General features: G+C 40.0%; 4 protein-coding genes across 11 annotated transcripts; 3 read left to right on the top strand and 1 right to left on the bottom strand.

The window, feature by feature from the left end:
* Positions 1–69,856: 69,856 nt before the first annotated feature.
* Dnajb9 (DnaJ heat shock protein family (Hsp40) member B9) lies at positions 69,857–74,254 on the bottom strand. 3 transcript variants are annotated; one of them, XM_071613535.1, is made up of 4 exons: positions 73,922–74,168; positions 72,540–72,636; positions 72,117–72,343; positions 69,857–71,400 (listed from the first exon to the last, which is right to left on the bottom strand). In XM_071613535.1, the coding sequence occupies exons 3-4, from the start codon at positions 72,331–72,333 to the stop codon at positions 70,949–70,951; spliced, it is 669 nt and encodes a 222-aa protein (XP_071469636.1). In that variant the 5' UTR covers positions 72,334–72,343; positions 72,540–72,636; positions 73,922–74,168; the 3' UTR covers positions 69,857–70,948. The 3 variants fall into 3 exon arrangements, with proteins under 3 accessions (XP_071469636.1, XP_071469640.1, XP_027788459.1); XM_071613539.1 differs by lacking the exons at positions 72,540–72,636; positions 73,922–74,168 and adding an exon at positions 74,211–74,254; XM_027932658.3 differs by lacking the exon at positions 72,540–72,636 and having other exon boundaries at positions 73,922–74,167.
* Positions 74,255–74,349: 95 nt separating this feature from the next.
* Positions 74,350–81,880, top strand: Thap5 (THAP domain containing 5). Its single transcript, XM_027932684.2, has 3 exons — positions 74,350–74,549; positions 77,793–77,985; positions 78,456–81,880. The coding sequence occupies exons 1-3, from the start codon at positions 74,470–74,472 to the stop codon at positions 79,362–79,364; spliced, it is 1,182 nt and encodes a 393-aa protein (XP_027788485.1). The 5' UTR covers positions 74,350–74,469; the 3' UTR covers positions 79,365–81,880.
* Positions 81,881–136,784: 54,904 nt separating this feature from the next.
* Pnpla8 (patatin like domain 8, phospholipase A2) lies at positions 136,785–176,509 on the top strand. Of its 2 annotated transcripts, XM_027932724.3 has the most exons (10): positions 136,785–136,925; positions 142,097–143,241; positions 143,390–143,539; positions 148,288–148,439; positions 149,948–150,042; positions 151,761–151,932; positions 156,968–157,025; positions 159,389–159,583; positions 166,943–167,138; positions 174,223–176,509. In XM_027932724.3, exons 2-10 carry the CDS (start codon positions 142,186–142,188, stop codon positions 174,495–174,497), a joined length of 2,349 nt encoding a protein of 782 aa, XP_027788525.1. In that variant the 5' UTR covers positions 136,785–136,925; positions 142,097–142,185; the 3' UTR covers positions 174,498–176,509. The 2 variants fall into 2 exon arrangements, with proteins under 2 accessions (XP_027788525.1, XP_027788526.1); XM_027932725.3 differs by lacking the exon at positions 136,785–136,925 and having other exon boundaries at positions 142,230–143,241.
* A 17,840-nt stretch (positions 176,510–194,349) lies between these two features.
* Positions 194,350–471,793, top strand: Nrcam (neuronal cell adhesion molecule). Of its 5 annotated transcripts, XM_071613520.1 has the most exons (30): positions 194,350–194,400; positions 260,006–260,149; positions 337,262–337,346; positions 400,362–400,563; positions 405,914–406,019; positions 408,070–408,266; positions 409,963–410,085; positions 413,966–414,136; positions 414,615–414,671; positions 416,413–416,524; positions 419,844–420,028; positions 421,632–421,763; positions 429,980–430,123; positions 431,704–431,815; positions 433,163–433,329; positions 433,422–433,569; positions 435,191–435,315; positions 437,217–437,318; positions 443,217–443,414; positions 443,511–443,581; positions 444,575–444,800; positions 445,328–445,443; positions 446,773–446,977; positions 449,307–449,429; positions 450,083–450,259; positions 451,259–451,294; positions 456,367–456,519; positions 462,236–462,367; positions 463,258–463,336; positions 469,451–470,011. In XM_071613520.1, exons 4-30 carry the CDS (start codon positions 400,458–400,460, stop codon positions 469,686–469,688), a joined length of 3,741 nt encoding a protein of 1,246 aa, XP_071469621.1. In that variant the 5' UTR covers positions 194,350–194,400; positions 260,006–260,149; positions 337,262–337,346; positions 400,362–400,457; the 3' UTR covers positions 469,689–470,011. The 5 variants fall into 5 exon arrangements, with proteins under 5 accessions (XP_071469621.1, XP_071469615.1, XP_071469613.1 ...); XM_071613514.1 differs by lacking the exons at positions 451,259–451,294; positions 456,367–456,519 and having other exon boundaries at positions 469,451–469,605; positions 469,919–471,793; XM_071613512.1 differs by lacking the exons at positions 451,259–451,294; positions 456,367–456,519.
* Positions 471,794–576,716: the final 104,923 nt, after the last annotated feature.

The raw sequence follows: 576,716 nt of genomic DNA, 5'->3' as shown, positions 1-576,716 counted from the left end.
CCAATGATTCTAACATTAGTATATTAGGTATTACCTCAACCATTCACACCACAACATCTCATGTCCTGGAGCTCTTGGAATCTACAGTCATCAGCAAAAATCCTCTGTATCCTTAATGTCCTCAACTTGACCAGAATCTCCCAAAAATATAAGGTTTCCTTTCATCTCTTCAGACTGTCCATATGCTGCTGCTCCATTTTGTAATTACGTACACACCTGTGTCCTTTCCTCATTCCTTGAAGAATTGAGCGCCTGCCTGGTTCATAGTCACTCTGAGCCCTCTACTTATCAACAGTCTTGGTAACTTCAACATCCACCTGGACCGTCCTTCCAATACACTGGAGCTCCTCTCCTTTAATGGTGGTAAGTTCCACCTAACACAGCCATCGTTAACATCATATTCCCCATGTGCTGAATGTCAAGTATCTCACTCTCCCACCACCACCACCTCTTGTCTTTCCCACTCTTTTTCTCTCTATTCCATTCTCAACCAGGACCTATGACTTTTTCCCATATCCTAGTCAGATATTTATTGCCTTCCTTATCTAGTTTAAAATACAACACTAGTTTAAAATACATATCTAGTTTAAAATCCCACTCCCTTAGCCTCTTATATCTTGGTTCTAACTTGGCAAAACTTAAACATGGTTAAAGCTAACTCTCCATTTACTCTATCCTAGTACTCATGAAGCTAAAAGTAAATAGAGAAAAACAGTCCGGCTATATCTTTAAATTACAATCCATAATTTCAAGGGTCTTTATTACTTACCAGAGAATGGATTGTATTTCTCTACTTAGTTTTCTCATTTTCCTAAAAGACTCTTTCTTTCATATCTCTTCTTTCACCTCAAAACTTGAGTACCTCACCTTCACTCTCAGCTAATAACTTTGCATCCTTTATCTCTTAAAAAAAAAAAAGTTATTTCTAGAAACTACCACCACCACCTCTAACCATACAGCTTCACAGATTCCACCTTCTTCTTAAATTATCACAGGTAAATTTTCCATGCTCAGCTCCTCTATCAAACAAATTCTGTTGCTCCAAAAATTCTTTTATCTCTTTCTTGAATTGTTGAAATCTCTACAAAATCAACCTGCCAAGCATACAATTGCCAATTAGTCAAAGCTTCTATTTGACAAGGTCATCTCCAGGTTGCTAACTCTGATCTCAATGTTCCACCTACATGACGAGATAGCAGTTTTTGACGTGGTTGATCACAACCTCCTCCTTGAAAGACTCTTCACTTGAGTTCCAGGACCCCATATTCTTCTTTTCTCCCAGGCATGAGCCACTCTTCAGTTTCCTTTTCTGGGTCTTCCTCCCCTTTATGACAACTTCACAGTGGAGGGCCCCAGGGTTCATTCTCTGGATCTCTCATCACCTACACTCATTTCCTTGATGATCCATCAACCTACAGGCCCTTGACTCTCAGATTTATATTTTTAGCTCTGACCTCTCCCATAAACCCCAGTCTCAAATATCTAACTGCCTTAGTCATGCTTCTGCTTTAATAACACAGTGTAACAAACAACTCACAAGCTCAGTGGCTTACAATAACTAATAATTATTTCTTGATGATTTGTCTGCAGGCTTGCCAGGCATCTCTGCTTCAGGCTCCAGGTGCAGCTCAGGTCTGCTCCACATATCTTTCATGCAGGTACTAGCAGCTCCTCAAGGACATGCTCCTTCTCGGGCAGAGGGTAAAATCTTCAAAGGGGTTGCAGTGTATTTTTCTCATTTTCCTAAAAGACTCTTTCTTTCATATCTCTTCTTTCACCCCTACTCTCTAGGGCTTCAATGAAGTTGTCACACTATCTCTTCTACCCACATTTAACTGGCTAAAGTGAGTAGCACAACTAAGCCCATCACCAATGAAACAGAGAAGCACATTCCACCCAAGAGAAGCTAAAGGATTGGGGAGGGGAAGAAAGAATTGTAAACAAATAATATGATCTGCCACACCAACTCCCTATTCAATTAGACTTAGATATCCAATAAAAATCTTAAAACTTGCCATAAGAAAAAATGATTTTACCCCAAACCTACTTCCTCTTCAATCTTTTCCATATCTGCAAAAGACAATTCCATCATTCCGGTTGTTCCAAAAGAGCTGGAGTCATGGTTGACTTTCTTTCTTTCACATACTTACTAATTCTATTGACTTGACCTTCAAAATATGTCCAGAATCTAAGCCTTTTTCTTCACCTCCATTGTGACCGACTTGCTTGAAGTCAGTCACCATCATCTCTTTTTTTTATTTGTTTGGGAGTTTTTTTGTTGGGGGGGGGGGAGTATCAGGGATTGAACTCAGGGGCACTCAACCACTGAGCCACATCCCTAGCCCTATTTTGTATCTTTTATTTAGAGACAGGATCTCACTGTATAATAGCACTCTCCATGCTTCCACTCTCAGCCCAAAGTGTATTCTCAATAAGACAACCAGGATGATCCTTTGCAGAGAAGTTTGATCAGGTCACTCTTCTGCTTAACCTACCATCAATACCCTCTAGAACTCCAAGCTCATCATCTCCCACTGTGTTCCCTCTCATGCCATTCCTGCCACTCTAGGTTGCTTGCTGACCATTGAACAAAACAGGGACATTCTCGTCTAACACTTCTTTGCTTGCTTTTATCTGCCTAGAATATCCTTCCCCAGATATCTGGATGGTTCTCTCCCTTGCCTTTTTCAAGATTTAATTTCAATGTCACCCTCTCAGTGAAGCCTCCCTGAACACCCTAATTGCAGAGTGTGAAGCTAAATGCTTCATTGTGAAGTAAGCAGACACAGCTGTGGGAACCCATTCCAGAACATGAATCAATGTATTCAAGTCCCCATACAGCAGGAAGGTGCCAGTGAAGAGCAGTGGATCTTTCGTCTTGCCACGTACCATCCTGAAATTCATTACCAAAACGTATGTGGTCTTTGTCCTGGTTCTGTGAAAGGTGTGTACTTCTCTGATCCATCAATGTTGGGCTAAGTCATGTGACTTTCTTTGGCCAATGGATCATGTGAAGGAGCTTTATCCAAGTAGAACCCTTAAATGTGCTGTTCAGCTTGACCACTTATGCTTCTGTCATTCACCCTGAAAAGGGTATGAGCCTGGATTGCCTCTGGCCACTGAAAGATAGTCAGGTGGACCGTAGTGAATCGACTTGCAGATCAACATCACCCAAGCCCAGCAGAGTTCAAGTCAAATCTGATCCACAAGCCTGTTTGAAAATAATTGTTTTTGAATTCCACTAGGTTGTGAGCTGGTTTCTTATGCAGCATTATTTTAGCAAAACCTGAAGTATCCTCATATGTCATTGATATCTCATTTTTTCACCATATCCCATAAAATCTTTCATCCTTTCTCGGTTACTCAGCCACCACCATCACTCTTCTTCAGTGATAACCTCTTGAATTGATAATCTACACATATTTGTCTCCTTTTCCTCATTTCCCAACTTACTTCAACCCCTTAAAGAGACATCATAAAAACAATTTTCTCATATGTCAGTCATTCCTGTACTAAAGGGTAAATACAGACAAATATGACACAGAGATAGGCCAGTAGCAGTCATCAGAGTTGAGTTCATCAATAAGCAACAAGTAAGCCGGGCATGGATCCTAAGGCAAGAAGATCCTTTGGGTTCAGGAAGTTGAGGCCAGCCTGGGCAACAGAGAGAGAACCAATCCAAAAAAGTAATCAATTAATTAAGTGACAAGCTGGGTCATGTTGAGATGGAAAATGTAAAGCAGTGAGAGAAGCATTTTTTGCTCAAGCTTTTGAGGTTTTTTCCTACCTATCTCTTTTCATTTTGCATATTAAAATAATGCATCCCATGTATTAGGGGATCAGTCTCAATATTCTCAAAAACTAATCGGGTAATTTTATGCAACAACACTTAACTTCTCTGAACCCTGGCATTTTCATTTAAAAACTGAGAAAGTTAAACCCTGAGTGAGTTTTGGGCAGGAACTTCTGGGAATTTCTTAGAATTCACACAGCTCAGGAACTCCATGCTCCTCCATCCAATTCCCATATAACCCCTTAGAGCAGAGTGGGTGTTAGCAGTCTGACAATGTTCATGCTTCCTTACACATCTCCTGCCACACGTGCACACTGGCCTTTCGGGGCCCCTGAGGTGGATGTTCTCTGATATCCCCTTAAATACTTAGCATGTGTATTTATCACCTATAGATTGTGGTCTGAGCTCATTAACTGAAATAATACCTTATATTTCTAGTACAATCTGTCTATGTCACATGATGAATATAGGTGTTCCCTTTTATATTCTCCATTAAGGCAGTAAATGCTAATAAACACTTTTTTATATTTATTTGCCTTCCCACATCTCCCAAATACCATGTATGCACAGACCCTTATGCCAAGCCAGCAACTTTGTAGTGGCATATATTAATTTCTTCATATAATGCATAGTATAGCAACTAAGAAGGAATTTGAGAGCCCATGTGAGTTTGGGAGTTGTGTATTTTAGACATAAATTTTACATACCACATCAACATTTGAGAGAGCTACAATGGCATTTTTTCTCTTCTAAAAAAAAGTTAGATATTTTATATTTGAGTTTTAAGGGTACAGATGCCCTGACTTTCTCTGTACTACTCTTAGGCCATTTTAATATGAATTCACTTACACACATACACCCAATGTCTTCAGATCTAATATCCCTGCTGCATGACAGACACTGAGCAGTTTCCAAGGGAACATTGTTCAAGACAATGGTCCTATTAAAAAGACTCTTGTAAGAACAAATGTCCACTCCCTTCACTTTCATTCAGAAGCATTAAATTAGAGCCACTCTTCTTGAAATAAAGAGAACACCCCACACTTAACCATCACAGGGTAACAGAGAATAGTCCCCTTAAAAGCATAATTATTCTACAGGATAGCCGTACTGATATGGACCATTAGCTCTGACAGTGAAAAGTTTCCAGTTCCTCTACAATTGAAAAGTTGCTTGAGTTGGCAAGAGATCTACAAATCACCATTATCTTAAAATCAGAAAATTAGGCCATGTAGTCGAATGCCCCCCCTGGAGGGACAGATGCTCAATTCCACTGGCGTAGGCAGGCTGAAGAGCCAGAAATCAAACTTGTTGAGTAGTCTTTAAGGAATGATGTTTGCTTACTGTTAGCCACTGGAGCACAAGAACACCCCTGAAAAATGGTTATTTTTAGCATTTTTCTCATTTAAAAAAGTAACATTTAGAAAAACATGCAGATATGAAAACTCAACCATACCCCTACCTCCCAAAGAACAACTATTAATATTTTTCAGGTTAGTTCTAAACTTACCCTTAAATTTTATATTTACTTTTTTAAAAAGTCCAAGTGATCCACAGTATATACATTATTTCATAATGAACTTTTTCACAGAATACTTTGTTGTATTTTCTCTATGTTTCTATATATTCTAATAAAATTTTTATGATTACAGTGAATTCCAGTTTACCATTTAACAAATATCCATTTTGATACTTACTTTGTTTCATTCATAGGACTAATAAGATACCAGACATCCTCATCAATAGATCTTTGTGGGCATCTGATTTATTTCAACAGCACAAATTCCTAGAAGAAAACTGATGGATCATAAAATATAAGAATTTTGATGCACTTTATAGAAGTATTGCACAGAATAGTAATAACAACTGAAAGTCCACCATCAATGCATTAGAATGAACATTGAAAATGGGATTGTAATCATCAGGCAAGATATACCCAGGACAGTGAAATGTGTACACAGCAACAAAAAGAGGGAACCTGTCACTTCTTCCAGGGCAAAAATTGAAAACTGTTAGATTTACACTAAAGACAAAAAACTAAGTGATGTGCAAATCATGGTAATTTATAAAGATTTCTAGGCACATGTACATATTCCACAGGAGATCCTGGCAGCAAGAGCTAGTGTCTCCTCAAGAATGAGAAAACAGCAGGAGCTAAAGGAGTGGTCACTCTTTGGTATGGTCTGAATGCTGCTACCTGGCCAAACAGAACCTGCTATTGGTGCTCAGCATCACTCTTTACCTGGACACCTGTGGATGGTATCAAATGACCCTTACTACAAATACTTGATTATCAGAGAGCATAAACTTAATCAGCTGCAAAGCCCAGAAAGGTATATAAGGTTATAAACCTTAGCAATTTCAAAACATTAGGAGATAGTGAAGCCTATAGCTAATTAGGATCCATCCTGGGAATCAAGCAAAGCACATTAAGGGGCAAATTTCACCCATGGACCTCAAGATTACAACTCTATTTTTCTACTTGAGATTATTCTCAGCATCTAATTAATGATGGTTAAAGTGCGGAATGAGAAAGAGTTATTGAAGTGTTTCTATGAATGTTTGCTACAATGCGCTCTTTAAAAATGAGTATTCAGATGAAAGCTGTGACACTTATTAGATCTGAAATGGAGATTTCTTTCTTAACATGATCCTCTCCCCTGTGCTGTCCATGCTCTGCCTCACTGTAGCAATAAGTGTTCTTCATACCCTGGTGAGTCAACGCTGCTAGATTTATGTTTTAATAATGATAGCATTAGTCAGAACTTACTGAACCCTTAGAACTTAGGTCTGCTGACTCCATCTTATCAGAAAGGCCTCTCCCAGCTATCCAGCTACCCATCTCCCCCCAGCAGCTCTGGAGATGTTTTTTAACCATTTCACCCACAAACACACACAGGGCCACACAAGAACAAGGTCACAGCCAAGAGGTTAATGAATCACCCAAAGTTAAATGGCACTTAGGAAATTGCAGCAGACTACAGTCACCAATTACAGAAATAAAATTGTTACAAGCCTACAAAGTATACAAAGGAGTCTACTGAGTCACAAGTTCTCCCAAAACAAGAAAGAGCATAGGCAAGGAAGGAAAGGTAATGCCACCAGAAGCCCTTGTAAAGTTTGATTTTAAATTGGTGAGGCCAAAATCCCAAAAGAGTAGAACTCTATTTAAACCTAACGTTCAGGGGTGGTGAATTTATTGAACTCCTAGGCTGAAATAATCTCAAGAGAGCTGTTTATTCAGAGGAGGCATATTAATGCATTAAGCTAATGCTTTAACATAAAAAGCCAGACTCATTACATTAGCTTCAGTGACCCAAGTGATTTGACCCATTTGAATAAAATAACCTTTGATGGAAGCAATATAAAAAGGGTAAATAAATAAGCACCAAATTCCAGTTATTGTGTGTGTGTGTTCCATCTGTTAAGTTACACTCCTAGTCTAGGCTTTTACATTATTCTGAAAAATCACAAAATCTTGCATAGTCTGAAATATGCATCTGATCTGAAAAAGAAATTGCAAACCAAAGGACTGCACTCACCATGATAGAATGAACATTTTATGAATGCATTTGAAGAAAAAATACTGCATAATGAAAAAGATAAATCATGACAGGTTGAGGCTCCAAAATAATAATGAAATGAAAATCTATCTTAATTATAATTAGAAAGTTATGGAGAGTACTGAAATATTAGTACACCATTTCCAGTTTCAACAAAGTTTGCACCTTAAATAGGTTTAAAAATAATTTTCACTAAGTCCTAATAAATCATTTATGGCAGATGTTAAGTGTATCAGTATAACAGGATCATGCAAAGAAGTTAGTAAATTCCATCCTAGTAATAGCATAAGGCAAAACAAATGTGCGTGATTAACAGTGACAGTTGGAGAGAACAGCTCTAAGCAATTTAGAGACCCGGGAACTAAAAGGATCAAAAGAAACAAGTTACTTTCACTGGGTGAATAGAAGTTAACTTTAAAATTGGGATTGTTATAAGATGCTACTTAAAATGAGCTACAGAAAAGGAATGAAAAAAGACCTATTTTATTCTCAAAAAGCCTACTCTGTCAAGGTTGTTGGAGAACCAATTATTCTTAGGACTTTGTCAAATAAATGCCTCACGGCCTGTCTCAAGCTAAAAAATTACATACAAGCATTTAGCATGTATTAGTTTGACCTTGTGAGCTGACCTCATTCATGAGATTTCAACAGAACTGTTGAAAAATACTTCAACATACAGGCACACCTTAATTGAACATGGCACATATTATAGCAAAGGGTATAATGTGGGAAATTGCATGAAAACAAGAGTGAAAAAGAAATTAATTTATTGTTGTTCTATATCACCATGCCATTCCAGAATTTAACAAGGAACACAAACCATATAACCACTAAATTCTGGTTGCATTGATCCCAATCTCTTCCAAGACATCCAACCAATCTACTCATCTAGTTTTAAATATTTATGAACACATCTTTTATCTGGAACAATTATCAATTGCTAATTGTTATATTAATAATAGAAAATTAAAATTCAACACTGAAACAGATGGTCTCTCCTCTACTCCACTCCAGTCTCTTTATCTTACTGAAAACTCCCATAAAAGCCAAAACCATTCATCAGTTGGATGGGTTTTACAATATGTTTGTTATCACTCAAGATGGGGTGTCAATGAAAGCTTTTCTTACTGAGAAGCAATTATTTTAAACTGGAAAAAAAATTACAACATGTTTGATAATCAACATTTGCCTAAATATAAATATTTTTCCTTTTTCCATTAAAAATGGAAACTCGTACCTTTTAATCTTTCATTCTTTGATGTTTTATTAATGTGAATCTGGTGAACATTTATTCAATACTCAGTTAAAATGGAGATCATCCTTTTACATAAATTTACATAAAGGAAGAACATCTCCTCAGTGTGGCTGAGATTTGGATCTATATGACGATTGCCATCTCTTTCCATTCAGTGAACCCCTTCCAGTCTCCCATGCCTCCTGACAAAATAGATCCTGTGATCTCATTTGGAGATTGGTTAAGCCAGGTAGAAACATTAAGATCAAATCTTTTATTTTTTAATTTTTTTTCATTGTGGATGGACACAATACCTTCAGTTCCTCTCACTTGCTAGGCAAGTGCTCTGCCACTGAGCCACAACCCCAGCCCCAAGACCAAATCTTAAAACACTCTTTCAATTACTCTGGCTCAGTATTCTCATTCTTAAGGAGTATCTAGAATTTGCTGCCAAAATCTCACTAGGGTATGTCCAAAGAAGCTTAGCAGTATTTATAAATTAACATTATTAGTAAATATTACTTGGGTTTTACTTTTTATTATAACTCTAACATTTCTCAATTTCTGGCCTTTGAAGAGGTGACAGAATCTCTCTTGTTGGTACATGGGTTTAGCTGACATGCAAGGACAGTGCCATTTCCCATCCATTTTCCTACACTGATGACAAACATGTAATTGTTATAACCTTTAAGTACATTGCTTTAACAAAGTGTATCAAAAGTCCTAATATACCTATATTCTATGATACAACGATCCTCCTTCTAGTAATTTGCTCTAAGGAAATTATCAGAGACGTGCATGTATGGGGATGTGTAGCACCCTATTAGTTATAAGAGTAAAAAAACATAAGGACTACCCAAAGCTTAGCAAGCAACCTGAAAGTGTTAAACTCCATTCAAATGGGAACATTGAATCTCCAGATCTTACTTGTTCTTTATCTCTTCTAAGCACCCCCAATCCAGATCTTAATCTTATCTTCATGCTGCTCATGTCTTTCACACTTGGTCCAGTCCTGCTCTTCTCCATACCACTCTGCACTCTAAATCTTTCCTATCAGTTCTTCATCCAGGCTTCACAATTATGTTCTCTTTTAGGTGATAGTTTGTATGAAACTCAAGTGCATAATAATATAGAAAAGTCCAAACCAGTTGTATGTTCCCTATTCTTTAATGAACCCTGTGTCCTGAGTTTCTTATATTCACAAAGGAATAATTCCAAGGATGGAAATTTCAAACAAAGTAGAAGAGAGGAATACTGTTACTTAAGTCAGGTAAATATTCTAAAAAATGGGGCTTTGTGATGCTCCCCATTTGGCCATTTATTCTATCCTATAGATAGATTCATCCCAGTGTGTGATATATTCAAGGAATGCTTACATACAGCTCTCCAGAGAGTTAAACTAAATCACTGTTACCAACAAATATTTCTCTTAAAAAAGATTACTATTATCCATGAAGTAGAAAAAAGTAATTTAAAAAGGATGTTTACTGAGCATTTTAGTACAACTAATATTTCTCTTCTTTTAACAGTTAATGACTATCATACTACCATTGGTGCCTAGAATTGAAAAGATAAGAAATTTAGCTTTAGATAGTTAATAAACTGTAAGATGAATGTGCAAAACTTTATAGAGTATATTGACCTAAATGTTGCCCTCCCCGAACTTTACTAAGCCCCTAGGGGAACTGTAGCCAGTTCACAGAGGTGCCTCCAGATTCTTAATTTTAGGGAAACAAAGTGATATCTGTCAGATGCCACATAAAGGACTGGCTCCAGTGTAATTCGGTGTCTGCATTAGAACTACTGACATTCCTCCCAATGACATCTTATCATTGTAGAACTGTTGCTATGATAAAAATCATGTCCCAAAAGCAAGTCAACATGGAACAAGGAATAAGCATTAGAGTGTTCATCTATTTCCAAGGTTTGAAAGCGTTTACAGTGGCCAACAGGCATACACATACCATTAGTAAATAACTAGTCATTTCAGGATGAAATATTATTTTCTTTCTTTTTATATGTATTATTTTTCTAAACAGTTTCTGTGTTTTCAGGACATAAACATTTAAGTTGTTTGGGTTTAACTACTCAATAAATAGATATGTTAGATATTTCTTTTGCCTACTTTTTCAAAAATTATTGGACATTAAGAATGGCATGATGGGAGAAAGTTCAGGAACCTCTACCTAAATACTATGAAACTAGACATAAACTATACATAATTGTTATATAGTGGCTCTTTCACAAAATTTAAGTGAAAAATTTTATAAAAATTAACTCAACTATTACAAAAAGAATTTAACTTCTAAAGACATTCTTGATATTTATTTTTTGTAGAACTAAATATTGTTAGCCATTGTGTAGGATTTTATGAAGATAACCACTAAATCCTTAGTTTTGAAAGAATTAGTTTTTCATTGAAACTTTTGTTTAATGTGTCTTCAATTTAAGGAGGTACAAATTTTGAGGCAAAGTGCCCAGTAATTAGTTGCTGAACAATTTATTTGTATGGGAATTTTCTCTTTAACATTTTTTCACTGACACATAAATATAGTAAGGAAACTTTGACCTCATTGATATAAGAAGAAACACCTGAAGCAGAGCCAACCAAGCCAAAATCTTTTACAAATTGCGGGTATGCATTTTTTTTTTCAGTATCCAAAGAAAGACCAATTATTCAAATTAGCTTACTTTATGTAAATTAGTCCTTTCAAAGCACTTTCTTAATCCAGGCAGTTATTAAGTGAAATGGGATTTACCTTGACTAATGTCTGCACAAAGAAGGAAAAGTACACAAGGGGGATCCTATTATAGCTTTGAAGCACTGGACTCTCCAGTGTTTATTTATAAGCCCTCCTCTGGCAGGAACAACCTACAGGGTGTAATGATGATCTTGACTATGGTTTTTACAGTTCTAATTTGACCCTGCATTTTTGAGAAGAGAAGAGGCATAAGATGGCAGAGCCCTTTTGTCTCTGCGAGTCTGGTTCATGATAAAGAAAATAGAACAACAATTTTACCTTTGATTTCAAAAAGGACATATTTAAGGATATCTGAATTCTTGTGAAATACAGAAAGCTTGGAAAATATAGTAGACTGATTTTTCAACTAGCCCGTTTCACTGGTCAAAATAAAAAATCATTTTGATTAGAAAAAGACTTTCAGGATGGATCATTTTTGCCCCATTATACAACACTGTGCACATGCACAGACACACACACACACACATACACACACACACACACACACTCACCTCAGAGCTCTTATCGTTTACAATCTTGGGACACATCCAGCACTGGTTTTACAGTATCAACCTGAAGATTAACCAGGAGATACAGGTGAGCAAGTCACTTTTATAAATATAATAATAATAATAATAATAATAATAATAATAATAATAATTCTCAGTGCTACTCATCATAATTAAAGACCAGCCTCAGAGAAAAGAAAACAATGAAGATCTGGAACTAAATCTACAGCCATTAGTAACAGACTCACATTCTTTTGTTTATGTTCAGACATTGCACTTGTTAATTTAATACTGGCAAACAAAAGCCTTGTCACCTGGAAGACTGGGAAAATGAGTTCTTCTCACAGTGTCCCTTTGAAGGGAGTAGTTCACATCCCATACTCAATAGAAAGTGACACTTAATTTGGCAGACCTAGGTTTTAGGAACCCAAGAGAATGAAACTGTCCTGGTAACATAAGATACACAATTAAGGTCAAGTCAGGGTGGAATTCACTCAAAGTGTCATAAGCAACCTAAGTCAGGGGCAGGGCTGGGGTTGATACAAGGGCATTTTGAGAGAAATTAAGGGATTTATGTTTTATTAATTTGCTATTTTTCTTTCTCTAAAACTTCCATATTGTCAGGTGGTGCTTTGCATGACTTTTAACACATCAGACACTTTCATTTCAGATCCTAAGTAAAAATAAATAAACCTTAAACGCATATGAATTGTCACACATATATGCAAGGTTATTGTTACAGTCCCAGTCTCAGATGAACCCTGTTAAAAAGCAAAGGCAAGAAGATATTTTGCCTCTTTTTTCTATTCTTTTCTTTGTTGTTGTTGTTGTTGTTGTTGTTGTTGTTTTTTTTTTTTTGTAATTACTGTATAATAAACTTAAAAGCCTGAATAAGAATCACAAAAATTGTAAACAAAATTGGGAAAGAAAATCATCCTCTGAGATTGAAGTTTGTATTAATTTACATAAAAATGGGTGTGATTAGCCTTCTGTGAAATGACCCAAGAGAGGTACTTTGAAGTGAACTGTGCAGGCCACTAGAGTGTTTCTAAATTTTATCAGGGAGCTGTATCACTGTAGCTTAAGCTTTGTCTCTGGATAACTTGGGACACTATTTTTTGTTGAAAATGCAAGCAAAATAAGGTGTTAATCTGCATGAAGTTCCGAAAAAGAGAACTGAAGAATAACTATTTGTTTACACTGATACAGGAAGACCTAGGATCTAGATGTTTCAAGTCACTAGAAATAGGTACTCTGTGGGAAATCAGGTGTAATTCTCTACTTTCTGCAACTACCAAAAAACAAAATAGCCTTCAAAACTACTCACTTTCCTTTACCATGATCTCTATATGTTCTTATTACCTCACAGCTTCATGGTTAGCAACCTGGATTCCAAGGAAGCTTGATGATGAGAAGGACTATCTTAGATAAGGGTTTTCTAGTGACAAGAAAGTCAAATCCTACTGAATGCTGATGTTAGCACTTGTTTATAAATAAACCCAGGTGAAGTCAGTTTTCAGAAGTTCATCCCTCCTAACTGAATTGATAGCATCAAGTTTCTTGAAACTGGATTTTAAGCCCATAGAGATTTAACTAACTGGGTGGCAGCTGCAGGCAGGTAGGCTGTGGCTTCCGGAGAGGGAATGCCTTTGAGGATTTGATTTTATCCCTGGTGAATTTTAGCCTTTTTTCTGCTTCCTAGTGGCCAGTACTGAGCTGCTTTCCACTACCACACCCTTCTGCCATGACATTCTGCCTCATCTTAGGCCCAAAGCAACGGAGTCAGCCATCTATGGACCGAACCTCTAAAACCATGAGCCCCAAATTAGCAATTCCTCCTCTAAAAAAACATTAAGGCCTAGGCCTGGGTACAGTGGCACACACCTGTAATCCCAGCAGCTTGGGAGGTTGAGGTAGGAGGATGGCGAGTTCAGAGCCAGCCTCAGTAAAACCAAGGCACTAAGCAACACAATGAGACCCTATCTCAAGTAAAATACAAAATAGGGATGGGGATATGGTCCAGTGGCTGAGTGGCCCTGAATTCAATCCCTGGTACCCCAAGAAAAAAGAAAAAAAAGACTAAGGTCTTGACTTAATTCTCTTTCCACCACTCTGGTGGGGATGTTGGAAGTGGGGTATCTGTGCTGTGAGGAGACAGATGGTATATGGCAACTCTTCATGCTTTTCGTTCAATCCTACTGTGAACACAAGCTGCTGTAAAAAAATAAAATCTATTTTTTTACAAGAAGAAGAAAACATAAATCATGCAACCAGGGGTTCAAAGCATACATTTTGGAGTCAAAGAGACCATGGTTAAAATCCTGATATGCTCCTCATGGACATATTATCCTCTGAGTCTCAGCTTCTTTATCTGTAAAATAGAAGCAATAAGCATGTATCTTCAGTATTGTGAGGCCTAAATGAAATGACAGATATAAAATATGTAGCATAATACCTATCATGTAGGAAGATTTAATCATTGTCACACTCTGCCCAAAGCAAATCCTATAAGGTTGGACCTCATTTAAAATACATTCTTCTTGCCAAAATGTATAAACACTACTCTGAATACTCAGAGGGCCTAAAGAACATGGAGATAAGAACAAGAGATGGCAAGCTGCAAGACCAGGATCCTGGAAAACAAAAGCATTCTTAGGTAACAAGCTAAGATATAAAATTTTGCAAAGTACATGGGCAGTATCAAGCTTTCTTATGAATACAATTGATGTAAATTTAAGTATCTTAAGTCTGAACTTAAATCATTTCATTGGCCAAAAGGCTGAGTTTTTCCTGCAATTGATGATGTATGTTGTAATATAAGTGATTGTTGCGATGAATACCAAGGGAAGACACAAAGCAACAATGTAATATAAAAAAGAGGATGGAACAGAATCAGGATGATGAAAGAAAAACTTGAAAAAGGTAACACCTATCACCAAGTCTGGCTAAGGTGTTTGCCAATTCATTAGTGAAGAGATGATGGAAATTTGCATCAGCTTACATCAAACCCTTGCAGGAAACAGCACAAAGAAGTGAAATGTTTCCTAACTGTAACAAGTTGTAATGACATCAGTCATTAGAGCAAAAAGTGTCCTATTGACACAGCATCAGGAATAGTAGTTTTCCTAGACAACCCGGTTTTGTGTGCCTTAAGAATCCTATAATGGTTGTATTTTCTTCTTCTTGATGGTTGTTACAGAAAACTTTGGGCCTGTCTCTTGCAAGGGTATAGGATTTAATGACTAGCATTTATATACCCATGGATTCCTCTTCTATGACTCATATTCCCTTTGTCAGTTATTGTTAATTTATTCCAACATGATGTAGTATATGCATCTTTGCAAACTGGCATGTTGTAACATGAGGTAAAAACAAATTTTTAAAATTTAATCGGCTTATAAGACATGGTCCAAAAATGAGAGAGTGCTATGTGGATGGATGGATGGGTTTCTTAATGCAGTTTTCAAAATTGCTGAGGTTTTTTTCTTCTTCTTTCTGATGCAGGCCTGCTGCCCTACCGTATGTGCACCAGCATGCAGGACAAACAGCAGAGTGTTACATGACATGGCTTCTGGCTTTGCTAAAGGGAGGGAAAAGCAGGAGCAGCAGGAAGAGAAGCCTGGGTGCCCCCTTTCTTCTGTTATATCACAAGGATGCATGCGGAGCCAGGGCTCTGCTAGCTGCATAGTATGAGTTTGCATCTCCATGCAGGACCTTGAAGCATGGCAAACTGCATTCTTCACTAGGGCAACAAGACAAAGCAGCCTGGGCGGTATGGAAGTACAAGGGCTGCTTGCCCCATACAGTCTGTTTGGGGCAAGTGCAGCCTTTTAGAGGACTTGTCTGGAAACACCAGCTGCCCTGCTTCTGGAGACATTTGGGACACATGAGATGTTGTCATGCAGTGCTAGAGAGAGGAAGTCTACATTCCCATAGGAAGCAGGGTTTGGCTCAGTCCCACTCCCACCCAAAACTGGGAAAAGGGCTCCTCCAGGTCTTATCGGGGCCATACTAAGTGAGCCGAAGGTTCTCATGCTATCACTTCTAGGAAGGGAGAGTGTCTTGAGTATTGCCTAATTTTATTTTTAATTTTTAAGTCTTTTAACTGATACATAAAACATTTAAAAATTGTGCATGTTAATGGTGTATCATGTACTATTTCAATACATGTATACATTGTGTGATGTTTAAATCAAGTTAAACATATCTTCCTGAAATGTTTAGCATTTCTTTATGGTGAAAACTTTCAAAACCCTTTTTTCTAGCTGTTTGAAAAATGCAGTATATTATTATAATCTGTAGTTCCTACTGCTCAATAGCTCAACAGAACTTCCTGCTGCTGACTGTAATTTAGTATCCATTGATCAAGCTTCCCCCATCTCTCACCCCACTACACACACTCTCCCCAGCTTCTAGCAAACATTATTCTACTCTCTTTCTCAGATTCTATGAGATCAACTTTTTTAAGCTCCCCATGAATGAGATCATGCAATACTTGTCTTTCTGTCGCTGGTTTATCTCAATATAGTTCTATCTAGTAGCATTCTTTTTATGGCTGAATATTATTACATTGTGTGCATATATCACATATTCTTTTTTTTTTCAGGGGATGCCAGGGATAAACTCAGGGGCACTCAACCACTGATCCACATCCCTAGCCCTATTTTGTATTTTATTTAGAGAGGGGGTCTCACTGACTTACTTAGCACCTTATTTTTGCTGAGGCTGGCTTTGAACGTGCAATCCTCCTGCCTTAGCCTTCTGAGTTTCTGGGTTTACAGGTGTTTGCCATCATGCCTGGCTTCACATGTTCTGTATCCATTCATCTGTCAATGGAGTTGTAGATTGTTCCCGTTTCTTGACTATTTTGAATAGTGTTTTAGTGAATCTGGTAGTGCAGATGTCTCTTCCACAGGCTGGCTTCATTACCTTTAGATATATACCCAGTAGTGGAATTGCTGGGCTACACAGCAGTTCTTTTAAAATTCTTTGTCCAAATTTACATTTCCATGAACAGTGTGCAAGGATTCCCTTTTCTTCACATTCTTGCCAATGCTTGTTATCTTTAGTCCTTTTGATAAGGGTCATTTTTCCTGGGGTGAGCTGATATCTCACATGACTTTGATTTGCATTTGCCCCTTGAGAAAAGTTGAACATTTTTTGCATGTACTTGTTGGCCATTTTTATGTCTCCCCGCCTCCAACTCCATTGGCCCTGGGAAAACCCAGGGCCTTGTACATGCTAAGAATATGCTCCACCTCTGAGCTAAATCCCCAGCCCATGCATGTCTTCTTTTGAGAAAAATGTCTATTTAGATCTATTGCACACTTTTATTTGAGTTATTTGGTTTTGTTTTGTTGTTATTGTTGTTGTTTGTTTGTTTGCTATTGAGTTTTTTGGTTCTGCAGGTTGTCTCTACTCTTGATTGATTCTTTTGCTGAGCAGAAGCTTTTTAGTTAGATGCAATAATCCCATTTGTCTATTTTTGCTTTTGTATCCTGTGCTTTTGGGATCCTGTCCAAAAAAATCTTTGCCCATTCTAACATTCTGAAGCATCTCCCTTATGTTTACTTTTGGTAGTTTTATATAAAAGTTTCAGGTTTTACATGTAAGCCTTTAATCCCACTTTTAGTTGATTTTTGTATCTTGTAAGAGAGGGGTCTAGTTTCATTCTTTTGCATCTGGATATCCAATTTTCCCAACCAAACAAAACAAAACAAGTCTGTCCTTTCTTCAGTGCATATTTTTAGCACCTTGTGTAAAATCTGCTGGCTGTGGATGTAGGTTTTATTTCTAGACATTCTATTCTGCTCCATTTGCCTATGTGTGTATTTTTATAACACTATTATACTGTTTTGATTACTAAAGCTTTTTAGTATGTTTTGAAGCCAGGTGGTGTAATGTCTGTTTTGTTCTTTTTGCTCAAGATACCTTTGGCTATTCAGGATAAATAAAATTCATAAGGAATTTTATGAACTTTAGAATTGTCTCTTTCTAGTACTGTGAAGAATATCATTGGTATTTTGATAAGAATCTCATTGAATCTGTGGATCACTTTGGATGGATGTTTTAACAATATTGATTCTTCTAATTCCTAAGTATGGGATTTATCTCCACTTTTTTGTGTCCTCTTCAATTTTTTTCATCAATGTTTTATAATTTTTACTATAGAGATATTTCATCTCTTTGGTTAAATTTATTCCTAGAGTTGTTTTATTGTTGCCATTGTTGTTGCTGTTGCTATTGTAAATGGGATTGCATTCTTGAATTCTATTTCAGATAATTAGCTATTAGCATATAGCAATGCTTCTGATTTTTGTATGTTAATTTTGGATCTTAAAACTTTGCTGAATTCATTTATCAGTCCTAGTAGTTTTGGGTGAAACTTTTGGAGTTTTTTTTTTTTATATGTAAGTTCATGTCATCCGCAAACAGTGACAATTTGCCTTATTTTCCAGTTTGGATGCCCTTTATTTCTTTTTCTCACCTAATTGCTGTGGCTAAGACTTCTAGCACTGTGTTGAATAAAAGCAATGAAAATGGACATCTTTGTATTTTACCAGATCTTATATATAAAGTTTTCAGCATTTCCCCATTGAGTGCAATGTGAGCTTTTGCTTTATTATAAATGGCCTTTATTATGTTGAAGTACATTTCTTATATATGCAATTGGTTCAGCATTTTTATCATAAACATATGTTGGATTTTATCAAATGCCTTTTGTGCATAACATGGTTTTTGTCCTTCATTCTGTTATTGTGGAATATCACACTTATTGATTTGCTCATGTTGAACCATTCTTGCAACACACTTGATCATGTGAACAATCATTTTAATGTGCTATTGGATTTACAAATATTGATAATATTTTGTTGATGGTTTTTGTACCTATGTTCATCAAGGATATTGGCCCTTAGTTTTTCTTTTTGTTGTTGTGGTTGTGTCCTGGCTTTGGTAGCAGGGTAATGCTAGCCTTGTGGAATATATTTGGAAGAATTCCTTCCATTTTCATCTTTGGAATATTTAAGAAGAATTGTTATTCACTTGTGTTCTTTGAGGTAAAGTAAGTTTCTTATAAGCAACATGTAATTGGGTCTTGTTTTTTAATTCATTCAGCCATTCTGTTTTAAATTGGAGAATTCAGGATGTTTATTAATAGGTAAGGTCTTACTCCAGCCATTATGCAAGTCTTTTCTCCTTTTGCTGTGCTTCCTTTCTTCCTCCCTCTCTTATAATTTTCCTTTGTGGCTAAGTGATTTACTCCAGCAGTGTATTTTAATTCCTTGCTCCTTATTTTTGGTTTTCTATTATAGATTTTTGCTTTGTGATTACCATGAGGATTACAAAAAAAAAAAAAAATCTTCAGATCATAAAAAGCTATTTTGAATGATAGCAACTTAACATGATCATAAAGAACAAAGCAAACAAAAGAACATTCTAATAAGATGGTAACCCCTATTGGGTCCCATCTTGCCTTGTGGGAGATCTGACTCTTTTCTTCTCACTTGAATAAATCCTACTATTTATTGCTAAACGAAAAAACAGAAAATATACTGAAAAGAAAACTCTACATTTGCACTCCTTTCTCCCTATATTTTGATTATTTACATCTAATTTAGGCAGGTGACTGCCTTTTCCATCTCTCCTCCAATTCAGGTGTCAAAGAAAGAAGCAGAGGGCTGGGGATGTGGCTCAAGCGGTAGCGCGCTCGCCTGGCATGCGTGCTGCCCAGGTTCGATCCTCAGCACCACATACAAAGAAAGATGTTGTGTCTGCCAAAAAATTAAAAAATTATCTCTCACTCTCTCTTTAAAAGAAAGAAAGAAAGAAGCAGGGCATGAAAGGTAGTACAGTTTTGTATTTCTATTTTGTCTATCTTTACCCATATTAATATAGTTATAAATATATTGCCTGTAAATATAGTAAATGTTTTTATTCTGCATACCAAAGACATGAATATTTTACACACTTGGCTTAAAATATTAGAACATTTTGAATTTGTATAATTACTCTTCTCAGTGAGTTTTATACCTTCCCATTTTTTGGTGGTGGGGAGGGTTGGTACTAGGGATTGAACTCTGGGGCACTCTACTACTGAGCCACATCCCCAAACCTATTTTGTATTTTTAGTTAGAGACAGGATCTCACTGAGTTGCTTAGCACTTTGCTGTTGCTGAGGCTGGCTTTGAAATTGAGATCCTCTTGCCTCAGCCTCCATAGCCACTGGGATTACAGGCATTTGCCACCACACCTAGCCCTCCCCATGTTTTCTTCTTCCTCATTAACATCTCTTACTTTATGAATCCACATTCACACAACCAATTTTTTCAAATGCACCAAGAACATACAGTGGAGAAAATGGTGCTGGAATTGAATATACATATGAAGAAGAATGAAACTAGATCCCTTCCTCTCACCATACACAAAAATCAACTCGAAATGGATCAAAGACCCAAATGTAAAACCGGAAACTGAGAAATTACTACAAGAAAACATGGGAGAAACATCTTCAGACACTGGCATAGGTAGCGGTTTTTTTATATAGGACTCCAAAGGTACAAGCAACAAAGCTAAAAAGAGACAGATGGCATTATAGCAAACTAAGAATCTTCTGCAAAGCAAAGGAAATAATCAACAGAACTACTAGACAACATACAAGATTGGAGAATATATGTGCAAACCATCAAGCAAGAGATTAATATCTAGAATATGTAAGGAACCCAACAAGTTGAATGACAATAACAAAACCCAAATAATCAAATTGTAAAATAGACTTAAGAGCTAAATAGACAGTTTTTAAAAGAAGACACAGAAATAGCTAACAAGTATATGGAAAAAAAATGTTCAATATCCCTAATCATCAGAAAAATACAAATCAAAACCATGATGAGATATCATTTTATTCTAGTTAAAATGGTTATCATCAAAAAGATAAGTTCCATTAAGTTCCAGAACAAAGTCTTTACTTAGTACCCTGCTCTACCTCCAGCAAATGGGGCACACTTTGCTGACCACGCCTGGCAGTATTGGTTAACCAGTGTCTTGGCCATCCAAACTGACACTAAATTGGGTTGTGCTTGAGTCTCACAGCCACAAGGACCTAGACAGTCTCAGGAAGAGAGCAATGTGCCCCAGGCCCACTCCAAGACTGGAACAGATGTGGACTGAAACTTGAATCCATCTCACAGGTGCATAGATCTCCACCTGATGCTAGGACATGTCTAGAGTATTCATCTATGATCTCTGGCAAATGTACAAGGACTTCAGTTTCTACCAGGTGCTGGGTCTCACTTTGGTGGGCCTGGGACTGGACTCCAAGACAAAAATCTGTGCTACCTTTCATGCCCTGTTCCTTTCTTTGCCACCTGAATTGGAGGAGAGATGGCAAAGGCAGTCACCTGCCTAAAGCATTTGCAGTGACTAGGTCTACAGGTATTGGACTGACATTAGGGTTAGCCCAACACTGGGTTTTACCAAAGGGGACCTGGTACTGGGTCTCAAGGCTAAAGTCTGGCCTTAATTCTCTCTCTCTCTCCCAATGGGAAGCATCTCTCTCTAGACTGGGCTGCTTAAGGTTGGGAAGGGGTTCAAACTCATTCCATCCTGCCTACTTCAATACATATTTTCATTTTATTATCCTGAAAGTAGGCACTATGGTCTCTCACCTTGTTTCCTTAGCTCTTGTGAAGGTAGTTTGGTACATGAATAGCTGTTCAACTTAATGTGTCTCACAAAAGATTACTGGAAGACCTCGGCAGCCATCTTGCTCTACCTCTTAACTTTTTCCCCCAGTACTAGGGAATGAACCCAGAGGTGCTATATCACCAAATTACATCCCCAGCCCTTTCCAATTTTGATTTTGAAAGAGTCTCCCCAAGTATCCCAGGCTGGCCTTAAACTCACAATCTTCCTGACTCAGCCTCCCAAGTAGCTGGGATTATAGGTGTGCACCACTGCACCCAGCTCCTCTTAACTTTTAGTAATGATTGTGCTTAATAATAGGCTCACAATTAAGGATTCTGTTTGACAAGCCTATAGGAGACTGTTCCAGCACTTGACTTTCTGGGTTTTTGTTATCTTATTTTAAAAACATTCTAGAGGTATAATTGATATACAATACACAACACATATTTAATGTATATGTTTTTATGAGTTTGGACATATGCATGCACCTGGGATGCCATGACCACTATCTAAAATTTTCTTGTGTTCTTGTGTGTATGTGTATGTGCTTTTTAACATGACACCTATCCTCAACATATTTTAAAATGCACAATACCATATTGTTAACTATAAGTACCATGTTTTGCAGCAGATCTCTAGAACTTAATCATCTTGCATAACTGAAACTCGCCACACCTTCCAAGCTTCACTAAAAGTCCATTGATTTCTCAGTGCTGCTTGACAATTTTTTTAATCTTCCTTTTTGTCTTTTATAAAAATTCAGGAACAGAAGGATGGCATAAATGCCAGGTTCAGACTGCCCCTTATTGTCCATAGCATATGTTTTAGTCAGCTTTTTCACTGCTGTGACTACAAGGACCCGACCAGAACAATTTTAGGGGAGGAAAAGTTTATTTGAGAGCTCACAGTTTCAGAGGTCTTAGTCCATAGAAGGCCAGTTTCATTCCTCGAGGCTCCAGGTGAGGCAGAACATCATGGTGGAAGAGTGTGGCAGAGGAAAGCAGCTCATATGGTGATTAGGAAGCAGAGAGAGGCAAACTCCAGTCCAAATATAAAATATATACCCCACAGGCACATCAGCAATGAGCCACTTCCTCCAGCCACACCCCACCTGCCTCCAGTCACCACTCAGTTAATCCCATCAGGGATTAATTCACTGATTAGGTTAAGGCTATAATCTATCATTTTCTCTCCAAACCTTCTTGCATTGTCTCACACGTGAGCTTTTGGGGGACATCTCACATCCAAATCATAACAGCATATAGCTCAGAAAGACTGGGAGAGTCCCACAAATTTTAGCATGATATGAAGGAAATATGAGGTGATCTTATAATCTTTATGAGCATATGTGTATGTGTATATATATAATTTTTGAAAGCATGACAATACAGAGAAGTCAAATAAAAGTGACTATCCTATCTTTTTTATTCCCTACTCTTCTTTTTATCATCTAATACAGATTTCAATATTTGTTCATTAGATCTGCGGTTTAAAAATAAGAAGTGATGTTTAGAAACCTCATAGTCCAGCAAGCAGCCCTCAGAGATTTATAATAAAAAGCCACTGAATAAGTGCTTTTGATGAAGTTACTAATGTTGGATTGGGGCAGTTTCCTAAATAAAAACAACTAATATTTAAATAGAATGTTGTAATTTACATATATTCCTTTTATTACTCCTCCCTGGAACCCAGAGAAAGGACCCTTATTTTCAACTGTATTTTGTCTATCAGGAGTTAGAGGTTCAAAAGACAGCATCTACCGTGACTTACCCATGACCATGTATTTCAGTCAGTAGAGAAGCCAGGTCTCTTCTCCTACCTTCCTCTATTCTTTCCTTCTTCCAAAAAAAAAAAAAAAAAAATTTTAAAAAAAGGGTAGTGTATTAGTCTGCTAAGGTGACCATAACAAAATACCACAGATCAGGTGGCTTAAGCAACAGAAACACAGTTCTGGAGGCCAGAAGTTGAATCAGTAGTCGTTTCTGGCAAGGCCTCTCTGTCTGGCTTGTAAACAGCTACCTTCTCATTTCATCCTCACATGACCTTTTGCACCCTTCATCTCTCTCTCTTCTTATGAGAGCACTAGTTCTTTAGGATGAGAGTCCTACACTTAAGACCCATTTGACCTTAATTACCTCCTTTATGAGGGTTACAGCTTCAATAGGTAAATTTTGTGGCAATGCAATTCAGTCCAAAACATGTAACTATTACATGATAGATTCTAAACTAGGACTAGAATTTGGTGAAAGAAAGAAAGAAAGAAAGAAAGAAAGAAAGAAAGAAAGAAAGAAAGAAAGAAAGAAAGAAAGAAAGAAAGAAAGACAGACCTGACCCTTATATTCTGGATGTACTCAGGAGAAAAGACATTGAGACATTGAATGCATTTGTGTTTTCTCACACAAAATACTCCTTATAGAAGGCTTTCCCAGGCTTTCTGTGCTATATGCTCTAGACAATAAGGGGTAGTCTAAATTGTCTCACTCTGTAGTTTAAATGTCCACCCAAATCATCTGCATACCATGGTATGTAAATATATATATATGAATATACTTATTTATATGTTTAGAAATGATAAAACTTCAGACTACCTTGTGTCTGACTCATCTGTCTTTGAATTTAGGAAGACAGAGCTAACACTATTTGCTTGGAGGTCCCCTCAGAGGCAGGGTAGGTGGGGTGTCCTTTGAAGGCAGAAGGCTTGTCAACAACAATGCTTTGAGGTGGTAGTGAAGGGCAAGGAGTGGTGTCAATTCTGCAGAGATGGATACTGTATCTCTTCTTCTCACTGAGACTAGCGGGCAGCAGAAAAGCTTTCTTTTTTCACAAGTACCCCAAATCAAGAGCTATTATATTTAAGCAGTCTCTGCTGTTAAGCTGAAGCAAATTCACAAGTGTTTCAGTTTTTATTTTTATTTTTTTTAACGGACAAAAAGAACTGGACTCCACAGCATCCAGCCCTTGGAGTCTGTGATTCTGTATCACCTTCCTACAGTGCAAATGGAGGTTTAAAAAAAAATGTGAGAGAAGAGAAAAAACATTCTGAGACCTTTTGTTTAATGATATGCAAATGAAACAGTTACTAGGTCGCCAAGCACCATGGATGCTAATTCTGCAGTGTTTCTTGACTCCATTCTCTGCTTCCCAGCTGGAGGAAGCTTTATACTGAATTAGATATAATATCAGCTCTGAGTCAGACAAATGTAACTTCTGCTTCTGACTCTAGTGCTTACTAGTTTTATGAGCTTGAGCAAAATACCTAGTCTCTCTGAGCCATGGTTTTCTCACCTATAAAATTATAATAATGCTCTGCTAGGCTTTCTCAGGTTCAAGAGAGATGGCCCAATTATCTTGGGATATTATAAAGATATTCTATAGTATATTAGGAGGATAAACAGGAAGAAAGGAAACTGTCTCAGTCACTTCCAGATAACCAGGACATTTCTTATGATGACTCACAGCAATGCAGGTACTGCTCTCACAGATGCCCGGTCAGGACCCAAACCCACCCAGTTCCAAGATGAGAGGCCACTGCTCCTTGCACTAGTAACTCTGTGGAAACAGAGACAGTCTTTTTCTTTCTCTGTTTCCTTTTCTCCTCCTGCTTCTTCCTGTTCTACACCAATTGCCCCCATATTCTCCGTGCTATGAGTTCTGCCAACTTCCTACTTTTACTGCCCTCTTTCTATGGCCTTTTCTATGCATATTTCTCTGCTTCTGCTTCAGTTTCCCACTACACTCATTTTTGTATCTTTCATCATCAAGCTGCATAAGAGACAGGTCTGATGGAATCACTGGCCAAACAGACCTCTGTCTTAGGGACAGAACCTAATGCCCATCCCTCAGAGTCCACAGGCCAGTCTGTGGATGGCTTCATTAGAGACAGGCTCCTCCTCCAGATGCTGAAGTCTGGCTAATGTGGTCAGGTTACAGGACAAAGCATGGCTACATCTGCATGGAGAACTTTAAAAAGAGAACATTGACAAATGCTCTGAGTTTTCTCAGAAAGGAGTGTTAACTAGACACTCACTCACATGATCTGCCCAAGGCAGGGGTAAGGTAAGATGTATAGCCACTTGTCTGGTGCCTGGCATATAAACAGATGCCCAATAAATCTATGCCACCCTCTTTTCTCTACATTGCTAGTACTCTAGTATAAACCTAAGTTCTCTCTCAAAACTATAATGAGTTCCCACATTTCCTTCCCTCCCATATTTCCTTATCTTCTCTCAAATTCATCTCTCACTCTTCTCCACAGATGTGTAAAGCCCAACTGGAATTATCCACTTATTTAACATACTTAACATAAATTGAGTCCATGCTATGTGCTAGACACTTGCTTGGAAACACAGAAATCAATAAAGTAACCACTCTACCCTTAAGAGACACAAAGAAGAATGGAGAAAAACTAATCACCATAAATATATACTATAAAAAATTCATCAGAGGAAAAAACAGAACAGCAAATTCTTCCCTGGTCTGCAAACAAAGAGGAAATACAGGTGAGTTCTGAGGAATGTAGCAATTCAGAAAATGCTGAAGAAGTTTATTGCATAGAGGACCAGGTCACAAAGGGTTTAAAACACTCATCATGCAAGGTATTGGTGCATTGTTAAGTCAAAGAGAACTAACACTACTTTCACAGGATGTAAATAGAGGTTAATGAAAAACAAAACAAAAAATAATTCCATAACCCACTGATACAGGAAATGCTGGGTTGATAAAGTAAATAATGATCAACAGGTTTCTTTATGGTTGGATTGCTTAGAGCTTTTAATACTCATATGAGTATTATAACTCTCCAAGAATTTGACAATGGAAAATTTGATGAAGTGTGTTTTAGTCAGCTTTTCATCACTATATCAAACTTCTTGACACAGTCTGCTTATGAAGAAAAAGAGGTTTATGAAGCTCAAAGTTTGGAGGTTGAAGGGCATGAAGCCTGAATTGACCCAATTCTGGCAAGGAACTCATAGCAAATGGCAGATGGTACAGTGCATTTGAGAGCAAGCAAGAGATACATCTTGCTTAAAACAGGAGCAAAGTATACGGGAGAGGCCAGATTTCATACTTTTATAATAACCTTCTTTCAAAAACTCAAGGATCTCATGAGAACTACCTTTCAAGATCATGCCTCCAACCACCTAGGAACATCTTAGTAGGTCCCACCCCATAATGTTTCCACTACCTCCAAGTTCCCAACTTAAGAATCAAGTCTTTAATAACAATAGACTCTTGAGGGACACTCAAACCACATCCAAATCCTAGCACAAGGCTAGAATTTCCAACTTTATATGAATTGAAACCTCTTTTCTCATGGAACATCTGGAAATGTTATTAGACCCACTAAGAATGTGAAGTTATTGTCTAAGAGGAGTCATGAAGGAATTTCAACAGGAAAGTGGGGTAAACAAAATCTACTCATGGTTGCCAATACCCTCAGTAACACAGGGCCAGTTCTCTGTCCTGCCTTCCGGGGCTGGCTGCATCCTACCTTTTCAGCCCCACCCTAGCTCTGCACAATTGGGACATTTCACTTTTCCCTATGCATGCTTTATAGTCATTGACTTCTGAGCTCTTGAACAACCTGCTTTTGAACTTGTTATTCATCACCTACTCATCTTTCACAGTACATCTCAAAGACCACTTATTCAATAAAATCTTTCATGATTCCCAAAAGAAAGTTAATAATAGCTTTTCTGCATGCCCTTTGTGCACTGCTTATATTTCCAGCTGGCCTTTTTTCATTCTATTTCCTCTAGGAGACCAGAGTATCCCTGTGGACTGGGAGCAAGTTGGAGGTGGGAAACACTGCTCACAACTTGCCAAAACCACCAAGGTTCAAGTTCCAAACTTTTCCTTCTGTGCAAGGACTTCCTCCTTGAGTACTAAGATGAACCCTTCCCCCACTCTCCCTCTTATAAACACACACACACACAGCAGAGGTTTCCAAAGTTTCTCTCACTCCACACAAATGTGCAGAAAAAAAAATTCAGCTTCTTTATTTCGTCTGTAACAATTTAATCTTGCTCATTAGCACCCACCTGCTGAGTGGTAATAAAAACTGAATTTATTCTCCTCTTGCAAATTAATCTAATTCTCTCCAGGGAACTGTCTTTTTTGGATAAATGTCCAGTCTTTCAGATGCGCTCTTCTTTTCTCTTCCCCAAGAGGACAACTAGGCATATGAAGGGTGTTTCCTGTGTCCTCCAGATGGTAGGGAGAAGGGGGTCTGGGATTTACATTCTCCATCTTTTATGTTTGCTCTGAACTGGCCATCATAGAAGTGTCATTGGGCCTATTCAGGGGCATTCTGTTGGCACCTTCTGTTAAATTTGCTATATGGTGGGATTCATGGTTTGACTCCTCTCACTTAAGAGAGGCTCTTCTCCCTCATTAAGGCAGTTCATCCTGGTTCAGGTGGTTTATTCAACCACTCTTGGCTACAGAGCCACCCCTTCTCTGCTGCAGCAACCCTCGCTTTGCCAGAATCTCAGCTGACTTCCTCTTCCTCCCTCCTCTTAAGAGCAGGCAAAAAAACTGGGACTACATCCAAGGAGTACTGGAATGAAAAACCACCTGGAAGAACTAAAGTATATATGAGGCAAAAGCTATTGCTTAATAAAAATTTGAATGGAGGGCTCTAAGAAAAAAATTAATAATTTCTATAAATTTTAATTTTACCAGTGCCTGTAAGACAGTTTTCAAGAACCTTCACCATAAATGATAGGATAAACTCTACCCAAGGATTTTCATGTTTCTTGTGGCCACTTTAACATAAACAGTTGATTTCTTCCTATTTTTGCTTTTTATCATCACTATCCAAGAATATAATGTTAGCAAGATCAAGTCTTCTACTTTCAAATTTAGGAAAAATAATCATGGCATAGATGCATAAACAAGGAACAAGCAGACAAGATTCCTTGAAGCAAATATTGTTTTAAATTGAAAAAACAAACTGAGGACACCACAGTCAAATCAGAGAGAGGGCTGGTAAAAAGAATCTGCAGGTGAGGTGGTGAAAACAAAGGCAGGAGAGAGGCAATAGAATTGGAACGTAGAATTGAAGCAATGTAGGATCAGGAAAAAATCTTCTCATTAGTTATTTTCCATCAAGGTAACAATAGTGTCATTCAAATGTAAGTAAACATGTCTGAAGATGACCTTAAACTCTTCAAAAATGAAACTATCTAAGTAGATTTCAAATTGATAGCATATTTTAAATAATTTTATAAAACCATAAGCTCAAAATAAAGAAAACTAAACCTTTTAAATATGTTGATGGCATCTGTCTGTATTGCTCACTGGTCAGAGATTGGCTCCCAGCTTCCTGTTAATTGTGACATTAGCCGAATGTGACACTGGCTATTTGAGGGAAGAGAAAAAGAAATCTGGACAGCTTTTATCTTATGAGTAACTAATCATTTAACAGGCAGTGGTGGAAATTGGTTGAGGGGAGATGTAGACTAGTAACCACTAAGGAGTATGTTAAAGGAAGGTATAAATGTTAGATGCCATTTAGATATTATTTACCTTCCTGGGAATCCCAGAAGCCTTGATATTATTTTTATTGGTTCTTTTTAGTTATACATAACAGTGGAATCAATTTTGATAAAATTATATGAGCATGGAATATATCTTATTCTAATTAGGACCCCATTCTTGTTCTACACTGAGTTTTCATCTCACTCCAGTCAGAATGGAAGTCTTGATTTAAAAAAAAAAAAAAAGGAATATTTTACATCTAATACAGAGTCAGGAGTTCATCGCTTTATTTCTTTTTATTTCTATTTTTAAGAAGATTGCTGCACCACGTAAGTATGAAGCCAAGCATTGACTACTCCATCACGCCAAATACCATCTCTTTTTCTTTGCAAGGTGCTGAAAGGTTCATTTAATCCAATGACTCAATTGGAACCTTTTATAATGCATTTTATATGACACACAATTTATCTAGGTTTTAAAAATGCATTGGAAGAATACCTTTGTACATTCCAATGACCCCGAGAGAGCCCCACTGACTTTAGATTACAGGAATATTGTGCTACAACCTGCCTGCTTAACTATAAACTTTTATCTCCAATTAACTTCTGCTTATGATCTTTTTAAATGCACCGAGAAGGTAGCAGAGATAGGAGTCAAAGAGAGGCAAAGGCTTCCTCCTGGAGTAAGGCAGCTCTCAGTCAGATTGTAGATATCAAAGGACAAGGAGGCCAACAAAAGCCACACAGAGGCAGGGGACCTCGCTTTCGTTCAGCCTCCTCTGAGCCTGGGTGGGCTTGAGCTGGCAGGTTGAGCTGAAAAATAGAAACATTCCAGGTGGGCAAAGCAACAAAGAGAGGAGAATGGATGATGCTCCCCAGAGGCAGCAACACTGGCTCCATGTACCCACCAGGAGTCAGGATGAGAAGATCCAAACCATAAAGGGACATTCATTAGCACAAATGAGGACAGAGGCAGAAATAAAATCCTAGGGCCTTTACAAATGTATGCATGTCAGTTGGAGGAAACCAGGAACAAAAAGACAATGAACAGTTGATACAATAGTAAAAGACCCAAGGTCAGCTACAAGGGAAGCCAAAGAAACAGTAGGAGACAAGATGTCACCTCCCAGAGAGTCGCCCTACAGTGCTTGTAGATCAGCCTTATCCTTCTATGAAAATGGAGAACTTCTGTTAGTATGCCTACCAAGAAGTGGTCCTCTCTTTCTTGAGGAGACTACATCCTCCTGATGATGTGAACATTCCTAACATGTTAAACTCTACAAGAATTTAATTGGCACCTACATCCATGAATTACCCTCCCAAAAAGGTGTCTGACTTTGCTGAGTGCTTGTTCTGGGTTGGCTAATACCACTTCAAAATATGGTAGAATGGTCTGCTGCCCTCCTCTAAGTTATGTCATTCATTCCCCTTCATGGTGCCATGGTCCTCTGTGTTATGGGCTGCTTCTTAAAATAGATATGAGGGTATCCAGCAATTTCAGGTCATAGCCCTTCATTGGGAGTTAATGATCTGGTTCAGGCTGAAGCCTCTAACTGCACATTGGAATCACCTGGGAACTTCTACAAAACAATCAGTCTAGGACACAATCTGGATGGGGATACTTTTTAGATGTCCCCAGAAGAGTATAACGTGCAGCCAGGGTTGTGAATAACAAAGAGATTACACAGAAACAGCAAGCAAATGTAAGGTAAAATATAATAAGCACAGTGTACGAGAGATTGACACCATTGCCGATGCAAGCCAAATCACAACACAGCATGCACAGAATCCTCGGGTTCTTCATATAACAAAACTGAAAATATAATTGAAAGTCAAAAATAAACTTCTTTTTCCATGGACAGTGTGTTAAGTCCATCAGCTATGTCCTGACTCCAGCACCTATGATTGGCATTGCTTAGAAACTGCCAATCACCTCCTTGGTGTAGGCTACTTTATGCTGTAGCAACAAACCCAGGATTCTTCAGCAACTTTAAGCAACAAACACTTAATTCTCACTAATGTCTTGAATCTATTACAGGTAGACTAGGGACTTTCTTCTTCTTTGTCCTTAGTTCAGGACCCATTTCCCAGGAATATTTTAGATAATTATAAGAGAAAGACAGCATAGTCCACCATGTACTCATTTTGGAAACTTCCACTGGGATGTTGCACTTATCATTTCACCTTTTTCATTAACCAAAGCAAATCACATGGTCACCCTAACATCAATCCTACCATGTACCTAAACAAGGAACCAAAAATATTTGGTAAACATCAAAATTCATTGCTTTAGGGAGATGTCTATCTGTCACTGTGAGCTATCTGTCACTGTGACATAATACTTGAAATAAACAATTTAATAATAAAAAATGTTTATTTTGGCTCATTGTTTCAGAGGTTTCAGTCCATGGTCTCTTGGCCCTGTTGTTTTGGGCCTCTGGTGGCAAAGTGCATCATAATAGGAGCACGTGGTAGAAGAGTCCTGATCACCTCAAAGGTGTTGGTAAGCAAAGAATCAAAGAGAAGAGGGCAAGGATCTTAATTCTCTTCCAGGTGCATGCCACCTTGGAAATAATTTCTTCCACTAAGCCTACTTCCTAAAGATCCCAGTAGTACCACAGGCTGGGAGCTAAGCCTATGTCAGGAGGTTTAGACAAAACATATTAGACATGTAGAAAAACCCTTTCCTAGTGGTATTTCCTAATAATGACTAAACTTAATCAAGCATTTATTTTGTGCAAGGGGCTTCAATGATGACAGGTATCATTTAATATTTGTGATAACCATGTAGTAGGTGTTCTTACCATGAGTAAACTGAGGTTAAAAAGAAGTGAAGTGATTTTCCCAAAGTTGTAGAACTTGGAACAAACTGTTGAATTGGGATTCCATAGCTCCAGAGCCAGTCTTCGGATACAGCAGCCAACTGTCCGGTTTGATCCAGGACTCAGGACTAAGGAGTCTTCTGGGACAGGAACTTTCTGTGCTAAATCTAAGACATTCCTGAGCAAACCTATGTGTAACAGTTTCATTACTCTCTTACTAATCAGGCTTAAATCAGGGAGTAGCTCTGAAACCTGCTAATCACTCTGCATAAGAGCAAAATAGTACAATTCCCTCTAGAAAAATAATTCCAAGTTTTGTTTTTTAATATTTTCACTTTGTTCTTGACTCTTTGTTTTGAGTGGTTATTGTGGAGGTGGTGGTATGCATGTTCCCATCATGGACATGCCTAAGAATCTCCCAACTCAGTGGCATGATTTCCCTAACCCAGTCTTCCATGGAGCACATGGACTTGCAGACAGACACTACCCTGGTCTTGGGGACACTCACAATGCAATTGATGATACCCAGATTTCCTCACCCTGTCCTTTGCTTCACTGGAAGTCCGGGGTGGTTCACATTAATTTTCACTTTTCTACAGCCATAGACATTGTTGTCAGTTCTATGAGCTCTCAGTATTGAAGGCTAAGGAGATATTTCTGCTTAATGGCCACCCCTCCACATCAAGCAGATGTGGGCCTTTACATTCTGGCAGTCCCTACCCTCAGGCTGGTTACTTTCACACAGGAGTTCTTCCCACCACCCCGCAGACCTAGTGATTGCCCGTTTTCTTGACTAACAACCCCCCCCAAAAAAAACACCATGACAGTGGGAGGATTTTTTTCAGCCATCATTTTATCCCTAAGGAGGCCTCTTTATCCCTTTTGTGAAAAACAGGATACTCTTAGAGGCAGTCCATCTGAAAGAAATCCAAGACGCAATCTGACATAGCCCTAGATTGCCTGATTTCAAACCTTGTCTCTGCCACCTACTACCTATGGCAACTTCGACAAGGTTTCCTAATCTCTCTATGCAAGTATTTCCTCATCTGAAAAGTAGGCATAATAACAGCTCCCACCTCACAGGGGTGTCATGAGGATTAAATGGGTTACAAAATATAAAGTGTTAGAGAAGAACCTGGCATCAAAGGCCAATCATCCAGGTTTGCACAGACTTAGGGACTCCCAGGAAACAAGACTACCAGTGCTAAAACCAGGAAGTCCCAGGCAGAGAAGGAGTTGTTAGTTTTCCCACTTGGAACAGTATATCCATGTTAGTTCTGTTTAATTGGCATATACTACAAAGAGGATGACCTCTTTTGGACCATAGCTAAATTGTTGCATATCTCCCATTTCTATTACCTTTCAAAATCAAGTCACCTGAGCAAGAAGGATGCATAACTACCTAAACAAGGACTCATGTTTACAGGCTCTTTGGTCTGAAGTAAAGGCCCAAATCATCTCTGGTCTTCCCTCCCCATGTTTTTCACTGGAATCATAGGTTGTTTTATTTACTCTTAAATTCTGCTTGTTGGAAATGGAGCTTTCTTCCTACTGGCTCGTTGGCTTGATCTTGTTTAATGAGGCAAATTTTGTAACACTAGGAGGTAAAACATTATTACTGTCAATGGAGCCCAGTATTGTTGAGTTTTCCTATCACAATGCTTGCTCCACACAAATAAGTGACATTCATTTGCCTTTTCTCAAAACTACATAATCGCTAACAAAACATTAAAAATATCCCTGATACACCGGTTCAAGCTTACATAGGTATGACATGTACAGTATATTTTAAAAGTAGTGTGTTTGAATTGTCACAAATACAACAGGACTTGTTATTCCAAAGTCGCATTGTTACCTTAGAAGGATAAGTATTTTTTGCCAGATAAATCCCAATTTTTCACTAGTTCTAAGGGATCTTAAATTGTTTAAACATTGTGATTCTGTTTCCTGGTTTGGATAATGGAGATAATACCTGCTTTATAGGACTTTGGGGAAGATCAAATGAGAGTGATGCTTATTAATCCAGTTCATTCCTTCCCAATTACAACCCGAAGTTGTCCTGGATTGGAAAAGGAAGTATATAACCATTCAAGAGAGCACAGCACAGCACAAAATATTTTGGAATCTTTTGCACCACATCTGTTTTAGTCAGCTATTTCACTGCTATGACTAAAAGATCTGATCAGAACAATTGTAGAGGAGAAAAAGTTTATTTAAGGGCTCACCGTTTATCTATAGAAGACCTGCTCCATTATTTGGGGCTTGCAGTGAGGCTGAATATCATGGCAGCAGAGTGTGGTGGAGGGAAACAGCTTACATGGTGATCAAGAAGGAGAGATAGAGGTCTCCATTTGCCAGATACAAATATATACCCCAAAGCCACACCCCCAATTTCCACCTCCTCCAGCCAGACCCTACCCACCTTCAGTTACCACTCAGTTAATCCCATAAAGGGATTCATTTACTGTTTGGGTTAAGACTCTCATAACCCAATCATTTCCTCTAAACCATCTTTCATTGTGTCACACATGAGCTTTTGGGCGACACCTCACATCCAAACCATAAAAACATTCTTATAAATTTCTAAACAAAAAATCACCAGAGACAATTTTGATAATAAAGTGCCCTGCCAAGGCAACAACACCAGTAACAAAAGTGCAATTACAATGTAATAGAGATACAAGTCCAAAACCAACTCTGAGGCAATCCTAACAGAGGCCTTTAAAAGCATTTGGGGAGTGGGTTGGTAATCCTGGGGGTTGAATCCAGGGGCATGCTACCACTGAGCCATAGTACCAGCACTTTATATTTTGAGACAGATTCCAACAAAGTTGCTAAGGCTGGCCTCAAACTTGTGATTCTCCTGCCTTAGCCTCCCAAATCGCTGGGATTGCAGGTGAGAACCACCAGACCAGGCAAAAGCATTTTGACAAAGGTAGGATTTTTCATATCAATCCATAGCTTCCCAAGGCAACTTCTGAAAATAGTAACGCTATCCTGAATGATTGTGTCTACTTCATTTTTTAAAGTCACATTTATTTTCATTTCTCTTCTGTGTTTAAAATTAAATCTGATTTCAGACATCAACTTAGATACTTCACTGTTTCTGCTTGAAAGCACTCTGATATTCCATAAACCAAAGCTGCAAATTATTTCCTGTTATGTAAATTCTTTAGGGTGTGTATAACAAGGAATAAGGTTGTGTGTGTTACACTATATGATACTCTTGCAAATGGCCACATGGAGGGCAGATTTCCACAGCCAGAATGAAAAAGAAATTTGTATTTCTCATTCTGACAGGATAAAACACCCACATAATTTGATTTTAAAAAAAAATCTTTTGGTTTCAGTATGATTGAATAATAAGCTTGCATTCATTTCTATTCACTTTGCTATGAACTCTTGGCCCCAGTGTGCATGATCAGAAACAATGTGTCATGGGCTTCAGTTCTCTTATTTCTCAAAGAAGTCTTCCTACTAGTACTGACTGCCATAACTGTCTCAAAGAAAAAAAGATGGCCTGGGCCACAAAGTTAAATTATAGAATTTAAAAAAAAAAAAAAAGTTAGAAGTTAGGTTTACTGATTTAAGAGGCACTTGGTGAGCTTTCAGACCTCAATTAAGGCTGTGATTTGAGAAAAAGAAAATGAATTTTCCAAGCAATTAGGTGGTAATAGATCTAATGGCTTTGGGGGAAGAAATGGGTGTATTTAACTTTGACAAGTGGCTGCCATGCATGTGTTATATAACCTCTTTTGATAAGTATTTTTGCTCCGCAGACCAAAATACCTTTTTTAATTATCTGAAAATGTCTTTTGCAGGGAATTATAAAGAGGAACAACCACAAAGGAGAAAGGCATTCTGCCCTACTGAGTCAATAGCATTCACTTTTCTAAAAACATCTCACGTTAATTTCATAATAGTCATTTTAAAAGGTCCAGAAATATGTGCTTAACGATAAACCATATGGTCTCAGAAGGATATTTTACAAGAAAATGTGTCAGCTTTCATAAACTTCCACAGGGGACCCTTTTCCTTTTGAAAGAAAAAAACCTGACATTGAAAACACAGTGGAATTTGAACATGAAAAGACTTTTTTAGCAGCATGAGAATGCAATAGAATCCAACAGAATCTGTGTGTTTCATATTAAAGTAAGGCCCTATCTTCAGCTCATTCATGGGACAAAAGGACAAACCACTGGTTACAGGAATGTAGTACAGGTATTCAAAATTAATGGAGATTAAGGATCATTTATTTATTGTTAAAGGACCAGCAAAGATTGAGTTCTTTGCAAACTGAGCTTCTTTGCTATGCCTTATTCCATAGGTAAAACCCTTTTTAAGCTTTTTTGTTCATAGTGTACAATTTTCTTGATTATTTAACTCCCTATTTTCCCCACCAGTTCTTCAAAGTGAAAACATGTGTCCTACAAATCTTGCAAGCAAGGAAATCCTCCATCTGCCTCTTCTGCATTGAGCAGGAAATAAATTTTCAGAATTTTGTCACCTTTTTTTTCCCTTGGGCCCCAAAGGCCTGACCTCTAACCTAGAGGAAAACAAAAATAATTGGTTTGGGGGTGACAGTAAATATTTCAAGCTAATAACCAAATGAGGACTACTCAACAAAGGCATACAAAGTTGAGCAAGTAATGGCTCAACCTAAAACTTGGCTAGAAACAAAAGAAGCTAAATACCCACGTTGCTGGCATTAGAATAATTATCCATGGAAAGGGGACTCTAGTTCCACATCTTCAATTAATCAATGAATAATGAGTAGAATAATAGCTAAGGCTAAGTGAATCATGGGTAAAACCATCAGGTCATGTCCACTGCTGACTTGACCCCTTAGGTAGTGAAATCCAAAGAGTATCCAAAGAGCATTTGCTGTTGTCTGACTGAAGTGCAAAAATGTCAGTGCTAAAGAAGCAGGGGCTGGGGTTGTGGCTCAGAGGTAGAGCGCTCACCTAGCATGCATGAGGCTCTGGGTTCGATCCTCAGCACCACATAAAAATAAAGATATTGGGTCCACGAAAACTAAATATATATATACACATATATATACATATATAATATATATATATATATTATATATACATATATAATATATATATACATATATAATATATATATATATATTATATATACATATATAATATATATATTATATATACATATATATAATATATGTATATTTCTTCATATATATATGAAGCAGGAGCTCTCCTGACCACAGGAACCTCAGAGGTAGGTATCAAAGGCTGTAAGAGAAGAGGTGAGGGGCACCCAACTGTAGGAGCACTGGAACAAGACACCAGTGCCACAGAAACAAGCAGGAGAAATCATCAGCACCAGGTCATGGAGTCAAAGTCACATAAGGACGAGCTAAAGACAAAACTGAAACAACAGCCGGCCTGTAATTGAGCATTAGTATTTGTCAGGATTTGTACTGATCTCTGTATGTCTTAACAACTCTCTTTGAGATAGATTCTGTCCTCATTTTAGGGAAAAGGAAACTTGAGACTCAAAGAACAACTTGATAGGAATTAAACCCAGGCAATGTGACTTCAGAACTTCTAGGGAATACTGTCGAGAAGTGAGGAAATCACCAAAATGAGAAGGAAACTGAAATGAATGAGGCTGCAGCCAGGGGGCGATAAATGGAGTCAGAGGAATAAAATTCAAGGACAGATCTCCGTAGCCAGGATGGACAGGTGGGTGTGTGGTACCACTTCCCAAGCCTGTGTTCAGACTCATTCAGCGGCCATGACCTGTTTGTAAACATCAGCATGTATAAGCCACCATCAGGCAACTAGAAATGGCCATTTTGGTAAATATGGATAGTTCGAAAGCAAATTCTGCAGGGTAAATAGAATTCTTTCATTTCTCCTCACTTTTAAAAAAATACACATTATTTTTTAATCTATTTGAAAAATCTCACTTGAGAAGAGTGTACCAACATGTACAACATCTCTTTTATCTAAGGAGCTCAAAACATTTCATAAACACTCTAACTATGGCTTTTGTGAAAGAACCCTTATTATTTGGTGCCCTGAAGCTAGGGTTGGAGTATTAGAGAAAAATCCAGTGTCTTCTTAGGCCCTGCAGGGTATTCTGCACTTTCTTATAGGGTAGAGTGAAGAGAATCGTGATTTAGAAGTGGGAACTTCACAGATTGTTTTGTAGAGATTACACACACTGCAGAATCTCTGGAGGGTGAGTGTGTTGCTTTTTGTTAATCAGGGAATCAGTGGTAGAGTCTATGGGGTCTACCAGTTTGTTTGCCTGAATTAATTCATTAAGCAATTAGAACATGTGCCATATAAAGTCTTTTAACACCCATTTTGTCACACTAGTAAAGAGCCAGTGTTGATCTTCAGTGTCTTGAAATTGTTGCCATTGCTTTATATTACCCTCAATGGATCCCTGCATTTCTGCATACACTTCTTATATTTTTAATACAGTGGTTTTTAAAGGAATATATATGAGGAGTATGATCTAACACATGAAAACAGCTTGTCTTTAATAAACACTATCTACAGTACTGTGTGTTTGCAGGAAATTTTTTGGTCACAGAGGGTTGTCTTACTCACTATATCTGTTTAGATGAGCTTGACTATTTTAATCTTCCTCCTGAGGGTTAAAGCAGATCACACTGCTACCATTTACCCACTAATCTAGTGACCAAAACAGTTAGAAGTCAGATTCCCATACCAGTTGTCCTGTACTTTCTTTCACTGAAGCAGAATATAAAGGAATGTGGACAATAAATCAATTTCCATTTAACCGATGATGATAGATACATAGAGTGATGGTTAATTTTATACATCCATGTGACTGAGCCATGGAGTACCCAGATATTTGGTTAGACATTATTCTGGGTGTGAGCAATAATGTAATGAATGAGTATGTTTGGGGATGAAATTAACATTTAAATAAGTGGACTGAGTAAACCATATTGCCCTCTGTAAAGCATGTGGCTCTCATCTTATCACTTCAAGTCCTAACTCCTCCTGCCTGAAGCTTGAACTAAATCATCCATCTTTTCCCACATTTTCACTCAACCTGACACATAAGCCTTCCTGGGATCTTAAACTTGGAGGCTGGACTAGAACTTACATTAGCTATCTTCAGGATCTCCAGCAAGCTGACTTCTATAGTTTGAATGGGCTAGGTGAACTCCTTCCCAAATCCTCTCTTTACATCAGCATTATTATGTTTGGCATGAATTACTTACTGATAGCCTGTTCACTGGAAGATGACTGTATCTCTGGTAATTGAGAATGGTGTGCACAGCTCAATGGGGGAGTCAGGACCTGTGCAGGAATAAAAGCTGCAGGCCCACCTATTACAGTGTGGTTAGAAAAAATACAACACAGACACATAAAATGTCCTGAGAAACCAGTGTGCTCAACAGTGAGAGACAATAGTCATATTCTAATAACTGCAGAGATAAGAAAATATTCTGAGCCCCCGTCAACAGCCACTAGTTTCAAGTAATGTTGAAACTAGAGTTTGAGAGTTCTCCTAAACTGCAGGACTCAGAATCTGAGAAAGTCCTTTCAGAGTTAATATCTAATCACAGCAGGGGATGCATCCCTGTGTTGCTTGGAGGAGACAAGCAGCAAAGCCTGATTCAAGTGGAGTGGTTCAGCTCTTTGTGTTGCAGCTCCAAATGGCAGGCTATGCCCTCCAGTGTTGCAACAGAATCCAGCAGTTTACCGCCAACGTTTTTTTCCAGTTCTTGTCTTGCAAATCCAAAGAATGCAATTCAGGAGATAATGGAAGGCAAGAGTGAAAGGAGTAGGATTCATTTAGGTGTGAAGAAAAGAAAATCACTGATCTCACTGGAACAAGAGATGACCCCCAAAACAAGGGCTGCTGGAGCAGTCCAGCCTAGGAGGTCATACAGCACTTGGGTCAATGCTGTTGGTCCAAATTTATGCAATTAGGGTTTGGAAAAGTACCAATTCTATTGTCTAGCCCTGCAATCCCATTCCAGACTGTTCCACTAAGTTGTCTAGAAATAGGAACATGAGGTCCTCCCATCCTGGATGTTCCGGTTGGCTGTGTTGTCATATGGAGTAGACATCCACCCTGACGGAGCATCCACCCTTACCTCAGCCCTGGGTGTCTAAGGTCCTCTCTGGCATGGCAGGCTTGCCTGCACGCCAGCCTCCGTGCTCCATGGCTACTTCTCAGAGGGCATCTATGGGCTGGCTATGTGAGTTGGAGGCTGGGGACCCCTATCAATATTAACCAAATCAAACTCCAGTAAAACAAACAAGGAATATTTAGAGTTTTCTATTATAGTAGTGAATAGCATACATGGTAACATGGTTCTCAAAATGTGTTCCAAGATGGGCAGATCCATGTCACCTGGGAGCTTGCCAGATAGTACATATCTTAAGCCCCTGCTCCAGACTTAGGAAACTAAATCTCTGGGGAGGGGTCCTAATCATCTGTTTTCACAACTTCTCCAGGGGATTCCAGTACACAGAAAAGGAGAGGCATCTGCTTCAGGGACAATGAGATTAAGACTGTTTCCTGAAGAGGAGAGCATTGAGTCAGACTTGACAAGAAATGGAAGATGTGCTGGACTTTCTCTCTTGATAAAAGGCTCAATAAGCAAGACCAAAAGCACAGATGGAAAATTTACCATTTCAAATACTTTTAGGCTCTCTTTAAATGCTAAAGCATAGCTTATCATTACTTGAGCCAGTCTATTTTCCACTGATACTTCAGCCTCAAAAATATATACTCCATAGATAGCCAGACAGTCACATGAAAAAAAAAATGACAATCAACCCCGAATATTTAAGGTTTCACATGTTATTCAAAATGAGATGTGTGGTATTTCCCTTTACTGGTGATTTTTACTCCTGTTCTTTCATTTTGTAATCTATGTATTTAGTTCAAAGGTAAAATTTGTAGGAAATCTTACCAACTATAAAGAAACTGACATTAATCTGACACAAGGCCACAATAATTACTAAATTTTAGTTGGCATTTTTTATAATTTTTAGAGTACAGTTCTTCTTAACATAAATATATGTGTTACATATTTTCACTGGGAGACAATTCATTACACTTATAGTGTTCTACTTCCCCCTTGTGGTGAGTATTAGAATTTCACTATTTCTGACCCTGAACTCCAAGGCTTTATACATCTGTTGACAGATTTAAATAACATACCTGGTTATTTATTTCTCTATATCATCCTAATTCAGGTATTTTTTAAATGCCTGATGATTGGTAGAATTTGTTCCTTTTCAGCCAGATATATGACACTATCCAGATACAGACAAAAACAACCACTAGGAATAACCAATTTTTTTCCAAACTTTAAACTGTTTTAGGATGCCTAAAAATAGAAATTAAATACAGCGAGATAATTCAATCATTACTGTTAACTATAAAGTTGTAAATAACTACATGGAAGAATTTACAGCATCCTATTTACCATTTATTTTCTAAATATTGAGTTAGTCCACAGAATAAATATCACTAGAGAAAAAGCCTGTTTTAATCAAAATTTCATTAGAAAACCTAAAACTTACAGCTCTAAATTGACTTCTCTCTGGGGCCAGATGATGTGTCACCACAGCAATAAATTTTTGTCATTCATCAAGATGTACTTTGGGTTGAATTACTGGTGTTATTACAAATGTGGTGCCAAGACCAAAAACGTAAAAAATATAAAACTCTCAAAGAGGAAAAAATAGGAGAGATAACAATTTCAACAACTAATTGGGCCTTCACAGTATGTCAAGTTCTCACTCCTTTGCACTGTCTGTATGATCACCTCAGTAGCCTTGATTATTTATATGGGTCAAATGATGCCAGGCTAGAACCATGCAGGGCTCTGAGCAATCCAGGCAGAAATCGGGGGGAAACAACAATTGACTTAACCTTCAAGGAATTCTATTTTCCTCTATCTTGGAGATTATTAGGCAATGACATTTATTAAATGTTTGCTATATTCAGGATGCTAAGCTAATGAGATACTGAGAAACTGTCTTGTCCTTCAAGGCCAAGCTCAAATGCCGGAGTGTCTTTAAAGCCAGACAGAATTAATCCCCTCCCCCCCACTCAAAGATAGGGTAATCTTTTATTCCTAGAACTAGGAATGTACATCACACATTATTTTATAATTATTGTGTGACCATCTTTCTTCCCTCTAGGTTCTGCCTTTTGTAAGAAAGGAACTATATCTTAATCATTTATAATTTCCAACATCTAGCACAGTACCTGATACTCAAGAAATGTTTGCCAAATTAGTTAAACAAATTAGGGTGAACGGTATGATATAAAGAAAATGAGAGCATAATTGCTGCTTTTGATTGGTTTATAGATTATCTGCAAATGCTTCTAGGTGAGTTTCTTTTCCTTCTTCTTAAACTCTAAGGGTATATTGACTGGTTTAGCTCTTTGTAGAATTTTAAGAAGGATAAAAATGTGCTCAAGATTTCTCCAGGGTTAGGGAAAGAGGAAAGAGGGTGATCTATTAGCTAATGCCCTTTGGGTCAGCTTTCCCATGACTCTTTCCACAAGCCCCTCCCACTCAAGCTGCTGTCCAGCCAAATGAAGCTGGGCTCCTTTCCTTGCTTGACATAATTTGACTCTCTCCACAGTAGCTTAGAGATGCCCAAGAGAAGGCTGTACATGGGCAGAATCAAGAGTGGAAAATATGCCGGGTTTTTAGACTATGAAGAGGAACTCTGTGGTCCACGAGTATTTCCCCCACAACTATGGTAATAAAAATCATATCAGAAGGCTTGGGAATTCAGTATATGAATTTTAGGGAAACAATCTAGCACATTACAGTAAAATAATGTCAGTCAAGAAATTGAGAAAATGATAATAGGAAAGATGATGAGACTAAAAGGTGGCCATACAGTTACGAAAACTGGGTCACGACTCATTGCTGCCAATGCCTAGAGGAGGGCTTCATCATTTACAAGAGACTCATGTGCATTTCACTTGGATTTGTATAATGCTCTTCCAAAGGCAGTGTGCTTTTGTTGTTTAATAAAAGTAGTGACTTCAATAGTGAAAATCTTGAGCCAGGGAGGAAAAAAAGCACTGTGGTGGTGCGGTGAGACATGTATTGTGTAGTCATGATCTTATGGATTCCTTCAAAACATAGTAATAGTGCAGCCATCTGTGATTCAAGATTCTGGGAAGACAAACCATTTCTGGTATCCTCTAGATAAAACAATATTTTTTAAATAGCACACATGTTTGCACAGAGTAATTTTCAAAAATTACTGCAATTATTTTAAACAGCTTCCTAAAATTAGCTACAAATCTAATTCTCAACTAAAGGACAAAAATCATCAGGGATCCTTAGATCTCTCTGGGCTCTTCACAGTCTTCAGCACATCCATGTCTCTCAAAGACCATTGCAGCTCAATGGGCCAAAAATGACAAATGTCCAGGGTCTGGAGCCACCAAATATAACCTGGATCTCAGTGCTGTGAGCTACATAGTTTAACTTGGCAGAGGACTGGATCAAGGAAACAGACTTACACAGGGATGAGCAGTGGTGGCATCAGCCCCTTCACTCTCAAAGATCAAGTTTATCTGCCAAACTGCCAGGAAATGCCTAGTTAGACTCCTCCTGCCTGCAGACAGGAAGTTTTAAGTAGTGCTGAAAGGGCATGAGCCCTGAATTGGTCTGCCCTGGCTGGAATCCCACCCAGAATGGCTATTTATTCAAGGTGTGACCTTGGGAAGTTCATTGAGCTTTCCTCCTCTGTTTAGAATGGACATAATTGCACCTATTCAGAGGGTTTGTTTTAAGGATTTAATAATTCAGATATGTAAGGTGCTTACAACAGTGCCTGACACATAGTAAGTGCTATTATCATCATTGGTTCCTCGAGATCTGAAAAGTATACTTTAGTGTAGACAAGTTTCTGTAACATTGTTTGACTAGAAATGAGAGTTGGAGTTAGAACAGGGTCACCCACATGCACACGTTCACACATACCTCAAAATGTGCTCTGTAGGGCAAACAAGATTCATTTACTTCGATAGGATGATAGGATACATAATGAGGATTTCATTCTGTTTGTAAAGAGGGACAGGAATTCCTTTGTCAGTGCTTCATAATGATGCAGCTCTGCATTGAAAACCCCAAAAGGGAATTCTCACCTATCTGAGCTGTTGTAATACCTTGCAATTCAGATAGAATTTACTATCTGCTTTCACTCCTGATCCAGGCTTTACACATTTTTTTTTTCTCCAATTGGGTATCTTTTTTTAAGATTATTTTCCCCAGATGTGTTTGTGTTCATTTTCCTCAGTTGAATCTTGTTTTGTTAATTTGTCTTTATGCTCAAATCTCTGAGCTCCCATAAGTCTTTGTAAAACTCTCTCAGTCTGGTGGTCTCAGTCTGATGGGGGCTCATCACTATCATTTAGTGCTATGCTATAAGCCTTGCTGGCACATCTCCTGCCAGATCATTTGGAATGCTTTTAACATTTATATCCAAGGCTTCTTTGAATCTTTTTCTTGCATCCCACATGCCTTTCACTAGAAAATGTCACTGGCTGGTCCTCTCCCTTTTTTGACTTTCATATTCACTCTCTCTCCTCCTCTCCTCCTCCTCCTCCTCCTCCTCCTCCTCCTCCTCCTCCTCCTCCTCCTCCTCCTCCTCTCTCTCTCTCTCTCTCTCTCTCTCTCTCTCTCTCTCTCTCTCAATCTCTCTCTCTCAATCTCTGTCTCTCAATATATCTCTCTTTGTCTTTCTTTTTTCTCTCTCACTCTCTCTCTCTCTCTGTTAAGAATGGAGGGAGCTGGGCACAGTGGCACATGCCTGTAATCCCAGCAGCTCTGGAGGCTGAGACAGGAGGATTGTAAATTCAAAGCCAGCCTCACTGAGCAACTCAATGAGACCCTGTCTCTAAATAAAATACAAAATAGGGCTGGGGATTGGCTCAAAAAAAAAGGAAGAATAAAGGGAATCCACAACCTGCGGGGTAAGGAGGCAAAAATCAGAAGTTCATTGGAGTCAACAAAGGGAAATGAAGGGAAGGGAGGAGGGCTGAGAACAGGAAAAACAGTAGAATGAATCAGACATAACTTTCCTATGATTGAAGCCAGATTTAAAGTTAGGTAGTCAGTATAGTTCGATAAATCGGGTCTAATACCAAGTGAAATCTAAAATGGAGGCCATGCTGAGAATGATTCCAGGAAACGCAGGACAACTCATGGAATGTTAATGAAGTCCTGAAAAGGCCCTAGGCCAAAGTCCATCCCAAAGAAGTGTTAATGAAGTCCTTCCTGCTCAGACTACTTCTTTGGCCCACCTGTGTCCCACCCCTCGGGCCTTCCCACCTACCTACATTCCATCACTGAAAGAAACTATAAAATGGAGAGACAACCGCACTTCCACGGATTCCACCTCTTGGGTCCCCTTCTTCCTCCAGGAGAAGTCCTACTCTGACCTTGCCTCGGCGTGCTTCTTTGGTGTTATTCTTCAACATTGGGGAAGCAAGGACTCGTCACCGGTCAACAGCGGTAACATGATCATATATGAATATCTGACCAATGTAACTCCACATCATGTACAACCATGAAAATCGGATCAAATTTAGAATAAGTTATACTCCGTGTATGTATAATATGTCAAAGTACATTCTACTGTCATGTATTTCTAAAAAGAATAAAAAAGAATGAAGGGAAACTTTGTTACCCAAATAAGATATTATTCCAAGATAGCTTTTCTAAGTGTGTTCAATGCAGATACATAATTACTACAGAACATATTTGAAGGAGATAATTTGTTTTATAAATTATAGCCATAGGCTCATTTGTTTTTATGTACTTTTTCTTCTCCTCTTTTTTATCTAAGGTAGTCAGATTTACAGTGCTGCTTATATTGACTCCCTGTTGTTCTTGTGATGTGTGACATCTGTTATTTTACAGTACTTAAGTCATGTGCACTGGCAGCCAGACATCTTCAGGAAATAACAATTAAGAGCATAAATAACACACATCTGCATGAGTTCTGGCACTCACCCTCTTATTAGCACCGCTCACCACCTTACAGATTGGCTCTATTTGGCATTCTGATAACCATTTTGATTTTGAAGAGTTTAATTCCCATTCCTGTGGTGACTTTGACAGATATTTTATCTAATTGTCTGTTTGGTGGGATGTGTGAGTGGTTGTGCATTTTGCGCTCTTCCATAATTGAGCATTCAGGAAAGGTTGTCGCTCCCCATCGTATTTTCTTATTGCAGCACTAGCCTTCCTACCTGAATAGTTTTTACAACAACATCAAGCATGACTCATTGGCAATCCCTGCTGATATAAAATTCATATGCCTGTGAGCTTCCTTCTGAAGGCAGCGATTTGCATTTCTGTAGAGGTTTGAAAGAACAGGAGAGGATTATTATCTGTTATTATTTGCTGACTACCCATAGCACTCACAATGGGGTAGAGAGAGAGGGAGGAAAGGTCAGCTCTTTAAAATGTATATGTAACTCACTGGGAGTTGCAGGAAGCATCTTGGTGGCACTTTAATTAGCAGTTTCCAGGGTCAAAGGACTCTAGAAAGCTTCCCAACATGTACCCTGAGCCCATGGAAACTGTCACTTCACAGACTCATGAGATGAGAGGGATAGCAGAGAACAGCTGTGAATTCTCTCTGTTTCACTGTGAAACAAGATGGCTAGTTCCACCTCTCCCCTGCTCTGTTAGAGCTTGAGGCTAGGATGCTCCTCGGATATAACTGGCATCTGCCTAAGTTTAAAATGTTTATTTTTCCTCAAGAAAACAGCAATGAACAAGAAATGACCTGAACTCAGTGAGGAATGAACTCAATGACCTGAACTAATTTGGATGGCACCGAAATGATATGACCAGACAGATCCAGTGGGACAGAATGGAGCTGGAACAGAACCTGAGCACGGGACTCCTGCAGTGATCAAGTCAGACTGGAACCCTAAACCCACACTAATAAACTACATTCAAGAGAATAAAGAGTCTTTTTTTTTTTTCTTTTTTACAAAACAAAACATAGCTTGTAGCACTGACAGTACTCTCATTTGGAATATTTTACATTTTTTTTTCTAGAAACCTTTCAAATATTTCTAAACAGTACAGCACAGGGTCACAGCGTTATCTATTTGTTTACTTTTGGAGGATGATAGACAAAAGAGCAGGTTGAAATAGGTCATGTATAAACTATAATTTCCAAACAATACCCAGTATTTTAGCATAAGAGATGAGACCAAAGCTTTCAACACTAAGATTTATGACAATATGAAAATATTACAACAAAATTCTGTTTATCTAAATGTCCAATGATAGGGAAATGGTTTAGTTGTTGTATATCTGTATGGTAGAGTTATTAGATGGCCATAGAATTATGCTTTTAAGTCATTTTAATGATCTAGAGAAATGCTCTCCATATAATGTTAAATGAGAGACGTGTGATACTAAAAGCACCTGAGATATGATTTCATTTATAAGTGTTTTTCACAGACGTCTATACATACACTCTCACAGTAGAAAGAAATGTCAAACTGTCAATAACTTCTCTCCTAATGGGAGTATTAGTGATGATTTCAACTTTCTTCTTTCTGTATTTTTCAACCATTTCATCATGAATGTGTTTTACTACTAAAACCGAAAAACAAATAAATATTTTTTAAATGCCTGGCCTGCTATGAAGAGATAATTCAATTCCTCATCAATAGAATGGACATTCACTTAGATGAAAGAAATTTGAGAAGATTTTGTTAAAGTCCATCTTACCCCAAAATCTCTTTCAGTATCCTACAGGTACCCAAAATTCCCATAATTACCGATTAGCTCCACTGAACAAGCAGTATAGATTGTATAATCCTCTTTTTGTTTTTTAAATGAGCACACTTTTTAATATCTACTTATTTCTTTTTTATTCATGTTATGTACATGTACTAGGAATTGACCCAAGTCAATCTACTCAGAATCATGAGATTCTTTTTGATAGAGAGTTGCAACCTCTAAAGATTAGAAGCAGGGGACATTATAGCCTCTTCTACTGCAACTGATCATGAGGGGATACAGCAAAAGCAAGCCTCAGATGGACATTAGCTGAGGAGACAAAGATTTATTAACAGGGAGGCATAAACACAGTCATGATCTCTTCTTTTAGTTCCAGGAAGTATCAGTTCTCTGTTCCTTTAGGCACTGCAAATGACCTCATATTAAAAGTGCCACCAGAATGCAGATGAGACAATAGTCTACCTGCAGCGTGCAGTACACCTAGTTGGCGATAAATGATAAAGTTTTCCCTTATAACTGCACACAGAACACAGTGGGATCCTAGACTTCCATGCTGTGCAAAAGGATAGTTTGGAACCTAACCAGATTCTTGATCCCTATTCAGCAGTTAGGGCAAGAATGCCGTCATACCACTCATAGACAATTCATATATCTTGAGCACTGATAGTTTTACTAAAGAAAAAAAATTTTTCTACTAAGTTAGATAGATAGCTAGATAGAAAGCTGGCCACAGTTTTAGAATGTGACCTTCTGATTAATCTTTCAGTGGTGACTAGCCATCCCTGGAATGTTTCTCTTGACTAGAGCCTGCCAAAGCTAACTTATCAGCCCTAAGGTATTGATTAAAGATAAAACATACACAGTTAAGCATTTATAATAAATCATAAGCCACATACTGATATGCATTTCTAGTCTAAAAGAATAGCCTTATTATTAATAGTAATAGTATATTATTAATAGTAATCTCTGAAAGAATAGAATTAAGAAAAGGGACATTTTTCTTCACACTCTTCTATTTTAAGAGTTTACAAGGGCACATATTACTTTTATGGTATCTATTTATACTAATAAAACTTTGAAAAGGATAATATAACAAATGTCAATTTCTTTGTTGAAGGAAAGATTTACTTCTACCCACCTTTAGAAGTTCACAGCAATGTACAGGGGTGTTGCAAAATACAGGATGAAAATGTCTTATCTTTCCAGAGAGTAAATTTTGCTGGAAATTTTGAAAGGGCTAAAGCATTTAGTAACTAGAGCAGTAGGCAATTTAAAACAGATTTAAGCACTTTCCCTCAGGCCTTCTTTCCACCAGCTCTGCTTCCCTCCCTTCCACCCTCTATCTCCTCCTGTCTCACTTTTTTCTCTTGCTAGAGGATTTTAACCAAAATGTTCTTGGAGTTATGCAGTATGCTACTATTGCACATTAATGGTTGCTATGAATTCATCTATCACATTATCAGGAAATCATTATGAAATGTTTACCCACAAGCACCAATGAATAACAGAGTAAAGGGTAACTGGTAGCAGCTGACGTTTGGAGGTGTTGAGGAGGAAATGTGAGGAGAGGAAGAATAGATTGAATCTCAGAAAGGGAAACCAAGAAGAGCTACCCTGAACCCTGGGGACAATCCATCTGGGGACTGGAGTTCTGAAAAGTTGTGTTGAGTGATAAATGGGGAGAGTAGAGAGATCAGAGAGCATTAACAACAATTTATTACATTTCATAATTGTATCACTTTCCAGAAAAAAATAGATATATATTCAGCATCAGAAAGGGCCATGTCAGTCATAAGGTTTGCTGCCAATGATATACATCTGTCAGCTGATTTGCATCAAGCAAAAGAGCTGAAACCACAATTTGTATTCATGATAAATGGAGATTTGGAAGACATTTGCTTTATCCTGTCTTTTGCTTACTTAGGCATCATGCAGATACAAAAGACACTGCCAGAATTTGCTTAGATGACACTGAACAAGGAGGTAGGAGTGAGAGGGAAGGGAAAAAAACACTATGAAATATTGCCACTTCCATTGCAATCCTGGAGGCATCATTTTAAATTGTGAAATGCTTGCTGCTGCATACAAGGAACAGGAGATTTTCCTGATTTGAAGGCATTGGCAGGAGGCTTCATTTGTCAGGGAAGAAAAATGCATAATTCAAAACGAAAGTCACCTGGCCCTGATAACATGAAACAAATGAAGCAAAACTTCATTCTTTGGTTCAGCTCCAGGAAACCACTTCTGCCCCTCCAGGCGAGTCCCCCCAGCACCAACCATGCTTCCTATTAAAGGCTCTAAGCACTCTAAGCATCTAATGAAGGAAGAGTTAGATGAGGGTGGACACAGGACACAATCAGCCTGGCACTATTTGTTTGCTTTTTATGTATTTGACTTCAGTAGTTTTAGGAAAAGTAGTATTCTAATCTCCCTCACTCCTGTTCTCTCCCACTCTAGTTCTACAAAAGGAAACAGTTAATTCTGTACCCTGGTGTCTAATGACTACAAACCATGCTACAATGTCTGCTTGTTTCCCTCTCCTAACATTCCTTGCCCTCTCTCCTTCATTACAATTTCTGTCGCAACCCCCATTCCTTAACCCAAAGTTTAATTCAGGCAGCTAGTGCACGATCGAGTACCCATTCGTCCATCCCCTATCTTTTGGACAAATATTTATTTGCAGCTCTTTACGGATGACATATTTGAGAAGGGAGAAAGACACTTGCTGCCCCCTTCTGCAGTTCATACTCCTAAGAGATTTTGGAAATTCCATCCCTAAAGCAACTGTAAACAGTTTGAAGCTGTTATCTATATAGACTTATAAGGAGAAGGTATTACATAAAAATTACAAATCTGTTCTAACAGTGCTCAGCCACTCCTGGCTGAATGCTCCCCTCCTCCTTCAGCTGCTAAGTAAAATGAACCAGCCAAGCAAACAGAATCTGGTGCCCATGGCAACATGCTTCATTGCTTTGAACTTGTCAATCCGCCACAAGGAAATCACATTAATGGGATGTTTTTCTGCTACAAATAGCTTTTGTTTTCACATTTTAATTACAGGGCTAGATGTTTCTTGATTTCTAAATTTTTCAAAGACCTAAGCAGAAAAGGTGGTGGTGTGGCGAGAGTAATTTTGTTTCCAAAATGCCCTTGAAATTTCCAGCAGCCTTTCAGTTTGGGGAAGGAAGAGTAGAAAAGGAGAGACAATGTATTTATTCCCATTGTACCCACTATAGGACTGTGACAAGCCAAAGGCTTAGATAGACACACTTTTATTGCATTTGCTTCTTAATTTTTAACATAGTTTCCTTATCTGTAAAAAAAAAAAAAAAAAAAAAAAAAAAACAGAGAGAACACAGCATCTGCCTCACAAGAGTATTAAGTTTAATGTTTGCAAAGTGCTAAGGATAACTGCCAAGGATTATCAGTTACCATTGCTTGTTAATGTCAGGTAGGGGAGCCTCAGTTTCCCCTTAGGGAGCTGCTTCATTCAGTCATTATCAACCAGAAAAAAAATGTTCATCTGGGCTCTCTTTAATTGCTTAAATGTGGACCATGGCTGTAGAGGTTTATGAACATGTTTTATGAACAAATGAGTAAGTTCATTAAAAAGAGCTAAATTAGAATCAATTTCCTCTACTGAGAAAGCTGAGGTAATAAGAGATGGACTCTATGTGTTACTGTCCATTCTCCAAAGAAGGAAATTTTGGTCAATGAGCAGGAAAGAAATCATGAACATTTCTTTGAATTGCAGATCTTGGTACTCTTCATTCTGACCTCAAAACTCAATAGAAGAGGAGGGACCCGGAAAACCACTCTGGTAGAAAAAAGGACTTGATAAACTCAGAGTTGTGAGAGTATCTCTGTAATTCTTTTAAATCTTATAATCTTGCTTGCTTGTTTTTAAAACAGTTTTATTGATGTACAACTGATACACAGAGAATTGCATCTGTGTAACAACTTGGAACACATTTGAACACAGATGACTCCATCAACACAGTCAAGGTGATACATGTGTCCATCACTTCCCAGAGGTTTTCTCCAGGGTGCTGTTGACCAAGGAAATCAGACTAGCCTCAGCCACTTCCTAGCAGCCACTGCCACCTGAATAGGGTCTCCCAATAGAGCCAATTACTGGACTAACAGACCTCACAGGGTGGAGAATGCAAACAGAAGGGTAAGCCCCTCCTCCCCTCAGCTCTTCAAGTGGCTCTCAGCTTGCTCTCTCGAGCTCTTGAAGGAAATCCTGACAGGTCCCATCTATTTTCAAGTCAGTCTCAGGTCATAAAAAGTCCTCTGAGCATTCAAGGCAATCAAATATCTGACCAAATAAAACACTAAAACTTCAGTTTTTATTCAGTTTTATTCCCCTTCCTCCTTCAGGCCAGAAACCTGCAGTGGGCAATCACAGGACATAGTCTTTTCACTTCCTTGTTCTACTTGCTAAGACTCTCTGAGGCCCAAAGTTGGGCCTGCATGAAAGGACAAAGAGGGGCAGAAAAGACATGAAATCCCATATGCCTGGGAAAACTCATCATCTTGTTTTGGGCCCAGTGGGTGAGTAGATGGCCAAAGAGAGCTGTTATGGAAAACTCTGGGAGGCCCTGCAGAGAACATGCCCCAGGAGAAACACTATCAGAGGACCCTTCTCTGCACCTGTTGTTCTACCTCCTGTTCAGTCTCCTGCCCCACCCGTCTGTTTGCTCTTAAGATGAGATTGCTTTGACTTTGGGGGCAGTCTTGTAGGATGGGAACCTTCTTAAGACAACCCTTTCCAGTTGCCTTCCACAGTGTTCATTTCTAGCCAAATGGCAATGTACCCCAGCTCCAGGACTCTGGAAGAGGCAGTCATTCCCAGCACAACCCAGTGTTTCCTCACAGCTGGAGAAGCTCTAGCCATAGTCTCAAGACCTTCTAATGTGTCAGATTTCAGTCCTAGTGATTCTCACACTCTAGGAGGCACAAGTCAAGCCATCCTAGCAGTTTTTCCTAAAGTACGGCTCGGTGAGAGCGGGTAGGGGAAGGCAGAACTGGAGTAAGTAATACTGAAACTCAGAAAGGCCAGCTGAGAAGCAGATCCAGAGCCCTACCATCTGGAGATGGCATTGAAATGATAATTGCTGTGGAACCAAATTTCATGTTTTCCTATGTCTGGCTCTTTGCTTTAGAATGTAAGAGTACTTAGCATGCCTGCAATCCCAGTGACCCAGGAGGCTGAGGCAGGAAGATTGCAAGTTGGAGGCCAGTCTCAACAATTTAGCAAGATTCTGCCTCAAAATTTAAAAAAATAATAATAAAAAGAACTGGGAATGTGGTTCAGTGGTTAACCCCCCTGGGTTCAATGCCTAGTTAAAAAAAAAAAAAAACCAAGAGAAAGGAAAAGAGCCAGTGCTGGACTCAGCATCCAGTCAGGTAATCCAAGAGGGGTAGTGATGTTAGGTCTTATCTGAGGCTGACTGTAGCATATCTCAAGGCAGAGAGCTGCAAAGATCCTGGTCTTTGGAGAATTGGGAAATTCACAGCTTCATTTCCTCCAAGTCTAACAGCCCCATTGTGAAACGGAACATTTGATTTACTGAAACATTGTTGTTTATTAATCTCTCACACAATTAAGCCTGTAGATACATATGTGTTAATATCATGGATATTAACAGTAAATCCAGCTACAGATTTGAAACAACCTGAAAATGAAAGTCACAACCCATAATAGTCCAGGAATTGATAAAGGAGAAGTAATGCCATTCATTAAATCTAATAAATAACTAGAAGGTACTGACCTCTTAAAACACATGCAATCAAAATGACACACTACAGATGCCATAGTTGGTTGCTTCCACTCTACCTCCTGCCAGGAAAGTTAACTTCATCTTCTGTCCTGGAGATTTCACAGGCTCCTAATCCCTCTCTTCCTCAGAAGTCATGCAGAGATGCTGGCTAGAGCTAGGGATATTCTATGTTGCATTTTTAATAGAAACAGCTGGTCTTTTCAAAAGAATTGTTCTATATCAAGATCTTCAGACACATAAGAAAGGGTTTTGAATCTTAACACAGCAGAAATATCATTGATGGGTAAAGGGGTAAGGACTTCCCACAATCAGAATCACTGTTACAGAATTAGGGAAATCCAATGATGTCACTTCATACTCTAAGATTATTTGACCACAATACTGAAATACTGTGGAAATGTTGACAGTAATCCAGTTTGGAATACATTTTTAGTAGATTAACTTCCCAGAACAGCTAACTGCCAGCCAGCTATGATATGGATCATAACCTCTGTCTCAGAATTGTGAGAATGAGAGGGTTGTTATAGAAGTGCCTAGCCCTCTGCTTAATCAAAAAAGCTGTTTCATGAGTACAGTATTGGTTGATGCCAAATAGGAATGCAAATCTTTATGCAGAAATGTACATTGTGAAGGTATATTTGGATACATATCAGGAATATGCAAGAAAGAAAGACTTCTGGCAGCCATGTACAGTCTTGAATCAAAGAGCAGGGCAGGAGCTACTAACCAGGAATTTGAGGAACTAAAGTAAAACCTCCACCTCCCTCACCATAGAGTCTGTGCTAGTAGCAGTTCACCCTCTGGTTTCTCCATCCCTCCCTCCTTCAGATTTGATCTGGCCTTATTTTTATGGCCCACTACAAAAGAGCCAAAGCATACATGAGGTAACAATAGAAGCGGAGCAATGGAATACAGAAGGAAAGGGAAAAATCAATAGAAGCTTATTCGTTTTACACCACACTGCAGGCTATACTAGATCTAAAGCAAAGCAAGGCTTCCATCTAGTGGGGAAATGGAGGTGTCCAACACTGGTATTTGCAAATGTTGTGAAACCTCCTCCACCCTCCATATTAAATTTGGCAGCTGTTCCAAAGCTATACGCCAACTAAATCATGCTTGACAATCATATTTGTTTTTGGCTACTTAATTCACTCATTTAGTCCAGTAATAGATATTAACAACATTATATTCCCTACAGCAATGCAAACAATTACAGACATTTGTAATGTTCCAGCTTCTGCTGTGTCACAAATGCTAATGCATCAGTGAAACTAAATGAAAAAATTTTGTCCCTCAGGCAGTCAGCTAAAAAGAATAAGGGTGATTTTATCTTCTTTCTTAATAATAGCAGAAAAGTGAAGAATATGACCATTTCAAAAAAACATTTTAGCCCTAAGGCATCTGATTCATCTGATTAAAACAAATGCTACATTAGAACTTCAATTCAACCAATATATGACATGTGATTTTTATGAAAAATAATAGCACACTGAAAGCTGCAAAGTTACTCTTTTTGTTGTGGTTTATTATGGAAAATACTTTAAGATATGTGAAAAATTGCATTTGACCATTCACTCACAGTCAACAAGTAAAACTGCAAGTTTAAACTACAGTTTCCCAGGACAACTCAGAGCAGCCAGATATAGAAAAGTGAGTGGCAAAAATGTGACTAGGTACCACTAATATGAGAACATTTTAGTCCAATTAGTGGTGTGCTTCCATTTGAAAGGAAAATGAATTTAATGTTTCTGCATTTTCATTATATGATGAACCCATATCACTGATATAAATCAACTTCTAATTAAAAGTTTTGGCAGTTGATCGACAAATGGTCATTATTTTTAATAATGCTTAGAGTTTAGTGGAAAAAAAGAAGAGAGTAAGGTATTGATCTGAGAATGGAATAAAAAAAAGTCTTTGACAAACTGCAAACAACAGGGCTTCGATAGAAAGAAGACTAGTAAGAAACTTAGTGTATGATAACTTAATAATCATTTAGATGATTTGTATCTTTAATCAGCAGGACCACAGGATGTCCTCAGAAATGAGGATGGAAGGACAAATAAGGAGGGCTTGGGCCTCCTGTTGATCACTGAGGTAGAAGAAGTAGTCAAGAATAGGAGAAGAGATAAGCTTTGTAGTTGATGGGTACTGCTCAAAGTGTGTGCAAGTTCAAGAACATATTACAAATGTTTAGAGACAATTGCCAACAAAAATAAAGTAGTGCTTATTACCGATGAGGATAACATTAAGCAGAGGGCTAGGCACTTCTATAAGAGTAGAATTCTACTAGGTAAAGAACAGACATAGTTCAAGAAGTTACCATTGTTCCAAAAAGTGATTTCAAAAGACTATAAGTGAACAAAGTTCAAAATTGATATTACATAATTGACAAGGAAAATTATTGAATATAAGCTTGCTCCATGATATTCTGGTAATTTCCCAAATGAAATTAAATCTGGTTTGGGGCTGGAGATTACTGAGTGGTAAACCACTTACCTAGCATGTACAAAGCCCTGGATTCAATCCCCAGTACTACAAATATAAATATGTGTGTATACAGATATATATATATATATATATATATATATATATATATATATATATATATATAGAGAGAGAGAGAGAGAGAGAGAGAGAGAGAGAGAGTTTGTATTTTCCTGCTGCTTGCTGATGAGATAGTCAACATCATCATTATTGGTGCACACGCCATCCCTCTGAGAAATGCACAGGAATTCTTGGACTGACATGGTGACAACAGAAGTGAGAGGCCTGGCCCTGACTTTCACTTGTCATTGTCATTTTTGATCCTCCTTCTGCTACTGACTTTTGCTATCAAGCACTGAACTTGTGCCCTCCATGAGCATTGTATTTATTTCCTATTGCGGCTGTTACAAATCACCACAATCTCAACAGCCTAAAAACACAGCTTATGACATTACAATTTGAGAGATTCAGAGTCCAAAATGGGCCTCACTAGTTTAAAACCTTCTTTCTAGAGGCCACAGGAGAGAATTCATTTTCTTTTTTCAGCTTTTCCAGAAACTGCCTATAGCTCTTAGTTGGTGGCACCTTCTTCCATCTTCAAAGCCAACAAAGGTAGGTCCAGTGTTCTGCCAAGTCCCAGGTTCTGACTCTTCTGCCTCCCTGTCCCCATTTATAGATCCTGGGATTACACTGTGCCCACCTGGATAATCCATGATGCTCTCAAATCAGCTGATTAGCAACCTCAATTTCCCCTTGCCATAGCTGAACATATTCATAGTTTCTGGGGATTAGGAAGTGAACATCTTTGAGGATGGAAGACTAACATACTACAGGCTGTGTGACAGAAGCTCCACAGGTCAATCCTCTCCTAAGAATTCTTCCCAACCTCTTTTTTAATATCCGGAAACACAACAAAAATGGAAATACTTTTCTAGTATATACTGGGCAACTGGATTCCATGTTATGCCACAGGACATTTGGGAAACCCTGTAGCCTGCACTGACCATGGGATTGGTCACAGGGATTCACACCGCTGGATCTTAAGACCAAGGCACTTAAGGAACAAATCACAAACATTCATGCATTACCTCCATGGGGTCTCCAGGCAGCTGTGTGGGAGAAAAAGTTCTGCCATTCATTAATCAGCCATTCCTACTTCTTCCCAGTTCCCTCAGAGGAGGACTCTCTTTCCCCAGCCCAGCACATTTCCATCTTCTTATATAGATACTAGCTTCCTTTGGACTCCTGTTTTTTCCTTCTGTGGAGCAATTCAGTATAACTCCTCCTAGTTGCTCTTGACACTTGATAAAGAGTCCATCCACTTGAGTAACAACCGATAGAATTCAATTCAGACTGGCTTAAGCAAAGAGAAGGACTGGTTTCAGGAATAGCTGGATCCAGGGCTAAATGGCTCTAAAATTCTTTGTGAAAGCTCTTTGTCAAGTCCCACAAAGTAGCCCTCAGAGGATTTAATCTTTCATAGGTCTTTAAAAGATAAACTCATGCACAGCCCCACTCAGGAAATGGTGTCTATATAAAAGAGTTAACACTTTATTTTAACTACTTTCATTCAAAGTTTTAAGTTCCCCTATAATCTTTTTTGATAATTAAAGGGCTATATCTAAGTTTTCTAAATATCTGAAGATCCACCAGTATTGCTATATAAGCTGATTTTGTCTCCTTTCAACCATATGTCTTAAAAGATAGTATCTCTGACAATTTAGACAATAACATTTAAATGGGAAATTATTTTCTCACATTAAAATACCCAAAAGAAAAATAATGATAGAATGACAGAAAAAAAAGGAGATGTTAGTAGGGATTTTAAAAACATTTTATGCATGACTAAATCAGTATATCAATATCTTCATGAATAGATGTCATTTGGTATAATCAAAATGTCCCAATTCAGATTAGCCTATTATATCCTATAAATGAAGGAATTTGTAACACTTCAGAAAACCAAATTATGAGATAAGTACATCTTATGATTTGGTTCATTCGATCTAGTTCGAATGATCTAGTTCATTCGATCACTACATAGTAATAAGAATCCACTCTGTGACAGTCCCAGATCTAGATACTTAAGGTATGACAGTGAACAAAACAAAGATCTTTATCCTCAAGTAGCTTACATTCCATCAGGAAGAAACAGATAATACCATAATAACAATAAAATAAGTGCTATGCAAAAAAAGAAAAACAGAGTGAAAGTGAGGGATATGGTATATGGGGGAAGAGGGACACAGTGTGGTATTAAGCAAGTTGGTCAAGAAACACATGGAAAAAGTGTCACATGAGCAGAGGTTGAAGAAGTTGAAGGGACTGACCGTATGATAGGAGAATAGTTCAGATGCCTCCAGTCCAAAGGCCCTGAAAGGAAGCATACCAGGCATGTTCCTAGTAAGAACAGAGTAAACCTTTCAGCAAGAATAAACAAGGAGAAAAGTACAATATGATAAAATTAGTTGAGGGGGAGGATGGGCTGATTGCATAGGACTTTGTAGATCATTTTAAATTATGTAGCTTTTACTGTGAATGAGAAAGAAGCAGATGGAAGTCCTTAGGCAGAGAACAATCAAGTTTTGGTTTACCTTTTAAAGGAATAATTCTAAGTGTTTCTTGATAACAGAATATATGGGGTAAAGCATGGAAATTTACCTAATAATCCATATGAAAGATGATGGTGGTGTTAGCGTTGGAGAGGATAAAATGTTGTAAGATTCCAGAAATGTGCTGAAGGCATATCCAATGGGATTCACTACAGGTGCAAATGCAAGAGCTTTACAGAAATTAAAAATCGCTCCAAGATTTAAACTTGAGCAACTGGAAGGATTAATTTGCAAGCAGCTGAGATCCAACAGGTTTGAGGTGGGAGGTTAAGGTATAATTTAGGCTGTTGAATATATGAATCTTGAGTTTTGAATGAATGAATCTTGGTTAGACAGAAATTTGGAACTGCAGGCATATTGATATTAAAACTATGAAGTCACTTAGGAAATGAGTATAATCAGAAATAGAAAAGAACTGAGGGATAAAAGAGAAAGGGAATGAGGAAGGCAAGGGAGGGGAGAAGATGAGGACAGAAGGACCACTTTACCTATAAAGTGCTTCCCTAAAATAAATATTACTAACATTTACCATTTTCTCACTCTACTACAGTCCCTTCTTCCAGATCCCTTCTCTTAAATGCCACCATAAGACCACAGTTGGCCAGTAAAATGAAGTACATATGTCATGACTGGGCAACTCAGACCTTCCTAGTGTTCAAAACAACATAATAGTATGCACACGTACTTTGCATCTTTTAGGTTATGACTCTTCAAATTGCTTTTCTAGTAAATGTTCACAGAGCTCATAATAGCTCTGTGGGGAACATTAATGTAGCAATTGTTCATGACAAACTTTTATAGTAAAGCTTAAGTTTGCCTTTCCACAAAAGTTTTTTCTTTAATTAGATTTAAAGGTATATCTAGTCCACAGTTTTCAAAGAGCACCACACGGAATTCTTCTTTTATTTAATTGGCCCAGAGAGATATTTCTTGAAAAAATATGTTTCTTAAGCTAGATTTTACAAATGCTCAATATTCTTGCCAGGAACAGTGGTCCCTGCCTCTAATTCAAGTGACTAAAGAAGCTGAGGCAGGAAGATCACAAGTTTAAGGCCAATTTTAGCAACTTAGTGAGACGTTAAGCAACTTAATGAGACAGTCTCAAAATAAAACATTAAAAGGGCTGGGGATGGAGTTCAGTGTCAAAATTCCCCTGGATTCAATTCCCAGCGCCAAAACACACACACACACACAAAAAGCATACCTGCTTCTTGGAGATGTCCAGTGAAAATTAGCATATTAAAGACTCTGAGAATTCTCTGGATAATAAGGAAACTTTTGTGAATAAGAAATAAACTTTGCTGGGCAGAGTGGTGCATACCTGTAATCCCAGCAACTTGGGAGGCTGAGATAGGAAGAAAACAAGTTGAAACGTAGTGAGATCCTCAGCAATTTAGCAAGTCCTTGTCTCAAAATAAAACATAAAAAGGACTCGGGATGTAGTTCAATGATAAAGCATCCATAGGTTCAATCTCTAGTACCAAAAAAAAAGGGGGATGTGGGCTTGGGTTTAGTAGGGCAGTGTTATAGCACCCCAGGGTACTATCAAAAAGTAAAAAGAAAGACAGGAAGGAAGGAAAAGAAAAAAAGAAACTTTTGTAGTGTTAAGTCACTAAGGTTTGGGGTTGTCATTATAGCATCGACTAGCCTATGTTAATTAAAATATTTCTCTGCCTACACAGAAAAGGGAACAGAGATGAATGGATCATAACCATCCCCAAAAGGCAAAAAAAAAAAAAAAAAATGTTTTTCTTCATATCTTATATCCAGATATATGTGCCTATATTAGTGATCTGGGTCAGGGAATCAGTATTACTTAAGTGACAAAAGTGAATATAGACAACCAAATACCATTCGTGATCAAACAATTGTCCCTTCTGATTATGAACTGTATAACCCATCTTACAGTAACCATTTGGAAAATGCTATGGTAAAATTAATTTAAAGGAAGAAAATGATGTAGCACATTTAAATAATTACCTATTAATATATTTAAGTTCTAACTAAAAGTTAACTAAAAGTAAATTGTGAAATGTCAGCAGAGAATTTTAATGACTTTTCCCTAATACATGTAATGAGTCATATAACACTTCTTCAAGTGATTATGTGAAATTATATTTAAATAATAGGAAATTAAGTTTAAAAATTTGAATAGTATAAATTTTTTGAAAGATTTATTAAAATTCTAATTAATGAGGGGCTGGGGTTGTGGCCCAGGGGTAGAGTGCTCACCTAGCACATGTGAAGCGCTGGTTTCGATCCTCAGCACCACATAAGTAAATAAATAAATAAATAAAATAAAGGTATTGTGTCCAACTTACAACTAAAAAAAAAAATTAAAATAAAACTTCTAATTAATGAGTGGCAATTGCATGATGTATCATAACTCAAAAAAATTCTATCATGAGGCATTCTTAGGACCTAAGCAGCATAAATTGGTGAGGAAAGAGTGAAAACAAGAACTCTGCTGGGCCAAGGTTAAGGGAAATAATCCAGTATAGATTTGACTCCCTAAAAGCCAGTAGTTTAAAATTCAAAGCCAGTATTCAAATAAATGAGGAAAATGTAGGTTTGACTCTGGCAGGAAAGGAGAGGACAGCAAAACAACCAACTCGAGGAAAAAAAAGAATAGCCTGGACCTCGAGGAAATAGACTCAGGTCTTAGATACAGTGAATACCATTTGGCAAAACATTTCCCCCTTAAAATGCCTGCATAGGTGCTGGGGTTGTGGCTCAATAGTAGAGTGCTCACCCAGTACGGGTGAGGCACTGGGTTCAATCCTCAGCATCACATAAAAATAAATAAATAAAAATAAAGACAATGTGTGTGTCCACCTACACTAAAAAAAAAAAAAAAAAATTAAAAAATGCCTACATAATCTTTACCCTAAAATAAAGATTATTTACAAACCACCCAAGATATTTTGATATGTAGTTAGGCTCACTACCTGAATTAATAGACTACCAAGACATGCAGTTCAATTTTGGACTTCAGAAAATTCATAAGTTATTATTATGGAACTTTGAGATCTGTCCCAAGTACTTTAAAACCATAAATGTTAAATCTACTAATGCCAACATTCTACAGTGTTTAAGGTAAGGTTGGTCCCTGAGTAAAACAAAAACTCAGCAATCATTCCAGAATACAAAAAGAGGTACCCAATGTCCTTTAAAGACATCTAAATAATTAAATGGTAAAGAAGAAATCACAAAGTAGAAAAGTTCAAGACCACTGAGGTCTTTTAATATTCAACTGGTTAAGAGTATATGCACACCTTTCCCTTCCATCCTTGTAGAACAGCTTTTTGCCAGGTGTCCATCCTTTTCTTTTTTAGAGACTAGACTAGAGCCACTAGGCTGAGTCTTGACTGACCTAAATGAATCATGGTGGTCATATTACCCTTTTGTAGTGATTGGTTTGGGCATGGACATGTCACAGCAGGTAACATTTCTGGCCAGGAAGATGGGAAATATTTTCAAGGCATTCTAAAAGGTTTCATTGCTCATAATAGTCCTTTTATTATCAGTCTGAGAATGAAGCCAACACACAGAGAGATCAGAGCCAAAAAGACTTCAAAGAAGCAAAACAGATTCCAAGCATGCCACTCCTAGAGCTGCCCAACCTCTGGACTTGTTGATAGAGAATAAGCCTTTTATTGCTTCAGGAAATTTAATTTACAATTTTCTGTTACCTGAACCTGCAAGCCTCTATACTAGTATAAACAAAATGCATTCACAAACAAAAATTCAAACATTACAAATTGAAGTAAAAAGCAAAAGAAGTCTTCCCCAGCCTTCCAGTCCCACTCCTTAAAAGTTGTATTACTGGTATCTGTTGTCAGAGCTTTTCTGATGGTTGTCATTAAAATTTCAAATATCCTTAAATCACTAGTATTGGTTTATAACTTTAGACAGATGATTACCTACCATGAGAAATGGTAGAATTAATAACCTAACCTTTTCTTCTCATTTCCTTCCCATATGTTAGGCACAGTTTACATAATTACCTATAAATGTAATTGAATATTTTATGCTTTGTATATATATTAGAAAACATCTGTAATATAATAAACAAATTCACTATAAATTAAATAATTAAATCTATGAAAGAAAACTTTTTCAAGAAATTTCCAAATGACAAATTATAATGTTTGCTCTCAATTTGTTTTTAGCTTTCTTAATGCCTATGTGAGAATACAAATTCAGTTCTCTGTCTCATTTCCCAGGTTGTACCAGATGGTTTTTTGTTGTTATTGTTGTTTGTTTGTTTGTTTGTTTTTTGGTCTCATCCTTGATTAATAATTGATCTTTTTGTTTCTAGGCTTAAAACTATTTTCCTGCCAGGTATAGTGGCATATGCCTGTAATCCCATTGGCTCAGGAGGCTGAGGCAGGAGAATCGCCAGTTCAAAGCCAGCCTCAGCATAGGTGCTGAGCAACTCAATGAGACCCTGTCTCTAAATGAAATACAAAAAAGGGTTGGGGTTGTGGCTCAGTGGTGGAGTGCACCTGAGTTCCATCTCTAGTACCAGAAAAGAAAAAAAAAAAAAAAAAACCTTTTCAGAACTTCAAAGTTATTGCTCATTCATCTTAGAACCTGATATTACTTTTAATAAATCTGTTTAATTAAAACTTTGTAGAGAAACTTCTGTTGACCACATTCCCCCACCAAATACTACATGTTACTCTGCAACTCCCCCGCTCCTGCCTCCAGGCCCCAAAACTTAATACATTGCTTATCTAGACTTGGTGCCTTCTGTTCTTCTCCTCCCATCTCACCCTCTCTCCCTTTTCATCCTTTTGATTTTAACCTAATAGTCACAGTTTGATTTATTTTTTTATGTGGTTGGGGGTTGGAAGAGAAAAGAATCCTTTGTTTTCTTCTACAGCAGATAGCACCTCACCAGCATTTAAGAGAAACTTTGTTATACAAATTTACATCAGGAATGACATAAGACCAATAATTTTTACTTCATATATACAAAGTAAAAAATTGAATAATTCCAGAAAGACTGATTACATATGTTAATATTTTGACCAATTTATATTAATACCATTATTTTGCAGTCACAAAGGATATTTCACACAAAAAAATACATACATATGTATATAATGTATGTGTGTGAATGACTGTTTATTTTATCACTGAAGAGAAATACCTCAGTTTACTATTCAACTCTCAGAACCTGTTTGACACCATCAAATGCTAATACTGGTCCAATTAGTAAAAGAATTACTATCTTATTTTTAAAATACAATTTAGTAATCATGATTTCTATTTACTTGGGAAAATAAAGGAATTTGTATTTAAATTATAATCACATAATTTGCTTGATGTCATTATTGATGAAAAATAATCCTGAAGAAAAAATACTATGAACATTATTCAAGTAGTTAGAACAGTAATCAAAAGAAAGGCACGTTGATAAAATGCAGTCTAAAGAAAACCATAATGGGCTCTGATGGGATAACCTTTTTCAATCAGAGCTAATCCATAGCTAATGGGAGCACAAGTATCAGCCTAATATATGCCATGATCCTATACATTAAGTATTATTTGGTATGTGTTTATGTGTGTGTTCAAAATATTTGTTATAATTTCAATGTTTAATCTAGTATTCACCAAGCTTTTATTGTAGCACACTTGGATATGGTTAAAGGTATTTGGTAAAAATGGTTCCATGGCCTGCTAAGTATGGCAAATAACACTGGGTATTTTCTACCAAAGATTCAAGATAAAGACTGAAAGCTCTAAGAAGCACATTGTCTTCGTCTGTTCGAACTGTTATAACAAAATACTGTTTAGTCGGTGGCTTATAAAAAACAAATTTATTTCTCAATCTGAAGGCTAGGAGGTCTAAGATGAAGGTACCTGCAGATTTGCTGTCTGGTGAGAGCTTTCTTCCTGGTTCAGAAACAGCTGTCCTCATACTGTAACCTCCCATGGCAGAAAGGACCAGTGGTCTCTCTGGCTCTTTTACAAGGGCACTAATCCTACTCAGGAGGGCTCTGCCCCTATGACCTAATCACGTCCCACAGGCCCCAACTCCTAATACCATGCCTGGCAAGTAAAGATTCAACACATGAACTTTGGAGGGACATAATTATTCAGACCACAGTATCCACCTATAAAGAAATATAATATATACAACAAGGTTTAAATATTAATACAGATTTCACAAACTTATTTGAACATGATTGTTTTTTCACAGAATACTTATTAAAATTCTGTAGCAAACCATTCTGAAGAACAAGTTGTTGCTCACTGAAGGAATCATAACTAAAACTCTACTAAAATGCCTGTGTTGAAAATTTTGTCCAGAAATGCCTCCACCGATAATTATTTTATCCAAATAACTTTCATTAAGAGCACTTAATTTTACTGCCATTCTGTTTTAAACCTTCTGCAGTCAGGCACACACCCTCACCACTTGGTAAGAATTTGTTTTGTCAAGGTCATTTTTGACATCTGTATTCTAAATAAAACAATGGTCAGTTCAAGTCAGCATCTTCCCAGATTAGCAGCAGCATTTTACAAGGCTGACCCCCTCTTACTACTTGATACATTTACTTTCCTCCAAGTCACAAAACTCCATGACTCTCTAGCTGCTGCTTCTCAGATGCCTTTGTAGGTACCTGACGGCTCAGTTCTTCAATTGCTTCTTTTTAATATCTACAACCATTCCCTTAGTGATTCCATCCAATCTCAAAGTTCTAAATATCACCCGTATTTTGACAATTCCAATATGAACATTTCCAGGTCAGCTTTCTTCCCCAAACTCCAAAAACATCTTTATCTCAAATTTAGTATATCCAAACTCAACTTCTGATTTTCCCTCTTTAATGTCTTCTTCCTGTAGCTTTCTCCAGCTTAGTTAAAGGTAACTTTGTCCTCATAGTTACTTAGAATATAAGGCTCAGAATCATCCTTTTCCTCCTGTCTTTCACATCTATATTCAAAATTCATAAGCAAATATTTGAAGTTCTACTTTCAGAGTTCATCTGAATCTTACCATTTCATCTCAATTCCACTAACACCTTGGTGCAGTGCACATACTGCAAGGATTTCTCAGTCTAAAACACTGAAATATCCTAACTGGTCTTCCTATTCCACCACAGAAATAACCCCTCTATGGTTTATTCTCAACATAGCAGCTACAGTGATCCTTTCAAAATGTTTAAAAGATCAAGACATTTATTTACTTAAAACATCACATTCCAAAGCCAAACCTTTACAAAGGCTGCAAAATCTTACATGAACTATAGGGCCACCTCCAAACTCTTATTACGTTTATGAACTCGTCTCTTTTTTTTTTTTTTTAAGAGAGAGAGAATTTTTAATATTTATTTATTTATTTTTTTAGTTTTGGGCGGACACAACATCTTTGTATGTGGTGCTGAGGATCGAACCCGGGCCGCACGTATGCCAGGCGAGCGCGCTACTGCTTGAGCCACATCCCCAGCCCCATGAACTCATCTCTTGCTACTCTCATTTGCTCACTAGCCTCCAGCTACTACACTGGCTTCTGTGCTATTACTAGAGCTTCTCACACATGTAAATAATTCCCTTCAAGTCTCTGTGCAAATTCACCTTCTCAGTGTGGCCTACACTGACCATCCTGTTGAAAATTACAACACATTCTCAAATTTCCTGCCTTACCAAATTTTCTCTCCTGTGCTATTTTCTTTATCCTCAGTTTATCACCTTATTTGGTATTTTTTAATTGGTTCTTCGGAAGTTATACTTGAAAGTAGAATCAATTTTGATAAAATTATACAAGTATATATATCTTATTGTAATTATGGGTGAACACAATGGTGGGATTCACTTAGGTATTTTCATGAGTACATAGGAAAATTATGTTAGATTTATTCTACTGTCTTTCCTATTTCTATCCCCCCTCCCTTCCCTTCATTCCCTTTGTCTAATCTATGGAACTTCTCTTCTTCCCCTCCCCCACTTTATTGTGGTTTAACTTCCACTATCAGTGAAAACATTTGCTCTTTGGTTTTTTGGGATTGGCTTATCATGGTGTCTCCTTCTACAAGAATGTAAGTACCCCCTCACCTTTTATGATGTATTATATCACCTTTTATGATGAAAAATTATTGTATTATACCAATAAATGGAACTGTGCTAACAAATTTTCTAGGTAGTTCCACCTGGGGAGAACATTTGAGTAGCAAAGTTACAAGGAAGAATCTGAATTTTGTAAGACAAGGTAAACCTGCATAATAAACAAATGAACTGCACATTCCCCCAACCCCCACCCCTGCTGACTTTTGTTGTCATGTAAACTACATATGGATTAACACTGCTTCATCTATTTTGCCTGATGCCATCATTATATGGAAGGAACCCCTGGAATAAGCAAGTTAGACAAGAACTTGTGCCTGACTTATCAAAAATCTGATACTACTGAATTTTTTTAAGATATTCTAGTCCCTGAATTATATTTCTTTATGTCAGGGTTTGTTGTTGGGGCTTCTCTTCCCAGCTGTTAGTTTTCGTTAATGTCTGATAGTGCTTGGAAATCCGTATTTAGGAAACTTCATGAAGTTGCCAATGGCTGACAAAGTTTCCTCGGTGTGTCTGCTTCAGATCTCCTCTTTGCACAGGAGTTAGGGTTCTGGGGAAGTATGTGGTTGACAAATCAGAAGTTATTGTTCTCTACAAAGGGCAAAGTAAAAAGGCCTTACTATGGAACTGAAGTGCTGCTTTTTTCACTTCTCCACCCACTCACTCAGCCTTCCTATCACAACCCCATACCTTCCCTAGGAGCTCTCCAGGAACAATCCTTTTCTTCAAGAGTGGTTCTTAGTCCTCAGCCTGAAGAAAAGTTACTTCTGTCAACTATTTACCTGGGAAGAGAAAAGAGCAGGGGTTCCCAGTGCAATTCTTCTATGAATTAACATGATTAAACTATGGCAAATTCCTTCCCCCATTATAAGCCTCAAAGCTTCTGCAGGATATCTTGGCTATGGTTTTTCTCTTAACTTCTCAGTCCAATCTCTTCCACTTGATACCCTGCTGGAATGTCTCAAAACTGCTGGCTTTTGTTTTCTAGCACTTTCATGTTTTCATTCTTATTTTCTATCATTTCCTTGGGATTAAGAAAGAAGAAAACAATCATAACTTTACTATATTCAATCTATCTGAATTTAAAATGTCAACATTAACAGAAAGAATATAAAAACTTTAGAGACCTACTCTATAGTAAGAAACTGATATTTGTTTATTTTGTTTGGCAATGATATAATTTTCCCTAGTGTTTGTTTTGTTGGTACCAGGAATTAAATCCAGGGATGCACAACCACTAAGCCATATCCCTAGCCCCTTTCATTTTTAGACATGGTCTTGCTAAGTTGCTTAGGGCCTCACTAAATTACAGAAGCTGACTTTGCGTTTTGAGATCCTCCCACCTCTGCCTCCCAAGCCGCTGGGACTACAGACCATGTACCACAGAACATGCCTAGTGTATTCCTTCAATTGCTCAACAAAACTCTATTTCAAAACAATAACCCCAAGAATGTATAATTTGGTCAGGGGGTGCTGGGGATTCAACCCAGGGCCTTAACCGATGAGCCACAGGACCAGCTCATTTTTTATATTTTATTTAGAGACAGGGTTTTGCCAAGTTGCTTAGGGCCTTGCAAAATTGCTGAGACTGGCTTTGAACTCAATCCTCCTACCTCAGCCTCCTGAGTTCCTGAGATTACAGACATGCACCATCATGCCTGGCACAAACTCTTAATTGAATTTGAGAGATCTGAATTTGTATGAACTTAATATCATCTATGTCTATCATATTCCTATAGCATTCAAGACACTTGAATGTTTAAGGAAAAGATAAAAGTCATATGAAAATTACTATTTTACTCAGGGTAGGGACTTTGATAAGACTTCATTTGTGAAGGAAGTATACATTACACTACTCTATTGTCATTTCCTCATAGTTTTCCATTTTCTATTTGTACATTCAATCTGTACAAACCAGAAAACCATTTATTCAAGAAATTTATGATTATTAGTCTAATTTCCAATTGCTTATATACCAAACTACACACACACACACATACACACACACACAATTACCCAAGTATCTTTCTTGATATTTTATCTAAAGTTTCTATGATTCAGGGTCAATTTTTCCTTGGAAAAAAGTTATGCCAAACAGTCAAAAGTCAAGTCATAAATACTCAGAATGAAGAAAAGAACGAAAATCAGAAAATCAGGCCTTGGAGAAAAAAAGGGACACATACTAACAATACAAAAATAATACATCCTTAAAGTTAATACTGATTTGAAAATCAGACCTCCGTCAAATGTTTCCTCTGATATGTGAAAGCTAACCCACAATAAGGGGGTGGGGATAGAAGTTCAGTAGATTTGACAATGGGGAATATGAAGGGAAGGAAAGGGGGGTAGGAAAAAGAAAGACAGTGGAATGAATTGTTCGTATGTATATATATAAAACATGACAGTGAATCCCACCATTGTATACATCCACAATGGGATGCTTTATTCTATCAAAACGGATTCTATTGTCATTGTAAAAAAAAATTAAATTTTTAAATTTTAAAAAAAAAAATTGAAAATGAGACCTCCACCCTTTTCTGCAGCATTCATTCTGTTTTATAGGCTATTTATGAGCCTCAACCCCAAATTCAAGATATGGCTATTTTTTTATTATCAAACAAAACTAGGGATTGGCTCAGTGATACAGTGCTTGCCTAGCATGTTTGACACACTGGGTTTGATCCTCAGCACCACATAAAAATAAATAAATAAAGGTATTGTGTCCATCTACAACTAAAAAAAAATTTTAAAAAACCCAAAATACTAGGTATAACATTCAAGAAAAAAGTAAGGAACACAAACATAATAAATTAATTTTCTTAACAATTCTCAAAATTAAGGGCTGGGGATATAGCTCAGTGTTAAAGCACCTGCCTAGCATGCCCTGAGTTCAACCCCCCACACTGTGAAATGGAAAAAGAAAAAGAAAAAAAATTTCTCAAATTAAAGGTAATTAACAATTACAGTTTTTTGCAGTCTCTGCTTTTTCCCAACCAGGCCTAAAGAAGAAAAAATTGGTGGCAGAACACTTGTTGGGAAAGCAAATAGGCCAAAACTATTGTAAATAAAATTTTCAAGCCACCAAAATTTGGGAGAGAAGGAAAAGAAAACAGCAAATTATCAAATGACAATAAAACAAGATCCTATCAGAGTTTTCGGGTTAGACAAAAGTAACTTCATGGGGAATACACCCTACAATCTGCATATGTCCCATTGCTTATATACATCCTTTATACCTCCAGAAGTACATAATAAACTTTGAACAATAAAATGACAACAGAGAATATTGGGTTGTAAATATTTATATTTCTTGTACTCACACAAAATGCTGTATGAGACATTACTAGTTTTAATAAGTATCCATAGGATTAATACTCATATGGAGTATAATGTGAAAAAGTGCAGAACTAAAGAAATAAATCTATCTGAAAACAAAAGCACACATTTCTTAGGATTTAAAAATATTGCACATAATAAGGTTGCACAGAAATTACTGGCTGGGTTTACAAACAGAATGAGGTATTAGTCAATCTCTAGATAAAAGTAAATGCAAAGAGGAAGAACTACACACACACACAAAAAATACACATAAATTCATATTAAGACCTAGAGTACCAACAACTAAGAAAGAAATGTAAAAACATGTATAAGTAGCTATGATTTCAACCCTACAAAATCATTAGCTAGGGACTAAACACATAACAGTCTCTTGGCAATGTTTCATAAGTTTTCAATTTTTTTTCCAGCTTAACTAAGAGCAGTATAATAATTTCTCTTACCTCAATTCTATAATAGAAAGACACAGTTCTGTGGTAAATATCAAACCATCCCTTTCTAAAGCTTTCAGTGGCAATTAACCAAGATACTGCTCTCCTTTGCTGAATAAATTAGTTCACATACATTTAGCAACCCAATTCAGATGCTACAGAGCATGCAATTTTAAATTAGCAAAGGCTTCACTGCAAAAATCATTCAACTTCACACAATTATAACTTTTAAAGTTTAATCCTGATGTATCAAGCAAACTCAATCTTTTTTTTTGGTGGGGGAAGGGGATGATAAAACTGGCCACGTTACTGAACCCAAGGGCAGGTAGAAAGGAAAAAATAATAATAATAATAAAACCCAGGCAGATTTATATCTCACTTTAAAGAACCTTTCCTAGTCAGAAAAATTAATAATTAGATTTTTGTCTACTAGCTGAATGTTGCTGAATTCTTCAAAAACAATTTAAATATATGTAATAGCTATGTCAAATTGTTTAAAGTAAGTGAAATCATGCACTTGTCAAAATAGTTCACAGAAAACTGTTTTACATCAAAGATACTGATGAAGAGTCAACTAGGTGGGTTTAGTGAGAAAAGAAAAAGAACCAACTATTGTCCTGAACAATCAGTGTACGTAGTAACCATATTTCCTCTTCGTTGAGTGACAGTCCTGCAGTGCTTGCTAGAGCCATGAAATCTATTTTCAGTCTGTACTGTATGTCGATTGCTGGTATCAAAGCCACTAAAAGAAAACATTTTCTCCATATCTTCAAACATGTCATCAAACAATCCACCTCCAAAAGAAAATTCCTGAAAATGATGCCTTTGTCGACTAGAACCATCCTGGCGTGTCTGGAAATGATTTTCAAAATGCTTCTTAGACCGAGTGTTTTGGTTTTGACCAAAAAAACTAAAGTCTTTAAACAAATCATCAAAATTGAAGTTAAACGACTGCTCAAAAGGACTTCCACTGCTTCTTTGTCCTTTACCATTAGTAAAAGCACTGTGTCCAAGGGTATCATACTCTTTCCGTCTACTAGCATCTGAGAGTGTTTCATATGCTGAAAGAGATAAATTACATATATTCAAACTTCTTCAAATGTGATTTCAACTCTATATTTTAGGGAAGGAGGTCATATCACAAGTAAAAGCAAAGCCCTACAAACATTAAATGAATAACCAATATCAGTTAAATGAATGCTACCATTACCAAAAAGAAATTTGTTGACAACAATTACAAAGTTCTAAGAAATTTGATTTTTCACTTCCTTACTACTTAATGAAAAAGTTTAATTCCAACTCCCTAATCAGTTACCATCAACTCTTGAATATCCACAAAGTGCAATTTATTTTAGAACTAGTCTTAAGTTAAAATGTTTTTCATACTTTTCCTTTAAAGACAAATGGGTTTTGAAATACAGATTAAATGAAGAAAATGTCAGAGACTATATTAGGTTTTTTATACTTAATCTACATACTTAATATTCTGTTTCATAAATCAGTTGCAAGAATTCCTTTTTATGTAGAAACAGCAGTGATTTTACAAATAATAATAAAATAATATTTTCAATATTTTAAGATCTGAATGTCTATTCATTCATTCATGAACCAAAGTATTATCTGTTATGAAAAAAAGTCTCACAATCTCACTATATTTATATGTAAATTCCTCACTTGTGTGTCCTCCCATCTCCATGAAACCTTCAAATACCTAGACTTCTTAGCATTCTCTTTACTGGTTAATACCCATAAGACATAAGGAAAATCATTTATTTACCTTCTGCAATCTCTCTGAATTTTGCTTCAGCATCAGGACTCTTATTTTTGTCAGGATGGTACTTCATGGCCAATTTGTGAAAAGCCTTCTTGATTTGACGCTCTGATGCTGACTTTGGCACACCTAAGATATCATAGTAGCTTTTTGAGGCCAAAATTAACTCCGTTATCATTAAAATGCAGATTGCAAAGATGAAAACTGACTGGGGAGTAGCCATTTCTAATATCCTAAAAGAGAAAGGGGGAAAAAAATTTACCCATGGAACTAATCTTAACACTTTTTTAAAAAGAAACCCAATGAACTTTTATATATGAAGTACACAATGCAGCACAAAAATGTTCAGCAAATACTATCTTGTACATTCTATTGTATTGGTAGTGTTAGTATTTGTGACACTGCATCTCTATTTCCAGTCTGGCTTACCTGCTGAAGTGAATGCTGACTGTTGCTTTCTTAGGGAAGGAAGAATTCTACTATTTAGATATCCTGGGCTATTTACACTGGTAATGCACTGTTCCCCCTGTGAAGTTAAATACATTATTTTCTTTTCAGAATACAAATTCTTGAAAGGAAGACAGGGATCTTTTAAATTATTTTTGCATTTTTTTCTTTAATTTTTGTTATGCTTGTATATATGATGGGTCTTCAATAATATCTAGTAAAAATCAGTGATTAAAAGTTTTGTGTATCCTCTGTGTTTGACTCAAGTATGAGTGGAATGGCAAAACCAAGAAAGATGTTTCTCAATTTGGTTGACTTCTACTTGTTCTTTAAAAGGTCAACACAATTTGTAAGTTATAAAACCTGTACAAATGCAAGATCCCAAATGTTCAACAAAGAAATATGGACAAATAAGTTCTGTTTAAATTTACTCCTATTTAAGAATTCTATTAAGGCTGTCAGAAAATATGAAGTGATTTGATGGGTACTTTAAAGCAGATTCTTATTTTCAAACTTCTAAGTAAATTAAAATATTTATCTTAACTTTAAATTACAACTTAAGAATTCCTGATAATATATACTTAATGATTTGAGATTCAAAACGAAGTGATCCTTTTTTTTTAATGCTGTACCATAGAAATCCTTAATAACCTATGATGACCTAACAAGGCTGACGAAAAGGCATTATGGTTTGTTGAAACTGCCTGCCTGCCTTCCTCTCCTGTGGCCTTTCCTGGGAATAGTCAGCAGGTGTATTACTTTTTTTTTTCCCCAGAGCGTTACTCATAGTCACGGGTACCAAGGATCAAGTACAAATCCTGGTGTAAAGAACACAAAGAGAACATGTCCAGTGGACACCGCATCCAAGGCGGGCTGCTCCAGATTCCAAGGGCGGGTCTAACCACTGACAGGCACCTCGATGGCTAATAAACGTTACTCCAAGGTTTCAAGTTGAACATCTGATAATTTTTTAGTAAACTAACTTTTCCATTAAGCTGATTTCTCATTCGGACCCGCTGGACAGCGGCCTGGGCCTTACTTCCCAGTGCCAGCGGTTGGACCATCCAACCCTCATCACAAGGCAACCAGCCCTGTCCGTCCAAACCCCACCATCAGGGCTCCCTGAGGCTCGGGGCCCAGTCCAGCGAGAAGCTGTCTGGAAAGCCAACGACACAACCCAACACACAGAACACTCTGTTTTGTGGTTTGGTCATCTCTTGATGTTTCCTTCGCCAAGAACCCGCAGCCCGAAACCCTTGCGGCGACCCGACAGACATGGAGGCCAATATTGCCCCAAACAAGAAGCCACTGTTCCGGGAACGCTCCAAATCCCACTCCCAGCGACTCCCGGCCTCGTCCCTCACCCGCACTCTCCAGTTACGGCTCCTCCTCCACAGAGCAGAGGCGCCGGTGACGCTCACGAACCGCTCCGTTCGGTTGCTGGGGCTCGGCCCCTCACCCCAGCTTCCGCGGCCTCCTGGAGCCGGCGCGTGCCCCACTGCCTCCGGCACAATCACCTCTCGCTCCCCGCACCGCCTAAGCCACTGCGTCCCCTCTCAGCCCGCTCCCAACTGGCGGGCGACTGCTGCTGGAGACACCGCCTCAGGAGAAGACCTACACGAAACGCTTCCCCATTGGCTCCCACCTACCCACCTGATCCTGGCGCCCTACGCGCACGTGGAAAACTGTTGTTGCCGCTCAGCCTGTGCGTCACTTCCTGCCCCACCCCTTCGAAGGGCCGTACTGAAGCATGAGGAGGCGGAAGTGAGTCGACATTTCCTACGTCTTTCCCCGGGGCGAACCTCTGCGCAGGCGCGGTGGCTTAGGCTGCTGGACCAGCAGCCCCGCCTCAGGAAGAAGGGCCCGCCTGCGCCCCTCGCTGGTCCCGGTCTTCCGGGACCTTACCCGAGTGATGCCCCGCTATTGCGCAGCGATTTGCTGTAAAAACCGCCGAGGACCGAACAATAAAGACCGGAAGCTGAGCTTTTACCCGTGAGTAGTCCCTTGGGCAGAAGCGTTAGCGTTAGCGTTAGGCCGTGGTCCTGTAGCCTTTGGAGCCAGGACCTGGGTATCTCCTATGAGTTCTTCAGCTGCTTGAGCGTAGTGGTCATCGCGCAAGAGGAGTGTTCAGTGTATATCTTGAGGGGCCTGTTGGTGCTCAACAAAGGAGTTAAAACAGTGAATCTTGAGAGATGCTCGATGATTTTTCAGAACTTTTACTCCACTTTACCTGACCTCATTTCCTGAAATACATTTACCACCTTTTAGGGTACATCAAACCTGCTAGGTGGGAAGGTGCGCCCAAAGTTAATTTGCACTCCCTGTGAGGTCGCACAGGTGTAATTTAAATCCATTTTTTTTTTCCTCCTGAGAAACTTGATCAGGAAAGACGACCTTGAAAGTTTGGTGTCAAAGTTGGAGTTATGACCTGTGTCCTTTTCAGAGATGTGTATGCAGTTCATGAATAGAACAGGATAAACGTTACTCTGAATGACTAGGACCCCGAATTATTTCCGTGAAATTATAGAGTACTGATTTCCATGCAGAACAGGGAAGCAGTGTTGTGTAAAGAGTCCCAGGCTCCAAAGCCGTATTTTTACTAAATTAAAAAATCCTGGTTCCTTTACTTGTAGCTGAATGACAAGTAATTTAGACTGTCAGTGCTCAGCTCTCTCATTTGTAAAATGGAGAAATTAGTGGAACTTACTCACGCTTACTTTGCAGGAGGTACCTGCTCTATTTCCTTTTTTCTTGTATTTAAAAATAATTTTTTAGAGCTGATCTCGTTGTCTCTTATTTTCACCAGATGTATTGTGAATCCCATTTTCCTTTAGACCAAAAGCTATCATTCACTAATGGTTCAGCTGCTTTCCATCATCTGAAGTATTGAGGGGAAAAAAATTGATAACTTTAAGTCATTCATACTACATGACAATATATCCAGTATTATCTCCTTGGATCCCTTCCACAGAGGTAGTTATTTTGGAAGTAAAAAATCTAATCCATTGTCAGTTGAAAAGCAGATGCTACTATATTAATGGTTCTGAGATTTGTAGTAAAAGATCATGTTAAACTAATATTTCCCAGGTTTATTTGGCCTTTGATTTGGGAGGCATAATCCTGCACTAATCAATTGTTTAACCTATATGGATCTCAAAGTTACTATATTTAAGGAGGAAAAACTAATTCCAAATGAATTATAAAGATCGTTTGTAAAGACTTTTTACTCAAAATGTGAATCAAAAGTGAGATTTTTAAAAATTGGGGTTTTTTATAAGTTACCTGTGTAATCCACACACACAAAAAAAATTCAGTTTTATTCCATAATAGCACCAAACTACCAAACTTGAAGACTTGAATTTCCTCATCCTCACATTATAGCAAGCTGTAGTATATAAGTTTATATGAACGGTAATTCAGTAAATAGAGGCATACAATGTCCAATTTATACTGTGATTTTTATATGTACTGGGGGGATTACATAAAATAAACAAAATTACCAGACAAATTAAACAAGTATGAAGCTACTCAGTTATTCAGGAAACATGTCCTAAGAGATTTCTTAAAGATTTATTTGTTGAGGAATTACTGCATTGCAGTTAGTAATTAGAATAGTCACAAAATGTTATTTTTTTAATGGTTTGCTAACTTACCCTATAGATACAATGGAAATAATTTGGAAACAGCATCCTTACATAAGAATTATATGAGAAAGCATTATTTTAAAAGGCTTCTTCTCATTTTAGACATACCAAAAGGTTGAACTTATTCTTTTTACCTTTAAATGCTTTTTCTGGTTATGCCTATCATATTTCTAAATCTAAGTGTCATATGCAAGCTTAGAATATTTTAAAACATATGAATATTGTTTTTATGGTAGTATCTTCCAAAGATCATTTAATTTTTTTTTCCACATAGGATATCAGAATTAAAAATTATTTCCTACAAAATACCCAGACTCTCTTCCCCTAGGATCTTATAAACTTAGCAGAATTTAGGAAGGAGAAAAAAATTCTGTTTACTATAAAGCATAAACTAAGTAGTTGGGATGAGAGGGCACGTAGGATAGCTACATTTTGTATGAGAAACCCATATTGTTACTATTTTTTTAAATAGGAAACTATCATTTAGAACATGCCTAGGAAAATCATTAAATGAGATATATGTCACTGTAAACTTCTGTTTAGAACACTTTAACGCAAACATTTAAACTGGTTGGAAGTTTGTTTGTTTGTTTAAAGAGAGAGAGAGTCTTTTTTGTAGATGGACACAACACAATGTCTTTATTTTTATGTGGTGCTGAGAATCAAACCGCGTTGCTAGGCGAGCTCTCTACCACTGAGCCACAATCCCAGCCCTAGTTGGAAATTTTTTCCTACCAAATTCTGCCATTGTCCAGTTTTGCCTTTAAAACAAACTTTAATATGTTAAAGCCAACTCTAAACCCAGGTTATTGTCAATAAAGGAACAAAATGTATGGAGAACTATCTTGCCTTTCTCTCTTTTATATCTTATTTCTTTCAAATAAAATATCCAAGTTTGTCTTTATTAACATGTTTAGTTCTTTTTTAGCTTCAGAGTTCCTTTTTTAGAACTTGAATTTTAGAGTTCCCAGTAAGTAGGTTACAGAAATTAAGTAATATCACATGGGTAGAATTGAAGCTGATGTCAGTAAAGAGAATGGAATATTAGTAGTTTTATGCAAGTATTCATTTTATTCTCCTAAATCATTTGTTTGAATTAATGTTGCCTTATTTTAAAAATAATCAAAGTCTAAAGCTAATGCTGCCTAAAATTATAGGCAAGAAACTATGTGACTTGTATTAATATGAAGTACTTTTGAGAGGAAATTTGTAATTTATGCAATGCTCTTTCCTACTTCTAGTCAAACTGTACAATAAAATAAAGGTGCAACATAATCCACAGAAAATATGAGTGGATTTTATCCTTTGCAGGAATACCTGTTTTACTTGAAGGACTCTGAATTCTGTTTTACAAGCTATTCTCAGGCAAAAAACTTTGGCTTCTATTATATCGTGTCTTAATACTCTTACTGTAGAGAGATAATATGGTAGTTGTCATGAAGATGCTCTTGTTTAGTGGGGATGGGTATCTTGCTTTTGCAGCACTTGACAAATAGTGCTAGATATATATGTCTAGAATCTAGCAAAATGTAAAAATACAGCAAATTTTCTTTTTCTGTTTTTTTTTTTTTTTTTTTTTTTATAATTTCAGGTTTCCTCTACATGACAAAGAAAGACTTGAAAAGTGGTTAAAGAATATGAAACGTGATTCTTGGGTTCCTAGTAAATACCAGTTCCTATGTAGTGACCATTTTACTCCTGACTCTCTTGACATCAGATGGGGTATTCGTTATTTAAAACAAACTGCAATTCCAACAATATTTTCTTTGCCTGAAGACTATCAGGTATTGGAGTGGGGGCGGTAATGCTGAGCATGGTGACACATCATAGGGTGGCAGGTGATGGGTACAGAGAGTAAGAGGGAAAGATAACTTTTGGGAAAATGAATACTTGAGGAAAAGGGACACTATTTTGCACTTTTACTAAAAGTAATGTAGTTTTTAAAAATTTAAATTGTGAAGTGTAGTTTAAGAAACAGAAGATAATGTATACAATCTTAAGTTATTAACATAAATTAATAATAAGTTAAGCTTTTTTGTTGGGTGTTTTAATGGTTTGAAATGTTTTATATATTGAATGTGCTTAATGCTTTTCAAAAAACATTTTAAGATATATTTAAATCATATGTTTAGAGTATTTTTTTTAACTAAACAAATGTGCTTGCCCAGCATAGTGCCTAAAGTTACAATTAAGTAGTCATGACTAATTAATAAGAGAATAAGTCTTTTTAGAATTTGAAAATATTATTTTCTAGGGAAAAGACCTCTCCAAAAAAAAATCTCAGAAGAAAAAATTGGAAGAGAAAGAAGTGTGCCTAAAAGCCAGGTCAGAAGAATCATTTACATCAAATGAGGCAAAGAATATTACAGTTAACACAGATGTACTTCCTGAACATGCAGAATTGCTTGATTCATCTGCCTTGGTGAAGCCAACAGCTCCAAAGCCAGGAAGCTTACAAAATAAAGTATTAACTCTTAATCTAGTTAAGCAAGACACTGAAAAACTGAAATCTACCCTGGAAAAATCAGTTAACCAAGATTTAGGTTTAAGAGGATTTCATACATCTTTTGAGAATCAAAATTCTACAACTATTACTTTGACAACTTCAAATTCAGAAGTTAGTCACCAGTCTTTGGAAAGCCAAGAAGTACTTGAAATAACAACCAATCATCTTGCTAATCCAAACTTTACAAATAATTCCATGGAAATTAAATCACAGGAAAATCCATTCTTATTCAGCACAGTTAATCAAACAGTTGAAGATATAAACACAAATAAACAATCTGTTATTGCCATTTTTGTGCCCACAGAAAATTCTAAACCTGTAGTTAATTCCTTTATACCTGCCCCCAAAGAAACCATGGAAATGGAAGACATAGACACTGAAGACTCCTTATATAAGAATGTAGATCATGGGGCAGAAGTTTTACAAATTGAACATTCTTATTGTAGACAAGACATAAATAAGGAACATCTTTGGCAAAAAGTCTCTAAACTACATTCAAAGATAACCCTTCTAGAGCTACAAGAGCAACAAACTCTAGGAAGATTAAAGTCTTTGGAAGCTCTTATAAGCCAGCTAAAACAGGAAAACTGGTTATCAGAAGAAAATGTCAAGATTATAGAAAACCATTTCACAACATATGAAGTCACTATGATATAAAGAAGTTTCAAAGCTAAACCAAATTTTTTTTTTCCAGCTAAACCAAATTTCCTGTAAAGTGAACTTTTTCCTATATAATGTTCTCATCTTGATGAAGTTACAAAAGTGCTCTAATATCATGAACTGCATCCTATTCTTAAAATGCTCATTAATAAGAAAAATAGTTGTTGTGAAGAAGAGAAAAATAGTTATATTATTGGGTAGTTTCCCAAATTAAAATATAGTAAATAGATAATAAGTCAGTAATAGGAGACCAATGATATGGTCAAAACACCCCAAAATAGATGAGGTTGGTTCTACCACTGACACATGACATGACCAAAGTACTTATCAAGATTGTAAAATAATCCCTAATTTGTAAAATAAGGGCCCTTACTAGAACTCAGTCGGTTTCTTTGTAGTCCCTTCCCTTTGTATTTATTGATACTTTTATTAAAACAGTTTTTCTATAAGATTATATGTACTTATATAATAGAAATTGGGGAGAATTTGATATTCACTATTATTGCATTCTCTGACCTTTTAGCTATAGTTAGGTATCTTACATAAAGGAAAATATGGCTATTCTAATTTTTATTCAGTTGAACTCAGCTTTTAGGAGAGGTACCTTAAACTTGAAAGAATATATATTTCAGTACCTTATATATAGCAGACCGTGTTTAAGTCATTTAAGTTTTTTAACATCCTTATTTATAAAATTATATTTATAAACCAAAAATATAGGTTAATTTTAAATATATATGTATATTTTAGAAATTATAGTCTGTATCTATTTCTTAATAGGTATAGCTTTTAAAGTATATGCTTGTATCATTTTTTAAATCCAAAATAATAGAGTAATACTTTATTATATATTCCCACGTATGTATATTTTATTAAAATTTATAAGCAAATTATAGATAAGTGATGATGTCCTTAGGAAAACAAAGTTTTTCTCTTGGGAAAGAGAAGTGTTGGTGATATAAATAAAAATAAAGTTTATATCTGCATGAGCTAAGAAATATAAATGTAAAAGCAAAGTCGTTTTGGTAACAACCCAAATGTGAACAAGAGACAATATGTTCTTTAATATCTGTTAAAAATAAAAAATACTGCTATCTAAAAGGATGGTTTTGAGAATTCTATGAGGTAACACATAATTTTTGGACCTGGAAAATAGGAGGTGCTCAATAATTATTAGTTAATTGAATAGCTGATCATTTTGTTAATGAATGGTAATTATTTTTATTATATTTCAGTTAAGTTTTACGCTAATAAAATTAATTGGTATTTGATAATGTGTTTGCTAATTATAAAAAAATCAGAACTATCTTATTAAATGACCATGGTGGGGAAAACTTAAGTATTCCCATATTGCATATTTCTGATACTTAAAGTGAATAGTACAGATAAAAATAACAAGTCACAAAATATTATTTTAACTTAGTTTAAACTTAATAAAGTATAAGTATTTATTTTCATGGCTTTCATATATACATATACACACATATACATACATACATACATATATATGCACATACTTGAATCACTAATACTGGAGGACTTGCGCTTTGTGCATGCTAGGCAAGTGCTCTACTGCGAAATTCACAACCCTTGCCTTTTTATAAATAATTGAAGATACTCTCAACCTAACCCAGCTAACCTCTAAATTAATATTTTCAGATTCTGGCCTACATTATTTCCTATTTGGACTATTACAGAAGCCTCTTAGCTAATCTTGCCTATGTTTTCAGTCTTCTATTTCCATATTATCTTGGATTCTGCTGTTATTTTTTTAACCTAAATTATAAATCTATCACCCACCCACCCCATAACTTCTAGCTCAGACATCTCACATTACTCACTAATACCTATAAGATAAAGCCAAAGTTATTACTGTTATATCTGATTCTCTGTAACTCTGTTTATCCTGTGATCTACCTACACTGAATTTCTTAGCATTTTGCAAGGATGCCAGACATGCATCTGTCCCTGTGTCTGCTTGCTTTATTCCCTCAACCAGTCTGTCAAAATTATATTTCAACATTGGTGGACTTTTTTCCTACCTGCTTATCTTCCAACCTGAGGATTTCATCACAAGCTTCATTGAGAAAATCAAAACAATCATAAAACACCCCTGATAGGGACTGAATTGTGGCCTCGTATACATATTTTGAAGCGCATCTATATTTGGTCATAGGGCATTTAAGGAATTAAAGTTAAATGAGGGGATATGGGTGGGGTCTTGATTCAAAGGGTTAGTGTGCTTACAGGAAGAAATACCAGGAAACTATTCTCCCTATATTGGGACACAGCTACAATACAGCAGTCTGCAAGCCCTCGTGAGAACCTGACCGTGCTTGGCAACCTGACTTCAGACTCCCAGGCTCCAGATTGGTGAGAAATTTTTGTTGAAAAAAGCCACCCATTGTATGGTATTTGGGCAGCCCAAGCTAAAATGCCTTTATAATCCAAAACAATGAGCTGTATTTGTTACAATGAATAAACCAGATCCGATGTATCAACATAAACCCAAACAGTATTCCAAAAAGAGTAAGTTGCAAAAGATTTGAAAACTGTGTACTGCTTATTTATAATTAAATACACAAAATAGTAATATAGATTGTGTTACTATATACATACTATATTGCATATGTAGCAAAAATAAAAGTACTGTTCAGTGGGGAGGCAAGAAGAGATGATGGGAGATTTTGTTTCATTTATTTTAAAAAGCTGAATAAAAATATCAAAATGTTAATATTTAAACAATGATAGATACACATCTGCTTTATTACTCCATGTTTTAAATGTCTCAAAGTTAAAAAAAAAATTACATACTTTAGTTAAAATGACAAAAGGGTGTGTTACCCTTTTTATGAAATTAAAGATTTAAGGCTTCATTCTATTTTGCTATTGTTACTCTCTGGTTTAAGACCAGACATGTGGATGGAGGGAGAATACATAGTGAAAGAATTGATTTGAAATCAATAAACATGTATTTGTTAGAGTAATGATGTCCCCCTCCAAAGATGTAACATGTGGATGTTATCTCACATGGTAAAAGGTACTCTACAGATGCAATTAAGGTTACAGACCTTGAGATGGGAAGCTTATCCTGTATTATCTAACTGGATATAGTCTGATCATGAGTCCTTTAAAGGTGAGAACCTTTACGCATGAAGTCAAAGAAATGCACATGAAACCCAACTCATCTAACTAGCTTTGAAAATGGAAGAATAGACTGCAAGCCAAGGAACATGGCAATATCTAGAAGTTGGAAACAGCTCTCATTTTATAGCCAATAAGAAAATGATAACTTAAGTCCTACAACCAAAGGGAACCAAATTATGCCAACAATTCAAATAAACAAGACAGTTTCTCTCCTAGAGACTTTAGAAAGGAACACACTCTGCCAACACCTTGATTTTAGTCTAGTGAGACCCATACCTGGTATCTAACCTATAGAACTATAAGGAATTTATGTTGTTTCAAGCCACTAAGGTGAGGTGATTGTTAACTCAGCAATAGTAAAATAATATGGTCACAATCTGAGATTCAACTTTATTTACTTAGTTTACTGAGGACTCAGCTTTTTTACTGAAATACAAGTAGTGCTTTATTCAGAGGTTGTATTTAATAACATCGCATATGCAAATATGATTTGTAAACTAAAAAGCTATAGAAATGCCAGCTAGTAACATTGTTGTTTGATTACTCTTTGTAATGGTCTTAGATTAAAAACCAAAAAATATATTTGTATTCTTGTGTTTATACATACAGACTTTATTACTGTTCTCCTCTGAGAATGAAAAAAAAAATTGTAGTCATTCCTCAATATTTTGCTACTGTGGAAACTCACAGTCATGATCCAGATATGAGAACTGGCTAGAGAAATTCAACTCTTGTCACTAAGGCAAAAAAAAAAAAAGTCACAGATTTGCTACTAAAACATGCATTCTAAAACCAAGATTTCCTAAATTATAGAATTAGAAAGTTTCAAACTCTGTGAGCCTCCTAAAAATTATCAGAGTATTTTTCAGAATTTGTATGGAAGGAAGTAGGGAAGATAAGATGAATGGATGGCTGAAAGAGAGGAAGACTCCATAAAAGGAAGGAAAGGAGAAGGGAGGGAGGAAGGAAAGCAGATGGACATATAAATGTATTTGGTTTGACAACTGTGCTTTCCTAGGAAATAGCTCAAGACTGTGAAGGAGAAATCAGGTGAAGATTCTTCCTCAATCCCCTCAATCTGCAGGAGCAGAAGAGGAAATCATCTTTGTGAATTGAGAGTCTGGATTTCTAACCCTCATTTTAAAATGTAAGACTTTCATTACTAATGGATCTTCATCAGTTACAAGATGTCAAGAAACAATTAGTGTTTGAACATGCTCGTTGCCAAATCCAGATTTGTGGCAATACAAAAGATACTATTATAGAGCTTTCTCCCCAAATTTAGAGCATGTTTTTGCCAGCAAATGAATTCATTCCCACCATTGCCATGGCACATGTGTGAGATTTCAGCCAATGATCAAAGCAAGTCTAATCATGCTAAAGATTTGAATTAGGGTTCTTTCTGCTGTCAGAAAGTCCAGTTCAGGAAGGGGCATAAGGAAGACTAAATAATCTTAACAAGAATGGCCCAAGAATCCAGAGATAGTAGTTGTAGCTCAGCTGTGCCTCATGATAATTGCCACTGAGAAACATCTAAAAGAGCAAGCAGTTCCTTCATGGCAACTACCTCCTAAAGGGCATTTGTTCCCCATCCCCGCTCCCAGCCAAATCTTATAATCTGAATTCATAAACAGGGTCCCTGGGTTTGACTACCTTGTGTACTTTAGCTTTTTGAATTCCAATATTAATTAGTTCAGTCATTCTGTTTTTCAATTCCAAATTCCCAACAGAATGATCCACTTGACCCACTGTACATTTTTAAATGGGTGAAACTCTAGTAAACCTATGAATTGGCATCACTTGAGTCAAGTCTTATAGGTTGCAGTTGCATCCAGTAAATAGGGTGGGGAAGGGTCACATGGAACAAAAGAGACCATGCTACCTCACTAAAACTTTGAGTAGTAATTTACCTTGGAGGTAAATTACTACTCAAAGGTAAATTATTCAAAGGAGGCTGTTGGATGGCAACCAGCTAACTTCTTTGGTTCTGTGCAGCAATAAAATATGAACTACATATGATGATGTTTGTATAAATTACCTTTCCCCTGATAGCAAGTTCCTCTAGCTTCATCCTTCCCTGAGCTTGTAACAGTCCACTAAAACACTTCTCTATTCTCACAGAAGAACCGGGCAATACCAAAGTAGTTTTAAAGCTAATAAAAACTAATAAACTAAATAGTTCTAATATAAAAGCTACTATCCTCCCCAAGTTTGAAATAAATAACCTGAAAATGTTAATAGAAAAATATATATATTTGATATTTCAACAAAACTAGCTCTAAATATTGATCTCATTTTATTTACAATTTATTTCATAGAAACCTTAAGGACAATCTGTTACCAGTGATTTTGTTCCAAGTTTCTAAAGTTTAGCTTTTTGATAGTGTCTCTGTAGCATATAACACAAATAGTATACAATGTCTAATATGGTAACCCATTGTTCTCCTGCATCATTAGTAAATTTGTCTTCTTTCCATGAATTCTATATCTTCTGGTGTTAGTAGAGAAACATTTTCTTATATTTTCATATTACAGAGAATTCATTTTCTAAAATAGATATTTCTGGATCCTACACCTTTGGCTATAATATTGCCTCTATCTCATATATCTGTGGTGTGAAATTAACTTGTTAAAGTTCTAACTTTTCCATGTATGATTGTATTTCTCTATTCAATTCCTTCTTTAGGTATTATAGTACAGAACCATATTTTTGTCAGCATTGCATACATTCAAAAAAATCTATCTGATTGCATACACTCAAGTAATGAAAACAAATGAGTATTTCACTTTAGAAACAAACTGACCAATTCTAAAGTATATGAAAATTTAAGTGTTCTTATAAATATATTCTAAACATCTATGTATATTTTAACTTGGACAATATTTAACAAAATGTATAAATTATGTTGTGTGAACTCTCAACATATTATTTCCCATACTTAATCTATTTTGGTGGGGGGTGCTGGAATATTGAGCCCAAGAGTGCTCTACCATCCCAGGTTTTTTTTTTTCTTTTTCTTTCTTTTTTTTTTTTTTTTTTTTGATGTATTGAGACAAAGTCTCACTAAGCTGTTGAGGGGCTCACTAAATTGTTGAGGCTGACCTTGAACTTGCACTTCTCCTGTTCTAGCCTCCAGAGTCACTGGGATTACAGATGTGCACCACCACACCTAGCTTCATTTCTTTTTAATACCATATCACATTACCTAAGAAGATTAAAAAAAAACTATTTTTATTGCCTAAGAACTATACAGAGATTGCATTGTTTAATATTCAGGGGAAAATACATGACTTTTAAAAATTGGAAGTTAAGCACAGTGACACATACCTGTAATCTGAGCAGCTTGGGAAGATGAGGCAGGAGATCACAATTCAAAGCCAGCCTCAACAACTTAGTGAGGACTTCATCAACTTAGTGACACCCTCCTTCTAAATAAAATATAAAAAAGGGCTGATGAAGTGGCTCAGGGTTAAGGGCCTCTGGGTTTAATCCCTGATACAAAAAAAAAAAAAAAATGGAAAAAGTACCTTAAACTATAAATTGTCCTTAAAAAGGTAGGAAATTTTAATTGATTGATAAAGTGGACTTTTAAAGATATCTTGGATTGAAAACATGGTTTTTGTCCTTAAAGGGGTGCATGTATGCCCTTTAAAATGATTTAAATATTATTTTCACTTTAGGAATTAAAACCTAGGCTGTTCTTTTTTTTCTATTGAAAGATGTTAAATTTTTATTGTTTTAAGTAATCAATAAATTTGACCATTTTTTTTAGAGAGAGAGAGAGAGAGAGAGAATTTCAATATTTATTTTTCAGTTTTTGGCGGACACAACATCTTTGTTTGTATGTGGTGCTGAGGATCGAACCCAGGCCGCACGCATGCCAGGTAAGCGCGCTACAGCTTGAGCCAAATCCCCAGCCCCAAGTTTGACCATTTTTAATGGCAACTAAGGAGCACAATTGCACTCTGGTAGACAGGCTTTAAAAATGTGAAGTCCAGCATTTTACATTTCAGCCATCTAATAAGATTCTTCAAGTGAAAACTTTTAATGATAAATGACTATGGATGTGTAGTAGAGGCAAAAATAAAGCCTAAAAAGAAATACGAATGGTCAGCAGATACATGAAAAAATATTCCACATCTCTAGCAATTAGAGAAATGGAAATTAAAACTACACTGAGATTCCATCTCACTCCAGTCAGAATGACAATTGTCAAGAATACAAATAACAATAAATCTTGGCAAGGATTTGGGGTAAAAGTTTCACTCATACTTTAAGGGTGGATAGCAAATTGGTGCAACCACTCTGGAAAGCAGTAGAGCGATTCCTCAGAAAACTTGGAATGGAACTATCATTTGACCCAGTTATCCCACTCCTCTGTATATAGCCAAAGGATTTAAAATTAGCATACTACAGTGATGCAGCCACATCAATGTTTATAGTAGCTCAGTTCACAATAGCTAAACCATGGAACCAGTCTAGGTGTCCTTCAACAGATGAATGGGTAAAGAAAATGTGGTATCTATACACAATGGAATATTACTCAGCCATAATAAAGAATGAAATTTATGGAATTTGCTCGTAAATGGGTAGAACTGGAGACTATAATGCCAAGGGAAACAAGCCAGTCCCCAAAAAACCAAAGGCCAAACAGTTTCTCTGATATGTGGAAACTATCACACAATATAAGAGGGGAGAGGGAGAGGATAAAAGTTCATTGATTAAACAAAATGGAATGAAAGGACATGGGGGAGGGATGGGAATAAGATAGTGGAATGAATCGGTCATAATTTTCCTATGTTCATACATGAATATACCATAAAACTACATATCATGTACAACTGCAAGAATGGGATCCTAATAAGAAAAAGTTATATTCCATGTATGGATGTCAAAATATACTCTGTCATGTATCGTGTATATCTAAAAATAAATAAAATAGAATCAAATTTACATATTATTTTCCCATGATCCAAAAGGACACTTCATTAGTTTATTTTCTTACATATAGTAATTTGAATATTAGAATTTATTTCCCAAAAAATTGTGAAATAGCATTGTTTTGTAAGAATTCTGTATGGAATTTATCCAAGCTGCTTTGTATATGTGTCAATTTTTCTTTTAGTCACTGTAAAAGAAATTGTGCTAGGCAACTCATAAAACACTTATACTTTGGAGTATGAAAATCACATAGCTGAACTGGAATTTTTTTTACTTAGTTGTAGATGGACGCAATACCTTTATTTATTTTTATGTGGAGCTGAGGATTGAACCCAGTGTCTTACACATGCTAGGTACGCACTCTACCACTAAGTCACAATCCCAGCCCCTGAACTGGAATTTGTGTATTCAAATCTAGAATAATAGCTTTGCCATTTCTGCATTTTAGGATTTTAAAGAATATGTAAAGAGCTTTATACTTTTGTAAAACTGACAAAGATCAAATGTAAGGTATTATTGCCCTGAGCAGTGGTGTTCAAATTTGGGGGTGTCATTTATCTCTTTCCTAATTTAAGAGAAAAATTAAATTTTTCCTAATTTAATAGGAAATTTTCATAATTTTTACAGGAACAAATGCCTATCCCACAAAACTTCGTATTAAATTTTAGGGGATCCAATGACCTTCCTGGAGGCCTCTGATAGTATAGATCTCAAGTTACAAAACCCTAGTCTGGAAGCAATGGTATTTTATCTTTAGTAGAGCCTGGTTATAACATGCTAGGAGAGATTTAAGTAGCATTATTAGTGCTGTAGTTCAAGTTACTTTTTAAATACAGTCTGTGTGAATTATGAGTCAATAATACAGTCATGAGGCTGCAAATTGGTTAATTTATATACTCACTGTCTCACTGTGGAGCTAGAATTAGACCCAGCAAAATAGTTTCTGAACTATTGGTTTAGTAGGTGCTATTGTTCACTTCACAAATATTCATGGAACTCTGACACTGTAAAAGAAATTGTGCTAGGCAACTCATAAAACACTTATACTTTGGGGTATGAAAATGTATGCTGGAGGTATGAAAACAAAGAAGGAATAATAATAGATAGCGGGTAACAGGAATATAACAGAATTAAGTAAAGGGAAATGATAGACTAAATAAGAAGGATATTTTGAAGGGAAAATGAAGACTTTCTACATAAAATGATGAGTATAAGAGATGAAGAATGAATAAAACTGATTCCACAGATTTTACACATACACTTTAAGAATGTGGTTAGTGCAATGAACTTTCCTTTTAGAACCACCTCCATTGTGTTCCAGAGACTTTAATATGTTATGTTGCTCTTCTCATGTACTCAAAGTATTTTTTATTTCATCCCTGGTTTCTTCTGCTATCTATTGGTCATTCAATAGTGTATTATTTAGTCTCCAGGTGTTAGAGTAGCTTCTATTATTTATTTTATCATTGATTTCTAACTTCATTCCATATTATCTGATAGAGTGCAAGTCACTATCTCAATTTTTTTATATCTGCTAAGAGTTGCTTTGTGGCCTAAGATGTGGTCTATTTTAGACAAGTACATATGTGCTGCTGAGAATAAAGTGTATTTAGTCATTGATGGATGAAATATTATGTATAAATGTCTGTTAAGTCTAATTTATTAATTTTATTTTTTAGTTCTATAGCTTCTTTATTTAGTTTCTATTTGAAAGATCTATCCAGTGATAAGATAGGCATGTTAAAGTCATTGAGTATTATTGTGTTGTGGTCTATTTGATTCTTGAAATTGAGAAGGGTTTGTTTGATGTACATAGATGCTCCATTGTTTGGGGCTTAAATATTTATGATTGTTATGTCTTGTTGATGTATAATTCCCTTAAGCAGTATGAAATGCCCTTCTTTGTCCCTTTTTATTAATTTTAGCTTGAAGTCTACTTTATATGATACGAGGATAGAACCTAGTGCTTGTTTATGAGACCCATGTGAATTCTATGTTCTTTCTGATCCTTTTATCTGCAGCCTGTGGATGTCTTTGCCTATGAGGTGAATCTCTTAGAGACATCGTATTGCTGCATCATGTTTTTAATCCAATCTGCTAATGTATGTCTTTTGATTGATGAGTTTAGACAATTGACATTCAGTGTTATTATTGAGAAATAATTCTTATTCCCTGTCATTTTGATTTATGTCTGGTTTTTAATTTGAATTAGTTAATCCTTTGACTATTCTTCTAGTGTAGTTCCTCCTTTTCCTGGTTTTCAGTTTTATTTTTCATTTCTTCTTCATGAAATATTTTATTGAATATGATTTGTAGTGCAGACTTTCTAGTTGTGAATTCTTTTAACTTTTATCATAGAATTTTTTTTTTCATCATCAATTCTGAAGCTTAATTTTGCTGAGTATAGTATTCTTGGCTGGCATCCATTTTCTTTCAGAGCTTGGTATATATTATTCTAAGACCTCCTAGTTTCAGGATCTGCATTGAGAAATCAGCTGAGATCTGGATTTTTTTTTCCTTTAAATGTTACCTCTCACTTTTTTTCTGAAAGCCTTTAAAATTCTATTCTTATTCTGTATGTTAGGCATTTTCATAATCACATGCCTTGATGTGGGCTTATTGTGATTTTCTACATTTGGAGTCCTGTAAGCCTCCTATATTTGATTTTCCATTTCATTCTTAAGGTTTGGGAAATTTTCTGATATTATTTTATTGAAAAGATTGCATATTCCTTTGGTCTGCATCTCTGAACCTACATCCTGACAAATCTTGTATTTGGCCTTTTCATTTTATCCCACATCTCTTGAAAGTTTTTTTCATGGTCTCTTAACATTTTTTCTCCATGGTCAACTTTATTTTCAAGATTATATATTTTGTCTTCACTGCCTAAAACTTTTTCTTCCAAGTGGTCTAGTCGACTGTTGATGATTTCCACTGACTTTTTAATCTGGTATCCCTAGTCTTTCACTTCAAGGATTTCTGCTTGAATTTTTTTTTCAGAATCTTCATCTATTTATATAAATCTTTCACTGCCTGCATTTTCTCTATGATTTCATCCTTACATCATCCTTTACCTCACAGATCAGTTTAACTATGAACATTCTAAACTCCTTCTTTGACATTTCTTCCAGTGTAGTTTTGATGGATTCTGTTATTAGAGTATCTTGGTTTGTTTGGGGTGATTTGTTCCCTTGCTTCTTCTTGTCATTTGTGTGTCTACCCATTTAACAGTATGGAGCTGAGTTTCTACCCTATGGACTGATAGTATCCCTGAAGGTTTTCAATAATTAACAGTTTAGGGGGTGATGAATAATAACAACAATGAGTGCAGACAATATACAGCATTAAACCAAATAGTTCCCGGTATAATATCTACAATATCAGTTGTCACAATAAACAGAAATGATGTGATCAGTTATTGCCCACAGTAAAAACAGAATGCAAAAGGTTTACAATTTTGAATGGTGAAGAGGGTGAGAACAGAGGAGAGATAATAGAAGTAAAAAAAATTAAAGGAAGAGTAAAAGAGAGAATAAAACAGATTGGCTGTTAGCAGAAGAAAAGAGAAAAAGAGAATCAAGAGAAACAAATAAGTGGGAGAAAAAAATACAAAACCAAACCAAATTATAGTAATCAAACATCCTAGTCTTCAAAATACTGATCCATGAAAAAAACTGCCTTCAAAAATTTCTAAAAATGAGAAAAAAGAAATATGAAGCCAGGTATGATGGCACATGCCAGTAATCCCAGCAACTTGAGAGGCTGAGGCAGGAGGATTACAAATTCAAAGCCAGCCTCAGCAATTTAGTGAAGCCATATGCAACTTAGTAAGGCCCTGTCTCAAAATAAAACATAAAAAGGGCTGGGGATGTGGCTCAGTGATAAAGTGTCCCTGTGTTAAATCCCCAGTGCCAAAAGAAAAAAGAAAAAAAAAAAAAAAAAAAGATGACTATAAGTGTCCATGAACCATTTAGGTCACAATTGAACAGAGAAAATAATATAGAAAAAAAAGTAAATTTAAAAAATAAAAATTAAAAAAAAAATCTTGATAAAATGTTAAAGAAACTTTTCTGTTAGAGTTCAAAAGATTCTCAGCAGTGTTAGGTGGATTTCTAGAGTATGAGAGGAAATCCCGTAGGCAGAGCTTGTAGAAGCAGGGTTTAGGCTTAGGGTAGGCTCCAGGTTATTTGTTGAATGGCAATTGGTCTGAAGATTTTAAATCAGCACACCTCCAAGGCCCAGCAATTGCCAGCCCATGCTGGAAGACTACACCCCAGGCATCTTCCCTCTATCACTCATGGACCCTGTGTTTCCTGGTCTCTCAGGTTCAGTCTCCAAACTCAGTCAGTCCCAGCCTCTGCCCTTTCCAAATCCCTGGCCAGGAGCAGGCACTTCTTTCCCAGCCAGACCTGAGAGCCACCAGACTCAAGGAGGAGGGGTGACTTCGATTTACCCTGTGTAAACCCCTCCATGTTTAATTTTCTCCTGGTCATTTAGGCACACTCTGTGTTGACCAGAGTGGGTTTGCCAGGCCTGTATTTCAGGCCAAGCTCGAGTTTTCCAGGAATTGGCTCCCCAAGCTGCTGGCTGCTGTGCTGTGACTGCAAAATGGCTCCTTTCTCTGTCCTCTGTGGACAAGTGGGAGAGATGTGGCATCTTTCCAAACAAGCATATTGTGCAGCACACCTTTTAGGTTAGTCCAGCAATGTCTTTGATCTCTGACCTCTCTGTACCCAGACAAGCCACAAGCCTCCTAAAAATGTGGGTACCTTTAATTCCTTTATCCCTCCACTTTTTTTTTTGGGGGGGGGGGGACTGCTTTGGCAGGTGCCATCAGTGGCGGCAGCAGCTGTGGTGCTGGGAATTTCTTCTTTCTTTTATTATATCCAACCTCCTGAGTCTCTGATCTGCTTTGAATGTCCAAAATTAATTCCCAGTACAGTCCTTTATTTTTTCACCCACCTTGCTAAGAAGCTGCCTGTCTACTTTCTTGATTTCATGCCACTGAGCAGCCAGGAATCTGCCATCTTGAAACCTCCATCACAAGTTTGATTCTTGTTTCTTGGTTTCTGAAACATAATTTTAAAAAAGCAATGAAGCAGAAGCCAATTTCAGAGAGAGCCTAATCTTAAGTGTTTTGTTTTGTTTTGGCTTAGTGCATGGTTCAGGTTTTCCATTAATAAAAATGTGTGGTGTTTAAATACACACAATGAACTAGAATATCATAAATGTGAAATGAGGTTAATTTTATTGAGCTTGCAACCTTGGTTAGTCTAGATGAAAATGAATTTACTGGCATTAGACTAGAATGTACCTGAACCATGAAGACGTCAATCAATTCACTGGTGTGGTATTAAAATGTGAAAACGTGCTTTTGAGAAGTGAGGAATGACAGGCAAAGGACAATTTTTAGATTATTCAAATAATCCTAGGAAAGTCTTTCAGTAATAAATGTCTATCATTCTTTGGAACATTAAGTAATATGTTAAATAAATATTTATTTTGCCTTGTTAAAATGTGCTTAGCCAGGCGTGGTGCCACATACCTATAATCCAAGCAGCTCTGAAGGCTAAAGCAAGAGGATTACAAGTTCAAGGTCATCCTTAGCAAATTAGCAAGACCCTGTCTCAAAAATAAAACTTACAAAAAGAGCTGAAAATGTTATTTGGTAGTTAAGGACCCCTGTGTTCAATCCCTGGTACCAAGAAATTTTTTAAAAATCAAGTAAGATGACGTTGAGGGTCTGAAACAACATTCAGCACATCCACTTCCAGGCCATCAATTTTGTTTCCTGAATTTGGGAAATAATAAAATGCAAAGGAACCAATGTTATATGACATAGGAGGGAAATAGATCTGGTACTCAGAAAACTCAAGAATCCAGCTTGTGGGGGGCCGGGGTTGTGGCTCAGTGGTAGAGCACTCGCCTCGCCACATATGCAAGACCCTGGGTTCGATTCTCAGCACCACCTACAAAAATAAACAAATGAAATAAAGGTGTTGTGTCCAACTACAACTAAAAATTTTTTTTAAAAATCCTGCTTGCTTTGGTAATATAATTTAGTCTCTTCTGTGGGTATGTAGAAGTACATTACTGTGCACATTTCTAACAGCATAGAAATTCATTTTTAAAGAAGAGTTCTGTAAACAAAACCATTTTAATAAGATAAAGAGAACACCAAAGTCAGCTCATGTCATACAAAGCAATATTCATTTCTTAGCAATAGCACTATACGAAGTAAAGAGACACCCTATTAAAAATAGAGACTAGGGGCTAGGATTGTGGCTCAGTGGTAAAGCGCTCGTCTAGCACTTATGAGGCTCTGGGTTTGATCCTCAGCACCATATAAAAATAACATAAAGTTCATTGCGTATACCTACAACTAAAATAAATATTTTTTTTAAAAAAATACAGAGAATAGAGATCACTCTGGTTTTAAAACTACTGCATGGCATAGGAGAATTTGCTTCCAAACCCCAATAAAATAGTTCCACACAGCTCCTCTTTCATCCTCCTCTTACTCTTCCTCCTTTAATCTGTGACAAAACTGAAATCAGAACTTTGGGGGTTTGGGTGTGGGTAAGGGTTCTGCTTATCACAAACCAGTTCAAATATCATCTCTTCCATGTGGTAATTCCCCACTATTTTATACTCACCATGAGGGAAATGTAGAAGGGATTAGGCAACCAGGGCAAGATCATGAGTGAGGAAGTAGTTGGGGGCAGAACAAAGTAGCATGTGGATACAAGCGAGGGACCCAATCAGACAGACACCTCTGTACTCATGTTCCTAAGCAGGGGATCCAATAGAAAAACTAAAACAGATGCATGGAGGGGCACCAATCAATAATAGTGAGGAGTATGTGGACACAGGAGGATATAAGGAAAGGAGGAAATTCCAGAGACCATAAAAAGAACAGGACAAAACTCACTGGATTCCCATGTAGCTCTGGGACCCCTTCTCTTTGGAGAGGACTCTCTCTCTCTCACTTTTGCAATAAACCTGCTACTTGCTCACTAAATCTGTATTCTGTTTAATTCTTTGCTGAATGTAGACAACAAACCAAGACAGTAACATCTAGTTGGTTGTTCATGCCTCTATCTTCACATACTCTATTGATATAATTGTTTTAAAATTATATCAATTATCATTATTCTAAATCATATTTTATTGTAATTGCCCTTTTATGTGTACCTCTGTGATTATACTGCAAGCTCCTAAAAGGTAGAAGCCAGAACTTGCTTATCTTTGGTACCTAAAAGGGCTTCAATTGTTTGTGGGAAAACACCAGAATAATCTGCTATTTCTTGTGGTTATATTTGATTGATAGAGGTTGATAATGTGAATTGTGTTATGCTCAGATCTAGTTAGTTTAAATACTGTAAACACTATAATCCTCAATCTGTACTGGTTTTCTGACCCTAATATTATCTCAATAGTACCTAACAGCAAGTAGAGAAGAGGCTATAAAAATTAGGACTTCAAAAGATGTAAGAACTTTAGAAAAATAAAGAGAAAAGCAGGCTTCAGGTTCAGGGTTTAAAAGCCTTGAGACCCAACTCAGAAAGTCATGAAATATTTACTTCAGGACTCCTGTTTGCAATATGTAGAATGACTTAAAAAAAATAGAACTTAAAAAAAATTAAAGCAGTAAGCAGTACTAAGTGATTTATTGCCTGTTCCTAAATCTTCCCTGTATTTGATTTATCTAATTTCTAAGTTGAATTTTTTAAGTCAAGTCTTTGATATTTTTTCTAAATGGATATTTTTCTAAACAATTATTTTCACCTAGTATGCTTTATCTCTTGATTTGGATTTTATTCTGTGAAGCTTAAACTCTACCAAAATTTATTGTTCATCTCCACAGAGTTAAAAATGTTTTTAAAAAATGCTAATAAATATTTCAGTTAAGATTTTCACAATTGAACCCAAAGCAAATGAAGTGTAATTTGAGGCTTACAGAGAACGTGCCATTCTATCTTACTGCCGTGGACAAATTGTTGCTAACTCCCTAGAAGTGACATGTATTCTTTTTTATAATTGTTCTAGAGACTATACTCATCTATTTAGACACTTTCATGACACTTTAACACAGTGTAGACTTTTTAAATGCTACATCTTCATGAATAATGCTATGCTTCATTTACTGGTCTTCCTAAATCTTGTATCAATTCATTTTATGGAATAATTCAGCTGTTTTTGTCATTCTTAGTAGTGTGTGTCTTTGTTTAAATGTAGCCACAAGTTCCACATAATTTATGGTAATCTATATTTCTCTAAGTAGGACAAAAATGAAACTTAATATAATTTGGTGTTGTTTTTTCAGCTGAGTCATGTTTTCAGTCAGGTTGTTTGATTGTGCTGTCTTTCTAAATTTGTTTTACTGCACTTCAAATGTGAGTTTTAAAGAGAATCTGTGGAAAGTTTGTTTTACATGAATTTTTTTTACCTCTTTCTTTTTTTTAAACCTGTTTTATGTAAATGTCCTGCTAAAGAAGATTCTTGGTAGTTTGGACCTTGGATAATCTCAATTTTCTTAACTATTTTGTAGATTTCACCAGCAAAATCATTTGAGCCCAAAGTTTTCATTGTGGAGAGGTTTTTAAATACAAATTCTATTCTTTTAAATAGAAATAAGACTATTCAGATTTTCTTTTTGATCTTGCATTTGTATTGATAAATTGTATTTTTTTAAAATCGGTTTCATGTAAGTTGTCAAATTTATTGGCATATGGTTGTACATAATAGTCTTAGACATCTTTTTGATCTCTGTAGGATCTGTAATGATATCCATTCCCCCTTTTATTCTTATTAATGATTATTCCCTGAGCTAAGTATCATCTTTAATCTCCTTCATATGCTGGCAAGCCTCAATGCTGAATTATATAACTTGCTGGCTCAAAATGTTAAGGTTTGATGTTAACTTGTGATGTGCAATGCATTGTGTTTTCCCATGTACATCTTTACCTCAAGTATCATACAAAATTTTATTTGACACATGGGCAAAACCCTCATGGGATGAAAAATAGTACCAAGGAAAATCTAGGTCACATAGGTCTCCAATACCCTTATCTAGAACAATTTAGTAAAGCAATTAAAAAAATACAGGAAATATTTCAAACATAAATGTAAAAAATTGTAGGTCATATCTGCTAAAAATTGCAGTATTTTAAAGATAACTTTTCTTTTGGAAAGTAATCATTTGGTAATAGACTGCTTTATACCAGTCCCCAGTCATCATGATGATAGATGCCACCATCAATTTCTTTCCCTGGGAAAGCATGCCATACTCCATCAAGAAGCAGAGGGCAGAACCTCCTCTCAAATATGGATTGGCCTCAGTGACATGCTTGACATTCTGAGACTTCCAGAGCTAGATCATAAAAAGCTTTACAGCTTCTGCCAAGGTCTCTTGGAAAATTCTTTCATGTAAGAAGTCAGACTACCTAGTGCTCACCATGCTCTAGAAGTCACATGACAATGCTGTAGTCAAGAATTATGAGCCAATATTTCTAGCCATTCCATCAAAACACCAGACATGTATGTGAAGCCATCTTGACCTCTCTAGATCAGGCTGTCTGCTCGCTGTTTGCCACTAAGTGACTTTGGTCAATTTCATATGAATAGAAGAAACCAATCCATGCATAAATTCTTAACCAATGGAATCATGAAATATAATAAAGCAAACAAGTTTTTAAACCACTAAGTTTTGGTTACATAGAAAAAGATAAACCAGAACAAATGGAAGCAAACATTCCTACCATCTGGCCTTATAATGACAGCTGTGATATTCCAAATTAATTGGAAAAGAACCTGGAAAATTTCACCCAAATTTACCATGCTAAGTAATGTGTATTAAACCATTTTAATTCTTTTTAGAGTATATCTAGGAGAGGTATACAGTTTCTAAAAATTGAAGAAGTTCCTGCCAACATTGCTATCTCAATTTAGGATAATTAATTATATTTTTTCTGATCTTCAGCTGATTCAGACTTATTTTTAATGTTCAAAATGCTGTAATGAATAGGACTACCAGATTATTGGATGTCCTTTTGAATAGAGAATGAAAACATCTTCATGAATAAGGAAATATTTGAGTTGGAACCTAAGGGTTGAGCTAGGATGTTTGGGCTGTTAAGGATACTGGGATAGCTAATAATTCAGAATTCATTGAAACAAATTTCTATAATTAAATGAATCTGCAATTTGTTTCTTGAGAAAATTCTCTCTTATTAGTGTTAAAAAGACTTTATACTAGATGCTGATGGAGTTCCACATAACTTAAAAGTTACTCTGAACTTTGCAGCTGATTTAACCAAAGAATTATAAGTAATATCCCAAAGGTATACATATAAATAAAACCGTGAAATTTAATCAGATCTTTCAAGCGTTTTAAACAACGTCCTTGTTCATAAATAGTTTTGGTAAAAGCCTAATAACTAATTTGGTTTATGAGAACTTAATTAATTAGAAATTGTAAATGAAGCAATTGAATATCTATTATGAATTTTTAATCTTCCTTTTTATTTTTAATGTAGAATAATTGTTTATAATAAATAAAGTCAATATATAAAGCCCTTGATTCCTTTTTTGTCCAAGGAAGCCTCATTCTTATTGAATGATACCTCCAAAAAAATTATCTCATTGGGGCATATTAAAAATCATTAGAAGACTCCTATGGATGTCAGGCTTCTGTATAGCTAGCTCTTTTTATTTTGGCTTTAAAGTAGTGAAAGAACATATAAGCAGCCCCCACCCCCATCAAGTCCCAATTCTCAGAAGTTTCTCTTTGCTAGGCAAGTTAATAATAATGAGCATTTTAGGAAAAAATGTTTCCTCATTTCTCAGGACACAGAAAGGCCTCTGAGTAGTAGAGTTGCTTGTATTCGGTAACCATGGTTGGGAAATGAGTAGAAAAGTTATCTAATTACTTGAGACTAGTAAAATATAGAAATAAAACAGTAAAAACACAGAAATTTATTTTACCCATTGAGCAGATCATATTGGTTTGTGGCTTACAATTGCATTGTGATATTATAAAAGCTGTAATAAAATGCTGGTTTTGGTTGAGGTTCTTTGTTTTGTTTTGTTGTTGTTGTTAATGAATCACAGGAGATAAGATTATGAATTAAACATAACATATAAATGATAGCAGAATCAATAATCTCTCTCTCTAGAGAGGGAGAGAGAGAGAGAGAGAAAGAGAGAGAGAGAGAGAAAGAGAGAGAGAAAGATGTTACTGGAGTTATGGAGGCTTTCTGAAGTCAGTGAGCCTTAAGAATGCCTCAAGGGACTGGCAGGATTGAGATAAGTGGAAAGGAGAAAATATATCCACTTGAGAGAGCAACTACATGGGCAGTGTTCAGGGCTGCAAAACACAGTTCTGTAACCATAGTAACAACCACAGCAAAACAGTGGAATTTCCACACAATCATCTCAAACCTTGTTTAGGAAATGATGCTGAACTCCTGCCAATGTCATTTGGAGAAGTCTTCTACAAGGCCACCTACTTAAATCAAGGTTCCTGCTGTGAGTGAGGATAATGGAAATTTGTTCTAGAATGCTGATTGCCCTCAATTCATATCCTAGATTGATTTATGACAGCAACATTTCCTTGCTCCTTTTTTTTTTTTTCCTTTCTTTTTTTAGTACCGGATATTTAACTGGAGAGCAACTAAACACTAAGCAACATCCTCAACTCTTTTAATTTTTTAGTTAGAGACAAGGTCTCATTAAGTTGCTTAGGGCCTTGCTAAGTTGCTGAGGCTGGCTTTGAACTTGTGATCCCTCTGCCTCAGCCTCTTGAGTCACTGGGATTACAATTATATGCCACTGTGCCTGGCTCCATGCTTCTTATAATGAACTTGATGTTCATTCTCAGCTCTGAGGGCATTTGTCTACCATATCTTAGAGACAGTAACTCAGGGCTGAAGGTTTGTCACCATAGTTACAGCTGCCAGGTGATGGCCATGTATCCTCAGCTACCCATAATTCATGTTGTTATTTCTGCTTTCTCCTCTATTCAAACCATCACTTCCCCATCACTCCAGTTCCTTTCAACCCTGGAAATGCTAAAATGTTCCATCACAGTGTACCAGATTCATGTGCCTCTGTGGCTATTGTTTCTGATAATTCAACTAGAGTTCTTTTTTTTTTTAATTTATTGGTTGTTCAAAACATTACAAAGCTCTTGACATATCATATTTCATACATTTGATTCAAGTGGGTTATGAACTCCCATTTTTACCCCGTATACAGATTGCAGCATCACATCGGTTACACATCCACTGATTTACATATTGCTATACTAGTGTCTGTTGTATTCTGCTGCCTTTCCTATCCTCTACTATCCCCCATCCCCTCCCCTCCCATCTTCTCTCTCTACCCCATCTACTGTAATTCATTTCTCCCCCTTGTTTATTTTTTCCCCTTTCCCCTCACTTCCTCTTGTATGTAATTTTGCATAACCATGAGGATCTCCTTCCATTTCCATGCAATTTCCCTTCACTTTCCTTTTCCCTCCCACCTCTCACCCCTGTTTAATGTTAATCTTCTTCTCATGCTCTTCCTCCCAACTCTGTTCTTAGTTACTCTCCTTATATCAAAGAAAACATTTGGCATTTGTGTTTTAGGGATTGGCTAGCTTCACTTAGCATAATCTGTTCTAATGCCATCCATTTCCCTGCAAATTCCATGATTTTGTCATTTTTTAGTGCTGCGTAATACTCCATGGTGTATAAATACCACATTTTTTTAATCCATTCGTCTATTAAAGGGCAGCTGGGTTGGTTCCACAGTCTAGCTATTGTGAATTGTGCTGCTATGAACATCGATGTGGCAGTATCCCTGTAGTACGCTCTTTTAAGGTCTTCAGGGAATAGTCCGAGAAGGGCGATAGCTGGGTCAAATGGTGGTTCCATTCCCAGCTTTCCCAGGAATCTCCATATTGCTTTCCAAATTGGCCGCACCAATTTGCAGTCCCACCAGCAATGTACAAGTGTACCCTTTTCCCCACATCCTCGCCAGCACTTGTTGTTGTTTGACTTCATAATGGCTGCCAATCTTACTGGAGTGAGATGGTATCTTAGGGTGGTTTCGATTTGCATTTCTCTGACTGCTAGAGATGGTGAGCATTTTTTCATGTACTTGTTGATTGATTGTATGTCCTCCTCTGAGAAGTGTCTGTTCAGGTCCTTGGCCCATTTGTTTTGGGTTATTTGTTATCTTATTGTCTAATTTTTTGAGTTCTTTGTATACTCTGGATATTAGGGATCTATCTGAAGTGTGAGGAGTAAAAATTTGTTCCCATGATGTAGGCTCCCTATTTACCTCTCTTATTGTTTCTCTTGTTGAGAAAAAACTTTTTAGTTTGAGTAAGTCCCATTTGTTGATTCTTGTTTTTAACTCTTGTGCTATGGGTGTCCTATTAAGGAATTTGGAGCCCGACCCCACAATATGTAGATCGGAGCCAACTTTTTCTTCTATCTGACGCAAAGTCTCTGATTTGATATCAAGCTCCTTGATCCATTTTGAATTAACTTTTGTGCATGGTGAGAGAAAGAGATTCAGTTTCATTTTGTTGCATATGGATTTCCAGTTTTCCCAACACCATTTGTTGAAGATGCTATCCTTCCTCCATTGCATGCTTTTAGCCCCTTTATCGAATATAAGATAGTTGTAATTTTGTGGATTGGTTTCTGTGTCCTCTATTCTATACCATTGGTCCACCTGCCTATTTTGGTACCAGTACCATGCTGTTTTTGTAACTATTGCTTTGTAGTACAGTTTGAAATCTGGTATCGCTATACCTCCTGAATCACACTTCCTGCTTAGAATTGCTTTTGCTATTCTAGGTCTTTTATTCTTCCATATGAATTTCATGATTGATTTATTTATTTCTAAAAGAAATGCCATTGGTATTTTGATTGGCATTGCATTGAACCTATAGAGAACTTTTGGTAATATCGCCATTTTGATGATTTTAGTTCTGCCTATCCATGAACAGGGTATATTTTTCCATCTTCTAAGATCTTCTTCTATCTCTCTCTTTAGGGTTCTGTAGTTTTCATTGTATAAATCTTTCACCTCTTTTGTTAGGTTGATTCCCAAGTATTTTATTTATTTATTTTTTTTGGATATTGTGAATGGGGTGGTTTTCCTCATTTCCATTTCAGAAGATTTGTCGCTGATATACAGGAATGCCTTTGATTTATGCGTGTTGATTTTATATCCTGCCACTTTGCTGAATTCATTTATTAGCTCTAGTAGTTTCTTTGTAGACCTTTTTGTGTCTTCTAGGTATAGGATCATATCATCCGCAAATAGTGATAATTTAAGTTCTTCTTTTCCTATCTTAATGCCTTTAATTTCTTTTGTCTGTCTAATTGCTCTGGCCAGTATTTCGAGAACTATATTGAATAGAAGTGGTGAGAGAGGGCATCCCTGTCTTGTTCCAGATTTTAGAGGGAATGCCTTCAGTTTTTCTCCATTTAGAATGATGCTAGCCTGAGGCTTAGCATAGATAGCTTTTACAATGTTGAGGTAAGTTCCTGTTATCCCTAGTTTTTCTAGTGTTTTGAACATAAAGGGATGCTGTACTTTGTCGAATGCTTTTTCTGCGTCTATCGAGATGATCATATGGTTCTTATCTTTAAGTCTATTGATGTGGTGAATAGCGTTTATTGATTTCCGTATATTGAACCAGCCTTGCATCCCAGGGATGAATCCTACTTGATCATGGTGCACGATCTTTTTGATATATTTTTGTATCTGATTTGCCAGAATTTTATTGAGGATTTTTGCATCTAAATTCATTAGGGATATTGGTCTGTAGTTTTCTTTCTTTGAGGTGTCTTTATCTGGTTTGGGAATCAGGGTGATATTGGCCTCATAGAATGGATTTGGAAGTTCTCCCTCTTTTTCTATCTCCTGAAATAGATTGTGGAGTATTGGTATTAGTTCTTCTTTAAAGTTCTTGTAAAACTCTGCTGTATATCCATCCGGTCCTGGGCTTTTCTTGGTTGGTAGTCTTTTGATGGCTTCTTCTATTTCCTCATTTGATATTGGTCTATTTAGGTTGTTTATATCTTCCTGACTCAATCTGGGTAGTTCATATGTCTTAAGGAATTTATCAATGCCTTCACTATCTTCTATTTTATTAGAGTATAGGGTTTCAAAATAATTTCTAATTATCTTCTGTATTTCTGAATTGTCTGTTGTGATGTTGCCATTTTCATCCCGTAAGCTAGTAATTTGGGTTCTCTCTCTTCTTCTCTTTGTTAGCGTGGCTAGTGGTCTATCAATCTTATTTATTTTTTCAAAGAACCAGCTTTTAGTTTTGTCAATTTTTTTGATTGTTTCTTTTGTTTCGATTTCATTGATTTCAGCTCTAATTTTAATTATTTCTTGCCTTCTACTGTATTTGCTGCTGATTTGTTCTTCTTTTTCTAAGGCTTCAAGGTATAGTGTGAGGTCATTTATTTGTTGGCTTTTCCTTCTTTTAAGGAATGAACTCCATGAAATGAATTTTTCTCTTAGTACTGCTTTCATAGTGTCCCAGAGATTTCAGTATGTTGTGTCTGAGTTTTCATTTACCTCTAAGAATTTTTTTTATCTCCTCCTTTATGTCTTCTGTAACCATTTGTTCATTTAGTAGCATATTGTTTAATCTCCATGTGATGTAGGATTTGTCCTTTCTCATTTTATTATTGATTTCCAATTTCATTCCATTATGATCAGACAAAATGCATGGTAGTATCTCAACTCCTTTGTAGTTGCTAAGATTTTCCCTGTGACATAATATATGGTCTATTTTTGAGAAGGATCTATGTGCTGCTGAGAAGAAAGTGTATCTGCTTGATGTTGGGTGGTATATTCTGTATATATCAATTAAGTTTAAATTATTAATTGCATTATTGAGCTCTATGATTTCTTTATTCAACTTTTGTTTAGAAGATCTGTCCAGTGGTGAGAGAGGTGTGTTAAAATCTCCCATGATTATTGTGTTGTGGTCTATTTGACTCTTGAACTTGAGAAGAGTTTGTTTGATGAACGTAGCTGCACCATTGTTTGGGGCATATATATTAATGATCGTCAAGTCTTGTTGGTGTATGGTTCCCTTGAGCAGTATGTAGTGTCCTTGTTTATCCCTTTTGATTAACTTTGGCTTGAAGTCTATTTTATTTGATACAAGTATGGACACCCCTGCCTGCTTCCGTGGTCCGTATGCATGATATGATTTTTCCCAACCTTTCACCTTCAGTCTGTGTATGTCTTTTCCTATCAGATGAGTCTCCTGTAGGCAGCATATTGTTGGATCTTTTTTTTTAATCCATTCTACTAGCCTATGTCTTTTGATTGGTGCATTTAAGCCATTAAAATTTAGGGTTACTATTGAGATATGGTTTGTATTTCCAGCCATATTTGATTATGTAAGTTGTTTAACATGATTTGTTTTTCCTCTATGCTTAGTTTTTCCTTTACTGTACTACCTCCCGCTGTTGGTTTTCTTTGTTATTTTTCATTTCCTCTTCCTGTAATGTTTTGCCAAGGATGTTTTGAAGAGCTGGTTTTCTAGCTGCAAATTCTTTTAACTTTTGTTTATTGTGGAAGATTTTTATTTCATCTTCAATCCTGAAGCTTAATTTCGCTGGATACATGATTCTTGGTTGGAACCCATTTTCTTTCAGCGTTTGAAATATGTTGTTCCAGGATCTTCTAGCTTTCAGAGTCTGTGTTGAAATATCAGCAGTTATCCTGATTGGTTTACCCCTAAATGTAATCTGCTTCCTCTCTCTTGTGGCTTTTAAGATTCTCTCCTTATTCTGTATGTTGGGCATCTTCATTATTATGTGTCTTGGTGTGGATCTCTTATGATTTTGTACATTCGGTGTCCTGTAGGCTTCTGGTATTTGGATTTCTTTTTCATTCTTTAAGTCTGGGAAGTTTTCTAGTATTATTTCATTGAATAGATTGCTCATTCCCTTGGTTTGGACCTCTATACCCTCTTGTATCCCAATAACTCTTAGGTTTGGTTTCTTGATGTTATCCCATAATTCTTGGATGTTCTCCTCATGATTTCTTAACATTCTCGCTGAGCTGTCTATGTTCTTTTCAAGTTGAAAAACTTTGTCTTCGTTGTCTTAAGTTCTATCTTCTAAGTGTTCTACTCTGCTGGTAATACTCTCGTTTGAGTTTTTAATTTGGTTTATTGTTTCCTGCATTTCCAGGATTTCTGTTTGTTTTTTATATCCTCTATCTCCCTATAGAGTTGATCTTTTGCTTCTTGGATTTGTTTATGTAGTTCATTGTCAAAGTGATTTTTCATTGTCTGAATTTGCTGTATAATGTCTTCCTTGAAACTCCAGATCATCTGAAGCATGTATTTTCTGAACTCTTTGTCTGACATTCCATCTGCTGCAGATATTACCTCGTCTATTGTTGAATTGGCCTGTATTGTTTGTGGTCCTTTCTTTCCTTGTCTTTTCATACTGCTCATGATTCTTTCTAGTTTTGTGAAACTGTTGTGTTAATGTTTTTCCCCTTATATATTTGTATTGTTCTTGTATAGCTCCAAAATCCCTCTTTTGCGGAGAAAGACAATATTAACAGTTCCCAATATCAACAGCACATTATCTAAGCACAAATTTTCATTCTTAATACATTTATAGTTAGATTCTAAGGCTATAGATATTGGTTTTAATTATTACTTAAGAATATATTCATTAGTTTCATAGAAGGCGTACCATATCTGGTGGCATATAGAAAACTTAATTTCAGACGAAGGATGTTATACTTAGAGGGAAAGGAGTGAGGGTATGAGGTTAAACTAACTTAGCATCTTTGGAGAATTCTAACCAATAGACTGGTAATTTATGGAAGAATTTATAGATTCAATCTCCTATCTGTATTTAGATAGTTACCCTACGTATAGATAGCAAAAGTTAGGAGATTGAAAGTGGGATAGAGAGAATATGAAAGAGAAAGAAGAGAAAAAAAAATAACAAGGAAGAAAAGAGAAATAAGAGAAGGAAAAGGAAAGTAAGATAGAAATAAAGAAAAAAAAAGGGGGGGAAGGTGGGGTATATGCATTTCCTCTATATCATATTACTTGGTAATTTGGTTGTTCATGCACAGTTCTTGGTTTCACATATGTTGAAGTTGTGGAAGAGAGAGAAGAAAAGAGAGAAAGAAAGATGAAAAAAAAAAAAAAAAAGAAAAAAGAAAAAAAAGTCTCTCAGAACTCTGTTTTCCTTGCTTCCAGTAGATGACGTTGTCTATTCCTAGATTGAGCCTCTGTATTCCGGGTGGTGGGTATAGCCAGTGTGAAAGGAAATGAGCTTCCACCTGTATCTTCCCTACTCTAGTCTCTGAGGTAGAAACCAGGTGCCTGTACAGCTGTTGTTTTGCATTGATAGCTACAACCCCCAAAAGCTTGTGGGAAATATTTTGAGTTATCGCAGCTAAGGGTGGGGGAGTTGGAAACCCGGTACCTGGATCAGCCGCAGAACTGTGTTGGAAGCCACACCCCCTTTGATGGGCTTTAAGGGTTGATGGGCTTCCTCCAGACCAGCACACGGGGGGGGGGGGGGCAGACTTCCTCCTCCTGTCTGGCTTGGCGCCAGGCGTCTTCCTTGTCGGGGCTGGCTTGGCGCGCGGCGGGAGCCTTCCTCCTCAACTAGAGTTCTTATCTTAAGCAGTTTCTTCAAGAGTCTGAACTCACGCCTTTTATAAAGTTATATTTGAATTCTGTTTTCTTCTAACTCCTACATTCAAAGTTCTGATGAGGGTAGGTAATAAGAGGAAAAGTACAGAAAAAAACTATTTTATGATTCTTAAAAGAGGTTTTTTTGGATTTAATTTGATAATTTATGTTTGGATAGGATTATATGAAGTTTCTAAATAACTCCCTTCGAAACATTTGTTACAAAGAGACAAAGAAGATCTTCACAGTGGAAAAATTTGGCAGATTTCACCTTAATCAAGTCACCACAGTGAACATCATCAGTAATAAGACAAGTCAAAATCAAGTACTACTCATGTAATGAGAAAACAATATCACTTCTGTGGTATTGTTTCCAAAGATACATAATCCGAATCTATTCATGAACCAAAATTAAACAGAAAGACAAACTTGTTTGTGTCAAGTCTATGGAAGACAAAGAAAGACTGAAGAACTTTAGTTCTTTAGTGGAAACTAAAGAAACATGACAATTAAATGGGACCGAAGGGTCAGATGGTAGTCACAAAACAACGTTAATTTCCTGAGTTCAATGGTTATATTATGGGTATATACAGTTAGTTTATAGAAAATTCATGCTAAAATAGTAGAAGGCATACAGCATCAGATACACTAACTTACACTCAAATGGAGTAAAAAAAATAAGTATTTTCTATTTTTTGTTAGCTTGAGATTATTTTAAAATGAAACAACAATGTTCTCACATTACTCATTCAAATTCATAATCCTCATGAACACTTCTCTTTTCTAGTCACCTAATAGATGCCAGATATTCACCCATTGGTGAAGAAAGGATTAAAAAATCTTAACTTGCTCTCCCCTACACCTTGTTTCATTTTGTTTTGTTTATTTTTTATTAATATAGTTTTCAGTAATCATAAATCATATACCATAGGAAATGGTCAGAGAAATATATCATCACTTGATCCAAAAGTCAGAAAAAACTTTATGAGAACTTTATGCAGAAGCTAGAGAGGAAAAAATAAAGAGGTGGAGTGGGAAGTGGGATTTGGAGATGAGATCAGTAGAGTGAGTAGAGGAGAGGGACAGGGGAGGAGGGAAGGGAAAGGGAACATACTGCGGAATGATTTGGACAAATTATATTGCTGCGCCCCTCCCCTGACTCAGGCAATGGCAAGGCCCTACTGAGGTGGATGGCGCAAGGCATCCATCCTCTGGAGGAGCGCAGTATGTTTCTGGGAATGGGCTGATTTGTTTTTGTATTCCTTTAATAAGTATAGTTGTGACTTCTCATATGACCATTAAGTATGAAGGAAAAAACATGACTTTCCCAATTAATGCAACTACTTCTAAAGAATAGATCTGTTTGCTCTAAATGCAATGATTCAGCTGTGGAGTGTAAATTGTTAATGTCTAATGAAAAACTCCCTGTATTCCTGTCAAGGAAGTTTTTGAGATATTAAATTAAAATCTAGAGAAGAAAAATTAATGTTAAGAAGACAGATAAGTGCTTAGTACTGGGCAACTTGTTCTTGTTCCTGTGCACAATGGTTTGTGCTCTTACTCTTGTTTGATTAAAATTAATAACAAGTTAACCACTTGCCGTAACCATGGCACCAGTTCCAGTCAGTAAGTCAAGAAAGAATAGTCAAGGTATAGGCCAATAGTTTGGGACATTTCTAACTATTATTAAAAGTTAACTAAGCAGAAACAGCTCAAAGCAAAACGCGAACTGAAAGTACAAATGCTTGCTTATGCATAAGCCAAGATACATTCTTCTATTCTAATTGTAGCTACGTAATATTTTGTTTCTATGAATAATGATTCCTGTTTTGTAACCACAAAGTACTGTGAGCCTGCCAAAATGAAAAGTATATATGATCAACTTCACAAGTAAAGATTGGGATCAACACCTTCACTTTGGTGTCTGTGTTGTTTCTCCACCCCCCTTTCGCCGACTCCTCACCATCTGTTGTCTCCTGAGACCCCCTGTTAGAGCTGGTCTCCGACATTATATTGTTATATTGTGTGCATGTATAAATGTGGAACAATAAATCCCACTATTATGTACAGTTAGGATACACCAGTAAAAATATGCAAAAAAAAAATTATGAGAGCTAATCAAAGGCAGAGGAAGACCTAGTAAAGTAACTCCTTTTTCTCAGATACACTCCAGCCTTTCCAGGATTTCAAAATTAGGGAAATTTCCTGAGTCCCTGTTTTAAAAGAATTCAAACGTTGTGTTATTTAAAAAGTATTACAAACAAACAAAAATAGGCCACCTAAACCTCAGTCCTCAACAAAACAATTGTGTACTTAAAAAATTATTTTGCAAGCATCAACTTAATTTGAGTTCAAAGTTTAATCACAGGGACTGGGGATATAGCTCAATGGTTCTCCTGCCTCAACCTTCAGATCCAGTTGGATTACATGCAGGCTGATCTATGCTCAGTCAAGCAGATGTGTTTTCTGTTAACATTCTCTCACAGCTTTGGCAATTTCCTGGATTTGGATTCTAGAAGCAGTGACTTGGTATTACTACTAAACAAAACCTATTATAACCTACATTCTCCAGGCTTGACCGATCTGACTATAAAGTCATTTTTCTTCATTTTTTTATTATTTATTAACAAATAGTAAGTATTTAGTAAACAGCACAGTTACAAACTTTAGATATGCATCAGTGAATAAAGCAATCTGAAATCCCTGACTCTGTCTGTTAATACAGGCTCTCTATACCCCTGAAAAGCTCTTCAGCAGACCCTTGAAGAATTTTGGGATTCCGCAATTGGATTCTGGTGTGTGCTCTACTCCATGGCTTGTAGCAAAACAGTGGTCCGTGGGCATTTATTTATTTGCCTTGCATGTTCTGTGTAGTAATGCCATTTGCACTTCCAGGAAATTACAAAGTTTAATGGAAGAGTTTTTGCACGTTTTGATAGGCTTCTCTCTCAAGACAGATCAGAAAACTATCAGTCTTTATTCAGTGGGAGAAGAAAGGTTTCTAAGCTTTCAGCTTTGTTACAGCATCAAATTCATAGTACCTGGTTCCTTTGCTTTGGTTGCATTGATTGTCTCCCAGGAAGACTTCAGCCCAGTTGCAAATGGATTTCCCTCAGTCTACACATTTCACACCTTATCAGACATTCTGGGCACAAACAGAGTCCTCACACTAAGTTTCCTCAACCCCAAAACATGTATTCTTCCGAGGGACTTGCCGCTCTCCTTTAAAAAGTATGTCCCTAAGTACCCAAATCCCCAACAGTGGTCTCTAAATCCAAACCAGGATATTCCAAGAAAGGATCCATTAGCTTTGCCAGATTTCCAAAGGAGTCCATAAACCCAAAAGGTTTTGAATCACTTGTTGGATCACATGGTGTCACGAAAATATAATTCCATAGCATCACCATAGACATACCAAATTACAATTTCTAGGATCAGGATCTGAAGATTTTTGGAAGGCTACACATGATTCTTTGCAGCTAACAAACATGAACTAAAGGATACTATATCACTTATAATCTGTATTTCAAAAATACTACTGCTCTTGCTTTGTACTACTATTCTTAAATTGACTTAACTCTTGTTATTTTTCCTTTATAATCTATGTTAACTTAAAATTTCAAAGATTTTGTAGAAACTCAGTAATACTTAGTCATTTCCTTCTGATAACCCTGTTTTTTTTTTTTGTTTCATACAACCACAAAATATTAAAATAACTAGCTCAGCATAAAAAGTCTCAATTTGCTATAAGTAATTCATAATAGAACACAGATGTGTTCTAGAAAAAAAATAAAAACAGTAAAAAAAAGATAAAAAATTAAGAGATAAAATATATAGTCTCTTTCTTTGGTTTGATTTACTAGGTGTATAAAAATGGAGAAATTATTTAAATTCTTTAGATCTCATCAAAATATTTAAATAAAGAATTTAGACTAGGTGACTTTTAAGAACACTATTGAGTCTAAATGATGATATCCTTTTTAGGCAACAGAAAATATCCTTTTTTGGCAACAGAAAATGAGATTTAAGAAGTTACAAACTCATAATAATTATATTTAAATTTAGCAAAAAACAAACTATGCAAAAGAGTACAGTCAATTGTTAAATTCAAAATGAGGTAAATATAGGCACAGGATCTAATTATCTTAGTCTTTACTAAAAGCTATAATTATGCTATTATTATTTAGGAAAACTTTAAGTTCCATAGTGTTAGAAAATATAACACATCTGTTTTAGAATTTCCAGTTCTTTCTTTTTTTTTTTTTTAGTGTTGGGGATTTTTTATTTTGAGGCAGAGTCTCACCAAGTTGCTTTGGCTCTCGGTCACTAAATTGCTGAGGTTTGTTTCCAATTTACAATTTTTCTGCTTCAGTTCCCAAATTGCTAGGATTACAAGCATGTGCCACTGCGCCAGGCTTTCTTTCATTCTTTTATTGCTAGTATGTATGCATTTTATAAGTAGAAAGTTAGGGGTTGGGGTTGTGGTTCAGTGCTAGAGCGCTCGCCTGGCATGTGCGAGGCCCTGGGTTCCATCCTCAGCACTACATATAAATAAAGGTATTGTGTGCAACTACAACTAAAAAATAAATAAATATTCTTAAAAAAAAGAAAGTTAAATTTCCCCAATTGAGACTGACTTCCAATTCTAAGGAGAACAATGATAACTGTCACTTCCTAAGGCTGGAGTTAACAAAACATACATCATACAGAAGATTAATTATTGCCAGGGTTGGTGGTGCAAACTTGTAATCCCAGCAACTCTGAAAGATGAAGCACAAGGATCAAGTTCAAGTTCAAGGCCAGCCTCAGAAAATTAGGGAGGCCCTAAGCAATTCAGTGAGACCCTGACTCAAAATAAAAAATAAAAAAAGGCTGGGATGTGGCCCAGTGGTTAAGTACCCCCGGGTTCAATCCCCAGTACCAAAAAAAAAAAAAAAAGAAGAAGTAATAATTAAATAGAAGCTTTCCTAGAAGTAACTACTTTTTATTATGATTCACAAATACTTCATTAGCGAAAATAAAGAGCCTTTCTTGGGCTGGGGATGTGGCTAAAGCCGCGTGCTCACCTGGCATGTTCAATCCTCAGCACCACATACAAAGATGTTGTGTCTGCCGAAAAACTAAAAAATAAATATTAAAAAATTCTCTCTCTCTCTTTCTCTCACTCTCTCTTAAAAATAAATAAATAAATAAATAAATAAATAAATAAAAAGAGCCTTTCTTCATACCCTCAGGAGGATTTAAGAAAAAAGTCCATGCATATGAATGGCCTGTACTTTGGGGATTAGAATCTACAAGGAAAACATGTTGAAATAAACAAAGGTAAAGATGTAATGAGGAAGTACAGGTGAATGATATTGGCCAAAGAATCTTGTTATATTGCATATATGTACAACTGTTCAACTATAATGCACAATTTAAATGCACACAATAATGTACAAATTAAAAATGTAGAAAAAATTAAAATTAAATTTTTTTAAAAAAATGAGCAAACAGGCAAATGAGATATAGTTTAGAAAAAAAGAGACACTTCCCTAAGAATGCAATAGAGAGAAAGGAGGGAGGCAGGAGAGTATTAATTAATGGAAAAGTATATTTATGGTAAGAATATTTCATTAAAAAAATTGAGACTAGTGACAACTAAGCAAATAAACACATACGCAAGTTAATGTTTCAATTTAAGTTCAAAACACCCCAAAATACATAGTTTCAGAAATATACTAGTTAATAAAATCAACTAAGTCATGAAATTTAAGACACAGTCGTATTTGAACTGTAAGCATGAAGAAATCATCAAATGTTGTCAAGACAAACATTGAAACACACACACACACACACACACACACACACACACACACACAAAAACTTTGAGGAGTTTCTTGTTAAAAAGCCCTTTCTGGGCTGGGGATGTGGCTCAAGTGGTAGCGCGCCCGCCTGGCATGTGTGCAGCCCAGGTTCGATCCTCAGCACCACATACAAACAAAGATGTTGTGTCCGCCGAAAACTAAAAAAATAAATAAATATTAAAATTCTCTCTCTCTCTCTCTCTCTTAAAAAAAAAAAAAAAGCCCTTTCTTAGCCAGGTGCAGTGGCACATGCCTGTAATCCCAGCATCTTGGGAAGCTGAGTCAGGAGGGTTATGAGTTCAAAGCCAGCCTCAGCAAAAGGAAAATGCTAAGCAACTCATTGAGACCCTGTCTCTAAATAAAATAAAATAGGGCTAGGGATGTGACTCAGTAGTCAAGTGTCCCTGAGTTCAATCCCAGTTACAAAAAAAAAAAAGTTCTTTCCTACTATTTCCATTTTTTTGTGTGTGTGAACATTCTCCCCCAGCCACTTTGTTATAGCAGCCCCTCTTTTCTACATGCTTTGATTTTTTCTAATTAAAAAGATATCCTAGACAGCAGATATTAATAAAAAGTCACCTACCTCCCAATGTAAACAAACATATGGACATGCTAGCAAATCAAATATCATATGAATCTGGTTGAGTAAATCAATTTCCCAAAAGTTTAATCATACCTAGAAAACTATAAAAGTGGTTTCTGAATGCAATTATCCTTCAGAATCTCTAGGGAATTGGTTCCAGGACCCCCATCAGATACCAAAAGCCATGCATGCTCAAGTCCCTTATATAAAGTGGTATACTATTTGCACATAACCTATGCACCATATACTGAAATCGTCTCTAACTTAGTTATAATACCTAGTGCAATGAAAATGTTATGTAAATAGTTGTCACACTGTATTGTTTAGTGAATAACAACATGGAAAAAGAATGTATGTGTTTAGTACAGACACCATTTTTTAAAAGTTTTTTAAAAAAATATTTTCAGCCCATAGTTGGTTAAATTAATATAAGAAGAATCTGAGCACATGGACCGCCCACTGAAATATATTTAGACTATACATACAATACTCTGAAGCCACTTGCCAATCTATGTATCATAATACTATTAGTTGGAGGAGGTGTAGAGGCTACCAGGTTTTACATACAGTTGCACAAAGGGGGCTGCCTTGGAATTAATAGGAAATTGTGGCATTTATACAAAATCACAATCTACCCAAACTTTATTTGAGTCAATCATTATAACTAAACCAAAAAATTAGATCTAAATCTGATTGGTCATTGAAAATGATTCAGTTGTATCATATTTACTTATGAGTAATACAAATTATTTAACTATGGTGCTTAAAACAAGATTTCAGTCTACCTGTATATCATAAAGCTAACTAAATTACTCCAAAGTTTTTTGAATTTTTAAAATTTAATATGTTATGCATTATATGTTCACCTCAATTTTCTATGGAGCATAAAGTAAAACCAAAAATTTTTAGTGAATGTAAAAACTATATATATATATATATATATATATATATATACACACACACACACACACACACACATATATATATACTCTGTGTATACTACACAGTCACACCCATATGGTGCTACTAATCTTTTCTCTTTTTTATTTAGAAAAACTGTTTCTTTAAAATACTGAAAATAGTATAAAATGTATCTTTTTCAACTTTTAAAATATTTAAAGTTTGAACATTTTTAAATAGTAATTTTCAAGGGATAGGAGTCAGGTTTACTTGTTTATTTCTCTTGGTATTTGGACAGCAAATGAATCAAGAAATTAGAATTACTTCTGCAATGTCAAAAGAAGAAGAAGAGAACACCATTACCTTTACATGGTTTCCTCATAGTAATTAGTATTATGAAACATTAATTAATTAATGTTATAGAACATTATTGAGATAGCATGCTCTGACTTTTCCCTCACCTCACATCACATTCTTGGGACCATTTTACCTCAGGGATTCTTTTTTTCTTATAGTTTAATATACTTGAAACCATCATTGAAGCTACGGCAGTAGCTAGCAAATACTTCCTTCTTCCATGCTGCAAATTTCTGTCATTGTACCTGTTTGGCCCAATAATTAGGAAAGTTTTCCTACTTGGGCATCCTTGATGAGATAAGATACTTTCCTGACTAATACATTATGATTCTCTGAAACTGTTTCACTTCCTGTTTTTTAGAGATTCGGAAGGTACATTATAGTTTCGGAACTTTTTTTTTTTTTTTTTGCTTATGGGCTTGCTTCACCTACTCTAAAGTCTATGATTCACATGCCTAGACATTAACTCATTTTCCTAGAAAGTACTAATTTCCTGTTCCTTTAAGACAGGACTTTTTATCTTGTTATTTTGTCTGTTTTTAATCTGAAGTCACTACTAGCTTCCTTCAGTGTCCCATTTTTCTCCAATAAATCACTTCTTCAGAGCACTCCTACCTGGCTACTTCCATGTTACTTTCTCCTCTTATAGCCATGTAATATCTGTAATTTAAATATTCAAAATGCAATGAAATATAAATCATTTTCACCTGATTTATATCCCAGTGTAAGTCTTCATCAAAAGGATCAAATTCCTAATTCAATCATTCAAGTTCCTTTGAGATTTAGCTCTTTGTAAATTTCCTGCTTTATAGCTCATTTCATTACAATCCTTTGGCTTTCCCCCCATTCTCAGGAAAGGGCATGTACAGATCCCATTTTTGTGCCTTTGTTCTGTTGCTCTTTTTTTTTTCCCCCTGGAATAATGGGCATGATGTTGTTCTTTTTATACTAAACATCTTTCCATGCCTATTTCACATACTGCATATTCTTCCACTTGGAAATAATTAAGGTCTATGGCTGGGCAGCAACTCTCCTTAATTAGGGTGGCCGGATAAAATATGAGATTTCCCCAGTTAAAATTGAGTTTTAGATAAACAACAAAAATTCTACAATAAATAAGTCTCATGCGATAATTATTTTTTTTTATTTGTTCTTATTAGTCACACATGACAATTGAATGCATTTTGACAAATCGTACACAAAAGGAGCACAATTTCTTATTTTGCTAAAGTTGACAACTTTATTCCTAACCTCCTTTTGGAATCAATCACTGTCTTCTTTGAATTCTTACATCACTTTGTTTCTTTTGTTAGACATCATATTCTGTTCTTTCTTGTCTTAAATACAGAGACCTGCCTCTTCTATAAGTCTACAAACCCTTTGAAGATGGGAACTATACTAGATCACTGTTTTGCATATAGTTGGGTTCTTATAACTGCCATTTAAAAAAAAATTTTAATTTAGCATTCTGCTAAACTGGTTCAGGCTAGCTGGGCAAGATGGCCTGTAATCCAAGTGGCTGAGGAAGCTGAGGAAGGAGGATCACAAGCTCAAAGCCAGCCTAAGTAATTTAGCAAGGCCCTAAGTAACCTAGTAAGATCCTGCCTTAGTTTAAAAAAAAAAAAAAGGCTGGGGATGTGGTTCAGTGGTTCCACTGGGTCCAATCCTTTGTTAAAAAAAAAAAAAAATACAATGCCAGAGCTGAGGCCCAGGCTGGGGATGGTCCCCGCTGATGCAGGGGAGCCCAGGCCCAGGGTAGGCCTGGCCCATCCCACAACTGGCAGACCCACGCTGGAGCTCAGGTCCCAGCCCAGGACTGCCCCTGTGGACCTGTGTGGGAGCCAATGGAAGCCGAGGCCTAACTCACCTTCATCTTGGGAAACTGCAGCCATCACCATAGCCCTCCACATGCAGTAGTCTCCACTTAGTGACAAAAGACAAAGTCTAGAAACAGCTACATCTAGGAACAGGCAGCCCAAAGTCATTGTAAGACCCATCCTTTCAGCTCCATCTCTGAAAGAGGTTGCATTTATCTTGGGACACCCCCACAGCTATCTCGAGGTACCTCTGATATTGCCGCCACCACCTATAGTTGCAGTAGCATCCATCGTGGGTCACCAGCAGGGACTGGAAACCCATCACCAAAGTGAGGTACAGATAATCTGCATGAATACTATAAGATTATTGGGTAGAAACTGCAATACCTCAGACCCACACTGCAAGAAAGGAAGATACATAGACAACATGAAAAAACAACGGAAAAAAGTGCCCCAAACAAACCAGGATACTACAATAATAGAATTCATTGACAGCACAGTTGATGAAATATCAGAGAAGGAGTTCAGAATGTACATAATTAAAATGATCTGTCTATTAAAGAATGACCTAAATGAACAAATACAGGCAAAAATTAATCACTCCAACAAAGAGATAAGAGAGCAAATATAGGCAACAATTGATCACACCAACAAGGAGATAAGGGAGGAAATACAAGTAACAAAAGATTATTTCAAGGAAGAGTTAGAGATTCAGGGGGGAAAAAATCAGAAATCCTTGGAAGGAAGCAATATACCAAATAAAAAACTCAATAGAAAGCATCACCAACAGGAAGACAGAACATCAGATAATGGAGACAAAGTATACAATCTGGAAAATAAAGTTGACCACACAGTGAAGATGGTAAGAAACCATGAACAGATCATCCAAGAATTATGGGATAGCAACAAAAGACCAAATCTAAGAGTTATTGGGATAGAGGAAGGCACAGAGATTCAAAGCAAAGGAATGCACAATCTCTTCAATGAGATAATTTCAGAAAATTTCCCAAACATGAAGAATGAATTGGAAAATCAAATACAAGAGGTTTACAGGACACCAAATGTACAAATTTACAACAGATATACACCAAGGCACATTATAATGAAAATGTCTAGCATACAGAATAAGAATAGAATATTGAAGGCCTCAAGAGAGAGGAATCAGATCACATAGGGGGGAGACCAATTCGTATCTCAGCAATTTTTACAACCCAGACCCTTAAAGCCAGGAGATCCTAGAACAACATATACCAATCTCTGAGAGAAAATGATGCCAACCAAGAATCTTATATCTAGCAAAATTAAGCTTTTTTTCATGATAAATAAAATTTAAAAGAATTTACAGTGAGAAAGCCCGCACTACAGAGAATCCTCAGCAAAATATTCCAGGAGGAGGAAATGAAAAACAACAATGAAAATCAGCAAAGGGAGGAATTACACTAAAGGAAAGGCCAATCAAAGGAGAAGCCAAGTTAAGATAAAAACCAAAATTAAGCCAAAATGTCTGGGAATACATATCGCATTTCTATAATAACCCTGAATGTGAATGATCTAACTCGACAATTAAAAGACATAGGCTAGGGCTGGGGATGTGGCTCAAGCGGTAGCGCGCTCGCCTGGCATGCGTGCGGCCCGGGTTCGATTCTCAGCACCACATACAAACAAAGATGTTGTGTCCGCCAAATACTAAAAAATAAGTGTTGAAATTCTCTCTCTCTCTACCTCTCTCTTTAAAAAAAAAAAAAAACAACAGAAAAAAAAAAAGACATAGGCTAATAGATTGGATTTAAAACAAAAAAAAAAGACCCAACTATGTGTTGCCTTTAAGAGACTCATCTCACAGGAAGACATCCACAGACTGAAGATGAAAGGGTGGGAAAAAAGTACCACTCACTTGGACCGCATAAACAGGGGTTTCCATCTTCATATCAGATAAAGTGGACATCAAACCAAAGTTAGTGAAAAGGGGTAAAGAAGGACATTTCATACTGCTTTAAGGATTCATACATCAACAAGACATAACAATCATAAATATCTATGCCCCAAACAATGGGGCATCTATGTATGTCAAACAAACGCTTCTCAAATATAAAAACCAAATAGGCCACAACACAATAATACTGGGTGACTTTAACGCACCTCTCTCACAACTAGATAGATCTTCTGAACAAAAACCAAACAAAGAAACTATAGTACTCAATAATACAACCAATAAGTTGGACTTAACAGATATATATAGAATATTACATCCATTAACGAACGAATACAGTTTCTTCTCAGCAGCACCTAAATCCTTCTCTAAAATAGACCATATGTCATGCCACAAAGCAAGTCTTAGTAAATACAAAAAAAAAATAGAGTTACTACCCTGCATTCTATTAGACCATAATGGAATGAAATTAGAAATCAATGATAAAATTAAAAAGAGAAGTTTCACCAAAACCTGGAGACTAAACAATACACTATTAAATGACATGAATAACAGAAGACATTAGAGAGGAGATAAAATTCTTAGAAGTGAATGAAAACTTCAATACACTTATCAAAATCTCTTGGACACTTTGAAGGCAGTGCTAAGGTCATTGCATGCAGTTCATTCATTAAAAGAAGGAAAAATCAACAAATAAATGACATTACAGTTCAAAGCCCAAGAAAAAGAAGAACAAACCAACACCAAAAGTAGTAGAAGTCAGGAAATAATTAAAATCAGGGCAGAAATCAATGAAATTGAAACTAAAGAAACAATTCAAAAAATTGACAAAACAAAATGCTGTTTCTTTGAAAAAAAATAAATAAAATTGACAAATCCTTAGCCACTCTAATGAAAAAAAAGAGGGCAAAAACTCAAATTACTAAAATTTGTGATGAAAAAAAGAAAATATCACAACAAAGACTATTGAAATACAGAAGATGATTAGAAACTATTTTGAAAATTTATACTCCAGTAAAATAGAAAACCTCAAAGACACCGACAAATTTCTAGAGGTATATGATCAACCCAAACTGAATCAAGAGGACATACACAATTTAAACAGATCAATTTCAAGAAAGGAAATAGAAGACTCCATCAAAAGCCTACTAACCAAGAAAAGCCTGGGACCTGACGAATTCACAGCTGAGGTGTACAAAACTTACAAAGAAGAATTAATACCAATACTCTTCAAATTATTCCATGAAATAGGAAAGGAAGGAACCCTTCCAAACTCATTTTACGAAGCTAGTATCATCCTGATACCAAAACCAGGCAGAGACACATCAAGGAAAGAAAATTTCCGACCAATATCCTGATGAACATTGATGCAAAAATTCTCAATAAAATTCTGGCAAATTGCATACAAAAACATATTTTAAAAATTGTGCACCATGATCAAGTGGGGTTCATTCCAGGGATGCAAGTTTGCTTCAACATATTCAAATCAATAAATATAATTCATCACATCAATAGACTTAAAGATAAGAATCATATGATTATATCAATTGATGCAGGGAAAGCATTTGACAAAATACAACACCTTTTCATGTTCAAAACACTAGAAAAACTAAAAGTAGTAGGTGCCGCAGTCTGGCTGGGCACAAAATAACCGAGCCACCACACAGCCTTGTAGATTCAAACAGCAACTCTTTATTCCCCAACTCTCACCGGCACTCTACACACACTTTCTGTGAATACCACTGCCTCCACTAGGCTCCACGCACCACTTCTCTCAGCACCCCACGAGAACTCAAGGGGAACTCCAAAGGAGCAGGCGCCTGAGGCAGCAGGATAGGCCCTAATCCCAGCAGGATCTGCCCTAATCCTGGAGCCACCCTATTCCCAGCAGGATCCACCCTAAACCCTAAACCCGGAGCCACCCTAATCCCTGAGCAGGGTCACCTTTCAACCCCAAATGCCATGCGTCATTCCTACTTGGCTATGGCTCTCAGCAAGTAGGAACATGCCTCAACATTGTAAAAGCTATCTATGCTAAACCCAAGGCCAACATCATTCTAAATGGAGAAAAATTGGAAGCAGTCCTTCTAAAACTGGAACAAGACAGGAATGCCCTCTTTCACCACTTCTTTTCAACGTAGTTTTTGAAACTCTAGCCAGAACAATTAGTCAAAAGAAACTAAAGGAATACAAATAGGAAAAGAAGAACTCCAGCTATCATTATTTGCTGAAAACATGATTTTGTACTTAGAGGATTAAAAAAAAAAAAAAAAAAAACTTCTAGAATTAATTAATTAATTCAACAAAGTATCAGGATATAAAATCAATACCCATAAATCAAATGCATTTCTATACATCAGTGATGAATCCTCTGAAAAAAAATTATAAAAACTACCTCATTCACAATAGCCTCTAAAAAAAAATAAAATACTTGGGAATCAACTTCACAAAAGAGGTGAAAGACTTCTACAATGAAAATTACACAACACTAAAGAAATAAATTGAAGAAGACGTTAGAAGATGGAAAGATCTCCCATGCTCTTGGATAGGCAAAATTAATATTTTCAAAATAGCCATATTACCCAAAGCTCTATACAGATTCAATATGATTCCAATTAAAATCCCGATGTCATTCCTTACAGAAATAAAAAAAGCAATCATGAAATTCATTTGGAAAAGTAAGAGACTCAGAATAGCCAAAGCAATCCTTAGCAAGAACAGTGAAGCATGAAGCATCGCAATACCAGATGTTAAACTATACTACAAAGCTATAGTAACAAACAGGGCATGGTATTCGTACCAAAATAGACATGTAGACCAATGGTACAGAATAGAAGACACAGAAACAAACCCACATAAGTACAGCTATACTAGGCAAAGGGACCAAAAACATACAGTGGAGAAAATAGCCTTTTCAACAAATGGTGCTAGAAGAACTGAAAATCTATATGCAGCAAAATGAAAATAAACCCCTATCTCTCACCATGCACAAAACTCAACTCAGAGTGGGTTAAGGACCTAGGAATTAGTCCAGAGACCCTGAGCCTAACAGAGGAAAAAGTAGGCCCAAATCTTCATCATGTCAGATTAGGCCCCGACTTCCTTAACAATACTCCTAAAGTGCAAGAAATAAAATCAAGAATTAAAAAAATGGGATGGACTCACACTAAAAAACTTCTTCTCAGCAAAAGAAACAATCAATGTGGTGAATAGAGAGCCTACCTTTCAGGAGCAAATTTTTGCCACACATGTCAGATAGAGCACTACTCTCCAGGATATATAAAGACTCAAAAACTTAATACCAAAACAAACAAACAAATAAACAAACAACCCAATCAATAAATGGGCTAAGGAGCTGAACACATACTTCTCAGAAGATAATGTTCATTCAATCAACAAATATATGAAAAAATGTTCAACATCTCTAGTTATTAGAGAAATGCATCTCATGCCAGTCAGAATGGCAGTTATTAAGAATATAGACAACAATAAATGTTGGTGAGGATATAGGGGAAACGGCACACTCTTCCATTGCTGGTAGGACTGCAAATTGGTGAAGTCAATCTGGAAAGCTGTATGGAGATTCATTAGAAAACTTGGAATGGAACCACATTTTGACCCAGCTATCCCACCCCTCCTCGTCTATACCCAAAGGACTTAAAATCAGCATATTATAGTAATGCAGCCACATCAACGTTCATAGCAGCTCAATTCACAATAACTAAATTGTAGTAGCAACCTAGATGCCCTTCAATAGATGAATGGATAAAGAAACTGTGGTATACATACACAATGGAATATTACTCAGCATTAGAAGAGAATAAAATTATGGCATTTGCAGGTAAATGGATGGAGTTGGAGAAGATAATGATAAGCGAAGTAAGCCAATTCCAAAAAAAACAAAGGCCGAATGTTCTTTCTGATAAGTGGATGCTGATCCATAATGGGGAGGGGGAGGCATGGGAAAAATGGAGGAACTTTGACTGGGCAAAGGGGAGGGAGGGAAGGGAGGGTTCATGGGGGCAGGAAAGATGGTGAAATGAGATGGACATCATTTACTAAGTACACCTTTGACTGCACATATGGTGTGACACTACATCATGTACAACCATAGAAATGTAAAGTTGTGCTGCAATTGTGTACCATGAATCAAAATGCATTGTGCTGTCATATATATCTAATTAAAATAAATTAATTTTTCAAATGCTACTCCAGTGAACACACCAATGTTAAGAAAATGAAACCACTTTACTGATAACAAGGCGACAGTTTTAGTGGGTCTGTACAAAAGATCAAATCAGCTACAACTATTCTCAGCCAATACCTAATCCAGAGCAAGTCTCTAACTCTTTTCAAGTCTATGCAGGCTGAGAAACACTGCCTTTTATTAAATCTTTGAAACATTAATTTTATTATACAATTTGTGAAAAAAATTAAGAATACATTTCTCCCAAAGCATTGGAGAAAGGACAAAGGGTAGGGCAGGGGGAATGTCCAAGGGAAAGTCTCCAGGATGTGTCTTTGCAGGTGGGGGCAGAGGAGACTCCTGGTGGATCCAGATGTGCTCCTTCCTGGAATCTGTGTGAAGAAGCCTGAGCCAGCTGGCACACCTCAGGATCTTCTGGATGTCCATTGGTTCTGCTGGTATTGGCTTAGCATTTCCAATGGAACCACTCTGTTCCTCAATGCTGACCTACCGAAGCATGGTAACCGTTGAGCTGTTGAAGGCTGTGGTGATCCTCCTCCTCACCCTCTTCCAACCCCTGCAATTGTACTGTGGAAGTACCTTGGGAGAATGAGCTGCCATCTTCTGCAACCCTTGATGGGTCTGGCCTGCTGGGCACAGGGTCATGCTGAGAGGCTAGGCTGGGAGTGGGTGTGTCCCTGTAGAAAATGCGGAGAGGAATAGCAGGCAAGCTGGCACTGCCACCACCTTTCTGCCAGGGCTGCTTCGCCTTCTCAGGCTGTTGTTGCTGCTCACAGGACAAGGGAAGGGTAGGCTCACTGGAACACTTCTTGGAGAAGATGCTGGAAAGATGCACAGGGCACAGGCAAAGCCCAACCACCCCACAATTTGTGTTCTCCCTCTTGCACTTGCAGTCCTCAACCTGGGTTCTCTGGTGCCTAAACAGGAGATACGTAGCCATTGTGTCATCATATTTTTTATTTTTCAGGGACACCCCAGGTGTTATAGGAGTCGTAACCCATGTTGAACATGGTTGTTATAATTGAGGGATCTGGGAGTTTGGGGAGGGCCTCCCCAGAAGGACTGGGTAAGCTTCCTTGCCCTGGCTCAGCCATGGGTGCCCCATTATCTGTTCTAGGATGGGACTCTGCATGGAATCCACCGTCAGGATCTCATGGATGAGGCTCTGAGCTCCATCTGAAACATTTTGTTCTCCCCATGATCAGTTTCCTCAGCTGCTGAGCAATGTTGACCATCATTGGGTGCCTCTCCATGAGCATGATATAGAGAATGACACCCAGGCTCCAGGCTTCCGATGGGGCCCTCATATTCCTCCTGCCAGACAAATTCAGGGAGAAGGTATAGAAGAGTACTCTAGAACCTGTTCGCCTTCTGCTCAGCTGTGAGTCTGGTGCTAAGCCAAAGTCAATGAGTTTCACATTACCGTTGGCATCCAGTTCAATGTTCTCCAGCTTGAGGTCTCAAAGCACGATAGCCTTCTTCTGTCAGTACGGCACGACATGCACCATCTGCCTGAAGAGTCTGTGGGCTTCCTTCTCCTGCATGCTACCAGGTTCTGAAATGAGGTAGCATTGATGTTCCCCACCTGCATACTGCATTATAATGTACATATGTTTGATGGTCTCAATGACCTGGATCACATTTGGGTGTCCAAGCCCACCATGAAATCCGGTTCAGACAGGAGGGGAAGGTTCGAGGCTATTTTTGCCAAGACCTTCACTGCAACTTCTGGGCAAGTTTCACCTTAGTGCCCAATGCCCTGCCCCCCTGCCTAATGCCCTGTCCCCCTGCCCAATTCTGCAGAAATCCATAAGGGTCTGTGAAGTTCCACTCAAAGGAGTCTGGTCCCTGCAGCACTACACTGCTTGACTATGCTCACTGCTTTTCCTAAAATGGAGCACCATCTTAGTATGCTATCTAAAACAAAAATAATAAACCAAAGCAAATAACCAAAAAAATAATAATAATAGCACAAAAAAGTGGGGGTACCCAAATCAAAAAAACAATATCCAAAGACCACAACCACCAGCCAACAACTGCCACCAACCACCACAAAATGCTCTATCTGGGAATCCAATGGGTCATCACCAAGAGATTCCTATACTTATGAACAAAAACCCAATGGCTGCCACTCTCTTACATACCTACTTACAATGTCCATGCTGAATGGACACTCTTTTCTCCTTATAAGGACACAAGCCAAGCTGAACCAGGAAGGGCCCCACTCTGATTTCCTCATAAGGACACAAACCATTCTGAACCAAGGGCCAAAGTAAAGATCAAAGTCCCACACATGTCACAAAACTTCTCTGCTCTAAGCACTTCTCCTAGCCTATGAACTAACTTCCATGAGAACAGGGACAGGATCTTATTTAATTTTGGATGTCCAGCACCCAGTACAGAACCTAACCCCTAAGAGGTTTTCGCTTAATGTTGGTTAGTGGTTTTTTAGGCTGATTGGTTGGTTGGGTGGATGGATGGAAAAATAGATGATGGGACAGATAAGCAAGTAGATGCATGCATATATAGATAGGTAAAAAGACAGATTAAATTGTGGGATGTATGATTGTGATGCCAGTCTTAAAACTCAGGATCAGGTCCTCATTCCCTCAGTGTTGAAGATTAAACACCTGAGAAATGATGAGGCAAGAGTGAAAACTAAATTTTATTTAAGAGAACAGGGAGATATATATAGAGAGAGACAGAAACTTTCCTCTAGACAGTAGGGGACCCAAAGGGGAGTGGGGGGTGTCTTGCCCCTTTATTGATTTTATGTTTCCTTTGTTCTCATGTCTACATTATCCAAAGTGACCAAAAGTAGGAAAGGAACCCACCTGGGTGTGATTGCTTGTGTTCAAAAGTGCAATTTTTCCCTTCCCCAAGAAGTGTTAGCACCCAGTCGATGAAGAAATTCTATCTATTTATTTCCTTTTCTTTGATAAACACCTACCTGTCCTTTGCCCCAGTTTCATTCCCTCCTCTGATTAAGGGAAATTGCAATGTCTGCTCTGGCTGCTTCAGGCTGAGAGGAGGCTGACATGTGGCATATGGTTTGGGTTTCCCTTTTAGGAATGTTTTGGGTCAATTGAGAGATCTGTTCTAAAAGTCTGGTTCAGAAAGAACAGGCTGTATATTCATCTCAAAGGAGTTGCTTCTATGACAGAAACGGGAAGACATGAGTACTAGAATGTGATTAATACAAATAAATGTCATAGCATCATGGAACATGTCCACGAATATCATAACAATGATGGAAACCGGCAATTTTTCATCAGGAGTTCAAGAGCTAAGAAGTTGTTCCCATGACAAGACTGGTATCTATTTGGAAATGTAAATCTTTAAGGACAATAGTCCTATTCTATAGATCTTCACAGGTAGAAGACAAAGCTACAGATGTTTATTAAAACCTCTATTAGATTTAACTTGTTAGAAATTTTAAAAAAGCCTATCAGACTTTTACATTATTACTTAAATATAGGGAAGTCCTTATAGTTGGAAATGTTAGGTATAAAGTCTGACAGCCATAGTAGCCACTTGTACTCAATGTCTATTGGATTTATTCTCAACACCATTATATCTATGTCCTTGTTATTATTTTGTGAAAGGAGATTTTTCCAATGTATTCAAGAGGTAACCCTTAAAAAAGTTATCTTTGAACAAAGACAAAGTATAGAAACCTCTATAGTTAGATAAAATAAAACTGATCAGAAAAATATATTTATTTAGTCATGCAGGATCAAATGTGAATTCATCATAAAACCATGAGCCTCAAAATACAGAAATTAAAAAAAAAAGAGTTCTAAAATCAAGACATAATAATAATTAGTAAAGGAGCATGCAGAACATCTTTATCAAATCAGCATGCACTTTGGGGTTAGATTAGAGTCAGGACAAATATTTAAAGAATGTGAAGGTCCTACCATGTCAGGAAAAGATTCTCAAGGTAAAAAAGACATATATTTGAGATCATTCTATTTCTCCTCCCTGTGCCATAATATTTAGGGAAGAACTTGTTAAGAAAGCAGGTGGTAGAGTGCAAGAGCAGATAAGATAGCCAGTCCCTTAGGTCCCAGAGCTGCTTGAATTTAAAAGTGACACTTTTTTTCCTCTTTGGTCTCAAACTGGTTTTGGATAATCACCTCTGTAGCTTACATTTCAGATGCAATCCTTGGAGAGAGAGCATTCTGGCAGAAGGCTAACAAATACAGTAAGCTAGTGTTTTTCAGCTTGAGAAGCAAAACTTGATGCATAGGGCATTTTAACCACTTTTTTTCTTTTGCAATATTAGTCTCTTAAGGTATGGTATTATGGTTTGTTTCCTCTGGAGATCATTTTCTATTCCCCTAGTTCGTAATGAGAGAAGGTTTGGATGCAGAATATTGTAAGACATTTTCTTTTTCTGATTGTAATTAGGTCATTTCCCGGGCCTGGCAGGAGAAGAAAATGAGCACTTTTTTGAGCACTTGTGGGTCAAACTTATCCCAGTTTTTCAGTATGTAGGTTAGTGGTGAACCTGTCATAACTATTAAGAATGAAGTTTCCATCTGAACACGTTTTGTTAGGGATGTCTTCCTAGATGAGCTTCTGATGGCCAGCAAACCCATTTCTCACTACCTGGTTTTGCTGGATTTATTGCTGCTTCACTAACAAGAATGAACCAGGTCCCTGTTTTGTGGCATGACAAAGACCTTAGAGGATTCAGATTCAGCAACAAGACTGATCTCCTCATGCCACCATTAAACTTCCAAATGTGATGACCCACGGGGGTGGGGAACAACCTACAGTGGGGTATATCCCTCTACTCTGTGGGCTAAAGGAATCTCCAGAGGAAAAGGAAGACATGTAGTGATTGTTAGATGCTTAACTTCCTTTTATCAGAGGAGTGAATTGAAAACGTCTCCCATTTTGCAGCCAAAGAAACTCAGGGAGCATAGAAACAACAATGGGGGATTCCCTACATACTTGTAAGGGACTTAATATGTGCACAAAGGGAACCTAGGCATTTCCTTAGGAACCATGCCATGTAAAATGTCCCTCTCTCAACAGCTGGAGTCTGAACAGCTAGCCTCTAATTGGCAAGGAGTTGATGGGGAGGAGGGGGAGGGAAGTGTTTGAGAGGAGCAAGTGGGGAGAGTGAAGTTCACCTCATATGGAGGTTTATGTCACTGGGGTGTTCACCAACACTGCTGGATGGACCCAGTCACCCTAAGATATGCCCAGAGGAGGTCTGGGGAGAAACTATTGAGATTCACTGGGGAGTTGCCCCAGCCAGAATCTTAGAGTTTGATCACTTTGTTCATCTCCCTGGGCTTCTCAAGGCAAATTGGGATCAGGGACACTGATCCCAGTACTGCCAGACACACGGCCTGGATAGTGAAGCCAGAATTAGACAGGCAGATAGACAAGGTCAGATCCAGAGGATGGAAGGACTGAAATGCTAATGGCTTCAGAGACCTTCCTCCACTCTTACCAAGGTAACCAGCCCTTGCTTCAACCTGTTGATAAGGTAACCTGTCCCTTGGACTGTCACTCCCTACAGGGAGTTATAAATGTTGTTATTGCAACCTGGGCCCCCTACCTGCTTGGCCCCTCCAGCCCATCTAATTCTCACCTTTTGGCCATCCCACCTGAGCATCTCTTGGGCCTAGTCACAGCACACAGGAAGGAGAGAGATAAGGGGACGAGATCTGGAGAACAAAGGAAGCCTAGGACATAAAAAATAATCAAACACCCATGGTTTGTGCTACCAGGATACCAGCTCTGCCCTCCCCCATTCTCCCTCCTGGGAAAAGTCTATGTTACCCCTTTTTAAATAAAACCTCCTTATTTATTTATTTATATTCTAATTTGTTACATGATTGAAGAATGTATTACAATTCATATTACACATATAGAACACAACTTTTCATATCTCTGGTTGTACACAAAGTATAGTCACACCATTTGTGTCTTCATACATGTATTTAGGGTAATGATGTCCATCTCATTACACCGTCTTTTCTACCCCCAAGCCCCCTCCTTGCCCTATCAAGAGTTTATCTAATCTTCCCATGCTCCACTCCCCCCAACCCAGATATGAATCAGCCTCCTTATATCAGAGAAAACATTCTGCATTTGGAAATAAACCCTGTTTTATATGCTTGCTTCTGTGTACTTATCTAACTTAACATGTGAGGAAGCAGGACTCATCACCAGTAACTGGCGGTATCAATGGGAGTGTGAGGAATGGCTTTGGCAGAACCCAATATGCTTGACCCACAGTACAGGTGTTTAGGAGATAGTAGGCCATGAATCCTCATACCTGAATCTTGTAGAGTGGTGGCTTACACTAACTGCATTTAATTAGCTGACAGGTCCCCATTATTGTCCTCCAGAAAGAAAGAAAGAGAAAGGCACACCTCAGAATGATGTGGGGTGCAGAGGAACTTATCTCGGTGACAATCCTGGCAGAGCTTCCATTGGAAACCTGTCTTTAAAAATCAGGACCTGGACCTTGTTATCCTAGTGTTGAAGATTAAACACCTGAGAAACCCCAAGGCAAATGCAGGAAAGACTTTTTTTAAAGGATGAGAGAGACTCCTCAGGAGAGGAGGGGGTCCCAAGATTGTTCCAGAGCGAGTGGGAGTATCATGCCACTTTTATAGATTTTAGGTTTTATTCTTCTCCTGCCCCCTCTCCTCTTATCCTGCTTATGTGACCAAAAGGGCAGGAAGAGAGCTATCCATGATGTGATTGCTTATGTTGGAAAATGTGATCCTTCTCAGCCCCATGGGAGGTTGTTAATAACCTGGTATTATGGAATACTATCTACCAATTTCTTTTTATTTGATAATCAGCTACTGTTATGCTCGAATTCGGGACCCCCAAAAGACCACCAGAGACCCAAGATCGATGTAAGCAGCAAAGAGGTGTTTATTGCGAGCTAGCTCAGTCCTCCACACACATACACACACACACAGCAACTGGTGATGCTGAGAGGCCCTGAGCCCAGGGTTTGCAGCAGTTTTATACATTCTTTGGAGAAGGCAGGGACCCCCACATACATCATAGCATCTCTTAGCAAATCATCACACATCGCAGGAAAATCAAATAACAACTCTAAAACATGATTAGCACATTCACTGGTGGGAACAAGTTGGGTAGGGGTGATTGGTTACTACAAGAGGGGGATTTATTTGAACTGATTGGTTTAAGCCAAGAGGGGTGTACGTGCTGAACTACATGGTTTCCCAACACATTATCAACCACCATAAACTACTGGGAGGGTCATCTGGCATCCCAGGTATTTCCCTGTCTCAAGCTGATTGGTGGCTGCTAGGGGGTTGCTATGGATCCCCACCTAGCCTGACTGAGTCAGGGACACCTGGCACAGCAGATCTCTCCTGTTTATTTGTAGATAAACAGATCTCTCCTGTTTATTTGTAGATAAACAACTTAGCAGGGTGGGAATGTGCCTAGGAGTGCTCTGTGGGTCTTTCCAAAGACAAAGGTCATGTCTCTTCCTTGAACAGGCTTTGCTCTCAGGTAGAGGCTGGTTTTTCACTACCTGTCCTTCACCCCAGTCTCACTGCTTGCTTCTTCTTCACAGATCTGTTTCCTGCAACAATAGTATCAGAGGTCTCAGGCTACAGATAACCAATTCCATTGCTCTGGGCCCAAGATGAGACCATATGGCAAAATGGCAAGGTAGAGGGAAGCTGCTCCCCTCATGGAAGAAGGAAGCCAAAATGAAAAGGGGCTTGCAGGGCACACCCCCAGTGACCCACCTCCTCCAGCCATGACCCACCTGCCTACAGTTACCTCCCAGTGAGTCCATTCAGAGTAGAATGAACTAGAAAACTCATATTCAAATCATAATAAAAAACTGATGTGACTCCATTTTTGAAAAAACAGCCCGTACTTCAGAGCAGGGCCTGTCCAAGGGGGTGGGGGTTGTGACCTTTGTCCTTGGAAAACCTGATCCTAGGCACATAAGCTACTCTGCTGAGTCATTTGTCAGTACTAGATGTCCTTGACTCAGCAAATGCAAGTTCCTGAAAAGACCAAAAGAATGCTTGAGGCCTAATTCTCAATCAGAGTGAGACAGGGAAGATACCTGAAATACCAGGCGACCCTCCCAGGAGTTTCTTGGTGATTGATAAAATGATTAGGTAACCCTGCAAGTTTAGCATACACACTCTTGCAATCCCTCACAGCCTAAACCAATCAGTTCAAACATACCTACCACTTGAACTAACCAATCACCCTCACCCAACTTGTTTCCGCCAATGAATGTGCTAATCAATGTTAAGAGTTGTTTGACTTTCCCGCAGTGTGAAATGATTTGCTGTGTGATGTAGTGACACATAGAGTATCCCCCAAAACTTATAAATTCTTACTGAACTAAAGGTCAGGACTCACTCTTTGGGACCACTGCATCGTACGGTTGGTTGTGAATACAGGCTTGAGCTTACAATAAAGACTCTTGTTTGATTGTATCGGATTTGGCTCCTGGAGGTCTATTGGGGTCCCACGAATCTAGCATTACAATAACAGTTGCTTTATTGTAGTGGTCTGAAACTGAACCTGCAATATCTCCAAGGTCTTCCTGTACAGTCCATGAGGCTAGGACTGCATTTGAATTTTTTTTTTTTTTTTTTTTTTTTTTTTTTTTTTTTTTTTTTGTACAGGATCTCTCTAAGTTGCTTGGTTGCTTGGGGCCTTGCTAAATTGCTGAAGCTGGTCTCAAACTTGCAATCCTCTTGCCTCAGCCTCTTGAGTCGTTGGGATTATGGGGATGTGCCACCATGCCTGGCAATTGTATATGTTTTGATTGATATGTATCCAAGGACTACCATAATTGTCAGGTATACAATAAATATTTTTAATAGATACTGGATATTTTACATGTGTTATCACAATTATTGCTCTACAGAACAATATGTGATGGGTATCACGGACCATTTTTTTTGGAAGAGAAAAGTAAGACTCAGAGAGGTTATGAGTATTGCTGGCTATCATTTTGAGGGTGACAAAATAATATGTCTGGTTTTATAGCTCTGGAGTCCATTATTGAATAATTTTGTGATACAATACAAGAAACTTTTATAGCCCTTTAAAAATAAACAATCTGACTAGGGGTTTAGCTTAGAGGTAGACTGCATGGTTGGCATGCTTGAGACCCTGAGTTCAATCATCAGCTCCAAAAGGAAATGAAAATAGTTAGTCTGGGTCAAATTGGATTCAAATTTTCATGAAAAATTCTGGTAAACAGTATATATTTCAACTGTTGGAACTGAGACTTAAAAATAAGGTAATTTGTTCAAGTAAGTGGCAAAGTTAGAATTGGAATCTAAGTGTGCTCCACTGTGAAGCAAATGCTATTGATAGACATTCCTCAATGCTGCTAGCACCTGACAAATGTCTAACCACTCATAAATTATGCAAAGCATTATAGGAAAAGTGCCATTTGCTCTGTTGCATCTATGCATGCATTCATTCATACTGCCTGTCAGTGTATATTTGCTTGCTCTGTGGCCCTACTTTTTCCCTTCTCTGCTCTGCATTCCTCTTCATCTGAGAAAAACTTTTCTCTGAAGACAAAGTCTGTGTTTCTCTAGGAACTACTGTTTTCTTGAGAAAACCAATACCCTAGGATACTATTGAGGAAATTGGGGTAGCCTACTTACAGTATGCATGCAGTATACTCATGGTCTCATACTCTGATCATAGATCATGATGTTCTTAAGGACTGAACTGGGATTTTGAGAAATTTCACTGGTAAGAAAAGGGGGGTTTGCAGAAGTTTTTGCATGACACAGTATTAAAACCAGTAAATTGTGAGGCAGTCCAAATAAACCTGAGCCGTGTCCACTAAACCTGCCTTAACTCTGAAGATAATAAATAGAACTATAGATACTTGCTTACAAGAACTTGACAATAAAATTAAATATTAGGGCATTTTTACATTTTCCCCCAAATTTTAAATGGGTGACATGTTCTATGAATAAGTAAGGCAGGGAATAATTTTGTTGGGTAAAGGGTAAAATATGATTCAAATTCAAAAGCAAATGAAAGAAAATGCAATTATTTGTGTCCTTAAGATTTAGATTTTGTGTTGTTACTCATGCTGAAATCTGAGATAAAACTTTTCTGCTAATAAAACCATTCTTTCTTCACTCAGAAAACTACCTTATATAACTAATTTTTATTTTCTCCTTGCTTAATTCATCTGGGGTATTTCCCAGAAGGAAGTTAGATAAACTGATCTCAAACAAGACAGAGAGGCCTGGAGTACAAGTATAGATAGGAAATTCTTCAAGGTAAATTTTGGGGTGGAAAAAGAATGGTTTTATTAAGAGATTAAATAGGAAAATGATAACAGGCCCCCTTATCTTCAAATCTTGCTTTCTTATGGTGCCAAAAGAAATCTATGTAAGACTTAAATTCTACCACATTGTTCTTTGCCTTAAAGTCTGAGAGTGATTTAGATCAACTAGAAAATAAAGCCCAAGCTCAGTTTCAACTTTCACCCAACTTTCTATCACATTTCCAATATCAGCAACATGAAGCAAGTAGCTCTTTTCAGCACCTATTAACTCGTTACTATAATGCCTTTGATCTCATGAGTGGTCCCTTCTCTGTGTTAAAATTTTCTCTTTTCTCCCTCAACTTTACTGCCTCCACTACTGTCATGTACCTTGTCAACAATGTCTCTCTCTTTTTTTTTTTTTGTACTGGGAATTGAACCAGGGGTGCTTAACCAGCCATATCCCAGTCCTTTTTAATTTGAGACAGTGTCTCACTAAGTTGCTTAGGGCCTTGCTACATTGCTGGGGCTGACTTTGAACTTGTGATCCTCCTGCCTCAGCCCCTGGAACCACTGGAATTATAGGCGTGCCCCACCATGACTAGCAAGATGTCATTTTTTGACATTTGTCTCAAAGGTCCTCTCCCCCAGTAAGCCTTTCCTGATCCAACAGGCTGTGGGAGTTATCTATGAGTTCCTATAACATCTGATGAATATCTTCATGATACTCTTTACACATTACAAGTATAATTGATACCACCAGTTATCAGTGATGAGTTTTGCTTCCTCACATTTTGAAGTTTGAATATTAGAGAAGCATGCAAGGGCAAGCATATAAAGCAGGGTTTATTTTTAAAAGGGGTAAAATAGACTTCTCCTGGGAGGGAGAAGAGGGCATAGCTGGTATCCTGGTATCCCAAGAAATGAGGTGTTCTGCCCTTTTTATGTCCTAGGCTTCCTTTGTTGTCCTGCCTTCTTCCCCTTATCTTTTTCCCTCCTGCTTACATGACTAGGCCCAGAACTAGGCCCAGGAATGCTTGGTGGGATGGCCAGAAGGTGGGAAACTGGTGGGCTGAAGGAGGAAGGGTAGGATGGTGTTGCCCAGGACACAATAATTAACAACTGTAGGGAGGGGAAATTCCTGGGACAGGTTACCTTGGCAACAGGTTGGAGCAGGGGCAGGTTCTTGATAAGGGTGGAAGAAGGGCTCTGATGGAAATAACATTTCAATCCCTCAGGGAACAGTGTCTAACTTCCTTGGACTCAATCAAAATTGGCCCCCTTGATCAGTCCTAACTCGATTTACCTATCTATACTGACTGCCTAATTTTGGTTTCATAATTACCTAGTTTATTCCTTGAATTCCATGGAATATCTTCAATTTTTTTTATATCCAGAAAGTAGTCAATGTCAGGCATATAGTACGCACTCAGTAAAGATTGAATTAAAGAATCTAATTCATTCAGTATGCACTCACCAAATATTTAATGAGTGCCTAATAAATGCAGACCTCAGTGCTAAGAACCAAAACAGATAAAATCTTTGCCTTCATGTCTTAAACTACATAAAGCTATTCATATTCCCTTTTTGTTGCTGCTGAAAAAAATACTACTAATTTACTGACTTAAAACAACTCAAATTCATCTGTCACATTTCTGCTGGTTCCTCTGCTATTGGTGTCACAATAATGAAAACAAGCTGACCTGGGCTTTTAATTGGTGGCTCCACAGAAAAATAAGCTTTCAAGGTTATTTCAGTTGCTGTCAGAGTGGAGTTCCTTGAGGCTATAGGACTGAGTGTACCTTTTCTTGATGGCTTTCAGGTAGAAGCCTCTCTTTGGGTCACCTACATTTCTTATCAACTTGCTTCCTGCCTTCCCCCACACCTCCTTTCTTGAATATCTCTGACTTTCCTTCTGCCACGTCTCTACTATTTTTAAGGACCAAACAGATTAGATTAGGCCCCCAAGAATAATACAGGATAATTTTCTTTCTTAAAATCTGTAAAGTCAATTACATCTGCAAAAGTCCCATTTGCCATAAAAGCAACATATTTATAGGTTCCAAGGATTGGGCAAGTGCCTTTTTGTTAGATGCCATCATTCAGTTTACCACAATGACGATAATTCTGGAGTATTTTCTAGCTTATCCTTCACTTGGGTAATCTGGAGAAATATTTTACAACAATATGACTAAATTTATTTTGTCTACTGCACTAAGTTTTGCTTCAACATTAAAGAGACTAGAAGTTCTCTGAAGAATTATTATGAACTGATCTTAATAGAAAGAGGGATTGATATAGAGGAAGGAAACAAATCTAAAATTAGATAACAAAATCAGTAAACCTTGTAAATAAATATGAGCACATAAATAAATGATACAGGAGCAATATGAATGTCTATTTTACCTAGCTACAGAAGACTATAGGGTTAAGCAATTACTGTACTTATCGTTATTCCAAATATGGATAGTTTTCTGAAGGAATTGGTCTGCTATTAACACACATAATAATCTTCTATTTTTCATACTACAAATTTTTGGGGGTTAAAAATAAATAAAATTATCTTTCCCTCTCAAATTTTGCCCAACACCAAAAAAAAAATCATAAGTGGATTTTATTTTCCATTTTCAACTTTTCAAACTAGTAACCTGAATAAAATTAATTCAGTTTAATTATGCAGAAATTTAAAGTATACTATTTGTTGGGGATTATACTAGATCCGGAAGACACAAATATAATTTCCTTACAGTCCATGCTTGTATGATGCTTGCCTACATATAAATGAATACATTACAATACTGTGCAGCCAGGGCAATAGTAGAAGCAAACACAGGCAGAAGAAATGATTTACTCTAGGAAACAGTAAGGTAAGATTTTTCTGGTTGAAGGACATATAAATCATTAGAAGAGGGAGGAAGGGAAGCTGAGCCAACAGCATTGATGGAGGCACTAAATATGAAAAAGCTCAGTATTTTTGTAAGTATAGGTGTAGCTGGAGGGTAAAGTAAGAGGCAGTGAGTGGGAAAGTGAAGCCTGGAAGACTGCAGGATCAGAGACTATCTTGCCCTTTTGGTTTATTCTATGACATGCCAGAAAATATTTTTTAATCAGGGAGAATACATAATTGGATTTGAAGTTTTGAAAGATTACTCTGGTTGCACAAAAGAGACTGGGCTAGAGGTTAGTTACTAGCTGTAAAACCAGTTTAGATGAGATTGATGAGTGAGGATGAAAGCCTAAACCGAGGAAGTGAAAATAATATAAAACTGAGAAAAGATGCAAGAGGTTCTACAGTGAGATTCATCAGACTTCATGACTAATTAAAGGTAGGTGGTGGGTAAGGCAGGTCAAAAAAGAAGGAGGAGGAGTTGAGAGTTACTTGGAAATTTCAGGGAAAAAAATCTGGATATTTGATATTATCTGATTAAACTGGAGAATGAAGGAAAACAAGGGGAAAGAGTATGATGACAGATTCTCTTCTTATCAAACGTTAGTTACGCTCCTCTGATCCCTTTTCTCAACTAGGCCTCCGCCTTTGGCCCCGGCCTCATACCTACCTAAATCCAGTTTCAGCAGGAATCCTGTAAGTCAACTTAGAAAGACTCTTCCATCCTGTAATTGATTTCTGGTCATCGGCATGCACCTTCAGCAAGAATCCTGTTAACCCATTTTAGCAAGAATGTACCTGCCTCTTGATGTCACCTCTTAGTAATTTTCAATCCACTGACCAGTCACTTTGCTCATTGACTCTAAATCCCAGCTGTCTTTGTGCTTAGATCAAGCTCAATTTCTCCCTTACTGTCTTAACACCTATTGCAGTAGTCCTATATCGTCTCAATTTATGTTTTAGCAATGCCAAAATAGTATTTTCTTTAAAAATGGGAAAAAATGTCTCAAGTACTAAAGTTATTGCCCTACTCTCCTCCATGTTTGAATTTGTGGTGTACATCTATTAACTACTGTGTAGCTAAATAGTCTAGTTTGTGTACTGCTGGGATTTACCAGGCATTATGATGTACATAGTCCAGCCATTTGTGCCTCAAGGGCCTAGGAAGTTGTTTTCTCCTCCTTAAGTTTTAAAAAATACTATCAGTTTAACACACTAAATTTGGCAGCTCATATAATCCCCTTCCTAAAGGACTTTACAATAATCTTACAGCGTGCTATAGCATCGACACTCTTGAGAAGGCTATTGTTGAAGGTGGAATTTAACAGTTTTGATAGTTAACACTAGACCTGCTGTGGGTTCTAGTTTGCCTACTTGATACACATAAAATGTCAGAATTCGAAAGCAGTGTCTTAACCACGGGAGGGACCGAATCTGCTAACTTCCAACAATATATGTGAAAGTGCTTTTAAGTGACATTTCGTACGGGTGACTCAAAAGCAAGTCTGGACTCTATTCTGAGATCGGACACCGCGCAAAACCTGTCACCCTCAGCTCCAGCACCCAGACAAGACCATAATGCCAATACGCCCCTCTGCCAAGCCACGCCTCTCCGGAAGCACGCACGCGTGCACACCAGCACCGCTGCCGCGGCTTTCAAAGCTAGCGCTGTCACGCTCTATTGCGCATGCCTCAGGGCGGGGACGAAACCGCTATTGACCCGGAGGGCAAGTGCCGGTGGGAGGCAGAGGAACAGCACGGTGTCGGGCGGGTAGACCCGAACGGCCTGTGCGTCACTTCCGCTGGGGCGGGGCGGAGCTGAGTGGGTGGAGCTCCGGCTGCTGCGCTTGTTTGTGCTGGAAGCTCAGCTGATGCGGGCCTGCCAGAGTAGATGTCAATGCCGGGAAGAGACCAGTATCCACAGTCGCCTGTGATTGCGGCCTGCATCCCGGTAAGTGGCCGCGAGATGATGGGGACGGGATGAGAGGCAGGCTGGTGGCTCCGGGCACTTGTCTGCCTACGGAGTCCTCCTGTCTCTCTATCCTGGGCACTTCAGAGTCAGGGGGTGGGGAGATGCCCGGTTTCGTGGAGGTCCCAGCATCCAGGCACCCTGTGGCAGCCGGGTACAGAAGGGGCCGCGGATCCCGGGGCTGATTGGTGCACAGCGCCGCCTGCCTCCTTTGCTTCTTCGGGTGCTGCTGCCTCGGACGCGGTTGGTTTCGCTTGTCCCTCCCTGCGCCTCTTGTCCCACCCCAGCGATTTGCCAGTTTCGCGGAGTCTGTCTCCGCTGGATTGTAGTATTCTCCAGCAGGACCCTGGTGACTCTCAAAAACAACTTCTCTGTTTTACATTGATCTTGACTGTCACTGTATACCTCGTGCTTTCATTGCTAGATATTTCTTTTTCGCCCCACCCGTATTTGGCCCCGTCACTGCCTGCTTCTACTGCTTAAGCGGATTCAAGTGCGTGCGCTTTTTTTTTTAAAGGTGAAGCTGTGTGAATCGTATTGCAATACTTCCTACCTTTTTGCCATTTTCTGTGATTATGCTGAGAGGAACCTGGTTCCACCCTAGTACAATGATAACTTTTCTAAGTGGTGACTCTTTTCAAGAGTCAGCAGAGATGTGACGTAAGGGACTATCATATAGTAGTTTTAAAAATACTATTTTTATTTCCAGGAACAGTTGTATTCTGGATCCTAATTGTTGAGATATCAAAAATGACAAAAGTATGTTTCAGGATCTCAAGAAAAAGTCATTAAAATAATGTAATATAAAGAACCTTAAAGTCTGAGAATTTTTAAAAAGTACAGTAAGCTGTAAACTTAGTTTATGCATGTGAAGTAGTTGTATCAAGCTCATTTTAGCTATTTTGTTAAATTTCTTATGCAGATTAGTGTTACTTTCAGTATAAGAACATGTTATTTCATAATTTTTATTAATTAAACTTTAGTGTTGATCTTATTTTTCTGAGATCTAAAATAAAATCTTGTAAGTAGTGTCCTTTTCATTAGTGATGTTGGATGGTGGATCAGTTTCACTAGTTTATATATTCACTTGTTTTCGCATGCAGAGTTGATTCAAGTACTTTGAGTTGTTTTTTTTTCCTTAATTGAGACAAGGATTGTGCTGAAGCATGGACGTTGCTTCACTTGTGGAACATATATTTATAAAAAGGTCAGAGTTAGAATTCTAGGCCCTAGACACCTTCCTGTCCTGTCATTTCTCTGCTTTGAACTTTCTCTCCTATATCTTGTATTTTATCCTGTTTAATGTCCATTACTTTTTAAAAGTTGCTCCTGAATTTTGGAGGATATCTTTTCTCCCATGCTCTCTCATTTCCTTGGAGGGCGTCTCTTTCTCTTCCTTCCTAAACCTGAATGTCACTCAAATTTCTACTACACATGCTGTTCTCTCTAAGCCAGAGCTTTGATAATTGAAACCCAAGGAATACTATAATAGGTCTGGGAATATTTCTGAAATGTCTCAGAAGATATAATGTATATTTGCAAGTAAGCATTTTCAATAAAGAGGAGCATTTATCAGGTTCAAGAATACTCAAGTAATATATACCATAAACTATCCTTTGGTAAATCTGTGCAGTCTAATGGTTTCAGGTGTCACGTGCTGATAATTCCACACATGAATCCACAGTCTAGGTACATTTTAATTTATATACTCCAATTTGCATTCTGTAAATCCAAAAGAAAATTCATTTTTCCCTCATATTAAATTAGCTCTTTCCTAGTTTTCTCATATTCGCAATTGATATTTTCCCTGTCTGATTTAGAACCATAAGTCAGTTCTCTTGACACTTCTCCATATCCCATTCTTGGTGTCACCAATCCTGTGTTTCATTATTCAATTAGTTTCCTTGACCTGTTACCAGATGTGGCTTACAGTAGCCCTCTTTTCCATTCCAATACTATTACTTAGCTAGGACCTTTGTTACCTTTTTGGCTACATTATTGCAATGATTGCATAACATCTGTAATTCATTCTTAGACTTCAATATGGGCCTCCTCCTGGCAAATCCCTTGATTCCTTTAGTTAAAACTCCATTTCTATCTAAGCCTCTTCTTTCTATTTATTTTTATTTTTTGATATTGGGGATTGAACCCAAAGGCGCTTCACCACTGAGCCACATCTCCAGCCTTTTTTTTTTAATTTAGAGACAGGGTCTCACCAAATTGCTGAGGCTGGTTTTGAACTCACAATCCTCTTGCCTCAGCCTCTGAGCTGCTGGGATTATAGGTGTGTGCCACTACGCCTGCTTCTTCTTTTATATAAGCCTCCATTGTATTTTTACCGCCTCTATATTTGTTATTCTTTTCTCATTGATGATGGAACTTTGAATTATTTTCCCCATTTTTGCATTCTTGACTTAGGTTTGACTGAATTTACTCTCAAAATAGTTATCTTGAATTTCTAGTGTTGGCATTTGGTAACAAGTTAAACTTGTTGATCATCTTCTAAGTTTTGTAATTTTTGCTTGATAGTCATAGTTTTCTGAGAGGAGTATATTAAAATCCCTAATTAGGATCATAAAATCATTCGCCTGCTGTGGTTTCCATTTCTTTTCTTTCTTCTTTTTTTTACCTTTATAATCTATAGTTCTTTGCAAAGTTGAAAGATACCTTTATGATAACTCATGATGATTAAATCTTTTTGGAAAGAGACAATGCACACTTATTAATCACAGTCTAGGCTTACATTGCTCTGTCTTTGCCTCAATCTTGAACTCATCTCAGTGATTAATCCTCTTTCTGACTTCCCTTCATCCACCTTGTGCATGCTGTTTTACTGAAGGCTAATTACTGTCCTCAAAGTTTTGCTTGCTTTTTCCTCTTAGAAAGTTTTTCCCCTAGATTCTCTTAATAATTTACTTCCTCACATAAGATCCTCTACTAAAATGTCAACTCACTTCTAATTATACTTCTAAAATAGTATTCTCTATGCCCTTCTTCTCTTACCTCCTGCTTTATTTTAATTCATAGCACATCTCATTCTGATGATATACACTTTAGTGGTTATTTTTTTATTTTCTAAAATATTGTGTTGGCCCACAAGACTACCTGAAGTTTAATAAGTAAATGGCTCGTTCTTTTTATTATTATATAGTTCCCCCTTTTTATGTTTATGTAATGCTTTTCCCTTAAATTGCCTTAAGACTGTGTCCTTTATATTGGTTTTTACATAATTTCCCCTCAATCCTTTATTTACCTATTTTGTCATTAGATTATAAGTGGGTCTCAAAACTAGCATGTAGCTGGTGTTTTCATTCCCAAAATTTTGCTCTTCCTTTTTACTTTTTATCTATGTCTTTTGTTCACTTTATTTTTGCTTCTGATATATCTCTGAACATTTTAGATCTACTTATTTTTTCTGTATTTCTGAATCTTGGTTGCACATTTTCTTATTGGCTGCATTTGCTGATCCTCTCTGTAGGTGACAGTTCATCTCCTTGCATGTTTTGTAATCTCCATGCTTACATTCAATGGTAATTGTTTAGTGTGGGAGTCTAGTTGCCCTGGGCTTTGGAAGTGTCTTTACTTGGTGGCTTCAGTTGACTTGGAATTCCAGTTGTCACCAGCTGACCAGTTTCATTAGGGTCTCTGCACCATGAAGGTAGTTTGACTATATGCCCAGACCTCAAGTTCAACTTGTAGATTTCCCTCCATTGGTATGACTTTTTATCTACAAGTAGTTTAAATATATTTTATCAAGGGCTTTCCTATTAACTTGTTTTCTCACATTGTCTGCAAATCAAGTTCAGATGAGCCAGGAAAGCAGACAGGTTTACATTTTTTTCTGTCCTTTCCCATAAATGTTTTAAAATAATATGTGCACATGCAATATTATTTGAGGCTATTATCTGGATAATGACAATAGGTTCTTAGTTTTGTCTTCCTCAGTATCATCTTCTACATTCCCCTCCTGTAATCTCACTAGGTCCTACAGTAAAACTGCACTACTGCACAATTTCTTAGTGTACTCATTGTGGATTTTTTACATGCTTTTGTTCTGTTTATATGTGTTTATTTGCTACCATCTAAACCTAGTGCTTTCTGCTTTGGAATGTTATTTAATTATTAACTCAATTCCTTTAATAGATATAAGTCTATTCAGATTGTGTGTTTCTTGTGTGAGTTTTGGCAGATTGTGTCTTTCAAGGAATAGGTGCATTTCATCTAGGTTATCAAAATTGTGGCCATATAGTTATTCATAGTATTTCTGTATTATCCTTTCAAAGTCCATTGGATAGTCATGTTCCTTCTTTCATTTTTGAGGTAGTAATTCATGTTTCTTTCACTTTCTCTCTGTGTCTCCATATATTTTGAGGCTTCCAGTTATCTTTCTGTTATTAATTTCTAGTTTAATTAATTCATGTGGTCTAAGAACAGACATTATATGATCTATGTTCTGTTGTTTTTTATGACCCAGAATGTTGTCTTTATTGGTGAATGTTCCATATAGGCATGGTATGAATGTGTATTTTTCTCTGTGATTTAGTAGTTTCAAAATGTCAATTATATCCAGTTGATTGATGGTGTTGTGAAACTGTCCTGATTCTGTGTGTTTTCCTTTTTGAGTGAAAATAACATACCTACTCTTGCTTCCTTTTGATTAGTGTTAGCATGGCACGTTTTTCTAATCTTTATGTGTCTTTATATTTAAAATGGGTTTTTTACAAACAACATAGTTGGGTTTTGTTTGTTTTGTTTTATTCACTCTGATAGTTGGTCTTGTCTTCAAAGCACTTAAAGTCTGGTGTCACATAAACTAATCAAAGAATTAACAATAGGAAGAAAAAATAGCATAATATCTAAATTGCATATTAAATTATGTGTTGTAGAAGAAAAAATCTACATATTGGGAAACTTTCCTAGATTAGCTTTTTTTCTAAACATCTTATTACTCAAGCTAAAAAGGGGAATTATTTTCTATTAGTTTAAAAGTGAAATCTATATCAGCTATATTGGAAATATATTCTTTTTTCTTTTGAGGCAGTTTGCTAAGTATGGTTCAAATTTTATATTATACTCAATTTTGATTTTAACTTAAATCCTAATTTTTCTTTTCTTTTCTTTTTTTTTTTTTTTGTGTGTGTTTGCCATTTTAGGTAAGACCATGAATTATGGCATTTCTTAAATGAAGCATTCACAAATGAAGTGAGAGAATGTCATATAGAAAATAAATGATTTTTAAGTTATGTCTTTTAGTTTGACTATAGATATATATATTTACCTCCTTAGTAATGCAAGAAGTCTTTGTGGGAAGCAGAGAAGCAAGCAGCTGCTTTTTGGGTGTTTACCTAAACATTTCTGGAGGATAAGCCATATCAGTCTACAAAGAGGTTTCCATGCCAGCAAAGTAAGATGTAAATGGACCAAAAATGAAGCTTATTCTTGGAGTAAGCACTATTACTCCCCAAGCAACCATGGTTTACATATTGGAATTTTGAAACTTAGTACTTCTGCTCCTAAGGGACTTACAAAAGTAAGCATTCATATGTCCCGTATTAAAAATACTTTGAACTCTGTTTCAAAGGCTGTTTTTGGCAATCACGATGAAATGATTTCACGTTTAGCTCAATTTAAGCCAAGTTCTCGAATATTAAGAAAAGTATCAGATGGTGGCTGGTTAAAACAGAAAAATTTTAAACAAGCCATCAAATCTCTGAAAAAATATAGTGATAAATCAGCAGAAAAGAGTCCTGTTGCAGAAGAGAAAAGTCACATTACAGATAAAGAAGATTTAGGTAAACAAAGCCTTTTTCGTTACACAACTAGCATAACTACAAAATTTGGAGAGTCATTCTACTTTTTATCAAATCATATTAATTCATACTTCAAACGTGAGGAAAAAATGTCTCCAAAAAAGGAAAATAAACATTTTCAGGTCAAATCCGAACTTGAAGGTGAAAAGACTCAAGAAAAGAAGTCCATATCTCCAGATCCTGGCATCCTGACTGATAAGCCAGGCTCTGGATCTTCCATTGATACTGTGGACAAGCCTGCAAGTCAGAGTGGAATGCCTGATGTTCTTCCAGTTTCTACTAAACAAAGTATTGCTAACTTTCTTTCTCGACCCACTGAAGGTGTTCAGGCCTTGGTAGGTGGTTATATTGGTGGACTTGTCCCCAAATTAAAATATGATTCAAAGAGTCAGCCAGAAGAACAGGAAGATCCTACTAAAACTGAGCAGGCTGTCAGCAAAGAAAAAACTGCAGAAGAGAAAAAGCACTTATCTCTTCAGCGAGAAAAGGCAAGTTTTTTTCACTATGATTTGATTGTGTTAAATTTTTGTCAGATTTTTAAGTTTCATTTCCTAATAGAACCTAAGAAACATTAACTATTTGTTAGAGCAGTTTCATATTCTAAATATATTATGTATGTATGTTATGTCTTTGTAGATTATTGCAAGAGTAAGTATTGATAACAGAACCCGGGCATTGGTCCAGGCATTAAGAAGAACAGCTGACCCAAAGCTCTGCATTACTAGAGTTGAAGAATTGACTTTTCATCTTCTAGAATTTCCTGAAGGCAAAGGAGTGGCTGTCAAGGTAATTCTAATTTATTTAATCTAGCTTTGTCTTGGAATAAAAATGTTAATAAACCTTTTTCAATGGAGAAAGCAAGGCCTTTCTCTTTTTTATTTTTTTGAAATTTTTTTGTAGTTTTGTATGTATTCAGTAATTGCTTCATTGATTCTGTCATATACATTATGCTAATGAATTCCCTAGTTTGTGATATAAATTATACTATTAGTATTGGCATCTATATTTTGAGGTTAAGCATTTATAAAATAGAAGGTTAGTATCAGTATATTAGTTGAATTACCTAATAGCTGCCACAGTTTTCTTACTTGCAGTATAGATATTTGTACTTTTAACTACTCTTTTTTTTAAGGTTTTTTTTTCATACCTTTATTTAATTCATTTATTTTTATGTGGTGCTGAGGATTGAACCCAGTGCCTCACATACGCCAGACAGCCATTCTACCACTGGGCTACAGCTACAGCCTACTTTTAACTACTCTTAAGACAAAATACATAATTCATATGTAAAGTGTTTGCTAGTTTTTATTTCATGGCCTCTCCATATTTGAAAGCCTAAAAATTTTAATGACCTTAGTGCTAATGGAACTGGTAATCTTAAGTGAAACAATGAGCTTTCCCTTACCTGATTTTTGAAAATCTAAAATAGTGAACATAATTCAGACCCATTTAAATAGACTGTTTTTAGAAAGTTCTCTAAAATGTGTTTGAGTCTCTTTATCTGTAATAATACAATTGTTAAAATTATATTAGAAATGTATTAGTGCTTGTGTTTAGCTTGTCATTCAAGAAATTATTAGTTCACTCATTCACATTTATTCTACTTTTTGACAAATCACCTTGCTGAAAAGGTCTTTGAATAATGCACCTTTCCATAGTTTTATATTATATAACAAATATATTATAATACATAAACTTTAATATTTCATGTTCCTAAAATTTGGGGTTGTCTTTCATATTTAAAAATATCCTACTTAAAAGACAAATTTTCTAAATATACATGTGTTTTTAATTGTTTCACATTTCGGTGATGTATATAGAAATATAATTACCGTCTTTTAGTTGATTTGGGAACATTGTATCCTAAACTGGGTAGATTATATATAACAGAAATTTATTTCTCACAGTTCTGGAGGCTGGGAACACAAGATGAGGAGCTGTCAGATTTGGTATTGGTGAAGGCCTTGTTCCTCAGTATTGTGGCAAACTCATGGGGCAAGAGGGGCAAGGACACTAATCCCATTCATGAGGCAAAGATCTCATGACTATCACTTTCCAAAAGGCCCTCCTACCTCCTAATTGTGTTGCACTGGGTACTAGATGTCAACCTATGAATTTTTTTTTTTTTTTTTTTTTTTTTTTTTGGAGGAAAAAGGAAATAGAAGGTTTATTGCTTTGCTAGCAAAGGAGAAACACAGGGAATTCCTCTCCCAGAGGCTATGATTCCACCCATCAGCAGGAACTGGGGTACTTTTAAAGAGATGATTCAAAAGCTAGATTCCCATGTTCTCTGTTGGCATTGAAATTCACTTGTTAATTTGGGAGATAGTCATTTCTGAGATCCTCAGATACCATCCCCAGAGTCTGGATTACTTCTTTCCTAGCTTGGGTGAGTGCTCAAGGACAGATAACTCTGTCTAGGGTGGGGAAGAAAGGTAATCCTGTTTCCCCTGAGATTAGGGAGGAGCTGGGAGAGAGGAAGAAGTAGAAAACCAACAGATATGAAGTAGAAATAATAGATTAAAATCCTGTTTGAAATAAAGTCTATCCAAAAAAGTCTTTAAAAAAAGAAAAAGAAAATAAAAAGAAAAGCAACAGATGAATTTTAGGGAGAGACTAATATTAAAGAACCATTTAAACATTCACACATATATTTGTAAGCATAAAGTTCACAAATTGAACCCAGATGAAGAAGCAGAATATTACCAGTGCCTCAGAAGTCTCTCTTGTACCCCTTTTAGTCAATCTCCCAAAAAGGCAATCACAGATTAGTTTTGGCTAATTGACTTCTTCTACTCAGTGTATTGTGTGATTGTTGTCAATTATTCATTCTCGTTTTTTCATGTTTCATTGTGTATCACATTTGTTGTAATGTTGTTGGATTTCTGAGTAGTTTTCAATTTTAGACTGCTATGAAAACTCTTGCTAATTGAAACTTTGGGGATTCTCTTAATGTTTCACAACTGATCTCAAATCTAAGGACTCTGCAATACTAAGAAAAAATGTGCTATAGAAATGGATATTCAGGTCAATTAATACTCTAGATAGTTTGAAGAAAATTGTTACTATTCCCTAAATAATAAGCATCTGAAAATAGTGAACTATAAATTGCTTAAAGCAAGTCAGTATCATGTGCTCTGCTGAGAACTTTCCCAGCTAAACATTTTACCCATTTTTTGGGGGGTGGGGGATTAGCCAGCTTTTTATTATTGATTTGTGTAGTTTCCTTATTTGTTATGGCTAGGTATGTGTGTGTATGTGTCTTGCAAATATATTCTCCCACTCTGGGGTGTACCTTTTTCTTTTTTTTTAATATTTATTTTTTTAGTTTTAGGTAGACACAGTATGATGAATGGATATTAGTCCAATTTATATTTGTCTTTGTGTTCTGTTGAAAAAATTTTTTGGTTTTGTATTTTCTTCTAAAATTTTGTTTTACCTTTTCTGCTTTTATTTACTATTTATCTAGAATAGATTTGGTTGCATTGTGTGAGATGAGAGTTCTGCCCTTTTTTTCTAAATACACATGTCCACGTGACACAGAACCATTTATTAAAAAGACTTGTCATAAATGTAGTCATTAATATGAGTCTGTTTCTGGACACTGGATTTTGTTCCATTAGCATATTTATGTGTTTTTGCTTCAGTATTTTTAATTTTTAATTCAGCATCTTTTTATTAGTATTTATAATGGGAGGATCACCTCTTGGTCTTTGATCATTTCATGCTGTGACATGCATTCTAGATGTTGGACATCATGAATAAAAACAAATAATAGCAGCAATAACAACAACACTCCATAGGATCCAGATTCCTTTTTCCAGAGAGTTGATTTTTGTTCCTGGCTTGGTGTTATGGGGCATTCCTTCAGTTAGGGTATAATTGGGTCAAGGCTGGGTTATAGTTTGGTGAAGATACTTAGTTTTCCCTGTTTGGGAACCACCTTCCTCCAGGGTTTTCAGTTGAGAGACTATGTGTTGACTGCCACCACTCTCATCGGTTATACAATCTCAAGAGTTTAAAAAAAAAGAAAATTTCTACTCTTGAATTCCAGAAGTCCTCATCTTAGCTTTCTCACCTTTTCATATCTCATTGTTTCAGAATTCTGCAAATGTCCGGAGGTGAGCCTTGGTTCTTCAGTTTTGTCATTCTAAACTCCATGAGACTAAATGCTCAGCTCTTCTCTGTTCAGTTGTGGCCCTCTGTCTGATTCAGTCCCAGTTTTTCCATCTTTTTGCTTCTTTACAGAACCAGCAGGTGCCCTAAGGAAAGAAAGGCTATAGTTTATCAGTTCACTTCCCAGTAGTTATCCCTTCTTCAGATTCCTAGTTTCTCCCATACTCATTGCCTCAGCAGCTGTACGATGCCTTTAAACAGATGGTGCTTTTCTTGCATTTTATCAAGCTGTTCTAGTTTTCTTGGCATGAGCATTGATCTGTAACAAATTGTTCCATCCTAACCAGAGAAGGGAATTTGCCTTTCTAAACTCCACCGGTTGTTCAAGTTCCTCTAAGGGCACTTTGAAACTCATTACTAGTCAGGGACAAAAAAAACCCTAAAAAAACCAAAAAACATTTAGAGCAATAGTATTTCAGATTTGATCATAAAAAAAGAACATGGGTGATACATTGAAAAACTATTTCCTGGGCTACAGATTACACAGCAGAAGTGTATCTACCACTTAGCCATTTCCTTAAACCTGGGGTATTGACTATATAAAATGCTCCTGTGTGAGTAAGCTCAGTGTAGAACCCTAAGAGTTAAGCTCTTATCTGTCACTAACAATATGAAGTTTAATATTTAAATCTTGCAGTCCTAGTTTTATTTAAATAATTATTTATTTTATTTTATTTTATTTTTTATATTAAGAGAGAGTGTCTGACTGTGTTGCCCAGGCTGGCCCTGAACTCCTGGGCATAACTGATTCTTCTCCAACAGCCTGTTGAGTAGATGAACTACAGGCACATGCCAGTGCCCCATCTTAAACTTATTATTTAATTTTAATGGTCATCTTTTATCTTCTGTCTCAGTTTTATTTTATAAGTCAACATTTGCTTATATTCTACTATCAGGTCTCTTTTTGTCCCATGTGCACTGTACACAACATGGTTTATTTGTTTTCTTTTGATAACAGTTTAATTTCTAATACTAAATACTATGAAGGAGTTTTATCCTCTTCAAGATTGGGATAAAATATGTGTAAAATTTATGATGTTAACCTTTTGTTGTCACAAATAATATTTTTAAATTTGTATTAAGCAAGTTATATTTTCTCTAATTTTTAAACATTGCACATTTTAAAGAAGATATATGGCTAGAAGTTACTTTTTGTCTTTTGTATTAGGACAAATATATTCTAAATATGTATTGATATTAACATGTCAAAAACTAATCTATAATTTAAATTAGTGAGAAAATAATGTATACTTACACCTTTATTTTATGTGATGATCTACTTGAGTTAGTTAAAAATAATCATCCATTTTTCTTCTTGATTTGACAAAAGCAACCAAATATCTTTTCTCTCAATGTAGGAAAAAATTATTCCATATTTATTACGACTGAGACAAATTAAGGATGAAACTCTTCAGGCTGCAGTAAGAGAAATTTTGGCTTTAATTGGCTATGTGGATCCAGTGAAAGGGAGGGGCATCCGAATTCTCACAATTGATGGTGGAGGAACGAGGTAAGGACAGAAAAATAACTTTTAAAAACCGCAGACTCAATTCAGCCTTAGGCATCAAAAAAAAAAAAAAAAAAAAAAAAAAAAAAAAAAACTGATTTGATGTATTTATATTATTCTAAAATCAAATTCTAAACTGCAACATGAAATTGAATTTTTATTAATTTAGTACATGAGTCTATGAAACATTTCAACATATATGAATCACTTTTATTTTAATTTGATCTAGTATTTATATTTTAGTTTGTTTTTAAATGTTTTTGGTAGTTCAGGAACTTATCAGCCATTATTCTTTAAAAATCTTAGCAATGTTTTGTAGTTTCAGCTTTCTTTTATATTTGTCTTACTCATGTCAGTCACTAATCAATAAAGTGATTGCTAGAAAAGGAGTCTATGTCAATAACTCCCTGGTTTCCCGTGTCTTCCCTTATACTTGCTAGTTCTGGTGTTATACAAAAAATAAATGCATTCTTTGCTCAGAAAGAGATAATTTCATTACCAATCTTCAGTCTTACTACTTTAATCTTAGATTTTGTAAGATTTCTAGTGATTTCCTGTTGGCAGAATTAAGGCACAATTTGAAACTCTAAATTTTATTATGTGGTGACTAAGTGCCTTTTTTGTTCTAGAATGACCTGGCCTACATTGTGTATTTGGAATAGAACTTTTCATTGATTTTTTTTTTTTTTTTTTTTTGTATATTGTCCCAATGTTGAGAATTGTCCATATGGCCCTAATTGACCTATAATTCCTGGGCTATTTTATCTTCTCACATTCCTTTATGAAGTATGTCAGGCCTTTGGCAAAGTGAATACACCTTAATGCAGAGGTTTGTCCTAAATTTACTGAATTTTAAAAAAATGAATGAATGAAAGGAAGCTAAAAAATCAGACTGGGCATGGTGGAGCACAACTATAATCCCAGCAGCTCGAAAGGCTGAGATGGGATTGTTAGTTCAAAGCCAGCCTCAGCAACTCAAGAGAAAGGCCTTGTCTCTAGATAAAATATTTAAAAAAAAATGGGATAGTGATGTGACTTAGTCTAAGTTTAGTGCTCCTGGGTTCAATCCCCAGAGGGTGTGGGGGAATCTGTTGAACTATATAAAACACAAATATATAGAAGCATAGGTGACCCATTGTACTGATGAAAGAAGAAACCAACGTATGTCATCCCAAAGTTGGTCAGGTGAGGTTTTAAGTATTTTTCAGAGTTGGAGTATTTTAAAAATATCTTATTGACACATCTTTGTGTTCTAATTCAAATAGATACTAATATACATTTTTAAATGTGCTTCAATACCACAGGTTTGATACCTTTATTTAGATATTGAATTTTTAAAAATAATCCTAAATATTTGGATGGGCAATTTTTACTAATGCTGATTTGCATATTAGTTTTCATGTTAGCACATAAACTATAAAAGCAGTTGATAGGATTATTTTATTCAATGACTTGGATTTATTTTCCTGAAATAGGAATTCCCATTTTGCTTTTGATTTTTTTTCCCATAGGGGTGTAGTTGCTCTTCAGACACTGAGGAAATTAGTTGAACTTACTCAGAAGCCAGTTCATCAGCTCTTTGATTATATATGTGGCGTAAGCACAGGTAATGATTATTAGATTAGATTAAAGATCGTGGTTATATTATGAAATGTTGGGCATTAGTTTCATGTTTTGATGTGAATAATTTTTCAGTTTGCTTAATAAACCTGTAAAGGTATTTATTTTAAATAAGTTAACATTCAGAAAGATTTTAATGTGCTTTTATAATATGTTTTCAATAAAGCACTGTAACAAGGGCAGATTATAAATTATTTCTTTATGGTATATTCATTGTAAGGAAAGCAATGAAGCAGAAGGCAGACATTGTACTTAAACCAATAGAAAATTAAAGGTGAATACATTTTTTTTTGGTTTTTTTTCCTGTGAGGGGAGTCTCTCAATTTGAAGATTGCTCCTTATGTAATTTTTATATGGTTGTTTGAAGGCAGAATTTAAATTGAGAAATGTGAGAATCTGTGCGTTTAAAAAGCTACTTTTAGGGCTGGGGATGTGGCTCAAGTGGTAGCACACTCGCCTAGCGCGCATGAGGCGGTGGATTCGATTCTCAGCACCATGTAAAAATAAAATAAAGGTATTGTGTCCACCTAAAACTAAAAAATAAATATATTTTTTTAAAAAACCTACTTTTAGCAGGACATTGGGGCACATGCCTGTAATTGCCAGTGACTGAGGCACGAGGATCCAAGTTCAAGGCTAGCCTCAGCAACTTAGTGAAACCCTGTCTCAAAATTAAAAATTATAAACCAGCCAGGGATGTAGCTCAGTGGTAGAGTGCCTGCCTGGGTTCAATCCAAGTACCAAAAAAGAAAAGTTACCTTTAAATATTGCTAGTTGGGCTGGACATGGTGGAGCATTCCCATTATCCCAGGGACTCTGGAGTCTGAGGCAGGAGTAATGCAAGGTCAAAGACAGCCTTGGCAATTTAGCAAAGCTCTAAACAACTTAGTGAGACCTGTTCTCAAAAAAATAAATAAATAAATAAATAAATAAAAATAAAAATAAAAAGAAAGAAAGAAAGAAGAGCTGGGGACATGATCAGTGGTGAAATACCCCTGAGTTTAATCCCCAGTAGGAGGGAGAGGCAGGGGATGGGGACCAAGAGGTGGTTGGTATATGTATAGAATTCTTCTATCCTTTTCTTTCATACCCCAAAGCTTTCTCCTACCTTTTATCTTTATTTAAAGGTTAGGCCAATGAGAAACACTAGGTGGCAGTGTTTCCTACCAATTACAACTAGTACATGAAATCAGATCAGGAGATCCCAGAGTGTTTGATTTCTTTAATTACATTGACTCTAGAACCAACTAGAAAGAGTAGTTGCTTAATGAATTCGTGAGTTATTAAATATACTGTGTTCTATGACTAAAACTAAGTAATTATTGTGAGAAATATCTTTAATAACCATGATATCTTTCTTTTATATTTAATATAAAGAAATATTTTTGTATATTTAAAAATTTTTATAATTATCATCTTGAGGTAGATGTATTTTATCATTTTGGGGATCTGGTAAAGCCCTTTACATGTGTTGTCACAATACAAGGGGCTTAGGAATTTTAGTTGTTATTTTTTTTTTTGCCATTTTACAGGTAAAAAAAATTGGGATTGAGAAGTTAAGGAACTTGTCCCAGGTGACATAGCTAGAATTGTCCCAGTGTTAAAGCTAGAATTTAATAAGCCAGGTCTATGACCCAGGAGTTCTTAAAATTATAAGTGCAGTAACATCAATGCTCATAAAAACTAAGAATTTTTTTCTTTTAGGAGCCATATTAGCTTTCATGTTGGGATTGTTTCATATGCCCTTGGACGAATGTGAAGAACTTTATCGAAAATTAGGATCAGATGTATTTTCACAAAATGTCATTGTTGGGACAGTAAAAATGAGTTGGAGCCATGCATTCTATGACAGTCAAACATGGGAAAAGATTCTTAAGTAAGTTATAATTCTTTTTAAAAATGTTCTAATTATGTAGGTATATATGCATATTATAAATTTTAAAATACGAAAAATATGAAGACTCAAATTATTAATACCATTAATTGGAGATAATCACTGTTCCTATTTTAATGAACCACATTGTAGTCATAAATTCTTGGGTTCATGTGTATGAGATTTGCATATAAAAGATAAAATTACCTTTTTAAAAATTTGAGACTATGGTGTACATAGACCACAGTTGCACACTGTTGTTTTTGAAGTCATTATTCTAAGCTGTTTAATAATTTTTTCATTTCTTTCCAAATACTATGAATCAAAAAGTATAAGTGGAAAGTAGAAACTTAAAATCAACTGCAATCCTATTGTTCAAAGCTGTAGACCTTGCAATGTATTTCTTCTAGGTATTTCCTAGATTTTATACATTTTTATAAACATTTTGTGCAGCTGACATTACAGTTGTAAATTGGTATCTTCCCCCCTTTTTCCAATTTTATTAAAATTTCTTGACATATTTTAAAATATTACATTATACTACAGAATGTGACAGTACTGTGATTTCTTAACCATTTCTATATATGATATTTATGGGCATTCAAGACATTTATATTGCTTTTAATTTTTTTATGATTATGAACATTGCTTTGATAGGAAACTTTAAATTTATGCCCATATTTCAGAATATACCAATAGATCAGTTTTTAAGAACATAATTATTGAATCAAGTGTTGATATCATTTTAAATAGAGAATATTTGGAAATAGAGAATATATAAAGAAAATTACCAATAATTCTACTAAGATCACATTTCTTTCTAGAATTTTTTACAGGTAGAGAGAGAGAGAGTGTGTGTGTTCATTCCCTTCACAATTTGGGGATGATTATGCACATGTAATTTGATATCTGCGTTTTCATTTAGTGTTTATTACAGTCTCTTGCAATCTCATTAATATTTTTGAAACATTTTGATGGCGTTCACTCTTCCCTTTAATGAATGTACTATTTTTTATTTTAAAAATTAGCTATTGAAAAAGAAGGATGCTTAAGATGTCATTATATTTCAAAAAGAAAGTTTCCACGGACATTTTACATCTTTACTTTAGCTTTAAGGAAAAGTTCTAGAAGTACAATTTTGGGTCAGAGAGTATGCATGTTTTAAAAATCTTGACAAGTACATATATATACGTATCTACCAGAATCAATTTGTATTTATCTTAGGAAATATTCATGAACACCCAACAATTAAAAAAAAATTTTTTTAGTTGTAGGTGGATACAATACCTTATTTTATTTATTTATATGTGGCACTGAGGATCAAACCCAGTGCCTCACATGTGTTAGGCAAGCACTCTACCCTGAGCCACAACCCCAGCCCAACACTCAACAATTTAATATTTAAAATATATCAGTTTGACAGTTTTTGAAACCAGTATTTCAATGGATGTCACTTTGTTTATTAGTGAATTTCAATATTTTTTTGTTTTTTGACTATATTCTTCTGTGAATTTTCAGGGCAAGGTCTTTGCTTATTTTACTGTCAGGGTGTGGCACACTATATTGTATTTATAACCATATATTGAAAAAGTACTTTTTAATTAATCATCTATTTAATGAAGAAAGTTTAAAAATCTTCATTTAGCCACATTTTTATAATGATTTTAGCTTTGCTTTCATACTCATAAAGTCTTTTCTACCCTGAAAGTAGGTAAATATCTACATTATTCTCTAGTTCTAAGGTTTTATTAAACTTATATTTTTAGGACAACTGAAATTCATTTTGAGACATATTGTGAGAGAGTCAAACTGTACTATTTTTTCATGTTAATTTAAATGTCCCAGTACCATTACCAAATAGTTTTTCTTTTTTTTTCACTGATTTAAAACACCATCTTTATCTTATCTGTTTACATGAGAGTATAATGTCCAATCTTTTTATTTTTCCCTTTGATTTTTTTAATACATTCTGTAACTTTAGTTTTAACCCTTATATAAGGTGTTTTTGAATGAAATAATGAATCTCCTTTATTCTTTTTCATAATTCTGTTAACTATTTTCATAGTGAATTTTTGGTTACCTTTCTCATAAAAATCTTGCTAATATTTTAATGGAAGTTAATGTGAACTGTACAGGTTATATTGTGGAATGTTGACATCTTTCCAATTGTGAAATTTCTCCATCTATTGTTGCAAATTTAAAACTGTTACTTATTTTAGGTCTTTTGCATTTACTAGAAAAAAGAACTATTCTCATGAAATCATAATACTGCTTCTTAAAAGATTTTTAAATAAAGATTTAAAATCTTAACATAAAACATTCACTTTACTGTGAAATTCTTTTTCATTTTGTTTCTCATGAATCTTCATATTTGCACACTACTATTTCATTTTTGCTTTTTCAGAGACTTCTTTATTTTTAATTATAGCTTTGATAAACTTTAAATATGATTAGTTTTATCCTTTCTTTGATTTTTCTCTTAACTGTTATAGCAAAACAAACTAATTCTCAAAGTTAGTAGCTTAAAATAATAATGATTTAGTCTCTGATTCTGTGATTTGATTGGGCATTTCTTCTGTGCTTGCCTGTATTCAGTTTTGCTACTGGCAACTGGTAGCTCAGTTAATATGGCTGGAACAGCTGAGTCTCTCTTCACATGGTCATTTCTATCCTGGGCTTCATCTCATCATCTCGATCTCAGCATTCTCAGAGGGCAAGCCTCAATGCATAATCACTTATCAAGCCTTGGTCTTATCCCTTGTTTGCGGATGTCTCATTGCTTGAATCTTCTCAAACCAAGGATCTGTGTGGGAAAGGGCAATATATAAGGACATGTATTCCAGGAAATGTGATTCACTGGGGGCACTATTGTTATACTCTACCATACCTATCCACTGGTTCTTTTGTTTGTCATGACTTTTTTTTGAAATATTTTTAGTTGTTGATAGATCTTTATTTTTATTTATTTATATGCGATGCTGAGAATCGAATCCAGTGCCTCACACATGCCAGGCAAGTGCTTTACCGCTCAGCCCCAGCCCCAGCCCCTGTCATGACTTTTTTAATCTTGCTGTTTATTTAGAACATGTATGTGTTTGTTTGTTTTTTTCATATGATGATGACTTTGTGTTATTTTGTGGGTACCATTTTGATTATAGCATCAGTAGAATCTGAGAATGCTAAGATTTTTTTTCATATGTTGGTCTTTCTGTAATAAGCAATTATCATTCCTTTCTCTTCAGATTTATATTCATAACTCACTAAAGCATTTTAGCTCTTTTATTTAAACCAAGGTTTAAACAACAGCAATAACAAAGTTTGAACTTTGCTTGAAAGTGTGAATGCTCCCAGAATTTCTGTTCCAAATTTATATCAAGAGTCTGCAGAACAGTAAAATTGAATTGATCTTCATATAGAAGAAACATATAGATCAGGTTGGGAAAGTAAAAATCTTGTTCATTTTGGAAAATATTACACTAGTACACTGATGTTTATAAAAGCTTGTAAAGGGTAGATCACCAAGCAATTTGTAAATATTATGCTTATTTGAGATTTACTAACAGTTGAGAAACTTAACTATGATTTGAAAAAACATCATTAGGAAAATACTTAGAGGAAGATTGATAAAGGCATAGTATTTGCAAGGCAGAGAGAATAATCTTTAAGACTGAAAAAAGTCTACATTGAAATTAAATTCTCTTGTAAAGGAATTGTAAAAATTGCTGCCCATTAACTCAAATACCAATTGAGATGTTTTTACAAGCAATTTTTATAACATTGGCTCTGTGTTACCCACTAAAGCAAGTTTAATGTCTAAATGTAAATGTCTTGACCTGGTTTTTAGGTAAATATACTGTATGAACACTTCTGTAGTCTTTTAATTTTACCCTTGGAATTGAACCAGGGGTATTCTACCATTCAGATAAAGCCCTCTTCTCCCACCACTTTTTAAAATTTGTATTTTGAGACTGGATCTCGCTAAGTTCCCTAGGCTGGGCTTGAACTTGTGATCCTCCTGCCTCAGCCTCCTGAGTAACTGGGATTACAGGTGTGCACCACTATACCTGGCACTTCTGCAGTCTTAACAAAACTTCTATATCCTGGCAGCAGGACCCTGAAAACAATAGATTTATTCTATTTTTATGCCTTTGTTCTATATAGGTACTGGCTTTCAGGATGTTGTCATTGTTCAGTATCTCTCTCAAACTACAATTCCATACATCTTTCTTAGTAACTCTATCCTATATTTATTTCTTCACCTCAGAACTATACTTACAGTCTGAATCAGAGATTAATAAATCACTGCATATTGTTTCTTGTGCATTAATTGGATTGTAAGCCTCTTAGGGGAAATTGTTGTACTTCTTTTTGTTCCTTATAGCACTTTGAGAAAGCCGTCTGCAAATAGTAATTTCATAGTGCATGTTTTGGGCTGGGGATGTGGCTCAGTGGATGTGGCTCTTCTGTTACTCTTGAACTCTGGTCTTTCATGCTTTCCTTCCTTGTGTAGTTTATCAACTATGTGCCCCTTGTGGCAGCACTGTGCTGGGCACTTTGGATAGATTCATAAGCAACCACAGACATGGAGTTTATAGTCTGTTCATGCAATAATTACGCAGATGAGATATATTTTTCTGAAATAAGATCTGTGGAACACAGAAATGGTTTTCTCTGCTTGGCATGGACAAGGCCCTAGTTTGATCCCCAGCACCGCCAGGAAAATTTAAAAAAAAAAAAAAAAAAGTGTGTGTTTTGCTGGGTGTGGTGGCATACGCCTGTAATCCCTGCAGCTCAGGAGGCTGAGATAGGAGGATCACAAGTTCAAAGCCAGTCTCAGCAATTTAGTGAAGCTCCAGGCAAATTAAGGAGACTGTGTCTCAAAGTGAAAAATATAAAGGGTTGGGGATATGGCTCAGTGGTTAAGCACCCCTGAGTTCAATCCCTGGTACCATTAAAAAAAAAAAAAAAAGTACATGTTCTCTGATTCTTAAGAAAGAAAATCATTTTGATATATATTATTTCTTCTTTTTTAATAAAGGGATAGAATGGGTTCTGCACTAATGATTGAAACAGCAAGAAACCCTACATGTCCTAAGGTAAGTATAGTGTATTATCTTAAATAATACCCATTTCTAACAAGGTCTGACGAAAGCAGTTATTTTGAGGGCTCTTTTGTTAAGGAGAAAAATTCTAAGAAATTTCTGCTAATAGATTTTATTCTTCTATGAAGATCTAGGATGTGATGATTAGATCTTTTGTATATCTAGTAAAAGTATAACAAAGGTTTAAAAACATGAAAGTCTGAGACTAAAAATAAGGAAGAATTATTTTATCATAATTATTTTAATCAAATTTAGGAAAGTTATAGCATTTCCTTCCCTAGATTTTAAAGAAAAAATCTATATATCATATATAATCTCAGTATAGCACCCCATTTATTTATTTCAAGTTCAATGACCTGAGTATTACTTGAGTTTGTTTTCTTTAATAATACTTGTTTAATTAACAAATATAATTTATGTGCCTAAGAATCCCATGCAGCTTATATGTATTCTCGGATAATAAGCTGTAATAAGAAAAGTCAAACAGATACAGCTCCTGTTGCTCTTAAACTCTGGTCTTTCATGCTTTCCTTCATTGTGCAGTTATCAACTATGTGCCCATTGTGGCAGCACTGTGCTGGGCACTTTGGATGTATTCATAAGCAACCATAGACATGGAGTTTATAGTCCGGTAGAGCAGCTTAGCTATTCATGCAATAATCACGCAGATGAGATATATTTTTCTGAAATAAGATCTGTAGAACACAGAAACAGTTTTCTGAAAGCACACATTTAAAGGGATGTAAAAGAAAGCTACTTTGAGATCTTAACGTGAAGGCTGATGAGTAGGAGCATTTCTGGCAAAGACACAAAGGGAATGGGCTGTGCAGGAGGAGTCATAGACAATTCCAAGAACTGAAAGAGTTCCTGAAGACTACAGCCCAGGAATCCAAGGGCAGCATGTGGGATAAGGCTGGCGCCGTAGGCAGATCAGACTGTGTACAGGGCCTTAAAGGCTGTAATAGCTCTTTTGGAGAAGATCCTGGGATGAACTCTGTGCCTCATGCTTCTTTCCCTGTATCTTCAGGGCTCCATTTCTGTTTGCTTGCTTCCAAATCACAGAAGTTGTTGACTTTGAATAAAAGAATAGACTGAATAGAAGGAAACTTTAGCCATATTAAAAAGTGCTTCATTATAGACTATCACTAAATAGGGAAGAGAGGTGGGAGAGAAAAAAGAGGGAGAAGGGGAGTTGCACGGAAGATGGAAGGAGAACCTCATCGTTATACAGAATAAGTGTGTCACATTAGATTGGATATAGAGAAATGATGGGAGAGGAGGGGAGGAGTAGGGGGGGATAGGAAGGGCAGCAGAATAGAATAGACATTATGATTGATGTATGTATATAGGTGACTATGACCAGTGTGATTCTGCAATCTGTACAATTAGAAAAATGAGAAATTATAACCCAGTGATACAAATGTATGAATTGCCAAGATCATTGTAATGTCATGTGTAGATAATAAAAATAAAATAAAATAAAATAAAGATATTGTGTCCACCTAAAAAAAAGTGCTTCATTATGATAAAGGTAGCAGTCATCTATACATGTTTTAATCCAGTTTTACCTATAATAATTAGAGAAAGACCCTCTGGACTTAAGTGCATGACCAACTCTTAACCATAGCAACATAGAGACAGAGTTGGATTACTTATAGGAATTCAGGCTATGACTTGTTTATTAAATAGCAAAGCAAATGGGTCCTTGGCAGGGTTGGCACAGGACACTAAAAACTTTGGCCTTAGCATATTTCTGCCTATTAAGTTTGTATTTGCAGATCATCATACAACATATTTTACGTACATTCAATGTACAGCCATAAAATCTTGAGACATGTAGTGATTGGTGTTAAAGTTTTTTAGTAAAAATTATCAGCTACCAAGTTTTAATAACTAATGAAAGCCCTAGGAGTTTGTGTAGTGTTGTTTCAGCTTTACCAAAGTCATAATGCTTTCAAAGAGCATAAAAACAAAGACTAACTTGTAAATAATATTGTGAAGATAGTGTAATTATTAATCTTTAAGTAGTTTTTATTAATTGTTACTTCTGCTATGCCAATTAACACACAAATCTAGAAATGTATGCCTTCTTGAATGTCTTTAAGTCAAATCCAATTATATAGTCAAAGATATTTTTTGTTATTATTCTAATACGTTTCTCTGAATGGTCTCAGTTCTTACATCTATTGTGCCATAAAGAAATATCTAATTTAAAATTTTTGCTGAACTTTAAATTTATGCTACACATTGATCTTTTGGAGAGTTGTAGATTGTTCATTCATACTACTCAATAGTATTTAACTTATAGATGCCAAATATTGGTGCTTACAGTGGTACTGTCACTTTTATTTCACTAGGTAGCTGCTGTAAGTACCATAGTAAACAGAGGGATAACGCCAAAAGCCTTTGTGTTCAGAAACTATGGTCATTTTCCTGGAATCAACTCTCATTATTTGGGAGGCTGTCAGTATAAAATGTGGCAAGCCATTCGAGCCTCATCAGCAGCTCCAGGCTACTTTGCAGAATACGCATTGGGAAATGATCTTCATCAAGTAAGTTGGCTTGTATGGCCATCTTTTATAATTTTACATGATTAAAACAATCAGCATTTATTAACTGTCACTCAACTTTGTAAGACTCAACCAAGATGACTTCTTAAGGTTTTTATATTTCAAAAGATGTGCAATTCATTATATTTTTGTCTGTCTTAAATTTATAAGTCTTCTGTCTTGAATGTATAATTTAGGAAAATTTTGAAATATTCTATACAGTGTGGTTTAAAACCAATTATGATAATTTTATTGATGAAAAATGTGGCAGTATGTAGCTTTTCAAACATGAAAATTAAATATGAAATAGATTCCAGCAAATGCAGAACCCAGTCTGGCAATTTTGGAGAGTATAGTTTGGAGGATACTTAAACATTTATTAAGTTAGCTATGTACCAGACACTTGTTTAATTTTTTTTACGTGATTGTCTCATTTAATTGTTACTACTTATGAGACAACTATTTCCATTTTACAAGTAAGGAATTGGGGTCTTAAGAAGGGCTAAGTAGTTAGGAGTCACAACTATTCAGTGACAGGATACTACCTATAATTATAGTTTTAAATTTAAGTTATTTGTAGAGTTAAGTATTGTTTCTGGTCATTCTTTTTATGTAGTCTCATGTACTTAATTTCTTTCTGTCAAGTTTTTCCCACGATTTGTGGGATGCTTAAGTTTTTTGTTTTTGTTGTTGTTTTTTTTTTTTTTTTTTTTGGTAACAGGGATTGAACCCAAGGGCACTTAACTTCTGAGCCACAACCCCAGTCCTTTTTATTTTTAATTTTGAGACAGGTTTTGCTAAATTGCTTAGGGTCTGGCTAATATGGTGAGGCTGGGTTTGAACTTGTGTTCCTCCTGTCTCAGCCTCCTGAGCTTCTGGCATTACAGGTGTGTGCCACCACACCTGGCTTGGAATACTTACTCTATAATTTGTACCTAAATGATAATAAATAAAACCAATAGCTTTTAATATGGTAATTTTTATATGATGTCCCACTTAAAATCAGTCTCATTATATAGACTGTAATCTTAACTTTCCTCTCTAGTTACTAAAGTTTGCGTGTTCTCTTTACTTAGTAATTACCTATCTCTTGGAAAAAAGTCTTAATATCACTGACAAGGATTTTCAGGTAGCATTACTATACTTGGATCTTTATGAATTATATATTGGCTATAAAGCTTTGAAGTTTCTAATGCATAATTCTAATTTACATGTGTCATTAATAAATAACTGAAATATTTTTATCAATTTTATTTTCTTCTATGTTTTGATAGAATAGCTTAGATATATTCTAAAATTTTATGGTCAACGATCCTATTTTTAATTTTTCTGAGAGTAACATCATAATCTTTGTAGTCAAGACATTAAAATAGGATTTTTTTGTCTTTTAAGAGTCACTTCAAACCACTTCTTACTTGGTCAAATCTGTCATTGTTGAATTATGTAAGGCACATCCCTTCTCTTGCCTTTCTTTTTTTTTCTTCCACCCCCTCAGGGCAGCAAGTGATGGCTATTGAGTTTCTTTCTGACATAGATTTCAGGATTTATTGGTCACAGTAAATGTTGATTGTAATATGTAGCTTGCTGTCTTTAACAACAACTTCCCCCATTGTTATTTTATTCTTGCCATATCACAAGTGGAAAAATAACTTAGACAATGTATTTAAAATACACAGAAGTTATAGCTGTAAGATGGTCATTATGGTAAGACTTCTCAGTTACACCAAATATCAGCAAGAATTTCAAGTAATAAATTTGGATACCTGCATTTTGGGACCAAACGTTTTCAGATTTCAAAAGAAGTTATCTCACCCAGCTGGGTGGTGTATGCCTGTAATCCCAGCAGTTTGGGAGGCTTAGGAAGGAGGATCTCACCTTGAAAGCCATCCTAAGCAATTTAGAGAGGCTCTAAGCAACTAAGTGAGACCCTGTCTCTAAATAAAATATTTTTAAAAGGCTGAGAGTGTGGCTCAGTGGTTAAGTGCCCCTAGGTTCAATCCCTAATTAAAAAAAAAAAAAAAAAAAGAAGTCATCTCACTTGCTCTCTTTATTGCTGAAGGAAAAGTAGTTCAGATGTTTAATTCAGTCTTTCTTGCATATGTGTGTTTGTATGTGTGTGTAACAAAATAACTCAGTGGATCTTTTTCTATATCAGATAGACTAGTGATATTTCTTTTCATGCTTTGCCATTTTTATTTTTTTTAACTCTTTTTTATATCTATTTATTTATTTTTTTATGTGGTGCTGAGGATCGAACCCAGTGCCTCACATGTGCGAAGCAAGCGCTCTGCCACTGAGCCATAGCCCCAACCCTGCCATTTTATTATATTGAGGACCAAACCTTTCAGTTTATTTTGAACTACATATTTTAAAAATTGCTTAAATAAATTTTTGTAAAATACATAACCACGTGGACAGAAGTTATACTTTCATGTAAATCGTTAGCATCCAGAAAAATTGGCACACTTATTATACATTCCAATGAAATCTGAATCTAAACAACCTATTTAATAGTTTTCTTATTATACATTCTCTTCTTCCACGAGGAAGAAGACATGGGGTATATTTCCCCTCAAAAGACAACTAAAAAGATTGATAAAGATTGACAACTAAAGAACATTCTAAGCTAGGCGTAGTCAAGCATGCCTTAATCCCAGCTACTCAGGATGTGAGGCAGGATTACAAGGTTCAGGCCAGCCTGGGCAATATAGTAAGATATCTCAGTTTCATTAAGAACTATGGGTTAGTTCAGTGGTAATGCACTTGTCTACCATGCATGAGGCCCTGGGTTCAGTCACCAGTACTGAAAGAAATGAATATTCTGAAGTGTGAGTGATCATGATTGCTTAAACAAAGAAAAAATTCAAGCAGAGTTCCTGCCTCATTCTGATCCTTTAGAAGTTTTCAAAGTTAACACTAAAACACAACACTTACTACAACCTTCCTATCCTAAAACTTTTGGATAATTATATTCAATTATTTCTAGTCTCATTTTTTAAATCCCTTTTAACTGTCATGTCTGACATATGTCTTATTTTAAGTTACTTTATATCCTTTTTGGAGCCAAGTAGAATATAAATTATAGGTTAATATTCTATTTGAGCAGTTATTGAAAGTAGTGCTATAATTAAGAGGTATGAGTAGATGGATGGGAAGATTTCATTTTCATTTGACTATAAAAAGAAGAAGAATATTATTATAGTACTTATAAAGTGTGTTACATGTTCTAGAAAATGGTAGAGTAGGAAGAATTCTTTTTGAATAGGCTCCAGTTACTCCTGCCTGCCAAGTAGTAGCATATTTTTCTTGAAATTGTATATTTTTACACAAAATTATCCCATATCTCTTTATCTTTTTTTATCTCCAAGATTAAATTGTTCATTCCCTATCTTTAAAGGAAGAATCTGATACACTGACTTACGCTAAAGAGTTTTTTGGGGGAGCAGAGGGGTGCTTGGGATTGAACTCAGGTTTTTGCATATGCTAGACATGTGCTCTATCTCCAAACTACACTTGAAGCCATTACACTGAAGGTCTTGATGATAGCTTCTAACATATCATTCCTCTTTGACTTTGTTAATATTTGAAAAGGTTATGTTCAGAGGTTAGGATACATTAACCTTTTTTTTTTTTTAAAAATTCAATACAAATATTACAGGTAAAGAATATATTTAGCAGAAAGAGCCTGCCCGACACCTGCAAAATTATGTCTGTGCTGGGCCACAACTAATAATTTTCATCGTAATTAGACATAAATGTAGTGAATGCTGACCCAGTGCTAGGTATTGTACTAGCTGGGAAGGATATTAAGGTTTTTAATAATAGCTTGCATATTTTTTGTGCTTCTTGGATCCTGTCCTCAAATAACTCAGGCTAGAAAACTATAAACATGGTTACAAAATGAGATGATAAATTCACTAATAAAAATATGTACAATGTTGAGAGTAATTAGATATTTATTCTGTCAGGGTTATCAAAGAAGTTGTAAACTGAATTTATGTATGAAGAATGAATAGTTGATTAGGAATAGAATGAGATTGGCAGGACTGGAGATGTAGCACAGTAGCAAAATTGCTTACCTAGCATGTGTGAAGCCCTGGATTCATACCTGGTCCTACAAAATATGAGGTGGGTGGGAGAAAGAATAGTGGGGAGGAATGGGGAACGATTATTTAATGATTAAGAGTTTTGAATGGTAAAAATGTTTTTGGAAACATTACAAACAAAAATTATAAAACATTGTAACTAATGCTACTGAATCATACTCTTTAAATTGGCCAATTTTATGTTATATATAATTTACTACAATAAAATTTAAACTAAAATGAAAAGCTGATATGATTAAGAGTTATTGATATTGTCCATTGGTTCCTGGAAAGTGCCCTGATTTATGATATGAAATGATTAAATGTATATTAAAAAAATATTTGTATTTTATGTTGTTAATCTAACGTACAGTGTATAGTTAAGATGCAGGCTTCTGTGTTTTTTAAAAGATAATTAGTAAATTACTCCATCAGTTCATTTTTCCAATCCTCAGCACCTACCATTGTGCCTGGCATGTACTAAGTCCACATTAAATAAATAATCATAATTATAAATACTTGAGTCAATGGAAAAGCTAAGGAAATACCGTAGACATAACAGCCTAAGGACCTACCAGTAGAAGAGGTGTTTGACAGGAGTAAGTTAATATAAGAAAAGCTTAAGTCTAATCACCACTAGATGAGAATCAATACCAAAAATCTTAACTATTGTACTTTTTGATTAAAAAGTGGGTAAAGTGTAAGGAACAGAAATTTACTTTGAAAAATGGCTAGTGAAACCATTAGAAAACTGGCAGTTTTTAAATTTGGGATTGATTTTGCTGTAATCAGTTCTTGGTAAACCTTTTTTGCCCCTTCTGTTTTTTTTTTTTTTTGTCTATTCTAAACCTCTTAACAGACTTTTATAAGAATGGGAAAGCATTTTGTCTTAAATATCCATTTGATAAATTACACAGAGTGTAATAAACATAGACTTTAAGGTAAAAATTGTTTGATAAAAAGATTTTTTTTGCTAAATTATAATTAAATGTTTCCTCTACCATGAGATAAGTATTCTTCTAGTGTCCTATTATTTAAAAGAAAGGAAAAAGTTGAAAGATTAAATTTAAATTCATACTTGAAAAAGTCTTTAGGAAATAATTATTATTACCATCATTTGAAAAATTTAAGTTGATTTTTTTTTTACAAAGTTCAGCAGTACTCATACCCAACTAATGTATGACTTTCAATAGATTTATAAAGAAAGCTAAATTTAAAAATAGTTGCTTTCAACTGGTGGATTAACTATGGTATATCTAAGCAATGGCATTACTCAGCAGTAAAGAGGAATGAATTACACGTTCAACTATATGGATAAATGTCAGAAGCATTTTATATGAAAGAAGTCAGACCTATATGGGTACTACTAAATAATTTCATTTATTTTGATAATCTGATTATGACCTTGACGAGTAAATGAATGAATAGCATTTTGAAGATAAGGGGATTAAATAATTGGACTCTAAGGAGTTATAAAATATGTTGAAGTCATATGGGGAGTGATATAAAGGCTTGAGGTGGAAAGAAATCTGTGAACCAGATGATGACTTCATTCACCAAATGAATGACTGTAGATTAATATGTAGTATGTAATGAGCAGCAGAGCCTTTAAGAAGTATGTTCCAAGTGAATTTGCCCTAGTGATCTAGAAGATATAGTAAATCAAATACTACCAGCCCACTCCCAACCTTAAGGTACCTGGGTAGTAATATCAGGAAAAGCCTTAAGTCAGAAAAGAAGATAGCACTTTCAGAAGAAGGTGAGATTACACTGGGAGTTTAAACTGTGGAACAGTTTGGTAAGAGCACAGGGGAGGGTTTTAGGATAGGAAAAAAGGAGGGCTGCATGAGTGGGACGGAAGAAGAGAATGGAAGACACAGTGGAGTTTAGAATGTCTCTGCTGTTACTTGGAGGAAAATGGGCCTAAGGTCCAGAAAAACTTGTCCCACCATCCATGGTGATTGGTTTCAGCAAATGCAGGCGCAGTTCATGGACTTCAAACTCAGTTCACATAATGATTTCAGTCCCTAAAACTGTAGTCACTAAACTTTTTGGCTAGCCACCGAGTACACAGGTAGTCATTTAGGGTTTTCTTAGTGAATTGAAACCATGTACTTGGTACCAGAGAAAGCCAAAGGCCTCGTTCTCGTTTTCTTTTGACACTGCCAAGGATTGAATGGTGGGTATCACACATCCTAGGCAATTACTTTACCAATGCTCCATCTCCAGGCCTACTTCTCATATTCTTAACTTGCTCTGTGATACATTTAGTTTAGGATTTTGCTCTTTGCTGTTTATTTTCTGTCATGCTACTTGGACTTTAGGAGTGATAAGCATTTAACTGCATTACTAGATGTATATAGGAAAAGAGCTTGATTAGTCACTTAAACCATCTTAAATCAGACGTATTTCCCTAAGTTTTAAGTAAAATAGCTCAGTGGTAGAGCATTCACCTAGCAAGTATGAAGCCCTAGGTTCGATCCTCAGCACCACTTAAAAATAAATAAAATAAAGGTATTGTGTCCAACTACAACTAATAAATAAATAAATATCAAGAAAGTTTTAAGTAAAATATATAATATTAACAGTTTAGCATATTTTAATATAATCGCACAATGCATCCTGTTATAGTTTGTCTAAATTTTAAATACTTTTATTTTGCTGCATTTTATAGTATTTTACTAGCATATTTTATATTCTTTTGAATTCTTTAAAGTAATTTTGATTATTGGTAAATGCTTAGAAATATAAAGTATGACCTATTTTGTTTAGGTTAAAACTGCATTATCTTGGATATAATACCTTGAAATTGTATCGTTGATAAAATTTTAAATAATTATCTTGTGAGAGAAGAAAGTTTCAATTGGTAGAACCATGGTTCTCTTCTGTTAACTTTTTATACGATTTACCAAGAATGTACCATCCGTTAACCACCAGTTAAAGACAGTGTGCCTTTAAAAAGTAGTTCAATTCAGTATTGGGGGAGGGAGTGGGGGAAAATATGCAAAGCAGTCCAAGAAGTTGTTCAAATGAGAAAGGAAAGCTTAATACAAAATTTCCTCATGAGGTTGGTGGGTTTGCAGCTAATTTTACAGCTGTGATATATGAAATAAATTTATTTAAAAGAACCTCTTGTTTTTAAATACTTTGGCTTATTATATAGTTCAGTTTTCCAAATGTATACATACCGATCTGTTTAAAATACAGTTTTTGTTTTCATGTTCATAACCTGTAATTTCACTTATTTTTTAACATTTTTTTAACATGTTTCTTACAGGATGGAGGTTTGCTTCTGAATAACCCTTCAGCATTAGCAATGCATGAGTGTAAATGTCTTTGGCCGGATGTCCCACTAGAGTGTATAGTATCCCTGGGCACTGGACGTTATGAGAGTGATGTGAGAAATACTGCAACATACACAAGCCTGAAAACCAAACTTTCTAATGTTATCAACAGTGCTACAGACACAGAAGGTTAGTTTGTTTCTGTTACTTCAAGATACTTCAACTTAAGAGTGATTAGTTTTTGGTAGATAGAACTGTTGATCTTAACTTCATATGAGTGTCGTATCTATATTGTGGGCCTAGGAAACACATGGGAATAAGTATTTTGTTTTCCTTTTTCCTCACTTTTATTAGAGTTACCCTAAGTAGAGACTGCTTTCCACCTAGGAGCTGGTGCTCTCTTTGCTTCCTTATAATTGGAGGAATATCACAAAAGCCTGAATGGAGATTCTATAGCCAGTTAAGAAAGCAAAAAGCACAAAAGAAGTCAGATTGGTTCGAATGTACACATAATAATATTGTGAGAGTATTTATGGAATTAGATTATTAGTGATGTGGAGGCAAACTGGAATTAAATAAATTATCGCTTCCTTTCTTCCTGAATCCATTTAAAATCCATCTAGCATGTAAATCAAATCACCTTCCTCTTCAAAACCCCTTAGACTTTCTATAACATGTGGAACAAAATTCAACAGCCTCTCTCTCTGAAATTTATCATACATGCCCTATAAGACCTAGCCTTTGAATATATCTCTTCTTCCTCTCAAAGCCACTCTTTGATTCTTATTATTTCTCAAACTTACTAAGAATCCTTCTGCCTCAGGGCCTCTGCAGATGCTGTACTCTCTTTGTAAGGCTCTTTCCCCAGGTATGTGCTTGACCCTTACTTCATTCAGGTCTCTGCTCAAATGTCATTTCCTCAGAGAGACCTTTCCTGACCACTTGCCCAGCTTCCTACCACGTACCCTGTTTCTAGTCTTCTTTCTTTTGTTTTTTTTATTTTACTCTTGGAGCATTGTTTTATTATGGATATACAATATCATAATACTTATTTGTTTACTTATTTCTTAGTCCCACAAGTATGTGAGGCAAAGGGCTAGAGATGTAGCTCAGTGGTAGAGCATTGCCTGCCATGTGTGAGGCTCAATGTTTAATCCCTAGCAGTTGCTTTGCCTTACCCCAGTTTACCACTGACTCCAGGGCATGGCATGTACTGGGCAGTCGGAGAGTATATTTTGAATTTCTAGTTTGAATTTTGTTTTAACATTCTTTGTAGTACTGTTTTATTTTTATGTGTGTGAAATGCATTATTAAATTTAAAGAATTATCATTTAACAGCTTCTTATTTCTAAATGTCATTCTTTGCATATCAGCATGTTGTTGACTGTATCATTAACCTAAATGAGGATTTTCAACTCCCCACTAAGGTCTTTTATCTTTAAATGAAAACCAACAAAAAGCAGATAAATTCTTATCATCTGAAATTTTATTGTTACATTAATAGGATATTGTTTTTTTCTCAGCTTTATTATAATTGACAGATAAAACTTTATATACTTAAGGTATACAACATGGGTGTTTTAATATAAGTATACCTTATGTAATGATTCGTACAGCCAAACTAATTAATGTATCCATCACCCACAAGGTTACCATTTTGTGGGATGGGCAATGGAAACACTTAAGATCTACTCCCTTAGAAAATGTAGAGCATACAAGATATTATTATTAACTATAGTCACCATACTATACATTTCACTTGTAGAACTTATTATCTTATAAAGTTTATATTCTTTGATCAATATCTTCCCATCCCCAGCCCCCAGGCACCTACCATCCTATTCTCTGTTTCTCTGGGTATTTTAGATTCTATATATGGAATGATATCATGCAATATTTGTTTTCAGTGTCTGGCTTATTTCACTTGGTATAATGTTCTTCTGGTTCATCTGTGTTGTTGCAAATTGCTGGGCTTATTCTTTTTTTAGGCTGAATAAAATTCCACTGTGTGTGGGATAAACAGTGGTTATTTCCATATATTGGTAATTATGAGAAATGTTGCAGCAAACATGCAAATGCAAATATCTCTTCAAGATTGTTATTTAAGGGCTGGGGTTGTGGCTCAGTGGTAGAGTGCTTGCCTTGCCTGTGTGAGGCACTGGGTTCGATTCTCAGCACCACATATAAATGAATGGTTAAAATAAAGGTCCATCAACAACTAAAAAAAAAATATTTTAAAAAAAGATTCTTATTTATTTCCTTCGGATGTATATCCAGAGTGGGACTGCTAGATCATATGATGGTTCTAAGTTTACCAGGGATTGAACTCAGGGGCACTCAACCACTGAGCCACATCCCCAGCCCTATTTTGTATCTTATTTAGAGACGGGTCTCACTGAGTTGCTTAGCGCCTCACCATTGCTGAGGCCGACTTTGAGTTCACAATCCTCATGTCTCAGCCTCCTGAGCTGCTGGGATTACAGGCGTGTGATACCATGTCAGGCCTAATTTTAGTTTTTGGAGGAACCTCTATGCTGTTTTGCATATGTCTGCACCAGTTTGTATTTCCACCAACAGTACATGGTGGTTCTCTTCTTTCCACATCATCACCTGAACTTGTTATCTCTTGCCTTTAATAACCAACCTAATAGGTGTGATTTGGTATCTCATTGTGATTTTGTTTTGCATTTCTCTGATGATTCAATAAAATATTCTTGCCATTAGCCATCTGCTGAGACACAGCTTTTAAAAAAATTTTTTTTTAGTTGTTGATAGACCTTTATTTTATTTATTTATTTTTTTGTGGTGCTGAAAATTGAACCCAGTGCCTCACACACTCTAGGCAAGTGCTGTACCACAGAGCCACAACCCCAGCAAGAGACACAGCTTTAATCATCCAGCTTCATAATACTTAATTTAGTACCTCCTGTAAACCATGTCATCAGCCCTTGTGGAATTTTCTAGAAATATGAAATGCTGCTTCAGTGTACTTACACTCTAGTTAATGATACAAGTACATGAATAGTATAATAATGTTAACTTTGAAAAAAATGTGGTAAGAATTTTATTGAGGCATATAATTACTGATACTAGATTGTTATGTCCTGCAAAGACAGTAAATTCATGTGGTTCAACGTCGTATATAATTAATAGGGCCCAGATATTTCCTTTTACCATTAACAATTGGACAAAACAGTTGTTTTCACAAATTAGATGACAGGCAGCATACAAAAGGTATTTCTGAGAGAAAGAAAAATGAATGAGGTAATCATCAAGATTACCCAGCTTGCTACCTGAAAAGTTTTTATACTTAGCACATAGAGGGAGAACCCAAAACAATAGATAATTCTCTTGGAGTTCAGTAAACAGAATTTGGAGTTTAGAGATGTAAAGGAAACAAGAATTATAATACAAGATACCACAGAGAAGCAACTACATAAGTAATAAATAGTGCACCAGAGATAATGCAGCAGAGTCCCTTTGGTCTTTGATCAAGTACTGATCTGTGCATCCATGTGAGGAAACTACTCAAGGCAGAGGAAAGATCCACCAAAAAGGATTAGACAAAATAATACTTGGAGCTCATGTGGAACCAGAATAGCTTTAATTTCCATCAACTAGATTTTCATCAATGAGAAAGGCCTTGTTATACACGGGATCTGTGGTGGAGTCCATAGAAGTAGTAATAGCATCAAATTAGTTCTAGACTAAGAAATGCTTTAGATCCACCCTAGGAAAGCTTAAAAAAAATCAGATTGAGTTCAACTACCATCAAAGCTTAAAAGAAGCCATAAACACACACACACACACACACACACAAATACACATTTAATCCAATTAACATCATCGTTGTTTGACCTAAAAGCCAACAATATATGAAGGAATTCAACAAATTCCCTGTATACAGATATGTAAAACCCAGAATGTCAGGCATTCAGTAAAAAAAAAATGTGTAGGCATACAAAGAAGCAAGAAAAGACAGCCCTTAACCTGGAGAAACCCAAACAAAAATTGGAACAGACCTAAATATTAAACCAATGACAGAATTAGCTGACAAGGATATTATAGTAGCTACTGTAAGCCTTCTCCTTGTGTTCAATAAACTGGAGGAGACAATAAGAAAGGACTTAATTTCTCGAGGTAAAAAATGCAATATCTCAAAATATGCACTTGCAGTTCTCCATAAACACTTGCAGAAAATAGAAGAGGAGGGAATATTCTCTAGCTTATTTTAAAAGACCAGCATGAATTACCCTGATATTAATACATTATATTCTTAAAACCCCAGAAAAACTCCAGTCACTATTTCTCATTAATATGCATGCAGAAATCCATAAAGTATAATAATAAATCTAATTCAGCAAATATATTAAAAGGAAAATACATATAATATGTACAACAAGGGTTCATTTCATGAATATGGGATTACTTAACAATAAAAAATTAGTGTCATTCACCATCTCAACTAAAAAAGAAAAAACATCCTTTCAGTAAATGCAAAAAAAAAAATCTGATAAAATCTAACATGCATTCAGATAAAAACTGAGCAAATTAGGAACAGAGGGAGCTTCCTCAACCTGAAAAAGGGCATAAACAAAATAATAGAGCTAGCATCATATTTAATGCTGAAAGACTGAATACTTTCCCCACCTAAAACCAAGAACAGAGTAAGAATTCTGTTCTTACCACCTTTGATCTTGAGCAGGTTAAGATTTTTAAAATAGAACACAAAAAGCATGAACCAATAAAGTCAACACTGTTCTAGAAGTTTGTTCCAATGCTATAAGGCAATAAAGGAAAGACACGAGAAGTAAAATGGACAATATGGTTATCTATGTTGATAATCCTAAAGGAATCTATAAAAATGCCACTAAAACTAAAATTGAGTTTAGCAAGTTTAAATAACAAGGTCAATATGCGAAAGTCGGTTGTATTTCTGCATACTAGCAATGAACAATTGGAAACTTAAATAGATATGTACATAGATCAATAGATATCATTTATAATAGCATAAAAATATTAGAGCTGGGATTGTGGTTCAGAGGTAGAACACTTGCCTAGCATGTGTGAGATACTGGATTTGATCCTCAGCACCACATAAAAATAAATAAATAAAATAAAGGTATTGGGTCCATCTACAACTAAGAATATATTTTTTAAAAGCATTAAATACTTAACTACATAACAAATTGTGCAAGACCTAAATATTGAAAACTATACAACATTACTGAGAAATTAAATAAATAAATCAGTAGATACACCATGCCAGTGACTTAAAAATCTCAATATTGTTAAGGTATCAGATCAAAAATTGACCTGTAGACTCAGTGCAGTTCCTATGAAAATCCAAACTGACTTTTGGGGGGCTAAAAATAAACAAATACTATAAAATATATGCTGATGTGCTGGGGTTATGGCTCAGTGGTAGAGTGTTTACCTGGTACATGTGAATCACTGGGTTTGAGCCTCAGCACCTCATAAAAAGAAATATATAAAGGTACTGTCAATCTACAATTAAGAATTAAAAAAAAATTTTTTTTAAGTATACAGATGTTTTCCAAAGAACCTAGAATAGCCAACACAATAGTGAAAAAAGAAGAAAGTTGGAATACTTATCTTTCCAATTTCAAGACTGTAAGACTATAGTTAGAAAGGAATTGCAGTATTTGAAGAGAGATAGACATGTAGATTAATAGCATATAACATAGTTCAGAAATTGATTCATTATTTAAATTCAGAAGATTTTTGATAACGATGCCAGGGTAACTCAATAAGGAAAGATTTTTCAACAGATGATGAGACAATTAGATACCTGAGTCCAAAAAGTTGAATTTGACCCTTCACACCACATACAAAAATTAACTTGAAATAGGTTATTAGACCTAGTATGTAAGAGGTCTAAATTTCTAGATGGATATGCTGGATAAGATAATTTTTAAATATGTTTTTATAAATTGACACAGTATTGAACACAGTTCAAACACAGTTATAAATGGACACAGTATCAAACCCAGTGCCTCACAGGGCCTCAGACATGCTAGGTAAGAACTCTACCAATGAGTCACAATCCCAGCCCTGGAGAAAATCTTAATGATCTTGAGTAGGTTAAGATTTTTAAAATGGAACACAAAAAGCATGAACCAATAAAGAAACAACAGTTAAATTAGTACTGCGGTTCACCAATTTTGCTTTTCAAAAAAACACTTTTAATAAAATGAAATGTCAAGCCACAGACTGAAAGAAAATATTTGTAAAACCTTGTGTGTGTGAATGTGTGCACACGTACATGCAACATGAAGGAATATCTAAAGAACATGCAATTCAGTGGGGAAAATGTAGGCCAAAGATTTGAAAAGAAACTTCATTGAAGAAAACAAATGACTAATAAGTACACGAAAAGCTTCTCAGCACCATTAGTCATTCGATGAAAATTAAAACCACAAGATATTGCTACTTGCCTTCTAGTATGTCAAAATGGTATGGCCATTTTGGAAGACAATATGGTAGTTCTTAAAAAAAAAAAAAAGTAAACATACACTTTTACCATATGACCCAGGAATTTTATTCCTAGGTTTTTACCCAAGAGAAATGGAATAATATGTCTACACAAAGACTTAAGTGTAAATGTTATTGCAGGATTATTCCTAAAGCTAAAAACTGAAGAGAGCCACAATCAGAACTGAGAACAAAATCTGATAAAACTACATAATGAAACACTTACTCAGCAATAAGAAGAACTGTTGGTATATGATATACTGTGGATGAGTCTCAAAGCATTTTGCCAAGCGAAAGGAGGTAGACAGATCTACAGAATTAGGATTCTGTTTGTATGAAATGCTAGAAAAGGCAAAGGGTAGGGGAGAACCAACTTTTAAGGAACTTGAAGGAATTGGGGGGGGATTGAAATGCCTTGTCATGATTCTTTGCTGTTAAGTTTGTCAAATTATATAGTTAAAATAGGTATATTTTATTGCATATAAATTATACCTCAATAAAGATAATCCTCAAAAATGTTGGAAAGAGAAAAGAGAGTATTGGAACAAGTATCCTAATTTAGCATAATGTATATGGTATTTGGGGAAGATGAATTTCATTTTGAAGTTCTGTTCATTGTTATGAATTCTATATACTCCTACTGTTTGAGTAATAAACAAATCTTTGTAATGGACTTATAAGGAAGATAATTTAAATAATGATGAATAGATCATTGTAGAATAACTCACTCTCTCACCCTCTCTTACCCACCTTTTACCCTCCTTTTTTGTTTTAACAGAAGTCCATGTAATGCTTGATGGCCTGTTACCTCCTGACACCTATTTTAGATTCAATCCTGTCATGTGTGAAAACATACCTCTTGATGAAAGTCGAAATGAAAAACTGGATCAGCTGCAGTTGGAAGGGTTGAAGTATATAGAAAGAAATGAACAAAAAATGAAAAAAGTTGCGAAAATTTTAAGTCAAGAAAAAACAACTCTGCAAAAAATTAATGATTGGATAAAGTTAAAAACTGACATGTATGAAGGTCTTCCATTCTTTTCAAAATTGTGATGAGTGTATGCATATGTTCTGAAAAAGAAAGCCTATTCAGAAGGCCCGCCAGATTCAGTAAGGAATTGTGGTCAACATCAGTTAACTTTGAAATACTTATGAATTCTGGGGAATCCTGAAAATGACAGTGCTTTGAGGAGTTTGCACAGTACAGAAATATGCTTGGTTACAGAATTCAAATGGGAATTAGGTTTTTTAAGATGTTAACAGTTAACTAAGCTTTAGGAATTTTACTATTGTGCTAGTTTTAATAGATGTTGGTGTTAAATTGTTTGATGTTTGAGAAATCATTAATATATGTGCCAAACAAGAAACTGAGAATATCATATTATCCTTTGTATTTTTGCTTAGTCATCAAAATCATGTAGAATTCATGTGATCACTGATTTTCTTTCATGTCAGAAAGTTAATTTCTTCTTACACTTACATATTTTTTCATTAGCTGCATTCTGCAATCCTTTTACTGTACCATCATCTACATATATGCAGAAAGTGGAATTTTCTTTGTTAAAATACTTTTACATTTGAAATAAGAAATAAGCGATACTGTTTTCTATTCAAAATTTGCTTATTTCAACATTGTTTGGTTAAAGAAATAGGTGATGTTCCAATGAGCCACCTTTTCCCCCTGAAATTTCAAGATGATAAATTTGTGTTTACCTTTCTAGATTTAACTTTATCATTTGCTGTTACAAAATTAATTTTTTGAAGTTACTGAGAAAATAGTTCTATCATCAACAAAAATAAATTACTGAAATAATCTATTATTAAAGGGTAATGTCATTTTGAATTTTTTATTGTTCACAGTATAGCTCCCCATTTCTTATAGCATTTGACCCCACCTATGAGCAGTAATACATAAACAAATTGTTAGGCTTCTTACTTCATTAACTCCTTTAACCATCTGGATTTCACAGAAGTTAAAACATTGCCTTGAAACGTTGTGCCAAACAGATTCATTTTTGTAGTGTTATTTATTTGCCATGTAAATCATGTCTAGATTTCCCAAGAAAAATAAATGTAAGAACCCTTTGCTTTGTACTTATAAGCTAAAGCTTACCCTGTCGCCCAGATTGTCATATTGCTGCTTTTTAACATTGATTCTCAGAAGCAATGAGACATTCTAAGAGTGCTGGGAGGAGTTGGCAGTATGGATGTTGATGGTGTGTCTGCTGCACAGGCCTTCTGTGACTTTGAGGAAGATGGACAATGTCTCTGGGCTTTAGATATTTTACTTGCAAAAAGAGGCAAGCTAACTCTAAAATTTTGTGACATCTAAATTACTTTGTTTTTAGGCACAGGATAAGTAAGCTTCCAGTGACTGCTGAAAATAATGTAAAATAGCCCTTTCAGATCACAAATATATACAAACTTTTATACAACTAGGACAACTTATAAATGTAAGAAAATACAGATAACTGGAATTATGAATATTTGGGGTGAATTCTTTGTTATAAAGCAAATTTCAAGCACAATAAAGTAAAATTTACAGTGCACGTTTTTATAAGGTCACTCTTTCTGCAACCTGACACACTTCATCTGTTTTGCAGCTGATGTTTACTCTCAGTTCCTTGTTTGTGCTTGGCCAATTATTTTTCTCTTGAAAGGGATAATACACAAGTAAACTCTGGTCGTAGCTTCTTTCTTCAACCGCATAGCATGACATCTACGTAGTAGGTACATCCAGTTGTGTGGTGCACTAGTTTTCAATTGTTCCTGTCCCCATTTGTACTTGAAACTGGTTATCTGAACAACTGTGTAATTCACCTGAGATAACCTGCATTTTATAATGAGGCCAGTGCTTTCTTTGTTGAAAAACAACCCAAAAAGAAGATTCTGTAAATATGCAAGAGAAAGATAGGAAAAGATATTCAAATGAATTTCCAATCCTATACAATGACTGCCATTCTCAAAGAAGCAATGAGGAATAATAATCTGCTTTATGAAATGTAATAAATCCTCCAACTCAATTATATTGAAAAATAGAATAAAAATTATTTTGATGCTCAGGCCCTCCTGGCTGTCTTGTTTATTATTTCTGTAATAAATGATATACTGGAAATATTTCAGTTCTGTTCTTGCTGCAGATATTATTCTTTATTAAAAATAGTTCCTTAGATGGAGTTGTCCCTAGAGGCACAGAGGCTGCATGGGATTTCCCTTAGTGGGTGGAGAGCACCCAAGCTGGGTTATAATTATACTGTGTACTTCTTCCCCTCCTACACCACATTTTTATCCAGGAGAAAACAGACGTCAAAGGAATCTTTTGAGAGGGAATGAAGTCACAAAAAGCCTGCATGCAGTCTGAGGGGACAGAGGGGAGCCTTTCAGCTTTGTTTTGATGATAGGGAGGAGCTCCCTTTGAGCTTTTTAACCCCAGAGAGTAGTTACAGCCCCCTCCTTTTCATGTATGATGGAGTTGCTTATTACTGAAGCACCTCGGACCCCTAAAATTCAAATCCCAGAATTTTACCTAATGAGCTTTGCCCTAGAAACAGTTGTACTCAGTTTAGAATATTTCACCAGCCCGAATGTCAGTAGCGTAACTAATAACATAGCTACCTTTTGAGTGGTTACTGAGTACTGGTAACTAGGCTAAGCAGGTTTACAGTTTTAGCATATTTCATTGTCATTACAAGCCTGTGACATGAATATCATTATCCCTTTCTTAGAAAATTTTGCCTGAGATGCCACAGCCAAAAGTGGTAGAGCTAGAACCAATCCATTTCCTTAGCCCCACGTCTGTTCCTCTTTCCTAAAATATCCTTCCTGGAATTGAAATGGACTTGAAATCCATTTTACTAAACTGAATCTGAAGTGTTGAGTTTAATTGTTAAAAAAAAAATGTACTCCACTCAGTAGATGTCATTTCAATCTTTTTGACCTCAGAGTTGTATTTTAGGGGAAAGAAATTATTTCAACTTAAGTTACGTGCATACTGCTCCTTAAGTCTTTGTTTAACGTGGTTGTCTATTGGCAGTGGTTTTACCCATCTCCCTGAAGGATTTGCAAATCTAGAGCAGGGTAGGGGGAGGAGAGATTTGCCTTGGGGAACTACTAGCATTTAATACTCTAGGAGTCAGAGGAGGTAAATATTATGTAATGCACAGGGCATAGGACAGTCCCTTACAATGAAGAACGCCACCCCAAACACCAACAAATGCAAGTAATAACATTTCTTCTTCCAGATATTGAAGACTACTTTGCCCAAAGTTAGGATGCATGGATCCTTTATAAAATTCCATTCTGGTTCTATTGTAATAAGAATTCTTTTTGTATTTATTGCTCCTTGTTTACCTTCTCTCTCTCTCTCTCTCTCTCTCTCTCTCTCTCTCTCTCTCTCTCTCTCTCTAAGTTTAAATACAACTGAACTGTTCACTGAATTTTACTTATTGAAGCAAATCTATGGTAATTACTCTTTCATGACTAGGAAATAGAAAGGAGGGGGAGCACATTAAAAAAACAGTTTGTTCTGTTGCTGGCAGGAGCTATCCACCATCCAAAAAGATTCATAGAGTACAGATGTCCTTGGGCTAAACAGTTTGCATGTGTTGATCCAAGGTTTGATAAACGTGTCTCTCATAAGTCACACTGATTACTTTGTTTATTATAATCTTCATTCAACTGATGTGAGCAGATTAGAATTCATCACACTCCACAGATATGTTATTCATTTGAATAATTAGTTTATTAAAAATAAAATATTGACTGTAATGTTGACTTACTTTCATGATAAAAATCTTCAACTTAATACAGATTCATTTCTTGTCTCCAGGCAACATAGATTGTGAGGTATATTTGAAAAATTCAGTCTGATTTAATATGAGCAGTTTGCATGATACGAATCTACATCACATTTAAATTCCTAATTTGTGTTATTAAGGTGAATTTCAAAGATCAAAATAAATGGACCTATTTTATAGAAGAAAAATAGTCAACAGCTGTTACTTGGTACTATTCTTTCTTTTAGTATATACTACTACTATTAAACATGATAAACAATCCGAAAGTCCATCCAATTATTTGGGAAGAAGGGAAGATGATGTCATCTTATTTATGTTGGGTGATTGTGATTCAAAAAAATGAATTTAGTATTATTTTAATTAAATTGGTCATCAAAATAATTTTAAAAGAATGTGCATTTAAAAACAATCCAAATTCCAGGCACTGTTGCCCATGCCTGTAATCCCATAACTTCAGAGGTTGAGACAGGAAGATTGCAAGTTCAAGGCCAGTCTAGGCTGTTTAAGGAAATCCTGTTTCAAAAAGAAAGCAGAACCAGGTGTGGTGGCATGTGTCTGTAATTACAGTGGCTCAGGAGGCTAAGGCAGGAGGATCACAAGTTCAAACCAGCCTCAGCAACTTATCAAGGCATTAAGCAACTTAGCAAGACCCTGTCTCAAAATAGAAATTTTAAAAAATGGATTGGGATTGTGGTTTAGTGATTAACACCCCCCCCCCGCCCCCACCCTTGTTCAATCCTCTGTACCAAAAAAGAAAGAAGGAGGGGCTGGGAGGTAGCTCAATGATAAAGTACCCCTGTATTCAATCTCCAGTACCACACACAAAGTTTTTTAAAAAATCTGTATTTTGATCAAGCAGAACAGAATATTATATGCCAAGATCCAAAATACACATATCCTTAGTATGCACATATGAATCTTGCAAAGGGAAATTTTTTATTATTCATATTGTTTTGTAATTGGGTCACATCTGGGGAAAAAGTGTTCTAAGATAACAGTTTTCAGTTCTCAGCTTTTGTATTTATTGTAACACATATGAGCATTGCAAGCAATTCTTAACAGTCTCTCAGATTGAAAAAATTAATCAAGCCAGGCACAATGGTGCATGCCTGTAAGCCCAGTGACTTGGGAGGCTGAGGTAGAAGGATCACAAGTTTGAGGCCAGCCTCAGCAACTTAACAAGACCCTTTCTCAAAAAATAAAAAAAGCACTGAGGATATAGCTTGGTGGTAAAATGCCCCTGAGTTCAAAGCCCAGTAACAAAAAACCAAAATAAAATGTTAAACAAAGACAATTTAATTTTACCTCTCTCTATCTTTCAGATTTAGTCTTAAAAACCACATTTTTTTCCTATAATGCCACTAAAATGGAGCCATTTAAAACTTATTCTATCCCTCAGTCACTGAAACCACATTTTGTAAATCACAGGTGCTGTTATTTTACTGATTTTTGAATGAACATGTTTGGTATCAGGGTATAATTAATCCATACACATCTAAGCATGCCTTCGTAGTAATTTCCTGTGATGAATAATGTGAAAAATGCTGTCTGTGGACACTTAAAACTGTAGAAGCAGTGGAACTTTAGACTATGTTGGTATATAATACAAATACCTATATTTATATGCAAATAGAATGTAATAGGAATTATATGCTACAAGGGTTTTGGTGACTTTAGATGGCATAGAATTTTGTAATGCAGGCTTGTAGAGCATTCTCATTGTTTTCAGTATGGGAAAATGGTGATGTCCTGATCCTTAGACAACATGTGGAAACTTGCGTTGTCCAGTTCATCACAAGCATAATCCTCAGTGCAAATAAAAATAAGAATTTGACACCAACCCTATTTTGAGTAATTTTCACAACTAGATTGTTACCTGGAAAGAAAGAAAGAAAAAAAAAAGTACCTTGTATTCAGAAGAAAGCCAATATAGCAATCATATGAAAATGTCTGCAAAAGTGATGATTCCAATTTTTAAACATATAGCTGAAACTATATGAAAATGAAGGAAATATTCTCATTGGCCAATACATAAATGAAATACAGGTTATTTTTATCTAACTAGATTATGCATTCCCATTTCAATTTGCCATATGCTTCTTAGTAATATCTCATAGCTTCTAGGACACTGCTACATACATTATATGAATTCGTAATATTTTTCTTGAGTTAGTTAGGCTTTATTGAATCATCTGCCTTATACCATTATGAGGAGATAGGGAAATAAAAAATGCTTTAAAAAGTACTTTTTGAGTTCATTTCTTTTTAGAGTCTGAAAAAGGGACTTGCTCCCTGTGCTAGTAGGTAGAATCACAGCTGAGATCTGTTTCCTCAGGGTGAGCCAGGACCCTTTCTAGACTATTAAAAAAAAAAAAAAAATGTGCTGATCACAGGGCCTGTCATTTCCTTTCACTTAGTGCCTGCAGTAAACATCATTCACACCATTTGATGTCTCACATCTTGACAGAGACTCATGCAGCTCTTCTGAGCATAGAATAAAAGCCTTCTTTTGTTTGAAAGGTGAGCTTTTTTTCTCTATTTGAGTGGTATCTGCTTATTCTAAGACCATATTCCTGTTCCTCTTCACTGCAGCCTAACTTGGGATCTTCCTCATCTTGTCAGGTTGAATCTTTTTCTTGGGCTGCCTTGCTGCCTAGATCCTTCCACACATTCTCTTAACACATGGCCAAGTGGGTTCTATCTTCAGTGAACAACTATAATACCACATCTATACACATCACACGTATAATTGTAGTAGCCATTTTCTTTCTAAAACAACTTCCTCGTGTTGTATTCTTATAACTATCCTGTAGCTTTGGCAAGGCCAGCAGTAATTCCACAAAGAACTTGTGAAAATTATGGTACAAAGAAGGCCAAGGTCTGTGTGGGCTCCTCATTACCTTTGATGACTTGCGTGTTCAGTTCCCTGCTCACACCTCTCCAGTGCTTTCCAAAAAATAGCTGGACTTTGTTGGGGGTTTTAATAGGTTTTGATCATGGTGGTAATTTGTGTTCCTTCCCAGTCATTTCATATAAAAGGCATATTTCCGTGAGACTTGCTTTTATTTTTATAAAATGGAAATAACTTGTCATCTAAATGACATTTGTTAAGTACCATTTGTACCATTAGTCTGCTTCTGTATGGCCTTTTAGCATCTCAAAGAGTTTATCCTCTAAAGACACAATGAAGATCTAGGTTACAATAACAACAACAAAAAACAAAACAAAAAAACCAACAACCAAACAACAACAAAAACAGGAGATATAGCTCAGTGGTAGAGCATTTGCCTCACGTGTGAGGCCATGTGTTTGAGCCCCTGTACTGCAAAATGAATAAATGAGTAAATAAATAAAAGCATAACAGTATCTTATATTGTAGAAACACACAAACGGAACAAAGTATGTTGCATTGATATCTTTTTTTATATGTACTTTCTCCAAAGCTCCTGGTCATAGCTCATGGGAGGTAATAGGTTTTGTGCTAAAGGTTTTTGGAGAAATTTAACTGGTTCAAAGTATGGCTTTAGAGACAGAATTTTATCATTAAAAAATGCAGAGTTGTGAGCACTAGCAATGATATAGGTCAAAGTGCCTGAAATCTAGTAGGTGCTTAATTAAAATATTAAATATTATCTTTGTGTTCCCAGAAATTAATGTACGGAAGGAAAGTGCCTTAAATTAATGATTTTCACCGAAAGATATAGTTCTGAAAGCAAAGTGCGTGCTCCTCAAATACAGTGTCTCAAATACAGTCTAACTTTGCCTCTCCTTTTTCCCTTCCAGTCTTTGAAAGGATCTTGCAATCATTTGATATGACCTCTGTATTTTTTTTTGCATTGCCTTTTGTTATTCTGTTTTATTGTACCATGTAATGTATTGCCTAAACACATTAATACTAGTACAGGTTGAACATCCCTAATCTGAAAATCCGATATCTGAAATGTTCCAAAATCTGAAACCTAAAAATATTGTTTAAAATTACCTTTAGGCCATATGTATAAGGTATACAGGAAACCTAAATGAATTTCGTGTAGACTTGGATCCTGTCGCCTAGATATCTCATTCTATATATGCAAAAAATTCAAAATTCAAAAACAAATTTGAAATCTGAAACATTTCTTGTCACAAGATTTTCAGGTAAGAGATGCTAAATCTGTATTATAGTTTGAGGATAAAGATTGAGGATCTAGATAATGCCCATTCTTGTTGATGTGAAATAATGACTTAGATTTTAGAGATCAGTGCTCATACAGCATATGAATTTGTGCAGACCATGTTATTTGCTTCCAAATAATTTTTAAACCCTTGTTTGTGAAATTGATTTGAAAATGAAACACTAACCATAAACTTAGAAACCATCCACTGCATATTGTTTAAAAAGTTGCCGTGCATGGTGGTGCATGCTTGTAACCCAATAGTTTGGGAGGGTAAGGCAGGAGAATCATGAATTCAATGCTGCCTCAGCAACTTAGTGAAGCCCTGTCTCTAAATAAAATATAAAAAAAAATTGTTAGGGATGTTGCTCAGTGGTTAAGTGCCCCTGGATTCAATCCTGGTACAAAAGAAAAGAAAAAAGAAATTCATTGCTGTTGTCACAAAATAGTATTGTTGACATTGAGCACCCATATTACTTTATAAAAATTTGGACTTTCAAAAAATGAGGATTTAATCAGAATACTTTATCACAGATATCTTTTATGTGCCTGTGTGCAATAATAAGCAAAAGTTTACCAGTTTCAAAGTTTAGAATTGTTTGTTTTTATTTCTATCTTTAGGTCTTTTTATTTTAAAATACCATGTGTTTCCAAAAAGAACTACCAAAAGGCCAAAGTACAGAAATTCTTATAGTAAGCACGTAATCTGTCACTACACTGTGTGCTTCCCTTATTATAAGGTCAAAAAACTACAGTGCATTCTATCTCTGGGCCATTTTTGAAGATCACCAGAATGTGGAGTCCCCTCTACCCCAGAACACACTTCTGAGACCTGCAATCCCTAGGCTTTGAAGTAAGAACATCAGCTGCCTCAGCTCTAAAGGTCTGTGCCAAGGCTGAACATTCAGGTGCCACCACTGCCTGGCCTAGGGCATGACAGTAAAATGGGGAAAGGAAAAAGAAAATAATGAGAAAACAGATTAAGATCTTAAAACATTTTATTTTAAATTAACATACCTAATCACACTTTAGATAGATAACTGATTTAAAAATCACCCAAAATTCTGTTATCTTAAAAGAATGTATATTATCTTCCTCCTTTTTGTATTTTTAGAGTTGCAATAAAGAGCAATACCATTTTGTGTTCCAGTATTCACTTAAAGTATAGTTTATGGATATTTTTACCTTCTTCAGTCTTAATCATCATTTTAATCTATAATATGATACCTTCATGTGATGTTACAGCAAAGTTGTTAAATTGTTAATATGAAGGTCCTTTAATTTTAGAAAGAGGAATCAAACTGGAAATGATGTGAATTTTGGCATCTCTTCTCATCTTAGAGCAACTCTTGGTGAATGATTATAGCCCTCATAAAACAATAAGAGTCAACAAGAAGAACCCCAGTTCTGGGCAATTGATCACCTGAGTAATAAAATCATTAAGGGGCAGAAGCACATATTTCTTTAACTGCAGGTTTTAAGTAAAAAGTCACTGTTTTTCAAGCTAGAGTAGTAGGAAAGAACTTTTAAAGGTTGATACATTAAAGGTACAAAAAGGGTCCATGGTATAGAAATTATTTTGAATCACATTAGTAAGTTATGATTGTTGATCTTGTTTAAAATGTGATCAGAAATAATTTTGTATGCCTTTATATCATTCTGGTTTTTCCAATGCTCTGTAATATCATCAACACACAGGTTTTAATTTTTTTGGAGGGGGGGGTCCAGGGGATGGAACTCAGGGGACTCAACCACTGAGCTACATCTCCAGCCCTATTTTGTATTTTATTTACAGACAGGGTCTCACTGAGTTGATTAGTGCTTTGAACTCAAGATCCTCCTGCCCCAGTCTCCTGAGGTGCTGGTATTACAGGCGTGCGCCATTGTGCCTGGCCACAGATCTTAATTTTTAATTTGGAAAACATGTATTTATTTTTTAGGTGTAGATGGACACAACACAATGCCTTTATTTTTATGTGGTACTGAGGATCGAACCCGGGTCCCGCCAATGCTAGTCGAGCGCTCTACTGCTGAGCCACAATCCTAGCCCCTCAATTGACATTTAAACATACACTCATCTTCCTGCATTTTACAAACAAACCTGTCCTCCAGTTCTACATTCTTTCCCCCATACATCCATTCCCGTCACAGGTTTGCTAGAAGGTGCCACCACTCACTCACCTCTTTTTATCTCCTCTTCACTCTGCAACTCCAAACCGACTTCTCATCAATCTATTGACTTGCCCTTCTCTGAGACTCCCAGTGATTGCCAATCATCCATCTGATGATGGTTCTTCTGTTCTCTTCTCCTCTGCCTATCAGCAGCATTCGACTCTGTTGAACATCCATTCCCTCCTTGAAATGTAATTTTCTGAGGCTTCCAAACAGGCCCTTTCCAGAATTTCCCCTTTACCTCTTTATCTTCTGAGTCTGCTTTGCCACTTCTTCCTCCAGGAAAAGTCTCACAGGCCTTCATTCTGCTCAAGATTCCCCAGGTGACCCACTCCTTGCCATCTTTTCAATTGTTGTTCAAATCCCAGCCCAGACCTCTTTCCTGTACTTAGCCATGACCCATCTTTCTACTCATCTCTTCACCCTGGAGGTCTCAATGGCACTTCAGACTCAAGATGCTGACATCTGAGCTCATCTTTTTGTCCTTCTTTCTCCCTGAATCTAACTTTTCAGTGCATTCTGTTTCACTAGCCTGTGGAATCTCATGTCAGAAGCCTAGCATCCCCTTCATAAAACAACAAGAGGCAACAAGAAGAATCCCTTTACCTGTCCCTTTCCTTAGCTGTGAACAGGCCTATTCTTATGTTGCAGATCCTTATGCCATTCTCTTCTAATCACCTCCATGTTTTTTTCTTTTTCCTAAAGCCTTTATGAACCTCTTAGCCAGTCTCCCCATATCCAATCTTGTTTCTTCAAATCCAATTTCCATCTTTAAGCCGGAAGTTTAAAATCCTTCAGTGTCCAAAATCCATACCATAACATCAAGACCCTGCATCATGTGGCTCTGTGTGTCCCTCTAGCTTCAACTCATGTATCCTTTCACTTTCCTCATTTTGGTTCAGTTGCTTAAATGGCCCAAGTCCCTTCCCACCTCCTGGTTGCTAGAAATTTTATTTATTTATTTTATTCATAACAATGTTTTCTTCCTTGTTCACTTAACTGGGTTTAAACCCTCTGTGAAGTAAATGTTACTGATCCTCAGACTTAAATTTTGGTTCCATATATATATTATTTTTGCACCCTGAACCTTTCTTTCATTGTACTTATTACAACTGAAATGAGATGATCAGGCAAAAATATATTCATTTAAGGCTCTCCTTTCCAAGTTAAAAGATCCCTGAGACAGGGACATTTGTTTCTCTTACTATTGCATCCCCAGCACCTAAATAGTGCATAATATATGGTAGATGTCAACAAAAATTATCAAATAAGTTAATTCACTGGAAAAACAAATGGACTCAGCTAGAACTTCTTTCCTATGTGGCCTAGAGCAAGTCACAACCTCTCTGAGCCTCAGGGTCCATTCAACAAATATTAAACTCTTCTCCATAGTAATATCCTAAATACAGAAACTATTATGTGCTAAGCGTTGTGTTAAGCACTATATATAATTGTTGAATTAGCATAATAGATAACTACACATCAAGATTTAAAATTTAATAATTTAAAAAATGATTATCTTTATGAGCAAAATATTTAATTATATATGCTATATATAATATACTGTCTCATTTAAATTAATATTTATTTAAAAAATCAACTTGTGTGTTTTCAGTTCTCAGTAGTTCATATTTTATATATGCTACAGTGCTATTTAAGGCATTGCTATGAAATTAACAAAACTGTGGAAATTTTTGAGACATTTGGCTATTGGGGGAAAAATATCTCAGAGTTCTTGGCCAAACACTGAGTTAGCATTAGTCATTTTCAAGAAAATTTTATTGTTCCAGTTAATCTTGCCTTCCTTCCTCTCCCATAATCTATGAAAAAAAATGAGGATGAAATCCATTTAAGTATAAACTATTATTAAAATAAAATTACTTAGGGGCTGGAGATGAAGCTCAATGGTTAAGTGCTTGCCTAGCACGAGTGAGGACCTAGGTTTGATTCTCAGCACCGTATATAAATAAATAAAGGTCCATCAACAACTAAAAAATAAAAATTAAAAATAAAGTAAAATTACTTAAATCCAGAAGTTAATTTAATATCTTTACAATGTTTTAATATATCAGTATACCCATTACATTAAAAAATAGATTCATTCAGGATCTTCCCCCAACAAATGGGGGGGTGGTTGGGAAAAGAGGGCAATTGAAGGCCCCTATGCCATATGTCCAAATATTTGAAAGTTAATATCTGAATGGCTGTTCAGGTTTGAATTTAGAATTCTTAGAGTTCTGTGGTAGAATGTGGTATTAAGGGAAGAATCAGCCTATGGCCTATTTCTGGCTTAGTGTCAAACTTCAAAGCCCTCAAGCACACCATGATAAATAAACCAACCCATGTCCAAGTTCTGTCCATGCCTCTGGAAGACTCCCTGCCCCAACCACCCTGCACCAACCACCCTGAGGCTCTAGTTGTGTACACAGTAGAGCAGTTTATGTCAGGAGCATGTGGAAGGACCTATCACAAGTCCCATTGAACTCTTCAGTCCTAGGTACCCAGATGTGGTCCAGAAGGAGGAATGTGGGGTATAGGCTCTAGAAGAGCCATAGCAGGGCTTTCTGAAGTACAGAACTTGCTTGGATTCTGTGGATATGTGACATTTAAAAATATCAGGAGGCCTTACACCTACTTGGATGGCTACTATAAAAACACAAAATAATTTTCTGGCAAAGATAGGGAGAACGTGGGATCCTTGTGAACAGGAGGTAAAAATGTAAAGTGACACAGCTGTTATAGGAAACAATATGATGGTGCCACAAAAGAATTGAAATAGAATTTTCATATGGTTTAATAATCATACCTCTGTGCATACATCAAAAGAATTGAAACTAGGACTTCAGAGATTCATACACACATTCATAGCAGTATTATTTATCAGATCCAAGCAGAAGCAACCAAGCATCCATCAACAGATGAATAAATAAACAAATTGTGGTTATGTATGTTATGTATGCACATGGAATATTATTCAGTGTCAAAAAGAAGGAAATCCGACACATGATTAAACATGGATGAATCTTGATGACATCATGCTACATAAAATAAACCAATCACAAAATCCAAATACTTTATTATTCCACTTATATGAAGTATTTATAAGAGTAAAATTCATAGTCACCAAGTAGAATCATGGATACTAGAGCCCGGAGGGAGAGGGCACTGGGGAGTTGTTTAATGAAGATTAAGTTTGAGTTTTGCAAGATGAAAGACTTCTGGAGATGGATGGTGGTGATGGTTGTCCAACAGGTGAATGTACTTAATTGAACTGTACACTTAAAAATGCTTAAGGTGATAAATTTTGTTACGTGTATTTTACCATGTTTTAAAATATATATTTTAAAAAAACTAAGTAAAATTTAAATCCAGGCTTAAAAGTAAATATAAGCAGAAGTACAATGTCAGTGTCTATTAATCAGAGATCCATTCTCTTCTTAAAAATGCAACAAAACAGCCAAGAAAGCTGTTGCCGGGTGTAGTGGTGCACACCTGTAACTCCAATGACTCAGGAGGTTGAAGCAGGAGGACTGAAAGTTCAAGTCCAGCCTCTACCACTGAGCAAGACCTTGTCTTAAAGTAAAAATTGCTGGGTTTGTGGCTCAGTGGTAGAGTATTTGCTGAGTGTGTGCTTGGCCCTGAGTTCAAGCCCCAATATCACCTTCCTCCCCCAAAAGAAAGAAAGCTGTTGAATGAACCATTCTTTTAGATCTCTGAGGTTTATATCTGAAGCACTCCTTTCTTTCCTCTACAGTGAATTCATCTTCATTGTACCTGTCACCTGTTCCCCTTGAGTCAGAAATGAAGGGCACAAATCAAAAGTGTTTCTCAGCATCTCTTCCCTCCACCCCCAGGCTGCAGTTTCCTATTCTTGATGACCCTATCTGCAATGGCTGATTGCACATTGACCTTGGCCAATCTTAAATCTTTTCAGTAGAACCTCTGAGCATTCTTTTAGATAGAAACTTTAGGAGCAGATGGAGGAGTTGGTTACAGGAACATGCTTGTTGTCACGGAAAAATGTTCCTCCTCTTTCCAACTTGATTCCCCAAGCATGGGGGTGGGTTGAGCCAAACTGAAGATCTTAGTGACTCATAAAGCTTCCAGAGAAGAAATCTACATATGGCAGCCACTAAGGTCACATTTTCCTCCAATTCCTGCACATTACCTCCTTTAGATAGGTGTAGGAATACTGTGTTGCTAAGTACCAGGCAAGGAATGGGTTTCAAGTTTTTGGCTTCTGTATGATATGTACCCAAATGGCACCAGACTGGCACACAGAATCGTTTGTATGGCAGATGGTGAAAAGAAGCATGGGAAAGCAACTGGTGTCTTGCATTAGTGGAAATTTTCCATTGCTCAGTGGTCAGGGGACATATGAAATTGTATATCCTATTATTATTTATATGTTATATATAAATGCACATCCTATTATTATCTATAATGAGTAATACCCACTATAAAGCTTTAAGAGATGTGGGCCAACAGAGACTGTGGCAAGAGAAGAAAGGACCAGCTCTGGGTGGAGCCCAGTAGACAGTTAACCCAGGCATGGTTGCAGGAGCTTAGAATGACCTTGGAGTGTGAAGCCAGGAGTTGCTGAGGCTAACTTTGAACAATGATGTCTCATCTGTCCCCACAGTTCTTTATCCAGTACCAAATCTGCATCTCTTGACAATGACAGTAGATGATTTTCCTCTTTCCTATACAGGAAATAGATTTTATTTGGTCAGCTGCAAAATCAGAATTCTAAAATGCATTTAAGCAACTGTTTTAGTGATGAATTTAGTAACTTAACACCAAAGACATTTCTTATCTCTCAGGTTCTGTGGCTCAGAAACCAAGCATAGCTTCACTGAATCCTTTGGCTTAGGGATTCCTATGAGGATGCAATCAAGGAGTCAGCCTGAGCTGGAGTCATCTCAAGGCATGGCTGGGGCATGACTGACTTCCAGCCTCTCTTATTTGACTGCAGCAACACTCAGCTCCTTTCAGGCTACTGGACTAAGCACTTCAGTTCCTTATAGGCTGCTGGACAGAGGCTTCCCTCAGTTATTGCTATGTGAGTCTCTCTCTATAGAGCAGCTCACAACAGGGTAGCTGGCTTCCCTCTAAGCAAGCAAGCAAAAGAGTAAGAGAGAGGTCAGAATCTTTTTAAACATAATATCAAGAGTAACATCCCACTACTTTGGCCAATTCTATTTTTCGGAAGTGAATTACCAGGTCTAGGCCATACTTGCTATAATTTGGATCTAGAATGCCCTCCAAAGGCCCTTGTGTTAAAGGGTTCTCTCCAGCTTGGTGCTATTGGGAGATGGTAGAACCCTTCCGAGTGGGCCTAGTGGGAGGTCTTTACATTGTTTGGGATGTGTTCTTAAAGGGATTGTGGGACCCCAGATTCTATTTCTATCTTGCTCCCTGGTCATCAGATGAATGGTTTTACTCCACCATGCACACCAGCTATGATGTGCTGACTCATCCTAAATCTTAAAGCAATGATGCCACCAACCAATCATGAACTGGATCCTCTGAAACCGTGAGCCAAAATAAACCTTTTCTCTTTTTAAATTGATTATCTCAGGTATTTGTTATAGTGATAGAAAGTGAGGAATACCATACTTAAGTAGAAGGGATTTCACACAGGCATGAACACTAGGAATATGGGTCAATGGGAATCATCTTAGAACTGCCTATATAACAACTATGCTTTTGGAAAATATTGGATTACAATATCCTTTCAAATAGAAGGGCTTCAAAAATTTCTACTTTTAGTGTATCCCTGTAGAAATCTAATTCATGTAGCCCAGCCACAGAGTCTTACCTTAATATAATAATGGCACTGGTATAAGCCATTCTTGTAGCAAACCACCTTAGGGTACTACTTTAGAAACACTGTGTGTGTGTGTGTGTGTGTGTGTGTGTGTGTGTGTGGTATGTATTCCAATATTTTTGACCTAGAACTCAGCTTTCATTTGCTTTTTATTATAGGAGTCAAATGCTCTTAGTTACTGCCAGAATCATAAGATGATTCAGCTAAAAAAAAAAAATTCCTGTGTTCACCTAGCTCAATTTTTTCATGTCGTGGTATTGGAACAGGCATAGAGGGGAAATAACTTGTCCATGGACACACAGCTGTTTTTTAGTATAGCTGGGTCCATGTTTGTTTCTGGAGGACAGAATAGGTTTTAGGGCAGAGTCAAGTGCACTGCCTACCCACCAGAGGCCTGTAGCATGAATGTGGGTTAAGAAAGTCAGAAGGAAAAATAAGGCAAGAGGAGAAAAAAAATGAAAAAGGAAGAAGAGAGGAAGAATTTTGAGACAGAACTGCAAAAGAAGAAAGGGGAAAGGCTAAAATCTATTCACTGCAGGTACCACTGGGGGGCTCCATGACTTCCTGATGCAGATGTTTTAAAGCAGTGACATTCATATAAGTCCATTAAACAAACTTTTAGTGTGCTGCCATTGACAAGAAGGCATGGCACTGTGGTTAAGACTGTGGACTCTTGTTCATACTAGCTGCATAATCTCGGTAAGTTAGTTAACCTCTTTGCCTCATTTTATAAAAGGAAGATGACAGTAGAACATACTATATGGAATTGCTGTCCGACTAAATGAGTTAATAAATTCAAAGTGCTTACAACAGCCCCAGGCTCACGCAAAGGTATTTTTATCAAATGATGAGGACAATAGACTTCATCTGGGTTCAGAGATGGAGTGAAGCTGGGAGTAAGGGATAGAGGGAAAGGATAAGGCTTAAGAGGGGGGTGGGGAATGAAAGCAGGTAAGATAAAGAGGTAAATTGTGCATATCACAGGCAATGTGCAAACAAATCAGAATGCCTCACACATCAACAATGAAATCAAATAGTCTACATTAGAAAGTCCTTTTCTTCACTCAGGCATCCTTCTAATCCTTTTTTAGATCACTCTTCTGTCCCCTCCTCCCAGGAGCTTTTCATTTCTGTTCCTCATGCAGCAGCTGTTTGGTTCTCCCTGTTGCTCATCCTCTCAGGAGACTAATCCCTGGCAATGTAGGACTGCAATGCAGTTGAAACAATAAACTGGAAATTAAAACTGCAGAAAAATTTTATATTATTACAATTATTATACAGTATCAAAATTATTTAATTTTAATTTTTATTTCATGCTGCCAATGAAATTTCCTCTTCTGGCTTTGCAAAAAATTCAAATGTTTATTTATCTGACAATATCAATATCATATCATATCAAACAATTGCAGTTCAAGCTAGAATTTGTTGAGCACTTATTATGTCCTAGATACTGTCCTGTGCTTTAAATAGATCCTCATAATAGTCCTGTATTATTATTATTCTACCTGTAGAGTTGAGGAAAGCTGTGCCTAGAAAAGCTGTCACTTGCTAGAGATTCATTCATATATTCATTTCTTCAATGGCCCCTGAATGTCTCTGCGTTCTAAGTGGTCTCCAAGGCTTCAGGACTGATCTGGACCTCACCAGGACCTCATTCTGTTTGTCCCATCCTGGCTTCATGAACCAGGGCTGGGACCTAAAGAGAAAGAGCAATTCTAAGTAGAAGTTAAAGGAGTTGTTTTATAAAGCAAAGTCTTTACAAAATTGTAACACAGGGGGATATAAGCAATGTTGCTTCAGTGCACAGGGGACAAACTGCTACACAGAATCAGAGCAAGAATCAAACAGAGGAAGGTATAATTTTCCTACCTCCAAGTTTGCCCTGTAGGATTCAAGGAAAAGAACGTGGTCAGGAAATTACTGAGGTGATTGAACAGTCTTGAGTGTTCAATCAGTGGCTGAGGTGAAAGGACAGCCTGAGTGTACCAGTGTAGGAGTAAAAGGACACGATAAGGACAGACCTGCAGAAAAACCAGGACTCTGCAATTACTGTAAATGGGAGGGGATCCAGGGATCTGAAGTCCTTTAAACAGGTAGGCATGATTATGAAGCAGTGCAAAATGAGTTATTACAGCTGTTTGTGGATTCATTTGCATTGGTGGGAAATCAGGTCACACAAAAATATATAAAAAAAGAGAAATTTTTTGGAGCCACACAAACAGATCATTAGAATGTGACAAACAGTATTATAATAAAACAGGGACTCAAGAAAGAATTCTTAAAGGAGGTAACCATTGAGTTGAGGCCCTGGAGGATGAAGAAAGAAGTGGAAGGATGTTGTAGGAAGAAGGACTCTCATATGTAGAGGCTTATGGTTATGAAAATTTGCTTTGCTGAAGGATAAAAAGGTAATTTAGGGGCAGCCAGTAAAGCACACCAGGAGATTTGGACTTTGTACCATAAATAACAGAGAACCAGCCCAGATGTTTAAGTAAGGGTATGATGCAATCACTTCTTTCTTTTTTTGGAAAGATATTTTAGGAGGACCTGTGGACAATTAACTGAGAGATATGAGGTTCCCTAGTGAATGGTGGTGGGGTAAAGGGTAGTGTTATAAGAGGGGACTGAGGAAGTTACTTGAGCTAAGCCCAGTAACCAGAAATCATAGTTCTGTTTCAGGAACTAAAAGAGGTTCAGGTGTGGCTGGCATCAGGAGAAAGAAAAGAAAGCTCTCATTTGCATGTGGAATACTGTGGGTTAAAGTGATAAGTTCAAATTAAAGTTAAGAGCAGGGCAGAGTTGTCAAGGTCTTGAAGGATGACCTTGTTCATTTCCAATCTCACCATCGCACCTGTTTTGGGTGGAGATGGGGATGATGAAGGGTTCCAAAAATATTTTCTTGAATTAACATATCGAACTAAGAAGCAAGATTCCAGCAGAGTCAAGTGAGAGTTGGAGCTCGCAGTCAGTGATCAAGTCCCCCATATCCTGTAGACCAGTAATTTGGTTTCAGAATGGAGTAAATTACAGAGGACAGTAGTATTAGGCTAAGAACCTTGGACATGAATCATGCTAGATGCTGCAGAGGGTGGGTTATGGAACCTGAACTGTGCAGCTTGCAATGTTTCCTCAAATACTACACATCTAGAAAATCTTGTTTTACATTGCAATAAATAAACTCCAAAACACTCCCAAACGATGGGCCCTTTCTATTACTGAGAATAGGCAGTATTTGCTTTAGGAGAAATGTACTCTGAAGGGTATTTGAAGGAACAGTTGTAAAAACAAAACAAACAAAAACGACACCCAACCAATCTCAACTATCCCTTCAAAAGAAAAACTGGGAAAAAAGAAGGAAAGGTAGGCGGTAGCGCGGGTTGGGGGACTGCAAACCTCCTACAGAAACCTAGCCCTATGAGAGTGGCATTTAAAAACCACCCATTTTATGGAACATCTTTTGGAGCCAAATCCGTCACCCGAGTCCCCGGAACACTCCCGCCCTCGGTCCCTCCCACCCCAACCACCACCACCACACATGCTCGCAGGATGACAGAGGTTGCTGGTGGCGCGGTCGCTCAGGTGAGGGGCCACCCAGTCCCCAGAGGCGCAGGAGGCTGGAGCCCATTCGCTGCCGCAGCAGCAGAAGGACCGGAGGGGGTTGGCCAGAAGGGGAAGGGGCGGGGGAGGCCGGGGAGAGTGCGGGGGAGGAGGGACGCGAGGACGCGAAGGAGAGCCGGGAGAGGCTACAGCACAACGCTGTGAAGGGGGAGCGGAGGGCGGGAGCGGCGGGGACGCGCGCCGGCTTAAGCGAGCCCTGCTTCGCCCGGGTCGGTGGCGGACGCGCGCCGCAGTGCGAGCCTCAGACGCGCGGGCGCTGGGGACAGCTCCGGGGTGGCCTGGCTGGGGCAGCTGGAGGAGACTGCTTCATCAAACACGAACGACATCTGCGCTTCGGGGTCCTGGGCGGTTGTGCCTGGACTGAGCGGTGGGCGCCGCGCGAAAACGTGAGTAGATCCGTGTGCGTCTAGCGATTGACACTCGGTCCTGCTCCAAGATCCGGGCTGGAGCGGAGGAGGGCGCGGGAGCCTGCTGCGTTGTCACTGGGACACCAGCCCGGGTTCAGCCAAGCGCTCTCCTATCGGGCAGCTTCTGCTGCAAGGGGTGAATGGGGTTGCCAACTCCCTTCTCCCTCACAGGCCTTCGACACAGTGGCGGGCACCTAACCGAGGAGAGAGACGGGCACCCGGGTAAGGGCACAGCCCGCTGGCGCAGGCGGGCACCTATCACCTCCTGCAGGCTGTGGCCAACTTCTGTATCCGCGCCGGTGCCCCACGCTTCCCGGGAAACCCTGCCTGGAGGTCTCCTTGTGGGCAGTTGGTCATAGAGAGGCTGCTGGGGCCGGCATAGTGGCTTCCTGGGCACCAACTGTGAGGGCGCAGGTTGTCACGCTACAGTGGTGGGATGAAGAGCGCCGGGGCTGGGTCCGGCGTGCATGGGAGTGTGCGCGTTCCGGTCCCCACGGACACATCTGGGCGTGGGCTTTGTTCAGATGTGCTCACACCTGCTCGGATCGCTGAGTTCATGAGGTGATGCGGGTTTCCCTCCACTATCACTGCCCTGGAGAGGACTCAGGGAATGGTTGGGTAGGGTGGGGACCGGGGAGACACTGAACACAGCGGATTGGGCGCACTTGCGGAGGGCTTTGTTGGCCTACAGGTGTGGGTCGGGGGAGTCCTAGCACCCCACCCAGCCTCTGAGGACTGGGACTTGTCCGGACTGACCCCCTGGCTTGGGACTGACTGAAAAGACCCTCTTCCCTACTCGGGCTCCCAGAGGTGGGAATCTGGCAACCGCTTCGTCCGGGGATGCTGTGTTGATGAACCAGGAGTGATTATCCGCGCTGGAGCATCCATCTATCTAGCTGCGAGCGCCATCTGTGCCGGGCGCCGCCCCGGAGCCCCTCCACGCCGTGCGGGTGGGCGCCGCAGCATCCTCAGGCAGTTTGTCGGCTCAGCTACGCGAGGCCGGCATCTACCGGAGCGCTGGGGAGGGATCGAGATGTCGCCATAGGGTGAGCCAGGGAGTCGTCCTCTCTCTAAGAGAGGAGTTGGACCAGTAGCAAGCGCCGCTGGAGAGTTCCGGGGCCCAGTGGGCCGGCTAGCAGTCAATTTCCCTTTGGTCGCCGGCTCTTGCCGGCGGCAGCGTCTCCTACGCCCTCACGCTGACCGTCGCCCCCTGCACAGCGGCGGGCACCGAGTGAGGTCGCCAAGCGGTGGCGTCTCTTGCCTACCCTGTTTCTTTCCTGGCTTTTTGTGCCAGTAGCTCCAGCACTGAGCTGTAGCTAGGCACAGAGATGTCCTGAGAGTGAAGCGTTCTTTTCATTTCCCTGCCCCGTAAGTTTAATGCTTAGAAGTGCGGATCCAAGGGGCTGGGCCCTTCCTCATGGAAGGCTCCTGCAGGACCTGAGCGAACCGAGAATAATGGGGCAAGAGACATTGATTCCGCACTAGGAGTTACCCCCTGGGATTGTCCTGAGAAGGAACAGAGTAGCTACTAAACACAAACCGACAGGTCTGGACTGCTACTGAAATATTGTGATAATAGCTCGGAAGTGAATGAGACCTTCCAAAAGTGCTGCAATGGATTTACATAATTGAATACATTCTACTTAACTCTTATGAAGTTAACGTGTTTTTTTTTTTTTTTTTTTTTTTTTGAGAGCTTCAGGTGTGCTGGGTGCTGTGCATGTTACACATATCATCATCTCATTTAATCACCCACAACAACCGCGTTTAAAGATTAGGAGACAGAGATTTGGATTGGTCAAGTAACTTTCCCAAGGCTAACGTTAACTTTTTGCCCCAGTGCTTTACCATCCAAGACTGAAAATGTGGCCTTTGGGGGGCTTATTATTAAATTAGGTGAAGCCTAAATCCAATGGTAATAAAAGTACATTACAAGCCCATTTGATTCTAACCTTTCCACCATAGTAGGCAATATTGTAATTCAGAGGACCATGAATAATCTTTTATTACTGGGTATTGCCCTTAAGTCCATTACATGTTATTTTATTCCTATTTGCTTTTACATACGTGAGTGTTAACCCACAATCCAATCCATCACAGTCATTAAAGTGTTCTTAAATCAGAGATGTTCCTGGCACATCATATTTTTTTTTTTAAAGAGTTGTTCCTGGCACATCACAATTTAAAAAAAATATTTTTTTAGTTTTAAGTGGACACAATATCTTTATTTTATTTTTATGTGGTGTTGAGGATGGAACCCAGTGCCTCACACATGCCAGGCAAGCACGCTACCACTTGAGCCACATCCCCAGCCACAATTTTTAAGAAAAAAAATTTTTTTTTTAAAAAAAGACAAACCTTTCTGTTTGCAAATGTTTCTTTTTCAGGGCTCACATCCAGAATGTCCTTTGAAGACTGTTTTGACTGCAGAAGAGTTGGTCTTCAAATTGGAAGTTGAATTTGAATAGGACTGCAGTACAGAAACCTAGACAAGCATTTTATACCCTAAATATATGACAGTGTTTGGCACATTTGTAAAGATGTTTCATGTTAACTAGTAGAAAAGAAGAATGTGAATGAAAGTGAAATCAGCTATAGTTTTTAGAATTATTATAATTAACCAATCAATTGGAAAAAGTAGATTCATTTTGTATTCATAATCTTTCTGATTCATGATCATCTTTCAACCTTCTTTCTGCTTTATGACAGGAAAGTTACTAAACATTTCACATTCCTGGAATTATAGAGCTATAATTAAACTCATGCAAAATTTCACCTAACCCTTTCAAAAGGAGTGCAGTGGGATGGAGAGAAGTTGCCTAGCCTTGTAATGCAGGTAGTGATGTGGTACTTGGATTGAATGCCTGTACCCTTATATAACATCATTGTTGCTGCAGCAGTGACAGTAAGTGAAAAGCAAGTCATCTTTGGAAATGCTACCTCCTGTGGCTGGAGTGAGCACTTCAGAAGTGTATGTGAAAGGAAGTTGAGGATGTGTACACCTGGGCTGTAAAAAATTTCCTTAAGAATCACTTCAAATAATGCTTTTGTGCAGATATAGTTTTTTTTTTTAAATTTTATTATGTGGGTATTATGTTGTGTGTATGCAAAGGAACTATTTAATAGAACTCCACAAGAATCTTTTGTTTAGAGAGATTCATTCATTCATAAATATTTACTGAGTGTATGGCTTCCTATACTAAGTACTGGAAAGACACTGATGAGTAAAACTGAATTTCTATCCTTAGGGGGTTAATTCAAGTTTTGGTCACATATTCATCTGTGGTCACATATTCCTCCCCCACACCAATTTTTTTTTTTTTCCCCAAGTCACAAATGTACAGCTTGGAGAACAGAATACACTGATGTAACCAGCACTCAAATCATGAAACAGAATGTATCTGAGAAAACCTCCCTAAGGCCCCCAACAGCCATGACTCTCTTCAAGGGTAGCCATTGAGATGCCCAGGCTGATTCTGACCATCTCTTAAGAAGGTCCTGATTTTCAGCCTACATCAGCAGCCTATGGAGTCTCATCCCCATTTCCAAACAACAGTTTCCATCTGAGAAGCATAGCAGCCAGGAGCAAATGTAACTGGGATATAGAGCTTCTAATGAGTTCATCTTCTCTGGGAATTTTTTCATGTTTAGATTCAACTGCCGAGATGATTAATGAAGAGGAAGTGATTTGAAAATGATTGGAAATTACTAAATACAGTTAGGTACTCTGATTTTAAATTGCATGCCTTCCTGCTTGAAGGAGCCTGTACCTTCCTGGCAGGTGAAGACAGAAGAGAGGCCTGGATACTAAGGACAAGAGTTCAGTGGCTTACTTAACCCTTTGCTCAGGCAAATGAAAACCTCCTTTGTTTAAAAAAGTATCAGAGGCTAGGGCTGAGGATGTAGCTCAGTGATAATGAGCTTGCCTAGCATATGTGAGGCCTTGGATTTGATTCCTAGCCCTGTAAAACAAGGGTTGGGGGGAAGGAGCATCAGATCAGAGACAGAGCTTCCTACTCTTTTCAGCTTTACTGAGGTATAATGAACAAATAAAAATTGTACATATAGGGCTGGGGTTGTGGCTCAGCGGTAGACCGCTTGCCTCGAATGGGTGAGACCTTGGGTTTGATCCTCAGCACCACATAAAAATAAATAAGTAAAATAAGAGTATTGTGTCTAACTACAACTAAAAAGTAAATATTTAAAAATTGCACATATTTGTGTACAATTTGATGTTTTGATATAGGTATACATTGTAAAGTGATTACCATAATCAAATTAGTTAGCATATCCATCATTTCACATATTACCTTTTTTTTTTTGTAGTGAGAACATTTAAGATCTACCATCTTAGCAAATTTCAAGAATGCAATATAGTATTAACCATAGTTACCCAGATATACATTAGACCTGCGAAATTTACCCCTCCTTCTTGAAATTTTGGACCCTTTGACCAACATCTTTCTGTTCCACTATCACCCCATTCCCATCTTCAACCCCTGAAATAGCACCATTCCACTCTCTGCTTCTATGAGTTTAACTAAAGTTTCCATGGTTGACAAAATCTACCAAAATCAACTGATAATTGTTGATTTTCCTTCTCAAAATGGGAAGGGGAAGACTGCATGGGAGAGGAAAATATAAATGGCCCTGCCTTTGGATTTAGCAGCTATAAATTATTTATCATATTACCTTTTAAAAAAGGGACATATGGAGATATTTATGGCTGAGTTACTTTTTTTGTGGTAAAACATAAAATTTACAAATATAAGCATTTAAAGTATCTTGTTCAGTGGCGTTAAGGGCATCCATATTATGTGCAACTCTCACCACTATCCATCCCCCCAAATTGAAACTCTGGGCTCATTAAGTAATTCCTGTCCTCTCTCCCCACTGGCAACCCCTATTTCTGTCTCTGACTTTGACTACCCCAAGTCACAACATGAGCTTTTAGGGGACACCCACTATCTAAACCATGACATCTTATTTACATATTCCATTCTATGTATATGTCACATTTTGTTTATCCATTTATCTGTCGATGGATACCTGGTTTACATCCACATTTTGGCTATTTGTATGATGGTTCCATGAACATGGTTGTATAAATATCTGTTAGAGTCACAGCTTTCAATTGTTTGGATACAATTGAAAGAGATGCTGGATCATATGGCAATTCTATCTTAACTTTTCTGAGGAACTGCCTTACTGTTTTCTGTAGTGACTATCATTTTATATTTCTACTAGCTACATACAACAGTTCCAATTTCTCCATATCTTCACCAGCATTTATTACTTTTTGTTTTCTTAGTAATAGTCATACAAATGGGTAGGAAGTGCTGTCCCTATTGCTTTTTAAAGCTACAAATTAATATACCACATATATGGATAACTTATTTGCAAGATTTTCTGACTTTTTGGCTTAACTATTATTAATAATAATAAGATGTACAGGTTCCAACATGTGTCGATTATCCCATGCCTTGCATGGATGTTGTGGGTCATGTGTGTCATAATCCAGGATTAGATGGCACTGGTGACATACATTTATTATTATTATTATTATTATTATTATTATTATTATTATTACTATTACCAAGGATTGAACCTAGGGGCAGTTAAACACTGAGCCACATCCCCAGTCTTTTGTATTTTATTTAGAGACAGGGTCCCAAGTTGCTTAGAACCTCACTAAGTTGCTGAGGCTGGCTTTGAACTCATGATCCTCCTGCCTCAGTCTCCTGAGCCGCTGGGATTATAGGCCCTCCTGGTGACATACATTCTTGTTGGTTTTTTAAAGATGTTGAATTAGAGCATATACATATCTGTAGTAAACTTGTGCCAAATGAGTTTGCTATGAGAATAGATTAAATTAGTATGCTTTTTGCCCCAAAATGACATTATTATTTTAACTCAGATTGAGAGCAAATTTACCTCAGGACTAACCATAGACAGGAATGTCTTCATGCTGAATATTTAGAGATGTGCTAGAATTGTAAATTACAGCTCTGCATTGGGCATTCTCCCCACCACTGAATCTTCAAAGATGACAGCATAAACCCTCACCACCCAATTATAATTGCTTAGCTGAGCTAATAAAAAAGATGTGGTGTCAACTTAATTGACCTATTTTACTGGCCTACAAGATCGGAATTTCAAATTAGAAAAAAAAAATTTAACAGTCTGATGCAGGACTTCATTCAAGTGATTAAAAAGCTACTGAATATAAGAAATGCCACTAGTAAGGGAACAAAATTATAACTACTAATGCTCCTCCATGGAACATCCTGTCCAAATGGCTTATTCAGTTTAAAAACAGGAATGACAGATCTTATTTTGTGTTATGTATTCCTTGATTTTCTTCTACCTTACTCTGCACTAAAATATTGTTTCATTCACATGGGAATAAAAATGTCAGTTATAATTCGACAAAAATGATCCTTTAAAAATTTTTATTATTAAATGATAGGAAGGACTAGAAATAGCATTTTTAACATTATATATATTTAAATATATGTATTTAATGGTGTGCATGGTGTGTTGGCTCCAAATCCACTATAACCAGAAAAAATTATTCCCAGGGCAATCTGAGGGAATCCTGTAGGAGGTCTTCCACTGGGTAATATGCAATGAATTTAATTTATCTTTCTCAAGTGGGCTGAGAGCATTCAAAAAATTCAGTATATGTATTCATCATGTAGTGATCTTTTCTCCAAATTTCAACTTTAAAGCTAATTCCATGACTCTTTTAGATGCTCTTGGCATTTGAATGGTATGATTTGCAGCATGCATTTTTGACAAACATTACAAACTCATATTAAATGCCATGAACAGCTTCTCTCTCAAGGGCAATGATAAGGGAGAGGAAAAGTACTAATCTTCCACTAATTATGCCTTAAGGTAAGAGTGGACTGTGAAAGAGTTTCACCCTGGAGCTTTTTGGTTCTTTGAGGGAGGATGGCTTGCGAGCTAGCATGCTTCTGCCTTCCAAAGCCTGGTGCGCCTTTTCAGTCCCTCACCTCAATAGAGAGCTGAAAGGACAAAAGTGAACAAAGGAGGCCTGTTTTGCCTGCCCCACTTGCTGGGCTGTTGTCTTGGCCCTTTTCAGTGAAGGAGGGAGGGGGAGCTGGGTCAAAGTTGAAGAACACTGAAAAGGAATTCAAGCTTCATGTCGAAATTTGAATTATAGCTTCAGTTTGAGTGCCGTGTAGATTAGTTTGAATTGAAATTTCTGAATCTGTGCAAGCTTAAGTGACAGATGGTGCTGGAACAGCATACATAGTTCTGGATGGTGTACCCGAAATGTTGAGTGCCTAAGCGAGGCACTCGGTAAACATCTAGTTAACTGACAAAAGTTTGAAAACTGTAGGAAGTGCAGTTTGATGCTGTATGCCGCATTAAGACATTGGATTGTGTGAATTAAGGGAGGCCCCTGTTTCTGGCATTCACTCAGGTGCACTTGTCCCCCCTAATTGCATTGCAAATATTCTTCTGTTTTGCAGCTTTCCTCTCTACTATCTGGTTGAATAAATATAGACATGTCCAACCAGCTTCCTTTGTAAAATTGCATTAGAGTATTTTGCTGTTGTCTGCAAAGTGTTTTGATATATGAGATGAGGCTGTTTTATATGTTGACTATCCAGTGTTTTCTCCCTTACATGAGTATATTTAAGAAGAGTGATTTTTGGCTTTCTGTTCCCGTGGGGGTCCATCACTCTCATGTTTGCTAATGAAGTTTCTAAAATGACACTTAGTTCTGTTTCAATTTTGTATAACTTAGTTCTGTTTCAATTCTCTTACATTTAAGTAAGAGAAGTTAGCTGCAGATGGAACTAGAATGTTAAAACAGCTACTAGGAAGTAGAGGTTATTAGAATGTAAGTGAAAACAAAAAACAGTTTGGGATAATTTGAAACTCTTCCTAGTATCCCATAAAACTACTGTTGGAAATTGAAAAACTGTAGCATTTTAAAACCGAAAAATTGCCAAATTTTACTTTGACATCTTCAGCCATTTAAATAACTTGATGATAGTCTTTTGTTCTGATGTTTGTAGCATGATGGATAAAATTCATTATACATTTTTCATATATATATGTATACTTAATATATTTAGATATATATGTGTATATATGTATACTTAATAGGTTACTTTTAGGAAAATAGTACTGACATATAAATAATGAGAGTAAAATAGTAAAGTGAAAATTCAGAGATAATTAACATGTAATATAAACAAAAAACAATTTACTTCAGAATTGATTATATTAACTTGCTATATGTACTTTACTTAGTATATACTTTGTATATATCATGAATTTTAATTTTAACATGTAAGTAACTTTTAATTCATATATATATGTGTATATATGTGTGTGTGTGTGTGTATACACACACACACACACATATATTTCTAGCAACATTTACTATGTTGCAAAATTATAGTGAAAGGTGAGATATATCAAGGGTTGATTTCTGTCCTAGAGCTAGGAGAGGATTCATTAAACAGCAGACAGTAAGGGAGTTTATGATCAGATTCATTTTCTGGGTCTGGAAAGAGAAGTTTGGAGATAGAGAGCGTAAGGGTTTGATGGAGGGAAGACTCAGGTGAGTAATGAGATCTTTCACATCCTGGAGAAGTGTCCTTCAGCAGAGGGAGTGGGAGAAAATTTAAATAACGAGAAGAGTGAAGAACAGAGCACTGTAAGGGTAACAACTTAAAATCTGAAAGAGAAATGAGGGGAATAAAATTTTTTATTGCAATTTCCTGGATAATAGAGAATAGTATTCATTTCACAGCATTCAATTCTAAATATTTTAGAGGTTTTTTTTTTTTTTTGGTGGGACTTTAGGTCATTGAAGAAGCTCAACATCGTAAGATAAAAATAACTCATAAATTACCCTGTGAAATGAAATATGAGGATACATTTACATTTAAAATAAATGTATTCAGAAGAATTTCCTTAGAAGTCAAAGCTAAAATTGCATTACATTCTTATCCAGATCAGCTCTTCTTTCCAGTGATTTTGTTCTTTTATATATAGGTGGGCCCAGCTTAAGAAAGTAATGTGAAAATGTGAACTTGGTAAACCCATTTTGAGTGATTATTCATATCAAAGAAGATTCTTTACTGTGCTCAAGGATTATATGACATGTGAGCTTTTAAAATATATCAAGGTTCAAGTCAGGAACAACTTTTAAGGAATATGTAAGTTGACAGTTTATTCAGCCTACTGAAAGAATGTAGTGCAATAGAACCAAATGAAGCCAGCAAATAAAGCTAAGTTAAAATCAGTGAAGAGGTAGACAGGTGATAATTGAAGAAGCACCACAATTGCATGAAAATGTTGGATATTTGCTCAGGATAATTTTGAGGGGCCAAGTCCCACATGATAAAGGAAAAAAGGTAACTAAGTTTGGGGGTGTTTGGGGGCCTTGCTCATGATAGAATTCTGTCAGCTTTCCACAGGTCTCTGACTATGGAAACCCATTCTTTGCTCTGTTCCCTTAGGAAGCTGAGCTACTTTTCTCATTGTGCATTGTGCATGGTTCATATGTAAGAGCCTCATATTTGATGAATGAGTGAGTGCAAGAATCAATGACTGAATACATGAATATTGAAAACTGTAAAAATATCAAGTGGGTCTTCTGTTGGAGAAAATGGGGGAGATTTTGTCCTCAGTTCTGGTTTGAAGACATTGATGAAGTCTAGATAAAGGGAAATCAAACATTCATAGTTTCATGCCTGGACTTTGTAGACTGCATTTTGCTACTTGGTTCTATATTAAGTAATTGAGTGGGCAAGTGAAATCATTCAATCCAGAAGTATATCATTTCTAAATTGCCATAATACAGTCCTAAATGATATCTTTGTGATCCCAAAGGGTTCCACTATAATTTTCTGCCTTTGCTCATGGCAGATGATTCCAGATTTGTACAAGTCTTTGCCTTTCCCGCCTCTGGAGCTGGTGCTTGTCATTTCCCTCTGGACATGTCTGGGTGGCTGCACACTGATGAGTTAAACACTTCCTGAGATTGCTTTCTGCCATCCGAGTTTGAAGAAATCAGAAGTGAGGCACACACAACAGGAATGAAAAGTGAGAAGGCTGGCCTGGGAAGCAGATCAGAAACACTTGTGCTGCAGCTTTAAAAACAAAAATTCTTCCCTGTTTGGTTGATCATTAAATACTACTTATCTACTGTTTTCTTTATATTCCAAATTGAGTCGAATTACTGAATGAACTTTCCCAACTAGTTAGTAGGTTGTAGGGGTTGGATTAAAGGCAGTGTGGCCACATTTGAGAGAAACCTAGTGTAAAAAGTTACATAAATTCTTTGATTTGTTAAATTTTGAGAAGTAGAGGTCTACTCTCCGTTGATTAGGAAACCTCATTTTGCCACATGACTTCCCCAACCACCACTGGGGGTGAACTCAGGACTTGGGGCATGCTAGGAAAAAGCTCTGCCACTGAGCTATATCTCCACCCCTACTGTATGGCTTTGGAAAAGTTTGGAGAAGTACCCAATCACTTCTTTTTCTTTGCTAGAAGATGGAGACAAAACAGAAACTTCCTCATCATCTAGCTCTGCCTCACAAGGACATGTAACCATAATAAGCAATGATAAAAACAAAAGTGCTGGGAGAAAGATGACGTCAATCTATGTTGTTAGTAGGTAGAATGCACCATTTTTTTTTCCACCATGGCATCTGGCAGATTTGCTTCAGGGGTATGTAGGCATCACATATCTATAGCAATATCTGTAGCTACTTGATTTTGAATAAATGAAGTGGTCTTATACCTCGGCCTGAGCGATCTATAACCTTACTGATGCTGTGTGATGAAAACTGTTTTCAAAACACAAACTATATCCTTAACCTTCAACAAATGATCATATATATATATGTGAAAGTCAGTCTGAGTCAATATAATAGAATAAGGATATAAAATTCAACAAATATCCTTTTTTTCCAGTTGCATTCAATATCAGTGATAGGCTTTTGAAATCTAATTGTGTCTTATTTCAAGCCATAATCCCATTCATGTTTTTGATGAGGACAGTCAGTAATTTTTTGTGTCAGCCGTGACTAATGAGCAACCTTAAAAAACCAATAAAGCATGAAACAATTTTAATATATTAAATCCGTCAGCTTACCAAATGCATATGCTTAGAAATTTGATATAAAAAGAAATATATGGGCTGGGACTGAAGCTCAGTGGTAGAGCATTTGCCTCAAATGTGTGAGACATTGAGTTTGACCTCAGCACCACATAAAAATAGATAAAGATATTTTATCCATCTATAACTAAGACAATATTTTTTAAAAAAGAATATATACAAGAGGACAGGTTTGTTCATATCATTGCTTCTGGTACTTTGCTTGCATTCTGTTCCTTAGCACCTCAAAGAAGAGATAGGGACTTAAAAACAGTGGTTGTCATCCTACCTGCAGGTAGACACAGAGCTTTAGAAATATGAATGTGTAGTGGGTTGACTTGTCCCATCAGATTTCATATTTTGAAGTCCTATCCCCTAGTACCTCAGAATATGACCTCATTTAATTAAATGAGGTATTTAGGGTGGGCCCTGATCCAATATGACTAGTACCCTTATTTAAAAAGGGAATATAAAGACAGGCATAGTGAAAGAAAGCCATGTAAAAATGAAAGCAGAGATCTGCAAGCCACGGAAGCCAAAGATTGCCAATAACCTCCAAAAGCTAGGAGAAAGACATGAAGCATATCCTCTCTCATGCCCTTAGCGGGAACCAGGCCTGCTCACACCTTGATCTTGAGCTTCTAGCTTCCCAAACTGTACAACAATAATTTACATTGTTTAAGCTCCTCAGTTTGAGGTACTAGTTTGTTAGCAGGCCTAGCAAACTAATACAGGATGCAATAAGTTCATTGGTTACAAGCCTGTCCCTTACAAAGAAGAGTGAAAAATGTAGCTTCTCCACAGTTTTATGTTCCTTTATTTGTGCCAATGTCTATATCTTTATATATACATTTCCTGTACCAAAGGAGTAAATACCATATAAATCAGGTATTTAGGAAGCCTCCATACCATGAATTAAGGTATAGAAATGCTGAGATTTTAGGGGGAGAGTATTATTTTATTAACAAATAGAAAAAGTTTGTACTATATAGTGGCTTCTTCTTTTTGGTCATTATCAAGTTGACTCCCTTTGGGCTGCCCCTATCAATTGTAGATTGTCATCATCTGAGACCTGAGGGACCTTACTGTGTTGAAGTCTCTGCAGATGCTCTTGTTACTCCTTTGCCATGAAAAATGACATGGTTGTTATTTACTCATGCTGAGGAAGACAAAGCCGTGGGTGAGCTCACAGACAATTTCAGTGTATATGCTGCTTCAGTGGGGAAGGTAAAGGATGTCATTGTGGAGAATTTGTGTGTGTGTGTGGCAGGGGGGGCGGGTATTGGAGATTTAACAGAGGGACAGTCAACCACTGAGCCACATCCCCAGCCCTATTTTGTATTTTATTTAGAGACAGGGCCTCACTGAGTTGCTTAGCACCTCGCGGATGCTGAGACTGGCTTTGAACTCGCAATCCTCCTGCCTCAGCCTCCCAAGCCACTGGGATTACAGGCATGCTCCACTGTGCCAGGCCAATGTGGAAAATTTTACAGCTAACAATAATCAGGCATCACCCCTGGCTCTCTGAAGAAGCAGGAGCTTTGTATCAACTTGAATACTTGAATACATTATAAACTCTAGAACCATTTCATCCGCCCTCCATGAAGTCTGCCCACTTTCAGTGAATTCCTGCTCTTCATTTCTACAGGCAGCAGTCTTGCCTGTCTTAGTGGTAAGCTACTCCAGTGAAATGACCTTGCTGATTAAGATTGTGCGCAGGACATTTAGTAAGCAGCTACATCCAAAAAAGAGCCTAATTGTTTTAAATAATACCAATAAAATGATTTGCAGGAAGATTCTTGGGAAGAATGCTGCAGATATTACAACTGTGTGTGATTCAGTGATTCCATCTCAACACAAAACTATTTGCCAGTTTGATTGTTCTTCCTGGCAATATATTTTCCTTGATATGGACTTGAGTTTATTTATTCTGTGGGCAGGGACTAATGAGAATTCACCAGCATCCAGTAGGAAATAATTTGGAATCATGGCTGTTTTAACTTTGCATGTTCCTACAGCTTTCCTTTAACATGAGAGTTAGCGAAGTGCATTGATTGGATGAGATGCCCAGACCCTAGACAGGAACAGAGAGCACAGGCAATAGTTTGTATCTGAAAATTCCTGTCTCAGTGTAAACTCTTCAGATCTTTTAAATATTTGTTTTGAAAGACAACTTTGTGAGGATAGTTTGAAAGGTTTATGAGAACCATTGTAATGTTTGCCAATTGACCAATGTTTATTTGCAAATGTGCTAATATGGGGATAGCCGTGTCACTTCTATGATAAATTACCAGCTTTGGATTCATTATATTATTTGGAATTGTTAGTCTAGATTTTGTTAGTTTAAACTAACATTTTAAAATTTTAGGTTCCAGGCCACTCTTTATTTCTATTTCTAGACAAATATAATACATCTTCGGAACCCAGTTACAGCCTGGGGAAATGGAAACAGGCTCTGTTGTGGCTGCCTGCCTCTCTGCTGGTCGTCATCTAAGTGTAATTTCTGCCACCACTACCCCCAGTGTCCACTGCTCAGTGAGGAATGGGGCCAGTCATGCATTTGCATGTGTCATACACCTGTGACTAACAGATCCTCCATCAAGGAATGGCAGAGTATCAGTTACTTGAAATGGATGACTCGTGGCAGCTGCTGTCCGTGGCCCACCGGGCTCTCTGCCCTGCACTGACAGCTGCACATCACATCCTGTGATCACACCACCTCAGCCACCTCCAGGACCAGTACATCAAAAAAGAGGGGCCCGAGCACACTGATCCTGAGGTGTTATTTCATGCGCAGTCTGCTCCTGAAGTAAATAAAGAGGTCTCTCTGGACTTTGGGAAATAAGATCACCATAATTTTTTACAACTCATCACTATTATTAAATAACAGCAATCCCAGACATTTACTAATTGCTTAACCATATGAAGAACCTTACATGAATTATCTCGTTTAATCTTCATAAAAATGCTTTTATGTCACAGCTGGCAATTTTTTTTTTTCTGTAAAGGATCAGACACTAGATATTTTAGACTTTGTAGGCCATGCATAGACAATACATAAGAAAATGAGCAGAATTATGTTCTTATAAAACTTTCTTTACATAATTGGCACTGGGATTTGGCCCGTATAGTATGTTTGCCAACCTTTGCTCTGTGCTATTGTATTCATTTTATAGATGAGGAAACTGAGGCTTAGGGGGTCTAAGTAACTGGCTAAAATAACATAGCTGATCCCAGAGGCTCAGGGGGCTGAGACGGGAGGATTGTAACTTCAAAGCCGGCCTCAGCAACTTAGCAAGGCCCTGTCTTAAAATAAAAATAAAAAAAGGCTGGAGATGTGGCTCAGAGGTTAAGCAACCCTAGGTCCAATCTCTGGTACCCTCCACCCCCATAAATAAATAAATTAAATTAAATTAAATAACAAAGCTGTTAAGTTGCAGAGCTGGACTGTTATCCAAGGAATCTGACCTTTATCCCTTAGACTTAACTCCTATAAGCTGCTATGTTATCCTACTGTGGTAAATGACAAGGGCATGTTGTAAATTATAGAGTATGACCCAAACTTGTAAGCAAAATTTCATGTGGGTGACAATGTCAGCCAGTGTCCTGAAGATGCTCTTTAGGTGAATATAGATCTCTAATCTAACCTCTAGCATATTCTATGGATGTGACTGCATCCTTGACTAATTGAATAAAGCTTTTAAGATTTTCAGTTCATCTGATATTATGACCATTGTAGTCAATAAGATTGCAGGAAGCAAATTACCCTAATTTAAAAAATATATATTGTATGACATTATATTATTACCTTTAAAAGTTTGCTTATTTGTCTGTGGTCCATGTGTTATAAAGCAAGATAATGTTTGCATATTCTAAAGGAAGCTTTTTATTTTCACAAAAACATATTAGGTGTACATTTCTACTAGATTTAACATAAAATCCTGGAAAGAATTCCAGTCCCCTCTCCCCAGGATGGACAGCTCCTTTTGTGATTTGTTTCCATGGTAACAGTTAAGTCTGGACTTGAGAATAACAACCTACAAGATAACCATCCAGTTGACATTGTTGGGCATTCCCTTAGGGAATTTGTAGTGCTTCATGGTGTCAAGATAACACCTAAAGTAGAATTAACGAGGTTTGCTGCTTTACTTTTTTTTTTGCACAGTAAGCTCTTTAGAGAGTGAAGATTCTCAGAGTGAACTAAAGTCAGGAAGTTTTTTACTTTTAGACAGCAGTTTAGCAGACACAAAACACCATGAGCAACCACACTTAAAAGATGTGTCCAGGATACTGTAAAGAGCTCCAGAACTCAGAGTTTTTGGTCTTTGGGTGAATGAAATTATACAGCAGGTGAAATGGGGGCTTTGTGTAACTAATCATTGTTGCTCAAATTTTGTTTGAGGGAAGCTCAGATTGGAGACACTCCCTTGTGGAGAAATCAGAGAATGAACACTCTTGTTTAAAGGTAACTCAACTCTTTGGAAAGTTGAAGTCTTTGAATGTAAGTGAGCCTCTATTCATCCTGACAGAGGAATAAAACCCAGCTAGTGAAAAAGTTGGCTGCTGGGCTCATGTGAAATAGTTACTGTGAACTAATTGGTAACAAATTATAAAAGGTATGGTTAGTGAATACTGAAAACTTCTTCTGTGGAATCATTTTCTAGAGAAGAGAGTTGTAGGTTTGGATCATTTATTTATTTAGTTTTTAAAAGTAGTTAAAATTTTTTAAAAAATGGAACGATAGTACTATGGACAACAACTTGGCATATTTTTTATGACTTTATTTATTTATCATGAAATTCACTCATGACAAGTGTATAATGAGAGGTTTTTAATAAATTTATAAATTTTGCACCTATGGTAAGCAGAATTCTAAGATGGTCCCTAAGATATTCATCCTTACTTTATGTGCCCTGTGTAAAACTCCTCCCTAGGTCATGGGCAGATTCTGAATACCATAGATGTCATTCCCATAACTAGGTTAAGTTATGTAGCAAAGGTGAAGGAGTTTTGCAGGTATCATTAAAATTCCATGTCTTATGATTATGGGTTAATGGAAAGGGAAATTATCCTGGCTGAACCTGACTTAATCATATATGAACCCTTAAAAAAGAACTGCCATAAGAGGCACTCTCCTACTGGCTTTGAAGAAGCTCACAACTCCATTGGAATTGCTTATGAAGACACAAGGCCTTGGTTCTTCAACTGCAAAGAACTGAGTTCCCAGCAACCCAAGGAAGCTTAGAGGAAGACCCTGAGCTCCAGATGAGAAATCAGCCTGTCTGACACCTGGATTGTAGCCTTGTGGAACCCATCTTAGCTATGCTTGGGCTTCCAACCTGTGAGAAATTATAATATAATGAATGTGTGTTGTTTTAATCCTATAAATATGTTGCAATATATTATGTGGCAATAGCAAACTAATACAGAAACCATCACAATAGTTTTGAAAAATTTTATCATTCCCCTCCATAAAATTTCCTTGAGACCATTTGGCTGTTACCTCAAGGCTACCGGTAGTCTGTTATCTTTTCTTACAGATTTACCTTTTCTGGACGTTTCATATTAATGGACTCTTACAACATGGAATCTCTTGTGTCTACTTTATTTCAGTTAGCTTGTTCTAGAGGATGCTTCATGTTGTAGCATGTACCAGTGGTATTCTATTGTACGGAGACACTGTATTGTGTTTATTTTTTTTTTTTTAATTTTTTATTGTTGGCTGTTCAAAACATTACATAGTTCTTGATATATCATATTTCACAATTTGATTCAAGTGGGTTATGAGCTCCCATTTTTACCCCATATACAGATTGCAGAATCACATCAGTTGCACATCCATTGATTTACATATTGCCATACTAGTGTCTGTTGTATTCTGCTGCCTTTCCTATCCTCTACTATCCCCCCTCCCCTCCCCTCCCCTCCCCTCTTCTCTCTCTGCCCCCTCTACTGACATTCGTTTGTCCCCCTTGTATTATTTTTCCCCTTCCCCTCACTTCCTCTTGTATGTACTTTTGTATAACTCTGAGGGTGTCCTTCCATTTCCATGCATTTTCCCTTCTCTCTCCCTTTCCCTCCCACCTCTCATCCCTGCTTAATGTTAATCTTCTTCTCATGCTCTTCGACCCTACTCTGTTCTTAGTTACTCTCCTTATATCAAAGAAGACATTTGGCATTTGTTTTTTAGGGATTGGCTAGCTTCACTTAGCATAATCTGCTCTAATGCCATCCATTTCCCTGTAAATTCTATGATTTTGTCATTTTTTAATGCAGAGTAATACTCCATTGTGTATAAATGCCACATTTTTTTTATCCGTTCATCCATTGAAGGGCATCTAGGTTGGTTCCACAGTCTAGCTATTGTGAATTGTGCTGCTATGAACATCGATGTAGCAGTGTCCCTGTAGCATGCTCTTTTTAGGTCTTTAGGGAATAGACCGAGAAGGGGAATAGCTGGGTCAAATGGTGGCTCCATTCCCAGCTTTCCAAGAAATCTCCATACTGCTTTCCAAATTGGCTGCACCAATTTGCAGTCCCACCAGCAATGTACAAGTGTACCCTTTTCCCCACATCCTCGCCAGCACTTGTTGTTGTTTGACTTCATAATGGCTGCCAATCTAACTGGAGTGAGATGGTATCTTAGGGTGGTTTTGATTTGCATTTCTCTGACTGCTAGAGATGGTGAGCATTTTTTCATGTACTTGTTGATTGATTGTATGTCTTCCTCTGAGAAGTGTCTGTTCAGGTCCTTGGCCCATTTGTTGATTGGGTTGTTTGTTCTCTTATTGTCTAATTTTTTGAGTTCTTTGTATACTCTGGATATTAGGGCTCTATCTGAAGTGTGAGGAGTAAAGATTTGTTCCCAGGATGTAGGCTCTCTATTTACCTCTCTTATTGTATCTTTTGCTGAGAAAAAACTTTTTAGTTTGAGTAAGTCCCATTTGTTGATTCTAGTTATTAACTTTTGTGCTATGGGTGTCCTATTGAGGAATTTGGAGCCTGACCCCACAGTATGTAGATCGTAGCCAACTTTTTCTTCTATCAGACGGCGTGTCTCTGATTTGATATCAAGCTCCTTGATCCATTTTGAATTAACTTTTGTGCATGGCGAGAGAAAGGGATTCAGTTTCATTTTGTTGCATATGGATTTCCAGTTTTCCCAGCACCATTTGTTGAAGATGCTATCCTTCCTCCATTGCATGCTTTTAGCCCCTTTATCAAATATAAGGTAGTTGTAGTTTTGTGGATTGGTTTCTGTGTCCTCTATTCTGTACCATTGGTCCACCCGCCTGTTTTGGTACCAGTACCATGCTGTTTTTGTTACTATTGCTCTGTAGTATAGTTTGAAGTCTGGTATCGCTATACCGCCTGATTCACACTTCCTGCTTAGCATTGTTTTTGCTATTCTGGGTCTTTTATTTTTCCATATGAATTTCATGATTGCTTTCTCTATTTCTACAAGAAATGCCGTTGGGATTTTGATTGGCATTGCATTAAACCTATAGAGAACTTTTGGTAATATCGCCATTTTGATAATGTTAGTTCTGCCTATCCATGAACAGGGTATATTTTTCCATCTTCTAAGATCTTCTTCTATTTCTCTCTTTAGGGTTCTGTAGTTTTCATTGTATAAGTCTTTCACCTCTTTTGTTAGGTTGATTCCCAAGTATTTTATTTTTTTTGAAGATATTGTGAATGGAGTGGTTGTCCTCATTTCCATTTCAGAGGATTTGTCGCTGATATACAGGAATGCCTTTGATTTATGCGTGTTGATTTTATATCCTGCCACTTTGCTGAATTCATTTATTAGCTCTAATAGTTTCTTTGTAGACCCTTTTGGGTCTGCTAGGTATAGAATCATGTCATCTGCAAATAGTGATAATTTAAGTTCTTCTTTTCCTATTTTTATGCCTTTAATTTCTTTCGTCTGTCTAATTGCTCTGGCCAGTGTTTCAAGAACTATGTTGAACAGAAGTGGTGAGAGAGGGCATCCCTGTCTTGTTCCAGATTTTAGAGGGAATGCCTTCAATTTTTCTCCATTCAGAATGATGCTAGCCTGAGGCTTAGCATAGATTGCTTTTACAATATTGAGGTATGTTCCTGTTATCCCTAGTTTTTCTAGAGTTTTGAACATAAAGGGATGCTGTACTTTGTCGAATGCTTTTTCTGCATCTATCGGGATGATCATATGGTTCTTATTTTTAAGTCTATTGATGTGGTGAATAACATTTATTGATTTCCGTATATTGAACCAGCCTTGCATCCCAGGGATGAATCCTACTTGATCATGGTGCACAATTTTTTTGATATGTTTTTGTATCCGAGTGGCCAGAATTTTATTGAGGATTTTTGCATCTAGGTTCATTAGAGATATTGGTCTGTAGTTTTCTTTCTTTGAAGTGTCTTTGTCTGGTTTAGGTATCAGGGTGATGTTGGCCTCGTAGAATGAATTTGGAAGTTCTCCCTCTTTTTCTATTTCCCGAAGTAGCTTGAAAAGTATTGGTATTAGTTCCTCTTTAAAGGTTTTGTAAAACTCTGCTGTATACCCATCCGGTCCTGGGCTTTTCTTAGTTGGTAGTCTTTTGATGGTTTCTTCTATTTCCTCAATTGATATTGGTCTGTTTAGATTGTCTATATCCTCCTGACTCAATCTGGGCAGATCATATGACTTCAGAAATTTATCTATGCCTTCACTATCTTCTAATTTATTGGAGTATAAGGATTCAAAATAATTTTTGATTATCTTCTGTATTTCTGAAGTGTCTGTTGTGATATTGCCTCTTTCATCCCGTATGTTAGTGATTTGAGTTCTCTCTCTTCTTCTCTTTGCTAGCATGGCTAAGGGTCTGTCGATTTTGTTTATTTTTTCAAAGAACCAACTTTTAGTTTTGTCAATTTTTTCAATTGTTTCTTTTGTTTCGATTTCATTAATTTCAGCTCTGATTTTAATTATTTCTTGCCTTCTACTTCTTTTGCTGTTGTTTTGCTCTTCTTTTTCTAGGATTTTGAGATGAAGTATGAGATCATTTATTTGTTGGTTTTTTCTTTTTTTAAGGAATGAACTCCAAGCAATGAATTTTCCTCTTAGAACTGCTTTCAATGTGTCCCATAGATTCCGATATGTTGTGTCTGTGTTTTCATTAATCTCTAAGAGTTTTTTAATTTCCTCCTTGATGTCTTCTATAACCCATTGATCATTCAGTAACCTATTATTCATTCTCCAAGTGATGTATTCTTTTTCCTTCCTTCTTTTATTGTTGATTTTCAGTTCCATTCCATTATGATCAGATAGGATGCATGGTATTATCTCTACTCCTTTATATTGTCTAAGAGTTTCCCTGTGACATAATATATGATCTATTTTTGAGAAGGATCCATGTGCTGCTGAGAAAAAAGTGTAACTGCTTGATGTTGGGTGGTATATTCTATATGTCAATTAAGTCTAGGTTATTAATTGTGTTATTGAGTTCTATAGATTCCTTATTCAACTTTTGTTTGGAAGATCTGTCCAGTGGTGATAGAGGTGTGTTGAAGTCTCCCATGATTATTGTATGGTGGTCTATTAGACTCTTGAACTTGAGAAGAGTTTGTTTGATGAACATAGCTGCACCATTGTTTGGGGCATATATATTGATGATTGTTATGTCTTGTTGGTGTATGGTTCCCTTGAGCAGTATGTAGTGTCCCTCTTTATCCCTTTTGATTAACTTTGGCTTGAAATCTATTTTATTTGATATGAGTATGGATACTCCTGCTTGTTTCCGAAGTCCATATGAGTGATATGATTTTTCCCAACCTTTCACCTTCAGCCTATGTATGTCTTTTCCTATCAAATGCGTCTCCTGTAGGCAGCATATTGTTGGGTCTTGTTTTGTGATCCATTCTACTAGCCTGTGTCTCTTGATTGGTGAGTTTAAGCCATTAACATTTAGGGTTATTATTGAGATATGGGTTGTTGTTCCAGCCATATTTTTTTATTTATGTTACTAAACATGGTTTGTTTTCCTCTTTGATTATTTTCCCCCCTTTAGTGACCTACCTCCCACTCTTGGTTTTCATTGTTATTTTCCATTTCCTCTTCCTGTAATGTTTTGCCAAGGATGTTTTGAAGAGATGGTTTTCTAGCTGCAAATTCTTTTAACTTTTGTTTATCGTGGAAGGTTTTAATTTCATCTTCCATCCTGAAGCTTAATTTCGCTGGAAACACAATTCTTGGTTGGAACCCATTTTCTTTCAGTGTTTGAAATATGTTATTCCAGGATCTTCTAGCTTTCAGAGTCTGTGTTGAAAGATCAGCTGTTATCCTGATTGGCTTACCCCTAAATGTGATCTGCTTCCTTTCTCTTGTAGCTTTTAAAATTCTCTCCTTATTCTGTATGTTGGGCATCTTCATTATAATGTGTCTAGGTGTGGGTCTCTTATGATTTTGCACATCCGGCGTCCTGTAGGCTTCTAGGATTTGGGGTTCTGTCTCATTCTTCAAGTCTGGGAAGTTTTCTCGTATTATTTCATTGAATAGGTTGCTCATTCCTTTGGTTTGAAACTCTGTCCCCTCCTGTATCCCAATGACTCTTAAATTTGGTCTCTTGATGTTATCCCATATTTCTTGGATGTTCTGCTCATGGTTTCTTAACAGTCTTGCTGAGCTGTCTATGTTCTTTTCAAGTTGAAATACTTTATCTTCATTGTCTGATGTTCTGTCTTCTAAGTGTTCTACTCTGCTGGTAGTATTCTCAATTGAGTTTTTAAGTTGGCTTATTGCTTCCTGCATTTCTAGGATTTCTGTTTGTTTGTTTTTTATAACCTCTATTTCCCTGTATAGTTGATCTTTTGCTTCTTGGATTTGTTTATGTAATTCATTGTTGAAGTGATCTTTCATTGTCTGATTTTGCTGTCTGATGTCTTCCTTGAGACTCCAGATCATCTGAAGCATGTATATCCTGAATTCTTTATCTGACATTCCATCTGCTGCAGCTATTACCTCTTCTAACGTTGAGTTGACCTGCATTGCTTGTGGTCCTTTCTTTCCTTGTCTCTTCATACTGTTCGCGTTCCTTTCTATTTGGTGAAACTGTTGTGCTATTGAATTTTCCCCCTATATATTTATATTGGTCTTGTATAGTTGCAAAGTCTCCCTCGCAGGCGCGGGCGGCGGCTCTGCCCCTCCTCCAATTGGGGCAATGTGCCTACCACGCCGGGAGGCCACTGGGCCTGCTCTGCCGGTCGGTAGCAGGTCCGCCGACCTTGCAGGCGCGGGCGGCGGCTCTGTCCCTCTGCGGGCCGCTAGGCTTGTTCTGTCGGTGGTCGCAGTTCTGCCTACCTTGCAGGCGCGGGGGCGGGGGCGGCTCTACCCTTCCTCAGGCCACTGGGCCTGTTCTGTCTCTCGGTTGCAGGTCTGGCCTGTTCTGATGGTGGTCACAGTTCCGACTACCTTGCAGGAGCGGGGGGGAGGGGGCGGCTCTGCCTCTCAGCAGGCCGCTGCTCCTCTTCTGCCGTTGGGTCGCAGGCCCGCCTACCTTGCAGGAGTGATTGGAAGCTCTGCCCCTCCGCGGGCCACTGGGCCTTTTCTATCAGTGGTCACAGTTCTGTCTACCTGGCAGGCGCGGGGGGTGGGGGGCGGCTCTGCCCCTCAGCAGGCCGCTGGGCCTGTTCTGTGGGTGGTCACAGTTCCCTCTACCTTGCCGGCGCAGGGGGAGGGGGTGGCTCTGCCTCTCAGCAGGCCACTGCTCCTCTTCTGCCGGTGGGTCACAGGCCCGCCTACCTTGCAGGAGTGATTGGAAGCTCTGTCCCGCCGCGTGCCACTGGGCCTTTTCTGTCGGTGGTCACCTTTCCACTTACCTGGCTGGCGCGGGGGATGGGGGGCGGCTCTGCCCCTCAGCAGGCCGCTGGGCCTGCTCTGTGCATGGTCACAGTTCCCTCTACCTTGCTGGTGCAGGGGGAGGGGGCGGCTCAGCCTCTCAGCAGGCCGCTGCTCCTCTTCTGCCGTTGGGTCGCAGGCCCGCCTACCTTGCAGGAGTGATTGGAAGCTCTGTCCTGCCGCGGGCCACTGGGCCTTTTCTGTCGGTGGTCACAGTTCCCCTACCTGGCAGGCGCGGGGGGTGTGGGGCGGCTCTGCCCCTCAGCAGGCCGCTGGGCCTGCTCTGTGCGTGGTCACAGTTCCCTCTACTTTGCCGGCGCAGGGGGAGGGGGAGGCTCAGCCTCTCAGCAGGCTGCTGCTCCTCTTCTGCCGGTGGGTCACAGGCCCGCCTACCTTGCAGGAGTGATTGGAAGCTCTGTCCCGCCTTGGGCCACTGGGCCTTTTCCGTTGGTGGTCACCGTTCCACCTACCTGGCAGGCGCGGGGGGTGGGGGGCGGCTCTGCCCCTCAGCAGGCCGCTGGGCCTGCTCTGTGCGTGGTCACAGTTCCCTCTACTTTGCCAGCGCAGGGGGAGGGGGCGGCTCAGCCTCTCAGCAGGCAGCTGCTCCTCTTCTGCCGGTGGGTCGCAGGCCCGCCTACCTTGCAGGAGTGATTGGAAGCTCTGTCCCGCCTTGGGCCACTGGGCCTTTTCTGTTGGTGGTCACCGTTCCACCTACCTGGCAGGCGCGGGGGGTGGGGGGCGGCTCTGCCCCTCAGCAGGCCGCTGGGCCTGCTCTGTGCGTGGTCACAGTTCCCTCTACTTTTTCCTGTATTGTGTTTATATATTCATCAGTGGATTGACATTTGCATTGTTTCCAGTTTGGGACTTCTCTGACTGGGAATAATGCTGCTCTGAACAGGAGCATGCAAGTCTCTGTGTGTACACTACCCATTTCTCTTGGGTAGTTACTTAGTTGTGGGATTGTGGGCTATATGGCATACTTATGTTTAAACTGTTTAAGACAGGGCTGGGGTTGTGGCTCAGTGGTAGAGCACTCGCCTATCACATGCGAGGTGCTGGGTTTGACCCTAAGCACCACATAAACAAATAAATAAAATTTTAAAAAAGGTCCAACTACAACTAAATATATACGTTTATTTTATGTTTAAGACATTGTCACACTGTTTTCTAGAAGGGCTGCATCATTTTACTTTCCCACTAGGTATGAATGAGGGTTCCAGCTTCTTGACATCCTTGCCAAGCCCTGGTCTATTTTTATTAAGGTCATTTTGGTGGGAGTGTATATTTTTTTGTAGTTTTACTTGCATTTCCCTATTGGCTAATGATGTGGAATATATTCTCAAATGTTTACAAACCATTCATAACTCTTCTTTGGTGAAATGTCTATTTAAATGTTTTGCTATTTTTTTTTCAATTGACTCATTTATTTTCTTATTGAGTTTGATTTTTTAAAAATATATTCTAGATACAGTCCTTTATCAGATGCATAAGTTGTGAACCTTTTGTCCCATTTTGTGGACTTTTAACTTTCTTTTTATTTATTTTATTTTTTACTCTACATTTTTTTCTTTTCACTTTCTTGATGGTATTTATTGGAGTATAAAAGTTTTTAATTTTGATGAAGTCCAGTGTAATTATTTTTTCTATTGTTGCTTGTGCTTTTGGTGTTTTATCTAAGAATCTATTTCTTTACCCACAGTCATAAAAATTTACTCCTATATTTTCTGCTAACAGATTTTGGTATCTATTTTAGGGTGATCTTGTTAATTTTGTGAAGAATTTGCTAAAATTTTGATACATATTTCTTTAAATCAGTAGATCAATTTTGGGGAAATTATATGTTATCAATATTAAATTCTCTAATCCATAAACATTGAATGTTTCTGTTTTAATTTTTCTTCAGTTTCTCTCTGCAGTGTTTCAAATTTTCATTGCCTATATTTTGCACTTCTTTTGTTATTTTTTTTTCCAAAATATTTTATTTTTTGTGATGATATTGGGAATGGAATTATTTCCTTCACATCATTTTTAACTGTATGTTAGCAATGTACAGAAATAAATGAACTGGTATATATTGATCTTATATCCTATCTGTTGCTAAACCCATTTACTTTTGTAGTTTTAAATGGATTTCCTACATCATGTCATCTATGCATAAAGACAAAGTTTTGGTTCTTTCTTTCTGAGTTTGATGTCATTAATTTTTACATTCCTTAGTATACTAGCTAGAAAGTCCCATATAATTCAATAAAAGTAGCGAGAATGGATAGCCTTACTTTTTTCCTGGTCTTAGGAAGAAAGTATTAACTTTTTCACATTAAATATATAAACCATAGAGTTTTTTTTATTTAAATATATATATATATATATATATATATATATATATATATATATATATATATAAATTTTTTTTTTTTTTTTAAGTTGTTGATGGATCTTTATTTTATGTATTTTTTTTTTTTTTTCAAGCAGGAACAAACTTTATTTTTTGAAACTGCCGCCAATGCCCTGTAAGCTCCCGGGAAAATTGCCAATTGCCGCACGCGGCGTTCTCCCAGATCCCAAGAGAGAATTCCTCCTCCGGAATTCCCTCCTACCGCACTTCCCCAACCAATGGGAACTCTCCAGGAGCCCTGTAGCAGGCCGAGGTGGACAGCAGGGGTCTAATATCCATTTGAATGCAAATCTTAACATAATCATATCATCTCAATGGCTTGCTGGCATCACCTTTTAACCAAAAATGCCATGCATCATATTACTTGGCTGTGGCTCTTAGCAGTGTACCTTGCTGTCTCTGGAGCTCAGTCTGTCTCCACCTGGTTAGTCCTGGTAGGGGAGATTCGTATCAGTGGGTGTGTCCTATCCTGAGGCCAAGAGCTTTCCAAATATTTACATCGAGGAGGGACAGCTTTGTCCACAATAAGGAATTCTACCCCTCCCCACCAGTCAGGTAGATAGGAGGAACATGTACGATATTGACCATCTATTAAATGCAAAGCAGCCTATCGAATACAGAAGTAGTGACTCAAGATGGCCATGGTGGTGGGATGGGGGAGGAAGAAGAAGGCTCCAATTGTAAGGATCCCGCGAAATGTCGGAGAAAGAGACCACCAAGTGACCACTCATGTAATTGGCAGAAGGGGGGATTTATTGAACCAGCATGCGGGGGCTCCGTGCCCACTCAAGAAGGGAAAGCAGCCCAGAGCCCCGAGCAGGGGCTGAGCACTGCTTAAGTACACTTTTTGGGGAGGGCGGAGGGCTTTGTATACATCAGAACAAATCATCATTAGGCACGGGAAAATTGAATAACAACTCCTAAACATGATTGGTTCATTCATTGGCGGGAACAGGTCAGGCTGGAGTGATAGGTCATTCCTAAGGAGGGGGTTACATTTAAACTGATTGGTCCAGGCCCTGCAATGCCTACGTGCGACCACACAGAGCCCTTATTAAACAACCAATAGGGGAAATATTTACTGGGCAGTTCCAAGCATTGTCTCAACAGCTACAGAAATTTCAGGTTTTGCAGGTAGCATAGATACCTAACAATACCTAATCCTTTACATTTTAACTCAGACCTTGCAGCTTAGAAACTTTACAACACCCGGTCTTTTACCCTTTAACTTCAATTTCTTTTACCCTTACATTCCCCACTCCTTTTTCTGACTACTTTTAATCTTAAAAGTAATGCATCACAATTATTGAAGGGTTTCACATTTCATGAGTTGTTTTGCGTTCCCTGGAATCATTTTCAGCATGGCCTCCATTTTAGATTTCACTTGGTATTAGACCCCGATTTATCTAACTACACTGACTACCTAACTTAAGATCTGGCTTTATTCCCCCCTCTAATTTGGGAACTCCTCACTGCTGTAAGGAAGGGGGGGCGAAGAGAATCTTTCTGGCTTCTTCAGGCTGAAAAGGGACGGTGTGGGGCAAGCAGTTTGGAGTCCCCCTTTAATAATCGGGTCTATTGAGTGGTCCATGATAAAAGTCCAATTGAGAAGTATTAGGCTGGAGGGCCATTCGAGGGATAGGTGGTCTATAAGAGAAACAAGAATTCATTAATTTACTGGAACCATATTGATGCAGCAATAAATGTCACAGCACAGGAATATGCCAATGAGTATAATGGCCAAGACAGAGACTAACAATGTTTTCCACCAGGAAGTACCAAGAACCAGAAGCTAAGATATTGTCTCCACGACAAAGTTGCTGAGGACATGGCTTCTATCTAAGCATGTAAATCTTTAAGGATATTTGTCACCTTGCCAGAAATGTCAGGGATGTAAACACAACAACTAACATTTAGGTTTACAGATGTCCTTTTTACTAGTATGACCTATGTCTAATAGAGAAACCTTTAATTTTGCTACTTAGGGCTGGATAACCATACTAGCAAACACCAAGCCTACCTGTGTAGGTTAGGAATATCTGTGGGCCTTAAACTAAAAACTACTCTGGCAGTTCCTTTTAATAGTTATCAGGCATTCCTGTCTGAGAATCTCTTTTGTAGCCTCTAGTTTACTTATTTTTGGAAGTTACATTTAACTATTATTATCATTTAAAATGTCTAGGACCAGCTGTGCTTTGGCTTTAACTATCTTTGCTAAGTGTTTAAGATGAAGCAAGTCAAACTGACTTTTGTTCTTATCTATTGTCAACAGTCAGCTGAGTTTCCCTGGGAGTCCTCGGGGAACTTCATTGCAGCTTCTCAGTTCTGCTAGTGTCATTTACCTTAGGATGGGTCCAGGCCTTGCTTGACCATGTGGCTTCCCTCGGAAGCATCAGGGATGTCTCCCCTTTCTGATGACCCTCCTCTTTACAGCAAATGCACCGATCGGCTTTCTGCCCTCCACTGGTCTCATTAATCTCCCTGCTCAGAAGGTTATGTGGCCTAGAGTTGCAGAGCCCTTTGGAGAAGTCCCCTATTCCCTGATTCAGACTGACTCAGAGGGCAAGAGCCAAATTTTTAATTTTAAAACTTAATCTTAAACATCCAGCAAATAAGTTAACAGCCTTCTATTAAGGCACTGGGCTTTAATGTCTATCTCTCTATCCTGTAGGTGATAACTCCTTATCTTAAGTTGACCCAGGTTGTGAGTTCTTAAAGCAGTACCTCTTTAAAACCTTAAACCATCTATAAGCAAACAACAAAACAAAACTAACTAGGGTAAAAACATATTTAGCTTACATAATAGCTACCTTGAATTCTGGCAGGGTTATACATCATAATTCCCTATTTGAGATCCTAGTAATCTTGGCAAAAACCTACTTTTGGACACAATTTTAACTGTACTGAAATCTGGCTTACTTCTTTCATAGCCACTTTCACATGTAGTGAGATGGGACAGAGCCTTATCTCAAGTAAGGAAGGACTCTTTGTAAATCTCAAGTACTATAGTTCTGAAGCTGATCATTTTACAAAGTTTACATAAATTGTTGTTCAAGTTTACATGAACATTAGCTAACACAACATAATATCACATTTAAAACATGAATTAAAGGCTGAAAGCTTTTAACCTCTTGTAGAAAAGTAATAATGTACTTTTGTGTTTTGCAATAAAACCTTCACACAGATTAGGCTCTCATTAACTTAAAAATACATAAATTGTATCTCAGAGTAGAAAGTAACATGGAACCATACATATCTTATTGATAACAAGTCCAGTTGTAGAACACAAATGATATGAATAAATCTCCAACATGTTTTTCTTTTAAGCCTAAAATTACCATACAACTTTAGAACACCAGCTTGATATAATGTCCTTTTGAAGCTTCTACCTTACAGACTTGTATACCCCCTAAAGGAGTCCATTGGAGGTCTCCTTGTCCGGCGATGCGCTTTTCCCGGCCAACGCACCAAATGTAAGGATCCCGCGAAATGTCGGAGAAAGAGACCACCAAGTGACCACTCATGCAATTGGCAGAAGGGGGGATTTATTGAACCAGCATGCTGGGGCTCCGTGCCCACTCAAGAAGGGAAAGCAGCCCAGAGCCTTTATTTTATGTATTTGTATGTGGTGCTGAGAATCGAACCCAGTGCCTCACACATGCTAGGCAAGTGCACTACCACTGAGCCACAACCCCAGCCCCAAACCATAGAGTTTTAATAGAAACCTTTTTATCTGAGGAATTTTCTTCTGTTCTTAGCTTGTTAAGAATTTTTAATTGTGAGTGGTATTGGATTTTATTAAATGCATTTTCTGCAACTACTAAAATGATAATGTGGTTTTGTCATTTATTCTATTAATGTAGTATGCTACATTGATTGATTTGGGGATGTTAAAGAAAACTGAGGTTTTACTTCATTTTCCCCCTTTCTTCTGCTTGCTTTGAGTTTGGTGTACTCTTCTTATTCTGGTTTCTTAAAGTGAAAGCCTAGGTAATTAATTCAGAACTTTATTTTTTTCTAATGTAGGCATTTATTTCTCTTTAAACAGTACTTTAGTTATACATCATACATTTTTGTTTCATTTTATTTAGTCCAAGATAATTTTACATTTCTCTTGTGATTTCTTTTTAATTTTTAAGTTATTTAGAAATGTGTTATCTATTTTCTAAATAATTGGGGTTTTACTCAATTTCTCCCTATTGTGTATCTCTAACTTAATTCTGTTATGGTTAAAGAATATACTCATGTGGTTTCCTTTTTTTAAAAAAAGAAATGTGTAATTGCTGTCTTTAGGTGATGTATTCTATAAATGTCAGATCCAACTTGTTTGTTAATTTTGTTTAATTATTTAGTATCCTTTCTAATATTTTCTATGTAATTTTTCCATTAGTTATTGAGAGTGAGTATTGGAATGTCCAACTTTTTTTTGAATTGTCTATTGTTCTTTTTAATTCTGTCAACTTTTGCTTCTTATAACATGTGCAATTATTATATCTTTTGGTGCATTGACTATTTTATCATTGAGTGTCTCAGTTTGTCTCTATTTCTTGTCTCATATTCAGTTTTTAAAATATAGGTAGTTTTCTTATGCACTGTTTACAAAGTGTATATATATTTCCATCTTCTTACTTTGAAGATGTCTTTCTTTTCCATTGTCCATAGTTTTGTTTGCTTTTTATTTTTTTTAGTCTGAAAAATCTACCTGTATGATGCTTGATACATGCATAATTAGTGTAATTATTGATTTAGTTGGGTGTATGTCCAAAACTTTGTTATTTATTTTCTATTGTTTCATTTTTTCTTTCCTCTACTGATTTATTTTGTGCTAAATAATTTCTAGAGTGCCATTTAAATTTTTCCATTGAAGTTTTTACTCTTTTTATTGGAGTTTTCTTAATGGTGGCTCTAATCATTAAAATAGCTTATCTTATCATAGCCTACTTCAGAGTAATGCTAACTTAATTCTATAAAATATAAAAACTTTGCTTTACTGTATCTCCTTTTCCTCCCCCTAATTTATGCTTTGCTTGACATTTAGATTGTTTACATATTTTATAAGTACTCTGTTTAGCTTTCTAAGATTTGCTTCACAAAATCTTTGTTTACCTGGAAATCTCGTTTTTTTCCCTTTGTTTTTGAAGCTTTGTGGGATATATTCTGGGTGTTTTGTTGTTGTTGTTGTTGTTATTGTTATTTTAAGCAAAGTCTGCTTGTGGCTCTCCTTTTTTGGTGCCAGGTATTGAACTCAGATGCATTTAACCACTGAGCCACATCCCCAGGCCTTTTCATTTTTTATTTTGAGACAGGATCTTGCTAAGTTGCTGAGGCCAGCTTCAAACCTGCAATCCTCCTGCCTCAGCCTCCTGAGTTGCTTGGATTACAAGCTCGTGCCACCATGTTTGGCTGTGGGATATATTCTTGAATGACAGAATTTTTTATTTCGGCACTTTGATTATTTGATTCCACTGTCTTCAAGTCTCTCTCTCTCTCTCTCTCTCTCTCTTTTTTTTTTTTTCCTGTTGAGAAGTCCTTATTTAGATTATTGTGTCACTGTGGATGATGAGTCATTTTCCACTTGCTGCTTTCAAGGTTTTCTTTGCCTTCAGTTTTCAACAGTTTGATTTTGATGTGCCTGGATAACTAATTCTGTGTTTATCCCATTAGGGTTCATTGAACTTCTTGAATCTGCACACTAATATGTTTCATCAAGCTTGGGGAATTTTCAGCTATCATTTATTCAATAAATTTTTTTTTTCTATCTCTCTTTTTCTTTTTGAGACTATGTTTGTTATGTTGTAAAGGTTGGAGTTCTTTAAGACTCTTTAAGACTCTGCCTGTTTTTCTTTATCACCCCTTTAGCTTGAATGTTTTTTATTGATCTGTTTTTCCAGTTCACTAATTTATTCTGCTACTTTCTCAAATTTGGTATGTGTGCCTTTAGAGAAATTTTCATTTCAGATATTGAACTATTTAATGGAAATGTAAGAGTACTTCTATAATAGGTGGTGCTGCATCTTGAAATTCTATCAAAGTTTCCCATTTGATTCTTTTAAAATAATCTTTAGCATTTTATTGAGATTATCTATTAATTGTATAATTTTCATGTTTTCCTTTAAATTTTTATGCATGGTTTTCTTTAGTTTCTGAACATATTTGTAGTAGCTGCTTAGAAGTCTTCGTCCACAGAGTCCAATATTAAGACCACACAGGGACATTTTCAATCAACAGCTTTTACCCCCTGTGTTTGAGACACACCTCCTTTTTCTTTGCTTGTTTTATATGTTTTTGGTTCAGTACAGATATTTTAGATAAGAGCAGCAAATATGTATATTTCATCTCTTTCCTTCCACAAGGAATTTGTAGTTGTTATTATTTTTTGTTTAGTACCTTGCTTTACCAAATCTGTGGAATGTTTCCTTTGCAAAGTGCAACTTCCAATGTCTCCATTTAGTTTCTTTTTTTTTTTTTTAATTATTCAAAAAAATTTTTAGCCTGGCTTACATTCAGTTGAACTTTCTTGTGTTTCTTCTGTGTGCACAAGCTCCATTGGCCACGTGTGTGTGTATGGCTTGGGTCCCTGGGCATTTGCATAGTTCTTGTCAACCCAACATACATGAAGAACTTTTTCTAACTTGTATCTGGTTCACCTACCAGAATGTTGTTAAATATTTGTTTAGTCCACTAGTTTTTCTGTTTGTCCCCCAAATGACTGCAATCTCGGGTTATCCACACTGCTGGCATTCCTGATTGCTTTCCAGTGAGAATTTCCATGTTAATTGTGAATGCTTTAATTGAGTGAACCCCCTTTGGCAAGTGCAGTGAAGCTACTGTTTTTTGAAGTCTGTCCTGCCCTGGGTGAGAGAAATACCATCCTGACAGAGCCAAGTGAGAGGCAGGGGTGGGAGTTGTAGGGTGGAGGCAGATCCAGGCAAGAACACTGCCACAGACTCATTTTTCTAATCTTGAATTCAATACTTGTCATAAATAAATGTGTCTCAGATTGTTAAATGCCTTTGGTTAATTTTCAGAGCACTGGAATGATTGTTTGTTAACAGTTTTGTCCATTTGTATAGTGAATTTTTAGAGAGAGCAATATCTTAACTCCATTGTATTGGAAGTCTTCCTCTTAATTCTGTGTTATGTGCACACTGTGTTCATGAAGACTCATTCATCAGAATGAATAGGCCCATAAATAAACATGAGATGTATACATGGTCCTGTTATACAAAGGATATTTTCACTTCTGAAATGCACTTTTACAGGTCTGGCAGATATAGAGATTAAGGACTTTTAAATAGCTAGACCCAGGTTCAATCCCATTGCTACTACTTGTATAATCTCAGACTCCTTTTTTAACTTCCAGAAGCCTCAGTTTCTCCAGTGGTAAAATAGGGATTATAATACCTACTTTATAATGTGGTTGTGAGGATTAATTGAGACTATTGAAAACACTCAGGGGAGGACCTAAGGTACGTAAAAGTCCAAGAAAATACCACTTCCTTTTGCATAGGGTTGACAAATGATTAACACTGGTTTGTGTGATACTGTTTTTTCCATGAAGAATGAGGTAGAGACTAGCACCTATTTTTTTTAACAACTTGAAAATTAGACTGTTAGAAGAAAAGTTAAAGGAATTGAGACTGAGTCACCAAAAGAAAAAAAAGATGGGAGAGACTTAAAGTCAATACTAAATGATATCAAATTAATAAATATAGACACGTACAGGAGTGCTGATGAGATAGACATTAGATTATGAAGAAAACTGCAAACTAGATAAGAAAGAAAAACCAGTCATTAATCTCTGCCAGCAGATTTTTTTTTTTTTTTTTTTTTTTTTTTTTAGAGAGGACGAGAGAAAGAGAGAGAGAGAGAGTTTTAAAATATTTATTTATTTATTTTTATTTTTAATTTTCGGTGGACACAACATCTTTATTTGTACGTGGTGCTGAGGATCGAACCCAGGGCCGCGCGCATGCCAGGCGAGCGACTGCTTTAGCCACATCCCCAGCCCCTGCCAGCAGATTTTTAGTGTCACCTAGAATGAGGGACACTGGTGACAGGACTGTCCACTATGTCCACTATGTCTCTGCCTCCTCACTGCCTTGCCCAGTGTTCTGCTCACAGTGGATACTTTGACACAACTACCCTAGGAGGTGGCCATTGCCCTGTACTTGCATCCTCTTGCATCCTCTTCTTAGACGTCTTCCTGAGACCAGAATGGATATCTGGATGTAGGCCGTCAACACAGTTCTCGCCAGTGTTGACCCCCACGTAAGCCCTGGGGATGAAAAATAACAGTGTAATTCAGAGTCCAGTTCTGTTACATTCCTAATATCTGTCCCCACTGAGAAAAAGGGATTTATTAACTGACCAAGTCTAGTATAACTACTAAAGTACAGAAACAGGGAAGATGTCCAATGTACCATCTCACTTTAGTGGTGAGAAGTAAGGCCTAGAGAGAATAAATGACTTGCCCAAGGTCACAGAGCAGTTATGTGGTAGAGCCAACAGGCTCAAGTCATTTGCTTTAGGGTTAGCTTAACTGCCTGGACTTTCATGGTGTTTATCAAATACTGATAGTAAGGATGCAGAATGACAATTTCCATTTCTATAAGTTTTTTCCTCTCGAACAAAAAAAAAAGGCATAAAGTAGACTGGTTTTCAACAAAATTTGGAAAACACAAAATATTTCAGAAATTACAACTAAATAAACTCTTTAGTTGCGTGGACAGTGTAATTTAGACAAGATTTATTGTATCTCTGACATACTAATTAGACAGTCAATAAATGTGACTGGCTAAGGTCTCTCAGATGCCAGTGTGATGAAATCTCCCAGGGTTTGAATCTAGATTAGAACAGTGGGTCAAGGATCAAGTGAATATAAAACCACACATCTACCCTCCCCCGAATAATAAATAACTCTGAACTTACCAAGTATACCACTTCCTGAGTAGTCTATTCTATTTCTCAACCTTAAGAAACCACATTTGGAGATTTCTAGTACAGTCATGCATTACTTCATGATAGGCACTCATTCTGAGAAGTGCTTCATTGGATGATTTTATCATTGTGCAAACATTGCAGAGTGAACCTAGGTGGTATAGGTTTTGATGCAATCAAGAAATGCAGTAAGCATGAGGTATGAGGCTGCTGCCACCCGCATAACAGGTCATGCTGTTTTATAGTAACCTTTATTTTTTTTTTTAAAAATGACTGGGAATACATTGTAAAATAATGATGAAAAATGTAGTATAGTAAATTTTTAAACCAGTAATTTAATCATTTATTACCAAATATATGTGCTATACATGATAACATGCATTATGCTTTTATCTGACTGGCAGTGCAATAGGTGTGCTTGCACCAGCATTATCATGAACATGTGATGTCGCATTGTGCACTGACATTATGATGGCCACCACACCCCAAGAGAAGAGGAGTTTTCAGCTCCTTTATCATCTTGGGGGAGCCATCATCATATATGCCATCTATTGATTGAAATGTCATTATACAGCACATGATTGTATATACCTGAGGAAAATTCTTCATGATTCTTACAGATCTTGGGCTTGGCAGCCAGCATTCCTGTTCTGGGTCTGTGGTTAGAGGACTCTATTGTGCTTTTCCTTGGGTTCGTGGATTCTGCAAGGGATGAAGAGTCAAGGAGATGTGTAGTTTGCTTCATAAACTTAAATGTGTACCTGAATCTCCTGGTGATCTTATTAAAATACTGAAGATTCAGATTCAGTAAATCTATGATTGGGACATGAGATTCTGGATTTCTGATAAACTTCTAAGAGATGACAAAGCTGTTGGTCCCCAGACCATACTTAGATTCTAGACTTCTCTCCAGGGACTAGAAACTCTGGTATTCCCTGTCTAGAAAGCCAGAACCAACATTCAGGACTTGTGTGGGTCTCTTAGGACTGACTGCTTCAGCTGTCTTACCCATAGGCTGGAGGGCAGCTAGGAGGTAGCTGCGGGCAAGGAGCAGTGACACATTATGGGGTGGGGGAATGAGGAGTCCCAAGTTGGAAAGCTTAAACTTTCAGCTGGATTCTGCTCACAGAAGCATAAGACCCCTCGAGGTTCAGACTGAGAAGGGCTAGGAAGGAAAGCAAGACTCCCATTTTGTAACCTCACTCCACTTTAGGAATGGTCCTGCCTGCAAGTACCTCAGGAAATGTTTGGTTAAAATTATTTTATCTTTGGGCCTAATCACAAAATGGACAGACTTCAGTTTTCCTTTTTCTTCTCCTTTTTTTTTCCATGTTGCTATTGCAATGGGAGAGAACACTTTTGCTTCCCTTTCAATGTCCACAGTAAATACTTGATATATGTCAACAGATTTTCAACAGGTTTGGTCAATAGTGTTCTTTAAAACTTTGAGAATTCTCCTTTGTTCTAGCTGGAGCAAATACGTGTCTTATCTAGGATTTGCTATTTGGTAGAAATTGATAGTCTCATTATATCAACTGTTTAAGGAAGGAGAAGACTGTATTATATGGCATAACTTAAAGGATTCTAATGCTGTCTCTAAAGATTCAGTGGAAATAGAAATTGCTATTAATTTCATTTTCAGTAATGCCATTTACCATATTCCATATTTATTTAATTTTTTAAAAAGTATCTTTTAGATGTTGATGGACCTTTACCTTATTCATTTGTTTATATGCGGTGCTGAGAATCTAACCCAGTGCCTCACACAAGGTAGGCAACTGCTCTATCACTAAGTCACAACCCCAGTCCCTCCATATTCATTTTTAAAGCTTTTACTAAGATGGACAGAGTAGACATGGGAAAAATATGAGTGGTTGAAAAAGTAAATAAGTTTGTAAGGATAACCTGTGCAAAACATTGATCCAAATTCAGCAATTGACACAAGTGGCTCTCTTCTAACATTCTGAATACCTTTCTTAGCAGCGCTTCCTCTTGTCTGTCTCCTTCATTCCCTTGCTAACTTTCTGCTAAAACTTGCATTCACCTACTAAGTTCATATTCTCTCAGTTTAGGCAAAGAAGTGCCAGGAACTCAAAGAATCTTCACAGAAAAGCCAAATTACCTTAACCTCCATCTCTTAGTTTGGCTAATGTAACCCTGAGCTCTGAGTAAATCTTTTAAACTAATTTTTACCAATATTGCCTTGCCCCATTTTTGGTTATGCTGGGTTTTTTTGTTGTTGTTTTGTATTCTGTGAATTTATGCGGTTCCTGTCCTCCGCTCTTTTTTAAAAAAATTTTTTTTTTAGTTGTAAATGGATGCAATGACTTTATTTTATCTTTATGTGGTGCTGAGGATCGAACCCAATGCCTCACACTTGCAAGGCAAGCTCTCTGCCACTGAGCCACACCCCTAGTGTCTCTCTCTCTCTCTCTCTCTCTCTCTCTCTCCCTCTGTAATATTTATTTTTTAGTTGGACAGAATACCTTTATTTTATTTATTTTTATGTGGTACTGAGGATCGAACCCAGTGCTTCTCAAGTGCTAGGCAAGTGCTCTACTGCTGAGCCACAACCCCAACCCCTTCTGCTCTTTTGACAAGAATTATGAGTCAAGACCCAAAATTAAGACAGTAGTCAATTGTCAAGGAGTTGCTGCAGTCTTTGGCCATTGCCACACAGGGTCTGAGTTTCCCAAACACAGTATGTGTACAACAAGGGGGGTGCTGCTGATGTTGGCAGCCTGAGCAGACCCTGTAGCAGTGGAAGTAGCACAATCTGGTGGAAAGAGCACTGGGTGAAGAGTCAGAAGGCTTTGGCCGGAGTTCAGTCAGCCATGAAATAACATGACCTTGGGCAAGTCCAGCTTTCTGAGCTTCATTTTCCCTCCTGACATAAATAATACTGGTCATTCTTCTCAGGATTATTACTGAGATAATAAGCCAGAGTGTCTTGAAAAAGCAAATGACAGTGGCAGATATTTAATGAGTACTGTTTCTTTTTTCTTTAATTCATTCAGCAAATGTATATGTCAGGCATGAGTTATTCTTTTTTTTTTGAGGGGGGTATCAGGGATTGAACTCAGGGGCACTCAACCACTGAGTCACATCCCCAGCCCTATTTTTTATTTTATTTGGAGACAGGGTCTCACTGAGTTGCTTAGTACCTCGCTGTTGCTGAGGTTGGCTTTGAACTTGTGATCCTCCCATCTCAGCCTCCTAAGCCTCTGGGATGAGTTATTCTTATTAGGGCACTAGGAGACATCTAAGTAATCCATGAGCAGGATCTCACTCCTGGGTTCTCACTGCAGAGAGCAGTGAAGCCACAAGCACATCCTTACAGTGTGATATGGGTGGCATGGTGTTTCAGTGGCCACAGAATGCTGTTAAAAAAAGAGGTGGTTATGGCCACTTTTGCCCAGGGGAGTTGTTAAAATCATCACAATGTGGTTTGTGGCCTAGCTCTTGGAGAATGTTGGGAATTTCTGTACTGAAAGGGGATGAAAGGGTACCCTGGGTGTAGGGATTAGCATGTTCAAAGGTAGAGAGGTGTGAGTGTGTACAGAGTATTGTGAATGGTGGAGCATCATTTGTATTCTCTTGTATTCAGGCCTTAACTCAGTTAAAAGTGCAGTGCCTCATGGTCTAGTATGTTCCAGTCTGACCTGCTCTTCTCCCCAGCCCAGATTTGCTTCATCTCAGTCAATAGCAACCCCCATCCTTTCGGATGCTATGTCAGAGGCATGCTAGATTCCTTTCTTTTTTCCATACCCCACATTGAATCTGTTAGGAAATTCCCATTTGTTCTACCGGTAAATATGTCAAGAATCCAATCACCTCACCACCAGCAGCAGCTCTACCCAGAATCAAGCATCATCATCTCATGTCAGGATTACTGCAAGACCCTCTTCCCATTCTCTCCATTTCCATCTTTGCTGCTACATCTTATCCCCAAGTAGGAAACAGAGGATTCTTTAAATACAAAAAGTCAAATCACAATACTCTTAGAGAGGTCTATTAGCAACCTATTCGTCTCAGAGGAAAAGCAAGATTCTTACCAAGAAATAAAACCAAAAACAAAACCCCATAAGACATTACTAGATGTGGCCCCTGCTCTCTCCCTGGCCTTGTCTATCCCCATGCAGCTCCATGGCCCCCTGGCTGAGATTGGCCATAGAAGCCCTTGTTCCTGATGTAGCACTTTGCATTGACTCTTCTGTACCTGTAACCTTCTTTCCCTAGAGCTCCATGTCTGTTCCTGTGTCACCTCTTTCAAGTCTTTCCTTTAACATCACCTTTTAGTAATGCCTAGGCGGTTACCTTCTTTACATTGCAACTCCCCACACCTTACTCCTGATTGTTTGATGCCCAGCATTGAGGAGTTTAGCACCCCTGAAGTAATTATCTTGGATTACTTACAGTTTTTAGGAATTGTAGTATCTTTAATTGGAAAAGTCATAAAAGGTCAGAAATAAAGGAAAGTAAAAATAACCTGGGTCTTTCGTTTGAGGAGTGCGTATTTTAGAAAGAATCATCTGGGTTAAAGAGGAGCTTCCTTCACATTGACGCCCTGGTTTTGTCTCACAGTTCAAATTTTAAAAACTTAAATGCTATTAATTGAGGACTTGAAACACAATGCATATTTCACTAGTCCTCTGAATAAGGAAAGCTTGCATGAGGCCACTGTGTTTCTTCTCTACAGTCTGGAGAACTGGACTGCTTGACAATCCTTGGATGCTTTTGGTGGCGGCGGCGGGGGGGGGGGAGGGGAGAAAGAAAGAAAAGAAAATAAAATTTTAGATGAGAAGGGCATGTGGCATGTCAAAATTCAAATTTTTCCTTCCTTTCTTCCTTTCTTTCTTTCTTTCTTTCTTTCTTTCTTTCTTTCTTTCTTTCTTTCTTTCTTTCTTTCTTTCTTTCTTTCTTTCTTTCTTTCTTTCTTTCTTTCTTTCCCTCCCTTCCTCCCTCCCTCCCTTCCTTCCTTCCTTTCTTTCTTTCTTCCTAAGTGTGGTGCTGAGGATTGAACCCAGGGCCTCATGTGCATTGGACAAAAGATTTACCCCTGAGCTACATCCCCAGCCCCTTCTTCTTATTCTTGTCTTTGCCAAGTATTATGGATTCTGACAATCAAGAAAAGTCTCTACTCTTTTCTTCTGCCATCCAAACATGAACTGAGAAATAGGTGCAAATGAAGTGAGAATGGTGAGAAAATACAACAATTTTTAAACTTCAAAAGGAAAGGAATCCCATGTGATTTTAAACATACTCATTGAACTACATAAAATTATTTCAGTTGATATCCAGAAAAATTTCTGTGAAAACTCTTTTTTTTTTTGGTGTGTGTTACAGATTTACCCACAGAGGGGGGCACTTCTCTGTTGAGGCTGTCATGGTGCATAATGGTCTTGCAGCTTGATTCTGTTTGATTTTCAATTTCTCTTCCCCTCTTTTCTCGTTCTCTTATTCTTTCCTTTTGTCCAAGGATCTCAGCATCATTTTGATTTGCAGCCTTTGTGAGTTTATGCACAAGAACATGTAACCTTTTCACAAGCCAAAAGGTCACATGCTCAAAGCCCTGGTTCCCTGCTCTCTGGGCAGCTGGTTGGTTCACAGGGTTTTCCTCTTCATTTGAACATTAAAATGTGCACAATGTGGAAACAAAAGGTGTAAAAGTACAAACATGTATACTTTCACTTATGGTATGTATTTTTAGGCACAACTGATGAAGAGTATTTAATCAGTTACTTCTTACCCTTCCAGCTGTATTATCCAAAAACATATTTAAAGGCCACCCTCTTTTCTTAACTGCATGTAGAAAAACTATAAATGATTTTTCATGTGTAGAATAGCATAATGATATAACTAATGCCAGTAAAGATACTATGGATTTTGTACTCTTTCTATCTCTCTGAAGTTTTAAAATGTTTCTCTTTGTATGTTATCTTGTCCTTTCCCTGGTTTTAGCCATCCATCACAAAGCCCATTTGTCATTAGTGACCCATGACCCTTTTTTATTATACATACTTAAGAAGGTCATGGATCTTAACTCTGTGGTAAAGGAGACATTTCATTTCCCTAATTTGTAGGTTGTGAGACCACAGGGGAATCTTAAAATTTGATTGATGGTTAATCACTCAAATAAAATGAGATATGGCAGTAAAATAGTTAATTATAAATCTAGAGTGAGATTGGGTTAAGTCTGTTTGGTAGGAGTTCTAGGATTTTTAAAACAATCACTGTTTTCATTGTCAGCCAATGCTTTCTTTCTAGATAAAAAATTGGCAAGATTTTTGTATTGGTATTCTTCCTATTCGGTAAAGGATTTCAAGGTTCTGATCTCTTTCAAAATACATATATGTAAATAGAAAACAGCACAGTTCAGCTATTTTTAATGAAGTGAGCATAGTAATAATAATAAATAAATATTTTTATTTTTTTCACAGATAGATTTGGTGGTACTTATAATGAGTAATCCTAATAAAGTTTCTCTCCAACCAGTGTAATCATAGCAAAGAAAAATATTGGTTCTTGTCTCAAGAAATTTGGCTTACAGTTGAAATCTTGAGCTAAACAATATAAAATTAGACTTACTAAGTATTTATTGGTGGCTGGGGGTGTAGCTCAATTTGTAGAGCATTGGCCTAGCATGTGTGAGGCCCTGGGTTCAATTCCCAGCACCACAAAAAATTTTGTTGTTTTTGAACACCTGTTTATGGGTCAGGCATATTTATAAAGTAACTTTCTTTACAAGTTGCACTCATATGTATTTGCTTCTTCTTTTTTTTTTTAAATTTTTTATTGTTGGTTGTTCAAAACATTACAAATTTCTTGACATATCATATTCCACACTTTGATTCAAGTGGGTTATGTATTTGCTTCTTATTGTGCTCATTCATTCACATTGGATTCTTACAGTAGTCTTAATCAGTGGGGTAGACAATACTATTGCAACTTTACAGATGAGAGAGTCAACTAAAATTACGGCTTGCTCAGGCTAGGTAGTGGCTAGTAAGAGGACAAGTCAAGTTCTCCTGGCTTTCCAGCCTATGCTTTTCCCAGTATTTTATGCTACATTCCTTTTGCCAGTTAGAATCTCTTGCTCAAGAGAGTGAGCCAAACCAGTGGTTTTCAAAGTGTGGTTTCTCAAGTCACCACCATCAGCATCACATCATATTAGACATGCACATTCTTAAGCCCTACTCCAAAACTACTGAACCTGAAACTTTGGGGTTTCGGGGATTATTTTAACAATCTGCTTGAAACAAGCCATCAAGGTGATTCTGATTCAAGCTAAAGTTTAAGAACCATGGAACTCAAAATGCATTTATTCATCAATAAAAATGTGGGTGAGGCAATTTGTCCATTATTTATCCAATTAGGGCTGCCTGGTGGGAACACAGGGAGTGTTTGCCTTCTAGGAATTCATCTAGTCGAGGACAGACGACTAGCACACCAGGAGCAATTATACCTGCCTGCATTGCTCATTAATTGCCAGGTCATAGGAAAGAGACAACATATACTGTGGGTCTCCAGGGAAGCGAGTGTTCCCTGGGGATGTCAGTGGTTGTAGAAGGCTTCCTGAAAGGAAAAGAAGTGGAGATGAGTCTTGAGGAGCCCTAGGATTTGGAGTGAGACTAGATTGGGAATTCCAGAAGAAAGGGGTATTTGTACTCACTGGCTTGAGTACAGCAGAGATTTTTTGGTAAGACTGTAGAGAAGTAGACTGGATGAGTGAAATGGACCAAATTGTGATGAGCTTCTTTAGTCAAAAGTCAGTACTGGGTGTGGGGGGTACTGGGGTTGTGGCTCAGTGGTAGAGTGCTTGCCTAGCATGTGTGAGACACTGGGTTTGATTCTCAAAACCACATATAAATAAATAAAATAAAGTCCATTGACAACTAAAAGATATATATTTGGAATTTGGAAATATATATGAAATAAACATTGGTAACATGAAACTGTTTTTTTTTTTTTTGATACCAGGGGTTGAACTCGGGGCACTCAAATCGCTGAGCCACATCCCCAACTCTATATATATAAAGTCAGTACTCCACAGGGCAAAGGGGAGCTGTAATAGATTTTGATTAAATAACTGACATAATGAAAACACTGTTCAAGGAATGTTAAACTGACATATGTATGCAAGACCCATATTTAATTTGAACATCTTACAGTATTTTATGCTTGTTGCCCTCCTCCAACAATATTTACGGGCTTTGACGTGAAGTCTGGGTTTATAAATATTTTAAAAACAACAAATAATAAGAAAGTATTTATTTTGGGTTAATGGTAATTGTATGCTTTGTTTGCTTAGTGAAATGAGGTTAGTGCCCTTTGTTCAGACCAAATGACAGATGGTCTTAATCTGTTGATGATAGAAAATGTTAGAGCCTTCTCTGACCCTCCAAACTCATCATGATCTTCTTGTTTTATAAGTGGGTAGGCTTCAAGTACTATCCTGAATGAGGCTTCTGCTTAGAGAAAGAAAAATGGTACTTACTTCATCTGGTCAGAGCAAAGTGGCATTCCCATTTGGGCACCATTTAGTCAAATGTTATAGGAAATATAAAGGTATTTGGCTAAATAATTATTTTATATGATTAAAATAGTGGGGGAAAGGTATCTAAATACTTACTCTATTTAAATTTTGTGCCCAGGACATAGGATAATTAAGGTATGTTCCTTTGTCCTCAAGTAGCATCTAGAATTTGGGGAGAAAATGACACCTACATGGTCATAAGAGAATATTAGATGGAAAGTAGTTGTGTGACTTCAGCTCATAAATGAACATGCAATTAGAAATGCAGCCATACTCCACTCTGTGTTAAGTTCTAATGACAGAGATGTCCCTCTTTTTAGCCACACAGACATAATCAACCCTGCTTCAGAGATGCCTGGAATCATCTGCCATTACCCCTTAAAAATTTGAATTCATTCTTTAAAATAATTAATGCATTAGTGTCATCCTGGTGTGGTACATAATTTAAAAATTTCTTCCTCATAAATAAAACAGCATTTTAGACCAGCTGCTCTATACACCAAAGAACCAGGGACTAAAAAGGTGTGAGAGAGCACAGAGCTTTGCTTTCCTCAGCCTCATCAAAGGATGTTGAAGCTTTCCTTATTCATCCCACTTCTCCCTGATGTCTGAACTACTCTCCTCCTATTCCTGGTCATGATGCACTTAGTGTGCAGTGTCGACAGTCTTATTTAACCTACCATAGTAAAAAGAATGCCATATCATTTGCCAATATAGTTAGCGAAGCCAAACTGGCCAACATGATAATTCTGTATACTTGGGTGATTGCTCTTTTGTATTTTATTCTATAATGTTGAGTTTGGCCATATTAGAGGGAGAGTGTATGTTTTAACTGTATGCAAGTTATATAAAATCAAAGATTATTACTTGAGGCAGCAACCTTGATGGGACACATCTCTGGATCTTTAGAGACTCACATAATAGATTGTGAGGAAATGGGAATGCTATCAGTTTATACCCCCCAAACTTCCCAAACCCACAAATACTCTCATTGATTTAAAACACACTGCATATATGTCCCATCTTCCAGGATCAGATCCTCATTCTCAGGGTATTAGGAGAGGATTTTGGGAGTTTATAATTGTGTAAGGATCTCAGTCTCCAAATGTAAAGGGAGAAAATAATCTGCAATGAATTTGGAAATATATATGAAATAAACATTGATAACATGAAACTGTTTTTTTTTTTTTTTTTGATAGCAGGGATTGAACTTGGGGCACTCAACCACTGAGCCACACCCCCAGCCCTATTTTGTATTTATTTAGAGATAGGGTCTGACTGATCTGATTAGTGCCTCAAGGTTGCTGAGGCTGGCTTTGAACTCAAAATTCTCCTGCCTCAGCCTCTGGAGCTGCTGGGATTACAGGTGTGTGCCACCACACCTGGTCAACATAAAACTTTTATCTTTTAATGGGTTAACTTCTCTGAGTTACTCTCTTTTATAAACATAATTTTTCTTATATTCTTATTAATATTCTGTCATAGTGATTCTTAACCTTTTGGGTTATGAGTGCTTTTAGAAACTAATGAAGGCAATGGTACCTCACTCCAGAAAATTGCTCCAATGCACATGCGTGTAAAAATATTCTATGAAATTGGGGGTGGGGGAGCAGTGGCTCATGGATTTCATCAGATCCTACTGTCCTAAAGTAGTCACTGAATGTAAAGAACTGATTTATTATCTATGCACTAGTTCTGTACCATCCTTGAGAGAATGAAGAAAAGAGTCATACAAATCATTTTCATAGAGGAACTCTGATTGAAAAAGGAGTTACACAAAAGTTACAACGATAAATCAGTTTCCAGTATGTCTTTTTTCCCCTAATATTTTCACGTTGGAATAAATCATGTTCATTTTCACCAAGATGACTATTTCCTCAGGCACCTTTGTGAATCATGCATTCTACCTATAGATAGTATTATCTACATTCAATTTTTAACATCAAGAATGATAGTTTAAATCCAATTGAAAAAAGGCATGAAGTTTGAAAATGATGTATTTTTACCTACAAAAGGCCCCTTTTTGCTTCCACACATCTTTATTTTCTTTCCTGACAGATGATATACCCTTTTATTCAAGTAATTAGTTAATGCACTGTAACTCGTAGTTTGAGAAGTCAACTGTATGTCTGACTGACTTTTTTCTCTCTAGGGCTTCTCAGAAGCCACAGTACAGCAGTTTTTCCAATACCTCATATTTCTTAATGGTCAGAATGGCCACCATCTTTGTTATTTCACAGGGAAGGCTATGTGGGACCAGAGCAGCAGATTCTAGCTCATTCCCTTCTCATCGGCTCCCTTTGATGGTCTGTTCCTGGTAAGAAACCTGATATGTCCTCACCCCAGTCAGTCAGCACCAGGCTAAATCTGGGACCTAAGATTTGTGGCTGTGACCGGGTGAGGTTGCTTTTCTTTTATAAAGTGCATTAACCCAGGGTTAAAAGCACCATGTATGATTGACAGTCAGAACAAGTGTCCTGGGGCACTTTGGAGCTTGTGGTGTGACTGCTGTCCTCCTGGATGGGGTGAAGAGGTGGTAACAACAGTGTATTTAGATGTGAACTTGTCACTGTGATCAGTAGGGCAAAACTTTAAGATCGGCTTCCAGAAAAGAAATTTCTGTTCTCTGATGTCAACATATGTCAATTATCTGGCTTCCCTGTAGCTGAATATTTCATTCTCTGGTCTTTTCTTGCTCTAGCCTGGTGGAAGAAGCCAGGCTGCAGCTGTCCCCCAGCGGCAGCCCCTGAGCATATCACTTATATTCTTGGTGAGGACTCAAAGCAATAGAAAAAAGGTCAGATTCTGTTTAAGAAGATCATGAAGTATATAACATGTATTACTGAGATTGTCACCAAAATTAAGTTCCGGTTTCAAAGTGATGGTTCTCTTATCTGAAATATGGACTAAAAGGCAATGGCTAAGGAGCCAATTGATTTTGTTTTGGAGCCTCATCAATCAAACTGATCCTGTTGGTGCCTCAGAATTCTAATTTAAAGCAAGCCCAAAGCATATGGTCACGTTTGAAATTACCTTTTACTTTTACCCCATTCATTCATAATTTTCTCACTTTCATGTCTGCAGTCTCCTTTCCTCTTGGACTCAGATGATTTAACCTCTTTGCTAAGAGATCCCTGCTGAGAGCTGTGCTCCTGCATCAGCCTCTCTCCCTGCCCACCTCCCTCCCTGCCCACCTCCTCAGCCCTTTCTCCTAGTGTCTTCTCTTCCTTCTCACCTCTCCTTTTAGGTTTTTATTTACTTCCTTCTTGGAATCCCTGTAAGTTTCTTTATCCCCTTAGCTACTTCTGTCCTCTGTGGTATGTTGGTGTGTAGTTATTTAGTACATACTAAAAGATTGAGAACGACAGAATAAGTGTTACCATCCTCTCCCCTAAGCCCGAGAGGCAGGACGTCACCAATACAGTTTAAGTCCTGTGCCCAACTGTATTCGGCACCTTCTCCCAGGATGGTAACACATCTCATACTGTTTCACATCTTGTTCTGAATGCCCTGGGAGGGAGGAAGATGCTCTTCCTGTGTTCAGCCTGCTCAGAGGCATCTTCTTGGCTGCTGGGGCTAAGGCTGGGAGTGAAGCATAAGGAGCTGAGGAGAGGGGACCAGCCAGGGTGGGGGTGGGAAAGGAGCAAACTGTCTTTCCAGTTACATGTTTTTATTCCCAAAAGAGGTAGTGTATTTTATAATCTTTGCTTCTTGATATGTTTGACAGATTTCACATGCCTAAAAGAACTTGGGTTGGTAGGATACAGACCTTAGGCAGACCCCAGCCAGGCCCCTTACTTGGCAAAATTATACAAGTTACTTAATTTCTTTGAGCTTTTTTTGAGCCTTTTTTTTAAATATGTAAAAGTGAGGAGATTAACAGTACCATTTCCCAAAACTTTGTGAAATGAGATAATACATGTAAAGTGCTTTGCGGGGTCTGGCATAGAGAACTAAATAAATGTTAGCTATGGTAACATAGCATTTAACATTAAATCATTATGTAATTTATTCCAAACATTTATTTTAGGATGGATTATGGGGTTTGGAGGCCATGTGACTTGTATTCAGCTCAGAAAAGAGAGCCTAGAAGATGAGAGAAACAGGCTGTGTCCTAAGCACTTGATGGTGGCTCTTGGAGGAGTCATCATTTATGAAATGTCATGTTGCTGTGCAGGGGAGGTTGGAATCTCTACTTTCCAGAGACCTATTCTTTCTACTGGTTCACTTTTCACGGCATGTCATAAACAAACCTCCATTTGTGCAGAAAAAGCTGCCACCATTCTGTTCATCAAATCTCTTGCCTGCCTGCTAGACAGAATGTGATTAAGTACATTGTTAATCTCCACAGGGCAGGTTAGAAGACTCTCTGTACACTCCTAAGATCCTAGTAATAGCTAAAACCACAGAGTTCTTGAAATAAGCTGTGCAAATTGGTCAGAAAAAAAAAACAGGATGATTGAAGAGGGAAGTGATTTCCTCTGGCAGTGGTTACTACCTGTTGATTTTCCGTGAATCCTGGATTGAACAGCTTTAGTTCCCTGTCTAGAGGACAGGGGAAATGTCGCCTGCCTCTCTTATTTAACACACAAACAGAACTGAGGTCATGTTGCATTTACACTTTGCTCAGCTTTTTTTTTTCTTCAGGTAATTTTATTACTAAGATTACAGCAGTGGTGCTGATGGTGACACCTACTTCATGAGTAATTATTTTCCTTCTACCAAATCCTTTCATATTCTTTATCTCCTTTCACCTTCAGAAAACCTGGTGTTTATAGGTTTTAATTATATTTCTCATTCAGGGAAGTTTTGACTTTTTAAAAATAAATGTGTTTTTTTAATAAATGAAAATAAATGTATTTTTTCCATCAATGTGTTCTTTCTATACTAATTATGAAGAATCTGTGAAGGATTTAAAGTTCACTGGGCAGATGATGGCAAAATTATTTTCTGCATATTTCCTTGCAATTGATAAATATATGCTTATAACATTGGAAATTTTATCAGAAAACAGTAATTTTTAAAAAGTCTTTAAAAATTAATATTTGTGAACTCAAAATAAAATTACAATGGTCTAATTATCAATACTTAAATATAGGAGGGTGAGACGTGAAAATATTCATAAATGACATTTACTATCATAGGGAATACCTTAATATGATATATCGAAGGTGAGTTTTGCAATTTAGACCAGAACATATTAACATCTGGTTCAACTAATTTCTCTCATAATGCTTTCAGCCTGTTCCACTCCATCTAACACAAGATTGTTCCTTTATATTGTTTTTGTGCATATTTTGTATATACACATACAATCCCAAGCATTTACCATAATGTGAGCTTACAGGCATAATGGATTCTTCTTCACTGGCTGTGTAGGGTTGCTTTTCCATGTATGCTATTTTGGGGTGTGTGGGGCCATAGAGTTAGATCTTTTGCTTTCTAGCATTAATGGCTTCATTGACCTTTGACCAGCACTTCTTTTCTATCAATATACTTTTGCCTTATTAAAGAGATATTTACCATTAATATTTTCTTCCCATTCTACTTCTTTCTTGCTATCTTGCATGCATGTGCACACACACACACACACAATTCTGAAAGATACTTCCTTAGAGAGCTCTGAGTTGTGTCATGCAATGAAAAAAATATAAGACCCTTAAGGGACAAGGGCTATCTTTGAAATGAGAATCCCAGGTGAGCTCCCCTTCCTCTGTCTTATGACTGTCTTATCAGAATCATACTTAATACACATATCAAAGTACTCTGCCAAATTCATAAACAAAAGATTGAATGCTCAGTGAACTTAGATGGGAAGAGCGATGTTGCATGGAACATGCAGTTTTAATCTATTTTGGGTTTTGGACATTCAAAGCTAAAATTTCTGACAAATAGGTAAATAAGAAAATAAAGGAAAGTGAAACACAGCATAAATCATGGGGGAAATATGTTAGAGGAGGAGGATGTACAACAGAAAATTATGAAAGTGAACTGGGCAGGATAATGAAGAGAAGAAGCTAATTGGAGATTATCTGAAGATAAAAAACTGGCAACAGTACCCTCTGGGGAAATTAACTGGCAGATGAGAGGCATGTTGCAGGAATACAATGACTAATGTTATCTTTTAAGAACAGTTATGGGAAGAGGACACTTCTTAACAGAAAAGATGAAGTGAGGAATCAGAGAGGGATTAAAGGAATGTGATAAGCACTAACCAGGGTAGGTACCCTCCAATTTTTTTGGTGAAACCAAGTATGGATATAATGTGTTAGTGCCTCTTATTATCAAAAGGGCTAGGAGCTGTTGGGGGAAGGGGTTATGAGTAGCCAAGAATCACTTCTGAAAAACTCTCAAAGTAAGGTTTTAAATTTAGACCCATTTTTCCCCCATTATCTTTTCTTGCCACGAAGTTATTAGACTTGATTACTTGTGTCATATTCAGAAGCCCCTATGCTAAAGGTCAAATAAATTTCCATACTGGAAAACAAACCATGAAAAAACCTAGGTGTTTTTACGGTTTTATTAAAATGTTGAAATTATATTAATCACATTCTAATTCATTAAGTTAAGTATTATTTTCCATCATAGCTTGAGAATGAGGATGCAGTGCAATTTCTAGTACTTGCAGGTGCTCGGTAAGTGTTGCATGTGCATGGACACTTACATACCAGGTATATACTAGGCAAAACTCTCCTTTCACAGCCAGCATGGGGTCAATCCAGAGCTGCTTTTGTGGGTCAGACTGTGGTGCTACAGACTTCAAGATGGAACGCCATCAGTTGTCCCAGGTATTATGCTCTTCAGTAAAGCATTTGTCCAAGGATCCAGGCAGCCATTGGTTTCCCTGGAGACACTCATCTGCATGTATGATGTGAGTGAGTTGGTATATCTTCTCAAAATCTGCTTTGATAGTTCATTCTTCATGGACACACAGACATCTTTTGTTTAGTGAGAGAATCTCTACTTCAGAAATAGAAGTTAGCATGTTCTTTTGCACTGACCTTTAACTTGGAGAAGACCAAAGAGATGCACTTGGTGGCAGACACAACTCTCAAGGAATTAGATGGTCACAGCTTTCCTAGTTACCTAGAGGTCTTTCTTGTTCTGTGTGTCACAGATGCAGCTTTGGTAAACTCCACATGAAAGCAGAGGGGGTTTCTAAGGGCCAGAACTTTATTCCTCTGCTGAAATCAGTAGGATCCCTTTGGCCCAGTGTTAGTGATAGAAATTTTAATGTTAAAAGCCGAAAAATCAATGTCATATGGCATTAAGAATTGTTGCCACTTTGTGTATATATTCTTGGACAGTCACTGCAGATTAAAGCTGCTATCTTTAATGATGGAAAGACAGGCAGCAACTGACTGTCAGCCCATGGTGTTAAACAGGTAAGCACAAGAGTGCTTTTGTTAAAGAAGGTTTTTGTTAAGGAAGAAAACAAGGAGCCATCTGCCTGGTGGACAGAGATCTGAAGGTTGAGTTCTGGACATTTGAGTTAAAAAAAAAATCTGTAGGAGATTAAGATATGAGTTTGCAATTGAATTGTTAGAATATTTACTTCAGTCACAAGAACGTCGTTTCTTTTCTTCTTAGAAATTATAACAAGCTATTCCTGACTGTTAAAGAATACCTAGAAGTACCAGCATCATCTGAAAAAGTCACGGAATATAAATTGTGTTGCAAATGCAAAGAACCATGAGAAATTCAGTCAATCACTGTTTAAGGGAAAACATAAAATTTAGAAATAACTGGCCCGTGACAACAATAGCAACATCTGAAGAGTGATGTTTCAATACTAGAAGTTTCTCTGATGAATGTGGTTTTATAAGGTTGTCAGTTAATTGCTGTGGGAAATTAATATCCTCGAGCTGAATTGGGAGGGAACTGTCATATGGCAGGACTTCTTTCGGTGGTTCGTAAAGGTAGGTCATTAGATAACAGAGCTGGCGAAATCCAGGAGAAACCTCCCTTGATTATTAATGGCAATAGTAACTAATGGGATGTGCAAACTGCTCTCAGTAATTGAAATTTCATTCCAGTTCTCTTTTGCCTTTACTGGCTTCATTCTGCTTCATTGGAGGAAGTCCCATGCCTTTGACTACATGGATATGGACATAAAATTCAAATCTTGTAAAGCATATTATAAAAGCTCAGGATTTTTCTTGGTTTATTAATCTGTCTAATTATGGAAGACTTTTGTATTATTGTTTGTTGTTCAAGTAGTAAGAAATTGGATGTAAAATGAAAGGAAAAAAAAATCCTTCCATGCTTGCCTTCTGGCCAAAACATGTGGCCTGCTGCCATAGAAACCTCTCTGGTCTCAGAAATGATGACATAGCATAGTTCCGATAAAGCAGGTTCCTTTGCCATACGCCTATTATTTAATCTTTTCTTCTTTTTTTCCCCTTGAGGCAATTCTGTCTAGCATTGTCAACCATTTCAGCTTTACTAGAATGTCTCAAAACATCTGTAAAATACTGATTAAAATAGACACTGTGGTTCTATAAAAGAATCGCATTGGCTTTCTGCTGTCTCTACCCGACTCCTGGAACTGCATTCCCAGCTTTATTTAAAGCCATTGTGGCACTCAGATCTCCTGTAGTTATATTTTTGCTGAATGGAGATGGATATCTTGATTACACTAGTGTAGAGGGATGGGCAGCTGGCCCTGTTATGTCATGGAAGAGTCATTCTTCTAAGATGGAGAAAACAAATAAAATGATTCTGAAATGTTTGTGGGATCTCTCAAAGGGAAAGGAAACTTCATGGCAGAAATATAGCCATAGAGGGCTACTATAAAAAAACAATTGAGGGTAAAAAAACCACATATGAGGAAGTGGATGGAAGCCACAGAGCCCTGTCATCTCCTGTTTATGGGCACGAATTATAATGTTGGGCAGCCACTTAACTAAGAAGCATTTATTATCTCTTTTTATCATGCCTCTTTCCTGCCTTGCCCATTTCTATTAGAGCAGGTCTGTGATTCCTTTTGATGTTTTAGGGAGTCATTAAATAATATTCCCATCCTCCCTCCCAAGTTTACAAGAACTGAGAAATGGCATAGAAAACTGACATCAATGGAAAAAAAGAGAAACGTCAGCTGTTAAAGTCAGCTAGAGAAGTGACTGACTGGCCGAATGGGCTCCCTGGTACTTCTCCCTCCTTTAGATCCTTGTGATCCTGCCTCAGGCTGCTGCTCATAGAGGCAGAACAAGTTCGGGAAGTTACCCTCCTTGTCAACTGGCAGTCACAGAGGAGAGGCCAGGAGGCTTGTGGTTAGGAAGCCTCAGTTTCTTCTCCCAAATTCTCCAAGCTGATGGTTCATAAATGTGATGGAGGGAGAGAGGAGGGGAAGCTGGAATGTTTTATATGCTACTTCAGTCTCCTGAGAAATGGAGCAGGTATTTCATTTCTCCTATGGGAATATGAGGAATGGGGAATGTCCTTCTGCTGTGCTTCTACAACCCTCTGCTAAGACCCTGGACTGTGTTGCTGTTTCCCACTAAGGCCATCTGCTTGGCAGGACAGTTCTTCTTATGCCTCTCCCCCATTTCTTCTTAACACAACCACTGCTGTTGGGATGCCAGCCTCTCTGGGATCACTCTTCACAGAGCACCCTTCAACAGTCTTTGCTTTTTCCTCTTCGGTTTAAAGCTTATCCACCTGTGCAATCTGCTGTGGGTAGGATCTGATAATTTTCTTCTCTTCTGTGAATGCCTTCATATTTATTGTGTACCCTATAAAAAAGCACTATAAAATGGTTACCATTTTCTAAACCTCTACATGGAGATTATCCCCCTTTCCCTTACTGTTACATGTGTAGCTATTTCACCTCCTTGGTGAGATTTTAAGATTGTTGTGGACAGAATCAGTTTCTTGCATACCTCTTCTGCACCCTTTCTCAGGGTTAATCGAATGCGGTGTTTATGTAAAAAGGGAATGTGTTTGAGCCTGCTTTTTCTAGAAAACAAAGCCTCTGGCAAAACTCAGATGAGTTGGTGCAATTCCAGAATAGCAATTGTGAGGAAATGGGGTGGTGGGGTGAGGAGCAAGAAAAATACAAGGTAGTAAGTTACCATGGCTGTCCATGGCTGCTTGAGAAAACACTGCTTGTTGCCCTGTGACACACATTGTCTTGCAAACAGTTCTTTGAAACCTCTAGATCTCATAAGGGACTTTCACAAGAAGAAAAGGCAAGGTGTTTATCATCTAGTTCCTTCTGCCACTCATTGGGTTTTAAGTTCCATTTCCAGGTTGTGTTACTGAGCTGTTCTGACCAGCCTTTGAGGAAGCCAGATCCTATACTTCACAGCATGGTGGTCCATTGGAATCTAGAAGTGGTGGAGAACCCAGAGTCTCCATGATAATAGTCATGTTGGGCTAGAGTACCAGAGCTGTAGCAGTTCCCACCATAGTGGACATGACAGAGGCTGAGCTCTGCTGAGCCATCACCCCGCTGGGAGACTGATTTGGCTTTATATTAAGCAAACAGCCAGAGGAACAGTATGGGAAGGGAAAGACAAATCTAAGAAGACACATCCATTGGGTCCAATACAGCATCCAATAAATTGATATTGGCTGGATAACTGAGTATAATAAGTATTTGATAAACCTTTATTGACTTCTGTTGGTTAATTGCCTCCTATTTTTCTACCTTATTGGTGTTATTAAGAAATACAAAGGGTGATCTGAAAGCCAATTCAGACTAAAATACATATCTATTGAGGGGTCAGAGTGAAGGGAGAACAAGAGTATGTGAGATAGAGGTAATTAATCGAGGCAGGGCTCCTGGAGGGGGTGAGGTTTGAAGTGTCTTTTGAAGGCTATGATGCCAAGAATTTGTAAGGAATGAATAGTTGTCTACAAAGTTCTCATGGAATCTTCAGGGTTTGAGCAAAATGCCAAGTTTTAGGATTAGACTGTATACATCTGTGATAGTGTAGCCTTATTGGTTTTTGTAAGAACAATCTAGAAAGAACAATCTAGAAAATTGCTATTGATACTTTGGCAAAATCCAAAGTTGTCTTTGATTTAAATTGAAAATTTAAAATGGATGGCATTCGACTGCAGCTGTAGCTCAGTCTAACCTGAACAAGGCTCTCGATTTAATCCCCAGTACCTCAAAAATAATACAAATTTAAAATTAAAAAATGATGGCATGCAATGTTGGCAAAGAAGTGGAGAAACAGTTTTCCTATACATTCATAGAGTGCATAAATTATCAAAGTCTTTTTAGAAGTCAGTTGTATTTTTATTTATTTATTTTTTTTATGGGTTCTAAAGATCGAACCCAGGGCCTTGAATGTTGTAGGCGAGTGCTTTACCATGTGGTACTAAGGCTCGAACCCAGGGCGAGTACTCTACACCTGAGTCACAACCACAGCCCGTCAATTGTATTTTTAATCAAAATTTGAAATGCAAAAAAATTGAGAAATTTTATTTTGGGAATCTAGGTATACAAAAATACATTTACATGGTTGTTCAGTGCAGCTTTGTGTCTAATAATGAAAATAAGTTCAACTTAAATATCTATTCACAGTGGAGTGGATAATATAATAAAGTACATCTGTGCTATGTGACTTGCAAAAGATATAAGCCCATTTGAACAATCTTAAGAAAGGTTGTCACACTTTTAAAAAGACAAGTTGTGAAATAGCTTATAGCATCAACCTAGTTTTATAAGAAACAACAAAGAGCATAACTTAAAACAAATCTCAGTCTAAGGGTAAGGATATGAAATGACTTTTTTTTTTTTTGTATTCTGTGAGCTACTGCATTTATTCACTTGTCTAAATTTAAGGGTGAAAAAAACCCCTAAAAGTATCATTCTTTAAATAAGAACTTTAAATAAGAAAATTTATCTCCCCAAAAGTCCAGATGAAATTTTTATATTAGTACCAAAGCGGGGGGAAAAAAAGGGATAATTCCCAGGGTAGTCCTGTATCAGTGACATTTCACAGATCATTTAGGATGAGGAATTTTTTTTATGAATTGGAAAAAAAATGTCAACTGAAGTAGTGGAAAGTTGGGAAAAGTATCAAACCTATAGTATAACTCAATTCATTGTGAAGAGAAAACTTTTTAAAATATAGTAATATTAAAAATGTGACCAAATTTTTATTTTATGTGCAGATTAACAAATGTGGACAATATGAAAGATTTTATACAATGTCACAAATACATTGTAAATGAGGCATTTTCTTTGTTTACTTAATCTCAAATGCTGATCCCAAGTAGAACTAGTATACAAAAAATCACTTTCAAGGATTTAAACCATTTGATCCAGTTCAGGATCCCTCTCTCTGATGTCCCTTATAGGGGTTCAGGCACACAGCTCCTCCTTCCGCACTCCCTGTCATAGGGGACTCAGCCCCTTGGGAAGTGGCCCATTCTGTCCTTGGACAACTCTGCTTTTTACAAAGTTCTTAGAACTCTGTTAAATATAATATCTGCCTCGAAGAAGAATTACCTCTAATACACATTAGAATGAGCTTTAAAAATTGATCAAGGCCCAGTCTCCACCCCAGACCAAATAAGTACCTGGGAGTGAGACCCAAGCATCAGCCTGTTTCTGAGAAGGCCCCAGGGAGTTTCCTGTACAGTGAGGATAGATAGCTATGTACTCCCGGAAACCCATCAAAATTTTGAAGAGCACTCTCATGTTTCACCTTCATTTCTTCTCTAAGAAAATAATCTCCTAATCTTTATAGGAAATGACTTATAATGTTTTTAAGGTCTGTGTGATGAGTATCAATTCATACTGAAATCACTATAACAGGACATTTCTTAATAAGAAATTTGGTGAAATACAGTCAGAGTGGCTACAATTATTATTGTAAGGAAACAGAGCAAAATCTCATCAAGGGATGCGATGCTTAGTATGGCTTATATTTTTCTATCTGACAGTCTCCTGTGTCAGGACTTTGTGTGCCTAGTGGATTCTTTTGGCCCCACCTTGGTTTTTTTTTTTTTTTTTAATGGTTTTGTAATGATTTAAAAACAAACTCAAGGCAGTAACAGAAATAAGTAAAAGGTGATATACATACCTGGCTTGATTAAGATTAAATCATTCATTCAAATATAGCCTTTCAAAAAGAAAATTATAATATGCAAAATATAACAACCTGTGCAAGATATAACATGGAAAATATAACAACCTATGCACAGTATTTTAACAACCTATGCATATTATTTTATCTATCAAGTTAAGGTAAAAATAGCCTGATGTTCACAGCTGTTATTGAGACTGGGTTTTGTTTTGCCTGAAAAAATTTTGTTAAAGTTGAAATTCTCACCAGTGAAATAAATTTCTCACAGGCCACTAACAAGGTGTTGTTTGAACTACTAAAACAATGTGTGTGTGTGGCAGGGCAAGGCAGAAAAAACAAACCAAACCAAACCCCCAGGTTCCTGGGCCCCTTAGCTGAGATGAAGATGGGATTACTCATCCTTAGGCCTGGTGTCTAGAGGCTGAGGTAACCTGAGAAATGGCATCAAGAGCAAAAATGGAGTTGAAGAGTGACTCCCACACGGATCTAAAGTAACTCCACATGGAGGCCAGCAGGGGTGTCAGATCAGATGGGGAGGCTTGGGGAGGAAGTGTCAGGAGGAGTCCCTGTTTTAGTACAAGAGTGGCTGTCACAGGCTGTTCATAGGAGAGAGCTATTCGACATTATTGAGAGTAAGTTGGCAGCTGGCCTTCCTCTTTTTCCTATAAGGGATATAAAATATTTCAGCTTTATGTTACTCTTTATAGCTGAGGCAGTGATGGTGGCCAGTGGTCAGGAAATTATATCTTTTTGCATTTTACATTTCTCTTAATACTCTGTACACATCACCCCTAAACTGCCTGGCCTCCATTCTCTGTCCAAAGAGGGTCTTGTTCTGTGGGGGCGGTCTGCTTCTTCTAGCAGCCTTCTTGGCAGGCGTTTGGTATCTTGCTTCACTGCAGGCAGCTCTCTGAGCTGGCCATACTTTTCCTTCCCTAACTCTAGAGTGCTGCATCCTTCCGTCCCATTTCATCTTGCTATGCCTTGTGGAGATGGGGGGTGGCAACAAGGAATTGAGAAAGGTTATGGCTGTGACAGCCACAGTTCTGTCCCCTATAGTCATTTCAGTGACTTCAAGTAAAGTGTTTCCTCCTAAGTAAGGGTCGCTCCATTTCTTTTTCTTCTAATCCCTTTGAGAGAGGGCTCAGCTGGCTGAGGAATGAAACCCTATGCTTCATGGCCCCTTTCCAGCTGGGTGCAGTTCCAAACTATTCTCCATGCCAACACTAATTATGTTCAGGGTTTCTTATTAATAACAGAGTAAAGACATGTGAGCTAATATTGAATATTAATTTTCTCTAATAAGAAAGCTTGGCTATTTTATTATAGATGTGAAGCTGTCTTGGTGTTGGTCTACGAAGACTCTGGCATGCAGCTTCACCTGTCAGGAGGTGAGGTGCCCTCTGGCAGGAAGCTTCCAATTTTCTGGGACAGCGTTTCCCACATTCTTGCTAAAAAGCTTCTGCCCAGCTCAGTGGCTTGGCAAATAAAGCAAAACCTCCTGGATTTAAATGGCACTCCTAGATAATCTGTGATCATTCAATGGGGCCATAATAGTTTTATTTTTATATTATCTTTGTAAGTTTTCCTAGATGAATCAATATTTAAACTTCTGTGAATTTAATTTAAACTCAAGGGAATGTTGGGCTCTTAAAAAGTGTCAGTTCCATACATATGCATGATCTCTGTGCTGCCTAGCATACTATGTAGTACACAACAGGCTTCTACAAGTTTTATTAATGAATTATTAGAAATGACTAAAACAAGCTTATAAATATATTGGTGGAGTAGGATTTTTTTTAAATGCTATTATTTTTACTTGAAAATGATAAAATAAAAAAAATTCCCTTGTCAATTTCACATGATTCCCATTAACTTATCAATTTAAGTTTGAGAAGAATCATTGTCTCTTAAATCAGTAGTTTAAGACTTCCTGTTAAAAAACTACCTGGGGAGCTCCACCCAAGACTGATGAAAGAACTGCTGTTGTGGGTTTTGGACATCTGGAGATTTTATTTTTTAACAGCTTTATTGAAGTATAATTAACATACAACAAGCTGTACATACTTAAAAGACAATTTGGTGAGTTTTAACATATGTAAACACCTGTGAAGCCATCACCACAATCAAGACAGTGAACATCATCTGTGGTTTTAGAACCGGCTCAGGTGATTCCTAAGCCCAGAGGGACTGAGAACCACAGAAACAGAGCCTCAAAATCATGAGCTGGTTAAGTGTATGACTTGTAGATGTTCTTCCCATGCAGATGGTCAGACTTATCAAACTCCAGAAGTGCAGCAAATGGGTGAGAGCAAGGTTGTCTCCAGGCAAGGAGGACCAAAGTCCTCTCCATTCTATTGCCCACCAACCCAGATGAGTGAAATGATACTTTAGAGTAGAATAATACTCCACATATCCAATTATGTAATAATTTTACTGGCTGATTTTCAGTCAGTGCTACTAAAATAGTGTATCTTTAGAAAATGACATTTAAAAAGTCAGCTGGTAGGATAAATGTTAATGTTCAATATTAGGACATTGATTAAATACATGCAATTTCTTTATATGGTGGAATATTTTACAGATACTAAAACTGATTTTTATGATAGTTAACAAGGGAATTTTTCATTGTGTATTGTTAAGTAAAAAAAAATCAGGTTGTTAAATCAGAATGTGCTGAAAGATACCACTTCTATTTTGGGGGGAAAAAGGTATAAAGATAACATTAAAAATCTTTATTAAAAGAAGTTTAAGCTGGGGGTAGTGGTGCACACCCGTAATCTCAGTGACTTGGAAGGCTGAAGCAGAAGGATATCAAGTTAGAAGATAGCTTCAGCAACTTAACAAGATCTTGTCTTCAAATTTCAAAGTAGTAAGAAGAAGAAAGGATTGGGGATATAACTCAGTGGTAAAGCACCCCTGGGTTCATGTCCCACTACCAATAAATAAATAAATAGATTAATTAATTAATTTAAAAATAAGTGTACAGACACATTCACATGGGCAAAATAAAAAATGTGGAAAACACACACAAAAACATTAACAATTATTATTTTCAGTGGTGGAAGAAAATGCTTTAATTAAAAAATTTCTGTATGTTTCTTATTTGAAAAACAAAAATACCTCTTTAATCAGAAATAAATGTTATTAAAACTGCAAAATTCCCCAAGTAAAAATAAGATCTTGTCTAAATCAAGCCAGTCAAAATGATGGAAGAATATAAAAATCATTAGCATTCTAGCTTCAAACTAGTGTGCATTACCCAGTAGTCTTTCACTAAATGTTTCTTGAGCGATTTGAATAAATGACTGGAGCTAAGCAAAATAAACAAACCCCTGCTCAACTTGGAACTAGTTCAGTTGCTTTTTTTCTTCAGAGTCGTCAAAGCAAATTTGTTGTGTTTATTCTATTAAACTCAAGTTTGAGGTTGCAAGACATTTGTATTACTGTTGAAGTGTGTTGGCATTTCATTTCATTTTGACTGACTCCAACTGTTTTTTTGGTAAGAAGACTGGGCAATATGCAAATAAGCAGGTTTCTGCATATGGACTGTTGTTCTTGCCCATTCCAGAAAGCCTGCAATCTGATCAGTGTTCTCTCCAACAGGGGAGAAGACATGAAATGAGTCCATGCATCCCTTATCATGTTGAAATAGCTTATCTTTTTATGATGTGCATGACAGCACAGTAGGAACTCCCTAAATCTCTGTGTATGTCCCTTATTCCCAGCCCTGTACACTTGGCTCTGTTCTCTACTTTTGCCAACTTGATACCTCATTCTTTCTGTTTCTCCTTATTGTGTCTGTCTTCTCAGCCTACAAATGTGTTTAGATCTCCTTTGGCCTAAAATCACTTTTCATCTGTGCTGCTCCCTAGAGTTACCATTCTATTTCTCCCCTTTTTTCAGCTGCTAGTGTCTCCCTGAGGCTGTCAGCATGTACTGCCTGATTCTGTCCTTCTCTGAACTACCCAAGCACTGTATTTGAGTTAGTCACACCCTTACCTCTTTCCCCCAAAGCTAGGCTAGGACTATTCCTGTTTTTGACATTTCTCCTTGTGCCTCTGGATTCCTAGGAACATAGCAGTCCCTACAGGCACTTATTCATGAGACCTGAGAGCATCTCTTAATTCAAGAATATGGAAAGGTTTGTACAGATTCTTGGATTTGTCCTGGAACACATTTCCATTGAGTGTGCTGTGTTTTTTGCATATACCTTGCATCTAAAGTTAGCAGCCTTTCCAGTCTTAACCAAAGTTTTCTCTTTCATCTAGTGACTTTCCCTCCTTGCAAAGTTTTTGTTTTTGTGTTTTCTTCATCAGAATTGCTTCATCAGAATTATATAAGGACAACCCCAGCGAGGGGTCAAATAGACCTGGTTCAAATGCAGTCTGTTACATGGATAAGTTCTTACTTTGGGATGTGTTACTAGACTTGTTTGTGCCCACATATAAAACCAATTTACTGAGGTGCATACAGGCAAACAAAAACTATTAAAACTCTAAAAAACAAAATAAAGTCATCATCATAATATCCATTTTTGTGGGATTTATTGTGAGGATTTAAAGAATTATCATTCAGGGAACACTTAGCACTATGTCTGGACTGTGAGGGTTGCTTACTGCTGGAACACTTCCTTTCTCCCTGACTCCCTTCTTCTGACATGCCCAGAGACTCAGAGCAAGGAAGCTGCCTGACGTGTGAGTGCCCAAGCAGTCTGTGAATTTGTGCAATGCAAATTGGTGCCCAGCAAACTGCCAAAGCACTGCACTTCACGAGCCTCTGGGGCATTCCCTTTCAAATCATAACCTACAAATGCAAGACCATGCCAACCAGTGTGATCTGTCCAGAGATTTTAAAATAACAGAAAATATATGTAGCAAGTGTTAAAGCAGCAGATGGTATTCATATGCTGCAAACTCTCTCTGCTGCTAAGTCACCCACACATCCATAGCCATAGCAGAGGGGAAAGGGAAAAACTGCATTTCCTTCTTTTCTTGGAATTGCCATCTTTTCTCATCTCTGTTGCCAATGTCTTCTCACAGGATTTACAAGAGAAGAAAAGTCTCACTGTTCTGGAAATGCCAGAGAACGTTCCAAAACTTGCTTAGCCTTCTTCCTAGCAACAGATCCAGCAACTTCCTCTACATTTCTTCTGGGTGGCATAGATCTCATGGGGTTTATCACTTTCTGCCTCTACTTGTCATACAACCTTGGACCATTAGTCCAATTTCTGTGCTTTAGTTTTCTTGTCTATTAGATAGGGATAATAAAACTGCCTACTTCATAAAGTTGTTAGGAGGATCAAAGATATGCTATTTGGATACAACAGTACCAGAATGGAGTAAGCACTCAATATGTTGCTATGGAGTCATTGTACCTGCATAAGCAATGGATGAACTTAAGAATTAGTGGAAGTAATGTGGACTAAGAATCAACAAAACATCTAGAGTCCTGACTTTGCCACTTACTGGCTATGACAAGTCATTGAGGACTTACTGAAACTTATTTTTCAGTATTAAATGGAATTAACTCTGTGAAAAATAAATTTCAAAATGCCACAGAACACAAAAGGTATTATTATCTTTTATTTCTGTTTTTTTGATCAGAAGTTGCTGATTCTTAGTTGACTTTGCACTTCATATTGCTTGCAGCACCTTACCCTTAGTGGGTGTGCAACAGCAATTGTTAAATTAACAGTTTGATAATTCAACATGAGTAAGAAAAAGAAGCAAACCAAGGGGGCCTCTGCATGGTCAACAGAGAAGCCATGAAATCCATGAATAAACTTATTTTCTTATGTACTTTCCTTATAGACTGGCCTATGAGGCCTTCTTGAAGCTTTTCAGTTTTACTTTGCCATCCAATCAGCCATGGGAGGATGAAGAGTTTCCAGTTAGAGCAATGAGGATAGGTTGGGTTTCTCTGGGCAGAGACACCACCTGAGAATGTGCAGCTTGACAACCTGACAGTAATGATGGAGACAGAAAAACTAAGAAAAGCAGACATAAGAACTTAAAAAGTCCTTCAGTATAGGTCTTTTTACCGTAATGAGAGATTCCATGAGACTTACTAAAAGCTAAATTAGACAAGCAGTTGAGCTCTTTTTTGGAAAACAATTTCACTTTGGCAGGGCTATACCAGATGACCTAAAATGACAGATTATAATAATTTACATGATTGCCTCAGGGAAGGTTGAAGCGAACTTGGCTCTGCTTTTGCAATATGTTTCTCAAACATAACTTCTTGGTCTGCTGCACAGGTAATTACTGTGACTACAAAGTTCATGTTGCCAATTATCTCAACTATGGTCTCATTTTCTCTATTGCCACTAAAGCCTGATTTTTTTTTTGGGGGGGGGGGGTCGGTTTGCAGTCTTTAACCAGCCTGTGTTGAAACCTTTATCAATTGAATTGTTCAGTCATGCCAGTTTATGTAGCTTTTTGTATCATCAGGATGATTTGCAATTAATTTGGAATATTGGTAATTATTAATTTTCAGTAATAACCAAGACACTAAAATGTTTATTTTTATTTATTAACACTTTGGTTTTCATCACTTTTATACCACTAGCATGAATGTTATTCTAGATGGTGTGCTTGTTTGATTTTTAGATGATGTGGACATAACAAATATTTCATAAGGGCAGAATTGAGAAATTAAAATTTTTTGACAGATTGCAATAATAGACCCCGAAACTAAGAAGGTGAAATATTAGTGGAGTGAAATAAAGTCTTCGCTTGATTCTAACCTATAACGAGATAAGGGAAATTTTAATCATCAGGGAGATGTATGTGGGATACCCTCAGGAGGAGGGACTTACCACACAGTTCCCTTTTTTGGATCTGAAAAGTAGGAAGTTGTCAGGATCCAAGGTAACCTCAGAGACTGACATTTCCCATCATGGTCTCTCTTCTTAATTTTCTGATTATCTCTGCCTTTTCAGTTGATCCTCCCATGACTCCCAATATCCTATCCAAATCCCTCCAAAGCTAGTTTGATTGACTTGGCATATGGGTCCTTCACCAGCCTCCGAAGTGCTAACTCCTGACCCAATCATTGGCCTCCTCTGCTAAAACACAGCTTGTCCCTGTGTTTCTGAATTGTGTGCTGTGGTTGGGGACATTTGCATTAAATGTCTGGATGTGGCTCCTTGGGCCAGAATTGGAATCAGTGACAGGTTCAAGAATTCCCTAAACACAGAGTGGGCATTAGGCAGATAGATGGTTGGATTCAGTGACCTTCCAGGCTCCTTCCACCTCCGCAAATTGTATTTTAATTTTTATCATTATTGTTGCATTTCTTCCCAGAGGTGTCTAATGAAAGCCATATTTTTACATTATTCTTTTTTTACATTATTCTTAAAATGAGCCATGAAGATAATTCTGACTCAGTGTAATTAGGATATGCCTAAGGTGTTAGAAACAGTAATGCTTTTGCATTAGCTTCTTAAATAAAATATATTTCAAATGTGAAATATTTGTAAATTAGATCTTATTACAGTCAATAACAATGCTATTTAAAAAAAGAAATAACTTCCATAATGTGAATGTAATGGAGCAGCAAACTGCAACATGAATACTTCTTTAAGATGATTGAAGAGGAGTGTATGCATGTTTGGAAATTTTTTCCCATATTGTAAATGATGTTCCAGAGATTTCAGTTACTCATTTAAACTCAAATGTCAGATAGACTGAGTCATTTAGAGCAGATTTCAGTGATGACTCTTCGGATAGTTGTCTGAGAATAAAGTTCTCCAATACAGTATAATTAAATCTCCACATTGAACCTCTGCTAATTTGGAAGTGCATATGTAATGGAGAATAAAAATCATTCCATAAAACGTTAACCTTCTGTCAAGTAACAGAAATTATTTGCTCTGACGAAATCTGAAAGCATCAGGGAGAACTAAGATGCTTCCGTTTTCACTTTTCAACTTAAGAATGTGTTGACATAATAAAGACAAATAGGCAGCAGGGCAGAGTGGCCTTGCTTCCAGCCTGCCTGGCAATGGTGTTGCCATAAGGCAGTGGCCTGGTCAGGGGAAATTGGCTTTCTTAAAATTCTAGGGTGACTATTTTTGAGACAAAAGTAATCTCATTTGGCCTCAGTTTCCTCATTTATAAAAGGCAGATGACAATACTTATGCCTCAGAGTTCTTCCAAGGATATTCCTGACACACCATTTAGCTCATATAAAATGTTCAATAACTTAGCTTCTAGGATTATTTTTACTCCAACTCCAGTATGATACAAGTATATTGAGAGTGCATTAAGGAATTGGTAAGGCATTCATTGTAGTCTGGTACTTACATCCTTAAGGGATGGAGAGGTTAGTATACTCTCCTCTGCCCAGAGAGCTAAGAGCATCTGCAGTCCCTGGACAGTGGCATGGCTCTGTCTTCTGTTCTTACCAATCCCAGCTTGGAACAGAGTTGTGCCTGGCCCCAGCTTACTATCTGGCTTTTTTCTCCCCAGACTGGACTCCATCCTGGTGTGACTATTTAATTTGGATATGTCAATATCCCTCTTCACCCTCAGTTCATGCCTCTTAAAAATTGGGAATCAATTTTATAAATCTTTAAAAACTTTTGGACACTATTAATTTAAACAAGTGAGTTATCAGGTACTAAAATGTAGAAAAGACAGAGATTATAGGGGTCATCAAAGAACATTTTCTCTGACTTTCTTTTGAAAAACCACTGATGCTTGGATGCCATCCTACCCTCAGGGACTTATTTGGCCTGGATGAAGTCCCGAAGTGGATATTTCTTAAAAACTTTCCTAAGGATGCTAATGCACAGGCAGGGTTGGGAGCATTTAGCAGGCCCAAGGTCATACTGTCAGTGGAGGGGCAGGTCTAGAACTCCCAGCTTCTGCCCTTCTTACTGCAACTGATCTTAAGTTCTGGTGTAGCAGAAGCTTTCTGAACAATCCTCTCTGTGAATTTTACCCTTTCTCATAAAAGTGAGGTATTAAATAAACACTCTATTCAAGCACTTCTGTTTGTTGACTTCCGTTTAATTAAGGTTTCATTCTACCGAGTTCTACCTTCACCTTGTGCTTTTTTTTCTTCTTCTTACAATTGTGTGTTCAGCAACTCCTTTATTCCCAGATGCCTTCTTTTCTCACCGCCTTCAAAGCCACCTCTAAAATGTAATTGCATTGCTGAGTTCCTCTCTGACATCGTCAACCTTGATCAAATACTAAGTTCTTCATTGTTTGTTCTTTTCAGCCTGTATTAGATTCTTCCCAGAAGCAGCCGGTGTGTTGATGTGATTGTAAAACACACTGTATTCCCATGAAGTATCAGAGTCGAATAAGATCAGTGCCGTCTTTCTTTCTTTTTCTTTTTTTTTTGTGCACATAGTTTTTTTTCCTGCTATTTAGGGGTAATTCAGACTTCTCTCCCTCTGTGAAATGTAATTGGAATTATGTTACCATTTTTCATTACCTTTTTCCCTTGAATCACTTAAAGTGTCTTAAGACATACTGATGTTCTTAAGTACAATAATGCTTGGTTAAATTAATTGTGAATTTCATTTGTATTAAGTTCCCCTTGTTGGTTTTAGTGGAATAGCAAAATGAAATTTCAGCTTAAGAGAATTAACCAACCAAAACCAATTTACATTGTTGTGTGTGTGTTTCCTTTTTAGGAATCTTTGTGATATTCTTCCTTGGCACTCTTTACCCTTGTTTGCTGAAGCTGCTCTCAGCTGTTGGCATCATCCTGGGAACAGAACGGCTTCGGAAAGCGGGGAAACTTCCGGGAGTCTCTAGGCCCAGTGGATCCTCTGAAGGTGAGAGGGGAATCGTTCTCTCTTTGATTTTAGAAGTCTGAATTAACTGTCTATTTTCCAAAGCCCACTTCCTTAAAGAGTGAATAGAGAAACAAGTTGCTGAAAATTCTCTATAAGTAAGCAATTGATAATTTTCCTTTTTGGGAAAAAATGTAGTAGTTATGAAGAAAATCAATCAATTTGAAGTGGAGCTTTGACTTAGAATTATATTTGAGAACACACACATATGCAATGCACAAATACATCCCTTTTAAAAATCTCAATAATATTGCTCTCTTCCAAGAAAATTCTTATGTACTTACAGACTATATCAGCATATCTCTGATATGCCCTAACTTCTAATATGGCTTTAAGGATCAACTTAAATCAAATTACTTTCTAAACTATGGGGAATTATTTGCATAAGTATGAAAAACAATTGCTATTATTCCCAAACATGTATAATCCTCCTAAATACTCTTCTATCCTCTAATTTATTTTCCCCCATAGATTATTTTCAGTTCAGTTTGGTAAACTTTGCTAGGCTTCTAGGAAGAAAAGGTGGCAAGTCCTTGCCTTCAATCGGTAGCTGTCAAATGTAAGAGACAGACCTATCAATAGAAGTGATCATCTGGAGAATAGTAGGAGGGCTAGAATTTGGGTAGAGGAAGTGACGAACATGGAGGGTAGGGGTGGGGATGAATGAGCTAGAATACCCTGATTTGGGGATTGTGTGATTTTTGGGTTCTGACTTAGATGGACGGAGAACATGATAATGTCATAGAGGGACTCCAGAGGGAAGCAGACTTATTCTTGGAGAAGGAAGGACTTTGGGGTATATATATGGGACATCTGGGTAGAAATGTCCATTAAGCAGTTGTATCAGGCAGAAGGAAGGGGAGGAATTAGGTCTAGAATATATTGACTTACTAGTTTGAAGGTGATAACTATAAATCCTTTTAAAAAGGTAAATTTGATTTTGTACTTAAGCCTTCAGTATTACTCATTCCTCCACTTGAGACACAACTCATCACATTATTAGTTTCTAATTTAACATTATTTGTTACCTGGGAACCTAAAGTCCCTAACTTCTGGGGAGGCTGGGGTGGGAAGATCACTCCCACCTCATGGTGAGTCCATGATTTCAAGATCAGACTGGGCAACATAGGGAGATCCTTTCTCAAAAATAAACAGACAAATGAACAAACAAAAAAAACCTCTAATATTAACCATTTCATTTCTACATGTAGTTTCTCGTCTTATTTTCTTGGCATAGTAAATTAGGGTATTTCCTAGGGATAAATATGGTGACTTTTTGATAAAAGGGGATTTAAAGCAGTATTTTAAAACCAATGTAAACCCTAAAATTTAGGAGAGTTAGAAGTCAGTGCCAAAGTATGAAACTATAATTTCATATTAGTTATAGAAATTAGTTAGGGAAAGTGCTTTTCTTTTCAAAGTATAGTTCTTTTTCTGTATTAATCATGGTTTCTTTTCAGTTCCTCAGTTCCGTTGCCCTACCCAGTATTTAAACATTGCTTATGGGAGACTGAGCAGGGTCTTTCTTGCATTCTTCATTGGGTGATGTCAGCCCCCCACCCCAGGGTGTTCCCAGTGGGCCACCCTGACACATGGTGAGCAGGTCTGTTGCAACAGAGGCTGTACTGTTTGAGAGCAAATCCACCCAAGTTACACTTTTTAAATTCATTACTCAGAGCTGTCTTGGAGGGAATGTCATGGGTAAAAATCTTAAATTCATACAACACAATAGCATGACTCTGAGTGAATTTTATTTGATTATTATGGTCCTAATTGGCATAATGACTTTTTTTCCTGAAGAGTTTCTGGAAAATTACAAAACCTTCCTGTTTTACACTTTTTAGTCCATTTTATTACCATCCTTCCAGAAATTTAAAGATGAACTAATCTATCACTTTCATTTTCATACATGAGAAAATTAATTGGAAGCAAAATTAAATCTAATACTGAGAGCTGGAACCAGAGCCCTGGTCTCTTGAAGCCTGCTTTGGCCTTTCCACTGCATCATTTTTTCCTCTCATCCCAAATATTTTTTGAACTGTGGAGTCATCTCTGTGTGTTAAAATAGGGAGTTGAATTAATTAAATCAGTTCACACTGGTGATAGTTGCTTTGGTTAGACACACTAGATTAAACAAACAGATTTTTCTTTAATACTTGAGGCTCCAATTAATGTTTTATTATTTTCAAACATTAAAAAAAGCATGGATTTTGGTTTTGGTACTCTTTATTTTTCTATAGTAGTCCTAACACTAAAATGAAGGATTAGAATCAAACCACCTAAGTTTAAATTCCAGTTTTTTTTTTAAAAAAAGCACTAATCAATGATTTTAAAACCACCACTTTTAAGCAGAAGATATTTCTGATTTAGTCGATTGTGCTGCACTCTGCTATGAATTTTATGTACAGAAAATGAATATGTGGAAATGCTGAGTTGGTGTAACTTAGAATGATGGCATATGCATGCAAGTTGTAGGTGGTCTTGAAGACAATGAATTGTTCTTGAAATTCACAGAATGGTCAGTTTCTGCTGTGAAACCAGTGGGCTGTAAGTCATCGGAGTGCGTGTCCAAAACATGATTCACTCATCCCGAAAGCTACCAGGAACAAAAGGAGCTTCCACTCATGTGCAGGGAACAAGGAATATTTCTCCTTGTTTCACTCTTTCTCTTTGCATTTTTCTTTCTTTGTTTTTCTCTCTGTGACTCCATGTCTGTTTTTCTGTCTCACTCATATTCTCTGTGGAATAAACACATACACATTTGATGTCTCCAAAACAGAAGACCCTTGACAATTTTTGTTTATTACACTGGCAGTGGAAGAGCCTGTCATGGATAAGGATGAGAGCTGTGGGGAGACACTGTCTGGAACATGCTAAAAGTTTGCCCTCTGCATTGCTTGGATGCATTGGGCAGGATGGTACAAGCAAGGGTGAACAAATTTGGAAACTATTACAGACTTTGAGCACAAGATGTGGTGGCTAAGGAATGGGGGATGGTGGTCAGCTTTCACCACTGTCACCTGCCTTGGTGGCAGTATCTTCTGAACTGTCTTACCAGGGGAGAAGAGCAGGATGGATTGGTAGGGGGTGGCTGCTTCCTACTCATATTCTATCTAGGTGAACGTGTACAAGAACCATTATACAAACAAAATAATGCATGGAATTTATGTTAGCTTTGGGGTTACCACTTGCAAGTATTTAGATTTGGAAAAATCATTTACACTGCCCTCCTACCCAGTGGATTCTTCCAAAGGAAGATTGTCTGGAGAGAATTTCTATTAGAAAGCAGAAGCCATGGGTGAGTTGCCAGGGTGACACTTTTGAGTGGGCAGTATTCCAACAGGCTCGAATCATATTTAGCAGTAAAATGTGTTACCCTATGCCCTTCTGTGGTGTGGGATTTTAAAAAGACAGAGGAGAGGAAATGCTGACACACAAACTTTTGGTACAAATTCAATCCCACCATAGAGGTCCTAGACTTCACATCAGCAGTTTGCAGGTCAGTTTGGTGGAGGACAATGACAACGGGTGTTTAATCAGATAACGTCCTGCTGTATTTGAATTTTTATTCTCCACTGCTTTTTGTTGTTTGAGTACTTTTGAAATTATTCTTGATTCAGGTTTATTATTAACTTTTGAACCCCAACTATTGCACTAATATCTTGCTGCTTGTGTTAAAATGAGAATGGTGACTAGTGGATTTATTTTTGCCTTAGTTGATGGAATAGCCAGGCAGCATAATATGAATTAATGACTCTTCACATTTTCCTAGAATATAAGCTGCATTCATTATACCCTGGGGATCTATTTCAAATGCATGTTCTAATAACCATTCTTGCTAGTTGTTGAATTTTTAGCTTTTAAAAGCTTTTACATGATGAATAAATAGATACAAATAAACAATAAATACTTTTTTTTTTAACTTAAAAAAATTGGTTGTTCTCATTAGCAAATGAAGAAAAAAACAATAGGATTCCCTCTTTGGAATCAATAATGTGTTGGTGCTATTTGTTTTAGACAAGAACCATCCTCAGGCAATTATACCTTTTAATATGTTTTATAAAATGAAGTCTATAAGGAAAGATTTAGGGTTAAAAAAATGGTTGAGGATGCAGAACCACTACAGGTTTTTTTTTCACCCAGTGTTTTTTCTTTCATTTAAAGGGTAGGTAGATTTGATTACTGATAGAACAATTCAGAAATGGCAATATTAAGTTTTCAGTATTTTAAATTATTCTGTCACCTCTACTGTTTCCCCTCTTTACCATCAGGATTTTCATGTTTTATCTAGAATCATATTAATATGTGTGTATCACATAGAGGATGAGAGACAGAAAAGAGACAAAGAGCTTGGTGTGGTGGCACATGCTGGTAATTCCAGCGGCTGTGAGGCTGAGGCAGGAGGATGGTGAATTCAAAGCTAGCCTGAGCAAAAGCAAGGTGCTAAGCAACTAATGAGACCCTGTCTCTAAATAAAATACAAAATAGGGCTGGGGATGTGGCTCAGTGGTAGAGAGCCCCTGAGTTCAATCCCCAGTACCCCCCACCCCACCAAAAAAAATAATAAGACAGAGACAGAAGAGGCCAGAAGAGAGAGGCTGAAGAGGGAGAAATTCCTCATGTCCTACACATAAGTCAAAACAGTATTTGTAGCACTTTTCTCCTCTCAATCTTAGGTTTGACATTAAGATTTGTTACTTACAAACCCATGAAAAGGTATATAGAACCACATTCTAAGCTGGTTAGGACTCATGACTGCAGAAGAGCTTTATGTACTACCCAGATTCCTCACCCTTCCTGGAGGTTTTGACAGTCTACTGCCCACAGCTGGATCCCTCCTTTTGGAGATCATCCTCAGCCTTTAGCTATAGAGAGCTGCCTCACTCCATCTGCCCTGGGCAGCATGCATTCAACAACTGGTGGATCTTGGGATGCAAGAGAGAACAATACAGTACCTGAAGGGTCTGCTGTGGCTTTTGTTGTGACTATCACAACACAACTTCTCCCACTTCCTGGTCCTACTTTGGGCACTCCCCCAACAGGTGTTGAGCCCAAGAGCCCTCACCAGTAAGTTCCTTCATGCAAATATTCATCTCAGCATCTGGTACCAGGAAAACCTGAGCTGCAGCAGTCACCATACCGGGACCACATAGTACAAGAGTGTATGCGCAGGTGATCATGTGTCTTTACAGCACTGTGATACGTACTGGCTCTGGAATCATAATCAAGATCTATGACAATGTAGCCCAGACCTTTCCTGTAAAAAAACAATGGGGTTAGTAATACTTACCTCCTACAGTTGATAGCAATGTATTCAAACCTGGCATATAGGAAATGTTTATTACATTATAACTATTATTATAATGGCCAGTAATTGCTTATAAACATTCCATAAATAGTGTGCTAGTTTTGACCAAGGTTACATCATAGAACACATTTTAATGTCTTTATTTTGATGTTTAATTTATTAAAGTATGGATGTTAATAAAAGACGCATCATCTGCAATTTTATATATCTCTTCTATACCATGAGTCCACTTTTATGAAGTACATGGAGAATTTAAGCTGCATTCCAAAGGGAATTTAAAGTTCTAAAGGGAACCCAAACAAAAGGAGATAAAAAAGGAAGTCCTATGAGTACAAGTTAAAAGATCAGATTGACTAAAGATAAGAAAACAGGCATAACTTGTCTCTGCCTGAAAGTAAGTGGAGAACTTTTGTGAGGAGCATATTGGACATTTCTTTTTGTCACGTTTCAGAGGACAGAGCAAGAGGAAATGGATATAATTTAAAGGAGGAGGATAATTGGTTTTGTATCAAGGGAACTCCTCTGTTCTTGACACAGGAAGGAACTTGTGGAATATACAATAATAAAAATCTTAAAAAAAAAAAAAAAGACAACTTTTAGTCTTGAGTGACTGAGATGTTTCCCAGGAAATCCAGGAAGAATTCTAGATTGTGTGATTCTGGGATTTCAGAAATGAGCCTTCCTAGGAATTCCAACACATGTATGTTTTGCAAATGGACTAAAATAACTATTATTACCCACATTTCATTTTCTCTATAACTAAATTTCTTATAGTATCTTTGTGCTAAATACACTGGTGTGTGCTTTTCTGAAAACCTAACAAATATATTTTTCATTGAATAGGTGTCTTTATGTATATTTGAAAATTTGATAGATATTATCATAATTTTCAATTTTACTGTTTGTCATATTTTTATATTCTACATATAAATAAATTAAATACTACCATCCTGAACCATTTATTTGTACCCAATATAAGCTCTTTTATTACTTTAATTTTGTGTTGACACTGTTGAAATAGTTATGAGTATTATTATGAAGGCTTTGGAACAACAGGAGGAAGTCTGGAACTTTGGAGAACAAATTATTTTTCAATTGATTAATTGCTGAGATAAGATTAAAGATTGGATATTGGGCTAGATTTTTTGACTAAATGCTTTTTTAAGACCTTAGTGTAAGAAGAAAGAGGAAGCCACTAAGAAGTTTCTAAATTACTAAGAAGTATATTGGATTTTGCATTTTCTCTTTGGCATGTCTTATCAAATAATAGTAGGCTGAGACAGCTTAGTATAGGTGAAAGAGCATGAGATTAGAACCCAGTGCCTCTATATGGTTCTGTTGCAGCCACAGCTGATCTGTTCTGCAACAGATGATCCGGTCTCATAAAACCACATTTGTACTGGTTTCCTTTGCATTTAATTCCTGCTGTTTATCACAGCACAGTGACCTTTTTCAAAGAAATCTTGCAGACCTGAAGGTTCACCCCTGCCATTTCAGCCTCAGAGCTCCAGCATATCTGGCAACCATGCTTTCCTCTTCTCTATAGATATATTTATGATTTAAGATTTCATTTGATTAAATGGGTTCACTAGCAGCAGAATAAAATAGTCTTACTGATTCTCAGGCTTCCAGTATTCTCCCCAATACATTTCATTCTTTCTATTACTGCCAAGTTAAAATTCTTCAAGTGGCTCTGTTCAGAAGGGATAAAGTTCTCAGCCACTACCCTAGTCTTCCAGGACTCCTTCTTGATTATTGAGTTTGTGTACTATATCGGTGGGGTAGGCTTTAGTGTTCTAACATATAAAATTATCTTGATCTGGGTATTAATCACAGTGCTTAGCACAATGCTTAGCATCACAAGGCCTAATTCATTTGAGGCTTCTTTTGGGGATTTTGCTCAATATTTTGCTTGCCGTTCTTATAAGATCCCTCAACCCTCGTCTTCCTTCAGCACATGCTTCTCCACTACAGAGCCTCCCTGTTTTATCCCATATTGCTCTGCCTCACCTCTGAAATTCTCCCACATGGCTGGGAATTTCCACTAGGCTTCCTTTCACTTTCCCAGTTGACAATGGTGTTGTGCAAGGCTGTGAGTACGCCGAGTGCTATGGTTGCTCCTGGGGGCATCAAGAGCACTACCATAGTCATGGTGATGTCTGCCCCCACTCAGGAAATATACTTGCTTGAATCATCCACAAATGAGTATTTTCAATGTAATATATTCATTGAGACAGGAAGATACATGTCTTTTGGAAATGAATTTTGACAACATGAATGGAAATAAATAATGTTTCCTTCATATCTCTTTTAAGTAGCAAAAAGTTGAAATGCAAAACACTTGCTTCAGACCAGATAAGAATGGTTTTAAGCCTAGTTCTGCTTCTCACCTTGGGTCTTCAGCACGTCATCCTGCCCGATCCTTTCAGTGATAGTAATGACACTGCTATTCTATGTTCTTTGCCGCTAACAAAGCACTTTGACATGTTGTTTGATTTCAGCCTTGGGATAGTCTACCTAGAGCTTGTTGGTATCTGTCAAACAATAAAACTGGTTTAAGGGATATGTCTCCAAATCCTAATATAGTAAACCTACAGCAGACACTTGTAGGTTTCTTCTAACATGTAGCACAGTGGTAGAGCACTTGTTGAACCTGGGTGAGGCCCTGTTCAATCCCTGGCAGAGAGAGAGAGGTGGGGGGGGGAGGGAGGGAGGGAGGGAGAGAGAGAGAGAGAGAGAGGGAGAGGAAGGAAGGAAAGAGGAAGGAAAGAAGGAAGAAAAGAAGGAAAGAAAGAAAAATCCACAATCTCTTGAGTCAGAATGTGTGTTTTAGCAAGCTCCTGGGCATTCACATATACTTTTAAAGTTGGAGAAGTACTCTAATCTAAGGACAGTTTAAGCCTCTGAGGTACAAACATGAAAGATGTTTTAAAATTTTCACTCCTTTCATTGCCTTCAAATCTCTTCTGTCAAATCTCTTTTTCCTTTGAAGTGTTCTCCAGCAGTTCTGATAGATTTTTAGTTACTTTCAGGTTTTTAAAAGTTTAAATATAGTCTAGTCCATTTTGAAGTTTCAGATTCATATGGATATAAAAGCTTTCCTTTCCTCCAGCCCAGCTTGGTTCCTTAAGCTTTTTTTTTTCTTTGCCTGTTCATCCACTTGTTCTTCTACTGAATGAACCGCTTCCAAGCCCCAACCTGTAGTAGTGGATCATGATGATGTTTACTTTTCAGAATTAGGAATTCAGTTGCCCCTCTCAGACTTCAATGAAATGCAGAAATAAAACCCAAGCACACACACCCTATATAAAACGGTGAAGCAGTGAATGAGGAATCTCCAGGTTATTGACCCAAGGGTGATTGCATGGTTGTCTTTGTCATAAATCAAATTTGATGAAGTATGAGACTATACTTCATTTAAAAGAGATATTTTTAAAGCTCTCATTCTAGATTTTTATTTAAATTTCTCAGTATTCTTTGGCTAGGAAAGCAAGAGTTAGCTATATTCCCTGGGAGCCAAATGACTGCCTTTCGATGTTTAAAATGAAACTGCATTCAAGACCATGGGGCTGTGTTCCTTAGCATTACCAGGGACTGTGTACTTCTGAGTCTCTGTCTATCTGATACTGGGCGTCTAACTCCTTATCCTCATCCCTGAAGTGGAAGTTTTACTTTAGTTCTTCTGCTACCTCCTCCCTGTCTTGTTTGTTTTCACTTTAATGTGATAAGAAAAGGCAGCTTTTGTCTTTATTTCTGGTTAGCCATCTTTATGTACATTCATTAACAGCTTCCCTTTCCAGTTACTATGTTGTAATTTGTTATTTTGGAGTGAAAACTAACTCCCAGTTTTTACTTTAATATATTTGGATTGTTAATCTTTATCTTATAGGTCCTGAGCCAGACAAGGTATTTTCCTAGGCTGCATCATTTTGAGAAGGCATAGCCTCTGTGTATGTGTGTGTGTGTGTGTGTGTGTGTGTGTGGTGACTTGTAGTTCTGTGAGTAGAAAGGGCAGGAACGGAGAAACATTTCAAGAGCATCTGCAAGGACATTATGCTGGGCACTCCTACTGCTTCACCTTGTCTTCACAACAGTGCTGTGAGGCAAGTATGATTATGTCCATCTTACAAGCTGTGAACTGAAGCTTGGGGACAGTTAACAATTCATTGTACTTCACAAGCTACTGAAATGAAGGAAGGGGAGCAAGTGAAGAGAGATGTCATAGAAAGTACATGTTCCACTGTGCTCTTCTGGTTGTTTTTTGGAATTAATAGTGCGTAAATTGGAGACAGTTACCTTTATTTACAGAACTGATATATTTTTTTATTTGGGTCTATAAAGTTGCTAAGGCAAATGTTGATAAAGCTTTAGCCTGTCATTCCTGTTTTGTCTAAACCTGAGGTTCAGCACTGGTATATGCTTGCCAGAACTGACCCAGTGTCTCTATGAATTGCCCTTTCGGTTTGTATTTTGTGACTGAATAACACTACCAAACTGTAACATAATCTGCTTCTAAAGAATGTGTTGTTCTTCCTTTCAGAAAAGCTTTACTTTCCAGAAATGCACTCCAATCCCGCCCCCACACTTGCCTAGCATATGTGAGGCACTGGGTTCAATCCTCAGCACCACATATAAATAAATAAAATAAAGGTATTATGTCCATCGACAACTAAAAATATTTTTTAATAAGAATAAAAACAAACAACCAACATAGGAACTACAACATTATTATTTTCCTTGATCATACCCCCTTCTCCACCTCCAATACATTCTAAATCAAAGCCAAATAGATGCAGCTGTGAAGGACCCTATGTGCTCAGCACCCACAATCAGCAGATTCTGTGCTCCCCTTCAGGTCACTGACACTTCCTAATGTCAGCAGGAACCTCACACTCTTGGAAGGCCTGTGTTTCTAAACTTGATAGTCAGACAACTGATATTATGAATCTATTTCCTTGATTGTTGCATAAAATTCTTGTCATGTCTCTCTGTAGTTAGCTTGGTGGCTATAGGTAGAGAAGCCCTGGGTACTTTGCTACTGCAGAAAGGGGTTGGGATTGCCCTGAAGCAAGACCAGCCAGAAATAAGTCTTTATCAGCCTCTTTAATTTTCTTTCTTTCTCTTTCTCTCTCTCTTCTTTTTCCACTGAAATTTAAAACACTATTTGATGTTGGATACAAAGCCAAGACCCTTTTCTGGAACCCAGTAACACTCATAGTTGTCTTTTATTTTTCAGACAAGATGTAATTAGACTTCCTCTGCAATTTACCAAGTGATGTAGGATATGTGATTTAAAAAAAAAAAGCTGAAGACAAGAGTATTTTTAAATAGTTTGATTTTCCTCCAAGTATTAAAGTAATACATGTTCATTGAAAACAATTTGGAAAATGAAGAAAAATGTGATGAGATTAAAAATAACATGGGCAAAATGATTATTAACTTTTTGATGTTAATTTCCCATTACACTAACACACTTTTTTGTATTTATCTTTTTTGCAAAAGTTTGATGACATCAGTTCCTGGAGTGTAAACACAAAGGAATTTTCTCTTTTTCAATTTTTTTTCTTTTAAAGTAGAATATTATATATGCACAAAAGAGAATAACACTATAGTCAAGAGACAGATTGTTACAGAGACAGATCGTGTAGATTCTGGTCTTGATCCTGCTATTTGCTGGCCTGGAAATTTGGGCAATTTACTTAATCTTTCTGTGCCTCAGTTTCCCAAATACAAAATGGGATAAAATAGTATCATTCATAGGTTTATTGTTAGAATTAAATAGTAATGTGTAAGCTCATTTTAAAAAATGAAAATAACTATATGTAAAATAAAAAGAATAAAAACAAGGGCTGGGGTTGTAGCTCAGTGATAGAGCACTTGCCTAGCATGTGTGAAGCAATGGGTACAATTCTCAGCACCACATATAAGTAAATAAAATAAAGGTATTATGTCCCTCAACAAAATATTTTTGTATTTTTGAAAAAGAATAAAAACAAACACAACCAATATAGGAACTACAACATTATTCTTTTTGCTTGTGTTTTATTCCTTGATCATACCCCCTTCCCCTCCTCCAATTCCTCCTATATCATCATTTAACTTTAAATATTTTTGAACTTCATATGATTAATGTCATGGTAACTTAACATTATGTTTGTGAGAATTATTCAAGGTGATTTTTTAATGCTGATAACATTCCATCTTATGAATAAATCACAATTCTTTATCCCTTTGGGTTGTTTTCAGATTGGGGTGATTACAAGGAATTCTGCTGTTGACATTCATATACCTGTCTCTTGGTGTACATGTCACAGTTTGTGACGGTGGTCTTTTCCTTTTTTAAAGGACTCTGATTGCTGAGTAATAGTGTGTGTATGGATTCAACTTTACTAGATAATGGTGAATTGTTTTTCAAAATGGTTGTATTGGTGTTCATAGACCCAAGCCAGAAATGTATGAGATGAAGTCTGTAAGCAGTTTAACTGCTACTCCTGTAGAGAGATGTGTTTTTTCTTTTTTATTGCTTTGAGATATTCTCTGGTCCTTACAGGTCTGAAGTTTTATTTTAATATGTCTACGTGTGTATTTCTTTTTATACATCTTTCTTGGCATATTCTGTGTTTTCCTGTATCAATGAATTCATGTCTTTCATCAATTCTAGAAAAACTTTGGCCATTAATTATTTGTGTGTGTGTGTGTGTGTGTGTGTGTGTGTGTGTGTGTGTAATACTGATTGTTATTTTTTCTGCTTCCTAAATCTGAGAATTTGTGTATTTCATCCATTATGAGAAGCTCTTAGGCATTATTTCTTCTCATGTTGTTTCTCCCTCATCCTCATGATCATATCTTTCTGAGATTCCTATTATAGGTGTTAGTCCTTTATTTTTATCCTTAATCCTTGAGGTGACCTTTTATTTGTATTTTTAAAATATGTTTTACTTTTGGGGGGTCTCTCTCCCTTGCAGTCTGGTTCCCCCACTTCAGGTTCTAGTTCCCTGATTTGTTATAATAAAACCTGTGTTTTATTAGCTAGTTGACATGTCCAATAATTTTTTTCATCTGAATCATAGTTTTGTTTTCAGGAAGTTCTGCTTGGTTCTTTATAAATCTGCTTCCATTTTCATAGTCACATGTTCTTGCCATATGTATTCGGTTTCCTTGGTAATCTGTTTAAATAACCATATATATATATTTTAATCCCAGTGATACCAATGTATAAATTCTGGGCAAGTCTGGGCAGCTGTTCTGCTCACTCTCACATGATGTTTTGCTTTCTTATATAATTTAAAATTGCAGAATGTTCAGTGAATTTTTGGAATAATGTTGTTGGGACTTTATCTGTAGGAAGGTTTGGTTGGAAGGTACATCTCTCTGTAGAGGGCTTAGGTTTGTTTCTAAGGTACTGCTTTAAATTAATTTGTTAGCTTTGAATATTTGGAGGGAGGTGGACAGAGAGAGAAGGGGTCATGCAGAGAGTACAAATTGACCTGAAACCCAAAGGGGGGACATGATTTCTGATTACAGATTGTCAAGAGACTATCTTTTATTCAATATCACTTCAAGAGGGACAGTTTCTTTGCTGTTGCTTTGTAGGGTAAGCTTTCTTTCTATTTAACCCATAGACTTTGGAGATCCAGGGTTCATGCCATTGCCCCTATGTCTGTCAAGTGCCTCCTGATGTCTCACTTGATATACCCCCTAAGACCTTTTCTTCTGAGGCCTCTTCCCCACCCCATAGTTCCCAGAGGCTTTTAAAACCAAAACTAGATTATTAGCACTGAAACACACGAACACACGCATGCATGCGCACACACATGACCATAACTATTTTTAAAAATATTTTTAGATGTTAATGAACCTTTATTTTATTCATTTATTTATATGCAGAGCTGAGAATTGAATCGAGTGCCTCATACATGCTAGGCAAGTGCTCTACCACTGAGCCACAACCCCAGCCGCCCCCCACCAAACATAACTATTGATTTCATTTCTGGCTCAACATTTTTTGATTATTGTTTTCCATTTACTATTATTCTCAGACAGTTCCCTTTTAATAACTTATAGCTCTATTTTTATAAACATTTTCATACTTCACCTAGAATGTTTAGGTGTCTAGTTGGGTTTCAGAATATGTAGTCTATTGCTGCAAAGGGAAATTCTGAGCACTCAAAAACTATAAATATGCAATTTTAAACAACACTGGAAACAGTATTGGTCTGATATTGGTAAATAATTAGAGATGAGGGAATGCTTGCCTTGGGGTAGATTGAAAGCATTAGTGTTCTCACCCATCCAAGAGCCTGTTCAAATTACTGAGTCACTAGGGACAGGGGTAAGGCCATGATGACTTTGTGAGACTCCCAGATTGCTTTACTTTCTAAAATCTTGTCTCCATTTTCTTAATTTGGTCTTTCCTGTTCTTAACTGGAATCATCCACCCTCATTTAATAATTTCCCAATGGAAATTCAGTGTTCTTGTTGAGAATATTTATAGTGAAGTTATTTTTTTTTCATTTTTCTATCCACTAGACTGTAAACCAGGTTCCCAAGTGTAAATGTGCTACAGCTCTCTAGGATTTATTTTGTTTGCTAAATATCCTTCCTTCCTCCCTCCCTCCCTCCCTCCCTCCCTCTCTCTTTCTCTCTCTCTTTCTTTCTTTCTCTCTCTCTTTTTTCTTCTGACTACAAATATCCCAATGCATAAATTGTCTTTTGATAATACAACATGCAGATATGTTCTATTCACTTTCTATCAATCATGCTGTATTGATGATATGTTTTTAGTGCCACTTACAGTGCAAGTGAGAAAGTCCACAAACTTTCACTGGTGAGATACTGTAGCCCAGCTTTTCGGAAAGCGTCGCTCAAAAGCAGCTTTTATGTAATTATTGGGTTTTGCTAGTGTTTAAAATGATACAGAGATGTTAGGATGGTCTTTTCATCCATTTCCCAATACTGACCTGGTCTAATATTTATCTTCAACTAGGCCTTAACTGGGAGAGAGACAGGAAAGGGGAATAAGGCAGGTAATCCTACATCCTAGATGTTAATTCCTGATATCTGTACCACTCCATGCCCAGATTCTCAGTAAATATTCTATATCTAAAGCTGCACAGTTTTTGTTCTTAGAAATGGAAATAAGCATGGTTTTCAATACCATGGTAGATTTGGTAGATTGAGATGTCCGAGATTTTTAAGTGACAGGAGATCAGGTATCCCACCTCTGCAGCTATAGCTCTTTATACTCACCTGTCTAAGGTATCAACCCACACTCCTCCTGCACATAAAAAAACCAGCCTTGCCCAACTTGAAGAAAAGGAAATGTCTTGGGAGTCCACAAGGAGAACATAGAATTTACAGGATGACTATGGGACCAACTTGAACATGGGAAGGAATCAGTAAGCCAGAAACAGGGACAACAGGTATTTGCTTGCAGCAGGACCAATCTGGTCAGGGAGACAGGGATCAAATCAAACCCTAGCCTTTTAAGTCTTTTAGGCACTGTGCTTAGGAGTTGAGTCTCAGACAGGTATTTTCTTGATCAGGCTGGAGTCATCACATGGCTGCCCCTTGCAATGAAAAGTCAGAAAACTGGATTCCAGGTGTTTTCAGATTACATCCAGTCAAAGTAACTTCTAGAAAGAAATTTGTTGTGTGCTTGGAAGCACAGTATGTTTCTTATAGTGACAGATGTCCACCTCAGGTTAACTGTGTACACTGGAGTGCTTTAGGCTTAATATCAAATATACCAAATAATATCAAAGGCAGCTTAATATCAAATCAGACTAGCCAATCTATTCTGCCATCTATCATTCTCTAAATGTTCCTGGTCTCTGTTAGTAATTTCAAGTGTATATTCTCTTCCTCTTATTTCTTTTACCCTTTACTGATTTCAGTTCATACTATTTCCTATGCAAAAAATTATGAAGATGATTTTCTTTAAACATTACATGTTTGTATATACCAAAATCAATAGGAAAATTTGCTTGGAAGGCAGTGGAATAAAGAATCTGTTCACCCTAATGATTTTTACTGAGTTAATTTTCCCTTCTTGCTTTGGCTTATATATCAGATCAACATAGGACTGAAGACAGGTGTTATGATTTGGATTTGAGGTGCTCCCTAAAATCTCCCATGTGAGACAATGCAAAAAGGTTCAGAGAAGAAATGGTTGGATTATAAGAGCCTTAATCCAATCAGTGAATTAATCACCTATGGGATTAATTGAGTAGTAACTGAAGGCAGTTTGGGTGTGGCTGGAGGAGGTGGGGCATTGGGGGCGTGGCTTTGGGGTATATATATTTTGTATCTGGCAAGTGGAGATCCCTCTCTCTCTCTGCTTTCTGATCATCATGTGAGCTGCTTCCCTCCACCACACTCTTCTGCCATGACGTTCAGCCTTACCTTGAGCCCAGAGGAATGGAGCCAGCTATCAGCTGACTGAGATTTCTAAAATCGTGAGCCCCTAAATAAACTTTTCTTCCCCTAAAATTGGTTCTAGTCAGATCTTTTAGTTGCAACAGTGAAAAAGCTGACTAAAACAGCAGGCTATCCTTTATTAGCAAGATAAGCAGTCTGGGCTGTGTGGCCAGATTCCCTGCCTTCTAGCTTTCTGATATTTTGTGTTATAGATAATAAGTTTAATTCCTGACATCTGTACCACTCCATGCCCAGATTCTCAATAAATATTCTATATCTAAAGCTGCACAGTTTTTATTCTTAGAAATGGAAATAAGCAAGAAGATTTCTCCTGCCTAAGAATACATATGAGCAGAAAACTCATTACTTGTACTCACTTTGAAACCTGCAGACACCTTCTTTGAGGTCTTTCTAATTGCTGACTGTGAGCTTATTCACACCCTCTCTGTGCTCTGATTTCTACTTCTGTTATGGCACCTATTTCGCCACATGGCATCTTGTTGCTGTGGGCTTATCTTGCATTTGAAGCAAGGGATTTGTTTCATTTTTATAATCTTAGTGTTTAGCAAAGCATTCTATACATAACTCAATAAATATCTGTTAAATTGAAATGATACTTAAGCTAGGTGTGATAGCACTTGCCTATTGTCCTAGCTACTTGGGAGCCTGGGGTAAGAGGATCATTGGAGCCCAGGAGATTAAGACCAGCCTGGGCAATACAGCAAGACCTTGTCTCATTTAAAAAAATGATAATAATAATAATAAAAGAAAGGAAGAAAGAAAAGAAAAAAGATTCACTTGTTAATTGGAGTTATTATCTTTATACATGTTTAATATCTACTCTAATATGAACAAACTCAGATAAAAGCAAGCTTCATTAACAAAGCATTCTATGATAAATTCAGATGACTTGTTGCTTGCTCTGGGGACAGAAGACTGATAATAACATTCAGGTGGTGTCTTCCTTCTGCTCCACATGTCATTACATGAAATATTGAGGTGCTTTGCTTGGATCTTTTGAAATGGCAATTTGGTCATTGGAGTGATACACTATGCCAAACTATTTGCAACAGGCTGAGCATAGATGCTGAATTTTAGTAAGCTGTGGGTTGCTCCTCATCAAGGCCTGTTGATAACTTTTAGTAAATGTGTCTGAAGTTTCATTTGGACTAGGTTCTCTAGAAAAATTGACATTAAGCATTTTTTCATATACCTGTGACCATTTTATGTCTTCCTTGGAGAAATGTCTACTGCTCTGCTTGGGCTTGTTCCACTAGGATGCTTTCTTCTACCTGCAGAGCCCTAGTTACTAATCACTGAGATTTCTTGTTCTTAACCTACGTACTTTTCAAGAATAGCCTCTAAGTACTGAGTATTGGATTATGCCAGTAAGAGGTTTTCCTTTTCTCTAACATGCACTATAAAGTACTGCCTTCTACTTTACTTGGAAATTGCTGTGTGAAGCAATTCTCTGTTTCTCTCTCTGCTCTGGGTGTTGGCTATATTTCTTCCTGCAGGCATCACTGCCCTTTTATACTTTTTACTGATGGTAAGGACATTTTAAAATTTGGGACAAAAATAATTACTATCTTAAAATTTGAACCAACACATTTTCCTCTTTAGGATCAATGTGGTAGCCGTGGTATTTCCCACATAAATATCATCAAACAGCCCACCCTACAGTAACCTAGGAAGTTATCAATCACCTCAAGTCCAGAGGCATGTGGCCCACCCACTTGCATTCCAGTAATAATTGCTAGCTTTATAGTTCACAAATCTTGCTTTCATGTTATTGTCTGAGGCAGCCCGTGGTGCCTAAGGATAAGGCAGTTGTGTACTCAATGTCTCCTTTGCCCGCCTAGCACAGGATTTATGGTACAACACCAGCAAGCTGGCAGCCATAATGAATTTTAGCTTTTCACTTTCCACCATACTGAGCCTATGATTTAGCGTCAGCAGATGCAATTAACAAGAGATCTACCCTCTTAACACATTTTTAAATGTATAACATGATATTGTTGATCACAGGGACAATGTCATACAGACGATCTCTAGAACTGATTATTGATCTGAAAGGTTTTATGCCCACTGATTAATAACTCTTCATCTCCTTCTCTCTATTCCCTGGTGACTACCACTGCACTCTTTGATTCTATGAATTTGGTTATTTTAGATGCCTCCTAGAAATGAAATCATGAAATATTTGTCCTTCTGTGGTTAGTTTATTTCCTTTAGCATAATGTCCTCCAGGTAGTTACATATGGCAGGATTTCCTTCTTTTTAAGGGCTAAATAATATGCTACTCTATGTTTATACAGGTTGAGATTCCTATCTGAAATTCCAAAATGCTGCAAAATTCAAAAGTTTTTGAGTGCCAGCGTGATGCTACAAGTGTAAAATTTTATGCCTGACCTTATGTGACAGGCTGAAGTCAAAACACAGTGCACTAAAAATATTGTATAAAATTACCTTTAGACTAGTGCATAAGGTCTATATGAAACAGAAATGAATTTTGTAGTTAGGCTTGAATGCCATCCTCACAATATCTCATGATGTAAGTATTGTATAAATATTTTAACATCTGAAAAAAGTCTGAAACACGTCTCACTCCAAGCATTTTAGATAAGGGGTAACCTGCAACACATTATCTTTACCCATTAATCAGTCAGTGGATGTTGAGTTTCTTTCCATATCTTGTCTATTGTGGATAGTACTCCACTGAACATAGGAGGGCTGATATTGCTTTAAAAATATTAGAATCTTTTTGGATATATACCCAGAAGTTGAATTGCTGGGTCACATGCTAGTTTCATTTTTAATTTTTTTGAGGAATCTCCGTACCATTTTCCACAGCAGCTGCAGCATTTTGCATTTCCACAAGCTGTGTGCAAAGAGTCCAATTTCTTCACAACCTTGCCTACACTTACTGTTTTATTGATGGTGGTGTGTTCATAATAGCCATTCTAACTGGAGGGAGGTGATATGCCATTGTGGTTTTGACTCACATTTCCCTGATGACTAGTGATATTGAACATTTTTCATATGCCAATTGACCCTGTATGGGGTTTTTTTTGAGAAATGTCTGCTCAAGTCCTTAATCCATTTTAAAATCAGATTATTAGTTGTTTTCCTATTGAATTATAGGAAGTGCTTACATATTTTCAAAATTAACCCCTTGTCAGACTTGTGGCTTGCAAATATTTTCTCCTATACCATAGGTTGTCTTTTCACTCTGTTGATTACTTCCTTTGTTCCGAAGATTTTTTTACATAGCTCTCCTTCTTAATTTTATTTTCACTGCCTATGCTTTTGGTATACACCATCTCTCTCAGGACAGCCCTGGAGACACTCACCCATGAAATCATTGCAGAACTGATGTCATACTAATTTCCCCCCTGTCTTCCTCTAGGAGTTTTTACATTTTCAGGGCTTACTTTAAAGTCTTTAATACATTTTGAATTGATTTTGGGGGGTGGGTACTGAGGATTCAATCCAAGGGGTGATTTATCACTGAGCTATACCAGCCCTTTTAATTAATTAATTAATTTTATTTTAAGACAGGGCTTTGCTAAGTTGCTGAGGCTGGCCTTCTAACTTTTATTCTCCTGCCTCAGCCTCCTGAGTCACTAGGATAACAGGCAAGCATCACTGTGATTTTTGTGTATGGCCTAAGGGTCCAATATTACCCTACTGCACATTTCTTAATGCAGTTAATTGAAGGGATATTGTTGGCCTGTTGTATATTCTTTGTACCCTGGTTAAAGATCGGCTGACCAGATATGAGTGTATTTATTTCTGAGTTTTCTATTCTTTTCCATTGGTATATATTTCTGTCTTTATGCCAGCACCATGCTATTTTGATTACTGTAGCTTTGTAATGTGTTTTAAAATCGGGAAGTGGGATGCCTCCAGCTTTATTCTTTCTCAAGATTGATATGGCTGTTCATGGTCTTTTGTGATCCCATGAGAATTAGAGAATTATTTTTTTCTATTTCCATAAAAAATGCCACTGGGATTTTAACAAGGATTGTATTGGATTTGTATATCACTTTGGGCAATATTAACAAAGTCTTTTAAAGAGTGAGACCAGTTAGCATATTCAAACTATGATTTTTAAATGCTTTTGCTAATGTGGGCTGTTTTCTTTTCCCCCAGTTTAGAATTAATCACTCTTTTCTTTTTCTCTCTGGAGAGAGTGTGCGATTTTTATCACACATCATCTATGTAGCTATTACTTATGTTAATGGAGCTTGGACTCCTGCTGTATAAGCATCTGGAACAAGGTGTGGTCCTTATCAGCTCTGTATACACTCTAATGCCTTCCAGCGAGGGATGTTCAATAAATAGCTATTAATAATTCAACTTACAAAAATATGCTTACTTACCCCAAACATTCGAGAACACTTTTATAGCATCACGTTTTCTTGAACCTAAGAACCTGAGGCTGGGCATTAGTGTGCTTTGGCACCATCACTGCCCATTGGCTGCCACTTTATACCTGTTGGTCACATAGACCACTTTGTGGAAGAGCAAAATTGTTGTTCTTCTTGGTTATAATGGGCTGGAGTGCTGTTAAATGGTTTAGGATTGTACACAGTAAAACATCAGTTCAGCCTTGGCACCTCCTTCTCCTGGCCAATGAGATTCCCAGGGGCTAAGGAACAAAGTCATGTGGTGAGCAGACTTCTACTCTAAGGTTTAAAGTTGGGCTTGTGCAGATAAATGAATGCAGAAGTTCTAGTACATTGGCTCAGTTCCAGGACCTTCCTTGACCTCTTGCTTCAGTTTTATCACTAGAGGATCCTGAGAATATGATTCCTGCACGCCATGTAAAGCAAAGGGGCACAGGGTCCTTAGTCAACTCCATCAGCCCACAGCAAGTCCTGGCTCAGTTTACCCCTTCTGACACCAGGTTAAGAGGGTTAGAGGAAAGAGAGAGAGAGAGACACCCCCCCCCCCCACACACACACAGAGGGAAGAGAGAGAGAAGGAGAGAGAGAAAATAAATCATACTCTTATTATTTTTAAAGATGTCAAATTATTTCATTTACCAGTTATCATGGTTCCTCTGATGTTCAGAAATTTTAACTATTCATGCTAGTATTCTGTCCTCTTGAGTAAGAAAGAGAAAAATGGAAGGAGAATCAAAGACATTTTAGTACCCTTCTTTTTCCACCTTGCCCACCTGCTTAGTGGACGTATTCCACATAGTTGCAGAATGAAGAATAAAACCCGCAAAAAACCTGTTCACACTTTTCCCAAGAAATGTCCAAGGATATAAAGTTTTAGTCCAATTTCCTCTTTCTTCCTTGCCTTCTTAATGTTACACTAAAGTGTTTTTGTGATCAATAGGCTTAGCCTCTGAAATCTGCCTGGTAAATCAGTTCTCATCATATAATTTATATTACACCTTTGGAGTCTCTGTAAAAAGAAATGAATCTGAGTTACCTTTGGTTTTACTTTTATTTTTAATCTGAAAAACTAATTTTTATTAGAAGCAGCAGGTAATTTCTCTAATTCTATCTCATGAAAGTCTATCATCTGTAACAGATTTCTCAGTTTTTTTAAGGAGGAAATCCAATTTTGGTGGATATATCAGTGCATAAAAACAAGCAACTCTTTGGTGGCAAATGTAAGCAGAACCTGGTTGGAGAAATGTCACTACTATGATTTCTGCATATATGAGTTCTGTAAGGTGTAAAGATGTTGTTATGAAAGATGTGATATTTTAAGCCTGGGAATGTGGGTGTGTTACCATCGTGGCTAGGCTTAAAATTAACCACAGCCTTGAAGCAGTAATTTGTATATTTAATGTGGGAGATATATTACAGAAATAGATACAGCAAATGGTGAATTTTTACCTATTCTGCTCTTGATGCCACTTCAGAGCACATGAAAAATGTTTATTACAATATGAAGCACATAGGGGCTAAGGTTTGGCCATTGGGAAAAGTTCTGACTTTATTAATATTTCCAAAACAACATGATAATTGCTATTTTCTTGTCCTAGGAAATTTTAACAGCACCATTCTTGATTTATTTAATCACTTACCAAAATAATTCATCTTTGTCATCTATGTTTATTATTTTTTGGAAATGACTCTTTAACAATGAGACCAGAATGTAGCAGGAGTCTTTAAGCCATACATTAAAAACATCCTTTGTTCCCTGATTCTCTGATTTTACTTCTGAGGGAACTGAGACTCTTGACATAGAAAGCGAGATGTTAAAAAAAAAAAAAAAAAAGACATGTTCCAGGGGCTGGGGAAGTAGTTCAGTGGTACAGGGCTTGCTATCAAGTGCTAGGCCTTGAGTTTAATCTCCAGCACAGCAAAAATTAACAAACCAATAACAACAACAAAAAACCTTTCCAAGTGTACATTGTCTAGAACAGATTTAACAAGGAGGTTTATATAACACTGGCTCGAGGTTGGATTATTCCCAGGGTTATAGAACTGTATTGAATTCCTTCTAGTAATTATTTATATTAGTTACATCATATGTTTAGAGCATTGTGAGGTCATTTTATATCAGAAAAATAATGATAAGATATTAAGAAATCACCAACTTCAGAAAATATACCAACAGTTTTACCAGAACTCACCAGTCTTACCAGTCTGTATTTCCAGATGTTTTCAGATAGCTCCATTGAGTCTTTTAGTAATTTGTTAAGAAAAATTAAAAACCACTTTGTTTTCATTAATATAAAATTATCAAGTAAGATTGGTTATTTCGTTTATCGTATAGCATTTTCTCTAAATTATGCTAATGGTCAAGTTTATACCCTCTTTTAAAATTGTTCCTAAATACCTAAGTCATAATGACTTCAAAAGGAAAATATGAGTTTATATGTTAAAAGTAATCAGAAAACTGATATTTAATTGTAAGAAAGCAATTTAATTAATATGTGAGTATTCAAAAATGGATAATCTATTTTAACTGACATTTATGGTAAGACACAAGAATGTTCTTATTCTGAGAACTATGAAGTCTACCAGGGTAGGGAAAACTTATCCGAAAGTGAAATTACCTGCAATCCAGGGAAGAAAACAAACCTACAAATTTGGGTGAACAAGTAACAAATAACTAATTGGGAACAAAAAATATTTGAAATTGAGAAAAGTAATGAACTGATTGTCTGCTGATTTCTCTTCATGAACAGAATTAAAGTAAATCAATTTAAAAATTTTATTACTTTTTTAAAGGAAAGTGCTTTCAAATATTTTAGTGGAGTATATTTTATAAAATACTTTTTTAAATATGAAGAAAATACTATCAGTATATAATATTTTGATACATTTATAATTTTGCTAATATAAATAATTAAATTACATTATTAAATATATTATTATTTATTAATTACATATTATTCTTTTTTTTCATATTTAATAGCAACTTTATTCAATGTACATTCAATATACTCTTAATTAATACTTAATGCTGATCACTTTATCTGATAGAAATTTGAATATAGAGATTTAATTTGCAGTAATTTCTAAATTTTTAATATGACTACAAAAAGAATTAGACACATATTGGAATGAAATAACCAGAAATTATCAGTTACACCTATGGATAATTTAAATACAAGACTTTCACAGTGTGAGTGACTGTGAATGTACAAATTTCAAAGTGATGAAATAGCCATACTACCTACAAAAGCTCTAAGAGAAAATTAATCCTTGCATTTTCTCAAATCTCATGAATTCTAGTATTTCTTAGCTTGTGACCACAAATGCTTTTCTTCTGAGTTGGTGGAACACTAAAAACACAGAAAAGAGATAAGCCCTCTCACAGGGAAGATGGTAGTAACATAGTGAGTAACTACCCTAAATTTTTTTTTTAGTCCTGGATGGACACATGCCTTTATTGAATTTATTTATTTTATATGGTGCTAGGAGTGAACCTAGTACCTCACATATGCTAGGTAAGTGCTCTACCACTGAACTACAACCCTAGCCCTTATTAATTACATATTATTTTTAATTATTCATATTATATTTGAGGGCAGATAAGCTTATAAATTCAATAGTAATTACAATCCTATGTGTATAAAATTACTGAGATAAATTGAAATTAATTGGAATAAGTTTATAGTCTTTGAAAATTCTGGGATTTACCAGTATGAATGACTAGAAATACGTGATATGTTAAACACAATAAGACTAAAATTCTATTCATTGTCTATATTATAGTCTTTGTTTTTACTTAAAATCTTTAATGATTTCACAAAGGGGTCAATACATAGCACACATTCAATATTCTTAATGTTTTACTTTTTTTTTTTTTTAGTACTTTATAAAAAAAACAGCCTGAATCATTACCAAGCTGTCTGTTAAATCCCCCTTTTTTAGTTGATCATAATATAACTCAGTACTGGGACCTACAGAATTTCCTAAACAGCTTATGTTCATTGTCCTGTTGAGAAGTTTATATGATGAGTTGCCCGTGTGGGAGTGTATCTGTGAGTGAAGTTCCCCAGTTTTATCAGTGTTAGTTTGCCTTTTGGAGAATAAATCCTTCAGAGTTATATGGCTTCTCATGCTATTTGCTCTACTTCTCACTTAAAAAAATTTTTTTTGTGTGTGTGGTTTGAGGAATCTGTTCAGTGGTATGTTTGTTAGATCAGCTGGCCTCGGCATGACAATGAATACAAAGTCATGCAAACAGATGGAGAAATTTAATTTTCAGTGAAGAAAGAACTCCATAGTAACATGTGAGTGAAATATATGTCTGATCACATTAATTGGGCTGCTGTTGTTGCAAACCAAATATACACATAAGTGTCTTCTGTAGAAGGTCATTTAAAATACATGCTGCTCATCTAATTCCTTAAAATATTTTCTCTTTGTGAATGAAGAATATTTTTTTACTTTATTTTAGAAATTGCATGTGAAAGTGTGTGTGTATGTGTGTATGTGTGTGTGTGTGTGTGTATATGTGTGTACTTAGCAAGTAGGAAGGCTTTTGACAAGGTTTGATAATCTTTATTTGATAAGTCAAGTCACATTTAACAATGTTTTACTCGTACTTCCAAAAGTAGAGATCAGTCTTTCAGAAACCATGTTTCGGGACTTAGATTATGAATTCAGCAGTCATGAAGGGGTGTGAAAGCATGATTCCACATGGCCTAGGCTGTTGCAGGAAGTGCTGGTGCTAAATATACCTCAGTGAGAGCTAGGCAGAACATCAAAAACCTGGCGAGGATCAAGATAAAAATAACAATCCTGTTAGCCCCCTCTCTCTGGAAGAGAGGCAGCCTCCGAGCTCAAATCATGTGTTTTTGTGAAACTATATGAAGGTTGAGCATTCCTAATTAAAAAATCTGAAATCTAAAATGCTCCAGAATTCAAACATTTTTTAGCACTGAGATGGTACCACAAGTAGAAAATTCCACACCATGAGACTTTGTTCATGCACAAAATTATTAAAAATATTGTAATTACTTTCGGGAAACGTGTATAAGATATATGTGTATCATTAAGGAATTTTATTTTTAGAATTGGATCACATGCCTAAGATAACTCATTATGTACATGCAGTTCTCTCAAAAGCCAAAAAAAAGAAAAATCTGGAATTTGAAATACTTCTGATCCCAGGCATTTCAGATAAGCCTGTGCAGTGATGATTAAAAGACACAATAGTGATATGAAGGCAGGAGAAGATTCTGAACTACTCTCCTAAGCATGAAAATAATTAAACTGTACTATATGTTATTAGTTGGGTCTTATTAATATAATTGCTTGACCTTGATAATCAGAACATATAGTTTATATGGTTACTTTCGGCAATGGAATTATGTGTTTTAACCAAATTGCCCCTTTTCCCAACCATTTTGGATAAATGAGTATATGACACTTTGCATTTGTACAAACACAACACGTGACCTTTCTTTCACATGATCCTAAGTAAGTTAGTGAGACCCTGTCTCGAAACATAAACGGGGCTAGGGATGTGGCTCAGTGGGTGACCCCCCTGGGTTCAATCCCTAGTACAAAAAAAAAATCAAAACCAAACCAAACAAAAACAAAAACCCTTTAGTTTAGCAGTATTTCAAGGCCGATGTTTTTTGAATTTAGTAGTCAAAATATCTGCTTGAGTCAAACAGGAATCTTTCTTGATGGGCATCTCCAATGTGTCAGTCTGTGTGACTTCGATGCCCATAATTGGTTGAGAAGACCACTTTCCTTTTCCCATTCTAATCAAGGTGGCTAACCAACACAGAATTGAGTAAATATTATTTATGTTCTGTGGATTTGCATAGTTTGGACACTTCATATTGGATTAGATATTATATATCTCCTTAAAATCATTTCAATAGTCTCTTATCAGTTATCCTCAAGTACAGTTGCTCCAGAGTTCAAAGATAATATGGAGGATAATGAATTTTGATCTAGGATGGTGGCATTGTTATCCTTTTGTCCCAGGTTGACCTGAAGATCTCCCAGTTTTCCACTGGAGATGATGAAGGATCCTTGTGACATGTGGTTTGGTATAATCAAATGAATTTAATACACTTAGTTTTCTCATCTGTAAAATGGAGATATCAACTTTGTATTGCTGCTGAGAGGGTTAAGTGACATATTTAGGTAAAATACTTAGATGTCCACCAATGCATAAAATGTTATGTTCATTTTCCATATTTTGGGAGCCACAGTGGGAGTTTTGATTTTTTTAAATTTTTTAAGTTGTTGATGGACTTTTAAAGATCTTTTGTTTGTTTGTTTATTTAGTTTGTTTATGTGCTGCTGGGGATCGAACCCAGTGCCTCATGCATGCTAAGGAAGCACTCTACCACTGAGCCACAACCCCAGCCCCGCCCCCCAGAGTATTGATATTTTGTGGCATATTGCCATTGTGTTTGCTTAGGAATCTAATCTTTTGCTTGGTTTACATTTTACATTTTTGTTTTACCCAAACATATTGCTTCTTTCTGGTTATTTCTTGGCAGTCTTCATTTTCTGCATTAGTTTTTTGTGGGCATCATGATTTCTTCAGCTTTAGCTTACTTATGGACTGTCATAGTTGCTGGGATCTACTTTAATTTTCTTACTCTACATATATTTGTCTATATCCAATAATGTCATTAATCTAACCTTATGTCTGTGTGCACAAAATTTCAGTTTCAAATCCATTGAGCCAAAACACAATGTTAAAAGTTTAGTAGTCAAGTTTTTGCACCAACATCTGAGATTTTGGTGGGTTTTCCTTCGATTGACTTTTTGTAGGCCATTTAGAATATGCAGAGACTGCTAAATTCTTTGAAAAAACTTTTTCTTTAATCCACAGCAACAACCCTAAGCATTGAAAGTTCTAATGTCCATTTTATACATGAGGAAACCAAAACTTGGAAAGGTTGAGAAGCTTGACTAAAGTGACAGAACAAAGATTTAAATTCTGGTTACCTGATTTTGGTATTTACTCTCTGTATTACAGTGTAGCCTCTTTTAAAGAAATGTATACATTCTTATATAACCTTTAAAAAATAAACAAATATTCAGAATATGTAATTTCACAAGACTTTGACATTAGAGGCTCAATGACAGAGTTAGGACATTTTTATGTAACTGCCTTTAAATACACATCTACTTATTTTCTTTAAATACTGACAGAATGAGACAAAATTATTAATCTAATATGTACTAAGTCTGTCTTAGTTGGTTTGTGATGCTATAACAAAATACTTGAAACTGAGTAATTATAAAGAATGGAAATTTATTCCTCACTGTTCTGTAGACTAGGAAATCCAAGGTCAAGGCATTAGTAGATTCAGTTCTGGTGAGGGCTGTTCTCTTCTTTCGTGGTATCTTGAACACGGTGACCTCACATGGCAGAAGAGATTCGAGAGAATGAACCCATACTCTCAAACCCTTTTATAAGTGCCCTAATACAATCCATGAAGGTTCCACTCTCATGTCTTAATCACCTCTTAAAGGCCCACCTTTCAACATTGGCAATTATCACATTGGCAATTAACTTTCAACATGTTAATTTGGGGGGATACATTCAAATACAGTAATGCCTAAAACCTTTATATGTTACTTAAGTATCCAACAATGAAAAGCATAATTCTGGATCAGAAAAGTTTCACAAGTAACAAAAGAAAGCATGTTTTTCCCAAAGAAAATTTCATTGTTTCAGAATTGAGGAAAAATAAGATATTTAAAATTGAAGCAAATATGAATTTTGTAGCACCTTTTTATTCATGGCCTTACTATTTAGTATTCACAGATGCAGGATTTTGTATCTGTAATCAAGAAGGTTATGCTGTTTGTTTAATTTAGCTGAATGGTTTTCAACTTGAATATGTATCTGTCTGAATACAAAGAGGAAGAATAAATTAATAATTAATATTCTAAAAACATTTTTATATTATCTCAAATTTTAAAATGTTCTCACCATAAAGAAATAAGTATTGAGGTTCTGGGTGTGTTAATTAGCCTGTTTGATCATTTCATAATGTATACATGTTTCAAAACCACATTATACATATCAATTAAAAATAAAATAAAGTGTCAAAATGTAAAGGCAGTTGTTTAGGCAAATAGGACACTTTGGTGAGAAATTGCAGATTTGAGAGGTTGAGATAAAGTGAAATGTAATAGTTTAGAGCTGGCTTTGGAAAAGCCTAGGTTTAAATCCAACTCTGTTTTAATTTCCTTATGTTTAAAATGCAGGCAATAACACTCACTTCTTGGCTTGACTGACCATGAGAATTAAATAAAATAATCTAATTTAAATTCCAAATTGTCAGGCACATAAGTGTGATCTCTTCATAGACTATACTCCCCAGCATCATGAGCATCTAGGTACATAATTACTTCATTTAGCTCAAGGTAAGCTAGGAACTGGGTGGTTTTGGTATATATATATATTTTTTTTTTTTCATGTGTGATACATTTCACTTTTTGAAAGTACACAGTTAAGTTGTGCAACCATCACCATTATCTAATTTCATAGCATTTTTTGGAGGGGGAGGGCACTGGGGATTGAACCCAGGGGTACTTAACCACTGAACTACATGTCCAACCTTTTTAATATTTTATTTAGACACACTGTCTTGCTAAGTTGTTTAGGGCCTAGCTAAGTTGCTGAGGCTGGCTTTGAACTCGTGATCCTCCTGCCTCAGGCTCCCAAGCCACAAGATTATAGGTGTGCACTACCGCACCTGGTCTCATAATTTTTAAATTTAAAAAATTTTTATGTAAATTTTTTTATCATTCCCTAAAGGAACCATCTACTCATTAGCCATAGCTCCCCATTTTCCCTTTCCCCTAACTTTGGAAAATAGCAATCTACTTCATGTTTCTGTGGATTTGCATAGTTTGGACACTTCATATTGAATGAAATGGCTTTTTGGACCATGTTTTCATTTGCTATGATTTTAAGCTTTATCCATGTTGTGACATGACCAAATAACATGCCATTGTATGAATATGCCACATTTCTGTTTATTCATTCATTGGTGGATGGAGATCTGGGTTGGTTTCATGTTTTAGTTATAATGGATAAGGTTGCTATGAACATCTGTGAGCAAGTTGATGTGTGGATATAGGTTTTCAATTCTCCTGAGCCTAGAAGGGGAATTACTGAGTCACACGATAATTCTATGTTTAACATTTTGAGGAACTGCCACACTATTTTTCATTATGTCTTCGCTGTTTTACAGTCCCACCATAAACGTGTGAATATTCCAGTTTCTCCACATCTTCACCAACACTTGCTGTTGTCATCTTCTTTATGTTAGCCAGCAGACTGGATGTCAAGTAGTATCTCACTGTGCTTTTGATTTGCATTTCCCTAATCACTAATTATGCTGAGCATGTTTTCATGTGCTTGTTGCTGTTTGTATATCTTCTTTGGAGAAAGGTATATTCAAATCCTTTTTCTGTCTTTTAAAGATAAATTTTATCTTTTTGGACACGTTTAGATTTACAGAAACATTGCAAAGAAAGGATAGACAGTTCCCATAAACACCACACCCGATTTCCTCTAATGTAGTGTCATCTTCATCACATATTAAGAATACCTGTTGTTAGGGCTGGAGTTGTGAGCGGTTGCATGGCATGTGTGAGGCCCTGGTTTCAATCCTCAGCACCACATATAAATAAATAAATAAATAAACAAACAAATAAATAAATAAAATAAAAGATCCATTGACAACTAAAACATATTTTTAAAAAAAGAATACATGCTGTCAGTAAGACTTATCATGTTGATGTTAACCCTGATCATCTGGCTAAGGTCATACCAGGTTTCTTCACTGTGAAGATGCTCTGCCCACCCTTTCCCACTCTGCACTTTGCAGACACCAGTATGAGAACCTCACACCTGAGAAGCAGAGAATTACACTCCATGTCTTCAAGCTAGAGGGTCTACATAAATTATTTAAATTCTCCTGTACAGAAGACTTGTACTTCATATTATAATCTAATTATACTTTATCTTACTTAATATTTTATTTAGAGACAGGTTGTCACTGAGTTGCTTAGGGTCTCCTTAAGTTGCTGAGCCTGGCTTTGAACCTGCAATACTCTTGTCTCATCCTCCAGAGCTGTTGGGATTATAGATATGTGCCACCATGCCTGGCCTGATCACTCATTTCTTTTTTCTTTCTTTCTTTCTTTTTCTTTTTTGTATTCTTTTTAAATTTTTTGAGCCGAAGGGCAGGTACAAAACTTAGGAATCTAGAACCCACCACTTTTCCTTCTACCTACATTTTCTACTTGGGGATAATGGCTTTACTGAGAGAATCATTAATGTCACATTCAAGCTTAACATCAATTTTTTAATTTAATTTATTTTATTTCATTTTTTACACAAATGAAGCACAACTTTTCATTTCTCTGGTTGTACATGATGTAATCATGTACATCATAAACATACATAGGAATAATAATTTGTGCAATCATACACATACATAGGAATAATAATTTCCATCACATTCCACCATCTCCCCGCCAACCCATACAGCCCCTCTCTCCCCTAGCTCAATCCAAAGTTCCTCCATTCTTCCCTTGCATCCCCCCCCAATTATAGACCAGCATCCACTTATCAGAGAAAACATTTGGCCTTTGGTTTTGGGGGATTGGCTTACTTTGCCTAGCATGGTACTCTCCAATGCCACCCATTTATCTGTAAATGCCATAATTTCATTCTTCTTTAAGGCTGAATAATATGTATTGTGTATATATACCACAATTTCTTTATCCATTCATCTATTGAAGGGCATCTGGGCTGTTTCCACAGTTTAGCTGTTGTGAATTGAGCTGCTATAAACATTCAGGTGGTTGTATCATTGTAACATGCTGATTTTAAGTTTTTTGGGTGTAGACTGAGGAGTGGTTCCATTCCATGTAGTTCATTCCATGTCTTCTAAGGAATCTCCATACTACTTTCCAAAGTGGTTGTACCATTTTGCAGTTGCACCAGGAAATGAATCAGTGTACATTTTCCCCCACATCCTTACCAGCACTTATTGTTGCTTGAACTCTTGATAATTGACATTCTGACTGGAGTGAGATGAAATCTTAGAATAGTTTTGATATGCATTTCTCTGATTACTAGAGACGTTGAACTTTTTTTCATAAATTTGTTGATCAATTGTATTTCTTCTGTGAAGTGTCTGCTCATTTCCTTAGCCTATTTATTGATTGGGTTATTTGTTTTTTTGGTGTTAAGGTTTTTTTTTTTTTTTTTTTGAGTTCTTTATATATCTTGGAGATTAGTGCTCTATCTGATGTGCATGTCGTAAAAATTTGCTCCCTTTCTGTAGGCTCTCTCGTCACATCATTGATTGTTTCTCTTGCTGAGAAGAAGCTTTTTAGTTTGAATCCATCCCATTGATTCTTGATTTTATTTATTATGCTTTAGGAGTCTTGTTAAGGATGTAACTGAGCACTCATTTCTGAAGTTACTGTGGGACAACACTGTTTTTCTTCTTCTTCCACTTCAGTGAGATTGTTTCATATTTTTGAAATGGAACTATATGATTTTGTCACATTCTGCATTTCATCCTAAGATTCCTCTGACCTCATAAGTGCCTTACACAGTTATGAAAGCTAGCAACTCCCAAGATCTATAGGGTGAGTCAGTGATCTGGAGACCCAGGAGCTAATGGTACAGTTCCAGTTCAAGGCCAGCATTTGAGATCCAAGAAGGTCCAATGTTTCAGTTCAAGTTCAAAGGTAGAGAAAAAAATCCCGTGTTCCAATTTGAAAACTTTAAGGTAGGAAGAATTCTCTCTTGTTTGGGGGGAGGGCCAGCCTTGTTGCTCAATTCAGGCCTTTAGTAGAGCAATGAGGTCTGCCATGTTAGAGAGGGCAGTCTTCTTTACTGATTTAAAGGTTAATCGCATCCCAAAACATCCAAAAAAAAATGTTTGATTAAATATCTGTGCATCCCATGGTCCTGTCAGGTTGACACATGAAATTAACCATCACACATGGTAAAACTATTTTTAACTTTATAAGAAACTACCAGATGGTGGCATCTTCACCAGCATTTGGTACTGTCAGTGCTTTGGATTTTAGCCATTATAATAGGAGTATATGGTCTCTTATTGTAGTTTTAACTTTCAGTTCCCTAATAACAAATGACATGAACCTTCTTTTGATGTTTCTTTTTTATCTGGATTTCTTCTTTTAGTAAGATGTCTGTTATGGTCTGGATGTGAGATGTCTCCCAAAACTCATGTGTGAGACAGTGTAAGAAGGTTCAAAGGAGAAATGATTGGGTTTTGAGAATCTTAACCCAATCAGTGAATTAATCACCTAATGGGATTAATTGAGTGGTAACTGAAGTCAGGTTTGCTATGATTTGAATATGTCTACCAAATTTTATATGTTGAAAACTTAATTCTTAAAAGTCATGTTAATGTTATATGAGAAGGAAGGCCTCTAGGAGGTTATTGAGTCATGAAGAATCTGCTGTCATGAATGGATAAACCCGTTAAAGGATTAAAATAGTTTATCATTGGAGTGGCTTTGTTATAAAAGCAAGCTATCTTTTTTTTTTTTTTGCTTTTTTTTTATTGGTTGTTCAAAACATTACAAAGCTCATGACATATCATCTTCCATACATTTGATTCAAGTGGGTTATGAACTCCCATTTTTTACCCCAAATACAAGTTGCAGAATCACATCGGTTACTCATCCACATTTTTACATAATACCATATTAATGACTGTTGTATTCTGCTACCTTTCCTATCCCCTACTATCCCCCCTCCCCTTCCCTCTCATCTTCCCTCTCTACCCCATCTGCTGTTGTTTAATTCTCCCCCTTGTTTTTTTTTCCCCTTTCCCCTCACAAACTCTTATATGCAATTTTGTGTAACAATGAGGGTCTCCTTCCATTTCCATAGTTTCCCTTCTCTCTCCCTTTCTCTCCCCCCACTCGTCTCTGTTTAATGTTAATCTTTTCCTCATGCTCTTCTTCCCTGTTCTGATCTTAGTTGCTCTCTTTATATCAAAGAAGACATTTGGCATTTGTTTTTTAAGGATTGGCTAGCTTCACTTAGCATAATCTGCTCTAATGCCATCCATTTCCCTGCAAAATCCATGATTTTGTCATTTTTTAGTGCTGCGTAATACTCCATTGTGTATAGATGCCACAGTTTTTTAATCCATTCATCTATTGAAGGGCATCTAGGTTGATTCCACAGTCTAGCTATTGTGAATTGTGCTGCTATGATCATTGATGTGGCAGTATCCCTATAGTATGCTCTTTTAAGGTCCTCAGGGAATAGACCGAGAAGGGCGATAGCTGGGTCAAATGGTGGTTCCATTCCCAGCTTTCCTAGGAATCTCCATACTGCTTTCCAAATTGGCCGCACCAATTTGCAGTTCCACCAGCAATGTACAAGTGTACCCTTTTCCCCACATCCTCGCCAGCACTTATTGTTGCTTGACTTCATAATGGCTGCCAATCTTACTGGAGTGAGATGGTATCTTAGGGTGGTTTTGATTTGCATTTCTCTGACTGCTAGAGATGGTGAGCATTTTTTCATGTATTTGTTGATTGATTGTATGTCCTCCTCTGAGAAGTGTCTGTTCAGGTCCTTGGCCCATTTGTTGATGGGGTTGTTTGTTATCTTATTGTTTAATTTTTCGAGTTCTTTGTATATTCTGGATATTAGGGCTCTATCTGAAGTGTGAGGAGTAAAAATTTGTTCCCAGGATGTAGGTTCCCTATTTACCTCTCTTATTGTTTCTCTTGCTGAGAAAAAACTTTTTAGTTTAAGTAAGTCCCATTTGTTTATTCTTGTATTTAACTCTTGGGCTATGGGCGTCCTATTAAGGAATTTGGAGCCCGACCCCACAATGTGTAGATCGGAGCCAACTTTTTCTTCTATCAGGTGCAGAGTCTCTGATTTGATATCAAGCTCCTTGATCCATTTTGAATTAACTTTTGTGCATGGCGAGAGAAAGGGGTTCAGCTTCATTTTGTTGCATATGGATTTCCAGTTTTCCCAGCATCATTTGTTGAAGATGCTATCCTTTCTCCATTGCATGCTTTTAGCGCCTTTATCAAATATAAGAAAGTTGTAATTTTGTGGATTGGTCTCTGTGTCCTCTATTCTGTACCATTGGTCCACCTGCCTGTTTTGGTACCAGTACCATGCTGTTTTTGTTACTATTGCTCTGTAGTACAGTTTGAAATCTGGTATCGCTATACCTCCCGATTCACACTTCCTGCTTAGAATTGCTTTTGCTATTCTGGGTCTTTTGTTTTTCCATATGAATTTCATGATAGCTTTATCTATTTCTACCAGAAATGCCGTTTGGATTTTGATTGGCATTGCGTTGAACCTGTAGAGAACTTTGGGTAATATCGCCATTTTGATGATGTTGGTTCTGCCTATCCATGAACAGGGTACATTTTTCCATCTTCTAAGATCTTCTTCTATCTCTCTCTTTAGGGTTCTGTAGTTTTCATTGTATAAATCTTTCACCTCTTTTGTTAGGTTGATTCCCAAGTATTTTATTTTTTTTGAGGATATTGTGAAAGCAAGCTATCTTTGATATACTTGCTGTCTCACCATGTGGTACTCTCCACCATGTTATGATGCAAGAAGACCCTCACCAGATGCCAGTACTGTGGTCTTGGATTTTTCATCCTCCAAGAACTATGAGCTAAGTTAACCTCTATTTTTTATAAATTATTCAAACTATGGTATTCAGTTATAGCAACAGAAAACAGACTAGGACATGAGTGTCCTTTGATGGAACCCAGTTTGTCTGATTTTTCTTTTGTCACTTGTGCTTTTGTGTCATATCTAAGAATGTTCCTTAGTACATTTTTTTTCTTAGTAATTTAATAGTTTTAACTTTTACATTTATGTCTCTAATCTGTTTTTTTGTTTCTTTGTTTGTTGATACTGGGGCTTTAACCCAGGGTGTTTTTACACTGAGACACACCTCCAGCCTTATTTGTTTTTTATTTTGAAACAGGGTCTCACTAAGTTACTTAGGACCTTGCTAAGTTGATGAGACTAGTCTTGAACTTGTGATCCTCCTGTCTCAGACTTCCGAGCGAGTGGAATTACAGGCATGCCCTGTCTCTGATCTGTTCATTTTTGTAGATGGTTTGACATAGTGGTCTAATTTCATTCTGCAATACAGATAACTGCTTCTCCCAGCACCATTTGTTGGAAAGTCTGTTCTTTTCTCCTGGAATTATCCTGACATCCTTGTTGAAAATCAGTTAACCATAAACGTAAAGGGATTATTTCTAGACTTTCAATTTTGTTTCATTGATCTGTGTGTCTGTCTGTACACCACTATCATATTATCCAAATGACAGCAGCTTTGTAGTGAGTTTTGAAACCAGGAATATGAGTCCTTGGATTTTGTCCTGCTATTTCAAGATTGTTCTGACTGTTCGGAGACCCTTGAATTTCTTGAGAATTTTAGACTTAGATATATTTTAATCTTTGAAATCTGTCCTTTTTCACCTTTCTACCTTGTCCTCCAAGTACTTACTCCTTTGCAGTTACTTGAGCCTCTTTCTCAGAACTGATAATCCTATTGAAAGTATCAGCTGAATAAACTTAGAACCTTGCAGGGATTTTAACTGGAGAGGGTATTATTATATTAATCTTTGGCTTTTTCTCCCTTCTCCTCTCATTCTGTGGTTATTTGACAAGTTTCCTAGTCCTGTGCCTACTCCAAAATCATTTGAATTCAACCCCTTTGTACATTTCTACAGATCTCACTTTTCTAAAATATATTGCTGAAGCTATTTTCACATTTCCAGAAACTTCTATATTTTAGGGACAGATTAATCATTCAAAGTACAGCCATAATCATATATTTTTCTTGTGTAAGACATTTTAAAGGATGGATGAAACTCAAAAACATGTCGAGTAGAAGAAGACAGACATAAGATGGCACATATTGTGTGATTGCATTTTTATAAAGTTCAAGAAGTGAGGAAACTAATTTATGGGAATAAAATTTAGAACATTGGTTTCCCCTGGAGGTTGGAAGGGGAAGAGATTTGAGTGACACAAAGGAGGGATGATGCATTTAAATGTCTACACTTTGGTTAGGGTTACTTAGGTGTAGACATTTGACACAACTCAGCAAACTGGACACTGAAGATTTGTGCATTTCTCTGTGTGGGATTATAGCTCGATTTTTTTAAAAGTGAAAAAATTAAAAATCTGGTGGCTAACCATTGACCTCAGCTCAACTTCCTTAGCCTTCATGGACTTTGAAAACACCTACATGCCTTTCCAAGTTTGTCTTGCTTCCCATTTCCCCCCTGGGTTCCAGCAAAATGAAATTCTCTCTCTTTTTCACACAGCTCTGTGTTTTCCCAATTTTGTGTCTTTGTTCTCACTTTTCCCTAGGAATGATTTCCCATCTTCCATTGTCAGCCACCATTTGTCCAAAAGATCCTTATTCACATTTCATATTGGAGGCATCCGCTTTTCTAAACACCTGTCCTGGTAGAATTTTGTGTTTCTTTTATAGAAATCCTGACTTTCCATGGGTTTTACTATAATTGTCGATGTTGTTGTCTTTACAGAATGTTTTACAACATACCAGGCACTAGTTATAATCATCCTATTCCCACTTTGGCCTGTAAGTTCCACTAAAGGAAAGAATTATAGCTGCTTTATTTCTGTCACCTACAGGACCTGGACAAGCATCTATTAAATAAATGGATGGTTAGCTGGACACATTGTGTGTGTGTGTTTGTAAGAGAGAGAGGAGAGAGGAGAGAGAGAGAGAGAGAGAGAGAGAGAGAGAGAGAGAGAGAGATAAATTATCAGCATCTTTCAAAACCTCTAGTATATTTTAATCCTTCTTTATAAGGCTGGAATGAAAGGTGTAATGAACTAGACCAAATATGCTTACAGATGAGTATAACTTTGGTGGTTATCAGCCAAGTGCTGAGCTTATAAACATATCTAGGCTTATCTTTAAAACATGACTTATCCCGTAATAATTTTTCAATAGTTTTCTGTAGATTTTCAGTCATTTCCCTTATTATAGCCCTCTTCCTGTTGGGGGTTTTGTGATGTCCTCATCTGGCAGATGTCCTCAGGCAGAATTCCCAACAAAGTCAACTGGCACATTGATATGCCCAGAGGCAGTACTCAGTTTGTTTTGCTAATAGAGTAAACAAACTCTCCTTTACAGGAGGGAACAATTTCTGGTTTCAGGGCATCAGCTGAAGCAGAAACAGACCAGCACTAGCAGTTAAGCAGTCGTGGAACATGGAAGCCTGGCTCAGCTCAAGGGAGGCAAGCTTTTAGGAACACCCCATGTATCCTGGGGCATGGCACTATGTGTGATGCTGACTAGATGTCACCTGACATTGGAAAAGCTTCCACGTTAAACTTAACAAACTAAAGCCAACATCTCCCTCCACCCCAATTTTTTTTTTTAAGAAAAAACTATTTGCAAAGGAAATTTGGGACCGTGGCAGGAAAGTTTTTAAAGCCTTCAAAAGAAAATATAGCCAAAGACATTTTTCTTGCAGGCTGCAGAGTAGTGGGTAACATCTTTGAGTTTGGTAGTGGGTAAAATCTTTGGGTTCAGTACTGGTGTGTTGAAGTTTTATTAATAAGATTCTCTCCGAGATTTCACAGCTTTTCAGGACAAGCCAGTGCCAGTTCACATGAAAGATAGGGCTTCCCCACCTTTCCCCATGCTCTGCTCTTAAGACTAGCTAGAGGCTTCAACAGCCTTAGCAGATTCCAACTTCATTCTTTCTTCCTTAAATAGAACACCTCAGCAGGAAGAGGGGAAAGTCCCCCCCCCCCCCCCCCCCCGTAAAATTGAATATTCTGTTCAAAAATCTCAGAACTGTTTTGGTCAGAATACTTAGGTCTGATTTAATCAACAGAGGAAATACACACTTCCTGAAGGTAGGAGAGAGAGGAAAGAGGAATGAACCTCCCACATCCCCATTTCCCAAACATGGAGATTATAAGCAGGAATTTCTATTCTTAAATGAAGAGAGAAGAGTTTCTAAAATGTTGCTAAAAATGTTGTTTCCACCTGTTTTAGTCAGCTTTTCCCACTGCTGTTACAAAAAGACTTAACAAGGAAGATTCTGAGAAGGAAAACTTTATAAGTTTATTTGGGGGCTCGCAGGTTTCAGAGATTTCACTCTATAGACAACCAACTCCATTTCCCTGGGCCTGAGGTGATATAGAACATCATTGTGGGAGTGTATGGCAGAGGAAAACAGCTGGGAACATGACACCAAGAAGCAGAGAGAGAGAAAGAGAGAGGGACAGGGAGAGTCACCATGGACAAAATATATACCTTGAAGACACACCCCCAGTGAACCACCTTCTCCATCCATACCCTACCTGCCTACAGTTACCACCCAGTTAATCCTTATCAGCAGATTAATCCACTGATTAGGTTAAGGTTCTCATAAACTAATTGTTTTACCTCTAAACCCTCTTTCATTGTCTCACACGTGAGTTTTGGGGGAGACCTTCCATTTAAACCATAACACTACTTAATGAAAGATCAAAAAACAAAACTGCAATAAATTCTAATATCTTGTTGATTGGGGTGTGTGTGTGTGTGTGTGTGTGTGTGTGTGTGAAAATGAGAGAGAGAGAGAGAGAGAGAGAGAGATTGATTCTAGAATCAGGAGAGTTGCATTATGTGTTTGCTCAACAGGCATTTAGGATCAACTTATCAATTTTCATGGACAAATTACATTGTCTGGAATTGTGCTGAATTTATAGATTAAATTGGAGAGAAGTCATATCTTTATGACAAGATTTTCTATCAATGAGCCTTAAAACTCTTCAATTGTTATAATTTTGTACATGATGGTTTTGTGCATCTTTTATTATACTTATTCCTAGGTATTTTGTATATGGTGTTTCATTACTTTAACTTATATTTTTAAATCAATAGATTGTTATTGATGTATAAAAATGAGGCTGCTTTTAAAAATATTTTTATATCCAACCATATTGCTAAAATCTCAATGAATTTTGTCGATAAGTCTATACATGTTCAAGTGTTCTTTGTAGCTAAATCATATTTCTGTAAATACTGCTGATTTTGACTTTAATTCCTGTTTCTCACTTGACCTTTTCAATTAGAATCTCTAGTATTCTGTCACATGTAAGTGATAATAAGGAGCATCCTTCTGTTCTCAATCTTAAAGAAAATACTTTTAAAATGTCACCATAAGCTGGGATGCTTACTATAAGTTTTTGATGAATTTTTCTTATTGATTAAGGAGCTTTTCATCTATTTCTAGTTTTCTGAAAACTTTATCTTGAACAAATATTGAATCTTATTGAATATTTTCTATACTTAATGAGATGAGCATATAGTTTTCTCTTTTTATCCTTTGGCATGGTGAATTGTTTTAATATATTTTCTATTGTTGAAGCATTTATATACTTCTTGGAAGTCTATATGTATATATATGTGTGTGTATATATCCTCTTCAAACACACACACACACACACACATATATATATATACATATATACATTTACATATTTATGTATTTTTATGCTGGGTATTTCATTCATATGTTGGGAGCTAGACTTGAATCCTGTCTTTAATAACTTGTGGTTCGATAATTCTCTATTTTCAGAATTCTCTGTTTTATATAAGGCTTTGGGAAACACAAATACATAGTGCTTTTTCCTCTGGGAAGGAAACTGAAATGTAAATATATTAAATGACCAATCCAACATCACAAATCAAAAATGGAGTTATGTGAAGTGCTTATACTTGCTGTTTTGTACAACCCTGCCACTTACTACTGTATGAACCCAGCATGCCTCAGTATAAAGGAGATAATTACGCTAATCCCTACATCATGTGGTTGCTGGAGATGAAAAGCTACCTTGCAAGTAAAGTGCTTTGCACTGTGCCTAGCACATGGTGAAGAACTCGTTTATTCATCCATTCATTCAATCTTTCAATAAATAATTGTTACACACCTGCCATGTGTCTTAAGAGCTGAGGATATAGCAGAAAATAAGACAAAAGTCCTTGTTTTCATGAAGTTCACAGTATAGTAGTGAGAGGAAGATGAAAAATCATACAGAAGAAAATGGTAAATCAGTGACAGGTTTCCAGAATGAGAGTAGTATGAACTGGTTTATATGTTAAAGAGACCACTCCAGCGCTCCATATAGAATCAACTGTGGCTGGCCAAGGAGAAACTGTGGAAGCTGCTAGGAGGTTGTTACAGTTTTCAAGGCAAGAGATAGTAATGGCTTGTAACAGCAGGCTTGGAGAGAAGTGGATGGATTTGGGACATATTTTGGAAACGTAATCAATGGCATTTGCTAAGATATGGGTGAATGTTGAGGCTTTTACAATCACATTGTGTAGCTGTTTGTAGCTGCTGTAGAGAAATGGTTTAGGGAAAGAAAGCAATTCAGGATTATGTCTAATTTTGTGATTTGAACAACTGAATTATTGCTATGGCCTGAAATCAGAATGTTTAGGGAAGGAACTTTTTTTTTTTTTCCCAAGAGGGAACCAAAGTTGATGTTTAACAAAGATTAACTACCATTATTCTGTTGGTATCTGTCAAATAAAACATTGTCAGTAAAAATATTACAGGATACATGCAAATATTTCTACTTGTGGATTATTATAGCAACTCCAAAAATGTCACATGAAAAATCTAATTCCTCCATAGGACTGTAACTAGAAAGATGTATATCACAGGCAGAGCCACTTGACATCCAAGCAAATCTGATATTCCATTTTTTACTTTCATTAACAGTTCTTTCAATGTCAGCCAACCAAGTGTCTCCTTTGAAGGAAATTCTCTATAACTTTAACACAGAACACTGTTCAATTGCTCTTTGATTAGATTATGCATGAAATTTGTATGTATGCCACTCACCAGAAATTAAGTAATTAAGATGCTCTTAATATTTCAGGGGAAACATTGCAATTCTCATTATTTTAATCCACTGGTGAACTTTAGGTATTTGACAATAGAATGAAATGTCTTCTATCCCCAAGTTAGCCAAATTCACAACTTTGACTTTTTGGCAGCCTAGATTTGTAAGCTTTTGACGCCTGTTCAGAAATAAATATCTCAGGTAAATTCTTAAAGAACAGCTCATTCTTACAAAGAATAGTAATAGTCCATGTAACAGTGGCTCTATTATTAGTGCTTCTCAAGCTCTAATGACTTCGCAGCCAGGGAGTGAGTGGTCTTCTAATCTCCACTTTGCTTTGAGAGGGATCCCTGAGGCCCTAAGGCGCTCTTGGGGCAATGGCACAGCTGTCTCCACTCTCTGTGAGAGCATCTTTTAGTAGCCTCTCTGTGAATGACTAATGGGTCTGTACAGTCCATATGAGTGCACTGCATTGTTTGAACTGGAAATACGAAAAGACAAATATTTTCTTTCGTTAAATTTATATTTTCTTTTGTTCCAAAAATATCCTCCACTAACTTATTGAAAAACAAAAAAGTAGCTAGCTAGTATGACTTGCTTTACAATCTTGAATTGCAATTACCATTTCATCTCAGAAATGTTTAATTATTGGAGTCTGTCATTTTAGCAATAAGGCCTGCTTTTCTCTATGGATTCACCCCTTCCTCTGAGCTGCCAAAAAATAAAGTGAAACAAATCCCAAAGTTGATGCAAAATTCTGTGCTCAGTGGAGACAGCCCTGATTTAATCAATTCAACTGCTGTTGCTTCTGGTACCCACCAATATTGCCTTTTGGCCCCTCACTGTCCAATGATGAAAATATTCTATAAGAGACCTCAGTGTCCCTTTTTATTGGGGAGTAAGTTGTAGCTCTTGAAGGGAGACAAAGCCATCCCCTCAATTCCACACTATGACCAAGTGTTTTTATAAAGCTTCTATTCTATGCTATGCACTGTTTCATGTACAGTGTATCCCTGGAGAACAAAGAACAAAGCAGACTAGTTCTGCATGCCACATATATCCTATCAGGAGTCCCAATCATTAAGTAATTTATCTTGTGTAACACCAGGAAAAGAAAGATGCTACAAACTAAACTATGATAAGCTGTCTGCTAGAAGGTGATTCTAATTTTAAAAATATTAAATTGTGGAATAAAGATAGGAAGGAAAGGAGGCAGGCAGGGAAGAAGGAAGTGAGGAAGGAAAAAAGAAAAGGAGGAAGGAAGGAAGGAAAGAAAGGAGATAGAAAAAAGAAAGAAAAGATAAAAAATAAGATAAGTTGGCTCACTGCCCCCCAAACACTCTGAAATCTTTTAATATATTTTTTCAGTTGTTTATGGATCTTTATTTTATTTATTATTTATATATGGTGCTAAGAATCAAACCCAGTGCCTCACACATGCTAGGCAAGCGTTCTGCCACTGAGCCCCAGCCCCAGCCCCAACACTTTGAAATTTGAGTGCAGTAGTTTGTTTAGAAGTTGTGTGTGGGAACCAACAGAGGAGTGAGTGTGTGAGACAGGAAAGGGATAAAGCCAGTTAGGGTGAAATGATGAGTAGGTGTCCATTGTGGGCAATTGGAGCTAAGTCCCACTCTGATCTTCCTGAAGTCATTTAGAACGTGTCTCAGTGTTGCCCCACCCAAGTGTTACTTAGAGCAGCTGGAGTATTTATCTACCTTCTGCCATCTGCACTGGCTAAGATATCAACTCAGCTAATGTGTCAACTCCCAGTTCTTCAGGCCTTCTCTACCTATAGCCTGGCACTTCAGGGTAACTCCATATGGGCATAGTCACAGATACTTGTGGTAGGAAGCCATCAGTGTGCCAGGAGCAATGAGTGCCTAGGGTATACTGGAGGAACACCAATAGTGCTTGTTACAAGGAGCATTGCAAGGTATTGAACAGTAATTTGAAATTGTAATAAATATCACAAGGGAAGTAAAGCAAAGTAAGGGTGTGGTGTTGGGGGCAGGACTGCCATTTCAGGGGGTATGATGGAGTGAGGGCAAGGTAGCACCTGAGAAAGTGACCTTGCACAGAAAACTGAAGGCTGAGGACTGAGGCATATAAACGAGGAAGTATCTCTATGGAGGGAGCATCCAGTGTACAGGCCCTGAGATAGGAGAGAACATGATAGCTTGAGGCAACTAAAGGAGCTGTTGTGGGTGAAGCATAATCACCAATGGGAAAAATGATAGGGGGAGCCTTTGGTCAGATAGACAAAGGGTTCAATCATGTAGAACTTCATAGGCATTGCAAGGAATTTGGATTTTCTTTGAATAAGATGGGAAGTTTATAGAGGGTTTTGTATGTATGATCTGTTTTGTTTTGTTTGTTTGTTTGTTTTAAACAATCACCGTGATTCCTATATGGAAATAAGATTGTAAGTAAGGAGATGCATCAGGGGGCTGTTGCAATAATCCAGATAAGAAACTACTGTGGCTTAGAGCAGGGAAATGGAAATATCACAGGAGGAAATGTCCTATGGTAAGAGGCTGTGTTTCCTGTCATGCAAAAGTGGTATACAACCATTAATAATAGAAAGGTAAGTAGAGTCCATATCCATAAGTTCAACCAACTATGAATCAAAACTATGAAAAAAAATAAAGTGGCATCTGTACTGAAAAAATAAAAGTAGACTTTCCCCCATAATTTTCTAAACAACACATGTAACAAATATTTACATAGCATTTATGTTGTATTGGATATTGTAAGTAATCTAGAAATTATATTTAAAGTATACAAGAGAATGTGCATAGGTTATAGGCAAATACTGTGCCGGCTTATTTAAAGACCTGAATGTCCTTAGGTTTATCTCTAAGGGTCTTGGAACCAATCCTCTACAGATACTAAGAGACAACTGTATAGAGAAAGCAAATAAGACCTGAAGGTAGATGGGATCATTGACTAAGAATAAGTTTAGTGAAAATAGTACAAATTTAAAAGATGATAACAAGGATAATGAATTAAATATGCAAAAATGGGCTGTGGTTGTGCCTCAGTGGTAGAGCACTCACCTAGCACTTGCAAGGCCATAGGTTCAAACCTCAGCACCACATAAAAATAAATAAATAAATAAATATATATGCAAAAAGTTAAAAGAGCCAAAAGGCTTAGAGCAATAATAAGTCTAGATTGTTAACCAGTTTTTTATAGTTTGAATCTGGAGTGTCCCCAGAGTCTCATGTGTTGAAGGCTTGGATCCAGATGATGGTACTACTGGGAAGTGGCAGAACCTTTAGGAGGTGGGGTGAAGTTGGAGGAAGTAAGGTCACTGAACACGGGCACATTGGGGTTCTGGCCTCTTCCTCTCTCTCTTTCTGCTTCCCATCTTTCCTGAGGTGAGGAGCTGTGCTCTATGACACATGCTTTCCACCCTGATGTTTTACCTTACCACATGCTCAAAGCAATGGGGACAAGTGACCATGGGTTGAAATCTTTGAAACTGTGAGCTAAAATAAATCTTTCCTTCTTAAAAGTTGTTTTTCTTGGGTATTTTTTCACAGCAACAAAAACCTGACATACACAAACTAAAACCTGTCAGGCCAAGGTCCTCATCAGACCATTTGTGAAATTCCTGCAAAATAATGTATATCATACTTAGGTTTCTGTAGAGACTTAAGTCTGCACATAGACTATCATACAACAAACGCTTCCAAATCCTATTTAGAGAGTATATTCCTCCCATTTTATTAGCTCACACATTTCTTGGCTGCCCCTAAAGACCTTTTTTCCCCAATTTTAAATTTTACAAACTCTGCCTCAAACTATGGACTGAAGTAGTTTTTTTATCTGATGCAGTGGTCATGCCTGTAATCCCAGCTACATGGGAGTCTGAGGCAGGAGGATCACAAGCTTGAGGCTGACCTGGGCAACTTAGTGAGATCTTGTCTCAAAATAAAATAATAAGGGCTGAGATTGCAACTTCGTGGTAGAGTAGTCCTGGATTTCCTCCCAATACTAGAAAACAAAGGAGCCTTCTTTCCTCATTCACTTTTTAAATACTATTGTTTCCTTTGATTCTCTTCACCCACAATGAACTATTCCCTAAAGTACCCCCTTTATCCATCAACCCTCTAAAAACATCTAAGGTTCTTGTTCCCAGCCAAAGCATAACAATCATTCTCTTTATTGCCAGAGAAGTTTTATTTCCCGTATCTTCTTCACAGCCTCCAGTCTCAGCCTAACAGAGGTTGTCACTATGAGCATATTTTGTGGGTACCTCTTTGGGTTATTGCCTTTTCCCTCCCCTCTTCTGTAATTTCCCTATACATACATTCTTTCTCTCCTTCCTCCCCCACCCCACACCATTTCTGCCAACAAAAAAATTGCACTTCAAATCTATCTTCTTATCAAATCCTACTTTATGCTTGGTGAAGCCTAGCAGGGGCTATAACAGGTCATGATATAGCAAAGTTGCAGGTGTTGGCTGGGCATTTATTTGTTCATTCATTGAGTGCATACTTCATACCAACCACTCTTCATGTGGTATGAAGATACATATGGAATGCTGTTCCCATCCTCAAGGAGCTCAGTCTGATGGGAGAAATGCATGTATAAAAATACCCAGGCAGGATTGGTAAGTATGGTCATTGAGGTATGCACAGAGTTTCAAGGTGGGTATTCAGGCAGCAAAAAGTTAGGAGAGGGTGCAGGTGGAAAGGTTCAAATCACAGGCACAGGAAACAGCTCAGCCAAAGAGGTCTCAGCACCAAGGACAGCTCTTGGTTTACCCAGCCTCAGGACATTCCTCACATTTTTTGAAGCAGCTCAGAACTTTTTACTGGGCTCTGTCCTTACAGCAAAAGTTTCTGATTTAAAGGAGCCCCTCATTAGGCATATTCTGTATCCCTTTGAGTGAGGAAAAACTATTTCAGCTCATGATTTGTGGATTGAAGACCAGTTGAGAAATATATGTCCTTGGAAGTTACTTTTGGATCAAATCCTCAGGAGATGGTTTTCATTCTAGAGTTTGAGGTAGAAGCCAGGACTTTATTTTATTGAGATTTTCTCAACCTTTGATGTATTGGAGACTGGATTCCTAACTAGCCTCAATAGAAATCATCTCCTTAGTTTCTTATACTACCTACCTGATAGTTATGATGTTATTTATGAAATGAATACTTTGCTTCCCCAAAATACATTGTGAATTTTTAGAGTAATACTTTTCAATATAAATAGAATATGAACTGCATGTATACTAGTTTAAATTTTCTAATAGCTGAATTTTTTAAAAAAGTAAAAAAAAAAAGGAGGGGGCAATTTAAAATTTTATTTTTCCCAGTAAATTTAAAACGTTATTTCAACATGTAATAAACAATAAATGATTAATGAGATCTCACAAGAATGTGAGAGAATTTGAGTAGAGAAATAAACTTTCCTACTAAATAAAAAAATCCAACAAATATGTACTTACACAGAACATTTCAATGTGAACTAGTGGCACTTCAAGAGTTTAGTTGTTACATGTAGTTACTGGTTCCTGGGTTTGGTAGCAAGCTCTCCACATTAGAGTACTGGTCTGTATATTTGCTCTAGTCTCTATCACTAAATCTCCCTAAATATCATGTGGTGTACTGGCCAGAGGAACACTATCACTGTATGAGAGGATATCAAACCCAGTACTTTTGATCCTCTATTTACAACTGAGTTGGAAATGGAAGAAAAGAATGTTTTAAGTCTCAAAATAAGTTCATGTATTATTATTATTATTATTATTATTATTATTATTATTATTAAAATTCACTTTAATGGAGTTAACCAGATAATTGACCACAGAGTAAGTATAAATAGGAATTAATACATGATGATAAAATATTTAGTCTATACAGATGTGTTTAATAATGAGGAAAACTTATGCTGAATAACTTAACTCCTTCACAGAAAAAACACTTTAAATAGTTAAAAAAAAAAATGTTGGGATGACAAACGAGCACAACAAAATTCCAATAATCTTAATTTTAGTTCTGCCACTTGTTAAATTTAGGTTCTTAAGCAAGTAGATTAATCTGTCTAGCCCTTAGTTTCTTCATCTGTAAAATGCAGAGATTGGACTTGATAGGTGTAAATTCCTTCCATTCCTTCTAAGGTTGTGTTGACACTGCTCTTAAGCAAATCCCACAGTCTCTCTACCCCCACTGCCTTACTTCAAGTCTGCATAATTTCTTACCCGAATTTACCACAGCTGGTCTCCCTGGCAACTTCTCAAATCTATCCTGTTCTCCACGCTGCTATCAGGGACACCTTTCTAAATAAAGATTAGATCACTCATGTTTAATGTCCATCAGTGGCTCCTATAGCACACAATCATTGTTATGGCCTGCTTTTATCTACACCCTGGCTTTGAATCCTGGGCTACCTAATACATACTCTTATTCTAGTTTTATAACTGGTACAACTTTCAGAGTTTAGCATAGCTTTTGAGACTGCCTTAGTTTTCTTGGGCTGCTCTAACAAAATACCATAGACTGATGGCTTAAGCAACATAAATTTATGTCTTACAGTTCTGGGGGCTAGGAATTTCAAGACGAAGGTGCTGGTATTAGGATTCCTATTGAACGCTCTCTTCCTAGTTTGTAGATTACCACCTCCATGCTGCATACTGGAGAGAACATCTCTCTCAGGTCTCTTCTTCTAAGGGCATTAATTCTATTATGAAGGTTCCACCCTCAAAGGTCTCATCTCCAAATATCATCACATTGGAGAAAATTATTTCAACATATAAATTTTGGGGAAACCCATTTAGTGCATAGAAAGGACCAAATGGATCAGCATTCAAGATTTAGGGACTAATTAGACCAATACCGGGGAATGTTTTCTCTTATACGAATTCAAATGTACAATTCACTATTTGCTAATGATGTGTGTCATTTTTTAACAGCTTTAATACTTAAGAAGATTTTCCTCATTTTGAGACAAAACTCTTTATATGGGATTTTAAGAATTTTGTGCCAGATTTAATCTTTGTAATTACCTAATCAAACATGTCACTGACTGAAGACACTGAGATAAAGAAAGATTGAGTAACCTCCCAGGATCATATTGCTCACGAGTTTCATAGATTAATCTGGAATCTAGACCTTACACTCTCATTCCACTCCTCTTTCATGTCAACATACAGGTAGAGCATCCCATTTCCAAAAATCCAGAATTCAAAATGCTTCAATATCCAAACATTTTTAGATCCTACATAGTACCATAATTGGAAGATTTCACTCCTGACCTCCTGTGATAGATAGGCACACTTAAAATACTGTATAAAATTACATTCAGCCTTTGTATATAAGGTGTGTATGAAAAATAAATAAATTTCATTTTTAGATTTGGGTCCTATCCCCAAGATATCTCATGTATGTGCATATAATCCAAAATCTGAAAAAAAAAATCCAAAATTTGAAACACTTCTAGTCCCAAGCATTTCAGATCAAGGATACTCAACCTGTATAATATAAATAGTAAAATGGTCAGTTTTCTCATTGCATTGTTTGGTTAATTTTTTCTTTATAAAATATCAGGGGCCCATAATCATCCTCCCCTGTCCATCACATCCTGCTAATTTTTTTTTTTTTTTAAATTGAAAGTCCCATGGATTGAGTCTAATCCTGTTATTCAAATAGAGTGAGAAGCAAGTCTTCCGTTTTGGCTTCTCATTCTGCTCTATCCTTGACCTCATATAATTAAAGACAGTAAGAGTGATGTCCTAATTTCTATAATGTCTTTTTGTGTACTTTGAAGAATGTAAGCTAAATAATTTCTATGGCTCTTTTCACTAAAAATTTTTTACATATGTACAACGGCCTCCCACCCCCAAATAGTACAGTTCACATAACAGCCATTCATTATATCCAACAGTCGCATTAAATATTTAGGAAATTGGCACTTAATGGAAAGAAATGTTAGTTAGTTCCACAAAAGAGTGCTACTAATGGTTGCACTGAATGGTTGCTTGAATTTTACTGTTAATTTGCCAGAACCTCAGTCACTTGAGGGGAGTAATGTGTGCTATGACTTTTCATAGCAACAAACAATGATTTAAGAAAATATCAGGTTTTGTTAATCAACTTTCCAGTAAAATACAAAGTATTAAATAATTTTTATTATTAATAATATTAGGAAATCCTTTCAAGAATTTTATATCTTATTTAAGTATTTTGACTAAATGTGTCTCTAAATTAACTTAGAAATGAATCTATTAAACTATAGTTATTCATTTGTAACTACTTAATTGAAATTATTTAAGAGATATGGAAATTTTTAGCTAAAAGTTAGTTTTGCACCTGAAGTTTACAAATGTGTCCAGAAAATTTTAAAGTGTATCAGGATGAGAAGAGCTTAAGTTTAGGGGATCTACCCAGAACTAAGATGGATTTCTTCATATACAATCCTTTAGAAGATGTTTAGATTTCTAGTGAACCCTCGAAGGACAGCCAACACTAAGGGTGTTGGCCAGCGCAACACTAAGGGTGGAAGGCAAATCAGACTTAACTTTTCATATACTTGTTATCAATACTTAGGGATTAAAAAAATTCAACATAGGGCTGGGGATGTGGCTCAAGCGGTGACACGCTCACTTGGCATGCGCGGAGCGCTGGGTTCGATCCTCAGCACCACATAAAAATAAAATAATGATGTTGTGTCCACCGAAAACTAAAAAATAAATATTAAAAATTTCTCTTTCTCTCTCTCTCTCTCTTTAAAAAAAATTCAACATAAAGTACCATTTGAAGGCAAATAATTTTAGCTGTTGATTCCTACAGCTGATCCTAAATCTGCAAATCTTTCTGGTTTGTCCTTTTAAAAGACTTTTGGGCATTTCATTATTATATTTTTGTAAATAAAGACTGCATCCATTCTTCCGGGTACATATGAATGGCTGCCAACATATCGAATAACAGACGCTGCGCCACAAAAAGCATCAAATTGGATTAGACAGCCGAGAAGGGACACTTGGCGGGTAGAAGAAGCTTAAGGTCCTGTTGTGGATTTGCCTGCCTCAGTTATGTAAATAAGTTGGATGGTATTAGACAACCTTTTAAATATGAGTAATTAACTATAGAAAATAAGGTCAACAAAACCTTGAACTAGAGAGAGATCATCTGAATGAAGCAAAGGTCATGGACCACTAACAATTCATACAGACCAGAACAAAAACAGGTCTGTGGAGTTGCATTCCTGTGTAAGGTCATTTCAAATTACATAGAATGGGAGAGGGGCATTTTCAGAATTAGTATTTTGATTTAAGGATAGGTAATTGAAAATGTGCTTTTGTTCTTGTTATCAATTCTCATCATTGGTAGTGCCTTCTGCTGCTTGTGGAAAATAAAAGAGGAATAACAACGAATTAAAAAGCAAAGGGAAACAGTGGACTGCCAATAGAAAGATATTGAGTCATGCATCTGTGCTAAGTGTGAGTTGTGGTCTCTCCCAGGAATGTAATTTGAGATATGGAAAGAGGCTGTGCAGTTGGTTTTTAACATAATAAGATTTCTGTGCTTCAGCTGGAAGCAAAAAATAAATCTGAAAGCCAGTGAAGACTATTTTTCACTTCACTACTCTGGAATTAGCTCAAAGAAGACAAAAGAAGTCACCGTATCTTTGGAGTCTTCTGTGCAAGATAAGCGACAGACACTCTGTGCATCCAAAGAATAGAAGAAAGATCAAAATAGTTGAATCTGAGAGTTCTGAGCATTTCCAAAATTACTCTTCTCTTACTTGGTAGTCATTCAGCCCATTTTTCAGTGAACACTTTTAAAAAAGGAGCTGGTGGAACAGATTCATAAGACATGAACTAGTCAGGTGAAGAATTTGAAGGGGAAGTTTCTACTTTCTTCTGTTTTCTTTGTTATGAGGGAGAAAAATAGGGAACCTCCTATTTATTCTGTGAAGAAACATATGTGAGTGGCAGAAGCATTTATTGCTTTTTAACAGTTATGATTTGTATGATATAGTCAACATAAGATTTAATATAGATTCTGATATGATGGTATCTGTGGTTTGAGACGGTGCTCAGCAACCCTAACACTAAGGTTTATACATTAACAAATTCCAGCTCCACAGTTTTATTCCAGTGTGACTTTATGCAAGTTACTTCTCTGATGCTCAGTACACCCTTCTATAAAATGGCAATAATTGGAAATACATCAGTGTTCTCATGAGGATTAAATTAATTTAAATATGATTTATTAGATGTAAATATGCCTAAAACAGTTATAGAAGGATTCCACCTCTTACTACATAACCATATCCAAAGGCAAAATGGTTGAATCTTCCCTATTCTCAATTTCTCTTCATTTTTTATTCTTCATCTTGTATAAAATATTATTTACATCAGAGGCATTCCATTTTATTATTTCTGGATTGCTAGATACTGTTTTATTTTTATTTAAAAATAATCGAAGAAGTCTATTGGGGAGGGGGATATCTGGTAGCCAGCACCCCCCTTTAAATATGTCTGGATCACTCACAGGCACAAGCACTCCATGTTGTGTTTCTCAAGTCAGGCAGGACTGTAGTCTGCCTGCTCATGCTTGTCACCTCCAGGCTGATCACAAACAGGAAGGAGAGATGCTCAAAGACCAACTTTGAGCATCTCTCCTTCCAGTTCAAGCCAGTTCGGTCCTCCCTCACCTCTGTTCAACCTATTTCACCTCTATCTCCCATCTAGAAGGACCTTCCTTTTATTTCTGAGAGATGGATAAACAACACCTCTTTGTTTCCTTATTTCTTCTCTGGATATTTTAATACTTTGAAATCACTGGCTTTGACAGAATGGGTTTTAGAAAAGCTACCTAGAATATGCATTGTATTTGGGGAGACATGGTTATAAAGAAAAGGAGTCAAGGAACTATGTAAGTATTGCAGGCTTAAAAGTGTGTGTGTGTGTGTGTGTGTGTGTGAGAGAGAGAGAGAGAGAGAGAGAGAGAGAGAGAGAGAGAGAATACAATGAATTTGAAAAGCAAAAAGCTGATGAAGAATCCTAGATGAAAGAAAAATGACTAAATAAAATTGCTTCCAGTTTTGTTTTTCTATTAAACATTTTGTAAAATTGCATTTCTTTAATTATATTTGCTTTCCATTTTCTTTTTCAATTAATTATGAAGAAAAGAAAGATTAGGTGGTGAGAATTTTTGTGTTAAATAGTAGGAAAATAAGAGTGGGAGAAATGACAAAACTTTAAATGAAGAATGTATAAATAAGAAAGTTGAGGTATATGGCAATTATGAAAAGTTAACATTATTAAGCATTTACTGATAAATGAGAAACAGCTTTGCATGTATTATAAGATTTTTCTTTGAGACTCTACGAGGTAAGTTACTACTACTATGAACATTTACAAATGAGAAAATGAGTTTTGAAGAGGCAAAAAGTCTAAGGTTAAAAACTCATAAGAATCAGAATTTGAACTCTGGACTCTTAACTACTTGCGGGGAAGGATCTCAGAACTCTTTACCACCATGCCTCTCTATAAATATGTAGATGTGAGCTGGAAAATAAATGGAAACATGATGGAATAACTGAGAAAGAGAACAGTTCTGGGCAAAGAGAAAAATAATGATAGATGAACTGCTGGAAATGATGGAATAAATGAAAGACTATTCAAGGAAAGACAAGTGGTGTAGAAAAACAAGGCAGGACAACATGGGAAGAAGGGCACATAGTCAAGAACTAATTATTCATACCAATCATTATGTGATAAGATGATTTTATTTGTCTGTAAGGAATATCTTTTCTCTAATTACATGCAAGTTCATATGTGGAATCATGCAGGAAAGGATAGTCATGTGTCTTGATAGATACTAGTGATGGGCCTCACAATTCATAGGTACCTAATATGTGCAAAGTGCAGAGTTTGAGATGAGAGTTACAGAAAAAGTTTGCAATTCGAGTTGGGAAGAAAAGAGAATTTCATTTTTTAAAAGCCAGATTATAAAGCAAGGCCATCCATGTAAGGCAATGTTAAGTGCCAGATAATAAAGTCTCAGGGAAGAGTTGTAGTTCTTAATGACTGGGTGAAATCAGTTAAATCATCCAGGGTGCAAATGATTTGATCTTGATATTGGTGGAGGGGAAAGATTTAAACTAATGGAAAGAAGTAAGGAGTGTGCTCCAAGAGTGGCATCTGGAAACGCTGTATAGAGATGGAATGGGGAAGGCATGGGAGGCCAGGATCAGAGACCTGTTTCACTGAACAGTTTAAGATTCATGACAAATCAATTGGGATTCACAGGTAAAGGTTGGAGTGCAAAGGATTTAGAATAATAGACTAAGGAATTTACTCCATAGGCAGTTGAAATAGCTTCATGTGTGGATAATAAATGCTATTTGGTGTTTGGAAAGATTAGCATGTCTTACATCTATTGAACTGGCCAAAATACCTTCAGATAACTTCCAGTACTGCAAAATGTAAAGCTTGTACTTCTTGTTGCCCTGGAAATAGCAATGCAACCATTTAATAATTTGGGATGGCATAAACACATTTCTGCTTCTATTTTAAGGAAAAATTTTCAAGAGTTCCTTGTGTCTGGTGATAAAAATCGTGGTACAGAATTTCAGTGGAATGTGGTGTGTTCACTTGAAATTACAGTTCTGAATACTATTAGCAACATGAAAAATATTTATGACACAATGTAGGATACAAAAATGAAAAATCTCAGGATTACAACTTTACTTATATCACACATACACACACACACGTGTACACAAAAACGTGCATCCACACATGCATGAACCGTAAGGACACCTTGATGAAATAAAAATGAGAGACAGTGAAGAATATTATTATTTCCTGTAGTGTGGCATAGGAAAGAAAGATGAATCATTAGTAGGTTGAATTGGAGCAGAGGGGGTAAAATCGGTTGAAAGACTTGCACTGATCTCTTGGAACTCAGTCTGGGTTTAAAACCTCCTATTGTATTAGAGTAGGTGTTTAAGGCTTTCTGAATTTTCTTGGGTTAAGATTGCATATCTTTCATCAGATTCTTAAATTTTTTTCCCAACTCTTAAATACTTGCATAATTAAGAAAAATCTAAAGGCACCCGTTTTGTTGTTGTTGTTCTAATTAGTTATACATGACAGTAGAATATATTTCGATTCATTGTACTCAGATGGAGCACAACTTTTCATTTCTCTGGTTGTACATGATGTAGAGTCATACCATTTGTGCAGTCATACATGTGCCTAGGGTAGTGATATCTGTCTCATTCCACCATCTTTCCTACCCCCATGCCCCCTCCACTACCCACACTCCCCTTTGCTCTATCCAAAGTTCCTCCATTATTTTCATGCCCTTCACCCCCCATTATGGATCAGCATCCACTTATCAGAGAAAACATTTGGACTTTGGTTTTTTGGAATTGGCTTACTTCACTTAGCATGATATTCTCCAACTCCATCCATTTACCTGCATTTGCAGGCACCTGGTTTTTAATGTGTCCAACAAACATGATTGTAAAAATGATGATAAAAGAGAACTTGCTAGGAATTTCTAAGAAAAGGTGATAGATTTTAGTTTAGAAAATATTTGAAATATCTAATTTAAAAGAGCTCTTCCAGCTAGGGTGATTTTGGTGAGTTTTATTAGAGTAAAAATTTCAAACCTTTATTTTATTTTTGAATCAATTACTTCTGCATTATTTAAATAAGGTTTTAAATGTCAAAAGTAAAGTCACTTAAAGGAAAGAATTTACAAGTCATATATTCTTATACAAGGATATACTCAGGGGAAATGGATCCAGAAAAGGTGTCTGTGTGTGTGTGTGTCTGTGTGTGTGTCTGTGTTTGTATAAATATATAATGAAAAAGAGGTAGGACAATCATATAGGCATTCCAACATACTTCAGCAATGTGTGGCTGTCTGAGAGGTCATTGCTATAGCAACCGAAACATCCAGGAAATGGTAATAAGTCTTGTTTTACAATGAAAATGGAATTATTTGCAATGGGAACCCTAGCTGTGTTTCTGTTAAATGATTTGGATGTTCCTGGAGCCAAGCAGTCTCAGAAAAATAGTTAGGTTGAACCATATGAAATTGCTGAAATTTGACCTTTTTTGACCTACAAAACAGCAATTTCATGTGTTTTGATCCCTAATGTTTCTTATTCCTTACAACCTCTTTTTTTTTTTCCCCTCTCCTTTCTTCCGTCTCTTGTTACAATCTTTCAGATTTCACTTATGGTTACATTGTTACTATTCCATTCTTGAATTGTCTGATAAATTTTCATATGTATATAAAGATAATCTCGCTAAGAAGTCGTTGCATAAAATACTATTAGACATTTGTTTTAAATAAAATTCACGTTGTATAATAGCTTCATATGAACATGAGCAGCCATAAGGGAATTCTATATAAAGTAATACAAGGATATCAGGGATATTCTGTCAGTTCATCAGTTCTCTTTTTAAAGGCATCTGTGTTCCGATTACTTTTATTTGCAGTACTTTTTTTTTTAAGAATCATTCTTAATTGTACCAATAACAGAATTCTCTTTTTAAAACAGTTGTCTATAGGTACTCTAAACAAGGTGGGTCAGGAATGGCAGGGGGATGATGATTGAGAGAAAGGTAAATAAAGACCTGAGGGTTAAATATGGGATAACTGTCTCTGAGTTTTCACACTGTCGGAAATTTCAGTTTTGCTATTTTGATGGTACACAGATTCAGAAGGCAACCCAATCTCTGATGTTCTCTTGAAATCTTTAAAAATGTACTAGTTTATCTCAGAAACATTTTTTTTTCCAGTTTCTCTCAACTCAGCTGCACAATGCCTTTCTAGAATTTTGGCATTTTTCCTATTAGTAATTTATGAAAAAATGCCATAATTTTCTGTGGGGTTGCAGGGTCTTCATACTGTATTTACAGAAACAGATGACTCCTGTGGCACTTTCACCAAATGACATGGCATTTAACTTGTCTCCACTCTGCACATCTTCAGCTTTGAGGAACACCTTTTGATGCCTGTGTGCTTCAGGGTTTAGCATAACTTTTCAGGGAGGAGGAAAGAAATTCATGATTAATTCATAAGCTGAGTTTATTGGCTACTTTAGTAAAACTTTATCTCATTCAACCAGCTAACTGATATTCTATTTTGCATCTTGTAAAGAAATTCAAAATATAAGCATTCATCATTTGTGCACTAGGAGAACCTACAAAATATTGTAAAGAACTGGCAGTGAATGTAACTTTGGACAAATAAGAAAGCCTATTAAACAGTAACAAAAATAAAAATCATGAAGGTAAAATATTGGAAGAATGCTTGAAAGAATAATTTGCTCATAGTTTCATTCACAGAATGGTGTTTTATTTATTTAAGACAAACCCTAGTCTTGGTGTGGTGGTATACACCTGAATTCTAGCTACTTGGAAGACTGAGGCGGGAGGATTGCAAGTTCCAGGCTAGCCTCGGCAGTTTGGTGAAACCCTGTCTCAAAATAAAAAATAAAAAAGGGCTGTGGGTGTAGCTCAGTGGTAGAGCACTTGCTTAGCATGAAGAAGGCTCTGGGATTATTCCCCAGTACCGTAAAACAGCAACAGCAAAATGCACTAGCATATACTTACTGTGTTCCAGGCATTGTTCTAGGTAGTTTCTGATTATTAATTCATTAATCCTCATAAAAATTTGCTGAATAAAGCACTATATTTTACAGATGAGGAAACTGAGGCACTAAGGGTGAGTATTCTACTTTGGCATTATAATATATTGAATTTTAAAATTGGGATAGAAACTATTTTTAAAATTGAACTGTTCTGGTTTATTTTAATAAATATTTAGATAAATGTGTTTAGTTTTCAATGAAGAAATGTATATATAAAAAACCACATCTAATATTATGCACTTATGTTAAAACAATATCAAGTCATATTATGTAGATAATCAGTTACAAAGTGGAAGTGGATAGGTCTGGACAACCTGAGAGATAAAATATAGGAGACAGAGCAGAGTTTGTTCATTTTGGTTCTATAAGTTTCCTCTCCTGGTCCCCAAAACAGAACTACTTATTTGAGAATATGTTAAACAGGATTATAAGGATTAATAACCTGATGAGTTTAAAATGAGATATCCAAAATTACATGTTTTGAGGGCAGAACTGCTTTTTTGGAAGGAGTAATAGCTAGCACAACTTTGACCTTTCTTAATAAAAATTTATTGCAAGATAAATAATTTGTGTAAAGGTTCCCCTTCTGCATGACAATCCTTATGGTCCTGTTTTAGTAGGACATTACCCATTCTTATCATAAAATGACAGATTTGATGATGGATTTTGAGGAGCCTGGTACACCCCATACCTTTATTTACTGAAAATGTTTTGAGTAGCCCACTGGGTAACCATTCTTGCAAAGGATCAGGCACAGTGGGAGCCAGAGCGAGAAATGGGCCTACAGAAGCATTTAGCGTTTAATGGGTCCATGGCTGTAGTGAAGCAGTGTCCTGAAATAATTCAGATTAGGCTTGGTCACTCAAACTGCTTAATCGAACTCCTCTCTCCTCCATTCAGCCCTTACCCCTCAGTGCACAGTCACAGTTTAAAGCACCATTTTAAGGAATCCTTGCACTGTCCTTTAAAATGCACCCTCTTTCAGATTGGTGTGTGAGCCTTTTTTAAACTTATGGGAACAGCTAACTTGGAAAATAAAAGGTTATGTTAACATATTAATTGAAAAATATGGGCAAATTCTATATTCCAATGGAATTTTAAAAAAATTTTTCTTCATTTCAAAGGAGTGAAAATACCCAAATGGGTTATAACTATAAATCATACTCTTTCCTCTGTTTTCTGTTGTCAGAAGCATGTGCTGTTATCAGTGACTAGCCAGCAGATTTTTTTTGTTTTCTTATACCACTAATTACACACCCATGAAGCAATAACTTTAAAGGCTTTCCCCTTCTGCTTGTTTTATGTCTTAAAAAGAGTAAAAAATAAGTCAGAAAATTATTTTCTATTTTTCAAATTTTCATTAGCATAATTCAAAGTTAATTAGGATGTATTAGGCCAGGAGCCAGATGTGCAGTGGGAGGACCCAGTAGGTTTCTCTGATGTCTCTACTTGGTTAGGGTTTATTAGAGGTGTTCTAGCTATGATTATTGTTGATCTCTTTGACAATATGTTTTAAAGGAGAGTATGTTGTGCTTTTGTGAAAAAAAGGCATTATTTTAGGCAGACCTCAAGATATACTTTTAAAAAGTTTAAGAGAAATATATCTATTGTTCATAATTGTCACTGTAAAATAGATGTGGAACAGATTCTTAGGTTTGTTTTTAGGACGCAAATAAGGATAATTGAAAAGACAATGAATGAACACTGGTAAATGACTTGTAAACTTTCTTATCCTAAAGATTTTTCCTAGAAAACCCTAAAGCTTGAAAAGTTATACTAGAAATTCAAGCAAAACCAGGTGGCTTAAGGATTCGTGTCAACTCCAGCATTGAGGTCCTGCCAAACATGATACATTTTAGAACACCTTCTGTTACTTTCTTTAGATCTTCTTAACATGAGATATAATCCTAATGTATCTAACACTCTAATGAGAATACCAGCTCACCATTTATTATTTTTATTTGTGTACATTACCAACATTTTGAAGTTCTTACAGATTAGATAGGTAAATACCAATAACAATGGGCATCCTAGACACACCCCGAAGAGGAACAATATTGAAAAATAAATAGATAGGGAAAAGAAATGAAATGAATAATTCTAGCATTTATTTTTACTAAGGTATCGCATTGAATTAATTGAAGCAAATGAAGTTTCTAGGCTACCATGAAAGCGCAAAGTAAAAAATGACTATTATGAGTACTGTGGATGGCGGGTTATACACGTGTGTGATATAGACTATATATATGATTTAAGTTCTGGTAACTGCAATAAAACAAGCCAGTCAAGAACTGTGTCCTGTAAAGAAATTTTATTTAAAAAACCATGTAGGGCTTCCAGAATGTTATTTTGAGTTAGTTTTAAGTTAAAAAAAAAAAAAAAAGAAGAAGAAGAAGAGGAGGAGGAGGAAGAAGAAGAAATTATGTAGCACTCTTACCCTTTCCCCTCAAAGGTGAAAATGTGGCAGTTACTTTTCTTGAAACAGTACTACTGAGCTTGACCTATTCTGTATTTTACTGAATAATTTTGAGCGACTAAACAGATATTGCTTGCTTCTAAATGCATAGGAGAAAATGTTTAACCCTATTGTATTGCCACAAAGCCAGGCTGATCACCCTGGGAGGCCTGGGAGGCCTGAGCAGCTCTGGATTGGCTGTCAGAGCAGGACTTTAACATTTTACTGCACATGGTCCAGCCACCGCAGGGCTCAATTGCCAGGGCTTTTATCTGCAGAAATGTGCTGGGATGAGCACTTTGTTTAAGATCTTCCTCCTGCCACTGGAAGGAATGGGAAGCGCTAAGATATCTTCGTTTACAAGGTAATCTGTGCTTGTTTATTTACAGAGGGAAATGATGTTTGACAGCCTTGTTTACTGGGACCGATTGATTTTTGTTCCTCTTCTCGGGTATCTTTATATTGATTTGTTTAAAACTGAAGTCAAAATTAGAATAGTATTACACCCATTAAGACTTGTCTGAAGCTTTGGTTCTCTGTTGTTCATTGATCTGGGTTTTATTTAATCCGTTTAGTGGAGTTTATTTCAAAAATAAGCATCTTTCACATGGCTTGCTCAACACTTAAAAGAGACTTAGATGGGGTAATGACAGTTGTATTTGATTTGAGTATTTTTAGTAGCAAAATGTGAACATATTTTAAAAAACTGAAATGCTAGTGAGTTTATGTTTTCTTTTAGGGTACACCAACAGAGTTTGTTAACAATTCATTTCAATGCATTTGGTCATTCTTTGTGTAGTTATTTGTTCTTAATAATGTCAGGGACCATTTTTATAGTACCTTAAAACAGTTTTCTAATCAGATCTTATTCTTCCTTATTTTCTGCATTACTGATAGTTTAAGTAATATTTTAATACAATACTTTATGTGTGATTTGTTTAAAACTGAAGTATGTACATAAAGTATTATATTAAAATATTAATAAATAAATTTTATATAAGGCATAAACTTTACTCATGTGCCTTTTGATTTAAAAGATTCTCATTGTCATTCTGCTGTACTAACACTTACTAAGGGTTTCCCTTAGGTTTTCTGTATGAATTCTCTTGTATTCCAGAGAGTTCAGTGGTCAAGTGGATGAGAAAAGCTGAAGTAGAGACACTTTTTTTTTTTTTTAATACCATAATTTGATTTATTAGCTTTAGCTTATGAAATATCCTCAGAGACTATCTATAAAATTATTTTTAATGTCTCTCAGTTTTTTGAACCTTATGAAATGGAACATGGTATGATTACACTTATGCAACCAAACTAGTACATTAAAAACAAAGTTTTCACACCTTATATACAAACGGAGATATGAAAAATTGTGGTAAATATGTATATTAAGAATTGTAATGCAAAAAAAGTACATGTATAATGGCATAAATTAACATGAACATACTTTATATACAGAGATCCGAAAAATTGTGCTCTGTATGTGTAATAAGGATTGTAATGCATTCCACTGTTGTTGTGTATTTATAAAAATAATAAAATCAATTAAAAAAAACCACAAAGTTTTACATGTTTAGAAACACTCCTGAAAATACTCATCTATTGCAGCTGGACATGAAGCAAGTGTATTAAAAGATATTGCTATTTTCCCAGGACATTTTTTTTATCATTAGATTTTTCATGAACAGTAACAAACTATCATGAATGTAACTGTAAAAATTAGTTATGTTTGTACATAGTGCTTTGTAGTTTACACTATCTAGTTTGATTCACTTAATCATCTTCTACAGATAGAGCAAATCTTATCAGCCACATTTGAAAGATGAGAAAAGTAAAATTTAGAGACAACTGAGTGGCATGTCCCACACTACACAGCTAGGAACGTGCAGAGAGAATTCCCACCCAGGCATTCAGAGCAGTGCCCTTTCCAAGACACTGTTGGCTCCATGTGCTTGGTGTTTGCTTTAATGATAAGACTGTTTGGACTAAGCCTTTTAATAGAAAGGCTCTGGCAACAGCTGGTGTTAGGTTGATCAAAAATGAAATCAAAGCCTGTGTGGTTGGAAAGTGGAAATCAAGAGAGTGAGAGAGAAAGGAGAAAGGACTCACTCCCAAATAACTGAGTGTTGATGAAAACGCGGTGCATGAGGTTTGTGCTCCCTCCTTTGCTCTATTCTATAATGTATTGTTTAGTGGGAAATCCTCAAGCATCTACCCATGCAGGGATGATTGCTCTTGTCCTTGGTTTATTTTGAGAAATTTACTGGGCCTCATGTCCACAGGCCACTGTAAGTTACAAATTAGGGCACTCTTTCCAAACTTGATGTTTATATTTAATTTCCAGAAAAATAAATGATCAGATCTATATATCTCCTTTAATTATATATATGGCCTCAGTCTCATATTTGCTTGAATGACATTGAGAATAATAGTTATTTCTGCTACTGAGTAATATTCACTTGCCATGTCTGCCTTCTTTTCATTATGAATTTTCTTTTTTTAATTTTAAATATTTTTGGTGCATTATAGTTATACACAATAGTAGGGCTCATTTTGACACATTCATAAAGGAATATAACATAGTTTTCTCCATTGCAGTCCCAGAGGCACTTCCTTCCTTCCCAGGATCCCCTTTCTCTATTCCATTGGTCTTCCTTCTGTTATTTATTTGTTTTTTTTTAACTGATGAATAATCATTATATATATAATTGGAATGCATTGTGGTGTATTCATACATGCACATAGTATATAATCTGTTCAATCTCATTCTCCACTTCTTCCCTTTTCATTCTGAATTTTCTTAATCTTCAAATAACTATGCTCTTTGAGTTTAATTCCACCACTTTGTCAACCCACTTCTCACTGAGTGTTTTCATGACTTCTTCCCATTTTTCTCAGGAAATCTCATTATGGATACTATATTGTATAATACTTAACCTGAAAGTTGAATGAAAACTGAAATGCTTTTTCAAGCTTTGGCCCCAGCTGAAATATTTCCTACTATGTTATTAGTATTAGTAATGTTCTAGGAATATTCTCTCTCCTGGTTTGTTCCCTAGTATTTAAAATGTACTGTTTAGTGGGAAATCCTCATTTACTACAGTAGCCTTTGGTAACGTGCCATTCAAGCCAATTCTATTAATCCTGTTATATGATTTTTTTAACACAAAAGGCAGACTACTTAAGTGTGTTTTTTATCTTGCAAATACAATTATAAGAGTATTTAGATTTTACACATATAATTTCTTTAATTAACATTATTTTTTTACTATTGAAGATTATAAAAAATTAAATGGCCCATAACTCATGGCACTCAGACATCTGGTTAATGATTTAAACATTTCTAATGATTTAAATATTGAATAGTACATAAAGATATGTAAATATCTCCTCAAGTCCTTTTTCCCCAAGGTAAATGCTGTTATCAGTCTTTTGTGTATCCTTCCCTTCTATGCTTTCTAAGCAGTACTGGCTAAAATTGATGTTTTAAATATATGATTCTGAATTAAGACTATAATGTGATCACTTTGTGGGATGATTCACTCACTCAACAAATATTTATTAATGATCTGTGTTAAGGCATTTTCTAGGCACTTAGGGATATAGCATGAACAAAATAAACAAAACCATGATTTTCATGAAAGCTTTGTCCTGTGCATGAGACAAGAAGCAATATAAACCAATAAAATATTTAATATTTTAGATGTTGGTAAGTGTTGAAAGAAAAATTAAGTAGAGAAAGGAGATGGGGATTGAATGTTGCCCTTTTGATAGGGCAGCCAGAGAAGTCCTTGTAGAGAATTTGGCATACAAGGAAAGCCCTGTAGAAGACAGGAGAGCAAGCAGTGCATCTTAGAGGAACTAAAGTAACAGCTTAGAATCCCCAGCTCCAGGGAAAAATCTTTTTTCTAAATGTCAAGAGGTAGGATATTTTTTTCTCCCTAGTAAGTCATCGAAGATGGAAAAAAAGAGAAAGAGAATTTATTTAAAGTGATAGTGCACTAAGAATGGTCATTTATAAGAAATTTCCCCATCTTAGTTATTCTGCAAAACTGAGCCCCAGATCAAGAGTGAGAGTGCTCTCACCTGCTTGAGAAGATGCTGTGGCAACTCAGAAATTCTGGTTACACTTTCATCCTTCTTTGATGGTACTGAAGGTTGCCAAGAATTTTTCCTTATAGATTGGTTGAAAAGACTAATGATATATTTTCCCCTTTTCCACAAGGGGAATTTCTGGAATCTTCCCTTTGGGAAGTAGTCCTTTCCACCACCTTCCTGGAAAACCTGGAATTGTGCTTGACTACAGCTCCTCCTACATGGGGAAGGGACTGCCTGCTCCTATTATCTTTGGGTGATCAGGGCCTCAGGGCTAAGGTTTGCCAGGCTTATGGTGTCTGAGGTCCTGGTCTTGGCTAAAGCTAAAAACAGGATTAAATTTTACACACAGGAGTTAAGTCAAGAACTGCTTATTTGGGCAATATGGTCATAAAACAGACTAAAAAATGTGCAAGGCCCTGGGTTCGATTCTGAGTACCACTAAAAAAAGGGAGGAGGAGGAGGAGGGGTGGGAGGAGGAAGAAGAAGAAAGAAGAAGAAGAAGAAAGTTTTGTGCATTGGTATTGGGACTTAACTCAAGGGGAAGGTGCTGGCTTCGTCCCAGACTTCTATACCTCCTTACTGCCCTGTCTCCACCATAACTGGAGGCATCCACTTCTTTATACTTTGATGCTGAGCCTGTTGAAGGGAGGCAAGTTGCTTTACTGAGAACTGCAATAGATTCCTGTCAAGTATTTATTTTTATTTTTTATTTTTTGCAGAATAGTTCACTTGCTGATTTGACTACATCTAAATTTGGCATGTTTTGACCCTTTCTAAAATGATTTGAGAGAAGCATTGTTATTGACTTGGAGGTAGAGGGAAGGAAAGACTTTAAAGAAAATTTTTTTTTCCTTAGGGGCTGAAGTAATTCATATATATATATATATATATATATATAAAGAAAAAGGATGGGTTTGATCATTGAAAGCTGTAAATATCTATCCATGTACTATCACACTGGATCAAGCACAATTCTGCTTTGTAATTGTCTTTTCTTCTTGTCTCAACCTGGTTCCCCTTCAGCCTATTCTCAAACAGCCTGTTTCACCCTTCAGAGGGAAAGTCAGATCCTGTCACTCTGCTCAAAACCCCTCAAGCATTTCCCATTTCATTCAGGGTAAAAGCCAGAGGCCTTGAAACAATATACCAGTCCAAGGTCATCTGATGTCCACCCTGTGCCATTTCTGACATTTATTCCCTTTGTGCCTACTCTCCCCAACCCCTCAAGCATTTTTGCTGTTCTCAAACAGGAAAATGAACTCCTGCCTCTGGATCTTTGCATTTGCCAGGACTCCTCACCCTGCCTGCAGAGCACTTTCTCAGTAGCCCATCCACTCAAAGCACATCCTTTAAGGAGGCTTCTCCCTGAGCTCCTCCTCATCTTGCACTCTCATCCACTCACCATACTTTGTCCCCCTCCCACACTATGTTTATTTAGTTATTTATTTTTCTTACTATTTGTTTTCACTCAGTGGAATATAACCTGCTTGAGAAAAGAGGATTTCTGCCTGTTTTATTCCCCAGCACCTAGGACAGTGCCTGGTACATCAGAGGTTGAATGAATGACTTGTGGAAATTGAAGAAGAAAAGAGAACTCACTATCTCTAAGAGAAACAGAAATCTGGAAATTGCACACACACAAAAAATTTAAAATGAAAGAAATGTGGTGTATATGGTATCCATTCCCACTGACAGGCCTGTTTCTGGGTGTTTTGGATAGCTGATTCAGAAGGAAAGGCCTTGGATATCTCCAGTGTCATGCTGAAATGCAAATGATGCTGGGAATGACAATGAGAATAATGCAAAAAAAAAAAAAAAAATCTAGGTGGAAATGGAAATTGGTTGTTTCAGTTTCAGAGTAATGATTTTCAAAGTGAAGGGACTAAATAGGAAATACATTAACGAAAACTCTTGTCTCTGAAAATGTAAACTTCATTCACATTCCAATCTGTGCACTTTTTCAAGCCCAGTGATCCAAGGTCATAGGGCACTTGTATTAGCATAGACCTTGCTTTGTTAATTCACTTCTAGCTAACCCTGTGAATTCTTTGTTATGATGGTGGCCTTCCAATGACAATGAAACTAAGCTCTCATAACACTGGTAACATTTATACAGCACTTAGACAATTCCTCCAGGAATTGTCCCCAGAGACCTTAAGAGATAGGTCAGGATTATTAACCCCATTTTGTACTCAGAAAAGAAGCAATTTCCCTAATGTCACCTGGTAAGCTATTAAATTCATAATTTGACTGCTTTATTTATAAATAATGGTCTACTTAATACAGGTTGTGATACATTAAAGATGACTTCTTTAAGTAGACAGCTTCATATTGGGAATTAATTATGGTTAGTGACCTGGAACTAATAGTATTCCAGATTTCTCTGAGACCAGAGTTTTGTCATCTTAAACGGGGAAACGGATTTAGAAGATCCTGTATTCGAGCCTCCCGAAGCCATTTGATATTGACCAGGATTAGGCTACTCTGCTCAGTTACTACTATGGAGAAATCTGTAAGGGCTTATGTGTCATTGAAGGACCTCTCAAGCCATAACTTAAATCCCATTAGAATCCCCCACACACTTTTTTTTTTTTTAATACTAGAAAGTTCCATTTGGCTAAAAAAAAAAAAAAAACAAAAAAACAATCAGTAGTCACATAGATGACTAAGAAATAGAGACAAAATTCTCATTAGGAGGACTCATCGCCAACCAATATTATGGGAAACACAGGACAGAACATTAGAGAAACTACATTGGAGTTGTATTTGAAGCCATTTCTGTTGCGCTTCATTCCTTTTTCTTTCCAGAGCAGTCTTATGAAAGGATCTCAAATTCAGTTCAATGAGCATGTCAAATACTCAGGAAGTTGTGAGGAAATGTAAAAGTGAGGGGACTGCTTGTAAGTTCATGTCTGTATCAAAAGGAAACTAGAATACTACAGCATATACAGAGAATTTTCAACCAAAAATGACTTGCCAGCTTTGAAAAGAAAAAAAAAATGTCTTTATCCAGATGTTGGAAAGTTTTTCAAAACCTCTTCTCATTTCATCTTTATGATGATTTTTGCTTACTGCCAGTAACAACAACAAAAATGCACAAATTCTACTTTTAATTTGTTTTTTGTCCATTTCCTTTAAAGAGGGAATGCATTCATTCTTTTTTCCTAATGTTCCTAAATCTGATTTACTCTATACCACTGTCTTTATAATCTGATTTATTACTTGAAATGTCAGCTACAGTTTTACACCAATAGGCAATTTAATGGAGCATTTAAAAGGTTGTTTTTTTTTAAATTTTTTATATGTTTTAATTAGTTATACACGACAGTAGAATACATTTATGTACTTTGATATATTATACATGGATGGGATATAATTTCTCATTTTTCTGAGTGTACATGTTGCAGAATCACATTGGTCATGCAGTCACATATATACTTACAGTAATGTCTGTTTTATTCTACTATCTTTCCTATCCCCACATCTCCTCCCCTCCCTTTACTTCTCTCTACATAATCTAAGGTAATGCTATTCTTCCCTAGTGCCCCCCCTACCATTGTGAATTAGCATCTGCATATTAGAGAAAACATTTGACCTTTGGTTTTGTGGGTTTGGCTTATTTTCCTTAGCATGATATTCTCCAGCTCCAACCATTTGCTGGCACATTCCATAATTTTACTCTTCTGTAACACTGAGTAATATTCCATTGAGTATATATACCACATTTTTTAATCCATTCATCTATTGAGGGACACCTAGGTTGGTTCCATAGTCTAGCTATTGTGAATGGAGCTGCTAAAAACACTGATATGGCTGTGTCACTATAGTATGCTGATTTTATTTTATTTATTTATTTATTTTTAATTTTTTATTGTTGGCTGTTCAAAACATTACATAGTTCTTGATATATCATATTTCACAATTTGATTCAAGTGGGTTATGAGCTCCCATTTTTACCCCATATACAGATTGCAGAATCACATCAGTTACACATCCATTGATTTACATATTGCCATACTAGTGTCTGTTGTATTCTGCTGCCTTTCCTATCCTCTACTATCCCCCCTCCCCTCCCCTCCCCTCCCTTCTTCTCTCTCTGCCCCCTCTACTGACATTCGTTTGTCCCCCTTGTATTATTTTTCCCCTTCCCCTCACTTCCTCTTGTATGTACTTTTGTATAACTCTGAGGGTCTCCTTCCATTTCCATGCATTTTCCCTTCTCTCTCCCTTTCCCTCCCACCTCTCATCCCTGTTTAATGTTAATCTTCTTCTCATGCTCTTCGACCCTACTCTGTTCTTAGTTACTCTCCTTATATCAAAGAAGACATTTGGCATTTGTTTTTTAGGGATTGGCTAGCTTCACTTAGCTAGTATGCTGATTTTAAGTCCTTTGGGTATAAACCAAGGAATGGGATAGCTGGGTCAAATGGTGGTTCCATTCCCAATTTTCTGAGTTAAAGAATAATATTGATATGAAATTTGAAAATGTTTCTTATACAAATATATTAGGATTGGTCAGATTAAAATATAAATTGATAGGTCAATAAAATCACTAGATTTTTGAGTCAAGTTAAATTAAACTTTAAAATTAAAATCTTTGTGAGGTTGAGTCTCAAACACTGCTGGTGGTGGCCACCTCTTGAGACTATCGCTCCCATAAAATCGAAGGGGTTGGTAGTTTTTAACAAAATGTGGCTAAAGCATCCTCGGGAACATTCCTCCAGCTATATACAGTGCATTCTTAAGGTAATCTAAGCAGATTGAAAGATCTAACTTTTGTAAATGAAAATCAGTGAAAGATGAATCATGTGAATTATATGTCAAAACTTTTTGAACTCTGAAACATAGTCTAGAGTTGTACTGTGCCATTCAGAGGTCAGATCAGCTCACTGCATAATTAAAACTTTGATGTTTCCCATTCCTATTCTGTCTAGTTTGAAATGCACAGAAACGTCTGTCACCTACTTGTCAAATATTTAGTCTGCATAAATTAAGATGGTGAGCATGTGGTCAACCTGTTTGCAGCAGGCCCACTGCCTCCAGGGCTTCACCCTCTGAGGCTTCATTTACCCAGGGTCAACTGAAGACACTACAAGGAAAATTCCAGAAGTAACCAATTCATAAACTTTACTTTTATTGAAGTGAATTGTTATATCTGTTCTATTTTATGATTAGTTTTTGTTGATAATTTCTCACTGTGCCTAATCTCTACACAAAACTTGATCATAGGTATGCATGTATAGGAAAATACCCAGTACTATCGGCCTCCTTGTCCACAGGTTCAGAATGCTTGAATCTAACCAACTGTGGATCAAAAATATTCTGGAAAAAAAATAAGCATCTGTTTTGAATATATATATATATATATATATATATATATATATATATATATACACACTTTTATTTTCCCCATCATTCTTCCCTAAACAATACAACATCTATTTATGTGGCATTTACATTATATTAGGTATTATTAGTCATATTAGTCATCTAGAGATGATTTAAGTTATGTAGGAGGACACATGTAAGTAATGCAAACAGTATTATTTTATACACACACACACACACACACACACACACACACACATCCTTAGATTTTGGTATCCACAGGGGATTCTGGAACCAATTCCCCTCAGATCTTGAGGGACCACTGCATACATGGAGATGTATATATCTAAGGTTTCATATATCTACGGGAGGGTCTTAGAACCTGTCTCCTGTGGGTAAGGGGCAACTACGTATATATAAAAAGTAGAATTGTTCTTTTTATCGCATGTCTTCTGTTAGCATGTAGTATTAAGCCAGTCTTATTTTTTTTTCCCATTTAACAGCATATATTAGAATTGATAACCATCATTCAACAGAAAAATGCTGTATATGTGTTTGATTTGTTGTTCAAGTTCTTAAATATTAAACAAGTTAGTACAATAATTAGTTAAATATCTCCTTGCCCCCTTCTATGTCAACAAAGATGCCTATTTTGTGAAGTTTAATATACTTTGTTTCCTTGATCAAATTCTTCCACTATTGGTCTTCAACTCAATTTCCCAGGCTTGCAAATTCAGGTGACACATGTTTAATCAAATCCAGCTTCGTTAGTAGATTATAGGATCTTAACAAATATTTTGTGAACAATTTGATCAACACTAAAGAATTAACAACTGGAGAGTTGTTTTTAATTTCTTATCTGATTATAATTCTTTGATATCTTAAATTCTGTCTTTCATCTGAAAGCTTCAAAGTGCTTCACCTATTATTTTTTTAACTGTAGGGAATCCCTTATAATTCTTGCTTTCATTTTCAGTTGGTGGTTTTTAAGTTGTCAAAGCAACTAAATGAGTATTCTTCCTGATCAAATCATTTTTTCCCCTACCTTCAGTCCCCTTAAAATACATTGATGGCTTCCCATAATTCTTAAGATAAATGCTGAGAGGTCTACAGGGTCCTGCCTACTTCTTCCCCTCCTTTGCTTGGGCCACCCTGCCCTCTAGCCTGAGAGGTCTCAGATCAGCCCTCTTTTCCTTAGGAGGGACTGACCCCCTTGGCTAAGCCAGTTACCATCACCAAACTCTAGGGGCCCCATAGACCTCTGCTTTTTCAAAATTGATATTTTAGTTCCATTTATGTGATGATTTAGGTATCTGTCTCCTGCCACACACTGGAAGTTTCTGGAGGGCAGGGAAGGTCTGGTTTGCTGATGTTTTTATTGCCTTTTAACCATTGTCATTCTGGTGCCCAGCATGGAGCTTGACAAATAACAGATATTTAATAATGCGGAGTATTTGGGGGATAAATAAGATAATGCTCTGTGAAAACAGGAATTTTTTTTTCTGTTCTGTTCTGAATCCTTAATCCCTAGAACAGTGCCTGGGCCATACTAATTGTTCACAAAATATTTGTTCAATAAATTAATGTTTTCCTAAGCAGGGTGGCTCATGCCTGTAATCTCAGCAACTCGGGAGACTGAGGCAGAAAGATTGCCAAGTTCAAGGCCAGCCTCAGTAACCTAGTGAGGCCCTAAGCAACTTAGAACCTGTCTCAAAATAAAAAATAAAAAGTGCTGGGGATGTGGATCAGTGGTTAAGTGCCTAGGTCCAACCCCTGGTATCAAAACTTAATTAATTAGTTAATTAATTAACATCTTCCTGTTTTTTCAAGGATACAGAAAGTATTGATGTGGAAGCATAGAGTATAGGTTGAAATTTTCCCTGTACATAACATAGTATTTCCAGGAACTTACAGAGTTAGAACTTTATAGACATTTTTTTATTGTGATAAAATATACATAACAAAATTTACCATGTTAATAATTTTCAAGGGTCCAGAGTCAGTGGCATTAAGTACATTCATATTGTTATGTGTATATCACTGTATCTAGCTCTAGAACTTTCTAGAACTTCCCCTCATTTCAGATTAAAGTCGGTTCCCATTAAACAGTAACTTCCCATATAGCTGTGACTTTATAAAACTTCTTTTGTTGGATTTAGTCTTTTCTTCTCAGACACTTTACATGGAAGTCTGACATGTTAAATATGTAAACATAAACTTATTTTGCTTCATGAATAGGGTTGGGTACCTCGACTTCCTTCCTGTCAGCTTATATCTTGGTTGGTTGGTTACATCACCTGGAGACTATGTTCCTGGAAGGATGCCCTCCAGAGATTAGGGTCCCTGAGGCCACATCTAGGAACATCTTCTCAACCAGGAATGAGGTCTCATCTCTAGTTCAAACCCAGAGGTAACCTGTTTCCTCTGTCTCCTCATCACCACCTTGTCTACACAAACATATGTGCTCCACACAGATATGAGATTGTGAATGCTTGAGGATTGAGATCATGTCTTACTTATCTAGATTTCCAGAACTGTAGGATGTTCATTACTGGTGTGTATTTTCTGCCCTGTGAATGAGAAACTTCCCTAGTTTTACTTTCTTTTTTTTTATTAGTTGCTCAAGACAATACAATGATCTTGACATATCATACATTTGATTCAAATAGGGTATGTTACTTTCTTCTAGGAAAGAAATTTGACAACCTCACAATGCAACACAGTTCACTGGTGAGCCATTGTTATCTTAAAGACATTCTTCCAACAGCTGCTCCCTGTGTGCTCTGTGACCACCTGTACCAGAACTCTCTAGGGCTGCCCATCACAAGAATGGATTTCCAGATTCCCTCCTGTATCTGCTCAACCAGATGCTTTCAAAAACTCGATTTCCAATCTTCCCCAGTTTCTTAGATACAGTGTTATTTTCTACATCGTCATAAAAACCTTCTTTATTGGTTTGTGTTATGTTTAGGGAAACTGAAAAGTTGTGTCTCACTATCTGCTATATAAAATCTTTAAAACTTTCATATATTCAATGAACTTTAACTAGCTTTCTTTTAAGTTTTTTCTTCCTTAAGAAAAATGAACACTGTTACCTTAATTGCTTCAGAGAACTTATTTAATATCCCTTAATCACTTTTGTTCTGTAGTCCTAAATACACTAATATTTTTTAAGTGAAATTCATTCTTCTTAGATTATAGAAACAGATAAAGGACCAATGAGAACTATTTCACGTTTTATTATGTTAGAGTGTGCTGACTTTATTAGGACAGAGCTAGCTTTTACAACAAAACCCCAAACTGTGCAAATGTCATGCAATTAGAGTCCTTCCCAGCTCATGGAAGAGTTCATTTTGGGTGATGGAGACCATAAGTGTGGAGGGAACAATCTCTACTCTTTATCCTCCAGAGACCCATGCTGGCATTGGTATTGATATCCAGCCAGAAGTGGAAACATAGGAGATGGCAGAAAGACACTTGCTTCTTCAACCTCTGGGCAAAGAAGTTATACATATTAGCCCTCTTACATCTCAGTCTCACCCAGATGCAGGAGAAGTGGAAGGAGCCTCTCCCCACAGCCACTGTGCATGACAGAAGGGGACATGACTCTTGAATACACAGATCACCATGACTGTACACTGAACTTCCAGGTTTCTATTTATGGTTATAGTAATTCCTCCTATGAAACCCTGGAATGTATCTCACACCATGAAATGTTACAGTCATGTACCTCACAACACCATTTCCAGTGCACACACAGTGGCTTAGTCAGTATTTGATGTTTGAATCAGCTTGAAAGGTAGCAAGTGATAGTGTCACATGAGATCTAAAGCTCCCACAGGTGGTCAGTCTTTGCTCTAGTTCATTTTGTTTATCAAGGGATCACTGGATTCCTTTTCCTGAAAGGCGTAGCACAACATATATTGGTTTATCTCCAAGTTCCTATGAGGATGGTTCCCTTGCTCCCATCCTGACCTTTAAAAGGCATGTAAAAATGGGTCCCATTTTACTTGTCTTGCAAGAGTGAAATGCACTGGAAGTCAGGGCCTGCCCTTTTGGGGTGCTATATGGTTGAGCTGCTAGTTAGAGAACCTGCTTTATTTCAGACCGTGCTTTTGCCTTTTGCATTTTGTTTCATGTGCTGTTGTGAAGGGGAGAACTGAGTTTCAAGATTATTTTGGCTTTCTGCCACACCAAACAGAATTAGCCTGCCAATGCCAATTTTAATAGAGTCATTTATTTATCCTTTTCATTTCAGTTAAAAAGTATGAATGGACACCAAATTCAATCCAAAGAACATGTCAAAAGCAGGAAGTTAAGAAAAAAGAATAGTCTGAGGGTTAGTCTATGATTTTGCTACTGTTCAGGTTTTGTTATGGTCAAAGATTAAAAATAACGTTGCAAATCGCTATCATTTAATAGTAATACAAGAACAAAATAATTTTGCATGCTACATAAATCCATAATAGTGCAGATATATACACATATTATTACATGTAAAGTTTTCAACTGATGATCCAAAAGGTATTTCTCAGCTATACTTATCTTGAAGATTTTTAACAGGAAACAACTGAAGACAGAATTGGCTTTGGGGGGGCATCAAATGATTGATATGTCAATATCATCTACCTTAGCTATATTTTTAAGGAGGCCAGTTTTAAGGAATCAGCCTCATACATTTAAAGGGATTACAAGTATTTCTTGTTTGAGGATACTTTTTTACCTAGTAATGTTTGCAATAATACATTTACAGTTGTACTGAATGTTATAGATTCTCACTTTAAATCAAAACAAAACTAAAAATCCTGCAAAAATTATATACCAATCAATAAATAGCAATTTATTTTGGGGCAGTTCAGAAAGTTCATTATTTTGCTTTTCTAGGAGTGGCTAAGGCAAGTTTTCACTTTTCTAAATTATTAAATTCTTTATGTTCTACTTATATACCATTGGATTACATTTATTGTAATTGGTTTATTATGTGAGCAGTGGCCTTTGGGTTTTTTACATTTGTCACCTAAATGCCATTCATCTTTTCTGAAGGCTACTTTTCAAATACATCAAGTTTCTTCTTGACCTTTAGACTTCGGACTGGTTTTGTTTAATAGGATAAGTTGATTGTATTTGGTAAAAAAAAATTAAATCATTACTTGGTTATTGGAAAAATAGTCCTTAGCGATGATGCATTACCCTATTCTGTTGACCTAATGCATTTCAGAGTGATGAAAGCCCATGGACACAGCTGTCAGAGCAAGAGTGATGACTATGACAAAAATTCATTTCCAAGAGATGTTTGGCATAATTGCTGACATAGTAATACAATTAATATTTAGTTTTTTTGGTGTCTTTGCTTGAAGGTTCACATTGCCACAGGAAGGTTAAACATGTGGCAGTGCTCTATCAGCAATATACATGAGCAAATAAATGAAATAACTTCCCATGTGATGCCATGAACCATACCTAGGTAAAATTATTTATATGCTCTTTTCAGAGCATTTTGCTGACTTGAATTATGTTAAAAAGAAAAAAATATAAGAAAAGAAAAACTATTAGCACTTATCAAAAGAACCACATTCATTTGACTTCCCTTTAAAAATGTAAGTTTGAAAGCATCTTCTTCCTTAGTGCACCTTATAGTATTTCCATACCTACCCACTTTGTGAAACATTATTAACAAAAGAAGTAGATTTGGCTGGGAAACCCAGATGTGACAGTATAATAGGAGTCAGGGGGCTTTAAACCAAGCCCATAGGAGGTGGTGGAACTGGGAACCCAGCTCCCTACTGACAGGTACAGAGCTTGCTCCATTTGCATTCTTCCTGCAGTGTTATGACTCTTGGTCCACACTTCTCTCTTCCTGACCTTTTTTTTGTGTGTCAATGGACCTTTATTTTTTTTTACTTTTTATACGTGGTGCTGAGAATCAAACCCAGTGACTCACATATGGTAGGTAAGTGCTCTACCACTAAGCTACAACTCCAGCCCACTCCTGCCCTCTTCTTAAATCTTGACAGCCCCTCCCAAGTTTATTCTCATTTACCAATAGAAAAAGCACGGTCTTTGTATTCAGACAAAAGAGGTTTTTGCATTCCAACTGTATTACATTCTAGCTATATGACTTAGAGTCATTTACATAGCCTCTCTGTGCTTCAGTTTCTGCCTGTATATCAAAGAGAAAATGATATTTATCTCATAGAATTGGAGTAAAATAACAAACTTTCTAGAATATGTATACAGAATCTAGATCACTGTAGTATCTCATTAAATCTTTTCTTTCCTTGTGGTGCTGGAGATTGAACACAGAGCCACACTGCCCTGGGGAGAGAAATTGTGGAAATATGCCATGAGAGTTGAGGAAGTGGAGGAGAGGGAACAAGACCACATCCCGTGCTGACCTTACAAAATTTGATCTGTAAAGGGACACTCACATAATTAAATAAAAATTACCAAATTACTCCATTAAAAAAATAAAAAGATGTGCAACCATATCAGTATTCTCAACTTTAGATTATTTTCATCTTTGTATCCTGTTGCATTTCAAGAAGGAGTTAAATGTGAACTAGTGGGGGTGGGCTGGGAGGGAGGCAGGATCACCCCTGCTGGAACACTTTCTAAACAGTCACCATTAACTAATCCCTAGCCTCATGTCACCTGTACTACTGACCAATTTTCTTTCCTCTTGCCTAAAACCTTTAGTGGCTTTACACTGTTCTCAGGTTAAAGTGCAAGCTCCTAGATAGGTTGATGCTCAATGATCTTTGCACTGTGCTTGCAAATGACCTCTTTTTTTAAAAAAAAAGTTTTAGTTGTCGATGGACCTTTGTTTTATTCATTTATATGCAGTGCTGAGAATAGAAGCCAATGCCTCGCACACGCTAGGCAAGCACTCTGCCACTGAGCCACAATCCCAGCCCCTGCAAATGATCTCTTAACCTCCCCTCTTGCCATCCCCCTCCACATCTGTAGCTTCACTGCCCTACTAGTGGGAAGGCTACTCATTTCCTTTGCACTTACCCTCTGTCTACCAGAATGCTCTCCTACTCTCCTTCTCTCCTTTTGGGTTCAACTCAATTGGTACCTCCTGTCGAAGGCTGTCTTTGAGGACCCCTTGTAGAATTAGCTGTTCCCTTTTTCTGTGGTTTTACAATTCTCTATTAATATTGCATTGTATGGTGGTTGGTGTGATTTCTGGCTATTTTTCCTGCTCAACATGTGAACCGGGATTCTTAATGGTAGGAAGCATGGCTTATTTATATTCTTTTTTACTTATTTATAATTATACATTGTATTGACAGATACATATTAAATGTTCAAATAAGTTCATTGAATTGAATTGCTGTTGTAGACATAACTTCCAATTCTTGTAGCCTTGCTCTTATAAACTTCTAGAGGTTTTTTTTGTTTTGTTTTGTTTTTTAATAACTAGGAACCACATGACAAGAAAATCTTTGTTTCGCTTCTAAGGAAAAATCACTAGCTTCCACAACATTGATATTTATTTTGTCCTGATAAAAATACCATAATATTAGATACAATGAAAATCTATAAAGAATAGTTGTATGTGTAATTATTATAAAGGTTTTTTTTTTGCAATTTAAGACAGAAAATATTTTGTAATACATGCATAAACTAAAACAGCTGAGGTTTTTACATGCCTTTTTATTTTATTCCTGGAATAATTTTGCAATTCACAGTAGTCCTAACATTTGAGTGCAGCCCAGAGTTCCTGAATTGACACTTGTTTCTCTTCTCTGAAGGATGTTTTCAGAGGTTGATAGTATGATTTCTGTTTTCAGAAATCCAAAGTCCAAAAATACACAAATCCTCCCTTAGAAAACCTTGGGTGTTATTGAATTGGCTGTTTAAAAATTGAAGCATAATATGCTGAGCTGTGATTGTTCTATTTCCCATCCACAGTATCTTTTCCTTGCTAATTCTTAGCTGGAATATTTGCAAAGGAAACATTGAGGCCGAGGAGAAGAGAGTTGAAGGTTGCAGGGTCCTGAGCTGTCTGTAGCTAAGCCTTCATCAGAAGCCCATGGAATTTCCTCCTCAAATCTTGCTGTTCCCATCATCTCTGTATGACCTTCATTGACAACGTGGGGCCTTTCAAACATAGTCAAAAGAACTTCTGTGTAACTAAATGAAAAATGTTATAAATCCACAGCAAGGGATTATTTTACCCACCTTATGTGTATACATTACCAAACAACTCTATTTCCTAAACAGAACATTAAAAACCAGGCAGGACTCTTCAGGCTGTAATCCATTAACAGGACATCCCCCAGACTTCCAGCCACCTCTCTGCTGTCTCTTTTGATTGAAGCCAACAGAGAGATGTTTTGGCAAATGTATTCATAATTTGTCTCTCCTTGCAGGGCTCTCTCTGTAATTGTGTTTCCCATCAGGGAGTGAGTTGGAGTTCATGTATTGACAATCTGCTGTGATTGATGACAACCAATGTCTTGTTAACATTTCCCCCACTCTTCAGTCCACAGAGCAATGCTAAGACGACCTTTGGTTTAAAGGATTAAAAGAAAGGACGACTTCTTCAGATAATAAGACCTTCTTCAAAGGTAGGGCCTTTTCTTTTTAAAGTGTTTAAATTAGTAGTTAAAGAAGGGACTGATACCATAAAATGATGTCATTGTGTAATGTTATTGCCATATTTAATATTTTTCAATCCAGAGTGTGATAAAAGACAGGGAGTGGGAAATGCAAAAATATTTATCATACTACTTGTCAAAGAGGATGGATCAAATAGAGTGGAGAAAACCAGCCTCTAAAGTCCTTTTGTGTTGTTTTTGTTTGTTTGGCTAAAGCATGGATCAGTAAGACACCGGAAATAGATAGCACAGTAAAATCACTGCTAATAGGAAAAAATGTTTCTGAAGGAACTAAAGATTAAAAATTGGAGCATTATCAATAAGAAAAGAATTTTCTTTTGAATTTGATGCTTATGTGATTTTTTTTCTTATCTCACAGTGAAGTCCAAATAATAAAAAGGTCAGTTTTGAAAGTCTAAATGTTACTTTGAAATGTGATTTTTGCTTTGTAAATCGCTTTCCCACCCACACTGCCCACCTCATTCTCATTTATGTCACCAAAACGGTCAGTTCTAGAACAGGCCCTGCAGGGTCTATGGTGCCCTCTGAAAGGCCCTCTATTACAGAGCTGTACTTGGTGAAAAATATCTTCCCTACAGATCTGGAACACAGTTCAGAGAACTATATCTTAGCCAACAATAGCTTTCTTAAGGCATGATGAGAGCTCGATTGTTCAGTCAGTTCTGCACTTCATAGGCTTCATTTAACAAATAAACTCTCATGGATTTTAATAAGAAAAGATGAGGTCGAATGCAAGATTTTGAGGTAGCAAAATCCTTGCAGCATCTTGTCCCTTGATCTTGAGAATTCTTAAATTGATCCATTGAGAAGTTCTTTTGTTGCTTAGAGGAAATGATTCATGCCCCAGCTGAATTCGCTTCCGTTGTGTCGAATTGAAACTGGTTTAGTATGACTAACTACTTATGGTGTTTCAAAATATCATTAGGAATCTCCAAATTGGTAGCCTGGAAATTGCTTTGTAAATAAAACAGCACACATTTTGTTCTGTTTAAAAGTCCTTGAAAAGTGAAAATTGGTAAAGACTAGCAAGATTCATAAGTTAGATAATTATACCCAATACCCAAAAGGCTTAATGTTGTATAAATGGCACTTTTTTTTCACTATTTTTAAATTTTATTTTTCATCTATTCTAATCAGTTACACATGGCAGTAGAATGTATTTTGTCACATCACACATAAGTGGAGTATAACTTCTCATTCCTTTGGTTGTACATGATATGGAATCACACCTGTCATGTAGTCATATATGCACATAAGGTAATAATGTTCAGTTAATTCTACTATCATACCTACTCCCATACCCCCTTCACTCCCTCTGTCTAATCCAAATGTCACTTTTTATTTTTTTAAAAAGGCTCCATTAGTTAATGCAGAATGACTTATAAGGTTCTGATGTAGCCCTCCCCTTAAAAGAATTTCATAAAATAAAGAGCATCTTCCAGGTAAAGTAATAGTAAACTCTCCCTACTTTAACAGAGATATGTAATAAATACCAAATCACAATTGTTAGAAATTAGGAATTAGTAGTAATGGTGTTGAGTATAGTGGCTTGCCAATAAAATACTGGTGTCAGTAGTGAGTTATGGCAAGCGCTTCTGGGGATAATATATAGCATAGTACCTGAAAGAGGTAGGCAGACAGTGAGGGCAAGATCTTGTCAGTAATGGTGGTTTCTAGTGAGAAGGAAGATACAGGAAGACAAGACATGCAAAGGGACTCCAGGGGAGAAGCACTCTAAGGTGGCAACGAAGGACCCACCAGAGAGGGTGCATCTAAGGGAATTTCCTGGCTGGGTGCAGTCAATGATTTCTCTTTTTTTCATTGCATGAAAGGTATTTGATTTTTAAATCTCTGTCTTCCAGAAGAACAAGTGAAAAAGCTTATCTTCCTCTTTTTCAGTATCTACCTCTTAGTGATTTTTTTTGGTTAAGTGACTAATGTGCTTCAATTCTTTCCCTTGCCTCACAAAGACTCTTTGAAATATCCCAAAGTTTTAAAGCATAATTGTGTTAGATCTTCCCCAGACCATTCAGGAATTGACCTCTGACATTAGAATAAGAAAACTGATTTTTGTTTTTGTTTTGTTGCTACTTGGAGTTTTCAACTGTCTTTCCCATGATCTATGGTGTGATGTGGTTTTCAAAAGATGTGAGCAGCCAGAATTGTGGACTATGGTTTGCAAACCACCACACCCATCCCACATCCTTCTTTGGGAAGTGCCATCTCTGTGTGTCCAATGTTGCATATAAAAACTGTGTTGACACTTGTCATTAACCTAATGTGTAAGTTCTCTCCATGGAAAATCTGCCTTCAATCTAGTTTGAAAACCTTGAGCTAATGCCGGACTGCTAACGATGGACGTTTAATAATCAGCCAGAGTGAGGCACAGGGAAACCCCTGAAGTAACCCATATAAGGTTTTCTGCTCTGATACATTAGTGTAAGTTTGGTAGTGGCAATAACCATAATGAATCTGAAGAAGAATAATGCCTTTGCAATATCTAAAGCATGTTCCTATTTGGCAAGCTGTGTATAAAGAAAAATCTGACAGGTTATTGAACTATTTACTGATTATGTTTGGCTGATGACTTCAAAATTGTTCTTTCCTGGGACTTACAGGACTAACTTTTTTTAAGTTATTCATACATCTTAGGAGAACAGTAATTACATTCTGAATAGATAACAAAACTAATAGGAGTAGGGAAACTTTTTCTTATAATTAAGTTGATTTTCAAATATAAGCCAATATTTTATTGAGAAGCCTAAATAGGAGCATAATTTCTAAAAAATTTTTTTAGTTGTTAATAGACCTTTATTTTTTTATATGTGGTGCTAAGAATTGAACCCAGTTCCTCAAACATGCCAGACAAGTACGCTACAACTGAGCCATAGCCCCAGTCCCTAAATAGGAGCATAATTTTAACGCTATTAACAATAAAGTGTCCTATCAGAATTTTGTCTTATAGAATCACTTTTATCACATTATTAGGTACTAGTCAAATCCAGAAGACATACAGTGTCTACAAAAGAATATTCACCCAACAAAACTAAAGATGAAATACTAATGCATCCATTTCCCTGGGGAGCTTAGAATTTGTAAAAACCAGTAGGGTTCTAAATCTAAGTAAAAGATAATCACCTCTGCTGGGCATGGTGGTGCATGCCTATAATCCCAGTGGTTTGGGAGGCTGAGGAAGAAGGGTTGCAAGTTCAAAGCCAGTCTCAGCAATTTAGAGGGGCCCTGAGCAACTTAGCAAGATCCTGTTTTAAAATAAAATATAAAAAGGTCTGAGGGGGTTCAATCCCTAGTACCAAAAAAATAAATAAATTCAGCTCTTCATTATTTTAAATACAAGTGGAGTTTGTATCAATATTTAGTCATCTAGAAAACCAGAACAATCTTTTCTTATACTTGGTAACTTCCTCCCTCTTTACCCTGACATATCATGAGGGCAAGCTCTGGATTTCAGCTAAGCCTCTTGAAACACTAGCACCCTTGCACAATTTCTTTATGGTAATTATGGCAAATTTCTTATCGAGTAGCGGCTCACCACCCAAGTGCAGTGCTCCTGGAAGCTGAATGACAGTGCAAAGAGGAATGTTCTGTCTTCCATCCTGGGTAGTGCCCAGAGTTTCTTCTCTGTGTGGAGTTTGAGCAACAACCCTGTGTCTGGGGTTGGATGGAAGCATATTAAATCTCATGCACAGTGCTTCTGTAGGGAGGGTAGATTATAATATGTTTCCTGATCCTTTGCTTCTGAGTTATAACAGTGTCCTTGATTGAGATGACTTTATCAATTAAGTCCTTTCTGCCCCTTGCATCCTGTCCATTATTCTTTTGGGACCCAACATTTTTCTCTGGACAGCCACCCTCTCCCGCTCCCACTACTCCTGGCTGCCCAGTTTGCTAGCTATTTCTGAAAGCTCAGAAAGGGCAGCTGGAAGATGTCTTAAGAATGACATTGACATTCTCTTGGGAGATAATCAGGTGGGTGATGTAATGGTAAGAATGATGAGAAAGGTGGCATTATGTTTCTGTGGCAGCAACAGTTAGTACTAGTAATCAGTAAGGAATCCTGCAATTCTCATGTGTTCCTCCCCCTCCTCCCATTGCAGTCTAAAAGGGAAAAAATGTCTGCTTTGAAAATGGAAGGAGAAATTGCCTGAGTCACTCCAGTAGAGGAAATGTATAGCAACTTAACAGTTATACACCACTGGGCTGATGCAGTGACCTTCACAAAGAGCCCTTTGCAGATGCTCACTAGATCAGATTTGTTTCCCTGCTGCACTTCTGGAGCATAATTTTTAATTGTTTTCTAGGGTGACCAGAATTAGAACAGGCGATGAGAGAAGGCTAGATCAATGGGACATGGACTTTAATTTTGACATTCATTGAAATTTCCAGAACAGTGTTACCAAACATAGAGGGGAGCCACTGCCCTGTGATCCTTGTTCCCAGAAAGTTTAACCTCTACTGAAATTATTTTTCTAGTATGAGGAACCTTATTCCAAATGATAATAATAAAAAACGACATCCCTTGTTCATTTAGAATTGTGATCTTTATGCACAGCATTCTTATCACCAAAATCATTATTTATTGAACGTTAATAATTGTGCACCATAACCTCCTGAGGCGGACCCTCTAAGTCTGGTTGCTCTGAAGTGAGACCCACAGCAGGAATGCTGGAGAGCCTTCTGTGCTCAGGTCCATGCACTCTTTGTACACAAAAGTAGGCATGTGCCTAGGTTCTGGGGGCATGTTGTCAGATCCGTTCCTTCCAGCATCTGGACATTTCATCCCTGGCTGCTTTTGGAGGAAGTCGAATCCTGACAGGAGGGTTATCTAGGGAACTACCCAGGAGGAAAATGAAGCCCAGTGTGGAGCAGGAGGCCATACCCAGGCCCCTGCTGGTAATGCAGTATGTTGCTGTCACAACTGACTGCATACACAAATAGATGCTTGGATTTTTTTTTTTTTTTTTGCTTTGTTTTGTTTTGCCTTTCACGAAAGCATTCATTTTGTAAGGAAAAGAAAAAAAAATCTCTTGGACAGATACAAGTTTTCATATCTGCAGAAGGCATTTCTACAGCTTTTGTCAAACTTAGCTGGTCTGTAAAGATTCTTTGTTTCCTGCTGACTGTTGCGGCAAGCAAGTCCATAAACTACTAGGAACACTGGAGAGAATGATTTCTATTGAAACAGTCCAGTAGGATATGGTGCATGGAACCAGTGTTGAAAAGGGTTTTGTCTTTTGCAGCATGGTGGAAATTCACATTCAGATTGCTGCTCTGTGTTATTTAGCATGCTACAGTTAAACAATGGGGCATGCCAGCTGACAAGGAAGCCAGTGTTGATTAATGCATTCCTTGAATGTGTTGATTAATGTGTTCCTAGGATGCCTCCTTAAGCTGCTACTGCAGCTGAGGTGTGTCCAGTGTGCCTCCTCACTGGCTGCTGCTTCACTTACGAGGGCCCATTTGTACATGGTCTTCTCTGTGTTTATGTCACACCAGTGCATTTATAAATGTCACCAAAGATCTAGCAGATATTTTTGTTTACAGAAACATTCTCCTTTCACCAAAGTGTTCTATACTGTAATCTACTAGGGATTCTATAAACTATGAAGTTCATAGAAAGAGTACTCTACTAGCAAACATAAATGCATGGTGGCACTAACTGGTCCTCTGGATAATTCTTCCCTGAATTTCATTTTTTTTTCTTTTCAAAATTTTTTTTAAGCTTTATGTTTTAAAATTTAATTATTAGCACATACTGATATTATATAGACTAATGGGCTTCACTGTGACATTTCCATACATGAGCATAAATGCTTTGATTGTATTCTCCCTTAGTACTACTTACTGTCTTACCAACCTTTCCCCATGGTACCTAGTCCCCTGCCTTCTTCTCCTTCCCTAAAAATTCCCTTCTCCTACTTTCTTATCTTTTTTCTAAAAAAAATAAGATTCCAAATTTTTTTTAAAAAATGCTAAGTTTGGCTTATTTTACTTAACATAATGATCTCTAGTTCCATCCATTTTTCTACAAATGATCAAAGTTTTTGAGAAAGAAAACTTAGCACAGTTTGCACTTGAATAATATGGAAAGAGATGTGCAAATGGGTGGCCCATTAGATACTTGGTGATCTTGGTGTCTCAGACATTCACTCCTCCTTGAAGCAGGGATCTCAGCAGCCCGCCCAGCCAGGGTAATTTCATTTTCAATCTGTTTCATTCAGGGTTGTGACTTCTCTTGCTGTATTTTAAACCCCATTAAACCACACATTTTTTTCATAGCATGTTTCCAAGATGGCTTATCTTAATGTGGTTCTGCTCAGCTAATGGTTTCAAAAAGATGAATGAGAGTTTTAAAAATTTGCTTAGTATTGTAATGCCAGATTCCTAGAACCCCAATAGACCTCCAGGAGATGAATCCGATGCAATCACACAAGAGTCTTTATTGCAAGCTCAAGCCTGGACTCACAACAGTTCCCAACGCAGCGGTCCCAGGGAGTGAGTCCCAGCCCTTTGTTCAGTGAGATTTTATAGTATTTTGGGGATACTCTATCCGTCACAACCTCACACAGCAAATCATTCCATACCGCAGGAAAATCAAACAACAATTCTTAACATTGATTAGCACATTCACTGGTGGGAACAAGTTGGGTAGGGGTGATTGGTTAGTACAAGAGAGGGATTCCTTTGAACAGAACGGTTTAAGCCACGAGGGGTGTATGTGCTAAACTACATGGTTTCCCAACACGTTATCAACCACAATAAACTACTGGGGGGTCATCTGGCATCCCAGGTATTTTTCCTGTCTCATGCTGATTGGTGGTTGCTAGGGGGTTGCTGTGGGTCCTCATCTAGCCTAACCGAGTCAGGGACACCTGGCGCTGCAGATCTCTCCTGTTATTGCAGACAAACAACTCAGCAGGGTAGTTGTGTGCCTAGGAGTGCTCCATGGGTTTTTCCAAGGACAAGGGTCATGCCCCCTTCCTTGGACAAGCTTTAAGGTAGAAGCTTTTTTCAACAATGGAGTCACATCAGTTTCTCAGTATCTTTCACTTGTTACTTGAGACATGAAAATTCTACTGCTACTTTAAAAACTTTCTCATCATTTAATTCTTAACAAAAAAGACTACCATTATTAGAGAGCCATGTTCTAAAATGGTGTGAGAGGGACCAGCATAGAGGATGGCCCAGTGATGGCCCTGGGTTGATAACATTGCCCATTGTGACTTTGAGACTTCAACTATGTAGTATTTTAAAATAGGAAGTCATGAGTGCTATGCAGAAAAATTGCTTTTCCAATTGGGAAAGCAAAACAAACAAGTTCATTCTAAACAAGAGGGAATTTCTATGTAATAGAAAATAGCTGTATGGAAAAATTATATTAAGAAGTGGTGAAGTTGCCAATATTTATCTTATTTAAATCTTGGCATGAAATTAATAGTGAAGAATGGTATTCTGCTATTTTTATGACTAAGATTTTAATAGAGTCCATTTAGAAACATCAATGACATGACCATTCAAAAGTCTACTTTGAAAGTTCATGGAATACATGACTTTTTAAATTTATTATTAATAGTTAACCCAAATTTGCTATTATTTTAAAATTTCTAATGATGTGTCATATTGTTATGTGGGATTTATGTGGAAATAGAAAAGGAAAATTTTTTTAAAAAAAATTTAAAAGTACTTCTGTGGCATTTATACCATTCTCTTTTGGCGCTCTAAGGTACAAAAAATATGTATTTAAATCATTGTGATAACACCTTGATATAGAAGATATTTGGTAAAACTAATCTCATTTGAAACTTATTAGTTTTCAGAGAATCTTTAATTATGTGATATATTTAAAAGAGAATGCACCAAAATAACTATATAAGAGGGAGTTCACATTTGTGATTAGACATGCATTTTCTTGGTTTGCTTGAATTCCACAAGAATTGATGGGGCAAACAAAGAGAAGCAGTGAACATGATTAATCCGTTTTTCTGCAAAGCTTTTGATACTGTACTGAATAAAAGCTTGCTGACAGAAGCTGTTAGCCTGGTGAAGGAAAGGCCATAGGAACAAGTTATGAAAGGAGAGAATGGTAGGCAAAGAACAATCCAGCGTGTAGAAGCACATGGAAAATAATTTCTACAAGTTCTATTATTTATTTATTTAGTCAAAAAGCACAGAAAAGATGTAGTTTCCTAAATGGCTTTGTTCCCTGGGGCCAAGGGGACCACAAAACAAAGAAGGAATTTGACAAATCTAACTAGACAAAACTACCATATTTAAATAATTCAAATGACCTGAAAAACAGATCTAAGTTCCAAGTATCCTGTAAAATATTTCTTCTTTATGTAACATTTCCCCATTATACAAAATACAACCATAGATTAGCTTTAATCCAACAGTCTTCAAATTGATTTTCAATCTGTTTTATATTTTTGAAGGCACTTGGAAAACTTCCTTGACATAGAGGAGTAGTAAAAATAAATACATTTCTAAAATGTATTTCTAAAACCATCCCATGAACCTAGTTCATGCTTTGTAAATATTTGTTGAATTGAAAAGAATTCTCATCATCTACTAAGCCAGAGGTTACTCCCAAAGAAAACTTTTCACCATCTTTTTTCTCTTTTGAGTTTTCTCATGGTTATTGGTGACATAGAGCAGCTCAAGGGCAAAATGATGGACATTTTCATTTTCCTGAAAGGAAACCTTTGAATTCTGAGGTTTTTCTTCTGGAAATCAATCCCAAATTCAGCGAGAAATTAGATTTAAGATAACTACATTAAAATGAACTTGTTGACTCTGTCCATATTTTTTTTTGCCACAGAAGTATTGCTGCCTTACTCTAGTAAGCAATCCAATATTTAGGGCATAGAAGATCTTCATTAGAAAGAGTAAATAATTGAAAGAGTTTCTTTTATAAAATAGATTTTCCTCAGCTGAGACTCAAGTGAGGTTGCTCTTAAGTAATGTGTTCAGTAACAATTGAACAAGTGGTGGGACCATTATCCATAGTTTAACCTAGAATCTCAGCATTTTATTGACAGTGAATCAAAGTTTATTTTGAAGTTATTTGGGTTTCATTAATACAAATAAAATACTAACTTATGGAACCTATATGTAATGTCTGTATTGTGACCCTCTTCATCAATAAGCATTATTGAGTTCTTATATACTATATAGGAAACTGAGAGGTTTGAAGAGTATAAGCCCTTCAGCAACTTGCACTCCTTAGTTATACACATATAAATCAGATGTTCACATACACAGATAACCACATAAATAGAAAGCATAGTGTATCATTGAAAGTTAAATGTGTAATGGAAACTAAAAGTACTCAGAATTTGAAGGATGGTGGCCACTAAGTAGTTGGAAACTGAACAAGGTTTAGGACAGGCTTTGACTTTAATTGATGAAGGAAAAATAGTTCTGAAAGTAGTTCATAAAAATTAAATTTAAAAGTGTAGAAATTACAGTAGGAAAAAATGGCAAAGTCTTGAGAAGGGATGAAGATAGACATGGCACAGGGGAAAAATAAACCAATTTAAAGCAGAAAGTAGACAAGAGAAGTGGTAAAAAGTAAATGTGGAGACATCTTCCTTCCTTCTTTCCTTCCTCCTTCCTTCCTTCATGTGTATGAACAATTCATTCATTTATTTATGACCTGCTATGTTTCAGACTTCCTCAAAGAGAAACAAGTGAGATACACCTGAAATCTATAACACAGTTGCAATATGGTGTAATTTGTCCCAGAAAGTCAAAATAACATATGTGTATATTTGTGCATGGTAACAATATAATGGTGATATAAAGGCAGATGTCACAACTCTTCATGGTGACATGAAGATAAAGAGGCAAGAGAGGATGGACCATGGTTCTGGCTGAGGAGCTAAAGTATGGGAGGCAGCTCACAGTCTATTTGGGTGGACCTATAGCTAATTGGGAATGAAGGATGAGGAAGAGCAAGGCCTGACCCTGGCTTAGAGACTGGGGAGGATGATGATGCTCCTGACCAGAAAAGAAAATGCAAAATAATTCTACTTTTGAGAGGAAAAGAGTTCTGTTATGAATATGTTGAATTGAAAATGTCTAGTTGTGAATGTGCCATACTGAGTTTGATTTAAATTCAGCTATGAACCCATTAAGTTCTTGAGTGAAAGTGATGTGTGCCTAGTATTGTTTTGAGAAGGTTAATTTGACATCAGTATTTTAGAAAAATCTAGTGAAAGAACACAAATGATGAGGAAAACAGGTAACTATTGCTTGGGTAAAAACATGTGTACTGAGATTTCAAAACCAGAGGACCGCCAGGAGAATGGGAGCTGCTGGCCCCTAAAGAATGGGAGCTTCTTCCCCTTTCTTATTTTGTTTAAATTCACTCAGAAATTCATCCCATTCTTTTGTGAATACAATATTAGCTGAGACATCTCTGCCTTCTGGAACTCAGAATATTGGGCTGGCAGCAGTGATGACTGGTCATCCAGTTTGTCCTAAGAATTGCTTCACTTTTGTGAAAAAGAGAATGGTTTCCCGGAGATGCCATACAAAGAGAATTAATGCCATCAATCATCTCTAAGAGAAGAACTAGCCATGTATGAACCAGAAGGTCAAAAACCCTTATTAAACTAAAGGACTTAGAATGTACATAATTTGGACTGAAATTATTTTCTCAAAGAGTGATCTGAATAAGGGAAATTTTGCCAAGGGCAAATATGAAGGGACACAGTACATAACATTCCCAAGGGTCACTGGAAACATTTTTTAAAGCAATCACATGGGACAATATGTCATTATTACAAGCAGACAAATTTGAGTCAAACATAAGAGAAAGAGCTACATTGTTTCTGTTGTTATTTTTTGTGGGTTTTGTTTTATTTTTGTCCTCTGATCACTATTTGGAAAGGGTGATTAGTTAGACATATCCCAGATGATTGAGGTCATATTTCTATGAAACATTTCCATCTTAATAATTCTTTTAGATTTATTAAGATGAAAGACACTTTAACCCTAGGGCATGTGCAAAGATGAATCACACAACTCAGAAATATTGTCCTAAAGCAATGCATTGACTGCAGAGGGAATTCATGTGCACTTGTGGAAAAATCCTACCATAATTAGTGTATCAAATCATAATTTTAAATGCCCAAACAAATTATATGTATAAAATTTTCATTTTGAGCTCCTAGGTATTTCTTAATCAAAACTTACACCAGTGTCCATTTGTCTTCTATTCAACCAGTCAAATGGAAAAGAGTCATATTTTGGAAAGTCATTTAATTTTGTATCTATTTTTCATGTACATAGAATAAGCAAAAATATAAAATAAAATAAAACCCCCAAACTCCTTTTATTTATCCCAGAGTGGGATGGGACAGTAAGAGGTCTGGAGGTCTGTGCCACAGAGACACCTATGTACCCCAGATCATTCTGTTAATTTTTGTTGGTGTTAACAATTTCCCAGGTGCCTGGTAGCAACTCTCCACTACTGTCTTGTGTCCTAGAAGTCGTCTTGGTGATCTATACAGGCCACAGAACCTACTTTCTGGAAAACTACTGCAATATTTGTTATAATTTCTGTAGATGTCGTCTGTGGTGGTGGTGGTGGGGGGGGGGGCTTTTCATTTGTTTTCCACATTTTACTTGGCATTGTTCTGGTTCATTTTTTCTGTTTCTTTTGTTTTTTTTTTGACATTGTTCTGAATTTGGTTGGCATATAACACACTTTGGTATTTGTAATGAAATTATGTTTATCATCTGTCATTAACTAACTTCCCAATAAAAAGAATGGGAGATGTTTGTTAGGATATACAGTGCACTTTTAAATAGTTCAAATGATCTTGAATTTCGCAGATGATATTTGAGAGTTTATTACATTTTAAATTTGCTTTCTTATTAAAATTGTCTTTTCTTGGCATTATATAGTTGTGCCTTATAATTGAATGGCTTACTCTGTTTATAGAATATTGAAAATCTTCTATGATACCCCTTTTATTTTTTAAAATCTTCTAATGAGAATTTGTGATTCAATGGACTCTAGTTCTATAGGATATGCATTCAATATAAGGAAAACCTATTTTCCCAGTGTAAAATAGATGTTCTTTTTTAAAACAGGCTTTTTATTACTGAGTTGATTATAGTTTGAACAAAAGTATATGAATTTAATAATAATATTTTTCCAAGACTCATAAAACATTTATTATTCTCAAATCAGCACCATAATTTAAATTTTAATCTTAAAATAAATTGGAAAAGAAAATGGAAAAAATCCAGATTTTAATGCCAGATCTGATACAAAAATTTGCCTTGTTTCTTTATTATTAATTGACGTTTCCTCCTGGCCTGTGCCCATATTTAACTTTCTTCTTTGGACATGTACATTTGACTATGCATTCATGTTGCCCTTAGTTTAGCACAGCATAGACGCTAGGTGTTTTCCTGAAGGCTCTCATCTTACCTAAGGATGCATTTGTCTTCTTATTCTCTGTTTTGTTGGCACATGTATGATGTTATGACCTTTTTTAAAAAATAGATGTTTATTGTAAAAATAGCATCTGGGATCCTCTAATAGTGTATTTTATAAAGACAAATTAGTTTAATTTCATATAATGTGTTCTAATTTCTTCCCAATGGTGATGGTCCTTCTTCAATATTTAATAAGATAAAATTAACATAGTGTTACAACAACAATCAAAAAAATCACAATATTCCCCAAGCAGTATTTTTTTTTTAATATCAGGGACTTTTCTTCTTCTTCATCTTCTTCTTTTAATGCCCATAACAAAAGGTTAATAGAAGTTTGGGGAAAGTATTAAATTTGTATGTAGGCAGTAATATGCTTACAGTGGAATTACATATTTCCAAGATACCGATTCTAAAAACTTTCATTCCACTATAATAACAGTTACCATTTATTGAGGTTTACCATGGGTTTTAAACATTTTACATGTTTTTTACACATATTATCCTCATAGCCACTTATTATCTTCATTTTTATAGATGAAGAAATGGAGGTACAAAATTATGTACATTGTCCATAGGCACAGAGCTAATAAATGCTAAAGCAGAGATTTACGCCACATATTCCAGCTCTAGGGTGCGTGTGGTTCACCACCCCATCTTTGCCTGGGCTAGAATTGTGCCTACCAGAATGCTTAATTAGTTCATAAGAGAAACACTTGGCCTTGGGAGTTCTGGTCAATGTGCTGTGTGTACATGACAAATAAGGTCTCATGTGGAAGTCAAAGCTATTACCCTGCTGCCCGATTACACTGATTAATAAGTCTAAAGGCTGTCAGTGTAACACACTGCACCCGTGCTTCTAAATATCCATTCCATGTTCATGTGCATCATGTAGAAGAAATGGGTGCTACAGAAAGAGAAAATAAATTCTAGGCCAAACAGTATAATCCGTCAGGGGTGCTTGCCTGCTACAAGGTAGTATTGAAGTAACATTGTACATTCTTCTTCTCTCTTACATGACTGATTCTATCTAAAACAAAGATGTTATTGGAATTTAGTGCCAATGTGGTTTGCTCACCGGTTATGACCTAGTAATAGAAATCATCATAATTAAAGCTTGCTTCTTATACCTTGCCCCCTCCTCATGCCAATTCTTCCCTCTTTCCAAGGAACCCAAACACTAACCATGGTGGTACATGTCTATAATCCCAGCAACTCAGGAGACTGAGGCAGGAGAATCTCATGTTCAAGACCAGCCTGGGCAACTTAATGAGGCCCTATGCAACATAGTGAAAACCTGTTTCAAAATAAAAAGCGCTGGGGATGTGGGTCAGTGATAAAGTACCCCTGGGTCCAGTCCTCACTACAATAAAATAATAATAATAATAAAACAAATGAATAAAGGCAACTAGCTTGGTCCACGGCTTCTAGGGAAGCAATTATCTTCTGCCTGCTTTGGATGTGACTTCCCACCCCTTCTCTGGCCCCACCCATTCTGATTCAGTGTTTGTGTTTTAATAGAAGACTCTCAAAATAAATGACCATGAAGATCCAAAGGAAGGGAAATGAAGCCTTATCATTTGATTCAATGAGTAGAATTATGTGAAGGTTTGTCTCTCTCTTTTGGACAGGAGAGCCCTGTTCCATGAACCTCCTACTTCGCCACACAGTAAGACTATCTACTTACAAATCCCTGCCTTCTTAGAGTATAATCATCTTAGCTATGCCTTTGAGACAATGATCATGATAAATGAGTACTTTTTTCTTTAAATGTGATCATTACTAATAAAGTATGACTTTGCAACACGAATTTTATTTAAATTTGTATTTAATTGTATTCATTATCTCCTAATTATCAACTCTTTCATTCTGGATATTATTTACTTTTTCCTTATCCTTATACAAAGCCAGTGCCCTTAGGCTGACCTTAGTTAGCTTGTGTTACTCTCCCCAGGTACTCTGGTGTCTTTAGTGTCCCATGAACAAGCCAGGCATATTCCTACTTCAGGGCCTTTTTGCTATGGTTCCCTTTGTCTAGAACATAATTCCCCACATACATACTTGTAGCTCACTGTCTCTTGCTCAGATATCATTTATTTCCTAATCCTGTGGCAAGCAAATGTATTAGGCATGTGCACACATACACACCTGGGACTCCATTATACCTCCCTTGTTTTATTTTCTTCCGCATAAGACCACTTAACAAACAAACAAACAAACAAACTATATAATTTACAATTTATTATGATTTCTGACCCCCTCCCCAACTGTAGTGTAAGGTATGTGAGACAGGAACATTTGTACGTTATGTTGGTTAATAGAGCCCAGCAAAAAGAATACTGCCTGGCCTATAGTAGGTGGTTAATTTGCTCAAGGAATGAATGAATGAATGAATGAATGAATGAATGAATAATGACTATGGATCTTTAATGTTTAGCCCTTTGTCAGATAATGTTATCGAATAAAATAAATTCTGCCCTACTTTTATGTAATACTCTTGAGTTCCCAAGGTTTGGAAATGGCATATTCTGGAACTCAGCTTACTCACAAATTCTCTAGCAGGGGGAAAGGGTCTTATGGCCTTCCATTGTTGAATTGCAGAGGTGGGGTTGGAAAACAATCAAAAGAAATGTTCCTTTCATTTTTTGAAGCAAATGAACAAATCTAGCTTTTGTTTTTGAGAGAACAAATGCTCTTCGAAAAGAACAGAAACTGTTCCCAAAATCTTTGAAGTATGTCACTGATGCTTTAACCAGTAGCTGGGAAAGCAAGTATCCTAGTGACAAACACAGGCTCTGTTGGGCTGAAAGCTAATCATAAGTTTACAAAGACCAATTGGGCATTTGGCTTGTGACTCATTTCTGGCACTGACACAGAGGTGGCTCTTTACTGGCATAGCCACGTATATTGTAAGTAAAAACACTTGTCCTCAAAGAAATTAGATTGTCTGTCTAGTACCTTCTTTTGGATTAAAAGAAGTCATTGCTTGGGTTATAAAAACATTAAGAATTCTGCCATCGTGGTAGAGGGAAACATACAGATTATTTGGGGAGAGAGATAATTATTGTTTCTTAGAGGTTCCCCACCTCCAATAATTTATTCTATTTGCTAGTCTTAGAAGCACAAGAGACCATATAAATTAGAACAATTTTCCTAAATGTCTCCTCAATACAACGTTTACGTTTTGTGTAATAACACTTAGGACAATGTATTTCCTGTAAATACTATCATAAACCTTTATCAAGTCTGGAGAGATGGTACAAGCTATAACCCCAGCAACTCAGGAGGCTGAAGCAAGTTTAAGGATAGCAAGTTTGAGGATAGCAAGTTTGAGGCTGGCCTTAGCAATTTATGGAGGCTCTAAGCAATTTAGCAAGACCCTGTCTCAAAATAAAAAATGAAAAGGGCTAAAGATGTGGCTCAGTGGGAAAGGATTTCTGAGTTAAATCCCCAATACAAACACACACAAGCACACACACACCACATAAACACACCTTTGTCAATGCACAAGTCCTACCCCAGGGCCTGCATTCATATTGTGATTTCAGATTTGTTTGATGCTAGCAAATCCCCACAGTACTCTTCCAAAAAAAAAAAAAAAAAAAAATCAAACAAAACAATCACAACAAACACATCTAGACCTACTAGCTAATACTTAAAATTTTTCACTGAAACCTGGTTTCCTGAATTCATTTCTATATTTATTGAGCTGCTTCTACTCCAGTCATATGTCAGACAAATTACTGGCATCCTGGGTCGCCTGTATATTTTCCCATATGCCTGGACTTTATCCTTCTATACCTACTTAAATTAAATCTTTGAGATCTCATTCAAGTGTCATTCTATAGTGGCTGTATATTTCCATTCTTTCTAGACAAAAATATCAGGACACTGAAGGGCCCAGCTTAACTCCACTAGTTGTAGGGATTAAAGAATGTCAGCAGCATGAATACCTTAGGTGACTGCTTTCTCCACCCTTCTTAAGACCTTGAAGTATGTGAAAACACTTGAAGTGGAAGTGCTGCTTGTCACCCTGTGGAAAAGAGTATCAGCTTTGCTTTCAGACCAACTCTGGGAACTGTGAGTGCAAATATGCTCCTTCAGCAGGTGCAGTGAAGTCCTTTTAAAATGCGGTCATATGCAGAATTCCTGTACATAAAAAGAGAAGCTGAGCTGCTCTTGGACTCCCTCTCTTCCATATCTCCTCTGTGCCCTGCAGAGGCTCCCCCCATGATCCTTTTCCCTGGCTAAGGACACTGGCTATAAAGGTTCTTAGATAGTTGTCACAAATGATGCTCTCCATCCCTAGAGAGAAGGACAGTTCAGTGTGTTTTTTTTTTAGTGCAGGAACTCAAGAATCAGACAATCTAGTCAGATGCTGTGAATCCTGGCTTTGCCAGTAACAAGTAAGAAACACAGACTCTATGGTCTGAAAGTTTATGACCTCCCCAAATTTCATCAGCTGAAACCTAACCTCCAGTGTGATGATGTTTGGAGGTAGCAACTTTGGAAGGTGATTAAGTCATCAGAGCAGAGCCCTTACAGGAGGCTGTGTTGTACACCTGTAATCCCAGGTACAGGAGGATTGAGAGTTCAAGGCCAGTCTTGGCAACTTAGTGAGACCCTGTCTCAAAATTTTAAAATGGGCTGGGGATGTAGCTTAGTGGTAGAGTGGCCCTGGATTTAATCTTCAATACCAAAAAACAAAAAAAAAAAAAAAAAACAAAAAAGGAATAGTACCCTCAAAAATGGAATTAGTGCCCTTATAAAAGAGACCCCAGAGAGCTGCCTTGCTCTGTTTCACCATGTGAAGACACAGAGAGAAGGCACAGTCCATGAACCAAAAACTCATATCCTCACTGGACACTAGATCTGCTGGTGCCTTAATCTGGGATTTGCAGCCCCAGAACTGTGAGAAATAAATTTCTGCTGATTGTAAACCATCCAGTTGGTGATACTTCTAGCATGCTGAATGGATTAAGACAATGAAGAAGTTACTTAACTACTGTGGGCCTCTGTTTATCTGTAAAGTAGGAAAACATTTGGTTTTGAAGAGGTATGAAAGAGCGAATATGTACAAAGTACTCAATACAGATTAACCCCTACATAAATAGTAGTTGTTGTTTTAAAAAGAAAAACTTAATCCCAAATGATATAGAATTTTCCAATATCAGAGGAGTAAAGAGTAGATTTAATGAGGGATGAAAAAATTTGACAGTCTAGCAATCATTTAATCACTTTTTCTCCTCTCTTAACCCCTTCTGTAATTAGCAATTCTGTCCCAAATTACATATGTCATAATTGTGCCCCTTTTCACTAAAGACAAAAAAGTTTTTTTTTATGTATGGTGATGCAAATGTGGACTTTAGGGATGCTGGTGGTATAATGAGCCAGAAGTTAATGAACAGGAAACTGAACAAGAATGAGGCAGACAAGTTGGCTCCAGAGATGGCTGCGGGGCAGGAAGTATGAACCAAGCATGTCCCCAACAGGGAAAGTGATTGGAAAGACCAAGGGTGGGCTGGACAAGGGGTGCCTCTGGACTGGCTGATAACATGCCACTCGAAGCAAAAACACAAATGCAAGCCTCTCTCCTCATACGAGGTCAATAAATTTGGTGATGAAGTGCCCATTGACATTGACCTTCACATTGCACAAATACTCTGGGTACCACTTACCTCAGCCCTTTGTTGTATCTATTTTTTTTTTTTTTAACTCTTGGCTCAAAGGTATTAGTTCTACTACCCAAATGGATTACAAATTCCATCCATGCAATGACTTTGTCTTCTATTTTATAAACTTTCCCCAAAGCATTGCCTATATGTGTGTGAGGCAAAATGCGGCGGGAAAATGGAAGCTGCTTTAGGCATTTCAAACAAGGGTGGTATATATTGCAAGGCTGGAACTGAAAAATGTAGTAAGAGGAACATAAAGGAAAAAGAGATGATGCCCATAGCAGAAGTAGCTAACATCCCTGGGCTGGAGCCCGTGAACTTGTTCCAGCTGGTATAAGTGGGATGGAGAACTTGCATTTGATTTCAAATCCACTCAGGAGGTGCTATCTCAAGCAGGTTGGAAAAAAGCACTAGGCTTTTCTTTCTTTTTTTTTTTTAAAGAGAGAGTGAGAGAGAGAATTTTTTGATATTTATTTTTTAGTTTTCGGCGGACACAACATCTTTGTTTGTATGTGGTGCTGAGGGTCGAACCCGGGCCGCACGCATGCCAGGCGAGTGTGCTACCCCTTGAGCCATATCCCCAGCCTTTTCTAGGCTGCTGGAGTCTAGAACCACAGCACCTTGAGTTCCTGTAGTAACTGCCATCAATTGCCTCATTTTAAGTATCAGAACTGTGAATCTTCTTTATCATACTTTCTTATTGCCCTTTAGTACCTCTGTTCTGGTTTGGATCTTAAATGTTTCCCTGTGGCTCCTGTGCTTTGGACTCCAGCCTGAGATGCAACTGACAGGTGGTGAAATCTTTAGGAGCTGGGACCTTTTTGAGGGACATGAGGTCACTAGGGATATGTCCTTGAAGGGGATATTAAGATCCCAGCATGTCCCTGGCTCTGTCTTTGCTCCACAGCCACTGTGTGGTGAGCAGCTTTGCTCCTGACATGCTCACTGCCATGATTTCTGCCTTACCATTGGTGAACATGGACTGAAACAAAGAGGCAAAAATAAATCTTTGCTCCTTTTAAGTTGTTTATCCCAGGTATCTTTTCACAGTGTTGGAGAGCTTAACCAACACAACCTCCAGTGAGCAGAACTGAATGGAAAGGCAAGTGGTTAAGGATAGTTTAGATTGTAAACTCCTAATCCCCATAATTCAAAGTATGGGGAGGCAGGTGCAGGGCGGCAAGCCAACAGATGAAAATTTGGCACACATGTTATAAAGGAACAACCACCAGGTTTAAAAGCAGAAAACCTGAAACCAAACCATATCTGACCTGCAGTAATCAATTCTTCTTACACAACTTTCTCTCTTGTATAATGAGAATAGCCATAGTACTTCCTCACAGAGCTGGTGGGAGGACTAAATAAGGTAATGCATATGGAAATCATTCAGTAACAATATGTATTTGGGTGGATATTAGTTACTTTACATGGGCCTGTTGGCAATTTTCTAATTCACTGCTTATGAGAGAATCATAAGGACTTTTATTTATAAACCAGCAAAGATTTCTACAAGTCTCACAATTCACTGCTTGCACTTAGGCTTCCTTTATGACACAGGAAAACATTGCTAAATTAGAGGAGATGTGAGATCAACATTACTTGTCAGTTTAACAGATTTTTAATTTTTTTTTTCTTAACAATTCTCTTGATGGGTCACATCCAAAGATAAGCAGCTGAGCCCTCTTAGCAGCAGGAAGGAAGGGCAACTAGCCTTGGGTTACACAAATGAACTTATTAAGAGGATTTATAAAGCCATCTAGTTAATCAGAAAGGAGGGGAGTGAAAGAGCTTTTCTTAGCCAAGCCATGATCGCCCGCTGGACAATTAGAAGCACAGTTTCATTATACTGTTGTAGTCCTCAGTTGGGGTCAGGCATAAGAGCAAGGATACAGCTGGTGGGTGGATGCAGTAAGGCTGTTAATTAATCACAAGGGGGTGGAAACCAAGGACGAGGCATTTCGTTCACACTGTTTGATTTTGCATGGCCCTTGTTCCACTGCATTGACTTGGGTTTCCTAGGTTGACCTCTGTTAGATTTCTACATATTGTTGCATATTAGGTCCTCTCATTTGCAAGTAACCGGTCAAGTTGTTTTTGGCAAACTATTGATATTGTTCTCCATTGGATGAAGATTGCATTTAATTTCTATTGGTTTAGAGTAAAATGTGTAGGAGATTTGGTGGATTTAGCTATTCTCAGATGGTTTTAGCATTTCAGCTGTTTGATAGTTGTAGTAACAACAGCTGGTTGTTGATGTTTCTAAGACACTGTTCCAAAAATTTTATACTGGCCCACTTAACCTACATAATAACCCTGTGAGGTAGACACTGTGATCCCCATTTGTACAGATGAGGAAATTGAGGTGCACAGACTTTAAGTAACTTGTGTAAGATTGAGGTTAGTGAGGGGCAGAGTTGGGCTTTGAGCCAAGGTCAGACTGACTCCACTGCAAGTCCTTGACCACCAGGGAGCACTGCCTCTCAAAAATGGAAACTTCTTTCTGTTAATACTTGTTTGAACAATGTTCACCTACTACTATATGGCATATTGACAGCACAAACTTCTATGAATAAGTCATCCCCTGTGTGACCAATCAAGCCTTCGAGACTCAGATTGTGTCAGCATTTTGAGATAGTCTTTTCTGATTTTGGTGTGATTTCAATACTTATTGAGAATTAATATCTCTAAGCAGTTTATTTATAAATAAAGAAGCTTATTATATCAGAAGACCAAAATAGGTATCAGTAAAAACTTGGACTGTATTTTACAGATATGGAAACAGTCTCAAAGAGATCCACAGCTACTTAGTAGCAGGCAAGGTCTACATCATCAGGCCCTGGATGTTTCTTTTCATCCCAGAGTCTTGGACCCACCCAGCACCTTGTTTGTAGGTTTTAGTGGTACTGCAAATTAAACCCAGGGGAACTCTACTACTGAACCACACTCGAGACCTTCTTTTTTTTTAAATTTTTATTTTGAAATAGGGTCCCAGACTGGCCTGAAACTCCTGTGCCACAAGGATCACAGATGTGCACAACCACACCTGGCCACATAGCACTTTTAAAGTAGTTGCTCACATTTTAAAAACAGTTAATTTCATGTTAATAGTTGAATTTTTTGGTTTTAAAAAGATTGGGCAGCCAGGTGGCACTGGGAAAGTGTTCTTGACCACATCTGCTAGAGCAGAGTAATAGCAACATCTTGTTGCCTCGTGGCCTGTGTGTCCATTTTTCCCACTTAGGCACATTCCTTTTTTAGCTGTGACCTCTACTTCAGAACAAAGATCTCCTGGTTCCTATGAAATTTTCTTTTAGCTAAACTATGTGGCTCTTTCAGAAAATTAGGACCATTTAGAATGCGGCTTCTTTTTAATGTTTTAGTTTTAGTCAGATTGTAGTGGCTCTTAGGGGATGGTAACAGTTATGTCCTCCTCAATACTTCCTTCCCCCCAACTTGGGTGATAAAGAATATATGGAGATTTATTTCAGGCAAGGTCAAAATAACATCAATCACTCTGTTCACTTACATGCAATAAGTATATACATAGGTAACAAATATGTGTGTGTGTGTGTATGTGTGTGTATATATATATACATACATATATAATATATATTTATACATATATAATACAGTCACACACACACACATATGATGTACTGAGGATTGAATACAGGGAAATATATCCCAAGACCTTTTTATTTTTTATTTAAGACAGGGTCTCACTAAGTTGCCCAGGCTGGCCTCAAACTTGCAATCCTTTTGCCTCAGCCTCTGGAGTCGCTGATATTATAGGCATGCACCATCATACAGCATAACCAAATTATTTTAAAATCAGTTGGTGATACTGTAATTATCCAGTCCTCATACTTAACTGTCAAGAAGGACATTTAAGAGAAAGCAAACTATTTGGGATTGATTTGTCTTTCCCTGTGTTATTATGCCAATCATTACATTGTATAATTTCTAGTTTTCTAATTATATATCATCAGGCTTATGACCTCTAAGCATTTGCTTGCTATCTGGCTATTTTTAATTCAAAAATAAATTGCATAATGAAATTAATTCTATTTCCCGTTGAGATAATGCATTTTTAATTACTCAGAAGGGAGTCAAATTAAGCAGTATTTACATAAAGTAAATGCAAGAGATAATAAAATATTTCCATGGCCTGTTTAATTCAAAACATCCTTGTTATACAAAATAATCTGGTGTTGAATTAGGGATATATAGAGGAAGGGGTTGCCCAGAAACACAACCCAGTTCTTTTGATCTTGTATATTTTATCTGCCAACAGCAAAGTGACTAGATTCTGGATTTTCCAGGTTTCATTGTGGAATCACTGAAAATGTGACTAATCCCAGGCGGTTTTGTTCATGCTCATGTGCAGCTTGCTCTCTCAAAGTGTCCAGATGTGAGCACTGTAACTCCAGCTTTGCAATGCCATTTATCTGGCAACAGAAACCCTGTCTGCAGTAGTTAACTGTCCTTTTTACATTTGCTATGGTCCAGTAGTATTGAGAGCTTTGTGGCTCCAGTAGCTGGTTGATGACAATCAGCAGATTCTAAAGCCTTTTCAAAACCCGAAAGAATAGATAATGATAGTACACAATGCTGAAATGAGGAAAGAAAGAATGGATATTCAAATGTTGATGCAATTTAGCTTTTAAAAAAAGATTACACTTCATTTTCTTTGATTAGCTTTTTCAAGTTTTGACTTTGATTCTTTATTGTTTAAGTTCTGTAAGATGCCATTCAAAAAAACATTACCACATGAAATCTGTCAGAAATGTTTAGATAGCTGTAATCACAAAGAGTGGAAATACTCACTTTGTTTTGTACTGTTGACTCTGCTCTGTCCTGCTCTGATAGTTGCTGATTTGACTTTTAAAGCGTCTAAATGATTCCTTGTTAAATGTTTGAGGAAAACGGTTTTTAGCTTTTGTGGTCACATAGGAATGGTGTTCAGCTGACAGAAACCTATAAAAAAATTAATTCAGTGAAGGAGTAGTGGTTTTGCTCAGGACAAAGAAGTCTGGTGTTGAGCAACTGGGGAAGATATGAAATTCAGAAAATTATCTTCAGGCCATATGATCCTTTCTGTTTTCTGCTTTTTCCTCCATAGACTATGTCTCTCACCCCCAGGTCCCCGCCAATGCTTGCTTATGCTAGGCAAGTGCTCTACCACTAGCTACCTCCCCAGTCCTCACTCTTCCAGTTTGACTGCTGGTCATGCCACATTTTATGCAGGAAGATGGAGAAGCGCAAAAAGAACACAGACCTCATGACAGGAGGATTTTTCCAACAGATAAATGTATTAGATTTAGCTAACATTAAGGGTTGACCTTTGAGACTTTGAGAAGAATTGGAGCCTTTGAAATTTGATGAGATTAATGTAAAAGCTTCCTCATGATCTGATCTACCAACTTTATATTTAGTAATACCATAGGCTTGCCCCCAAAGTAGAGAGTAAAGTGCTAATTCTTCATGGCCTTCCTTTTAGGAAGGGATGAGGTCAGCAATACTATTTTTTGTTAGTAGTTCTAAAACCTTAGTGTGCTTCAGAATCACCTGATAGATTTATTGCATACCAGTTTCTGATCCATTGGGTTTGAGGTAAGGCCAAAGAATCTGCCCAACAAATTGCAAAGCAGTGCTGAAACAGATGGTCTGGAGACCACACTTTGAGAGTCCACTGGATTAGAAGAATCTTATCAGTTAAGAGTCAAGATTCCTGTTAGTGAGGAATTCTTAGATGAGGCTCTGAAGGACACCTTAAGACTTCCTGTGACTTAGCTGTTGATTCCTTTTAATTTAACAATCATTTCCTGAGTGCCTCCTGTGTGCCTAGCTCTGACAGGCGTTACTTGTAATGTAAGGATGTTACTAATTTTGGGCCCCAAACTGGGTCCCTTTTCTCTCTCAGAATTGTGGAACCAATAACAGGAGCAAAGGAGACTCATCCTTGACTAAGAACAGGAGAAGTGAGAGAGAAACTCACAAATCAACTTCTCAATCCAATCATGGCCAGAATTTTATAAAAATGTAGGATAAAAGAAATAAGGGGGAGAGCAAGGCTAATAAAGGGAAAGAATGTTCATGTCTTTTATGGGAATGGGTGGAGATTTTCTGGGAGTTCTGGCACCACCTTCTTTTATTCTTTTTATGGTTCTTTCCATTTATGGCAATCATCAACTGTCTGGGGGATGAGTCATTCAGCATGCAGACGTTATTATAATACAGTTAGAGGTTGTCTGGGAGTCACTCTGGTAACCATCTCACATCCAGCCAGTTTCAGCTACCTCACCTGAAGAGGTTCTTCTGGCCCATAGACATTTTGTCCTCAAAGATGAATAAGATTGGGAGGTTGCCTAGGCAGTACAAGATTAGGGTACTAAAATAAGTAAAAGACTCTGCCCTTTGTTTATATGTGGTGCTGAGGATCGAACCTGGGCTGCACGCATTCCAGGCAAGCTTAATACCATTTGAGCCACACCCCAGCCCAAGACTCTGCCCTTGATACGCTTACAAATAGGTGTCGATCAAAGGTTATACAGTTTCATTGAGATAGGAGGAATAAGTACAAGAATTTTATTGTACAGCACATATGTTAATTATCTTGATTTAACCATTCTGCAATGTACATATATTTCAAAACATTGTGTTATACCTGATAAACATATGCTATTTTGTTTGTGAATTTTTTTAAAAGTAAAAAGCTTATAGACATACTTCAATTTATCTAAATCACTACAATGAAAGGGTAGAGAACCTGTTTGTAATAATTTTGTTTATATTGCCAGTAGTGTATAAAGAAACTTTAATTAAGAGACACATTTCTTTGATCATATTACTCCAACTATTCTAATGGTGATTTTGTATTTTTAATTTGTAACAGAGGTTTGTGTCCTATAATTTGTGATTCCTAGATAACTTTTGTTTCAGGGAAGTCCCAGCCCAATTCATCTGTCTTCCATTCTAAGCAGGCTGATTATCTCCCCAACTTCACCCCCACCCTCTTGAAATGTCAGAAAGCCACTGGAAACAACATCTGAGCCCCAAGGTCTAAATCACAACCTTAGATATGTGATAATTCATATCTTCTCCACAGAAGGCGAATATCTCCTGCTTCAAAGATAAAAATAACAAGCAAATTCAGTATTGATGGCCCATATGGTTAGTTATCTCTCATCTTTTCCTACTGTTATTGGAAAGACTTGTAGAGAACTCCTCCTGGTTCCTACCAATTACTAATTTATTCTAGGAAGCATTATGAAAGTGGAGGTAGTAGTAATAACAGGTTTGATGTCTACCAACCTGAGAAAGGATTTGTGTCACCAATGCTGTCAGGCAAAGATAGGGGACTACAATAAATGTATGAACTCATACGAAATAAGTTTCTTTTTGAATCTAAATTAATTAGCTAGAGACATACACACTGGTTTACTTACAGTTTTTAAAATATTATACTGACACACATCCTCTGTGTTCCATTGAGTAGCTATTGCTTCTATTTAATATGAGAGAATGTGCTTAAATAGACTTAAGATTTTTAAAGAATTTCTTAAGATTTAAAAACTTAGTGTATTGAAACCTCACTGTGTAAGTTGTGTCTAAAAATAATAAAAACAGTATATTTGCAGGAGAGAGTGGGACATGGAATTACATAAACGTGGCTTTGAATTATGGTTTTTGCTCTTAATAAACCAAGTGTCAGCAAAGTGGCAGAAATATTAATGCTGACTTCCAAGGATTCTAGAAGATTCAATAAAGGTACAGAAAATACATAGAGGAATGTTTGATACATATTAATCATTCAATAAATGCTTTCTCTTCCACCTCCATTCATTTTTATTCTTTTTCCTCTCCTCCTCTTCTGTCTTCTCCTTCTCCTTAGCTTGGTTGTATTTATTCATCCCAGTGAGTGTTATTCTACATAAAGGAGCCACCTCATTGGAATCTGTTATCTTTTTTCTACCTCCTGAGGATAAATTTGATTTTTTAAGTAATCATTCAGAACCAACTCTGCACTCACAGATAAAGCTAATGAATGTTGCTTTAAAGTACTGGGAAGCAATCTGCTGTTGGCCAAATCTGGTCCTCTGAGTTTTTGTTGTTGTTGTTGTTGTTTGTTTGTTTGTTATGGCCTACAGTCTAAAAATAATGTCTTCTACGTTTTTAAATGGTTGGAGAGAAAAATCAGGAGAAGAAGAATATTTAATGAAGAGAAAATTATAATTTTTCAGTGCATATAAAGTTTTATTTGAATACAACCCTGCATATTTGTTTAGTATTGTCTATGACTGCTTTCACAAAATAAAGACTTGTGTAGTTTCAATAGAGACTATATACATCACCAAGCCTAAAATACTTGCCATATGACCCCTGTTCTAAATGAATGGAAAATATGCATGAAGCAAACCCTGGAAGGGGGTTTCACGGTAGGAAACCTAGACTTAAGCTTCCTAGACTAAACCTAAACCTAAGCTTCCTAGACTGCTTGCCTAGAGAAGAGATGATGGCCTTTCTTATCTACACACAGAGAAGAAAACCCATCTCTGCTCTTTTCACCATGCCATTAACACCTGACAAAATTTAATGACTGAGAACTATATGCAAAAGAGTTTTGTTGACTAGCTTCCCAATGCTTTTAGACAATTTTATCTATGAAGCAGTGAGATTTCACTGAAACAATCCCTATGAGCATTTTGGATTTGCATTTCAGAAGGTATATAAATCCCCACCTCCCCCCTTAGTCTGCTATCCTTGGGAAACCCATTGTCTCCTGTGAGCAATCTGGGAATTCTATTGTTTGTCTTTGGGAGAAGAACTAACCAGATCAAATATCCATTTTGAAACTCATTGTAAAACTTTTTTAAGAAACAAATTGAAACGAGTCACCTATTCTCTGATAGTACCCCCTGAGATGGAGCCAGTACTACTGGTATTTTTGAATCAATGCATATTATTCTTCAATTAAATACAAAAGCTACTCCTATGAGATTTAGTGGCATAGTATTTTACTCTAAAGGAATGGAACTGGGTATATTAAAAAAAAGGATAGAAGGTCGGGTTTTCTTGTTTTGTTTTTCTGCAGCCCTGAGGAAGGCACAATGCAATCAGTATCCAGTGACTCAGACTGAGGGAGAAGAGGGAGGAATAAAGCCATTAAGTAGACTTACAGCTCAGATGGCTGAGCTAGACAAGCCTGTGAATTTAATAAAACAACACTGCCTGCCAATTGCCAATTGCTGACTTTTTGTGGTGGCATCTAATTCCACTCTTCTCTCAAAGTTTCACCCAGTCCATTGTTCACATTGGTGCTTCAGTCATTCAAGGAGTAGATGAATGAGCCCTTCTACTGCACATCTCTGATTAGTCATTCATTCATTCCATGGAGTGTTAATTATGTGCCAGGTGCCATATTAAGTGTTTGAAACACAAAGCAGAACAAGAAGTGTATCCTGCCCTCCCCAGCGAGGTGCTTCTAGGCTCCCAGGGGAGAGGGGCTTGTAAAGGAGTGAAATGAAGTATGGTGGGGCTTCTAATAGATAACCATCTGTGCAAATGAAAACGCATTCTGGGGACAGAAGAGTAAACCAACAGTTTGAATTCAGTCTAGCCATGAGTTGGGCACAGAGAAAGACCATCTGAGTCAGACCATAGCTTCTTGAAAGGCTTCCAGGGAAATTAATTGAGGTTTGAAGAAAGAAAAGGAGAGGAATGTGAGACCGGCCAGAGAAATAATATTTAGGAAGGCATAAAGTTAGAAAAAATGATCTCCTCTAGCAATTGCAGTTAGGTTGGGATGACTAGAATCATAGGTATAGGTGGGAGGGGATCACATTAGAAGTGAGCAAATCAGAAGGAATCTTATTGTGCTAAGAAGATGGTGTGAGTGTTAACCTAGGAACTTCAGGGTATTGTGCAAGGAGGATGCAAGGTCAGGATTTTGTAATGATGCTCTGGACACTGTTTGGAGAATGGACAGGGGATATTGAAGCTGGAGGTGGGAAATCTAGTTAGAGCTTATAGGTTATTCAAGAGTAGCTGGTTTCACTTTCAGAAGGTGAAAGTTAGAGGTTAAGGGAAAAGGCTTGGCCGAACTGGAGGATTTGTTAAGATAGGGGGAGAAGGAGGGAGAATGACATAGAAGCTCCATCTTGGAATCCCAGCACCTGAGAGTAGCTCAAACATCAAACATTTGTGGTATGGGACAGGAAGATGTGGTGGAATAGAATTCTGGAATAAGATGTTTTCAAGAATAAGAAACACATAAGATGAATGAAGAAGAGAGGTCTGTAGCCACTGGAAAAAGACATTAGAGAACTAGAAAGTGAAGAAGACCGTGGAATCTGAGGGAAGAGAGTGTAAAAAGGAGGGTTCGGATCGTCAGCAGTGCCACCTGCAGAAAGGTCAAGTCAGACTATGACAGAAAATGTCATTATGCAACTGATCGAGAATCTCAGATCAGACACGTGGTAGTCTCCCAGAAGTGACCCCCTACCTCTTTTAAAAAATCTTCTTGCTTCCACCAAATTAAAATATTTAGTTTCTTCTGTGTTCCCCAATTTGCCTGTCCTGCTTCTTTTCCTTTACTGAAATGAGTGCTTCAGATGCCATCACCTTCAATTTGGATTGCTCCTTCTTCCTAGACAATCATAGTACTTTTCTGTATAGTCACTTTTTGCCTAATATTATGATAAATCTTATAATTGTACTTTTGCTGCTGTATTGCAAAGCACACAGGTCAAATTGCAGAGTACTTTGTAATTCAGCTGTTAGATAAACTAAAGATGTGTCATTGTCTTTCCAGAATGATTGAAAGAATTCAAAAATCAATCCCCCACTTTAGCTTGTTGCAGAATATGAAACCAATAAGGCTGCCTTTTTCACAATATGTTGTTCATTTTCTTTATGTTGTTCATTTTCATGGACAATTTTAAATTTGGATAAAAAAAAAAACAGTAGTATACTTGGAAGAGTAAGGAACAGAGAAGCATTTAAATCATGGGTACTCAAACCTGAAGCATGTTGGAATCATCTGAGGATTTTGGAAATTTTGGTGTCTGAGTCCTGCCCAGAGTTTTTGGTTTGGGGAGGCTTCAGCTTTCCCCAGGTGTTCTAATGTACAGTAGATGTGGAGAACCAGCTTTTCAAGCTGATTTGCATTATCAAGATCACTTCTTTTACTAGTGATGACTTATTGTTTCTACATGGAAATTTATGTGTAGTTATAAAGCAGAAGATTTGTTTTTAACTCTAATATATTCTCTTCACAATCCCCCACCCCATGTCTGCAGTCGCTGAGAGAACCATCCTCAAAGATGACTGACAGATCTCATCTCTATCAGGAGAAAAATACCAATTTCCTTTATAAATGTGCTGCTTTGGCCCATTGCCAGCAAACCTTGAATATATCAAAAATTTTCATGTCTAACTTGATAGAAAATACACTTGATTTCATACTGAGATTCTGAGGTGATTTAATATTGTTAAAAGTACTAAGGGCCTCTATTAACTTTGTTCTTGGTAAATTTGAGATAAAAATTTCTTTTAAAAACTAGGTTGATGAATGCTCCTGTCCAAGTGTTACACATTTCTAGTAAGCATGTCTTCACGGTAAAAAAAAAAAAAAAAAGGTAATTTTTTTTTTTTTAAAGAGAAATGAAAGAGGAAGAGAGAGGTAAGCACCCACCTAGCAGTTCATTTCAGATATACTAAAGTCCTCCAGCTTGTTTCATAAGAGAAATTAACAGTGAGATCCTGCTTACCTTCTATGTTAAGAAACTCAGTTTTGCTCATTTCGTTAGAAATAGTGTAGTAATATATTTTGTTCTTGATGCTGTACTTTGTTGCACTACTAAGTTATGTGTATATATATATATATATATATATATATATATATATACTATTAACAGCTAGGTATATTTAAAAGAACTAAATAAATTGTACATGTTAAGACAGTTTTGTATTTATGTAACTGTTAGTTTGAAAGAGCAGGACTCACAGAGTACAAAACACAGCAACTTCAATTTTCCCACAGTTGTCCCTACACTTGTGCTCTGCGGGGCTAGATCTGCTCCCAGATGAAGTCTCAGACACTCAATCCAGTCACTTGTGTTTAATCAAAAGTCTTCCAGGCACTTGAATTTCTGAAACACTCTCAATTTAGTTATTAGTATGTCCAGTTTACTCATCAAAACCACCAACTTTATTCAAAGCCAGAGCCACCCTTCTTCCCCAGCTCCAGCCTGCTTGTGTGAGGAGAAAGGCCCTGAGCTCAGCAGCATCTCACACTGAAGTCTCCTGATTTCTTTGGAAACCCCTCACCCTGACTTTTCAACATGCTCTTCAACCCACATTTCCTGGTGGACAGATTATAACCCTTTCCTCAGCCCTGGGTAGCCAGCTGTATATCTTTAGGACCCTTTTAAATCCTGGCCATTTGCTACCCCATGAAACCTTTCTGACTTGTGATTCCAAAGCAACTTGCCTTCCCCTGAACTTGGAGGGCCCCTTGTGCCATCCCTGTGCTGTTTGTTCCTTCATTCTGTAGTACCAGTAATTTATGGTGCAGCCTCCTGCCTAATCTCTCCCCCTATTCTCAGAGCTCCTTGAGAGTTCTCATTATTCATTTGCTTTTTTTGCCCTCAATCTGGGACTTAAAAACAAAGGAATTTATAAAATGTGTAGCTGAATTTTCATCATTAAGTTAATAGTATATATATGCAAACAAGTATATAAATGAAGACATGAGGAAATTGCTAAAGTATATATTTAATTTTGTTCATTTCATCAGGTTAAGAGGACAAAGTAGACCTCTGGTTTTACAATTTTTAATATTGTGAAATGGAAATAAATACAATCATTTAAAGCAATTTTCTGAAATTAAGTTATTCCATGAAATAATTATCATACTTAATGTATCATATTGTGAGCAGGCAACAAACTATTTCCTTTACCCAGGAACCCCTATGTAAAGTCTGTTAGGATTTAGAGGGGCAGGTCTTTCATCATTTAATTTTTGAGCACATTTAATGCCTCCATTTTAAGAGCTTTTAGTGTAATAGGCCCGTCGCTTCCTTGCCTTCCCTGTCCTCATGCAGAAGATAATTCATTATTTTGTTATCTTTTTTGACCTAGTGTTAGAAGCATACAGACCCAGCTTATTAAATATTTAAGAAATCATATTAAGATGGCATTTGTGTCTTCTTTATAACAGCTGCTGGTTGTCTCAGCAGATCCGTTATTTCATTATGTAAAATACAATGACATTGTTATTCCCCTCAATCCAGTTACAATGACAAAGGTCAAACTATTTTTAATAGGACCCAGAGACACTAAATGTGGGCGTTCAGAGTTAACTTCATCATGATCTTTGAAACAGTTCAGTGAAAAAAATTAGGTTGAGGTAGTTAGGGTTGCATGCACTCATCATTGTTCACGATGAGGCCTCCATTTCAACTTGGCGCTCTGGGATTTCACTAGTTCTTTTTAAAGGTAATTGTAGCACAACTGAATAGGATGGCTGACCGCTTGCTGGATGTGCTCAGGGTGGTAGTTCTTGGGCATCCCACTAACTGTCCTTGGGGGGGGGGCAAGGGAGAGAGAGAAAGAGGAGCTTTTACATCACATACTAAATGCCTCATTACTTTCTCACATAGGAAAACTCTGGCCTCTCCCTATTGTCCTAAATTGCCCTTCATTCTGCTGAAAAAAGCCAAAAGTGCTGGAGGTTTGAGGCTTTTTAACTCAATGGAAAGAATTGTTTTATTTTGCACTACCTAAGGAAAGGTAGCTGTGAATCTACTGATGTTAAGAGGAGGCCAGCTCTTAGCCCAAAGGGTTCCATGGGAGGCTTTTTATTCTGGTCTTTCTTTTATTATTTTCACTATTAAGTTGTTTGGATACAAGAATTACCTGTAGAGACATAAGGCTTTTGTCCTTGATAGTAAATATTGGCACCGTTGCTGCCAAAGCTGAATGTGCAAGACCCAGGCTCCCATGCAACATCACTGCTCAGGCTCCTCCACCTTTTGTTGTTGTTCTTATTAGTTATACATAACAGTAAAATGTATTGTGACATACATTATGGAGTATAACTTTTCATTCTTCTGATTGTACATGATGTAGAATTACACTGGTGGCATAATCATATATGCACATAGGAAAGTAATGTCCAAACTTCATTCTACTATCTTTCCTATTCCCAATCTCCCTCCCTTCCCTTTATTCCCCTTTGTCTAATCCAAAGTCTTCTATTCTTCCCTGCTCCCGTCCCCATTATGTGTTAGCATCTACATATCAGAGAGAACATTCGGCCTTTGGCTTTTTTGAAATTGGCTTATTTCACTTAGCATGATAGTCTCCAGTTTCATCCATTTACTGGCAATGTCACGATTTTATTTCTCTTTATAGCTGAATAGAATTCAATTGTGTATATATACCAAATTTTCTTTATCCACTTAACTATTGAAGTGCTTCTAGGCTGGTTCCATAGTTTAGCTATTGTGATTTGAGTTACTATAAACATTGATATGGCTGTATCACCATAGTATGCTGATTGTAAGTCCTTTGGGTATAAACCAAGGAGTGGGATAACTGGGTCAAATGGTGGTTCCATTCCAAGTTTTCCAAGGAATGTCCATACTGCTTTCCAGAGTGGTTGCACCAATTTGCAGTCCCACCAGCAATGTATGAGTGTACCTTTTTCCCTATATCCTTGTCAACATTTATTGTTACTTGTATTGTTGATATTTGCCATTCTGACTAGAGTGAGATGAAATCTCTGTAGTTTTAACTTGCATTTCTCTAATTGCTAGAGAAGTCGAACATTTTTTCATATATTTGTTGACAGATCATATTTCTTCTTTTGTGAAGTGCCGTTCAGTTCCTTTGCCCATTTATTAATTTGCATGTTATTTGGTTTTGGTGTGAAATTTTTGAGATCTTTGGATATCCTGGAGATGAATGCTCTATCTGAGGTACGAGTGGCAAGACTTTCTGCCATTCTGTGAGCTCTCGCTTCACATTCTTGATCATTTCCTTTGCTGTGAAGAATAGGCTACTCCACTTTAAACCCCTCTCTGCCCAGTTATCCTGCTCTTAAGTTGCAAATATCACTGAGATCCTTTTGTAAACACAAGCATGGTTGTGCATAAGTCCCCCCACATCTACATTCTCACACATAAAAAATGTAATGTCTTTAGACATCTGTGTCTATATTCATAAATATTTTGTATTTTAAGAATATAAGTGTTTAAAGGTGTATGGAATAATCTATAGCAATTGTGAAACATAAGACAAGTTTCTATTTAATTTGTGAGTATATAAAACTTTCAAATTGTTTCATCATTACAGGAAGTAAAATCAAAGAAAATAAAATTAATGAAAACTGTCATTTTTCTCAAGGAAAATCCTAGTACTATCACATTCAAGTAATCAATGTTCCAACTACATTAGTCATGATGCATGTATACCAGGAAGCCACTCAGATTAACACCAAATACCAAATCTCTTGCCCTAAAATCCTTATTCAGATGTGTATTTGTCCACTGTTTGGTATGATGGAAAGAGTTCAGGTGTTCTAAGTAGATGGCCCTCTTTTAGTGCCCCAGTTTCATACGTGCTATATGGCCTTTCGACACTCTGAACCTCAGTGTCTTCATCTGTAAAGTGGGAGTGCAAGTTTATAATTCCTTTCCTGGAATTACAGGGCCAGATGAGTTTTAGAGTTCAGGATTTGTTGAGTTTTTATTTTAGAAAGGTAACACAGTGCATATATAAATGTTGCATATCATACCCAGCAGAGTCTAGAACAGCATCATCAAACATATTAGCAATTCATCAATAAAACTGCATATGTTTACACTTAATAGGCTTTTAAAAGACTGTATATACATCAAGATTGTCATCACAACTTTTATTTCTCAAGATGTTTGGATAAATGATCGTTGAGCTTGTACTAACCCCTACTTTCAGAGTGTGTTTGGCAAATAGAAGTTACTACACCAATGGTAGCTGTTGTTTTTATTTAAATTAATGGCAGATAAAGTGGATCTCATCTCTTACACAAACTGTAATTTGAATAAAGGAATTCTACCCAATATATACTTCTGATCCCTGTGGGATTTTATAAAAGTTTCTTTGAAAAATGATGGTGAAATTTACTTTAAAAAATATTCACAGGCAGATATAAATTCCTTTCTGAGTAATTTTAGATCCAGATATGTTACTGTCCTCTGAGATGATTGATAAGATCAAAATTATAGATTTAGGACAGGAAATGAGATTTCCATTGCATAGAGTTAAAATTAGCACCAAGACATTTTTAGCTTTTTCTGGTTTTCACCATAATTCTTACTTGAGGGGATAAAATCAATCACTTCAGTAGTTCAATGTCTGAACAGTCTACATAGATTTATGTTTATGCTGAATTTTGCTTGTGAGTTTATGTTCCATGTGATCTTTGCCCTCAAACTCTCAGGATGCTGGTATACCAAGATCAGTGTGAGGCATCTCACAAGAAGTTTCACACGTAATATAGTGACAGAATTTTAAAATTATTTAGTTAAAAAATAAGTGGGTGAGATTTTCCAGTTACCCTATGCTAGTTTCTGATCTAACTTCTTAAATGGAAGAGAAAAGGAAGTCATGGCATAGGAGCGTGTTTTGGATAAATGTTAACCATTGTGTCCTGGCAGGAAAAATGTTTTCTTTTAGGACTCTTTTTCTAGCATATCCACCTATTTAATGAAAGTATATAGATTTAAAAATCTTTTTTTAGTAAGGCATATTATGTAACAATTGGAAAGAGTCATTTTTAAAAATTTACTTCTTCTGGCAACTTCTTGATTTTTTTTATTATGGTAAAATAGACACAACACAAAATTTTAACCATTTTTAAATGTAAATTCTGTGGCATTAAATATATTCTCAGTGTTTGTGTGACCATGACCATCCCTTTCACCAGAACTTGTTTCATTTTCCACAGTTGAAACTCTGTACCCATGACACACTTAGCTCCTCTTTCTTCCCTCCCCTGGCTCCTGGCAACCACCATTTCCACTTTCTGTCTTTAAGACTGACTACTATGTGTACCTTATATAAAGGAACTTGTATTTGTCCTGTGACTGGTTTGTTTTGTGATGCAGTGTCTTGAAGATGTATCCATTTTGTAACATATGTCAGAATTTCCTTCCTTTTTAAGGTTGAAAATGTTTTTCATTATATGTCTATACCACCTTTTGTTTGTCCATTCATCCTCCATGGACACTTGAATTGTGGCTCTAGTGAATGATGCTGCCCTGAATATGGGTCTGGTCAGCTTCCTAATCTTTTTTTTAATATATATTTTTAGTTGTAGATGGACACAATAACTTTATTTATTTATTTTTTTATGTGGTGCTGAGGATCAAACCCAGGCCTCACATGTGCTAGACAAGGTCTCTACCACTGAGCCATAACCCCAGCCCCAGCTTCCTAATCTTGAATTAGTATAGTTACCGCCTTTGTGTTTAGTGATGCTCACACTATCTTTAAAAACAATTCTGATAATGTACCAACTCAGTTATTTAAAGTATCAATAGCAAAATTTCAACATAGATAGCATTTTTAAATTTCAGATTTGACTGTGAGTTATTAAGTTGCTGACCTCTACATGAAGGGAACCTTGAAAATGTCCTGGCTAAAGAACTATGCTGGGCATTACCAGAGAGTTTCTTATAGCAAGTCAGTTCAAACTTAGAACCCAGGACAGACTCCTAAGAGAAATGACTGTTTTTTCTATTGAATTATTTTTTCATCTCCAACTATTGCACTTCCTATCTTGCTGCCTTTTCCTATTTGACCAACTCTCAAGTAACCAACAAAATAGCTCCTTATCAAATAGCAACAATAAAGACAAAATAGTGCAAACTGAAATTTCTCATAATAGGTTGTGAAGATAAGGGAAGCTCTATCTGCTGAAACATTTTGAACTCTAATGAACACAAGGTAAAAACCAGTTTTTTTTTTCCAGATGAAAATCAGACCATGATGTAAATACAGTATAGATACTATTTAATGAAATCTTGCTAAAAACTTTTTTTTTTTTACAGTACTGGGGATTGAACCCATATCCATGCTAGCAAGTGTTCTGCCACTGAGCTATATCCCTAGGCCATTCAAAACCTTTTATACAACTACAAAATTTTGTTTACTCCTTCTTACTCCTACAAGTGCTCTGTTGATAAAGTCAGGATCTTATAGCTACAGGATGAATAGTGTCTAGGTTATATTTTCAGTTTTAATAAAAATTCTAATTCACTTTAAACTGTATTTTTTAATGATTTGGGCATGTAGGTCTTTGATTATTTACTTGGCTGGTTAATGGAGTATATTATTCAAGCATAAAACTCATTGCAATTGCGTCTAACTTTGTTTTTATTATCTTTTCAACATGTTCTTATTGTCAGATACAAAATCTTGTCATATTTGAAACTACAACCAGTAAGAATCTCACACCCCTTTCCTCTGTGACACCTGGAATACCTCCCTATCACCTACCCCTTCTGTCCTAGCCACATTCTTCTTTGTGCTTATGTCAGATAAAGGAGACCAGAGATAGGCAAACCTAAACTTCACCATCTTGTAGAGAAAAAAAGAAACAAATTCCTTATATTTGTACAATTGGAAATAGCAATCAGAGCTACAGAGAGAAAAGAGATGATTAAACAGTTGTATATCCTAGTAGTTAAAAACCTTGACTTAAAGCCATCCCATGCTAAGCCATATTGAACCTGAGACAAAAAGAAAAAAAACTAATCTTGTATTTATTTAAATTTTTTTATATTTTGTTCAAATGGATGTTTTTCATTAACTTTCAAATACTTCATTAAAATATGGCCTTGGTCTCTGAGTTGTGGGTGCCTCTGAAACTTTTGCACCTGAGGTAAATACATCACTCACCTCACCATAGTCCCAAGCCCTTCCCGAAGCCAAACTTCCTAGGTTGAAGTCCTGGGTTTGATACTTATTAGCTGTATGACCTTGAACAAGATGCTAATGCCATGCCTAAGTTTTCCCTTTTGTGAACTAGGATTGTAATAATATTTTATAAGGCTTTTATGAGGATTAAAATTAGTTCACATTTGTAAAGGGTAGGGCAGCACCTGTCATACAGTGTGTTTAAGTTGTATAGCAAAGGAAGATGCCTCTAGAGTGTTTATAGAATGGAATGATTAACTGTGAGTCGGATCCCATAAATCTGAATTTACCAGACTTCTATCTGTGTATTTTCCCTGCCTTTTAACTGAATTTATACATGTACTTCAAGATAATATTATAACTGATGTGGTTATATATTTTAAAAGTGAGCTGGGTGTGGTGGCCTGTGCCTGTAATACCAGCTACTTGGGGGGCTGAGTCAGGAGGATAACAAGTTCAAAGCCATCCTCAGCAATTTAGAAAGGACCAAGCAACTTAGCAAAATCCTATCTTAAAAAGAGCTGAGAGAAAGGATGGGAGAGGAGGGGAGGAGTAGGGAGGATAGGAAGGGCAGCAGAATAGAATAGACAATATGATTGATGTATGTACATTCCATGTATGTATTATATGTCAAAATACATTCTGCTGTCATGTATGACTAAAAAATTTTTAAAAAATAATAATGTTACCCAATGCAAAAAAATAAATAAAGGGCTGGAGATGTGGTTCAGTGGTTAGGCTCCCTTGGGTTCAATCCCCAGTACAAAAAAATAAAAATAAAAACCAAAGTCTTGCTAATTACATGTGCTCATTTCCTCCTATTTTTTTTTTTCTGTTAAATATCCAGGAAGATATTGAGGAATTGTGAATCACTGACATCCGCAGGCAAATATGTCTTTCACTTTCAGAAACATGGAATTCAGTAAAAAGGTGGGGAAAATATGTTTCTGTTTCAGAAACAGAAACTTTGTAAGTTTGTATTTTTCTCACACAGATCCTATGCCAGACATCTCTGCACTTGCATCTTACAGTATTGGTTCATGTGCTGTTGAGGCAAGCATAACTTTAGATTCTTACCTTCATTCACTAATGAATGTCTTATGTATCTTCCAGAGGATGGGGCACAGTTAAGTGCACCAGTCCATTGTCAGTATCACCTCTTGCAAAATTCACTGCTTCTTTTCCCATCTGAGGAAACTCATAGCTTTCTGTTAGCATTTAGTTCTCGTGTGACTTTAAATTCTGATTCTACAAAATCGAATACATATATTTTTTATTCCCATGAAAGCACTTTTTTATGGGGATGCCGGAATTGAAACTAGGACCTCATGCATGCTAGGCATGTGCTCTGCCACTGAGCATGTGCTTAGCATGCTCAAACAAAAGCATTTTTTGACAAGAATATCATCCTCTTATCTCTGATGGAAAGTGTATTGCATTATACAAAGTACATAGAGTAAAATTACAAAGAGTAAACAGGAGAAATTCCTCATTGAAAAAGGGAAAAAATGACATGTAAATGAATTTCATTTATTTAAGATATTAATCTGAAAATGGCTAAATACAAGTCGCAACTTTTAAAACCCTGATGGGGACTAATTTATTCCACGAGACTGTGGGCAACTGTGTTAGATAACACAAACTTAATTATCTGTATAGATTTCTGGTTAACCAGGTAATATTTTTGCATAAGTAGATTCTATGTGTGAATATAATAATGGCTCTGGGGAAAATAATGTTATACTGTGGAAGAAGTGAGCTTTATTTCAGAATAAATGTGGGATTTCTCCTGTTTTACCCTCCAGCTCTGAATCAACAATTTATAGATAGAAGGCCACTTGACTGGAATTAATATTCTCCTTTGACTTCACAGAATTCACAAAAAACTACAACAGCATCTTCAAGAATTACCTGGCACATTTGTACGCTATTCAAAGCAGTTCTCTTTAAACCAAGCCTTTCTTACTTGCAATACCTTTCACAATAAAGTATACTATTCGATGTTTAGCCAATGAACACATGCCTGTTAGAGAGGAAAATTGGTGACTGAGAAAAACAGGGGCTGCAAAAGATACTCAGCATTTTGGATAGTTCTGAATTGTTTAAATCATTTGAAATATTCTATTCCCATACATTAATATTCTCCTTTGACTTCACAGAATTCACAAAAAACTACAACAGCATCTTTGTATAATTTCATCAGAGATTATATGTAACTATAAGTATTTTTTTGTCTCTTATAAAGAACCCCAAATACACCAAAATTAAATGCAGTATTACAATTCAATAAAAGGATGAGAAATGAAAACAATTCCCTATAAATATGTGATTTTTATGGTCATTGCTTGAATTTGGAGAATTTGTAGTAAAACTCTTAAGTTACTTTTGAAAGTGTAATAACTTTATACGGGCACATGTAATTTAAAAAATCATTATTTACATTAATATTACCTTTGGGAACCCTGGGATTCTCAGGGCCAAAAGCCAAGAGCCTTGAACAAGAGACGGTGGTTGCCTGAACAAAGAGTATTGCTATATTGCCTAGCCATACTGTGTGCCCTTCTACCACAGCAGGCAGCTGCAAAATCAAGGGATCTTTGGGCAAAACTTCTCCTTGGTTCTATGGCACCATAGTTACTGGTTGCCCTTTGTTCCAGATACAATTTTTGATAGTTTGATCCTCTCTGATGGTTGTACACTGAATAGATTCAGGAGGCAGAGAAAGCAAAGTGCAGACGTGCTTACTACCCACTGTAAAAAAAATTCTGGTTCCCCAAGTTCAGAGTTCCTCTCATGTAATGTAGAATGCTGTGTGTGCAGGCATCACCTGACCCTCTTTAATTCACCCTGTGGGAACTACATCCTTAAGAACCAGTGCAAGAAAGCATGATGCCCTGGCTACTGCTACTACTATGCATAAGGAATTCTTTGTCTTTGACCTAGGTGTCTTGTGTCCTCTGATGACATCTTTAAATTGTAGCAAGCTAATCTGTTAGCTTCTGAGTGGGATAAAATCTTAGACTCTTAAAACTTACCGAAAGGAATGTCCTTTAAAAAACAAAGATAATTCCTCTTTCCTTTTTCTCTGTACTTGATCCCAAGTGGAAAGTACCAAGCTTGAAGATAACATGGCCTGAAATATAGCAACTGTATAGAACATTGTTTCAGATGGCAGGAGACCCAATTCTAAACATAGAAGGTGGTGTGAATCACAGAAAAACAATTATTATTTCTCAAAGAGTTTGGGAGTTTGTCTTTTCATGAAGATTTTGTGCATGTAGGGACAGAGAGGACCCTGGATCTGATCTGAACTTTGTGTCTTTGGACTCAAGTTTTTCCTAAAAAACAATACCTTAATTAATTAGAGAACATGCAGAAACCCTGTGTACAATGACTGCTTACTTTTTGAGATGGAGCAGATGTTCAGAATTCATAAGGGTAAGATCAGCTCACCCTCCCAGGATTCCAAAGTCTACATTGTTATGAGGGATATAATGCAGCATTTATTCTGCCTAGTACAGATACTTAGGAAACTGTCCTGCTAGACAAGGTGAAATATTTACCCTTCACCTAAAATGGTTGAGCTGAGGCCCTCCCAACATGCCTAGGAGAGCAGCTTCTGTTAGCTCTTACCTCACTGGACTGAGCATCATAAAGCCTCATTGAGAACAATGACGTGGGGAAACTTTACCAAGTACACTGTGGAATGGCACTTTGTCTCTTATAAAGAACCCCAAAATAAAATACATACACAATGTATTAAAACTTAAAAAATGAAAAATTCCATGAAAAATAGTAAAAACCAGGTAAGATGTATGGGAATAGAATATTTCAAATGATTTAAACAATTCAGAGCTATCCAAAATGTTGAATATCTTTTGCAGCCCCTGTTTTTCTCAGTCACCAATTTTCCTCTCTAACAGGCGTGTGTTCATTGGCTAAACATCGAATAGTGTACTTTATTGTGAAAGGTATTGCAAGTAAGAAAGGCTTGGTTTAAAGAGAATTGCTTTGAACAGCATACTAATATGCCAGGTAATTCTTGAAGATGCTGTTGTAGTTTTTTGTGAATTCTGCTAACTACCTGTGAAACTTCATATTAACAAGCCATTATCTGTAACCAATAACACCTAGCTCAGAGACCTGCTTTGAAGGTCAAATAGAGTGGTAAGTGCTCAATAAATATTGACTATGGGAGGAACCAGTTTTAAAGATGTGAAAATTTTTAATGTCTCCACAAAGAGACATTCAAATTTTGTGTGTAATTTTTAAAGTATAAATTAGGGGTCAGGTGTGAAACTGATGATTAGGAAAAGATGGAAAAACATATGGAGGACTCTACCCATGTATTAAACTGGATTAGGATTCACCAGGTTTCACAAATGATAAAGGAAAGGACAGTTGGGAATATGCCATGGGTCTTACCACACAGCTTCACTTCCTAAATGCAGCTCTGTCCCCTAAAGCCTTGTGTGAGCCTTGGCTGCTACATTCGAAGCTCCCATTATCTTTCAGAAAGTGGAGTGAAAGCCAGGAACTGTTGGAGGTTACAAAGGTGCCACCTTTGCCCCTGGGAGCATCTGATGGAGCTTTAGGCCCTGATATTTAGAAACTCTTGAGCAGATATAAGGTCAGATTTCTTATCTGTCTGGTAGAAGATAATGAACCTCATTGTTCATTGGTGTTAGAGGGGAAAGGAGGTGTTGAGATTACTGTGTTTTCATTGTACATTGTCCTGAAAGAGATAATAATTTTTTCTTCCCCTCAGAACCCATTGAATTAAAAACCTAGAATCCTAGCTTATTATCTCTTTAGTTAGTAAGACTGGAGGCAGACCCCAATTTCTGGTTAGGAAGACAACTCAGAAAGAGTTATTATGTGTTTTGATAGAAACAGAGAAAATATCTTTGTGTTTAGTCCTAACTACCAAGAAAACCATAAGAAGAAATGAGTTGCCATAAGACTAATAAACATAGGTACCATATGAATGTTTGATGCCAATTATAGTTAAATATTGTATCAGTAAGTATGGAACATGACTATGTTTCTGAAATTTCAGTTTGTTACATACAGTTTGTTACTACTTTTAGAGTGATCATTTCAAGTAAAGGTAGAACAATAATCCTGGTTGTAGGTGAGACCCAATGACTTTATGGCCCTTTGTGATTTTTCTGTGAGTCCCCAGTTGTGCATTATCTTTTTGATTAAGAAAACATGTAACTCAGCTTACAAAGAATCTAACCATTTTTAAGAATAAACTAATGCAGCAATAAATGTCTTCCTAGATAAATGAAAAGAAAATTCCACACAGGAAGTATCCAAGAAGGTTGTAAGTCATATGATATTTTCATATACATATCATTAATTTAGTAGTGGTATTGTGGTGTTTAAAAAAATAGCAGGCATTCCTGCTGACTACAGGACAATCTGAGTGTATTCTAAGGTAAATGAAGTTCAGGAACTCTTCAGGTGTGGGGCGGGTGTAAGGCCTGGTGTAGGTCACTTTCAGCTGTCTGACATGTGTTCCTTCCTGGTGGCACTCACCGAACACGAAAATGAGCTTTTCTGATTAAGTCATCCCTAAGCCTGTGAGCAGAGCTCTGTGGAGTGGGTCAGATGAATGACTTCTAGTTTCCTAAGTGGTTTCTATGTGACAGTTGTGCTCGTGGCAGGGGTAAGGGCTTCAGAGAAGCACCCCATGATTCAAGGCAATTATGCAGCCCGGTGCATGACTGAGAAATGCCAGCACCTGCCAGATGGTGTTGGCAGGAAGTGGACAGGCCCTGTTTCAGCACCGCCTGATGAGGAAGCTCAGCGTTAAGACACTCTTCTGCAATGGGCTCTTCTGTCATTTTGCACCTGTTAGTGAAGAGGCCAGACTATTTGTGTCTCTCTTACGCAGAGGATTTCTTTCTAACCTTTAAAGTTAGTGTTATTCTAGATCTCTCACTTAGAGAAAAAGAACATCAATTCTCATTTCCACAAAAAGAAAGACAGAAAAAAAATCAGCAAGGAAAAAAAAATAACCAAATTATTTTCTGTGAAGATGTTTAAGGAACAGGGTGAATTGAAGCAAACAGATTTAAAAAATAACACAATTTAGTTATTCCTCTAGAGTCTAGAGCCTGAGATGAAATTGGAGGGTTTCTGCCATGGCATCAGTATGGGTCCTGAGAGTTCACAGTGAGGAGATGCCACTCTATCCAAACACCATGAAAGATGAGCCCTTTTCAGTGGTCTCCATAGGCTATATAATATTGTCTACCTTCCTCCCAATGTGTTTCCCAAGTCAAGCTGGCATCCAAGCTTGAGAAGACATTAAAGATGTCTGAGACATGCTTCTCCAAGCAGTGGTTTATGTGCTTCTTCACAGATTGAAGGGATTTGCATCAAGGGAGTGTGTATTTATGTTTCCAGTGAAGCAAAGAAATATAAAGAGCTAAGCCAAGAGGCTTCGTGGTGGAAGTAGGAAAAGTGAAAGAATTCTAACCAACAAAGCAGTGTGACCTTCGTAACAGTGAGGGTCAAAATGAGCCACTTAGAGAAGCTCAGCATCTTGTGCTCCCTGAAGCAATCGAGGAAAACCATACTCAAGAGTCCCAAGAAGAAAAGACTCAGGAAAAGAGTGAATCTGCACATATAGACATCCCTACCTTAAATAAAGCTTATCCTTCAGTATTTTAGTAAATAAATGTAGAGAAAAAGAATGCTCAAAACTTGTAGTAGTAAGGTTTGTCTATTCGTCAAATGTTGTAGAAAGATGATGAACTTTGAAATTATTGGGCTGGGTTCAAATCATTGCAAATCATTGCAATTGAGGAGTCCTTGGGTAAGAGTGGCAGTGGTATACCAGGGGCCAGTTTTGAGAGCTGTACTCTTGGGACACAAATACAAGGTATAAGATTTTTGCTGGTCTCAAGATTGCTATTCATTGTCTTAGCCTTGAGTCCCCCGAGTGCTGAAACAGAGACCAATCCTTGTGCTGTGGTAGTTTGTTTAGAAATGTGATCTCAGGGAGCAGAAATACTGGACCTGTGCCACAGTCCGGCTGCAGCAAAATAACCAGGGGGTGACGAGGAACTTGTGAAGATTGATACAGCAGGAGTGGGAGCCCTTTATTGTAGGACAGGAGGGGTATATATACATTACACACAGCTTATCTTAATTAACATAAACTAGATACAGCAGTCAACCAATAAGGAATCTCCACACTTAATGGCTCGCTGGTGTTACTTCACAAACCACTCCCTCTGGCAAAATACCAGGCGCCATCTTGACTTGTTTACACACCCTAACAGACCGGGGCAGTGAAACAGAGCAAAGGAGAGAGCCAACACAAGGATGCATTATTACCTTGACTGTTCCCCCTGGGACCAGTCAGGAGGTTTATAAATCTTCTCAGATTTTTCTGCCAGGAGATGAAACAGGGATGTGTTTGTACACTGACTGCAGATCCCTACTCATCAAGAGTGGTTCCCAAAGCTTTAATTCCCCTTCACTGTTGGATTGTGCATGTTCAAGTGCAGAGTGGATTACAGGACTATTAAAATGAAAATCAGAGATGCCTAGGACAGGAGGCAAGGGATTCTTTAAGAGGTTCAAGGTGAGGCCACTGTACAGGCATATCTGTACAAAACTGCTTAAACCTGCAGAGAAACAGGTCCCTATAGCTGTGGCTAAAATAAGTGGACCAACCGAGGGAACTTTGAAGTCCAATATACCAACTCTTATAGGGGTGCCTTTTTTTTTTGTCTTTCTGCCTAGAAATGAGGAGGCAAAATAAATTATTTCTTAGAGTACCTTTAGTCTTTCAAGTTGAGAATTTATGGAGATGAAGCCAAAACTTGCTAAAAATCTGTTGATGAATAAAGTGTGAATGGACACAGCAAATCACAGAATTTGCAATTTTTATTCTCCAAAAGATATCTGCCAGCTGTGGACAAGATATGGAAGAAAATGGATGCTGAGAGCCATAGCCAAGTAGGAATGACGCATGGCAATTTGGGTTGAAAGGTGACACTGCTCAGGGATTAGGGCGCTCCAGGTTTAGGGTGGATCCTGCTGAGAATAGGGCGGCTCCAGGATTAGGGCGTATCCTGCTGCCTCAAGCGCCTGCTCCTTTGGAGTTCCTGTTGAGTTCTCGCGGGCTTCTGAGAGTACTGGTACGCAGAGCCCGGTGGAGGGAGTGTATTTTCCAGAACGTGCGTGTAGAGTGCGGGTGAGAGTTAGGGAATAAAAAGTTGCTGTTTGAATCTACAAGGTTTTTGTGGTGGCTCGGTTATTTTGTGCCCAGCCAGACTGCGGCAAATGGAGCTACACCCAGTGTCTACAATAGATCTAAGCTTAGGCAGTTATGATAAATGCTAAAAACAAATAAAACGGTGCTTGGACTTAAGGAAAATCTGATAGAAAGTCAAATGTTTCCATCCTTAGTACCACAACAAGTACCTGGGCCTCAAGTGGTTTTACAATCATTTGGGAAGCCTTATTAAAGGTGAAAATTTATTCCAGGGTGATTTTATTACCTTTAAGACTTAAATAAAATAAAATAAAATAAAATAAAAGTAGAGGACATGGGAAATTTTTTCAGAGTTTTCTGGGTTCCAGACACAATTATGCAGTGAATCAAGTGTGTTTACAGCCCTTCTGTACCCAGCAGTCCTCCCTATCATCCCCACCCTCAATTCCTCTTCAACATAGCCCATTTGGGAACCTAGCATCCTACTAGACTGCTCAGGATGCCTCTGTGCTATGGACCAGTTGATTGCCAGGAATTGAGTACCTAGAACCTTGCCAGGAATTGAGTATGACAATACCTCACATTGCAAAGCAAATGTCCTATTTGCCAGACTCCAAAAATCCTGCCCGTGATGACTCGAGAATTTGCAAACTTTATTTATATATCTCAAGATAGACACCTTTTATGTACCACTTTAGAGTCTTTGTTTATTCTTTTGGTCTCCTAATAGCTTGCTCCAGCACCAGGAGGGTTCCAACCAACTTCACACCAGTACACCTTGCATCTCTCACCCAAGGATGGTGCTTATGTGACACTTGCAGGACCCTCTAGAGCTCGTGCCTTGGAATGCACAAACCACAGGTACAAAGGAGTAAACATTTGACCAAGTGGACCTGAAATAAATTCTGCTGCCTGTCCCCGCTCCATTTTAGGGCCAGTTTGAGTTCCAGTTTTTATATCTTCTTGGGAGCTTGGTCTATGGATTGAGCAATCAGTCATGCTTAGTGGTTTTATATACGTCTCCATATTGGCTGTCTTATTTTCCCAGCTGCTTTTCTCCATATATCTCATTCCTTCTGATAAAGTAGTAGCCCATACATTCTTCAACAAATATTTATTATGCCAGTTACTGGTTGGGGCACTATGGACAAAGAGGTGGACTTTGTGTATATTTAGAGGAGGTGGGTACTGGGGTTAAACCAGGACACTCTACCACTGAGCTGCATTCCCAGCTGCAGCAAAATAACCCCGGGGGTGTGTGTGTGTGTGGGGGGTTAACAAGCAACTTGTGTACATTGATACAGCAGGAGTGGGAGCCGTTTATTGTAGGACAAGAAGGGTATATATACATTACACACAGCTTATCTTAATTAACATAAACTAGATACAGCAGTCAACCAATAAGGAATGTCTACACTTAATGGCTCGCTGGTGTTACTTCACAAACCACTCCCTCTGGCAAAATGCCAGGTGCCATCCTGACTTGTTTACATACCCTAACACCCAGCCTCTTTTTCATTTTGAGTCAGGGTCTCTCTAAGTGGCCCAGGCTGGTCTCAAACTTGGGATCCTCCTACCTCAGCCTTTCAAGTCAGTGGGATTACAGGTGTGCACTTCTGCATCCTGCTAGATGAATTTTCGTGTTCAATGACCTATCTATATTAGATGTTTCCTTGGAAACTATATTGCTTAATTCCCTTTCTTATAGGTCCAGAAATCTTAGCCACAAGGTCTAGAGCTGGGCTGGGTTAGAGACCCAGAGGAGCCAGAAACAAGTAAAAATCTCATGAAAGAATAAAAAGAGAGGCTCAGAAGGAAGCCATGAAAAAACCACAAGGGCAGGACATAGCAGCCCAGCTGGGATGACACACATCAGAAAAGAGGCAAGAGGCCAGATCCGGGAGATCAGGAACTGAATTATGAAGGATTGGAAATGGGATAAGAAATGGACTAGGAAGCAAATCAAGACAATGTAGGACCAGCCTCCTGAAAGCATGAATATCAGAATTTCTTCTTTGTGGCTCTGGGCCTGCAGCCTCCAAACAACTGAAAGTTGTTGTTGTTGTTTTTTTTTTTTAATCTTTGTTTATTAATTTATTTTTTATGTGGTGCTGAGGATCGCACCCAGTGCCTCACACATTGGAGGCCAGCGCTCTACCACTGAGCTACAGCCCCAGCCTGAGATTTTTTTTAAAGCCTTTTTAATCCATCATTCTACATTAATTTCAAAAATTAATACTAATGTATGTAGTACTTGAAAACACTCACAATTTATGGAGGAAAAACAAAGAATCAACACTCAAACCACAAAGTTACCTATGGATTCTTCGTGAGAGTGGGGCAAAGACATCTTCCTCTAGAAAAGCTCTGTCCACCAGGACTTTTTGCCATGAGGAACATGTTTTGTTCTGCCTGTCCAACACGACAGGCGCTGGCGAAACGCATGGTTATTGCACACTCGAATTGTAATCTTGGTTTACCTTAATTAATTTGAATTTAAATAGGCACATGTGTCTAGTGGTTGCTGTTTGGGACAGCACAGTTCCAAAGGTTGACATCTTGAGGGCGTCTCCAGTGAATAGGAACATTCTCTCCAGGAGAGAAGTGTTCCAGGGAAAGGAACAACAGTGAAAGGCATGGAGATTCATGTGTTTGTGGGCTTGTGACAAAGTGAGTAAAAAGAAAGAGCCTAGAAAGGGAGGTATCTCTGATGGGCTGTGTGATTATAATAATCACCGTTTACTGAGGGTCCACTGTGCTTCCGGCACATTGCTATGCGCGCGACGTTTCTCATTCTCCACTGCCTATTTTATAAGGGAGGAGACTAACATAAGAGTTTATTTAACATAATCAGTGCAACTCAGCTTCTAAGTGATGAAGCCAGAATTTAAAAGAGGGTCTGACTCCACAGTCCTTCCTCTTTTCATTCCATCACTTTGCCCAACTTGTGCAAACCACATGGGGAGTTTGGGCTTTCCGTCAATAGGCAAGCCTGTTCTTAATTAGGATATTCTATGCAAGAGTGAAATGATGTAAAATCAAGGAGAGAAAGGAGTTGAGAGAAAGGGTCAGAAAGGAATGGCCCAGTAGGACCTAGGGCTAGAAAGGAGAAGGATGTGAAGAGTTCCTGAAGAGTGGGAAATAGGAGGCTGGACAGCAGGGGTAGTGGGAATAACTAAGAGAAAGCACTGTAGGAAGAGTGCTGTGGTTGGAGGGGATTGTTGTCATCCCCTTAGGACAAAAGGACTGGCTGCCCAGAGCTCAGGGTGCTAATTGGAGAAGGAAATTGGCAAAAATCCTATCACAGCACACAGACAACCAACTCTTTCCCCAACAGGCAGAAGAGGCCCAGGCTCTCGCTCTGCTTAAGGAAAAACAGTTTTCACAGTATCTGAGTCTCAGTTAGATGTTTTTTTCTAATCTCTATTTCTGGTGGCTTATTTTTCTTAGACAGAAATAAATAGCATTGACTTTTCAACGTGTTTGTAATCCTCAGCATGCCAAGCGATGTAGAGACTGGAGGAGGCGGTGTGGCGTGTAAAGCAGGGGACAAACGCATTCATCTGCGACTGTGAGGGAGCAGATCCTCTCTGCCTAACTTAGGTTTACATCTCACGTGCCTCCAATGAGCTGGAAGGGAATGTAAGGATGGAAGTAATTTTGATTTGAAATCAAGCTATGTAGAAGTGAAGCTTAATATACCACAAAAACCATTTTGAGAAAAACCGAAAATTGTCATGAACTCTTATTAAGGAAACTGATTTGCAGATGGTGATAGAATTTTTTATGAAAATGACAAACATAGCTTCTTCTTGTTGGCTTTATTTATTTCCATTAGAATATGATTCTATGTACATTTCTCCTCTTGAAATCTTTCAATAATTCAGTTAGATTCATAGACTAATATATTGTCTGCCATTTGTGTGTGTGTGTGTGTATATGTTGTTTAGTTTCCTGCATTTAGAAACAGATTTGTTTAACTTATACTGGGACTAGCATGAGTGTTATATGTGAAAGCATTCACCCAGGGATATACCCAGGGATATGATCAGGAATATGTCCTCTAAAGAGTGTCTTGATTTGGAAAACCTAGTATTCAACTTTTTTTTTTTTTACAACTTTATTAAGGTATGGTTTACATACCACAAAATTTAGCCATGTTAAATGTAGTTTTATGAGTGTTAGCACATTTTTAATTGTTGGGCAGACTTCGCCCCTTCCAAGTTATAGAACACTTCCATCAGCTGGGTATGATGGCACATGCCTGTAATCCCAGTGGCTTGGGAGCCTGAGTCAGGAGGATTGTGAGTTCAAAGCCAGCCTCAGCAACTTAGTGAGGTCCCAAGCAAGTCAGTGAGACCCTGTCTCTAAATAAAATATTTAAGAGGGCTGGGGATGTGGCTGAGTGGTTAAGCATCCCTGGGTTCAATCCCCAGTAACAAAAAAGAGACCACCATCATCAACTGAAAACCCCTGCCTCCCCCTCCAGCCCCTGGAATGTCGGTTTTGTGTTTGTCTTTCTAGAAGCTCACATCAGTGGAATCGTGCCTTTTTTCACTTAGCATGGTTTGAGGTTTGCATCCACGTTGCAGGCTGTTGCATTTTGTATAGGAATTCATTCTTCTTTACTTCTGGGTAGTATTCCATTATGTGGATAGGCCACATTTTGTTTATCATTTTACCAATTGACTCATATTTGGATTTTTTTCCATTTTTTATTATTATAAATAATTCTGTATACATTTGCATACAAGTGTTTGTGTAGATATATTTTTCATGACTTTAGGTGATACCTAGGAATGGAACTGCTAGGTCATTTGGTAAGGCAGTGTTTAACTTTCAACAAATTGTCAAACTGTTTTCTGAAGTATCTGTTTTTGTGTTCCCATAACAGCATCTGAAGATTCCAGTTTCTCCGTTCCCTTACCAACACTGGATATTATCAGTCTTTTCAAAGTATAGACATTCAAGTGGTTGTGTTGCAGTACCACATTGTGCTCTTAATTTGTGTTTCCTTAGTGATAAGTGACATTGAGTGTCTTTTCATGTGCTTATTAGAAATTCATGTATTTTCCTTGGAGAAGTGTTTATCCAAATCTTTTGCCCTTCTGCTTTGTTAAGATGTTTGTCTTCCTATTTTTGAGTTCTAAGTGTTTTTCTTTATGTTGTGGATACAAGTCTTTTATTAGATATATGATTTGTAAATACTTTTCTTCCTAGTCTGTGGGAAGTCTTTGCATTTTCTTATCCATGTCTTTTGAGGATCAAATATTTTTAATTTTGATGGTGTTCTATTTATCAATTATTTTTCCTTTGGTGTCATATCTAAGCAATTACTAATCAAGATCACAGAGCTATTTTCTTGCATTTTATGCTAAAGATGGAAAATTACTGAGTTTTATTCTAAGAGTCTCCTGAATGCTCCAATAGGGGATTGGCAGTCTCTGATAGTTTTATGGTTTAGTGGTTGTGGTTATGATAGATGGCAGGAGACTGGGTATATTGTTGTCAGTTTAAATAATTATAACTTGGCCCCAGCAGTCCTATGTCACCCCTACTTTTGAACACTTAAAAAAAGTCCCCTCCTGTCTGTTAGCCATCAATTTCCTCTCCCACTGTCTCCAGCCTCAGGCAGCCATTGATCTGTACAGAATCAATTCCCAAATGATTGAGCTGGATTTCACTGAACCCTCTAAAATTCCCTGCACATTTCACTCTTTGCATGAGAAAGTGGTACTCTTCATTCTCCTTGTGGAAAAAAAAAAAGTTCTTTCACTGTACCCAGCTCAATACTGTAAAATTCATCTAATAAAACACATTCAAAACTCATTCACACAGCACTTAAATTCCCTTATACCCAGGCACCAACTCGACTTTTCTATCCTATTCCTCTTTCTTTGAGTCCTTTGGCTCTGTCTGAATACTGTTAGAAACACAACATAGCTGGCTTCTTTGACTCCCTGAGTTTTCCTTTCCCCTGTGTAGAGTATTCTTGTTACTTTTCCAAGGCTCATGATGTTTTTCCTCTTAAGCAGAATTGGACACATCTTGTTTCATGCTTCTGTAGACTCAGCTCCTGCTCCTAGTGGATTCCTCACCACATGATTTAATACTCACTTTTCTTCTCACAGAGCTCACTTACCTCTCTCCAGCCCAGATTTGAATACTTTCAGGGGTACAAATTTTGTCAAATTCACTTTGGAATCCCACAGTATCTGAAACTTAATGGGTAATAATGTATGTTTTTAATAATAAATTTGACCAATCTTACAAAGAACTCAGTGTACTTAGAATTGTTCTAATGCTACAGCCTCAAGGCTTTTAGTAAAAATGAGAATTCTGTCCATTAAGTACTGATACTTTAGAAATGCTCCAGCTCTTGGACTTTGCTATCTCTGTACAGGATATGAGCTTGCTTCTCAGTTTTGGAGGCTCCTCCTCCAGTCAAAATATTCAGCATCTAATGTAGAGGTTATCATCAGCTACTTCCCCCTGTTGAACTCATTACTCAGAAATGTATACAGGATAGTTTGTTTCCATCCAAACCCTTGTTCTCAATGCCAATCAAAACTTCATCTTTCAAAGATGATTTTTTTTTCTACTTCTTGTTTGGCTGATAGCTTAAGTTCCATTTGAAAAGGTTGTATCTAAGAACTAGATGGTTCTTTCTTTTTTCTAATATCAGGAGATTGAACCCAGGGGGACTTTACCTCCAGTCCTTTTTATTTTTTCTTTTGAGACAAATCTCACTAAGTTGCCCAGGCTGGTCTTGAACTTGCCATCCTCCAGCTACACTCTCCTCCTGCCTCAGCCTCCTGAGTTACTTGGTAGGTGTGAGCCACCCTACCAAGCAGAACTATATCTCTTGAACTAGTTGAATATACAGTTAAAAAACAGGACAAAACTGAAAATTTATGAAGGCTGTTCTTACAGCCAACTTTGATAAAAATCAAATGTCATCACTGAGCTCCTATGGATAGCAACAAATCTAGAACTGTTTCTAGAAGGCCATTAGACCTTCCAAAAATAAAAGGATTTTTATTTCAAGGCTTATTAGAGGAGTTGGAGGCCAAAATGATTTATACTCTAGCAAGGGCTGAAAATACTATTTTTTAAAAATACTTTTATTAGTGCATGATATGCAATAGTTAGGTTCATTTCAACATAACCATACATGCATGGAATTTATTAGGCTCCATTTGAATCCCTGGTGTCTCCTCTTTTCTTCCTCTCCTCCCTCCCCTGTTTCCCTTCCTTCTATTTATATGTCTATTTATTTTAAATTGGTGCTTTATAGATACACATAAAGGTGAAAATACTCCCATTTAAAATTCTCAAAGGAGACAAAATCTGAACTTTAAAGCCTTCCTGAGACAAACAAGACATATTTAAGATGCTTCCCTCATCCTGAGGTACATGTATGCGGAGGGCATCCACAGCTCACCACTTCATCCGGAGCCAGCTGACAAGCAGGGACTGGACCCTCATCAGTTTATTCTGTCCATTCCTGAGCATCCCCCACAGCCATACATTTCTTTTTCTTGATTGTGAGACCTTTAACATACTTGAAGAAATTTGTTTTTATAATTTTAGCCCAGTTTTTTGGGTGCATTGCCATAATTTCTAAATGAAAAAAAAAATAATCACAATGTAACTGAAATTCATTACATCTATAACATCTCTTCTTTCAGTGCATTGCCTTTGTCTTCCTGACTTACTTTTTTTTCCTATTTCCCAACTCTTTCCAGAAGAATACAAATATTTGTCTTTGGAAATAAATGTCAGTTTACCCATAAAAAATTTTTTGACAGCAATTCTAGGCTTAAAGTTCTAATCAACCAAATTTGATACAAACCAGAGGCTTCTCTGTCCTGATTCTTCCAGGTTATGGACACTTAGACCAAGCATACTTTCTTCCTGGGGATATTCCTCAACTGCAATTTGAATTGCCATTTCCTTTACACTATTTGCAAAGGAATATGCTATGGCGTTTGCATAACTGGGAGTGGAAACAAAAGTGCCTGTCTTAGAAAAGGTGGTTCCTGAGAAGTCAATCTTTTAGCACAGACAGCAGACTACTCCAAAGCTCTTAAACCATTAGATTGATGAAATCTCATATTACAGAGAATATTGTTTCTAACATTGATGCTTTTGTGCACTTAGCTTTTACAGAGAACATAGCCTCCTGAAGAGAGTATACTTAACTTCCTGGAAACTTAGTTGTTTTCTAAATGCTCAGGAGAAGGATGCATAAATAAATAAATACGGTTGCATACATAAATCTGGCAAATTTTCTTTTAAGAAAGTGGCCCCTCATTGATTTATTTATTTTTGCTAAGTGCAGATTTTCACCCGGCCTGCTAGAGAAAACTAACTGTGCCAGGAGTAAATTTCTTGCATTACTCTGCTGTTTTACTGGTAAATCCTTTGTAGTACAAAACACATATCAGCAAGTGACTGATATTTGTTCTTTATATGAAATAGCCTCTGGCTGGAATGAAGGATTTCCAGCTGTTTGGTTTATGATAATATACCTTCTCCAGCCTGATAGCAAGTGGAAAATACAATTCTTCAGGTCATGTCAATTTCCATTCCTCATTTTCATGGTTCTGTTGTGATTATGCATAGCCTGGATACCTTAGCAAAATTTATTTTGAAATGTTGTTGTGAAGATTATAGTAATCTTTGACATGGCAAGAGTGATGTACATTGGGTTTGATAAATCTGAGTCTTTTGCCTCCACAATCCCATACCAGGGCCTATGATTGGAAAAAGGCCAAATTATAGAAAAGAATAACTCAGAAATTCAGCTGGAAGGGAGACAAAGGAGCTGGGTGCATCCAACAAACACTCACACAGTCCATCAGCCATGGCTCACCCAATTTTTCTGTTCCCTGACTCATCACTGAGATAAAGCAAGAAGATGGCCATCCTGCAGAATGTCACTTCTGAAACTCTTTCCCAGAAAGGCACTTCAGATTTGCTAGGAATGGAGCATGTTCTATGTGTCCCAGAGGGTAGTTCTTACTAAATATTCCCCATGCCCTCAACATTTCCCAGACTGTCTTGAGATTGGAGACATTGACTACTTACAGTCAATGTACTGTGAACAAAATATGTGTGTGTCACATCTTTTGTGTGTGGGGGTGTGTGTGGACAGGGATTGAACTCAGGGGCACTTGACCACTGAGCCATATCCCCAGCCCTATTTTGTATTTTATTTAGAGACAGGGTCTCACTAAGTTGCTTAGTGCCTCACGGTTGCTGATACTGGCTTCAAACTCTTGATCCCTCTGCCCCAGCCTCCTGAGCCACTGGGATTACAGGCATGCACCACCAAGCTCAGCTGCATGTGTGTGTCACTTCTGGTTAGAAGAAGGTAAGAGCGGGAGGACATGGGATTTTGGAAGCTACTTGTTGAGATGGCTGCATCACAAAGTGGGAGCCTGTCAGCCTGTAACAGAGGCTCCACACACTCACTGGACCTTAGCATGAGTGAAGTATAAGTTGCATTGTGTTGGGCACTGAGACTTCTAGGTTAATTTCTTCTGGAGTATAGGTTAATTCTCTGTTACTCATTCTTCTCCTGCACTACCACTCCCTATGCACATCAGTAAAGAAACACACATTGAGATGCTAACCTGTGTGCTGCATCCCTACCCTGAATAGCTCATCCTGCTCACCATGTATAATAGGGTTTATCTTTGAAATGTGACATAAGTTTCTTTAAAGTAACTAGCCAGCCAGGCATTCCAAAAGGCCCTTATCTACTATTAAATGGCTGCCATTCTCCATGTGTTGTTTGCTTGACAAGTAGATAAGGTAGAACACATTTAGAATACTAATATCCTACATGGCCTTTTTTTTTTTGTGTGTGTGTGTGTGTCTAAAATTTTTAATAAATTATTTCTGATCCTTATATCTTTTCATGATATTTGTAGAAATTTCAGTGTATAGGAAGATAAACAAAGCCAGAGCTTGTTTTAATCTAGAAATGTTTCCAAATCAGTCACTCTCAATACTGATATTCAGAATTAAATTTCCCTTTCTCAGATTTCACCTTTACAATAATTCCCTACTTTCCATTTTTAAAAATTGAAATTTTTTTTATTATTATCTGAAGAAACCCCTTGAGAAGTAGACCTTGTGGTAAAGGAGTGGGTCTCTCTCTGGGGCTTGGCCTTTTACTTCCACCTAAGCCGGGAGCCTTTCTTCAGTCTACTGTTTCGTGGGAGAGTGCGAGGAATATGGCTGGGCTGAACTGCATCAGATGGGGGAGGGGGAGGAAACTGGGGATTGAACTCAGGGGCATTGGACCACTGAGCCACACTCCCAGCCCTATTTTGTATTTTATTTAGAGACAGGGTCTCACTGAGTTGCTTAGCGCCTTGCTGTTGCTGAGGCTGGCTTTGAACTCTTGATCCTCTTGCCTCATCCTCCCAAGCCGCTGGAATTACAGATTTGTGCCACCGCCTCCGACTTCAATCAGAACTTCAGTGTGATTTATAGAGGTGGTAAATAAGATGGTAGGCTGTCAAAACTGGACTGCCTCACCCTGTTCTCAAGCTTACTTTTTGCTTTTGTGCAATATAATACTTAAGACCCCAAATAGGCATAATCTACAATAATTTTAGAATAAAGATATTTATACTAAATTAACATGTTAACCATCTCCTACTTATTTCTTTTTTTTTTCTCCTACTTATTTCTGAGTTTAAATAAGTATTGTGTGAGAAATATGACTGAAGTATGTACCCTTTGCTTGCTCCAACATGTGCACAAAGAAATCTGTTTAAAAACAAATAATAGAGAAGTTTTGAGGGAAAAAAATCCTATGTCACTAAACTATATTCTTTAAACATTCCTATGTTTCCAGATATGATCTGTCAGGGAGACTTATGCATTTGGATCATCACCCCTCCTAACATGCAAATTGGCATTTTTCTGGTTGCAAGAAACAGCCAATTCCAGTTTATATAAATTCACTGATGCTGGGGTTGTATAAAAAACCACCACAAAATTCTGTGGCCTGAAAAACAATTTATTTCTCATAATTCTGAGAGTTGACAGAGTGGTTCTTCTGTTGTAAATGGTTTAAAGGTCACTTTCTCATATGCTTTCAGTTTGGAGTTAGCTGGGACCAGAAAGTCCAAAATGGTCTTTTCTCTCCCAGGGTTTCTTTTTATTGATCTCTCTCCATCAGTGGTATAGCTCAAACCTTCTAGAGGGGACAAGAGGATAAGCCCAAGCATACAAACACTCATCACATCTCTACTTGTGTAGTGCATGCTAAAATCCTGTGGCCAAAGCATATCACATGGTCAAACCCAGAGCCACCATGAAAGAGGACTAGACAAGAGGGGAATACCAGGAAGACTGCTTCCTGGCGGTCCCCAATGTAATGTTCTACCTTCCATACTAATAAAGGTTGTTGCAGAATTCACAAGATGCAAGAAAGACAGGAAGCCATCTCAACCAGTCACCACTCTTCTAGATATCCTCAGAGAAAATTGGAATGTGATTTGGGCCACTTAGATTTAAAGGCCTGGTTATCATGTCATGCAAGAGTAGCAGGTGCTTTTTATCTCCTGTCCAGTGTTGCATCAATGCTGTGGTCACTCAGCAGTCTGTCTCTGCTTCCACTGATCCTTGGCTGCCCAGCAGCTTCATTCTGCTTTCAACACTTCAAATGTCCTCTACTGACTCATACTTGCTCATGCTACTTTGACTCTGTTTGACCTTTGTCCTTGGTTCCTACTCTAAATGCTGACTCACTCTGTCTCCCTTTCATTCATGATCCTCATAAGAAAGGAATTTGTTACAACTTGGTTGGTCACTCTTCAGTCCTCTCAAGTAGTGGAGTCATCTCACAGGCTCCACATGGCTGCCTGCCTTTGTTCAGATGCCCACCCTGATTCTATTAGCCTCTGCCAGGATGGCAGGGTCAGTGTAGAAAGACTGAGCATGGAAGCATTCGGGGTGTTGTCTCCACCCTTCTGCTTAGCTAATTGTGATTGGATTTAGAAGTAGGGAAGAGGAAGGGGATTCCCTATCCTTTTAGAAGAACTAGTCCCTTTCTCTTCTAGTCCAGCCAGCCTTCCGTTTCCAGTCAGCTCTCTCATCCCTGAAGCTGATCCTGAAGACTGTCTCAGACACCTGACTGAACAAGAGTGGAACAGGTGCGTCGTCATCCAGGTTGTTACTCATCTCACACATAAGGTCTTACCATTAACCGTGTTTTAGCCTTTGTCTTAGAACTCTAATTACATCATTGTTTCATATTATACTATTTCTTTTCTTGTCATTGCTCTGCTAACTAAAAGAAATGTGGAAAAGTCAATTTCCAGAGATTTTTTTTCATGTGTTGTGAATATCTACACTTTGTCAATTCTTGTTTCCCACCTATCAGTGGTCTAACTTCAGTGTCAAAATTTTATAATCTTCTGAATTCAAAACATCCTTAAAATATTGTTTAATATTTTTATGTTTATTTATGAACTACCTCTAGAAGAATTCACAAAACTTGATAACAGGGACTATCTTTCAAGGGAGAAACTGGCTTCTGGTTGTTGCCTTTGCACTAAATAACTTTTTTATATTTTATGAATATTGTACCATGTACATGTATTGCCTTCTTTTAAAATCAGCTTTTAAAAATATGTCTTGTCTCCATTCTCCTAATTTGCTGTCCCTTTAAAAGTCCAGGGCCAGCATGTGGTAAAATTTCAGGATGTACTTTTCACATGGAATTCACTGTGCAGAGGCTGCTGAAGCGGTGCTATGAGTAACAGTGTGAAGATCTATAGATATTCAGAATCCATTAGCACTTTAAAAAAAATGTCAGTGATGAAGCTTGGTAATTCTTTTTGCTTATTGGCTGATTGCAAAGTAGGAGAATATAGAAGGGAGGGGAATGCTAGGGCCTCTCACAGTTTTCGGTGACTGAAAGCATCAGGACTTTTCAGAATTGGAGCTCTAGGTCTGGTACCTCACAATCCATGTGTGAGTCCTTCAGCATATGATTACCAGCCTAGTCCTTGGAGTCCTAATCAGTAAGTGGGATAATAAAATTTATCTTTGGGGGTTGTTGGGAATATGGGATAACCTGATTCATGGAGGACCTTCAGGGCAATGACTGTCACAGAAAAGTGCTCAATAATGGTAACCGTAGTGATTGGGGGGTTTTGCCCCTCATCTGTGAAATGGATATGATACCTGCTTTCCTGTTGTCTGGAGCTCTCATAAGTCTCAAATAAGATAATTAGCTATCGCACTCTAAGGAATGAAGATTTTGAGCTATTATCAGATTCTGTTCCATCATCTATATTCTGGTAAAACAAAACACCTGTTAATTGTTCACCTTTCCTTAGGCACTGTTCCACGTTCGTTACCAGATTTCTTGTAGAAACTCTACTATGAGAGATTCTTTTGGACTATACAGAAATATAGTCCTTGAAGCTTCTTACAATATACTATGGTCTGAAGAGATCCTTACAAATTCTTTAGTCCCATAACCCCAAACAACTTTTTTACGAGGTTCATTTTTAGTTGTACAGTTGAATAGATGTAACTGTGACTTTATTCATGATTTTTCTCTAACCTTCTTTCTACAGTCTCAGATTCAAATCTGTGATTGAAAGTATCCAGGCATCAACTAGGGATGGGCATTCATGTGCTTATTCTTTTGGGTAAATATTTCAAATATAAAAAGTGACTATTCTAGAGTTGGCTGCTGGGAAACACCACTCACAGTCAGGATGATGCCACGCCTACTTAGTTATACAGTGAGTGATGCCAGCCACTGATGGGCTATCAGAGCAATAGTGTGTCATCGGATGTCCAGTCACAGTCACATAAGCATATTTACTGGCTTGGAGAATGTAGATCATGTTGTGTGTGCAGTCAGCATTGGACCACCCATGTTGGATACTGAAGAGCACAAACAGAGCCGAAGGAAAATGGTAAATAATGCTTGGCCTTCCAATTCTTCTGGAGAGCTGATTAAAAAAAAATTAAGATAATTTCAACTTTCAATTGAGAGAAAAACAAAGTTTTTTTTTTTTTTCTTTCCAGAAACAAGAGTTCTTAAATAATAGGTCACCCTTTTCTCAGGCTCAGTGTGAATTCTTTGTCAAAACCTTAGGTTTTTCTTTTGAAATAAATAGTAAATAATGCTCTATGATTTAAAGTTAATTTGATGCAAAAGAAGTAAGGGAAGCTTTAATTGAATTTGTTTATAGTTATGAAAAGTTTATTAAAGATAGGTTTGTTATATTTATTTATTAGAAATTTGTTGAAGATGGGAGATTTTTTTTTCTGTTTCACAGGTTCTATAGGTAACATGAAAAGTTGCTTTTAGTGGAGTTAAATGAAATATCAAAAGACTTTACTGTTTATTTTTACTCATGGTCATTTTAATAGAATATATGATTTTCAATATGAGGGTAAGTTATTTTCTGAAAATGAAATAGAACTTTTCTCATTCAAGCATACCTTAAAATGTCTATAGCAAATATATTTTGAAAATCACAAGCTAGCATGCTTCTTAGCCTTAACTAAAAATAATATTACTGCTTCATATTGGGGTTTTCCATTTTAACATAATTACATAACATAAGTTAGTCTTTGTTCATGATTCACAATTAAGGGGGAATGGCCATTAACTTCCAAGGTGAAGTAAAAGTAGATATGCTCTGGGTGGGCAGGGCGTTGACATCATTACTGAGAGGGTGAAGCAGTGGTTTTTCTTTGTGAGACATTCAGAGCACATTACTTTTACTGAGAGAAAGCTCAGTTTTCTGTAGCTGTATTTGATTTTTCAGTTTGATTGAGTGCTGGGGACTTAATGCTGTCCTTGAGCATTTGGGTTTTCACCTATGAGGGCATTCGTAGGAGGAGTGTGTGACTTTCCGTGGGTAGGATTCAGAGGATGGGCTAGACCATTGCTTTGTCCTCCCTAAACAGAGCCTCTGCTAGAATGATCTTGTGGCTAATGGTGCAGTTAACTTACAACTTCTGAGGAGAGACCACATCTTCAATTACAGTTGTTCATGGCCTCCCTGCAGTGTGAAGATTTATTTACTCATGTCCCATTAAGTAAGTGTTCTCTCAATTTTTCTTAGAATTTTGAGTTTTTACTTATCAGATGCTGATTTCATGCACTATTGTATATTTCATGTATACATTGAAAAAGTAAAGATAGTGCATTGATACTTTTCTTTATGTAAAGTTGTCTTACAGTTTTCTCTATTTTGAGGATTGAATAGTTAAGGCATCAAAGCAAAGTAAATAATAAATGAAGAACATAGAAGTAGTATGTAGTGGTTGAAGATCTTACATTATTACAATGCACTAGTACAAATTTTGGAAAGTATTTGAGTTTTCCAGTACCTGTTCAGAGAGCTAGGTACTTGAATAGAATAATCTGGATTAGCAAGGCACAGGAATCAGGCAGATATGTCCTTTGTGTCTGAGTTTTATTCTACTATAGTAAGATATACTTGTTTTGTTGCTGTTTGTACCATTTATTTTATTGTCAGAATAAATGTATGACTTCAGAATTAGCATTTTGACAGGAAAATCACTAGAGACCTGAGTAAACTTGATTGAATGGAGAGATGTTCTTTGGCACACAAAGAAAGGCATTCTGGTTTATATTTTGATCACTTTTCTATTCGCATCTCATTTATTCCTGGACATGAGAATTAATAGATCACAATACAGAAAGATACGTTTCCTGGTTCTTAAACAAAAACCCATGATGTGGATGTTTTGCAACATAATATTTGTAATGTTTTTAGCTTCAGTTTTTTTCTTTGTTTTGCAAGAAGTGTCCTCTGATAGATTTAACCAAGTGTAAATTAGAACTCAGCTGCTAGCAAAACACATTATCAGCCTTGTTTATTTTATTTTATATTTTTGCATTTAAGCTTCATTCCATATACAGACATGATATGACAACTAATTATAATCATATTGATTAGATTTTGGTTTTCAAACCAAAGAGTATAAATATAAACATAAATATTGCTTTGGGTAGCCTATGGTCAGAGTATCTAAAGACAATCTCAACTTCAAAGATATTGTCTCCATTGTGTTCTTCTTTCTTCCTTTCATCCATTCTTTTCCCCTAGAAATATGTTTATATCCTTTCATGTTCTGTGACATGTTACTGTGACAGGTGATGGGGATGTACTGGGAAACAGGACAAATATACTCCTAGCCCTGAGGAGACTTGCATATAATGAATGGGAAAGATGAACATCATAAAAACACACAACTATAAAAATAATACAAATTATTCAGTAATTAAAGTTATAAGAGTTGCCCCAGTTTGTGATTATAATATTTCTCCTAACTGCTCAAGAGAGCCACGGATCACACCCACCTGTCTCCATGAATGAAAAGACATTATCAAACCTATCACTCTAGGTGGGAGCTTGCAGGGAAAAAACATCTATATTTTGTATTGATTTGGACTCTCCAGTGGGATGCTTCCATGTGCAAAGCACACTCTACTAAGTGATGGGAGAAGGATGTAAGGTGATGAGGGAGACATATTCTTGCTTGAAGGTGCAGAAAGAGAGTATGCATAACACAATCATATGCACAGATCTATTTATTTGTATATCTTTTGTAATATACGTGATGTTTAAAACAAGGAATTTTAGGAATTCTGATGTGGTGGTGAAATGATTGCTAGTTTCTTGGAGGTGTCACTTTAATTGACATATAAGAAATAATTAGAACTTAGAGAAGAAAATGTGATGGATAAGCATACCAGGAAAGAACATTGAAAAAAAAAAAAAGACAAGAAGGTGAGACAATTGAGACATATTGAAGGGTTGACATAAGAAAAAAAAGAAATAAGTCGTTCAACAAGAAAACAGTTATATGGATATGGAAAGAGGTGGGGCTGGCAGGATAAACTGCTGCTGGAATACTGAGGTGTTTTGATACTTGTTTAGGAAGAGAATGGACTTCAGTTGGTAGAGTATGTGTGGCTATTCTCAAACTTGAATCAAAGAAGACCCTGTAGGAAAAATTAATCAGCATTGTGAAGGAGGGTGACCGCAGTGAGGAAGCCTTGGATCTGAGAGCCCAGCCAGGTCTGAGGACGTACTCTGAGTGAGAGCCAGTGATGGCCTGGATTGGCATTATTCAGCTGGTAAATCGGTGTTTGGGGTTTAAAGGAAATTTGCAGCAATGCCCTGAACTTTCCCAGAGGTGGTCTTCAGATTGGAAAAGCTTTAAACCTCCCCTCTAAAGTCACAAAGTGATGGCTTTCCAAAAAACTTAAAAGCCAAGTTTCCCTCTCTGTTAAGAAAGACATTGTGGCCTTTGAGCATTTTAAGTTCAAATATTTAAAATGGGAAAACCATAAGGATGGGAAAATGGACAGATTTGCTTGATATCACCACAAATATTTCTGAACTGATTTTAGCTGATTTATGAATAAATAATTATCCCAGTCTTGGGAGTTAAATATTTAAAAGTTAACTCCCTTTTAGGGTTCATGTATAATACAGGGCTGATTTTCTGTGCTGCCGACTTCCGTCCTTCATTTCCTTCTTTTTAATACATTATAATTATTATTCTTATTCCATCTCTTTTCAGTTCCCTGCATGAAAAATTATTTAAACGTTGCACACAAATCTTTTGTGAAAGAAGAAAAGGAAATTCAGCTTGTGGATCTCAGCAGGAGTGAAACTAATGCAGCTTAAAATAATGCCGAAAAAGAAGCGCTTATCTGCAGGCAGAGTGCCCCTGGTTCTCCTCCTGTGCCAGATGATTAGTGCACTGGAAGTACCTCTTGATCGTAAGTATTAACATTTTAAAGCTCTAGGCCTAGGAGTCAAAACCTCCCAGCATTTGCCATCACCCTGAACTGTGTGGATGGACAAGGTGTCTGCGTGATACTGAAAAGCTAATCGAAATTAATTTGGCATTTACCTTCAGTGCCTGGTGTTTATAAAGGCTCACATCATAGAAATGGCCATTGAAACTGCCAGCAGCACTGTCCCCGCCCTTTCATTATCCTTCTCCCTCAGGTGCCTTTTGTGTACCAAGGAGGGAATAGCCTGAGTAGGAGGGACTTGTGCAGCTGCTCAGATCCTCCCATCAGGCAGCTCTTTGTAGAAATAGTCCTGCAAGAAAACCATGTAAACTCTTCACAAGAATCTTGGAGACCTCCCCACTTATCCCAACACCATGTCACTTTCTCCCTCCCTAGGCAGAGAGAGCTCCCGAAGGACTGGATGGGCCACCCTAGATCCCCTGTATCCCAAACCACCCATACTTAATTTATCTTGATTTAGACAAGGCACATTTATTTCATTTTCTAATTTTGAATCCTAAATATGAGTCTGGAGCTAGGAAAAGTGTCGTAGCTACAAGCCTAGTGAATAGTCTTTTTTTTTTTTAATTTAAATGACATGATCAAAGACCAAGATACAAATTTTTGACAATAAGCAATCTGCAAAAATACTAAAATGAAGCAAACAACAGCTATTCTATTTAGTCTACTCTTGTCCCAGTAGTAAAATAGATACCACATTCTGTCTGCTTTGGGTGGCCTGTTTGTGAAAAATAAAGATAATTCTAGGTTCCAACTGTTCACTTTTCTTTCCATGGAAAGCAGAATTTCAAATCTGGACAATTACTGTACTCCGGAATTGATTTATCTTTTATCCCTAATCTGCATGACCTCTCTAAATCCATTAGCTTTCTGAATAGAACATCTGTTTGGCAAGGTTTCCAAGGTGCAAGGAAGACAGCACTTTCCTGGGGCTATTCAATTGTTAGGATGCACTTTTTTTGCCATAGAAGTAGCAACTGCCAGTGGGAAGACATTAAGAAGAGATGTGGTTTGCCCCACACTTTGTTCACTTCCTTTGCTGTACTTCTATATTCTAGAATACAATAAAATGCACTATTTTGCTTGTTTAAAAAAATGCTCATCCAGTAGCTTTAATTTATATGTGTTTACTCAAGCTTGTTGGAATGGGAATGCCTAAATAAGCATTTTCCCCAACAGATACAACAGAAAGAAATGCTTGGGAGAAATGCTTTTTGTTCTCTCTCATGTTAAATATATTCCCTCTTTATCTGAATACTCAATCTAACAATCAGAGGGAAACGGGCACCTAGGGCTAACTCAATTATCGCTGCTAATGGAGAAGAGGCAGCACCATGATGAAAAGAAAGTCACGGATAACCCAGGCACTCCTGCATTAACCTTTACAAGTAGTAATGACAGGCAGCACAGCAGAATGATTAGAATTGCATGCAAATGTAATTTCTTCCCTGCCCCTGTTCCTCGCACCCTTTTTCCAGTATGTGAACCACTCCTTAGGGTAGGACCTAGCCATCCCTGGATGATTGAGAAATTTGGAAGCAGAAAGATGCTAACAGCCTAAAAAGTTTCATTACAGACTTGAAAAGTACTCATAGAAATATACAATTCTGAAATCAGTGCTGGGCTTGGCGTGAATGAGGCGTTGTCATTGTAGCTATGTCCCATTGTTAGGTATGATTATCATGTGCATAGTGATGTCTGGGATAATAGGATCAGACACTACACAGTATGTGACAACTCAAATTAATTGTAGAGTTCAGCTATTTTTCAAATTGAACATAATTACATGTCCAGCACAATATGTATGGGTTGGAATTAGCCATTCCTATTCCTGGAAGAATCTCTTTCTTCTTCTTCTTCTTTTTTTTTCCTTTTTTGCCTTTAGCATTGCTTTTGTTCTTTCTTATGTTTATGTGAGAACCTGCTGCAGGAGCAAACAAAAGCATCAATGCCAGTTTCTTTCTCTTACAACTTCACAACTACAGCCTTCACAATATGGGTTTTTAGGTCAAATCAAATTGAGGAGACACCCATTTTATCTTAAGGTTCTAACGTTCTCATTACTAACATCTGATTTTCTTTAATCCTGTTTGCCCACTCACCTGCTGATATTGATGGGGAAAAAGCAAAACTTCTTGAAGACTGTAAGTGTCTTTCTATAAATTACTAAGCAGTGTGAAATTTTGACTATGTCTTTGTTTTTTGAGTTAGTACTGTAAATTAAATGCACAATGTTATGTTTTGTGACAGTGTCTTTTTAAGCATGTGTGTTTACTATAGTTAAATATTGCATTTGATTATCAAGGTTCAAATATATTACCTGCATGAATTGTGAAGACTTGGGCATTATTCTCTTGCCAATATGCTGCTCTACTAACTTCCATGCTTTTTTCACATCTGATGTAACTCAATGAGAAAATCCACAGCCCTCCAAGTCGCTGGGCAAGCTGTAATACACCTCTAATCCCAGTGACGGGGGGGCTGAGGCAGGAGGATCCATAGTTTGAGGCCAGTCTGGTCAACTTAGAGAGAACCTGTCTCTCTAAATAAAAAATAAAACGTCTGGGAATATGGTTCAGTGGTATAGCAACCCTACGTTCCATCCACAGTATCCCCCACCCCCACCACACATACACAAGAATGATTATCTGGTTTTACATGCTTGCTAGAACAAAGACACATCTTTTTGGTGTCTTTTAGAAGGTGGGTGCATGCCGAAGCTTCACCAGGTCAGCCATTGTCTCTCTATTGCTGCTTTAGCCTTCAGAACTGTTCAGGCTAGTGTTTCTAAATGACATTGGTAGAATAACCCAGCAGACAAGAATATTGTCTTGAAGTATGCAAATGACAAGCAGCCCCCACTTATATCATTTCTGAATGCTTAATCTAAGCAAAACCTTTTGCTGTCTCTGACAGCTGGGCAGCATGTATCATCTAGAAAAAAAATATAGTCAGTTTTCAGGCATTTGAAAATTTCCTTTGATGTTGAGTTAGCCAGGAAAATTATGTAAAATCACTTATTACTGCTTATTACTGCAAAACATTTGTTAATTGCCACGTGACCAGAGCACTGTTCACAAAGGTACCTCCAGATGGTAAACTCCTGGCAGCTAGGAGTGACATCTAAGCTGGCTCAGCTGTAGACACATGAGAGAAGCTCTGCATTTGAAACCACCGAATTTGTGCCTATGCTCACCATTTTTGAGGTGTGCAATCCTAGGCTTCCTTCCATCATCCCAAACTGTATTCCTAGAGATAGAAGGATCAATCAATCACTCCTCATAGGTAAAGCTGGTACAAATAAAAATAATTATGGCAATAATTTAAAAATAGCAAACATTTCTAATATTGGCATTTACTAAGAATTTTACACAAATTATTTTATTAATTCCCCCAGCTACCCTAGTATGTAAATACTACTTTTAAACCTCAATTTCCCTCTGAAGAAACTAGGACATACAGAAATTAAGAAACTTGCTTAAGTCCCACAGTTAGTAAGAAACAAACATACAAATTCTGAACCTCTGGACCAATCTGCTAACCAGCATTGGAAATTGAAAGGGCTAGAAAAATGTGGGATTTACGTGTGTGGTGAGAGGCTAAAAGAGGAGACAGGTTAGTTGGAGGATGAAAAGGCGATGGTATGTTGCTAAAGGGTAAGGAAACTTATATTGTTCAGGAGGCTACATTTAATTAGTGCATAATAAATGATGACCAGAAAGAATTTAGCTTTAGAATTTAGGACTTACTTGGATGTTTAGTAGGAAATGCCTAGTGAACAGCAGCAATAAGCTGCAGACCAAGGCAAGAGAAGAGAACCATGTTCACAGATTTACACAGCTTTAGATGCAGAGGCATTAAATTTTGCCCCAGCAACAGTTAACCTCAATAGAGACAAGAGCAGGGGGCAGTTACTGAGTTTTGGAAAATGCTTGGTTGGCAAGTGGAAGAGTTTTCACAAAGCAAGCACAGAATGTGGGCAGAGAGAACAGGTAAGATCCAGAAGATGAAAAACCGAAATGATCCAGAAAGTCAATTGCATCAACAAAGGAAAGGAAATTGAGAGTTCAAACGAGGGTTTCAGGGAAAGTTTCAGATGAGGGGAGGCGTACTGGATCAGGGCCATTGCATGGCAGGGCTCTGGGAATGCCTCTCACGATGTGGCCTGTGCCAGGTTTCCCAGTCTCAGCACTAATTATATTTAGACCAAATAAGTTTGTTGTGGGGGATTTCCTGTACACTTGAAGATATTTAGGAACATCCCTGGCTTCTACCTGCGAGAGGCTAGTACAGCCACCTACCTAGTTGTAACATCTGAAATTGTCTCCAGATATGACCAAATACCCCTGGAAGGGTGGGCGCAAATTCCCCTGGTTGAGAACCACTGGTGTGTGTAAACAGCTCTCCTGGAGTTGTGCAAGGTAGTGGCAGGAGTAAGCAAGCAGAGAATTTTCTAGAGAATTTTGTTCTCTGCTTTTGCCTTCCTAGTCATGCCATTTGCCACTCTAAACAAGGGTTGAAATAGATTGTTTCTCTAGAGCCTTCCTGTTCTAACATTGTAATTCTGATTTCACAAGAGGAAAGATATGGTGACCTTAGAGCAAATTGAAGAGCTGCAGAGGTCCAGATACTGGCTTTCTTCAGATTGGATTGTTCTGAGTCAAAACAGTTTTCCCCTACAATTTCATTATAAAAGATTAGATAACACTTTGAAAAGTGAAATGGAAACATTGTTTTCTACAACACAGAACTTCAATTTCATTATCTTTGAAATAAGACTGTTTTTGCCTTGTTCCTAGTTCACCTACCTCTGGTTCTAATAAGGCATGTCAGGTCTCCAATTTAATGATCTTTTAAAGTTAAGATTCTCAAGTGAACGTGTTCCCAATATAGTTTAATTTACGTAAGCACACTAATGAACTGTAAATTACTCTTTCCTAAGAAAGACTCAAATTTACGTCCCAACTTAAATTTCACTGAAAGACATCATTTGTACCAAAAGAATTAGAAGAATTTCTCATTGTTACATCAGAAAGAAATGTCTTAATATTAGGATTATACTGATGATTATTTTCCCAAACTTTTAGTGTGGGAAAATGGACTTGGTGAGTGTGTGTAAAGTTGCCCCAAGGAAGTCATGCCTCAACTTCAACTTGAAGTTGAAAGTCTATTGAGGTATGCACAGCCTCATTGGAAATTACTAGAGACGTTTGGAGCAAATGTAGTGTACTGCAAGTGATTAGGAAAAATGGTTGCTGTATGATATTACATGATTTATTTTTTTACATTTATTCTTCCTTCTGAAATGAAGTGGTACAACCTCCAACCATCACTCACCAGTCTCCAAAAGATTACATTATTGACCCTCGGGAGAATATCGTGATCCAGTGTGAGGCCAAAGGGAAGCCTCCTCCAAGGTGGGTGTACTTTCTGCTTTTTGACAGTACTGAAAATAAAGTCCAGGAATCTCTAAGTATAGAAATAAATTTGGAAACTCCGTAGAATAAGGTAGGCCATGTAGAACTCTTCTTTTTGAGTTAGACATTTCTCAGTGTGATTGATTAGATTACCCTTTGGTTTATCTTACCAACTCCACAATTCATTTTAACTCTTCCAAGATACAGAAGGTAACTGCTTATTCCTAAAGCATCAGTTGTTGGTTTATGGTTTTATCTCCCAGATTAATTAGAGCCAATTTGTTCCTTTTAAATCCCAGATAATTGCATTTTCATGTGCAGATTTTCTGCAGAATGCTCATAATATATGGGAAGATGTGGAAAGAGCCTTCCAATCCTGTCTCTGACACTAATGGCCTTATGACATGAGCAAATCCCATTTCTCTGGGTTTCAGTTTCCTCATCTGTTAAAAAGAAAAGAAGAAGTTAAATTTACTACTTTCAAGATCTCTACTACCTTTATAGTGATCTGTAATATAGTCCTGAATAGTTTTCCAATTTGTCAGGATTTAGTACTCAGGATTCTTCGTGTGGATCTTGGCATGAATCCGTCAAAACCCTGTCAGATTGGTGTATTTATTAGATGGGAAACTGATGCCCAGCAATACTAGATAACTTATCCAAGGGCCTATAGTGGATGATCTGTGACTCGTCCAGTACATTAGAATTTTAGAGTTAGGTTGTTATCAAAATACAATGATTTTTAATAATTAGTAAATTGTAATAACTTTAATGATTATTAAATTATAATAAATGTAATTATAAGTAACAAAGAAGTGAAATGTTTTAGATATTTTATTTCCAAGTTTGGCTATTATAGGATTTTACTACTATTACAAACCAGCACCTGAGGAGAAAATTAACTGGCACTAAATATCGTGGTATATCAACGTCCTTATCAAAGGTTTGCTTTAAAATGATATTCTGCCATATTATTGGAAATTCTTACCACACAAGCCCTGACATGATGTTCTTTGGTGGAGTTCCCCTTCAACGTCTTGCTTGTTTAATATCTACCTTCTGTAATTCTCTATAGGATAGGGTTTCTCCTCCTCAACACCATTGATAAGTTGGGTTGGATAATTTTTTTATTGTGGGATAATTTTTTTATTGTGGGATAATTTTTTTTATTGTCCTGTGCACTGTGGGACACTTAGCAACATCCCTGTCCTCTACCTGCCAAGTGCCAGGAGCCCCATCCCCACGGTCCTAGTTGTGGCAACCGCCACTTTGAGGATGCACAGAGAAAAGGAAAATCTAAGTAGGCCCAGAAAGCACATTTAGAGATGGATGCCTTTAAGTGGCCTTGGCCATCACTGATTTGTTACTAGTTATGAAGCATTGAATTGCATGAGCACTATGACTTTTATAGGAGGCATTTGTATAAATCAAACCAAGAAAGATAAATCTCAGTTGACAATTTGGCATACCTTGGAGGAATTTGTAAAACCATCTCTCAGAGTAAAAATTCTCAAAATAGAGTTTATATAGAATTACCACTTTTAATAACCAACGTTTAAAACACCCTGAACTTGTAACTCTTACCCTGATCCCAGCCTCCGTTTTGCATTTTGGTAACTTGAAACGGGTCTAATCAATTTTCAGCTCATATAGACAATACTTTCTTGTCACATTTCAGCCCAGAGCTGATTATTATAGACAGGTTATCAACTCTATGAGTAATGGGGTTTACAATAAAAAATGCTAATAAAACTCAAAGAGAATATGCCTGAGAGAACTGTTTCCTGTGTTTCCTTGGATAAGTGACAGGCAATGTGTGTTAGCTTTGAGCTTTGAAGAAGACAGGTACCTCAAAATGTATAACCACCACCTTCTTCTAAGTCATGACTCAGAGCAACATTTTAAATATGGGGAATTATTGCTTTTCTACTTTATATTAAAATCTAATGATTGTTTATAGGGACTCATGACTATTAGGAACTTGTTGAAGAGTAAATAATCCTATTTTTTCTGGATCATTAATAAACTTAACTCTTGATGTATTGGGCAGCTTTTCTTGGACACGAAATGGAACTCATTTTGACATAGATAAAGACCCTCTGGTCACCATGAAGCCTGGATCAGGAACGCTTATAATCAACATTATGAGTGAAGGGAAAGCAGAGACTTATGAAGGAGTCTATCAGTGTACGGCGAGGAATGAGCGTGGTGCTGCAATTTCTAATAACATTGTCGTCCGCCCATCCAGTAAGTGATACTTTTCAAATATGACCATTTAAAGTACTGTTCCAAGCTGGGCATGGTGGTGCACGCATATAATTCCAGATACTTGAGAGGTTAAGACAGGAGGATCTCAAATTCAAGGCCAGCCTGGGCAACTTAGAGAAACCCTATCTCAAAAATAAAAGGGAGGTGACTCAAAATGGGGTAGGGAGGAAGAGCATGAGAAGAAGATTAACACTAAATAGGGAAGAGAGGTGGGAGGGAATGAGAGGGAAAAGGGGAATTGCACGGAAGCTGGAAGGAGACTCTCATCGTTATACAAAATACATGTATGATGATATGAGGGAAAAAAAAGAAAAAAGAAATGTGTCACATTAGATTGGGTAGAGAGAAGTGATGGGGGGGGAGGGAAGGGGAGGGGAGGTAGGAAGGGCATCAGAATAAAATAGACACTAGTATTGCTGTATGTATATATGTGTCTATATAACCAACGTGATTCTGCAACTTGTACACTTGGAAAAATGAGAAATTATACCCCATTTGATTCAAATCAAAAAAATAAAATAAAATAAGGGCTAGAATGTAATTCTAGGGTAGAGCACTCCTGGTGTCAGTCCCTAGTACCACACACAAAATAAAATAGAAAAATATCAATTCAAGATTCAGCATCTGTTACATTACCATCCAAATACTGTAATAAGAAAGCAATGACATCGATTACAATATTCCTACTTTATTTTGCATGAAAGTTATTGCTCCTTTCTGCTTTCCTTTAGCAAAACTTCTCAGCCTAATGCTTTGCCAATCCATTGTGTCTTTTATCCAAGTCCTGAATAAAAGACCAGGATTTATTTAAAAAAAAAAAAAAAAAGTTCATCAGGGAACTGATCTAATTTTTTCTCACATGCCTTTTGTATAAGTTTTTTTTTTAATAGCTGGATGAAAATAAATTCAGTATATGGGTGAAGGTGATTTCTTTTAACATTTTTGTTTCAAATTTTTATTGTGGTTCTCTTCTTAACCTCTCAAGTATCTGCAAAAACCTCTCAAATATCTCTCAAAAACCTCAAGAGCCTGTATGCATGTATTTAAAGAATAGCGAGCATTTGCTGTTCTTGTCATTTTGAAAACTTTTAAAATTACATGTATAATGTATTCATTATAGAAAAACTTAATTACAAGTAAAAAAAGAAATTTAAAAATCATTCAAGTGTCCTTTCTTTCAAGGAAATAACCACTGCTCAAATATTCTTTTCCTTTCTTTCCAGCAGATATATATGTATGTGCATAAAGCCAGCTCATTCTGAAATCCAACCTTTTCTGAACTACTGACATAGCATGTATATTCTCAAGTCAATCTTACAAATTAGTGGACTTAAATAATATTGTATGATATTCAAAGGTATACTCTTTGTGGAGAACATATTTAGATCGAAGTTATGTGTCTTTATAATGATGTATTTAGTATACATTTTTAGACATGAAATCATTGACTCAGAATTCAGACTATCAATGGCAGTGAGTGATAATTTCTTTGTTTTTTACTATGTTTTGATTTTTTTAACCTTTAACACTGTATTCAAATGTCATTTTCTCATTGAAATACATAAATTTCAAATTTTTATTTCCTAAAAAAGTTTGGTTTGCCTTTCTTTGTAGTACTTATTAAATTTTTTCATTCAAAAATAATGCAGAAGTTATTTTTTTAATTATTTAATAGGGTCACCGTTATGGACCAAAGAAAAACTTGAACCAATAATACTTCGAAATGGTCAATCTTTAGTACTTCCCTGTAGACCTCCAATTGGATTACCACCAGCTATAATATTTTGGATGGATAACTGTAAGTTTTAACAATAAGAATTTTCTTTCTTCAAGAGTTTATTTATAAAGTTTTTTCTGTCATAATAAATTATTTTTGGGATTCATGAAGTATTCATAAAATATCATAGAGATGCTCAGGAAAATACTGCTCATTGAAATAAATACATGCCATTTCATTTATTCCTTCAATTTTATCAAGCACTTACTATACAATGGAAACTGCTCCAAATAAACCACAAATACACCACTATCACTGAGCTTACATTCTATCTAAGTGGATGGGTTGGAGAAGGAGGCAGACAATAAATGCATTTAGATAATCTTTGTTGGTTGATAATAAATGTTATAAAAGAGAATAAAACAGAATTTTGAGCCCAGACCTAAGAAAATAAGACAGCAGGTGGGGCCCCTAAATGTTTCAGTAGCAGGGAGCACAGGTGTAAGCCCTAAGGTAGGAGTATCCTGGTGTGTATAAAAGATAAACACATGTGTCCAGACAGAGATCCAAGAGAGAGGAAGATGAACAAGATCATGGAAGTCACAGGACTCAAAGAAAAGTGCTTCAGCTTTTGCTCTGAATAAACTGGCAAACCAGTGAAGGAGTGTTTGTCTGAAATAAAATAAATAGTAGCAGTGTGACTTCTGCTGGGGTATGGAGAGTATAGAGGACTAAAGGGGAGGCCAGTTAGGGGTTCTGCTGTACTCTAGGCAACAGTTGAAGGTACTTGGACTTGGGTGGTAGCAATAGAGTGAGATAGATTCTGGATTTATTTTGAAGGTAGAGCCCTCAGGATGTATTGGGGTGGGGGCAGGAGCATGAGAGAGAGGAAGAAGAAGAGATAACTACCAAGTTTGGAGACTGAACAGCTGATAAAATGGAATTGCCACTTCCTGAAACAGCAGAAGCCCTCAGTGGGGAGGAAACTGAACTGTTTTGAATGTGTCATATTTTTGTTATTTTATCCCTAACAATAGTTAATATTCACTGGGCCTTTACTAAGTGCCAGTCCCTTTGCTAAGAACATCACATGGGCCACCCCATAAAACAACCCCATGAGGAGTATTTAATGATTTTTTTCACTTTCCAGATGAGGAAACTGAGGCAAAGAGAAAGCCATCCATTAGTCAGTTTCAAATTTGTCTTCCCTTGATCTTCTCCTTGAAGGAATTATTTACTGCTCTGCCTCTTCTACCCTCCCAATTTTCCTATGCTAATAGGGTAGCATTTATCTCAGAGGAAACACATGGCTTGGCTTGTAAACTAAGCAACCAGAGTGTGAGTTCTATAAGGCATTGATGTCCTGATGCCCAATAAGAGTCAGAGGTGCATGTATCAGAAGTATGATCAGTGGTGTGTGCAATGTTATTGCATAGATAGCACATCTTAGAACACTGGAATGGATGGGAGAATTTAGCGGGGTGGGTGCAGGTGGTGCAGAGCAGAGCCTGGGGGACTGAAACCACAAGCCATCAAGAGGTCACCAACTTAGGGAGAAACCAGGAAAGGAAATGAGAAGGTGCAGTCACTGAGGTCAGAAGAGAACATAGGAAGAGTGGTGCCCCAAGAGCAAGGTAAAGAAAGTACTTCAAGAAGTCTATTCCCAGTGACATGATTTCCTCTGCAATCAAAGGCTACATATATTATTAAAGAGAAAATTTGACTCTTAACACTCAATTTTCATTTTTTAACTTTTATGTGAAATCACTCAGAAAGTATCACAAAGAAATTAAAAACAAATATATAAAGAAATAAATATGACAACATATTTTAATTTTCACTTTATAACATTTTTTTACAGGTTTTGAAAGAATAAGTAGCCAACCCAATATATGAGTGACAAATGGTTTTGAGAACAACACTCTCCACATGTCACTGTCAAAAAAGAGACCCAGTGTTTGGTCATTGGTTCTAATCAGCAATGGTTTCCTTTCTGCTTAATAAAAAGATATACTGCATGTAAACTCTCAGATCATCTGAGTATGTAACTAATTTTTTCCCACTTTGCACAGCTTGCTGTATCGTTTATGTACATATTAAGCTGTTGACAAAGCTTCTGACCTTTCAGATGGAAATGGCATTTGCAATATGAGAAAGCAATTAGTTCCACATAGCACTTTTTGAAGATAACTTAAATTATTCATATCTTCATACATTTTTTTCCAAGCATAATACAAAAAAAAAAAAAAACTCAAAGAGCAAAATGATACCACCATAGTGAAGTCCGTTGCCTTACATCTGAACTACCAACACCCAGGAATCATAAAATACAGCAGGATAAACAAAAGACAATAAATATATGATTGTCTTTAGCTCTTTGCATTCATTAAATAAATGTTCCTTCTTTTTTTTCTGAGTAGTTTTAAAACCGTTGTTTTCCAGGGGATTAAAACTATGAATTTACAACAACTACCGAACCCCTATCTTGACCAAGAACTTGGCTTACACATATAACTGATGGTATTCTTTTAAGCTCTGGCTCCAAGTTTCTTGGCCTTTTCTTGCCTGAGGGAGCCTTTTAACCATTATTTTGCATTTTGTGAAATGTTAGACCAGGCACCTGCCACTGGAGGAGCATAGCTGTTTCACTCAAGCTGAAGAAATCTTATCGAAAGACAAACACCTGTCCCGAGGCCACTAAGATGTGTAACTCTTCCTTATTCTTTCACTTTGGAACTAAAGAACTCTCACAGTTCAGGCTCTGTGAACTGAGTCAGGAGCTTCAGGAGACCTTTTAGCTAGCCAAGTGTAACTTCTTGCAGAGATAGTGAGTTCCACTTCCTTGCATCCTCCATTGGGTAACAGACCTTCTCTCCATGCCTAAGGCTAGACAGTTTCTTGACTGGACCTGAGGGGAAATGAATTATCATGCCTGAAACTAGAAATTCAGCATGTCCTTGGTTATTCATTTAATCTTTCCATGAGTATTTGAGGGAGTCCCTCTGAAGGGCCAGGCACTGATCCAGAGCCACAACAATGTATACGGGAGATGGAGGTCTCTACTCTCCTGGATCTTGAATTCTGGTGCAGGGATATGAAAAGTAAAAGATGTAGTATGTCAATAGATGATAGGAAATTCAGAAAGGAAAAAGTGGAGGAGGAGAGGGATACTGGGGTAGGGGTTGCTTCTCAGGGGCAGGTTGCAGCCTTGAATAATGTCGTCATCACACCCTGTAGTTAATTTCCCACTGACTGCCTGGTTCTCTAATTAGATCATAAGCTCAGACAAGATTGGGGCTCTGGTATGCTCAACTCCTTGCTCAGGGAGCAGCAGGCATATAGAAACAGATCATATTAACATCCTTATGAACTTTCTTAAAGCATTTTCTAAGATATGCACAGACAGGGGTGATTAATTTAGGAAAAGTCATACAAACTTTTGTAAAACATTTCTTTGTTTATACTTGCTTCAATAAAACATTTCCCTGTATGACTCTAATCTCACCTCTTCCCCCATCTATGAAATTAGGGTTGGGCAGGTACAGTTGGAGTTCTAGTGTGTCTTCCATGTTTTTATATAATTGCTTTTTCTTAAGAACTCTATTAAAATATTATATATATTGGGCTGGGGTTGTGGCTCCACGGTGGAAAGCTTGCCTAGCATGTGAGAGGCCCTGCGTTCAATCCTTAGCACTGGGTAGGTGAATATGGTAAAGGTATTGTGTCCAACTACAACTAAAAAAAAGTATTAAAATATATATATTTATATCTGTGTGTGTACATATCTGTGTGTGTGTATATATATATATATATATATATATATATATATATTTTTTTTTTTTTTTTTTTTTTTTTTCCCCCTAAGTGAAGTGTCCACAGAATTATTGGTAGTTAAGTTGCTAATTTGGAGCGTGGCCATGTTATGATGGAGTGATCTGGTTCTCCTTCTGCCTTTCTCCAGCCTTTCAAAGACTTCCACAGAGTGAGAGGGTTTCCCAAGGTCTGAATGGAGACCTTTATTTTTCTAATGTTCTCCCAGAAGATACCCGTGAAGACTATATCTGTTATGCCAGATTTAATCACACTCAAACTATACAGCAAAAACAACCTATTTCTGTGAAGGTAGTTTCAGGTAAGAGTTCATTTCCAAATCTTCCTTTCAGTGATGTTTACACATGTGAAAAATTATAAACCATTAAATACTACTGAGATAAATAGGCTCATTGATTAGGAAACTACCTGTGAAGGATCACTAGTGGTGGCAGATGGAAAGAGCATGAGTATCCTAAATACTGTATGGTGTGATTGCCATTACTGTTTCCATGATGACCTTCTGAATCACTTGGTATTCTGAACATCGATGTGTACTTTATGCCCCACAATGCCTTTTATTTGACAATCTTGCTGCGTAAGTCACAGATTTACATATTACTGGTTGGGGGTGGCTGAGTGAATTAATAATGAGTTAGTCATATACAGTGTTAAGCACCATTTTTACATGGTAGGGATGGTACTTAGCACAGCTGTATACCTTTGTTTTTGTTGCCCAGTGGTTTTTGACCCCTCTCCCCTACTTTTGTGCCCTCTTCATAATATTCTGTTTATTTCAGTGGATGAATTGAATGACACTATAGCTGCTAATTTGAGTGACACTGAGTTTAATGGTGGTGAGTCATGGTGATTGTAACTGATTTTCTCCTTCATTGTAGACTTTAGTTCACTAACTTCACCTCCATGGCTATTTAACCTTATTTCTTTATGAAATTTCTAGTTATATGTTTAGTACCACTAGTTTCAATGTGTGTTTCCTATAAAATTTAGTTGTAAACTTTCAAGCATGTCACTAAAACATTTTCCATGGTGTCTGTATAATAATGAAACTTGTTTTTAACTGTTCTCATGTAAAAGAACCATTTCACTTGATCTGGATAAAATCTTTCATATATGTTTTGAATTATATTTTCCATTTTTTTTTGTCTTATTCATAAACTTTTCTCATGAACTAAATAAGAGTCGACTGGTGTATTAACCTGCTAGAATACGTCTACATCAAAGCTTTTAGTGACTAACATTAAGTGGATTCCATAGTAAATCATCACATTTCCAATTCATTTTCACATGACATTATGCAATACAAATAGTAATACTATTTCTCTGGGTTTTGTATGAAACCAAGTTACTATCTTCAGTGAAATTAAACTTAAAAAAAAATAGAGCATTAAACTTCATTCTTTTAAATTGAAAAAAAAAAAATTTCCTTAAGGGAAATGTGGTACTTCTATCAATAAAAATAATGAGTTCTGTATAGAGGGCCCTCTTAATTATCCAGAAGGCAGAAAACAGAATTTCTACTATATTAATTTTTCATACTTTAGATATGAACATTTTGGTATCAGTGACATAGCCCAACTCCTGCTATTTTATTTTGCTTCATTTATTTTAAATATACTCTTAAAAAAATATGGGCCTTAAGACCATTCCCAAAGTGACTTTAGAAAAGAAAATTTCCCCTAAAATCTCTAAATTCTTTAGAAAACTAATTTCTCCTTTTCTGATATTTAGTTTTTTCTTCTGAGAAATGAGAATAATTCATATATTACCTATTCATTCAGCTCTGATGAGCACCAAGTAGGTAATTTATTTAAGTTTGAAAATAGTGAAGAGCTATAGATTCTTAAGATGTTATAATTTCTACTTCAAGTTTTTCCAAGAGGCTTTCAGAAGTTAAGGTTATATTTTGCAGAGTTCATAAAAAAGTTGACCTGCATAAATATCCCTAAGATCTCTGAATTAAGACCTTCTTTATTTTGTCATTGAGGAAACTGGTTTTAATTTATCTAAGTCTACCATTATTCTTAACTTATGGCAAATAATTTGCCTGACCTCTGTCAGTAGTCCTCCAAGTTTGTTTTATTTTCTATAAACTTTTGAGTTTGGAAATTGATTTGGCTGTAAAGTTATCCCCAGTGTAAACCAAAGTACCTCTTCCATAATGACACCTTTTTGAAAAACCTAATGTCTTCTAGAAGATAGACAGTTAATTTTGTTTTTGAGCTGAGCACTAATCTTAAGGGATATATAGTTTGATAACATAATTTTCCTTTCAATGTTAACATTTTGAAATTTGTCAATCCACAGAAAATTTGTAAAACCCTAACCTAGATTAAAAGAATTTACAAAAGGAAAATAGTCCTTTACTACAACTTGAGCTTATGCAACCCAAATTATTTGTATTTGTATTTTCCTGTTTCAATGAGTAAGTGGATGTAGTTTAACAAATTTCATAATCAATGCTAAATAGTTTTGAAAAGGGATTAGAATTTTAGACAGGTTTTTTTTTGACAGTGACTGCATTTCTGGAAATATATATTCATAATTTTTAATGCATATTTATTTTCTTCTTTGCAGCTAAATCAAGTAGAGAGAGGCCACCAACATTTTTAACTCCAGAAGGCAATGCAAGTCACAAAGAGGAATTAAGAGGAAATGTGCTTTCACTGGAGTGCATTGCAGAAGGCCTGTGAGTTCACACACTGCCCTGATGTACATTTCTTATAAAAATATAGTAGACTGGTGGAGAAGCATTACTATCATAGGAGGAGTCATTGTCATACTAATCTCATCAAGCATCAATTAATTTCCAAAGTAGAGTGCATGATTTGCATTATTCAAATAAATCACTACTGTAGTAGTGTTTGCATTGAAATAAGTATCAGTAGTTACCTCATGATTGCTATGTTATAATAAGGAGATATAATTTTGCTATTTTGTAAGAACCTATTTTCTAAAAACTTAGTGGCTTAAAAATAATAGCTATTTACTATTGATCCTTTGTCTGGAGGTCTGCAGGGAAATTTTACTGTAAGTTGAACATGCTCATGCATCTGCTAGGCAACTCAACAGAGGGTTTGTGACTCTCAGGGTCTGCTGGTTGTTGGCCTAGCTCTTGGTTGCAAGTTTCATCCTGGCTTGTTCTCCTAACAACAGAAACTCACCAGGCATCTTAGGGCCTAGCCTCATAACTAGCACATTGTCCCTTCCATTCCTTCCTATTAACAGGTCACAAGGCCAAACCTTGGTTCTTTGAAATGTCTCATCTGTGCACATCTCAGAACTGATGTGCCTGTGACAGGCATTGCAAAGACCTCACCCAGACACAAAAGCAACTATTAGGATGGGTCTATATTACAGGCGAGTTTCTACACAGTCCCTGGCTAGAGCAAGTGCCTCGATAGGAAAATATCCTCTAACAGCCTTGAATGGGATCCCAGAAGCATGCTGCCTTCACAGTTTGTGATCCATGCTATTCTTGACCTGGTAACTTAGTGGCCTGATCTTATCTGAGTCCAGGAATAACTACTTCAGGAAGCGTTTGGAGGCCTCTGCTGGCCAAGTCAGGAAATCACACTATATATGACAGTTCCTTAGACTGAATACTAGCAACAACCTCCTTTAAAGATATGTTAAAAATCCATCTTTTCGGGCTGGGGATGTGGCTCAAGCGGTAGCACGCTTGCCAGGCATGTGTGCGGCCCGGGTTCGATCCTCAGCACCACATACAAACAAAGATGTTGTGACTGCCGAAAACTTAAAAATAAATATTGAAATTCTCTCTCTCTCTTCTCTCTCTCTGTCTCTCTCTCTTAAATTTAAAAAAAAAAAAAAAATCCATCTTTTCCACCAGAATTAAAAAAGAAAAAGAAATAAAAAAGAAAAAAGTCCAATTTTTATTATTTTGTTAGAAAGTAGCTTAATCTCCAACCTCCAACCTACTGGAGTAGAATTACCTATTCTGAAATTTGGTGCCTCATTTTTCCACAAATGATTTGCAGGTTGTGTATTCTTTATCCAAAATGCTTGGAACCAGAAGTGTTTTGGATTTCATATCTTCTTTTTAAATTTTGTTATATTTATATAGACTTTACTCATTGAATGCTAACATGACACTTAAAACATTTCAAATTTTGGAGTATTTGGATTTAGGCTTTTTGATTAAGTATGCTCAACCTATATTATATAAAATATGAAATAAAGTAAGGTTGGTCTTTGGAAATTTCACAATATTCCTAAAAGAATTTCTAAAACTCTGGAATGTTATAAAACCAAGATTGGAACTCTATCTCTTACAGAACAACAAACTTTAAACCCAAAGAATCAAAACATTCCAAATTTGGAACAATTGCTCAATAGAGTAGCAGTCCTCCAAAATGAGTCATGGCTCTTCGAAGGGGAAACTATGATATTATGTTTCTATCCCCATTCCCCTTTCATCTTCAGATCATATGAAATTCAAATTAGTCTAACTATTAGAGAACAGTTTATGTTTTCAGGTTCCACATGATATAGTTGTTCAAATTTCAAAATGATTTCTCATCTTCTACCTCTTTTTATATGCACAACATGTTTAATTAGAAGCTATTTCATCAAATATATATTATTTCAGTAATTACTCAATTATTTCTATTCAATCCAGACCAATACTATAAACTATCAGTTAAATCAACTTGCATTTCTAATGACAAGTATTATGATCTTCCTGAGGTCTGGACCAAACTTTATCATTACCTTCCCAGCACATAACTCAGTGCTCTGTGTCTAGTTCAGTGCTTAGGAATTGTTTGTATTGAATGGATCTTTATTTTGTCCTCATGAAAACCTTGTGAAATCATTAGATCAGGTCGTGCAACTAAGGAAACTAAGACCCCAAAGGGTCAGGGATCCAAAATCAGAGAGAAATTTAAGGACAAGGCTGGAACTTGGAAGATTTAACTTCAAGCCTATATCCTGGCTTTTTATCTATTTCCATATTTCAGGGTTTAGTAAGAAGCATAGATGGTTGGACACACCTGTAATCCCAGGTTTTCAGGAGGCTGAGGCAAGAGGATGGCAAAGCAAAGACTAGCTCTGGCCATTTAACAAGAACCCATTTCAAAATCAAGAATAAAAAGGACTGAGAATGGAGCTCAGTGGTAGAGCACCCTTGAATTCAATCTCTAGTACCATCAAAGAAGTAGAAAAGATAGAAAAAACACAGCTGAATGAGAGATGATATAATATACAAATTTGATCTATTAACAATTGATATAATAATATTTTTAATTATCACTAGTAAAGAAATTAAGGAAAAATACTAATCCTCTAATCACATAATTCATGTCATCAATTAGCCTGTTATAAAATAGAAAAGTTCTTATTGTTTGCTATGGAAATGTGTGAAAGTCTGGGGACACAGATATATTTGTGAGCCCTTTCTCAGTACTTTTTTTTTTTTTTTTTTGCATGGGGAGTACTGGGGATTGAACCAGGGGTGCTTCACCACTAAGCTATATCCCCATTGCCATTTGTATTTTTTATTTTAAGATAGGGTTTTGCTAAGTTGCCAAGGTTGGCCTTGAATTCATAATTCTCCTGCCTCAATTTCCCAAATTGCTGGGATTACAGGCATGTACCACCATACCCAGTTTCTCTGTACATTTTTACCTTTAGCTAATGAAAAAATATAGCTCAATATCATTGATTTAATTGAAATTCTCTTGATATATACCCTCATGTAAAAATACCTGGGAGCTCCTCATTGATAAGGATTTTGAAGAAAATACTTAGGTCCCTTCGGTAAAACAGCTTATCATAGCAGCACTGCATCACTGAAGGCAAAGTTTATGGTGTGCCATAAATTAGTATAGTTCTGGTTATGTGAAAATGGTATCTTACCATTTTAAATGTAGGTTTTGAGCATTATTTATAAAAGTGTGATGCTAAAGAATTTGTTGTACAATTGCATGAAAACTCGCCCTCAAAAGTAGTCACATTTTTTGTAACATCATTGTTTATCCCATCAGGCCTACCCCAATTATTTACTGGATAAAAGAAGATGGAATACTACCCATCAACCGGACATTTTATCGGAACTTTAAGAAAACCTTGCAGATTATTCATGTTACAGAAGCGGATTCTGGGAATTACCAGTGTATAGCCAAAAATGCATTAGGAGCCATCCATCATACCATTTCTGTCACAGTTAAAGGTAAATTATTATTTAAGATGCATTCCTCTTGCTTTCACACAATGACCTGATACTTCAATTTAATATACCTTTGATAATGTTCTTCAGTAATGATGAATGTAAATTTATATCAGCATTCACAGTACCTTGAATCTCTTTTCATTGCTATTGAGAATGCATCTACACCAGGTTAAAAATTTGCTCCTTCAAATCTTCCTTACAGAATTCCGTTTAATAAATATAGAAGGAATGAGGAAAATACAAAAATCACCATTATCCCATAAGGGCAACTGCTATAGGCAAGGTTCACTGATGAACATTAAAATTAATGGGTTACCTTTTGAGGAGAAAAAGAGGATATTTCTATAGCTTCAAAATGTTTCTCTTCCCTAAAAACATGAATAACTGGGGGAATTTTAGCATGTCCACTGTTTTTTTTTAATATTCCTTTCTTGAGGAGATGGAACTTACTTCCCTTCTCCTGGGCACACTTAATGACTCACAATGAACAAAGTGTGGAATGCTGGAGAATACTAATTTTGCAGTGGAGACATTTGGCAGACACCACCTTAACCAAGTCATGAAAGTGAACATCACCAAGAAGTCATGTTGATCTCATGTCCTTCCTCAATATGGTACAACAAGTTGGTTCATTCCTTTGGTGGTATTCTTAAAACCCAAAACTTCAGCTAATCATGAGATAACATCAGGAAAACCTTTGTTGGAAGACATCTACCAAATAACTATCATTGTAATAGTCATGAAAGACTAAGAAACTGTCTGATTGGAGGAGGTAAGGACCTACCTATAAAGACTCAATACAGGGATGGGGATGTGGCTCAAGTGGTAGCGCGCTCGCCTGGCATGCGTGCGGCCCGGGTTCGATCCTCAGCACCACATACAAACAAAGATGTTGTGTCTGCCAATAACTAAAAAAATAAATATTAAAAAAATTCTCTCTCTCTCTGTCTCCTTCTCTCTCTCTCTCTCTTTAAAAAAAAAAAGACTCAATACAGTGTGGTATCTGAGACAGGATCCTAGAATAGAAATAAGACATTAGTGCAGAAAAGAGGGAAATCCAAACAAAATGTAGAGTGTAGTTAATAGTATTGCATTGATGTTAATTTCTTGTTTTGATAACTGCACTTTGCTTATAATAAGATGTTGACATCAGAGGAAACTGAATGAAGGATGTATGGAAACATAATATACTACCTTTGTAGCTTTTCAAGAATGAAAATTTTCTCAAGGGGCTTCCTAATTTTATAATTTTATGTAATTTGCAGGGCTCAGAATTTAAATTCATTTTTCTTAACCTTTCCTATACCTGTAAATTACTTTAAAACCTCAGATAAATCTGACACCTCTCTGATGTCCAATAGATTTAAATATAAAATGAAATTTGTGTCAAACAGGTCTAGAGTGTGTTTAAACATTCAGGGAATCTCTTTAAACATCCTTTTGAAAATCTAGAAGTTTCAAGCATTACTATTCACTTTAAAAAAAATGAGACTAACAGTGTTTTGCAAAATAACTATTTTTATTACTGAAATAGTTCAACATATTCTTTTGCTATTATACTTATATGATTCATATTTGATTTTTTTCTCTTCTTTTAATAAAGCGGCCCCTTACTGGATCATGGCACCTCAAAATCTTGTGCTGTCCCCAGGAGAGGATGGGACCCTGATCTGTAGAGCTAATGGCAACCCCAAACCCAGAATTAGCTGGTTAACAAATGGAGTCCCAATAGAAAGTAAGTTTCTTTGATTGACTGTAGTTGCAGGATATTTTCAAAGCATATCTATTTCTTACCAGTGAACAAATGGTGAAATTTCTCTGATCAAGGAAGAAAGCCATATAGAAGTTAAACAGATGTGCTGAATGATCTTTAAAGTTTCATTTCATTACCTTTAGATATTCATTATGACTTTGAGTAATTTATATTATTAAAATAGTGGTGTGTGTGTGTGTGTGTGTAAACATGCCTGTGTTGACTGGGACTTGGCGATACTTCTGTTTGTTACCTTATAACATGGAAAGAGTGACATGGCCAGAAATACACATCACCAAAAATGTTCATATTATCTTCTATAATCAAACATCAAGTGATTTATGGAAAAAATCATAGGAATCAGAAGAGACAGGCAAGGAGAGTAGCCCTAGAGCCAATGGATCTAACAAGAATAAGAAGCACAGCTGTCTTACTTTCAAGAGTTTTTAGTCCTGAGTGTAGCCCAGATGTTCCCACATTCTCCAATCTTTAGAGATCACCATCCTATTTAACATATAAAGAACACATCCCCTGGTCTGATCTTATGTAGGATGCTCAATTGGTTGCAAGCTGACCTTCCCTGAGTATTGCCTAGATCACCCCTGAGTGATGCCTACATACCCTGGCTGTGCCTGTCACCTACAGCCACCTTCCTTGTTCAGCTCCACTCCCAGCTTGTTCTTATTAGCCAGGTTTTCCCAAGCTGCTGCTATGCTGCCCACAATGGTCCTCCAAAATGTGGCCACAGGCCCTCCCATTAATCTCCTAAGACCAGACTTTCAAAAACTTGGTTAGAGGCTTGAAGATAGTAGAAGGGAACAATAGCAAAGGGGGACAAAAACATCAAAATGGATATTGCCCCTCAATGCCCTTGAACTCCTGTGAACACAGCCCACTACCGTCATCTTCCTCCACCTACTCACCACGAATTGTTGCTGGCAGGGGAATCTCCAAACATTTTCTACTTCTTGGGGTCCAGATGTACTCTTAGATCCAGAGAGAGACAATCAGTTTCTTCTTCAAATCCAGCCTCAGTTCACCTCCCAGTCAATGTCACAGTCATCCACAAAGATATTGCAGACAATATCTGCATAATAAAGGCAACTTTCAGCTTATGGTAGAAAGCAGCTCGACCCCTGATTGCCTCTAAGTCAGAGTCAAATATTGATTCCGCTTCTACATAATCAAAAGGTCCATTGAACTGGCTTTCCTGAAACTTACTCTACCCACTAAGACTGATCTGAAAACAACCAGTATTTTTAAGATGGCACAAGTCCCTGTTTTTCATCATCAAGTGTGACAACTACAGGTTTAGACTGAGTAAATCACACCCTGTTCTGTAGTACTTTGGGGGAAGTCACTTGTGTCACAAAACATAGTAGTCATCAGATACTTCAAATTAGACAGCCTATGTTTATGCTCAGAGGAAATATGTTCCTAAGAGAAAACAGATTCTAAAAAGGCCAGTAAAAGGGGTTACAGTATTTCCACACCCAAGTTTAGTCATGATCAGGATAAGGAAAAGTGACATTACTTTGTGGTTGTATATAAGGAGGCTATTGCCATTCTCGGGGGGTTATGAGTGAAAATTGAGAGAAAAAGTGAAAGAAAGCCCAGAACTAAAGGAGGTTTTATGGTAATGTGACTTTCTTAGGGATACATACAGAATAGTGGTAAGTGATGGAGCTTGTTCAGCACTTTTGCACCATGTTTTTGTTTTCTGTTTTTGCGACTCAGAGGTTCTTTGTGATTTATGGAAGGTTAAATATGCTTCTGAGAGCTAGACTCAGCAAAACACACAAGTGGGAGGGAATTCCCATCTAGCCACTCAGTAGGGAAAATGGGAAACCTGGGGATACTGACGATTAAACTCTCACGTTCAGCAGTCAGAATGCAGCCCTAAGCAGGGAAAATTGAGATAAGGGTAAGAGATTAAATAATGAGGCTGCTCTTTTCCCCTGATTTGCTTATTGTCCTTCCAAATTGGCTCTTAGTCTTTTCCTGCTGGTATAATCTAGTATCTTAGACTGGATAATTTATAAACAACAGAAATGTATTGCTCATGGTTTTGTAGGCTAGGAAGTCCAAGATGAAGGTTCCCACAGAATTGTTGTCTGGTTAGGGCCTGTGCCTTCTGTGTGTGCTCACATGGCGAAAGGTGAAAACACGCTCTCTCAAACTTTTTATAAGGCACTTTAACCCCATTCAAGAGTGGGGAACCTTCATGACCTAATCACTTCCCAGAGTCCTCACCTCAGTACTCCCTCCATGGGGGTTAGGTTTCAGTGTGGGAGTTTAGGTTTCAAGGTATGAATTCTGGAGAGCCACAGACATTCAGATCACAGCACCAGTGTAAGCAGCACCTTTGAGGGAAGCCTGTACTATAGTTGTGTTAAGAACTTTGAAAATGCACTCATAGATTCTCCCTTTTAAACATATTGTTTTGAGGGAGGATTAGCTACAAAAGGCTTTGGTGGAAGAAGGCAGTGGTCCCTGAGAGACAATTTAATCCCTTCTTCTTTAACACTAAATCATCCAAATAGGTCTAGAGCAGAAAGAGTCAGGACAAGCTTTCTCAAATCAGCTTCCAAATAAATTCATCTCTTCCATCCCAAAAGTATTCTTTAAATCCCCTTGGGACAGAAAAGAAAGGGGGCCAAGAAGACATGGGAATTCTGTAGCTCCTGCAGAGCTGGGGTGCCCTGGCCTCTGGTGTGCAGCCAGAACAGTCGCTCTAGAGTTTGCACTGTGGGGAACACCACAGTGTGGCCTCAAAGCAAGGAGCTAGGCCCTCAGGTGGTGCTGGGAGTAGGTGCTGTGTCTACACCAAGGTGATGGGAAGCTTTCCTGAAGGTGTTCAAGACGGACATGCGTGGATTACTGTGTGGACTTCCCAGAACTGAAAGGTGATGGACTTGCAGGACCCCTACACAATGATACTGCTGAGGCACAATTGTTCCCCACTCCTGGCTCTCAGTGGCTGGTCCACATACAACTTCTGCTGAGTAGTCTCTTGGGTAGATACTGAGCCTTAAGTAGCTAAGTTAAAGTGAACATGCCCCCACTGTAGATTGGCATCTCCTAATTCAAAATAAGGAATAAATGAGGAAGAAAACTGCTAAAAAAAAAATTCAGTGGATGCTTGAGCTTCTCCTTTCTACCCTGCTTGGTAGTTACCACATGAATTTAAAGACCGCCCCCAAACAGAATTGTCTTGAGATTTGTGGACCATTCTGAAAACAGCTTGTTTCTCATCCATAGCTTGTTGAGTTGTGTTCCATACAGATGCATCCAGCATTGCTGGAATATAGGGGAAGGAAGGCAGAGAGATATGAGAAGGCGAAGATAGGACCAATAGCAAAATCTGCTGCCATATACGGAGGCACAAATGAGCCTTGTAAGGATTATCAGCCAGAATAGACCCCAGAAGTTGGCTGTGGGCACCAGCTGGCTTGCTGGCAACGCCTACTATCCAAGAGACTGCAGAAACTGTGGGTGGACCGGCAGCTTGGGCCAGGGTACAGCTGTGCCTCTGCAATACCACTGTATAAGAAGCCATGCAGTGTCCCTGCCTGAGGTCTATCCCCTGTGTCACCCAGCAGACACACTGTCAGGGGCCCATACTGCCAGACACACAGACTCCCACCCCTGCTCTGTGGGCTATCACTCCAAAGACACTGACTGCCTCCTGTGCCTCTGCAGGCTCTGGCTGCCAAGTAGACACAAATATTGTAAAAGGAGAAGCAGGATCAGGTCAAGGGAGGGGTAAGACGAGATCTGCTAGCAAAATTAGTTGTTATTGGTTTGCGACTGTGCACTTCAGATCTGGAAACTTCTATTTTACAAACTGAAAGGATCAATTCCAAATCACCTGCACAAGTTATCTCAATGGCTTCTAAAGCTCTGTCCCACTGGGTCTGTCTAAATTATTGACAACTTTCCTTGAGGTAACTAATAGATTATATTAAATATGAGATTTGTCCACAAACTACCCAGAATGTTTACAAAACAATCTACAGAAGTAAAAAAATAACACAGCTGTAAGAACTGGTGCCAAAGAACTTGATTTTACTGTGCAGCCTGCAGTGTCTGAGAGGATAGGGAGCTGAACTCTATCTAGAACAAGAAAGAAAAAGAACTTGCTGACAGCAGGTTGGATAAAGCATTGCTGTACTCTCTCCAGAATAGATAAGTGCTCATAAGTTCCTCTTCTCCTCCCTTCCTTCCCCACTGGAGAGTCCATGCCACATCACCATGCCATCCTGGTGATAACCCCCAAGGCCAAGGCTGTGGACACCATAATTCCTGTCTCTGTCCCAGGAGGTAGTGGGAGAGTTTGATGCCTGCAGTTCTTTTATCATCTCCTATGTGAGTTGTGTTAGATCTCAGGCCATTCAGCATGGAACATGTATAATATCACATTCTTAGGTTGAAAGGCTTCTTTTCTCTCAGATATGAGAAGGGAAAAGAACAAAGGTGACAAGAAAGGGCAGGAGATATCTTCCTGCCACAATCACATATTTCACTCATACTGAAAGCCAGTAACACATAGTAAGCTGCCAGGGAATGAGGCCCACTAGAGGATATTCCTGAGATTCTGTCAAAGCATCTTCCTTCTTCCTTTTCTCAAAGGTAAAGGGCTTGGTTGTTTACCCTTAAGGGGATGGAATAGGTAGAAGACAAATAAAATTCAACTCTATCCAAAGATTGATTCTACAATATTCCTGAATGATCATAATTCCAGGAAAGTTTATAAAGTTGACTACTTCAGAAAACCTCAGCATTAATTTCCCTTAAAGAAACCATTAAGCTCTCCTGTCTGTAGTTTCCCATATCCAAAATGCATATACTATCTGATTAACCTCTTTCATAAAGTTCTTTGTAAAATTAATTATGAATAGTTACTAAAAACATTATTAAAAAGTTATTAAAAAGCTATTATTCTACTTCTGGACCTTACTTTTGGGGCTTCAAGTTATATGTGCTAATTCTGTGCCTTTAAATGTCTTTCTCCACATGTTCGTTTACAACAATAGAAATTGGTTGTTCCTAGGATGAATTATTACTCCTTTAGGTAATTTGGGTGTGTAAGCTGGTAAGTTACTCCCACCCACGAGCCAACACACAGTGTCCCAGGGCTTCAGATGTCTCTGCACTAGTGATTTCATTCTATGTCCAGCTACCAACTGAGTTTCCATATGTCACTGTGGTAGTTTCTGATTTTATTTGCAGTTTTCAATAAGTGCTTAAGGAAAATGTAGTCCAAACTTCCATGGAGAGAAAGAGATTTGTGTAATCATTACTTATACTAAAACAGTTTGTTTTATTCCTAAATACTTTGCCAAAAGTAAATATTTGAAGAGTGCTCCATTTAGTATAAACAAGGCAGATACAGTCAGATGGCTTTCCAGAAACGATATCTTCCCAAAGAGTTGATACCAAAGAAAAACACTACTCTGAGCTACAGAAATGAGGTATGTTTGTGATTGATGAATCTCCACTTGGGAAAAATTATTCTTCTAGCTTTGTCATTTGAGTTATGTCTTCCATAGTCATGGTAGTATACCTTTTATTATTATGATTATGTGGCTTTCTTAAGAGTGTAATATACTCAAGGAATTTGAGGATCTTTGATTACACAGTCTGCTACCCATCCAGGAAGATTTGGCCCAGAGATCTGTGCTGAAATACGTGTCACTGTATTACACTGCCTGGCATAGCCACAGAAGTACTTAAGAGTGGGTATGTGGCTGGCATTGGCATCCCTTTGAAGAGTTCCAACACTGAGTAGACAAGTGCTGGGTCCACAAGGTCTAAGAATAACCCACAGAGAAATCTCCAGAAATGCTGCTCTGTGTTCCAGCATTGAGGCAGTGGATGGGTATCCCTGAGAGCATGAGTCAGAAAGGCCCAGTGGTACAAGATGAGCATCTAGGACAAAGAGCACAGCTGTCCTAACATACACCACCTTCTTAGGTCCAAGGCTGCCCATCAGCTTCACTTCACAGTCCAATGTGACATTCCTATCATTTATTAATGAATCCATAGCCTGTTGAAAATTATGACTTGTGTTTGTCTTCTGGTTGGGAGAAATGTTCCTTAAGGCAATTTTTGAAGTGATTAAAGTCAAAACCAGCAAATGTGAGCTAAGAAATCAATTCAAAATATTTTAACACACCCTCACCACTAACTGAGCCAATGAAAATACCTAAAATGATTTTATAAGTTAGCTATTGATTGTGATCAGTGTCATACAATTACTTTTGTAAAAAATACCTCTCATGCTTGCTCAGGAATGAAGGCATTAATCTGTCCATGAAGAGTAGTTACTGAATCGGAGTTTTGAGAATCCTTGGAAGCCAAAAACTTTGTTCTAATCTTTAATTTATGGTGCATTTTTAGTATATTCTGGTCTGAAACTTATGAAAGATCTTCAGTCTATAAATGTGATAGAATATGTAGCTGGACAGGGTATTGGACAGGGTGGTACACACCTGTAATCCCAGCTTCTCGCCAGGCTAACACAGGAGAATCAACAGTTCAAAGACAGCCTCTGCAATTTATCAATAACCTGTCTCAAAATAGAAAAGAAAATTAAGGGCTGGAAATGTGACTCAGTAGGAAAGTACCTCTGGGTTCCATCCCTAGTACTGGAAAAATAAACTGAAAGAATATGTGGTAGGCAAATTCATGCCCTGCCCCCTCCACATCCTAATCCATGGAAGCTGTGAATATGTTACTTTACATGGCAAAAGAAACTTTGCACATTAATTAAGGTTAAGGCCTTGAAATGTGGAGATTATCCTGGATTATCTGGTTTGGACCCAATTTAATGACAGAAGTCCTCAAAAGCAAAGTTTTTTTTTTCCTGGCTGTTGTCGAAGAGAACTATGACTACAGAAGAAAGATTGAAGAGATGCAATACTGATAGCTTTAAGGATGGAGGAGAAGACCATGGGCCTGCTGGTACCTTGATTTTAGTTTATTGGGACGCTTGTTAGACTTCCAATCTACAGAACTAAATGATTGTTAATTTATGCTGTCTTAAGCCACTAAGTTTGTGGTGAATTGTTGCATTAACAGTAAAAGTCTATTGTAGAATGAGTGAGCAAAATACTTTGAGTATGTATAATAAAATGATGAATAACTATAGTTTGTTTTTTTAATTAAAAGTCAATAGGCCACATATAAACCAATATTTCTTTATTTCAGAGTGATAAAGGAGTCTCAGTGCATCAATAAATATGTCTTGGATGCACATTCTTTTTGTATCATCAAAGGGATAAGATGGTGTTTAGAATGAAAGTAAAGCTCTCTTAGCTAGTTCAAGTTGCAAAGTTCAGAAAAAAATGGTGCAGTTATTTAGTTTTGATTTGGATCTGTGTGCTGAGACAGTGTACTTTCAAAGCCATGTAAGACCATAACCTACAGTTTAGCATTCACAGAAAAAAAAAGGAATTCATCTCTAATCGTACAGCAGTTCCAAATTGCTGGGCATGCCTTGGACTAAATCCTCACATATTCTATTACCAGCCAGCTCTATCCCACTTCAGTAAGGATCAGCCTCACTCTTTGCATCTTCAAAGTACTTGAGGGATTTAGCTGAAAAGGCTTCCTTTAAGAGAAATTTTACACAACTGATTTCTACTTTAGCTCCAGGAGTTTTCAAAGCAGGAAAGTGAATATTTTCACATTTGATTGCTAGTCTTATACTTAGTTATGTACTTGTTTGTTCCAAGAAGGGGTTCTTAAAAGTGACAGGTTTATATGTGCTGGAGTGACTGTAGTTTTTGCAAAGCTGTTGTTACTTTTTTTCATGGTTAACTGGCCTCCTCGTAAGTATCCACAGTCTCTTTGTGAACGAAACTATATTTTTTTCTGAATTTGTGCAATTTTCATCCAAACTTGTGCTTGCTTTTCTGCACCTCTCAAAATAATATTTAGTGTTATAGAACTAATCTGCTTAAGACTAAATGAATACTGTGCTTATACCTAAACACCATGTGGCAACTAAATTCTGAGTTCGAAAAAAAAATAGATTCTGCCTGGATTCTAGTCTTCTTCTTGCTTCATATGCCTAGAGCAGTCTGTGTTTCTGTCCTACTTTTACAATTTAGACCTTGGGATTTATAAGTTTAAAATGTATCTTTTAAGGAAAAAGAAATATATAATACACTTTCTATTTTTAAACCCAACAGTTGCTCCTGATGACCCCAGCAGAAAAATAGATGGTGATACCATTATTTTTTCAAATGTTCAAGAAAGATCAAGTGCAGTTTATCAGTGCAATGCCTCTAATGAATATGGATATTTATTGGCAAATGCATTTGTAAATGTGCTCGGTAAGCTCTCCCTTTATTAAAGACATGGCAAATTAAATTAATGTCTACTATTATTTTCTACTCACTCAGCAAAAATATATTGAGCTTCTATTAGATGCAATGCACAGTTCTTGGAACTATAAGGAATATATGAAGGTGGATAAGATAAAATATTTGGCCTAAAGAATATCAGTCAAGTCTTAATGTTCTTTCATAACACAGTTGGCATAATGGCAATTTTTCATTGTAGAAAATGATCAAATAGGCTAGTCCATTCACAGATGATTACAGTGTTTAATCCCCCAAAAGGAAAATAGCTTTTGTCTGCCATTAGCAACTAAATAACCCTGCTCTTCTATCCTTAGAAACTGACTATTTGAATAACAATTTCATGATTCTGAGTTTTTGAAAATGAACTATTAATTTTAATGCTTGGCCATTATCCAAATCATAGATGTACATTAACTTAATTCATTAAAATATGTTCAGAAAACTATGACAATGTAGAACTCACGCATATTTTGAAATGGGTGGTTTATGTGAAGGTTGCATTTCTCATACTGGGCAAAAAAAAATCCACACTTGTTCAAATTTATGCAAAAGTGTTCTTATGGTACCAAGCAGTCATACTTCAACTCTTAAGATTACTCTTCTCTCTTTTCAAACAAAATTAATACCAGGAAGCTGATCGATACTTATTATTTTTCTTCATGTTGAAATGAAGGTGATTAATCACATAGCTAAGTGGTTAAGATATTGGTGGATGTTGAAGCTTTGACTTCTGTTTTTTTGTTTGTTTTTTTCTCTCTACTTCTATATATTCCATTTTAGTTTCTTCATATAAATGATATTCTGCAGTACTTGTCTTTCTGAGTCTGGCTTGTTTCATTTCTCATAATGTCTTCCAGTTTCACCCATGTTGTCACAAATGACAGAATTGGCTTCTTGTTTAATAATAGCCCTTCTAATAGTTATCCGGTGATAGGTATGTCATTTTGGTTAAAGTTGGCATTTTTCTGATGATTGGTGATCTTGAGCATTTTTTAATATACCTCTTGGTCATTTGCATGTCTTTCTTAGTTAATTTAGGTCCTTGGCTCATCTTTTAATTGAATTATTTGTTTTCACATATCATTTGAGTTGTTTGAGCTCCTTATATATTTGTATGTTAGTCCCTCACCAGCTGTATGGTATATAAACATTCTCTCCCTTCTGTTGATTGTCTCTTCACTGTGTTTTCTTGACTGTAAGAAGCTTTTTAGTCCTCTCTCTATATAAGTCACCACACTCATCACTCTGATTTTTATATCAGCTTATTTGTTCCTCACCATTCCCACCCAGTGGGGTGATGATGCATCAATCATTCAAAGAAAATACATTAGCCATTATTTTTGTGCCAGACACTGTGCTGAGGACAAAAAGAAAGGAATTTTTTTTTTCCCACCACGACTGGTAGTGTCATACCCGATAGGAACATAAAGGAAGAAACATATTGGTTGTGCTATACCATAAACTTTAATGACCTTAATACAAAATGCAGTAAATACACTGTAAACCTAAAATGTGTTCTAATACTCATTGTGCCGTTTAAATGTTTTTAGCTGAGCCACCACGAATCCTCACATCTGCAAATACACTCTACCAGGTCATTGCCAACAGGCCTGCTTTGCTAGATTGTGTCTTCTTTGGGTCTCCTCTGCCTACCATTGAGTGGTAAGTAGTGGCCCTATTTGTTGATAACCACTTGCATTTGCTAAAGCTTTCACATTTTTAACATGCTGGGCTTTAGTCAGAGAACAAACAGGAGAAACACATTGCAAAATCCATCATACTATTAACCATTGAATTCATTCATTCATGCACAAATATTTATTAACTTCTTGTTCTGTGCTGCATACTTTCACACATATAACCTATTTAGCAGCACATTCTACCAACCACAAAGCTAGTAAATGTGTTTTTTTTTTTTAAATTTAAGATTTAAGGTTGCTTTATTTTAAATGCCATGAACATCACTTGGGACTTCATGAACAGTGACTGGTGGCACTGGTTGGAAGTCTTCCCTTAATAATAAAACATCATGTAGTATGTGGGGGAGAGGTTATGGAAACTAAACAGAAATTATTACCACCAAGATTTCTCTGTAGTTCCTCTCCCACCAGGTCTTTCTGACTTGAGTCCAGCCAAGTTCTTCTGTGTCCTTTTACTTCCCACTTCAGACCATCCCCTGTCACACACCACTCCTGGTACACATCCTCCTCCTGGGAATACCTTGCTGGCTTTTAAGAGTTGGGGAGAGACAAGGCAAGTGCTGACAATGATTGGAACAGACATTTGTGAATCATCTGTGAGGTTCCAGATTCTGTACTGGACTTCAGCTACTGAGATGAGAATGAAGCCAAGTTTAGGATTAAAGGAAAATCTCCCCAGGCCCTCACCTTAACTACAGAGAACAGAAACCAGATGCTGGTGCAAATTTCCTCATGATGATGACAAGATTCACTCTTATATGATAGTTTGAATTTCCCTCATTTTTTCTCGTTCATCTTCACTTCTGCCATGTGACATATGGGTTTTTTTTTATTCTCCCTGAATATTTTTCTATTCAGACATTCAAAAACACAATCCGTATAACCTTGAAATCAAAATCCCTTTAAAATTGCAGCCTGTAGATAGAATTAAAAATACTTTACTGTGTGTATGTGGGGGGGGGATAAAAAGGAATAATCTTATCTCTACCTATTTTAGCACCTATTTATGATAAAATAGGTAATAATATATTTATTAAATTATGTATCTCTCATGAAAATTATAATTTAAGACTTACATATTATTAGCCTAATTCTGCAAACACCATTTTTATTAAATTCTCTAGTCTTGTCTTCTCTTTATGTTTACCTCCTGACATTCAAGCATCAGTATGCTTGTGCAGATTCCATTTGTCTTTGAACTTGACACTGTACTGCAGATCATGGTTGTGTTGACCTTGATCATGGCATTTTATGTTTGACTCAAATTATGAGTCATTTTATTCTCATCATGATAACTTCTGTAATGAAGGTTTAAAGGAGCCAAAGGAAGTGCTCTTCGTGAAGACATTTATATTTTACATGAAAATGGAACTTTGGAAATTCCTGTGGCACAAAAGGATAGTTCAGGAACGTATACGTGTGTTGCAAGGAACAAATTAGGGATGGCAAAAAATGATGTTCACTTGGAAATCAAAGGTAAGGCAAAAGCCAGGAATTTTTTTAAAGTATTATGTAACTTTGAGCAACTTCTCCAGCTTGGCCAATGGCTAACAATAACTGGATTTCAGATCCAACGAGGATCATCAAACAGCCTGAATATGCTGTTGTACAAAGAGGCAGCACAGTATCCTTTGAATGCAAAGTGAAACATGATCACACCTTAGTCCCCACTGTCACATGGCTGAAGGACAACAGCGAGTTGCCCAACGATGAAAGGTATTTGAAGACAATTTTTCTTTCTTTCTGTTTTCTCGCTAAGTCGTTCTTGAGCTAAAGATTTGTTGTATAGTGACTTAATGGTGATGTTTTAAATTCTGAAGTCTACTGTGTGCAAAGTAAAGAGATTTTCTCCCTACTGTAAAATATTTGGACCAAAAAGGTATTGTGCAATTGAAATCAGACCCTGAGAATGTTTGTCTAGCTTTGTGTGTGTGTGTATGTGTGTCCTATGTAATTTGGGATGGGAAAAACCCTTCAGGCTTTGGACAACATCCATTGTATTGTACCTTAAACAGCAAAGTCTCAACAGATGTTTTCAGTCCCATTCTACAAAAAAAAAAAAAAAAAAAAAAAAAAGGAAAAAAAGCAGAAATATGATCTCTAAGCATCAAAGGGTAGAAATCCTTGTAGTACTTTAGTTTTTATTTGGAGAGTGAGTTTTCTTCTAATTTTTCCTAACACCATGGAGGGAAAAGGAAAAGCAAAAAACAAGTGTGTTGCAGTCCTTTAACTTGGACTTGAAGGAAAGTCATAGTGTTTTGTTTTCCAACTCAGGCCCTCAATAAACATGGTGAGTACACAGAGTTGGATATGTGCCTTAGCAATCACAGTGGCTACAGGTGTGCTGTATTCCAGTGGAAACAGTTTCCATAGTTTTCTTGCAGCTGATCTAAACCTGTGGTGCCTGAGTGGAGCCCTGCTGCTTGTGAATGTCCCCCAAAAAACCTTTTTGGCCTTTCAATCTAGTGCCCAGAGTTTCCAACTAGTTCTGTGCTTCAACTGGCCAATTCTATTTGTGGGATCTGAGCTGATTATAAAGGAGAAGGAAATATGAATAAATGACCATCAGGTTAAGTCAGGTGAACTTTAACTTGGAAATTACCTCAGAAGACAGTGTATGATTTATGTAACCTCATTAAATTCAGACAGGAGTCCTACATACATTGACTTTTGACCCACGGAGCAATTTTTCATGTCTAAGAGTAACCTCTAAAAAACTCTCAGTGGAGATTGCTGCTCTGAATCTTCCTGTGTCTAGAGCTAAGACAGATAAAATTTACTTTCTCCTATGAGACCTTATGCATGTGTTTAAAATGACACAAAATTACTGTAGTAAATAATAGATTATTTTAAAATATGCACTTTTGATAGAAATTAAGCTGAATAAGTAGTTTTCAGGTGTTTCTTAGCAGTAGCCTTAATCAAGCACTCTAGCACGGGCAACTGTGAAGCTGCCCCCACCTCACCTAAGGATGCCGGCTGGGGACTTTTATTAAAATTTCTTAAATTGACATAGAATAATAGTATTTATTTATGAGCTACCATGTGATGTTTTACCCTGGGGGCTTTGAGGCAGCTCCTAAGACACCAGAGGCTTGGTTGAAAGCCATCATACTTAATATCTCTCCTAACCCAAGATTCTTATTCATTCTAATTGTTTTTCAACTCTAACCATTACTATAGTAACACATATTATGTAGGATTCTCACTCTAATTTGCTGAAATTCTTACCATCTTTCTGTTTTGTCAAGTTCACAGTGTCTTTTGTGACAGTAAGACAGTCCTGGGGTGTGGTTGGCTATCCACTTCAGCAGCTCTGAGCGTGTTATATTCACAGGTTCACTGTCGACAAGGATCATTTGGTGGTAGCTGATGTAAGTGACAATGACGGTGGGACCTACACTTGTGTGGCCAACACAACTCTGGACAATGTTTCTGCAAGTGCTGTGCTCAGCGTTGTCGGTAAGAACCAGAACAAATACAACACAGCCCACTTCCACGTCTTCAATTGAAAAGAAAAAGGAAAATTGTAAATATGAAATGTTTGCTCATTATAGTTTTAAAGCCATAGTTTTTTTTTTTTCTTTTTTGAAAGATGCCTTCAAGGTGATCATTTCAGGATAAGCTCTGTAGCAGACTAGATAAAATGGTGGATATTGGAGGCATTTTTATAAGAAAATTGGGGGGAATAATCTACTTTTATTTAAAAGTTAAGGGTTTGTATTCCAAAATTGTTATTGCATGTGTATCAATGCCATATCTCACAGCTAAGCATAGGGCTTAATTTTATAAACTTAGTCATGTGCAATCTTTGTCTTCTTGTGCTATCTTGTATCTTTCCATTACTAATTTTGATTAAAATCCTTTATATTAATGTCCTTTCTAGCTCCTACTCCAACTCCAGCTCCCATTTACGGTAAACTAATATGAGTCTTCTTTCTCTATTTTCTGTCAGTTTCACATTTGCAGAAAAAAATGTTTTTTTCTTTATCACATCATCATGTTTCTTTAAGGAATAGGGGTTTGTCAATTGTTGTGTCCTTCATTTACTGTAGTAAATCATTTCTTCATCATAACCTTAGAACTTTTTACTGAGTTTATTGCCAGTTGTTTCTAAATATTGCAGATGCTATTACAAATATCATTCCATTTGACAAAAGTTCCTCTTTGATACAGTTTTCTTGTAAAATGAGCAAGTGGCACAGGGCTTTATCAAAACCTGTCATCCATATTTTAAAGAATGAAAAATAATTCTTATATTGTTCCACAAGTTAGATTTTATTTCAGTCTATTAAAATTTGCTTTGGAAAATAAATGTTGCTTTGGGATCCATTTTCAAGAAATTTAAACAGGGAAGAAATGGATATTTAGAACATTTTTTACTTTTATGTCAGAGAAAGCTGACCCACTATTCATTCACAACAGAGAAGTCATTAGAAACCCAGAGAGAGGGCACATTAATGTCATGTAAAACTTTTCTGACTCTGGAAAATAGAAATCATTTCCAGAATTTTTTTTAAGGAAACCCTTATCTTCATTCAACACCTAAATACAAAAATTCATTTTTGTGGCATAATCATAAATTGACTAGATTTTACATATATTGCTATTTTATATATAAAATGTGTCCTTGGTAGACATTTACTGCTTTACTACTTATGAGAAAGAATAACCCATATATTTATATGGCCTTGAGTTCCCCAAGAACCAGAGATACTTCTAGAAGCAAGGTTCAAAAAAGGCCCATGGCAGAGTGTTAACTCTGGATCCCAGAGGCACCATTCAATAAGGCAGCCCTGCTTCTGGATTACCTTTGTTCAACGGGTGTCCAGTGTCTGAGAGTAAACATACTATGCATGCTGAGGGCTGCTATCCTTAAGAATATAAATATTCTTCAGGACCCTCCTCAAGTCTGTCATTCAGCATGTTTCAGAAAGAACATTTGAATCTCCTTTTAACAGTACATCTGTTTGCCTGAATGTGCTTTCCAGCATTTGCTATTCTGTTCCCCATGTCTTAAAAATTAAGCTTTCACATTACTCTTTATGTTTGTGCTTTTTGTGTTTATGAGAATATGCACAACGAGAGTGCTGATGAACCTGAGCCATTTGCTTCCCTGGCTTTGGTTACAAATTACTTCATTCCATTTAAAAAGCAAGCAGCAGAGCTCATCATGGGTTGTCTTGGCTGTGCCCTGGTGTTCCAGCACCCTCAGTTGTTTCCATCTCACTTCATTTGCATGCTCATTGACCATCATGTATGCTTTGTCCTTAAGATGTCCCCTCTGAATAGCTAGTGTCATGAATAAAGAAGAACCTCTTAAAAACAGATAGCTAACCATGATGTGTGTGTTTGGTCTACAGATGTGCCAAATCCTCCCTTTGATTTAGAATTGACTAATCAACTTGACAAAAGTGTTCAGCTGTCCTGGACCCCAGGCGATGACAACAACAGCCCCATTACAAGTATGTGGTGTCATTTGCTCTATCACTGATAAGTTTAGTGGCTGTTTTGGAATCACTTTCTATTATGCAACTGCAGTTCCTCATGATGGTACTTACAGGCATTCTCTGCTTTATTACCAACAGAACTAAAAGATTTATGTATGTCTCTCTTCAGAGGTGGTATGATTCCTGGTTACAGCTTCTAGTACAGGACACTAATTTCTGAATATATCCATGAAGCAAATACACTGTCATTTTTAAGATCTGTAAGAATCACTTTAAGTTTTTAATTTTTTATATATTTATTTATTTAGGTACCAGACATCAAATCCAGGGGCATTTTACCACTGAGCCAGCACTTTCTATTTTTGTTTTGTTTTGAGACAGGGTCTTGCTAAGTTGCTTAGGGTCTCACTAAGTTGTTGAAGCTGACTTTGAACTTGTCTTTTTTTTTATTGGTTCTTTTTAGTTATACATGACAGTAGAGTCCAGTTTAATAAAATTATACATACATGGAATATATCTTATTCTAATTAGGGCTCTATATTTGTGGATATACATGACGGTGGGATTCAGTATAGTGTATTCATATATGTACATAGAAAAGTAATGGGGATGTCGGCCAGCATCTCACTGGGGGTTCTTTTTCCTTTCCAGGAGGATGTAAGCCACCCTAAAACTTAAAGTCTCAAATAATTAGTGAATAATAAAACACAAATGGCCAGAAATATATTTATAAAAGCAAAGCCCCTGATAGATCTAGTCCACATGGGTGCTGAAACTAGACAAAGAAAAGATAGCTCTGGTGGTTTATTTAAGGGGGTACATCAAAGGGAGGGATAAGGTTTCAAGTTCAGAGTCTTGCTTCATGATATCTTGCAGTGAGCAGGTTGATTGACATATTGGCAGATCACACCCATCTCAGGTGCTATGTGGGATTCAGCGGAGCAGGATAGAAATTCACCCTGCCCCTGAGCAATAGAACAGAGAAAATGTCCACTGGTCATTCCCAGACACCAGATGTTTCTATCCACTAGACTTCCATGTACAGTCACCCACATGCAACCCATGGACGGTTCATGATAGAAAAGTTATATCAGATTCATTTCACTATCTTTCCTATTTCCATCTCACCTCCCTTCCCTTCAGTCCTTTTTTGTCTAATCCTCTGAAATTCTATTATTCCCCTCCCCTGCTTATGGTGGGCTAGCTTCCACATATCAGAGAAAATGTTCACCTTTTGGTTTTGGGGGATTGGCTTAATTCTCAGCATGCTTAACTTTGAATTTGTGATCCTCCTGCCTCAGCGTCCCAAGTCACGGGGATTACAGGTGTGTACCACTACTCCTGAAAATTTCTACCTCAGTAGGAAGATGCATCTTAAGTCTGTTATTCAATTTGCCCATTACTTCTGGGAGAAAAAGATAGGAGGAGCAGGTGCCAAAAGGCCCCCTCCAAATGTTAGGAAAATGAAACTCATTGAGTAAAGTCCCTTCAAATCCACAGTTCGTACCAGAACTGGGTATAGACATCAGGTCCATTAACTTCCAAATAGGTCCCTTTCTTTCCATGGCTCCCTGCTACAAAGTGGCACATTCAACAATGTCAGCTCCTCACCTTGATGCCTTAATCCCTGTGAAAAAAGTCAAATGAGGGACCAGACCATAGGATGCTGGAGGAACTTAATAAGTTAGAGTAGAAGTAATCGAGGTTTAATTGTAAAACTGAAGAGATACTACAGAGAGCAGACATAGTCATGGGCCTGAGATATGTGATTGCCTACGGGTATAGACTGCAGGAAGTTCTAATACTTTTCTGATGTTGATCTAAAATTATTCTGAAATAATAAGTGTGTTGATTTATTGCATCTCCAGGCAAAGCAGAATATTCCCAATAAAATCAACCAAATGCTTCTTTTTCTCTCTTGTATTTAGTGGTGCCTTTTTTCTCATCTGAGTTTTCAGTGTCTTAGATCAGAACAAGCTGAGTCACCAGCTAATACAACACATGACTCTGAATTAGCAGGTTAGGATTTTTTTGGAAACTGTTTTTGCCTACGATAAACAATACTGTTAGGTTTTAAGGCATTTCTGCTCTTTCCTTCATTCACTCATTCATTCAACGGATACTTATTGATTGCTAATTAGGTGCCAGACATTGTCCTAAAACAAAATAGTCAAAAATCTCTGCCCTTAAGGAGCGCACATTTTTGATGAGGACACACATATGATAAAAATAATATTACATCATTTTGCATAATGTTACAAATACATGCATATATGTGTACGTACACATATGCACACACACAAAGACAAAGAAATTGCTCAGTTTACTTTCAAGAGAGAACCCATTGCAGGGGATACTAGCTGACAGCCTCCATAAGCTGCACCTTTCTCAAGGATAAGTAATGTTCACAGGAGCCACACGCTTCCAGGGGCACTCCAGGAACAAGCGTAGCAAGGATTCTAGAGCTCAGCCATACCTAATGGAAAACCCGTCCAATGGGTAAACTTTATGATGGGGCTCCTTGTTGACATGGCTGAGATTGTCACAGAGCTGTAGTGCATTTGGGCACTCTTCCCACTCACTCTTCCCTCCTTCCTCTCTCCCATTAGTCATCAGACCTGCACTGGTCTGAAGGTCTTTCCTGCCAACTTCTGTCTCCTCTCCCTTTCATCTTCCACGGACATTTCCCTAAACACATTTCTTTCACTTCTGTCTTAACATCTTCTTTCTAGAGAACTCAAACACGTAGGTATTTATCTATAAACATATGTGTGTGCACATGTGTGTGCATGTGTGTGTTTAGACCATCAAAAAAACATCAGGAGAAAGAGATGGGGGTGTCAGGGGTATAATTATGAATAGGGAGGTCAGGAAAGGCCACACAAAGAAGCTAACACTTAAGTATGTCAATCAGGACAGGAAGAGGAAGTCAGTGAACACACTCTGAAATTATCTGGGGAAAGAACTTTCCAAGGAAAGCAAAGGGAAAAAATAAAAGCTCTGAGACAGGGGCATGTCTGTTGGAAAGCCAGTGTGGCTGCAGTGAAATGAGCCAGAGGAAGTGAAATAGGAGAGAAGGTCACAGAGTTGAAGAGTTGGGCAGTGAGCAGGAGTGTGAATCGTGCAGGGCCTGGCAAGCCATTGTAAGGTTGGGAAGTCCTCATCATTATAAATAACTCTATTTCATTGAAAATAGTCTATAAAAGAATAAGAGGGGGAACACTGATCAGGTAGACTGTGGTTTCCGAACTGTGAACTGCAGAGAACTGTGAACTGAAGTGAACTGCTGTGAGCTGATATCTCAGCAAATTCACAGGGATGTATTAGACTAATTTCAAAGATTTGATATTTAAAAAATGGTGAAAAGCCAAGTACTGTGGTACATGCCTGTAATCACAACAGCTTGGTCGACTGAGGTCTCACAAGTTCAAGGCTAGCCTCATCAACTTATTGAGGCCCTAAGCAGCTTAGCAAGACCTGTCTTCAAATAAAACAATAAAAAGGGCTCAGTAGTAAAGCACCTCTGGGTTCAATCTTCAATACCAAAAAATTAAAAATAAAAAGTATAGTGACATCTGTCAGGCACCATGTGAAATTAGCTCGAAGTGGTTTACATTTTCAACATTATGTTGCTATGTCATATTGTGATGATGTCACATCTCTGGAAAGCATTTTTCTGTGGTAAAAAAGCAAGTGCCATGTGAAAAATCAGTATGGAATAGGAAATGAAGGTGGTGGTGTCCAATTTGTTTATTAGATTTGGGAAGTTGTGTTTAAATTGTTAAGGCATAAATACATATTAAATTGCATGGACCTAATTAGTTAATATATGAAAACATCAAATATTTCTTTTGATCTAAGGAACCTATGGGGGAAAAATTATTGAGACACCAAGTATATCATAAGCAGAAGAAGTTTTGAGAATTACTGAATTAGAAGGTTATGTAATAATTCACATAGGAGAAATGATAGTGGTTTGAAATGATGGTGAGAGGGATGGAGGTAGAGAAATGGTCAGATTTTGGATATACTTTAATGGTACAGCCTAACAGGACTCTTGAAAGTGGGAAAGAAAGAGAGATGCTAAGAAAGACTCTAAGGTTTTGACTTGAGTTATCACTACCAGTTGGGGAAGAAGATTGAACTGTTTTGTTCATATCCAGTTTGATGCTATAGTAATAGTAGACACTCAAGTAGAGTTGTTGAGTAGGAGATTGGATATTCAATTCTATGGTTCAGGGGAGAGATCTGGGCTGCAGATATAAATGAAGAAGTCATCCATTGATGAGACTAGAGATCACCAGCAAAAGAACGTAAACTGAAAGCACTCCAAGGCCTTAGCTTTAGACTACTGTAACATGTATAGTATTTCACTTTTGTATTTTCAGTTGACATCATGATACCTACACATAGTAGGCAATCAATAAATGCCTAAATAAACATTTTTACAAAAGTAAACAGTAACATACCACAAATTTTTAGTAGCTATAGAGGGTTTAACTGAAAAAGTGCATCTTCCTTCTGCTCCTGACTGCCAGCTCCTCTGACCGTACCAAAATTATCAGTGTCTATCCTCTGTGAAATTAGCTTGAGGTGGTTTACATTTTCAACATCATGTTTCTATGTCATATTGTGATAATGTCACATCTCTTGAAAGCATTTTCTGTGGAAATGTGAACACATTTATTCAAAATAAATTGATAAAAGAGCAATTTCTGTAAGCGTAAATGTGTTAAATATTTTTAGATTTTCCAAGTTGTCCTGTATAGAAGTTGTACCAATTTACACTTCCCATGAAGTCTGAGAATGCTTCTTTCCCTCTGAGAGGTGGTACATGTATATCCAAGTGAACATGGCTTTGTGAAATGTTCTTTTATACAAATGGTTGTATTCAGCACACACTCTTTTATAACACGCTTGGTTTCACTTAAGACTGTGTTTGGAAGTCATTGTTTTAGTACATATGAAGCAACCACACTTATTTATAACATGAAGAATATTCCACTGCATGGATGGACCATATTTGATTTAATCAGTGGCCTACTGGTGGATATTTAGCTTGTTTGCAAACAGATAGTTTCAATTGCAAACAATGTTACAATGTGAATTATTTTTCATGCATCTTGAACAATATGCACGAATACATTTATTCAAAATAAATTGATAGAAGTGCAATTTCTCTAAGAGTACATATGTTAAATATTGTTAAGATTTTCTAAATTGTCCTGTATAGAAGTTGTACCAATTTACACTTCCTGTGAAGTCTGAGAATGCTTCTTTCTCTCTGTGGCAGTCAACAAGATGTGTTAAGCCTTTGATTGTTGTCAATATGTTTAGTAAAAAGTGACACCTTATTGTATTTATTTTAATTCCTTCAATTATGAAAAATTGATCATCTTTTCATATATTTAAACTTTTCCTTGGAGTATATGGATCAATTCTAAATAGTTTTAACTAAACTAAACTCAGCATGCTAGAGAAAGAATACTAGGTACTATTGAGTGCACTTTGGTATTGAGGGTAATGAAAGAACCCTAAAATAAAAATATTCTAATGAATTTTTTTTCAAAGCAAACTAATCCATGTTTGGCTACTCTTTTTTTTTGGTAGGGGAGTACCGAGGATTGAACTCAGGGGTACTTGGCCCCTGAACCACATCCCCAGCTCTTTTTTGTATTTTATTTAGAGACAGGTTCTCACTGAGTTGCTTAGTGTCTTGCTTTTGCTGAGGTTGGCTTTGAACTCACAATCCTCCTGCCTCGGCCTCTCTAGCCGCTGGAATTACAGGGTGCACCACTGCACTTGGCTTGACTACTCTTGATTGCCCTATTACTTATGGCTACAACTTACCCCTAGGTTGACTGAAATCACTGTCTTGGGTTTGTGGTGTGTGTGTGTATGTGTTATGCCCAGAATTCATCATTGAATATGAAGATGCAATGCATGAGGCAGGGCTGTGGCACCACCAAACTGAAGTTTCTGGAACACAGACCACAGCCCAGCTGAAGCTGTCTCCTTATGTGAACTACTCCTTCCGAGTGATGGCGGTGAACAGCATCGGGAGGAGCCTGCCCAGTGAGGCGTCTGAACAGTATCTGACAAAAGCCACAGGTAGGGTGGACTTCAGGGATATGAAATAGAATACAGAAGTTTCCCACTCTTTGCAAATGACCAAAGCTTACACATATGTGGCTGCTTAACTTCTAGAACCAGATAAAAATCCCACGGCTGTGGAAGGACTGGGTTCAGAGCCTGATAATTTGGTGATTACATGGAAGGTGAGCTATGAAGCTTTCAACTTTCCTCAATCTTTTTAGAGTGAAAAGAAAAAGTTGTTTTAAAATAATTTCTTCTTCATTAAAATCCAATTTCACACATTCATCTTTATTTAAGAGGCATTATTGTGTAGTAGTTAAAAAGGTTGATCCCTGAAGCCAAAACAAATGAGTGCAAATCCAGCTTGCTACTTATAGTACGATCTTAAGCCAGTTGTTGAACATCTGTTAGGCATCTGTATAATGAGAATAACAATAGAAGCAACTGCATAAGATTAAAGGAATAATACATGTAGAACATGTATAATGCCTAGCACATATATGCATTCAAAAATAGTAGCTACTATTGTCGTTATTATAAGATAACTACCTGAAGCACATGCATCAAGCTATTGATTTATTAGTAGTAACAGTAATTATGTATTTTTTTGGATTTGGAAAATAAAATATTAACTCATATAATCCTTAAACCTTAGTTACTTACATATACTTATATGTATACAAATGTGTACATACTTATGTATATACATATATATATATACACAAATATATATATTATTTCAGGATAGTATGACAGGTTAACTTTATTTAATAAACAGGGCAATAGTTCATAAGTTTCAGTCTTCAAATATAACAGGTAATGATATACTATCATACAAACAGAAATGTATAAAGGAATCTAGAAACTGAAATGTTTTAAGACTTACCCACCCTTGGCTATGCAGTCAGGCTTTGAACGGTTTTTGTGGTATTTACTGCTTTAAGATAGTAATTTGCAATCTTTGAAATGTTGATCCCAAACAAGTCTTAAATCTCATCACAAATGAAAAAAAAAAAAAAAAAAAAAGATAAGAGGTCCTTGGAGAAAATGGTGAATAGCTTGTATTTCAGTGTCTCAATTCTTGCTTTAAGTCTGGGAATTGGATTTGTTGTTCCCATAAAAGGTTATGCAGTCGATTTGTTTTGTAAGCTCAGGTTCTTTGGCTTTTCCTATAGCCCCTGAATGGTTTTGAATCTAATGGGCCAGGCCTTCAGTACAAAGTGAGCTGGCGCCAGAAAGATGGTGATGATGAATGGACATCTGTGGTGGTGGCAAATGTATCCAAATATATTGTCTCCGGCACACCAACCTTTGTCCCATACCTGATAAAAGTTCAGGCCCTGAATGACGTGGGCTTTGCTCCAGAGCCAGCTGTAATCATGGGACATTCTGGAGAAGACCGTAAGTGTCTCCTACCATTTCCTTTTTACTCTTCCCCAGCCAAAGAAACCTACCAAGGTGTAAACCAAGGCCATTTCCAAAGATGCTTAGGTTTGCAAAGGAGAAAGGTGAAATTATTTTGTTTAATTACTCTGAATTTAAGTTTGCTATGTAAGAAATAGGAGGCTCAGGGCTGGGACTGTCTATACCTCAGTAGTAGAGTGCTTGCCTAGCATGTGAAGGTCCTGGCTTTGATTCCCCAGAACCACATACACCACACACACACACACACACACACACACACACACACACAAAGAAGTTCAGAATGTAAGAAAGGGATTACTTTAAAAAAAATGTTGTTCTCATAAAGATAACCAAAAATTCAACTTTCAATCCTGAACAGTCCTTAGAATAAGATTCTATAGAATCTATAAAATAGGCTGGGACATGTTTCAGATAAAAATTATTAGAGATAGAGACATTTTTTTTTTGCATGAAATTCAAAATAACACTGATACTTCTACTCCCTTCCCCTATCCTTTTTCTAGTCCCTATGGTGGCTCCCGGGAATGTACACGTGAATGTGGTGAACAGCACCTTGGCGGAGGTGCACTGGGATCCTGTACCTCTGAAAAGTATTCGAGGACACCTACAAGGCTATCGGGTAAGTGGTGGGAGACATTTCATGGTCTCCCCTTAGTAACAGGATATTGGCAAATGCCACTTGTCACACACACTGTATAACGTTGGAATTATTTGGTTCCTCTCCTCAGGAGCTGTTGAACTCAAGAGCTCATTTGTTTATTGCCTCAGGCAAGGCTATAAGACCCCCCAGCTAGAATTAACACCAAATATCACTCTTCCAAAGAGAGAAAAAAAAGTTGTCACCATTTTTTTCCAATAGATGATCCAAATCTAACATTGTGACAACTGAACAATGTGTACAAAATGAGGAAAAGTAATTTTTAAAGAACTAGAACATATTGAACTGTACTCATTTCAAAGTAATATGAACCACATGTATTGAACACACAGTTATCCTGATAATAATTTAGGCATTTTTAAAAATAATTCAGATTATATTTTAAGATCATATAAACCAACTGGGTCATTCTTATGAACATCAACTGTATTTGTTCTTGGGATGCATAGGAAAAAGGATTCATAGAGATTGATAGAGAGCAAAAGAAACACACACACAAACACGCAACACACACACACACACCATTGTTTTGTTAACACTGCCTCCTAGAGGCCACTTTTTGTACTGCATTATGTTCATTTTTCCCCACCTAACATGGGCTAGATTCTGTATTATACATGTCGGCTTGTCTTGAAAAATGCCTTTAAATTCCTAAGAAAAATTGAGGAATTTAATAAACAACAATTATGTTAGTTAGCAAAGTTAACACTTTGTTTACCTATTTCTCCAAAACCTGTGTCTAATAATTTAATATTAAAAATAAGCATTTTTTAAAAGTGATATAGCTTGACCTAGTAGAAAAGCTCTAAACTTGCAATAGAAGATCCCCTGTGGCTTTGGGACAGTCACTCAGTAACCCAGAAACTCACCTACACTGTAAAAAATAATAAAAGCCTCATTGTGATTTTTTAGGGTCAAACTAAATGATTGTACATGAACATGTATTAACTCTGGAAAAATACATAAACACTGGTTAATAATTTTATTTTTAGAATAATTTATATAATAAAAGACTTAAATAATTTTTATTGTCTATTCATTTGCCTCATGTTCTGGAGAGAACCTTACTAGTTTCATGCTATTTCATTTATTTCACTTATACTTCTGTAACAAAATAGTATGACCCAGCTATTCCTCTTGCCTCAGAATCAATATCCATCAGTTTTGCTACTAGTTTTCTTATAAAATGCACCTCAGGAATTTTCTGGGAAAACAAGTATTTTTGTGAGCATGGGGAATCTTGTTTCCTCCCTGTGCATCCTTGATTTTTGTTTTGTTTTACCATTTCAGATTTACTATTGGAAGGCACAGAGTTCATCCAAAAGAAACAGACGCCACATTGAAAAAAAGATCCTCACTTTCCAAGGCAGCAAGACTCATGGCATGCTGCCTGGGCTGGATCCCTTCAGCCACTACACATTGAATGTCCGTGTGGTCAATGGGAAAGGGGAGGGCCCAGCCAGTCCTGACAGAGTCTTTTCTACTCCAGAAGGAGGTATGGAGGGGGGCATGCCTCTGAGATCCAGGAACATATGGCCTACCCTGAGAGGTTTTACCTGACAGTTGGGCCTCCGAGTAAAATATGTTCTGGACGCCAAATGTGGTTTTCCTAGAGATAAGCACAGCACACACAAAAGGTGGTAAAGTCACTCCTATGTGGCCTAAGGATTTGAAGATTTCATATAACTCTGGACATTTTAGAAGGCTCCAGAAGGGAGCCTAAAGGGCTCTCTCCATTCATTTAAAAATTTTCTCCATTGCTTACACTATCTGAAAACTTGCTAATTTGATGATTATTTGGGTTATTAGCTTTCTGACCTGAGGCACATTTTGTGACTTCTCTAAGTGTCAGTAGCCTCATCCAAAAAGCATGAGATCTAAATGTGATACTTAAGAAAAATGTTGAGAAAGGAAATCATTTCTAAGAGTTGTGGTTGACTTCTACAGCTTCTTTCTTAGTGCACTTTCATAATTTATTATGAAGTTGAGCTAAATTAGAAGGTGAAAGTCTTGACCAAATGAGTTGGAAAAATGAAGGAAAAGTCAAAGCCCCTGCAAGTATGGACCACTGCAGGAGAGCAGCAAAGGAAAATCAAATGTATGTGGATGGAGGAGAAGGCAAAAAGAAATTTGGGAAGAAGAGTGTGGGACCCTAGTGGGTGAGGCAGAGAGGGGATCATATACTAAGAAGGAGAGAGATTCAAGAAGGCACTAAAGTGGGTTTGATCTATTTTGAATTTTGCATCAAGTCAGACATAATAAGGGGCCAGATAGCTTCTGTGAATACCTTAATCTTTTTGATAAAATCAGTTCTCAAATGCATGCTGTCCTGGCTCCTGGTTGAGGGCTCATGATGTGGCAGCTGCCCAATAGCCTCTGAGTCCTGAGTTCCCATCCCACAATTGCTTGTCTTTGATCTCACTTCCCTTTAGAGAGGCAGTGCTTCTTCCACCCAAGGTTTTCACACTGGTCCTTTGGATGGCTCAGGGGAAGGTGTCATAGAAGAAAAAATTAGAGGTTTAAAGGATAAAGAAGAAAGGAAGTGATGTGACTGACACAAAGCTCTGAAATAGTAGAGCTCCTATAGGAAACTACAGATTGCATGGTCATAAGTGGTAAGAAAAAGAGGTCAGCAAGGGAGGCCCCACATTGTGCATGGTTTGGGATGCTATGAATATGAAACTGGTCCAGAGGCTCTTATCCTGTAGACTATAATCCCTCAGGGGGACAATTTCAGCTTATAAAAAGCTCCTTGAGCCTCCTTAAATTGTAGGCAAAATGTATGCATATTTTTCTAGGGAGAGAGTTTCTGGATGTAATCAGATTCTCAAAGCGCTTTGTGATCCCCAAAAGTTAAGAACCACTTATTTATTTGAGGGAGCTTAGAAGCTTGTAACTATATACCAGGCATGGTTATAGATAGACCTGGCAAAGGAGGAGAAGTGAGAAAGAAGAAGAGAGGAGAGTATGGATATGGTTGAAGTTAAGAAGGTGAAGTTGCCAGGAACTAGTGTCTCAGGAGATGGAGGAAATGAGGCAGAGAGAAAAAACTAGGTAGACTCCCTGGTTTCTGGCTAGAATAAGGATGGGGGGGGGTGCGCATTAATGCATTTGTAGGGAAAGCAGCCATCAGGAAGGAGAGGTGCCACCATCCATCATTCCCATGAGGAAGTAAATAAAAGATGAGGATGTTTCCTCTGGCCATTTGACAGTCTCTGCTATAGAAAACCCAACACTCATCAGGCCTTTTCCAGGGCCAGGGGTGTGCCAGCCTTGGGCTTTTGTCCATTAGCACCAGATCCTGGGCAGCTGTCAGCTCTCAGGGTATGAGTGGCTCTGCACCTGGGTAGGCTGGCGTGGGCCCAAAGCTCAGCAGGAAGAGTGTCAATTGTTTGGTGACACCTGGTTTTGCTGGGGAAAATAGTTCTTAATGACCCAGAATTCAGCTGTTTCTCCTCAGAGGTCTGGTAAAGTCAGTTTTGCATAGTAACCAGTTTGCTTTTATTGTGACACACCCTCTATAAATCAAGTAAATACTATGTCCTTTAAAAATATTTGATTTAAGTTTATATAAAGGCAGTCATTTTGTATTTTGAGAGAAAAAATGGTTTTCATGAGTTTAAATGGAAATGGTTAGAGAAAAAGAAGACAATAAATAGATTCCTGGCACAGATTTGTATTAATGTATTTTCAACTGAATCAAGCACAAGATACTGAAAACCAAAGCTTTAAATCTATTATGTAAACATGAAAAAAACTATGTTATTTTAATACATATTGAAGTGTTTAATACTTTTGAATTGACTATGTGTTTTCATTAAAAGTCCCCAGTTCGCCTTCATCTTTGAAGATTGTTAATCCCACACGGGACTCTCTCACTTTGGAATGGGATCCACCAAGTCACCCAAATGGCATTTTGATTGAATACACCTTAAAATTTCAGCCAAGTAAGTTATTGGGAGAAAGAAAAGAAGAAATATGTGTTTAAAAAACCATATTTAACTGTTATCTTAAAATATAGGCTTTTATTTTATATCTGTAGAATATATACATGTACCTTCAAGTACTGGTTACAGAAGGAACTTCAAATCTAACTTTTTAAAGAAAAATTATATATATATATGTGTTATCAAAAATTAAGTACTCAGTGGAATAATACAGATCTCTGATGGTAGGATTGGGGGGAGGGGTCCAGTAATTAGATTAGGTAGGCATTATCTCTGAATATAAAATGTTAAAATGAGGTTCCTTTGACTCAAGGTTGATAAAAGAAAGATTTGGGGTTATTTAACAACAGGTGACTCCACCTGCAAAAACAGCATAAAACATGCTATTAATGATTCAACCATAAAATTCTGCTAGTTTATAAACTAAAAGAAAACATTTTTCGTGTTATGTGCATTGTACTCTACTATACTATTTTATACAGTATAACATTATAAAAGCTATAAAAATTATACTTAGTTATGTTAGGCAAAGAATGAGTAGATTATGAAAGTCATTGTAAACCAGGATGGATATTTTTGCTTGACACAATTACTTAAAAGTAATTCTGTACAATTAATGGGGAATGAACTTGTTTGTTATTTCTTATTGACAGTTAACAGTACCCACGAATTAGGCCCTCTGATAGATTTAAAAATTCCTGCCAACAAGACACGCTGGACTTTAAAAAATTTAAATTTCAGCACTCGGTATAAGTTTTATTTGTGTGCACAAACATCAGCAGGGTCAGGAAGTCAAATTACAGAAGAAGCAATGACAACTACCGATGAAGGTAAGATGGGTATGTATAAAATCCATATAATTATAAGTATCATGGAATAAAAATCTTTAACTTCAGTTTATGCTTTCTCTTTTCTGCTTACTGTAGAGTATCCATTTGACCTAATTAATAGAAACACTTGTAATTTCTCATTCCAATATATAGTGAAATCAGTAGTTCATATTGGAATAACTATTTGGTGTCTTTTTCAAGCCTACATGAAAAAACTTAAAATGTTTGGAGTGGGAATAAGAAATTACAATATTTGCCATACCTGAGTTCAAAGTTCAAGGCAATGTTTTTTTCCTGAATGTAACTTTATATGCACACATGCACATATGAACTCATACCTGTAATACATATATACACACATGCTGCATACCCATATATATGCAATTCTAGTTCTAATCATGATTCACTGGAAATAATTTGCTAGTCCACATATTGATTTAGTTTTTCTAGTAAATAATCAAGACAGTTATTCAATAGTGTGTTTATTTTGTGTTTGAGCAATGGATTTAGTATTTTGGCGTGTCATCTGGTAAAGAGAAAGCAAAATAGCTCCACTAAAGTACATAGAAAAGGAATTAAAATTTTCTCTACTTATTTAAAAAATCCTTCTGAAAATTTTAGATTTATTGAAAATGATCAAAAATATTGTAAAAGATTTTCTGGTTTTGCATGTCTCTAAAGTATAAAAATGCTTAAGGATTATTCAACTGATTATATTCCATTGCAAAAGAAATTAACATTTTTATCCAAAATTTGGTTCAAAATATAATAAGCCTTCTTACTAACAAGTATGAATAATGCACATAAAGTAATGTGTGGATTTGCATACTGGGTAAGTTTGGGGACACCAACATAGTACTGTCCCCTGTACCTGATGTGGTACAATTCATTCTTCTTGCATGCATTAGCTTTTTATAAGTGTTTTTTGTATCTATACATGCTCATGGGTGTGTTACATCTAACTATATAGTGTCCTATTTCTGTTTCCCTTCATTGAAGCTGGTATTCTTCCACCTGATGTAGGTGCAGGCAAAGGTAAAATAACTCATCTGCATGACTTTATACATGTGTTTAATTTGCAATGTTATATGTGGGGAAGTGCAGCATGAGTAAAAAAATAAAATAAAATATGCTTGGAACCACCAAAAGAAGAAGATCTTGACTGATCATGGCTTTAAAATTAATTTCTAGTCATTTTTACAAGTAGAAAGCCACATATTAAATTCTCCCCCCAATTTTTTTCTCAACTTATCCCTGGTGCAAATCCTAATCTTAGCTTTTCATAATATAATTTTGGCTGGATCAGACAGGACCAAAACTGTGGATTTGTCACAGACCAATGGGGCCATGTCACTTATCAAGAATTTAGGCTTGTTAGTCCTGTGGTGAAACAACCTGTGAGGGATTAGATCAGCTGAGCTTCCTTCTGCCATCTGACTTAGCTGCACTCCTTATAAACACAGCGTACACTTGACTGGCGTGACACAACACTGTGTGCTTAGAACACCCTATGACTGGTTTGGGACTGTCTCTCACTGTATGGCTTACAAGTGGATCTTCCAGTCAGCCTGCATGCTCTGCTCAACTGTGTTACTCCATCCTGTCTTCACCAAACTGCTTACATCTCCCACTTCTGAAATATAGAAACAATTCTGAGTGGATGCCTGTTGTTCTCCTTTATGTCTGATAGCTCTCTGTGTCAGAAAGCCTTGTTGGGGGAATGGTGCTTGATTAGCTGTTTGTTATATGTCTTTCACCTATGGAAATACCAAAGATCTCTAGCCTTTGATGCCTGGCCATTGGTTCAGTTCTTAAGACAGCAGCAGAGTCCCTGCCACTAGGTAGAGGTTTCAAGTGAGGGACCTACAATAGGGGCTCTTCCCAGGCATGTAGCAGACAAATGAATACAAATAGGGTGAAGGAAAGAAGAACAAAAGCAATAAGAGTTTAACCCAAAATTGCTCAGTCCTTGTGAGCTTAAGTTGGATGTATTTCTTTTCTTTCCTTAAAAATTTGCTTATATTCAGACACTTGGTAAATTATAAAATGTGTGTCATATTTTAGAGAGTTTGAATAGAACTGTAGCTATTTTCAGTGCTCTTAATAATATTGTATTTGTTGTTTAGACTGTAAAGGACAAAGTTGTAAAAATTCAGAATTCCTACAATATTGTAGAAAAAATGTATGCTTATTTTATTTTATATGTATGCTTCTATTCCAGGATTAGGTATATATTGAAAACATTAGTTGTTTTGTAATAATTTATTGCTCTATAATTGTAATTGAAGCTGGGCTTCTTTGTGCTGTAGCTGTATATCAGAGAAAGTGCATCAACAGGGCCACCTGTGTAACCTGTCTGAATTCTGTCTGAATTTTCCATTGACTTTTCATATTTGAAAAGGATATAAATTTCACAAGGAAAAAACACCACCCCCTATTTTAAAAACTATAACTAAAAGAAATCTTTATTAAGAGTTTGGAGCCAGGCACAGTGTTGCATGCCTATAATTGCAAGTACTCAAAAGGCTGAGAAAGGAAGATCACAAGCTCAAGGTCAGACTCAGCAGTTAGCAAGGCCCTAAGCAACTTAGTGAGACCCTGTCTCAAAATTTTTTTTAAAAAAAGCTGGGGATATAGCTCAGTTTTAAAGCACCCCTTAGGTTCAATCCCCAGTACCATAGGTAGGTAGGTAGGTAGGTAGGTAGATAGATACATACATAGATAGATAGATAGATAAATAGATAGATAGATAGATAAACAGACAAATAAATAAATTTAAAGAGTTGGGGGTTGGGATTCTACTATTGGGTGTTATTGCCTTGAATTGTGAGTTATTTATGATTATAGAACAAGGAAAAATGGAGTGTCTAAAGCTCATTAAGTCCCCAATATAAAATCAGGATCTTCAACTAAAAGGAAGAATAATGTTTAAGTAAGAAGAAAAAGCTAAATCTGACATTGCTTACATAAAATGATGGTATGATTTAAACTGCTCAGGCACATTTTGTAATTCTGAGTTTCCTTCCTTAAAATATGTTTTTCAATCTAACAAGAAATTCCATCCTCATCTATATTTCCCTTTTCCATGCAGAGTAGATGTTCTCTAAAAGGAGGAAAATGAAAGTTCTTCACAATCCTCCCAATTTTTATTTTTAATGTGTTTTATATTTTAATTTAAAATGGTATAAGAGTTAGAATTCTGTACAATAAAAGTAGCCAAACAGCATAACCTTAGGAAATTGTAATATCTGGGTTCCTTTAAGAATAAGCCAAATGTGCATTTCCTGTATCAATACTTTAGTACTAACTGTATATAATAATACATTGGATCTTTAAAACTAAAAGCTAAATGCTTTTCCATTAAGAAGTATTTCACTATGGTTCTTCATTGAACATCTTCTATAATTACTTCAAGACTAAACTCCCCAGTTTTGTGATTCTAAAACTTTTTAATGGAACTTAATGGTTCGCCTGGGTTCTTTGCCACCGATATTTTACACACATGCCCCTATGACCCTCTCTGTTGATTAATCATATTCCTGTCATTGTTTATTTATTTAAAAAGAAGGTGTCAGGAAACTAAAATTAGTTACTGCATAATTTAATAATCAAATTTTCCTCTCTGTTATTGCATCTGATAATTAATACAAAGAGGCACAAAAGGAACATGTGTTGTTGAATTCTATTTCAGAGGTCAAGTTTTTTTATTTCACTTCTTTATTGAATTCTATTTCAGAGGTCAAGTTTTTTTTACTTCACTTCTTTAATATACATATGGTTTTGATGCTAAGAAATACTATTTCATTACATTTGTTTCTGCACAAGTGTTTAGCTTCTAAATTATATAGCAAATTTTAGAATCTTAGAGTCTGAGTAAGCCATTGATGCTTTCATTAGTGGGTAATAAATTAATAGATAACAAACTAATCTTATTTTTAATGATGTAAGTTACTTTTCTGTAAATTTATCATTTTTGGTTTAAGATATTGAGATCGGGCTGATAGAATTGTCAGTCTCAGGATATTCAAATAATATTTTTAATCACTTGAGATGCCTTTACTCAGCAAGCTGATAGTACCATATGCACTGTGTACTTTGGATTTTTAAGGAGATAGTTGTAGTACATTTTTTGAGAAAATGCTATGTAACCAAAGGTTAACAGGTAAGATCATCTTGCCTTCTAAGATATGTCAAGTGAAATAATTCCTACTCCTTTTATTTCTACTTTCTTAACTTCTGATAGAGCACATTTGGCACTTTTTTGCAGCTCTTCTTCCAGCATACTCTAACCATCCAACATTACCTCAAAGCAGGTCCAAAGCCACATTCTAAGGAGCATTCTTTCTCACTCCTGCACAAATTCTTTAAAGACCTGCACTGAGTTGACAAATATAATTGAGAAATAGCCTCATAGTATTGGGTTTTGCCTGGAAGTCTCGCATGTACTGTAATGATATATGTTCCTGGGATTGTTGTGAAATCCATCCACCTGTAAATGAGGACTGTGGTATTTCCTGGTACTGTATCTATGGATTACAGTTTACATTGTTCAGAACCTGTATATTAGAACTTATGAATTTTAATATTACATATCATTATTTCTGATTATTTATTTCTTAATACTTTTAACAAATGAAAAACTTTTCTGTAATGAAAGTGAGGTATGAGCAAACCCCAAACTTTAAAATTTATTCTTACTTAATCTTATTTACACAATTTTGGAGCATTTGAACTTGTTTTCAAATTGTGTGTATGGTGCTGCAATATGATTGTTTGTTTGTTTTATTTTTCTATTGTATATTTAGTTCAAGCAGTAAGTCCCAGGATCAGCAATCTTACTGCTGCAGCTGCTGAGACCTGTGCCAATATCAGTTGGGCGTATGAGGGACCAGAGCATGTGAACTTTTATGTTGAATATGGTGTAGCAGGCAGTAAGAAACTATTTCATTACCCTGATTTTAATTTGGGGGACACTTTTCAAGAGATTAAGAACATTTCCAAGGATTTACTGTGGATTGTTTTGAAAAATAACTTGATCCTATAAATCAGTTATCTGAAAAAATTATAGCCGACTGTCAGTCTATATGTTTTATACATAATGAGGAGTGTCTTTTATCATGTTATGAATGACAAAGGGCATGAGCACTATTACATCTGTTGTTTTTCATACCAGTATTTAATATTGGTTCCAAAGTCACACATATAAATAAGAGTAATAACAAATAATTTGTAGGTACAGGTAGGAAAGAAGACATTTTTATTTTTTCAAATTGGATCTTAATGTAGCAGAAATAAAACTGCCTTGAAAGTATTCATTTTACCCAAACTAATCCAACAAAATTTTACAAGAAATTGCAGAAAATCAAAACTTTGTCTTAATGTTTGGATATATTCCCAAATTGGCATTCTGTTTCCATCCTGGCCACATCTACTGGGGGTGGCGACTTTCATATTCAGCAGTTTATTAAAGCCCAGTTGATTAAACCCAGTTTATTAAAATGCTTAATTCATTGTGCTCTGCATAATAGTAAGCTAGATGGTCAATGAATATTTGGACAAAATTTTGTATTTAGTCCAACTTTCTGTTAAGCTTTTATCATACAAATAAATATTTTAAGAAATAACTATCCTCTCAGAAAAATCAATACTTGGGAAATGTTGAATCTATAAATTGGACAAATTTGAAGGCATTTAATTTACTGAGAAATTCATCTTGTGAACCTTAAAAATTAATCCCTCCCATAGTTCATTTAACCTAGTTAATGTGTAACAGTTCTTTTTATAAACATTTCTAGAGAAGCTCAACAGTTTCATGAGGCAAAAAGCAGATAAGGAATCTCTCTTTGTATTAAAAAGAAGAATTAACACAATGGAAATATATGCAATTAATATGCAAACAAGGTATCCAGGAAATTTTTGAGGATATTTTCATGTAGGTCTTCTATTCATTCATTTAACATGATCAGATTTATAATAATCTAAAATGATAACTCTAAGCATCCTAGATTTTATCTTTAGCATGTAAAGATTTTCCTTTCTTGAAGCATTATATGACTTCTGGACCCTTAAAATGTTCAAATTTGTTGTTTTTTGCAAAATTTCCATAGGCAAAGAAGAATGGAGAAAAGAAATTGTAAATGGTTCTCGGACCTTCTTTGGGTTAAAGGGTCTAATGCCAGGAACAGCATACAAAGTTCGAGTTGTTGCTGTGGGGGACTCTGGTTTTGTGAGTTCAGAGGATGTGTTTGAGACAGGCCCAGGTGAGGCACACACCACACCAGTTCTGGCTCTCGCTCAGAGGTGGAAGCCACCGGTGCTCTAGTTAGAGACCGGAACTGGCGGACCTGTGTTATGGGTAGGGCCACGAATGCCTTTCTGTGGGGCCTGTTGGGTTGAGAGTTTTGGTTCTTAATTGTCTGGCTCTTCATATCAAATGAACTACACAATTGAGCAAATTATCCTTCAGCCACATTATTGCCAAAAACCATTTACCAAAAAAAAAAAAAAGACTTAAATATGATTTTCACTTACATTATTTTGATAATTCAATTTTTATATAATGTACATGTATAAAATTTCCCTCAAAGTTAACCTGAAATTTTTGAAATGCTGTTAAAATTGAAATAATTTGTAAGAGAGTCACAATTCTTATATCAAAAAATGGATCTCAACCCAGCAGAATACTGCAATTTGATTAGATGACTGATATAAATATTATTAAGTTTGTAAGGAACAAGAAATTTTATACTTCATATATTACATTTTTGTCACAACATGTTTGCCTTCCTTATGTTTTAGTTATGTGAACATTATAAAAATACACAAAAAAGTAACATTTATAAAGTAAAAAGAAATGCTCATGTAAAATTCATGAATATTCATATTTGTTTTCAAGATGGAAAGCAATCCTTGCTTACTTAAATTTAAATAAGGGTTGTATGATATGTGTTCATTTTGTGGCTCATACATTCATCTTATGTTCAGTCACTTCACGCATTCTTGAGGAAATATTGCATATCCTTGCAGAACCCATAAACAAAATGGATTTTTTTGTTGTGTACTTAATTAACAAAGCATGATGATTTTTAAAATTATTTCTTGTGATTTAAGAAATATATAACCATATTTGTTACAAAATTAAAAAACCAAAGGATAATATTCAAAAACTTATCAAGTGGTATTTTAAAAACATCCATATGCTAGAATAAATGTTAAATTTTTTCCCTATTATTCTACTCCTTGTATCTTCATATCCATTTATATACATAGTTCCAGAGAACCCCTATATTAAACTTAATAGGGCATAGCTAACCAATCATAGTTCATTTTACAAGGTGTTTGTTTATTATTATTAATAATAAATTTTAATTTGAAAATTTTGGCAGCTCCAGTCTAGATATACAGCTAGAATGGGAATAGTAGTCCCAGCATTTAGTCGGTCCTATTCTATACCAGGCAAGTGGTTTTTCCTTCAATCCTTTCAGCAATCCTGTGAGGTGGGCACTATTATTGTCCACTTACGCCTCATGTCAGTACTTAGAGGCGGAGAACCTGCCCGGACCAATAGGTGGAACATGGTAGAGCCAGATTAGAAGCCTGTCCTTTCAGCATCAGAGGAGAGGCCCTCACCAGACCCCACACACGGTCAAAGGCTATAATCCAAGGAAATGGGTCGTCCCAAATGACGGCTTCAGTCAGCCCTTGTTGTACCTGTTCTGCTGTTCTGGACCTAAAGGCTTCGTGTGTTCTTGACTTGCAGATGAGTTAGATTCACCCTCAAAATCAAGTTGTAGCATTTTCTGTTCTTTTATAAGACAAAACCAAAACAAAACAAAACCCAGTGGCAATTGCCAGGAAGCTCAAGATGAGTGATTGTGACAGATGGGCCATTCTTTCATGCCAGTGATGAGAGACAGGACAAGGCCACAGCCAGTTACCGTAACTTTTTCCATCTAGATGTAACTGTTAAATAGAATGAGTATGGAAATCTCTAGTGACCTTAGTTAACCTGTTACTCCTTCTTAAAAAAAATAAATAAATGAACTATTGGTGATTATAATGGTGGGATTTGCTGTTATAGATTCAAACATGCACACAATAAACCAATATAATTTGGTCAGTTTCCTTCACCAGTACCACCCACCGCACACTCCTGTTACTCCTAGGAGCAAACACTGTCTGCTTCTGGAATGCCTCTACCTCTCCTCCCAGTTTTTGGTGCTTCCTCCTTAGCCCTGCAGGTTGACACCAGTCCTTGTCTTCTCCTGCTCTTGCTCCTTCCCTGCCCATGCAAGAGGCAATGGTGAAATCATACCTTGGTGTAAAAACATACCTTTTGACTTTTTTTTGCTTTTTTTAAAATTTTCTGCATTCATGAACTGCTTCCTTCTATGAGTTTTGCTAATTTGTGGGAACCTAGATTCAGTTAGTTGTTTCATACATCCTCTTAATGTGACACCATCTCTGCCTTTTACAGATTTTTTGTGTGTGTTGGATTTTTTGCATAAGCTGAGGAATGAACCCAGGGACACTTAACCACTGAGCCACATCCGCAGCCACTTTTTGTATTTTATTTAGAGACAGGGGCTAACTGACTTACTTAGGGCCCCGCTAAGATGCTGAGGCTGGCTTTGAACTCATGATCCTCCTGCTTCAGTTTCTCAAGGTGATTACAGGCATAGGCCACCATGTCTGGCAACAGTCTGGATTTTTAAGGCATTAAAAAAAAAAAAAAGAATCAAACAAGACTATAGGCAGCACCTGAGGCTGCGATTCTCTCCTTTGTTACTGGCAGGATGTTTCATTAACACCATCCCACCTGTGTGATCGGGTGTGACCGCTCATTAACACCACCCACTTCTCCTCCCCTTCTCACCTCTGTCCCTCAGTTAAAGTCCCTTCTCTGACATTTCTAAGACTAAAATTTATTCTCACTGTGCCTAACAGCTTTTTTGTCAGCTGCCTCCAACCTTTTGTCAAGATTATTTTTTTCCCTTTCTGTTTATAAAAATCTCTATTGTAAAATGAACAGAACATTTTTAAACATAGTGGATTCTTTCTCAGTAATGTAGAACAAAGTGCCATTTCTGTCACTCTCTGTCTTCTGAGCTTATTTGGTGACTATTAGTACTCAGGGGCACCTTCCTCAGAGACCTCCTACCACCATGCACAGATTATCCACAGCTCTTCAGTCTGAGAGGGGAGGACAGTTGTTAGAATTAACTTCTAGGCAACAACAACAACAACAATTCCGTTCCTCTACCTCATTTTATTTTTATTATTTATTTCTTTGATACTTAGGATTTGACCCAGGTTCACTTTTGCACTGAGCTACATCCCCAGCCCTTATATTTGAATAGTCTTTATATGTGTAACTTTGTCACTTTATGGATTACTCAGTAATACCTGTATATAATTTTATTGTAAAAACTTTGGAAAATGTGAAAACCCTCTTTTAGTCTGCACCCCATTCCCACTCATTGAAACTCATATTCTAGAAGGAAAAGACCCATAGGCTTCATTTATATGTCTGTTCATACGTGTGTGTGTGTGTGTGTGTGTGTTTATGATCTGCACAATCTTGGTTATGGCCTGAGTTTGTATGTTACAGATAAGATGATTTGGAGTATCCTAAGGAGGTTGGGAGCCTCATCCTGTCATCCTGGGCTTCATATCCCAGGTTCAGATGGGAAGTCAATAGAAGTTATTTCTACTTTCAGAATATCTGTTTTGTGTCAACTTCTGGTGCACTCTGTGTGTGTGTGTGTGTGTGTGTGTGTATACATGTACCTGTTAGCTTATTGTGCCTGATTAATCTTAAATAATGAGATAGGGATATATTTAATACTTTTTTTTAAAAGAGAGGCAAAAATTCAGAATCAGTGTGGATGTTTGTTTTCCAATTGTCAAGAAAACACATCCAGTTTTTGCACAGTTGTATAGTAGCAAGCTTCTAGCCTGACATTCCATTTTTTAACAGTCACCATCTTTGTAAGACAGATTCTGTGCTAGTATTTGAATATTTTGTTGCTTTTTTCATTATCAATTGCATGTAAATAGATGAAAAGGTCAATGTTAAAATTGTTTAGGACAAGGCAATAAATCATTAAGCATACTAGAACCAGATTCCTAACTTAAGTCAAATGCTCAAGAGACTGTGCTTCTTGGTTTTGGATTCAGTTTAGAATAAGAAGCACACAAAGACCTTTGGCAAATTTACAGAACTATATTGCAAAGAGAATGTAATGATAAACTTTTCAAACATTTTTTACCTATCCCAGTATTTTATTCTGTGTTCAGATATTTGTAGATTTGATGTCTAGACTGTGCTTAGGAATGCATTGTAGCAGCTGCTAGTGTACTAGCTAGTAGCATCTCACCAGAGCCAGACAAACATGTGTCCATCTCCAGCTCTTGGGCAAGCTCTTTACCTCTTTGGGCATGGTTTATTCCTAATGCTTACCTCAAAGGATTGTTGTAGAGATTAAATGGGGTTATGTCCTCAGCACAGTGCCTAGCATATGGTAAGCCTACAAAAGTGTTAGCTGTCATTATTATTACCATTATCTTCATCCTCACCATCATGACTCAGGGATGTGTGTTGGAGAGGGAAACTGCCCATACTCACTCTTCAATTTTGTTTGCTTATGGTACGGTTCAAAACCCCCTAACTAATGAGGCACGGAAAGCCATTGGCCTTTGATTTTATTCCAGATACCATGTTTCCACTGCTCATTTTATTTCTTGAACATATTTTCAGACATTTTTTACATTACTCTTAACACTTGATTTTTATCATATTATTTTCTCCCTTACTTTCTATGGAGAAAAGGGGGCAATGAGATGCTTTCTTTTCAACACATAGAAGAACCCGGGATACATGTAGCCGTGCTTATTTCTCCAGAGATCATACACATCTAACCCAACTACAAGAAATGTTGACAGAAGAAAATCAATCAAAGTGAAATATAGGCACGTTTATGAAGTCAAAGAAGAAAATGTTTTACCTTGCTTATTTATGGTCAAATGAGAAAAAATTAAGACCTTTAACAAAGGATTCATGAAAATTTATTTAAACAAATCCGCATAGGTGTGTCTGAATAGCCATTGATGCTGCACTTGGTCCCATATAATTAACACTTTTGAATAGCACCAGAAGTGGTCATTTTCCTGTGGTTTTCTTAGAAGTTGTGTTAAGAAATGACTGGTTGAATAAGGGGCCTCACATTTATTTACTCAAACAGAATAGATGAAGAGGTAAAGAAAACATATACATGTGAATGAGTATTTTCTCTTCAAACTGGTCATTTATTCCAGTAACTCCTCTGATCAAAATATATTTTAAAGTCTTTTTGATAGACACTAAGAAATAACAAATATTGATCATCTGAGTAGATTCAATATTATAGAAATTTCCATTTGGAATTGAGGTGTTATATAAAATATGGTTGTGGCAGGCTTCTCACGTGAATCATCTTCTTTTTAGACAGATTGCCAAAGCTCTGAAAAACAGCAGTAACATTGCAATGGCACTTTAGGTTCCAAAAGTGGTTTCCTTTGAAGGAAAAATACTCCACTAGATGTATACATTCTGTTCTGTTTAAAGTTCAATTTTATATTCCTTTCATTGTATCAATATTATAATTTATCCTATAAACAATACATTTTTAATTAGCTTGGGAATATGTTTCTATGAGAATATATAGTTTACATAACTGTGAACACAGTGTTTAGCAGGGTTTGATACTATTTAATGTTATTAGCATTCATATTTCTTAAATTATTTAAATGGTGAAGATTTTACAAAGTTAGATAATTATATAATTCCTGATCAATAACTGACAGGTTCCAATTTGGGACCACATGGGAAATGTATAAAAGCTTGTATATTAAGGTGGCTTTTTTTTATTACAAGAAGCCACCACAGTTCTCTATCCCTTACCCGATTTCAACCAATACCATTGATTTGTTTTCCAGCAATGGCAAGCCGGCAGGTGGATATCGCGACTCAGGGCTGGTTCATAGGTCTAATGTGTGCTGTTGCGCTCCTTATCTTAATTTTGCTGATTGTTTGCTTCATCAGAAGAAACAAGGGTGGTAAATACCCAGGTAAGAAAAAAAAATACTGAAATTACTTTATAATTATTCATTAAAGTAAAAAGAATTGTGTAGATTGCAATAGTATATTTCCCTAGATCCAGAAATTTGGATTTTTCTGTTCAATTTTTTTTAATCCCTTTTTATAAAATGACATCCTAACTACTGTCAAAGGCATAGGGCATTTGGAAGAGCAAATCAGTCTGTTCTCTGATAATGTAAGTTTACTCTCTTAGGCTCCACAAAAGTTCCCAATACTGAAGCAGCACCTAAAAACCAAGTGGTGGGGTGGAGGATCAGTGTGTGAAGCTTTCCAAAGGAAGTAATGCATGGACCCAGTTTTGATGTGATATGTGACATTGCTTTCCCTATTAGGCTGATAGTTCACTCAATTTAGTAGGTCCATCAAATTTATATATTTTTTAAAATATTTACTTTTTAATTATACTTGGACACAATACCTTTATTTTACTTATTTATTTTATGTGGTGCTGAGGATGGAACCCAGGGCCTCACATATGCTAGGCGAGCGCTCTACTGCTGAACCACAACCCCAGATCAAATTTATATTTTCTTTACATGACCATTTACCTTCTGGTTATAAGAAAAAAAAAATTTACAAAAACAATGTGTTACCATAAATATAGATAATAAACAGATGGGTGAACTGGGGGAAAAAATCTTGGAAACTTACTAAAGTCACCTTATGTGTTAACAAATGTTCATTTTATTAGGTTCCCACAGCAATGACAAACGTATCAATTACATGCACAACTACATAATATTTCTGTTTATATGGTTGTATAACATCTATTTGTGGAGAGAATTATTTTCCTCTGCTGTGTAACTTTGATAAGGAAGTACAAGTTCAATGGATAAAGATGCTATTTCTAAATTTTCAGTTAAAGAAAAAGAAGATGCTCATGCAGATCCTGAAATTCAGCCGATGAAGGAAGACGATGGAACTTTTGGAGAATACAGGTGGGCCTCTGCTTCTTGTTGCTCTTTGTCTTCTTGGCCCTGCCCCTCTGCAAACACTCTCCCAAGGCAGGATTCAACCAGCAACGTGCTCTCCCTGGCTCTTCACATGGCCTCAGTTTAGAAATACTTCCATGCCTAAATGTTTACATGTTCCTCAAGATTAAAGCATTCTCATTTTTTATTAAAATATAAATTTCCATTTTAGTGATAGGTTTGGAGGCAGAGTAGGTTTGGAGACAGAGTATGTTCCAGAGGCCCATGTTGTGTTGGTCTATCTAGCAAAGCCAGCAAGTTATAGGGAGAATTAGAATATGAAAGACCCTACTTCCTACAGGATCTGCATTGTAAAGAAATGTGCTTTTATAAAACCATTGTAAACAAAACTCTTTAATTTCAGATACGAAGCTCTACTTAAGCAATACTTATACCTCTGTTGTTCATCGAAAGATGAGTATCTCATTTTATAAGCAGTTAATTATTAAGCAGTATCACAGCCATTTGGTCCATGTGTTAACTCACAGAACTTTGAAGATACATTCTTGACTTAATCATTAAGAAGAAATATTAATAAAACCTATTTGCTGATTTTTTAAACATCTCTTTAAACAAGAAATATTCTTGCCTAGGCACTATAGGTCTTTTCAGAAAGAAAGAAGTTTTTATTCTAGACATGATTAAAAACAGTAACAAAATATTTATTTAAGTATTCTAAAAGATCATCACTCTGGTGTCCCAAAAGGGTATTTCTATAAATCTTTGCACTGAGCTCAAATTGAGGCTTGCTTTTTCCCCCCCTAGAAGAAAAAGACTTTTGGGTGAAATAAAACATTTCACTATTGTAGTTTCCAGGTGACATTTGTATCTAAGTTATTTGTGTTAAGAATGCCCCATTTCTGGAGCTCATTTTTGGTACTTCCGTGTCAGTGTCATGAGGGTAAAATAATGCCAACAGTGAGAAATATAGAGCTGATTGAGAAAAGCCATATATTTCCAACAGAATGGGTTTTGTGCAGGTTTCCGTGTAGACACGAGGGTTTTGCCTTGAAGAGCATCCACATTCTGATCTTCTCTTCAACGGACACAACTACAGTTTCTTTAATTTCCCAGAAATTCTGTATCTCGGGGTATGGAAAAATGTGTAGTGAGGCTTGTCTTGATGTTAGATGTTGGCTCTGAGGCTGAAAGCATAGGAAAACCTCCTGCAGTACCTCTACCCTCTACACCCAAGGTTTTTATAGCATATGAGAGCAGCCTACAAATTCTCATAGTCCAGGGGAGCTGCGTCTTACACTTAAAAGCTGTGTCTTCACTGATTTAACTCACTCTTCTACACATTTATCCTGTAAGCAGGTGAGCAGGTAATCACTAAAATAGCTTGTTTTTAGAATTCTCATGGTTATAATTCTGTATAGGATATCCACACTGCTCCTTTGTTGGTTGTTAAGAAGCGACATCTTTAATATAGCCTGGAAAACTTATTATATATTTGCATGAGTTGAAAATAAACCATAAGCACTTCATATATTTTCCACATGGTGATGGATTCCTGTTTTCCATTATCATGCTTAAATGAATATGGCAATGTACTGCTCACTTCATGGATCTCAAATATCATTTGCTATGATGGTGATGTAAAGCCATGACCTGAAAAAAAAATGTGATTTTCCTGGAGTAACGATGCAAACTACAGTATTATGACTTGATTAAAATTGAGGTTGAGTTTTGTGAACCAGCTTGGAACCAAGAGACTGTTAATTTTACTGTCAACTCAACCATCACCTGTGATTCCTTTATATGGTACTCAGTTTGACAAGGTCTCGTTTTTTTTTTTTTGTTTTTCATCTATAAAGGGAAATAGTTGTTCAAGGTCGTCAAAGCTTTCTTTGCTGGTTCTATGATTTCTGTACTGTGAGCTATATACCAACTACTTTGAATATGATTTTGTCTCTAGAGCAGTACATAGCAAGTATTTAGATTATTGGCCTCATAATCACTATTTAATTTACATTTGTTTGATCATCTTCCTTTGTCTTGGTGTGAATTCATGTGTGCTATGTTCATGAAGCGTTTTCAAATGACTGTTTTTAACTTTTGCCATGATTTCTCAAGATGAAAAGACTTTTTATTTGGGCCTATTGAATACAAACCCAATTGGAGTGAAGACAAAAACTCTGATGACACATATAATGACATTGATGGCAGAGGGGCCAAAGGAAATAAAGTTCTGATGGGTGTCTCCAACTTGAAACACAACTTAGTCATGTGATTTTTTTTTAATGAATCTTAAAGTTCATAAGGACAACACCACATGCAAAACTACTTCCCCAAATTCCTGAATACCCTGTGTTACAGAGTGGCTTTGTCCTGTGATTTTCAGACACTACCTCAGAATATTTTCCTTTTGGTTTCATTTCTGTTTAAAGAAATCAGATGATCTTTATTTTCTTAGATGCACAATTAATGAAAACGGTTCCAACTACTGTTTATTACAGAAGTTTTTTTTTTGTAGTAATACATTTTAGTGTCACTTTTCCCCCCTAAATCACCGGGGTCCTTTCTCTGCTTTGCACCTTCTGAAAGTTTTGAGCTCTTTATCACTTGCTAATTCTCATTCTCCTTCATTCCCAAACTGAAATTTAATGCTGATCATACTGACACACACAAAATTAGGATGATTGCCTAAATGTGAATTTATTCCATGTGCAATTTGCTTATTCTCCAGTCTGAGGATGAAACTGTTTCTATATGGTGGGCTCTGAGCCACAGGACATTTCATAGTGCAAAGAGGGATGGAACTTTAATTGTGGCCAAATTTGATTTTTTTTTTCATATGCTATAACCCCATGCACTCACTCCAATACCCACCCCTAAGCAGTTATCCTCATGTGGAAGCCTGCAGCTTTGTTTGTTTGTTTCTTTAATTATACAGACAGTAGGATCTGCATCCTTACTAGCATATAGAAAAGTCAGAGAAACAATTCAACCAACTGTGTAAGTATTTTCTTATTCTTTAGATCCATTCTTTCTGAAACAAGAATGAACACAGCACGTAAACCATGTATCTATGGTACTTGAACTCATAACTTACTGCATAAATGGAGACTCTTGCCATAGGAATCTTGCCACGCATGTGAATGTGATCATGTTGCAAGAATGCTAACCCACACTCACAAAGCCTGACCAAAGCCAAGCTGTGTCACTTTTGTTACATACTTCAGATTTATTCTTCTTACAAATGTGAACTGATGTGTGAGCAAAATAAGTAATGACAGGCTTTTAGAGAGTGGGTTGGAAAGAGTTTCTTGGTCATGGATGTCAATGAAACCATGATAGGATAGTGACTACAGGACAATGAGACATAATTATCAGATTTATTTGCTATTGCTGAATTTTACTCAGTAGGCATTTAATAAGGGCACATGCCTAAAGCATGTTCCACTCAAAAAACACATTGAACTCCTTAAAATTTATCCTAAACATAAAATACAGGAAAATATATTTTCATGTTTTATCTGCCATCATAAAATTAAAGAAGGAATGAAATTTTTTAATGTTAGAATTCTGAAAAATTTCTGAAATGCCCACCATCTCTTTATTGTTACTTTTTCATGAATTCATCCTATCAATGTTTAGTGAGTGCCTACAAGTAAATATTTTTGACTTTGCAGGCCATGTGGTCTGTGTTGCAGCTCTGCTGTTCTGTGTAGCACAGATTAACCATAGATTAATACATAGTAAATGGGCATGTACCAAATTAGCTGTAGTTTACAAATGCCTAATCTCTAGGGGGTATATTTTCAATACTTGATAACAGAGTAATGCTTTCAAAATGTAGATCACATTTTGTCACTTAGCCATTGAAAACTCTCCAGTGGCTTCCCATCTTACTCAGTGTTACAGGGAGACTCTTCAGTGTCCCATGGGTCACTGATATAGCCCAGTCTCTTCCTCATTCCTATTAATCTCTGCTTCTCACTTGCTCCTCCAGTTCCAGCCACATTTCCTTGCTGTTGCCAAGCTCGCCCCTACCTCAGGACACTTACACTGTCTTGTGACTTTTGCCAGAATCGCTTTCCTTCCAGCTGTCCACCTGGCCAACATAGTTCTTAAGCTTTATCCAGTGCTACTTCTTAAGAAGTCCTTCCCTGGACATCCTAATCAAATATATTTTCTGTAGTACTAATTTTCTATAGTACTAATTGCCTTCCAACATCACTAATTTTCTTGTTATATTGATAGTTAATTGTACTATACCCTAAGAGAAGTCAATTTTGTGAGGTCAGCATTTCAGTCTGTCTTCTTTGCTCCTTTATCCCCAGTGCCTAGATGCTCAGTAAACATTTATTGGATGAAAGGGTGAGTGCATTGATGGCTGGATATGTCATAGACAAAAATTTCCTGTAGTATCCTTGGGAAGCTCGTTCTACAAAGCAGAATAAGGCTAATAGTTGGAATCCAAGTGACGAAATTCTGCTCATTATTGAACTTTTCAGCAGAACTGACTTTTTCATCAAGTCATGTTCAGTATTTCACAGAAACGATTCCTGCAAAGCCTACAGATTAATGAGTAAATCCCAAAGATGTAGTCTAAGCTATTTTCATAACAAATTAGAAGCTGAATTTTATGCCCTCCAAAATGCCCCCAAAGACAGGCAGCTCAAGGTTCCGTGACTGCACCCCAGTTGTTTATCAGTGGTGGTGATAATATAGATTTTCAACAAGAACTTGTGTGTTGTTAAATAGGTAATTTTCATTAGCAAAAGCCAGTGTCATGTGGCAAGCATTACTTCCCAGTCTTGAGATACTATTATTGAAGAAAAAAATGAAACCACTAGCAGAAGTTATTGACAAAGAAGACAGAATATTGGTGCATCTTAAAATTTGCTAGATAAACTACTACAGCTAAGCAACCTCTTTGTTACACTAAGACTTTTTATTCTTTACTAATATTGTGTGTTTCCTATTTTGACTTGCATTTAGTTCTTTGAAAGAAAACAAAATATTGGATTATGTCATTGCCCTTTTTTCCACTATTTTTTTGCCCAAATATTACCTATTAAGATATTTCTTAATATCTAATAGGCCAATGTGCATACCTAGTTACGTGAACAGTCATGTAATTAGGTGGACATCCTTAAATACCTCTTCTACTTCCTAGAAATTGTGCTTAGGTGTTCAACAGAGAAATAAGAAAAATAACAATTACTATAGAGTCCTATAAAGCTTTATTAAAGTGTGTCCCTCAGCTTCCCATCCAATGTAGACAAGCTGGATGATACACGTGGCACAAGAGAGGGGGTTAAGATGAGTGCAGGAAGTCTTTGATTTTTTGTGTTGGAAGCACTCATGCTCTTTAGAATATTGGCATGCCATTCATAGTACAAATTATGGAGAGCTTTTAAGTTAAAGTGTGTCTGTTTCCAAATTAATAAGTTTTTACCCATGACTAACAGTTTTATAGGAAAAAAATACTGTATACTATCAGTATAAGGATTTTGCTTTTCTTCTTAGGCTATTTTCATTTGTTTCTTCTGCATCCTTTTAATGGAATTTGTAGGTCTCTTGAAAGGTAAGGTTGAAGTTTACAAGTCTGGCCAATAACAAAATTATTCGAAATGCAGGATTTTGCTTCTCCTTCTGGCTCAGAAAAAAAAAAAATCCATGTTACACATTTAATCAAAATCATGCTCCATTCATGTCCAAGGAATCAGTGATGTTATGCAGTTTAACATACTAATAACTTCTCTACCTCCTATAAGTTTCTCTTCTCACTTTGAATTCAAAATAGTGGTCTCCATTTTTTCTCTATTCTTCCTTTTTTAATGCTTGTGATTATTTCTGGATTGCTTTCAAATCAGGGGTCAGCCTCTCTCATTGAAATTAACATGCACAATTGGAGGCCATCCATTCTACTGAAGACTTCATAATTCAACCATTTCTGCACCGCTCTTCATTCCAGCTCCATACTAGTCACTGGAGTCAGCCTGACAATTAGATTTGGCTACAGAAGCTCAGGACTCCAAGTGCTTTTCCATAATTTGCATGCGTGATCTTTAAAGAAAAAGATGTTACCCGACTGCCAGTCATGACAACAGTGTTTCCTCTTTATTCCAGTGACGCAGAAGACCACAAGCCTTTGAAAAAAGGAAGTCGAACACCTTCAGACAGGACTGTGAAAAAAGAAGACAGCGATGATAGCTTGGTTGACTATGGAGAGGGGGTGAATGGCCAATTCAACGAGGATGGCTCCTTTATTGGACAATACAGTGGTAAGAAAGAGAAAGAACCGGCAGAGGGAAACGAGAGCTCAGAGGCACCTTCTCCTGTCAATGCCATGAATTCCTTTGTTTAATTTTTAAGCTCTTTGCCAATGTCCAATTTCTCTAGAATGTTTATCTTAAGCACTTGTTTGTCAGCCTTCTCATACTATGAACATATGGGTAGAAAGTGTTTTCTGCTGTATGTTAATATTATGAGAAAAGTTAGAGCAAGAACACAACTCAGTCAAATGATATGTCAATGTGAACTGCAGTGCAAAGTGCATACTTTTTCATTCAAAGTGGGTTGTCTCGATTTCCTCAGAACTGATCAAAATGATGCAACATCGTCAACAAATCATGCTATTCCCTCTTCAAGATACAGTTCAATAGGATGCATGAGAAATGCTACACATTTAAAGGACATACCTAAGTTAAGTATGTTATTAAAACATGGTTTGATACTTTGTTTATACTATCCTCAGCTGAACCCCTAAATATGAATTCCGTTTTCATTGTCAAGAGTGTTACTGTAGTATTCTCTAGAACTTCAATGTCTTTGTGGACATTGTTGTGAAATTGGTGATCCTATGTCTAGCTGTTGTTAGTCTTTTGGGGAGACTGGTAGGAACAGTATGTACAGTATATACTTGCTAAATAAGTTAATTATGACAGTTGCATTTGCTGATGCTACTGAGACTCTGTTACCTGCTCTTTGCTCCTGTTACTTCATAGGCTTCTTAATCTTCCAGGTATTACAGCAGCACAGTGTTCTACTTTGTACATTATCTGTGTTTGGTTGTTTTTAGGCATAAACAGTGTGTATTGCAATGCATTTGGACATTTGTGCCATACTGAAAGAATTGAAACAAATCACTGTAATTAAATTTCAAAAAATTTTCCAGAAAATACAGGGCAAGATACATGCAGTGCCTTCAGACAATAAGCATTCCATAATATACTGCATTCTGTATCAGCCGGTACAGTGGACTCCATCTTAGATTACTGTCATTGTCAAAAAGTAACTTTTGAAAAGCAGAGATAATGAAAACTGCAATGCTGAAAACAAAAAAAAAAAGAAATGGAAAATTAAAGTAAGAAGACAGTTTATTTTAAGGCACATTTCCCCATAAATTACAAAGAAAAATTTTATTATCAACTAGACAACATGATAGTTTGGTTTCCATTCCAACAGGTCACATTCAGTAAGAATGTCAACATGGTATAAAATTAATAGAAAAATAAACAAGTTATTGCAAAACTAAAAGCATACAACAGCATGCCAACATAATTCATATTTGTAAGACTTTACCTATATGAGCTTTTGAAACTCTCTGCAGCATTAAGCAATGTATATGCAAATCACAATGGACACACTTCAGAATCTAAGAAATTGACAAGTGCTTAAAAGGCCAGCAGTCTAAGGGATTACATCTGCAGTTTAAGAAATAAATATATATATATTCTATCTTATTCATAAACAATATCTATCAAATGGTTTACCTCTAAATATGAAAATCTATAACAACCTATGGTTGAAGGAATGCTCAGTTTCATTTGCCAATAAATTGGTTTCTCATAACTTGCATCAAGTTTAATTTTAAGTAAAGCTTTTTATATGTAGATATTTTGTTGAATTTGTAAATATACTTAAAGTGTAGATGCTATATGCTTATAGGTGTTACATACAAATAAACAAATAAACAATGTTTATGTTGCACTGTGTAAGAAGTAAGCTAATTCATGCAGTGCGTGGGATTGGAAAGCATCTAAGTACCTTTTGTATTTTTTCTCCCTTTTTGCTGTGACATGGAAATAGTGAACTTTTCCACAGCAGGTTTCTAGCTGAAATCTTCAGACCTTTGCCTATGGAGCACAGTAGGTTTAATACCTGGCATGTTTGGTAAATGCAGGTAAAGCATAGTTTGAAGTAATCCCAGGTTAAGGTGGCCCTTAATGCTTTCATTTCTCCATATCCACTTTTGAAAGATCAACCTATCCATTGAAAGACAAAAATAAAAATAAAATGGACTTGCCTTGGCATCAGAGAGCACAAAGATAAAAGTTACTTTATTTTGTCAATGTTTCAGGAGAACAATAAAAGTACAGTTTTTTACCCTTCCATAATGGTACATGCTAAATTTATCTGTGCATGGAGTCACTTCTGTAATAATGCAACAGATTTTGTATTAAAAATTAAATGTGGTTTTAAAAGTCCCTCTCTCTTTTGTAATTTATCATGTGGAGTGGAGTGTGGATATCTAAGTAATGGTATATGTAACAATATAGGCAAATGTGGAAAAAAAAAGCAACTGTTAAACCCTCTTGATCTCTTTGTGATTTTTAACTTTTTCAAACATATTTCCTAGTGGGGTTTTTACATTTCTGTTGTTGTCACTTGTTTTGTTTGTGCTGGGGACTGATCTCGGGGCCTCACATATGCTAGGCAATTGTTCTACCACTCAGCTACAGCCCCAGCCCTCCAATGTTTTAAAGTAGGCAAATTTTTGATTTTTTACTTTAAAAGGCTGTCATATGCAGAGAAAATTAAACATAAATCTAAACACAATATAAAAAAGATAATAGGGCACATCAAAAATATTTTAATGAAAAGCAAGAATAGATATTACCAACATGTTGAGGGTAGGTCCAAAAAGAACAGGCACTGCCTCCTATCTCAAAGTCTGATTCCCCAGTGCCTGCTGTCAGTTATGACCCTGTCTTTTGCCTGCATGGACCTCTGCCTCCTCAGGCACAGGCAACTTGGATTTCTTAAGTGGCCTGCCTGATGAGACAGTTTGGACATTTAAAAGTACTCCATATCATCCACTCCCCTCTCTCCATCTCATTTTTTTAGTTGTCTCAAAACCATCTAGCTCTGCATATAGCCCAAGATTGATTTGTTCCCATGTTTTACCACCTGCCCCTTATTCACAGGTCCCTTGTCCCAGCATTGCACCCACAAGACCCACTGGCTCAGAACTCCCGTCTCTATGCAGTTATTTGAATTACATGTTGTATAAGTGAACTATAAGATGCTGTGTAGTGCTCAGTATTTTTCCCATGGAGGGAATGTCTGTTGCTCATTTAAGAACAACCATCAGACTCTTCTTTTCCCTCCATCTCTGGGCCAAATTCACAGACCACAGCCCCAGTTTACATTAGTCATTGCTCTGCTTAGCAAACAGGGTCTGGCAAAATGTGAGCCTGACCAGAAAAATAATTAGTCCATTGCTGGCATAAACTGTCTTATTCAGATGGGTTTAAATGGCCCTAGTTTAGTTTTAATGACTAATTTGAGAAATGGCCTGTGAAGGCAAGGAACTGAGAATTCTCACCCCAGCCTAGTCGAATCTCTTCCAGCGCATGAGCTTTTTTCTACAGATGACCACCAGAGGGCCCACATGCTTTATTTAGCACGCACCCACGCAAACATGCATAGGCAGAAAAAGCCACCTCTGGAAACTGAGCAAACTACTTGGATAATCATACTGTGTGATATGATGTGCAGAAAATGATCACCTGCTGTAACATGGGAAATGGATTTGCAACTTTCTATAACAAGTACACAGCTTCCAGGATGGCACGGTGACTTTACTGTGGGTGAAGGGGAGAAGCCACCTCTTGAGTCCCAAGGAAGCATCCTCATCACTGATGCAAGTTGGTAGGGATGAGGGGGGAGCACATCCTTAAGATGCTGAGCATGTTACTTTGTCTGCAAAAAATGGCCTGAGGGGCTGGAGCTGGGGCTCAGTGGTAGAGTGCTTGCCTGGCATGGGTGAGGCACTGGGTTCAATCCTTACCACCACAAAAAATAAAATAAAGGTATAATGTCCATCTACAACTAAAATATACATAAAACATCCTGGTTTGATGTTTTGTGATTGTAGAGTGTATGTACACACGAGGACAGTTTAAGCACAGACAGCTCTTGCTTTTTACTTTTAAAAAAGGGAAGGAGTGGGAGAGAATTCTACTAGAGTATTTATATCCAATAAATAGTTGTTAGGGGGAGGTGGAAAGATCCCTGGACTGGAAAGAGATGAAGACTCATACTCTAACTCCATTGTTAATTAGCTATGTCACCATGTGTACACAAACCCCCAATCTCTCACCTCTCCACACCTTTTCCTTAGCTAGAAAATGATGGATAGCATGATTTCTAAGACACTTTTCTGCTTAAATCCTATGGTTCCTAGTAACTTAAAAAGAAAAAAAAATCAGAGCATCCTCAAAAGCCAAGTATTTTACTAAGTGGAAGAAGGAGATACAACGAGCAAAACCAGATGCGATTCCTGCTCTAATGGAGCATGGAGTCCAGGGTAGGGCACAGACACAATCAAATGACCAACTAGAGAGATATGTAATTCCACACTGAGGTAAGAGCTAGGAAGGGAAGGCACACAATGAACTATGAGAAGAAATGGTGGCAGAGATCAGCCTGGATGAGGTAGTCAGGAAGGCTACCCTCAGGAAGTGTGAACTGAGAGATGAAGGACAGGAAGAACCAGGGAGGAGCAGGTGGGTAAAGCAGATGCCTGCATGGCCAGCATGCCTGCAGCAGCTGCAAAGGTCAGGCCATCCTGGGCCTGAGGACCACATGATGAGAACATGTATTTATTCAAGGAGCAGTGGGAAGTAACAGAGAGGGTTAAGTCAGGGTTATATGATTAGCAGGTTTGTGCCGAGGGAATGGGAATTATGGCACCTTGGGTGGGAAATGCCCTGGATCCGGGTCATAGCACTGGACATAGAAGTGAATGGATGGATTCAGGGAGTTCCGGGGGGGAAGGCAAGCATCAAGGATAGCTTTGTGTGTGCGTGTGTGTGTGTGTGTGTGTGTGTGTGTGTGTGTGTGTAGGGGGGGGCGGGGGTTATGGTAGTATCAGGGATCTAACCTAGGGCCTCATGCATGTTAGGCAAGCACTTTACCACTGAGCTATGTCCAGAACCTCTCAGGGTGGCTCTTAAATTTCTGACTTGCCTAGGAACAAGAGGTTCACTTAGATGGAACATCAGAAAATAACCAGGTTTGGAGGTAAGTTACGTATAAGAGCAGGTAAGGAATGTGAAAAATCTCTAAGACATCCAAGAGGAATAGCCAGTAGGAATTGGATATATGGGTTTAAAGTTCAAAAGAAATTCCTAAGATGATGAGCTAAGCCATGAGCCCCAGATATGATTGCCAAGAAAGAATACAAGTAAAAGAGCTAAGGACCAAGCCTTAATAGAAAACTTCCAAATGTACCACTCAGCAAGGGGAGGATGGGCCCCCACAGGAGACTGGGCAACAGCATTCAATGTCTGGAGCTTCTCCTTGGGATACATAAGGCAATGTGTTGTCTTAGAAGCTAGCAGAAGAGACTGTTTTGCAAGAATGAGAGCAGTTTAGTATCATATAACACTGAGAAATTGTGCAAAATGAGGATGGGGAATATTTATAGGATTTGAATACATAGAGGTCATCTGAGACCTTAGTCAAAGCTGTTGGGTGGAGTGTGGCAGCAGTTGGAATGTGATGAAGAGAGTTTAAAAGGTGAGGAGATCCAGACCTGGACAACCCACCCATCCTTAGCTTGGTTCCTTGACATCTCTACCACTATAATAATATAATCTAAGCATCTTGCTCTCTGCCCATGACCTCTGCAACATTATTTACTCTCCTTTCTCCCAAGCCTTCAGCTTGTTCCTTTATTTTGGTTATCTCCCCAGCAGATGTTATAGTCCATATTTTTGAATGATGGACTTTGCTCTAACATCCTTTTCCACTTTGTCTTATCTGAATACCTGTATCATGTAGCTCAGGATCAAGTCTCCAGCCTGCCCCTAAGAACTGGGGGATATAATGGAGATTAGTTCCACTGTAACTTCATCAACATCTTCAAATGGCTCAATCCTCAACACTGCTAAGAGACCTGCTAGTTTTCTCAGGTAAACTTACACTCAATGACTTCTTCCATCTCCTTGATCATTACCACCTGCCCCCTTTCCAACATACTCTCACAAATCACTTTCTACAAAATGACCTAGCATCATAATTTACTGAAGAGAAAGAAAGAAAAGAAGCATAGATGGGAATTTCCTCCTCTCTGCTGCCCTGCCTCTATCTTGCATTAAAGCAGAGGAGCTGTCCTTCCTCCTGTGTAAGGCCAAGCTTTCTGCCAGGGTCAGGAAGCCTTCTCCTCCTTAGTGGATTCTCATCCATAAGTTATCCCTGCTACTTCTCTACTGGATATCTATCTCCATTCCCTGGCCTGCTTCCTTGCTTGAGCCTCTGGTGGCACTTGTTGCTCCTTGCATCCCTGGGCTTTGACTGTGGGCCCCTCACTTGGGCCGCTTCATTGCTCCCCTTGGCTTCCCTGCACCTCAGAATCCTAGTGCCACCCAAATTCCCTGGCCCCGCCCTTCCCTGCTCTTTCCTGGCATGGGCCCTCTTCTAGGTTCCTAGTCTGGGCTCCTTGCTGGGGTTCTGGCCCTCACCCCACCCACACCCATCCTCCGGCCCTTTACACTGTACCCTCCTTCGGCCCTCCTGTCCTTCCTGTCCCTGCTGGGCCCTTTTTCCTGATTCTTTTCCAGGATGCTCACCTGGGCCTGGGGACTGGACCTGGCCTCTTGGATCTGTGGGCTCCTTTTGGAAAATCATAGCCGTACCCCTTGCCTGGGCCCTTTGTCCTCCCTCAATCTGGGCCCTGCTTCTCAACCCTGACACCCAGCAGTGGACCTGGACCTTGAGACTTCCTTCCCCTGAACTACCCACTCCCCTTTCTCCTCTCCCTCCCCTCCTCAGCCCCCCTGTTCAGGCAGCCCACCCTGGCCCTCCCATTTGGCTCTCCATTCCTGGGCTTGGCTTCTTCTTTGAGCCCCCAGCCTCACTTCTCAAGGACCCTGTCCCTGTCCCTTGATTTCAGGCCCCCTTTTCCAGCCCCCTCCTGTGCCTCCCCTCTGTTCCCCTTGTTCTGTGGCATCATGGCACTGCCTGGACCCTCCCTTCCCCCTGCTTCTCCAATGGGTCCTGGGTCGCCACCGACCCCCCTCCACTTCCAGACCCAAGGTATCCTCTCATAGTGCCCTCCTTTGGCCCTCTTTTGGTCCCAGGCCCTCTCTGAGGATCTTCTCACCTGGGGCAGAGGAGTGGAATTGGCTGGCCTCTGTGCCTGGAATGCTTCCTATGGAAAACACAGCCCTGCCCCTCTCCTGGGCCCCCTTTGCCGCCCAAACCTTGACACCTGGCAGTGGATGTGGGCCTTGCTCTGACCTTGCACCTCACGATCCCCTCTCTTCCCTCCCCTGCCCTCTCGCCTTGCATGCTGCCCCTACCCCAACCCAGCCCTCCCTAACCCTGACCCTTCATGCTCCAATCCCAGGGCCTGGCTCCTCACCTGAGTCCCTGACCTTGTTCCTCCTGTTGCGTGGCTTCACGTGGCATTGCTTCCTGTTGGGTCTGACCTGGGGGCCCTTCTTGGGTCTCTTAGCGTGCTCCCCTGGGTGCTCCTTTCACCACCCTCTGTCTCTTCATCCTTGCTCAGCCCTTCCTCACCTTCTCCAGCGTGCATTCGCTTAGTGCAATCGTGCTCGCCTTCTGCTCCTTGGGTCCCTCATCCTGAGTCAGTATGGTGGGTCCCTTGCCTGGGCTCCTGGCTTGGGTCCTGGATCTCGGCCCTCTCCACACCCACAACGACCCTCCCTTTGCCTTCCTCCTGGCCCCCTTCCCTTGCCCAGCCCCCATTGCCCAGTACCTGGCCCTGGATTCTCATCTGAGCCAGAGCGCCTTATGGGAAATAGAGCCCTGCCCCTTGCCTGGGCCCCTTGCTCTCCCTGGGTCCTTGGTCCTGCACCCAGAACCCTGACACCTGGCAGTGGCCCTTGGATCCAGTCTACCTCCCCCTTGCTTGATCCCCTGCCCTTCCTCCCCAGCCCTGTTCACTGTCCTGAGCCCCCTGCCCCAGCCCTGGCCCTTGCCCTCTCCATTCTCTGGCCTGCCTCCTCCCTTGAGCCTCTGGTGGCCCTTCTTGCTCCATGTGTCCCTTGGCTTTGACTGAAGGCCCCTCCCTTGGGTTGCTTCCCTGACCCCCTTGGCTTCCCTGCACCACAGTACCCTAGTACTGCCCGCCTGCCTGGCCCCACCCTTCTCTGCTCTCCTACACATGGGCCCTCCTCTAGGTCCCTAGTCAGGGTTCCTTGCTGGGGTCCTGGCCCCTACCCACCCACATTCGTCCTCAGGCTCTTCAAGCTGTGCCCTCCTTTGGCCTTCCTGTCATCCCTGTCCCTACCAGAGCCCTTTTCCTGATTCCTTTCCCAGGATGCTTACTCAGGCCAGGGGACTGAACCTGGCCTCTTTGGGAAATCTTAGCCCTACCCCTTGCCTGGGCCCTTTGGCCTCCCTCAGCCCGGGGCCTGCTCCCCAACCCTTACACCTGGCAGTAGACCTGGGCTTTGAGACTTCCTTCCCCTGCGCCACTCGCTCCCCTTTCTTTTTTCCCTCCCCTCACCAGCCCTGTTCCTATTCAGGCAGCCCTCCCTGGCCCTCACACTTGACTCTCCATTCCTGGGCCTGGCTTCTTGCTTGAGCTTCGGGTTGCCCTTCTCAAGGACCCTGTCCCTGTCCCTTGATTTCATGCCCCATTTTGGGGGCCCCTCCTGTGCCTTCCCTCTGTTCCCTTTGTGCTGTGGTATCCTGGCATTGTCAGGACCTTCCCCTCCTCATGCTTCTCCCTAGCCTAGGTGCCTCCAATGGATCCTGGGTCCCCCCACTTCCAGACGCAAGTGCCCTCCTTTGGCCCTCCTTTGGCCCTCCTTTGGTCTTGGTTTCTCTCTGAGGATCTACTCACCTGGGGCAGAAGAGTGGAATTGGCTGGCCTCTGTGCCCTGAAGGCTCCCTATGGAAAACACGGCCTTGCCCCTCACCTAGGCTCCCTTCGCCGCCCAAACCTTGACACCTGGCAGTGGACATGGGACTTGTGCTGACCTTGTCCTGCATGATCCCCTCCCTTCCCTCCCCTGTCCTCTTGCCTTGCATGATGCTGCCCCTACCATAACCCAGCCCTCCGTAACCCTAACCCTTCATGCTCTGGTCCCAGGACCTGGCTCCTTGCCTGAGCCCCTGACCACGTACCTCGTGTTGTGTGGCATCGCATGGCATGGCTTCCTGACGGGTCTGACCTGAGGGCCCCTTCTTGGGTCCCTTATTGCGCTTCCCTGGGTGCCCCTTGCTCTACCAGCTGTCTCATCATCCTCAGACAGCCCCTTCCTCCCATTCCCCATTGCCAATTCCCCTAGCACAGGTGTATACCCCTCCTTCTCCTCGGGTCCTTCATCCTGGGTCTGTCATGTCGGTTCCTTGACTGGGCTCCTTGCTTGCGTCCTGGCTCTCCCCCCTCTCCACACCCAATGTGACCCCTTGCCGAGCCCTCCTGTCATCCTCTTCCTGGCCCCCATCCCTTGCTAGGTCTGCTTGGCCAAGTCCCTGACCCTCGATTCTCATTTGGGCTAGGGCGCCACATGGGAAACAAAGCCCTGTCCCTCCCCTGGGCCCCTAGCTCTCCCTGGGCCCTTGGTCCTGCACCCAGAACCCTGAGACCTGGCAGTGGCCCTAGAATTCGAGCCTGCCCCACCCCCCGCTGGATCCCCTGCCTTAACTCCAGAGTCCTGTCCACTGTCCTGAGCCTCCTGCCCCAGCCCCGGCCCTTGGCTCTCCATTCCCTGGCCTGCCTCTGTGCTTGAGCCTCTGGTGGCCCTTCTTGTTCCATGTGTACCTGGGCTTTGTCTGCAGGCCCCTTGCTGGGGCCGATTCCCTGCTCCCCTTGGCTTCCCTGTACTGCAGTACCCTAGTGCTGCCCCGCCTTCCCGGTCCTGCCCTTCCCTGCTCTCCCCTGGCATGGGCCCTCTTCTAGGTCCCTAACCTAGGCTCCTTTTTGGGGTCCTGGTCCCCATCCCACCCATACCTGTCCTCAGGTCCTTCAGGCTGTGCCCTCCTTCGGCCCTCCTGTCCTCCCTGTCCCTTCCAGGCCTCTCTTCCAGATCCCTTCCCAGGATACTCACCTGGGCCAGGGGACTGGACCTGGCCTCTTGGCTTTGTGGGCTTTCTTTGGGAAAACCTAGCTCTGCTCCTGGCCTTGGCTTTTGGCCTCCCTTAGCCCAGGTCCTGTTCCCAAACCCTGACGCCCAGCAGTGGACCTGGATCTTGAGCCTTCCTCCCCCTGTGCCACCCGCTCCACTTTCTCCCCTCCCTCCCCTCCCCAGACTTGTCAGTTTTCATGCACCCCGGCCCAGTCCCTGGCACCTTGCTCTCCATTCCTGGGCCTGGCTCCTTGCTGGAGCCCCTGGCTGCCCTTCTCGAGGACCCCATCCCTGTCCCTTGATGTCAGGCCCCTTTTTCCAGGCCCCTTCTGTGCCTCCCATCTGTTCCCCTTGTGCTGTGATATCCTAGCACTGCCGGGACCCTCCAGTCCCCCTGCTTCTCTGTAGCTCTGGGCTCCTCGAATAGGTCCTGACTTCCCACAGACACCCCGCCACCTAGCAGGCCAGGTATCCCCTCACAGCGCCCTCTTTTGGCCCTCCTTTGGTCCAGGTCCATCTCTGAGGTTCTACTCACCTGGAGCAGAGGAGTGGAATTGACTGGCCTCTGTGCCCTGAATACTTCCTATGGGAACTCGGTCAGGGGCTAAGGTGAGTGCCCAAGCCCTGGAAACTGGAGCATGAAGGATCAGGTTTAGGGATGGGATGGTTGGGGTAGGGGCAGCATGCAAGGTTAGAGTCAGGGGATGAAAGGGAGGGGATTGAGCAGGTCAAGGTCAGCCCTAGACTCAAGTCCACTGCCAGGTGTCAAGGTTCCAGCTGCGAAGGGGGCCCAGGTGTGGGGCAGGGCTGTGTTTTCTACTTAGGCCAGCCAATTCCACTCCTCTGCCCCAGGTGAGTAGATCCTCAGAGAGAGACTGGGACCAAAGGAAGGCATTGTAGGGGATCCCATCCTTCAGGATTTGGGAGGTGTCGGGGGAGCCAGGACCCATTAGAGGAGCCTAGGCCAGGGAGAAGCAGGGGGAGGGGAGGGTCCAGGCAGTTCCAGGATACCACAGCACAAGGGGAACAAAGGGGAAGCACAGGAGGGGGCTCGAAAATGGACCATGAAATCACAGGACAGGGACAGGGTCCTCAAGAAGGATGCTCAGAGGCTGCAGCAAGGAACCAGGCCCAGGAATGGAGAGCCAAGTGCCTTGGCCCTGGCCAGAGCTGCATGAAAAGGGTCAGGGCTGGGAAGGAGAGAGAGGGAAGAAAGGGGAGTGGGTGGCACAGGGAAAAGAAGGGTAAAGGCCCAGGTCCACTGACGGGTGTCAGGGTTGAGGAGCAGGGCCCTGGGTGACGAACGCCAAAGGACCCAGAGAAGGGGCAGGGCTACATTTTGAAAAAGGGAGACTGAAGTGACAAAAGGCCAAGTCCAGTCCCTTGGCTATGGTGAGCATCCTGGGAAAGGGATCAGGAAAAGGGGCCTGGCATGGACAGGTGTGACATGAGGGCTGAAGAAGTCACAGTGTGAAGGGCCGAGGACTTGTGTTGGTGGAGTGGGGGCCAGGATCCCAGAAAGGAGCCAAGGCTAGGGACCTAGAGGAGGGCCCAGGCCATGGAATAGCAGGGAAGGGGGGCCCAGGTAGTAGGGCGGCACTAGGGTTCTGCAGTGCAGGGAAGCCATGGGGAGCAGGGAAGTGGTGCAAGTGAGGGGTCCACATTCAAACCCAGTGAAGCATCGAGAAGGAAGGGACACCAGAAGCTCAAGTAAGGAGCCAGGCCAGAGAATGGAGAGCCAAGGTACAGGGCTGGGGCAGGGGGCTCAGGACAGTGGACAGGGCTGGGGAGGAGAGGGAGCGGATGCAGTAGGGGAGAGGCAGGCTCGAGTGCCAGCACCATTGCCAGGTGTCAGGGTTCAAGTGCAGGACCTAGGGCCCAGGGAGAGCAAGGGAACCAGGCGAGGGCCTGGGCTCTGTTTCTCATAAGGTGCTCTGGCCCAGATGAGATTCAAGGTTCAGAGACCTGGCCAAGGCAAAGGAGAAGGGCCAGGATGAGGGCGACAGGAGGGCATGGCACCGAGTTGCGTTGGGTGTGGAGAAGGGCAAGAGCCAGGACCCAAGGCAGGGACCCAGGCAAGGGATGGACCTGACCAATAGTGGATTAGAGACACAAGCAGGAGGAGGCCCATGCTCCATGGGAAAGCAAGAGAGGAAGGAGATGAAGGGGCAGTGCTAGGATAGGAGACACAGGCAGAGCAAAGGGCAAGGAGGGGAGTGTGCTAGGGGGCCCAATCAAGGGGCCCCCAGGTCAGACTAACACCAAGAGATGCCACGTGAAGCCACGCAACAGAAGGAACGTGGTCAGGGTCTGAGGTGAGCAGCCAGGCCTGGGAACAGGAGCATGAACGGTCAGGGTTAGGGAGGGCTAGGTTGGGGTAGGGGGAGCATGCAATGCTAGAGGGTAGGGGAAGGAAGGGAGGGTATCGCACAGGGCAAGGTTGGCTCTAGGCCCAATTTCACTGCCAGGTGTCAGGGTTCCAGTGGCCAAGGGGGCCCAGGAGTGGGACAGGGTTGTATCTCCCATAGGGAGTCTTCAGGATGCAGAAGCCAGCCAATTCCAGTCCTCTGCCCCAAGTGAGTAGATTCTCAGAGAGAGACCAGACCAAAGGAGGGCCAAAGGAGGGCACTGTGAATGGATGTTTTGCTTCTGGAATTGGGGAGTTGTCATGGGGAGTCAGGACTCATTAGAGAACCCAGGCTAGAGAGAAGCAGGGGGAAGGGAGGGTCCCTAAAGTGCCAGGACAATACATTACAAGGGGAACTGAGGGGAGACACAGTGATGACTTGAAAATGGAGCCTGAAATCAAGAGACAGGGTAAAGTCCTCGAGAAGTATAGTCGGATGCTCCAGCAAGGAACCAGGCCCAGGAATGGAGAGCCAAGTGGCTTGGCACTGGCCAGGGTTGCACGAAAATGGACAGGGCTGGGAAGGGGAGGGAGGGGAGGTGATTGGGTGGCACAGGGATTGGAGGGCTCAAGGCCCAGGTCCACTGCTGGGTTTCAGAGTTGGGGAGCAGGGCCCAGGCTGAGGGAGGCCAAAGGGCCCAGACAAGCGGTAGGGCTACATTTTCCCAAAGGGAGGCTGCAGGGACAAAAAAACAGGTCCAGTTCCCTGGGCCTGGTGAGAATCCAGGAAAAAGGATCAGGAAAAGGGGACTGGCAGGGACAGGGACAACAGGAGGGCCAAAGAAAGGCACAGCGTGAAGGGCCGGAGGACCAGTGTTGGTGGGGAAGCAACCAGGACCCCAGAAAGAAACTCAGGCTAGGGACCTAGAGCAGGGTCCAGGCCAGGAGAGAGCAGGGAAAGGCAGGGCCAGGAAGGAGGACGGCACTAGGGTTCTGCAGTGCAGGGAAGCCAAGGGGAACAGGGAAGCAGCTCAAGCAAGGGGCCCACAGTCCAAGCCCAGGGACGCACAGAGCAAGAAGGGCCACCAGATGGTGAAGCGAAGAGCCAGGCCAGGGAATGGAGAGCTAAGGACCAAGGCTGGGGCAGGGGGCTCAGGACAGTGGACAGGGCTGGGGAGGGAAGGCTGTGGATCCAGTAGGGGGCAGGCTAGGCTCTAATCCTAGTGCCACTGCCAGGTGTCATGGTTCCGGGTGCAGGACAAAGGGCCCAGGGAGAGCAAGGGGCCCACCTGAGGGGCAGACCTCTGTTTCCCACTAGATGCCCTGGCTCAGATGAGAATCAAGGGCCAGGGACCAGGTCAAGGGGGCCTGGCAAGGGACAAGTTCTGGGAGGATGGTGATGGGAAGGCATGGCACAGGGTCGCAGTGGGTTTGGAGAGGGGAAAGAGCCAGGACCCAAGCAAGAATTCCAGGCAAGGGACCAGCCCACCCAAAAGAGGATTAGGAACCCAAGGAGTAGGAGGCCTGCTCTCCGGGGGAAATCTCTAGGGGAAGGAGAGGAAGGGGCGGTGCTAGGATGAGGAGATAGAGGGCAGCACAAAGGGCAAGGAGGGGAGTTCACTAGGGAGCCCAAGCAAGGGACCCCCCAGGTCAGACTCAACAACAAGAGACCCCACGGGAAGCCATGGGACACAAGGAAAGTGATCAGGGGCTCAGGTAAGCAGCCAGGCCTGGGGATTAGAGTGCGTAACATCAGGGTTAGAAGGGCTGGGTTGGGGTAGGGGCAGCAGGCAAGGCTAGAGGGCAGGGATGGAAGGGAGGGGATTGGGCAGGACAAGCTTGGCACTAGAGCTTCAGTGGGCAGAGGCCAGTCAATTCCACTCCTCTGCCCCAGATGTGTAGATCCTCAAAGAAGAACCTGGCCCAAAGGAGGGCCAAAGGAGGGCACTATGAGGGGACACCTTGTGCCAGATTGTGGGGGTCTGTGGGGATCCAAGACCCATTCTTGGAGCCCAGGCTAGGGAGAAGCAGTGGGAGGGGAGAGTCCGGGTAATGCCAGGATACCACAGTACTGTTGTAGGATCAAATGAGGCAAGGCACCAAACATAGCAGGAAACAGTTTTATTTGGCTGCAGCCAGGTTCAGAGGGCACAGCTTTTGCTGTAATCAATTAATCCCCTGAACCCCGATTTCAGGCAGTTTCAGAATTTTATACCCAGCATGTAAGGGGAGGGGTCAGAAGTTCACAGTCTGCAGAATTCAACATCCACATAAAAGCATCTTTTTCTTTCACTGTTTTGGGCAAGTTAACTCTTCAAGGACAACTTCTGAGAAGGGGAGAGCTTCTTTTCCCCATTTTCCTCTTCCTGCCAGTTGTTGCCATGGAGCCCAATTGGTAACATATCTTAAAAATGTAGGCATCTCTGTGAAGCCCAGCTCAAGGCCAATGGCCTTGTTTACACATTTCTACAAACTACTATACTGGATATGTTTGTGAAAAACTAGCAAGGGGGTGCCTAGCACCTGGAATGCTGGTATCTTCTCAGCCAGTGGCCAAGTAAAATAAGGCAACACGATAATAGGATGTTTATCTACATTGAACTCTTTTGCAGAGACTCTTTTGTGGACAGTCCTAAAATCAGCCATGGTGAAGATTTCTGGAGAAGCCCAGTTCAGACTTTTCTGTGGAGAAAGGGGGTGCCACTTCAATTCCCCCTTTAATCATGCTCCCCATAATTTATTCCTTTAAATTTAAGAGCATCATTACCATTATATTGGCTTAAAGCTTTATATAATGTCAAAACCTTAGTTGTTGTCATCCTTTTAACAGCAGCTTCTATAGTGGACCCATGAGTTTTAATGCACAGTGGAGCCAAATATGAGAGCAATAAACTGGTTAACTGCAGAACTCACTATACCAATTAAGCTTTTATATCTACCAAGAGTTGACAACCATCTCCCAAGAGCGTGTTTGGGACCCAAAGTTTAATACCCTTCTAGGTATGAACTAGTACATGTGCTAATTCTCTTGTGTTGTTGGTGATATTCTTAATTATTTGTCTATTATCATCCATTTGGATGCAACAGTCTGAGCTGTTGAACTCTCCACATATTTCTCTTTCTTCAGCCAGTAGGTAATCTAATGCCAAGTGGTTTTGATAGTTAGCCATTCGCATTGGGTCTGTTGTGTGGCTGGGAGGTCAAAGGCTGTGGCAGTCTGATTAATAATAATTTCTAGTATAGCTTGGAAGAGAATAATTCTGTTTAACATGTAAACAGGAGTTCTATAATTCCAACTGCCATTTTGTGCCAGGGTAGCAGGACCATAAGTGGCAATAATCTTCTGGGGTGGCCAGTTATCTTCAGCCCAAGATTGGTGACCTCGTAAATCAAGTTTCTTCCCAATGGACCTCTTTTGTCTTTCCAAACAGTCATCCATCTATTGAATTCCTCTGGAAGGACAGGTCCTAAATATATGTTTTACCACTCTTGGTTATAGTGGATTGTCTTGACATATGGTTCACTTGATCTCCATGGTTGGAATAGGAGTAGAACAGAACCCCTTAAGGTTATCAAAGGAAACCAAACTAAATAATAGACTAATGTTTTCGTTAGCATAGGTTAAAAAGCATAAATTAACAAAGCCAAACTAATAACACAAAACAAATCCTAGAAAATTTATATAAGCAAGATAAAAAGAATAAATTATTTTTTTTTACCCAGTGTCAAGTCAGTAGGAGTTACTGTTATCAAACCAGTAGCAAAAACCAGAGAATTATATATATATATATATATATATATATATATATATATATATATATATATATATATATATATATGTAAGGCGTGGCAATGCATTATAGTATAACAACTATCTTAGAGGTTGAAAGAATTCATTGGTCCTGGTGGAAAGTTTATCTTTCACTGTGCATCGATCAGTCATTCCCTGCCTTGTGGCTGAAGCGGGGCCTTAGTGTCCTCAAGCTTTGGCCGTGCATACACCAGTCAGCTTCCAGAGTGACTGGAGCAGGAACGTTGTCCTTCTGACCCTCAGGTTTCTCAGGTGCTCCTTTTTTTCCCTAGACAGTCAGCTTCAAGGGTGTAGCTGCATCTGGAGTGCTCACCCAGTCTGCAGCTGCAGGCTTGAGTCTGGTGTAGTCAATCCAGGGACCTATGTCTACAAACTTGACTGCAATTGGGGTGGATAAAATAACAGGAAAAGGGCCCTTCCAAAGAAGTGTAGGTGTTTGAATATTCCATTCTTTGACCCAGAATCAATCTCTAGGCTTGAAGGAGTGTGCACCTGTGGTCAAACTTAGTGGCAATCTTTCTCTAACCCTTTGGTTGAAAACCTGTAAAGTTTTCCCTAAGGTCTGAAGCTGTTATCTCAGGGTGACTTCTCCTATTTCCCTAAAGTCTCCCAATGGTCCCCTAATAAGAGGGGGGCCTCAAGAACATTATCTTATAAGGAGAGGATCCAGTACTCCTAGGGTAAGTGGATCTAATCCTCAACAGTGTAATAGGGAGAAGTTCATCACAATGTAAGTGAGTCTCCTGACACAGCTTACCCAATTGAGACTTAAAGTCCTGTTCATCCTTTGAACTTTACCAGAACTCTGCAGCCAATAGGCAGTATATAACTTCCATCTGATGTTTAAACTCTTGGTCAGTAATCATATCACCTCTGCCCAAAAGCTGGCCCATTGTCTGAGCCAATAGTTATTGGGATACCAACTCTGGGAATCATTTCCCAGAGAAGCATCCTGGTTATCTCCCTAGCCTTTTCAGGGTGGGTGGGAAAGACTTCCTTCCACCCAGTCAGAGTAGGAACACACAAAAACCCAAGTTACTTATAGCCCCCTGAGCATGGTAGTTCAGTGAAGTCTACTTGGAAGTAAACTTTCAAAAGGTGCTCCTCCTATAGTTTGGATTCCTGGTGGGAGCTCTGGCCCCTGACAAGGATTGTTGTGAGCACAAACCTCACATTGTTTTCAGATAATCCAGGTGATGTTTGTGAGCCAGGGGACATAGAAATGTTGACTCAGAACTGTCTTAAGTGCTGTATGTATGATGTGTTCTCCTGTGGAACTGTTTGATAAAGGCTGGGGCTAGAATCTCTGGGATGGTTATACCAGCCATCAGAAAATCTCCATCATCCTCCTGGGAGAAAATTTTCTTTTTCAGTCGTAAACCATTGACTTTCATGTTGGGAGTACATTGGCTCCCATTCTGTTAAATAGTCAGCCAGGCAGAAGGGCAGCATTTAAACTGGGGACTGGATTTTCTTCTCATTTCTTGCAGACAGCTAACCTGGCCTCTCTGTCAGCTCTCAAGTTGTCCTGAGAAACCACAGTATTTCCCTTTCGATCACCTTGGCAATATATAATCACAACCTTTCTGGGAGCCCACAGTGCATCCAAAAGTTTAAGAATTTCTTGCCCATACATCATGCCTTTTTTTTTTCTCCTGAGTTAATTAGCCCCTTTTCCTTACATAAGGCCCTATGTACATGATGGGGAGCGAACGCATATTTTGAATCTATGTAAATATCCACACAGACTCCTGCTGTCAACTGAGGTGCTTGAGTCAAAGCAATAAGTTTTGCTTTGTGTGCTGAAGTTTCCTGAGGCAGAGGTTCTGCCTCAACAGTGGAGTCCAGAGTGACCACTGCATATCCAGCAAAACATACCCCATCTTTTATAAAACTGCTTCCATCTATGAAGTACTCCACATCAGGGTCCCTGAAGGGTGGTCTGCCAGGTGTGGTCTGCTGGAGAACATTTCATCCATAACTTCAATACTGTTGTGATCAGATTGTCCAGGTCCAATGGGCAGCAAGGTTTCTGGGTTTAGAGTCTGGATGACTTCAATATGGATACATGGGTTTTCACATAATATGCCCTGGTATTGACCATTAGTTAACCAATATTGTCCTTTGTACTCAAACAATGTCAAAACTGAATGAGAAACCCTGAAAATCATTTTTTGTCCCATAGCCAAGTTATCAGCTTCCAACACCAGAAGATCTGTGGCTGCAAGGGCCCATAAACAAAGTAGCCAGCCTGGGGCTACAGAGACCAGCTATTTGGACAGATGTCCATGTCAAGACTCCTACAGCCATTCTAGACTGTTCATGGACATACAGAAAGTAAAGCTTTGTGAGGTCAGGGAGCCCCAGTCCAGATGCACTGGGAGTGCTTATTTAATGTCCTCAAAGGCCTTTTGCTTAGTTGTCCCCCATATTAGAGGATCCCATTCTCCCCACTTTGGGGCTTCATAGAGGGGTTTGCCATAACTGAAAGTTGGGATTCATATATGGCTCAATCTGGTAGCCCCCAAGAATTCTCTAGTGTGATGGCAGATTGAAGGGAATAGAATTGGGCAGATTTCCTGTGTCTTTTGAGGCCTAGTGGCTATTGTCTATTCTGTTGCTGAGTCAGATGGTAACCAAAGTATTTGACCTTTTTCTTGATAGATATGGGCTTTTAAGTCAGAGTCCAGTGCTGACCCAAGGATGGTGTACTCAAGCCCCTGGGAGGAACTGCCATTTAGGTCCTCTGGCACTTTAAGATGCAGGAAATTTTTTGTTATCTCCTGGTGCAGGATCTTGGCTGCTGTGATTCTCCAACTCTCAAATCTAATGTAAATCTTAGCAGTGATTGATGACCTGGGACACCATTTGTATAAAAGGCACCTCTGTCAACCTCGCCATGGGCCATCTGCCAAGGCTGGAGGGCAGGTTCCATGCAGGTCCTGGTGTGGCAGCCCACATTGTGCTCACTTAGGTGTTGCTCTTTGTGTGAGGGGCTTTCTCCTCTTGTCAGGTGGGAGCCTGCTCTAATTGTATATAGTAGCTGTCCTGCTTGTGCTTTTGTTCACTATGCCTGGGTGCATGGGGCTCTATGTCCCTTTCTGTTGGTGGCTCAGAGCGCTTGGCTTGGAGCCAGGGTGGCATGTCCTTTTGGAGTGTGCACCCTATGGCCCACTATCGGGTATTAACATGAATATATTTCTGGTTCATTTGGGGGCTTGCAGCACCTGAGCCCTCCTGAGGCTCTGGGTCCCATGCATCAGATACAGTTGTGTGTGTCTATTGGACCTCTGCTATATTCGTCAATCAACAACTTCCAAGCAAGTGGGAAGAAATTGAAAGGAGGGGTTGAGGCCAAAGGCTGGGAGAAAACATTCATTCCTTCTCTGTTCAAGGCTTAGTATTTGAGCATGGCAGTGGGTGCTTGCCTGCCTGGGCCACTGGAGCCTTCCTCTTTTGTCTGGGCACGCTTTTTTTTCCTGATAAACATTTGGACCATTGGCTTTGTTCTAGTGAGACCCCTCCTTTGAGTGAACTCTGGGTTTGTGGTGAGGGCAGCTGTAAGGAGATCCATCCTCCTCTTTATCTTTTTGGTCTGCCTGTCTTTGAGCCTCTGGGTGTCGATTGATGAAAACTGTTGTGGCCATCTTCATCAGCTATCTGGCGCACTTCTCAGTAAAGCCCTCTAGGTTTGTAATTTTTGGCAAATGTCTCTCTGAGCCTGTTCCCCAAAGGCTGCATTGGTCATCTGTTGCTTGAGCCTCTGCATCTCTTCACTGACAAACTTGCATTGTGGCAGCTATGCTTGTATGGTGCCCCTCCCCTCCTAGGCACCTCTGGGCATAGAGAGGGGCAGCAGTGGCATTGGCCTGGACACTCAGCTCTGAGTTAGTTGGATACATCTCTTTTGATCATTACTGCCAGTTTCATAAGGCAGAGGGGCCTTAGGCAGATGTGGGGCCCAGAGAAATGTTTAGGGCTATCAAAGTTGCAAGAGGGGAGATGCTGGAGCAGCGAGAGGTTTTTCTTGCCTCTGTTTGTCTGCAGATGCAACTCTGGCTTAGGCTAGGTCTTAGGGCTGGCTCTGATTCCTTCTAACTCTTGGGCACACTTTCTTTTTTTGCTCTTAGACTTCCTATGAGGGCTTTTTGATATCTTTTTATTTTTAGCTCTTCTTCTTGGTTAGGGCCCAATCCTAGGTCTGGATAATGGGCTGCATCAGATGAGTCATGGTCCAGGGTTTCTCTATGTAGGAGGGAGTATGATTTTTCTAGCTTATGAGTGCTATGGTAATGAAAGGCTGGCACACAAAAGTGCCTTATCTCCCTCAGATGTTTCCCTCTGGTCATTATGGGCAGGTCCTTGAGTCCCTTGCAGGGGCATCTGGAGTGCTCTAATCTGGGTTGTGGCTCTGGTCTTGAGACAAATCCCACCTTAATCTTGGGAGGTAAAAGAGTCCTTGGTTCTAGGAAGCCTTTGGCTCTGAGGACATGACAGAGGAAGGAATAGCCAGTATTGGGGGCCATTATTTGTTGCCTCTGAGGATGAGGGGCTGAGGGGACAGTTTGCTGACCCAGTGGTCTTGGCAAAGTTGGGTATAGTGGCACATAAGGTGGTGGATCCTCTTCTGGCTCATGGGGAAAACTGTTTCCCTTCCTGTTTTTCCTCCATCAGGTTTTCTGGTTAGCTGCTTTCCGCTGGGTCTTAGAGACCACTAAGCTCCTGGATAACATCAGCTTGGACTGTCCATCTAGACAGGCTCTCAACCAAGGGAGCTGTTTCTGTACTTGTCTTGACAGCAATCAATGTAAAAGAAATGGTTCAGGGACTCCAACAATAATCAAAAGGACCTCAGAAATGACTCTCTCATCTAAAGATCCTTCTGGTGGCCAGCCCACATCTTGTGTGGGCCATTCTAATTCAGAGAGTATGCCACCTTTGTGGAGTGAGTTTCACCCCACAGTTACCAGGAAAACCTTCCTAAAGATTTGTAACAAACATTTCAGAAGGCTCAGTTTCCTTTGTGTGCCTCCCATGTTCCACTCTACATTGGTGTCACACATTTAAGACAAGACTTGCTTCATCTGTCTCTGGCTGTTCCCCTCGTGGGGACTTAGGGCCCTCTTAGCCTTGCGGGTCCACATCAACCCCCAACCTGGAGCTTTCACCTACACATTGTTTGGGGAAATTCCACCATACACTGTATGAGGTGCCATGGAACTGCGGATCAGGACTCCACACTCGCTTTGGCCCTCGGGTTGGGTAGGAACCCTTCCATTTTCCCTCTCATTCACATACTTTCACACACTTTTCCACAGATATGGTCAGAAAAAAAAATTCTATACTGCCCAAATTCCAACAATTCCAAACCAAACAAAAAGGGCGTCATGGTTTCCCCTCTACTTGCTGACCCCGAACACAGACTACTTGGGTGACTCCCCCGGTCTGTTTCAGCTCCAACCACTTTGGAGGATACTCAGGACCCAACAGAGGTTGATCAAACCTCTCTTCTACCCTCTTAGGCCTCAAAGGGGAAGTCAGGTGGGCTTAAAAAACAAATGGACCCGGGTCCTACCTGTTCAGTTGGGCAGTGCTCCAAAATTCTGGTTCCTGTTGCCTTTGGGTCCCTTTGTGCTCCAGGGTGGCAGCCCCAGGGCACTGGATGAGTGGATCCTCCTTTAGGCCAAGAGTGGCCTGGGTGCACCAAGGGGAATGCTGTCCCCCACTGCCCCAGGGAAGCCGGTCCCCAGAGACAAGAGAGGCAGAATAGTCTTCCCTACCTCCTCTGTCCCATCTGGGTCACCACAAATGTTGTAGGGACAAATGAGGCAAGGCACCAAACATAGCAGGAAACAGTTTTATTTGGCTGCAGCCAGGCTCAGATGGCACATCTTTTATTGTAATCAATCAATCCCATGAACCCCAAGTTCAGATAGTTTCAGAATTTTATACCCAGCATGTAAGGACAGGGGCTCAGAAGTCCACAATCTGCAGAAGTTCACATAAAAGCAGCTTTTTCTTTCACTGTTTTGGGCAAGTTAACTCTTCAAGGACAACTCCTCAGAAGGAGAGAGCTTCTTTTCCCCATTTTTCCTCTCCCTGCTAGTTGTTACCATGGAGCCCAGTTGGTAACTTATCTTAAAAATGTAGACATCTCTGTGAAGCCCAGCTCAAGGCCAGCGGCCTTGTTTTCCATTTCTAAAACTACTATACAGGATATGTTTATGAAAAACTAGTTAGGGGCTGCCCAGCACCTGGAGTGCTGAAATCTTGTTGGTCAGTTGCCAAGTAAAAGAGAGCAACAGGAAAATAGGAAGTTTATCTACATTGAACTCTTTTGCAGAGACCTTTTTTCTTACAGTCCTAAAATCAGCCATGGTGAAGAATTCTGGAGAAGCCCAGTTAAGACTTTTCTGTGGAGAAAGGGGGTGACACTTCAATACAAGGAGAACAGAGGGAAGGCACAGGAGGGGGCCCAATAACGGGGCTTGAAATCAAGGGAAAGGGACAGGGTCCTGGAGAACTGTGGCCTCAAGCAAGCAGCCAGGCCCAGGAATGGAGAGTCAAGTGCGTTGGCCCAGGCAGGGGTCCCATGAAAAAAGACAGGGCTAGGGAGGGGAGAAAGAGGAGCAGTTTGCACAGAGAAAGGAGGGCTCAAGGCACCGGTCCAGGTCCACTGATGGGTGTCAGGGTTGGGGACCAACCTGGGTCTGGGCTGAGGGAGGCCAAAGGGTCCAGAAATAGGGAAAGGGCTACATTTTCCCAAAGAGAGCCTGCAGGTCCAAAGGCCAGGTCCAGTCCCCTGGCCCTGGTGAGCATCAGGAAAAGGGGTGCTGGAGGGACTGTGACAACAGGAGGTCCCAAGGAGGGCACAACAGGAAGTGCTGGAGGATGCTTCTTGGTGGGGTGGGGGCCAAGAACCCAGCAAGAATACCAGGCTAGGGAACTCGGGGAGGGCCCTGTCCTGAAAGAGCAGGGAAGGGCGGGGCTCGGTACGCAGGCAGCACTATGTTTCTGACCTGCAGGGAAGCCAAGGGGAGCAGGCAAGCAGCTCAAACGAGGGGCCCCCCAGTAAGAGCCCAGGAAAGCACAGAGCAGGAAGGGCCACCAGAGGCTCAAGTGAGGAGACAGGCCAGGGAATGGAGAGACAAGTGCCAGGGCTGGGGTCAGGGTATCAGGACAGTGGACATGCCAGAGGAGGGAAGGCATGGGATACAGCAGTGGGGAGGCAGGCTCCAGGCCCAGGGCCATTGCCAGGTCTCAGGTATCTGGGAGCAGGACCAAGAGCCCAGGGAGAGCAAGAGACCCAGGCTAGGAACAGGGCTCTCTTTCCCATGAGGCACCCTGCCCAGACATGAATCAAGGGCCAGGGATCAGGCAAAGGGGGCCTGGCAAGGGATGGGGGCCAGGAGGAGGACAATGGGAGGGCACAATGGGGGGTTGCAGTGGGAGGGGAGAGGGGCAAGAGCCAGGACCCAAGCCAGGATCCCAGGCAAGGACTGATCTCACCAACAGAGCATTAGAAACCCAAGAAGCAGGAGGCCAGCACTCCAAGGGAAAGCATGAGTGGAAGGAGAGGAAAAGTTGGTGCTAGGATGTGGATACAGAGGGCAGCAAAAAGGGCACCCAGTGGAGTGCATTAAGGGGCACAAGCAAGGGACCCCAGATCATACCCAATGTGAAGTTACACCTCGCGATTCCTTGCAACATGAGGAATGTGGGCTGGGGCTCAGGCAAGCAGCCAGGCCCAGAAACTGGAGCACAAAATGTCAGGGTTAGGGAGGTTGGGGTAGGGGCAGCATGCAAGGCTAGATGGTAGGAGAGAAAAGGGAGATGATAGTGCAGGGCAAGGTCAGCAGAAGGCCCAAGTCTACTGCCAGGTATCAAGGTTTGGAAGGTGAAGGGGGCCCAGGCGAGAGGTAGACTTCAGGGCCCAGAGACCAGCCAATTCCACTCCTCTGCCCCAGGTGAATAGAACCTTACAGAGAGACAAGGACCAAAGGAGGGCCAATGGAGGGCACTGTGAGGGGATACCTTGTGTCCGGAATTGGGAGCAGGGTTGGCGGGGAGCCAGGACCCCTTCAAGGAGTCCAGGCTAGGAAGAGACAGGGGGAGGGGAGCGTCTGGGCAGTGCCAGGATACCACAGTACAGGGGAACAGAGGGGAGGCACAGAAGGGGCCATAAAAAATGGGTCTGAAATCATGGGATAGAAACATGATCCTCAAGAAGGGAAACAAGGGCTTCAAGCAAGGGATGAGGCCAAGGAATGGAGAGCCAAGTGGCAGGACCTAGGCCAGTGTTTCATGAAAATGGACAGGGCTGGGGAGGGGAGGGAGAATAGAAATGGGAACAAGTGGCACAGGGAGAGGAGGGCTCAAAGACCAGGTTCACTGCTGGGTGTCAGGGTTTGGGAGCAGGGCCCAGGCTAAGGGAGGCCAAAGGGCCCAGGCAAGGGGCAGGGCTACATTTTCCCAAAGGGAGCTCGAAGGCCCAAAGGCCAGGTCAAGTCTCAGGCCCTGGTATGCATCCTAGTAAAGGGATCAGGAAAATGGGCGTGGCACGGACAGGGACAACAGGAGGTCCAAAGGAGGGCACAGAGGAATAGGCCAGAAGATGTGTGTTGTTGGGTTGAGGGCCAGGACCCCAGCAAGGAGACCAGGCTAGGGACCTAGATGTAGTCCCATGCCAGGGCAGAGCAGGGAAGGGCAGGACCAGGCAGGCAGGCAGCACTAGGGTTCTGCAGGGAAGGGAAGCCAAGGGAAGCAGAAAATTGGCCCAAGCTTGGGGCGCAAAGTCAAAGTCCAGGGAAACATGGAGCAAGAAGGGGTACTGGAGACTCCAGAGAGGAGCCAGGACAGGGAATGAAGAGCTGAGGGCCAAGGCTGGGGCAGGGGACTCAGGACAGTATACAGGGCCAGGGAGGGAAGGCAGGGGATCCGAGAGGTGACAGGCTGGCTTGAGGCCCAGGGCCACTGACAAGTGTCCAAGTTCTGTGTTCAGGACCAAGAGCCAAAGGAGAGCAAGGGGCCAAGTGGAGGGGCAGGGCTCTGTTTCCATAAGGTGCCCTGGCCCAGATGAGAATCCAGGGCTATGGAACAGGCAAAGGGGGTCTGACAAGGGACAGGGCCCAGGAAGAAGGCAACTGGAGGGCATGGCACAGGGTCACGGTGGGTGCAGAGAGGGGCGAGAGCTAGGACCCAAACAAGGAGCCCAGGTAGGGGTCCCACTCAACCGACCAAAAATGAGGGACCCAATGTGCAGGAGGCTCTGGGTGCGCCCAGGTAAAACACAAGGGGATGGGGAGAAAGGGCGACATGAGAAGGAGGAGTCAGGTGGAAGCACAGGGCAAACCAAGAGGAGCCCGCCAGGGGGCTCAAAACAGAATGACACCAGGCAAAGCCACAGGACACCATGCCACCCACTCGGGAATGTGCTCAGGGGCTCAGGCGAAGGTTCAGGGTCAGGGAGGACTGGGTTGGGGTTGTAGCAGCATGGAAGGCCAGAGGGCAGGAGATTGAAGGGAGGGAATGGCATAGGGCATGGCTGGCTCAAAGCACACTTCCACTGCCAGGTGTCAGGGTTCTGGTGGTGAGGGGGATCAGACGAGGGGCAGGGCTGTGTTTCCATAGGAAGATTTCAGGATGTAGAGGCCATCCAATTCCACTCCTCTGCCCTGGGTGAGTAGATTCTCAGAGACTGATCAGAATCAAAGGAGGACAAAAGGAGGGGACTGTGAGAAAATACCTTTAGACCGATGTGGGCAGGGGGGTCGGTGGGGAGCAAGGACCCAATCAAGGAGCCCAGTCTAGGCAGAAGCTATGGAGGGTATGGTCCAGGCAGTGCCAGGACACCACACCACAGGAAAACAGAGGGGAGGCAAATCAGGGCCCCAAGTAAGGGGCCTGAAATCAAGGTACATTAGCAGGGTCCTCTAGAAGAGTGGCCAGGGGCTCAAACAAGGAGCCAGGCCCAGGAAAGGAGAGCCAAGTGCAAGGTCCAGGGCCAGGGGCACATGAATATGGACAGGGCTGGTGAGGGGAGGGAGATAAGGCAGGGAGCTGGTGGCACAAAGGAGGGAGGTTCAAGGACCAGGCCCACTTCAGGGTGTCAGTGTCAGGGAGCAGAGCCCGGGCTAAGGGAGGCCAAATGGCCTATGCAAGGGGAAGGGGTATGTTTTACAAAATAGAGCCTGCAGGGCCAAGAGGCAAGGTCCAGTCTCCTGGCATGGATGAGTATCCTGAGAAAGAGATCAGGAAAAGGGGCCTGGCAGGGACAGGGAGGACAGGAGGGCCAAAGGAGGGCACAGCTTGAAGGGCCAGAGGACGAGTGTGGATGGAATGTGGGCCAGAATACAAGTAAGGTGCCCAGGTTAGGGACCTAGAGGAGGGCTCAGGCCAGGGGACAGCAGGGAAGGGCAGGGCCTGTAAGGTGGGGCTGCACTAGGGTACTGCAGTACAGGGAAGCCAAGGGGAGCAGGGAAGCAGCCCTAGAGAGGGGCCTGCACACCAAGCCCAGGGAAACACTGAGAAAGAAGGCCCACCAGAGGCTCAAGTGAGGAGCCAGGCCATGGAATGGAAAGCCAAGGGCCAGAGCTGGGGCAGATGTCTCAGGTAAGTGGACAAGGGTGGGGAGGGAAGGCAGGGTATCCGGCAGAGGGGAGGCAGGCTCTAAGCCCAGGGCCACTGCCAGGTGTCAGGGTTCCTGGGGCATGATCAAAGGCCCAGGGAGCGCAAAGGGCCCAGGCCAGGGGCAGGGCTCTGTTTCCTATAATGTGCACTGGCACAGATGAGAATCCAGAGCCAGAGACTGGGCAAAGGTGGCTTGCAAGGAAAGGGGCCAGGAGGAGGGTGACGGGAGGGCTCAACTCGAGGTCACAGTGGGTGTGGAGAGGGGTGAGAGCTAGGTACCAAGCAAGGAGTCCAGGCAAGGGAACAACCGGACCCATGATGATGAGAGACCCAAGAAGCAGGAGACCGCACGAGGGGAAAGAAGGGAAGGGGAGGAAGGGCTTCGGGAGAACCAGGAGATAGAGGGAAGCTCAAGGGGCACCTAGGGGACAACGCTGGTGGGCCCAAGCAAAGGACCCCCAGGTGAGACCCAACAAGAAGAGAATCCATTCTACACCAAGGGACATAAGGAACACGATACAGTGCTCAGGCGAGAGCCCAGGCCTTGGTACCAGAGTGCAAATGTCAGGGTTAGGGAAGGCTGGGTTTGGGTAGGGGCAGCATGCAAGGCAAGAGGGCAGAGGAGAGAAGGGAGGGGATCTCTCAGGGCTGGGTTGGAGCAAGTTGCATATTAACTGCCAGGCATCAAGTTTCAGGAGGCAAAGGGGACACAGGCAAGTGGCAGGGCTGTGTTTCCCATAGGGAGCATTGCGGGCACAGAGGCCAGCCAATTCTGCTCCTCTGCCGCAGATGAGTAGATCCTCAGAGAGGGACCTAGACCAAAGGAGGGGCAAAAGTGGACACTGTGAGGGGATACTTTTGGTTCGGAGGTTGGGGTGGGGTTGGTGGGCAGCCAGGACCCATTTGAAGAGCCCAGGCTAGAAAGAAGGAGGGGGAGCAGAGGGTCCTGGCATTGCCAGGATACCATACCATAAGGGGCATAGAGGTGATTTACAGGAGGGGGCCAGTAAAAGGGGCCTTAGCCAAGGTAGAGGGGATTCACTCCTCAAGTCGGGAGGCCCCTCCTACCTGGGGGAGGCACTTATACAGCTGTAGTCAGGGTAGCAGGGTCTAGCCCCTCCAGGCAGGAGACCCCTTTCACCTGGGTGTCAGGGGGAGCTCTTATCCTGCTGCAGCCAGGGTAGAGGGGACTCGCCTGTCCAGGCAAGAGACCTCTCCCACTTGGGTGGGGGGAGGGCTCAGATACAGCTGCAGCTAAGGTAGCTGGGCTTGCCCCTTCAGGCGAGAGATCCCTTTCACCTGGTTTTCAGGGGGAGCTCCTATCCCATCGCAGCCAGGGTAGAGGGGACTCTCCCCTCAAAGCAAGAGATCCTTCCCACCTGGGTGTTGGGGGGAGCTCCTATACCACCACATCAGGGTCCAGGTGATTCTACCCTCCAGACAGGAGACTTTCTCACCTAGGTGTCAGGAGAGATCCTATACAGCAGCAGCCAGGGTAGAGGGGACTCGTTCCTCCAGGCCGGAGACCCCTTCCACCTGGGTGTAGCAAGGAGCTTGTATACCACCTTAGCCAGGGTAGAGGGTACTCACCCCTCTAGACGGGAGACCCCTCCCACCTGGGTGTCCAGGGGAACTTGTATACTGCCAAGGCCAGGGTAGCAGAGACTCGCCTCTCCAGGCAGGAGACCTCTCCCACCTGGGTGTCAGGGAAATGTAGTATACCACCACAGCCAGGGTAGAGGGGACTCGCCTGAGGCGGGAGACGCCTCCCATCTGGGTTTGGGGAGAAGCTCATATAACTCAACAGCCAAGATAGTGGGGACTCGCCCCTCCAGGTGAAGACCCCTCCCATCTGGTTGTCAGGGGAGCTCATATACCGCCACAGGCTGGGTAGAGGGGACTCACCAATCCAGGCGGGAGATCCTTGCCACCTGGATCTATGGGGGAGCTCCTCTACCGCCAAAGCCAGGGGAGAGGAGACTCTCCCCTCCAGGAGAGACACCCCTCCCACCTGGGTATCAGGGGAGAGCTCTTATACCGCCAAATCCAGGATAGAGGGGACTCTACCTTCCAGGCGAGAGACTCCTCCCACCCAGGTGTCAGGGAAGCTCCTATACACCAGCAGCCAGGATAGAGGTAACTCGCCCCTCCAGGCAGGAGACCCCTCCCCCCTGGGTGTCTGAGAGAGCTCCTATACCTCTGCAGTCAAGGTAGATTGGACTTGCCCCTCCAGGAGGATGACCTCTCCCACCTGGGTTTCTCGTGGAAGGGTGGTGGCTTGTGTACTGCAGCCAGGGTGGAAGTGACTCGCCCCTCCTGGCCAGAGACCCCTTCCACCTGATGTCTGATGGAGCTCCTATACCACCGCAGGCAGGGTAAAGGGGACTCTACCCTGCAGGCAGCTGACTGGGTGTCAGGGGAGCTCCTATACACCAGCAGCCAGGATAGAAGCGACTCGCCCCTCAAGGCAGGAGACCCCTCCCACCTGGGTGTCAGGAGGAGCTTGTATTCCACCTTAGCCAGGGTAGAGGGAACTCAGCCCTTCAGGCGGAAGACCCCTTCCATATGGGTGTCAGGGGAGGAGAGGCTCCTATACAACTGCAGCCATGGTAGCAGCGACTTGCCCTTCCAGACGGGAGACCCCTCCCTCCTGGGTGTAGGAGGGGGCTCTATTACCTCCCGCAGCCAGGGTAGAGGGGACTGGCCCCTGTGGGCGAGAGACTCCTCACACCTGTGTGTGGGAGGGAGCTCCTATACTGCTGCAGCCAGGATAGTGGGGATTCACCCCTCTAGAAAGGAGACACCTCACACCTGGGTGCATGGAGAACTTGTATACCACCTTAGCCAGCATAAAGGAGACACACCCCTCCAGGCGGGAGAGCCCTCCTACCTGGCTGTCTGTGGAAGCTCATATACCACTGCAGCCAGCACAGAGGGTACTTACCTACTTACCCCTCCTGGCGGGAGACCCCTCCCACCAGGGTGTCAGGTGGAGCTCCTATACTGCCACAGCCAGGATAGAGGGGACTCGCCCCTCCATGGGGAAGAACCCTCTCACCCTGGTGTCTGTGGGAGCTCTTACACTGCCTCAGCCAGGGTAGAGGAGACTCGCCCATGCAGGCGCGAGACCTCTCCCACCTGAGTATCCTGGGACTCTTATATGGCACCAGCCAAAGTAGAGGGGTCTCACCCCTCCAGGCAAGAGACCCCTCTCACCTAGGTGTTGGTGTGAGCTATTATATGAAAGAAGCCAGGGTAGAGGGGACTCGCTTCTCCAGGCGAAGCACCCTTCCCACCTGGGTGTCAAAGGGAGCCTCTAAACCACCACAGCCAGGCTAGAGGAAACTCGACCCTCCAGGCTAAAGACCCCTAGTACCTGGGTGTCAGGGGGATATTGTATACCCCAGCAGCCAGGGTAGAGGCGACTTGCCCCTCAAGGGAGGAGACCCCTCCCACCCGGGAAACAGGGGGAACTCTTATACCAAGGTAGTCAGGGTAGAAGAGACTCGCCCCTCCAATTGGGAGAACCCTCCACTTGGGTGTCCAAAGGAGCTTGAATACCGCTGCATGCAGGGTAGAGGGGACTGGGCCCTACAGGCACGAGACCCCTCCCAACTGGGTGTCAGGGGGATTTCATATACTGACACAGCCATGGTAGAGGGTTTTGCCCCTGCAGGCAGGAGACCCCTCCCACCTGGGTGTCCAGGGAGCAAAAGTAGAAGGGACTCGTCCCTCCAGACGGGAGACCCCTCCACCTAGGTGTCAGAAGGAGCTAGATTACTGCCTCAGCAACGGTAGAGAGTACTTGCCTCACCAAGCGGATGCCAGGGGGAGCTCTTTTACCACAGCAGCAAGAATAGAGGGGACACGCTCCTCCATATGGGAGACCCCTCCCACCTGGGTGTCTGAGGTAGCTCCTACACCTCACAGCCAGGGTAGAGGGGACTCGCCACTCTATGCAGGAGACCCCTCCTACCTGGGTGTCTGGGGGAGCTTGTATTCCCCCGGCAGCCATGATAGAGCAGACTCGCCCCTCCAGGTGGAAGTCCCCTTCCACCTGGGTGTCAGGGGGAGCTCAAATACCGCCAGTCAGGGTAGAGAGTACTTGCCTCACCAGGCAGAAGACCCCTCCCACCTGAGTGTCTGGGGGAGCTCATATACTGCCACAGCCAGGGTGGAGGGTTTTGGCCCTGCAGGCAGGAGACCCCTCCCACCTGGGTGTCCAGGGAGCAAAAGTAGAAGGGAGTTGCCCCTCCAGACGGAAGACCCCTCCAACCTGGATGTCAGGGGGAGGTTGTATACTGCTGCAGTCAGGGTAGAGGGGACTCGCCCCTCCAATCGGGAGACCCCTCCCACCTAGGTGTCAGGGGGAGTTAGATTACTGCCTCAGCAAGGGTTGAGAGTACTTGCCTCACCAGGCAGAACCTAGGTGTCTGAGGGAGTTCCTATACCTCCAAAGCCAGGGTAGAGGGGACTCAACACTCCAGCCAGGAGACCCCTCCCACCTGGGTGTCTGGGGGAGCTTGAAACAGCCACAGACAGGGTAGAGGGGACTCCCTGCTCCAGGAGGGAGACCCCTTCCACCTGGGTGTCAGGGAGCTCTTATACTGCTACATCCAGGGTAGAGAGGACTCGCTCCCTCAGGCGGGAGACCCCGTCCACCTGGGTGTCTGGGGAAGCTCCTATACTGCCACAGGCTGGGTAGAGGGGACTCTATGCTCCAGGCGGGAGACTCCTCACACCTGGTTGTCATGGGAGCTCCTATACTGCAGCGGCCAGGTTAGAGGAGACATACACCTCCAGGCGGTGACCCCTCGAATCTGGTTATGATGGGGGTGCTCATATACCGCTGCAGTCAAGATAGCGGGGTCTCACCCCACTAGGCGGGAGACCAATCAACCTGGTTGTCAAGGGGGCTCATATACCACTGCAGACAGGGTAGAGGGGACTCGCCACTCAAGGCGGGAAACCTCTTTGACCTGTGATTCTGCGGGTGCTTGTATACCGCCTTAGACAGGTAAGAGGACACTTGCCCCTCCAGTCGGGAGACACCTCCCACCTGGGTGTTTGGGGGAGCTTGAATATCTCCGCAGCCAGGGTAGAGGGACTTGCTCCTCCAGGCGGGAGACCCTTCTCACCTGGGTATCAGGGGGAGCTCCTACACCGCCACAAGCAGGATAGGAGGGACTCTAAACTCCAGGCGGGAGACTCCTTTCACCTGGGTGTTGTGGGGAGCTAGTATACCACCCAAGCCAGGGTAGAGGGGACTCGTCCCTCCAGGGGAGAGACCCCTCCCACCTGGGTGTCAGAGGCAGCTCTTATACCCCTGCAGCCAGGGTAGAGGCTACTCCCCTCTCTACCCAGGAGACCACTCCCATCTGGGTTGGGGGTTGGAGCTCATATACCGCTGCAGCCAGGCTAGCGGGGACAAGCCCCTCCAGGCAGGAGACTCCTCCCACCTGGGTGTCACGGGGAGCTTGTATACCACCTTAGGTAGGGTAGATGGGACTCGCCCCTCCAGGCAGGAGATCCCTCCATCTGGGTGTCATGAATGGGGGGCTGGTGTACAGCTGCAGGCAGGGTAGCAGGTGACTCAAAAGCCCAGGCAGAAGACCACTTTCACCTGAGTGTCCGGGGAGTGCCTATCTTGCAGCAGCCATGGTAGAGGGGACTCGCCCCTTCAGGCAAGAGTTCCCTCGCACCTGATTGTCTGGGGGAGCTCATACACCGCCCAAGCCAGGAGAGAGGAAACTTGCCCCTCCAGGCAGGAAACCCCTCCCACATGGATGTTGGGGGGAGCTCCTATGCTGCTGCAGCCAGTGTAGAGGGAACTCTTCCCTCCAGGCGTGAGATCCCTCCCACCTGGGTGTCAGGGGAAGCTAGTATACTACTGCAGCCAGGGAAAAGGGGACTAAACTCTTCAGGTGGGAGACCCATTCCATCTGGATATGGGCGGGGTGTGGGGGGGGCTTATGTACCACAGCAACCAAGTTAGAGAAGACTCGCCAATCCATGCGGGAGACCTACCCCACCTGGGGGTCTGGAGGGAGCTTGTATACTGCCTTAGCTAGGGTGGGGGGTACTTGCTCCTCCAGACTGGAGACCCCTCCCATCTGACTATGGGGGAAGGGAGCTCCTATATCGCTGCAGACAGGGTAGAGTGGACTCGCCCCTCCAGGCGGAGGACCCCTACCACCTGGGTATCTGGGGGGAGATCATACACTGTGGAAGCCAGGATAGAGTAGACTAGCCCCTCCAGGAGGAAGACCCCTCCCACTTGGGTGTCGCTGGGAACTTATATACCACCTTAGCCAGGGTAGAGTGGACTCGCCCCTCCAGGCGGGAGATCTCTCCCACCTGGGTGTCAGGTAAAGCTCCTATACTGCAGCAGCCAGAACATCCAGGACTAGCCCCTCCAGGTGGGAGACAGCTCCCACCTGGGTGCCATTGGGAACTCCTATACCGCTCCAGCCAGGATAGAGGGGACTCCCCCTTCCAGGCGGGAGACCCCTCCAACCTGGGTGTCTGGGGGAGGGCTTGTATACAGCTGCAGACAGGGCAACAGGGAGTCCTCCCCAAAGTTGGAAGACCACTTATACCTGGGTGTCGGGGGAGCGCCTATCTGGCTGCAGTCATGGTAGAGGGAACTGGCCCCTTCAGGTAAGAGACCCATCCTATTGACTGTAGGGGGAGCTCATATACCTCCGCAGCCAGGGTAGAGGGGACTCGCTGGTCTAGGCGGGAGACCCCTTCCATCTAGGTGTCGGTTAAGGGGGCTCCTATTCATCCGCAGCCAGGGTAGTGGGGACTCGCCACTCCAGGCCAGAGACCCCCCCACCTGGGTGTAAGGAGGGAGCTCCTATACCTCTGCAGCCAGTTTATTTTAGTGGAGTGGCCCCTCCAGGCGGGAGATCCCTCCCACCTGGGTATGGGGGCGGGGGGAGCTTGTGTACCACTTTAGCCATGGTAGAGCGGACTTGCCCCTCCAGGGGGGACACCCATCTCACCTGAATGTGTGTGGGGGAGCTCCTATACCACCGCAGCCAGGGTAGAAGGTACTTGCCCCTTCAGGCCAGAGACCCCTCCCATTAGGGTGTCATGGGGAGCTCTATGCCATGGCAGCCACAGTAGAGGGGACTCCGCCCTCCATGCGGCGGACTCCTCCCACCTGGGTGTCAGGTAGAGCTACTATATCCCAGCAGCCCAGGTAGAGGGACTCTCCCATTCAGGCGGGAGACCCCTCCCACCTGGGAATGGGTGGGGGAACTCTTATCCTGCCAGAGCCAGGGTAGAGGGGAATAACCCCTCTAGGCGGGAGGCCCCTCTCCCCTGGATGTTTGGGAGAGCTCCTATACTTCTGCAGCCAGGGTAGAGGGGACTCGCCCCTCCAGACGGGAGACCGCTCCCACCGGGGTGTCAGGGAGAGCTCTTATACAGCCAAATCCAGGGTAGAGGGGACTTGCCTCTCCAGGCGGGAGACTCTTCCCACCTGGGTATTAGGGGGAGCTCCTACACCGCCACAGGCAGGATAGGAGGGACTCTACACTCCAGGTGGGAGACTCCTTTCATCTGTGTGTTGTGGGGAGCTAGTATACTGCTGCAGTCTGGCTGGGCACACAATCACGTACCACCACACAGCTTGTAGATTCAAACAGCAACTCTTTATTCCCGAACTCACACCAGCCATCTACAATACGTTCTGGGAAAATCCACCTTCTCTGCCCAAATCCACATCCACTGGGCTTCTGTCTCCCAAAAAATACTGTCTGAATCCCGTGAGAACTCAAGGGGAACTCAGGCAGCAGGATACGCCCTATTCCCAGCAGGAATAATCTTAAACCTTAAACCTGGAACCTAAACCGGGAATGCCCTAAACCCGATTATCCTAAACCGGGAACACCCTAAACCCGGATCCGCCCTGGTCCTTGAGCAAGGTCACTACATGCAATGTCACTGCAAAATGTCCTATTTCCATGAGTCCTTCCACTAAGCAACATGGGGTACGCTGGCAAGGAAATTGTCATACCTACTTGGCTAATGGCTCCCAGCAGTATACCACCCAAGCCAGGGTAGAGGGGACTTGTCCCTCCAGGGGGGAGAGACCCCTCCCACCTGGGTGTCAGAGGCGGCTCTTATACCCTGTCAGCCAAGGTAGAGGGGACTTGCCTCTCTACCCAGGAGACCACTCCCATCTGGGTTGGGGTTAGGAGTTCATATAACGCTGCAGACAGACTAGTGGGGACATGCCCATCCAGGTAGGAGACCCCTCCCACTTGGGTGTCACAGGGACCACCTTAGCCAGGGTAGATGGGACTCGCCCCTCTAGATGGGAGATCCCTCTCATCTTGGTGTCCTGAACGGGGGTGGGGGAGCTGGTGTACAGCTGCAGGTAGGGTAGCAGGGACTCAAAAGCCCAGGCAGAAGACCACTTTCACCTGGGTGTCCGGGGAGTGCCTGTCTTGCAGCTGCCATGATAGAGGGGACTCGCCCCTTCAGGCAAGAGTTCCCTGGCACCTGATTGTCCCGGGGAACTCATATATTGCCCCTGCCAGGAGAGAGGAAACTCGCCCCTCCAGGCAGGAAACCCCTAGTACCTGGGTATTGGGGGGAGCTCCTATGCTGCTGTAGCCAGTGTAGAGGGAACTCTTTCCTCCAGGCGGGACATCTCTCCCACCTGGGTGTAAGGGAAAGCTAGTACACCACTGCAGCCAGGAGAAAGGGGACTAAACCCTTTAGCTGTGTGACCCATTTCATCTTGGTATGGGGGGAGGGGGTTGTTTACCACAGCAGCCAAGTTAGAGAAGACTCGCCAATCCATGCAGGAGACCTACCCCACCTGGGGGTCTGGAGGGAGCTTGTATACTGCCTTAGCTAGAGTGGAGGGTACTCACTCTTCCTGGAGGGAGACCCCTCCCATCTGATTATTGGGGGAGGGAGCTCTTATACCGCTGCAGCCAGGGTAGAGTGGACTCGCCCCTCCAGGCGGAGACTCCTCCCACTTGGGTGTTGCTGGGAGCTTATATAGCACCTTGGCCAGGGTAGAGCGGAAAGGCCTCTCCAGGCGGGAGATCTCTCCCATCTGGGTGTCAGGCAAAGCTGCTGTACTGCTGTAGCCAGAGTATTGGGGACTCGCCCTTCCAGGTGTGAGACAGCTCCCACCTGGGTGTCGGAGGGAGCTCCTATACCGCTCCAGCCAGGGTAGAGGGGACTCCCCGCTCCAGCCGGGAGACCGCTCCCACTGGTGTCCTGGGGAGGGGGGCTTGTATACAGCTGCAGACAGGGCAACAGGGACTCCTCCCTCAAGTTGGAAGACCACTTTCACCTGGGTGTCAGGGGAGCGCCTATCCCGCTGCAGTCATGGTAGAGGGGACTAGCCCCTCCAGGCAAGAGATCCATCCTACCAGACTATAGGGGGAGCTCATATACCTCCACAGCCAGGGTAGAGGGGACTCGCTGGTCTAGGCGGGAGACCCCTTCCATCTAGGTGTCGGTTAAGGGGGCTCCTATTCATCCGCAGCCAGGGTAGTGGGGACTCGCCACTCCAGGCCAGAGACCCCCCCACCTGGGTGTAGGGGGGAAGCTCCTATACATCTGCAGCCAGGTTAGTGTGGACTGGCCCCTCCAGACGGGAAACCCCTCCCACCTGGGTATCCAGGGGACCTTGTATACCACTTTAGCATGGTAGAGAGGACTTGCCCCTTCAGGCGGGACACCCCTCTCACCTGGGTGTTGGGGGAAGTTCCTATTCCACCGCAGCCAGGGTAGAGTGTACTTGCCCCTTCAGGCGGGAGACCCATCCCATCAGGGTGTCATGGGGAGCTCTATGCCACTGCAGCCACAGTAGAGGGGACTCGCCCCTCCATTCAGTGGACCCCTCCCACCTGGGTGTCAGGGAGAGCTCCTATACCCCAGCAGCCTGTGTAGAGGGACACGCCCATTCAGGCGGCAGACCCCTCCCACCTGGGATTGGGTGGGGAAACTGTTATACTGCTAGAGCCGGAGTAGGGAGTAGAGGTGAATAACCTGTAGGCGGGAGACCACTCTCCCCTGGGTGTCTGAGGGAGCTCCTATACCTCCACAGTAAGGATAGAGGGGACTCGCCCCTCCAGACGTGAGACCCCTCCCACCGGGGAGACCCCTCCCACCTAGGTGTCAGAGGTGGCTCTTATACCCTTGCAGCCAGGGTAGAGGCGACTTGCCTCTCTACCCGGGAGACCACTCCCATCTGGGTTGGGGTTTGGAGGTCATATACCACTGCAGCCAGGCTAGTGAGGACTAGCCCCTCCAGGCAGTAGACCCCTCCGACCTGGGTGTCACGGGGAGCTTGTATACCACCTTAGAAAGGGTGGAGGGGACTCGCCCCTCCGGACGGGATTTCCCTCCCACCTGGCTGTTGGGGGGGAGCTCATATACCGCTGCAGTCGTGGTATTGGGGACTCGCCCCTCCATGCAGGAGACCCCTTGTATCTGGGTGCCACGGGGAGCTTGTATACCACCTTATCCAGGTTAGATGGGACTCACCCCTCTAGGCAGGAGATCCCTCTCACCTGGGTGTCAGGGAAAGCTAGTAAACCTCTGCAGCCAAGGCAGAGTGAACTCGCCCCTTCAGGCAGAAGATCCCTCTCATCTGGGTATGGGGAGGTAGCTCATATACTGCTGCAGCCAGGGTAGAGGGGACTCGCCCCTCCATGAGGGAGTAGCCTCTCACTTGTGTGCCTGGGGGAGCTTGTACACTACCGCAGCCAAGGTAGAGGTGACTCTACCCTCTAGGCAGGAGACCCCTCCCACCTGGCTGTCAGGGGGAGCTCTTATGACACTGCAGACAGTGTAGAGGGAACTCTTTTCTCCTGGCGGGAGACCCCTCCCACCTGGGTGTCAGGGGGAGTCTTATTCTGCCCCAGAGAGGGTAGAGGGGACTTGCCGCTAAATGCAGGAGACCTCTCCCACCTGGGTGTCATGGGGGGGAGGGGGGAGGAAGCTCCTATACTGCCACAGCCAGTGTAGATTGGTTCGCCTCTTTAGGCGGGAGACCCCTCCCTCCCATCTTGGTGTTGGAGTTCTTATAGGGCACCAGCCAGGGTAGAGGGGATTCCCGACTCCAGTGGGAGACCCTCTCACCTGAGAGTAGGGGGGAGCTTGCAAACTTCCTTAGCCAGAGTAGAGGCGATTTGTCCCTCCAGGTGAAAGGCCCCACCCAGCTGAGTGTCTGGGAGAGCATGTATACAACAGCAGCCAGGGGAGAGGGTCTTGCCCCTCCAGGCAGGACACCCCTCCCACCTGGGTGTATGATTGAGCTCCTATACCTCCCCAGGCAGGGTAGAGAGGACTCTACCCTTTAGGCGGGAGACTCCTCCAATCTGAGTGTCAGGGGGGCTCCTAAACTGCAGCAGCCAGGGTAGAAGGACTCGCCCCTCCAGGTGGGACACCAATCCCACCTGGGTGTCCAGGGGAGTTTCTATACTCCCACAGGCAGGGTCGAGGCGACTCTACACTTTAGGCGGGAGACTCTTACCATCTGGCTGTCAGGGGGAGTTCCTATACACCTGCAGCCAGGGTAGAGGCGACTCACCCCTACAGGTGGAACACCCCTCCCACCTGGGAATCACATACTGCCACAGCCAGGGTAGAGGCGACTCGCCCCTCTATGCAGGAGACCCCTGTCCCCAGTGTGTCTGGGGGAGCTAGTATACCTCTGCAGCCAGGGTTGAGGGGACTTGCCCCTTCTTCCTGAAGACACCTCCCACAGGGGTATGGGGGGGATCTCCTATCCCACCCCAGCCAGGGTAGAGGGGACTCGCTCCTCCAGGGGAGAGACCCCTTCTACCTACGTGTCCTGGGGGGAGGGTCGTATATGGCCGCAGCCAGGGCTAGAAGGGTCTCACTCCTCCTGGCAAGAGACCCCTTTCACCTGGGTTTCCAAGGGAGCTCCTATACCGCCGCCGCAGGGTAGAGGGGATGCTACCCTCCAGGCAGAGGACTCCTCACACCTGGTTGTCATGGGAGCTCCTATACAGCAGCAGCCAGGGTAGTGGAGACTCGCCCCTCCAGTCAGGAGACCCCTCCCACGTGAAGGAGCTCCCCCTGATACCCAGGTGGGAAGGGTCTCCCGTCTGGATTGGCGAGTCCCCTCTACCCTGGATTTGGCTGTATAAGAGCTCTCCCTGACACCCGGTAGGAGGGGTCTCACGTCTGGAGGGGCGAGTCCCCTCTATCCTTACTGTGGAGGTATAGGAGAACCCCTGGAGACCCAAGTGGTAGGGGTTTTCCCCCTGGAGGGGCGAGTCCCCTCTACCTTGGCTGCAGAGGTATAAGAGCTCCCCCAGACACTCAGGGGAAAGGGATCTCCTCCCTAGAGGGGTTATTCACCTCTACCCTGGCTCTGGCAGTATAACAGTTCCCCCACCCATTCCCAGGTGGGAGGGGTCTCCCGCCTGAATGGGCGAGTCTCTCTACCTGGGCTTCTGGGGTATAGGAGCTCTCTTTGACACACAGGTGGGAGGGGTCCACCGCATGGAGGGTGGAGACCCCTCTACTGTCGCTTTGGTGGCATAGAGCTTCCCATGACACCATTATGGGAGGGTTCTCCTGCCTGAAGGGGCAAGTACTCTCTACCCTGGCTGTGGTGATATCTGATCTCCCCCTGACACGCTAGAGGGAGGAGTCTTCCGCCTGGTGGGGCAAGTACACTGTACCCTGGTTTGGGTGGTATTAGAGCTCACCCTGACAACCAGGTGGGAAGCATCTCCCACCTGGAGGGGCGATTCTGCTCTATCATGAATAAGGTTGTGTACAAGCTCCCAGGGACACCCAGGTGGGAAGGTCTTCTGCCTGGATGGGCAAGTCCCTACTACCCTGGCTGCAGTGGTATACCAGTTCCCACACACACACCCAAGTGGGAAATATCTCCCTCCTGGAGGGGCGAGTTTCCTCTCTCCTGGCTGGGGCAGTATAAGAGCTTCCCAAGACAATCAGGTGGGGGGGGGGGATTCTTGCCTGAAGGGGTGAGTCCGTCTACCAAGGCTGCTGCAAGATAGGCACTCCCCCAACACCCAGGTGAAAGTGGTCTTCCGCCTGGGCTTTTGAGTCCCTGCTGTCCTGCCTGCAGCTGTACATCAGCCCTACCCCCAGCACACCCAGGCGGGAGAGGTCTCCCATCTTCAGCAGCAAGACCCTTCTACCCTGTCTGGGGCAGAATAGGAACTCCCCCTGACACCCAGGTGGGAGGGGTCTTCCGACTGGAGAGGAGAGTTCCCTCTACACTGGCTGCAACAGTATAGGAGCTCCCCCTGACACCCAGGTGGGAGGGGTCTTCCACCTGGAGGAGTGAGTCCACTCTACCCTGGCTGTAGTGGTATAGGAACTTCCCCTGACACCCAGGTAGGGGGTATCCCACATTGAGAGGCGAGTCCCCTTTACTTTGGCTGCTGCTTTATATGAGTTCCCCCCTTATCCAGATGAGAGGGGTCTCCCGCCTGAAGGAGTGAGTCCCCTATAACCTGAGTGCAGTGGTATACTAGACTTCCTTACACCCAGGTGGAAGGGGCCCCCAGCTCCAGTGATGAGTCCCCTCTACAGTGGCTGTGGCGGTAAAGGAGCTTCCCCTGACTCCAGGTGCGAGGGGTCCCTCCTGCAGGGATGAGTCCCCTCTAGCTTGACTGCTGCGGTATAAGAGCTCCTGCAGACACCCAGGTGGGAGGGCTCCCACACCTGGAGAGGCAAGTCTTCTTACCCTGGCTACAGCGGTATATGAACATCTCCTCACACCCAGGTGGGAGGGGCTTACTGTCTAGGTGGCGAGTCCCCTTCACCCTGGCTTCAGTGGTGCTAGTGTTCCCTGACACCCAGTTGGGGAGGGGTCTCCCGCATGGAGGGGTGAGTCCCTCTATACTGGCTGCAGAGGTAAAGGAGCTCCACCAGACACACAAGTGTGAAGAGTCTGCCGCTGAAGAAGAAGCAAGTCCTCTCTACCATGGCTAAGGCAGTATACAAGCTCCCCTCTCACCCACAGGTGGGAGGGGTTGCCCTCCTGGAGGACAAGTCCCCTCTACTCTGGCATTGGCACTGTATGAATTCTCCCCAGACACCAAGGTGGGAGGGGTCTCCCGCATAAAGGGGCAAGTCCCCTCTATCCTAGCTGCTGCTGTATAGGAGCTCAACCCCCATTCCCAGATAGGGGGAGTCTCCCGCCTGAAGGTGCGAGTCTCCTCTACCCTGGCTGCAGTGGTATACTAGATTTCCCTGACACCCAGGTGGGAGGGGTCTCCCACCTGGAGGAATGAGTCCCCTCTACAGTGGCTTTGGTGGTAAAGGAGCTCTCCCCGACACCCAAGTGGGAGGGGTCCCCACCTGGAGAGGCGAGTCCCCTCTACCCTGCCCGCGGAGGAAAGGAACTTCCCCAGACACCCAGTGGAAGGGACTCCAACCTGGAGGTGCGAGTCCCCTCTACCCTGGCTGCAGGGGTATATGAGCTCCCCCTGACACCCAGGTGGGAGGGGTTTCCTGCCTGGAGGGACGAGTCTGCTCTACCTGGCTGCAGTGATATACAAGTTCCCTCCAACACCCAGGAAGGAGGAATCTCCCATATAAAGGGGCGATTCCCCTCTACCCTGGCTGCTGCAGTAATCGAGCTCCCCCTGACACCCAGGTGGAAGGGGTCTCACGCCTGGACAGGCAAGTACCCTCTACCCTGGCTGTGAGAATACAACCCCCTCCAATACCTATGTGAGAGGGGTCTCCTGCCTGGAGGAGCGAGACCCCTCTACCCTGGCTGCAGCAATATAGGAGCTCCCCCTGACACCCAGGTGGGAGGGGTCTCCCTCTTTGAGTGGCCTGTCCCCTCGACCCTGGCTGCAGAGGTTTACAAGCTCCCCGAGACACCCAGGTGGGAGGGGTCTCCCACCTGGAGGGGCGAGTATCCTCTACACTGGCTGCTGTGGTATAGGAGCTCCCCTGACACCCAGGTGGGGTGAGTCTCCTCCCTGGAGTGTAGAGTCCCCTCTAACCTGCCTGCATCAGTATAGGAGCTGCCCCCTACACTCACGTGGGAGGGGTCTACAACCTGGAGGGGTGAGTCCGCTTTCCCTTGGCTGTGGTGGTATAAGAGCTCCCCAGACACCCAGGTGGAAGGGGTCTCTGACCTAGAAGGGTGAGTCTCCTCTCTCCTGGATGCAGAGGTATATGAGCTCACCCTGTGCTGCAGCCCGGCTGGTTGGGCAAAATAATGGGGGGGGGGGTGACGAGCAACTTGTGTACATTGATACAGCAGGAGTGGGAGCCCTTTATTCTAGGACAGGAGGGGTATATATACATTCCACACAGCTTATCTTAATTAACATAAACTAGATACAGCAGTCAACCAATAGGGAATCTCCACACTTAATGGCTCCCTGGCTTTACTTCACAAACCACTCCCTCTGGCAAAATGCCAGGCGCCATCTTGACTTGTTTACAGACCTTAACAACCCTGAACCCCAGGTGGGAGGGGTCTCCCGCTTGGAAGGGTCAGTACCCTCTAACCTGGCTTCCTTGGTATATGAACTCCCCCCTACACCCAGGTGATAGGTGTCTCCAACCTGGAGTGGCGAATCCCCTCTAACCTGCCTAAGGCGGTATAGGATAACCACACCACACCCAGGTCAGAGGGGTCTCCCAACTGGAGGGGCCAGTCCTCTCTACCCTGGCAGCATGGGTATAGGACCTACCCCTGCCACCCAGGTGAGAGGCGTCTCCCTCTCCACTGGCTGCAGTGGTATACAAGCTCCCTTTGACACCCATGTGGGAGGGGTCTCCTGCCTAGAGGAGCGAATCCCTGCTACCCTTGCTTCGGAGGTTATAGAGCCCACCTACAACAGTCAGGTGGGAGGGGTCTCCCACCTGGAGGGGTGAGTCACCTCAACCTTGGCTGCTGTGGTATAAGAGTTCCCATGACAACAAGGTGTGAGGAGTCTCCAGCCTGGAGAGCAGAGTTTCCTCTACCCTTCCTGGGCTGTATAGGAGTTCCCCAGGACATCCAGGTGGAAGAGGTCTCAGGCCAGGAGGGGCGAGTCCCCTCTACACTGGCTGGGGCATTATAAGAGCTCACCCTGACACCCACGTGGTAGGGGTCTCTCACATGGAGGGGCGAGTCCCCTCTATCCTGGCTTTGGCAAAATACAAGCTCACCCCCACATCCAGGTAGGAGGGGTCTCCCGCCTGGAGGGGCCTGTCCCCTCTACTCTGGCCAAGGCAGTATACAAGCTCCCCATGACACACAGGGGGGAGTGGACTCTCGCATGGAGAGGCAGTCCGGTCTATCCTTGGCTTTGGCGATACACAAGCTCACTCGCACACCCAGGTCGGAGGGGTCTCCTGCCTGGAGGGGCGACTCCCCTCTACTTTGGCTGGTGCCATATAAAAGCTCCCAGGACACCCAGGCGGGTGGGGTGTCCCGCCTGCAGGGGCGAGTCCCCTCTATCCTGGCTGTTACAGTATAAGAACTCCCCTAGGACACGCAGTTGTGAGGGGTCTCCCGCCTGTAGGGGCAAGTCCTCTCTAGCCAGGCTGCTGTGGTATATGAGCTTCTCCAACACCCAGGTGGGAGGGGTCCCCAGCCTGGAGTGGCGAGTCCCCTCTACTCTGGCTGCGGAGGTATACAAATTCCCCAGACATCAAGATGGGAGGGGTCCGACGCCTAAAGGAGCGAGTCCCCTCTACCATGGCTGAAGCCGTATAGGAGCTCCCCCTGACACCCAGTGTGAGGGGTCTCCCGCCTAGTGGGGCGAGTCTCCTCTATACTGGCTGCAGAAGTGTATTAGCTCTCCCCCACATAGCCAAATAGGAAAGGTCTCCCACCTAAAGGGGCGAGTCCCCACCACCCTGCTAAGGCAGTATACAAGCTCCCCTGGACACCCGCGAGGGAGGGGTTTCTGGCCTGAAGGAGCGAGTTTCCTCAACCCTGGCTGTGGCCATATAAGTGCTCCACCCCCATACGCAGGTGGGAGGGGTCTCTTGCCTGGAGGGGCGAGTCCCCTCTACCCTGACTGCCGCTATATAGGAGCTCTCCCTGATACCCAGGTGGGACACACCAGGAGACACCCAGGGGTCTTCTGCCTTGAGGGGCGAGTTCGCTGTACCCTGGCTTCAGTGGTATATGACTTCCCCCAGACACCCAGGTGGGAGGGGTCTACCGCCTAGAGGGGAGAGTCACCTCTACCCTGGCTTCTTGGGTGTATGAGCTCCTCTGGAAACCCAGGTGGAAGGGGTCTAACGCCTAGAGCGGCGAGGGGTCTACCCTGGCTGCAGAAGTATTGGAGCTCCTCCTACACCCAGGTGAGAGGGGTCTCACAACTGGAGGGGATAGTCCCCTCTCCCATGGCTGCAGAGGTATAGGAACTCCCCAGACACCCAGGTGTAAGAAGTCTCCCGCATGGAGGGGCTAGTCCCCTCTACCCTGGCTGCAGTGGTATACTAGCTTTCTCTGACACCCAGATGGGAGGGGTCTAGCGCCTTGATGGGCAAGTCCCCTCTACACTGGTTCCAGTGGTAATCAATCTTTCCCTGACACCCAGGTTGGAGAGGTCTCCCCACTGGATGGGCGAGTCCACTCTACCCTGGCTGCCCAGGTTAGGAGCTCCTGCAGTCACCCAGGGGAGAGGAGTATCCCGCCTAGAGAAGCAATTCCCTGCTATCCTGGCTGCAGCGATAAAGGAGCTCCTCCAAACACCCAGTTGGGAGGGGTCTCCGGCCTGGAGGGGAGAGTCCCTTCTATGCTGGCTGCAGTGGGATGGGAGCTCCTCTGACACCCAGGTGGGAGGGGTCTCCCGCCTGGACAAGGAGTCCTCTCTACCATGGCTGCAGCAGTATATGAGCTCCCCAAGACACCCAGGTATGAAGGGTTCCCGCCTGGAGTGGCGAGTCTGGTCTATACTGGCTGTGGCAGTATATGAGCTCCCCAAACACCCAGGTGGGAGGGGTCTTCGACTGGAGAGGCGAGTCCCCTCTACCCTGGCTGCCAGGGTATACAAGCTCCCCCTGACACCCAGGTGAAATTGGTCTACTGCCTGGAAGGGAGAGTATCCTCTACCCTGGCTAGGGCAGTATAGAAGCCCGCCCACCAGACACTTATATATCTCTGCAGCCAGGTAGAGTCCCCTCTACCCTGGCTTCTGAAGTATAGGTGGGAGGAGTCTCGCGCCTGGAAAGTCAAGTCCCCTCTATCATTGCTGTGGAGGTAAAGCAGCTTCCCCCTGACACCTAGGTGGGAGGGTTCTCGGGCCTAAATGGGAGAGTCACCTCTACCCAGGCTGCAGTGGGATAAGCGCTTTCCCGGACACCCAGGTGGGAGGGGTCTTCAGCCAGGAGGGATGAGTCCCCTCTACACTGGCTGTGGCAGTATAGGAGCTCCCCCTGACACCCAGATGGGAGGGGTCTCCCACCTAGAGGCACGAGTCCCCTGTACCCTGGTTGGGGAGGTATATTAGCTTCCCCCATACAGGTTGGGAGGGGTGTCCCGCCTAAAGGGGCGAGTCTCCCCTACCTTGGCTGTGGAGGTATAGGAGTTCCCCCAGACACCCAGGTGAAAGGGGTCTCCCTCCTGGAGGGGCGAGATTCTGCTACCCTGGCTACAGCTGTATAAGTGCCCCCCCAGGTGGGAAGGGTCTCCCGCCTTGAGGGGCCAGTCCCCTCTATCCTGGCTAAGGCCCCTTTTACTGGCCCCCTCCTGTGAGTCACCTCTGTTCCACTTATGGTGTGGTATCCTGGCAAGGCCTAGACCCTCTGCTCCTCTTTCTTTCTGGACTGGGCTCTTCAAATGAGTCTAGGCTGCCCATCGAACCCACCTGAACCTCCGCACCAAAGGTATCCCCTCACAGTGCCCACTTTTGCCCCTCCTTTGGTCTAGGTACCTCTCTGAGGATCTACTCACCTGAGGCAAAGGAGTGGAATTGGCTGGCCTCTGTGCCCTAAATGCTTTCTATGGAAAAGAAAGCCCTGCCACTAGCCTGTTTCCCCTTTGCCACCTGAAACTTGATGCCTGGCAGTTAATATGCAACTTTCTCCAACTCACCCCTGAGACATCCCCTTCCTTCCCTCCTCTGCCCTCTTGCTTTGCATGCTGCCCATACCCCAACCGAGCCTTCCCTAACCCTGACATTTGCACTCCAGTCCTAAGTCCTAGGCTCTCGCCTGAGCCCCTTATCCTGTTCCTGTGTCTCTTGGCGTAGTGTGAATTCTCTTCTTGTTGGGTCTGACCTGGGGGGCCCCTTGCTTGGGCCCACCAGCTCTGTCCCCTACGTGCCCTTTGTGCTTACCTCTGTCTCCAGGTCCTCCTGAAGCCCTTCTTAGCCTTTCCTTCTTTCCTTTCGTGCGGTCCCCTGCTTCTTGGGTCTCTCATCATCATGGGTCGGATCAGTCCCTTGCCTGGACTCCTTGCTTGGTTCCTGATTCTTGCCCATCTGCACAGCCACCGCGACCTCTGGTGGAGTCCTCCTGTTGCCCTCCTGACCCCCTTCCTTGCCAGCTGCATTTGCCCAGTCTCTGGCATGGACTCCTTGCTTGGATCCTGGCTTTTGCCCCTCTCCATTCCCACTGCAACCTCAGGTGGAGTTCTCTTGTCGCCCTCCTCCTGGCCCCCTTCCCTTGCCAGCCGCCTTTGACAGTCTCTGGCCCTGGATTCTCATCTGTACCAGTGTGCATTATAGGAAACAGAGCCCCACCCCTGGCCTGGGCCCTTTGTTCTCCCTGGGCCTTTGGTCCTGCCCCCAGAACCCTGACACCTGGCAGTGGCCCTAGGCTTAGAGCCTGCCTCACCCCTGCAGGATCCCCTGCCTTCCCTCCCCATCGTGTCCACTCACCTAAGACACCTGCCCCAGTCCTGGACCTTGGCTCTCCATTCCCTGGCCTGGCTCCTCACTTGAGCCTCTGGTAACCCTTCTTGCCCAGTGTTTCCCTGTTTGGTGTGCAGTCCCCTCTCTAGGGCTGCTTCTCTGCTCCCCTTGGCTTCCCTGTACTGCAGTACCCTAGTGCAGCCCCACCTTACAGGCCCTGCCCTTCCCTGCTCTCCCCTGGCCTGGTCCCTCATGTAGGTCCCTAACCTGGGCACCTTGCTTGTATTCTGGCCCACATTCCACCCACACCCGTCCTCTGGCCCTTCAGGCTGTGCCCTCCTTTGGCCCTCCTGTTGTCCCTGTCCATGCAAGGCCGCTTTTCCTGATCTCTTTCCCAGGATACTCACCCAGGTTAAGAGACTGGACCTGGCCTCTTGGCCCTGCAGGCTCCATTTTGTGAAACATACCCCTTCCCCTTGCATAGGCCATTTGGCCTCCCTCAGTCTGGGCCCTTTTCCTCGACACTGAAACCCTGCAATAGGTGACAACAACTAAGGTTTTGACATTATATAAGGCTTTAAGCCAATATAATGGTAATGATGCTCTTAAACTTAAATGATTAAATTATGGGGAGCATGATTAAAGGGGGGAATTGAAGTGGCACACCCTTTCTCTACAGAAAAGTCTGAACTGGGCTTCTCCAGAAATCTTCACCATGGCTGATTTTAGGACTGTCAGCAAAAGAGTCTCTGCAAAAAGAGTTCAATGTAGATAAACTTCCTATTTTCCTGTTGCCCTGTTTTACTTGGCCACTGGCTGAGAAGATATCAGCACTCCAGGTGCTGGGCACTCCCTTACTAGTTTTTCACAAACATATCCACTATAGTAGTTGGTAGAAATGTGAAAACAAGGCCTCTGGCCTTGAGATGGGCTTCACAGAGATGTCTACATTTTTAAGATAAGTTACCAACTGGGCTCCATGGTAACAAAGAGCAGGGAGAGGAAAAATGGGGAAAAGAAGCTCTTCCCTTCTCAGGAGTTGTCCTTGAAGAGTTAACTTGCCCAAAACAGTGAAAGAAAAAGCTGCTTTTATGTGAACTTCAGACTGTGAACTTCTGAGCCCCTCCCCTTACATGCTGGGTATAAAATTCTGAAACTGCCTGATATTGGGGTTCAGGGGATTGATTGATGACAGCAAAAGCTGTGCCTTCTGAGCCTGACTGCAGCCAAATAAAACTGTTTTCTGCTATGTTTGGTGCCTTGCTTCATTTGACCCTAAAACAGTAAGTGGTATCCTGGCATTACCCGGACTCTCCCCTCCCACTGCTTCTCCCTAGCCTGGGCTCCAAGAATGGGTCCTGGATCCCTACCGACCCCCCCAATTCTGGCACAATGTATCCTCTCCCAGTGCCCTCCTTTGGTCCAGGTTCCTCTCTGAGGATCTACACACCTGGGCAGAGGAGTGCAATTGTCTGGCCTCTGCCCACTGAAGTCCTAGTGCCGACCTTGCCTTGCCTGATCCCTTCTCTTCCATCCCCTGCTTGCCTGATCCCATCTCTATCCTTGCCAGCTGCCCCTACCACAATCCAGCCCTTCTAACCCTGATGTTTCACGCTCCAATCCCCGAGCCTGGCCATTCACCTGAGCCCCTGATCATGTTCCTTGTGTAGCGTGGCTTCCCATGTGGTCTCTTGTTCTCTGGTCTGACCTGGGGGCCCCTTGCTTGGGCCCCCTAGTGAGCTCCCCTCCTTACCCTTTGTGCTGCCCTCTATCTCCTCATCCTAGCACCGCCCCTTCCTCTCCATCCCCTAGTGATTTCCCCTGGAGAGCTGGCCTCCTGCTCCTTGGGTTCCTAATCCTCTTTTGGGAGGGTTGGTCTCTTGCCTGAAATCCTTGCTTGGGTCCTGGCTCTTGCTCTTCTCTGCACCCACCGCAACCCTGTGCCATGCCTTCCCATTGCCTTCCTCCTGGAACTTGTCCCTTGCCAGGCCCCCTTGGCCTGGTCCCTGGCCCTTGATTCTCATCTGGGTCTGGGCATCTTGTGGGAACAGAGTCCTGCCCCTCATGAGGGCCCTTTGCTATCCCTAGGCCCTTGGTCTTGTATCTGGGACCATGACACCTGGCAGTGGTACTGGCACTAGAGCCTGGCTCCCCCCTACTGGATCCCCAGCCTTTCTTCCCCAGCCCTCCCTCCCCAGCCCTGTCTACTGTCCTAAGTCCCCTGTCCCAGCCTTGGCCTTTAGCTCTCCATTCCCTGCCTGGCTTCTCGCTTGACCGTCTGGTGGCCCTTCTTGCTCTGTGCATCCCTGGGCTTGGACTGCAGGCCCCTTGCTTGGGCTATTTACCTGTTACTTTTGGATTCCCTGGAATGCAGAACCCTAGTGTAGCCCTCCTACCTGGCCCTGCTCTTCCCTGCTCTCCCCTGGCCTGGGCCCTGCTCTTGGTCCCTAGCCTGGTTTCTTTCTGGGGTCCTGGTTGCTTCCCCACCAACACTGGTCCTCCGGCCCTTCACGCTGTGCCTTTCTTTGGCCCTCCTGTTGTCCCTGTCCCTGCCAGTCCCCTTTTCCTGACCCTTTTTCCAGGATTCTCACCAGGCCCAGGGAACTGGACCTGGTTTTTTGTCCCTGCAGCCTCCCTTTGGGAAAATGTAGCCCTACCGCTTGTCTGGGCCCTTTAGCCTCCCTCAGCCCCCCAGGCCCTGCTCCCCAACTCTGAAACCCAGCAGTGGACCTGGGCCTTGAGCCCTCCAATTTCTGCACTGCCCGATCACCTTTCTCCTCTCCCTCCCCTTCCCAGCCTTGTCCATTTTCATGCAATCCTGGCCAGGGACAAGTCACGTGGCTCTCCGTTCCTGGGCCTGGTTCCTTACTGGAGTGTCCAACTGTCCTTCTCGAGGACCCTGTCCCTGTTCCTTGACTTTAGGCTCTATTTTCCAGTCCTCACTGTGCCTCCCTTCATTTCCCCTTGTACTATAGTATCCTGACACTTTACGGATCATCCCCTCCCCCTGCTTCTCCCTATCCTGGGCTCTCTAATGGGTCCTGACTCCCCCTGACCGCCCCCCAATTCCAGAAGCAAAACATCCATTCACAGTGCCCTCCTTGGCACTCCTTTGGTCTGGTCTCTCTCTGAGAATCTACTCACCTGGGGCAGAGGACTGGAATTGGTTGGCTTTGCGCCTTGAAGGATCCCTATGAGAAACACAGCCCTGCCCCACTCCTGGGCCCCCTTGGCCGCTGGAACCCTGACACCTGGCAGTGGACTTGGGCCTAGGGCCAACCTTGCCCTTCGGAATAGATACCCTCTCTTCCATCCCCTACCATCTAACCTTGCATGCTGCCCCTACCCCAACCCAGCCCTCCCTAACCCTGACATCCATGCTCCTATCCCCAGGCCTGGACACTCACCTGAGACCCTGACCACGTTCCTTCTGTTGTGTGGCTTCGTGTGGCGTCTCGGTGTTGGTCAGACCTGGGGGCCCCTTTATTGGTCCTCTAGCATGCTCCCCTCCTTGCCCTTTGCGCTGCCTGTGTCTCCTAACCTAGTGCCGCCCCTTTCTCTCCTTCTCCTCTTGCTTTTCCCTGGAGCACGGGCCTCCTCCTGCTTAGGTCCTTAATCCACTGTTGGTCAGTTCCATCCCTTGCCTGGGCCCCTGCCTTGTGTCCTGGCTCTTGCCTTTCTCCACACCCAATGCAACCCAGTGCCATGCCCTTTTGTCACCGTCCTCCTGGCCCTTGGCCCTGCCAGGCCACTTTGGCCTGGTCCGTGGCCCTTGAATCTTATCTGGGCCAGGGCGCCTTATGGGAAACAAAGCCCAGACCCTTGCCTGGTCCCCTTGCTCTCCCTGGGCCCTAGGTCCTGCACTTGAACCCTGACACCTGGCAATGGTGCTGGCACTCGAGCCTGCCTCTCCCTTGCTGCATCCATTCCCTCTCCTCCCCAGCCCTGTCCACTGTCCTGAGCCCCCTGCCCCAGCCCTATACCTTGGCTCTCCATTCCCTGGCCTGGCTCCTTGCTTGAGCTTCTGGTGTCCCTTCCTTCTCCATGCTTCACTGGGTTTGAATGTGGACCCCTCACTTGAACCGGCTCCCTGCTTCCCTTGGCTTCCCTGCACTGCAGAACCCTAAGGCTGCCTAACTGCCCAGGCTGCCCCCCTTCCCTATTGTTCCATGGCCTGGGCCCTCCTCTAGATCCCTAGCCTTGGCTCCTTTCTGGGATCCTGGCCCCCACTCCACCAACACAAGTCCTTGCCCCTTCACACTGTGCCTCCTTCAGCCCTCCTGTGGCACGTGTCCATGCCAGGCCCCATTTCCTGATCCCTTTCCCAGGATGCTCCCTACGGCCAAGGGACCCAACCTTGCCTTTTGTCACTTCAGGCTCCCTTTGACAAAATATAGCCTTGCCCCTTTCCTGGGACCTTTGGCCTCCCTCAGCCTGGGCCCTGTTCCTCAACCCTGACACCCATCAGTGGACCTGGGCCTTTAGCCTTCTTCTCCCTGTGCCACCCGCTCCCCTTTCTCCCCTCCCTCCCATTCCTAGTCCTGACCCTTTTCATGCAACCCTGGCCAGGTCCAAGGCCCTTGGCTCTCCATTCCTGGGCCTGGTTCCTTGCTGCAGCCCCCGGGTGTCCTTCTTGAGGACCCTGTCCCTTGATTTCAGGGTCCATTTTTGAGGCCCCTCCTTTTCCTCCCCTCTGTTCCCCTGGAACTGCCTGGACCCTCCCCTCCCCCTGCTTATCCCTAGCCTGGACTCCTCGAATGGGTCTTGGCTCCCCCTAAAACCTCCCAAATCCCAAAGGACCGGATCCCCTACAATGCCCTCCTTTGGTCCTCCTTTGGTCCCGGTCTCTCTCTGAGGATCTTCTCACCTGCAGCAGAGGAGTGGAATTGGCTGGCTTCTACACCCTGAATGCTCCCAGGGGATAACACAGTCCTGCCCCATGCCTGGGTTCCCTTCACAGCAGGAACCTTGACACCTGGCAGTGGACTTGAGTCTATGGCTGACCTTGCGCTGCTCAATCCCCTTCCTTCTATCCCCTGACCTCTAAATTTGCATGCTGCCCCTATCCCAACCCAACCATCCCTAACCCCATCCTTAACCCCATCCCTTACCCTGACCTTTTGTGCTCCAGTCCCGGGGGCCTGGCCACTCACCTTATCTCCTGACTGCGTTCCTCCTGTCCCACGGCCCCAGCCTTTCTGGAGGACCCTATTCCACTTGGTGTCAGGCCTGACCTCGGGGTCCCTTACTTGTGCCCTCTGGTGCGTTCCGTACCATGCCCTTTATTCTCCCCTCTGTCTCCTCATCCTAGCATCACCCCTTCCTCTCCTTCCCCTTGTGCTTTCCCTGGAGCATAGGGCTCCTTCTCCTAGGGTCCCTAACACTCTGTAGGTTGGGTCAGTCCCTAGCCTGGTCTCCTTGCTTGGGTCCTGGCTCTTACCCTCTCTGCACCCACCTGGACCTCATGCAATGCTGTCCTGTGCCATCCTCCTGGTCCTTGTCCCTTGTAGGGCCCCCTTGCCTTGTTGCTGGCCTTTGATTTTAATCTAAGCCAAGGCATCTTATGGGAAACAGAGCCCTGCCCCTGCCTGGGCCCCTTGCTATTCCTGGGCCCTTGGTCTTGCACTCGAAACCCTGATACCTGGCAGTGGTACTCACACTCCAGCTTGCCTTGCCCCTGATGTATAACCTGCCTTCCCTCCAAGCCCTGTCCACTGTCCTGAGCCCCCTGCCCCAGTGCTGGCCCTTGGCTCCCCATTCCCTAGCCTGGCTCCACACTTGAGCCTTGGTGGCCCTTGCTGCCCAGCACGTCCTGGGGCTTTGACTTCAGGCCCATTGCTTGGGCCGCTCTCAATCTCCTCTTGGTTTCCCTGCACTGAAGTCCACTAGTGCCACCTGCCAGCCCGACCTTGCCCTTCCCTGCTCTCCCCTGCTGAGAAACCTCCTCTAGAAACCTAGCCTGGGCTCCTTGCTGTGGTCATGACCCCACCCCACCAGCACCCATCCTCCAGGTCTTCATTCTGTGCCATCCTTTGGCCCTCCTGTGGTCCCTGTCCCTGCTAGGCCCCCTTTCCTGATCTGTTTCCCATGATGCTCAGCCAGGGCAGGGCTCCCTTTGGGAAAATGTAGCCCTGCCCCTTGCCTGTGTCCTTTTGCCTCCCTCAGCCTGGTTCCTGCTCCCCATCCCTGACACCTAGACTTGGACCTAGGCCTCGAGCATTCCTCCCCCATGCCACCTACTTCCCTCTCTCCCCTCCTTATTCTCCCAAGCCCTGCCTGGGCTCTGGAATGTGGCTCTCCATTCCTGGGTCTGACTCCTTGCTTGAGCCCCTGGCTGCCCTTCTAGAGGACCCTATTCCTGTCCCTGTCCATTGGTTTCAGGCCCCTTGCTCGCACCCTCTCCTGTGCTGCCCCTCTGTTCCCCTTGTGCTGTGGTAACTTGGCACAGCCCGGACACTCCATTCCCCCTGATCCTCCCTAGCCAGGGTTCCTCCAATGGGTCCTGGCTCCCACCCACCCAGCAACTCCCGCCCCTGTTTCTGGACCCAGGGTTTCCCCACACAGTGCCCTCCTTTGGCCATCCTTTGATCCTGGTCCTTACCTGAGGATCTACTCACCGGGGGCAGGGGACTGAAATTGGCTGGCCTCTGGGAACTGAAGGCTTCCTATGGGAAACACACACTGCCCCTCGCCTGGGCACCCTTTGCTGCTGGAACTCTGACACCTGGTAGAGGTTGTTGGCCTTGCTCCAACCTTGGCCTGCCCGACCCCCTCCTTTCACTCTGCAGCCCTGTCCCCTTGCATGCTCTCCCTACCCCAACCCAGCCCTCCCTAATCCTGACACTTTGCACTCTAGTCCCCGGGCCTGTCTCCTCGCATGGGTCCCTGACCACTTTCATCGTGTGGCGTGATATCACGTGATGTCACATGGTGTCGCTTCTTGTTAGGTTAGACCTGGGGGCCCCTTGTTTGGGGCCCCTACCACATTCCCCTCCATGCCCCATATGCCGCCTGCCCGCCCGCTGTATCCTCATCCTCGAGTCACCCCTTCCTCCCCTTCCCTGCTTTCACCTCACAAGGTTGGCCTGCTCTTTGAGTCCCTCATCATCCTAGGTTGGGTCAGTCCCTAGCCTTGGCTCCTTGCTTGGGTCCTGGCTCTCACCTCTCTCCACACCCACTGCGACCCTGCCCCAAGCCCTCCCGTCCCCTCCTCCTGGCCCCTGTCCCTTGCCAGGCTCCCTTTGCCAGGTCCCTGGCCCAAGATTCTCATCTGGGCCAGAGCGCCTTATGAAAAAGAGAACCCTGCCCCTTACCTGGGCCCCTTGCTCTCCCTGGCCCCTTGGTCCTGCACTGGAACCCTGACACATGGCAGTGTCCCTGGACCTCAAGCCTGCCTTCCCCCTGCTGGATCCCCTACTTTGTCTCTTTAGCCCTATTCACTGTCCTGAGCCCCCAGCCCCAGCCCAAACCTAGGCTCTCCATTCCCTGGCCTGGCTCTGTGCTTGAGCCTCTGGAGGCCCTTATTGCCCAGTGCATTCATGGGCATTGAATGCAGGCCCCTTGCTTGGGCCTCTTTCCTGCTTCCCTTGGTTTCCCTTTACTGCAGTACACTAGTGCTGCACGCCTACCCTTGCCCTGCTCCTCAATCCTGTCACCAGCAGTAACTTGGGCCTTGAGCCCTCCTCTCCCTGCACCACTGTCAACCCCTTATTCCCATTTCTTCCCTCCCCAGCCCTGTGTGTTTTCATGAGACCCAGGACCGGGTCCTGGCACTTGACTCTCCATTCTTGGGACTGGCTCCTTGCTGGAGCTTCTGGCTGCCCTTCTCGAGGACCCTGTCCCTTGATTTCAGGCCCCTTGCTTGGCCCCCTTCCTGTGCCTCCCCTCTGTTCCCCTTATACTATGGTATTTTGGCATTGCCCAGACCCTCCCCTCCCCCTGCTTCTCCCTAGCCTGGGCTCCTCCAATGGGTGCTGGCTCCCCACCGACACCCCCCAATCCCGGACCAAATGTATCCCTCACAGTGCTCTCCTTTGGCCCTCCTTTGGTCCTGGTCTCTCTCTGAGGATCTACTCACTTGGAGCAGAGGAATAGAATTGGCTGGCCTCTGGGACCAGAAGACTCCCTATGGGAAACACAGCCCTGCCCCTCACCTGGGGCCCCTTTGTCACTCAAACTTGACACCTGGCAGTGGATGTGGGCCTATAGATGACCTTGCCCTGGGTGATCCCCTGCCTTCCCTCCCTTGCCCTCTAGCCTTGCAAACTACCACTAAACCAACCCAGCCCTCCCTCACCCTGTCCCTTCGCCCTATAGTGCCCAGGACTTGCTGCCAGCCTGAGCTCCTTACCACATTCCTCATGTTGCGTTGCTTTGCCTGGTGTCTTTTTATGTCTTACATAGGGGCCCCTTGCTTTGGCCCCCTAGCACAATCCCCTTTGTGCCCTTTGAGCTGCCCTCTTTCTCCTCATCCTAGCACTGCCCCTTCCTCTCCTTCCCCTAGTGCTTTTTCCTGGAGCACAGAACTTCTGATCATTGAGTTCCTAATATCTTTTGGTGGGTTTAGTTCCTTGCCTGGGCTCCTTGATTGGGGTCTGGCTCTTGCCCCTCTTTGCACCCACCCTGACCCCCCACAGTGCCTTCACATCACACTCCTCCTGGCCCCAGTCCCTTGCCAGGCCTCCTTGGCCTTGTCCCTGGCCCTTGATTTTCATCTGGGCCAAGGCGCCTTATGGGAAACAGATTCCGGTGCCTTGCCTGGGCCCCTTGCTCTCCCTGGGACATTGGGGCTGCACCTGGAACCCTGACACTGAGAAACTGATGTGACTCCATTTTTTAGAAACCACCTTCTACCTCAGAGCAAAGCCTGTCCAAGGAAAGGGGCATGACCCTTGTCATTGGAAAAAACCACAGAGCACTCCTAGGCACATACCCACCCTGCTGAGTTGTTTGTCTGAAAAATAACAGGAGAGATCTGCGATGGCACAATGTGTCCCTGACTCAGTTAGGCTAGGTGAGGACCCATAGCAACCCTCTAGCAACCACCAATCAGCATGAGACAGAGAAAGTACCTGGGATGCCACATGACCCCCCAGTAGTTTATGGTGGTTGATACATGTTAGGAAACCATGTAGTTTAGCACATACACCCCTCATGGCTTAAACCAATCAGTTCAAACAAATCCCCCTTTTATACTTACCAATCACCCTACCCAAATTGTTCCTGCCAGTGAAGAGTTGTTATTTGATTTTCCTGTAGTGTGAAATGATTTGCTGTGTGATGTTTTGGTGCATATAGTATCCCAAAAAAAACCCTAAAAAATCTCACTGAACAAAGGACTGGGATTCACTCCTCGGCACCATTGCATCAGAAATGGTTGTGAGTCCAGGCTCGAGCTTGCAATAAAGACTCTTGTGGAATTGCATTAGATCCGGCTACTGGAGGTCTACTGGGGTCCAACGAATCTGGCAACACCTGGCAGTGGCGCTGGGCCTTGAGCCTGCCTCCCCCCTGCTAGATCCCCTGCCTTCCCTCCCCATCCCTGTCCACTGTCCTGAGCACCCTGCCCCAGCACTGGCCCTTGGCTCTCCATTCCCTGGCCTGGCTCCTCTCATGGGCCTCTGGGGGGCCTTCTTGCTCGGCGCTTCCCTGGGCTTCAACTGCAGGCCTCACTGGGGCTGTTTCCCGGCTCCACTTGTCTTCCCTGCACCTCAGAACCCTAGTGCTACCCCTGCCTGCCCTGCCCCGCCCTTCCCTGCTCTCCCCTGGCCTGGGCCCTCCTCTAAAATCCCTAGCCTGGGCTCCTTTCTGAGGTCCTGGCCCACACCCCACCAACACCATTCCCCTGCCCTTCCTGCTGTGCCCTCCTTGAACCCTCCTGTTGTCCTTGTCCCTGCTGGGCCCCTTTTCCAGATCCCTTTCCCAGAATGCTCACCAGGGCCAGGGGCTGGAACTGGGATTTTTAGCCCTGTGGGCTTCCTTTGGGAAAAGGTAGCCGTGCCCCTTGCCTGGGAGCTTTGGCCTCCCTCAGCTGGGGCCCTGCTCCACAATCCTAACACCCAGCAGTGAACCTGGGCCTTGAGCCCTTCTCTTCCTGCGCCACATGCTCCCCTTATTCCCCTTTATCCCCATGTTCAGACACAGCCAGGAGAGAGAGGACTATCCCATCCAGTTGGGAGACCCCTCCCACATGGATGTTGGGGGAGCTCATATACCCCAGCTGTTAGAGTCTGTAAACAAGTCTGGATGGCACCTGGCATTTTGCCAGAGGGAGTGGTTTGTGAAGTAAAGCTATGGAGCCATTAAGTGTGGAGATTCCTTATTGGTTGACTGCTGTATCTATTTTATGTTAATTAGATAAGCTGTGTGGAATATATATACCCCTCGGGTCCTACAATAAATGGCTCCCACTCCTGCTGTATCAATGTACACAAGTTGCTAGTCACCCCCCGGTTATTTTGCTGCAGAGAGACCCTTCCCACTTTGATGTCAGGGGGATCTCCCATACCGCTGCAGCCAGGGTAGAGGGGACGTACCCCTATAAGTGGGAGACCCCTCACACCTGGGTGTTGGGGGGAGCACAAAACAGCCACAGCCAGGGTAGAGGTGACTCGCCCCTCCAGGCAGGAGAACTCTCCCACCTGGCTGTCTGGGGGAGATCTTATATTGCCTCAGCCAGGGTAGAAGTGACCAGCCCTTCCAGGTGAAAGAGACCTCCCACCTGGGTTTGGGGAGAGCTGGTATACCACCACAGCCAGGATAGAGGGGACTCACCCCTCCAGGTAAGAGACCTCTTTGACCAGGGGAGCTCTTATACTGCTGCAGCCAGGGTAGAGTGGACTTGCCCATCCAGTCAGGAGACCCCTCTAACCTGGTTGTCTGGGGGAGCTCATATACCCACCCAGCCAGGGTAGAGGGGACTTGCCCCTCTAGGCTGGAGACCCCTCCCATCTAAGTGTCAAGGGGAGCTTGTAAACCAACACAGCCAGGATAGAGGGAACTCTGCTCTTCCAGGTGGGATACCCCTCCCACCTGGGTGTCAGCAGGAAGCTCCTATACTATAGCAGCCAGGCTAGAGGAGACTCACCCCTCCAGGCCTGGTTGTTGGGGGGGAGCTCATATACTGCCACAGCCAAGGTAGAGGGGACTCACCCCTCCAGGCGGGAGACCCCTCTCATGTGCATGTCAGGGAAAGCTAGTATACTGCCCCAGCCAGGGTAGAGGGGACTCGCCCCTCCAGTCCCCTCTACCCTGGCTAACCTGGTATACAAGCTCCCTGCAACACCCAGATGGGAGGAGTCTCCTTCCTGGAGGGGCTAGTCCCCTCTACCCTGGCTGTGGTGGTATATGAGCTTCCCAGACACCCAGGTCTGAGGTGTCCTGGCTTAGAGGGGCAATTCCCCTCTACCTGGCTGCAGCAGTATATGAGGTACCCCCACATACCAAGGTAGGAAGGATCTCCTACCTGGAGGGGCAAGTCCTCTCTACCCAGGTGGGAGGGGTTTCCTATCTGGCGAGGTGAGTCCCCACTACCCTGTCTGCAGCGGTATAAGAGCTCCCCCTCCAAACTCAGGTGGGAGGGGTATCCCACATTGAGGGGAGAGATCCTTTACTCTGTCTTCTGCTTTATATGAGCTCTCCCCCATACCCAGATGAGAGGAGTCTCCCGCCTGAAGGGGTGAGTACCCTATACCGTCTGTGCAGTGGTATACTAGATTTCCCTTACACCCAGGTGGAAAGGGTCTCCCTGCTTGTGGGGTGAGTCCCCTCTACAGTGGTTGCAGCAGTAAAGGAGCTCCTCCAGACACCCAGGTGCCAGGGGTTCCCCGCCTGGAGGGACGAGTCCCCTCTAGCTTGGCTGCTGTGGTATAAGAGCTCCTGCAGACACCCAGGTGGGAGGGATCCCTCACCTGGAGAGGCAAGTCCCCTCTAACCTGGCTACAACGGTATATGAGCATCCCCTGACACCCAGGTGGGAGGGGTTTCCCGCCTGGAGGGGCGAGTCTCCTCTTTCCTGGTTGGGGTGGTATATGAGCTCCGCCTGATACCTAGGTGTGGCTGTATAGGAGCTCCCCTCTATATCCAGGTGGGAGGGGTCTCCCGCCTGTAGTGGTGAGTCCCCTCTACCCTGCCTGTGGTGATATATGAGCTCCTCTGACACCCAGGTGTGAGGGATCTCCCACCTAGTAGGAGAGATCCCTCTATCCTGGCTGCAGCTGTACATGAGCTCCCCGCCCCCCAATAGTCAAATTGGAGGGTTGCAAGTACTCTCCAACCTGGCTAAGGCAGTATACAAGCTCTCCCAGATAAACAGGAGGGAGAGGTCTCCTGCCTGGAGGGGCAAGTCACCTCTACCCTGGATGTAGTGTATAAGAGCTCCACCTCCAAACCCAGGTGGGAGGGGTCTCTTGATTAGAGGGGCGAGCACATTTACCTTGGTTGCCTCCAAAAAGTCTCCCGCTTGGAAGGGCGAGTCCACTCTAACCTGGCTGCAGTGTTATATGACACCCAGTTGGGAGGGGTCTCCCCCCTAGAGGGGCGGGTCCCCTCTACCCTGGATTACATGGTGTATGAGCTCCCCACAGACACACACCCAGGTGGCAGGGGTCTCCCACATGGAGGGGCAAGTCCCTTCTACCCTGGATTTGGTGGTATAAGAGCTCCCCCCAGACCCCACACCTAGCTGGGAGAGGTCTCTCACTTGGAGGGGCGAGGCATGAGTTCCCTCTACACTGGCTGTGGAGGTAAAGACGCCCCCCCCACACCCAGGTGGGAAGATTTCTGTCCTGGAGGGGGGAGTCCCCTCTACCCTGCCTGTGGAGGTATACAAGCACCCCAATTGACACCTAGATGGGAGGGATCCCTCGCCTGGAGGGGAAAGTCCACTCTACTCGGGCTGCAGTGTTATAAGAGCTCCCCCTGACACACAGGCGGGATATGTCTCCTGCCTGGAGAGTCGAGTCCCCTATACCCTGGCGGCAGAGGTATACGAGCCCCCCCAACCCACACTTAGTTAGGAGGGGCTCCCGCCTGGAGGGTTGAGTCCCCTCTACCATGGCTACAAAGGTATATGAGCTCCCCCAGTAGTCAGGTGGGATGGGTTTCTTGCCTGGAGGGGCCACTTCCCTCTACCATGACTGCAGAGGGACAGAAGCTCCCCAGATACCCAGGTGAAAGTGGTCTTCGACTTGGGGGATGGGTCCCTGATACCCTTCCTGCATCTGTATATGAGCCCCCCACCTCAAGGACACCTAGGTAGGAGGGGTCTCCCTCCTGGAGTGCTGAAGTCTGGCTGGGCACAAAATCACGAGCCACTCAAGCAAGAACAAACTTTATTTTTGAAACTGCCGCCAACTTTTGAAACTTCCCCCGTAGGCTCCGGGGAAGATTGCCAACTAACCCACGCGGCTTCTCTCGGGTCCCCACAGGAACTCCCTCCTCTGGAATTCCCTCCTACCGCACTTCCCCAACCAATGGGAACTCTCCAGGAGTCCCGTAGCAGGCTGAGGTGAATAGCAGGAGTCCAATATCCATATAAATGCAAATCTTAACATAATCATATCATCTCAATGGCTTGCTGGCATCACCTTTCAACCAAAAATGCCATGCATCACATTACTTGGCTGTGGCTCTTAGCATCTCCCCCCTTCTGTTTAATTAAGCAACAAGCAATGTGGCTAGGGACCCTGCCTGTTAGGTTTGTCCAATTCAACATATGGTTCTTACCCGTCATTGGATGAACTGACCTTTAGACATCAGCCTCCTGTCTTAGGTTGATACCATTGAAATTGGATCATACCTGTCACTGACTACCGGTCCAGCATATAGCCATACTTGTGGATAGGCCTATGCACCAGTGGGGGGGGGTGAGGTTCTTTGCCTCACCTCTGTTGGCCCCCAAATTTGGCCTTGGTGCCAGTGGGGGGGTGAGGTTCTTTGCCTCACCTCTGTTGGCCCCCAAAATTGGCCTTGGTGCCGGTGGGGGGTGAGGTACTTTGCCTCACCTCTGTTGGCCCCCAAAATTAGACCATCACTAGTAGAAGGGAGGAAGATACAGAAATGCCACGACACCAAGCCAATTGATGGCTCCTAGGAAAAATTGCATCACTGGTGACACTTCAGCAAAGATACGCCAGCACTACCATAATTCGCTGCATCAACAGATAGATCACAATACATACAAGTGATACATAGTCCAGGCAAGTTCTGTAAGCAGTTCAAAGCGGAGGAATCTATCAATATGTCCATTTCCTCCCAAAATAAATTGACTCATTGATTGAGCATTACTTGTTGAGTTATTATTCATTGATGTATCAGTTTATACAGTTTGTTGTGATAACTATCGAAGAAGTTGTAGTTTGGTTTCATCTTTGTCTTCATCGGCACTGGGATGAAAATAGGAATTCTGACAATGATGCTAAAAAAAATATGTAACATTTCAACAGGTACTAAGAAAACAATTTTTTGAACAATTTACATTATCCTGAACAGAATTATTAAATATAATGAAAAGGAAAGGTGAAAGTAAACAAACATATCTGTTAACCTCCTATTTGTTCATATATTAAAACAATCCTCAACAGCTGTTTACCTAATTTAAATTAAACCATTAAAATCACGTGAATAATAATAAAAAAAATTTGGATCCATTTATTCATGAGCGCTCCTCATATATGATATATGGACATACGCACATACAGACATACAACACAAAACAGAAGTATGCACACGTAACATACAACACATAAGACAATAGTAAAGGCCTTGTAGCTTTACATAGGTGAAATCTCCATTGCAATGTTTAAAAACTCCACAGTCAAAAAATAAAACTGATCAGAAAAACATTAACCTAGGTCTGTATGAGCTCAAAAATAAAATAGAACTTTATGATGTGGGAAAAAGCAATAATAAAATAGATATTGAAAAAAGCATCCTGGTTAATCACTTTCGCAGATGTAAGAATAGCCAAGCTGGAGTTCTGGATATCAGCTGTTATGGATTTGAATCAAATCATCTCCATAGGTGGGGCTGTTGGTTGAATTACGCCCTCTGGTGATAAAACGGAGTTAGTAACAGCCTCCTGTTGTAGCCTTTTTCCTAATAACCCCTTTTCCTTTAAATTTTCTTCCTCTGTCTGACTAGCTCGAAAGACCTTCTCTTTTGCTTGATCTAAAATGTCTTTCTTCATGGTCTGAACCTCTAACAATTTACTTAACACCTTTTTGGTTTGTTTTTTTACTAATTTCTAATCTACTATAAAGATAACACAAAACAAAACCGAAACTGAATGAAACAAAAACGGAATAAAAAATCATTGTATCAATTTTCTCTTCCTCAGGGCCGACAAACTTCAAACCTTGAGCCACCCATTTTTCCCAGTTTGCCTGAGAAATTTCTAGGGAAAGGCAGCTTGAAACAAAAACAAAATAAATCAAAACAAGAACACATTGTTTTTTGAAATGGTCACCCATTCTCTCGCCTTCCCTCAGGGACGAGCAATTTCACTTACCTCCAAGTTTTAGACGTTCCGCATACAGGCCACCAAATGCCGCAGTCTGACTGGGCACAAAATCACAGCCTTGTAGATTCAAACAGCAATTCTTTATTCCCGAACTGTCACTGGCACTCTACAAACACGTTCTGGGCCAAATCCACATTCTGGGGGAAATCCACGTTCTCCACCGGGCTTTGAATCCCAAAATACTCTCTGAATCCTGCGAAAACTCAACGGGAACTCAAGGAGCGGGCGGGCACTTGAGGCAGCAGGATACGCCCTATTGCCAGCAGGGTCCACTTTAAACCTGGAACTGCCCTAAACCCAAGGAGCACCCTAAACCCTGATCAGCCCTAAACCCGGATCCGCCCTGGTCCTTGAGCAAGGTCACCTTACATGCAATGTCACTGCAAATGACCTGGGTCATGCCATGCGTCATTCCTACTTGGCAATGGCTCTCAGCAAATTTTCTCTTTCTCAGGGCTGAACAACTTCAAACCTTGAGCCAACCATTTTTCCCAGTTTGCCTGAGAAAATTCTAGGGATAGGCAGCTTGAAACAAAAACAAAATAAATCAAAACAAGAACACATTGTTTTTTGAAATGATCACCCATTCTTTCGCCTTCCCTCAGGAGCAAGCAATTTTACTCACCTCCAAGCTTCAGGCGTTCCCCGTACAGGCCACCAATTGCCGCAGTCTGGCTGGGCACAAAATCACGAGCCACTCAAGCAGGAACAAACTTTATTTTTGAAACTGCCACCAATGTCCTGTACGCTCCCGGGAAGACTGCCAACCGACCCACGTGGCTTCTCTCGGGTCCCCACAGGAACTCCCTCCTCCGGAATTCCCTCCTACCGCACTTCCCCAACCAATGGGAACTCTCCAGGAGTCCCGTAGCAGGCTGAAGTGAACAGCAGGAGTCCAACATCCATATGAATGCAAATCTTAACATGATCTTATCATCTCAATGGCTTGCTGGCATCACCTTTCAACCAAAAATGCCATGCATCATATTACTTGGCTGTGGCTCTTAGCACTGGAGGAGCAGAGTCCACTCTCCCCTGGCTGCTTTACCTGACATCCAGGTGGGCGAGATCTCCCCCTGGTTGGGCAAGTGTGCTGTACCCTGTCTATGGTGGTATACAAGCTCCCAGCGACCCACTGGTAGGTGGGGTATCCCACCTGGAGGGGCGAGTCCACCCTACCCTGGCTTCAGCGGTGTACAAACTCCCCCAGACACCTTGGTGGAAGGGGTCCCCCGTCTACTGGGGTGAGTCCCCGCTCTCCTGGCTGTAGCAGTATATGAGCCCCCCCCATAGCCAGATGGGAGGGGTGTGCAGCCTGGAGGTGTGTGTACACTCAACCCTGGCTAAGGCAGTATACTAGCTCCCCCCAGACACCCAGGTGGGAGGGGTCTCCTGCATGGATTGGCGAGTCCCCTCTACCCAGACTGTTGTTATACACAAGCCCTCCCATACCCAGATGGGAGGGGTCTCCCACCTAAAGGGGCAAGTCACCTTTTCCCTGGCTGCAGTGGTATACTAGCTTTCCCTGACACCCAGGTGGGAGGGGTCTCCTGCCTTTAAGGGCAAGTCCCCTCTACCCTGTCTGGGGTGGTATATGAGCTCCCCATGACACATAGGTGGGATGGGTATCCCGCATTGAGGGGAAAGTCCCCTCTACCTTGGCCGCAGAGGTATTGGAGCTCCCCCTGACACACCGGTGGGAGGGGTCTCCCGCCTGGAAGGGGGAGTCCCCTATACCCTGTGTGTGGTGATATACTAGATTTCCCTGACACCCAGGTGGAAGAGGTCTCCTGCCTAGAGGGGCGAGTCCCCTCTAACCTGGATAAGATGGTATACAAGCTCCCAGCGAAACCCAGGTGGGAGGGGTCTCCTGCATGGAGGGGCGAGTCCACACTACCCTGGCTGCAGCGGTATACAAGCTCCCCCCCCCCCCACACCCAGGTGGAAAGGATCTCCACCTGGGGGAGCGAGTCCACTCTACCCTAGCTAGGGGGGTGTTGGAGCCACCTCCGACACCCAGGTTGGAGGGGTCTCCCGTTCAGAGAGGTGAGTCACCTCTACCCTGGTTGCAGCAGTTTATGACATCCCCCTGACACCCTGGTGGGAGGGTACTCCCGCCTGGTGGGCAAGTACCCTCTACCCTGGTTTTGGTGGTATTAGAGCTCCCCCTGACACCCAGGTGGGAGATGTCTCCCACCTGGAGGGACGATTCCCCTCTACCTTGGCTAAGGTTGTATACAAGCTCCCAGCCACACTCAGGTGGGAAGGTCTCTTGCCTGCATAGGCTAGTCCCAACTACCCTGGCTGCAGTGGTGTACCAGCTCCCCCACACACACACAAGTGGGAGGAGTCTCCCACCTGGAGGGGTAAGTTTCCTCTACCCTGGCTGCAATGTTATATGAGGTCCCCCCGACACCCAGTAGGGAGAGGTCTTCCGCCTAGAGGGGCGAATCCCCTATACCCTGGATTCAGTATATGAGCTCCCCACAGACACCCAGGCAGCAGGGGTCTCCCACATGGAGGGGCAAGTCCTTTCTACCCTGGCTTGGGCGGTATAAGAGCCCCCCCCACACACACACCTAGGTGGGAGAGATCTCCAGCTTAGAGGAGCGAGGCCACTGTACCCTGGCTGGGGCTGTAAAGGAGCTCCCCTGACACCCAGTGGGAAGATTCTCCCCCCTAAAGGGTAGAGTCCCCTCTACCCTGCCTGTGGAAGTATAGAAGCTCCCCTGGACACCCAGGTGGGAGGGGTCTCCTGCCTGGAGGATGCTAGTCCTCTGTATCCTGGCTGCTGCAGTATAGGAGCTCTCCTGACATTCAGGTGGGAGGAGTCTCCTGCCTAAAGGGTAGAGTCCTCTCTACCCGGACTGTAGCAGTATAGGAGCTCAACCTGACACCCAGGTGGGAAGGGTGTCCCACCTGGAGGGCGAATCCCTCTACCCTGACTACTGCTGTATACATGCTCTGCCAGACACCCAAGTGGGAGAGGTCTTTTGCCTAGAGGGGCAAGTCACCTCTACCCTGGCTAAGGGAGTATGCAAGCTCCCCCTACACTCAGGTGAGAGGGGTCTCCTGCTGGAGTCGCAGGTCCCCTCTACCCTGGCTGGTGCCCTATAAGAGCTCCTAGAACACCCACGTGGGAGAGATATGCCGCCTAAAGAGGGGAACCACTCTATGCTGACTGTGGTTTTATAGGAGCTGTCCCTGACACCCAGGTGGGAGGGGTCTCCCGCCTCCTGGGGTGAGTCCCCTCTCCCCTCCCTGTGGCTGTTTCAAGCTCCCCCCTACACCCAGGTGGGAGGGGACTCCCTTCTGGAGGGGAAAGTACCCTTTCCCCTTGCAGTGGCTGTTTTGGGCTCCTGCAGACACCCAGCTTGGAAGGGTCCCCCTCCTGGAGAGGCAGGTCCCTTCTACCCTGGCTACAGCAGTATATGAGCATCCCCTGACACCTAGGTGGGAGGGGTTTCCCTCCTTGAGGCATGTGTTCCCTCTACACAGGCTGTGGAGATAAAGGCGCTCCCCCAGACACCCAGGTGGGAGGGTCTCTGTCCTGAAGGGGCTAGTCCTTTCTACCCTGGCTGTGGAGGTATAGGAGCACCCCCAACCGATACCTAGATGGGAGGGGTCTCCCGCCTGGAGGGGCAAGTCCCCTCTACCCTGGCTGCAGGGTAAGAGCTCCCCATGACACACAGGTGGGATGTGTCTCCCACCTGGAGGGGCAAGTCCCATATACCCTGGCTACAGCTGTATAGGAGCTCCCCCCTACACTCAGGTAGGAGGGTCTCTTGCCTGGAGGGTCGAGTCCCCTCTACCCTGGCTGTGGAGGTATATGAGCTCCCCCCCTCCCCGACAGTCAGGTGGGACGGGTCTCTTGCCTGGAGGGGCCAGTCCCCTTTACCATGAGTGCAGCCGGATAGGAGCTCCCCCAACACCCAGGTGAAAGTGGTCTTCCACCTTGGGGGTGAGTCCCTGCTACCCTTCTTGCAGCTGTATATGAGCCCCCCACCAAGGACACCCAGGTAAGAGGGGTTTCCCCCCTGGAGGGACGAGTCCACTCTACCCTGGCTGCTGTAGTATAGTAGCTTTCTCTGACCCCCATGTGGGAGATATCTCCTGCCTGGAGGGGCGAGTATGCTCTACCCTGGCTATGGTATTATACAAGCTCTCAGTGACACACAGGTGGGAGGGGTATCCTGCCTGGAGGGGCGAGTCCACTCTACCCTGGCTTCAGCAGGGTACGACTTCCCCCCAGACACCCAGGTGGGAGTAGTCCACCACCTAGTGGGGCGAGTCTCCGCTCTCCTGGCTGTAACAGTACATGAGCTCCCCGCCATAGCCAGATGGGAGGGGTCTGCAGCCTGGAGGCATGAGTACCCTCCACACTGGCTAAGGCAGTATACAAGCTCCCCCCAGACAACCAGGTGGGAAGGGTCTCCCGCATGGATTGGCGAGTCCCCTCTACCCTGGCGGTTGTGATATACAAGTCCCCCCCCCCATACCCAGATGGGAGGGGTCTCCCACCTGAAAGGGCTAGTCACCTTTTCCCTGGCTGCAGTGGTATACTAGCTTTCCCTGACACTCAGGTGAGAGGGGTCTTACGCCTGGAGGGAAGAGTTCCCTCTATACTGGCTGCAGCACTACAGGAGCTCCCTATGAAACCCAGGTTGGAGGGGTTAACTGCCTGGAGGGCAGTTTTCTCTCTCTAGGATGGGGTTTTATTTGAGCTTCCCCTGACAATCAAGTGGGAGGAGACTCTTGCCTGGAGGGGCAAGTCCCCTCTACCATGGCTGCTGCAGGATATGTACTCTCCCCCCCCCCACACACACCCAGGTGAAAGTGGTCTCCCGCCTGGAGTGGGGAGTCCCCTTTACCTGCCTGTGGCCGTATATGAGCTCCCCTGACACCCAGGTGTGAGGGGTATCCCACCTAGTGGGGTGTGTCCCCTCTATCCTGGCTGCAGCAGTACACGAGCTCCCTCCCATAGCCAAATTGGAAGGGTCTCCCACCTGGAGGAGCAAGTACCCTCCACCCTGGCTAAGGCGGTATACAAGCTCTCCCAGACAAACAGGAAGGAGGGTCTCCTGCCTGGAGGGGCTAGTCACCTCTACCCTGGCTGCAGCAGTATAAGAGCTTCCCCACCAAACCCAGGTGGGAGGGGTCTCCTGCCTAGACGGGCAAGTCCCCTCTACCCTGGATTCGGTGGTGTAGGAGCTCCCCCCAGACAACCAGGTAGCAGGGGTCTCCCGCATGGAGGGGCGAGTCCCTTCTACCCTGGCTTGGGCAGTATAAGAGCCACCCCCACCCGACACCTAGGTGGGAGAGGTCTCCCACTTGGAGGGGCCAGTCCACTGTAACCTGGCTGTGGCGGTAAAGGAGCTCCTCTGACACCCATTGGGAGGATTCTCCCCCTAAAGAGTAGAGTCCCCTCTACCCTGCCTGTGGGAGTATAGAAGCTCCCCTGAACACCCAGGTGGGAGGGGTTTCTCGCCTGGAGGATGCTAGTCCTCTCTACCCTGGCTACTGCTGTATAGGAGCTCCCCAGACACCCAGGTGAGAGGAGTCTCCCGCCTAAAGGGTACAGTCCTCTCTCTTCTGCTGAGGAGGTATAGGAACTCAACCTGACACCCAGGTTGGAGGGGTGTCCCCCCCTGGAGGTGCGATTCCCTCTACCCTGGCTGCTGTATACATGCTCTCCCAGACACCCAGGTGGGAGGGGTCTTCCGCTGGAGGGGGGAGTAAACTCTACTCTGGCTGTGGAGGTATAGGAGCTCCCTTCTACACCCAGGTGGGAGGGTCTCCCGCCTGGAGTGGCAAGTTCCCTTTACCCTGCCTGTCGTGGTATATGAGCTCTCCTGGCAACCAGGTGTGAGGATCCACCTAGTGGGCTGTGTCCCCTCTATCCTAGCTGTAGCTGTACACGAGCTCTCCCCCATAGCCAAATTAGAGGGGTCTCCCGCCTGGAGGAGCAAGTACCCTCCACCCTGGTTAAAGCGGTATACAAGCTCTCCCAGACAAACAGGAGGGAGCCGTTTCCTGCCTGAAGGGGCGTATCACCTCTACCCTAGCTACAGCTGTATAAGAGTTCCCCCAAAAACCCAGGTGGAAGGGGTCTCTTGACTGGAGGGGCGAGCACCTTTACTATGTTTGCTGCGGTATAGGAGCTGCCCCCGGTCACTCAGATGGGAAGGGTCTCCCGCCTGGAGGGACAAGTCCACTCTAAACTGCCTGCAGTGTTATATGAGCTCCCCCCCTACACCCAGTTGGGGGGATCTCCCACCTAGAGGGGCAGTCCCCTCTACCCTGGATTTGGAGGTGTATGAGCTCCCCCCAGACACCCCAGGGGTCTCCTGTATGGAGGGGCGAGTCCCTTCTACCCTGGTTTGGGCGGTATAAGAGCCCCCCCCCCCACCCGACACCTAGGTGGGAGAGGTCTCCCTCTTGGAGGGGCGAGTCTACTGTACCCAGGCTGTGGCGGTAAAGGAGCTGCCCTGACACCCAGGTGGGAGGAGTCTCCCGCCTAAAGGGTAGAGTCCCCTCTACCCTGCCTGCGACAGTATAGGAGCTTCCCAGGACAACCAGGTGGAAGGGGTCTCCCGCCTGGAGGTGCGAGTCCCCTCTCCGCTGGCTGTAGCAGTAACTGAGCTCCCCGTGACACCCAGGTAGGATGGGTCTCCTAACTGGAGAGGCGAGTCCCTGCTACCCTGGCTCTGAGGGTATGAGCCCCCCCCCCCACCCCCCACGACACCCAGGTGGGAGGTGTATAAGGCCTGGAGAGGCAAGTGCCAGCTAGCCTGGATGCAGAGGTTTACGGGGCTACCCAGGACACCCAGATGCGAGGTGTCTCCCGCCTGGAGGCGCAAGTCCCCCTAGCCTGGTTGGGGCGGTATACTAATCTCCCCCTGACACCCAGGTGGGAGAGGTTTTCCTCCTGGAGGGGCGAGTCCCCTCTACCCTGCCTGCGGATATATAGGAGTTCCCCCATACACACAGGTGAAAGGGGTCTCTAGCCTGAATGGACAAATCCCTGCTACCCTGGCTGCATCCAGGTGGGCGGGGTCTCCCTCCTGGAGGGATGAGTCCCCTCTACCCTGGTTGGGGGGGTATACTAGCTCCCCCCCCAGCCGAATCCCAGGTGGGAGTGGTCTCCTGCCTGCAGGGGCGAGTCCCCTGTACCCTGGCTGCTGCAGTATATGAGCTCCCCCTGACACCCAGGTGGGAGGAGTTGCCCATCTGGGTGGGCAAGTCCCCTCTACCATGTTTAAAGAGGTATACAAGCGTCCCCTGAACCTAGATGGGAGTGGTCTTCCACCTGGAGGAGCCAGTGCCCACTACCCTGACTGCAGTGGTATATACGCTCCACCCTCCACACCCAGGAGAGAGGGGTCTCCTCTATCCTGGCCTTTGCAATATAGGAGCTCCCATGACAACCAAGTGTGAGGAGTCTGCTGCCTGGAAGGTAGAGTCCCCTATCCCCTGCCTGTGCAGGTATAGGAGCTCCCCCAGACATCCAGGTGGATAGGGCTTCACTCCTGGAGGGGCGAGTCCTCTCTACCCTGGCTGCAGTGGTATATAAACTCCCCCAGATACCCAGATGGGAGGGGTCTCCCATCTGGAGGGGCGAGTCCCCTCCACCCTGGCTAAGGTGGTATACAAGCTCCCTGCGACATCTAGATGGAAGCGGTCTCCCACATGGAGGGGTAAGTCCCCTTTACCCTGACTGCTGCTGTATTCAATCTCTCCTAACACCTAACACCTGGGAGGAGTCTCCTGCCTGGAGGGTAGAGTCGCCTGGACCCCGCCTCTAGCTGTATAGGAGCTCCCCACAACACCCAGGTGGGAGGGGTCTCTTGCCATGAGGGGCGAGTCCCCTCTACCCTGGCTGCAGCTGGATAGGAGCTCCCCCTGAAAACCAGGTGAAAGGGTCTCCCACCTGGAGGGGAAAGCCCTGCTACCCTGGCTGCAGCTGTATACAAGCTCCCCCCACCACCACCCAGGTGGGAGAGGTCTCTTGCCAGGAGGGGCGAGTCCCCTATATCCAGGCTGCAGCATGATACAAGCTCCTCCTGACACCCAGGTGAAAGGGGTCTCCCTCATGGAGGGGGCAGGACCCTGCTATCCTGGCAACAGCTGTATAAGCGACCCCCAGGTGGGAGGGGTGTCCCGCCATGAGGGGTGAGTCCCATCTACCCTGGCTAAGGCCCCTTTTAATGGCCCCTCCTGTGAGTCACCTCTGTTCCCCTTAGGGTGTGGTATCCTGGCAATGTCTGGACCCTCTGCTCCCCATCCTTCTTCAGCCTGGTCTCTTCAAATGGGTCCAGGCTGCCCACTGACCCCACTCCAACCTCTGCACACACCTATGTCCCCTTTGCGGCCTGAACCTTGATGTCTGGCAGTTCACATGCAAATTGCTCCAACCCAACCATGAGAGACCCCTCCCTTCTCTCCTCTGCCCTCTTGCCTTACGTGCTGTCCCTACCCCAACCCAGACTTCCCTAACCCTGACATTTGCACTCCAGTCCGAAGGCCTGGGCTCTTACCTAAGCCCCTAATCACGTTCCTCATGTCCCTTGGTGTAGAATGGATTCTCTTCTTGTTGGGTCTATTCTGGGGGCCCCTTGCTTGGACCCGCCAGCATGGTCACCTAGGTGCACCTTGCGCTTCTCTCTATCTCCTGGTCCTCCCAAAGCCCTTCCTACCCTTCCCTTCTTTCCCCTCATGTGGTACCCTGGTTCTTGGGTCTGTCATCATCGTGGACTGGGTAGGTGCCTTGCCTGGACTCCTTGCTTGGTTCCTGACTCTCACTCCTCTCCATACCCACTGTGACCTCGCATCAAGCCTCCTGTCGCCCTCCTCCTGGCCCTTTCCCTTGCCAGATGCCTTTGCCAAGTCTCTGGCCCTGGGTTCTCATCTGTGCCAGTGTGCATTATAGGAAAGAGAGCCCTGACCCTGGCAAGGGCCCTTTGCTCTCCCTGGGCCCTAGGTCCTGCCCCTGGAACCCTGAAACCTGGCAGTGGCCCTGGGCTTGGATCCTGCCTCCCCCCGCCTGCCAGATCCCCTGCCTTTCTTCCCCATACTTGTCCACTTACCTGAGATCCCTGCCCCAGCCCTGGTACTTGGCTCTCCATTCCCTGGCCTGGCTCCTCGCTTGAGTCTCTGGTGGCCCTTCTTGCTCAGTATTTCCCTGGGCTTGGTGTGCGGACCCCTCTCTAGGGCTGCTTCCCTGTACTGCAGTACCCTAGTGCAGCCCCACCTTACAGGCCCTGCCCTTCCCTGCTCTCCCCTGGCCTGGGCCCTCCTGTAGGTCCCTAACCAGGGCTCCTTGCTGCCAAAGTCTGACGGGGCTGCTGAAGTCAAGCTGGGCAAAATAACCGAGAGGTGACAAGCAACTTGAAGGTTGAAGCGGGAACTACTTTATTGCGAGTGAACTCAGCGTGAACTGAGCGAACTCAAAGTAGCGGGCACCCAAGGTAGCAGGAGCCGCCTCTCTGACGGACTGCAGAGGTATATATGCTTAACTAATTACACACAGCTTAACTTAATTAACATCATCTAGATACAGCAGTCAGCCAATAAGGAATCCTCATCATCTTAATGGCTCGCTGGCGTTGCTTCACAAACCACTCCTCCTGGCAAAGTGCCAGGCGCCATCTTAACTTGGTTGTGGCCCTCATCACCTTGCTTGTATTCTGGCCCACATTCCACCCACACTCATCCTCTGACCCTTCAGGCTGTGCCCTTCTTTGGCCCTCCTGTCTTCCTTGTCCCTGTCAGGCCCCTTTTCCTGATCTTTTTCCCAGGACACTCACCCAGGCCAGGAGACTGGAGCTGGCCTCTTGGTCCTGCAGGCTCTATTTTGTAAAACATACCCCTTCCCCTTGCACAGGCCATTTGGCCTCCCTCAGCCTGGGCCCTGCTCCCCGACACTGACACCCTGCAGTGGGCCTGGTCCTTGAGCCTCCCTCCTTTGCACCACCAGCTTCCTCCCTTGCCTCTCTCCCCTCACCAGCCCTGTCCATTTTTATGTAGCCCTGGCCCTGGCCCTTGTACTTGGCTCTCTGTTCCTGGGCCTGGCTTGAGCCCCTGGCTGCCTTTTTCGAGGACCCTGCTCATGTACCTTGATTTCAGGCCCCTGATATGCCTCCCCTCTGTTTTCCTGGTGCTGTGGTGTCCTGGCACTGCCTGGACAGACTGGGGTTCTTGATTGGGTCCTTGCTCCCCACCAACCCTAGTCCACTTCCAGACAAAAGATATTTCCTCACAGTCCCCTCCTTTGGCCCTCCTTTGGTTCTGGTCAGTCTCTGAGGATCTACTTACCCAGGGCAGAGGAGTGGAATTGGCTGGCCTCTACATCCTGAAATCTCCCTGTGGAAACATAGCCCTTCCCCTCACCTGATCCCCCTCACCACCAGAACCCTGACACCTGGCAATGGAAATGTGCTTTGTGCCATTCCCTCTCTTCTCTCACCTGCCCTCTGGCCTTCCATGCTGCTACAACCCCAACCCAGTCCTCACTGACCCTGAACCTTTGCCTGAGCCCCTGACCACGTTTCCAAGTGGTGTGGCGTCCTGTGGCTTCACCTGGTTTCATTCTGTTTTGAGCCCCCTGGCGTGCTCCTTTTGGTTTTCCCTGTGCTTCCACCTGTCTCCTCCTTCTCATGTCATCCCTTTCTCCCCATCCCCTTGTGTTTTACCTGGGTGAACCCAGGAGCCTCCTTCTCATTGGGTCCCTCATTTTTGGTTGGGCGGGTGGGACCCTTGCCTGGGCTCCTTGCTTGGGTCCTGGCTCTCACCCCTCTCCACACCCACCAAGACCCTGTGCTATGCCATCCTGTTGCCCTTTTCCTGGGCCCCGTCCCTTGCCAGGCCCCCTTTGCCTATTCAATGGCCCTGGATTCTCATCTGGGCCAGGGCACCTTATGGAAACAGAGCCCTGCCCTTCCCCTGGGCCCCTTGCTCTCATTTGGCCCTTAGTCCTGAACACAGAACTTGGACACCTGGCAGTGGCCCTGGTCCTCAAGCCAGCCTGTCATCTCTCAGATCCCCTGTCTTCCCTCCCTGGCCCTGTATACTCTCCTGAGCCCCCTGCCCTAGCCTTGGCCCTCAGCTCTTCATTCCCTGTCCTGGCTCCTCTCTGGAGTCTCCAGTACCCCTTCTTGCTCCATGTTTCCCTGGACTTTGACTTTGTGCCCCAAGCTTGGGCCGATTTTCTGCTTCCCTTGGCTTCCCTTCCCTGCAGAACCCTAATGCTGCCTGCCTGCCCAGTCCTGCCCTTCCCTGCTCTGCCCTGGCATGGGACCACATCTAGGTCTCTAGCCTGGTCTCCTTGCTGGGGTCCTGGGCCCCAACCCAACAACAGCCATCTTTTGGCCTATTCTGGTGTGCCCTCCTTTGGACCTCCTGTTGTCACTGTTCCTGCTGCACCCGTTTTCCTGATCCCTTTACTAGGATGCACACCAGAGCCTGGGACTTGACCTGGCCTTTGGACCCTTCAGGCTCTCTTTGGCAAAATGTAGCCCTGCCCCTTACCTGGGCCCTTTGGCCTCTCTCAGCCCGGGCCCTGCTCCTCAACCCTGACACCCAGCAGTGTAACTGTTCTTTGAGCCCTCCTCTCCTTGTGCCACTGGCTCCCATTTCTATTCTCCCTCCCCTCCACAGCCCTTTACATTTTCATGAGGCTGAAGCCTAGGTCCTGCCACTTGGCTCTCCGTTCCTTGGCCTAGTCCCTTGCTTGAACCCCTGGTTGCCCTTCCCGAGGATCCTGTCCCTGTCCCATGATTTCAGGCCCATTTTTCCAGTCTCCCCATCTGTTCCCCTTGTACTGTGTTATTCTGGCACTGCCCAGACCCTCCCTTCCCCATGTTTCTCTCTATCCTGGGCTCCTTGAAGGGGTCCTGGCTCGCCACTGGCCCCGCTCCCAATTCAGGACACAAGGTATCCCCTCACAGTGCCCTCCTTTGGCCCTCCTTTGGTCCTGGTCTCTCTGTGAGGTTCTACTCACCTGGGGCAGAGGAGTGGAATTGGCTGGCCTCTGGGCCCAGAAGGCTTCCTATGGGAAACACAGTCCTGCCTCTTGCCTGGGGCCCCTTGACTCAACCTTGACTCCTGGCAGTGGACTTGGGCCTAGCGATGACCTTGCCCTGGGTGATCCCCTTCCTTCCCTCCCTTGCTCTCCAGCCTTACAAGGTGCCAATAAGCCAACACAGCCCTCCCTCACCCTGACCCTTCGCCCTACAGTCCCCAGACCTTGCTGTATGGCAGAGCTCCTTACCACTTTCCAAAGTCCCTGTGCTTTGCCTGGTGTCTCTTTGTGGCTTACCTAGGGGCCCCTTGCTTTGGCTCCCTAGCGTGATCCCCTCTGTGCCCTTTGCACCACCCTCTGTCTCCTCATCATAGTGTCACCCTTTCCTCTTTTTCCCTAGGGCTTTTTCCTGGAGCAAGGGCCTTCTGATCATTGGGTCCCTAATATCTTTTGGTGGGGTCGGTCCCTTGCCTGGGCTCCTTGATTGGGTCCTGGCTCTTGCCTCTCTCTGCACCCACTGCAACCCCCCACCATGCCCTTCCATCAAACTCCTCCTGGCCCCTGTCTGTTGCCAGGCCCCGTTGGCCTGAACCCTGGCCCTTGATTCCCATCTGGGCCAGAGCACCTCATGGGAATCAGAGCCAGGCCCCTTGCCTGGGCCCCTTGCTCTCCCTGGGTCCTTAGGGCTGCACCCAGAACCCTGACACTGAGATACTGATGTGACTCTATTTTTGAGAAACCAACCTCTACCTCAGAGCAAAGCCTTTCCAAGGAAGGGAGCGTGACTCTTGTCCTTGGAAAAACCCTCAGAGCACTCCTAGGCACATACCCACCATGCTGAGTTGTTTGTCTGAAAATAACAGGAGAGATCTGTGGCACAAGGTATCCCTGACTCAGTTAGACTAGGTGAGCACCCATAGCAACCCCCTAGCAACCACCAATCTGCATGAGACAGAGAAAATACCTGGGATGCCAGATGAACCCCCAGTAGTTTATGGTGATTGATAACATGTTAGGAAACCATGTAGTTTAGCACGTACATCCCTTGTGGCCTAAACCAATCAGTTCAAACGAATCCCCCTCTTGTACTAACCAACCACCCCTACCCAAATTGTCCCTGCCAGTGAAGAGTTGTTGTTTGATTTTTCTGCAGTGTGAAATGATTTGCTGTGTGATGTTGTGACGCATAGAGTATCTCCCAAAAAACTAAAAAATCTCACTGAATAAAGGACTGGGACTCTCTCCTTGGGACCGCTGCATTGGAAATGGTTGTGAGTCCAGGCTCCAGCTTGCAATAAAAACTCTTATGTGATTGCATAGGATTTGGCTCCTGGAGGTATAATGGGGTCCCACAAATCTGGCATTACAACACCTGGCAGTGGCGCTGGGCCTCAAGCCTGCCTCCCCCCGTGCTGGATCCCCTGCCTTCCCTCCCCATCCCTGTCCACTCTCCTGATCCCCCTGCCCCAGTGCTGGTCCTTGGCTCTCCAGTCCCTGACCTGACTCCTCTCTTTGGCCTCTGGGGGCCATTCATGCTCCGTGCTTCCCTGGGCTTCAACTGCAGGTCTCACTTGGGCCATTTCCCGGCCCCACTTGGTTCCCTGCACCTCAGAAACCTAGTGCAGCCCCTGCCTGCCCTGCCCTGCCCTTCCCTGATCTCCCTTGGCCTGGGCCCTCCTCTAGGTCCCTAACCTGGGATCCTTTCAGGGGTCCTGGCCTGCAACCCACCAACACCCTTCCCCTGGCCCTTCCTGCTGTGCCCTCCTTCGGCCCTCCTGTTGTACTTGTCCTTGCTGGGCCCCTTTTCCAGAACCCTTTCCCAGGATGCTCACCAGGGCCAGGAGTTAAAACTGGGATGTTTAGCACTGTGGGGTTTCTTTGGGAAAAGGTGGCCATGCCCCTTACCTAGGCGCTTTGGCCTCCCTCAGCTGGGGCCCTGCTTCACAATCCTGACACCCAACAGTGAACCTGGGCCTTGAGCCCGCCTCTTCCTGCGCCATCAGTTATTCCTTTTCTCCCCATATATCGCAGCAGCCAGGAGAGAGGGGATTTGCCCTTCCAGATGGGAGGCCCCTCTCACATGGGTGTTAGGTGAACTCATATACCCCAGCAGCCAGGGTAGAAGGGATTCCCCCCTCAATGCGGGAGACCCTTCCCACCTGGTTTTTTGGGGAGCTCATACACCACTGCAGCCAGGGTAGAGGGGACTCACCCCTATAAGCGGAAACCCCTCACACCTGGGTGTCAGGTGTGATTAAAAACAGCCACAGACAGGGTATAGGTGACTTGCCCCTCTAGGCAAGAGACCCCTCCCAAATGGGTATCAGTGGTAGTTCTTATACTGCCTCAGCCAGGGTAGAGGTGACTAGCCCCTCCAAGCAGAAGACTGCTCCCACATGGGTTTGGGAGGATCTCTACCACCACAGCCAGAGAAGAGCAGACTCGCCCTTCCAGGTAAAAGACCCCTCCCACCTGGGTGTCTGGAGGAGCTCTGATACTGCAGCAGCCAGGGTAGAGGGGACTTGACCTCCAGTCTGGAGACCACTCTAACCTGGGTGTCGGGGGGAGCTCATATACCACCACAGCCAGGGTAGAGGGGACTCGCCCCTCTAGGCTGGAGATGCCTATCCCCTGGTTGTAGGGGGAGCTCATAAACCAACACAGCTAGGATAGAGAGGACTCACCTTTCCAGACTAGAGGGGTACTTCCATTCTACACTGGCTTGGGTGGTATACTAGCTCCCCCTGACACTCTGGTGGGAGGGGTGGGTCTCCTGCCTCAAGGGGCGAGTCCTGGCTGATGCAATATAGGAGCTCCCACCCCATACCCAGATGACAGGGGTCTCCTGCCTGAAGGGGTGAGTCCCCTGTATACTGGCTGCAGTGGTGTAGGAGCTCCCACACACACACCAAAGTGGGAGGGGACTCCCGCCTAGAAGGGTGAGTCCCCTCTACCCTGGCTAGGGTGGTATATGATCCCCCCCCATGGGACAAAGAGGTGGGAGTGGTCTTCCACCTAGAAGGGCAAGTGCCCTGGACCCTCACTGCTGCTGTATAGGAGCTCCCCTGACATTCAGGTGGGAGGAATCTCCCATAGGTAGGGGAGTGTCCTGTCTACCCTGGCTGCTGTGGTGAAAGAGCTCCCCGTGACACCCTGGTGGGAGGGGCCTCCCGCCTGGAGGTGCCAGTCCTCTCTACCCTGGCTAAGGTGGTATATAAGCTCCCCACAACACCTAGATGGGAGGGGTTTCCTGTCTGGAGGGGCAAGACCCCACTACCCTGGCTGCAGTGGTATAAGAGCTTCCCCACAAACACTGAGGTGAGAGGGTTCTTCAGCCTGGAGAGGCAAGTTGCTTCTACCCTGGCAACTTGCCTCCAACACCCAAGTGGGAGGCGTCTCTAGCCTGGAGGAGAGTCCCCTGTACCCTGGCTGCAGCTATATCAGAGCTCCCTAACCCCCAATTGGGCTGGGTCTCCCACTTGGAGTGGCATAAACTGTATACCCTTGCTTTGATGGTATAGGAGCTCCCCCCTAACACCCAGGTGGGAGGGGTCTTTCTCCTGGAGGGGCGATATCCCTCTACCCTGGGTGCAGTGGTATACTTGCTCCCCCTAACACCCAGGTAGGAGGGGGTCTTACGCCTGGAGGGACAAGTACCCACTCTCCTGGCTGTGGTGTTATATGAGCTCCCCCTGAAACCCAGGTGGGAAGGGTCTCTCCCCTGGAAGGGAAAGTCCCCTCTACCCAGCATGTAGCAGTATATAAGCTCTCCTGAAAACCAAGTATGAGGGGTCTCCCGCCTAGTGGGGCAAGTCCCCTCTATACTGGCTCAGCGGTATACAAACTGCCCCCTAATAGCCAGATGAGAAGGTCTCCCGCTTGGAGGGGCGAGTCCCCTCTACACTGGCTGTGGTGGTATACTAGTTTTCTCTGACACCTAGGTGGGAGGGGTTTTCTGCCTGGAGAGGCAAGTCAGCACTACTCTGGCTACAGTGGTTTATGAGCTCCACCCCTCCCCCCAAGACCATTTGGGAGGAATCTCCTGCCTAGAGAGGTGAGTCCCCTCCACCCTGGCTAAGGTAGTATACAATATCCCTGCGACATCCAGGTGGAGGGGTTTCCTACCTGGAGGGTTGAGTCCCCTCTACATGGCCTCAGCGGTATAAGAGATCCCCCTGAAACCCAGGTGAGATGTGTCTCTAGCCTGGAGGGGCTAGTCCCCTATACCTGCCTGCGGTGGTATAGGAGCTCCCCCCCTACACCCAGGTGGCAGGGGTCTCCCACCTGGGGGGGGCGAGTCCTCTCTTCCCTGCCTCTGGTGGTATATGAGCTCCCCTGACAACCAGGGTTTAGGGGTCTCCCGCTTTGTGGGGTGAGTCCCCTCTCTGCTGGCTGAAGCATATAGGAGCACCCGCCCCATAGCAAGATGGGAGGGGTCTGTTGCTTGGAGGAGCAAGTACCTTCCACCCTGGCTAATGCTGTATACAAGCTCCCAGACACCCAGGAGGGAGGGGTCTTTCCCCTGGAGGGGCGAGTCACCACTACCCTGGCTAAGGTGGTATACAAGCTCCCTGTGACAACCAGGTGGGAGGGATCTCCCGCCTGAAGGGGCGAGTCCCCTTTTCCCTGCCTGTGGCGGTACATGAGCTCCCCTGATACCCAGGTGGGAGGGGTCTCCTGCCTAGAGGCATGAGTTCCCTCTAAACTGGCTGCAGAGGTAAAGGAACTCTCCCTGACACCCAGGTGCTAGGGTCTCTGTCCTGGAGGGGCGAGGATAGGAGGTTTCTATCCTGGCTGCTGTAGGATAGGAGGTTTCTGACACCCAGGTGAGAGAGATCTCGGGCCTGGAGTGGTGAGTCCGCTCTACCCTGGTTAAGGTGGTATACAAACTCCCAGCGACACCCAAATTGGAGGAGTCTCCCTCCTGGAGGGGCAAGTTCACTCTACCCTGGCTTCAGTGGTGTAGGAACTCCCCCCAGACACCCAGGTGGCAGGGGTCCATCGCTTGGAGGTGGAGTCCACTATATTCTGGCTGCAGCAGTATACAAGCTCCCCCCCCCACAACACACAGCCAGATGGGAGGGGTCTCGAGCCTGGAGGAGCGAGTACCCTCCACCCTGGCTAAGGCAGTATACAAGCTCACTGCAGACACCCAGGTCAGAGGGGTCTACCACACGGACTGGCTAGTCCTCTCTACCCTGGCTGCTGTGGTATACAAGTTCCCCCACACCCAGATAGGAGGGATCTCCCACCTGAAGGAGCAAGTCACTTTTCCCTGGCTGTAGTGCTATACTAGCTTTCCCTGACACCCAGGTTGGAAGGGGCCCCTGCCTGGAGAGAAGAGTTCCCTCTACACTGGCTGCAGCAGTATAGGAGCTCCCCCCACACACACACACCCATGTGGGAGGGGTTTCCTGCCTTGAGGGGCGAGTTCCCTCTCTCCTGGCTGGGGCTGTGTATAAGTTTCCCCCAACAATCAGGTGGTAGGGACTCTTGCCTGGAGGGGCTAGTCGCTTCTACCATGGCTGCTGTAGGATAGGCACTCCCCCTACACCCATTTGAAAGTTGTCTTCTGCCTGTCCCTACTACCCCACCTGCAGCTGTATAGCAGACCCCCCCCCCCCCAGGACACCCAGGTGAGAGGGATCTCCCGCCTTGAGGGGCGAGTCCCCTCTACCCTGGCTGCTGCTTCATATGAGCTTCCCCCCATACCCAGATGAGAGGGGTCTCCCGCCTGAATGGGCGAATCCCCTATACCCTGGGTGCAGTGGTATACTAGATTTCCCTGACACCCAGGTGGAAGGGGTCTCCTGCTTGGAGGGGCGAATCCCCTCTACAGTGGCTGCGGTGGTAAATGAGCTCCCTCTGACACCCAGGTGGGAGGGATTCCCGCCTGGAGGGGCGAGTCTCCTCTCTACTGGCTGGGGCGGTATATGAGCTCTGCCTGACACCCAGGTGGATGGGGTCTGCCACTTGGAGGGCAAGTAACCTCAACCCTGGCTGTGGGCATATAGGAGCTCCCCCCTACACACAGGTAGTGGTGAATCCCCTGGAGTGGAGAGTCCCCTTTACCCTGCCTGTGACGGTACATGAGCTCCCCTGACAATCAGGTGTGAGGGGTCTCCTACCTAGTGGGGTGAGTCCCCTCTATCCTGGCTGCAGCTGTACAGGAGCTCCCCCACCCATACCCAAATTGGAGGAGTCTCTCACCTGGAGGAGAAAGTACCCTCCATCCTGGCTAAGGCGGTATACAAGCTCTCCCAGACAAGCAGGAGGGATGGATCTCCTGCCTGTAGTGGCAAGTCACCTCTACTCTGGCTGCAGCGGTATAAGAGCTCCCCCTCCCTAACCCAGGTTGGAGGGGTCTCTTGACTGGAGGGGCGAGCACTTTACCAAGGTTGCCGCAGTAGAGAAGCTGCCGCGTCACTCAGTTGGGAGGGGTGTCCCGCCTGGAGGAGCAGGTCCACTCTAACCTGGCTGTGGCTGCAGCAATATAGGAGCGCCCCTCTACAACCAGATGGGAGGGTCTCTGGCCTGGAGGAGCGAGTCCCTTCTACTCTGCTGCAGAGATATATGAGCCCCCCAACCGACATCTAGATGGGAGGGGTCTCCCGCCTGTTGGGGCGAGTCCCCTCTACCCTGGCTGCATAGGTATATCAGCCTCCCCCCCCCCCCCCGCCCACGACAGTCAGGTGGGATGGGTCTCTTGCCTGGAGTGGCCAATCCCCTCTACCATGACTACAGCGGGATAGGAGCTCCCCAGGCACCGAGGTGAAATTGGTCTTCCGCCTTGGGGAATGAGACCTTACTACCCTGCCTGCAGGTGTATATGTGCCTTCCCCCCCCCCCCCCAGGACATCCAGGTGGGAAGGGTCCCCCTCCTGGAGGGTCAAGTCCCCTCTACCCTGGCTGGGGCGGTATAGGAGCCCCCCCACACACCCAGGTGGGAGAGATCTCCCCCCTGGTGGGGCGAGTCCGCTCTATCCTGGCTAAGGTAGTATAGACCCAGATGGGAGGGGTCTCCCGACTGGAGGGGTGAGTCCACTCCACCCTGTCTTCAGAGGTGTACGAAATCCCCCCAGACATCCAACTGGGAGGAGTCTCCCGCCTAGTGGGGCGAGTCCCCTATATCCTGGCTGCAGAGGTATACGAAGTCCCCTCCCATAGCCAGATGAGAGGGGTCTCCAGCCTGGAGGAGCGAGTACCTTCCAACCTGGCTAAGGCAGTATACAAGCTCCTGTAACAGTACATGAGCTCCCCGCCATAGCCAGATGGGAGGGGTCTGCAGCCTGGAGGCATGAGTACCCTCCACACTGGCTAAGGCAGTATACAAGCTCTCCCCAGACAACCAGGTGGGAGGGGTCTCCCGCATGGATTGGCGAGTCCCCTCTTCCCTGGCTACTGTGGTATACAAGCCCCTCCCCATACCCAGACTGGAAGGGTCTCCCTTCTGAAGGGGCGTGTCCCCTTTTCCCTAACTGCAGTGATATACTAGCTTTCACTGACACCCAGGTGGGAGGGGTTTCCTGACTGGAGGGGCAAGTTTCCTCTCTCCTGGCTGGGGAGGTATATGAGCTCCCCCCAACAATCAGGTTGGAGGGGACTCTAGCTTGGAGGGGCTAGTCCCCTCTACCAATGCTGCTGCAGGATAGGCACTCCCCCGACACCCAGGTGAAAGTGGTCTTCTCCCTGGGATTTCGATTCCCTGCTACCCTGCCTGCAGCTGTATACCAGCCCCCTTCCTAGGACACCCAGGTGGGAGGGGGGAAGTCCCCTCTACCCTTTCTGGGACAATATATGAGCTCCCCCCTCCCCGCCCGACACCTAGGTGGGAAGGATCTCCCGCCTTGAGGGGCAAGTCCACTCTACCCTGGCTGCAGCGGTATAGGAACTCCCCCTGACTCCCAGGAGGGAGGGGTCTTCCGCCTGGAGGGGCGAGTCCACTCTAGCCTGGCTGTAACGGTATAGAAGCTCCCCCCACCCCCCCCACACACACACCCAGGTGGGAGTGGTGTCCCGCATTGAAGGGCGAGTCCCCTTTACCCTGACTATTACTTTATATGAGCTCCCCCATACCCAGATGAGAAGGGTCTCCTGCCTGAAGGGGCGAGTCCCCTATACCCTGGGTGCAATGGTATACTAGATTTCCCTGACACCCAGGTGGGAGGGGTCTCCCGACTGGAGGGGTGAGTCCCCCTGACACCCAGGTGGGAGGGGTCTCCCGACTGGAGGGGTGAGTCCCCCTGACACCCAGGTGGGAGGGGTCTCCCGACTGGAGGGGTGAGTCCCCTCTATTCTGGCTGCAGCAGTATACAACCTCCCCCTGACACCCAGGTGGGAGGGCGAGTCCCTTCTACTTTTTCTCCCTGGACACCCAGGTGGGAGTGGTCTCCTGCCTGCAGGGGCGAGTCCCCTCTACACTGGATGCAGCGGTATTCCAGCTCCCTGGGACACCCAAGTGGAGGGTTCTCCCGACTGAAGGGGCGAGTCTCCTCTACCCTGACTATGGTGGTATAAGAGTTCCCCCGGATTCTCAGGTGGGAGGGGTCTCCCCCCTTGAGGGGCAAGTCGCCTCTACCCTGGCTGCTGGGGTATACAATATCCCCCTGACACCCAGGTAATAGGGGTCTTCGGCCTGGAGGGTCTTGTTTACTCTAGCCTGCCTGCAGCAGTTTAGGAGCTCTATTTGACACCCAGGTGGGAGGGGTCTCCCGCCTGCATGGGTCAGTCCCCTCTACACTGGCTGCAGCAGTTTAAGAGCTCCCACAGACTCCAGGGTGGGAGGGGTCTCCCGCATGGAGGGGCGAGTCCCCTCTATCCTGGCTGTGGCAGTATAGGAGCACCCCCTGACATCCTGGTGGGAGGGGTCTCCCGCCAGGAGGGGTAAGTACCCTCTACCCTGGCTGCAGTGGTATATGAGCTCCTACAAACAGCAATGTTGGAGGGGTCTCCGGCCTGGAAGTGCGAGTCTCCTCTATCCTGGCTAAGGTGGTATACAAGTTCCCTGTGACAACCAGGTGGGAGGGGTCTCCTTTCTGGAGGGGTGAATCCCCACTACCCTGACTGCAGCCATATAGGAGTTACCTCCCACACACAGGTGGGAGGGGTCTCCCGCCTAGAGGGGCGAGTCCCCTCTACCCTGGCTGCGGGGGTAATAGAGCCCCCTCCTACACCCAGGAGGGAGGGATCTCCCGCCTGGAGGAGCAAGTCGCTGCTACCCTGGCTAAGGCGGAATACAAGCTCCCCCTGACACCCAGGTGGGAGGGTTACACTGCCTGGAGGGGCGAGTCCCCATTACCCTGGCTGCTGCTGTGTAGGAGCTCCCATGAAAACCAGATGCGAAGAGTCAGGCGCCTGCAGGGTAGCGTCCCTTTTACCCTGCCTGTGGTGGTGTAGGAGCTCCCCCGGACACTTAGGTGGAAGGGTTTTCTCGTCAGGAGGGGAGAGTCCCTTCTACCCTGGCTGTGGCAGTATAGGAGCCCCCTCACGACACCCAGGTAGAAAGGGTCTTCCACCTGGAGGGGCGATTCCACTGTACCCCAGCTGCAGAGGTATATGAGCTACCCCAGACACTCAGGAAGGAGGGGTCTCCTGCCTAGAGGGGCGTGTCCCCTTTACCCTGGCTGTGACAGTACCCGAGTTCCACTGGAGTCCCAGGTGGGAGGGGTCTCCCACCTGGAGGGGCGAGTCGCCTCTACCTTGGCTATTAGTGTATAGGAGCTCCCCTAACACCCAGATGGGAGGAATCTCCCGCCTGGAGGGTAGAGTCCCTTCTACCCTGGATTTGGCGGTATAAGAGCTCCCCCACCACACACACACACCTAGGTGGGAGGGGTTTCCCTCGGAGGGGAGAGTCTCCTCTCTCCTGGCTTTGGCGGTATAGGAGATCCCCCATACACCCAGGTGGCAGGGATCTCCCGCCTGGATTGGCGAGTCCCCTCTACCCAACCTGTGGCGGTATATGAGCTCCCCAGACAACCAGATGGGAGAGTCTCCCATCTGAAGAGGCGAGTTCCCTCTACCCTGGCTGTGGTGGTATACTAGCTTTCCCTGATACCCATGTGGGAGGGGTCTCCTGCCTGGAGAGGCGAGTCTCTGCTACCCTGGCCTCGGCAGTGTACAAGCTCCCCTGGGCACCCAAGTGGGAGGGGTTTCCCACATGCAGGGGCGAGTCCCCTCTACTCTGGCTGCTGGGGTATTGGAGCTCCCGCTGACACCCTGGTGGGAGGTGTCTCCCGCCTGGTGAGGCAAGGACCCTCTATCCTGGCTGCAGTGATATATGAGTTCCCCCTGACTCCCAGGTGGGAGGGGTCTCCCACTTGGATGGGCCAGTCACCTCTATCCTGGCTGCTGCGGTATAAGAGCTTCTCCCCATACCCAGGTGGTAGGGGTCCCCTGACTAGAGGAGTGAGTCTCTGCTTCCCTGACTGCAGCTGTATATGAGCCCCCCGCTTATGACACCCAGGTGGGAAGGGTCTCTTTCCTGGAGGGGCGAGTCCCCTCTACCCTGGGCAAAATACAAGCTCCTCCTGACACCCAGTTGAAAGGGGTCTCCCCCCAGGAGCAGCGAATCTCTGTTACCCTGGCTGCAGGTGTATATGAGGCCCCTGACCCTACACCTAAGTGGGAGGGGTGTCCCACCCTTAAGGGCGAGTCCCCTCTACCTGGCTGTGGCTGTTTTTAGCTCCCTGTGACATCCAGGTGGGAGGGGTCTTCTGCCTGGAGGGGTGAGTCCCATCTTCCTTGGCTTGGAGGGTACAAGAGCTTCCCCCCACGCCCAGGTGTGAGGGGTCTCCCGCATGGATTGGCAAAACCCCTCTACCCTGGCTAGAGCGGTATACGAGCTCTCCAGGACACCCAGGTGAAAGGAGTCTCTCGCCTGAAGGTAGAGTCCCCTCTAACCTGCCTGCATGTAGGAGTTTCCCACTACACCTACGTGGGAGGGGTCTCCCGCCTGGAAGGGCGAGTCTCCGCTCTCCTGGATGCAGTGGTACATGAGCTCCCCCTACACCTGGAGTGGCCAGTCACCTTTACCCTGCCTAAGGCGGTATAGGAACTCCACCACATCCAGGTTATAGGGGTCTCCTGACTGGAGGAGTAAGTCCCCTCTACCCTGGCAGCGTGGGTATAGGAGCTACCCCTGACACCAGGTGAGAAGTGTCTGCCGCCTGGAGAGGTGACTCCCCTCTCCCCTGGCTAAGGTGGTATACAAGTTCTCCTTGACACCCAGGTGGGAGGGGTCTCCTGCCTAGAGGGGCGAGTCCCTGCTACCCTGGCTTCGGAGGTATACAAGCACCCCTAAAACATTCAGGTGGGAGGGGTCTCTCACCTGGAGGGGTGAGTCCCCTCTACCATGACTGCGGAGGTATAAAAGCTCCCCCAGACACCCAGGTATGATGGGTCTCCCGCCTTGGGGGGCAAGTTCCCTCTACCCTGGATGCAGCGGCATACTTTCTCCCCCAACACACACAAACACATACACATACACACACACACACACACACACACACACACACACACACACACACAGGTAGGAGCAGTCTCCCGCCTGGAGGGGCGAGTCCCCTGTACCCAGCCTGCTGCAATATATAAGCTCTCCTGACAACCAGGTGTGAGGGGTCTCCCGCCTAGTGGGGAAAGTTCCCTCTATACTGACTCGGCGGTAATACGAGGTGCCCCCCCCCCAATAGCCAGATGAGAGGGTCTACGCCTGGAGGGGCGAGACCCCTCAACCCTGGCTGTGGAGGTATAGGAGCTCCACCCATACCCAGGTTAGAGGGGTCTACCAACTGGGGGCGAATCCCCTCTCCTCTGTGGTGGTATACTAGATTTCCCTGACACCCAAGTGGGAGGGGTCTCTTGCCTGGAGAGGCGAGTCTGCACCAGGCTGCAGCAGTATATGAGCTCCGCCTCCTGACACCCAGGTGGGAGGAATCTCCTGCTTAAAGAGGCGAGTCCCCTCCACCATGGCTAACGTGGTATACAATATCTCAGGGACACCCAGGTTGGAGGGGTTTCCCACCTGGATGGGCAAGTCCCCTCTACCCTGGCTACAGCGGTATAAGAGATCCCTCTGACACCCAGGTGAGATGTGTCTCTAGCCTGGAGGGGTCTCCTATACCCTGGCTGTGGTGGTATAGGAGGACGGCCCTACACCTAAGTGGGAGGGGTCACCCAACTGGAGGGCGAGTCCCCTTGCCCCTGGCTGTGATGGTATACTAGCTTTCCCTGACACCCAGGTGGGAGGGGTCTCCTGCCTGGAGAGGTGAGTCCGCACCCCCCGGCTGCAGCGATATATGAGCCCCCCCCACACACACACGCACCCAGGTGGGAGGAATCTCCCACCTAGAGAGGGGAGTCCACTCCATCCTGGCTAAGGTGATATACATTCTCCCCTGCGACACCCAGATGGGAGGGGTTTCCCGCCTGGAGGGGCAAGTCCCCTCTAACCTGACTGCAGCAGTATAAGAGATCCCCTTGACACCCAGGTGGGATGTGGCTCCACCCTGAAGGGGCGAGTCCCCTATACCCTGGCTGCAGTGGTATATGAGCTCCCCCTGACATGAAGGGTTTAGAGTGGGAGGGTTTCTGAATGAAGTGGAGCAAGTCCCTTCTCTACTGGCTGCGGAGGTATAGGAGCTCCTCCCCCATAGCAAGATGGGAGGGGTTTCCTGCCTGGAGGAGGGAGTACCCACCACCCTGGCTAATGCGGTACCCAAGCTTCCAGACACCCAGATGGGAGGGGTTTCCTATCCGGAGGGGCAAGTTCCTACTATCCTGGCTGCAGTGGTATAAGAGCCCCCCCCACACACCCAGGGTGGGGAGCTTTCTCCAGCCAGGAGAGGCAAGTTCCCTCTATCCTGGCTGCAGGGGCATAATAGCCCCCTCCAACACCCAGTTGGGAAACATCTCCATCCTGAAGGGGCGAGTCCCCTGTACTGTGGCTGTAGCTGTATAAGAGCTCACCCTAACACCCAGTTGGGATGGGTCTCCCGTCTGGATTGGCATATACCCTATACCCTGGATTCCATGGTATAGGCGTTCCTCCCTGTCACCCAGGTGGGAGGGTTCTCCTGGTGGGAGGGTCTCCCGCCCAAGGGGTGAGTCCCCTCTACCCTGGGTGTAGTGGTATACTGCTGCAGTCCGGCTGCAGCAAAATAACCGGGGGTGGGGTGGGGGGGGAGTGGGGGGGGTGACGAACAACTTGTGTAGATTGATACAGCAGGAGTGGGAGCCCTTTATTGTAGGACTGGAGGGGTATTTATACATTCCACACAGCTTATCTTAATTAACAAATTCCATTCAGCAGTCAACCAATAAGGAATCTCCACACTTAATGGCTCGCTGGCCGTTACTTCACAGATCACTCCCTCTGACAAAATGCCAGGCACCATCCAGACTTGTTTACAGACTCTAACATTTGCCAGGCGCCATCCTGACTTGTTTACAGACTCTAACATTTCCCCCTTTTGTTTAATTTAAATAAGACCATAGTGGTTTTTACACAAACACCATAAATAATCTGCTACAAGCAGAAGGGGAGGATACAAAATGCCACAATACTAAGCCAATTGATGGCTCCATGCAAGAAGCCCTTGGAAAAATTATACCAGCAATGACACCGTTTGCAAAGATACCGAGTTACAATTTGTTGTAGATTACAGTTTGTTGTCTCAGTCCAGGTAAAGCAGTGTCTCAATAGATTAACTCACAGTCCAGGTAAATTCTGCAGGCAGCTAGCTTAAATCACAGTCCAGGTAAGTTCTGCAGGCAGCTAGCTTGAATCACAGTCCAGGTAAGTTCTGCAGGCAGCTAGCTTGATCCGAAGTCTCCTTTGGTTCTCAGCAACACTGGAAATTCTTCCACCCTCGTCCTCACCGGCACTGGGATGAAGGCAGGAACTCCAGCAATGATGATAAAGAAAATCCTGTAGTATTCCAGCAGGCACTAAGAAAACAACCTTCTGAACAATTTAGTACATTATCTCAAGGTTTTTTCACATTTGAAATAAGCCTTTCCGCTCCCCGGGCAGGGGGCGGGGAAGAGCCTTCTGCCATAGCTTGGAAGGTCCTTGCTGCGCCATGACCAGCTCGCCCACGTGGCAGCTGCCACTCCAATTCACACACCCTCCGGTAAGGAAAAGTATTCAGTAATAGCCTTTTGCTGCAACTTTTTTCCTGATAATCCTTCCTCTTCTGAACTTTCTTTTTCTTTCTTACTAGAGTTCTTGGGCTTCCATCAACACATGACCTAATTGCTCTTGGTTCCACTGGGGTGCCTCTTTCCCTTATCAATTTACTTCTCACCCCTTCCATATTTTCATCACAAAGACAATATAATACACAGAGACAAAACAAGACACAAACATGCTGTATCAATCTTCTCCATTTTCTCAAATTGGCCATTCTTCCTCTTGCCCTATCTGCCTAGAGACGAGCAGATTTGCTCCCATCCTATGTATGGACGGGCAGCTTTTTTTTTTTTTTTTGTCACTTACCCCTGAGTGTCCCGGGGCTCCCGGTAGGGGCCACCATCTGCCCTAGTCGGGCTGCAGCAAAATAACTGGGGGGTGACGAACAACTTGTGTAGATTGATACAGCAGGAGTGGGAGCTGTTTATTGTAGGACAGGAGGGGTATTTATACATTCCACACAGCTTATCTTAATTAACATAAACTAGATACAGCAGTCAACCAATAAGGAATCTCCACACTTAATGGCTCGCTGGCCTTACTTAACAAACCACTCCCTCTGGCAAAATGCCAGGCGCCATCCAGACTTGTTTACAGACCTTAACAGTATACTTGCTCCCCCAGACACCCAGGTAGGAGGGGACTTCCTTCTGGAGGGGCAAGTCCCCCCTCCCCTGGCTGTGGCTGTTTTGAGCTCCTGCAGACACACATGTAGAAGGTGTCTACCACCTGGAGGATGAGTCCCACTCTCCTGGCTGCGAAGGTATATGTGCTCCCCCTGACACCCAGGAGGGAGGGGTCTCTCGCTTGGAGGGATGAGTCCCCTCTACCCTGGCTGCTGCGGTATAGGAGCTCCCCCCTACAACCAGGTTGGTGGGGTCACCCGCATGGAGGGGCGAGTCCCCTCTAGACAGGCTGCAGCGGTATATGTGCTCCCTCTAATACCCAGAATGATGAGTCTCCTGACCAGAGGGGCGAGTCCACTCTCCCCTGGCTTGTGCGGTATACTAGATCCCCCTGACACTCAGGTGGGAGGAGTCTCCCGCCTGGAGGGGCGAGTCGTCCCTATCCTGGCTGTTGCAGTATAGGAGTTCCCCCCCAACACACACATCCAGATGATAGGGGTCTCCTGCCTGAAGGGGCGAGTCCAGTCTATCCTGGCTGCAGTGGTGTAGGAGCTCCCCCGGACCTTGAAGGGTGAGTCCCCTCTACCTTGGCTAGGGTGGTATAGGAGCCCCCCCACCGGACACCTAGGTAGGAGTGGTCTTCTGCCTGGAGGGGCGAGTGCCCTCGACCCTGGCTGCTGCTGTATAGGAGCTCCGCTGACAACCAGGTGGGAGGAATCTCCCACCTATAGGGGAGAGTCCAGTCTACCCTGGCTGCTGTTGTATAAGAGCTCCCCCTGACACCCTAGTGGGTGGGGCCTCCTGCCTGGCAGTGTGAGTCCCCTCTATCCTGGCTGTGGTGGTATACTAGGGTACCAGTCCCTCAGTGCATATTTTATCTGTACCAGGTAAAATATGTCACAAGCTCCCCGTGACACCCAGGTGGGAGAGGTTTCCTGTCTGGATGGGCAAGTCCCCACTCTATACCTGCAGTGGTATAAGAGCTCCATGCCACACATGCCCCGGTGGGAGGGTTCTCCAGCCTGGAGAGGCGAGTTGCCTCTACCCTGGCTGTGGGGGTATACTAGTCTCCTCCAAAACCCAGATGGGAGGCGTCTCCAGCCTGGAGGGGTGACTTCCCTGTAACATGGCTACAGCTGTATAAGAGCTCCCCCTAACACCAGTTGGGATGGGTCTCCTGCCTGGAGTGGTATATACCCTACACCCTGGCTTCCATGGAATAGGAGCTCCCCTCTGACACCCAGGTGGGAGGGGTCTCCTGCCTGGAGGGGCAAGTCCCCACTCTCCTGGCTGTGGGGACTATATGAGCTCCCCCTGACACCCAGGTGGGCAGGGTCTCCTGTCTGGAGGGGTGAGTCCCCTCTACCTGGCCTGTAGCAGTACATAAGCTCTCCTGACAACCAGGTGTGAGGTATGTCCTGCCTAGTGGGGCAAGTCCCCTCTATACTGGCTCAGTGGCATATGAGCTGCCCCCCCAATAGCCAGATGAGAGGGTCTCCTGCCTGGAGAGGAGAGTTCCCTCTCCCCTGGCTGTGGTGGTATACTAGGGTACCAGTCCCTCAGTGCATATTTTATCTGTACCAGGCTCCATCGATATGCTCTTTGTGTGCTACATGCTGCTCCACGCAGGCCAGTGGGGAAACCAGCAGCCCTCTTCCAACAGAGAGAGCCCCTCCCCTGCTGATCTATGGTAGTACACTTGCCCTCCTGACCAGGGCTGAGACTGGGAACCCCGCAGGTGGACTCATCAACACACCACAGTTGATAAACTAGGCAAAAGAAATGATTGAATGCAGACAATTGGGTAGGAATTAGAGTCAATTGAAAGAACTAGGCCTTCATCAGAAGCAGCAGGACATGGCACCCTAGATCCTACACGTTCCTATCACTTTAGTTTTTGAGAACCCCAAGAAGGCATCAGCCAACAAGGGTGCTAAAGGCTCAAACCAGCTGTTCTGGATTCCTCCTCCAGGTATCATCCCTCTTTCAGCTCAAGTGTCACTAATCTGGTGTCATGGCAAAAGGCTAGCTTTGGGTTTTCCCTCTGGAGCTTCCTTTTGCTAATGTGTCTTTTGTTTACAATTTACAGCTTGCTCCTTCCACTGTGTTGCTCCCAGCACAAGTGACAAGGTGGGAGAAAGTGAGGCAGATTTTACTGTTTACCATGACTTTTGTGGTCAGCCCAAACTAACAATCTGGCCAGCAGATGGTTACACTGAAAGGCAGTCTCCTGGCTCTGCACAGGTGTGTACATCCTTGCAGTTCTTGTTCCCTTAGCAGCAGCAGCACTGGGGAGCTTGCTAGAATCTCAGAATCTCAGACCCCACCCCAGCATCAGAACCTGACCTTAGCAACAACACCAGATGATTCAGAGTCACAGTACAGTTCAGGAAGCACTGCCAGATAGAGACTTCCCTTTAAGAGCACCAGCAACAGCTTCCTGCAGAGGTTTCTCTTCTGAAGAACCACTTATTTATTTATTAATTTTTTTAAAAATTAGCCTTGCTGGCCTGTCAAGATTTCAGCAAAAAGTATGGGAGAGATATCATTTGGACAGTAAGGAGAAAGCCTGGAATGGAGCCCACTCAGTCACCCCAGGGACTCTGGACTATGAATCTAGCATCATGTTGCAGCTGTATAAAGCAGTGGAGGCTGTTCTAGGATCTGTACCAAACAAATGACAAAGCAAGCTTCATCTGTCATGCTCAAATTCAGGACCCCCCAAAACCCACCAGAGGCCAAGATTGATGTAAGCAGCAAAAAGGTGTTTATTGCGAGCTAGCTTGGTCCTTCACGCACACACAGCAACTGGTGATACTGAGAGGCCCCAAGCCCTATTTGCAACAGTTTTATACACTCTTTCGGGAAGGCAGAGACTTCACATACTGCCGCAGCCCTGCTGGCTGGGCAAAATAACCGGGGGTGGGGGGGTGGGGGGGGTGACGAGCAACTTGTGTAGATTGATACAGCAGGAGTGGAAGCTGTTTATTGTAGGACAGGAGGGGTATTTATACATTCCACACACCTTATCTTAATTAACATAAACTAGATACAGCAGTCAACCAATAAGGAATCTCCACACTTAATGGCTCCCTGGCTTTACTTCACAAACCACTCCCTCTGGCAAAATGCCAGGTGCCATCCAGACTTGTTTACAGACCTTAACATTTCCCCCTTTTGTTTAATTTAAATAACGACCATAGTGGTTTTTACACAAACACCATAAATAATCTGCTACAAGCAGAAGGGGAGGATACAAAATGCCACAATACCAAGCCAATTGATGGCTCCATGCAAGAAGCCCTTGGAAAAATTATACCAGCAATGACACCATTTGCAAAGATACCGAGTTACAATTTGTTGTAGATTACAGTTTGTTGTCTCAGTCCAGGTAAAGCAGTGTCTCAATAGATTAACTCACAGTCCAGGTAAATCACAGTCCAGGTAAGTTCTGCAGGCAGCTAGCTTGATCCGAAGTCTCCTTTGGTTCTCAGCAACACTGGAAATTCTTCCACCCTCGTCCTCACCGGCACTGGGATGAAGGCAGGAACTCCAGCAATGGTGGCTAAAGAAAATCCTGTAGTATTCCAGCAGGCACTAAGAAAACCACCTTCTGAACAATGTAGTACATTATCTCAAGTTTTTTTTACATTTGAAATAAGCCTTAATAGTGCTCATTACTCATTAGCTTCCAGGTGTGGGAGAACCATTGTAGCTTAGTTATTGGCATTGAAAATGACCAAACATCAGGGACCCCGGTAGCGTCTTCTGCCTGCTGTAGCATCCTGGGCAGCCCCAGATGGCCCTGGGGAGAGTCCCGGTCTCAAACTGCTTCCAGGAACAGGGAGCAAAAGCTTGTGAGACTGTGCCTCCAGGTCAAGTCTAGATTTGGGCTCCCAGCAGTGGAAGAGCCGAGCCGGCTTCCACCGCTTGGAAAGCCTTTGTTGTGCCATGACCAGCTCACGCACCCTCAGGTAACGAAAAGTATTCAGTAATAGCCTTTTGCTGCAAATTTTTTCCTGATAATCCTTCTTTTTCTGAGCTTTCTTTTTTTCTGACTAGAGTTCCTGGGCTTCCATCAACACATGCCCTAACTATTCTTGGTTCCACTGGGGTGCCTCCTTCTCTTAGTAATTTACTTCTCACCCCTTCCATATTTTCATCACAAAGACAATACAAAATTTCAAGACAAAACAAGACACAAACATACTGTATCAATCTTCTCCATTTTCTCAAAATGGCCATTTTTCCTCTCGCCCTATCTGTCTAGGGACGAGCAGATTTGCTCCCGTCCTATCTATGGATGGGCAGCTTTTTTTTTTTTTCATCAGTTACCCCCGAGTGTCCCGGGGCTCCCTGTAATGGGCCACCATCTGCCACAGCCTGGCTGGCTGGGCAAAATAACCAGGGGGGTGACGAGCAACTTGTGTAGATTGATACAGCAGGAGTGGAAGCCATTTATTGTAGGACAGGAGGGGTATTTATACATTCCACACAGCTTATCTTAATTAACATAAACTAGATACAGCAGTCAACCAATAAGGAATCTCCACACTTAATGGCTCGCTGGCCATCCAGACTTGTTTACAGACCTTAACAACATACATCATAGCATCTCTTAGCAAATCATCACACACCTCGGGAAAATCATAAAACAACTCTAAAACGTGATTAGCATATCAAGTGGCGGGTAAGAATATGGAAAGGATTATTGGTTAGTTCAGGGGTTGATGCACTTAAAAATGATTGGTTTAAACCGTGAGGGTGTTGCAAGGAGGGTACGTGCCAAGCTGAAGGGCTTCTGGTTTAGATATTGTTCACTACACCTAGGTGGGGGCCATGTGGAATTTCAGATATTTCGATATCTTGGCCTATCTTAGGCAATCACCATCTGAGGCTTTTCCGAGAACTGTTTGCACAGAGCTTTCTGTGGTATTTTCCTGACTTTAGGACTGTAGTAGGTCAGGGGTTAAGTTTCAGAGCAAAATGAGGTCCCAAGTAGAATGAGGTTGCTTAGGTCTTTCATATCCCAGCCAGGCTACAGGAGGATCAATCACAGCAATGAATTTCTAAACACTGACCTAAGGGTGTTCATGAAAATGTGTTGTTATCTGAGAGAATCAAGTTTGAAAGATTTTCCTCCATTCCTAGAAGATATAGGAAAGACCACAAGCCAAGTCTCTACAATCATAATGAAATGAGAAAGAAGCAAATTCCCTGGATACTTTCATTAAAAAGAAAAGAACAAAAGCAAACCCACTGAATTATCTATATATATTTTTCCTAGGACATAGATATATTTGATTTGTGGGTAGAGAGGATGAGATAGGATGGGTGGTAATGGAAGAAGAGGGGAAGGATTGTAATGCAAAGGAGTAAATTTTAAATAGGAATAAAATGGATCACTCTTTCAATCAATTAACCTTGGCCTAAAATGTGAATTATTTTCTTTTGTGGTTGAACACCCATATCACCTTGAACAAGTGTCTTGAAACTCTTTCTTCAACTCTCCTTCATCTGTCAAAGTAAGATAATAAAATCCCTACCATGTTAGACTGTTGTGAAATTAAATGAGTAGCATATGAAAACCATCTATCAGTGAATAAATGTTAGATCTTATTATATAGAGACACAGTCAATTCTGGAACTAAAAGAGTGTGTGAGGATGGCCTTAGGCTTGAGCCTAAGCAACTCCATTTTAAAAACTCCAGTTTAGAACCTGCAGTCTGACCAGGCACACCCACAGAGTCTTCCAGTATGGCCACAAACAAGTTACTTCCCCTTACCATGATAAACAGAGTGAAGCCCCTGGCAGACTGCCCTGGCCTGGTAAGAGGAAAAGGTGAGAAGATCATGGTGGAGACCACCAGACCAGATGTTTCTGACCCCAGGATAAATGATATCACTGAGAAATCTGGTGGTAGCTGATAATAATTGAAAGGGGGGTCAAAAGCCCCCAAATTTAGTATAATTAATAGAGCAAATGAATGGGGATTGAGCCAACCGAAACAAGAATGTACTCGAGCTGGAGAGCCTGATGAGGACCTGATATCCCATGACTTATCATGTTCCTGATCTTCTGTGTGATTCTCACCACTCTCAAACTCTACTACCTCCTCTGGACCTTGGTGAGAGTCGCAACTTCTCCCTATGACCCTCTCCTCAACTGGTCGTCCACTCCACCCCAGGAAAAGCCTCCTTGGTTCTGGACCTGGTCACCGCTGTCTAAGTGAGTGTGCATCTGCTGGACTTAAAGCCTAAGGCTTAAGACATTTGAACTTAACACGCAGAAGAAATGTCTGTAATTAGCCTATCATGATTAAGAGTATTTTGCAGTGCTTAGAATTAATCTAGAATTGTTTGCTATGACTTGATTATGTCTATTGCAGTGCCTAGCATTAAGGATTGCCATTTTATTGATTAAAAGCCTATAGAGTGAAACTGTATTGAGTAATTTGAGTGAATAAAGCATTGAAAGGGGCAGAAGCACGCAGACATTTCTTATTTCTCCCCTCAACTGTATACATCACAATTTTACCCCCTCCTGACAAAGTGTCTGGCCCCCACACTCCTCTTTAACCATCAACTGATTAGATAAGGCCCAAGTCCCATCATGGAGGGTAATCTGCATTAGTCAAAGTCTATTGATTTAATAATTAAACTTATCTAAAAATAACCTTCACTGTGTAACATTGAAGATGCTTTGACTATATCCCTTTTGGCTTTGAAACTTACAGGTTTCCCAGCCTTCTTCTCCCTGATCTTTTCTGATCTTTTATTTATTTATTAGGTGTAGATGGACACAATACCTTTATTTTATTTATATTTTTTATTTCTATATAGTGCTGAGGATTGTATCCAGTGCCTCACACATGCCAGGCAAGTGCTCTACCACTGAGTCACAACCCCAGCCTTGTGTTACTATTTTTTTATAACTTATTTGGAAAAATAAGAGACCCAGAATAGCTAAAGCAATCCTTAGCAAGAAAAGTGAAGCAGGAGGCATCACAATACCAGACCTTAAACTATACTACAGAGCTATAGTAATTAAAATGGCATGATATTGGCTCCAAAATAGACTTGTAGATCAATGTTACAGAATAGAGGACGCAGAGACAAAACTACATAAATACAGTTATTTCATACTAGACAAGGGTGCCAAAAACTTTCACTGGAGAAAAGATAGCTTATTCAACAAATGGTGCTGGTAAAACTGGAAATCAATATGTAGCAAAATGAAATTAAACCTCTATCTCTCACCCTGAACAAAAATCAACTCAAAGTGGATCAAAGACTTAGGCACTATAACAGAGACCCTGTGCCTAATAGAAGAAAAAAATAGGACCAAATCTTCACCATGTCTGCCTAGGATCTAATTTCCTTAATAAGACTCCTAAAGTGTAAGAAGTAAAATCAAGAATCAATAAATGGCATGGATGCAAATTAAAAACTTCTCTTCAGCAAAGAAAACAATTAATAATGTGAGGAGAGAGCCTACAGATTGGGAGAAAAATCTTTACCACATGCACTTCCCTTATCAAAACTACTCTAATATTTCATCTCACTCCTGTCAGAATGTCAATCATCAAGAATACAGGCAACAATAAATGTTGGTGAGGATGTGGGGGAAAAGATACACTCATACATTGCTAGTGGGACTGCAAATTGGTGCAACCACTATGGAAAGCAATATGAAGATTTCTCAGAAAATTGGGAATGGAACCACCATTTGACCCAGCTATCCTACTCCTTGCTTTATACCCAAAGGACTTAAAATCAACATACTATAGTGACACAGTCACATCAATGTTTATAGCAGCTCAACTCACAATAGCTAGACTATGGAACAAACATAGGTGTCCTTCAATAGGTGAATGGGTAAAGAAAATGTAGTATATACACTCAATGGAATATTACTCAGCTTTAAAGAAGAGTGAAATTATGGCATTTGCCAGTAAATGGTTGAAGTTGGAGAATATCATGCTGAAGTGGCATCACCTTTTCTTCACAGAAAAGACTCAACTGGGCTTCTTCAGAAATCTTCACCCAAAGATTTTAGGACTGTCAGCAAAAGAGTCTCTGCAAAAGAGTCCAATGTAGATAGTCTTCCTATTTCCATGTCACCCTATTTTACTTGGCCACTGGCCGGGAAGATATCAGCACTCCAGGTGCTGGACACCCCCTTACTAGTTTTTCACAAACATATCCAGTATGGTACTTTGTAGAAATGTGCAAACAAGGCCTCTGGCCTTGAGCTGGGCTTCACATAAGTGTATGTTTTTAAGATATGTTACCAACTGGGCTCCATGGTAACAGCTGGCAGCGGGAGGAAAGAAAGGGGAGAAGAAGCTCTCCCCTTCTCAGGTGCTGTCCTTGAAGGGTTAACTTGCCCAAAACAGTGAAAGAAAAAGATGCTTTTATGTGATCTTCTACAGACTGTGAACCTATGAGCCCTTCCCCTTACATGCTGGGTATAAAACTCTGAAACTCCCTGAACTCAGGGTTCAGGGGATTAATTGATTACAGCAAAAGCTCTGCCCTCTGAACCTGGCTGCAGCCAAATAAAACTGTTTCCAGCTATCTTCGGTGCCTTGCCTGGTTTGTCCCTACAACAATGCTAAGTGAAATAAGTCCATCCCACAAAACCAAAGGCCAAATGTTTTCTCTAATATGCAGATGTTAATTCACAATAGGCAGCACTAGGAAAGAATATTGTTACCTTAGAGTAGGTAGAGGGAAGTGATGGAAGGAGAAGGGAGGAGATGTGGGGATAGGAAAGATAGAAGAATGAAACAGATGTTACTACTGTATGTGTATGTATGACTAAGTGACCAATATGATTCTGCAACATATACGCTCAGAAAAATGACAAATTATATCCCATCTATGTTTGATATATCAAAGTGCATAAATGCATTCTACTGTCATGTATAACTAATTAAAGCAAATAAAAAAATTTAAAGATGCAATGGGAGTTTTATTTAAAGGACAAGAATGCTGATATTAATTAGATAAAATAGGGTAAGGTAATTATGGCAACAGATTCTTTGATTCTATTAAGTGTTAAGTTTTTTTTTAAAAGCCATGGTGCAAATTCTCTTTTAGATAATTAACACAGGCAATTATGATGGAATGCTGTCTCATTAGGGAAATAATCTTGCAGCACCTTTCCCCACACTATCCCATGTTTAGACAGTTATGTTCATAGTAGGTTGTGTGGAAACATAAGAATGTTTATGCCAGTTTCATAGCACAATGATGTAACAATATATTAATGTAATATTTTATATTTAATTTTCATTAAATTTAGGTCTTAAAACTTATAACATAAAATAGCTTAAGAATATTATACATTAAAATATAAATTTTATATTAATTATTATATATAAGTATACACAATATTGTTATGAGAAAATATAGTATTTATAATTTAATAATATGAAAATGTAATAACATAAAATTCTATAAATAATTTTATATTGTTATAAATATGATAAGAAGAGTAATTAATACAGAATGATTTTCCCCTATCTTGGAAGGGTCTGACAGTCAATTTCTCCTTATTCTTAAAGACAGGGAAATAAATGTGTTCTTAGTTTAATGTACTTCATTCTATTATGAAGGAACTCAGACTAGGTTTGTGAAAGAGAAAGAAGAATTTTAGGGAAGTCTATGAAATTAAAAAAAATAAATAAATAAAGCAAAGATGTTCCCTAAGACCAACAGGTTACATGAGGATAAAGAAAAGATAAAGTGGAATTTGTGAGTGGGCTGGGCCTGGAAAAGTTTCTTAAGACGTTTGAGCTCCATAGTGTGTATCTGTAATTTCAGTTACTCCAGAGACTAAGACAGAAGGATCACAAATTTAAGATCAGCCTGGGCAAATTAGCAAGATCCTATCTCAGAAATTTAAACATAAATAATAAAAAGGGTTGGGTATAAATCTCTGCGGTGGAATGTCCAAGTGTTCAACTACCAGTACCATCAAGAAGATAAAGAAGGAGAGGGTTAAGAAGAAGGAAAGGAGTAGTTTGAAGCCATGGTTCCAACCTGTAATTAATCCCAGTGACTCTGGAGGCTGAGGAAGGAGGATGGCAAGTTGGAGGGCAGGCTCAGCAATTTAGTGAGTGAAGAGAAAGTGAGGAATGAGAGACGAGTAAGAGAGAAATGAAAGATGGAGACCTGGCAGAGATACACACGACAGTTTATTTGTCAGAGCTGAAAAGTAAAGGCCATCTCTCTATAGGAGAGAGGCAAAATAGGCTTGGGTTCTGGGACTTTTGTAGGACAGACTCAGGAATCAAGCAGGTCCTAATGTGGGCAGTTAAGGGCTGGGTTGGTATGAGGGAGTGGTGAGCCTTTCTCAGAAATGCCCTTGGGCAGGAAAGAAACTTTTTTTCTTAAAATGGAGGCTGGGTGAGTGGAGGGTTCTAGGGTTGTGGCTCAGCGGTAGATCGTTCACCTCTCACGTGTGAGGCCTTGGGTTCAATCCTCAACACCACATAAAAATAAAATAAAGGTATTGTGTTCAACTACAAAAAATAAATAAATAAATATTTTTAAAAAATGAAGACTGTCAGATGCTAAGCAAGGACCTTATAGTAAGACCCTATGCAACTTAGCAAAACCCTGTTTCAAAATAAAAAAAATAAATAAAATAAAAAGGACTGGCAATGTAGCTCAGTGGTAAAGCATTCCTGGGTTCAATACCCACCACTCCCAATACAAAGAGAGTGGGGAGAACATCACCCAGGAAGATCTGGGTAGATGGATGTTGCCGGTGGCACTATTAAATAATTACTTGGGGGCAGATTTCCTTTAAATGCAAGCGTATATTTGATCACACCAGTCATTAAATATAAACAATTAATGAAAAAGTGTTGAGTGTGCTGGAGCACCCCAACTAGCATTCAATGCACACAAATTAAACACTATAAGCAAATGACACTATCCTAGGGCAACCACAAGCCCCCAAATACCTCTGCTGCCGCATGACTTCTCTTAGCCAAAGAGCAGAGTTGTCTTTGTCTGGTAGTTCTCTCCAGCCAACAACTGGAAATGGTGGAGTTGAACTGGGGTTGGACAGCAAAGTGGCCAGTCTCTCTGATGTCCTCGGAACAGCCTTGTTGTAGCAGGACAAGTGATTTAAATATAGTTCCAAGTTGGTGGTGTACGTTGGTGATTGGTTTCACCCAGTGAAAGTCAATGTCCTCTGGTTATGTCCAGTGAGATAATGTGTAATTGCAACAGGACATGTCCTTTGTGCATGTCCATGGAGCTGTGCTCCCTATCAAGTGTAACCAGTCATTGTTAAGTGTGCCTAATGCTAGTGCTCCTTAAAGCTCCTTATCAATTGCAATCAGACATGACAAAGCATGCCTATCATTGTTATCCCTTATGGCCAGCAACTTAATGAGTCCCAGCATGTCCCAACAAGTCCATGGCAGATGCTCCTTACAATGGAGAAAGCATCTCTATGAGGATTATTGGTCTTGCACCCAGGAATTTCTTGGGAACTGAGCCACCACCTGCAGTTGTCTTGCTTTCATTCAAGAAAAAGTCTCCAATATCTGTATCAGGAGACAGTGATAATTGCTTTTCCTTGGAGTCCATGAGGATGTCATTTCTCCATTAGTTACCCCTACTAGGGCTAGGAGGACTTGCAGCCAACACCATCTCTACTTCAATACCAGTTGTGATGGGCAAAGGTGTGGCTTATGCAGTTGAGGGGAAGAAATAAAGAATGTCCACACACTTCTACCCTTTCAATGCTTTATTTACTCTTATTGAGAAACTGATGTGACTTCATTTTTGAGAAACCAGCCTCTACTTCAGAGCAAAGTCTGTCCAAAGGGACGGGGTGTGAGGGGGTGACCTTTTTCTTGGAAAACCCACAGAGAAGTCCTAGGCTTGTAGCTACCCTGCTGAGTTGTTTGTCTGTAAATAACAGGAAAGGCTTGCTGCTCCAGGTGTCCCTGACTCAGCAATGCTAGTTCCTGGAAAGACCACAGAATGTGTGAGGCCTAAGGCCCAATCATGATGACCTGTAGCAACCCCCTAGCAACAACCAATCGGTGTGAGACAGGAAAGATGCCTGGAAGGCCAGGCGACCCCCGCCCCGCCCCAGTAGTCTTGGTGAGTGATAACAAGTTAGGAAACTGTGTAATTTAGCAGGTACACCCTTGCAACCCCTCACGGCTTAAACCAATAAGTTCAAATGTAACTAATCAATCACCCTTACCCAACTTGTTCCCGCCAGTGAATGTGCTAATCAATGTTAAGAATTCTTTGATTTTTCCATGGTATGAGATGATTTGCTGTGTGATGTTGTGACACATAGAGTATCCCCAAAAACCTATAAAATCTCACTGAACAAAGAACCGGGACTCACTCCTCTGAACCGCTGTGTCAGAAACAGTTGCGAGTCCAGGATCGAGCTTGCAATATAGACTCTTGTGTGCCTGCATCGGACTTGGCTCCTGGTGGTCTTTCAGGGTCCCCCAAATCCAGCATTAAAAAATCACTCAATACAGCTTTACTCTATAGGTTCTTTTTTTTAAATTTTTATTTATTTTATTCATTTTAGTTGTTGACAAACCTTTATTTTTTATTTATATATGGTGCTGAGAATAGAACTCAGTGCCTCACACATTCAAGGCATGTGCTCCACCAGTGAGCCACTACCCCAGCCCCATAACTCTATAGGTTCTTAATCAAGAAAATTGTTGTAGGGACAAACGAGGCAAGGCACTGAAGATAGCAGGAAACAGTTTTATTTGGCTGCAGCCAGGTTCACAGGGTACAGCCTTTGCTGTAATCAATCAATCCCCTGAACCCCAAGTTCAGGGAGTTTCAGTGTTTTATACTCAGCATGTAAGGGGAGGGGCTCAGAAGTTCACAGTCTGCAGAAGTTCACATAAAAGCAGCTTTTTCTTTCACTGTTCTGGGCATGTTAACCCTCCAAGGACAACACCTGAGAAGGGGGGAGCTTCTTCTCCCCTCTCTTTTCTCCCCCTGCCAGCTGTTACCATGGAGCCCAATTGTAACTTATCTTAAAAATGTAGACATCTCTGTGAAGCCCAGTGCAAGGCCAGAGGCCTTGTTTGCACATTTCTACAAAGTACCATACTGGATATGTTTGTGAAAAACTAATAAGTGGGTGTCCAGCATCTGGAGTGCTGGTATCTTCTCAGTCTGGAGTGCTGGTATCTTCTCGGCCAGTGGCCAAGTAAACAGGGTAACATGAAAATAAGAAGTTTATCTACAGTGGACTCTTTTGCTGACAGTCCTAAAATCAGCCATGGTGAAGAGGGCTTTTCTATGGAGAAAGGGGGTGCCACTTCAATTCCCCCCTTTAATGATGCTCCCCATAATTTAATCCTTTAAATTTAAGAGCATCATTACCATTATCTTGGTTTAAAGCCTTATATAATGCCAAAACCTTAGTTATTGTCATTTTTTCAACAGCAGCTTATACAGTGGACCCAATAGTTTTAGTGCACAGTGGAGCCAAACATGGGAGCAATGAACAGGTTAACAGCAGAATAACCATTACACCAGTTAAGTTTTAAATCTACCAAGAGTTGAAAACCATCACCCAAAAGCATGTTTGGGACCCAAACTTTAATGCCCTTCTAGGAATGAACTAGGATATGTGCTAGTTCTCTTGTGTTGTAGGCTGTATTATTAAATGCTTGTTTATTGTCATCCATTTGGATGTAACAATCTGAGCTGTTGAACTCTCCACATATTTTTTTTTCCTCAGCCAGTAAGTAATCTAATGCCAAGTGGTTTTGATAGTTAGCCACTGGCATCTGGTCTGTTGTGTGGCTAGGAGGTCAAGGCTGTGGCAGTCTGATTAATAATAATTTCTATTACAGCTTGTAAGTGAATAATTCTGTTTAACAAGTAAATAGGAGTTCTATAACTCCAACTGCTATTTTGTGCCCAGGTATCTGGAGCATAAGTGGCAATAATCCTCTGGGGTGGCCAGTTACCTTCACCCCAACATTGGTGACCTCCTAAATCAAGTTTCTTTCCAATGGACCTCTTTTTTTCCCCAAACAATCATCCATCTATAGCATTCCTCTAGAGGGACAGGTCCTAAATATATGTTTTACCACCTTTTAGTTATAGTGGATTGTCTTGACACATGGTCCACATTATTTCCATGGTTGGAATAGGAGTAGAGCAGAATCCCTTAAGGTTATCAAAGGAAACCAAACTAAATAATAGGCTAATGTTTTGGTTAGCATAGGTTAAACAGCATAAATTAACAAAGCCAAACTAATAACACCAAACAAATCCTAGAAAACTTATATAAGCAAGATAAAAAGAAACCATAAGTGAAATTTTGTTATCCAGAGTCCAGTCAGTAAGAGTTACTGTTATCATAGCAGTTGCAAAAACCAAACAGAGAACTGTGCATATATCCAGAAGCAAGGGGTGGCAATGCATTACAGTATAGGGACTATCTTAGAGGTTGAAAGAGTTCATTAGTCCTGGTGGGAAGTTTATCTTTCACCATGCATTAATCAGCCAGTCCCCCCTGAGTGGCTGAAACAGGGCTGTAGTCTCCTCAAGCTTCGGCCGTGGGTAGACCTGTCAGCTTCCGGAGTGACTGGAGCAGGGCTGTTGTCCTTCTGATCCTCAAGCTTCTCTGGTGCTCCTTTTTCTTTGGGATGGTCAGCTTCAAGGGCGTAGCAGCATCTGGAGAGCACTCCCAGTCCGCAGCTGCAGGCGTGAGTCTGGTGTAGTGAATCCAGGGACCTGTCTCTGAAAACGTGACTGTTCAGTTGGGGTGGATAAAATAACATTGAAAGGGCCCTTCCAAAGAAGTTCAGGGGTTGGTTGGATATTTCATTTTTTGACCCAGACTCAATCTCGAGACTTGAAGGAGTGTGCACCTGGGTCAAATTTACTGACAATCTTTCTCTAACCCATTGGTTGAGAACCTGTAAAGTTTTCCCTAAGACCTGAAGCTGTCAACTCAGGGTTAATTTTCCTATCTCTCTTAAGTCTCCCTGTAGTCCCCCAATAAGAGGGGGGCCTCCCATATATTATCTCAAAAGAAAAGAATTCAGTCCTCCTAGTGGGAGTGGATCTAATCCACAACAGTGTAATAGGGAGAAGTTCATCACAATGTAAGTGAGTCTCCTGACACAGCTTACCCAATTGAGCCTTAAAGTCCTGTTCATCCTTTGAACTTTACCAGAACTCTGCAGCCTATAGACAGTATGTAACTTTCATCTGATATTTAAACCCTTGGTTAGTAATCGTATCACTTCTGCCCCAAAGCTGGCCCATTGTTTGAGCCAGTAATTATTGGGACACCAAATCTGGGAATAATTTCACAGAGAAGCATCCTAGTATCTCCTTAGCCTCTTCAGTGTGGGTGGGAAAGGCTTCCACCCAGTCAGTATGAAAATACAAAAAAACAAAAGTTATTTATAGCCCCGTGAGCGCAGTAGTTCAGTGAATTTTACTTCCATGTCTTCAAAAGGTGCTCCTCCTATAGTTTGGATTCCTGGTGAAAGCTTTGGCCCCTGACAAGAATTGTTGTGAGCACAAACCTCATATTGTTTGCAGATCATACAGATGATGCTTGTGAGCTGGGGGTCATAGAAATGTTGATTCAGAACTGTCTCAAGTGCTGTATGTCCAAATATTTTTCTGCAAAACTGATAAAGGCTGGGGCTAGAAACTCCGGGATGGCTATTCCAGCCATCAGAAAATCTCCACCATCCACCTGGGAGAAAATTTTCTTGTTCAGTCTTAAATCAGTTACTTTCATGTTGGGAGTATGTTGGCTCCCATTCTGTTAGCTAGTCGGCCAGGCAGAAGGGCAGCATTTAAACCTGGGACTGGATTTTCTTTCCGTTTCTTGCAGACAGCTAACATGGCCTTTCTGTCAGCTCTCTGGTAGCCCTGAAAAACCACAGTGTTTCCCTTTTGATGACCTTGGCAATATATAATCACAACTTTCCTGGGAGCCCACAGTGCATCCAAAAGTTCAAGAATTCCTTGCTCATACATCATGCCTTTTTTTTTCCTCCTGAGTTAATGAGCCCCTTTTCCTTACATAAGGCCCTATGAACATGAAGGTAGCGAATGCATATTTTGAGTCTGTAAATATCCACACAGACTCCTACTGTCAACAGAGGTGCTTGAATCAAAGCAATAAGTTTTACTTTTGTGCTGAAGTTCCCTGAGGCAGACATTCTGCCTCGACAGTAGAGTCCAGAGTGACCATTACATATCCAGCAAAACATACCTCATCTTTTATAAAACTGCTTCCATCTGTGAAGTACTCTGCATCAGCGTCCTTGAGGGGCTGGTCTGTTAGGTCTGATCTGCTGGAGAACACTTCATCCATGACTTCAACACATTTGTGATCAGGTTTTCCAGGTCCAATGGGCAGCAAAGTTGCTGGGTTTAGAGTTCTGATGACCTCAACATAGATATGTGAGTTTTCACATAACATGCCCTGATATTTGACCAATTTTTCATTAGTCAACCAATAGTGTCCTTTATATTTTAAAAATGTCAAAATTGAATGAGGAACTCTGACAACCAGTTCTTGTCCCATGGCCAGTTTATCAGCTTCTGATACCAGAAGAGCTGTGGCTGCAAGGGCCCAAAAAAGGTGGCCAGCCCTGGGCTACAGAGTCCAGCTGTTTGGACAAATAGGCCACTGGACAGTGCCATGTCTCCAGCATCTGAGTCAAAACTTCCATAGCCACTCCAGACCAATCATGGATATATAGAAAGAAAGGCTTTGTGAGGTCAGGGAGCCATAATCCAGGTGCACCAGTGAGTGTTTGTTTAATGTCCTCAAAGGTCTTTTGCTTAGTTGACCTCCATATAAGAGGATCCCATTTTCCGCCCTTTGTGGCTTCATAGAGGGCTTTTGTCATAACTGAAAGTTGAGGATCCATATATGTCTGAACCCAGTAGCCCCCAAGAATTCTCTAGTCTGATGGCAGGTTGAAGAGACTGGAATTGAGCAGATCTCCTGTTTCTTTTGAGACCCAGTTGCTATTGTCTGTTCTGTTGCTGAGTCAGATGGTAACCAAAGTATTTGACCTTTTTCTTGATAGATATGGGCTTTTAAGTCAGAGTCCAGTGCTGTCCCAAGGATGGTGTACTCAAGCCCCTGGGAGGAACTGTCATTTAGGGAAGGGAGGCATACATAGAGCGTCTGGCGCTTTAAGTTGCAGGAATTTTTTGTTATCTCCCAGTGCAGGATGTTGGCTGCTAGGATTCTCCAACTCTTAAATCTAATGTAAATCTTAGCAGTGACTGATGACCTGGGACATTATTTGTATAAAAGGTACCTATGTCAATTTTGCCGTGGGCTGTCTGCCAAGGTTGGAGGGCAGTGGTGCGGTTCCGTGAAGGTCCCAGTGTGGCAGCCACATTGTGCCCACCTAGGTGTTGCTCTTTGACTGCATGGCTTTTTCCTCTTGCCAGGTGGGAGCCTTCTCTAATTGTATATAGCAGCTGCCCCACTTGTGTTTTGTTCAGTAAGCCTGGGTGCATGGGGCTCTGTGGCCCTTCCTGCTGGTAGCTCACAGCGTGTGGTTTGGAGTCAGGGTGGCATATCCTTTTGGAGTGAGCACCCTATGGCTCACTATCAGCTGTTAACATGAACATATTCCTGGTTCATTTGGGGGCTTGAGACCTCCTGAGGTGCTGGGTCCCATGCATCAGATACAGTTGTGTGTGTCTATTGGACTCCTGCCATATTTGTCAATCACAGATTTCTGAGCAAGTGGGAAGAAACTGAAAGGAGGGGTTGAGGCCAAAACATTCATTCCTTCTCTATTCAAGTCTTAGCTTTTGAGCATGGCAGTGGGTACTCATCTGCCAGGGCCATTGGTGGCTTCCCCTTTTGTCTGGGCACGCTTTTTTTTTTTTTTTTTTTAATAAACATTTGGACCATTGGCTTTGTTCTAGTGAGTCTCCCCTTTGAGTGACCTCTGGGTTTGTGGTGAGGGCAGCTTTAAGGAGATCCATCCTCCTTTTTATCTTTCTGTTCTGCCTGGTCTTTGAGTCTCTGGATCTCAATCGATGAAAACTGTGGTGGCCACCTTAATCAGCTCATTGGCTCACTTCTC

This window comes from Marmota flaviventris, chromosome 1 (genome assembly GCF_047511675.1).
Source record: "Marmota flaviventris isolate mMarFla1 chromosome 1, mMarFla1.hap1, whole genome shotgun sequence".
Lineage (NCBI taxonomy): Eukaryota > Metazoa > Chordata > Mammalia > Rodentia > Sciuridae > Marmota > Marmota flaviventris.
The sequence above is the reverse complement of the archived record's forward strand: the minus strand, read 5'-3'. Positions and strand labels throughout refer to the sequence as shown.

Coding starts and splice junctions, on each gene's coding strand:
- Pnpla8 (XM_027932724.3), top strand. CDS start 142,186: ATGTCTTTTAGTTTGACTATAGATATATATATTTACCTCCTTAGTAAT. Junction 159,584..166,942: donor TGGGAAATGATCTTCATCAA/GTAAGTTGGCTT, acceptor TGTTTCTTACAG/GATGGAGGTTTGCTTCTGAA. Junction 167,139..174,222: donor CAGTGCTACAGACACAGAAG/GTTAGTTTGTTT, acceptor TTGTTTTAACAG/AAGTCCATGTAATGCTTGAT.
- Thap5 (XM_027932684.2), top strand. CDS start 74,470: ATGCCCCGCTATTGCGCAGCGATTTGCTGTAAAAACCGCCGAGGACCG. Junction 74,550..77,792: donor CGGAAGCTGAGCTTTTACCC/GTGAGTAGTCCC, acceptor TTATAATTTCAG/GTTTCCTCTACATGACAAAG. Junction 77,986..78,455: donor CTTTGCCTGAAGACTATCAG/GTATTGGAGTGG, acceptor ATTATTTTCTAG/GGAAAAGACCTCTCCAAAAA.
- Nrcam (XM_071613520.1), top strand. CDS start 400,458: ATGCAGCTTAAAATAATGCCGAAAAAGAAGCGCTTATCTGCAGGCAGA. Junction 406,020..408,069: donor AAAGGGAAGCCTCCTCCAAG/GTGGGTGTACTT, acceptor TGTATTGGGCAG/CTTTTCTTGGACACGAAATG. Junction 408,267..409,962: donor CATTGTCGTCCGCCCATCCA/GTAAGTGATACT, acceptor ATTATTTAATAG/GGTCACCGTTATGGACCAAA.
- Dnajb9 (XM_071613539.1), bottom strand. CDS start 72,333: ATGGCTACTCCCCAGTCAGTTTTCATCTTTGCAATCTGCATTTTAATG. Junction 71,401..72,116: donor ATTCAGAGAGATTGCAGAAG/GTAAATAAATGA, acceptor TATCTCTTTCAG/CATATGAAACACTCTCAGAT.